General features: G+C 42.9%; 1 protein-coding gene and 1 pseudogene across 2 annotated transcripts; one reads left to right on the top strand and one right to left on the bottom strand.

Moving 5' to 3' along the window:
* Nucleotides 1-67,480: 67,480 nt before the first annotated feature.
* On the bottom strand, nt 67,481-67,598 carry LOC124617403 (annotated as a pseudogene).
* Nucleotides 67,599-123,255: 55,657 nt separating this feature from the next.
* Nucleotides 123,256-569,828, top strand: LOC124615849. Of its 2 annotated transcripts, XM_047144003.1 has the most exons (9): nt 123,256-123,358; nt 233,982-234,237; nt 374,243-374,346; nt 510,859-511,035; nt 532,870-533,067; nt 543,376-543,561; nt 548,924-549,022; nt 549,812-549,896; nt 569,455-569,828. In XM_047144003.1, exons 1-9 carry the CDS (start codon nt 123,274-123,276, stop codon nt 569,543-569,545), a joined length of 1,281 nt encoding a protein of 426 aa, XP_046999959.1. In that variant the 5' UTR covers nt 123,256-123,273; the 3' UTR covers nt 569,546-569,828. The 2 variants fall into 2 exon arrangements, with proteins under 2 accessions (XP_046999959.1, XP_046999960.1); XM_047144004.1 differs by lacking the exon at nt 543,376-543,561.
* The last annotated feature ends 6,888 nt before the right edge of the window (nt 569,829-576,716 follow it).

The following is a 576,716-nucleotide window of genomic DNA, read 5'->3' as shown; positions in this document are numbered from 1 at the left end:
CCTCCTTTCAAGACACTGTCCATTCCTTTCAACTGCTCTTCTAAGTCCTTTGCTGTCTCTGACATAATTACAATGTCATCGGCGAACCTCAAAGTTTTTATTTCTTCTCCATGGATTTTAATTCCAACTACAAATTTTACTTTTGTTTCCTTTACTGCTTGCTCAATATACAGATTGAATAACATCGGGGAGAGGCTACAACCCTGTCTCACTCCCTTCCCAACCACTGCTTCCTTTTCATGCCCCTCGACTCTTATAGCTGCCATCTGGTTTCTGTACAAATCGTAAATAGCCTATCGCTCCCTGTATTTTACCCCCGCCACCTTTAGAATTTGAAAGAGAGTAATCCAGTCAACATTATCAAAAGCTTTCTCTAAGTCTACAAATGCTAGAAACGTAGGTTTGCCTTTTCTTAATCTTTCTTCTAAGATAAGTCGTAAGGCCGGTATTGCCTCACGTGTTCCAGTATTTCTACGGAAGCCAAACTGATCTTCACCGAGGTCGGCTTCTACCAGTTTTGCCATTCGTCTGTAAAGAAATCGTGTTAGTATTTTGCGGCTGTGATTTATTAAGTCACAGAAACCTTCCTAAGGGTCTGAAATCCTATATCTCGTACATTCGACAACATAAACGTTATATCGTATCATCACCACGATTTTAGAGATGTGTTGGCCGCTATGTGTATTAGTAAGGTCAACAGTGTGGAAGGGGAAATTTCCGGGCAAGAAAACACGATAAGAAGTTGAAGGGTGAGCGGGAAGGTGCGCTGACGGAGTCGGAAGCAGCGCGGGGCCGGAGTTGCCCCCCATGTGTAGGCGCGCTCCACTGACCCCATTGTCGCTTAAGGGGATCAGCGCGCTCGATAGTTGCCGCCGGGGGCCACGTCGCACCAGCGCACCGCCCGCCGGGTGCGCCGACACGCGGAGGCGGCGGACGCCCGCCCGCCACTCACCTTGTCAGGCCGACAGCTAGCTGCCGTTCAGGCTGGCGGCCGCCGATGCCGTACCAAATAACAGTGTCACGAGCACACCCTCTCCTAGAGGTGGGCAGAGGCATCATTGTGGCTTGGGAAGCTCGGGCCCAAGGCAAACTCAGATTTGTGCCTCCACCCCCTGCCAATATCAGCCCATTCATTCCTTCATCCTCGTCTATGTTTAGCCCATTTATTAGTTCATGGAAATCAATACAACTTTACAATGAAGTGAAAGATAATCATTTTTGTGTGATACGACACCTATCACAACCTTGAACAACACACTAAACCCAATCAAACTGGGACAATAACGCGATTCCCTATTCGTTGTTTCATTGCCAGTCATTATCGCATCCTAAAATACGAATTAAGAAATGCAAAATGCACTGATGAGCCAAACTTTGTGACCGTTGCACAGCGTGAGATTCAAGGCGCCTTATGGCGTTGCGAACCTTAAAGGGCGTACAGGATTATTCATATGTATTTCTTACGTTTCAGAAGACGACGACGCATAAACTGCCAGCTGTACAGAATGTAGACAATAATCAGTGGACAGAGTATCTCTCCAAGTTTTTAACTAGCGTTATAGGTGCTCAATATGGGCGCCGTTTGTGACACAGCAAAAGTCATCGTCTTCATGCATTAGGGGCTTTGGTCTGTTCCGTCTCAGTAATGTTGACGTCATAACTTTAAGGGGCGTCCAACGTTTCTCTTTCCTGTTGGGTTGTAGACATACATTGAATATGGTCTCTCCAGTTGCGCTGTCCCTCCTCTCCTGACGTCGACTACAGACTGCCTGACACAAATTTATTAATGGCTAAGGACTTTTATTTCTTGTATAGCTGCTGTGCAGGTGAAGATCGTAGCATAACCAGGACTCATACGAACCCGCAATAATATGCATATAAGTCAAATATTCTTGTATTTAAAAACGTTTCTCCTGCAGCAGACCCTTTTCGCTAACATCGAGTAGACGCATGGATAATTTGGACGTAGAATCTTGAACTGGAATCATGGGAAATGTTTGCGATACCTGAAACATACGAAGACTATTCCAACATCACGATAACCTTTTGCGTCAATAGTCTTTTTAATGCACCTTTTTAATGACAGTATTTAACGGTATGCCTTTTCATGAGTACATAAGCGTTTAAATAACTGACTTCAAATGATATCATCAACTGCATCTCGTCAATACAGTTTAAATGTCAATGTTCACGTCAGCTGTAATCGCATTCAGAGATAACACTCTTGTTCAAGATCGGAATAAAGAGTTTTGAAATACAATTCCGATATTAATTTTGACTGACTGGCAAAGCACCGGCAATCAACCAGAAATCACAATTAGATAGTGTAAGGTCTTCGACAACGCCCAAGTGCCGTCAGTTATTCGATTCGGCTCACTCGGTCTAACTCACATGCTCTGAATTAACAATCATACTGCTATTGTCCATTCATTTTCCACTGAGCATCAGATCACTACTAAATTGGTTAAACAAACATTAACGGTTCTTAAAACTTCATTAGAGCTCAGTACACGTTGAATACCGAAGTGCTAAATAATCACTGTAAATCTTCGCAATATATACTATCAGAAATAATGATACACTTCCTACTCTGACCTGTGCGTAGGAACATTTTCTGTCACTTAACTGTCAATTTAAGCTTCTAATATCTTCCAGTGAGCTATAGGAATAGTCATTCAAAGTTGCCTGGCTAATCTTCATGCAACTAAAAAGTCTCAGAATTAAAGATTACCTCATCACCCAATTCTCTCAACTGAACTACCTTAATACCTCTTCTCAGAACTTATTACGTACAAATCAATCACGCACACCTACGGATCTGACATACAAAAACTTTTTAACGTTGTCGGACATCAGATACAGAAGTGAATACAATTTTATTTGCATTTCTTAGCAAGTCATCTTTAATAATTAAATTTGGTCTTGACAACGTCTTCCAGGCCGTCTGCCGCCTGCTGGCCGTCTGTTGGGCCCCAATAGCGGCCGGTACATCAGCTGCCGCGTCGTCAGAACAGCACTGGAGTACCTTGCCGAACCCGAACGCGGGTCATGAAACAAACACAAAACAAATACTTTCAATAGATTAACTCAGATAAAATCTATAATACAAAACAATAACATACATTCTTAATTGCTTGGCGTCGCTCAGCGGAATCTATCAGTGTCTGTGACGATATATCGTAAGCACTATACAGACCAGTTGGTATTTTTCCATTATACTTACAATGGGTTCAACATTTACTTCTTGTCTAATATCGATGTGACTTTCATGGTCCAGTAATGAACATCCCGCCACACAGAAGAGGAACTTCACCACTGATGAATCGATTCGTCGTAATTGATCAGAGGTTAAGATCCAACATTCTCTACCATACGACAATAAAGGCAACGGTATTACTTTGGGAACTTTCATTAATGTTTCTTACCGTAGTTATGTTTTAATGTATGTCGTATGGTTTCATAGAACTATCTCAGTCGGAAAAATTTTAACACAACATCACCTGATCACCTGACTTGTGACATTTAAAATTGCATCCTAAATATTTAAACTATTTTACTTGTTCAGTTATTTGTACATTTATAACAATTTTGGCTCTTGTGGGTTCCTATTTTTGAAACGCCAACATTTTTGTTTTATCTGTCGATTTTCTCATTCTTTGTTTAGTGGCAATTTCAGTCAACCTTGTTCCGCAGTTTGAACCTGTTCTTCAGATTCTTCCATTATAAGCTGATCATTAGCAAATAGCATCGTCAAATTAAATTATCACTTCTTAATTTGTCACTCAGTATAATCAACAATTTATGAATTGTATTGTCAGACAGTAGACAGTTGGCAGCCGTGTCTAACTTCTTGATTAATATCGGCAGATTCTATCCCATGTATTACAGAGCGGGTCCTTTTTTGTTTTTGTATAATAACTGAATTGCCGTAATCAGATGTACTGGAACTCCCATTTTCTTTGATAATTCCCACTGCATTTTCCACTTTACCACTTCAAACGAGTTTTCATAATCGATGAAAACGTAGTAATTTGCTAATCTATTTTTTTTTTCTTTTCTCAGGTACCAAAGTGAAAAGGCAATAAAATGATGTACCTTTTCTAAAACCCCATGGTATCTCCAACATATGTGTTGCCACTATTTTTATTAGTCTCCTTTTTGTAATTTTAGCATGTAGTTTGTAACAGTAATTTAGCGGACGTATGCGTCGATACTTTGTGCATTGTGATATATCGCCTTTCTTGAACATAGGGCATGCCAAAGCTTCATTCCATTCGTCTGGTACATGTCTGCTCAGCCAGCAAACTTTCATAATTGATCACATGCATATTCAATCAGCTCCATGTTTATGTTATCAGTGCCCAGAGACTTTTAATTTTTGGTTTCTTGGACCACATTTTGCAGGTCTTCCGTCATTATCAGATCTACAGAGTCATTGGTATTTGTGTTTATTTCTGGTTCTTCTTTATTATCAGTTCACAAACATTTCAAGTAATTTAACCATTATTTTTCTGATTCACATTTAGTTGTAAAAAATCTCGTTCCCATTTATTCAAGTGCTTCATAATTTTGTATGCTATGTTTTGTATTCCATTAATAAGATATTCTGTTTCAGTCAAATATCTATTCCAATTTTCCTGTTTAATTTTACCCATTTGTTTCTTACCCTGTGTCATTCCTTTTGTTAGGTAACGATGAGGTTTTTAGATACCACTCCTTTTTGTCTTTTGTTAGTTTGCTAATATGGTCGTCCCACATCGTTAACTCCTCTTAGAACATTTCTTTTTATTCAGTCGTAATTTTTCAGTTGCTGGCTGAGTTAAATTTCTCTAATAGTATTGCATTCTTCGTTTATGTTGTTACTTACTGGTTCCATTTAACATTTCTGATTTAGAGTTTTCTGATATAATAGTTTAATACTGTATTTTTAGAGGAAGTGTACCTTATAACAAGTCATAAAATTTATTATTATACTGAGTTCTTCCTTCTTTCGGCGCATATAAAGACAGTGTAGAGACACATTATCTCTCAACGTTAAGACGTAGCAAACTTCAGTACCATATTCAAACTCTTACCATACACGCCACAGTATATCATTGTAGACTTAGTGACCGTCTTGAGTATCTTTGTTGCAACTCTTCGAAATTAAGGGCCATATTACAGTAGGTAATGGTCTCAGATCTTAGTACACCACAGTTTAAGCCACAGACGGTATATATATGGACCATGTGTGTGTTTTAGGGACAACAAGAGGAATCACGTGTAATTATTTTGATATAACATTGGTGAATGTTTACGCCCCCTCCAGAAATAGTTCAAAGACACACAGAGCAAAAGATCTTGAAACTGAGTTAGTTCAGTTACTGAAACCTGTCCCAGAAAACCTGTTAATCGCACGAGACCGGAATTTTGTTTCAACAAGGAAAGGTCAGACGTCTAACTTTCATTTTGCGCGACAACTGTCTAATTTGATCAAACACTTAATTCAAAGGACGCCTGAGAAGAAAAATATTCAACAGCTGTCATCTTTTCCTTTGTTACAACTGTAACAGCAAGCAGAATAGACATAATTTATACACAAAAGGCCTAACACATTGCATTTCAACGTTAGAAACAATATCCACTAGTTTTTCAGATCACTGTGGCGTGAAAGAAAGTATAACTCTAGTTAGGCAAAAACAGATTGGGGTTGTGGATTACGGGAATTAAATGTTAGTATCATCGAATACGAAACCTTTGACACACAATTCTGACAGACTTGGAACCTGAGTGTGAAATCAGGGCGAAGATGTCACTCTAATGCTCATTGATGGACCCAATACGTGAAGAAAAAACTCAGATGAGCATTGATCTCATATGAAAGAGGGAAAGATAAGCTAATAAATAATGCAAAAGATTATATTATTATTGGTAAAAAAATCGATCGTGGCAGCCTAGTTTTATCTGCTAGCCTTTTCGGAAATATAGAGAAAAAAAATTAATTTTCACTAAGTTAAAAATGAAGAACCTGAGGTCTGAAATTTAAATGTAGATCGGAATCGCTCACAGAAGAAGCTAATTCCTCCTTATACAATTTACTGAAACAGGTAAAGAATAGTAGGAAAATCTTCGTGGTTGAACTGCATGCAGAAAGTGAGGTAATACTCTTAGAAAAAAAGACATAATATAGTAAGGGAAATCCATCGATTTTATAAAGAGTTGTATACAGCAATGCTTTATCAGCAGCGATCGGCAGAAATACTCCTCGGAGGTAGAGACGCTTTGGTAACAGAGTATGATAATACGTAGATAATGACGGCCTTTTTTAGTGAAGAGCTGCTCGACATCATAACAGCATCCCCAATGAAAAAGATCCCCGGTCCCGATCAAATACCACATCAATTTTATGAAAGTTACTAGAATGGAGTCAGAGTAAAGCAGAGCTGATGATATTAAGACCAAATGGCAGGGGAACAAAGGGCGTAAACAAACTGAGGCCTATATGTTTATTGAACACTGATCAAAAATAGCTGACGAGCAATAAAAGACTGAATGAACACGATAACACAAGAGGTGATAGGAAACAACGAAACAGAATTTGCAGGGCGCAGTATTTCAAAGACAGTCAATAAATACAGAGACGTTGTGTCAATATTTGCTGCGGTTAACGCAAAGGACTCATAAACTTTATATATTTTGGGGATGCATTCATCGAGTGAATCACTGGTACATTTTTACAACTCTGACAAAAAATGGAATTTAGAGATTTCTAAATTAGCTACGGAGTAAGATCAGTGACATGAAAACACGAATACTCGCCCATCGACATGGCACTAAATATGTCTAATTTCAAAGGGACATCGCACAAGGTAGCCCGCAAGGTAGTTCGTTCTCCATGTTATAGCTACTGAACCACACGTTATGAAGCTCAACAGCTAATTAAAGGGGCTTAAAATAATGACAAGAAAAAAAAATTGGTGGCAAATATATACGCGGTAGATTTGTGTGCAATAATTAGGAGTGGTGACAACACAGCAAAATTATAGAGCGTAATTCAACTATATTGCATAGCTACGGGTGCAGAAGTGAACAAAACAAAAAGTTAATTCCTTAATAAGAATGGTTTCCAAAGAAAAGGTTACGATGGACACAATCTAAGGATCATCACAACTTAGTGGGAATAGCCTTTCCTAAGTGCCCTCTCAGAATAGCTGCTGCAGCAAAATGGAGAGACATGCTTGGTAAAATTCTAGTGATAGTAAAAGAACACAAAAATTGAGATTTGAATTAAATAGAAACAGCAGAGCTGTACAATTGTACTATTGTTTCGAATGCTTTTTAGCTAGGTAAATGCCTATCGATGTCATTGGAAATTCCGTAGAACGTTTCGAGAACAGATTGCCAACTTAATTGGAGGGGACATATATTTAACGTGTGTGCCGGTACAACATCGTTGAGGTGTGGGGAAGGCCGCTTCGCCTTGTGGACATACGATAGAAGGACTCGGTAAATTCTTCTTGAAGTCCTTTTAATAAATAAGCCCAAGTCTTCTGTCGTATGTCCACAAGGCGAAGCGGCCTTCCCCACACCTCAATGATATACCGACACACACGTTAGACATATCGTCAATAAATTCTAAATTAAAATACGTCAGAGATTGTTTTGTTGCAGTGGGCCATATTCAAAGAATACGAATAATTAAAGGCACTATCACAAAGGCACCTATCTAACAAACATTAGCACAGAATAAACAGAAAAATAGAATTGAAGCAAAGAAACCAACTAAAAGCTTGGAGAATATCTGGAACAACGTTAATGGCAAAGTTCTTGGTATAGAGTCGTTAATTTTGCACCACATGCAATAGGTCTGAGTGTCGCGAACTTGTAACACTCAGATCTACTGCATGCGGTGCAAAATTAACGACTCTATACCAAGAACTTTGCCATTAACGTTGTTCCAGATATTCTCCAAGCTTTTAGTTGGTTTCTTTGCTTCCATTCTATAATATACATCTTTTGACATGCATAGTTAAAACACTGTATGGCGTCATCAAGGCCCTACAATCCCCCAAGTGATTACGGTGAACAGTGGACGAAATGCATAGCGGCCATTGTGGTGGTAAAGTTACGCGGGAAATCTCCTCTTGCATGCTCTTCAGTGGCTTTAAAGTTCTACAGTTAAAATGAAACATGATAGGCCACATTTTTTGCAAAAATAATTTAAATTATGCTTTATATGTTTCGGAACAGCATCATCTTTCAGCCATGTGCAATTTAAATAGTTCGCAAGGATCAGCTGCCCTCGAAGTCGTCCGAACATAGAAAAAGAAAATTGTTTACCGTCTTTGGGATACCATTTAACTAATTTTCTTAAAGCTGTGGTTTTGACACAGGAGACTTACAACTAAATGATAGTGAATTATATTGTAACGTTGTAGGTACATTTATAAATGAAGTGCATTAACATACAAAACATTCAAAAATCTCTACGTAGCTATGAGAGATGATATTGGTTTCTTTCTCGAATTTCTTAGTGGAATTAAACGATGTGCAGCTCTTCACCAGGGTAAAATGTGCAGCCAGTACGAGTATAATTACGACTAATATATACACTACAGGCCATTAAAATTATTACACCACGGAGATGACATGCTACAGACGCGAAATTTAACCGACAGGAAGAAGATGCTGTCATATGCAAATGACTAGCTTTTCAGAGCATTCACACAAGGTTGGCGCCGGTGGCGACACCTACAACGCGCTGACATGAGGAAATTTTCCAACCGATTTGTCATACACAAACAGCAGTTGACCGGCGTTGCCTGGTGAAACGTTGTTGTGATGCCTCGTGTGGAGGAGAAATGCGTACCATCACGTTTCCGACTTTGATAAAGGTCGGATGGTAGCCTTTCGCGGTTGCGGTTTATCGTATCGCGACATTGCTGCTCGCGTTGGTCGAGATCCAATGACTGTTAGCAGAATAAGGAATCGGTGGGTTCACGAGGGTAATACGGAACGCCGTGCTGGATCCCAGCGGCCTCGTATGACTAGCAGTCGAGATGACAGGCATCTTATCCGCATGGCTGTAACGGATCGTGCAGCCACGTCTCGATCCCTGAGTCAACAGATAGGGACGTTTGCAAGGCAACAACCATCTGCACGAACAGTTCGACGACGTTTGCTGCAGCATGGACTATCAGCTCGGAGACCATGGCTGCGGTTACCCTTGACGCTGCATCACAGACAGGTGCGCCTGTGATGGTGCCGGCCGAAGTGGCCGTGCGGTTAAAGGCGCTGCGGTCTGGAACCGCAAGACCGCTACGGTCGCAGGTTCGAATCCTGCCTCGGGCATGGATGTTTGTGATGCCCTTAGGTTAGTTAGGTTTAACTAGTTCTAAGTTCTAGGGGACTAATGACCTCAGCAGTTGAGTCCCATAGTGCTCAGAGCCATTTGAACCGTTTTTGAACCTGTGATGGTGTACTCAACGACGAACCTGTGTGCACGAATGGCAAAACGTCATGTTTTCGCATGAGTCCAGGTTCTGTTTACAGCATCATGATCGTCGCATCCGTGTTTGGCGACATCGCGGTGAACGCACATTGGAAGCGTGTATTCGTCATCGCCATACTGGCGTACCACCCGGGGTGATGGTATGGGGTGCCATTGGTTACACATCTCGGTCACCTCATATTCGCATTGACGGCACTTTGAACAGTGGATGTTACATTTCAGATGTGTTACGACCCGTGGCTCTACCCTTCATTCGATCCCTGCGAAAGCCTACATTTCAGCAGGATAATGCACGACCGCATGTTGCAGGTCCTCTACGGGCTTTTCTGGATACAGAAAATGTTCGAGTGCTGCCCTGGCCAGCACATTCTCCAGATCTCTCACCAATTGAAAACGTCTGGTTAATGGTGGACGAGCAACTGGCTCGTCACAATACGCCAGTCACTACTCTTGATGAACTGTGATATCGTGTTGAAGCTGCATGGGCAGCTGTACCTGTACACGCCATCCAAGCTCTGTTTGACTCAATGCCCAGGCGTATCAAGACGTATTACAGCCAGAGGTGGTTGTTCCGGGTACTGATTTCTCAGGATCTATGCACCAAAATTGCGTGAAAATGTAATCACATGTCAGTTCTAGTATATTTGTCCAATGAATACCCGTTTATCATCTGCATTTCTTCTTGGTGTAGTAATTTTAATGGCCAGTAGTGTATATACAGGGTGTTTAAAAAATGACCGGTAGATTTGAAACGGCAATAAAAACTAAACGAGCAGCGATAGAAATACACCGTTTGTTGTATTATGCTTGGGACAACAGTACATTTTCAGGCAGACAAACTTTCGAAATTACAGTAGTTACAATTTTCAACAACAGATGGCGCTGCGGTCTGGGAAACTCTATAGTACGATATTTTCCACATATCCACCATGCTGAAGCAGTACATCTCATCTGCATGTGAAGCCATTCCGCCAGACACGTTGTCAAAGGTTTCGGGTAATTTCATTCAGAGACTACGCCATATTATTGCTACGCATGGTGGATATTTGGAAAATATCGTACTATAGAGTTTCCCAGACCGCAGCGCCATCTGTTGTTGAAAATTGTAACTACTGTAATTTCGAAAGTTTGTCCGCCTGAAAATGTACTGTTGTCCCAAGCATATTGCAACAAACGGTGTATTTCTATCGCTGCTCGTTTAGTTTTTATTGCCGTTTCAAATATACCGGTCATTTTTGAAACACTCTGTATATGCCCCGATATACATATATTGTTCGATCTGTGTCCTTAAAAGCTACAATACACTTCTACTTAACAGACTGTTAATACCACAATGACATCCAGTCGATCGTTCAAAACATCCCGCGACTTCAGCGCCCTGGGGATCTAGTTATTTCTACAAGACCTTTGGGCGTCATGTAAAGGAACAGGTACATTCCTAAGAAGAAATGACGGGAGACACAAAGTCTGTTCAAAAAATTCCGAAACATTCGTGATTTCACCCCAATGGTGTGTTGGAGCGGAATGCGATTGCGGTCCCAGCACACGCCTGTGTTTAATATATAACTTCCGGAAGATCATTGTTGTATGCCAGTTAGTTATTGTTCAGTGCTGTACTGAGTTGAACGCTGTGTCACACGGTTTTCGAATTTCGAGGTGGTAGAGTTGGATGAGCTGCACGTCTGCATTACATTATGGGTGAAACTGGAGAAAACCTTTGTGGAGACACACCAAATGATTCAGGAAACCTACGGTGATGAGTGCTTAAGTCGTACACGGTGTTACGAATGGCTCACATGGCTTTAAATTGCCCGGCCGAAGTTAAAGTTGACCCTACTTTAGGACGCTCTTCGACGTCTACCGCCGACGCTCATGTGAGGAACGTCAACGAAGTAGCGCGTGCCAATCGAAGACTGACTGTCCGAGAGATTGCAGAAGAATGTGACATTTCAGTTGGATCACGTAATGAAATCCTGACGCAGCATCTTGGCATGCCTCGTGTTGCCACCATGTTCGTGCAACGGCTCATGAATCAAGACCAGAAAGACCTTCGCCTCGCAATCTGTGAAGAGCGTTTCTATCGCGCAAATGAGAACGAGATGCTCCTTAAGAGAATTATAACGGGGGATGGGACGGTTATGATATTGAGACCAAGGTTCAGTCTTCGCAATGGGTCGGTAAAGGTTCTCCTACACTAAGAAAGCTCGAAAGTTCAGGTCAAATATTAAAGGCAGGCTGATAGTTTTCTTTGACTTTATAGAATTAGTTTATCATGAATTCTTGCCACAGGGTCAAACTGTTAACCGAAAGCACTATCTGGAAAATGTGAGAAGGAAACGACCTGAAATGTGGCGAGGCAATTCGTGGCTCTTTCATCACGATTACGCACCCGCACATTCACCTCTGTTGATGCGTGGCTTCTACACGAAAAACGAAATCACTGTGCTGCCTCGTCCACCGTACTCTCCTGACCTGGCCCCTGCGGACTGTTTTTTATTTCCCGAGTTGAAAATTCCGTTGAAAAACGAAGATTTGCAATGGTAGACGAGACAAAAGAAAATTCGCAGACGGCGCCTTGCGCGATCTATCAAGAGGCGCGAGAAGACGGCTTCCGGAAGTGGGAACGACGTTGGCAGCTGTGTATCAATCTTGCAGGAGCGAATTTCGAAGACCATGTAAAATAAGTAAAAGGTATAATAATAAAAAAATTGTGGACAAAGTTCCGGAATTTTTTGAGCAGACACAACAGTGCGGCTCTACGGTGACTTTGTCAACTGTGTGATGTATAGAAGAGGATCTTACTCACTTGAGGAATACTAATCACGTATTGAACTTGAATTTCATACAGATTACGCCAAAGAGATCGTAAGAGGAATTTTGGCAACATGCTGAAAATAAAATATCATAGGCAAGGAAGAGATTAGTACTACCAACGCATTTAGGTAAAGGGCACATTCCGGTAATCGACATATTGGGCAAACATGGAGACTACGTCCCACTACATTAACAAGTATAATTCAGTGTATGACATCTATGTAACTACTAATTACAAATCTGTGGTATCTGTGCACTGCTTATTTTACATTTACTTTTATCTTTAACTCGCAAGCATAGATCACTTGACATTTATTTGACTCGCATCATTTCAACAGCTATCTAACGGACCTTCACAAAAAAGAGCTTTATTATTTATTGTCATTTCTTTGAAGAAAAAAATGGTTAATGTAGATTAAAGTAAAATTTATAATTAATATACTTCTCTTCCAAGAACACAAGAGAACAAAAAAATGGTATTTGCGTGGATGCAATTGCTTAAGAAAAAGAATTTATTTTAATTATTTCATTGATTTACCTGAAGAAGCAGTTGTTTATTTAATCCAGGAGTAACTATGATCTGATGAAGAACCAAGAATTTATGTTTACTGCAATTTCTCTACATTGTGTCTACTAAAATCATATACTAATTGAGTTCCTTAAAATAAAATTACGTTTTCTACTGTAGTGAAGGAACTAAGCCAAGGAAGGCAAAAATGGTGAGAGCAAGAACGGGCTAGAAGGGGTGGATGGAGACAAAGAAAGGTCGGTAGACTGCTCGCCTGGCCAGGGTTCAATTCTTTGCTGATGCATCAATTTGCACTTCTCTGAATAAAGCTGCTGCATAGCTTGTGATCCTGGGCTATACGAGCAACGAGAACACAAAATAAAAAAAGTGGTCTATCTAGAATGACTATTAATGACATCGTCTTGCGCCCAGGGTTATAACCCAGCCACTGCTTAAATTCTGAATGAAAATCATCAGCAACGGCGATCAAGGACATACAGTATAAGGAGTCACTCTCGTCCTACCAATGGCGTTGTCAAACAGGGCATAGGACCACTATGGTACTTAATATCTGAGGTCATCAGTCCCCTTGACTTAGAACTACTTAAACCTAACAAACCTATGGACATCACACACATCCATGTCCGAGGCAGGATTCAAACCTGCGACCGTAGCAGCAGCGCGGTTCCGGACTGAAGCGCCTAGAACTGCTTGGCTACAGCTGCCGGCGAGTATTTCGCCTTTTTAATGTAACCTACTTAAGCGGTCGTGTATCTAATAACATACATTTATGATCGTATAGTGTCGTAACCGTTCAGAATCATATGCTGAATGCCTTGAAAATCTGTGATTACAAGTTATTGGTACAATCAGGGAACAACAGAGGGAGGAATGCTTAATATATGAGTGGCTCTGAATTATTGTTTCCCACATATACATCAAATGTGATAACTTAGCTTCTGCAGGAAGCCTGTTGCTGTGAATTGCTTCCGTTTTAGTTATTCCCGTGCTTCATAATTTTATGTAAGCTTGTGATATGGTTAAAATAAGTCATGTATACACTATATGGCCACCTCAGTGAGTACTTGCGCTGATAGATGGTAGAGAAGTGGTGGAGGTTCCACTGAGTGTGACCGCTGCGCAGTAGGTGAGGTACAGATAAAAAGCTGAAGAATACTTACATGTAGAGCTAAACTTTAGCTGGCTAATGTGCAAACAGGTTACGCCAGCAGTATGTTCGGCTAGTATGATCAACAATTTGACAAGTTATCAGTCTGTGACTCGAATACCAAATTAGAAATCAGTGGTTAAACAAACACGATAGCCGCCTCTAACGGATGAAGTGCACACCTCAGCAGGCGACAACAAACTAGGGCAGCTTTCCCTTTGGAACAAGAGGGAGAACTGTTCGAGTGCAGAGAAAGAGATATATTTCTGTGTGGATGGCAAGTTATCTTGCGCAACCTCTGCCTGCCACAAGATCCGAATTTTAACAACTGGAGGCATAGAAAGGAAAATGACGGCTGAGTTCTTACGTAGCACATATGGAACATCCCACTTTCATTATTTTCTAATGCAGAGAGTAAACTAACCTCTCTGTGCTTGATTGCAGCACTTACTTTACACCGTGGACGGCCAAGAATTGGGCTCGTGAGTCGTGCCCTGGCTCTCGTGCCATACCACTCAGCCTGCCGGCACACTTCCCAACCACCACTCCTTGATGTCTGAGCATCTGAACAGGAGGAGGAGGCAGGAGAGGGTGGTGGGTGGGGGTGGGGAGAGGGGGGGGGGAAGAACTGCGAATGCAGACTGTTTAGATGGCAATGCTGTCGCTGCGCGTATGACTTGGTTTCATATTTCTCAACAACATAGATCACAAGCAAAACAAGTCTTCAATATTATTTAATTACTTTGGTGAGCTAAAGACATAATACCAGGTGGTTATAATTAAACTTTCCCTATTTAACACCTTATAATGCGGAAACTAATTACCGTGCGATTACCAAACTTGGTAGGATTAGTGTCCAGAGTATGGGCTGCATTTCCATACGTCACGTCGCCACCGTCCAGTTCCAACTATGGCCACCACGTGCCGTGGTCAGTCATCGTGATTCATAGTCTCACACACCTGATCAGTCGCAGTACACTTGTTGAATGTCACCATGAGCTTGGAAGAAAGGAGCAAGGCATTATTGGTGAAGCGCTATCATCAAAACAACAGTAGCGTCCTAGCTCCACATTGAGAATATCGCCGGCTGAAACGATTATGGAAATGTCCTCTTTCTCCACCTGCTGTGCGAAACATGATGAAGAAGTTCTAATTAACTGGAGAACTGGGGGTCGATCCGGGAAGAGGCCTAAAACCGATTGCACCACAGGTGGTTGATGAAATCGCTGTTGCTATGACAGACAAAGCTGCACTCAATTCACGATCGTCAGGCAGTGCGCGTGCTGTGTCACGGAAGTTGAACATCGCGTGGTCCACTGTACGGAAGGTGCTTTGAACCATTCTCAAACGGTATCCGTAAAATATCCATATTGTACAGCAGCTTGCACTACAGGACGCACAACGACGTGTCAAGTTCGCTCTCCACATTCTCGGAAGGATTGAAGTTGACTAGGGCTGGCCCTGGACCATCCTATGGACAGACGAAGCACAGTTTTCTCTGACGGGTGAGGTGAACACACAGAATTGCTGAGTGCAAGGATCTCTAGTCACTGTGCATGAAATTTCTTTGTATGGTGAATGTGTCACCGTATGGTGTGGCTTCATGGCTACGTTCATCATTGGTCCATTCCTTTTTAAACAGGTTGGCGCTCAAGGACCAAAGTTGTGCACTGCGACTGACGAGAGTTACTGCGATGTGTTTCGCCAGCATGTCATACTCGCTCGCTCTAAGGAGAGAGACGCATTGAACTAATATGTTTTCATGCAAGATGGGACTCACTGCACATCGCTCGTGTAATTTACCTGTTTCTCCGAAACGGATTTGGAAACGGTCGAATTATCGGCCTATCGTTTCCAGCTTCTTGGCTGGTACGATCACCTAATCTCGCTGCCTGTGATTTATGGTTATGGGGTTACCTGAAGGACAGGGTTTACCAGGGGAACGTTCACTTATGTGCTGATCTGAAGCGCAGCACATCAAGAGAGGCAGTCAGTGTACCTACGGACATGCTACGTTCTACTGCGCGGATTGCAATCCTGCGCTTTCAGACTCGCCTGGACATTGAAGGATTCTGTATTGAGCCGTTTTTGTAGCAGTAATGCACCGGTATGTAACGGTATGATGTACTGTAGCAGCACTTTAAAAGTATTTCAGTTAGATTGATTCTGCATTATTTCTCTTCCCACGTCCTTGACATTGATGCTACCAAGTTTGGTCCTCGTCCAGTAATTAGTTTCCGTGTAATAACGTGTTAAATAGGGAAGGTTTAATTATAACCAACCGGTAAAATTCTTATCTGGTACAAACTGTCAGCATAAGGGCAAACACAGACAGTTCACAAATTTTTACTCTCAGGTTTCCACGTAATCGTGAAGTATTTAGTTTCATAATCGGAATAAGTTCTTTCAAACACAAGTGATGATCGAAATATTGTAGCACTTTTGCAAACTCGTTACGGAGACGTGGAAACGCTACCTGAGGAGAACTATGTAGACATAGTGGACCGTTTTAACATATAAAAATTTGTCTGTAGAAATGGAACTACATTACAGACCAGTCAGTTACATCTGCATATGCACAGGGGAGCTTCCAACTGATACGGGAAACTGTCTCTAAAACAGATGTAAGATTCGCAGTGTCGTCAAAACGTTTAGGAATCTATCCTTGTAATTATTTCAAGATCACAGTCGAGTCTTCAGATCTCGCCTTACCAATACGTCAGTGATTTTAGCGAACTGGACTGTGTTTATCAGAATTTGTGCTTTCTACAGTGCGATTTTCTTTTGAAATGCAGCTCCATCAAATGACCTTGCGGTGGCTTACTGCGGGCAATGGGCAGTCAAGTACACTTAAAATGAGAGGTCTGCAATCTATTCTTGATGTACTAATTTTTGTTCCTGCAGTCCTTTCTTCGCCATATTCAACAATAGTGGACCTTAAACCAAAAAACCAGACGTGTTCCTTGGCTTAACCAGCATAGTTTGCAGTGATGTAGTCTCTATGCTCTTCCTTCACTCCATTGAAAGCTGTTACAACTGAACGTGGAATAACGCGTGCGACTCCTGAAATTTTACTATTAGTACCACCAATTTCTTCATGTGCTCCATTTCTACAAATTTAGCATAAAGTGCTTCTTTATGTACAGAACAATGAATCCTGTCTGTCGATAGTTGTAAATTTTTGCTCTTTCATTGTCAACTAAATCTTTAAATTCTTTATGCATGGTGTTGTAATGTCGTTTCATAGCAAATTTGTAGTATCCGTCGATAATGTGACTGAATAATAGATATTGAGAATTCTCATCCCTCTCGTCTGTCACTCCCATTCCATTTTAAAGGCTTATGTCGATAGATCACTGGACAGCCTCTTTTTCTGTAAACTGCCACTGGGCCTGGAATATCCTTCATACCACGAACAAATAGCGAAGGGTAAACAATGCTGACTCCCGACCCTTACCGAAGTGAGAAGAGTTGTGAAGACCGAAGAATACCACGCCGGAACACTAGATGAGATGTCGCGCGGTACAGGGTACTTCCGAGAAGGACCGAGCAAAGCCGAGACAATCCGAGCCTCGGCCCACTTGCGGCCTACACATAGGGCTTACGTGCAGTGTGACACCTCGTGGGCGACCCTGATTTACATAATCGGTTTTCTGCACATCACTTCTTTTCGTTTATGTGTGTTCGTAGTTCAACCCACTATCTACTTGAAGAAAACTGTTCATCACAGTCTCGGCATGTCTTCGAGAAGTCAAACTAATTCCTGTTTGTTTTTAGTAATTTTGAAATAGAATGTGTTTAGGATATGCTGAAATATGATACACAAATCCCACACAATCGAATAAGTGTTTATTTAATCACAACAATACAGCGATATATTTTTTCCCATGTAGCGCTGAGTCACATTTGGCAATGACTTATTCTTTGGCATTCCAGTGGCATTGTTTCCTAATTTTTAAGTGTTTCTTACTACGCTCTCTGAATATTGCATATATTTTAGTCATTTTCCAACCTGAATAGTATTCATTCTGAACATGTCCTAAAATTTGGTGAATCACACCAATTTTTTAAAGTTAAGAGTAATATTTTGCCTTATTTCGTTCAAGAACAATGCATTGACAACCAAAATAAACTTTTCACCCATAAAATATAAGCTTCGGACTGAGAACATCAAAACTGGTAATGGAAGATGCGAGAGGATTCTCCTGTTTAGGAAGCAGGATTACGTAGACGGAGTGGCTGAAGCGAGGAAGACATCAGAAGTAGACTGCAACAAGCAAACAAAGCTTTCTGCAATAAAACAGATTTCCCAGTAGGCCTTTCAAAAATTGGTGCAGAAATTTCAAAAAATGGCTCTGAGCACTATGCGACTCAACTTCTGAGGTTATCAGTTGCCTAGAACTTAGAACTAATTAAACCTAACTAACCTAAGGACATCACACACATCCGAGGCAGGATTAGAACCTGCGACCGTAGCGGTCACGCGGTTCCAGACTGAAGCGCCTTTAACCGCACGGCCACACCGGCCGGCGCAGAAATTTCCTGAAAGAGTGACTGGAGCACAGAATTTTATGGAATTGAAACTTGGCCCATAGGGAATCCTGAGAATACGAAGCTGGAAGCATTCAAATATAGTGCCCCCGAGAAACGCTAAAAATTAGATGAACATATCAAGTACGAAATGAAGTAGGAAAAAGAACAGGCGATGAAGAAGCTCTAAGGAAGACGCTAATCAGATGAACGGGAAGGTTAGAGGGACATCTGCTGAAGCATCCAGGAATAGTCAATTTGATGACTCTGGGATCAGTCCAGAACCGCGCTGCTGCTACGGTCGCAGGTTCGAATCCTGCCTCGGGCATGGATGTGTGTGATGTCCTTAGGTTAGTTAGGTTTAAGTAGTTCTACGTCTAGGGGACAGATCACCTCAGATGTTCAGTCCCATAATGCATAGAGCCATTTGAATTTTTTGACTCAGGGAGCAGTAGAGCGGAAACATTGTAGTCGCATGCGTGGACTACGAACAGTAGCAGTGCATGTCGTGTGTAGTAGTTTCATGGAAATAAAAACATTAACACATGATGTGAAAAGATGGCCGACAACATTGAATCAGTCAAAATACTGATGACGGCTCGGATATTTTTTGTGTTCTAGTTGTTTCAAATGGTTCAAATGGCTCTGAGCACTATGGGACTTAACATCTGAGGTCATCAGTCCCCTATAACTTAGAACTACTTAAACCTAACTAACCTAAGGACATCACACACATCCATGCCCGAGGCAGAATTCGAACCTGCAACCGTAGTGGTCGCGCGGTTCCAGACTGAAGCGCCTAGAACCGCTAGGCCACACCGGGCGGCTTTCTAGTTGTTTGTTGTTCTATTGTTACTGTTAAGAAATGGCAAGCGTACCTTACTTCCACTGTCTTCTTGAATGCGGAGTAGAAACGTACTTACCGGAAGGAGGTGGTTGGGTATCAACTCTGCTTTATGTCAGATTATAGTTCTACTGCTCAGTAGCAGGCGATAATCAGCGCTGACAAGACCACACTGAAGTCGTATCGCAAGCAGTGCGCTATAAATGGCACCGCGAATTTCCCAAGTTATTGCACTGCGGCCCACCACACTCAGACTAGTTTCGCTTCATGTGCCCTATCGATACTGTAACGTGGTACCTTGTTTTGTCTAATTTATAAGCGTCCCCGTTTCTACGATTTCCGGTGTTCTCTCATCTGTACTGTAGCGTCTGGCTGCAGTGGCTCGTTTAGCACTGAGCACTTCTGTCAGCAGCCATATCGTTGAAAAATTGCTCTCTCTCTTTCTCCACCGTCGCTCCTTAAAGCGTCTTTCTTTTTCGTTTTTAGTTATTTTTTTGCGACTGACCCTTGCCCAGCCACACTTCGTAAGCGGTTTTTCTTCACTCTTCAGTAATCCTGCATTTGTTATTGTACTTTTTTTTATACGTCGAAGATGTTTTAAAGTTGTGTCGAATTTCATGGGATGCTAAAAAAACATGTGTGGTTTATTTATAAGACTCTTTTGCAGCGTGTCTTTTGCAGCTCCACTACCTAGACTTCTTGTTTGCTGACGTTTGTGTCAATGCGGCGAATCGACTGTCTCGGGGAGGTGGGCTGTGGCTGTCTTGCAAAACGAAGATCCAGTGTTCAAATACCACTTCGTGCAAGAATGTGTATTTTGAATATGCCGTTATTGTGTTTGACCCCTACAATCGTAAGGAAAAGCAGATTGAATGCTTAGATTAAGAATGAAAAGGAATGAAATGGCACTGAAACAAGTGTGTGTAACATTAATGTATTATTAATATTACAATAAGGCTGACACTTCAAATCAATGAGATTGCTGTATGGCGAACTCAAACACCGACGATGGTGTGGAAGAGAAAGAAATAGTGGCTGGTCGCGCCTCAGAGATCACTTAACTTCTCAATCAAGCCTCCAAACAAAGTGTCTCCCACGTCCAGTTCGTTACGGCACTGAATGAAATCCTGCGCTCGAAGTTTATTTGCGAGTAACAAAAGCACAAAGGAAAAGGACGAAAAGAGGATTAGAGTTCACCGTGCTGTCGATAACTAGATCGCAATGGACAAGGACGGGAAACAAAATGGGCTGTGTGTCTTTCAAACGCACCATTCTGGCATTCTTCTGAATTGACTTACAGACAGAGCAGGAAAGCTAAATCTGGATGAGAGAACGGAGATGTGAATGCCACTCATCCCAAAAGCATAGCCAGAGAGTTAAAAACAGCGCCGCAATGCTCGATGGATGCTTGAAATTCAACAACAGGAACCACACACTACTTTCACAATTACCTTTCCTCTATCAATTTATTTCGTTTCTTAGTAAAAGCGGAGTACCCTAAGGACTTCAAGGATGTAATAATGTCAGTTTCAAAGGCAGCAGATCCTGACACGTGTGACTATTACAGAATCATAATTTTAGTAAGTTACAGTTACAAAATACTGACACGAATTATTTACAGAAGAATGGAAAGATCAGTCGAAGCCGACCTCGGGTAAGAGCAGATTGGGATTCGGAGATGTGGGAGCACATGAGGCAATACTGACCTTATGAATTTTCTTAGAAGATAGCTTAAAGAAATACAAACCTAATACCATAGCATTTCTAGTTCGACAAAGTTTTTGACAATATTATGTAGAATATACCCTTTGACATTCTGAAGGTAGAAGGGATTCGTTACAGGAAGCGAAAGGTTATTTACAAGTTCTACAGAAATCGGACTGCAGTTATAAGAGGATAGCAGTAGTTGAAAAGTGAGTGAGACGGGGTTGTTCCTTATACCCGATGTTATTCAATCTTAACATTGAATAAGTAGTTGGAAAGAGAGATAAAGCTCAAAGAGAAGAAAGAAATCAAGAGGCAGTTAAGGGGAGTACGTATGGCGGAATTGGTCAAAAAGTGACATTTTCGGATTATTATCTCTTATTAATATTTGATCTCTCCTGAATAATTTGATGCATTATTTGTCGAAAAACACCAATTGGAAGTGTAGTTTTTATCATTTCAAAGTTTAGTGTGAAACGTCCCCTTAGAACAATTATGCACGACAGTCCTTAAACTGACACACAATATTTTGTTAGCGCAACGCAATGTGACTTTCAATAATCCCTACAAAAGAATGGGCCCTGACTAACATTAAACTATACCTTTCACAAATCACTTACCTCACAAAAATCTTCGCTACTCAAGCCACTGCAATACAGCGAGCACCACTACTGCCAGCTAAATAAAAGATTCAAAGTACTGAAGGCACTAACTACTGATAGGCATAGTTAGCAAATGAAAGATATTGATAGAGAACAACCAATGTATTTACCTCAATAGTCATAATATATATAGCAGTTCATGACAAATTTCAAAACTCCGCCATCTCTCTCCCCACATCCACCACTGCTGGCAGCTCACCTCCAACTGCGCAACGCTACGCGCTGTTCACATCCAGCTGCCGCTGCCCAACACTACAATGGCAGACAACAATGCAAACTAGCCACAGACTGCACACAGCACAGCCAGTGATTTTATACAAAGGTGGCGTTACCAATAAAAAAACCTAAACAGCCTACTTACATAGCCCCCATGCTCCCCACAAAAAATTTTACAAATTGTTTTGGGCAGTGGCCAATAATGATTTGATAAAATTTTTCATAATTACAATAACAAAGATATCAAATGCACACACTTATTGATACAATGTTGGTCAAAAGCTAAAATTTTCTCACAGTCCATAAAGACAGTCCTCATCATTCGTCACCGTAAAATTGCAGTGTTTTTCTCAAAGTCTGAGCACTAAAAGAAAATGCACACAGAAGTAGTGGATTTCCATGCAGTCTTGAAGAAGTAGTGTTGACCTTCCAACGGAAAGACAGTGCTGACTCTCGACATGCAGACAGGTAATGCGCCACAACAGAGCAAACCCACAGCAAGGTCAGTCGAAGTTTTGAAGAATATTGGTATGTAGGTCATCACAGAGTAGACCCAGTGTACTCCTGGTAGAGATTACAGTATTGGTGGGCCACCAGGGGTGCAGACCCACTGCAGTCCTTGTAGAATTAATGGTATTGGTGGGCCATCAAAGATGCAAACCCACTGTAGTCCATGTAGAGACGGCCAGCAGCCACTTGTTACGACTGTGCAGGTGCACAATCACCATCGAAGAGTCTTGCGGAGAATATAGCAAGTCCATAAACCACCACTTGTCCACTCACAAAAGGACAGGGTTTGTTTTACTGCAGTATCTTGCAAACAAAACTTTCTTTACTTCTTGGAGATCTCCCATCGTTCTTCATTATTTCAAAAAGTGCTATCTATACCTGCTTTCTGTATCCTATTCATATTTCTTTCAAAATAATTATTTCTCAGTGTACAATACTCATTTTGGCCCAAATCTTTTTCATATAACTTCTCAATGCATTTTTTCCCTATTGTCCATAAACAGTTACTTATATAGTCTACCCTCTCTTAAGCTAACTTAAATATTCTGAGCTCAGATGCTAAACTAAGGGACGAGGCAATGCAGCAGCACAAAACAATTAACGCAAACAGCAATGAAAAAAATGCAGATTTGCGAAGCAAGCAGCATTATAGAAATTAGCAAAGCAATTGCAATATTACAACTAATATAAGGCAATGTGCAGCAAACAATAAAAATAAATCATTAGTAAAACTGGCTTAACAGAATAATACAAAGTCAAATTCAGTAACACTATGCCTGGCAAACAGCAGATATCTAAACATGACATAGCTCAAGCAGAAAAAAATATTACACTAAAAATGGCCAAGTCTAATACCTATGTCACATCTTAACACTAGAGTGATGCATCATGAGAACTTACACTAGCAGATAAGTTACCAAATCGTAAAGAAATTATTTATGCAATTCATGTGAAGGGAAATGTCTATTTATGTGCCCTCGTTTTCTTGGAAGTAGATCATAAATTTCTTATTGACTGGATCTGTAGGCATAAAATAACAATATTTTTATTTTAACCAATGTTGCAGTGCAGCTAGAAACTAGATATTAAAGAAAATGAGCAAATATGTACAAAGGAAGGCATGAAACATCATTCATTAGCCATATGGCATTTCATAAGGTAGTAAAAATTCTCTCAATTCTCGAGAAAGACGCTTGTCATAATCAGGTGTGCAGATGTAAGTATCTTTCCAAGTAATGAGCGTGTCGTATTTGCGATGCTTTCTACAAAGGAATGTCAATAGCGAGGATAATGGCCTTTTTTTTTTTTTTTTTTTTTTTTTTTTTTTTTTTTTTTTTTTTTTTTACTCCTAATGGCTTTCTTTTGTCAGACGACTACCTCTCAGCTGGGCGCCCAAAACGCATTACGTGCAGGTGGTCACTTAACTTTCTTGCTGAAATATTTACGACGGCAGTTTCCGCCACAGTGACAGTCTCATATAAAAATATTTCACAGGTCAAGAATTTGGGTTACACATCTGTAGAAACAAAATCCTATAAATATAACAGCGTCCAAAAAATTTTCGCCAGCATTGTGATACATTCACGCATATACACACATTTCATAACTCTTAAAGTACGATTCTTGGTTTCCAACAACCTTTTTCACAAACCAGAGTCCCTAACCACTACTCATTATTCCTTACCTTATTCATTGACACTTCTTCAATATTTCATCATAACAGATACATAGCATAATCAAATAACTCATATAGCATCAGCTTATTGATCATAACCATACCGCAACAGCATAATACACATAGTTATCGCAATAATACCATAACACCTCAGCCAAACTTCAAAAATGTCGTAGCTTTCTGCAATAATTTCAAAACCTAAAAAAATTCTCTGCTCATTTCAATAGTGTCATCAACCTCAAACGTACTTTAAATATCATGATCCCATACCAAACACATCATTCAAAGCTCTCATAGTATCACAATGGTTCCGAAAAAATATGAACAGTTCACAAAGTACAGACAAAATACAGTTTCATAAGTGTGAAGTTATCCAACTGTGTAATTGCGTAAACATCTGTCACTGATGTAATAAAAAAATGTTTGTTTCTCTGTTAAATAATCAGATAGCTGTGTAATTTATGTGTTAGAGAAATATGGTACCGATGTGTAAAGTTGTATAAGCAAATGCCATATAAGCTAGGGCTCCTTGTGCTTGCCAAACACATGGTACACAAAGTAAGCATGTACCCCCCTGAGGATAAATGTAATTATATCCTCAAGTGTTACAGATTACAGCAATGGAATGAAATGTATCACGGAAAACTTTCTTTGTAATTCAAAAATCTTGAAAAATAAATGGTTTAAGTACAAAATTAATCACTCAAATGCGTGTCCTGTAGCGCTAAATGTGCGTCTTGCTGTAAGATAATCTCTGTGGAAGTGTCGTAGTTATCGTCCTCCGAAAGCTAAGTTCTGCAGAAGCCAATGTACTTACCTCATGATACACCAAATTTCAAGTAAACCAAAATGTTGCATTAAAATCTCATTAGCAGTACTGGTAAATGTTCTAAGTATGTGAGCCTTATAGTCGTTACGTAATCGTGCAACTAACAAGCAAGAATGCACGCACACAATAACACTGTGTCGTCTCTTCACAATAACAATGCATTCGTAATTTCTGTTTAAATAAGTTCTCTTGGTTCTTGACTGGATATTTAACTTCAAACATTGTTGCATGTTAACAGATTCTAAGTCTGACAAAGCATACTAGTAACGTAAAGTGAAAAGTTATATGGCAAAGACAAGGTTAAAAAGCAGATTATCTTTCAATAAACGGTTTTACATGTGAAATGTGGTGTAAACCTTTACTCTTCCTAGTACGCAGAGTTTCAACTTCAAAGCAATTATCATGTGGTATACGTCGGATTCTGTAATGTCCATTGTAAACTAGAAAGAATTTGTGACTCAAGTGTTTCTTCTTATGTGACAATGAATGAGCTTTAATGAGAACTTTCTGACCAATATACAATTTCTTTGCATTTGCTTTACCGTGTAGTTTTCTCCTTTTGTCTGCTACAGATTTTATATTTTTAAGAGCCAAATCAATTATATCTTTGTGTCGAAGTTTATGTGTATTCGGGAAAGGTACAAGCTCTCTGATTCAGTTCGGTGGTTCTTCATTCTTCAGTACAAGAATAGGTGGTAAAGCAGTGGAATCATGAGGCATTTCATTCAGCACATTTTGAAATAAGTGTAAATATCTGTCCCAATGCTGATGCTTTCTGTGACAATAAAGTCTGCAAATCTTATTGATTTCTTTCATAATCCTTTCAGATGGGTTGCAATGTGGTGAGTACAATGAAATAAAAACAGGTTTGATTTTATGATTCCGAAGCATGCGTGACCAAACAGCAGATCTAAATTGCGGTCCGTTATCTGAAATGACTTTAGCAACGTGGCCAACTTCATGTAAGAAATTTTTAACAAAGGCGTTGGATACAGATCGTCCAGTGGCTTTACGTAACGGAGTGAAAGAAACAAATTTTGAAGTAAGTTCAACAGCGACTAGAATGTACGAAAATCCATTCGATGTTCTGACAAGGGGTCCCAATAGATCAACTGCAGCAAATTCTTTTAATTTAGAAGGAATGATAGGAAACAATGGAGCACGATGTGAGATAGTAGATGGTTTAGCCTTTTGACAAAGTTTACAAATAGACAGGACTCTTCGAATTCTCTTTTCCATATTGTTAAAATAACAAGTCGTTCGAAGAATATGATAACATTTTCGTGGACCAAAATGTGCGTAGCTGAAATGAATGTACCAAATGAGCTTATTAACAAAATCGTCAGGAATGCAAAGTACCCATAGCTTGTCATCAACAGTGCAGCGTTTGAACAGTATGTTGTTTCTAACCAGACAATAGACAATATTATGGAAATGGAAGGGGATGCAGATGAAGATGAAATGGGAGATATGATACTGCGTGAAGAGTTTGACAGAGCACTGAAAGACCTGAGTCGAAACAAGGCCCCCAGAGTAGACAATATTCCATTGGAACTACTGACGGCCGTGGGAGAGCCAGTCCTGACAAAACTCTACCATCTGGTGAGCAAGATGTATGAAACAGGCAAAATACCCTCAGACTTCAAGAAGAATATAATAATTCCAATCCCAAAGAAAGTAGGTGTTGACAGATGTGAAAATTACCGAACTATCAGCTTAATAAGTCACAGCTGCAAAATATTAACACGAATTCTTTACAGACGAATGGAAAAACTAGTAGAAGCCAACCTCGGGGAAGATCAGTTTGGATTCCGTAGAAACACTGGAACACGTGAGGCAATACTGACCTTACGACTTATCTTAGAAGAAAGATTAAGGAAAGGCAAACCTACATTTCTAGCATTTGTAGACTTAGAGAAAGCTTTTGACAATGTTGACTGGAATACTCTCTTTCAAATTCTAAAGGTGGCAGGGGTAAAATACAGGGAGCGAAAGGCTATTTACAATTTGTACAGAAACCAGATGGCAGTTATAAGAGTCGTGGGACATGAAAGGGAAGCAGTGGTTGGGAAGGGAGTAAGACAGGGTTGTAGCCTCTCCCCGATGTTGTTCAATCTGTATATTGAGCAAGCAGTAAAGGAAACAAAAGAAAAATTCGGAGTAGGTATTAAAATTCATGGAGAAGAAATAAAAACTTTGAGGTTCGCCGATGACATTGTAATTCTGTCAGAGACAGCAAAGGACTTGGAAGAGCGGTTGAATGGAATGGACAGTGTCTTGAAAGGAGGATATAAGATGAACATCAACAAAAGCACAACAAGGATAATGGAATGTAGTCTAATTAAGTTGGGTGATGCTGAGGGAATTAGATTAGGAAATGAGGCACTTAAAGTAGTAAAGGAGTTTTGCTATTTGGGGAGCAAAATAACTGATGATGGTCGAAGTAGAGGGGATATAAAATGTAGGCTGGCAATGGCAAGGAAAGCGTTTCTGAAGAAGAAAAATTTGTTAACATCCAGTATTGATTTAAGTGTCAGGATGTCATTTCTGAAAGTATTCGTATGGAATGTAGCCATGTATGGAAGTGAAACATGGACGATAAATAGTTTGGACAAGAAGAGAATAGAAGCTTTCGAAATGTGGTGCTACAGAAGAATGCTGAAGATTAGATGGGTAGATCACATAACTAATGAGGAAGTATTGAATAGGATTGGGGAGAAGAGAAGTTTGTGGCACAACTTGACCAGAAGAAGGGATCGGTTGGTAGGACATGTTCTGAGGCATCAAGGGATCACCAATTTAGTATTGGAGGGCAGCGTGGAGGCTAAAAATCGTAGAGGGAGACCAAGAGATGAATACACTAAGCAGATTCAGAAGGATGTAGGTTGCAGCAGGTACTGGGAGATGAAAAAGCTTGCACAGGATAGAGTAGCATGGAGAGCTGCATCAAACCAGTCTCAGGACTGAAGACCACAGCAACAACAACAACAACCAGATAATAATGCCGAATCTGTGTGTGTGTCTTTTCATGCCATTTGCTTTTGATGTCTTTCCAAATCGGATCTTTATCTTGTTCATGAGCAATGTCCTTTAAAGAAGTGGTGATGAAGTTTTCAAAGGCGACTTTCTGAATGTAAAGAATACTGAAATTTTTTTCGAGGTTGCCGTCTGTGTTACTTTTCTCAAGCCCAGCCGGTGCGCGTGACAGTGCGTCCGCAACAATGTTCTCCTTCCCGGGAATGTAGACTATTGTGAAGTGGAATTCTTGCAGAAACAATGCCCAACGTTTTAACCTGTCATGATTTAATTTTGAAGACATAAGAAATTGTAATGCACGATGATCACTGTATACTTTTACGTGCTTACCAGAAAGAAAGAAATGGAATTTGTTAAATGCCCAAACGATTGCTAAAGCTTCTAATTCAGTAACGGAATAATTTTTTTCAGATTTTGTTAGCACTCGGCTAGCAAAATCAATGGTTTTCTGAACAGTAGTGTCATTTTCTGTGGCTTCTTGAAATAAGTGGACACCAAGACCGACTTTAGAAGAATCCGTGCTAAGGCAGAAATCTTGTGACAGATCTGGATGAGCTAGTATTGGCGCGTTACGTAGCGATTCTTTCAAAGAATTGAATTCCAACTGTGCTTGTTCGTCCCAGTTCCAAATAGTATTTTTTCCAGGGAGAGAACAAAGTTTTGGTGTAACAAGAATTTGCATATTCAGAAAACGACGGTAAAAATTTACGAGACCTAGAAAACTGCGGACTTGTTTTTTTGTGGATGGAACTGGAATGGCTCTGATTGCTTCTAACTTTTCAGGATCCGGCTGAATGCCTTCAGAAGAAATAATATGTCCCAAAAACCTCACCTTTGACCTACTGAATTCAGACTTTTCCAAGTTAACTGTAATTCCAGATTCTGCAAAAATACGTAACAAACTGTTAAGGATGCGATTATGTTGTTCCCATGAAGCTTCTGCTATTAGAATGTCGTCCACATATAAGGTGATGTGACGTTTTAAGAACTCAGGTAATATGGAATTTAGCCCGCGAATGAATGCTGCCAAAGAAATGTTCAAACCAAAAGGAAGTTTCCGAAACTGATAACGAACGCCGAAACAAAGGAATGCTGTGTATTTTCTACATTCTGGATGAAGTTCGATCTGATAAAAGCTGGATCTGAGATCAATAGAAGACAACACTTTTACACCATTAAAATTTTGAAGAAGTTCTTCCAACGTTTGCGTCTGTTTCAGGAATGATGATAGTATTGATTTGTCTCGAATCTAAGACAAGCCTGATCGATCCATTTTTCTTTTCAACAACATGTAATGGATTGTTGTATGAGCTTACTGCAGGCTCAATAATGCCCTCATTAAGCATAGATTGTATTTCTGTTCTAACACGGTCCCTCTAATGCGCCGGAATTATGTATGGTCTAACACAAAACTTAGTATGCTCACGAACACGAAATTGGTATTGAAATCCCTTGATTGTTCCTGTTTTGTGAGTAAAAACTGTGGAATGTGCTTGTAAAATCTCAAAATGGTCTTGCCTATCAGTGTCATTACAATTCTGAATTGTTTGAATTTTATTCTGAATTAACTCATTAGTATCAAATATGTCGTCGATATCATCCCTGTCAGTACTTGCAGAGTGATTGTTAGGGTCTAGTTCCGTAGAAAATTCCGAACTGTTGTCTAACAGAAGGTAAAGCCGATTAATTTCCTCGTCATGGTTTGAGAGCCAATCTTCAAATTTCAAAGCTATTGACTTACCTTCTTTCTCTAAACTTATTTCAGCATCGTGAAAGTTTAAGATTGCTTTGTATTCATTCAAAAAGTCTTCTCCCAATATAATTTCCGTCGACAATAATGGAACAATAAGAAAGTTCGTAGAGAAGCAGTGGCTTTGACAAAAGAATTCTAAGTTTGTTTGTTGGCGTACATCTGCACTTTTTCCAATGATTGCACCTTGTAATTTAATCTTACGTAACGGAAGTGTGGGGCAATCGTTCGATTTGTTGCACTTGCTAAAAGCTGTTTCACTAATTACTGAAATGGGACTGCCAGAGTCAAGTACTGCCGTAAATTTTACGTCATTTACTGTAATGTGAATCACAGGATATGCAATGTTGTTATGTTTTACGTCGTATTCCTGGAGTAAGATGTCCCTAATGTCTTCCATTTTTACGTAATTACTAGCTACGGCAGCTGCGTCGTCAGTTTCATAAGTATGTTTTGTGGCTGACAGCGGTGTGAGTCATTGCCTATTGTCTCTTTGTTGGCGCGCGTCGTTATTGGGATTTGGAGACCTAACTTCTACAAATTCACCGTGACGAGAAGGCCCTGCACTGTTTAAATCCCGCCAGTTCTGATGCAATTCAGGTCTGTCGTTACGATCATATCGTCTGTCGTCATGTCAGTAGATTCCATAGTTTCTTTCTTGTCGGTCACGTGGTGGAGAATTTCTCCCTGAGTCGTAACTGCGCGCTGGACCGTTGCGTCTAAAGTTATTCTGTCTCCCTTGATAATAATTAGTTTGGTTCCCATATTGTCTGTTTCTCTGATTGTCTCTGTGGTAGTCATTACCGCGGAGAGGTGATCTTTCCCTGTAATTATTACTACTCTGCCAACGGTTGTCGTAAGGGTGGTGTCTATTTTGGTCACGATTTGCGTTGTAAGAATAGACCTGTCGTGTCCAGTTATTGTTTCTGTCGTCAAGGAATTGTGACGGATGTGACCTGTAGTGATTGTTTTCCTGTTTTCGCATCCCGTGACTGTCTGTGTCAATTTCTAATTCTTGTAAGAGTCCCTGAAAAGCTTCAATGTCGTCTTTGCAACGTGCTGCCAAAATAATATGTCATAAATGTTCAGGTAATTTGATTAAGCAAATGCGGATGAGTTCTGAAGGGCTGTATGGGTTTGAAAGATATTGATTCTTATGCAACATATCTTCAAAATATTTGACAAGACTGGAAAATTCAGATTGTTCAAAGTGTTTCATCATCATGATGCTATGTTTTACTTGGTCTTGTGTAGCTTGAGACCAATATGCTGAGAGGAACGCATGATAAAATTCTCCTTCACTGTGGCAATCGTGAATGACCGATCGCATTCGCACAGCTGGTTCATTCTCTAAGTAGCCACACATAAATTCTAATCTATGCTCTAATGACCAGTTGGGAGGAAAACAATGAGAGAATTGATGGAGCCACGCTTTAGGATGAATGTCGTTGCCAGAACTCTTAAATGTTTTGAATTTACGTGTAGTAATGAAGAGCTTATAGTCAAAATCATCATGTCGGCGAGTCGCATGTCGGTCATTGTTACGTCGTGTCGGCGGTTCAATCTCAAAATTCGGTGCACATTGCCAATTTCTTTCATAATTTCCGAAATGCGCTGTGTTATAATTTTGTGGCTGTTCCGTATTTCTATGTCCCTCTTCCCGTATTGGGGCGCGAGTGTCCTCTGAAATACGTAATTCTTGTACTACTTGTGCCAACTGATCTTGCACTTCCCGGATTTCTCTTTTGTACTGTGTATTGATTTGATTTTGTTTGAATTTTCTAATTTCTTCATACTCTTCAGTGTCAGTGAAGGCTACAGGTGTTGTGTCACTCAGATCATCATCTACCTTTGTAGATAAGTTAGTGAACTGATCTGAAAGTTCGGCTACTTTATCCGATAGTGAAATTATTTCCTCTGTATGTTTTTCTGAACCAAGTTTCAGATTGTCCATTTGTGTTGAATTTGTATCTACTGTGTCCTTTAAGTTTTCCTGAGTTTTTGCAAGTTGCGTAACTGTATCGGTAGATGCAACTGAGTCAATTTTAGCATGCAAGGTCTCATGATTTTCATGAACAATAGTTTGCAGTTCTTTTATGGCTGCTTCGTGATTCTGTAATGCATTTTCATGCCGCGAAAAAATAGGTTGAAAATGCTCACAAATTTGTGTTTTTACGTCATTACAGACTTTTTGACATTTCGATTCAATCTTATGTAACTCAGTAGTTAAATCTTCACGTGTTTGTTCAAGCGTGGTGTGAAGATTTTGTTCCATTGCGTCTAACTGTTGCTGTGTTTGTCTCTGGTATTGTTCCATTGTGTCTAACTGTTGCTGTGTTTGTCTCTGATTTTGTTCCATTGTGTCTAACTTTTTAAGATTTTGTTCCACTGTGTCTAACTTTTTAAGATTTTGTTCCACTGTGTCTAACTTTTGAAGCTTTTGTCCCATTTCTTGCATTAATTGTAATAACAATGCACTGGTGTCTGAAACATGTTCCTCAGTGCTTTTCGGCAGTGAATTTGCACCGGCAACATTCAAATTTTGACAAGCGGAAAATGTGTCTTGACTCATTTGAGAAAACGGTGAGAACCCAAAACCTGAGTCTACAGTATTTGCAATATTGTCTTCTGTCATTCCCGATTCCTGAGGCGAGCTGTTGCCGACCGATCGATCGATAATGCTTCCCTGTTCACTACCTGTTTCACTGTCTACACCATTATTTGACGCCCGCTCCATATCCCTATGCACAGTTACCAAATTACTACTTTGAATGTCTGTTAATTCCTTATACAGTGGTGCTGATAAGCTACGCTCGTCGTCACTATTATTTCTCAGTTTACTTTGTAGCCTAGTGTTACGTTTTTCACACGCCATTATTGTCACAATATTTCACTTGATAACACAGAAAAGCACAATTTGAAGAGCAAAAACAAGAGAACACATTAACATAGCACTGAAAATAATATCTAGTTAATTGCAGCTGCGAAATACTTGGTGCAAATCTACATGCATGCCACAACTGTTTTACTGTACAACAATGAAAAACTACAACTACAAAGGAAATTCTCTCTATGATTACGCGCTAGCAATAAACAATAGCTATACTAATTACACAAACTACAAGAAAAAAATCAGAAGATTCCAGTGAGGTATCCTAGGCTAAGGGTCGACATATGAAACGTCCCCTTAGAACAATTATACACGACAGTCCTTAAACTGACGCACAATATTTTGTTAGCGCAACGCAATGTGACTTTCAATAATCCCTACAAAAGAATGGGCCCTGACTAACATTAAACTATACCTTTCACAAATCACTTACCTCACAAAAATCTTCGCTACTCAAGCTACTGCAATACAGCGAGCGCCACTACTACCAGCTAAATAAAAGATTCAAAGTACTGAAGGCACTAACTACTGATAGGCATAGTTAGCAACTGAAAGATTTTGATAGAGAACAACCAATGTATTTACCTCAATAGTCATAATATATATAGCAGTTCATGACAAATTTCAAAACTCCGCCATCTCTCTCCCCACATCCACCACTGCTGGCGGCTCACCTCCAACTGCACAACGCTACGCGCTGTTCACATCCAGCTGCCGCTGCCCAACACTACAATGGCAGACAACAATGCAAACTAGCCACAGACTGCACACAGCACAGCCAGTGATTTTTATACAAAGGTGGCGTTACCAATTAAAAAACCTAAACAGCCTACTTACAAGTGCGAGTTTAAAATTATCCGGTCGTCCTGCACTGACTTGCCTAAGTATCTCTATCTCTTGAACTATTTAATCTATAAGGCTGTGGTTTTCAGCTATTTATTCCTTGAAATCATGTTAATGTTCGTGTCAAGAGGTTGGATGCACTGTGTAAACAGAAATGGCGGTATAGCACATGCATTTTGTTTATTTACTTTGTGGTTGTCGTGTTTCATAAGTTTTGAACTGAAAACATAGTGGTTTGGTGAGTTATATATGCTCTTATACCTCTTTTCAACATGATGAAAAGAAAGGGTAGTTTTAAGAAGCGACGTTTCCATGGAAATTAGCATATCACAAAATCTGAATCCAGTGTTGATTGATCCTGAAATACATTTTTCACAAACCCATGATGAGGACACACCTAGTGCTTCGAAGAGGAAACTTGGAGACCATGAGGATTTATTTATAGGCAAAGATCAAAATACTTTAGGTAATGTTCTTTTAGATCTGATTGTGTTAGGACAAGTTTTGCAAGATGCTGTATCATGTAAGGTTTGTGGTGGGCAAATAAGCATCTCTGAGGACTCATCTGCAAGGACTGGACTGGCTAACAAACTTGATATTCAGTACGAAGTTTGCAGGCTCTCGACATCATTTTGGACTTCTGAAAAGTGCAATAATGACTTGTTTGAGAGAAATGTTAGATTCCTGTATGGAATGAGGTGCATTGGGAAAGAATTGACTGCAGCTGAAGTATTATGTGTAATGCTGAACTTGCCAAACCCACCAACCAGATCAAGTAAGTACACAGAAGTAATTGGTGAATGTGTCAAATCTGTTGCTGTTGCTTCTATGAAAGCTGCTGCTAAAGAAGCAGTAGAATTAAATAACACAACAGACTTATCTGTGGCAGTTGATGGCACATGGCAGAAGAGAGGTCACACATCAAAAACTGCAGTTGCAACTGTCACTAGTGTTAACACAGGTAAAGTTTTAGACATTGAAGTGCTAACCAAATACTGTCATCAGTGTAAATCAGTTGATGAAACAAGTGAAAGCCATAAAACAAATTGTGCTAAGAATTATGAGGTAACTAGTGGGGGTATGGAGGCTACTGCAGTTGTTTCTATGTTCAGATATTCACAACAGGAGAGAGGTGTGGGTTACACTGAGTACTTGGGGGATGGTGATTCAAAAGCTTACAAATCAGTAGTGGAAAGCCAACCTTATGGTAATAAGCAGGTTGTTAAGACTGAATGTGTGGGCTACGTCCAAAAATGGATGGGAACATGTCTCTGAAAATTGAAACAGACAAAAGGAAAAGAGAAGTTATCAGATGGAAAGACTCTAAATGGTAAAGGAAGACTTACAGACAAAAACATTGATGAACTCCAGCATTATTATGGAATGGCAATAAGAAGCAATACACATGACCTACAAGGGATGAAACGAGCAGTGTGGACTACATTCTTCCACAAATCTTCCACTGATGATACACCTATACATGGTCTTTGTCCACCTGGTGCTGATTCATGGTGCAAGTACCGCGAAGCTCAGGCAGCGGGTAACGAGGAACAATTTAGGCACAAAAATAGCATACCATCTGTTGTGATGGAAGCTATTAAACCAATATATAGAGAATTAGCTCATCCTGACCTTCTTTCCAAATGTCTCCATGGTCGAACACAAAACCTGAACGAGTCTTTCAATAATGTAATTTGGACCCGCGTTCCAAAAAATGTCTTTGTAGGAAGGAAAACTCTATGCTTGGGTATTTGTGATGCTGTGACAACGTTTAATGATGGTATAAAGGGAAGAATTGGGTACTAGAGGAACTTGGTATCACTCCAGGTGCCAACACACTGCAAGCCTTTCAGCGAATGGATCAACTTAGGCTCATGAAAGTCCAGCGTGCAGCAGAGGAAATGACTAAAGAAGCAAGACGCGGAAAAGAAGGAAGCTTCTCGGTTTGCAGGATCTCAAGAACAGGATCCAGATAATACTGATTATGGGCCTGGCTGTTTCTAGAAGCTGGCATGCTTTCATGTGTAAGTTAATATCAAATAAAATGTTTGAACTTGATTTGCCAGAAATGACATTTTTAAAATTATTTGACCCATTATCTCAGGAACTATTACAGAGACATATCTCTAATTTTACACTATGTTACCACTTAGTATACTGCAGCTACTGAACCTCCCAAAACATCTCTACCTCTAACGGCTTTTTACTTACGAAGAAGAGGTGGACTGTTAAAAGAAAATATTGAACAACATTTTAAAAAAATCATAACTAGCTAATTATTTACCTGTACATTTTGATTCTAGTCCAGTAATCAGAAAAGGAGTGATACTATACATCCCAAAAATTTTAGATCTCTATGTGTCACAGGTTCTGAGATAATGGGTCACCAATATTGCAAATTTAACACTGTTGGTATAGGACGTACTTACTCCCATTAAGGAGTTGGAAGAGCAATTAAATTGAATGAATAGTTGGTCGGATTGAATTAAATTTTCCTTGTGACGTATGAGTCTCAAATTTTTCTTCTGTAATGTCAGAAGCTTAAGAAGTGAATGAAAATTTGTGCCACGGTCTGAAGTAGTACGTCTACCTAGTAAGTAGAAGACCTACGTTCATAGCCCGGCCATGTGATAAGTTTTAATTAATTTCTTCGGCTATCATTGTCGAAGGAATGAAAGGTGTCTGGAGAAGAGGTAATGAGTTTAATATCAACAAAAGTAAAACAATGATAATGGAATGTAGTCGAATTAAATCAGGCAATGCTGAGGGAATTATTTTAGAAACTGAGACACTGAAAGTTTTACAATTTTGGCAGTAAAATATCTGATGATGGATGAAGTACAAAGGATATAATAAGCACACTGCCAATGGTAAGAAAAATACTGCACAAAAAGAGAAATTTGGTAATGTCGAATTTAGATGTAATGTTTAAATGTAAGTCTCTGCCAGGCAATTAAGTGTGAGTTGCAGAGTATCCATGTAGATGTAGGCGTATTAGTGTGATCTTGGAAGCAACTGAAATGTGAACGACAAGCAGTTCAGACAAGAAGAAGATAGAAGCTTCTGAAATGTTATTTTATAGAAGATAGTTGAAGTTTTGATTGGTAGATCGGATACCTAAAGATGAGGTTTTGAACTGAATGAGGAGGAAAAAAATTTATGGGACAGCTTGATTGAAAGAGGGGTCGGTCGATATGAGGCATTCTGAGAAAGTAGGCAAGTTTCAGTTTGGTAATAGAGGAAAGTGTACGGTGCTAAAACTATAGATGGAGACGGCGGCTGGACTTCAGTGAGTAGGTCATGTGGATATGGAGAGATGAAGTGGCTTGCTCAGCACAGGCAGTCGTGGACAGCTGCTTCATACCAGACTTCGGACTGAAGACAGCACAGTAGTTCCCATCGATCCATTTTCACACTCAGACACATTGTATAAGACAGCGAAAAGCGAAAACAGCAAAATGCTATAGATGAAGAGGCTCTACGTGTGCTCGACAAAATCCCGCTCCCCTGCGACTTCCCTGAAGCAGCGTTGGCCCCTGAAGCAATCACTTTTCGGGTCACTTCGCGAGTACAGAGCGACCTCTGTTATTTCGAGCACCGACGAGGACAGTGGCAGATGCACGAACATTGTGCTCTACGCATTACGCACTCCTGGCGTTTCTTAAAATTCTCCGTTAGTACCAAATGGTGACGCAAGATTTTGTTAACAATAATTCTCCAACTACAGTACAGGATTTTGTGACAATATTCATCCATAAATTGGCGACGATATTTTGGCAGCGTCTGAAATGTATCAACTCTAAACGTAATTTGAGAGAGGGAAAGACGGGTACCCACATAAAGGATGCGTCACATCTTTATAATTTAACTACTCTGCCGCTACGCCATGTTGAAACAGGTGGAAACAGACTCCATTTTAAATAATTGCCTAATACAAGGTTTCAAAAAGATTTATCGTACTTCGCGATTCTATATCTTCTGTAGGAATGAAAATAGAAATAAGAGGTAAATTATACTTGCACATAGGATTAAAAATTATTACACTGACAGAAAAAAATCACAAAATGAACATTAATTAATATAGAATAATGAAATTTCGGAAATACGTTTGAGGCGGTAACATATTTAAGTGATTAACTCTGCAAGATCACAGGTAAGCGAGAGATAAGCCATTACAAAAATAAAATGTTGCTACATTAGCAACAGCTGTAACCGTTAGAATATTGAACCCAAGCATGCCAACGTACATGCATTGCGTGTACAGGTGCCGGATACCAGTTTGTGGGATGGAGTTCCATGCCTATTGCACTTGATTGGTCAATATAGTGGCGGTTGGCGCAAGTTGTGGACGGCGCTGGAGTTGTCCTTCCTTGACGTCACTTATGTGCTCGGCTGGAGACAGATTTGTGATTGAGCTGGCCTACACAGTATGTCGACACCCTGTACAGCATGTTGTGTTACGACAGCGGCATGTGGACTAGCGTTATCCTGTTGGAAAACAGCACTTGGAATGTTGTTCATGACTGACGGCACAACACGTCAAGTCACCAGACAGACGAACAAATTTGCAATCAGGGTGCTTAGGACAACCACAGAGAGCTCTTGCTGTCATGCGAAAACGCACCCCAGAGCATAACTTCAGTTGAAGTTTCAGTGTGTCCAGCACAGAGACAGGTTGTCTGCATGCCTTTAACTGGCCTCCTCCTAATTAACACACGGGCATCACCGAGACAGAGCCAGCTTTCAGGAGAAAGCACATCAGACCTTCACCGTGCCCTCAAATGAGCTCGCGCTTGACACCACTGAAGTCGCAAATGGTTCTACATCTACATCTACATCGATACTCCGCAAGCCACCCAACGGTGTGTGGCGGAGGGCACTTTACGTGCCACTGTCATTACCTCCCTTTCCTGTTCCAGTCGCGTATGGTTCGCGGGAAGAACGACTGTCTGAAAGCCTCCGTGCGCGCTCTAATCTCTCTAATTTTACATTCGTGATCTCCTCGGGAAGTATAAGTAGGGGGAAGCAATATATTCGATACCTCATCCAGAAACGCACCCTCTCGAAACCTGGCGAGCAAGCTACACCGCGATGCAGAGCGCCTCTCTTGCAGAGTCTGCCACTTGAGTTTATTAAACATCTCCGTAACGCTATCACGGTTACCAAATAACCCAGTGACGAAACGCGCCGCTCTTCTTTGGATCTTCTCTATCTCCTCCGTCAACCCGACCTGGTACGGATCCCACACTGATGAGCAATACTCAAGCATAGGTCGAACGAGTGTTTTGTAAGCCACCTCCTTTGTTGATGGACTACATTTTCTAAGCACTCTCCCAATGAATCTCAACCTGGTACCCGCCTTACCAACAATTAGTTTTATATGATCATTCCACTTCAAATCGTTCCGTACGCATACTCCCAGATATTTTACAGAAGTAACTGCTACCAGTGTTTGTTCCGCTATCATATAATCATACAATAAGGGATCCTTCTTTCTATGTATTCGCAATACATTACATTTGTCTATGTTAAGGGTCAGTTGCCACTCCCTGCACCAAGTGCCTATCCGCTGCAGATCTTCCTGTATTTCGCTACAATTTTCTAATGCAGCAACTTCTCTGTATACTACAGCATCATCCGCGAAAAGCCGCATGGAACTTCCGACACTATCTACTAAGTCATTTATATATATTGTGAAAAGCAATGGTCCCATAACACTCCCCTGTGGCACGCCAGAGGTTACTTTAACGTCTGTAGACGTCTCTCCATTGATAACAACATGCTGTGTTCTGTTTGCTAAAAACTCTTCAATCCAGCCACACAGCTGGTCTGATATTCCGTAGGCTCTTACTTTGTTTATCAGGCGACAGTGCGGAACTGTATCGAACGCCTTCCGGAAGTCAAGAAAAATAGCATCTACCTGGGAGCCTGTATCTAATATTTTCTGGGTCTCATGAACAAATAAGGCGAGTTGGGTCTCACACGATCGCTGTTTCCGGAATCCATGTTGATTCCTACATAGTAGATTCTGGGTTTCCAGAAATGACATGATACGCGAGCAAAAAACATGTTCTAAAATTCTACAAGAGATCGACGTAAGAGATATAGGTCTATAGTTTTGCGCATCTGCTCGACGACCCTTCTTGAAGACTGGGACTATCTGTGCTCTTTTCCAATCATTTGGAACCCTCCGTTCCTCTAGAGACTTGCGGTACACGGCTGTTAGAAGGGGGGCAAGTTCTTTCGCGTACTCTGTGTAGAATCGAATTGGTATCCCGTCAGGTCCAGTGGACTTTCCTCTATTGAGTGATTCCAGTTGCTTTTCTATTCCTTGGACACTTATTTCGATGTCAGCCATTTTTTCGTTTGTGCGAGGATTTAGAGAAGGAACTGCAGTGCGGTCTTCCTCTGTGAAACAGCTTTGGAAAAAGGTGTTTAGTATTTCAGCTTTACGCGTGTCATCCTCTGTTTCAATGCCATCATCATCCCGTAGTGTCTGGATATGCTGTTTCAAGCCACTTACTGATTTAACGTAAGACCAGAACTTCCTAGGATTTTCTGTCAAGTCGGTACATAGAATTTTACTTTCGAATTCAATGAACGCTTCACGCATAGCCCTCCTTACGCTAACTTTGCCATCGTTTAGCTTCTGTTTGTCTGAGAGGTTTTGGCTGCGTTTAAACTTGGAGTGGAGCTCTCTTTGCTTTCGCAGTAGTTTCCTAACTTTGTTGTTGTACCACGGTGGGTTTTTCCCGTCCCTCACAGTTTTACTCGGCACGTACCTGTCTAAAACGCATTTTACGATTGCCTTGAACTTTTTCCATAAACACTCAACATTGTCAGTGTCGTAACAGAAATTTTCGTTTTGATCTGTTAGGTAGTCTGAAATCTGCCTTCTATTACTCTTGCTAAACAGATAAACCTCCCTCCCTTTTTTTATATTCCTATTAACTTCCATATTCAGGGATGCTGCAACGGCCTTATGATCACTGATTCCCTGTTCTGTACATACAGATTCGAAAAGTTCGGGTCTGTTTGTTATCAGTAGGTCCAATATGTTATCTCCACGAGTCGGTTCTCTGTTTAATTGCTCGAGGTAATTTTCGGATAGTGCACTCAGTATAATGTCACTCGATGCTCTGTCCCTACCACCCGTCCTAAACATCTGAGTGTCCCAGTCTATATCTGGTAAATTGAAATCTCCACCTAAGACTATAACATGCTGAGAAAATTTATGTGAAATGTATTCCAAATTTTCTCTCAGTTGTTCTGCCACTAATGCTGCTGAGTCGGGAGGTCGGTAAAAGGAGCCAATTATTAACCTAGTTCGGTTGTTTAGTGTAACCTCCACCCATAATAATTCACAGGAACTATCCACTTCTACTTCACTACAGGATAAACTACTACTAACAGCGATGAACACTCCACCACCGGTTGCATGCAATCTATCCTTTCTAAACACCGTCTGTACCTTTGTAAAAATTTCGGCAGAATTTATCTCTGGCTTAAGCCAGCTTTCCGTACCTATAACGATTTCAGCTTCGGTGCTTTCTATCAGTGCTTGAAGTTCCAGTACTTTACCAACGCAGCTTCGACAGTTGACAATTACAATACCGATTGCTGCTTGGTCCCCGCATGTCCTGACTTTGCCCCGCACCCGTTGAGGCTGTTGCCCTTTCTGTACTTGCCCAAGGCCATCTAACCTAAAAAACCGCCCAGCCCACGCCACACAACCCCTGCTACCCGTGTAGCCGCTTGTTGCGTGTAGTGGACTCCTGACCTATCCAGCGGAACCCGAAACCCCACCACCCTATGGCGCAAGTCGAGGAATCTGCAGCCCACACGGTCGCAGAACCATCTCAGCCTCTGATTCAGACCCTCCACTCGGCTCTGTACCAAAGGTCCGCAGTCAGTCCTGTCGACGATGCTGCAGATGGTGAGCTCTGCTTTCATCCCGCTAGCGAGACTGGCAGTCTTCACCAAATCAGATAGCCGCCGGAAGCCAGAGAGGATTTCCTCCGATCCATAGCGACACACATCATTGGTGCCGACATGAGCGACCACCTGCAGATGGGTGCACCCTGTACCCTTCATGGCATCCGGAAGGACCCTTTCCACATCTGGAATGACTCCCCCCGGTATGCACACGGAGTGCACATTGGTTTTCTTCCCCTCTCTTGCTGCCATTTCCCTAAGGGGCCCCATTACGCGCCTGACGTTGGAGCTCCCAACTACCAGTAAGCCCACCCTCTGCGACTGCCCGGATCTTACAGACTGAGGGGCAACCTCTGGAACAGGACAAGCAGCCATGTCAGGCCGAAGATCAGTATCAGCCTGAGACAGAGCCTGAAACCGGTTCGTCAGACAAACTGGAGAGGCTTTCCGTTCAGCCCTCCGGAATGTCTTTCGCCCCCTGCCACACCTTGAAACGACCTCCCACTCTACCACAGGTGAGGGATCAGCCTCAATGCGGGCAGTATCCCGGGCAACCACAGTCGTAGTCCGATCAGGGGATGCGTGGGACGAGCTGGCCGTCCCCGACAAACCCCCATCCCGACCCCCACAGTGATGCCCATTGGCAACAGCCTCAAGCTGTGTGACCGAAGCCAACACTGCCTGAAGCTGGGAGCGAAGGGATGACAACTCAGCCTGCATCCGAACACAGCAGTTGCAGTCCCTATCCATGCTAAAAACTGTTTTGCTAAGAACGTCTGAACTAATCTACAGAGAGCGCAAACAAATCGACAAAATTTAAACGGTTATTAAAATACAAGATTGCCTAGTAAATGCAGTAATGCTGCTACTTGCGCACTGCTGACACTGCTCGGCGGCGGAAGGAGACTAAGCGAAATTACACTATTCAGGTACTAAAACACGATGCTACACTCTCAAATACTATAATACACCCGAAATTTATGAATTAAACAATGCAAGAACCAAAAACACGCAAAGAAATTAAGAAACTATGTAACAAATGAGTGAGCTAGGAGTATACGACTTGCAGCTCAGCTGCTTATCCAACGGCGGCAGGGAGCACACTGACTGCGACCAACCGACACTGGCCGTTCAAAACAAAACAGTAGACAAACGACTACGCGAATTTACACTATTCAGGTACTAAAACGCGATGCTACAACTCTCAAATACTATAATACGCTCGAAATTTATGAATTAAACAATGCAAGTACCAAAAACACGCAAAGAAATTAAGAATTAAACTATGTAACAAATGAGTGAGCTAGGAGTATACGACTTGCTGCTGCAGCTGCTTATCCAACGGCGGCAGGGAGCACACTGACTGCGACCAACCGACACTGGCCGTTCAAAACAAAACAGTAGACAAACGACTACGCGAATTTACACTATTCAGGTACTAAAACGCGATGCTACAACTCTCAAATACTATAATACGCTCGAAATTTATGAATTAAACAATGCAAGTACCAAAAACACGCAAAGAAATTAAGAATTAAACTATGTAACAAATGAGTGAGCTAGGAGTATACGACTTGCTGCTCAGCTGCTTATCCAACGGCGGCAGGGAGCACACTGACTGCGACCAACCGACACTGGCCGTTCAAAACAAAACAGTAGACAAACGACTACGCGAATTTATACTATTCAGGTACTAAAACGCGATGCTACAACTCTCAAATACTATAATACGCTCGAAATTTATGAATTAAACAATGCAAGTACCAAAAACACGCAAAGAAATTAAGAATTAAACTATGTAACAAATGAGTGAGCTAGGAGTATACGACTTGCTGCTCAGCTGCTTATCCAACGGCGGCAGGGAGCACACTGACTGCGACCAACCGACACTGGCCGTTCAAAACAAAACAGTAGACAAACGACTACGCGAATTTACACTATTCAGGTACTAAAACGCGATGCTACAACTCTCAAATACTATAATACGCTCGAAATTTATGAATTAAACAATGCAAGTACCAAAAACACGCAAAGAAATTAAGAATTAAACTATGTAACAAATGAGTGAGCTAGGAGTATACGACTTGCTGCTCAGCTGCTTATCCAACGGCGGCAGGGGATCAGTGTAATGTACGCTACAGGGCATTTGGCTCGGAGCTGTCCTTGAAGTAGCGGATCTGCAGCAGTTCTTTGTGTCACTGTGGTGCCAACTCTGCCCATATCGCTGCTGCAGATGCAGTACCATGCGTCACAGCCATACACCTAACGCGATGGTCTTCCATCTCGGTAGTGCCACATCACTATCTGGAACCCAGTCTTCTTGGGACCGTACATTCTCGTGACCACCACTGCCAGCAATCATGTATAATGGCTACATTCCTGCCGTTCTGCAGTATTGCAGAAGGAACATCCAGCATCATGTAGCCTTATTATAGGCCCTCGTTCAAACTTAGTGAAGTGTTGATAACGGAGTATTTGTCTCCTTAAATGCATTCTAGACTAACATCAACTCACCGCGTTCAGTTTCAAAGACGGCTAACGCTCACGAGCTTCACAGATTGCATTTAAAGCAAACCCTATTTGCATCGTAATAGCGGCGCTATTAACGCTAATCTTATGCGACTCGCCTGAAATTTGGATATCCGTCATATTTGAGATGTAGAAACACGCCTACCAATTTTCATTTATGTCGCACAACGCCTTCTTGGTGATGCAGTTTTTTCCGTCAGAATATTTTCAAGGGTAGGGGGAGCGTTGTACGTGGGTGATTACTTTACCTAGCAACACATAGCGCTTCCTGGTTGCTGTTTGAGTCTAATGACTGATTTCAGAATGGCTGGAAGGAATACGCACTAAACACTGCCGTAAGTAATTTCGGGAATTTACTATTGATTTTGTTGTCAGACATGAGGCTATATTTTGTTCAGTATTTGTAAACAATTTGAGCTCTACATGTTTAAGTTGTGTGTGATACATTAAAGCTATTTGGAAGATATCGTGAATACGTAAGTTGTAGAATTCTGTGCCAATAAAAACTCTGTATACATAGGTTTAAAACTATCTGCATAATGAGAGGATGGTTAAGTCATGCTTCTTCGGTCGTACACCATCTTCTGCCTTGAAACTGCAATGGAATATATGATAGTTGGAAGTGAACTGAGTTTCTTTAATCTCTTAACAGTTTTACCTGTCTTGAAAATGAAAACAGTGTTCGTTTCCTGTAGCTTCTACACCAAAGTGAACTTGTAACTGGTTTTCGACAACACTTCCACTTAATTTGCCATCACTTAGTGTTTGTTGGCGTGTAGTACAGTAATAACGTAAAAGATAATCTGTCGAATACGCTTTCGACTAGATTTTCACAACTGTAACTATTTTAAACTGCAGTAGAAAACTTCTTTCTAGATGCAAAACTATGTTGTACCTTAGAATATTTTTTGCATTTGAATAAGCCTTACTTTCCAGGAGTAATTTTTGCAATTTCAGAAAAAGCCCACAAAAGTTAATGTCATTTAAAAATAGTGTATAAAATATGTTAAACATCTATCGGCACGAAACTCTGAAAAGTGTTCCAAGATGCAACATTGTGCGCTATATTTCTTACATGCGTGCGCATATAACCTTGGAATACTTTTTAGTATTTCGTTTAGGATCAAAATTTTAATTCACCTTCCACAAATGGTCGTTATTTCTTACACCCAGAAGATGGTCAAACTCCTCCCCTACTTCTGTGAACATGTCAGTGGTTACAGCATTGTCTGCTGCCGCTTCGTGGCGTCGCATTATACCCATAGCTCTTGGTTTGGAGATGCACGTAAAAGAAGCCTTCTACAAAGCACCACCGAAAAAATCACACACTGTGAGATCAGACGACGTTGGGGACCAGCGCTGTAATGCGAGATTTGTAATCCCCTTACTGCCGATCCATCGTTGAGCCCGTACTCTAGAGGAAAGTCGCGCCGGACATTCGTAGCTGAGTTTCGTCTGTAGAAATGGGGAACACAGAATGCCTTTTGTTGCTGTATTAAATCTACATCTACATCTATACTCCGCGAGCCACCTTACGGTGTGTGGCGGAGGGTACTTATTGTACCACTATCTGATCCCCCCTTCCCTGTTCCATTCACGAATTGTGCGTGGGAAGAACGACTGCTTGTAAGTCTCCGTATTTGCTCTAATTTCTCGGATCTTTTCGTTGTGATCATTACGCGAGATATATGTGGGCGGTAGTAATATGTTGCCCATCTCTTCCCGGAATGTGCTCTCTCGTAATTTCGATAATAAACCTCTCCGTATTGCGTAACGCCTTTCTTGAAGTGTCCGCCACTGGAGCTTGTTCAGCATCTCCGTAACGCTCTCGCGCTGACTAAATGTCCCCATGACGAATCGCGCTGCTTTTCGCTGGATCATGTCTATCTCTTCTATTAATCCAACCTGGTAAGGGTCCCATACTGATGAGCAATACTCAAGAATCGGACGAACAAGCGTTTTGTAAGCTACTTCTTTCGTCGATGAGTCACATTTTCTTAGAATTCTTCCTATGAATCTCAACCTGGCGCCTGCTTTTCCCACTATTTGTTTTATGTGATCATTCCACTTCAGATCGCTCCGGATAGTAACTCCTAAGTATTTTACGGTCGTTACCGCTTCCAATGATTTACCACCTATGGCATAATCGTACTGGAATGGATTTCTGCCCCTATGTATGCGCATTATATTACATTTATCTACGTTTAGGGAAAGCTGCCAGCTGTCGCACCATGCATTAATCCTCTGCAGGTCCTCCTGGAGTACGTACGAGTCTTCTGATGTTGCTACTTTCTTGTAGACAACCGTGTCATCTGCAAATAGCCTCACGGAGCTACCGATGTTGTCAACTAAGTCATTTATGTATATTGTAAACAATTAAGGTCCTATCACGCTTCCCTGCGGTACTCCCGAAATTACCTCTACATCTGCAGATTTTGAACCGTTAAGAATGACATGTCGTGTTCTTTCTTCTAGGAAATCCTGAATCCAATCGCAAACCTGGTCCGATATTCCGTAAGCTCGTATTTTTTTCACTAAACGTAAGTGCGGAACCGTATCAAATGTCTTCCTGAAGTCCAGGAATACGGCATCAATCTGCTCGCCAGTGTCTACGGCAGATCGTCTCCGGCTCAAACCTTCATTTTTATAGTGCACGTGTAAATTCTGTGATATTCAAAAAATTTCCACCTATACTGTTCGTTCTTGATGTGTTAGCAATGCCTCACCGCTACGCAGGTTAACTGCCAAATAGGGCCTGCCTCAGGCAACGTGTTTCCAGTCATCAACAGTCCAATGTTGGTGTTGACGGTCCCAGGCGATGTGTAAAGCCTTATGTCGTGCAGTCATCAATGGTACACGAGTGGGTCTTCGGCTCCGAAAGCCCACATCGATGATGTTTTGTTGAATGGTTCGCACGATGACACTTGTTGATGTCCCAGCACTGAAATCTGCAGCAACTTGCGGGAGGGTTGCACTTCTGTTACGTTGAACGATACTCTTCAGTCGTCGTTGCTCCCGTTCTTGCAGGATCTTTCTCCGGGACAGCGATGTCGGAGATCTGATATTCACGGTACACTCGTGAAATGGTCGTACGGGAAAATCCCCACTTCATCGCTACCTCGGAGATGCTGTGACCCATCGCCCGATTATAACACCACGTTCAAAGTTACTTGTCTTGATTACCTGACATTGTAGCAGCCGTAACCCATCTAACAACTGTACTAGACACTTGTCTTATATAGCAGATGCCGACCGCAGCGCCGTATTCTGACTGTTTACCTATCTCTGCTTTGAATACGCATGCCTATACAACATGTGCAACATGGCGGCGAGTGAGTGACGTGCGTTAGCTTGGCTCGCAAGTTTACGTGAAATCTGGAGGTGTTTTAAGCTGTTAGGCTAGTCTACATATACTAAAGCCGTATATCTAATGCCGAGTGTCGTATTTTACATCACATACTGAGCACCAATTACGCGGAATCGCACTAAAAATGGAAAATCGCCGAACAACGCGCAGTGCAACCAACGGCCAGGCCGGCGACAGCGCAGGCGTGGAGTCCACACCGGGAACTGCGGCCGCTCCGCCGGGCATCGCTGGGTCGCCGCACTCGTGAAGGCTGAGGTGAGGTGAGTGCCGCGCTGCAGGCTGAGACGCTCGGGCTCGTTGTCCAAACCATCACTGATGCCGTCACTGCAGCAGTGACGGACAAAATACAGAAAACTCTGGAGGCGAATGCGAGCGAGATCCGTGCACTGGACACATCGTTAAAAGCAAGTGAGCAGAAAGCACGACTGCTCGAACAGAAATTGATCGAGAAGACGGACGAGCTCGAACAATATCAGAGACGCAATAATCTCAGACTGTTCGGCATTCCACAGAGCAGCAGAGAGAACACAGATGAACTTGTGATAAACCTTGTCCAAGAAAAGCTAGGCGTGCAGGTGACTCTGAGTGACATTGACAGGAGTCATAGAGTGGGTCGTAAGTCGCCAGGTTCTACAAAACCAAGGCCTATAATAGTGAAATTTATGTCGTATAGGAAGAGATCTGAAATCTTCAAAGCAAAGAAGAATCTCGCGAAGTCGGGTCTGACAGTACGCGAGGATCTGACCTCTGAAAGACTAAACATTTTGAAGAGCACGATTTCGAAATTTGGGCTACAGAACGTATGGACAAATGACGGCAGGATAATGGTTACGACCGAAGACGGAAAGAAAACAATTTGCAGTGTCAATGAACTCGAAAGCCTATGCTTTAGAAGCTAAATCATGTCTAATCTTGCTGCCACTAACCTGTATGTTTATATTGTTTACACTGTCAACCATATCGTAACTAATATATTATCAAATTGTTCGTTTCACAACATAACTATTTTTTTATCTCTAATTACTTTTTCTCGTGTAATATTTGTTATTATTTGTATTATCAACTTTTCCTTTCTCCACATAACTATTTTCATTTTTAATTGTTTTTCTCATGTAATTTTGTTAATTATTACATAAGGTAGTCTCACTTCCATCCTTAATTAGTAACCCACCATCATACTTTAGTTGTTATCCTCATAAGTAAAATTAATATCACACTCTGTCGTAACGTGCAGATTACTCCCGTTGTGTTTAGCGAAATTCCTTCCCCTGCCAGCCCACGGCTACTTCCAGAACCGTTGCAGACCTCGCTGACCTTGGCCGCAGATCCCGTTGTCTCCCCGGGACCTACCCCCTCCCGGCCGCTTTCACTGCACAGAACTGGGAGGACACTCCCTCACCCCCCTCTCCTTCACACGCCTTCCGCATTCCTCATGCCAGACCCGCTTGTCACCGCCAACCACGACCCGCAAACATCGGTCGGCAGCCTCCTCGGGCAATCAACACCCGAACGCACCAAGCTGCATATTGCACATGCAAATGTCCAGTCTCTGCCAGCTCACTTCGACGAGTTCAAATATATATTTCAAACTGCTGAAATACACGTAATACTTTTGTCAGAGACTTGGCTCAAACAAAGTATTCCTACAACTTCCGTAAACCTAGATGGCTATATCTTTCTCAGGCACGACCGATGCAACAGACGAGGGGGCGGAGTAGGGGCGTACATACGCTCTGATTTGTCACCTACAGTACTACACACATCCGACAACAATGTAGAGAAACAAGTGGAATATATGTTCATAGAGATCAAATCACTTAACAGAAAGTGCTTAATATGCGTCCTTTACAAACCTCCTAAAGTAGGTGGGTTCGCCTGCTTCGAAACTGCCCTCTCTAGTCTCGAATCGTCATATGAACATGTAATTACAGCAGGTGACACTAACATTAATTTTCTGTGCAATAGTCCTTCCACTGGGAAATTTAAGAGGATGCTTTCTTCCTCAAATATGACGCTACTTCAGCTGGCACCTACTCATCACACGACTGCCAGTCACACTTTCATAGATATATACGCAACGAAATCTCCGAACAGAGTAATCCGCACCTCTCAAATGTCTGCACCTGGCATGTCTGCCCATGACATCATTTCCATGACGTATTCACTAGAATGCCCTAGAAAGAAACAAAAACTGTCTACATACCGAGACCTCAAACGCATTAATTTGCCTGAACTCGAAACTGAGGCACAAGAAATAGTTTGGGGGGTGACCTCTACTCCCCTCATGGATATAAATGACAAACTCCAGGATTTCACTAACAAAATTACTCAACTATATGACAAATATGCTCCAATAAAGACCAGAAAAGTAAAAAGGCAAACTGCACCTTGGCTGACTGATGAACTAAAACAGCTCATGAATCACAGAGATGCTGCGCATCGAGCATACAAGATACATCCTACACCTGAAAAGCATGCTGTATACAAGCAGAAAGGATACAAAGTCAGTCAAGTGGTGAGAAACGCTAAGCTCAGACATGACCGTACATTAGCTGACAATAGATGTAGACCAGCTATCCTGTGGAAAAATCTCCGTAGTCTCGGTTTAGGCAAAATAAAAGTTGCAGAAAATCCCATGGTCCCAGCTGAAGAACTAAACCGATTCTTCACATTACCTACAACCAAAATTGATCCGCAAAAAAAAAAGAGAATCATTGATTACTTCAGGGGGATGAACGACTGTAGCAAAGAAAAATTCTATATACAGCACGTCACTTACAGTACTGTCAAGAAAGCCATAATGCGGATTAGATCAGCATCTACTGGACATGATGGTATCACTATCCAGATGGTAAAACTTATTATTGACCAACTACTGCCCTCTATAACAGACATTTTCAACGATTCATTAATCACAAGTGTTTTCCCTGAGGCCTGGAAACTGGGACAAATTAAGCCACTGCCTAAAAAGGACATCGCCACAGCACCCTCTGACTACCGTCCCATCTGCCTTCTTCCTGCACTATCAAAGGCCTTAGAATATATAGTTCATGACCAGCTCACCAACTACCTAACTACTAACAACCTACCAGACGAATACCAATCAGATTTCCGTAAACATCGAAGCACAACATCCGCTCTGATAAAGGTGACAGATGACCTGAAACTTGCCATGGACAGACAAGAAGTGACTATCATTTGCTTCTTAGATTTCAGCAAAGCATTTGATACTGTCGACTTCGACATCTTACTAGCCAAACTTAGCGGTCTAAATTTCTCACCAAGCTCAGTGCAATGGTTTCGCTCATACATGACGTCTCGTCAGCAACGCATCCTGTCTGGGAATATGAAATCACAATGGCGGCAGATAGTGTCAGGCGTTCCCCAAGACTCAGTATTAGGTCCTATACTCTTCTCTCCGTATGTCAATGATGTGTCATCGGTCCTGACCTATTGCAAATACCATATGTATGCTGATGACCTTCAGTTGTATCTAAGTGCGAAACCAAGCAATCTCAAGAAAGCTATTGAAAATTTCAATACTGACCTCGATGCACTGTCAAAATGGGCACAGGACATAGGTCTAAAACTAAACCCATCTAAAACCCAAGCGGTACTTGTTGGTCACTCTAAGCTCATTAGCCCAAAACATCGGGAATCCGTACCACCTCTTATCCTAAATGGAACAAGTATTAACTTCTCTCCCTCAGTAAAGAGTTTGGGAGTAATAATAGATGAAAATCTAAATTGGACAGAGCACGTAACTGCAGTGTGCAAAAAAGCATCAGCATCCCTTCATGTCCTACAAAAATATAAAAAACTCTTCCCTTTCGATCTGAAAAAGAAATTAGTACAAACGCTTATACTCCCAGTCATTGACTACAGCGATATTATCCTACAAGGCCTCTCTCAGGAAAATTCCGGACGTCTAGAACTGGTCACGAATGCCTGCGTCCGATACATCTGTGACGTTCGACATTTTGATCACATTTCTCCAGCATATGCAAAATTGTCCTGGTTGCGTGCAGACAAGCGCAGAGATTTCCATACACTCTGTCTCATCTACTGCCTTATAAATGTACACTGTCCCTCAATCTCTCCTCGTCCCTAACGCTCATGTCGGAACAACATGACAGAAACACACGTTCCCATTATAATAAAATCCTCTCCGTTCCACTGCATCGCTCAGTCACCTTCTCCAAGTCCTTTACAGTAGCGGGAACCCGACTCTGGAATAACCTCCCTCGTTATGTTAGAGAACTTAAAAACATGACCGGCTTCAAAAAACAGTTACTGACGTATCTACTTAAGCAACAGTAATGCCTACCTCTGTACATGAGTGCACTTCACCTCATTACTTCCCTCTTTCCCCCTCCTTAAATCTCCCTTACCCAAAACTCGCTATACTAGTAAACATCTACTTTACACACCAAGATATTAATGTACATCTGCACAGATCTTCATTACTATTGCCAATCTTTCTCATGTTTGTCATTATTATTTGATTTTTTTTACTGTTATTATTATTGCTTTCACCATAATCTGTATGTATAGCACCTGATGTAAAAATACTGCCAGCATTTACTTTATTAGGTCTTAGTCATGTTTATCATTATTATTTGATTTTTTGTTTTTCTGTTATTATTATTGCTTTTATCATAATCTGTATGTACAGCACCTGTTGTAAAAATACTTCCGCATTTACTTTATTAGGGCTTAGTCACTACTCTTTATTCATATTGTCACTAGAGTAAGCTAATTTTCTCATTTAAACTATGTTCATGATGTAACTCTGATGTGTGAAATGCTGCATATGTGGAACACTGGTCCGATGTAAGAGAGGGCCTGATGGCCCTAATCTGATCAGGTTAAATAAATAAATAAATAAATATACCAGTTTCATTGCCACTTCATTGTAGTTCGTATACCTTGATCGCAGGTATAAGGGATTTCGCAGATAACGACAGGCATACATCTTCAGGAAAACCCTATGTCTTTCTACAATTACTTGTCGACAGCTATAAATATGTTTGTTCTAATAATAATGAAAAAAATAGGGCTGTGGTTAACGCACCCGCCCAGTAAGTAGGAGATCCTTGGTTCGAATCCCAGTCCGGTACACATTTTCACTCATCGCTGCTGATTCCGCGTAATGCCTCTCTACATCTGACAGCCGTGATTCCCTTTAATTTACATAGAAACATCTACCTGTCACTGATAACAGCCGTAGAGAAGATGGAATCGGCTGTGTCCATGTCCAAGGAACAGTTGGGAACTGTGTCACGTAATACTTTGATTTCATTTGCCATTTCATTCCCCACTCACGGCGCAGTATTGTCGGCTGCACTATAGCGCTTTCTAGCCTACACCAATTTCCAAAACGTAGATGACCATTTTAATATACTGAATGTGGTTAAAAATAAAGGGTAGAAGTGATCAATATGGCCATGTTTACAATTTGAAAATTGTGACGTGCAGGTGAAACAGTAGCCCTCCAGGTGAATTTTATTATGAGCTTATTTTAAGTGAATAATGGATGGTTCTAGACCATGTAAGTGGTGCATGCAGTATATATCCTCTTGATCTGATACGCATGTGAATTTGCAAGTTGTATTATTCAGTATTTGTTGAAAATAACCTCTGGAGATGTTCTCAGACTTACAGATATTACACCAGGAAGGTAGTCGGCCAGGGTGGCCGAGCGGTTCTAGGCGCTACAGTCTGGAACCGCGCGACCGCTACGGTTGCAGGTTCGAATCCTGCCTCGGGCATGGATGTGTGTGATGTCCTTAGGTTAGTTAGGTTTAAGTAGTTCTAAGTTCTAGGGGACTGATGACCTCAGAAGTTAAGTCCCATAGTGCTCAGAGCCATTTGAACCAGGAAGGTAGGAGATAGGTACTTACGGAAGTAAAGCTGTGGGAAGAGGTCGTGAGTCATGCTTGGGTAGCTCAGTCGACAGGGTACTTAACTATGAATGGCAAAGGTCTCGAGGTCGGTTCGCGGTTTGGCATACGGTACCAGTCTGCGAGGTAGTTTCATGACGGTAGATGTTTCAATAATATTCTCGGAATATGTTTTCTACGTGAATGAAGTTGCCGAGAAGTTTAACTTAGCCTAGGACTACAAAGTTTTTATTTTCAGAAGAACCATTCGATTTTTGAAGGATATATCCTTTACATCCATGAGGATATTACCTTGGGGTACTCTTTACAATTACGTTTAGGATCAAAATATTTATTTACCACCCGCCCTCCGACGGATGCTTGACAAACATTCACACGATAGTCAAACTAGTCCCTAATTTTGTGAGCATTTCTGGAATTATGCCGTCTCTGCTGTTGCTATCCGATGTCGCAGCTTACCCAAAGTTGTTCGAAGGGTAGACACATAGACGAAGTCTTTCACAATTCTCCCTCCACTCCCCCCCTCGCAAAAATAATTGCGTGCTGTGAGGCCAGGCAACTTTGGTGGCCAATGTTGCAGTCTATCACGGCCAATCGATCAATGAGGAAGCTCGTTGTTAAGAAATGCTCCTTCATGTGGTAACTAGTGCGATTGCGCTTCATAATGACGGGAAATGAAATTTTCCGTTTATCCTTGCAGTTTTGGAAAAATCCAGATCTCCCTAGTTAGTTACTGTAATCGTAAATTCAGGCAGATTGTAGCGCAGTCGTTAGGCATTTGTACAGGTTACTTAATACATTCTTTGCGTGTTTCCCTTGCGTTATCTAGGCACGGACTCGTGTTTCAGTAACTGTTGTTCAACATCGATTAGAATGGACAGGGACGTGTGATTGCTGTGTTCAGATGAGGGCTGAGTTGGCATCCCTTCGCTCACAGCTGCAAGCGGCGCTGACTTCGGTCGCGCAGCTTGAGGCTGTTGCCAATGGGCACCACTGTGGGGAGCCGGACTTGGGTATCACGGGGATGTCAACCTCGTCCCGTCTGTCCCCAGATCGGTCTGCCGCTGTGGTTGCCCCGGTTGCTGCCCTCGCCTGTGGTTGATTGGGAGGTCGTTCCAAGGCGTGGCAGGCAGCGAAAGACGTCCCTGGAGCCTGATCAGAAAGCCTCCCCGGTGCGTCTGACAAACAGGTTTCAGGCACTGTCTCTGGCTGAGCCAGATGCAGCTCCCTGCCCTGTTTCAGAGGATGATTCTCAGCCTTCAAGGTCCGGGCAATCACAGAGGGTGGGCTTATTGGTAGTTGGGAGCTCCAATGTTAGGCGCGTAATGGGGCCCCTTAGGGATATGGCGACTAAGGAGGGGAAGAAATCCAGTGTGCACTCCGTGTGCATTCCGGGTGGAGTCATTCCTGATGTGGAAAGGGTCCTTCTGGATGCCATGAAGAGCACAGGGTGCAGCCAGCTGCAGGTGGTGGCACATGTCGACACTAATGACGTGTGTCGCTTTGGATCTGAGGAAATTCTCTCTGGATTCCAGCGGCTATCTGATTTGGTGAAGGCTGCCGGTCTTGCTTACGAGGTGAAGGCAGAGCTCACCATCTGCAGCATCGTTGACAGAATCGAGTGCGGACCTTTGGTGCAGAGCCGGGTGGAGGGTCTGAATCAGAGGCTCAGACGGTTTTGCGACCGTGTTGGCTGCAGATTCCTTGACTTGCGCCATAGGGTGGTGGGGTTTCGGGTTCCGCTGAATAGGTCAGGTGTTCACTACACTCAGCTGGCGGCTACACGGGTAACGGAGGCTGTGTGGCGTGGACTGGGCGATTTTTTAGGTTAGAAGGCCTCGGGAAAGTGCGGGGTGGGCTGCAATCTCAAAGGGTGCATGGCAAATACAGGACGTGCTTGGATCAAGGAACAGTCGGAATTGTAATTGTAAATTGTTGTAGTTGTGCTGCGAAAGTCCCAGAGCTTCAAGCGCTAATAGAATGCACAGATTCTGAAATCGATATTTGTACAGAAAGCTGGCTAAAGCCTGAAATAAGTTCTGTAGAAATTTTTACGAAGTCTTAGACGGTGTTCAGGAAAGAAGATTAGGCAGAATTGGTGGTGGAGTGTTTGTGTCTGTCAGTAGTGGTTTATCTTGTGAAGTCGAAGTAGATACTCCGTGCGAATTGGTATGGGTGGAGGTTATACTTAACAGCCGAACGAAGTTAATAATTGGCTCCTTCTACCGACCCCCAGACTCCGATGATATAGTTGCTGAACAATTCAGAGAAAATTTGAGTCTCGTAACAAATAAATACCCCACTCATACGGTTATAGTTGGTGGGGACTTCAACCTTCCCTCGATATGTTGGCAAAAATACTTGTTCAAAACCGGTGGTAGGCAGAAAACATCTTCCAAGATTGTCCTAAATGCTTTCTCCGAAAATTATTTCGAGCAGTTAGTCCATGAACCCACGCGAATTGTAAATGGTTGCGAAAACACACTTGACCTCTTAGCCACAAACAATCCAAAGCTAATAGAGAGCATCATGACTGATACAGGGATTAGTGATCACAAGGTCGTTGTAGCTAGGCTCAGTACCGTTTCTTCCAAATCCACCAGAAACAAACGCAAAATAATTTTATTTAAAAAGCGGATAAAGTGTCACTAGAAGCCTTCCTAAGAGACAATCTCCATTCCTTCCGAACTGGCTATGCAAATGTAGACGAGATGTGGCTCAAATTCAAAGATATAGTAGCAACAGCAATTGAAAGATTCATACCTCATAAATTGGTAAGAGATGGAACTGATCCCCCATGGTACACAAAACAGGTCCGAACGCTGTTGCAGAGGCAACGGAAAAAGAATGCGAAGTTCAGAAGAACGCGAAATCCCGAAGATTGGCTAAAATTTACAGACGCGCGAAATTTGGCACGGACTTCAATGCGAGATGCCTTTAATAGGTTCCACAACGAAACGTTGTCTCGAAATTTGGTAAAACATCCGAAGAAATTCTGGTCGTATGTAAAGTGCACAAGCGGCAAGACGCAGTCAATACCTTCGCTGCGCAGTGCCGATGGTACTGTTAGCGACGACTGTGCCGCTAAAGCGGAGTTATTGAACGCAGTTTTCCGAAATTCCTTCACCAGGGAAGACGAATAGAATATTCCAGAATTTGAAAAACGAACAGCTGCGAGCATGAGTTTCTTAGAAGTAGATACCTTAGGGGTTGCGAAACAACTCAAATCGCTTGATACGGGCAAGTCTTCAGGTCCAGATTGTATACCGATTAGGTTCCTTTCAGATTACGCTGATACAATAGCTTCCTACTTAGCAATCATATACAACCGCTCGCTCACCGATAGATCTGTACCTACAGATTGGAAAATTGCGCAGCTCGCACCAGTGTTTAAGAAGGGTATTAGGAGTAATCCATCGAACTACAGACCTATATCATTGACGTCAGTTTGCAGTAGGGTTTTGGAGCATATACTGTATTCAAACATTATGAATCACCCCGAAGGGAACGATCTATTGATACGTAATCAGCATGGTTTCAGAAAACATCGTTCTTGTGCAACGCAGCTAACTCTTTGTTCGCACGAAGTAATGGCCGCTATCGACGGGGGATCTCAAGTTGATTCCGTATTTCTAGATTTCCGGAAAGCTTTTGACACCGTTCCTCACAAGCGACTTCTAATCAATCTGCGGGCCTATAGGGTATCGTCTCAGTTGTGCGACTGGATTCGTGATTTCCTGTCAGGAAGGTCGCAGTTCGTAGTAATAGACGGCAAATCATCGAGTAAAACCGAAGTAATATCAGGTGTTCCCCAGGGAAGCGTCCTGGGACCCCTGCTGTTCATGATCTATATAAATGACCTGGGTGACAATCTGAGCAGTTCTCTTAGGTTGTTCGCAGATGATGCTGTAATTTACCGTCTAGTAAGGTCATCCGAAGACCAGTATCAGTTGCAAAGCGATTTAGAAAAGATTGCTGTATGGTGTGGCAGGTGGCAGTTGACGCTATATAACGAAAAGTGTGAGGTGATCCACATGAGTTCCAAAAGAAATCCGTTGGAATTCGATTACTCGATAAATAGTACAATTCTCAAGGCTGTCAATTCAACTAAGTACCTGGGTGTTAAAATTACGAACAACTTCAGTTGGAAAGACCACATAGATAATATTGTGGGGAAGGCGAGCCAAAGGTTGCGTTTCATTGGAAGGACACTTAGAAGATGCAACAAGTCCACTAAAGAGACAGCTTACACTACACTCGTTCGTCCTCTATTAGAATATTGCTGCGCGGTGTGGGATCCTTACCAGGTGGGATTGACGGAGGACATCGAAAGGGTGCAAAAACGGGCAGCTCGTTTTGTATTGTCACGTAATAGGGGAGAGAGTGTGGCAGATATGATACGCGAGTTGGGACGGAAGTCATTAAAGCAAAGACGTTTTTCGTCGCGGCGAGATCTAATTACGAAATTTCAGTCACCAACTTTCTCTTCCGAATGCGAAAATATTTTGTTGAGCCCAACCTACATAGGTAGGAATTATCATCAAAATAAAATAAGAGAAATCAGAGCTCGAACAGAAAGGTTTAGGTGTTCGTTTTTCCCGCGCGCTGTTCGGGAGTTGAATGGTAGGGAGATAGTATGATTGTGGTTCGATGAACCCTCTGCCAAGCACTTAAACGTGAATTGTAAAGTAGTCATGTAGATGTAGATGTAGATGTATCCAGGTGGGTGATTCCTGCAACTGAGTGAACGACCGGGCAAGCTAGTTGCACCAAGCAGACCCCTAGTGGCAAACACATGAACCGGCAACATGCAACTGTCGGCATGGTAGACTTGTAATTGTGTTAATCCAAAAGATACAGTCTCATGAATTCAACTATATCTTTCTGAAATCCTATACAGGGCAATTTTGCTAAAAGGGGACAAACTGCAGGAAACGATCCCTGAGAGGACAAGGAAAAAAAAAGGAAGATTATATGGACACACGGCCGGAAACAGGTTCCAAGGCAGATACACACACTTGATTGCGAAGATGAAACATTTTTGAGAGTGTAGGCTTCAGTAACTGAAAGCATATATGACAGCACACCAGGCAAATGGGAATGTTCATCTGTAGGAATGTCTTAGCTCCACATTCAAGAAGGCAGTAATGTCGTCCTTGATGGCGACGTATTCACACCTCGGGACTAGAGGGCATCCACCTCGCTGCTTTTACCGAGTCACTCCAGTGCGGACATGTGCCGCATAGTTGTAATCTATCCTCCCTGTTGTACAGATTCCTTTAAATATCGTTGATAGCAAATAAAGTGGATAAAATGAGAAAGGGCAGATTACGAATGATTGTCGAGGAAGGCGGAGAAAACGGTGTAAGTAGTGGTTATCGGCCAGTCATTAACAAGGAAAAAATTTTCAAATGTGTGTGAAATCCTATGGGACTTAACTGCTAAGGTCATCAGTCCCTAAGCTTACACTCTACTTAACTTAAATTATCCTAAGGACAAACACACATACACCCATGCCCGAGGGAGGACTCGAACCTCCGCCAGGACGAGCCGAACAAGGAAACGCGTGACCGTGAGAAGACAATTAAGTATTGACTTTATAGGAATGTGACTGTTCAAAATAATATCGGACTGCGTCCTGACGGATCCTATCACTGATCTTGCGATGTGCAGTCAAAACTACTACAGAGGCAGCTGATCAGTGGCATCGCAGTATTAAGGCGATCGGCTTAATTCAAGCTCTCCAGCATCTTTTGCTGTAATATATATACACTCCTGGAAATTGAGATACGAACACCGTGAATTCATTGTCCCAGGAAGGGGAAACTTTATTGACACATTCCTGGGGTCAGATACATCACATGATCACACCGACAGAACCACAGGCACATAGACACAGGCAACAGAGCATGCACAATGTCGGCACTAGTACAGTGTATATCCACCTTTCGCAGCAATGCAGGCTGCTATTCTCCCATGGAGACGATCGTAGAGATGCTGGATGTAGTCCTGTGGAACGGCTTGCCATGCCATTTCCACCTGGCGCCTCAGTTGGACCAGCGTTCGTGCTGGACGTGCAGACCGCGTGAGACGACGCTTCATCCAGTCCCAAACATGCTCAATGGGGGACAGATCCGGAGATCTTGCTGGCCAGGGTAGTTGACTTACACCTTCTAGAGCACGTTGGGTGGCACGGGATACATGCGGACGTGCATTGTCCTGTTGGAACAGCAAGTTCCCTTGCCGGTCTAGGAATGGTAGAACGATGGGTTCGATGACGGTTTGGATGTACCGTGCACTATTCAGTGTCCCCTCGACGATCACCAGTGGTGTACGGCCAGTGTAGGAGATCGCTCCCCACACCATGATGCGGGGTGTTGGCCCTGTGTGCCTCGGTCGTATGCAGTCCTGATTGTGGCGCTCACCTGCACGGCGCCAAACACGCATACGACCATCATTGGCACCAAGGCAGAAGCGACTCTCATCGCTGAAGACGACACGTCTCCATTCGTCCCTCCATTCACGCCTGTCGCGACACCACTGGAGGCGGGCTGCACGATGTTGGGGCGTGAGCGGAAGACGGCCTAACGGTGTGCGGGACCGTAGCCCAGCTTCATGGAGACGGTTGCGAATGGTCCTCGCCGATACCCCAGGAGCAACAGTGTCCCTAATTTGCTGGGAAGTGGCGGTGCGGTCCCCTACGGCACTGCGTAGGATCCTACGGTCTTGGCGTGCATCCGTGCGTCGCTGCGGTCCGGTCCCAGGTCGACGGGCACGTGCACCTTCCGCCGACCACTGGCGACAACATCGATGTACTGTGGAGACCTCACGCCCCACGTGTTGAGCAATTCGGCGGTACGTCCACCCGGCCTCCCGCATGCCCACTATACGCCCTCGCTCAGAGTCCGTCAACTGCACATACGGTTCATGTCCACGCTGTCGCGGCATGCTACCAGTGTTAAAGACTGCGATGGAGCTCCGTATGCCACGGCAAACTGGCTGACACTGACGGCGGCGGTGCACAAATGCTGCGCAGCTAGCGCCATTCGACGGCCAACACCGCGGTTCCTGGTGTGTCCGCTGTGCCGTGCGTGTGAACATTGCTTGTACAGCCCTCTCGCAGTGTCCGGAGCAAGTATGGTGGGTCTGACACACCGGTGTCAATGTGTTCTTTTTTCCATTTCCAGGAGTGTATATTAGAAAAACAAGTTACGACAAGGAAATACTGAAAGTAATTAGTAATTACCATTTGCTCCTCATGAAGATCTCAGTAATTAAAATATACACAACAAAGAATGAAATCACCTTCTGCCTAATGTGCAGCCAGGGAGAGCGCCAAGAAAAGAAGGACAGTAGCTACCGCTTCAGCATTCGTTCTCCTAACAAAACACAAATGAAAAGTTGACACAAAATACATTAAACTACATATATATCCAACCATGTTACTTTGGATTTGGGAATCTGTCAATAATCATTGGAAATTTTCTGTTATATAGTGCAGCGCTGAGAGACGATGGCCCGGTGTACTAATCAGAAACAGGCCGATGTGGTCTGTAAACACGGACAGGTAAATGGCAATGAACCGGTAGCAGTAGGAGAGTATCGAGAAAAGTACACCAACCGGCATTTACATCACCGTAAACTGTTTGCAATTGTCATGGTAGGGTATCAGCAAACCATCAGCAACGGTTTATCTTTAATGTGTGGACTTGGATTATTGGCGACTGTATCCTGCAATCTGCCATCCTTCCAAAACGCCTTACAGGCGAGGCTTATCTGTGCTCCCTGCAGCTTACTCTGCTTCACCTACTGGAAGACGTGCTTTTCATGCTACCAAGGATAACTGGTACTTGTTGGTACCCAACGCACTTCCGCATTTCCATGCGAAGGCATCTCGAAGACATTTATATCGTCCGATGAATTTGGAGGGGTGGTCCAGTCGCATGGCGCACTTGGCCGCCAGATCTCAACTCTTTCAATTTCTACCTGTAGGGGCACCTCAAAGAAGTAGTGCGCGGAACCCATCCCGGATTTGCAGACACTGTAACAATGCCTTCATGCTCCCTGTGACGCCTTTCGGTGCGTCTATCGCTGTTGCGGCGTGTTCGCGTATGCTTAGAGGCCCCAAGGCCACTTCGATCACCTTATCTAACGCAGTTCTCATCATAGCGTGTCTTGCATTGATTTTACTGTACAGGCATGATTAATTGTTAAATGTCCTGTGACAAGACGGTATTCATATCCAGCCATACATACACTGAAGTGACACAAGTCATGGGATAGCGATATATACATATACAGATGGCGGTAGTATCGCTGACACAAGATATAAAACAGCGCTGCACTAGCGGAGCTGTCATTTGTACTCAGGTGATTTATGTGAAAAGTTTTCCGACGTGATTATGGCCGCACGACGGGAATTAAAATACTTTGAATGCGGAATAGTGTTTTGAGCTAGACGCATGAGACATTATATTTCGGAAATCGTTAGCGAATTCACTATTCCGATATCCACGGTGTCTGGAGTGTGCCGAGAATACCACACAACGCAGTGACCAAAGCGCTTCACACACCTACCGAGAGCAGCAGCGTTTAACTGTAGTTGTCAGTGCTAACAGACAAGCAACACTACGTGAAATAACTGTAGAAATCAATGTGGACTTGCGACGAACGTATCCGTTGGGATAGAGCAGCGAAATTTGGCGTTAATGGGCTACGACAGCTGACAATTGAGGCGAGTGCCACTGCTAGCAACTTAACCTTGCCTGCAGCGCCACTTCTGGACTCGTGACCACATTGGAAACAGTGGCCTGGTCAGGTGAGGCACGGTTTCAGTTTGTAAGAGGTCATGGTAGCGTTCGAGTGTGGCGCAGACTCCACGAACCCATTGACCCAAGTTATCAAGAAAGTACTGTGCAAGCTGGTGGTGGGCCGATAACGGTGTGGTTAGTGTTTGCATGGAATGGAGTGGGTCCTCTGGTCCAAATTTACCGCTTATTCACTGAAAATGGTTATTTTCGGCTACCTGGAGATCATTTGCAGACATTCATTGACTTCATGTTCACAAACTACGATGGAATTCTTATGGATGATAGGAACCACGTAAGAACGTTCTGGACAGTTGGAGTGTATGATTTGGCCTCCCAGACCACCCGACATGAGTCCCATTGAACACTTATGGGACATTATCGAGAGGTCAGTTCATGGGCAAAATGCTGCAGCGCCAACACCTTCGTAGTTTTACGGCTATAGAGGCACGATGACTCAGTATTTTCAGCAACGGACCTGCAACGACTTGTTGAGTCCATGCCACGTCGAGCTGCTGCACTACGCTGGGAAAAACGGAGATCCGACACCCTTGTCCCCTCAGGAATACTTCCTGCAGTTTGATCTATTCAGTAAAATTAACCTTTATAATTGTATCGGAAAAACAGAAGTCGAAATCAGAGAACATGACCGAGTGAGGTGGCGCAGTGGCTAGCACACTGGACTCGCATTCGGGAGGACGACGGTTCAATCCCGCGTCCGGCCATCCTGATTTAGGTTTCCGTGATTTCTCTAAATCGCTCCACGCAAATGCCGGGATGGTTCCTTTGAAAGGGCACTGCCGATTTCCTTCCCCGTCCTTCCCTAATCCGATGAGACCGATGACCTCGCTGTATGGTCTCCTCTCCCAACCAACCCAACCTCCCTCAGAGAACATGTTCCGATAAAAATGTTTAAATCATAGTTTTCACATTATTATATCCAAATTCTGTAAGTGAAGGCGTCGTTGTTGTTCTTTTTCATCATCAGGCTTTCGAGTGGTTGACAGCCCTCCTTCTGAAGGTATTAGAAACTAACTTCTTCATTTCTGTTTAATTAGAGACACCTGTATTATGTGTAGCTGTTTCGAAAATACAAATCACTGGCTTCATCTGCGTAACTTTCCTCGCAATGTTCCTTTCGGACGTTTACAAGGAACTGGTTGTGTCGTATTATTTGACCAATCCACGATTCTCGACTTCGCTCCATTATTATCCTAAGTGACCGGTATTCCTCCTTTCTTCGCAGAGCTTCGTGGCTAATAGTTTTATGTGTCCATTTTATCTTTAACAGGCGTCTCCAGCGCCATTCCTGAGACACTTCAAGAGGTTCCTCATTTCATTTTTGCCTGTTGTCAACGTTTTACAGTTATAAAGTGCTACATTACAAACGCAGCCTCATGACCACTTTCTAGTCACTTCAGCACCCATGTTGTTTAAACAAAACGTTGTTTTTAACTCGTACATATTACTTTCGCTTCTGCAATTTTGTTGTTTTACGTCTTCTTTGCTTCTTCGACCTTCAGTTATCTTACTTACTTGTTTGTTTTGTTATCTCTAATTTTAATGTTTCTTTCATTTGGTTCCTCAGAGCACGCGAGTATTTGTCTCTTTTTTTTAATTTCTATTTTGTACTCACCCCTTAGCACTTTATCAAAAACTTCTAAGATTTTTTGCAGATTTATTTCATATGGAACTACAACTGGTATGCCATGCTAAAGCCTAAGGGATTCGGGAGGACGACGGTTCAATCCCGCGTCTGGCCATCCTGATTTAGGTTTTCCGTGATTTCCCTAAATCGCTCCAGGCAAATGCCGGGATGGTTCCTTCGAAAGGGCACGGCCGACTTCCTTCCCCATGCTTCCCTAATCCGATGAGACCGATGACCACGCTGTCTGGTCTCCTTTCCCAAACAACCCAACCCAGCTCCCTAAGGGTTTGTATTCTTTCTCCATTTATTGTGATCACTGTACAGCATTTAGCACACGTTGCATGTAGATGTTGAGTAGGAATAGGGACAGGTTGGATAGTTGTGTAACGCTTTTGAGATTTCTAGTTTCTTCTTGTGTACTTCTTATCTTTGTTATCACTGCTTGTGCTTTGAATAGTTCTTTAATTATTCCTCTGCATCAACACTCTAGTTTAATCGGTTTTAAAATTTATTTTTGTTTGTTCCAGTTGACAATGTTGAATGCTTTCCTGAGGTTTGCGTGCCTTTGAATAAGAATAATACAGAAACGGTTTAGGAACAAGACTGAAGATAGTTTGAAATTACAATGAAATGAACACCCTCAGCTGCTTACAGGCGTTGACATACGTCAACGGGGACAGACGAAAATGTGTGCCCCGACCGGGACTCGAACCTGGGATCTCCTACTTACATGGCAGACGCTCTATCCATCTGAGCCACCGAGGACACAGAGGATAGCGCGACTGCAGGGATTTACCTCTGGGACGTCTCCCGCGAAACCCACATTCTCAACGAATTGTCCCGCACTACATTCGTAGTGCCCCCGCCCATTATACTCATTACTCGTGGCGCGTTGCCGATTCCCTTAAGAGTTCGGGCACTGCTTGTACATTCGCACAGAAGAAGAAGATGCTCAAATGGCCGGTGAGCCTTAACTATATATATACTAAGATGGTATCTGTTCTTTCGGACATGTCCGAAAGAACAGATACCATCTTAGTATATATGAAGATAGTTTAGCTGAAGACCACTGTGGCTTCCTCTGTGACAGAAACAAATGAGAAGCTATGTCATGTTTGTAGCATAGCTAGTCGGCTGCTGTGGCCGAGCGGTTCTAGGCGCTTCAGTCTGGAACCGCGCGACCGCTACGATCGCAGGTTCGAATCCTGCCTCGGGCATGGATGTGTGTGATGTCCTTAGGTTAGTGAGGTTTAAGTAGTTCTAAGTTCTAGGGGACTGATGACCTCAGATGTTAAGTCCCATAGTGCTTAGAGCCATTTGAACCATTTTTTGTAGCATAACTGAAGAAAGTGTTAAGGTGTTGTTCATTACACACGAAACTCTGACGAAATTCTAGAGACTGCATCATACAGTCCACCTGACCAGTTCGTCACATGGCGCTGGTATGCCAACTGTTTCTGCTCACACGAGCTGCTGCACGCGACAGAGGGATAAAAAGTGAAGACTAGAGGCTAACGAACGATCGGGCCTCTCGTTACGGCGCCGCTGATTGGCGGGTGTTAGCACTGGCTCTTCGGGAGAGGTGGGCAAGAGAGCGCGTCTGTTTACAGAATGCGCCGCCTCGCTTGCCGCTCGCCACGGGCCTCGTTAGCAGGACCCGAGCCGCGTCGGATTACGTGGCCGGGCAGGCGGCGCGCGGCGCGAGGCGCGGACAGCTTGTTACGAGGTGTCGCCCTCTCCTGCCCCCGACCGCACCGCAGTGCCAAGTCACGCTTCCAGTAGCGCCACGGCTCGTCTGTACAAACCACGCCTCACTCGAGCGTGCCGCCAACGTGTCTAGACAAGGTGTCTGCACAAATACATGTTGCTTGTGATCCTCAACATAAACAACTGTAGCGGACTGCGCATAAAAAGATGTTAAGTATGGTTAGGCGATTGCTGAACAATTGCTGTAAGCAGTCACATCCATTAAATATCTGAGAGTGATCATAGCCGGCCGCTGTGACCGAGCGGTTCTAGGCGATTCAGTCTGGAACCGCGCGGCCGCTACGGTCGCAGGTTCGAATCATGCCTCAGGCATGGATGTGTGTGATGCCCTTAGGTTAGTTAGGTTTAAGTAGTTCTACGTTCTAGGGGACTGATGACTTCAGATGTTAAGTCCCATAGTGCTCAGAGCCATTTGAACCAAGAGTGATCATACGGTCCTGACGGAAACAAAAATCGCAAAAAGCAATTAATGTGGAGTAATGAAATTTCGGGACTATATTTATCCAGGTAATATATTTAAGTTATTAACTTTGTAAGACAACAGGTCAATGTAAGCGTGAGATACGCCATTGAAAATGTGATACTCTGGAACATTAACAACTGGAAGTCAGTTTGCGGAATGGAGTTCCACGTCTGTTGCGCAATACAGGGACGGGTAACGCTGTTTGTGGATCACACTCGACTTGTCGTCCGGTGATGTCCCATATATGCCGACTGGAGACAGGTATGGTGATCAACCAGTCCAGGACAACATGTCAACACTCTTTAAGGCATGCAACGCTACAAAAGCGGCCTGCGAGCGAGCGTTATTCTGTTGGAAAACAACTCGTGGAAAGATGTTCATCAATGACAGTACAACAGGTCGAATCAATAGACTTGCAGTTAGGGTGCGCGGGATAGCCACGACAGTGGTCCTGCTGTCGTACGAAATCGTGCCCCACACTGTAACTTCAGGTGTAGGTGCATTGTGTCTAGCATACAGACAGGTTGCTTGCTGGGCCTCAGCTGGCCTCCTTCTAACCGCCACATCGCCATCAGTGGTACCGAGATAGAGCCAGTTTTCATCATAAAAAAAAGCAACAGACCTCCACCCTGACCTCAATGAACTTGACACCACTGAAGTCGTAAATGGCGGCGGTTTCGGGTCAGTGGAATGCAAGCTGCAAGACTTCTGGCTCAGAGCTATCTTTCAAGTAACCAGTCTGTAACAATTAGTTGTGTCACTGTGGAGTCAGCTGCTGCTTCGATTTTCCCTGTTGGTAGTGCAACATGGTCGTTGGAAGCCCGGTTTTCTTGCGACTGTACATTCTCGTGACCACCGCTGCAAGCAATCGTATACAAAGGCTACATTCCTGTCATGTCTTTCTACAGCATCACTGAAGGGACAGTCAGATTCTCATAGTACCATTACACGATCTCGTTTAAGTTGAGTGAGGTGTTGAGGAAGGTGTCTTCGTCGCCTTCAGGCAGGGTCGGCCCTGCCGCGCCAAACTTCACATGTGCAGCGTGTGCGAGCCAGCGCTCGGCCTGCCACTCAGCTATGCTCGGTCTTCTTGGAAGTACCCACAATACCCACCGCCATATTTCATTTAGCAATGCGGCGCGGCATTTTTCGGTCGACGCAGCTCTCTTAGTCCGGCAGAATCATGGCGTCATCGGTTTTTAACCCTCGCTATTTGTTCCTGGTATGAAGGACATTCACAGGTCCAACGGCTGTTTGCACAAAAAGAGACACACTCTCGATCTACTGTCACAATCATTTAAAATTAATAGGAATGACAGAAGAGGGAGATGAGAAATCTCAATTCACAAAAGCGACTAGTGCTGCTTACTTGCTACGAAACGTCATTATAGTACACTCTGTCTTAAGGCCACGAGTGGCCTACCGGGACCATCCGATCGCCGTGTCATCCTCGGTGGAGGATGCGGATAGCAGGGGCGTGGGGTCAGCACACTGCTCTCCCGGTCGTAAGATGGTATTCTTGACCGAAGCCGCTACCATTCGGTCGCGTAGCTCCTCAATTGGCATCACGAGGCTGAGTGCACCCCGAAAAATGGAAACAGCGCATGGCGGCCTGGATGGTCACCCATCCAAGTTCCGGCCACGCCCGACAGCGCTTAACTTCGGTGATCTCACGGGAACCGGCGTATCCACTGCGGCAAGACCGTTGCCAAAGTCATTACAGTACCATGCAAAAAGAATTTAAACTTTCAGATGACAACGGAAGAGCAAAAAATTACAACGATCGATGTATGGGATTCTCTGATCTACACATATGAAAGCATTTTGTTCTAAGTTTGCAGGCATGGAGCACTTGAAGAAACTGATGGTACAAATAGTAAAATTTCTGAAGTCGCACCCATTATTCGATTTCAGCTGCAACCGTTTTCAGTCAAAACTGACAAAGAGTATGGAGACTTCATATATTACTGCAAAGTGAACTGGTTAAGTTAAGGGGCATGCCTGGAACGATTTTTCAGTTTAAATCTCGCTATTGTTGAATTTGTGAAGAAAAAAGGAGCGCAAAAACGAAAATTAGAACGTTCAGTATGGACTGCAGACTTCGCATTTTAAGAGGACTTGGTTGCACATTGCCGACTGTAAGACACTGCAACGTAAATTATTTCTGATTTGATGAGGATACATTTAAAAAGAAAATCGCGTTGTAGAAGGGACACATTCTGACAAACACAATCCATTTCCCTAAGCTCACTGGCGCCAAAGAAAACTTGACGCTTGAAGAATTCATTGAGGCCTTGAAAGCATTACAATGACAGGTTTATAAAGATTTTGATGACACTGTCAATCTTACCTCTGTTTTCGAGCTGTTTCCTAGATCGTTTGCCGTTTCAGTTCAAAGCACCTATGTGCATGTGCGGATGCAACTGATTAAAAATCTTTTTACGTTAAAACTGTGCAGGACATCTACATTGCTTTTCTCAGGTAGATTTTCCGTCTCCATAATGAGGTTGCAACAGTGCTACCATATTTCGATCAACATATTTGTGTGAAAGGCCTTTTTCTGGTTATGAAACTAAATACACTCAGTCGCAAAAGTATTCGGACAGTGCGAAGTTTCACAATGAGTACTCGAGAAACACTGACTATGAAACCCAAACATATCTATTAGCAATATATATGCGTTACAACATTAATTACAAAATAATTATTATATAATTTCGTTTCCAAAACATAAATAACAGAAAAATTAACAACAAAAATGAAACATCCTGCACACCCTGCTGCTACAAAAGTATTCGGACACTGTCCAATAAATGTTCATAAGTTGTACGACGAAAATGTCAATACCTTGTGGGTCCACCTTTCACTTTCAATACCTCCTCCAATCTACTAGGCATACTTTCCACGAGTTTTTAATGAAATCTGGGCCTATATTTGCCCATTCTTGGCGCAGTTTCTCTTTCAAGGTCTCCTTCGTATAGATGTTGTCCGCGCGGAGGGTCCGTTTCAGTTTAACCCACAAATGTTCGATTGGGTTAAGGTCTGGTGATTGGGGAGGGGGGTGCAGTACTTTCGGGCAATTGAAGCGCAACCACATTTGTACAACGTGCGCGGTACGTTTGGGATCATTATCCTGATAAAAATGAAAGTTGTTCGCAATACCTAGATGTCGTGCACTGTGCTTCCAATGTCCTCGCAGTATATTCAAATACGTTTCCTTGTTCATCGTATCATCAGTAAACACTAAATCACCCACACCATTGACGGACATGCATCCCCACACCATGATGCTCCCACCTCCAAACTTTACTGTTGGTCTGAGGTTCCTGGGATTCAGCTCTTCATTGGTTTTTCGTCACACGTTTGCCTTTCCGTCGCTTTGCCATAATGTAAATTTACATTCGCCGCAAAATATCACCCGATTCCATCAAGCCTGGTCGTATTCCCTCGCAAACTGCATGCGTTTCTTCTGGTTCACTGCATTTATGAATGGTTTTCGCCGTGCCACTCGACCATGGTACTGCGATCGTCGTCAGTACTCTCCGCACGGTTTCGGGATGAACTTTTATACCAAGGTCCCCCTCCAACTCACTTGCAATTCGTGTGGCAGATATTTTCGGATTCTGTTGTACCTTTCGCACAATCACACGTTGATCTCTCTGTGAAAATGTCCATGGCTTTCGTGTACCGCAACGGAATTCCAATCGGTCTTCTTTCTCGAACCGTTTAATAATGTCGTGAACCGTACTTTTCTTGATGTTCACTATTGCGGCAATTTCCCTGCAGGTTTTCCCCTTCGCGTGATGATAAGCGACAAGTTTCCTTTGCTCGAACGTAGAACACTTCCCTCTGCGTCCCATCGTCGACCTGCACAGGCTCGCGATACGTATTTACTAATCATCGCTATCTTCTCGCGGAAATGTCGGAGACACTGCAGTCGCTTCACCCTCTGTGAGTCTCGGAATGAACTATTCTCTCACGTTATCCGTCTTTGTTCGAATATTTTTGCTGCACCTTCCCATGCCATTTTCAGGAAATATTACGTAACAGACACATGTCCAACAACAATTCTTCGTATTTGACGCGTGTTTCACGTTGCGACATCGTACCCAGAGTCCCAGATACATTACAAAGTGCAATTTCTGTATTTGTTCATGCGGCAAACTGCAAAATTATGCGCCGTTACGTGCTATCCCAATACCTTTGTGACTGAGTGTAAGTCACGATTACGTGGCAGCTTGAGTACGAAACTCTGTGAAATTGTCTGTATCTGTCCGTAAGCTGACAATCTGTACCAGATAAAAATTGTATTGTTTTTAGCGCGCTAAAAATAATTAATACTGAAAATATGTTTTTCTGTCTTTTAAGTTATTGAGAAACGGGAATATAAAACCAAATCACATATAGAACGACTGTACTGCCAATGAAAAGCGGCGCGTTCGCTGTTTTCCTCTCTTCCCCCTCCTCGCGCTCAAAGAGCGCGGCGTGGCGTTGGGGGAAACGTGGTGCGACGCTGAGCGGTTGAGTCCTTCGGCACTCGGGCCCAGGCATAGCCCGCGAGCCGAAATATTGGCCACCTCTGCCTTAAAGGCATTGTTGACTAACATCAATTCGCCATGTATAGTCTGAAAGGTAACTAACGTTCACGACCGTTAAGCGTGTATTTAAAGCAAACCTGATATGCACCCTCGTAACGCCACTCTCATGTGGCTGACACGAGATCTGAATAGACATCATCTTTCAGGTGTAGAAACACGGTTATCAACTTTCGTTTATGTAGCACAACTGCTTCTTGCTACTGTGATTTTTTTCCGTCAGTGTATTTCTACACCCAAACTCTACAAAGCACCTTGAAGTGCATAGCAGGGATCACTTCCCACTGTACCAGTTACTCGGAATACTTCCTCTTCCAGTCACGCGTGGAGTGCGAGGAGGATAATTGCTTAACTGCCTTTGTGTGCCCTGTAATTAGCCTAACCCTTGTCCTCGCGATCCTTGGGGGAACTATATGCAGGGTGTTGAAGTACATTCTTACATTCGTCACGTAAACTTCGCTCTTGAAGCTCTTTAAGTAGGCTTTCACGGAAACATCTCTGTCATTGGCTCCCATGTGCCAAAGAGACCTGAGACCGTTTGTCAAGATACTTCTAATATTATAAATTAGATCATTAATATAAATTGTTAGTAGTGTCCTGCGGGCACTCAATAAATTACATTTCTTCTTCTTTAGGGCTAGCAGTATAATATAGGTCACATAATGATATGATTATTAGAAAGATGAACTAGAACAGCTGCTTATAATAATTAATCTCTATCAACGAGAGATTGCTTCGGCATTTATCATCATTGTCAAGTACTAGTGAATACGGTTTTAGTAAGACCGTGTATACTTGTGAATGTTATTTATATTAAAGTGACTATATTGTATTCACGACTAGAATGATGTGACGTCCATATTACGTCGTTAGTGAACTGTTTCATAATTGTCAACGTTTTGATTAGAAGCTAAATGACGTAAATATTTTGAGAATAATACGTTAATTACGATTTTACAGGAGTTTGACACTTCTAATCTAAAGGTGTTCTAGTGGCGGCGGAACGTAGTTTTACTTAAAGGTTGTTATTGGCTTTAAAGCTACAAAGAGTCTTTTGAACCAATAACAACGTTTCAATAAAATTACGTTCTTCCACGAGGAGAACATCCGAATATGGTAACCCATGTATACAAAATAACATGAAGTAACTATAACAAATTTTACATTGGCCAAACAGGAAGAAATTTTAACGCCACATATAAAGAACACATTAGAAACAGCGAGAATAATCGGTCCAGCTTCTTTACACATTTGAAAAATCAAAATACTGCTGATGATTTTCCCCGTTGTCTTTGAGCATTGACGCCAAACTTAAGGAAAAGACGATTATACGGACAATCTTTGAAGACAGTTGATCGTATTCGTAGACAAACTAATGTAGCATACGATAAAATTAAAGCCACAGTTGACGCGATTTATTACTTAGCCACGAATTATATCGAAAAGAATTGAAGCTAATGAAAATCAGTTACACCAGAAAAAGAGAAATATACACGCCTGAAATAAATTATTATCGTAATTTATGTGAGTAAGAAAAGCACTGAGAACTTTTAAATCCATTACAGTATAGCGGATAGTAAAATCGTAATATCGCGAAAGTGCGTTAATTTTTAATAATAATTATTGAATCTAACGGGATTACGGTGGGAAAGTGGGAGGGATTTGGACTGGAAAATAAAATAAATAATGACATATATGAAACATAAAAAGAACAATAGTATGAAATGTGGGGAAACCGACAGAGAAATGCTAAAAGCAAAGCCAGTACACAAGTAACGAAAATTCACAAAAAGTAACATATGTTCGAATCGGTAGCCTGTATTAAGCTATATAGATCAGTTCTACTTGCCGACTCCATTCATTCCATGATTCATTATTTAGAGCACTGAAAAGTAACAGGATATCTGCATTTGTAATTTCTCTCTAAACTACTGAAAGAAGTAACAAATATTGGAATCGGTAACTAGAATTGACAAGTATAGGTTAATTCTAGCTACCAGTTCCCACCATTCCACCGTTCGTTATTTAGACCATTTTTGGAACAAATGAGAGCACTACAGTGTTATAGGATTTCTGCATTTGGTATTACTCTCTTCATTACAATGAAAAAAAAATCTTGGAATCGCTACCTGCAATATTTGTTACTTTTCCAAAAATGGTTCAAATGGCTCTGAGCACTACGCAACTTAATTTCTGAGGTCATCAATCGCCTAGAACTTAGAACTAATTAAACCTAACTAATCTAAGGACATCACACACATCCATGCCCGAGGCAGGATTCGAACCTGCGACTGTAGCGGTCGCGCAGTTCCAGACTGTAGCGCCTAGAACCGCTCGGCCACCCCCAGTCAAAACGTAATTAACATATTGCGTACGGTCATTTAGCATCTAATCCAAACATTGGCAGTTATAAGACAGTTCACTAACGACGTAATATGAACGTCGCATCATTCTAGACATAAGTACAATATAATCACTCTAATATAAATGATATTCATATTTATGCAAGGTCTTAAAAAAAGTACTTGACAATGGCGCTTATTGTCGAAACAGTCTGTCGTTAATAAAAATTAATTATTATAAGCAACTATTCTGGTGCATCTTTCTAAGAGATGAAAACAAAAATATGAAAAAAATCAGTTGCAGTTAAACTTTAATGAGCTTCATTATCACACTGTAGACGGGTATCACGACGTTGTAAAGTGTCAATAACATTGGGAACAAACTTCGTTTTCGATTGCTTCTTCTAGGCCACCGTCTTCTCTCATGATTCAATTTGAAGCTCTATAATCTCATTGTCGAAGGTTGGTGGAACTGTCCTTTCTGTACTTGTAAACTTCATTCAAGGCGGCTGTTGTAAACTCGGAATCGCCGTATGTTCTTTTCTTTTTGCGATCGGTAGCAGCAGAACTTGGTAGAGTTGTGGACATGCCATTCTCTCGATATTTCTTTCCCGACTACGGAACGGAACACATAGAGATTTGTGCGTCTTACAAGAAACATTTTCACCCACAACCAATTGTGATAGCGCAGCGATTAACGCTCTGGACTGGCAGTCCGAAAAATAGCGGTTGAAAGGCTATGTGTTGACATATCCATACAAATTGTTACTTATTTTAATTGTGAGTCACTGATACTGTAGTCATAGGACACTACATTTTTCCATTTTGTGAGAGCCAAAATTTTATTTTTCCGAAAATTTAAAGCAAGGGGTCAATCTTAGAGCCACTTGAAAATTGCAGTTCTTTTCAGACATTACTTCATTGCAGATAATTGCATATTTGCAATAAGTCTGTGGTGTTGTCAGAATTCTCTGCAGGGTAAGTGATATACAACATGAACAACAACAGTCCAAACACACTTAAAAAAAAATGGTTCAAATGGCTCTGAGCACTATGGGACTTAACATCTATGGTCATCAGTCCCCTAGAACTTAGAACTACTTAAACCTAACTAACCTAAGGACAGCACACAACACCCAGTCATCACGAGGCAGAGAAAATCCCTGAATCCGCCGGGAATCGAACCCGGGACCCCGGCGTGGGAAGCGAGAACGCTACCGCACGACCACGAGCTGCGGACAAACACACTTCCCTGGGGTACGTCTGAAGTTACTTTTACATCTGTCGATGACTCTCCACGACAACATTTTGTGTCCTCTCTACCAAGAAATACTGAACCCAGTCACAAATTTCGTTTGATACGCCACACCATCGCACATTCGATAATAAGTGGGTGTGCGGTATTGTGTCAAATCCCGTTAAGATGATAAGAAATACTATATCTACTTGGGTACCTTGGATCATGGCTTTCGGAAAATCGTGTGAGCAAAGCGCAAGTTGAGTTTCACATGGTTGATGGTTACGAGTCCACTTTGGCTGGCATACAGGAGGTAATTCTGATCGAGATACCTCATTTCGTTTGATCTCTTAATACGTTCTCTTATGACAGATGGCTGTCTGGTTACTGGATGGTAGCTTTCCGAATGACGTCTGCTAACATTATTGCAGAAAGGTGTGACCTGTTCACTCTTCCAACTACAGGAAACAGTTTTTTTTCGTGAGCTTTCGGCTCTTTCAAACAGGGCTATCTCAGCTACAAACTCAGTATAGAATCTAATGGGAATTCCATTGGTTACTGAGCTCTGTTCAGCTTAAGCGATTTCAGCTGTTTCCCAACGCCACTGGCACTAAAACCTATTTCACTCGCCTCTGTGTGTTGTGAGAACTAAACTGGGGCAGTACGCCTGAATTTTCCTTTGTAATTGAATGTTCGAAAAAGAATTTAATTTTTTTTTATTTTTCTTTCCTACCATCAATTTCAGTTTCTCTGTAATTCATGAGTGTCTGGGTGAGGTCTTAAGTACCACTAATATATGATCAAAATTTCTTTGGTGAGAGTTTTTACGATGATGTTCTGCTACATTGGTCGTTGAAGGATTCATGCAACCCTGTCTTGTCAGCCAAATGCATATCACTGAGCACTTCTCTGTCTGTAAACCTACGTTTTGTTCCAAGCCATTGTGCAGTAGTCCATGGTTTCCTTAGAAAGTTTCTTTACAATGCCCGAATATCATCGAGGGTCCCTCAAATCTCTAGATCTTAGGTACATCTCTCTTCAGTGCATGGCCAGCTGTTCTGATCCATATTTCTCCTGTTCAGAGTAAAATGTTTCAATTTTTTCTTTGAGATACGACACTGCTGCCTCTTAAGTCTGCGGAACATATAAAAGTTTCTACCTATTTTAGTTCCTCTTTGTACTATGGTAATCTTTGTTGCTGCGACAGAGGAATGGTCAATCACGCCACTTTCAACGCGGAAATTCGCAAAGAGGTTGGATCAGTTTGTTGCCATTAGATCCAATGCATTTCCATCATGAATGGGTTCCCTTCTATCTTTTCTAGGTAAAGGCTTTTGATATTGTTTCACAACAAGTCTCGTCACGACCACCAAGTACAAAATTGTAATTATTCCAATGGAATGTTGATTTTGACAGTGTGAGTGGGGAACATCCATACTGCCAATTGAGATTTTCTCCCTCTGACAGGAAACAAAAGCTGTCAATAACACAGAGTTCTGTATTAATCCATCAGTTATCATTGGGAACTAATTACATGTGGTGTTCCACGAGGTCCCGTCTTAGGGCCATTACTTTTTTTGTGTTTACGTATGACCTCTCGTCACAAAGGAGACGCCTAATTTGGTGTGTTTGCAGAAGGTGCAAACACTGCAAAAAATATCAAATGAAGCACAGTTTTAGAAAGTCATTTTTTAAAAATTTTGTAAACTCTGAACAGAGGCCACAGCCATTTCCTTGTCACTAAAGTTTGAAAAGACGTAATGTATACAGATGAGTTCAGAATTTGTAAGTATTGTCCAAAACATGTCAAGCAGATAGAAAGGTAAAATTCTTGAAATTAAAATTTGATAAATTCGTCACGGAACTGCTGAAGCACCTAAAGAATTTTTTTCAGTGCATATGATGCCGAAAATAAAAAAATAAAAAACTAGGGTAGTTATCATACGCTCATCCGTTAGTGCCATGTGGGATGCTTTTTAGGGGTAACTCATAAAGTTAAGCTAAAGTGTTCCGAATTCAAAATTGTGTAATTATTTACTTGTGGTATGGAAAAGAAAACGATCTGCTGAGGCCCGTTCAGGGAACTACGGATATTAGCTACTCCTTCCTGATATATTTATTCCTTACTGAAATTTGTCGTATCTAATACATCTCTTTATCAAACCAACAGCTCAGTTCATGGACTCAATATCAGAAAGAAGACTAATCTTCACAATATTCACACCATTCACTTACTTGGGTCCAGAAAGGCGGCCATTATTCAGGGACAAATTTTCAATAACTTGTCAGCACCAAACGTTTAACTTCTAATTCAGTTTAACAGGAGCCTAAAGAATGGTACACAGTTCCTGAGCCATTTATGAATTTCTTATCAGAACCGATTGATGTATGTGTTATTAATAATATCAAGTAACTGGGGTTTCAAGCCAAATCTGATTTCTGCATGTCCTCAGTGGAATAATATTATAAGTTTAAATAAGTATCATAAACTGATTTTCACTTCGATGATTCGAAGTTGCAATAGCCAAGGAATTATCATATGCACCTCAGCATATTGCACATTTGTTACATGGCAAAGCGATCAATATAGTCGGAATAGCGGATCAATCGTGGTAGTGTGACTAGGTACAACCACGATCCAGTTAAAGTAGTGCACATCGCTGCCAGACAATGGACGCTTATTGATAACAAAATTAAATGTACTGACAATAAGAAACAGACAGCGGTGGCAATGCAGATGGTAAAGGTGACGGGATGTACAACTATAACGAAACAGCTGAGCAAGTCGACTGTGTTACAGCTATGGCATAAACGACTTGATGCTGAGATGAATGGAACTGTAGTATTTCTTCGAAAGGAAAGGCAGAGTAAATCACCTATAACTTTCACCTCAAATACTCCGGCAATGGAAAGCGATATTGATGTGGGGCTTTCACAGAATGGTTTGGTAGTCAGAGGCTCATATTGTCAGCCAATCAACAGACTGTAATAACAAGTAGAAAGTGTATTGTATGTGCAAATATCCGCTTTTTAAATGGATCAATGTCTATCGACATAAACGAACTGAAAGTAGGATAAATGAAATGAAGTGATCATGTGGCATTGATGACTGGCAAGTCCAGTCCTGGGAAATTCGGCCACCGGGTTGAAAGTCTTATTTCAAGTGACGCAACATTGGGCGACTTGTGCGTAGGTGATGATGATGAGGACACCACAACACCCAGTCCACGAACGGACAAAACCCGGGCCCGCTGCATACTCAGCTAAACAGACGGACAAAAGCAAGATAATGTGAATGCAGTGGCGTTTGTTGTAAGATTCTAGAGCGAGTCGTCTACGAGATATCGTATTTTGTATAATACATGTGGTAGCACACACTAAAAAACAACACAAATGCTTACACTAGTTATGTGGATTTTGACCACAACGAGACAATTGACCATCACAGGTTGTGTTCAAAATGACCACCGGCAGTGGCAATACATGCTTCCAGTCTGGTATGGAACGACTGCTGCACATGGCCTGGCATTACAGCGGAGATGTCCTAGCAGGCTGCAGTAATACATCGTTGCATATCATCGGGTGTAGTTGGTATGTCCTTGCAGACAGCTTCTTTCAGCTTAGCTCACAGAAAAAAAAGGTCAACAGGCGTCAAATCCGGGGAAGTGGCCGGCCAAGGTGTGAGTCCTCTGCGTCCAGTCCAACTGTTTGGAAACAGTTCGTGAAGACATGCTGTAGTACGTCGTGTACTATGGGCTGGACAGCCATAATCTTGGTACCACAGCTTCCTCCTATTCTGCAGAGCAACGTCTTCTAGCATCGACGGAAGATTGTCTGTACTGCAGCTGCGATACTTGTGTGCATTCACTGTTGCGTTTATGAAAAACGGACCTATGAGCTGATGGTTCACTATTCTACACCACACCACTCCGTGGACGGTAACGTTCTACCCGACGAAGTCAACAGGGATTGACAACAGAAAAATTGTGTATGTTTCGGTGATTTACCTGGAAATGACTGATAACTGTGGTTTCATCACTAAACAAGGTGCGTGATATATCTGGAGTGTGCTGTCTTAGTTCCCACGTACAGAAGTTCACGCGATTCTCGTAATCGTTTCCATGCGGCCCTTGATGGTGAGAGATGTAATAGGGATGGGACCTATGTTGTAGAAGAATGCGTAGAAGTCTTGCGTGAGTCAAGCGACTGTGCGGGAGCTAACTGCGGATCAACTGCAACAGTAGCAAGAACATTGATTTCACACTCTTCTGTCGTCGTTTGATTCCTTCTGTTGCGTTGTCTAGGTGTTACACTACCACTTTCACGTAACCGGTTCAAGAAGTTGGTAAATAACTGCCGGATTTGTTGACGTTTATTGGGATCTCTTGCCGCGTACGTCGTACAAGAACGAACTGCATTCTTGCTACACTCTGCGTATACCATGAGCATGTCGGCTTTTTCTGTATTGGTAATTCCCATCGTCCACTCAAGGCGTACTGTTTGAACTGTCAGCCACTATCTGACTAGCAACTAGTAACGCACTTACGGAACACACAAGCATACTGTAAACGAGAATAACACCGTACGAGAGTGTCGGTATGGAAATTCTTCAAAATACCGTATGTCGTAAACGACTTGCACTACAATTCTGCAACAAACACAGACTTTTAGTCTGTTAATGACAATAGAGATTGTCTCATTTAAAAAAAAGTACATGTTTGCACAAAAAATAAACTTTCTAAGTGTTATTGCAATGTTGATTCGCTAACAATACGGGCCCCTGACTAACACATCATTCTGTGAAAACCTCACATCAATAATACTTGTCATTTCCGCAATATTTGCGGTTCAAGTTTTAGGTGATTCACCACCCTGTATATGCTTTTGCGATGTGCATGAATAGCTTATTCAGTAGTACTTTCTGTGCTATAATTAACAGTACTAGGAAATACCATATCTGCTAGACCTTCACGGCTTATGTCGTTTAGGACGATTTAGAAGCTAGCAGAAAAACTATGACAAGTATTGGGCATCGGATCAGTAGCTGGGATCGGAGGCTTATACCTACATAGATACTCCGCAAGCCACCGTACGGTGGGTGGCGCAGGGTATCCTGTACCGCTACCAGCCATTTCCTTTCCTATTACTCTCACAAATATAGCGAGGGAAAAACGTCAGTCTATATGCCTCCGTATGAGCCCTATTTTCTTCGTTGTTCTTACACGCACTGTATGTTGGGGACAGTATAATCGATTGGCAATCAGCTTCAAATGCCGGTTCCCTAAATTTTCTCAGTAGTGTTCCTCGAAAAGAACGTCGCCTTCTATCCAGGCATTCAAATTTGAGTTCCCGATGCATCCCCGTAACCCATAAGTGTTATTCGAACCTATCGGTAACGAATCTAGCAGCCCTCCTCTGAATTGCTTTGATGTCTTCCTTAAATCTGACCTTGCACAGATTCCAAATACTTGAGCGGTACTCAAGAATGGGTCGCACTAACGCCCTATGTACGGTCTCTTTTACAGGTGAACAACTCTTTCCTAAAATTCTCGCAATAAACCGAAGTCGACCACAGTTCTCACATGTTCGTTCCATTTCACATCGCTTTGCAACGTTACCCCTAGATATTTAAACGACTTGACTGTGTCAAGCAGGTCATTAGTAATACAATATCCGAACATTGCAGATTTGTTCTTCCTACTTTTCCGCATTAACTTACATTTTTCCCCATTTAGGGCTAGTTGCCATTCATCACATAACCGAAATTTTTGTCTAAGTCGTCTTGTATCTTTCTACAGTCACTCAAATTCGACGCCTTACCGTACAATACAGCATCATCAGCAAATAACTGCAGATAGTTGCCCACACTGTCCGCCAAATCATTTATGTATATAAAGAACAACAGCTGTCCTATCACACTTCCCTGGGGCACTCCTGATGATACTCTTGTCTCTGATGAACACTCGCCGTCGAGGGCAACATACTGGGTTCTGTTACTTAAGAAGTCTTCAAGCCACCCAAATATCTGAATATCTGAGAACTTATATGCTCGTACCTCTGTTAACAGCCTGCAATGGGGCACCGTGTCAAATGCTTTTCGGAAATCTAGAAATATGGAATCTGTCTGTTATCCTTCCTCCATTGCTCGCAGTATATCGTGTGAGAAAAGGACAAGATGAGTTTCGGACGAGCGGCGTTTTCTAAAGCCATGCTGATTCGTGGACTTAAGTTTCTCACCCAAAATGTTTATTATATTCGAACTGAGAATATGTTCAAGGATTCTGTAGCAAACCGAAGCTAGGGATATTGTTTTATCATTTTGCCGGTCCGTTATATTACACTTCTTATGTACTGAAGTCACCTGCGCTGAGAAGCGCAAGATAGGTAAGGGGTCAATACTGTACTATTTGTAAAATAGAATAAGAGTTCCATCCGGACTTGGTGAATTATCTACATTCAACTCCTTCAGTTTTTCTCTATGCCAAGGATGCTTATTTTTAAGTCTTCCACATGGAAGTCTGGCCGATTGTCAAATGAAGGCATGTTTGTACGGTTCTCTTGTGCGAACGATTTCTTGAACGTTAAATTTAAAACTTCTGCTTTCGTTTTACTGTCTTCATCTGCCACATCAGACCAGTCAACAAGGAACTAAGTTTAAGCTTTAATATCGCGTAGCGATTTTACGTAAGATCAGAATTTTCCCGGGTTCTCTGCCAGATTTTTTGCTAAGGTGTGACGGTGGTAGTTGTTGTATGCTTCGAACACAGATGTTTTCATAGACGCACGAATTTCTACTAACCCTCGCTTGTCGTCATTTGTAGGTTCCTTTTTCAATTGATAGTGCAATAGCCTCTGCTTCCTCAGCATCCTCGGAATTTCGTTATTAAACCGTGGTGGGCCTTTTCCATCCATTATCCGCTTACTAGGCACATAACTCTCTAGACCACGATTTACAGTCTGAATAAACTTTGCCCATAATTCCTGTACATCCATCTTACCTCTTGGCTGACTAATTAACTTTCGTAATCATACTTGCTATAGTGACATCACGATCGCCAGTCCCCGTTTCTACACTGACATTGTCGATAAGCTCCGGCCTATTTCTAGCTACAAGGTCTAAGATATTTCCACTGCTTGTGGGCTGCCAAGATGGCTGCTCAAGGCAGTTTTTAGAAAACGTATTCAAAAGAATTTCGCATGACTGTGTCTATACCCCCCCCCTTCCCACAATTAATCCATACACACCCCAGTCCATACTCGGTAGGTTTAACTCGCCTGCAACTAGTGTTGCATCGTCTGGGTGTTTACGCGCTACTGACCGCAGACTTTCTTTGAATGACTCTATGACTCTAAAACTGTCACAGCGGAATCGCGTGGCCTGTAAAAGCATCCAACAATTAAATTGGTTTCACCTACCGCTGTTATATGTGACCAGATAACTGCACTGTCACGCTCAATGTCGACCTCAATGGAGACAACATTTATGCCAACTACAAAGAACACGCCCCCTCCTATGGCCTCAAATCGATCTTTCCGATATACGTTCCACGGATCACTAAGTATCTCAGAACTTTCCACTTCACGTTTCCGACAGCTCCTGGTCTTAAGAATAATCTGAGTGCGAGAACTTTCCTGGAGGTCAGAAAATTCAGGAACTTTACTGCGATTACTTCGATAGTTAACTGACAAAATTATGACAGTCGAAGCGTCTTTTTCCTGAACGCCGTTTGACTTCCCTTGCTGCATATCGGCTAGCGAGCTAGCACCTCAAACTACTGCAGCCTAAAAAGAACATCATGCGCAATTCAAAAGCACTCTGCTACCCGAGTAGCTGCTTCCTTTGTGTAGTGCACCGCTGACCTAGCTTGGTGATTCCTACAAATCCCCAGACGATAACGCAAGTCTAGAAATTTTCAGCCAAGACCGTCACAGAGTCGATGAAGCTTTTGGTTGAGATCCTCCACTCGACTCCAAACCAAAGGACCCCGATCAACTCTGGGAACAATGCTGCAAATTACGAGCTCTGCTTGCACCCAGCGTGCGAGGCGGGCAGTCTTCACCAGCCCTGCCAGCCGCCTGTACAAACTGATGGCCTCAGGACCCATGCGACAGGTATCACTGGTGCCGAGTGAGCCACATCTTTCAGACGACTGCACCCTGCACGCTCGACAGCCGCAGGCAAAGCCGCCTCCATACCTCTGATGAGCCCCGCCTTCCCTCCTCCCCCCCCCCCCCGCCCCCCCCCCCCGCCCCCCCCCCCCCCCCCATGCAGACCTAACGAGTGCACATTGGCTTTCTTTCCAGCCCTGAACGCCATCTACCTATGGGGCTCCATAACTCCTCTAACACTGGAGCTCCCAATAACTGGTAAACTCTCTCCCCGTGTGCCTGCTCTGACCCTGCTGAATGATCGGCCACATGTCCACTCACAAGGTGAATGGGTGAGGCCAGACTTCCATCCTTCACACTGGCCATCCGCTTCAAGCGACGCGAACGCGTTACCACCCGCCACTCACTCTGATGTGAGGGCGTACCGTGCACTATGTAGTGCCTCGGAAGCAGAGCCCATGGGCACCGTGAACGAAAACGGCTCGTGGATATCGTACCCTAGAGCCGTTTTCATTCAGTATATGTCGACTAAATGAAATTACTTATGATCTATTGTAATGATCGTAATGTGTGACATAACGCGTAAGTGTAGTGTGTAAGTTCGCATGCTGGTATGCTGAGGTTCGTGAGTTCGAACCTACTTATAAGAAGAATTTTTTGCTCCTCTGTCTTTCTTTGTTCTTCCTCTATGTTCACTTTTGGCTACAGCTGGTAATCGATTTCATTGCACTGTCTACAAAACAGATGACAAAGCGATAAAATGCAATTAGTCTCTTATTCAATACACAGCATATGCTTAAAACATATTTACTATGTTATGATTTTAAATTTTCAGAGTGATTGTCCTCTTAGAAATATCAGTAAGATAAATTGTTCCCGTACCATGACCATCATATGAAGGACACCTTGTCAGCGTAGATTTTACTTTTCAATAAATTTAAGAGGAAACTAACACCTTGAACATTTTACAGTATCTGCTTCAAGTTTATAAATTTTGCTAGTATAACCAGCGTTTGATTCAAATTCAACGGTGTCCACCGTTATTTTCGGTCATGTACATCAACACACTTCGACGCAAACAAAAATTTAAAAAAATAATTATTTTACGACTAGCGTCGGACATATGCATAGCGCGTCAATATGGCGCTAAGCACACACGATAACACAAAACTGATAATATGGTTACCGCTATGGTGTATGATAGGCAGATGGACGTCGTCCGGTTATCGAGGATGAAGATCTTGCACGAAGCCTTAACAATGTGAACGGTTTTGCTGTGAGATAGCTGGCGACTTAAGATACATTACCGTTCAATCCGTTCTTCGACACCCACACTGATCCGTACCCTCCGCTTGAGACAGAAAAATGATCTCTCTATGAAATTTGTTTTTAAATTGTGCCTCAATAAACGACTTATCACGTACGAATGGAAGGATATAGTTTCAAAACTGACGAAGTACATTATATTTTTTGTGAAAACGTGTGGTATAAAAATGGAAGTGACCAGTTGTATTTTTAGACGAAACGAAGGTTGAAACTTATTCTGCGAATAAATGCTGGCAAAGTGTTATCCGAAGAATGTTGTCAAAAGAAAGTACCCGTCTGCATTTACTGGTTGTGATAAGCGGGGCATTGACACAAATACGCGTAACTTGTCGCAGGGCTGCACTGGTAAATTTAGCAGAGGGCAGCTGCAGCTGTTGCCTCCTCTTCCTGCTTCTCGAACGTAAACCCGATGGCGCTGCCACACTAACCTGGTCTTCACTTCGCTTTGCTGGGGAATACATGTTTTGTGACCAGTTTCTTCTTACTCGTACCACTTAAATGAAAATATGATTAAGATTTTTTAGCGCTTCGTCTAGGAGCATTACGCTTGGGATATCTGGAAGGGACATTAGCAGGTATCTTTTTGTTGGTACGTTTTTTATTCATGGTTTATGGCAGCTTCTGATTTTATACCTATGAATCTATGGAACTAACTGTATCCATCTGATCTAATCTAAACGATCTCATGACGACAGTGTCCAAGTTTTACATAATACGTGTTCTGCGTGTCCTATGCTGTCAACACTGATACCATTTACCGTGTTTAAGAATCTTCAAGTTCACATGGCTTTGTGTTCCATCAATAGCGAGATGATTCTGAAAAGTGCCTGTCTCGAAACTGATAGTCAGAAACCACTTATTTTTCTTCACCGACGTACATACCTCGCTACCGAAGGCTACCTTGTTAGTCACATGTTTCATAGATCATTTGAACGATTATTTATGATTAGTGTTAACATTAATGAGCACATTTTTTTAGACCTGCTCATGCGACTCCACTTAAAAACAAGTTTATTTTTACTGGCTACCATCTTTAAATAGAAATTCGCCACTGGATTACAAGGAGTTATCCAGGAGAAATGATTTTAGATCAGATTTGAAATTTGCTTTGCTGCCTGTCAAACATTTTATGTTACTGGGTAAATGATCAAAGATTTTTGTTGTTGCAAACTCCATTTTGAGCCACTGACCGTTTTAATAATGAGTAATAAAGGTCGTTTTTCCCTCTAATGCTACAGGCATGGATCTCATGGTTCTTCTAACACTGTGATAGATTGTTTATGACGAATTTTATTAGCGAATCCATGTACTGTTACGGTGCAGTTAAAGCACCTAGCCCCATGAAGAGGTACCTAAATGACGTCCGTAGATGAACATCACACATTATTCTTACTGTTCGCTTTTGACCAATCAATACTTTCTTACTAAGTGGTAAGTTATCCCTGAAAATTATTCCGTAAGACATTATTGGGTGGAAATATGCAAAATACGGCAGGGTGCTAATTCGTCTATTTTCAAAATTAGCAGTTATACGAAGAGCAAAGGTAGCTGCACTTAACTGTTTGAGAAGCTCAATAAGTTATGGTTCTTCCAGTTCAATGATTCATAGTACGCCGCGATAGCTGACGGATTGCCCTCCTACGGTCCAGGGTTCGATTCCCGCCTAGGTCGGAGATTTTCTACGCTCAGGGACTGGGTGTTGTGTTTTCTTCATCATAATTTCATCCCCATCCGGCACACAGGTCGCCCAATGTGGCGTCGAATGTAACAAGACCTGCACCAAGGCGGCCGGACCTGCCGCCGCAAGGGGCCTCCCGGCCAATGACGACAAACGCTCATTTCCAATGATTAATAAATACGTAAAACCAAAAATTTGGAACGTTCTACCCTATTTACCATTATTAGACATTTCTTTTCCTCTTTCATTCGCAAATAGAGCGAGGGAGAAAACGACTATCCATATGTTTCTCTAAGTTTTATCAGTAGTGTTTCGCGAAAAGAACGTCGTCTTCCCTCCTGGGATTTCTGTTTCACTTCACTAAGCGTCTCCGTAATACTCACGTGTTGATCGAACATACCGGAAACAAATGTAGTGGCTCGCCTCTGGATTGCTTCGATATCTTTCTTCAATCCAACGTGGTGGAGATCCCGAATAGTCGAGCAGTTCTTAATAATGGGCCGCAGTAGTATTGTATGTACTACATTTTACTCAAATTCTTCAAATATGCCGAAGTTGGCCATCCACCTTCCCCACTAATCCTTACATGTTCTTTCTGTTTCGTATTACTCTCCAACGTTACGCTTCGATATGTAATTAACATAACTCTGGCAACCAGCACAATACCAATGCTGTATTAAAAATTATGCCATTGTTTCTCCTACTTACCTCCATTAACTTACATTTTTTCTACATTTAAAGCTAGCTGTCATGCACCACACAATCAGAAATTTTGTGCAAGTCTTATCGTATACTCCTGCAGTCCGCGCGGGGTAGCCGCGCGGTCTAGGGCGCCTTGTCACGGTCCGTGCGGCTTCCCCCGTCGGAGGTTCGAGTCCATAGCGTAAGTTAGTTTAAGTTAGATTAAGTAGTGTGTAGGCTGAGGGACCGATGACCTAAGTAGTTTGGTCCCATAAGACCTTACCACAAATTTCGAAATTACTCCTGCAGTCACTGAGCGACGATATCTTCCCGAACACCACAGCGTTATAAGTTAACAGCGGCAGATTGCCACTCACTGTCTGTCATATTGTTTGTGTATACACAGTGTTTTTTCCACGTCGTACAAACTCTACGGATTGTTCGATGAGAGGAAACCGAACAAAAAAGGACTAATGAACTTATGTCCACAAATGCTAGACCCCATTTATTCAGTCATACTTTGTTACAGACACTGTGGTTTAATACGCGCCGTACCACGCAGCCACAGTTACAGCATGTATGGTTTCCTCCTACAGTGTGGCACTGTTCCTCTTACGTCACGACCTAGCGCCCTCTCCTGCCATAATAATTGGTAATATTGTGTCAGATTCTCTTGCTGACTCATCTTGTAGTGGGCGTGGTTCACCGTTGTACACAATGGTTCCGCATTAGAATCGAGGGTTTGCCGACATGGTGTTTACTTACAAAAAGACGAATGGCAACGGGCGGCGGGCAGCAAGGTTGTACCAAGAGACTTATCTCCGCTGACAATAGCCACAGCATTCAATGTTTCCAACAGTGATTATCCGTTTGTCTGAGACAGGGCCGATTCAGGAAGCAGGAAATCATGAAGGACGTACCTGAAATGTTCGAACACCAGATTTGAAGGAAAAAGTGATTACGTACTGTGGAAGGCGACCGCCGTGTTAGTACCAGGCAGCTGGCCTGCCGGTACAGGGTAAGCCAGACGACCGTGTGGAACATTCTCCACGACAATTGTTTCTGTCCTTATCACTTACAGCGTGTGCAGGGCTTACAAGCGACAGACTTGTCACATCGGGAGCAGTTTTATCACTGGTTTCTTCACCAGGCAACCATGATTTTGGGATTTGTGTCATCTATCTCGTTCGTAGATGAGGCCAGCTTTACGCGGAGTGGTATCTTCAACTTTCATAACAGTCCTCTGTAGGATAGTATGCATGGTACGGTGACAGCGGATCATTAGCATCGGAGTAGCCGGAAAGTGTGGACCGGGATAACTGGCGACCGTATTTTGGGACCAGCCTTTCTTCCACGTCGCCTTACAGGCCAGAACTATTGGCATTTCTTGCGGACGTCTTTGCGTCCACTGCTGGAAGAAGTGCAATTGATGATTTGTAGAGTTATGAGACTGCTACAAGATGGTGCTTCCGCTCACTTCGTCGCTAACGTTCGGACGCATCTCAGTCGTGCCTTCCGTGATCGCTGGATCGGACGAGGGGTCCAGCAGTATGGCCTACTCGTTCACCGGGTCTCAACCCGTGCGATTTCTGGTTATGGGGCCATCTGAAAAGTATCGTGTATGCAGAGCCCATTTCAGATGTGGAGATTCTGGAGCAGCGTACTCATGCTGCCTCTGACACTGTTCGGGCACAGCCTGGCCGATGTGAATGCGTGAGACAGAACGTGGTTCAAATGGCTCTGAGAACCATGGGACTTAACTTCTGAGGTCGTCAGACCCCTAGAACTTAGAACTACTTAAACCTAACAAACCTAAGCACATCACACACATCCATGCCCGAGGCAGGATTTGAACCTGTGACTGTAGCGGACGCGTGGTTCCAGACTTTAGCGCCTAGAACCGCTCGGCCACTCCGGCCGGCGTGAGACAGAACATGCTACGGCACGTACACGCATGAGTTGAGGCACATGGAAACCTTTTCAACACGTACTGTAATTGTGTATGCATGGTACAGCTCGTACGAGTTTTAGACCGCAGTCCCTGTAACAATGTATGATTGATTACATGGTCTCTAGAATGGAAACCACGCATTACCGGGCATAAGTTCATTAGACCTTTTTTGTTCCGTATCCTTTCATGGATCAATCTGTAGAGTTTGTACACGGTGGAAAAAATCACCCTGTATGGAGAATAACTCTTAGACTCGTTGCACGTCTTCTTTCTTTTTTCCTATCTTCGAGGCAAGAACTTAGTCATTTGTTTAAAAAACATCACAACAAATATTATTATACGACACAACTCGATGTACATTTTAGATTATTGGAGAAATAAATAGAGTACCTACTAAATGTACACAGTGTACACTTTTGCAGTCCCTTTCGAACTTATATTTAAAGTGCTGCACAAGTGTTGGCGTCCAGGTATTCTACGAGCACCTGAGAGTGCCCAGTTATAAGTTCCCTGTAGGAGCGAGACGTCGGTACTTTGAGCGTGCGCACGCAACGGATGGTGTGTACGCGTTATCATTCTCCCGCTGCCTCTGCTGATGAAGTGGCAGTTCCTTTGCTTACTGCACAGAAACCCACCGCTGCGTTTCCTGTATTTGTTTGTATCCGCTTTGTGGCAGGTTACACCGGCACAAAGAACTGACGCTTTCGAAATGGCTCAGTTGTTCGCTGCCTACGTTTTCGTCTCTTACGACGTCTTACAGAGTGAAGCTATTTTTACATTATTATGTCTACAGAGTACGGTAATCACTCACAGACTGTAAAAACTTGTCTGGGAACTAAGGCAAGGTTTTGTACAATGTTTGTAACATTTAACAATGGTGTATGATGATATAACCTTTCTTTTATAACTGTCATTGCTTCTTCGACTTATGGTTTGAACAGTACAAGAGAAACGTTGCATCTGTGCCTGAGGACCTTTTCAATCCGATCACTTTTCTCTTAGATTTCCATTCCCATTGTTCCCTCTAGGTTCTTGAACGCACTGTGTGTTACTATGTATGAGCTGTAAGCCCATTGTGTTATAATTCTCACACTTATTTGCCCTTGGTATCTCCGCAATTGGATGGATGATATTTTTCCGGTTGTCTGGTGGTATATATCCAGACTCATTGATAGTTTGGTTGCCACTTCTCCGAATGATTTTAGAAACTTCGAAGGAATGTTACCTATGCATTCTGCCTTATTTAATGTTAAGGTTTCCAAAGCTTTGTTAAAATCTAATAATGGACTCCCTATGTCTTCGATATCTACTCCCATTTCCTCTTCTGTCGCGTTATCATACGTTCCTCCCCTCATAGGACAGTTCCAACACGACTTAACTTGATCTTTACCAAAGACGTCGTTAGTCGGTTGTTTTGAAGCGATATATATTCAGAATACAACTCCGCCGACCTTCAATGTAAGCTTTTGAAGCCACAGCCGTCAGTTTTCTTCCATCTACGTTCTTAGTGGTACTTACATGGCTCTGTGGAGCCTTCGAGCCCTTGCCCCTCTGGGTAACCCCTAGAACTATGGTGGACCGAATAGCTGTATTCCATGTAACAAATAAACACCCTGGTACGTTAGCCACGGAAACCGGCGATGTTCTTTAAATCTGGCACACTTGATTCTTAAGTAGCGAGCAATGCGAAGTGTTATTTGAAGCAGTATACGCATTGTTGAGGAGGAGGATTCCAATCTCCACCTATCATCGAGATTAAGGTTTCTCGTGGCTTGCAAAACTCACTCACCTACTTCGTTAGCCACCTTACGGTATGTGACCGATAGTACTTCATGGACCTATTTCACTCTCCCCTTTCCTGTTCAACACGCGAATGGTACGCAGAAGGACGACTGTTAGTAAGACTCCATGTGAACTCGAATCTCTTGAGCATGGCCTTTTCAAAGCAGCCAATATGGCATTTGTCTTAACCGAGGTAAAGAGACATAAAAAATATTAAATCTGGATGACTGGGGGGATTTGAATTGTCGTCCTGTGTGTAAATGTTGGGCACTAACAAAACATCTATTCAAAACAGTAGAAGGCAAGGAAATGCGGGTTTTTAGAATAGTGACCAGTAACAGAAGACATTAGAATTAAGCTAAAAATATGATTCGTCTAAGAACTAAGACTGAAAATCTATATCTACAGGATTACTCTGCAATTCACAATTAAGTGCCTGGCAAAGGGTTCACCGTACCACCTCCAAGTTATGTCTCTGCCGTTCCACTCTCAAACAGTGCGCTGGAAAAATGAACAGTAAAATCTTTCCGTATGAGCTCTGTTTTTCTTATTTTATTATGATGATCACTTCTCCCTTTGTAGGTGGGCCCCAAAAAAATTTTTCACACTCTGGATAGAAAGCTGGTGGTTGAAATTTCACCAGAAGATCCTGCCGCGAGGAAATGTTCAAATGTGTGTGAAATCTTATGGGACTTAACTGGTAAGGTCATCAGTCCCTAAGCTTACACACTACTTAACCTAAATTATCCTACGGACAAACACACACACCCATGCCCAAGGGAGGACTCTAACCTCCGCCGGCCGCGAGGAAAAACGACTTTATTTTTATGACTGCCACCCTAATTCGCCAGTCTTATCCGTGGCACAGTCTCCCGCATTTCGCGTTAATACAAAACGAGCTGCCCTTCTTCGGACTTTTTCGATGTCCTCCGTCAATGCTGATGTGGAGTCCGCGCTCCACAGCAATACTCCAGGAGAGGGTAGACAAGCGTAGTGTAAGCAGTCTCTTTAGTAGACCTGTCTGCAGTTACTACGTGTTCTGCCAACAAATCACAGTCTTTGGTTTGCTTTCGCAACATTATCAATGTGATCATTCCAGCTGAAGTTATTTGTAATTGTAATCGCTAAGTATTTAGTTGAAAGTGATAGCTTTTCAATTTGTGTGATCGATCGTGTAAACAAAATTTAGCAGTTTGCTTTTAGTTCTTGTTTGGATGACTTCATACTTTTCCTTATTTAGAGACAATTGGAGCTTTCTGAGTCATTTGCAATTGTATGTATGTATTAAACCAGGGACCTAGAAACGACGGAGAGGCTTCGTCCCGCCTTCGCCCTCAGCGGTTCACAACCCCACAACAGACCGCAGCGGTCCACCCACCCCACCAGGCCCCACACCAAACCCAGGGTTATTGTGCGATTCGGCCCCCAATGCCCCTCCCCCCCCCCCCCCCTCCACTCGGGAACGTCTCGTACCAGACGAGTGTAACCTCAAATGTTTGCACCGTAGAATAATTATGGTGTACGCGAATGTGGAAACGGTGTTTGAGCAGCAATCACTGACACAGTGTACATGAGGCGGAATAAGGGGAACCAGCCCACATTCGCCGAAGTAGATGGAAAACCGCCTTAAGAACCATCCACAGGCTGGCAGGCACACCGGACCTCGACACTAATCCGCCGGGTGGATTCGTGCTATGACCGGCACGCCTTCCCACTCGGGAAGAAGCGCGTTAGACCGCTCGGCTAGACGGGCGGGATAACTTTGCAATTGGTTTTGATCATTTGATGACTTTACAAGACAATAAATGACTGTATCATCTGCAGACAATCTGAGCTGGCTGCTCGGTTTGTCTCATCTTTTATGTAGATCAGGAACAGTAGAGGGCTTTTAACACTTCCTTGGGGAACAACAGATGTTCTGTTTTACTTGATAACTTTCTGTCAGTTGCTACGAACTGTGTCCTTTCTGACAGAAAATCACGAATCCAGTCGCACAACTGAGACGATACTCCATAGGCGCGCAATTTGATTAGATCTGGCTTCTGAGAATCGAGGTCAAAAACCTTCTGGGAATCTGAAAGTATGGGATCAATTTGACATCCCATGTCGACAGCATTCACTACTTCGTGAGCATAAAAATATTCAACTTTAATAAAAAAAGCAGTAACGCGATGGAAATAGAAAAGAACAAATGAGAACAGAATTCCAAAAATGTTCCTAAAATACAAGTTGAAACACAAAAGGAGGAACTTTGTAATTGAGGATGAGACAGCTAGACCAAGATTTTGAGAGCCCACCGAACCAGTAAAGGTTTAAATCTTGACGATGATGCTCCTCTGTTTACTTTTGAGAGACTTGAACCATTCCACGGATTCCCCTCTCAGCCTCCAGTGATAATGATGATATTCGGTTTGTGGGGCGCTCAAATGCGTGGCCCTCAGGGCCCATACAAAGTCCCAATTTTTACACAGTCCAGTTTTTTTACACGGACCAATCAAGCGACTGTCACGAATGTTGATGATGATGATGAAATGGTGGGGGCAACACAAACACCCAGTCTCCGGGCGGAGAAAATCCCAGACCCGTTCAGGAATCGAACTCGGGACCCCGTGATCCAGAGGCAGCAACACTAGCCGCTAGACCAAGAGCTGCAGACTCAGCCTACGCTGACGCCACTCTGCTGGTAGCTACGCTATAAAGAAAGGGGAGCCACTGAGTTGGTTGTACTGTGGAGGAGCAACAAGATCGGTGGCAGGGATTACGCCGGCGCGCGGCGCGGCTCTTGCCTAAAGTTCCTCCCGCTCACTAAATCATTGCGGCTGCCCTAAGTTGGGGTTTAATATTTCACTTAGTTCTTACGGGAGTTAGAGGCACTGCTGCTAAGTCGCGAAGATAGGACCGCGACTAGATGCTGCTTGTTGCTACATGTAATTCATCTCTACGTCCTATTTAATGACATCGATTATCGCGTAGCAATTGAACTACCGGAATAGCTTCATTTTCATGTTTCTCTTTTTGTTATCTCTCTGGCGTAGCTGAATCTGAATAAGACACTGGGCTTGTGTTTGGAGGAACGAATTTCCCATATACGTCCGGCCACCCTGAATAAAGTCTCCTCTAGTTTGCCAAATTCACTTAGAGCGGAAGCTTCCTTCAGGGTCTGTTAGCAAATTGTCATCATATCCTTGTGCAACAGTACATGTAGTTGTTGTTGTGCAATACGAGAAGTACTTATAAACAATAATACCTCAAAAATACTTACTTGGTACATAGTGGCTGTGTCAGTCCTTTCTTCATATTCATCCTGCAATGTGACAAATGTTTCCCATGGACGATTTGGCGGCGATCTGGGAGTTCACGAAACGATCCGCCCCGAAAATCACCTCATCATAATACCGTAAATACATTATTCGATCAAAAATATACGGACACCTGTTAGTAGGCATTTAAATATGTGGTGTGTTCACCATTCACCTTTATGACGGCTTGAACTCTGATGAGCACATATTCAGTGAGATGTCTGTGGAGGAATGGCGACCCATTCCTCATCAAGAGGTATTGGATGCTGGATTCTGTAGTGAAGTCGACGTTGTAACTCATTCGAAAGACGTTCCATAGGGTTCAGGTCAGGATTCTGGAAGTTCCAGTCCATTTTAGGAATGTTATGGTCCACAGTCCATTGCCTTAGAGATTCTGCTTAATGACCGGATACATTGTCACAGTGATACGTATCATTGTCTCCAGAGTGTTGCTCTTCTGCACGCAGTACACATTGCTGTAAAATGTGTTCAATCCTTCACGTCTAGGGTTTTCTTAAGCGAAATAAGGGGACCACACTGTAACCGCGAGAAATACCTCAATCCAGAAACACTGTCTCTTCCGTGCTTCACTGCTGGCGCTACACATAATGGCAGGTAATGTTAACCAGGCATTCGTCAAGTACAAACCCTTCCAATGGATTGCCTCACGGTATCGCATGATCATTCCAGATCACTAGATTCCAATCAGCCGCTGTCCGGTGGCGTCGCTATGTACCCCACCTGACGCAAGGGTTTCTTCATCCGTGAGCAGCGGAAGAAGTCACTGGGTGCCATGTCAGGATGATTAAAGGGTGAGGCAAAATTTTATATTCTTGATGGTATCTTCGTTCTGCCGTTGCAACTACAAAAAATGCGTGTTTTTTCATCAGACGCGTTTTGCTTTATTGAGATAAAGCATCATCAGTGGTCTTTAATGAAAGATATTTACAATTAGATTTGTTTTTGAATTAGAAAAATGGTCCCTTAAAAATATATTGGTTTGTACTTGCGGTGAATTCCGTTTAGTTTGTGGCCTACATCAGGAAATGGCATCTTTGATATTTTTCTTCATTAAACACTGATACCTGTAGTGTAATTTTTAGTTGCTCTGCAGAAACATGCATTTCTTATGTTTTTTACACAGCACACTTTATCGCACACCACTGTTTTCTGTTTGTTTTTCTATTTCTATGTATGTATTGTGGTTTGTACTTTGTAGTGTTGCCAACATAAAATTGCTGCTTGTTTGTCTTTGATCCATACACTTTCTTATTTTAATTAATTGTGTGTGTGTGCAATTCTATTTAACTATGTTCTGTATATTTAGATACGGTGTAGGAGTAGTGAAGGAATAGTTATGGAGTGTTTCTTTTTCTTTTAGGTGGGGGAGGGAGAAGCCATGATCTGTGCACATAAGCGTATAGCAGTGTGATGGACTTTGAGTTGGAGCAGAAGGTGAGGAGCACGAAGTAAAATTAAATTGGGACGGGGGGGGGGGGTTAGTGTGGGAGAGGGTGAAGGATGCAAAAGGCTCTATTTCATGTAATTTCTTCAATTATTTCATATACTGTGTGGTTTCCAGTATTGATTTGGTCATTGAGCAACTGTTTATTTTGTGATAATGCTTTGTGTGTGTGGAAATTTTCTTGGAAAGGGAGGAGGTGTCTGTCTTTACAGACATACAATTAACTAAAATAATAAAACAAGAGTGTAGCTCATAGACAAACTAAGGGCAATGTTATGTTGGCAACATACAAAACACAAACCACAATATATACACAGAAGTATAAAAATAAACAGAAAACAGTGGTGTGTGAAAAAGTGTGCTGTGTAAAACGTAAGAAAGCATCGTTCTGCAGAGTAACTAAAAATCGGACTACAAATATCAGCGTCTAATGAAGAAAGACACAAAAGATGTGCAAGCAGACGGCATTTGCCCACGTAGGCGAGAAACCAAGCGGAAATTACCGTAATTAAAAACCAGCATATTGTTAACGAATCTTAAAAACAAATCAAATTCTAAATATGTTTAGTTACAGACCCTGATGATGCTTCACTTCAAAAAGGTGAAACGCGTCTGGTGAACAAAATACGCATTTTCTTGTAGTTGCATCGGCAGAACGTAAATAGCCTTAGGGATTGTGAAGCAACTGTGGCCAATATCGCTACACATGTGTGAAGAAAAATCTGATAACCCAAGGAAAAGTATGTATCTCCTTGATCTATGCATAAAAAACTGGGACTTTGTGAAGCAGAAACACCATGCACAACTTTCCGCTATGTTCCTCTTCAAAACCATCCGTAAGTTTGTCAAGAGACTGTAGTAGTGTGCTCCTGTGAGGGGGCTGCACTTCACGAGCGTAATCTGTCAGCACCATACCACCGTGGTCCCAAAAACCCCTTGGTTCACCTTGCCCGAAGATGGTTCCGTCTTCACAGTTTTTAGTGGTGTTGGGTCCACTGCTTGTTTCTGTGTCTAGGGCATAGTGATACATGTCACCCTCGGCCATGATGTTAAGGTGGCTAAAGTGATCATATCTATTGGCCTGAAGCAGCATTTCCAATACTGCCACGATTCGGTGTGCTTCTTCCATCATAGTCACGATTCTGATACATCGGTCTTCGCGCACAACGGCCTCCACTTCTCTTGTGATTGGCAGTCACTCGCTAAGATATGATCTTCGTCAGTGACCACACTGGAATCATCTGCGTCATTTAATCTCTGTGTCATATGATGTTCCCTTTGAGAGAATGAACTACCCCACTATACTCCACTTCAGCAAAGGGTAGCACTATTTAAAATGAAGAGCCAAGGAAACTAGCACACCTGCCTAATATCCCTTAGAGCCCTCGCGAGCACGCTGAAGTGTCGCAACACGACGTGGTATGGACTCGACTAGTATCTGAGTAGTGCTGGAAGGAACTGACGCCATGAATCCTGCAGGGCTGTCCATAAATCCGTAAGAGGGGGTGGAGATCTCTTCTGAACAGCACGTTTCAAGACATTCCAGATATGCTCAATAATCTTCATGTCTAGGGAGTTTGGTGGCCAGCGGAAATGTTTAAACTCAGTGGAAATTATGGATTGTGGGGTGTCGCATTGTCCTGTTGGAATTGGCCAAGTACGTCGGAGTGCACAATGGAATGAATGGATGAAGCTGATCAGACAGGATGCTTAGGCACGTGTCATCTACCAGAGCGATATCTAAACCTATCTGGGTCCCATATCACTCCAACTGCGCACGACACACACGATTATAGAGCATCCAGCATCTTGATCAGTTCCCTGCTGACATGCAGGGTCCATGGATTCGTGACGATGTCATCATACCAGTACACGTCCATCCACTCGATACAATTTGAAATGAGCTTTCGGCCCCGTTAGCCCATATCGATAATGTTTCGTTGAGTGGTTCGCACGCTGATGACACTTGTTGATGGCCGAGTACTCAAATCTGCAGCAATTTGCGGAAGCGTTGCACTTCTGTCACATTGAACGATTCTCTGCAGTCGTCGTTAGCCCCTTTGTTGCAGGATCTTTTTCCGGTCGTAGTGATATCGGAGATTTGATGTTCACGGCACACTCATGAAGTGGTTATACGGGAAAATCCCCACTTCACCGCTACCTCGGAAATATTGTGTCTCAACGTTCGTGAGGCGACTATAGCACCACGTTCAAACTCTCTTTAATCTTGAGAACCTGCCATTTTAGCTGCAGTAACCGACCTAGCATAAAAAAAAAAATGGCTCTGAGCACTATGCGACTTAACTTCTGCTGGTCATCAGTCGCCTAGAACTAATTAAATCTAACTAACCTAAGGACATCACACACATCCATTCCCGAGGCAGGATTCGAACCTGCGACCGTAGCGGCCGCTCGGTTCCAGCTGTAGCGCCTAGGCCGGCCGAAGTGGCCGTGCGGTTAAAGGCGCTGCAGTCTGGAACCGCAAGACCGCTACGGTCGCAGGTTCGAATCCTGCCTCGGGCATGGATGTTTGTGATGTCCTTAGGTTAGTTAGGTTTAACTAGTTCTAAGTTCTAGGGGACTAATGACCTCAGCAGTTGAGTCCCATAGTGCTCAGAGCCATTTGAACCGTTTTTTTGTAGCGCCTAGAACCGCACGGCCACTCCGGCCGGCCCTGATCTAACAACTGCGCCGAACACTTGTTGTCTTATATAGGCTTTGCTGACCGCAGTGCCGTATTATGCCTGCATATATATCTCTGTATTTGAATACGCATTCCTATATCAGTATCTTTGGCGCTTCAGTGTAGTTTTGGCTTCTTTAGCAGTGTGCAACGGCACGTCGGCGTAGGGATTTCAATGTGTACCAAGACTGCAGATATGCACCAGAGAAGGAAACTTTATGTAATTAATTTAAGTTATTTTTTTCGTAAGGATAATTATAGCTTTATAACTATTTCTCGACGTTTCATTTCTCAATGCGCATACGGTACAATATAATCTGATATGGTTACAAATCATAGATTTTCCTTGCTATTCAAAATATTCTACAACTGACGAAGGCAAAGTCATATAGTTGAGCTTAAGTTTCACGTTAATCCTGCTGAAATAATAGGTCTGCTGATGATGATTATGCTGCTGCTGTTGATAGTGTCGATGTGACATGGTATGACCAATGAAAAGTCTAGGGGGCGGGGGTCGAATAAAAGTGTGACTGATGCGGATTATACATCATTAACTAGACACTGCCTATCACAAAAACTCATCGATCTTCCATACATTGTTCAAAATGGTGTACTGAAAGTTTCAGAGAACATAGAGAAATGGTGAGAATTTAACTGAAGCACGTATGAGACAACCTGACAGTTTATCATGTGTGTCAGGTGGCTTGTCCTCCAGATCAAGACTGAGCGAGGTGGCGCAGTGGTTAGCACACTGGACTCGCATACGGGAGGACGACGGTTCAAACCCGCGTCCGGCTATCCTGATTTAGGTTCTCCGTGATTTCCCTAAATCGTTTCAGGTAAATACCGGGACAGTTCCTGTGAAATGGCACGGCCGTTTTCCTTCCCCATCCTTCCCTGATCCGAGCTTGTGCTCCGTCTCTAGTGACCTCGTTGTCGACGGGACGTTAAACACCAGTCTCCTCCTCCTCCAGGTCAAAAAAGTAAATGCAACACTAGTGAAGAGAGGGAAAGTCGGAAACTGAAGAGTATTGCCACAAATTAGCTAAGTTCGTGGAATATGGCTGCAATGTTGAAACTTCTCTCTGATTAATTCAGTACGGCGGAAATGATAGTGCTTCGGGAGCAGAATGTTGACAGTTAATGACTTGATAATATCAAGTTTGGATGGCACTTCTGCGACAAGAGAAGCGAAAGTATTGACAACGTTCAAATATATTTACATCGCTAGGTTATTAAACTTAAAAGTCGAAGACAACCTCTGATTTAATGATGTCAACATGTTCAACTGAGTTGGGATTCGTAAAAGGATAACTGACAAGAGCAACTATAGCCACATTACAGGGATAAGTCACGATTAACAGTGATACAACAAAAGAACAACGTTACAGTATAGAATCCCACTGACGTATTTCATCGACCGTGACGATGTTCGAAACGCGCAACCAATTCTAAAGCGATGTTCCTTCGTTGCTCATTACGGTCTTGTGTTAGGCGTCAAGGAGCACAGCAGGCTCACACCTTTGAGTACCCCAGCCGGTGGACGGGTGTATCAGCACTGCCAACAGAGACGTCCAGTTAGGTGTTTGATTGTGATTCGTCGATCACCTCAAATGAGAGTGTCTGCACGTTCCAACTATTTCAGGAGTCGTAGCTGTGGGCAGCCGGTAGGCACGCGGGAGATGGTCAGATTTGTGTGGCTTTGTTGCGATACGTACGGCTCCGCCACCTGTCGGAACTGTAGGAGGTTGAAGCGGCAATATTCCACGGGTTTTTCAACCGAAATTGGCCGAAAAAAAGAATTGCATTACTTGCTGAACGCCCGTTGCAGTATTTCCAATACAGAGATCATGGTGACACTTTTTGTTACAGGGCACATCTCCCGTGGATAAAAATTATGTCGTTAATACAGTGGTTTGGATTGCCTTATGCATCCTCATGCCGTTGATCATTGCCGATTCTTCCGCCTTTTAGGGGCAGTTTCCCACCCCAAGGCAAAAGAATGCCCTAAACCCCTGTCCACTCCTCCGCCCTCTTTGACAAGACCGTTGGCGGAACGAGGGTGACTTCTTACGCTGGAAGTTTTCGGACAAAATGGCTCTGAGCACTATGGGACTCAACTGCTGAGGTCATTAGTCCCCTAGAACTTAGAACTAGTTAAACCTAACTAACCTAAGGACATCACAAACAACCATGCCCGAGGCAGGATTCGAACCTGCGACCGTAGCGGTCTTGCGGTTCCAGACTGCAGCGCCTTTAACCGCACGGCCACTTCGGCCGGCTTTTCGGACACAGTTGGTGAAGATTTTTATTCAAAATTTAAGCAGTGGCGAGGTTCAAACCCGGCATCGAAGACGTTTTGATTACTAGACAAAGACGTACCCTCTTCTTCTTCTTCTCCTTCTTTTTATGTAAGAAATAAAGTGGAGAAGAAAAGAAAAGCAAGCAATCGCTTCACATTCCCAGGAACAGGCGGTGATGCATCATAAACCTTACGTCAGGCAGAATAAACATAATCATTCCGTCCATTGGCGCGGCATCACTATTTTCAGTCCCGACCATTCATAGGAAAATTATTGAGTCGTTGCTGCTATTCACCATCGTTCGGAGGACTCGTAGACAATATGTAGTCACATCTGGCACCAGGAGGATGGGGCCAGTCGTCTTCTCTGTGTAGTACGCCAAAATGCATAAGCCAAGAACATTATCGACTTTAAAAGTTCGGTCCCATGGGTCGTTTCATTCCTTGGATACCCCAGCTGAGGAGCTGTTGGCTTCCTAAATAGTCGGGAGAGAAAATTCCTCTTGTTGGTATATCCACAACAGACAACATATCGTGCGAAAACACATATTACGTAGCGTGTCCGGCGATCCGGTTGACCCCACACCTTTCAGTTTGGGAAAGAACGTTTTGTCCGGTAAAAAAAAAAAGTGCATCCGATGTGCTCTTCCTATCGGTGGTACACCGGAGAAGGCCAATACTCGACTCGCAACCATGCAGACGTTTCTCGATGTGCAGCACACTAAGCCATACTCGGCCATATCCAACGACCCACAGGTTATAAAAGGAGGAGAATCAGCCATATGAATGACGTACAACCGCTTCCGTGTGACACTTTTACGGTTGAAGAGGGTATGCCACCTCGACCGCGCTGCAGTTTACAGTAGTGGCGTGTGTACTGGACGTCAGCTATGCTGCCAAGCTCTCGTTGGATGATTTATGTGACGTTGCGGCCGTGGTGAGCAAGAGAAGGCAAGCTCTTGTCTACCGCGATCGGAGGTTCGAACGGTGGCGGAAGAACTTCTTCTATCAGAGCTGTTGCCAATTCCGTACCATCGCTCGCAGATAAAGTGCCAAAGTTTTTATGAACACGTTTGTGAGGTTGAGGCTGCCGTACCAGAACGCATACGCGCCGACTACGTGGGTGTGCCGGAGCTCGGTCACCCACATATATAACCTTGTGGCTGCGCCGCACACACAAAACTTTTAATTTGATAAAAACAAAATAAAATATATATTTCTCTCTTGTATTTATCAAAAAGCAATGAACTATTAAAACACTGAGATGGAAGTTAAAATTTCTGATCTTTAAAATATATCTGTTTGTTTCTCATATTTATGCGCAAAGGCAACCAAGCAACGCACTCCCCCGTTCCTTGCCTTTGACTGCCCAAGTCAAAGGCACTCCACAGAAAAATACTCGCACTACACCAGTCGTTCCTAACCTTTCTCAGACCATTACCCCTGAGTGCAAATCAGACATGTCTGTGTGTGTGTGTGTGTGTGTGTGTGTGTGTGTGTGTGTGTGAGTGTGAGTGTGAGTGTGTGTGCGTGTGTGTGTTTGAATGACGAAGGAATCCGTGGTGCATCGAAAGTGCTACCCCACAACTCCTTCTCAGATAAGAAAGCTAACTATCAACAGGGAGGGTAGCCACTTATCACAAAACATCCTTCACGTGCATTAGTCATCTCCACTGCGGCACTTGTTTGACCAGCACAGTGCAACCTCGTTTAAAATAAAACAGATTCAGATATGTGCACTATACTTACTGTCTGTAAATCACGTGACTGCTGATCTCCTTACTTCTGAACTAGCAGAATTTGCACGATTTCAAGCTGTTAATGCCTTTTTATCTAACCACTCTTACAATAATAATAATAACACTGCTTCAGCACTATAATAGTTTGTATGTAGTTACTGCTGTGTTGTGCCGCCAATTAATTGATTTATCTGTCTCGAAGCGAGTAACGAAGCAATTTCTAAACTACGGCAGGCATTATCTACAATTTAGAGAAGATATTTTCTTGTCATATTTAGTATTTGTTAAGTATGTGTCTCACTTCTATCATCAGCGATGTACGAGACAAAGCACAACATATGTGTGTAGCGAGTAGACAATGTGAGAAATCTGTAATTCCATCACATCAATGCTGCTAATTAAGAAAAAGTAATTATTGGTAACTTATATAATCAACATTAGAGTCTTACAAAATTGTGGTAATACTAATGATATTTTGAAAATAATTTAGTTTCATGACTGAAACAGAATCGAATCGTTTAGTTTTTACCCCACAGAAAATTTCATTTTACCCCTCAGGGGGTAATTGTACCCAGATTGGGAAGTACTGCACTATACTGTGAATGGAATCCTGTCTTTTAGGCTTGCCTTCATGTTTCCTTACAATTAACAAGGTACAATACACCCACTCCATTCGTTAACAGTTGTTTTAAAATATCTGCTTGCCAATATTGGGCAATAACAAAGAATAATCCGAGGTACAAGGAAGCCGATTGTTACTGACTACATCGATAGTTCTTTTTTTAAAAACCTAACAACGGTGAGGTTTAAGGGGACCACACCCTGCCTATCTAACCAATGTTAATTTAAGCAAGTATTTTACCCATTTCTGAAAAACTGTTTTATGTAGGACCTTAATATTTTTACTGTATGTTACATGATGATAATAGAGTCAACTGTAATAAAATCTGCTTTATCCATTTTATAGTTTTTAAGAATTACTTTTTTTAAATTTATTAACAAAAAATATTAAGTTTTTTCTGCAGAAAATATTTTTTTGTGAACTTTCTAGTGGGGGACAATTAATGAATGTAGTACCAGAGGTGGCTTTTTGTGTTATGCAGAGTCCCTGATAATTTCATTCATCTGTCTATGATGAGCGGGAAAGTGACTTTAAAGAAAAAACTGAAATTTATTACTTACAGTTAATTAAAATTGTCCTGCTCCACATTATGGCCCTTCTTTGGCCTCTAGCAGGTCTTCCAGCTTCCTTTTTCACCTTCCTGGATGTTTCTCTTGCTTTCTTGGCCATATTAGATGCAGACTTGTCTGCATCGGCTATCCTCATTTTACCGCAATATTGCAGCCCAGTGATCATATTTTCACCAGGATTAGTTCCTGGCTTTTTCAATACCCAACACTTTCCAATATTACAACAATTGAATGTAATGACAGCATCATGAACTCCTAGTTTCATTGTATGCATGCCTACAAGTACAGGTTAGGCAGGTGGTTCCAAATTATCCTGTTGAAACATTCATTTGGGTTCTGTGTCTGCCCATGCAGACATTTCCTTAGAATGTCAGGATGAGCCAAATTTCTGATTATAGGTTTAACTGCTATAATACGAGCAGCAGGAAGAGAATGCTGATGAGAATAAGATTCTCCAGTTGCCTGAGCCCTATTGTATTTGCGCCACGAATTTTCTCCTGATGGACACAATCCATGACATGGTGTATCATCAGTAGAGGACTTATGGAAGAATATGGCCCAAACATCTCTCTTCATTGCCTCCACATTATCTTTATTTCTCCTAATTGCCTGCCCACGGTATACCTGCAAGCTTTCTATTTCAGTTTTAGTTAACCAACCCTGTCCGGTCAACAATTTTCCATCTTATAACTTTTTCCTCTCATATCAACAGTTAGTTTTCTCAGCCTTATTCCCAAACGTTTTTGAACATGGCCTACACATGCTATTTTGCTAATAATGGCATCTCCTTATGGCTTAGAGTTCACCACATTGTTGTATGCCTTACTGTCACCATCACCCAAATATTTGGCGTACCATACGCCTCTTGTTTCTACGGAGCGATGAAATATTTGTTGTACTTCATGAACTTCCGTACCACCACTTGTTCCTCTAAAATTAGCCACACAGCTGGGTTTTTTATGTTCATTGACTTTACAATATTTGCAATGTTCAGACGTTATCTCCACATCTAACACTTTACTGGTGTCTACACTCGTGGCAGTCACTACTCCGTTCAGAGAAGTATGTCCTCTTTTCTGCCAACTTCCATCAAGTGCAGCTGCGAACATCCACCATTTTCTTCCACTACTTCCCCAGCAGCCAGTTTCATGCTTTCCTCACTGACCTCACATACAGCTTTCTCTAATATTGCAGTCACTTTTTCAATTTTATTTGATGGTTGGTGTAAGTTAATCACTGAACAAAATGTTCTCCCTGCAGCCATGCCCTTGCCAATGGATCGTAAGGCATAAACTAATCTAGTATTGATTTCATAAGGGCCACTTCAATCTCGTTTTCAAGAACTCATAAATGAAATCAGAGCTGAGCATTTAGTGTAAATTAAATCCGAAGCCATTGCTAGGCCTTTTCTCCCACTGGCACTCTCACAAATTTTCACACTCTGTGACTCACCATACAGCCTAAATTGTACAAATTTAGGAATTACATCTGATAATATTCTCAAATTTATAATAATGTTACTGCACCCCTTGTCACTTGCAGTAAATTCGTTGTAACTCTCTTGAAATGGTGAGAGCTTCTTTGATGATGCACTTGTTGAAGAATTACAATTAGAAACACCGTTGCCAGGCGACATAACCTCTTGTACAGAAAGCTTTCTAAACTTGTTACCTCTTAGTTGTCGTTTCTTCAAAATGCCTTTACGTTTCGTCATCTTCAATAAACACAACAAAACACATGTAAACAAGGACTGCAAACGTAAGTTTAACAACTACTCGCAATCACACTTGAACAAAACTAACTGCGTGTTGTTTACAAGCAGCATAAACAAAAGAATACCGACCGTTGCATTCCAAGGATAGCCAACAAACTCGGGAGTAAAAAAAAATCCCTAACGCGCAATGTAGGGGAATAAAGAGCTAAAATATATGCAGAAAAGTGGGTGACAGAAAAGTGGGCGTGGCACATAAGCACACGTGGTAGAAAAATGCTCTTTAAGTGCTAGAAAAATTTTTTTTCAGCAAAATCCTTTTCAGAGTATTTAAATAAAACCTTAATCTATCGAAATATGATGAAAACCTAAAATCGATATTTTTAGACCTGAACCACGGTGTGGCCCCCTTAAGATTTCTGTGAAACTGTTTTCACGTAATGTGGATTGCTATCTTTTTGTTTGTTGAGACATTGGCTTTGAAGGACGCGGGAGCTTATATTGTAGACTGAAGGGGTGCTACCGCATTAATAGCTAGTAGAAAGAAGTGGGTGTATTGACGGGGTGCGTGGAGCAGAAGCTCTTCGCTGAGCAAAAAATTTTGCGGTTTTCAGACGTTGCGCGATTACTGGACGCAATTGGAAAGCAGAAATACAATATTAAGTATTTATTATATTCATCCTTTCAAATTCGAACAGTTTCCTAGTCGCTTGGATAACTTCGTAATATGTTTGTCGTCGTCATCACAGGTGGATATCACGAACAACGAGAATAGTGGAAAGCATGTTCAGCCAATAAATAAGGAACCCCAGAATGTGTCTTCTACCAGTTCCTGTAATACATCAGTAAGAAGTGTCAGAAAACCGTCAGACAGGTCATACTATGAAGGATGGAAAACACGTTTCCTAGGCTTTATTGACAAATAATTGAACAAAGAGTTCTGTAGTGTGTATAAAAACGCTTTTGATTCCAGTATAGTGCTTCCGTCGGTCTCTGCTACTTCTACAGACAGGGATTTGTGTAATTCATTTATTAGAAATGGATTTTACCAGTGGAAAAAGGCAATTGAACGTTTCAGAGTTAATGGAAAATGTCCATTTTACCGTTCATCCTTGACTGCTCTGGCAACTACGAAAGAAGGCACCAATGTGTCATCCTTTATCTCAATATATAAACTAGAAGATATGAAAAATGCACGCATGGCGATTTTAAAGATAATAACGTTCCTCTGGTTCTTAAGAACAGCAATTCGTGGTCACACCGATGAAGTATCAAATATTCATCAGTTGCTCCTGCTTGGACCAGAAGATGCTCCTGGCACGAAGTCTTGGCTACAGCAAACTTCATGTAAGTGGGTTTCTCACGATATATTAGATGAAATTTTCTCGTTATTATCCAGTGATGTACAGCAAAGCATTGTGAAATCTATTAAGGAGGCACTGTATTTTTCTCTTATTGTAGATGAGACTTACTACATATCAGTGAAGGAACAACTATCCATATTTTTCAGATATGTCGACAAAAATCTTCAAGTCGAAGAAGTTTTTATGCGCTTCTATGAAGTAGCTTCCGCAAGTTCTAGGTCGTTGTTTGAAATTGTCCAGGGTGTCGTAAGTCATTTATCCCTCGATATAAAACATTTTCCTGGTCAGCGTCATGATGGCACGAGCAGTGTCAATGGACACTTAACACGATTACAAAGTAGAACTACCTAATTGGAGCCGAGACCTATATTTGTTCATTGCTCGGCGCATAATTTGAATTTGGTTCTACAAGATATGATGCAAGGCGTAAGTTATGTGCGAGACTTTCTGATGATTCTTCGTGAATTAAAATCATTTGTAAGACATTCGCCAAAGAGGTTAGCGGTGTTTTAACCGTTACAAGAAGAAGACGAAGATGTAAAAAACGTTCACAGACTGACTTTGCGACCATTCAGTCCTGGGAGGTGGTGTGTCGGGGTACAATCACTCAAATCGTGGGTAATTATGACGTTCTCCTGAAATTATTGGAAGATTTGTCAGAAGAAACTAGTAAAGTCGGTGGGAAGGCTAGCGGATATTTTTTGAAATCTATGTCAATTCAGATTTCTTATTTCCATGAAAATGTTAATTTCAGTTTTCGGCAAGATTGAGCAACTTCATTCTTATTTTCAGAAGAAATCATTTTCGTAGCAAGAAATGAAATCATTGGTGGAAAATTTGGTCTGAAAGTTTAGCTTTATAAAATAATACATTTTTTGAGTTTTGGAATAAAACGATTAGGAAAACGGAGGAACTTAACATTGATCAATCAGTTTTTCCTAGAAAAAAGAAGATGTCAAAACGCTACGACGAAGATAGTGATCCTCATACATATCAAACGCCGGAGGAAATGTACAGACAAATATTTTTTTAATAATTGATGTGGCTGTGGATTCGCAAAAATCGTAAATTTGGCTCAAATGTTCTACTTCTATATCTACATCTACATGGTTACTCTGCAATTCACACTTAAGTGCCTGGCAGAGGGTTCACCGAACCATTTTCATACTGCTTCTCTACCATTCCACTCTCGAATGGTGCGTGGGAAAAAGGAACACCTAAATCTTTCCGTTCGAGCTCTGATTTCTCTTATTTTATAATGATGATCATTTCTCACTACGTAGCTGGGTGTCAACAAAATATTTTGCATTCGGGAGAGGAAGTTGGTGATTGAAATTTCGTAAATAGATCTCGCGGCAAAGAAAGCCGCCTATGTTTCAGTGACTGCCACCCCAACTCGTGTATCATATCAGTGACACTCTCACCCCTATTGCGCGATAACACGAAACGAGCTGCCCTTCTTTGCACTTTTTCGATTCCTCCGTCAATCCTACCTGGTAAGTATCCCACACCGCGCAGCAGTATTCCAGCTGAGGTCGGACAAGTGTAATGTAGGCTGTCTCTTTAGTGGGTTTGTCGCATCTTCTAAGTGTTCTGCCAACAACTAATTGATCATGAGCCCACACGAATTGACCCCTTAGCCACAAATAATCCTGATCTAATAGAGAGTGTCGTGACGGATACAGGGATTAGTGAACACAAGGTCATTGTAGCGAGGCTCAAAACCATATCAACCAAAAGCACTAAAAATAAACTCAAAATATATCTATTTAAAACAGCAGATAAAAATTCGCTTGTTGACTTCCTAAGAGAGAGTCTCCATTCCTTCGAAGCGAATTATGTAAGTGTAGACCAGATATTGCTCAATTTCAAAGATACGGTATCGACAGCAATAGATAGATTCATACCGCATAAGTTAATCAGAGACGGGGCTGATCCACCATGGTACACAAAACACGTCAGAACACTGTTGCAGAAGCAACGAAAAACTCATGCCAAATTCAGAAGAACGCAAACTCCCCAAGACTGGATAAGTTTCACGGAAGCTCGAAATTAGTGCTGACGTTAATGCGAGATGCTTTTAATAGTATCCACAATGAAATATTGTCTCAAAATATGGTAGGAAACCCAAAGAGATTCTGGTCATATGTTCTGGAACTTGTTTCACTACTTGAAACTATTGCTGCCTGTCGATTTAGTGCTGATCGAATCCTGCAGTGCTATGGTGGTAGACTTTGAAGCAGATAAGGTAACATTGTGCAGGGACATGTTTCTAGATGTGTACAGAACGAAGAAAGAGAAAGGGCCAACTAGTTAGATGTTACAAAAATTTTAAGTAGAGTGAACAGTGGTCCCATTCGTGAAATGCTCACAGAACTTGTGAAGTTTGTTCGCACGATTTTAACTGTACCTGCTACTTCTTGTACCTCTGAGCGGACGTTTTCAGCACTTACGTGATTGAAGACTTTTTGTGCTCAACTATGCCGCAAAAAAGATTTAATGATTTGGCAGTTTTGCATGTTTACAAAGGAATGACCAAATATATTGATATGACCAAAATTGCAATATGCAAATGACCTAATAAGGAAAGTTAATATGACAGAATCATTATTTGATATGTAAAATGAGTTATTGTGTAGTTCTGTTTGCAAACAAACATTAGTATAAATCTTTCTCCAAAACATTGAAAATATATGATTTATGAAGATTTTTCATTTTAATTTGTATGAATGTGTTATTTTCTTTTAGTATCGTGTTGATAACACCGTTGCCTCTTGCAGTCACTGTGGATGTGAGTTTTTTAAAGTGAACAATACCTGGTACAGATCTAGCAGGCATTTTGTTAGTGAATTCAAAGTTGAAGAATGACAAATAATATAACACAGAAGGACTCGATTAATATTACGATTGCATATTTTGAGAATATTCGTTACAGTCCTTGCAGGCTAGGGCCTGTCAAAGAGGCCTTTGTGTGGGTGGACACGCAGTCCATAATTCGCTTTGCTTTCAGGGGTACCCCCGGTACTCATTTCAGGCTAAGTTGATCTCGGAAACGCATGGCCTGTGCAGGTGTGCAGGGGTGTAGCGTTAGGGCCTGCAGTGTGGGCTGGCGTGGGAGTTTAGCGGCCCACAGAAAGTAAAAGATTTTTATTTTATTGACAGTTAAAATTAAAATTTATACAAATATAAACACAGAAAAGGAAAATATGATGGAATGAAATATGTGAAGAAGCCATAGCGGAGAGGACTAAACAATAGGAAAAATGGAAATCCTCAAAAAAAAAAAAAAAAGGGGAAGATTATGACCAAGTTAAACAACAGAAAGAGGAAACAGCTAGGTTAATCAGATGTACCAAAGGAGCATTTGAAAAGGAGATACTTTTGGAAATAGACAAGCATTTTGTAAAAAATATTACTCGTGATTTTTTCACAGTTTTAAGAGCAAATTAAAGGGGTACCAAATTTCAAACATCTGTTTCAGAAATGAAAACTGCAAAATTGGATTAAGCAATACTAAAAATTGTGAAATACTAGCAAGATGTTTTTATCATCTTCTGAAATCTACTGAATCAAATCATAAATTGGAATTCTCAGATATTAATGAAAATTTTTGAGAAGATTTACCAACAACTATAGAAGAAATTGAAGAAGTAATTAAGACCCTCAACAACGACAAAGATATTTGAGAAGATTCTATTACAGCTGAACTTTTGAAGTGATCTTTACCAAATATAGCAAAAGAGCTAAATTCACTCTTTGAAGAAGTCTGGAAAACAAAAAAATCTCAGAGGTATTGAAAGATTCCTTGATGCATACACTCCACAAAAAAGGTAATAAACAGGATGAAAACAACTACAGAGGAATCACTTTACTGCCAGTAGCGTATAAAATATTTTCCAAGATTTTATTAAGCAGAATAGAAAAACACTAGACAGTCATTTATGTGGACATCAATGTAGTTTTGGAAAGGGAAGCTCACGTTCAGAAATAATATTTAATTTGAAGTCAGTAATTCGCCATAGGTTACTTAATACAAAGGACATTGTAGTAATGTTTGTGGATTTCTGAAAGGCTTTTGATTCTGCTGACAGAGAAACTATAGATAACATAATTTTAGAATTTTGCGTAAAGACTTAACCGGCAAAACTAATCCGTGAAACACAGATACAGACTGTAAAGTAAAATTTATGGGACAAATTCCACTGCCTTTCAAAATAAAAACAAGTGTACTACAGGATGCCTGCCCATCATCAGATCTTTTTAATGGTGCGTTAGAGAAAATAGTGAGAATTCGGAACGAAAAACTTCTTGAGCGCAACAGCTCGCCTATAAGGTTGGGAACAGGAAGCAAAAAGATCGAAATCAAGTGTCTTGCATTTACAGACGATTTTGCTACACTTACGAAAATGTGACATCTGCTGTAACACAAATAAGTCTCCTGGAAGAAATAACCAGAAGGACTGGCTCTAGAATTTCTGCAGAAAAAACGAAATTTTTAACAAACATTAAGGATGATCCAAAATTTCTGAAGTAGATTTTGACCAAATAGAGAGGGTAACTAAATTCAAATATCTAGGGGAGATAATACAATCAAACGCTTTAGAAAAATCTGCAATAGGGGAAAGGTTGCATAAAATGGGGAGAGCATATGGTGTCACCAAAGATCTCTAAAATGAAAAGTGCCTATCCAAAAATGCAAAAATAAGGTGTTACCACACAGCAGTGAAGCCCGAAAGCCTATATGCAAGTGACTGTTAGGTATTAAACTACAGTTTAGATAAATTAGAAATACTAAAAAGGCGAATTATAAGGAAAATATTATGACAGCAGAAGGTTGGAAATTACGAAATGATGCAGAAATATAAAAAAATACAAAAAATTTCAAACGTAATGAGAAAAAAAGACTCACGTTTTTTGGACATTTATTTCGAATGCAGGACAGTAGATTAATTAATATGATTTTCAAATAGTTGTGGGGCAAGAGCTTCACAACCAGCTGGGCCAACGAAGAAAAAAAGGATTTAGAAAGAAACAACATAAAAACAGAAGATATAAACAACAGAGAAGCCTTTCGAAGAAAAAGTATTGAAAATGGAAGGATTGCCACGGCAGGGTAGCCAAAAAGACTAGTTCAAAATGGTCTGCAGACAGAAAGAAGAAACACAGTGAACAGATGAAAGCATACTGGAAGAAAAGAGCAAAGAACGAAGAATTGAAATTGGAAAGTGATTCTCAGAACAGATGAAAGCATACTGGAAGAAAAAAAAGAAAAGAATAGGACAAAGATCGAAGAACTGAAATTGAAAAAAAAAAACACAGAAAAATGTACACGATAAACAGTAAAGTCAAATGGTCAGATCAAAATGGTTTCTTAGAATCAGTCAACATTAAATTAAGTTTATCGTAGAGTATGTAAACAATGCTTGTCCTTGCCGTCTCTTGTACCACTTTGATTGCAGCATGTTCCTTGGACATCACAAAAGTGCAGCGCAAATTAGTCATTACAAAACAACCACAATAATGAAATTGTATATCAATGTATCACATTTAGGTAGACAATTATCCATCCCTTATATTTAGTGCACCCAGGACAGTATAATGCACATTTGTCATATCTTTATTCGGCAACACTGCCAATTTGCCAATAAGAAGTAATGGTGTAATAACGGGCAATTTACTCAGTTTAGCATAACTGTTACAGAAGTTAGAGTCACAAGTGAGTGCTGTTCTGAAGTGAAAAGTTATAACAGAAGTCGTCAAGGCGAGAAAGAAGATGGGAGCAAAATCGCCTTAAATGTAGTTGGGCCTGCTAACATCGCAGACTATTCGAGTGATCGTGCAGATTATCAGTTGGATATAAACGATAAAATAAGAAGTTCTTTGTTTGACATAATCCTTGAGCTTTGAGGGAAGTGGTTTGAGATTGGAGGTTGCTAACTAGAAGTACAGTGGGACATGAAACTATATGCAAGTCTGAAGGCACGCGTTGTATTCAGTTCGTAGTGCAAGAAAAACTCAGTTGACGCTGTTATGTATTCATAACAGGAAAAGCGAGAACGTGTGAAAATAGATGCTTGAGCTTATTGTGACTATGACAATATAACTGGGGCCAATAATATAGCTTTTCTTGGACATAGGGAGAAAATGGAAAAATCAAAAATTAAAAACGTTTTAGCAACCATCAAAATTCTCTCAAAGTACACTCCTGGAAATTGAAATAAGAACACCGTGAATTCATTGTCCCAGGAAGGGGAAACTTTATTGACACATTCCTGGGGTCAGATACAAGACATGATCACACTGACAGAACCACAGGCACATAGACACAGGCAACAGAGCATGCACAATGTCGGCACTAGTACAGTGTATATCCACCTTTTGCAGCAATGCAGGCTGCTATTCTCCCATGGAGACGATCGTAGAGATGCAGGATGTAGTCCTGTGGAACGGCTTGCCATGCCATTTCCACCTGGCGCCTCAGTTGGACCAGCGTTCGTGCTGGACGTGCAGACCGCGTGAGACGACGCTTCATCCAGTCCCAAACATGCTCAATGGGGGACAGATCCGGAGATCTTGCTGGCCAGGGTAGTTGACTTACACCTTCTAGAGCACGTTGGGTGGCACGGGATACATGCGGACGTGCATTGTCCTGTTGGAACAGCAAGTTCCCTTGCCCGTCTAGGAATGGTAGAACGATGGGTTCGATGACGGTTTGGATGTACCGTGCACTATTCAGTGTCCCCTCGACGATCACCAGTGGTGTACGGCCAGTGTAGGAGATCGCTCCCCACACCATGATGCCGGGTGTTGGCCCTGTGTGCCTCGGTCGTATGCAGTCCTGATTGTGGCGCTCACATGCACGGCGCCAAACACGCATACGACCATCATTGGCACCAAGGCAGAAGCGACTCTCATCGCTGAAGACGACACGTCTCCATTCGTCCCTCCATTCACGCCTGTCGCGACACCACTGGAGGCGGGCTGCACGATGTTGGGTCGTGAGCGGAAGACGGCCTAACGGTGTGCGGGACCGTAGCCCAGCTTCATGGAGACGGTTGCGAATGGTCCTCGCCGATACCCCAGGAGCAACAGTGTCCCTAATTTGCTGGGAAGTGGCGGTGCGGTCCCCTACGGCACTGCGTAGGATCCTACGGTCTTGGCGTGCATCCGTGCGTCGCTGCGGTCCGGTCCCAGGTCGACGGGCACGTGCACCTTCCGCCGACCACTGGCGACAACATCGATGTACTGTGGAGACCTCACGCCCCACGTGTTGAGCAATTCGGCGGTACGTCCACCCGGCCTCCCGCATACCCACTATACGCCCTCGCTCAAAGTCCGTCAACTGCACATACGGTTCACGTCCACGCTGTCGCGGCATGCTACCAGTGTTAAAGACTGCGATGGAGCTCCGTATGCCACGGCAAACTGGCTGACACTGACGGCGGCGGTGCACAAATGCTGCGCAGCTAGCGCCATTCGACGGCCAACACCGCGGTTCCTGGTGTGTCCGCTGTGCCGTGCGTGTGATCATTGCTTGTACAGCCCTCTCGCAGTGTCCGGAGCAAGTATGGTGGGTCTGACACACCGGTGTCAATGTGTTCTTTTTTCCATTTCCAGGAGTGTACAATCCGGTCATTACGTAATCAAATAAATAAACCAAAAAAGGCCTATAACTAAAAATACCTTCAATTCAGAATGTCCAATACCGGCAGTTAAAAAAGAAATTATTAATGACATTAACGCTGCCTCATTATTTTCTGTCGTTACCCAGACAACGTAGGACATTACACAAAGAGATCAGTTAACTCAGATATTTAGATATGTTACAGTGGAAAGTCTTGTGACATGAAGATAGATCAAACATTTTTAAGTCTTCGTGAAATAAAAGATCAAAGTGCATTAGGAACAGAAAAGGAAGTACTAAGTGCAGTACATGAAAAGGGACTTTTTAACTAAATATTGTGATGAGGGTTATGATAGTTGTGCCTATATGTCAGGCATACACAAAGATATGAGAACGAGAATTCAGCAGAGACAAAATACTGTAAAATATTTACATTGTGCAGTGCACACTATAAGTCTAGCACTTAATGATGCTATATGTGGAATTCAAGAAGTCCGGTCCTTTTACGACGCAGTAAAGTATTATTCATACTTTTTCAAGGAAACTGACATAATTTAATTTGTTTGTGATCAAGAAGTGTCCATCGTAATTGCTCAGATACTGAAAATAAAAAAAAGACATTGCACAATTTAAAATCTGAATATCCCTTGTTGTAGCTAGAATGTGTGTAAGAGACTATGCTAAAATGTAAAAACGTTGAATTATGGCAGTGTATGAAAATAAAAATAACTGGAATGAAAAACATTGAATTTCAGAATATTTTGTATTAAACACCGTATGAAAATATATGAACATTGATTGTACAAACATTACAAGAAAACGTAAAAAAAAAAAAAAAATTTTGCAGTACCCCACATGTGTGAGCTTAGAAATCGTTACCAGAGTCAGAGACCAGCTAGACTCCAACATGCCGCTTAAGTCTCAATGTTGATTCACTTAACACAATGGAAATACGATACCTGAAATTTGGCCCTAATATGAAAGCCTAAGGTGGAGAATTACTACACAATCAATTAATAGCTATATTTTAAAAACAACTGATAATGAAAATAAGGTTAAGGGAAGACTACCTACTTAAAACGAAACTAAAATCAAAATAAACTGGTGATTATTACAAAAGTTGGTCTTTGTACACAAGAAAACCAACAGATTGTCAATTAATCAGCACTGGTATGACGTCCAGTAAAGGATAATGAATACAAGCTGCACATCGCATCAATGATATGAATAAATCCCAAGAATCTGATTTATAGTAAGCAGTGGTTGGTTATCGAACTAAAATAAAAAGAACCTATCTTCGTAACTGGAATCTAACGTCACTGTAGCTTCGCTGTACCCTTATAAAATGCCAAATCCTCACCTAACGACCCAGTGCTGCACAATACACTCACCAATGTCTTGTCGTCTCGATGGACGAGAAAATGTAGGCCACGACGAGAACCGCACCATTCCAGAATCTGCGGATTGCGCTAAGTTGCCTGGATGGTGTTCCAGTGCAGAGCACCAGAATGATCAGTCCCTCAGCGATCGAACACGTGAAGTCGCCTCTAAGATGACCGGTCCAAGAACCCTCGATCGTGCGCCCCGCCACTCGACTCCCCCGTTTTCGCTTGCACGGCAGCAAACACCAACCAGGAAAATGTTACTTTCTTCTGTCCAATGGCGTGAAACTGCCATATTTAATAATTTCCCCGCACGGATTATATCAAGTGGAGGGTCAACCAGGGCACACTCTCCTCTCAAAGTTTGTTGAGAAAATTTCCATCTGACGTCAAGAGGCGATAGACGAATCAGAGCATTTCCTTTTTTTGTACGAGTCAAAATTCCTAAAACGCCAAGCAAACTTGACCAGACTCCACCACGTTTCATGCCCACAACAGCAGGCCTGACGTGTTCAGGCTGGCGGGCCAGCCCTTAAACTCAGACCCGCTAGCCGAGTACCGGACAGTAGAGTACGCCACAACACTGAAAATCCCGTCCTTCTTTGAGTCACACAAGAGTCCCGCAAGCTTCACCCGGGTGTCTCTACCATCTGTATAAACCAGGGGCTAAACCCTCTGACCGGTGAACGAAATGCACCGTTACGCCCAGTGTTGTGTGCCTTGGTCGTTCCCCACCTTCTGAGGAAAGAGGCTGCAACGTATCCGCGAATTCCCTCGACCGAAATGACAAGAGTTCAGACGCCGGCCGGAGTGGCCGAGCGGTTCTAGGCGCTTCAGACTGGAACCGCGCGACTGCTACGGTCGCAGGTTCGAATCCTGCCTCAAGCATGGATGTGTGTGATGTCATTAGGTTGGTTAGGTTTAAGTAGTTCTAAGTTCTAGGGGACTGATGACCTCAGATTTTAAGTCCCATAGTGCTCAGAGCCATTTGAACCAAGAGTTCAGACGCAATAATAATAATCTGTAATATTTCATAGTATTGCCACCTCATTAAAATAAGCATTAGACAGAGAAAGAGAGAGAGAGAGAGAGAGAGAGGGAGGGAGAGAGAGAGAGAGAGAGAGAGAGACAGACAGAGAGGGGTACGGCATTTACTGTGGTACATAATCAGACAGATATTGGAAAGATTGATGTGGAAATATTTTGTGCGCAACAGAGACAAGTATCTCTGAAGGTGACGCAAATTCATGCGAAGCTTACGTACTTTTTGTATTGTTTTGTTTTTGCAAATACCATGCATTTTCGCACTTGGTGCCAGTTCAGCCGAATTTCACAGCAACGTTCTGATTGGCTGCCTCATTTTAATTCCCGCTATAGTACTAAGTTGTGAATAGTATCCTCATCATGTCAATACTACACCAAAATTGGCTGGAGAGGGTAGGAGGAGCTGTAAGGGAAGGGGGAGGGAGGGGGTGCTGCATGTCACATGCTAATGATGAAGTCAGTGATAGCGCTGATGCTGTCACTGAAAAGAGTGATGACATAAATAGGTCGGGACCTGCGGCGCCATAGATTTGACGGTGAGGGTGCGAGGGGTGAGGCACATGGCTCGCAAGTGTACGTATTTCATTCAGCAGAGGACTGAAGGTGAAATCGGGCTGGAGCCGCATTCCTCACGTCATTTATATTCCCGATATTCACTACTAAAACACACCGAAAAATCTGTATGGTATATAACATACGCTATATATGGAGCTAACAACTGCTGCCACGAACTCCGATAAAGAGAGCTCTGCTCGACATGGTTTGATCTGAAGATAATGGTAGTATGTGACAGCTTGCCCCGTACTTACTTCTTCAATTTAAGCAAGGAAGTCGAACAGACGCCGACTGATTCTAAAACTGATTCTAAAAGGAGTGTCAATGGCACTTTCGGTCATGGACATCGCTGTAACTACACTACTGGCCATTAAAATTGCTGCACCAAGAAGAAATGCAGATGATAAACGGGTATTCATTGGACAAATATATTATACTAGAACTGACATGTGATTACATTTTCACGCAATTTGGGTGCATAGAGCCTGAGAAATTAGTATCCAGAAAAACCACCTCTGACCGTAATAACGGCCTTGATACACCTGGGCATTGAGTCAAACAGAGCTTGGATGGCGTGTACAGGAACAGCTGCCTATGCAGCTTCAACACGATAACACAGCCCATCAAGAGTAGTGACTGGCGTATTGTGACGAGCCAGTTGCTCGGCCACCATTGACCAGACGTTTTCAGTAGGTGAGAGATCTGGAGAATGTGCTGGTCAGGGCAGCAGTCGAACATTTTCTGTATCCAGAAAGGCCCGTACAGGACCTGCAACATGCGGTCGTGTGTTATCCTGCTGAAATGGAGGGTTTCGCAGGGATCGAATGAAGGGTAGAGCCACGGGTCTTAACACATCTGAAATTTAACGTCCACTGTTCAAAGTGTCGTCAATGCGAACAGGAGGTGACCGAGACGTGTAACCAACGGCATCCCATACCATCACGCCGGGTGATATGCCAGTATGGTGACGACGAATACACGCTTCCAATGTGCGTTCAACGCGATGTCGCCAAACACGGATGCGACCATCATGATGCTGTAAAGAGAACCTGGATTCATCAGAAAAAATGACGTTTTGCCATTAGTGCACCCAGGTTCATCGTTGAGTACACCATCGCAGGCGCACTTGTCTGTGATGTAGCGTCAAGGTCAACCGCAGCCATAGTCTCCGAGCTGATAGTCCCTGCTGCTGCAAACGTCGTCGAACTGTTCGTGCAGATCGTTGTTGTCTTGCAAACGTCCCCATCTGTTGACTCAGGGATGGAGACGTGGCTGCACGATCCGTCACAGCTATGCGGATAAGATGCCTGTCATCTCGTCTGCTGGTGATACGAGGCCGTTGGGATCCAGCACGGCGTTCCGTATTACCCTCTTGAAACCACCGATTCCATATTCTACTAACAGTCATTGGATCTCGACCAACGCGAGCAGCAATGTCGCGATACGATAAACCGCAATCGCGATAGGCTACAATCCGACCTTTATCAAAGTCGGAAACGTGATGGTACGCATTTCCCCTCCTTACACGAGGCATCACAACAACGTTTCACCAGGCAACGCCGGTCAACTGCTGTTTGTGTATGTGAAATCGGTTTGAAACTTTCCTCATGTCAGCACGTTGTAGGTGTCCTCACCGGGGCCAAGCTTGTGTGAATGCCCTGAAAAGCTAATCATTTGCATATCACAGCATCTTCTTCCGGTCGGTTAAATTTCGCGTCTGTAGCGCGTCATCTTCGTGGTGTAGCAATTTTAATGGCCAGTAGTGTAGCTTTATGTGCTCATTCCAATTTCGATCGCTACAGATGATTACAGTTGCAAGCGTTTCCAGTGATTCACGCCAATAGTGTAATCGACCAACAAAGAAGGTCCCCGTCCGCTCGCAATACGTTACATACGAGGGTGAGTCAAATGAAAACCTTAAACTAGTAATAACAAATCGAAATTTCGCGCCGTTATCCTGTAAGTTGGTAAGCGTGCTACAAACAGCGTGCAGAATGGCCTGCAGTTGGCAGCATAGTGCAGTTGCACGCATATCATCGCAGTATCAGTATAAAGGTGGCCGCCCCACTTGCAACTTGCACCAGGGAAGAACAGCGTTCTGTAATTCGGTTTTTGCGTAGTGGAGGTGTGAAACATATTGAAATTCATCGACGAATGAACGTTCAGTACGGTGATGCATGTTTGTCACAGCAGCAAGTCTACGAATGGAGTAGGAGGTTCGCAAATGGTGTAACTTCAGTGGAAGATGATACTCGTCCAGGTCAGGCACAACGAGTTGAGACTCCACAGAACATCGCAGCAGATGAAGCTATAGTGAAGGAAAACCGCCGAATGACACTGAGTGACATTGCAGCATGTTTGCAGATTAGTCATGGGTCAGCACACCACATTGTGCATGATGTGCTCCAGTTTCACAAAGTGTCTGAAAGATGGGTGCCACGGCAGCTGACTTCTGAAATGAGAGAACGACGTGTTGATGCTTGTGAAGAACTTCTTCGGCGCTTTGAACGAGATGATGATGGCTTCCTTGCAAGAATCGTTACTGGGGACGAAACCTGGGTTCACTTCCACCAACCGGAAACGAAGAGCGCGAGCAAGAAGTGGCGCCATTTCTCATCACCAAGTGATTTCTATATGCTTGGATCACTCAAAGACGCAATGGTAGGAAAGAAGTTCCGTTCTGATGAAGAGGTACGCCACGCGGTGCATGAGTGGTTGCGCGGACTACCAAAAGAAATTTTTTCTAAATGAATTTATGCACTTTGTAAGCGCTGGAGGACTTGCATTGAGCGTGGGGGAGATTGTGCTGAAAACTGATATAGCTTTGTACCACTTCTCCATAATAAATAATATTTAAAAAAATATTTAAGGTTTTCATTTGACTCACCGTCATATATTTATACTCAATGTCTAGTCCCTGCACCATCGCCGAACCTCTGTAGGTCTTTCCGTATTTTGCTTTAGTCTTCTGACGTGGCAGCCCTCCCGTTGACAACAGAATCGTCTTCGGACAGGCTAACAGATCTTCCGACGACATTCACCGGAAACACTATCTGATCAAAAGTATCCAGACACTTACTACAGGACATTAAAATTGGGATGTGTCTACCCTTCGCCTTTACAACAGATTTAACTCTGCCGGGTACACTTCCGGTGATGTGTCTGAAGGAATGCCAGCCAATTCTTTTTCAAGAGCTTAAACCAGAGAAGGTAGTCATACGTGGAGAACAGTCGATGTTCTACATCATCCGAAAGGTGTTCCGTTGGATTCAAGTCAGGACTCTGGGCAGGCCGGCCCATTTGAGAGACGTAATTGTCCACAAATCATTGCCTTGACAAATGCTGCTTTATGACAGGGACAGAAACAGTCATCGTACCCGAACTGTTCCGCTACTGTACGCAGCCCACAATTCTGCGTGTAGCTTTTTCTTCAGCGCAAGAATGGGACCACACCCTAACCATGAATAACACGCCTGATTATGCATCACCACCTCCACCACAATCCATGTTGGCCTTGCAGACGATGGCAGGCAAGGTATCCCTAGCGTTCGCCGTACCCAAGCTCCGTCCATCGTATCGCAACGGGATGCAACTCCTAATCTCTCGTTTGAAAGTTATCCACTGTTAAGTGGCATCACCCTTTACATCATTTTAAGTGCCGCGTAGCACTGGCTACAGAAATGTGTGGCTTATGAGGAGATGCTCGATCATTGCTCGTCGGTCTTTTTGATTAACCTAAACACAGTCACTATGCTAGAGGGACTGCTGGTAGTACTTTAGAACTCACGAGTGATTCCTTTCGCTAATTTTATGCGATTTCTTACAACCACCTTTCACAATGTTCGACGATCTCTGTTGTCAGTACGCGGTTTCCCTGACCTTGGTTTAGCTATGGTTCTTCCTTCGCGTTTTCACTTCACATTCACGTCACGAACAGTCGATTTCGGCAACTTTAGATGGCTTCGAACGTCCTTGGATTTGTTACGCAGGTGACGTCCCGTGACAAGTCCACGTTCGAAGTAACTGTGCTCTCGTGAGCAACCTATTCTGCTGTTACTGCATATTTGCCAACTCTCCCGGTTTTTTCTCCCACCTCCCGACTATTCCATTATTTTTTCCGATTTTTAATAATCGTCGTGAAACGGAAGATATTTGTTCTGAAAACCCACCATTTCATTTTGCCAGTGGTCTGAATTCGTTTGCTCATTAAAATTAACTAATCTATGCAAGTCATAGAAATCAGGAGGTCGCGCACGATCTGCATATCGCTATTTGTCCTCTTTGAGTGTTTCCATTTGTGTTTTTATGTTCATTATATAGGGTGAACATTAATAAAACCTACAAACTGCAGACACGGATTCCTAACGGGAAATGGAGGAAAAAAGATTCAGTGAACATGTGTCCAGAAATGCATCATTATCACAGTAGATGGTGCTGACGAATGACGCATTCTCTGACCACATGTCTTGTATTCATCATGTGTTGCAGGCTATGTTATTGGCGCAGCGTGTTGTAAGAAGCAGAATGGTCCGGTATTCATGTCGGGAACAAGCCGAGATGGTGTTTGTGTGCGGCCAACCAGATGGAAACGGTCGAGGGGCAGCACTGCTATACCAAAACAGGTATGCTCACAGACTGCAGCTCATCACACAATATTTAGAGCTCTTTTTGGTCGTTTGTGTGTTCAACGGTCTCAACGCACCTTCCAAAGCCACCTTGACCAGTTCACTAATCGGTGTAACCAGTGGTTCCTTCGTCTCAACCCCTCCAAGAACCAGGCTATCATCATAGGCCGCACCACCCGCTCCTTCCATGATTTCTACCTAACCATTTATGGTCGTCCCATCCAGCTCACCCCCGCACTGAGATACCTTGGCCTCACCCTCGACCATCACCTCACCTGGACCCCTCATCTCCTGACCATCCAGCAGAAAGACCATTCCCACCTCTGCCTCCTGAAACTCCTGTCTGGCTGGATATGGGGATTGCATGCATCCATTAACCACCACACCTGCAAATCCCTCATCTGTCCTATCCTCTGTTATGCCAGCGTTGCCTGGATCTCCGCCCCCCCCCCCCTCCCACTTTTATAAGCCCCTCCAAATCCTACAATGCCACTTGCTCTATTTTGCCTTCTGTATTTGCCTTCCTTCCCCCACATGACTCCTGTATTACCTTATCCCCTTCTGTATCCTGTGTCTGCAGGCCTGCTCCCGCCCCCCCCCCCACCCCACTCCCTAGTTTCTCCTTCCTCTCCACCCATCTCTCATTGCCGCGCCTCTATCGCTGTATCCCTCCTTCTCTCCACCTCTACACTCTCCATCTCCTTCATCAGGGCATTTTCCAGTACCTCCCCCTCCTGATGTTGAACTTTGCTGTGACATCTACCCTTCATACCAACTGTACCTGGCCTTGTCCTCCCCCCCTCCCCTGGGCCCCGTTTTCCTCTCCCCTTCTTCTCCCAGAGTGGATTTTCCTCCTTCCCCCCTGAGTCTCTGCACCCCCTCCTTGGCTGTTTTCCTCTCCCATCATTCCCCTCTGACCCTGGGCCCCTTTTCCTCTCCCCTTCTTCTCCCAGAGTGGATTTTCTTCCTTCCCCCCTGAGTCTCTGCACCCCCTCCTTGGCTGTTTTCCTCTCCCATCCTTCCCCTCTGACCCTCTTCAGTGTGGCCCCCACCTCATTTACCTTTCTCTCCCCTCCTTCTCGCCTCCTTTTCCCTTCTCCCTTGTCCCCCACCCCTGGCAGCTCGTCCCAGGTTTTTATTCATCATCAAGTGTGCTGGATTAGTGTTGCATCAGTGCCGTTATACTATGTCATCATGTGATGTGGGTTTAATTGTGTGCTCCATCCGTATATAATATGCTGTCCATGATTGTTCTGCGCTACACGATCCATCGAGTGGCTATTTAAATCGTTCTGCGACTTTTTATGCTCCGGCCGTTCTTTGCCTGGTGCCTTCTAATCCTTACAGTGAGTGTTTTTTTGTGTCAACTACTTTTTTAGATTTTTCCGTTTTACAGTCAACGCTTTTTGTATGCGTTCTTCTCTTATGTTCCGCCTTTTTTTCTATTTTCCGCCATATTTTTTTCTTTATACCGTTTTAAATGTCTTCCTTTCTACTTGTAATGTCTCTTGGCTGAAGAGCAGTGCCTATGTTGCTGCCAGCCCGCCCTGGTTGGGGAATTGAAAATACAATAAAGGAAAAAAATCGTTTGTGTGATCATGTTATCCGTCCTATCAACTCTGATCCTCACACCTCCCCCTCCCTACCTCTGACCTATTACCATACTCCCTCTTTCCCCTCCCTTCCATCCTGTTTCTTCCCCATCTACCCTCTCTTTGACTCCCTTCTCTGCCCCAAATCCTTTTGCATTCCCCTCCTCTGCCTTCCATACCCTCTCTCGCGTCTGCCCTGCCCCTTCCTTTGTGTGTTCTCTCCCCCCATTGCCTTCCCTCCTTTTTGCTTTTTCCTCTCCTCCCCCTTTTTTCGCCTCATTTGCCCTGGTCTTCCCCCTCCCCCCATCTGCCTTAGTCAATGGTGTGTCATCTTTATGTCTACTCTTTAGTGCAGTGTTTAGTGTGTGTGAAGTATTGTGCATCTTTTTCGAGTGTTGCAAACAGAAACTGTACTGTCGCTAGGTGTGATTTTTATCTCCTGCGAACAGAAACCAGACTGTCACCGTGTTTTTTTAACTTGTCTGTTTGATGGACTTGTGAAAATAAAAGTGCCTAAAAGCATTTGTGTGCTGAAAACAGCCATTCAGGAGGTCAGAGACAGAATCGATGTTTCTACACCTCAGCGGGTCATGCTGAATTTCGTTTTCGTCTGCGACGTATCATCGCCTATGATGGCAGGCATATCGAACATATCATAACCTAAATACGAATGTCTGTTGTGACGTTAACATGTTCAATAAAGTGTGTGTTCACCGTAGTCTGTAAGTAATTTAAGTTTTTTCCTTTTTTTTTCATATAATTAAATAATCGTCACGCTGTATTTAATCCGGCATAAAATTTTCACGCTTGACAATTGCGTCTTCCTGTTTACGTATGTCGAAGTCCTAATCGTGCATTGAACATCTTGTCAGTATGAATCAGACCGGTGACTGGAAGATGGTACGGTCCCCCTGTGAGCTGCAGACGGCGGGTGCGGCGGTGCAGGAACGCAGGCGGCAACCTGCTACGCGGAGAGAGGCGGCCGCGGCCGCGGTTGGCGCCGGCGACGTATCGAACGGCGGCGCTGAGCGGCGCTGCGCTCGGCGTGGGTCCGCAGCTGGGTGCAGGCGGCGGGCAGTCGCGCGCCAGCTGCCGCCCGCGGCGCACCATGGCGCCGCCGCACACCCCGCCGCGCTGGCTGCCGCTCCTCGTGCCGCTGCTCGCCGCCGCCACCACCGCGCACGCCTACGTCGGTAAGTCCGCTCTCTGCTGCCCAGGCTCTCTCCTGGCTGTAGGCGTACCACTGTCTACAGAGGCCAATTTGTTTGGGAGGCGTACTGTCATCGCCCATTGCAGTGCTGACAATGCTAGTTTTACTAATTGACGATGGTGCATTTATTAATTGAGTATGAGACGAGTTGTTAAATATTAAGTGTTATTAAAAATGAAATAAATGTTGACGGTAGGTAGCCAGTGGAAAGACGATGAAAAGAAGTATATTAATCAGTGAGGTTGCACACAGTACATAAAATTTGACGGGTTGCTCTGCAACTACAATTGATCTGAAGATGTTAGAAGTTACTTAAAGAACTCAGAGAAATAAAAAGAAAGTGTGTTCGGTTTATAGTGGCTCAAATGGTAAGGCTAACTATTGCGCGTGACATAAGAAACAGCGATTGTCGTATAGCATGTTTCAACTAATTTTCATGCGGAGATTTCCAAAACAGAACCAACTAGATTGGAAATAGTATTGTGAAGGTGATGATGACAACGAGTTCGGACCGAAGCTTGTTAGGACTGAAATTTTTCTCTTATTGCAATTTCCTGAAAGACATTAATGCTGCCTTCAGATCATGAACGTTAATGCTACTACCATTGTTATTATACGCTATCGTTATGCTCTCGTTCGCAAATTTCAACGTTCTTTCTCTTTTCTAGATGCGTCTGATGATGAGTTCATAGACCGAAACCGGAAATAAAATAAAGGAAAAGTTTTACGATCGAAGGCTCTTTTGTATTCCACAAATAATAAACAGTGGCTAAATTTGCATATAAAACCTTGTGAGTTTTTGAATATCAACCACCTGCATACCAAAATTTATTAAGTAACAATAAACAGCAACCAAACGGCATAAAAAACCGAAACACACACACAGTATTGGTACTAGATGCGCAATCACAGCTCATAATCCTCCCGTGTTTACCTACAGCTGAGTCCTTCACCCCATGTCGTATAATTTCCTATTACCGATTCTTGAATTTGCGACCGCTAATAACAACTGACAAATAACAAGAAAGGGGTGAGAACCTTACGTGATGCAGCTGTAAAAATTCCTTCTCACATGAATATCGTTCGTCTCTTGAAGAGCCACCCCTTTCTGGAGTGCCGGCACTACCGTGTAAACAATGAAAACTCTATGGTTGTGCGCCGATTGTTCTTCAGCTCAGACAAAGTACAACTGACAGCTTTTAGCTCGTTCTAATCAGACATTTTATAGGTGGCATTTAATGCTTTCGTATGCCAATTTTGTACTGTTGACATGCTACCTTGGTATTTGTAAAAACACTGTATCTTTTCAGTTCAATGAAAGTCTTACAAATATTTGAAATTCTCGTTTGCTTGCCCAGTATGTGGTTCAGAATCTCATTAACATGTATTTATCTATGATGATACTGGTGGCTCTGAATTAAATTATTTCACACAAATAAACCCACGTGTTCTCATCTCTCACCATATGAGGTTACGTAATGCACGCAAGAACACTATCGAACATGACCGTTCCGACGCTCCAGGTGCTCTGGTGTACGGAGTCATAACGTTACATTGGCGTAATGACCTTCATATCTCTGAATACGATACACTCACCTGTCCAGTTATTGCGGTACTGTAGTTCTTCCTCATGTGTGTCTTTTCGGGGATCCATTCAGCCCTGACTTCATTTTTAAGTATTGTGTTCTGCTCACTCGTCTAACATAGGGTGCCTAGGAAACTGTTTTCTCGGTTCGCTAGACAGCAATTCAAGCAAATCGCATTAATGGAGTTTACTACAGTAAGTTAAAGTGATAACACTTAACTTTGCAAGTGGCGACTTGCAAATAATCAATGTCCTTCGTTATAGACAATTTCATTACAAGCAAAACAATATAGTTCGTAAGTCACTGCTGCAAGCTCGTTTTCCATTCCGGCCGCGGCCTATATCGTCAGCGGTGGCTCACGGTCTTGCTGTTTTGGTGGATGGTAAAACTGTTCCATTCGACAATGATGTCATTCCAAAGACATCGCCAGAGTGCACGTTAAAGGTGTGGCGGTGGGACTTGAAGTCCCACACCACCTTCCGGCGATGGAAGTCCAGGTTTCAGGCACGAGGTAACATAACTACTAACTACATTACTTATCAACATTGGGGCCGCTCGTCTTGGTGTCGTCCTAGAGAGGGGTTCGTCAACGTAGTATTGGCTGACGTCTCACATCCGTGTATGCTCTTCCGTTCTTGATCGTCGTTACGCCGGAACATCATGGATGTCACCTGCGACCGTATGGGACAGCTCCTGTGGAGGAGCTCCTGGAACAAGAGGATGTTTGGTGAATGGATTGGTAGCACTTTCTCCCGACTCAAATCCCATAGAGCACGTGCGGGATGTGTTGGGGGAGGTATTACAGCGCGTCCACATGCACCAACGACCCTCCAGCAGTTGCGACTCGCCCTGGTATAGGAATGGAACGCCCTACGACGAGAACTCCGTAGCAACCACGTCTCCAGCATGGCAGCTCGTTGCAGAGCATGTACTGCCGTCTGTGGTGACCACGCACCCGCACTCTAATAAGAACCACGTCTTGCCTTTATAATGTCCAGGGCACTATCACGAATCGCGGCGACTTCAGTGTATTTACTGTTTTCTGGATAAAAGTCTCATTTCTGTTCGTCTCTTTCCGTATTTCCTAGTTGCCTTCTCTGCTATACCCTAGCACTTCTTTCTGTGTATGACCCAAGTTTAATAGAGCTATGTTACTTGGCAGTGATGCAGCATGCGAAAGTTACTTCTGTCCTAAAGTTTTGCAGAACACTGTATCTTAAGACATCACCAATATCATTAAAACAGTGCGTCGTTCCATTTAGAAGAGAGAATGTTTCTGCAATATCTTCGTAAAAAATAACGAAAGCAAGTGTTAATTCTACAGGAAAATAGTTTCCCCTTTCCATGCAATCAGTTCTTGGTAACCACGTTTCCACATTACAAACCTTTGTTGACAAATATCACGTACATAGACATAATGACCTGCAGACTCACACCTGAATCAAATTAAAATAATAGCTGATTCTGCAGGAAGGTGGGCATGTGAGCAGTTCTCGTATGACGTCTTCTGCAGGTAGTACTGATATAAATTCTTGATAAGCACAATGTCATGTGTTGGAAACTCTAAATGAGATACTGCTTTACGAATCGAACTGTTGCACCAAAATCTTACTGTACTGCCTTCATTTCGCATTTTAAGTGTAATTTTTCTTGGTTCTGCCTAACTGAATTTCCATATACGTTTTCTAGCAAACGAAAATTGCTGCAAGCAAAGTTCGACTATGCGTGAGATGGTGTGGTGTTTCAAATGCTTCCGTCTTGAGTGGGTACTGACTGGACCTGTGGGTTATCAGGCGAGTTTACTCATGGCGCCGAGCTGAATGGGCATTTATCGTGAACTCGTTACGTAACCAAGCGGATAACAGTATCGCAACTGAAATGTTACTCCAGTTCCTCCTTTTATTTGCTATTTGTTACTAGTAGTCAGCAAGCCTCAGCTCAATGGGGAATCGCTCTGACATTTACAAGGCGTAAATACAATAAAATTTGTTGTACATGGCGATTAAACAGTATACTGAAACTACATTATGGTAACCATATACTGAAAACAGCATCACTAACAGTTAATAATATTCGGCAAAAAATTGTCAGTTGATCGTCATCACCAAAATACGAGAGTCATTCATTACGTAATGAAACACGATTTTTTTTCTGACGATTTCGTTTGAAAGACTATGGAATTTGTTGTGGAACATAGTGGAATATTCCCGCTTAAGCCTCTACAGTTTCATGAAGTTTCGGTAAGCTACCGCGCCTTCAAAATGACGTCTGCAGCGGAGGCGCGTTCCGAACAGAAAGCTTTCATTGAGCTTTTTGGCGGAAAACCATAGCATCGCAGATATTCATATGAGTTTGCAGAGCGTCTGCGGAGACCTGGCAGTGAAAAAAAGCACGGTGAGTCTTTGGGCGTGACGTCTGTCATCATCGTAACAAAGTCGCCCAAACTTGTCCGATCTTCCTCGTGCCAGCCGGCCGCATGCAGCTGTGCTCCCGCAGTGTTGGAACGTGCAGACATGATTGTGACAATTTTTTGTCGAACATCGTCCCAGATGATGAAACACATGTTCATCACTTCGAACCAGGAACAAAACGTCAATCCATTGGGTAGCGCCACACCACCTCTCCTCCGAAGAAAAAGTTCGAAGCCGCACCCTCAGCCGATAAAATCAAAGCGACGGTCTTCTGGCACTTTGAAGGGATTATTCTGTTTGACGCCCACCTTCATGATACGAACGATCAGTTCTAAAGTGTATTGTGGTATCCTCAGAAAATTGAAAAAACAACTTCAACGTGTTCATCGGTACAAAAATTCAAACAAACTTCTCCTACTCCCTACATGAGAACTTAAGGCCTTATAAAAGTCTGCGCATCCGAGAGGAGCTCACAAAACTTCTCTGGACTGTTCTTCTTCATCTACCTTACAGCCCGGATCTCGCACCTTTCGACTTCCATCTTTTAGTCTCAATGACGGATGCACTCCGTGCGAAACAGTGCGTGGATGATGGGAAGGTTATTGACGATGCAAGATGTTGGCTCCGATGCGGACGAAGAGAGTGGCGCCAAGCGGGCATATCGGCCCAGTAAGGTGGCGAAAAGCCACCGCGTTGAAAGGAGATTATGTTGAAAAATTATGCTTTGTGGCCAAAAATGTGGTGAATAATATGGTGACCCGGAACCCTGCTTAAAAAGAAGTTGCGTACTTATTGAATAGCCCTTGTATATGTATATAAAATTTCATGACTAATTGCTGTAGTTATTGACAAGCTTCGAATTAAGAGTGAAATTCATAAATTAGGTACCCATTTTATTAAATCAAAGCCTCTCCACCAGCAATAAAACACGAGAGGAACAACGTCAGGACGATAATCGCGTGAAACTTACTCGCCTTATATGTCCGCGACTACGTATGGTCCCTAACGCGGTCATCAGACATTCCTGACGCTCGCTGTAAAAGGAACGAAAATTAATGTTTACTGTACCGTCGACGTCAGTAGAGGCTGAACCAAGCTCCTACTGGCTCCAAAGAACCACCGCGGTCGGTACGGTCGCTGTAGCAGAAATGTGTGATTCTGTATACTGACTTAATATCTTACGCTTCAAACTAGATACAAGCCGTATACAACACACGATTTCTTCCCACTCCACAAGGACGCGGCATGCCAAATAGTGCAAAGGAATTAAGCTTAGCTTAACCACATTTTAACGTAATACAACGAAAGTAACAGAACTGTTTTTGTACTATTCTTGACTATAGCTGACCAAATGTAGCTATTAGTAGTTCCACATAATCATAGGCCTATAGGATAAGTCAGTCTGTAGTAGAATTACAGAACATATTTTATACTCACGTATTATAATATTTTTAGGGAACGAAAAATTTATAAAGGGAAATCAAGAAATGTCCGTTCTAAGGCCATACAGTCCAGAACCGGTATGCCAGTCAGACAATATCGTCATGAGCATTGAGCTAATCATCACATAGAAGCACCATGCAGAATATGCCCATTTCGTAAAACATCGTGTCCTGCTGCGTCAAGAAGTCCGTAATTGCGTGTTGCCCATTCTTGTCCGACAGGAATCGTCGACCCTTCAAAGTCTTTTTCAGGGAGAGATGAGGACTACTGGGCAATTATTCGAGTGTCTCCCACCCTGCTTTACGATCATTTGCGATATGAGAACGTGCACTATAATGAAGCAGCAGCACCCACAACGGTACTTGGAGCACCATGCACAACGGTGATTTTCGACATACATGCACGTACATACACGTACACCATTCCCCGATGGATGTCTACCGGCGTTTGTCCTTTGGCAGCCAAGAAAAGAATAGAAAAAAAAAATGGTTCAAATGGCTCTGAGCACTATGCGACTTACATCTGAGGTCATCAGTCGCTCGGTTCCAGACTGTAGCGCCTAGAACCTCCCGGCCACTCCGGCCGGCAAAAGAATAGCACCAGCATGGTTTTATCTGGACGAATTTGGTAACAATGACGCCATGGTTTGCGTTTCTGCATTTATCGCACGTCTGTCGGAAAGACACGAATGCCACACTGATTCCGTACCTACATGTAGGTGCTTATACACCCGCACCCTAGTCGCGCTATGTTGCGCATACAGTGCCGGCCGCTGGTGGCCGAGCGGTTCTGGCGCTTCAGTCTGGAACCGCGCGACCGCTACGGTCGCAGGTTCGAATCCTGCCTCGGGCATGGATGTGTGTGATGTCCTTAGGTTAGTTAGGTTTAAGTAGTTCTAAGTTCTAGGGGACTGATGACCTCAGATGTTAAGTCCCATAGTGCTCAGAGCCATTTAACCCATTTGGGCATACACTGCAGCAACGCCCTCAGTCGGAAAAAATGTTTGGATCGCCCCTATAAAAATCGACATGGATTCTGGAAACGGAGGCCTTGCGAAACATCTCCCACTGTGTTCGGCCATGAAATCCAGAGAGCTTTAGACATCGGCGTCCCGGTTGATACCGTGTTCTTTGCTTCCGAAAGGCATTCGGTACAGTCGTTGTATGAACAGATTACGACCTTCTCAAGTATAGGAACCGATTTCAGAACTTCCTAGCAGATGGAACTCGGCAGATGTTATATCAAGAGTTCCACAAGGAAGTGTGATAGGACCGTCACTGTTTACAACATATGTTAATGAACTAGAGGGAAGCTCCAGAAGGCTATTTACCGACGATGGTGTTGGCTGTAGTAAGACTGTGGCGCTGAAACACTCGCGAATTGCGGGAATACCTGCGGAGGATGTATGACTGGAGCAGCGACTGGCAGTTAACCCTGAGAGTAAATAAATGTAACGTTTTGTAGATAAACATGCTAAGAGTCTATTACGTTTCGATTACATTGTTGGCGAAAAAATCCGTGGAAACAGTAACAACCATAAGCACCTGCGAGCTACCGTCCGGAACGTCATAGTAGATTGACCAGACAAAAGAAATCGTAGAACAAGAAATCATTCTGTAATTCATTGGAAGAATATTACGGGAAAAATCCACGAAATAAATGGCTTCAATGGCTATTGTTTTATTCCTGTGTATTTCTCATCTGCCTGCGACCAAGCTGAATTGATAGAATTGACAGATGAGATCCAACAAAGAGCGGCAAATTTAACCACGAGATCGTATAGTAGGGGCGAGAGCGTTACGGAAATGCTCAATAAACTCTTGTGGTAAACAAAAGAGTCGTTGATAGCCTTGCAGTAAACTGAAGAGATGACAGTCGAGTCTCCACTTCGTCTGCCCACTTGAGTCACAAGCAGCTCCTACAGGTGTTTCAGAATGTTATACAGACCCTTTCACAGAGTGCCGTTTACATCAATGGTGATACTGGAGTGTAGTAACAGCCGCAAGGAGGGAGGGCGCATTTTTCACTAGATGCGTTAACACTGCACGGGACAGAAAATAGCAAATAGTAAAAGTAATGCAGGAAACGAACAGGAAAATTTATCACTGAACGCTGCGCTCCACTGCTAGACGGCGAACTGCTTCCTAGTATTTCTGTACGGCAGTTGTAACGTTCTTCCGGGAAACGCCACTTCCCCACCATACGCACTTCTCGATAACAGACAATGTCTGAGAGATTTGCTGTTGACATTAAGAGACGTACATCTCAAAAAGAGTCAGCTATCGTATTACTTCCTCCAATACACACCTCGCGAAATGAGCACGACGACAAAGAGAAATTAAAGCTTATTCGAAGGTCTATAGACAGTCGTCTTCCCAAACACTGTTCAGGGGCGAACATGGGAGAAAAGGAAAGATGTTACCAGAAGTCTTCTCCGCCACACTCCGTAAGTTGACTTGTGGGGTATATTGTAGATAAAATTATTACTAAATTATGTCACTAAGACTGGTCACCAGGCACTTAGTCGTCTACAGCGCTACCTACACGAGAGGAGTGAATCAGGCGTAGAACTATCAACATGGTTCCGCAGTTTGGTAGTTCCGTCAGAATCTCCTATATACGAGTTAACAAAACTTCGTCTATAACAGTTGTTTAACGGCTGTAGTCTTTCAGTTAGCGATCCCTAAAAACGAGATGGATACCGGCAGTGAAATAGAAGTGTCATTATGGTGTTTCGTGCAGATAATCAGCAAAAGTGCGTAATGTTGGTTTCACGAGTACAAACATTGCGGAAGGTAGTTAACTTTTCTAGACCTAAAACGTTATGGCTACACCAGTTCAAACAGTGACTGAAGTTTACTTTCGACACGATTTTAGTCTTTACGCGAGGAATACTTTGCATTTAGGGAGTCTCTGCTACTTTTAAACGACGTCTCGCTCAGGTGAACAAAATTGATAGACTCCACCCAGTCCAGATAGCAGAACGAGGAAGGTCTCTTGTCCGCAGCACCAAACTAAAACGAAAATCTCGGTCTTTCAGTTGTTCTGAGTACGAAAAGAGTCTTCAAACCGGCTGGGTATCAGGAAACATAGCAGCTATCAGTTACTGAGGGAAAACATGAGAAATGACAGCTGTGGCTTTGCAATACACCCAGTATAGAATACGTCTGAGCTGATATTATAAGACGACGGGAACCATGAACCAGAATAGCCAGACGGACATTACAATAGCGCTCCTCCAGAATGCAGGTACAATGTTCTGCGCAGAGAGCAACATCATGCGGTCTCAGCTTACTGTCGCAGTCCAGCTACCCTCGATTAGAATCTCTATGATCTCACTGTCACGCAGATGGTGACTTCTTCAAAAAAGCCTCTACCATTTCCAAACTTAGGTGATGAATCTTAATTTAAAATTTCGCTGTCAATATTTTGTACGCGAGCGTGCTGAAAAATAAAACCACACCTCACCTCTGCTTGCACCGCTTCATCCCTATCATAGCGAATTCTCGAAGATGTACTTTAAGTTTCGTAACGGATAAAATCGGATGGGGCCAAGTCGCAACTATGTCTACGATTTGCAGACAGAAATTCTACATCTACATCTACATTTATACTCCGCAAGCCACCCAACGGTGTGTGGCGGAGGGCACTTTACGTGCCACTGTCATTACCTCCCTTTCCTGTTCCAGTCGCGTATGGTTCGCGGGAAGAACGACTGTCTGAAAGCCTCCGTGCGCGCTCTAATCTCTCTAATTTTACATTCGTGATCTCCTCGGGAGGTATAAGTAGGGGGAAGCAATATATTCGATACCTCATCCAGAAACGCATCCTCTCGAAACCTGGCGAGCAAGCTACAGCGCGATGCAGAGCGCCTCTCTTGCAGAGTCTGCCACTTGAGTTTATTAAACATCTCCGTAACGCTATCACGGTTACCAAATAACCCTGTGACGAAACGCGCCTCTCTTCTTTGGATCTTCTCTATCTCCTCCGTCAAACCGATCTGGTACGGATCCCACACTGATGAGCAATACTCAAGTATAGGTCGAACGAGTGTTTTGTAAGCCACCTCCTTTGTTGATGGACTACATTTTCTAAGCACTCTCCCAATGAATCTCAACCTGGTACCCGCCTTACCAACAACTAATTTTATATGATCATTCCACTTCAAATCGTTCCGCACGCATACTCCCAGATATTTTACAGAAGTAACTGCTACCAGTGTTTGTTCCGCTATCATATAATCATACAATAAAGGATCCTTCTTTCTATGTATTCGCAATACATTACATTTGTCTATGTTAAGGGACAGTTGCCACTCCCTGCATCAAGTGCCTATCCGCTGCAGATCTTCCTGCATTTCGCTACAATTTTCTAATGCTGCAACTTCTCTGTATACTACAGCATCATCCGCGAAAAGCCGCATGGAACTTACGACACTATCTACTAGGTCATTTATATACACTCCTGGAAATTGAAATAAGAACACCGTGAATTCATTGTCCCAGGAAGGGGAAACTTTATTGACACATTCCTGGGGTCAGATACATCACATGATCATACTGACATAACCACAGGCACATAGACACAGGCAACAGAGCATGCACAATGTCGGCACTAGTACAGTGTATATCCACCTTTCGCAGCAATGCAGGCTGCTATTCTCCCATAGAGACGATCGTAGAGATGCTGGATGTAGTCCTGTGGAACGGCTTGCCATGCCATTTCCACCTGGCGCCTCAGTTGGACCAGCGTTCGTGCTGGACGTGCAGACCGCGTGAGACGACGCTTCATCCAGTCCCAAACATGCTCAATGGGGGACAGATCCGGAGATCTTGCTGGCCAGGGTAGTTGACTTACACCTTCTAGAGCACGTTGGGTGGCACGGGATACATGCGGACGTGCATTGTCCTGTTGGAACAGCAAGTTCCCTTGCCGGTCTAGGAATGGTAGAACGATGGGTTCGATGACGGTTTGGATGTACCGTGCACTATTCAGTGTCCCCTCGACGATCACCAGTGGTGTACGGCCAGTGTAGGAGATCGCTCCCCACACCATGATGCCGGGTGTTGGCCCTGTGTGCCTCGGTCGTATGCAGTCCAGATTGTGGCGCTCACCTGCACGGCGCCAAACACGCATACGACCATCATTGGCACCAAGGCAGAAGCGACTCTCATCGCTGAAGACGACACGTCTCCATTCGTCCCTCCATTCACGCCTGTCGCGACACCACTGGAGGCGGGCTGCACGATGTTGGGGCGTGAGTGGAAGACGGCCTAACGGTGTGCGGGACCGTAGCCCAGCTTCATGGAGACGGTTGCGAATGGTCCTCGCCGATACCCCAGGAGCAACAGTGTCCCTAATTTGCTGGGAAGTGGCGGTGCGGTCCCCTACGGCACTGCGTAGGATCCTACGGTCTTGGCGTGCATCCGTGCGTCGCTGCGGTCCGGTCCCAGGTCGACGGGCACGTGCACCTTCCGCCGACCACTGGCGACAACATCGAGGTACTGTGGAGACCTCACGCCCCACGTGTTGAGCAATTCGGCGGTACGTCCACCCGGCCTCCCGCATGCCCACTATACGCCCTCGCTCGAAGTCCGTCAACTGCACATACGGTTCACGTCCACGCTGTCGCGGCATGCTACCAGTGTTAAAGACTGCGATGGAAGTCCGTATGCCACGGCAAACTGGCTGCCACTGACGGCGGCGGTGCACAAATGCTGCGCAGCTAGCGCCATTCGATGGCCAACACCGCGGTTCCTGGTGTGTCCGCTGTGTCGTGCGTGTGATCATTGCTTGTACAGCCCTCTCGCAGTGTCCGGAGCAAGTATGGTGGGTCTGACACACCGGTGTCAATGTGTTCTTTTTTCCATTTCCAGGAGTGTATATTGTGAAAAGCAATGGTCCCATAACACTCCCCTGTGGCACGCCAGAGGTTACTTTAACGTCTGTAGACGTCTCTCCATTGATAACAACATGCTGTGTTCTGTTTGCTAAAAACTCTTCAATCCAGCCACACAGCTGGTCTGATATTCCGTAGGCTCTTACTTTGTTTATCAGGCGACAGTGCAGAACTGTATCGAACGCCTTCCGGAAGTCAAGGAAAATAGCATCTACCTGGGAGCCTGTATCTAATATTTTCTGGGTCTCATGAACAAATAAAGCGAGTTGGGTCTCACACGATCGCTGTTTCCGGAGTCTATGTTGATTCCTACATAGTAGATTCTGGGTTTCCAAAAACGACATGATACTCGAGCAAAAAACATGTTCTAAAATTCTACAACAGATCGACGTCAGATATATAGGTCTATAGTTTTGCGCATCTGCTCGACGACCCTTCTTGAAGACTGGGACTACCTGTACTCTTTTCCAATCATTTGGAACCCTCCGTTCCTCTAGAGACTTGCGGTACACGGCTATTAGAAGGGGGGCAAGTTCTTTCGCGTCCTCTGTGTAGAATCGAATTGGTATCCCGTCAGGTCCAGTGGACTTTCCTCTATTGAGTGATTCCAGTTGCTTTTCTATTCCTTGGACACTTATTTCGATGTCAGCCATTTTTTCGTTTGTGCGGGGATTTAGAGAAGGAACTGCAGTGCGGTCTTCCTCTGTGAAACAGCTTTGGAAAAAGGTGTTTAGTATTACAGCTTTACGCGTGTCATCCTCTGTTTCAATGCCATCTTCATCCCGGAGTGTCTGGATATGCTGTTTCGAGTCACTTACTGATTTAACGTAAGACCAGAACTTCCTAGGATTTTCTGTCAAGTCGGTACATAGAATTTTACTTTCGAATTCACTGAACGCTTCACGCATAGCCCTCCTTACGCTAACTTTGACATCGTTTAGCTTCTGTTTGTCTGAGAGGTGTTGGCCGCGTTTAAACTTGGAGTGAAGCTCTCTTTGCTTTCGCAGTAGTTTCCTAACTTTGTTGTTGTACCACGGTGGGTTTTTCCCGTCCCTCACAGTTTTACTCGGCACGTACCTGTCTAAAACGCATTTTACGGTTGCCTTGAACTTTTTCCATGAACACTCAACATTGTCAATGTCGGAACAGAAATTTTCGTTTTGATCTGTTAGGTAGTCTGAAATCTGCCTTCTATTACTCTTGCTAAACAGATAAACCTTCCTCCCTTTTTTTATATTCCTATTAACTTCCATATTCAGGGATGCTGCAACGGCCTTATGATCACTGATTCCCTGTTCTGCACTTACAGAGTCGAAAAGTTCGGGTCTGTTTGTTATCAGTAGGTCCAAGATGTTATCTCCACGAGTCGGTTCTCTGTTTAATTGCTCGAGGTAATTTTCGGATAGTGCACTCAGTATAATGTCACTCGATGCTCTGTCCCTACCAACCGTCCTAAACATCTGAATGTCCCAGTCTATATCTGGTAAATTGAAATCTCCACCTAAGACTATAACATGCTGAGAAAATTTATGTGAAATGTATTCCAAATTTTCTGTTAGTTGTTCTGCCACTAATGCTGCTGAGTCGGGAGGTCGGTAAAAGGAGCCAATTATTAACCTAGCTCGGTTGTTGAGTGTAACCTCCACCCATAATAATTCACAGGAACTATCCACTTCTACTTCACTACAGGATAAACTACTACTAACAGCGACGAACACTCCACCACCGGTTGCATGCAATCTATCCTTTCTAAACACCGTCTGTACCTTTGTAAAAATTTCGGCAGAATTTATCTCTGGCTTAAGCCAGCTTTCTGTACCTATAACGATTTCAGCTTCGGTGCTTTCTATCAGCGCTTGAAGTTCTGGTACTTTACCAACGCAGCTTCGACAGTTCACAATTACAATACCGATTGCTGCTTGGTCCCCGCATGTCCTGACTTTGCCCCGCACCCGTTGAGGCTGTTGCCCTTTCTGTACTTGGCCAAGGCCATCTAACCTAAAAAACCGCCCAGCCCACGCCACACAACCCCTGCTACCCGCGTAGCCGCTTGTTGCGTGTAGTGGACTCCTGACCTTTCCAGCGGAACCCGAAACCCCACCACCCTATGGCGCAAGTCGAGGAATCTGCAGCCCACACGGTCGCAGAACCGTCTCAGCCTCTGATTCTGACCCTCCACTCGGCTCTGTACCAAAGGTCCGCAGTCAGTCCTGTCGACGATGCTGCAGATGGTGAGCTCTGCTTTCATCCCGCTAGCGAGACTGGCAGTCTTCACCAAATCAGATAGCCGCCGGAAGCCAGAGAGGATTTCCTCCGATCCATAGCGACACACATCATTGGTGCCGACATGAGCGACCACCTGCAGATGGGTGCACCCTGTACCCTTCATGGCATCAGGAAGGACCCTTTCCACATTTGGAATGACTCCCCCCGGTATGCACACGGAGTGCACATTGGTTTTCTTCCCCTCTCCTGCTGCCATTTCCCTAAGGGGCCCCATTACGCGCCTGACGTTGGAGCTCCCAACTACCAGTAAGCTCACCCTCTGCGACCGCCCGGATCTTGCAGACTGAGGGGCAACCTCTGGAACAGGACAAGCAGCCATGTCAGGCCGAAGATCAGTATCAGCCTGAGACAGAGCCTGAAACCAGTTCGTCAGACAAACTGGAGAGGCCTTCCGTTCAGCCTTCCGAAATGTCTTTCGCCCCCTGCCACACCTTGAGACGACCTCCCACTCTACCACAGGTGAGGGATCAGCCTCAATGCGGGCAGTATCCCAGGCAACCACAGTCGTAGTCCGATCGGGGGATGCGTGGGACGAGCTGGCCGTCCCCGACAAACCCCCATCCGGACCCCCACAGTGATGCCCATTGGCAACAGCCTCAAGCTGTGTGACCGAAGCCAACACTGCCTGAAGCTGGGAGCGAAGGGATGCCAACTCAGCCTGCATCCGAACACAGCAGTTGCAGTCCCTATCCATGCTAAAAACTGTTTTGCAAAGAACGTCTGAACTAATCTACAGAGAGCGCAAACAAATCGACAAAATTTAAACGGTTATTAAAATACAAAATTGCGTAGTAAATGCAGTAATGCTGCTACTTGCGCACTGCTGACACTGCTCGGCGGCGGAAGCAGACTACGCGAATTTACACTATTCAGGTACTAAAACGCGATGCTACAACTCTCAAATACTATAATACGCCCGAAATTTATGAATTAAACAATGCAAGTACCAAAAACACGCAAGGAAATTCAGAATTAAACTATTTAACAAATCAGTGAGCTAGGAGTATACGACTTGCTGCTGCAGCTGCTTATCCAACGGCGGCAGGGAGCACACTGACTGTAACCAACCGACACTGGCCGTTCAAAACAAAAACAGAAGACAAACGACTACGCGAATTTACACTATTCAGGTACTAAAACGCGATACTACAACTCTCAAATACTATAATACGCCCGAAATTTATGAATTAAACAATGCAAGTACCAAAAACACGCAAAGAAATTAAGAATTAAACTATGTAACAAATGAGTGAGCTAGGAATATACGACTTGCTGCTGCAGCTGCTTATCCAACGGCGGCAGGATTTACTGTAAAAATGATATTTGAGAAAGTGTGTTTCAACGTTAAATGCTATTTTATTTTCCACCGTTGTCGTAGCAAGCACTTACTTCTTAGAATAAAATTTAATTCATATTCTCTGTAGTTTAGCAAAAATTATAAGATGTTATATTTAGCTTATCAATAACGTTCCACCTTATAGTGCCAGATGTTGACTATATTATGCAGCAATATTACTGCAGTACATCTTATCGTCTTTAAAAATTAATGGTATTCTGCTACTTTTAGCGTATTTGGTCTAATAATAAAACTTTGCCCACTAAAGATAAAAAATTCGCATCTGATGACAGCAGCTAGGGAAAGGAATCTTAAGTTTTCCTGTCTTTGAATCTTCAGGAGAAACTATTTAACGAGTAACTGCGCCCTTTAGTTTCTTCCCCACACTGCCGTTTTATCTGCGTAGCTCGACTCCGGTGCATTTTGGACCTATTTTTGTTTGGAACATTCGGCGTCCCTTGCCCTGCTGTAACCTTATCAGCTTGTTCTACTCGTCCCTGCATAATGTTAAAAGTGCATTAAAGAACTCCCTCTGCTGTTGGCACACTTTCTTTCGTTTCACGATTTTTTCCAGATTTTTTTTTCGCAGTTATATTTCCATTTAAGAACTGACGCTTATTTTAGGAATTTATTCCAACGTTTTATTGTTTCGCCGAACGAAAAACACTCGAGATGTGCACGACTGTACAGTGGTGGATTGTAGCAAGCCTAGATTTACTTCTGGAGGGGGTCGAGTGGATACTAAAACATACCCAAAATATTAGGTCACTTTTATTAACACTTGAACGAGACAGAATTCTTAATTTGGAAACAATCCATGGCCACAGGGTGACAAAATGTATTTGTTGCTGTCGCTGAACTCTATAACCGAGCACTTGATACAGTTGAGATTGATGATCTTGACTAAATGTATAATTGACAATAAACTTCGATATACAGTCCTAATTTCTAATACAGTTCGCACTGCCGGACCTGAAGTAAGACGATGTTGTCATCGTAAGCGATGAATGCAGACTGGAGCTGAGCGGCGCTGCGCTCTGACGTAACTAGTCTTCCAGCAGCGGCAGCGTATGGAACGTGTGGTCGTGTCTGCACCGACGGCTCACATTCGTTGCTGCGTCAGGCAGCGACTGTACTTACTTGTGGTTCCGTCGTGATGCCAACATCGACATGAGATCGCGTTCTTCGAACGGCACTACAGTTACTATGCTCTGCTTAAGAGATTCAAATTACCGACTCGCACATCGTTCAAGTACGATATACGGATGGATAATTTACGAAATTATTGCTCATAAAACGCTTCTCAACATTATTGTTTATATCACTTTGTGACCGGTTGCTCCATCTGGATGAAACCGGACGCATTGGTCACTCGCACTCTAAATGGGCTGTAAAATATCTATTAACGTACTACTCAGTCACAAGAACGTTGACGCTCATGTGAGTGATATTTGCAAAGGAACAAAAAGAATAAGGGCGTTCATATCGACCGTGTATCTTCAATGGTTTCTTACCAGTCCCTGTACCGCAGATTAAAGTGGTGCATTGTGTTGACAGATCATTTCACATCGTTACATTATTGTTTCCAGATTACATTCCTCTTATTTGTTACATTCTTCAACGGTAAGTGTACACTCCATCATCTAAAGCAAAAAATACAGGTCGTACCCAGCAACCAGTAATTACGCAGTGTTTGCGCTACAACTCCCAGCAGCCTGTGCTCCATTCTTTTAGGCCTGAGTGCCTGAGAATTCGTATTATTGTAACACAATAAAACAAGGGATCGGTTGATAGGAGACATCCTGAGAGATCAGAGAATCGTAAATTTGATAATGGACGGTAGAGTGTGTGTGTGTGTGTGTGTGTGTGTGTGTGTGTGTGTGTCACTCGTGGGGCGTGGTGCAGGGGAGCGCCGGGGGGGTAGGGGGGGGGGGGGGGGGGAAGGGGCGCGGAGGAGAGAGAAGAATCGTAAAGGGAGACCAAGGCTCGGAAAGAATAAACAGGTCCAAATGGATGTCTGTTGTAGTAGATACGCAGAGATAAAGAGGCTTGCGCAGGAAAGACGAGCGCAGACGGCTGCATCAAATCAGCCTTCTGACTGAAGACCACAATAACAACAACACTATAAAGTAAAGACTGTTTCTTCCTTACGACATTTTCCTATTTGCTACATAGTATGTTCATGTAAAAACACTTGCATTGTAGCCGGTACGAGTATACACACAATCACCCAAATTTTTGGCAGTCAGAGAGTTATAGCTAGATTATTTCGATATACGTAAACGTTTCCCGTAAATTAATTACAAAAACTTTTTAGCTCAGATGTTTCCGTAACGATTAATAATTGTTTTAAAAATAATTTACTTCTATATCCCTATGACATCGTCAGTCTCTTACGTTCAGTATGCAGATCTACCCATAATTTTTAAATTCCTAGACAGAAAATTTCTTAGTGCATCGAATTTCCACTTTACCACGTAGCAAATTGTAAACACTTTATGGCGCTATGCCAGACGCGTAAATGCTACAACGAATACGATGCACCTCTACATATGTCTATATAATCACATTTTTAGTTAGTTTAATGACTTCCATTCAACTAGAGAGAGTGGTAGCAATAGCAATTCATACGATAGAGATGGATTTCCGTTTCTTACATGGAATCCGAAACAGGTGATTTCACATTCATAAAAATTATTTGAACTACGTTTTCTAATATCTGAAATGAGATATATCTACGAATTCAATTTTATTTTCTGATATCCTCCTGGCTCCATCTAGATGAAAGGCTTGGTAAACCCTTATATAGACATGTGATAAATCTTCACTAATGCTCTATAAACATGAGCAGACACGTGCTTAATTAACTTAGTTGTTGACCGTACAGCAGCCTCTGACGAAGTTGCTCTTCCTGTTATAGTCCACTCACTTTAGTTAGTTTTAGTCTGTTTAGTTCAGCTGGTAGGAACTCATCTCACAGTCACACACAGAAATTCAGTCTGTACTAAGTACCAGTCGCCTCAGAGGCTCTTCTGCTTAGCTTGAATAAATAGCTGACTCGAGATGTAATGGAAACTGCTTAACTTAGCCTGTATAAATTCGAGAATGAATCTTCCCTCCTGACACGCGACGCTGCAGCGTAGTCGCTACCTTGCAATCGAGAGAAGCGTTGTCAGCCAAGAGAATTCATGTGCTGAGTATACATGGCAGACTGTCTTACATAACAACCGTGTCTACCTGTAACTTCTGGTATTATCTTAAAAGGAGTCGTCTGGCAACTTTATTTGAGAGTAAACGCATCATAGAGTTAATTATAAATCAGTTACTGCCTGCATGATCCTCTATACCTAAACAATTTCTGTATTTATTATTTTTCAAATATCTTGCTAAATATTAAAATCCGTACTATTTCTTTAATGTACCAAAAATAGAAACTGTGAACTTCCTGCGGATTTAGACGTTGTGTAGGTATACCTAAATAATACACTAAATAAAAAATGAAAGAGAATTAAAAAATAAATACAAAATTGGTGCACCACGAAGAGCTTATCCGAATGAGTCGGAAATCGATAGATGTGATGTACATATAGATACAAACAAACGACAAAAATTTCACAATAATTGGATGATTTATTCAAGAGGAAGAACTTCACTGATTGAGAAAATCAATTATGCGTTGGTCCACCTCTCGCCCTTATGGTTGGTTGGTTGGTTGGTTTGGGGAAGGAGACCAGACAGCGTGGTCATCGGTCTCATCGGATTAGGGAAGGATGGGGAGGGACGTCGGCCGTGCCCTTTCAGAGGAACCATCCCAGCATTTGCCTGGAGTGATTTAGGGAAATCACGGAAAACCTACATCAGGATGGCCGGACGCGGGATTGAACCGTCGTCCTCCCGAATGCGAGACCAGTGTCTAACCACTGCGCCACCTCGCTCGGTCGCCCTTATGCAAGCAGTTATTGGGCTTCGCGCTGATTGACAGATTTGTTGGATGTCCTCCTGAGAAATATAGTGCCAAATTCTGTCCAATTGGCGCGCTAGATCGTCAAAATCCAGAGATGGTTGGAGGACCCTGCCCATAATGCTCCAGTTGGTGCGTCAGACAGCCCAAAATTCCGAGATGGTTGAAGGGCTCTGCCCATAATGTTCCAAACGTTCTCAGTTGGGAAGAGATCCGGCTATCTTGCTGGCCAAAGTAGTGTTTCGCAGGCACGAAAACAAGCAGGAGATACTCTCACAGTGTGCGGGCGAGCATAATCTTTCTGAAAAGTAACCCCAACATGGTTTGCTACGAAGGACAACAAAACGTTTCGCAGAATATCTTCAACGTACCGCTGTGCTGTAAGGATGCTGCAGATGACGGCCAAAGGGATCCTATTAGGAAAAGAAATGGCACTCCAGAGTATCACTCCTGGCTGTCGGGCCTTGTGGCGAGCGAAAGCCAGGAGTGATGGTCTGGAGTGCCTGGAATCTCTTTGACTGCAGTAGAACTGCCTTCAGTTACGGTTACCACTTCGAAATGAGCCCCGATGACCAGGGAGGATGTGGCTAGAGACTCTTCGAACAGCGGTGGCATACCAACGTGACTGTCGTCTACCATACAGCCCGACAACCAGGAGTTATGGTTTGGGGAGTCATTGCTTTACATAGCTTGACCTCTTTGGCTGTCACCTGTGCCACCCTTGTAGCACAGCGGTACGTCGACGATATTCTACGAACCGTTTTGTTATCTTTCAGGACAAGCCATCTTGGCGTTAAATTTCAGCGAGATAATGTTCGCCGCACAGGGCGAGAGTTTCTGCTGTTTATCATCGTCCTTGGTCATAAAGGTCACCGGATCTCACTCTCTAACGTAGAACGTTTGAACCATTAAGGTCAGGGCCCTGTAACCATCTCAGGATTTTTGAGATATAACACGCCAATTGGACAGAATCTGGCACGGTATCCCTCAGGAGGACATCCAACAACTCTGTCAATCAATGCCTAGCAGAATAACTGCTTGCATAAGGGCCAGAGGTGAACCAGTTTGTGAAGCTCTTTCACTTGAATAAATTAACCAGTTTATTCTAAAAATGTGATCATTTGCTTTTCTGTACATACCTCATATCTATCGATTTCCGTCTCACTCGGATAATTCCTTCGGGTAAGTCGCTTATTTTTCGTCTAAAAGAGTACAACTGGAGATATATTGTCTCTGGTTCACTTTTAGAAGGGTGTGACGATCTGCTTCCCGGGAGGAAGATGGAACAGATAAAACAGTCTCAGAATTTCCAGTTTTCCTAAGACTAATTATTTATTACTTTCGTAAATATTGCTACTTCAGGATAATAAGTTCAGCCTATTGCGTTCAGAATCAGTACCATAAATACGCCCTTTCACTTTAACGCATCACCACACAAAAACCAGATGTCAAGAGTCTCTGCTGTAAGGTAAGTTCAACCACATTCTCCCAGAACTGTTACAGCCAGTGCACCGTAATGTTCCCTAACTAGCGTTAACTCTTCTCTGCAAATCTATAAATGGGTTTAAACCTTGTCCTGGCGCACACATATGTTCGGTATACAATACAAATAAGAAGCCGAACAAGGATATTTTAGAAAGATGCATTAATTTTCTTCAGTAACGGCAGTTGGGCGCTCCTTGGCTGCCAGTGGCTTGTAGCCTACGCCATTGGGTGCCCACTACTTTTCTTTCCACAAACTACTTCGAACACAACGTGCGTCGTAAAATAAAGAACTTCTGCAACAATATCATCCTAACCATCAACAAAAAAAAAAAAAAAATCGCCTCGCCAATAACAAGCTTTTCCGCTCAGCAGTGATAATTGAAAACTCCTACTTTTATAATATTTTTGAAGCTTAAAAATCGGGTAAGTGGGAAGGCTCCGTGCAAAAGGTAATTATGTATATAGGTTGTTCATCTATCCCAGATATCGAGAATTTCGACGGTTTTTGCCTGTTATCGATATCGATACTGGCAAGATATGAAATTGTGTCACATAACTGGCCGTATCTTTTGATTTCGTTGACTTGGAAGCTTGAAGTTTCTACACCGCCAAGGGACCATAAACCTTAACATATGACAATTTTCAGTTTGATACGAAGGGCGTTCAATGAATAATGCAACACTTCTTTATTCTCGGTCACTTTCGGTTGAAAAACATGCGGAATTTGTTGCGCGACATCGTGTAATATTTCCACTTCAACCCCTATAGTTCCATGAAGTTCTGCTACCTGGCGGCGTTATACGTGACCTTTATAATGACGTCTGTAATGGAGGTGTATTCCAAGCAGAGAACTATTGTTGAATTTCTATTGCCGGTAAATCAGAGCATCGCAGATATTCGTAGGCGCTTCCAGAATGTCTAAGGCTACCTGACTGTGATTCCTAGAATGTTGGAACGTGCGGAATCTCTCTTTAGAGGTGATCGACGGAGCACAATTAAACACCTTGCTGCACAACTGGAGGTCTCTGTTAGCAGTACTGACAAACTGATCCAGCAGTTAGGGTACTCAAAGCTGTGTGCCCACTGGCTTCCTTGCTACCTAACAGAAGACTCTAAAGAACAACGGAGAACCATCAGTGCCTGATGACATCCGCAGTATTAGGCTGATCGTGACAAATTTTTGTCTAACATCGTCACAGGCGATGAAACATGAGTTTATAACTTCGAAACGGAAGCAAAACAGCAACCCATGCAGTGGTGCCACACCAGCTCTCCTCCGAAGAAAAAGTTCAAAGCCACACCCTGAGCCGGGCATGGATGTGTGTGATGTCCTTAGGTTAGTTAGGTTTAAGTAGGTCTAAGTTCTAGGGGACTGATGACCACAGATGTTAAGTCCCATAGTGCTCAGAGCCCTTTGAACCATTTTTGAACCCTGAGCCGGTAGAGTCATGGCGACCACTTTCTGGGACTGTGAAGGGGTTATTCTGTTTGATGTCCTCTCTCATCTATCCCGGGAATGGAGAAATTCGACGATTTTTGCCTGTTATCGTTACTAGGAAGATATCAAAATAAGATACATAACTGATCAACTCTGAAGTGCACTGTTATCCTCAGGAAATCGAAGAAACAACTTCAGTGTATCCATCACCAAAAAAATGAAAACGAACATTTTCTCTATGACAACTCAAGGCCTCACACAAGTCTGCGCACGGGAGGGAAGCTCACAAAAGTTCACTGGACTGTTCTTCCTCATCCACCCTAGAGCTCTGATCTCACACCTTCCGATTTCCATCTGTTTGACCCAATGCACACTGGAGGAAGCAGGACGTGGACGATGGGGAGGTTATTGATGCTGCAAGACGTTGACTCCGACTTCGACCACTAGAGGGCTACCATGCGCGCATGCAGGCTCTTCCACTAACAAGGGGAGGCCGCCAATTGTGAAATTCAGATTCGATTCATACTGTGCATAAGAAAAGTTCAAGGCCAGAGGTGTAATGTGGCAAAGCACCAAGATGCACTTCTCAGCCGTTGTCGAGAAAATCGACAGTTAAAAGAAACCGTTGCGGTGAAATACTCTCTACGATTAATAATTTTCTACAGCGTCGTGGCGCAGCGGTAAGCGCTCGGGTTCGTAATACGAAGGTCGCCGGATCGAATCTCGCGCCATCCAATTTTTTTACGGAGTTTATATTTCATACATGCCGCAGCAAATTTGTGTTCGTGGGGTCTCTATTCTAATTCGAACGTTTGACTTACGCTATACGTATTCGTTTCGGAATACCGTTTCTACGTCTTCCGTTAACTATACGTGGTTAACATTATGAAGACAATTAATAACATTTGTGAAATACAACTTTGTTTGCGGAAAACATAATGATGTTGGAAGTCGCCAGTTTTTCCACGACAAACGACTTTCAACAGCATATTATATGCATAATTGTTGCAACTGATTGCCGGGAATTATATATATATATTTGAATTACGAAAAACAAATACTAAAAAAAAAGAGTTGCATAGCGCGAGATTCGATCCGGCGACCTTCGGATTACGAACCCGAGCGCTTACCACTGCGCCACGACGCTGTAGGAAATTATTAATCATAGAGAGAATTTCACCGCAACGGTTTCTTTTAACTGTCGATTTTCTCGACAACGGCTGAGAAGTGCATCTTGGTGCTTTGCCGCAGTACACCTCTGATCATGAGCTTTTATTATGCGCAGTATGAATCGAATCTGAATTTCACAATTGGCGGCCTCCCCTTGTAAGCTCACGTAACGGCGTCGCATTGAACGAAGATCATGTTGCAAAATAAAGCTTCGTAGTCAGAAGAGTGGGGAGTAATCTGATGTATTGGAATGCTGAAGAGAAAACCATCCTACCCTTAAAAAAAAAAAAAAAAGAAAAAAGAAAAAAAAGTTGCATTCTTTATTAACGCCCCTGGTGCGTCCACCCGTTCCTGGAAAATGTGGGATATAGCAGACGGACAACAAACGACAAAAAATTCAGTTTTCCGGTTTTTTCCCTCACTTGTTCAATGAAACTTTGCTTCTTGACAAATTCCATGATTATAGTTCAACGGGAAGTGCCCTATAAGTTTTGATGAGTGAGTTTACGACTAACAAAATATGTGACCTAAACGGTCCTATCTTTTGGAAGCTAAAAGTTTTTACCCCACCAAGGGACCATAGACCTTAGTACGTGGCATAAAATTCGGAACTATGACCGTAATTTATCCCGAGGGCACGCAGGTTTACTGTATGAGTAGGGATGGCCAGAGGACAAATATAAGGATGTAGAGGCATATCTCACTAGGGGTAAGATAGATACTGCCTATAGGAAAATTAAAGAGACCTTTGGAGAAAAGAGAACCACTTGTATGAATATCAAGAGCCCAGATGGAAACCCAGTTCTAAGCAAAGAAGGGAAAACAGAAAGGTGGAAGGAGTATATAGAGGGTCTATACAAGGGCGAAGCACTTGAGGACAATATTAGGAAAATGGAAGAGGATGTAGGTGAAGATGAAATGGGACATATGATACTGCGTGAAGAGTTTGACAGAGCACTGAAAGACCTAAGTCGAAACAAAGCCCAGGAAGTAGACAACATTCCATTAGAACTGCTGACAGCTTTGGGAGAGCCAGCCCTGACACAACTCTACCATCTGGTAAGCAAGATGTATGAGACAGGTGAAATACCCTTAGACTTCAAGAAGAATATAATAATTCCAATCCCAAAGAAAGCAGATGTTGACAGAAGTGAAAATTACCGAACTATCAGTTTAATAAGTCACAGCTGCAAAATACTAACGCGAATTCTTTACAGACGAATGGAAAAACTGGTAGAAGCTGACCTCGGGGTATATCAGTTTGGATTCCGTAGAAATGTTGTAACACGTGAGGCAATACTGACCCTAAGACTTATCTTAAAAAAATAGATTAAGGAAAGGCAAACCTACGTTTCTAGCATTTGTAGACTTAGAGAAAGCTTTTGACAATGTTGACTGGAATACTCTCTTTCAAATTCTGAAGGTGGTAGGGGTAAAATACAGGGAGTGAAAGACTATTTACAATTTTTACAGAAATCAGATGACAGTTATAAGAGTCGAGGGGGCATGAAAGGGAAGCAGTGGTCGGGAAGGGAGTGAGACAGGGTTGTAGCCTCTCCCCGATGTTATTCAATCTGTATATTGAGCAAGCATTAAAGGAAACAAAAGAAAAATTCGGAGTAGGAATTAAAATCCATGGAGGAGAAAGAAAAACTTTGAGGTTCGCCGATGTCGTTGTAATTCTGTCAGAGACAGCAAAGGACCTGGAAGAGCAGTTAAACGAAATAAACGGTGTCTTGAAAGGAGAATATGAGATGAACATCAACAAAAGCAAAACGAGGATAATGGAATGTTGTCGAATTAAGTAAGGTGATGCTGAGGGAATTAGATTAGGAAATGAGACACTTAAGATAGTAAAGGAGTTTTGCTATTTGGGGAGCAAAATAACTGATGATGGTCGAAATAGAGAGGATATAAAATGTAGACCGGCAATGGCAAGGAAAGCGTTTCTGAAGAAGAGATTTTTGTTAAAATAGAATGTAGATTCAAGTGTCAGAAAGTAGTTTCTGAAAGTATTTGTATGGTGTGTAGCCATGTATGGACGTAAACGTGGACAAAAATAGTTTGGACAAGAAGAGAATATAAGTTTTCGAAATGTGGTGCTACAGAAGAATGCTGAAGATTATGTGGGTAGATCACATAACTAATGAGGAGGTATTGAATAGAATTGGGGAGAAGAGAAATTTGGGGCACAGCTTGACTAGAAGAAGGGATCGGTTGGTAGGACATGTTCTGAGGCATCAAGGGATCGCCAGTTTAGTATTGGAGGGAAGCGTGGAGGGTGAAATCGTAGATGGAGACCAAGAGATGACTACACTAAGCAGATTCAGAAGGATATAGGTTGCAGTAGGCACTGGGAGATGAAGAAGCTTGCACAGGATAGAGCAGCATGGAGAGCTGCATCAAACCAGCCTTTGGACTGAAGACCATAACAACAACAATGTCCATCAGTTCCAGAGAAAAAGGAGTCTTAACAGGCTGACGGACAGACAAACGGACAACAAAGTGTCCTACATGGTTTCTGTTTTTACCGGTTGAGGCGCGACATTCTGAAAATGTACGTAGACGGCTCTCCATCGCGGACTGTCATAGGGGTTCGTTTCGGTTGTTTCCAAGTTACTTTATAACATAAACATCTCAAGTTCCAAACACTACAGTATGAGTGTGTGCTGTGCCTAGAGGTTCTGTCCAATAAAATAGCCAAAGTACTTAGCAAAAATGTTCTTGAATACCAATTTTACAAGAAAATAATCCTGCTGCAGTAACGTCGATATGCAGCAGGATTTTGGAACACACATTGTGTTCGAACATTATGAATTACCTCGAAGAAAACGGTCTATTGACACACAGTCAATATGGATTTAGAAAACATCGTTCTTGTGAAACGCAACTAGCTCTTTATTCGCATGAAGTGTTGAGTGCTATTGACAAGGGATTTCAGATTCATTCCTTTTTTCTGGATTTCCGGAAGGCTTTTGACTCTGTGCCACACAAGCGGTTTGTAGTAAAATTGTGTGCTCATGGAATATCGTCTCAGTTATGTCACTGGATCAGTGATTTCCTGTCAGAGAGGTCACAGTTCGTAGTAACTGACGAAAAGTCATAGAGTGAAACAGAAGTGATTTCTGATGTTCCCCAAGGTAGTGTTATAGACCCTTCTCTGTCCCTTATCTATATAAACGATTTGGGAGACAATCTGAGCAGCCGTCTTAGGTTGTTTGCGGATGACGCTGTCGTTTATCGGCTAGTAAAGCCATCAGAAGATAAAAAAAATGCAAAACGATTTAGAAAAGATATCTGTACGGTGCGAAAATTGGCAACTGGCTCAAAATAATGAAAAGTGTGAGGTCATCCTTGCGAGTGCTAAGAGGAATCCGTTACACTTCGGTTACCTGATAAATCAGTCAAATCTAAAGGCCTTAAATTCAATTAAATACCTAGAAATTACAGTTACTAACAACTGAAATTGGAAGGAACACATAGAAAATGTAATGTAAGATGTAAGACTAAATGTAAGACTAAATGTGAAATGTAAGACTAACCAAAGACTGCGTTTTATTGGCAGGAGGACACTTAGAGAAAATGAAACAAATCTACTAAGAAGTCTGCCTACAGTACGCTTGTCCGTCTTTTTTTAGAATACTGCTGCGCGGTGTGGGATCCTTACCAGATAGGATTGAAGTAGTACATCGAAAAAGTTCAAATAAGGGCAACACGTTTTGTATTATCGCGAAATACGGGAGAGAATGTCACTGAAATGATACAGGATTTGGGCTTGACATCATTAAAAGAAAGGCTTTTATCATTGCGACGGAATCTTACCACGAAATTCCAATCACAAACTATCTCCTCCGAATGCGAAAATTTTTTGTTGACACCGACCTACATAGGGAGAAATTATCACCATGATAAAATACGGGAAATCAGAGCTCGTACGGAAAGATATAGGTGTTCGTTCTTTCCGTACGCTATACGAGATTGGAATAATAGAGAATTCTGAAGGTGGTTCGATGAACCCTCTGCCAGTCACTTAAATGTGATTTGCAGTGTATCGATGTGGGTGTAGACTTTCAACACAAAATATATTTCGTGTATCTTCCGTACAAGCAGCAGCATAGTCACTTATCTACACAATATTTTCACTGGGAACACCAAACGCTGCTATCAACTTTGAAGGACACATCTGAGTGATCCGTCGCGTTATCAGCAATGCCACGACAAATATTACTTCAGTGCCCACTTTTTTGAAGCGATAAAAAACGTACCACATCACTGTTCTAGAACCTTAAATTCCTGTCGACGACTAATCTTAATTCATTTCTGTCTGTCTCTTTCAAAATAAATTTTAATGTTATTAAGCTTAGTTTCTGACTGGTTGAACATGAACTCAAAGCTATTCATGCGAAATATGAAGCTCGTATACGTTGCTAATACAGTACTATATCTATTTCAGAAGATCTCGCGATTACTATGCAACTAATGTGGATCGAGCGCTTCGTGTGGTGAGCTTTCGAAACGATTCACAGCTTAAGAAGCATGGGTTCGGGTTCGAGTCTCAAACTGTCACATAATTTATCAGGTCAGGAATGTTAATTACGCTGTACACTTACGAAACAGTGAAATATATATCTTGGAAACAACTTAGAGGTGGAACAAACATATTCCCAGGCAAACTCAACTGATAAAACAAATGGTCGTAAAAAAAATTTAAAAAAAATAAAAACTAGTGTACGGGACCAAATCGCGCTCCTGCACGAAGCCATAATCTGTTAGCAAACTTCGTAACAGCGTAAGTTCTCTGGGGAGTTTCATTTTGGTAATATCCCAGATCGTTGTGGGAGTTATCAGGCGACCATTGCGAACTGCAACGAACTATTTCTCTAGTCGACTGAATGGAGTTCAGGAATACAATGAAATTTAGCAGAACACACAACTTGCTCCAATTCGTTGATACATAGATTTCTGCGCTTCCTCCGTAAACGTAACCTCTCGGAATGCAAGTAAGCGTCATTTGCGAACTTTAGGTTTTTACAATGTGTGGTGATATATACAGGATGTTCATTTTAACTGAGCACATTGAAATATCTCGAAAACTACGCATTGGATCAAAGAAAGTTATAGTTACAATTTGTGTGTCTCGGAAGGGGACGTCCAACGATACCACACTCGACCTGCCACCTCAACCAGTACGTGGGCGGCTGGGGGCAACATCTTCAACGGGAACCCCAATTCTTTTAATTCAGATTACGATACTGCGGAAAAATCTGAATACATTTTGTCTGAAGCATTTTTTTCGTTTTGCCACAGGAGCCGCCGTAATTGGAGGAATAGAAATGGGTACAAAATCGTAATTTACGAGATGCTACTTAATGTCCCTTGAACATCCAGTGGCACGCGGGCCTCCACCTCCATGCTGTATCCCTCCGACATAACGAACAGAGGGCTGCTCGACGCGCCACTATGGCCGTGGCTCGAGGCGAAGTGTTCAAACGTAGTATCAACAACTTCAATACACTCAGTGATTCCCTTTCCAAACGACCGTACGCAGGACCGAAGCATACCTGCGGGAATGTCAATACAGGCGTTTCTGATGCGGTCGACCATGTCTTCACTGCCTGTTGAAAGTGCTGTTACGCCGGATCTTTTAAATAACCCCCAGAAGGAAATCTGGCGACGTCAAATCCGGTGACCTAGCGGGCCAATTACTAGGGCCACCTCTGCAAATCTACCGACCAGTGTAAACACAGTCTAATACTGCCCTTACTTCAGTTGCATAATGGGCGGTGCAACCATCATGCTGAAACCACATATGTTGTCGACCATCCAGGGCAATATCTTGCAGTAGTACCGGTAATTTCTATTCCAAAATGTCCGATATTTGCGTCCATTCAACGTTCTGTCGATAAAATACGGACCAGTGAGTTTGTTCCCCACGATGCCACACCTACGAAGGACGTTGATGGACACTTGCTGTAACCAGTGGGAATTGTCTGCACTCCAGTAATGAATGTTATGCCGTTAACCATGGTTTGTGAATGTATCTTCATCCGAAAATAGTACCTTGGCAAAGAACGTGGGTGCGGTTGGCACTTGTTGAAGTGCCCATTCACAAAACACTACCAGGTTATGAAATTCTTGATATACCGGAATCGTGGTGCAATTTCCGGCCGCTTATCAGTGGGTTTTGGTGTACTGCTGCTAGTACAGCTTTTTCATTAATGTCTCCTGTAACATGTTCGCTATGTTTCTTTTTGCCAGACCTTTTGCTGCCATCAGACATGAACGCCTTTACTACCCTGTAAACGAATGAATGAGAGCGAGTTTTCTCTGGAAGCAACCTCATTTCTTCTTCGTTCTCCGTAAATCAGAGTCAGTTTAATTTTTTCTTCTGTGATTGGAACATTGATCATCCACTTGCATGTTCGTTCTCCAAATGAACCGCGGGCATGCAGGCAATAGACACTGAGTAAGAATTGTAATGTTTAGAGCAGCTTTCTGTTCCACGTCTGCACGATACGTGAGCTCCGGTCGCAGTGTCTTGCCTGATATGATACGTCGTATTTCGCTACACGGCCACGGTGGCTCGCCGAGTATGTCGGAGGAATGCAAAGTTGCGAGTTGGGTTCCCAATTAGAAGTTATGAAGTAGTGGCCTGTACTACACTCGCAACATGGAGGCGGCGTCCCACCTGCCACTGGATATACAAGGGTCATTGAGCAGCATGTCGTAAATTACGATTGCGTACCCATTTTTATTTCTCCGATTACAGCGCCATCTGTGGCGAAACGAAGAAAATGCTGCAGACAAAGGTTCGTAGATATTGCCTTAGAATCGTAATCTGCAAAAAAGACGGGGATTCCCGTTGACAATTTCAAAGTTGTGCCGTCCCCCGGCCACCCAGGCACGACGGGGGGTGGCGGATCGATTGTGGTATTGCTGGATGTCCCCTGCGAGACAAACAAATTGGAATATGTACATACATATTATTGAGCATCAGTTTTTGCTCTCTTCTTGTGACTAAGAGAAACATGCAAATTATTCTGAAAACTTGATTTCACAGTTATAGTGAGGCAACGAAGTGTATAACGAGACCACACTTAAAGTCCATTTCCTTTTATTCCCTGTATCAACATTCTTTCCCTTACATTCCACGACCTTCTTCACAAAACACCATTTTAACCTTGTGCAGAGGCCAAGGTTACGAATTTTGGCGTTGTGTGTTGCTTTTGAAGTAGTGCGTTTTGCGATATTTCTGGAATTTTGGAGCGTTCGATCCTCAGCGAAACCTAAGTGTTTTGATCGAAAAGAGTATCTATAAAAGAAAAGGAAAGATACGATTTTTTGCATACGAAGCACTACACTGTTCAAATTTATACAACATGAAAGTTCCCTGCAAAGACAGGCAAATGACATATTTCTATTCACTCGCTGGTACAAAAGATGAACTGATCTGCAGGTTGCAAAACCTTTATTGTATTTAGCGCTTCATTTTACATAAAGTGTGCAACGAAACTGTACTTCAAATAAATAGGCTAAATAGTGCCATTTCTGCTTAACTAAGATCAGAGAATTGTCAATTCACTACGAGCGTATAATAACTGAAGTCTCTGGAGAATGTTGTTCTTAATTACCACTCATTTAAAGTTGTAAGGCTGCCATGAACACTAAAAATATAACGACAAGGGCTGAGGAACAGATCCGACCTTAATAGTTTATTGTTGCAACTATCACAAATTCTTCTGGATCTCTATACTTCGTAAAATTGGATCTTCTGTAAGTTTTTCTCTTGTGATAATGGAGAAAGAATCTCTCACGTACGTTATATCAGTTCTCTTATAACTCATACTCTGAGGGACAAAAGTAAGGGGATAGCGATGTGTACATGTGCAGATGGCGGTAGTATCGCGTACATGAGGTATAAAAGGGCAGTGCATTGGCGGAGCTGTTATTTGTACTCAGCCGATTCCCGCACGTCTGGAGTTGAGACTTTGAACGCTGAATGATAGTTGGAGTTAGACGTATTGGACATTCCATTTGGGAAATCCTTAGGGAATTCGATATTCCTAGATCCCCAGTGTCAAGAGTGTGCCGAGAATATCAGATTTCAGGTATTACCTCTCACCACGGACAATGCAGTGGCCGATGGCCTTCACTTAATGGCCGAGGGCAGCGGCGTTTCTCTAGAGTTGTCAGTGCTAACAGGCAAGCAACACCGCCTGAAATAAACATAGAAATGCATGTCGAACTTACGACGAAGGTACTCGGTGAGACTGCGATGAAATTTGGCGTTAATGGGCTATGGCAGCAGACGACCGACGCGAGTTTCTTTGCTAACAGCACAACATGGCCTGCAGCGTCTCTCCTGGGCTCGTTACCATATCAGTTGTACCCTTGGTGATTGGAAAACAGTGACCTGGTCATATAAGAAACTGATGGTATGATTGTAGTGTGACGTAGACCCCCCCCCCCCTCCCTCCCCCCCCCCCCCCACCCCCCGAAGCCTAGGACCTAGGTTGTCAACAGTTCACTGTGCAAGCTAGTGGTGGTCTATAATGATGTTGGCTGTATTTTCATGGAGTGGATTGGACTGTGACCCAATAGAACCAATCATAGATTGTAAATAGTATGTTCGGGTACTTGGAGACCGTTTACAGCCATTCATGGACTTCATGTTCCCAAATAACGATGGAATGTTTATGGTTGGCAATGCATCATGTTACCTGGCCATAATTGTTGGCGATTGGTTTGAAGAAACTTTCTGGCAGATTAAAACTGTGTGCCGGACCGAGACTCGAACTCGGGACCTTTGCCTTTCACGGACAAGTGCTCTACCATCTGAGCTACCCAAGCACGACTCACGCCCCGTCCTCACAGCTTTACTTCTGCCAGTATCTCGCCTCCTACCTGAATCTCATTCAGGTTTGAAGAATATTCTAGACAGTTCAAGTAAATTATCTGGTCAGCCAGATAGCCCGGTATGACTCCCATCTAACATTTATGGGACAGAATCGAGATGTTAGTTCGAGCACAGAATCCTGCATCAGCAGCACTTCCTCAATTATGAAAGACTGTAGAAGCATGGTGGCTTATTATATTTGCAGGGGCGTCCATCGGCCTTGTTGAGTCCACGTCATGTCGAATGTCTGCACTACGCCGAGCAAAAGGATGTCCGACACGATATTAAGAGGTATCCCACGACTTGTGTCACTTCAGTGTTGACCACAGAAGAGCTAGCGTATTATCAAACTGAAAAGTTTCTCTTTTCTGCCGACTCTGTTGTACATTTTTGTAATGCATTGCAGATAAAAATGGATACAGATCACAAAGATATGGAATTTCTCGTATACTACAAAGTGTAGCACACCCGTGAGAACAGTTTTGAACTTTTGTCGGTTAGCTCCGATGTTTTTTCCTTTTGCTGCTTTGCGATATGACATTGGCCATTCATTACTTCACTATTACCTGGGCCATTTAACACATTCGAAACATTTGAGTTTCATCACACGACTTCTCAGAAAATTACTATTGTATGAGATAACTTGAGAAGTCAGTGAAAAGTTTTTCCTATTCGCGGAATTGATTCATATTAACCGTATCTTCTGAGAGAAAATCAATCTATAAGGAAGATTTGTTAATTCTACTTCTTCAACTACATGAAATCAATATAGCTGTTGCGCACTCATCTTCGAATTCCGGTTCTCTACATTTGCCCGACAGGGTTGCGCGACTATAACTCGTTTGAAAATTTCTGTAGCATTTTCTCGTGGGCTAAGCTGATCTTTATTAGCCTGAGTTTCATCAACGTCTTTCTTCAAACTCGCCTGAAGATGATCTAAAGCGCTATTTTTTTCCTGTACGGTTTCCATAACAGACCCTGCCCTTCCTCAGAATCATCCCAGAATATCTAAATCTTCTACTCTCTTCCCAAGAACTAGTTTCACTCATTCGTTTAGTTTAATTTCGTTCGTGGTATCCAGATGATACTACTAACCCCAAATGCTGGGTTCAGTTACTGATTGTTTGTAATGGGCATTATTTTGCATTTACCAGTAAATTAACTTAGTCTTTAAGCTATTTGTTACTATTATACATCTGATGACGAGCAGCCCCCAAGTTATAGTGCTGTGGCCTTCAATTCGAAGACACTAGTTTGTCCTGTGCAAGCCTGTTCGCTCCTGCATAGCTACTGCTTGCTGGTCTCCCTCTGCAATTTTTTGCTCCCACACTTTATCCCAATTACCACCAAACTGATGATTTCCTGATAATTCAGTGTGTGTCGTCTCAGGCGATCCATTCTTTTAGTAAAGTTGTGTCACAAATTTCTGCCTCCCCAAATTCAGTTCAGTATCTCTTTATTATTTATCCGATCTACGACAAAAATGACAAATGTGTGTGTAATCTTATGGGACTTAACCGCAAGGTCATCAGTCTCTAAGCTTACACAGTACTTAACCTAAATTATCCTAAGGACAAACACACACACCCATGCCCGAGGGAGGACTCGAACCTCCGCCGGGATTAGCCGCACAGTCCATGACTGCAGCGCCTTATATCCGATCTACCCAGCTAATATTCACCATTCGTCTGTTACGCGGTATTTGATAATCTTGTGTTCTCGTTTTGTGGTGGTGGTGGTAAGTTCCTATGAGACCAAACTGCTGAGGTCATCGTTCTATAGGCTTACACACTACTTAATCTAACTTAAACTAAGTTACGCTAAGTATAACACACACACGCACCCATGCCCGAGGGCTTCGAACCTCCGACGAGGGGAGCCGCGCGTACCGTGGCAAGGCGTCCCAGACCACGCATGTGGCTCTCTTATTGTATGATCTGCTTATCGATATCGTTGTACTTCCATATAAGGGTAAACTACATATAAATACCTTCAGCAAAGACTTGCTAATATTTAAAATGATATTCGATTTTAAAAGATTTCTTATTGAAGGAACAGCCAGTCGGCATTTTACATCCTCTCTACCTCGGCAATCGTTAGTTATTTTGACACCTAAATAGCAAAACGCTTCTACCACTTTTAATATCGTACGTCGTAATCTAATTCCCACAACATCATGATATTTAATTCGGCTACGTGTCGTCACCCTTATTATACTTTTGTTGCGGTTCATCTCATAATCTCTTTTGAAGACGCTGTCCACTGCACGCAACTACAGTTTCAATTCCTTTGCCGCCTCTCACAGAATTACATTGTCGTAGGGAAACAGGAAAGTTTAGAAAAATTTCTATTTCTTCTTCTGACCTTTAATTCAATTTCCGAATTTCACCGTTTTTTTTTTTTTTTTTTTTTTTAAATTAATGTGCGGGGTGAATAATATCATGGGGATAGGCTCCAGCCCCATCTCACTCCCTTATCGTCCACTGCTTCCCTTCATGCCATTTGAGTCTTACAACTGCAGTCACCAAAGTAGGTTTAACAATTATTAAGGCCGGCCGGAGTGGCCGAGCGGTTCTAGGCGCTTCAGTCTGGAACCGCGCGAGCACTACGGTCGCAGGTTCGAATCCTGCCTCGGGCATGGATGTGTGTGATGTCCTTAGGTTAGTTAGGTTTAACTAGTTCTAAGTTCTAGGGGACTGATGACCTCAGAAGTTAAGTCCCATAGTGCTCAGAGCCATTTGAACCATTTGAACCAATTATAAAGACAAATATCAGGTGGCTATAATTAAATATCAGCTACTCACAGGGGTCCAGTGTGGGCTGCAATTAGCGTACGACAGCAAAACATGGTAGATATGCTAATGTGTTGATGCGGAACAGATTTAGGCTGGAAAAAAATTAGTTCCAATTTTGGCCACCAGGTGCAAGTCTTCCGCTATGAATGCGAGAAAGACGTTTAGAAATGTCTCCATATATAATGGATTAGGGACGGGACATGAGCACAAACGGTCAGACAAGTGAAAAAGATGTAATGTTGATTTTATTATTAACCACAGCTTAAACAATTTGTTCAATATGAACACCGCAGACGTCAACGAGATGCTGCATCCGTAAAACAATGTCCTCGACAGTTGCTCGGAGCAGTTCCGGTGGAATCTGAGAAGTGTGTTCCTGTATACTGGCCTTCAGGTCTACTAGAGACCGAACTGGTAAACGCGTTCTTTTAGAGAACCTCAGAGCTGAGAGATGCATGGATTTGGATCAGATGATGTTGCAGGCCACGCATCGGGAAAACCTCTGGAGATAACACGGTCGTGGAAGGTTGCATTAAGCAGATCTTTCACCGGGCGAGTGACATGAGATGTTTCCCCATCTTGCATGGAAACAGTGGTTTCCACACAGTTGCACTCTTCCATAGCAGGATTCACATACCGTACAATGAGGTCTCGATAATCGGCAGACATCACGGTACACCTGACAAGCGCTCTGGGCGTATTGTCTTCAAAGAAGAACGGACAGAGAATGCACGCCACACAGTCACATAAGGCAAGTGCAGTGGCTCTTGGTGCACAACACTCGGTTTAACGGCGCACCAAATTCGGAAGTTCTGTGTATTCACTGCACCCTGAAGTGTAAAATGTGTCTCGTCACTCCACAGAATTCATACCGGCCGCATATCGTCAACTCTTATTCGTGGCAGAAACTGAAGGGCAAATTCAGAACGTTGCTGTGAATCATGAGGTTTTAGTTGCTGGAGAGTCTGGATTTTGCACGGGTACTAGTATAATATAGACCACCAAACTTCCCGTACTGTTGACCATGGGATACACAATTGTCGTGATACTGCGCGAGCACTAGCATTACCCGGGGCACGCACTGCTTCGTCGTTACAGCAACAGCAACCTCGTCACAAACTCCACCAGGACAGGACACTTTCCCCTTGCAGGTGGCACACCAAGGTCACCCATGTTTTCGAATTTCATTGCCATCTTCTTTACACCATTTAACTACATCGAATCTCCCCTCTGACCTTTCACTTGATGATACTCTCTCAGTGCAGCGCTGTAATTGCTGTCGTTCACATAAAACATTTTCAGTAACAGCACACGGTATGTCTTCTCTATAGCCGTGCTGTGCACTCACGTCATCGCTTCTCAAATGACCCTTGGATGTCATACCGCCATATAAACAGCGACAGCATCGGATTTGCTGGAATTATTTTTTCCAGCGTAAATCGGTTCCTGATCAACATATTAACATGAAACTTCCTGGCAGATTAAAACTGTGTGCCGGACCGAGACTCGAACTCGGGACCTTTGCCTTTCGCGGGCAAGTGCTCTACCATCCGAGCTACCCAAGCACGACTCACGCCCCGTCCTCACAGCTTTACTTCTACCAGTACTTCGGTCCGGCACACAGTTTTAATCTGCCAGGAAGTTTCACATCAGCGCACATTCCGCTGCAGAGTGAAAATCTCATTCTGGAAACATATTAACATATCTACTAAATTTCGCTGCCATACGATAATTAAAGTCTACATTAGACCTCCATGATATCTGCACTTTAATTACAATCACCCAGTATAATATGCTTTGCAGTAACCAACATCAATTCGGGAAGCAGCCACTTTGTTATAGTGACCTCATTTTCGTCGGCCATGAAGTTCAAAACAGTAGACAACGACTCCTAGTATGGCTTTAGATACATTTCCGTGTTGGCGCATAGTGAACGAAATCGAGCTAAATGTTGCGTACCGGGCATAAATATACTTCCTTTTACTCACGCTCGCGAAATTAATGAGAGTATCTAACCAAAATAATTAGAGCCTACCCGGCTCGTTAGCGACAGTCTTTCTTTCTCTTGCGCATCGTTCGTGAATGGAGGAAGTACAATGAGGGAAATGTGGAACACGCCCTAGGGCGGGGAGGGAAATGTTGTACACACACTGTGGCCTTGTAAGTCATCGGGAGTAGTTGCTCTGTCCGCCGTCCTACTTACTTGAAACGTGAAGGCTTTAAGTTGTAATTACCGCATCATGGGGAACCCAGACAAACTAGGACAGAAACTACAAAAAAAGCAGTCTCCAGCACACGAACGATTTTTGCTATTCGTTAATAGGCCTTGACTTCCCGTTTACTCTGACTAATCAGAAATCGAGTGTAAAGCTTTCCCATTCTAACCACACGTGAGGAAAAATTAACAAAAGGAATAATGCACTAGCTCAGAATAAATCAAACTTATCGTAAATTAAGTCATCTTAATTAAACTCAGCAGAGCATCACAGAAATTTCCTCAGGCAACATACCACACTATTCATCCATTGCAATCAAAACTGTATGAACTACTGAATCACTTCCAGTGGCAATTAACGATAACATTCTTATATTTTCTTAGGAGTATTTCAATCTAAAATTTATCAAAAGGAATTACTTTATAAAATATTTTAGTTTCGGTGCTTTGATCGATAAGTACTAGTTCTGAATATTGAGTTAAAATTATTGTTTTAGAAATATTTGAAATTACGAATTATTGGCACACTTAAAATTTCAATTACTCATTACGGAATCCTGTACTGTTCACTATGTTTATTTCTGGATTCTTTTATGAAATAATAATCGAAATTAATAATGTAACGGAAACTGGTAGAAATTCATTTGTTAAGAAAAATTGTAGACTCTTTGGAATATTATTTCCGCAGAGTGTAGGGGTCGTAAGCTTCCCCTCTGATGTGATCGGACTTATTTTTGTATTTTTGTGTGAACAATGTAAATTCGGCTTTGGTAACGTGAAAAATCAAAATACTGTATGATACACTAAAATGTGAGGAAATATATTTACGTAAAGAATGCTGCAACAACAGTCTTCAAATTTATTTACTTCAAACCAACCGCGAGGACCTGATGTGAGATTTTCAGTTTCAAGAATCAGACCCCTAGACAAGAAGAACTGGAGCCATCTCAGCACGACAAGCTTTCAAACTACAAAGTTTATTGTAATCTTCGATCCCCTCAAGTCTTCAAAAAAGACCTGGCTTATTATTTACTTGGACTGGACATTGTATAATGTGGACAATAGACGCAAGAAAGAAGGAGAGGGGATATCACAAATAATCACATCAAAAATCAATTAACAAGCTTTCTAGACGCTGTTAGAACAATAGAGCAATAATGTCATAATAGATTAGAAATTACTTTTATACGTTTCATTTCAGGGGCGGCCGTTGATAATCTTTCTCTTCGGCGTTCGTAGAATCCTCCACCGACCGTCGATTATATGCAATCAATGGCTAGGTACTCAGTCCCCTAGTCGTGCGTGAGACCTGTGTCGACTTATATCTAATACTCTCTAACATATTTTTCATACATTAAAACATGGAAATTCCTCTCTTAGAATGCGTCTGTACTCTCGGATGCCCATCCATCAACTACATCATTCAACGGATGCCATCACTGGAACATCACGCGGAATGCAATAAAATTAAGGCAGTAGGCGGACGCTTACAACGTTCAGAGCGGCTTGCGGGCTATAGAGCTAGAATGAAGGAAAAGGATTAGAACTCAGTTGACATCTAGGACATTAGGGAGCATAATTAGCTCAGTCGATGAAAACTGGAAGAAATCACCGGCTTAGCGAGCTCCAAGGTCATTCTCATATAAATTTCAGGTGATTTATGGAACGCACGAAAGGCGCCAATCAGGAAAGCTGCGCGGATACTCGAATCCTGCACCTATAGAATGAGAGTCGCGTGCCTTGACCACTATGCTACCTTGCTGTGTGTGTGGCTACCACCTGTTCCTCTTTGTTCGAAAGCTGAAGCGTGTTTTCCTTGATAAGATTTCTGAATTTCAACCAGTGTCAGTGTTATTTTTACACTTTATCTCTCTCTGACATCTGTTCATTGTCGCTGGACTGCTGATGGTATCGTCGTTGATAACATGTCAGTAACGGATACACCTATAAGTTCTTATATCCTTCGACTGTCTCCAAATTCAATTTTTCACTTTTTAAAATTATACTACACCTCCAAAAACTAAAACTACTTTTTTAAACTTTGTTTGAGAAAAGAATATAATAAAATCAACATTTTTGTCTTTTTACTTTTAGTTGCATTTGGTCTTCGGGAATCCGTCAGCGACTGAAACGACACGTTCCCACCATTTTGTAAGCGTATGAAGAAATTTTGATTGCTGTCTTCAATTGTACAAGCGGAAAAAGCCTATCTTCCACATATTATTTGTCACTATGTCAAACCTCAGATGCATGGTAATATATAATTTTATTTCACTCGCTGCAATAAATGATTTATTCTGTAATTACTTGTTTTTTACTGTTAAGTTGCAAAACGCACGTACGGCCTTACTGTAACATCGATACACAGTACAACAAAATTCATAGGGTAAAGATACAGGGCGGGTCAACTACATCTACGTCTATAGCATACTCCGCAAGCCACCTAATGGTGTGTGGCGGAGGGTTCTTTCCGTACCACTGTCTGATCCCTCCAACCCTGTTCCACTCGCGAATAGTGCGCGGGAAGAATTATTGTCGGTAAACCACTGTATTGACTGTAATTTCTCGAATTTTCTCCTCGTGGAAGTAATATGTTGTCCGACCCCTCCTGAAAAGTGCTGTCTCGAAATTTCAATGGTAAGTCTCTCCGTGATGCACAACGCCTCTCTTGTAACGTCAGCCAGTAGGGTTAGTTTAGCATCTCCGTAACGGTCTCTCGCCAGCTAAACGATCCCGTGACGAAACGCGCCGTTCTTCGTTGGATCTTCTCTATCTCCTCTATCAGTCTACCTGACAGGTATCCCAGACATACTCAAGAATCGGGCGAACAAGCGCCTAATAAGCCAGTTATTTCATGGATGAGTTACATCTCCTAAAATAAGCAACCAAAATTGTCCAGAACTAGTAAACATACTGAGTTGCTGTTTTCACTGAATTATAGCAGATACTGTGTCGAATCTTCTGACGTACACCAATAACTTTTAGCTTTCATAGCTGCCAAATTTTATATCGCCTTTGTTCCTTTTTTAAATACAACTGTGTATTGTTTTCTGTAGCACTGGAAAGAGCCTTCGAAGAAGACTTCAGTGACTTAAAATGTGCTGATGTTACCAAATATACTGCCTGATAAAAAAGGTGTCACTCAGAAGGGGATGCGGAAACGAAACGAAACTTCACAAGTTCCGAGGTTAATGTGATGTTATTTCAATGATTACAAAATTGAGTCAGATTTAAGAAATAATTTTGCAGTATAAGCCCACTTGTCAGGATGAAATTTCACACGCTCTGGCCTGGATTCATGCACTGATGCTGCTGGAAAGGATGTCGTAAAGCCGTTGCATCCCCTCATGAGGCAATCTTGCTCATAACTGTTGTAACTGGTCCTTGACATCCTCGTTACTGGCACAGCGACGGACTTAGCATCCGAGATGGTCACAAGTATGTTTTATCGGGGATGGACTCTCGCTCTTGCTGGCCATAGAAGTCTCAGCGTCACGCAGACAGTTCATACAGACGTATCTCTTGTGGACGGGCATTGGCCTACTGAAAAATGTCGCCATGATACCGTTCTATGAGAGGTAAAACTTAAGGACCCAAGATATCCGTATTCTAGAGCTGGTAGGCCAGAGTTCCCTCAGTTACTACCAGCCTGACCTAAATTCATACCGGATGGCTCCTCACACCACGACAGCAAGAATGACAACGTTATGTCTCTCCAAAAGATCGCCATACTCGCCGACAATCCTCATCTGGGGTAATGCATTCATCGCTGAACACAATACGGCGCCATTCGTCAGCAGTCCATGCTTCGCGGTCATGGTACCACACCAAAATCAGCCGTGTGGATTGTAGTGTTAACGGCAGCCTGCACATTGGCTGGTAATGTGAGGTGATTACGATATGCTTCATACGTTATACGGCGAATGTCCGTACCCTAGCCGACAACTATGCCTGCTCTCACGATCCCATTCAGTCCAACATCGGGCAACTGTCACTTCCGAATGGACCCCAAATCCGTGTGTCGCACGATCAACAGCTCTACAAGAGACCCACAACGAGGCCCCATTCAGGTGCTGGCAATGCTGTCTCACAAGAGTACGCACCATCTCCGTGTATTTAACAGTGATCATTTAACATCTGACGCTGTTCACGCCTCATATATACTCTAAGATGCCTGATAACAGCAATGAACACGATCAGATCTAATCCACTCTGACGACTCTTCTACCAGTCACAGAGAATTATAGCTCTAATCATTTACATACCCACTGATGGTGTGTAAGTGTGCAACACTACATTGACATTTAACAGTGCCTTCAGGATGATTCACCTTTTTTGTCATGAAGTTTAGTGACAAGATAACTGTCTAATGTCGTCAAGTGAACGCGATATAACACTTCGGCAACTACTAAATGATTACGTAACGCGAGCTGTGAAATTTTCGGGGAACAGGAAAAGCCGTACTACACAACAATCCATATTTTCCTGGGCTGTACACATGTGCGTTCTATAGCGAATGACATAAACTAGCAACAGAGCCAGTAAACAATAATACAGCAGATTTTATTGCTAAGAAAAGGAAGGAAGGTTAGGGTTTAACGTCCCATCGAAGACGAACTCGTTAATGATGTAGCACAAGCTCGGAGTGCCTGAAATATATCGGTTGAGTTATTTTTTAAGGAACCATCATTTGCCTTAAGAGATTTAGGGAAACTGCGGAAAACCTAAACATGTTCATAAGCACCCTTTGAACATTCTAGTGAGGAGGGGCAAGGGGGAGGAAGGGAGGATGCTGTCCCTGCAGTCAGAGTTGAATTGCACCTCCCCCTAACCACGTCAACACCACATTTAGTTCTTCTGAGTTTGAGACATACACTGAGGTGACAAAAGTCATGAGATACCTCCTAATATCGTGTCGAACCTCATTTTTATGGGGGTGGGGGGTGGGGGGGGGGGTGCAGCAATTCGACGTGGCATTGGCTCAACAAGTCCGCTGCAGACACATTGAGCCATACTGCCTTTATAACAGTGCATCACAGTGAAAGCGTTGCCTGTGCAGAATTACGTGCATGAACTGACATGTTCGATGGAATTCATGTCGTGCGATATAGAAGGCCATATCATTCGCTTGATGATGTCCAGAACGTTCCTCAAAACGATCGCTAACAATTGTGTCCCAGTGACATGGTGCATTGTCATCTATAAAAATTCGGTGGCATGAAGCCCATGAATGGCTGCAAATGGTGTCCAGATAGTTGAACTTAACTATTTGAAAGCCGGCCGCTGGTGGCCGAGCGGTTCTGGCGCTACAGTCTGGAACCGCGCGACTGCTACGGTCGCAGGTTCGAATCCTGCCTCGGGCATGGATGTGTGTGTTGTCCTTAGGTTAGTTAGGTTTAAGTAGTTCTAAGTTCTAGGGGACTTATGACCTCAGCAGTTGAGTCCCATAGTGCTCAGAGCCATTTGAACCATTTTTGAACTATTTGAAGTCAATGATTTGCTCAGTGGGACCAGAGCATCCAATCGATTCCATGTAAACACAGCCCACATTATTATGGAGCCACCATCGGCTTGCAAAGTACCTTGTTGACAATTTGCGCCCATAGCTTGGTGGGATCTGTGCCACACTCGAACCCTACCATCAGTTCTTACCAGATGCAATCGGGACTCATCTGAACCGGTCACATTCTTCCCGTCGTCTAGGATCCAACCGATATGGTCACGAGCCCAGGAGAAGCACTGCAGGCGATATCTTGTTATTAGCAAAAGGCACTCGCGTTGGTCGTCTGCTGCCATAGCCCATTAAAGCCAACTTTCGCCGCACTGTGCTAACGGATACATTCCAATTATTTGCTGAGTGTATTCCAACCGCTGTCTTCCTCTACAACTTTTTCCATCTACAGCTCCCTCTAGTAATATGTAAGTCATTCCCTGATGTCTTATTCTCCTGTCCCATCTCCTTGTCAATGATTTCACATATACCTCTCCCATTCTGCGCAGAACTTCCTCTATTCTTAGCTTATCACTTCACCTAATTTTTAATATTCGTCTGTAGCGCCACATCTCAAATGCTTCGATTCTCTTCTGTTCCGGTTTTCCCACAGTATTTGTTTAACTACCATACACTGTTGTGCTCCAAACGAACATTCTCAGAAATTTGTTCCTCAAATTAAGGCCAATATTTGATATTAGCAGACTTCTCTTGGCCAGAAATGCCCTTTTTGCCAATGCTAGTCTGCTTTTGATGTCCTCCTTGTTCCGTCCGTCATTGGTTATTTTACTTCCTAGAAAGCAGAACTCCTTAACTTCATCTACTTCGTGACCATCAATACCGATGTTAAGTTTCTCGCTATTCTAGTTTCTACTACTTCTCAATACCTTCGGCTTTCTTCGATTTACTCTCAGTCCATACACTGTACTCATTAGAGTGTTCATTCCTTTCAGCAGATCATGTATTATGGTTCAAATGGCTCTGAGCACTATGGGACTTGACTTCTAAGGTCATCAGTCCCCTAGAACTTAGAACTACTTAAATCTAACTGACCTAAGTACATCACACACATCCATGTCCGAGGCAGGATTCGAACCTGCGACCGTAGCGGTCACGCGGTTCTAGACTGAAGGGCCTAGAACCGCTCGGCCACACCGGCCGGCGCAGATCATGTAATTCTTCTTCACTTTCACTCAGGATAGCAGTGTCATCAGCGAATTGTATCAATGATACCCCTTAACCTTGAATTTTACTTCCACTCCTGAACCTTCCTTTTATTTTCGTCTTTGCTTCTACGATGTACAGACTGAATAGTAGGGGCGAAAGTCTACATCTCTCTCTAACACGCTTTCTAATCCGAGCACTTCGCTCTTGGTTGTTCACTCTTATTATTCTCTCTAGGATGTTACACATACATATTATCTGCCTATAGCTTACCGCTATTTTTCTCATAATTTCGAACATCTTGCAACGTTTTACATTATCGATAGCTTTTCCAGGTCGACAAATTCTATGAACGTGTCTTGATTTTTCTTTAGTCTTGGTTCAAAAATGGTTCAAATGGCTCTGAGCACTATGGGACTTAACATTTATGGTCATCAGTCCTCTAGAACTTATAACTACTTAAACCTAACTAACCTAAGGACATGACACAACACCCAGTCATCACGAGGCAGAGAAAATCCCTGACCCCGCCGGGAATCGAACCCGGGAACCCGGGCGCGGGAAGGTGTACGAAGAGACTGCATCTTTCTGGTAATTATTTTAAAATACGAGACTGCAATTGTAATTCAGTGACACCCGGTTTGTTTGGAGAGAGAAATGGGGCAGTAGCTATTTTTCTGATAGGACTGGAAAATAACAGCCAACCGATTGCAGTATTAAAGGTTTGGAAATTTGTGGTAAGATCATATGGGACCAAACTGCTGAGGTCATCGGTCCCTAAGCTTACACACAACTTAATCTAACTGAAAGTAACTTACGCTAAGGATGACACACAAAGCCATGCCCGAGGGAGGACTCGAACCTCCGACGGGGTAGCCGCGCGGACTGTGAAAAGATGCCTCGGACCGCGCGGCGGATTAAAGGTTTATTAACTCTTTACCATGGTTTAGACAAATATAAATTTATCTTCCTCGGAATGGAATGGAGCGGAGCACGACATCCATATATTCTGCAACTGGCTGCCAATTAAGTTCCTATGTGCACCGCTGCTGAAGCTCAACCATGTTTAAATTTCCAGCACTTGGTATTAACTCTGGTGAGCCCAAGCCCTGTTCCGTAAGTGACTGTCAATTTTCAGCGGCCTTCCAGGAATGACCTTTTCCCCGGAAGCTGCCGTAGCCATTCTGGGCGCCGACTTGCGAAAGCGGATAGCCGGGACGAGCACGTCAGTCTCCCGGATTAGCCCTGTCAGCGCCGTCGCAGTTCGCCCTTTAATCGCGTTTCAGCTTCCTCTGCACACAATACCTGGAAGTGCCAGCCCAGTTATTGTAACCTGCCTCCCTTATCGTCTCCGTCACCACAAGCTCCGCGTTTCCATGTAGTAATTTCGCGCCCTAGACTTCAAAGTAACGTAGACAATTGATAGGAACTAGCTTGTTCTACTAATGTAAATGAATACACTCACGAAAACGTTATAACCACTGGCCATGGTGCCTAGTGGCGTTGTGGGCACGAGACGCAGTGAGGAAAGTTCTGGTATACACTGAGGTGAAAAAAACCATGGAATGTTGTGAAAACACACCTGACCTTTTGGCAGCAAATAATCCTGAGCTACTACCGAGTATCAAAACGGGCACAGGAATTAGTGAACATAGGGTTATCGCTGAATACCGTAACTCCCAAATCCTTCAAAAATAAACGAAAACTGTGCCTATTCAAAAAAGCAGATAAAAGTTCGCTTGACGCCTTCCTCAGACACATTCTCCACTACTTTCAAATTAGCAATGTAAGTGTAGACGAGATGTGGCTTGAATTCAAGGAAATAGTATCGACAGCAATTCAGAGATATATACCAAATAAATTAAGAAACGACGGAGCTGATCCCCTTGGTACACAAAACGGGTCAGAACACTGCTGCAGAAACAACGAAAAAAGCAAGATCTCCAAGATAGGCGATGTTTTTCAGAAGCTCGAAATTTAGGGTGGACTTCAATGCGAGATGCTTATAATAGTTTTCACAACGAAACTTTGTCTCAAAACCAGGCAGAAAATCCAGAGCGATTCCGGTCATGTGCAAAGTATGCTAGCGGCAAGACACAATCAATGCAATGGAAATACTATCGATGACAGTGTTGCTAAAGCAGAGTTGCTAAAACAGCTTTCTGAAATTCTTCCATCAAAGAAGATGTAAATACTCCAGAATTCGAATCAAGGACAGCTGCCAACATGAGTAACTTAGAAGTAGATAACCTGGGATTAGTGAAGCAACTTAGGACACTTAATGAAAGCATGTCTTCCGGTCCAGACTGTGCACCAATTAGGTTCCTTTCAGAGTATGCTGATGAAATAACCCCATACTTAACAAACATATACAACCGCTCACTCGATGAAAGATCCGTACTCAAACACTGGAAAGTTGCACAGGTCACACCAATATTCAGGAAAGACAACAGGAGTAATCAAATAAATTACAGGCCCATGTCATTAACGTCGATATGCACCAGGATTTTGGAACATATATTGTGCTCGAACATTATGAATTGAATGGTCTGTTGACACATGGTCAACATCGTCCTTATGAAACACAACTAGCTCTTAACTAACACGAAGTGCTAGCGACAAAGGATTTCAAATTGATTCCATATGTCAAGATATCCAGAATGCTTTTGACACTGTACCTCACAAGTGGCTTGTAATCGAATTGAGTGCTTATGGAATATCGTCTCAGTTATGCGACTGGATTCGTGATTTCATGTCAGAGGTCACAATTCGTAGCAACTGGCGGAAAGTCGTCGAGTAAAACAGAAGTGATTTCTGCCGTTCCCCAAGACCGTGTTAGACGACTTCTGTTGTTCCTCATCTGTATAAACGATTTGGGAGACAATCTGAGCAACCGTCTTCGGTTGTTTGCAGATGATGCTATCGTTTATCGTTTAGTAAAGTCATCAGAACATCAAAACAAATTGCAAATGGTATCGAAAAGCTGCCTGTCTGGGGCGAAAATTGGCAGTTGACCCTAAATAATGAAAAGTGTGGGGTCATCCACTTGAGTACTAAAACGAATCCGTTAAACTTCGATTATACGATAAACAAAAAAATTTAAGAGCCGTAAATTGAACTAAATACTTAGAAATTAAAATTACGGACAACTAAAATTGCAAACAACATACAGAAAATATTGTGGGGAAGGGGAAGCAAAGACTGCGATTAGAAGATGCTACACATACATCTACATTTATACTCCGCAAGCCACCCAACGGTGAGTGGCGGAGGGCACTTTACGTGCCACTGTCATTACCTCCCTTATCTGTACGCTAAAGAGACGGCATACATCACACTTGTCCGTCCTCTTTTGGAGTACTACTACGCAGTATGTGATCCTTGTTGTTGTTGTTGAGTTCCAATATTAGTTAGCTTTTCGCAGCAGTTCATAGAGGAGTTGTTGTATATGTGGTCTTCAGTCCAGAGACTGGTTTGATGCAGCTGTCCATGCTATTCTATCCTGTGGAAGCCTCTTTATTTCCGAATAACTACTGCAACCTACATCCTTCTGAATCTGTTTAGTGTGTTCATACCTAGGTCTCCCTTTCCGGATTTCACCCTTCGCTCTTCCCTCCAGTACTAAATTGAAGATCCCTTGATGCCTCATAATGTGTCCTACCAACCAACCCCTTCTTCTAGTCAAGTTGTGCCACAAATTCCTCTGTTCCCTAGTTCTATTCAGGATTAACGGAGTACATCGAGGAAGATCAAAGAAGAGAAACATGGATTGTACTATCGAAAAATAGGGTAGAGGGTGTCACGGACATTATGCAGGATATGGGGTGGACACCGTTAAAACGAAGGCGTTCCTCGTGCGGCGGGATCTTCACAAAAATCTTCAATCAACAACTTTCTCCTTCGAATGCGAAAATATTTTGTTGACGTCGACCAATGCAGGGAGAAACGATCCTCATAATAAAATAAGGGAAATCAGAGCTTGCACGGAAAGATGTAGCTGTTCGTTTTTTCCGCGCTCTGTTCAAGAGTATACTAATAGAGAATTACTGTGAAGGTGGTTCAGTAAACCTTCTGCTGGGCACTTAAGTGTGATTTGCAGAGTAATCATGTAGATTGTACAGGGTGACAATTATTGAACTATATGAAATAAAATCGTCGCGACTGTTGTGACTGTGGTGCCTGCTCCGTTTTAACTTTTCACTGCCACTTCATTCTGGGTCTTCCTACGTCCTTACTTCTTCTTGACTTGTACGGCATGGCCAGATGTGGGATTCTCTCTGCACTCATTCTTTGTAGGTGATGTTTTATTTTGTTCATTCTTTTCATTAATATTATAAATACGTTGTTCTCTCCCAATGTGTTCATTTCTTATACGATCTTCTCTGGTAGCAACTCTCACTTTGCTAAGATATCACATTTCTGCTGCTTGTAGTTTGCTTTTATATCGTTTTTAGGGATCCATGACACTTACACATAGCAACACTTGCGTAGCCATGGTTTTATAAAATTTTAAACTTTTTCTTCTGTATTTTGTTCAGGAATGTTTTTGTTATCACTCCATTTACTCGTTGCTATTTGTTAATATTACATTCTGTGTCCTTGTCCACATCTTACATCGCATCCTAATTATTATTTTTGAGCGTATGGTCTATTCCCGACAATAAGCCACGATTTTAGTTTACTTTGTTGATATTGGGAGGTTATATTCTCTTTTCCCTAACTGATGTAATGTGTAGACTGCTGCGCGACTGCTACGGTCGCAGGTTCGAATCCTGCCTCGGGCATGGATGTTTGTGATGTCCTTAGGTTAGTTAGGTTTAACTAGTTCTAAGTTCTAGGGGACTAATGACCTCAGCAGTTGAGTCCCATAGTGCTCAGAGCCATTTTTTTTGTAGACTGCTTCTTGTATCTGTAATCTTCATCTTCTATCAAAATGGCAACAACATCTGCGTGCATAAAGATATAAGACACACATTTATGTTAATGTGTATACCCGGATTTACTTCCTGTCTCCAGCTTTTAATCAACTGATTTGTATATTCATTAAATAAAGTTGGTGAGAGGTTACAGCCTTGTTTGAGTCCCTTGTTGGTAGTGATTTCTTCAGTTTTATTATTACTAACTTTTATTATCATTTATGTGTCTATGATTAAACTTTTAATAGTTTCAATATGATTTCTAGGATATCCAGCTTTAACCATTACGTCCCATAGTTTCCTTCTGTTGAGGTTGTCAAAAGCTTCTTCGTAGCCAATAAAAGCTACATGCGTTTTTAAAATGGTTTCTCGTCGTTTCTCTGAAATTCTTTTTGCGGTATACATTTTATCGCTGCATGAACAGCCTCTCCGGAATCCAAACTGTTCTTCTAATAGGAGAGTCTCTCTTATGATTCTTAACCGACTGTTGATTATTTTTTCAAATATTTTATAGGATGAGTTTAGGAGGCCAACACCTCTATAATTTTCACAATTGTTTCTTTGACCTTTTTTAAAAATTAATGTCACTTCTGATATTTTTCAAGAGTTTGTGATGTGGCACCAGTGGAACATTCGTAAATAAATGTAATTATCCAAAATCGGCAGCATATTTTAAAAGTTCCATATTAATACCGTCTGGTCCATATGCTTTCCTGTTTTTTATACCTTTTAACACAACTCGCAGTTCTTCTATTGTGATTAAATCCACAATATTATAATATGATGTGATTCCCTCCCCCTTATTCAAGTCTGGATCGTCTATTTACCACAATTTTTCATAAAATTCTTTCCACTGATTTTCGCTAATTACGTTTTACTTCTGCAGTATCTTTCTACCTTCTGTTTAACTGCTTCATTAATTTAGAGGCAGAATTTTGCCTCCTGTGTATATCTTTTTCTACTTTAGCTATAAAATGATTCCGTGATGTACCGAGTTCCTATTATTAACGTCATTTGTCCGCGTACTGCTCCTGAATGAAAATTTGCGAATATTGGCGACGGAACGAATAAAATTGGTTGTGAAGTTTCTTTAAAATGGTGTATCCGCGGTTTTCGTAGTACATAATTTTCTTAGCACTGTTTTGTAGAGGAACTGCAGTAGTGGTGATGCACATGCCATTATAGCCGCAGCACTTCTGGCGGCCGTAGCAGCAGTGTGGCTGTCGCCAACTCGAGAATCCCCGCCTCTCTCGTGCTACATGAGCGGGCGCGCTTCACTGCCATTGCTCCCTAAGGCGTCCTCTCCAGGCACGTGAAAGTGTTATTGAACGAGTAGCTAGTGACATGACAGCGTTGAAATCCACGCTCCACTACAGTGCAAAGTGATAAAGAAGAATCTGCTACCTCAGATTTTTGCCTTGCGTAGAGGAACGGGGCCGATTAGAAGCAGTTTCAGTTTTATATCACAAGCGGAACTTAGGAGACGCCATATTGTATTAAGGGATACAGAATTGAACGGTGTTTGGTGGTTTTTAGGCTATAGCGTACCTGATATGAATATAAGCTATTTCCGAGCACCAGCACACTAAAATCTCTTGAAAACGCATCGTAGGTACGATTTGTTACCTACATACCGGTAGTTACAGGCTTCTTTTGTTTGATGCTTATGAAAGTTTATATAAAACAAATGTACCTGTCTATAGGTTTTATGACCTGAATCATGTTTATATCTTGCTGGTGAGTATCTTTTTTAGTGATGGTTAGCAGTATCGACTGCAGGGCTGCGCAGTACCAGAAGGCGCTCCCAGGGTTTCACTGCACTGTGACAGAGCTGGGCTACTTGACAAAGCCACTTCCTGCCAGAGTTATACAGGGTGAGTCACCTAACGTTACCGCTGGATATATTTCGTAAACCACATCAAATACTGACGAATCGATTCCACAGACCGAACGTGAGGAGAGGGGCTAGTGTAACTGGTTAATACAAACCATAAAAAAAAATGCACGGAAGTATGTTTTTTAACACAAACCTACGTTTTTTTAAATGGAACCCCGTTAGTTTTGTTAGCACTTCTGAACATATAAACAAATACGTAATCAGTGCCGTTTGTTGCATTGTAAAATGTTAATTACATCCGGAGATATTGTAACCTAAAGTTGACGCTTGAGTACCACTCCTCCGCTGTTCGATCCTGTGTATCGGAGAGCACCGAATTACGTAGGGATCCAAAGGGAATGGCGATGGACCTTAGGTACAGAAGAGACTGGAACAGCACATTACGTCCACATGCTAACACCTTTTTATTGGTCTTTTTCACTGACGCACATGTACATTACCATGAGGGGTGAGGTACACGTACACACGTGGTTTCCGTTCTCAGTTACGGAGTGCAATAGAGTGTGTCCCGACATGTCAGGCCAATAGATGTTCAATGTGGTGGCCATCATTTGCTGCACACAATTGCAATCTCTGGCGTAATGAATGTCGTACACGCCGCAGTACATCTGGTGTAATGTCGCCGCAGGCTGTCACAATACGTTGTTTCATATCCTCTGGGGTTGTAGGCACATCACGGTACACATTCTCCTTTAACGTACCCCACAGAAAGAAGTCCAGAGGTGTAAGATTAGGAGAACGGGCTGGCCAATTTATGCGTCCTCTACGTCCTATGAAACGCCCGTCGAACGTGTACCTCACCCCTCATGGTAATGTACATGTGCGTCAGTGAAAAAGACCAATAAAAAGGAGTTAGCATGTGGACGTAATGTGCTGTTCCAGTCTCTTCTGTACCTAAGGTCCATCACCGTTCCCTTTGGATCCCTACGTGGAATCGGTTCGTCAGTATTTGATGTGGTTCACGAAATATATCCAGCGGTAATGTTAGGTGACTTACCCTGTATACCTTAACATCTGTCAAAATGTGACGCTTTGGTACCGTATTATTTAAAAACAGGTTATCAAAATATAAAACATCGAGAATACTAAGCAATACTAACGTGTCGTTCCTCTCCTTTGGCTTTTTCCCCGTTTCTCTACGAGGTCGGCATTATTGTGTGTTTTGAAACAATGTTAGTGACAGGCGGCCGCAGAATGGCCTCCCTAATGCCCACCTCTCTTCCCCCTCCCAGCCACATCGGGCGACACAATCTGTGGAAGCCATCTGTCTGCGATTACTGCAAATCTCTTGTACGGGTGTGAGAACATTTCATAGATATTTACGTATAGGGTATATGCACCGGAACGCGGATAACAGCCCGGTATTTACCTAGCTGCACATGTGAAACCGCGCAAAAACCACACCCATGCTGGCTGGCTCACCAGTCCATTCGTTAATCCGCGATGAGGATATGGTTCGGGGCAGGCTTGTCTCCTGCAGTCACGGAAGCGCCGGCTAACGCACTCGGCTATCTGTGCGGGTCTGAGCAAGACTAAAATGACGACTGTAACATCGCCAGTCATAAAACAAGTTACAACTGTAGCGAAGATGACTGGAGTGTTGTATGTCGAGAGACAGTGAGCTTATAGTACCGGAAAGACGAACGTTAAACAGTGTACACCGGAACCGTCAACTCCGAAACAACTTCTGCTGTACTTTGAACAGGACGCCGTAAACGCGTAGGCCCTGCAGGGAGCGCACCAGAAAGAATTAAAGAAATATGTAAATCTCAATGCTATGGAGCAGCCCAACTATGAACGGTAAAGGAGGTAGATTACTGGGCTGAAATTTTCAGGGGACAGCATTCACCTCTTAAATCGCGCGCACCTTGCTGCTAAATCAACTCAAAAATCTTTAGTGGAATTTTGTCAGTCTGAAGTATCTTACACTACACAGAAAGACGATTTATTCGATACCTCACTTTAGCTAAAGCAGAGCCCATAAAACTCTTTACTTCCTGTCACAGGTGGGTTTTGAGCTCTTGAAACTGAGGGTAACCATTAGGTAAATTTATTTGCTAGTGTATTCACCAACTGCTCTTGGTGTCAAACATGAAAATGTGACGGGATGACAACCCCCTAACACCGAAAACAGTATCTACCATGAGACAACTTGCCTGAACACAGCAACTGTACAGCCTTGTCGCTGGCTCTGAGCGCTATGGGACTTAACTACTGTGGTCATCAGTCCCCTAGAACTTAGAACTGCTTAAACCTAACTAACCTAAGGACATCACACACATCCATGCCCGAGGCAGGATTCGAACCTGCGACCATAGCAGTCGCGCGGTTCCGGACTGCGCGCCTAGAACCGCTAGACCACCGCGGCCGGCCCCTTGTCACAGGGTTAGGCATCAGCTACACAGCTTATCAATGATTGACATTGATTTATTAAATCAAACTTTAAAAATATTTAATTAATGTTGAAGATGGTGAGTAGGAATGGCTGAGTGTTCATTTGCGCTGATCTGTCTTGAACCCCGGTCTACTACTGAATCCAGTGAGTGATAACTACAGTCACTTTTATTATGTCTAGTTTGATCTGCTTGATGGCTGCTCTACACGCATTTCAGATTCTGTCTTGAGCTATTATTCGTATGTACTGATATTACCTGAGCACAATGGAGCTTACATCCGAATTCGGTGGGTGGATGTAACGTGGAACAGTTTTCTACGGCGTTGGGTGACGTCAGTCAGACGCGTAAAATAGTCGTTACCTTGTGCCGCCTCTGTTGGAGGCTGCCTTAATTCAGTTGCACATGAGTACTGGGCCGCTCTGCGCTCTTCAATGTATGACTTTGATACGTATCTCTCGGGAGATACAGCAATTCCTAACGGGCACTTTTAAATTAAACACATTTAATAATGAAATGATATAAATTCCGACATAAGCCTCAATTATGAATTTAAGTGAATTCAGTGGCGACAGGTGAAAATTTGAGCCAGATCCTGACTCTAACCCGGATTTACCGCTTTACGTGCACCGTCACCTTAAGCGCTTCGGCTATCCGGGCACGCTCTCTCTCCGACCCAATTTTCCACCTTACCGCTCACTACTACTTACGTGGCGTCCCCTGTCCACCATACTGATTGATTGCCGCATCTGCCGAGTTCCCATTGGAGTCCTAAGAACAGACACTACACTTATATAAATTCATTCTGTTCGAGGGTCATAAAGATCTTTTCAGTGAGGACGCACTCTCTAACCTGAACTCTTAAGGGAATCCAGCGCGATGCTGCGAGCAGTGAGTGTGGACGACAGGAGGCGCTACGTAAGTAGTGTTTATGCAACTGGTGGGAATCCGAGTTGGACGGGAAGCGTGCTTGGTTGACAGAAGCGGTTAAGGTGATCGCATGAAGCGGAAGACATGGGTTCGAGTCCCAGTCAGGCACAAATTTTCACTTATCGCCATTGAATTCACTTCAGTGCCCAATTGCGGGCGATGTCGGAATTTATTTCATTTCATCATGTATATGTATGGCTAGAGGATCAAGAACGGTGTCTGTTCTTTCGGACATGTCCGAAACAAGAGACACCACACATACACACATCAAAAAAAGTTTTGCATCACCCCGGTTCCGAGAACTGAAGACAGGCGTTCACTGTGGATATTGTATCACAGACACAGTCCCTTTCACTGTTCAGAGATGTCACTAAACTCGCCGAAAAGTCTAAACAACCACGCATGAGTAGCGCCTATTAGACGGAGGGGACACGACAGCTGATCAGTTCCAGGCGTTCCTAAAGGAAGGAGGTACACGGCTCGTGTTGTTTGTAGCTCAACCACGCCTAGACGGTCAATACTGCGATTCGATCGGGTCCGCATTGTCACTTTGTGCAAGAAAGGGTTCTCAACAAGGGATATTGTTCGGACATGGAGGAGATACAGAGAGACAGGAACTGTCGATGACATGCATCGCTCAGGTGCCCAAGGGCTACTAGTGAGTGGGTAACCGCTCCTTACGGATTATGGCTCGGAGGAACCCTGACAGCAATGCCACCATGTTGAATAACGCTTTTCGTGCAGCCATAGGACGTCGTGTTACGATTCAAACTGTACGCAATAGCCTGCATGATGCGGAACTTCACTCCCGACGTCCATGGCGAGGTCCATCTTTGCAATCACGACACCATGCAGCGGGGTAACGATGAGCCCAACAACATGCCGAATGGACCACTCATGATTGGCATCACGTTCTCTTCACTGATGAGTGTCGCATATGCCTTCAACAAGACAATCGTCGTAGATATGTTTGGAGGCAATCCGGTCAGGCTGAACGCCTTAGACACACTATCCAGCGAGTGCAGCAAGGTGGAGATTCCCTGCTGTTTTGAGGTGGCATTATGTGGGGCCAACGTACGCCGCTGGTAGTCATGGAAGGCGCCGTAACGGCTGTACGATAAATGAATATCATCCTTCAAACGATAGTGCAACCATATCCGCGGTATATTGGCGAGGCATTCGTCTTCATGGACGACAATTCGCGCCGCCTGGACCACCACCTCTGAAGGTCTCGCTGTATGGTGGTACAACATGCAGTGCGTAGTTTTCGTGACCAATAAAGAGGGCGGAAACGATGTTTATGTTGATCTCTATTCCAATTGCTGTACAGATTCCGGAACTCTCGGAACCGAGGTGATGCAAAACTTTTTTTGATGTGTGTATATAAATACATTTAAAATTTCCCTTTTTTGTTATATTCCGTTTCTTATCTGGCGTTAGCCTAGCAAACATGTTTCCTCTTAGCTGTAATATGTTATTTTAAAAATTTTAAAACGGGTTTTTCGTTGGACAAGGATCTCAAATTTTTTTTGTTTTTTTACTAAAAATATGTATTCATGGCGATTCATTAAATCGTAAGTCGTACAGTACAATTTTGTATAACTTAAAAATAAATCTTAAATACGGCTTTATTTTTTAAATAAAAATTTTTCTTAAGTGTTATTTCTTCAGGTTAGTTACCACAAAATTTCCTTTGGTAGAGCCGGCACCTCGTTTCGAGTCTAGGCGTCCTAAACACGGCCTTGACTGAAAATGAAAAGACATCGACACGTGAAACGCGCGCGCTTTCGAATAAAAGTGACAGCATGTCTACACTCAGCATGCGGCCAAATGTGGAGAAGCAGGCTCGTCCAGATGAAGTTTCAAAGCTAAATGCATCCAAAGCGGTTTTGGATTGGAGTAGTAAAGAATTGGCACTACTTACGAAAAAATTGTCTATAAATTATAAATGACTAGTACTACCGCCCCGGCTTATCCACTTGGCTGGACAGTTCAAGCACACAAGGTAAGCTTTGCTATGGTGTCATTAGGTTTACATCTGTAATTTTTATTCTGTTGGACTGTTCTGGAGTTTTAAACGTAGGACTTCAATATTCCATACTCTTTCATCGAAATTTATAAAAAGTTCTTATCTGTATTAGAACTTTTTTCTTTATTCTGTGTGCATACTGCAGTTTACGTGTTGATATATCTAGTACTTGGTGCAACTGAAGCGGAGATCAATGTTTTCACATCTCTGTGTAATATTCAGAACTCCGAGCTTACTCAGCTCTCGTTAAAATAAAGTCTTTACGCTGCGTCGCTATTACTACAGATTTGTAAAGAGAAGCGGTAAGTATACAGGACCGTCAGTCTTTACGTGCCAGAGACAACTTTAGGAGAGGGGTATTTTGGAGACGGAGGGGGGGCACGAGGGAGAGAGAGAAGGGTGGGGGGGGGGAGAGAGAGAGAGGTGGAAGAGGCGGGGTTTGAAAAGTGTCGGCGTTTATTGGACTAGAAGACTCATTAAAAACTTGGAATTCCGTAATTTTCTGCCAAGAAAGACGCGAAAGTTGAAAATTACAGCGCCAGAGGAGCAGCCGGAAGATTTTTGTATCCCTTGCTATTAAAAGTTAGGAAGAAACGGACGGAGCCAATCGACCACTCCAGTTTATTAGCAAGTTGGTATTTCCAATTTTATCCGTGGATGCCTCGCTACTTCACGCAAAAAAATGTATGCTGTGACGAACGAAAGTCTGTGTGACTCCGGGATTCAAACTCGTGTCTCATTACGAGCAGTCGCCTTAAGCATTTCGCACTCCCGAGCACACCGATTAACTGGTTAATTTCATTGTTTTCATGGATTTTAACATTCGTGAGTCTTAGGTACCCTACGTCGAACCCATCTTCTCGGTGGTGCTATCCCACAGATCTTGTGGCAGGACCTGTGGTTGCGGTGTCTTGGATACTACATGAGGGCACGCATTAGTCAAATGTTTTCGACCTAGTTCTTCCAGGATACTTGAGTAGTTTTCGTCATGTGTTGACTTATCATTTACCATATATTCAATAAGAAGAATCCCTTTTTCCGGAAAGTGGTTGCCATAGTATTTCCGACAGACGGAGTTGGATAAATCCTTTAAGGTGCAGGGCCTTCGTATTCAACAACACGATGCCAAAGGCACGAATTGCTTTGTACAAGAAAATCAAACTATGATCAAACAAATACTCTCATTGATGAGACAGCCTATGTGTCTTCTGTTACACTTGAAACACTTGAACCAGGTGTAGCAGTAGACACATAGGCTGTCTCATCAATGAGACTATTTGTTGCTTACAATTTGACTTTCTTGTACAAAGTTATAGGTGCCTTTTGACACCATGTTATATAACTACTTGCGGTTAATAACAAGGTGTGTAGTTTGAGAATGGGCGAATCAGTCCGCAACCGGTAACCACTGCAGCAAAAAATTGTATGTTCATGCAACTCAGACGGACAATATAAAAATATATCAAGTTTCCCTCAATGCTGTACGGTTGCCGACCTCCATTTCCGATGCAGCATGCCTCGGATCAGCATAATTCGTACGATCTGCTGCTAGTCAAACATTAAAATAATCTTTGGAAAAGTCTCACTAAGATGCAGATTTGTAAATATAATTAAAGAACATGAGATCAACATCTCGATTGGTTTTACCTTCAGATAGAACACGCAAGTATCACATCACACACGTATTTGTGCGATTGCTCTGAAAACAAAACAGAGAAATGTATTAAAATTAGTTGAATCAGTTCAGATAAATAAAAGAAATATTAATCAGTTTATGTGGCTCATTGATCACAATATTACATTTCTTGCTCAAAACACTATTGGGGTGTTTTGAAAGATACAACTCACTTTTCTATGCTTCGTCATGGAGCGAAGGAAAGATTAAGGGCGACAAAGATTCGAAACTCACGGGCAGAAAGACTATGGATTCTTACGATCGCTATGGTGTGGGCTGTTGCTATTACACATCCTGAGATATTACGCAAGGTATATTACAGCTGAGAGTACAGAATCGGAGGTGTTATATAAAATTTATTATTACCGTGATGTGTCTGGTAGGTTCGTGGAAGTTCTTTACCGACGCATAGGTGTGACGTCAATGCACTGCCAGCCAGAGCTGTAATTAACTTCATCCATACCTTGCATTAGGAATTTGCCCCGAAAAAGTAAGCGCTACTACGTTTGATTTTCACTCACCCCCAGACATGTTATGCAGCAATACGTCTAACAAGCAAACAACTAGTATTTCAGCTAGAGATTTGAGAAGAAACGTGTTGTACTTGCATTTCCAAATTCATCAATAGGTATTCGTATCATGTCCGCACACACATTCTAGTTTATGCTTCCCTCAGTGCCCACAAATGATACACTATTTTGAGGCCAGGGTTCGGAATAAATGCAGTTCTTGTCCAGTCTTGTGTAATCCACACAACTGGTTCATCCGTCCTGTCTGAGTGTCACGTCATTAGTAGCAGATGAAGCACGAGGCAGGTTGACTGCAACTGAGAACATTTATTTTAAGTGTGTAGTCTTCCTCGTCTGGTGTAAGTTTATATTCGCTTTCGCTTAAGTAAACCAAACAAATAAACAGCTTTAATATTATGACGTAGTGTCATCCCCAATAGATGGACCATAACGAAAAATTAATGGGACGAAAAGTCGGTTTTATCCATTCAGTGAAAGATCTTTTGCAACTGACGGAACTCTACGCCCACAAACCCACTAAACACATGCGTCAATAAAATTTGGCTACCAGTGTGAAAATCACATTGGAATTTTGGAGTTCTGATTTTTCGGATTATTCACATTGACTTAATGTATCTGCCACTAATTTAGAAACAGTATGTTGTGATCAACTGCGAAGAGATTGTGAGACTCTGAATGTACGCTACAGTTGCTCAGTGTAAACCATGGCCTCCGCTGAAAGTTAAACAAATAGGACCAATGCATGACAGCTTGGTCGCACCTTACTCAACAGAGAGACGAGGACTTCCGTTTGATAGCTTATCGCTGCTGTACAAAGAGAGAGGGGAGTCACAGTTTCCTGTAGCAGCAGCTGCCTGACTGATTTCTCCATACACTTCACTGCCGAAAACTGCGTGAACCGTATAGACGTTTACTGTCCTTGACGACGCAACATTTTACACCTGACGTTCACTGATATTTGGTGTTTTAATAAGGCTGACGAGTAATCGGTCATTTTTAGTAAAATGTATTCTCACTATTGCTGGTTTCGAGCTGCCAAGCGTATGTTCAGTTAAGGTGCATTCTTCATTCCGAGGCTGCATTTACGTGTTTCGCAGAAAAAGAGAAGGGGGAGAGTCTAATATCAGAAGCATAAACTAATATTTTTCGTGAATATTATTACAGTTTTCATTTATTCTGTGTCCGTCCTGGTAGCTGAGTGGTCAGCGTGACAGACTGTCAATCCTAAGGGCCCGTGTTCGATTCCCGGCTGGGTCGGAAATTTTCTCCGCTCAGGAACTGGGTGCTGTGTTGTCCTATTCATCATCATTTCATCCCCATCGACGCGCAGGTCGCCGAAGTGGCGTCAAATCGAAAGACCTGCACCAGGCGAACGGTCTACCCGACGGGAAGGCCCTAGCCACACGATATTTCCATTTCCATTTATTCTGTGATTAGTCTTTACAAATGAGTGGATGATAAGACATTGCTGATCGAACAGGATCTCAAGTAAAACAACTTTCAGCCGTCTAATTTCCAAACTTAGTTTATTTGGCTGCTAGTTTTGGCGATTTAATAAGCCGTCTTGAGACCCCGTGTGTACAGACAACGCTGGTACCAGTATGTAACAGACAACCAAAAAAGAGGGTGGTTCAAGTCTTATACACAGTGGTAATATGTAATATCATAACGGTACCAACCATTACAGGAAGTTACATAAAGTTACAGATAAATTAAGAAATAAAATAAGTGAACAGTTGCACACATAATTAATTTAAACTAGTGAGGAAAGTATATACGTCATGTAATAGTAAAAAAGGAACCTACTAAACAGAGGTCAATATTTCATTTGATGTATAGATAATCACGGTATAATGCTAATGCAATATCCGTGAAACAGCTAGGCTAAAACAATATATTCATGTACTGACGAGTACAGACTGAACAGGAAACATTTGATTACATGCTGTCATATACTAGTAAAACACAATAACTGTCTGAATCATAACTAATAACTAATAGAAGGAGAATACAAAAAAACAGTGAAATTTATCGATCACAAACTCATCAGATGCAACTTACAAGCGAAAACTATCAAGTAAGCCTAAAGAACAGCGATACATACGCAGTATGTTAGAAAGACGCACATTACAATCAGAACAACAAAAAACGCGTACCTCTATATGTCATGTAGCCCTTAAGCAAGGGTAGAGGAAGGATAGAATGACCTACGACAGAAAAGCCACGAGAAGTTATATGTCGCGGTATACCATACAATGTGTAGTATGTCAGTATCTTTCTGATTAGATCGTCAATTGAGAATGTGGATATCAAGGAATATACCAGAACACTGTGTCGGTTATTATCAAGGCGTTAGAGGTTCAAGTATGCAATCTGAATAAACATCCATGTCAACTAACAAAACAAGTAGCTGCGAGAAAACCAACACTCGTGATGTAACTTAAAAAACAATTTAAAGAGGAAAAGATCTCACAACACTAACATCATAATGCAAACCAATGTAGTGTAGCAGTCATCGTCGTTTCATGTCGAAGAATGAAGGTAAGCAGATAGGAAGGTTAAGGCAACGTTAACCTACGTCATCCAGGGCTTGTGAAAAAACTAGGAATCTGCAAAAAACTAACGACATCTGAATTATTTGAAGAATAGTAACTGCAGGGCTGTAATCTGCAACCTAAAAATTGACATTACAAACCAAGTAATGCACACGTGTAAAGAAAAATTGCTGTACATGTTGAAGATCAGTAAAAACAATATCGTGTGTCGTTAAGGGTTTATTGTACGAAATTGTTAGCGACAAGTAGGAAGGACCCAAATTACATTTATGTATTCCTCATAGTGGTGTCTCACATGTACAGTACACATGAAAGCATTACACTCAGTATTGAAGTGTAACCAGGAAACTATGTTGCTGTATTTTAATATACACTCCTGGAAATGGAAAAAAGAACACATTGACACCGGCGTGTCAGACCCACCATACTTGCTCCGGACACTGCGAGAGGGCTGTACAAGCAATGATCACACGCACGGCACAGCGGACACACCAGGAACCGCGGTGTTGCCCGTCGAATGCGCTAGCTGCGCAGCATTTGTGCACCGCCGCCGTCAGTGTCAGCCAGTTTGCCGTGGCATACGGAGCTCCATCGCAGTCTTTTACACTGGTAGCATGCCGCGACAGCGTGGACGTGAACCGTATGTGCAGTTGACGGACTTTGAGCGTGGGCGTATAGTGGGCATGCGGGAGGCCGGGTGGACGTACCGCCGAATTGCTCAACACGTGGGGCGTGAGGTCTCCACAGTACATCGATGTTGTCGCCAGTGGTCGGCGGAAGGTGCACGTGCCAGTCGACCTGGGACCGGACCGCAGCGACGCACGGATGCACGCCAAGACCGTGGGATCCTACGCAGTGCCGTAGGGGACCGCACCGCCACTTCCCAGAAAATTAGGGACACTGTTGCTCCTGGGGTATCGGCGAGGACCATTCGCAACCGTCTCCATGAAGCTGGGCTACGGTCCCGCACACCGTTAGGCCGTCTTCCGCTCACGACCCAACATCGTGCAGCCCGCCTCCAGTGGTGTCGCGACAGGCGTGAATGGAGGGACGAATGGAGACGTGTCGTCTTCAGCGATGAGAGTCGCTTCTGCCTTGGTGCCAATGATGGTCGTATGCGTGTTTGGCGCCGTGCAGGTGAGCGCCACAATCAGGACTGCATACGACCGAGGCACACAGGGCCAACACCCGGCATCATGGTGTGGGGAGCGATCTCCTACACTGGCCGTACACCACTGGTGATCGTCGAGGGGACACTGAATAGTGCACGGTACATCCAAACCGTCATCGAACCCATCGTTCTACCATTCCTAGACCGGCAAGGGAACTTGCTGTTCCAACAGGACAATGCACGTCCGCATGTATCCCGTGCCACCCAACGTGCTCTAGAAGGTGTAAGTCAACTACCCTGGCCAGCAAGATCTCCGGATCTGTCCCCCATTGAGCATGTTTGGGACTGGATGAAGCGTCGTCTCACGCGGTCTGCACGTCCAGCACGAACGCTGGTCCAACTGAGGCGCCAGGTGGAAATGGCATGGCAAGCCGTTCCACAGGACTACATCCAGCATCTCTACGATCGTCTCCATGGGAGAATAGCAGCCTGCATTGCTGCGAAAGGTGGATATACACTGTACTAGTGCCGACATTGTGCATGCTCTGTTGCCTGTGTCTATGTGCCTGTGGTTCTGTCAGTGTGATCATGTGATGTATCTGACCCCAGGAATGTGTCAATAAAGTTTCCCCTTCCTGGGACAATGAATTCACGGTGTTCTTATTTCAATTTCCAGGAATGTACAAGCAAACGCAAATGTAAAGTAGAGCCCCGTTTTAATTAACAACGACCAAAATGATCGGAAATTTAAACATTCCAGTCTGTCGTACATTAGTCTACAACCATGCTAGGGAAACCAAGCGCCTGTATTTGAAGTAGATCAATCGTGAAAGGAAAAAGAAAGAAAGTTTCGTACGCTCCATCGACCGTGGTTATGGTATAACAACACCTTATGTAAAAGGATGCTTCCCTTGCTTGAGAGTTAGATGACATATAGAGGTTGTTCTGATTGTAATGAGTGTCTTTATACTATGCTGCATATGTATCGCAGTACTTTTCTTTCCTTTAAGCTTATTTCATAGCTTATGCTTCGGTATATCACCTAGCCACTTTCGTGATTACGTTGGTTTTACCTTTTCCACATATTTCAATACTTACTGCTTAGTGGGAATTCGTTACGGTATTTACATTAGAGTCTTAGTTTGGTTCACCTGAAATATTTTAATAAGTAAGTTGCATCTGATGAGTTTGTGATCGATAAATTGCACTGATGTATTTTATATTCTCCTTGTATTAGTTATAAGTAGTATATGGAACTTGATGATACAGATAGTTGACGTGCAGTAAGCGACGTATGTTTTACTGGTACACGACAACATGTAATCAAATATTTTACGTTCAGTCCGTACCCGTCAGTATATAACTATACTGTTTCACTGCAGTTTTTTTCATGACTATCGCATTGGCATTATTCCATTATTTATCTACGCCTAACATGAAATATTGACCTCCGTTTAGTAGGTCCCTTTTTTACGATTATACGACGCATATAATTTGCTCACTAGTTTAAATTAATACAGTGTGCAATTGTTCTCTTAGTTTGTTCCTTAATTTATATGTAACTTTATGTAACTTCCTGTACTAGTTGGTATGTTATTACATATTACCACTATACACTGATCGAGTATGGATTTAAGTGTCAGGAAGCCGTTTCTGAAAGTATTTGTATGGAGTGTAGCCATGTATGGAAGTGAAACATGGACGATAAATAGTTTGGACAAGAAGAGAATACAAGCTTTCGAAATGTGGTGCTACAGAAGAATGCTGAAGATTAGATGGGTAGATCACATAACTAATGAGGGAGTATTGAATAGGACTGGGGAGAAGAGAAGTTTGTGGCACAACTTGACCAGAAGAAGGGATCGGTTGGTGAGACATGTTCTGAGGCATCAAAGGATCACCAATTTAGTATTGGAGGGCAGCGTAGAGGGTAAAAATCGTAGAGGGAGACCAAGAGATGAATACACTAAGCATATTCAGAAGGATGTAGGTTGCAGTAGGTACTGGGAGATAAAGAAGCTTGCACAGGATAGAGTAGCATGGAGAGCTGCATCAAACCAGTCTCAGGACTGAAGACCACAACAACAACAACTGTACACTGTATATAAGACTTGCGCAATCCTCCCTTTTTTTTTATCTATTTCATGCTGGTACCGTTGTTGTTGGCTGTACACCGGGCCAGAAGGTGGCGTAGTAAATCGCCGAAATGGTAGCTAAATAAAATAAGTTTGGAGATTAGACGGCTGAAAGGTGTTTTATTTGACATCCTGTAGCGAACAGCCGAGTCCCTCAACCATATCTGAAAAGATGGCCAGACAAAGACTTGCTGATCGAATTTCGTACCTCCTCTGTTCTGTCGTACCCTTTGCCTTATCTCTGCATCTTTCTCGGTGGGTGCATTCATCCGCGTAGGACATATCGTCATATGTTCTTGCTAACTGCATATATTACATAAAAACTGTTTCCTTCTAACTCTCAGGAGGCGTAGTGTTCGACTTAACATTTCATGTATGTAATTAAACTTCAGGAAGAATAGAATGAAAGAGTCGAGTTCAACTTCCGAGTTAATCATTTGTAACATGTAGTAAATCTATCTCATTGTTAACGCAGATCTTTTCTGTTCACGTGTATTCCAGTAAGTTGTGGTGTCCCGCGATCTAAAGCATAACGTGTCTACGAGAATGAACCGGTAACGTGTACGGCAGGGAGTTTACTTACTCGCAAACTCGATTGATGTACTCTTAAACGTGGCTGCATTGTTAGACTGTATTTAAATATTTATAACTTCACATTTACCTTAAATGTTTTCACTAAACTTGAAATCGACTTTAGCTGTACTGAATTATAAGATTTTATTCTAAAGATTTTATGGAATTCACTGAGTAGAATTTTTAAATTGTCAACTCTGTATTAATTTTGTTTATCCAGGGATCGCTCGCCCCTGTTATCGCGCGATAACTCATGTGTTAGATTTTTTCTAGCGAAGATATTTCTTTACGTTTTTGGCTGTAGGTTCCATACAGAGATATAATTAGCATGCAAATTACTTCTTTATTATTACCAAAACATTATAATTACATATAAACATTAAATGAAACATGTATCTTGCTTTAGTTTCAAGAATTCAACATGCAGTGGTTACACACAGTTTATCATTACATCACCATACCTCTCCTAACAGCATTTCGAAACAGTGACTGCAAGTGAACATCCAAAGTTACCATAATACCCGTTTTACTAATCTGAGTCAATTCCAGCTTCTTGTGAGGAACACGCATTGCAAATAAGAACACTAGTTGATATATCTGTTGTTTTATTTTAGGGTAGTAGTGACATCTTGTTTTTCCTCTTGATGCACTTACTTCTTCTGCTGTAGGCAGGCTGTGGATACCTACAACGCCTTTTACTTTGTCATTCTAGTAGTGTGATATGCTAGGAATTTGCATACATTTGATCATTTGTGCTTTTGTAAGCACCATACTCAGTTCTGTTAGAAATCTTCTCCTTGGTACTACGTCATTCGTATTCATCTTGTATATTATTTGATCATTTATCGCCTTGATGTTCAGCAAGGTGAAAAACAGCGTAATGGGCAAGCGGTTGCTTATTCTGAAACAGAATATTCCGATTTCAGGCAGTCGACAACATCTATGCCGTCTTTTGTAAGATTGTATAATGTAATCACTTCAGGTTCATTCGATTCGCTACTGTTCGCATTTATACTATCGTCTCTGTGCATGGTAGATATCATTAGTACAATCTTTTTCTGTTTCGTGTTCGAAACATATAAGCAAAGGGGACAGTTGTTACCTGGCTCTAAGCACTATGGGACTTAACATCTGATGTCATCAGTCCCCTAGACTTAGAGCTACTTAAACCTAACTAACCTAAGGACATCACACACATCCATGCGCGAGACAGGATTCGAAGCTACGGTTCCAGACTGAAGCGTCTAGAACCGCTCGGCCACAGCGACCGGCAGTTGTTACCTGGTTTCTCTCCGTACGTGAAAATGCTGCTGTTAATTGGCCTATCCTTTACAGACAGCAGTTCTGGTGGAGTTTCTCTTAGTCCTCAGAGTACCTACTACTGTGAGTCGATGATTAGTGTACAGTCTGTTAAGAGTATGGTATAGATGCAAAATAATTATCCAACGTCACGTTCTTACCTGTGTTTTCAATGGGTCGAATTAGTCGAAATACCTCATTCCTTGCATCATTAGTTACTTGATAAGGACCAGCAGGCTGTTTGCCTGCGTATATTTCCATATTAAGCGTGTGAAAAGTTCTAGAATCGCATAGTACATATACTTTTATTCCGTATTTTGGTGGCTTACTGGGAATATACTGCATGAATTTGCAACGTCCACGGAAAGATTCGAGCATCTCGTCTATTGTTGTTAATGCTCCTACACTGTAACTCTTCTTGCAGACGTTCACAAACCCGTCTAATGTTTCCCTAATCGGTGCCAGATTATCGGTTTCCTTCCTCTGTGCCCTCTTAGACTTGTCATCAGATTGTACAGTTTATAGAAGAGTATGGAATCTTCGTCTGCTCATAGATGCAATAAAAAAAGTGGTGCAGTTCCATCAGTGGCCCATAGTTAATCGGTATTGAGGTGCTGTGACTTTTTCACTACGGTGAGATATAAAACACCAAGCGAGGCAGATAATTCTCCACTATCTATCTGTGGGCAGTCTCGAGCACGCCACAAATAACCTGCTGCCATTCTATCTAGTTCTTGGATTGTATATTTTACAATGATGTCAATTACACTGTCTGGAAAAAAATACTTTCCAGCAGTCGAGAACAGTTTTCGAATTTTCTGCTCCCCCTTTTATACCTGGAAGCTGTGTCACAATATTCTGATGAGCAGTTTTTGATGGAGGGGCTCTATATTTGAATCATTTTGTTTTCCCCATCCCTGCCTTGATACATATCACGATTTGCAGACGTTGGGGCTACTGTAGACGCAATTTCAGAATCACTACCAGACTGCCCTGTTGCTGTGTCTTTCTCTTCATTTTTGGACTGTGCGTTGGCATCTGAAGACAGGACTTCTATATGGATATTCTCATCCAGCGGTTCCTCTAGCCACATCAATATCTGTTCGTGTGACATTACACCTATCCTGTAAAATTTTATATAATTTCGCATCTGACAGAGCATGTCACGTACTCTATGTACACAGCTGCTTCATTCAATATATAAAACCAAATAAGTATACTTACTGTTTTTATAAAACACGTAATATGTGCAGAACACGTCCAGGAGAAAAATTAACTCAATGTCACATCAGTAGCACAGAGAAACAGACTAAAAGAGAAGCAAGTAGGCGTTTCATGAATGTACAAGGCATTGTTACGCGAGAACTCCCGTGTGAGACATAATCTAACAACGCGCACCGCTATAAATAAAGCTGCTAATAGCAGGCTTAGACCGGCGAAAGCCACGTAGACTGAAGGCAGAGATATCAAAGAAAGCATTCCTAGATCAACACTTCAGTATCTTCAAAATATATTTTAATATTTGAGTAAAATCATGAATGTTAGATTTTTTCTCATGCGCGAGAGATCCCGGGTTAATAGGGGACACCACAGGAGGTGTTATAAGGGTATCTCTTTCTGAGGATAGCGTGATCAAATGTTAGTAAATGCGTGCATGGTATTTCTTGTATAATGAAGAATGTACGTCGACTGAAGATTAGCTTTGCTGCTAGAAACGGGCAATGATATGGATGAATTCCATTGAAAATAATCAACTGCTGTTCTTGCCCATCGATTACTTTATTTTCTACAGACACGGTATTTCGCCTAACACCCATCATGATCCTGTTCAGTTATTTACTAGATTTTTTCCTTAACTGCTAAGTCCATGATAATGAGAAAAGCGAACAAAATTTGACATCTCATGGCCGAGTAGTTATTTTTAGTACAGTTGTCATTGCTTCATGTCGCCTGAGGCAGAGAATCTGTAAGTTTTTCACCGTAAACCGTCTTGCTCATTCGTAAATACTGACGGAACTAATCGCTGACTACCATTTGTACTTTCACGACGAGTTGCAGAAGAGCAGGCGTGACATATTATACTTCCATGAACGTTGTTTTTGCTGGCCACTATCGCCCCAACCCTTCCCCACCGCGACCTGCACGTATCACGCAAATTTCAATAAACTTTTAAACTGTATGTAATTTTTGTGTTTCGTTTGTACAAAGCATAAACAATAAAGGGAAAGAAACGAGTTTAGTCAGTCAAATTGCACCAGCTGATTAATACTGACCGCAAGTAATTGAATTACAGCTGAAGCAGGTGCTGATTGATTTCCAAACATGCTAGAATTCACGTGGAGCAAACAGACTGAGTAATTACACTCTAATCAGTGAGCTCGGAGCGACAGGAATGGGGGAGGGTGGGTTGGCTATCAGACAATGAGAGGACAGTCACCTATTTAGTAACTGGTAGAGTCACTGCTCGCAAAATTTTGAAACCAGCTACTTTCTCATTTTCAAGAATCTAATCAAGCCAACGGGTTGTACATCCACGGCTATTTAACCACATATTAAAACGATCATTTTCCCAGGAGCGTTTAGTGGTGGCATTGATAAGCTCCACAGTATCACACGAAAGTAGACATTTTTAAAGTAGTGCGTTCATTCCACAGATTTACTCGCAATAGAGAAACCGAAACAGAAAGGATGGCGTCGCCCAAGAAATAAGTTTCGTTGAGTGACTGAGCGATAATGCAATGGTGTTCGAAATTTCACTAAAAATTGAATTGTCAAACCAACGAGCTAACTTGTTTTGTAGTAGTAATTTGTCTGTCGTTGTTTCTGTGTATGTGATACGACCGAAAAAAATATTAGAGATTGTTTAATTATGCATAGACTCAAGTATCATACACTATATGATCAAAAGTATCCGTAGACCCCCAAAAACACACCTTTTCCATATTAGGTGCACTGTGGTGCCACCTATTGCCAGGTACTCCATATCAGCGACCTCAGTAGCCATTCGACATCGTGAGAGAGCAGAATGGGACGCTCCGCAGGGCTCATGGACTTCGAACGTGGTCAGGTGATTGTTTCATACGTCTGTACGTCCACACTCCTAAACATCCCTAGGTCCGATGTCATAGTGAAGTGGAAACCTGAAGGGACGGGTACAACACAACAGCGTGCAGGCCGACCTCGTCTGTTGACTGACAGAGACCTCCGACAGTTTTTCAAAATGTTCAAATGTGTGTAAAATCTTATGGGACTTAACTGTTAAGGTCATCAGTCCCTAAGCTTACACACTACTTAACCAAAATTATCCTAAGGACAAACACACACACCCATGCCCCAGGGAGGACTCGAACCTCAACCGGCACCAGCCGCACAGTCCATGATTGCAGCGTGCATCAGGATCCACAGCAAGTACTACGACAGTTAGACTAGAGGTGAGAATACTTGCATTTCATGGTCGAGCGGCTGCTCATAAGCCACACATCACGCTGGTAAATGCCAAATACGCCTCGCTTAGTGTAAGGAGCGTAAACGTTGGACGTTTGAACAGTGGAAAAACGTGTGGAGTGACGAATAACGGAACATTATATGGCGATCCGATGGCAGGGTGTGGGTATGACAGCTATACAGGAATTCTGAAATGAGTTTTAATGTTATGAGACAAGTCTGCGTACTTAACGACGTCGGAACTAACATCAATTCGTCCCACTAGGAGCTTCAGAAAGAACTAAGACCTGAAATATCTCGTCGGTTTCGGACGAGTGACGAGGACGTACTCGCAGCTTTCTTCGATTTTAATGACATAGTGGTCCGTGAGTTCTTATCAACAGATCGTTCCAACAGCCATGGAGCACGACGTGCAAGTGCTGCCCAGTTTGCGTGAAGCAGTCCGAAAACGCGGTACGGTTTTTGGTGAAACAGATCATGGAAACTATCGAACGAGGAGGCGCAGAAGTTAGTGCACTTAAATCACATCTCACAGGAGTGAGTGTTCAAATCCTAGTTCAGCTGTGCTGATTTTCTTTCCTCATAGCTTCCCTAAATGTCCCAAGGCGTTTACAGGTATCGAAATATTGAAAAGGACACGGCCGATTTACTGACTCATGTATGTTGAGTCCGCGTTAGTGCTCCGTGTCTCGTGAAGTTGTTGTCGACAGGACGTTATAGGATAATCCGTTTTTCTTGGCGATCGATCAGTGATAACATACAAGGTGTACAACTTTGCTTCCGCCGTTTGCCGATACGTGGCGACAACGGTAAGTAGCGGTCGAAAGAAACAGATCGCAGACGTCAGGCAGTTAGCTTGGACCTCGGTCAGCATAAACTTATCCAAACATTAGTCGATTTGTGTCTGCATCATAAAGTTGTTCTTGATTGAAAACGTCAGTTTAAGAGCCTAATTCTCGTCATTTGCGGGAGGTGTTACTTTTTGTTTCAATACGAAGAAAACAGCGGCTGAGTGTCATCGAATGCTCTCAAGTACATAAGGACGCTATTAGTGAAGGAACGTGTCGTGAGTGGTTTCAACGCTTCAAGAACGGTGATTTTAACGTCGTAGAGCGGCATAGTGGTGGAAGAGAACTCAACAAGAACAGGGCACGATTAGTGGGAGTGTCACAGCAAGCCATTTCAAAAGGTCTGAAGGCTATGGGCATGATTCAGAAAGAAGGAACTTGGGTCTCGTGTGAGTTGAAACCAAGAGACGTTGAACGAAATGGCTGTGAGCACTATGGGACTCAACTGCTGTGGTTATCAGTCCCCTAGAACTTAGAACTACTTAAACCTAACTATCCTAAGGACAACACACACATCCATGCCCGAGGCAGGATTCGAACCTGCGACCGTAGCAGTCGCACGGTTCCGGACTGCGCGCCTAGAACCGCGAGACCACCGCGGCCGGCATTGAGACGTTGAACGGCGTGTTGCTTCAGAGGCAAAAACGGAAGGGATTTCTGCCATGCAATGTGACCGGGGACGAAAAATGGGTTCATTACGATAACCCTAAACATAAAAGATCATGGGGATATCCCGGCCATGCTTCCACGTCGACGGCCAAACCGAATATTCACGCCGGCCGGTGTGGCCGAGCCGTTCTAGGCGCTAAAGTCTGGAACCGCGTGACCGCTACGGTCGCAGGTTCGAATCGTGCCTCGGACATGGATGTGTGTGATGTCCTTAGGATAGTTAGGTTTAAGTAGTTCTAAGTTCTAGGGGACTGATGACCTCAGAAATTGAGTCCCATAGTGCTCAGAACCATTTGAACCATTTTTTCGAATATTCACGGCTCCGAGATCATGCTCTGCATTTGGTGGGCACAGCTCAGCGTCGTGTACTATGAGGTGTTAAAACCAAGTAAACAATCACAGGTGCTCGTTATCGGGTCAATGCGTTTGAGCAGAGCATTAAACGACCGCAATACAGCGAGAGGCGAGATAAATTAATTTTGCAGCACGACAACGCTCGACCCCACGTTGCAAAAGAGATCAAAATGTACTTGGAAACGTTAAAATGGGAAGTCCTACCCCACCGCCGTAGTCTCCAGACATTGCTCCCTCTGAATATCACCTGTTTAGATCAGTGGCGCATGGCCTGGCTGACCAACACTTCCGTTGTCATCAAGAAGCCACAAACTGGATCGATTCGTGGATTGCTTCAAAAGATGAACAATTTTTTCGGCGCGGGATTCGTACACGGCCCGAAAGATGGGAGAAAATAGTGGCCAGCGATGTAAAATACTCTGAATGATACATGTGTAATCAATTTGTTTCATTAAAGCCTCAAATGTTGGCGAAAAAAGGCGGAAGCAAAGTTGTACACCTTGTATCTGACAAAGTGAGTGTGAGTTTGTGGGCAAAACGCGCCATCAGTTTGACTTCTCAGCCAGATACGGCTCGCTCTGACTTCTTGTATTTCTATATCAAGGAAGAACCACGTTTTGACAGCACTTAAGAGATAAATTGCTTTTAAGAAATCTAGTGCCTTCTTTCCTATTATGCAATATCGTATACCAGCTGAAACTGGCACTCATCTGAGCAAGCCACCGTTTTCCAGTCGTCTAGGGTCCAATCGATGTGGTCACGAGCCCAGGAGAGGCGCTGCAGGCGGTGTCGTGCCATTTGGAGAGGCCCTCGTGTCGGTCGTCCTCTGCTATAGCCCATTAAGGCTAAATGTCACCGCATTGTCCTAACGGTTACGTTCGTCATACGTCTAACATTGATTGCTACTGTTATTTCACGCTGTGTAGTTTGCCTGTAAGCACTGACAACTCTGCGCAAACGCCGCTGCTGTTGGTCGTTAAGTGAAGGTCGTCGACCACTGTGTTGTTCGTGGCGATAGCTAATGTCTGAAATTTGGTAGTCTCATCACACTCTTGCACTGTGGATCTCGAATATTGTATTCCCGAACGATTTCCGAAATGAAATGTCCCACGCGTCTAACTCCAACCACAATTCCGCTTTCAAAGTCTGTTAATTCCCCTCGTGCGGCCTTAATCACGTCGGAAACCATTTCACATGAATCAGCTGGTTACAAATGACAGCTGCCCATTTATACCTTGTGTACGCGATACTAATGGTTATAAGACTATCCGTTATCTTTCATTCATTTCCTCTCTTATTTAATAAAGCATTGCTAGGGAGATCGAATCTTTCTGTCTCCGCTTACTATCACGATCCTCTACTGATAACCTTACGCCACAGACACATACCACATAGGAATATGAAAAATCAGTCTAGGAAATATTCAAATAAAACCCTTTAATCGAGAGTTATTTGTCTTAATAAATCACCGACTCACCCCTCACTGCCTATGCTCGGGTAACTTACGAAAACTGTGTAATTCCAACAACGTGATTCTATCGATGACATAAATTATAAACTTTTAGTTCTTTAAGGTCACCAGTTAAGTTAGAATCTCAGCAAAACCACTTTCCCACTGCTAAATAGATTCTTCCTTTCCTTCTTTACTACCGCTCATCAGTCACGGTATTCAGCGCATAAAATAAAGTGTAGCAAAAATTTAATACCACTTAGTAGCTTAAGCCAAAGTAAATATGTTTCCCAGAGTACTATCTTATATTTGTATATCTGACTGTCTGTAATCAAAGCACAAAGTCTTCGCGGTAGGAATTTTGAAAAATTTACTATTTAACGTACTCTGTATGAAAAGCCAAATATTAGATTTTCTAGGTTACAGTTTAACTGTTTATCAACATTTCCGCTGAAATTGGTGAGACTACTCTATCTTTTGTTCCGCAACTGTTCCATTAGGATAATGCTCGTTTCACAATTCCCGTGAACGTGACGTCATTTTGACGTCAGGCACAAGATTGATGAATGCAATGTCGGCTGTCGGGTTTATGACAAGGGAGACTACGGACATTATTGCTCCTCGAGTCACACGCAACAATTTAAGCAGTCCTCTTAGGTTCATGCCTAACCACGTACTCGGAAATCGCTATATATTTATTTCATCCTTCAATCTCCGATCAGAGGTCGCAGAACATACTTGTATTAAATTCATAAGAAAGTGACAGGGCGTTTTAATAACGCTAACAGGAAAAAAAATTCATGTAACTCGATCCGAATCGACAACTTTAGACTTCAGAAATCACGACGTTATTCATTAGCTAGCACTTGACCATCTGATGATTATCATATGTGATGGTTATCATGTTGTATATTGATGACTTGTATCGTTGTTGGCTGAGACACGAGGCTGTAGTTTCGTCTCCAGCAGCGGCCTCGGTCGTACCGTAAGCATCTGCGTTGGTTTCACTCCGTGTGATGAAGGCATCTCGCATGTCTGTTGTGTCATGCGGGATGCCGATGTCGTAGGTCCTGTCCCAGGCGCTGTAGCAAATTATAAAAAATTTTCTCTCACTCTTAATTTCTAAATTATTGACAGTAATAACTCACTCCTAAGAGAGCACTCTTATATGGAGGCATTAACGGTCGATAAATTACTACGTGACATTTTATTATAGAAATAATTATAATAAATCATTCCAAGAATGACAACGTGTCTTTGTAAATCTCCGATAAGCGCGTATAAAATCTTGTGAAAGGCCCGTATCGAATGCTAACGAAACTCGATAGCCGATCATGCGGTCGTCGATATCGTGTGTGCCGTGTGACGTCAGCAATGTAGTGTTCGCGGCTAGTGATAATTACTTATCAAATTCCTTTGGTCAAATCTCTGACAGTGTAATAGGCAAGCCGTTACTAAAGATCTTTGATAAAAACTTTAGCGAGGGCCGTTGTTTGCATGTCGATTCGCTTGCTTAAGTGCATTTAAGCTGTAAAATAAGAAAGTATATTCGGTGCGTGGATACTTCCACAATTATCATATGTGAAATAAATGCATTTATTTGTACTCTAAATAATGTCACTTAACCTTCATAAATTCCTCGTTAGTTGATTTATATATTGGTTCACATGTTTCTGGAATATTACGTAAAATAGAACAAGAAGATTCGAGTACTATATTGCAAGCTGAAATAGCTTTCGCCTCTAGCTAAAAATCTTAACTTTGCCATGAGATGATCTCTAGCAGAAATAGCATTCATGATTTAAATAATGAAGTACTGTACCAAAAAATTAAGTATTTTTTACATAATGCTTTACGAGAATTTATTCTCATGATCAAGTACGAATATTTACACAGGTATTTTATGTGATGTATCGGAAAATCGGACAGAAGTAATCTGACGGACTGCCGTAAATCATAGAACACAACTGTGGGGCAAAAGAGGCAGAACAACACACATGCAAACACCGCGCAAAGCACCTATGTCAATATTTCTTTTTAATACTGAGGATAAATTCTCCGAAAGCGTCATATTACGCATGAAAAAATACGTAACTAGTGCAATGCCTCACTATCTGAATCATGAATGACACAGTTGCAGGTTTTCCTGAAACATCGATAATGATTAATGAAATTAAGAAATGGCATTTCTTAAAATGAGTACTGTGTATGCAAATTCGAGAGGCCACTTTCATGAGGGCAAACTGAAATGTTTCTTCGTCCACCCTCAAATACTTTTCGTTGTCCTTTATGTCCTCGCACTGTAGCTCACGAACGAAATTCTGATTAACAGTTCGAGATTTTCCTCTCACTGTCCACGGTTTCACCCACTATCATTTTCACTTCTCTTCCTTTTCAAGCAGTACACTCGCTACAAACTTTTGCTGTTGTTAACTGTTCGGCGTCCATTCCCAAACAAGGATGACGAAAAATTTTATCGTCGTGTAATAGCCCCAGAGAATTAGTTTGGTCGCAAAAGCTCGAGGAAATCTTTGACAAAGCATGTGTTTTTGTAGGCCGACAGGAAGCACTACATTTCTGACTTCACAGACGTGCTCTTAGACCTGTGTACCGTCAAAATGACGTCATGTTTGCGGGGATTGTCGTGAAGCGAGCGTTACCCGTTCCAGTAAACAAGCAAAGATATGTGTTTTCTGCGATATACTATTGACATTTCATTTAATAATTTTTATAAAAGTCAATATTTGTATTTCTTTCAACATTCTTTCCTTGTTTTGTACCCGATATACAGGGTGATTATAATTAAAGTTAAGCTTTCAAACCGCTGTAGAAATAACACCATTGGTCAGAATGACGTCAAATTGCAACGGAGTATTATCGGAGAACGGGGAAAACGTAAGGCAGAAGAAAAACAATAGTTACAAAATGTAGCAATAGATGGCACTGTGAGCATCATAATTTAATAGTTGTCTACTACAAATGACAAATGGATCATTCAACAATGCCTAAGGTGTACATTTGACGTTAAACAAACTGTACTACCCAGCGTGCGTGGGTGCACAGGTGTGATACTGTTAGTTCAAAAATGGTTCAAATGGCTCTGAGCACTGTGGGACTTAACATCTCTGGTCATCAGTCCCCTAGAACTTAGAACCACTTAAACCTAACTAACCTAAGGACATCACACACATCCATGCCCGAGGCAGGATTCGAACCTGCGACCGTAGCAGTCGCGCGGTTCCGGACAGCGCCTGAACCACTAGACCACCGCGGCCGGCTACTGTTAGTTTCGTAAGCCCATCCACCGCGGCAAGATCCCATCACATCAGATGGGAAAAATCGGCTTTTAATTGTCCTGAGGCCAAAAGCTGCATAAAAAGCATCACTCACATCGGTTTTTAATTGTCCTTAGGCCAAAAACTGCATAAATAGCATCAATGAAAATGAAACCGGGTTATTAATTTCCGTATGACTGGTGCAAAACATGTTCAGTATGCTGTCCACAGTTTCCTGCGAGTTGAAATAGAGAAACAGCTTGTTACACAACTGATCGAAGTGTTTCAGAGGTTACGTTCAGAATGTGTTGAGCAATGCGTGCCTTTAAAGCAGCTAAGTCTGCCATCGGAACGCTGAACACAGCATCTTCCAGATAGCCCGACGCCCAGAAGTCATACGGATTAAAATCGGGTGATCCGGACGGCCAGGCTGTAGGGAAATGGCGGCTGATAATTCTAGGATTTCCGAAAAGTCGTTTCAGCAATTGTTTAACTGCATTTGCAATGTGCGGAGGTGCGCCATCTTGGATAAAAATGATTCCATCCAAACATCCACGCTCTTGGAGAGCTGGAATGACGTGGTTGCGCAAAAGACACTCATAGCGCTTACCAGTGGCGGTACAGGTAACAGAACCAGAAGCACTTGTCTCTTCAGTAACATATGGCCCTATGATAAATGATGTCGTAAACCCGTATCACACAGTGACCTTTTCCAGGATAAAGTGGTACTGGTTGACTTGCGTGTGGATTTTCCGTTCCCCATATTCGACAGTTCTGTGTACTGACATATCCTGAAAGTTGAAAGTGGGCTTCCTCTGTTCACAAAATCTTCCACCCCAATCATTGTCCCATGCGAGCAAGAAATTCTAAAGCGAGGGTCTCACTTTCTGGCAGATCAACAAGAAGCAACTCGTGTACATGAGTAATTTTGAAGGGATAGCAAAGACGGATTTTAGTAGCATTTTACGCAACGTGCTCACGGGTATATCCAATGATCGGGCAATTCTCCGTGCACTACACGTTTGCACACCACCACTCGTTTCCTGCATTGCTGTGACCACTACTTCCACTGGCGTCGAATAAATTCGTTTTTTCCTTCTACCAGGGTGCACACCAAAAGAACCCGTCTTTTAGAATTTCAGAATCATTTTCTCCAGACCCACGGCAGTCATCGGACCAATTATTTTTTTCAAAGCCTTCAGTGTCCAGAACTTCTGCAGAGCGACGTGTGCACAGTCATTATTCTTGTAATACAGCTTTACAGGCGGAGTGCGATCCTGCATTGAGACAGTCGTGGCGAACGTCGCAGACGCGAAAGGAGGAAAAGCCGTGTACCTGGCGTGTTTATACCAACTTCAATGGGTCGTGCACATGACAGGTGTTTTCATTTAGCCGGCCGGTGTGGCCGAACGGTTCTAGGCGCTACAGACGCAGGTTCGAATCCTGCCTCGGGCATGGATGTGTGTGATGTCCTTAGGTTAGTTAGGTTTAAGTAGTTCTAAGTTCTAGGGGACTGATGACCTCAGAAGTTAAGTCCCATAGTGCTCAGAGCCTTTTAAACCATTTTGTTTTCATTTACTTACTACATGCAGCGCCATCTATTGATCAATTTTCACACTATTTTTTTCCTCTGCCATACGTTTTCCCCCTCTCCGAAAAAATATCTGTTGCTATTTGACGTTATTCTGACCAGTAGTGTTATTTCTACAGCGTTTTGAAAGTTTAATTATAATCACCCTGAATAATATACAAATATTTCTCTAAGCTTTTATGCTATCCCTTTTGTCTCTTTATGCTAATGTGTCTTAATTTTTATTAGGCGAGATAAGCTGCTCCATAATAGCGTTCAAAGCTTTCTCTGTTCTACTCTTTTCTTGAAAGTTATTCTCAATGTTGATTCCTAACACACTTTACCAACTAAATGGTTGCACTTTGAATTTTTTGTTTTTTCTTATTATGTTTCGTTTTTTTGTATAATTGCAAAGTATTTCGTTTTTCTGTGTTAATATTTAATTTATATTCCAATTATGCCATTGGGGACAAAATAACTAAGTCGAGAGCTTTGGATTTTGATTTTTCAAGTAAACAGCATCTTTATTTTTGTAAGATCCAGTATAATATTTCGCTGCTCTGTACAAGTGTCCATGTACACCTTCTTTTACTCTAAACAACTAACCAAGACTTAGACGACCAAAAAATGGTTGCCAACACAACTTCGGTCCTACATTAGGCAAGCAAAATCTCTCCCTCTGCCGACTACCTTTTAATCCCACGAGCTGTTTCATCGATTTGGACACTCAGCCTAGACATTCTTTCAAAGTGGATAATATCACTGATCGTGGCTCGATTTAATGGTTCCTTTCCTTGACAAAGAATATAATAAATTGGGTGAAGATCTTGTCAAAGTTCAAGGGCAGTCACACAGTCAATGAAACTATAGTTCCATAAGAGAGCTGAATAATGCAGGGTTTTAGCATAATAAGCAAATGAGTCGTCTCTATGCTCTCATTGCAATTTCCAAACAACCGATCCCTATTAATCCAGTTAGAAACCACTCGTTATCCTGAGTTTTTTTTGCCAGACCACTATTCCAATATACCGGAACACATCATACGAGACAACACTGTTTAATAATTCCTCACCATTCAATATACTCAAACAGCAATTGATTCATTGACGTGCAGCAAAATCTAAACACAAACCCGTCGGATTCAACAATTTATTTACGACACCCAATTACTATCGTACTGTACAAGATCCAATCTAGTGCTTAATACCGATTCGTAGTCGAATCAAAACATCGAAACTTACAGTTCGGATCATTGGCTCATTACTGCATAATTAGCATCAAATACCTCTATCGCCATGACTTTGACTGTAAGTAGAGCATTCTTGCAGCCTTATCCCTTCGATCTTCCTCCCTGATCCAAGCCGTCCCCATCCAACATTGTATTGACTAAAAATCCCGAGTGAAACCATTGAGGAAACATAGAAACGAATAAACAAACAGCGATATTAACAATTTTGATATTGTAGCGGCGCAACTTTGAACAGTGCAGTGTGAAGTACAACGTTTGGCACCCGGGATGCTGCTTGGCTGGGACTCTCGCCATAACGGAATTAGCGATGTCCTTTTCTCCTTTCGCCCTTGCGACAACAAATTATAAACAAAACCAAGTACTTTACAGTAACGAAATTTTTAGCCATACATCGGCATACAGAATGTCCCGTAATGAGGTGAGGCGACAAGTTTTCTCGCAACGATACACCAAGGTGACAAAAGTCAGTGGTTACCTCGTTTCGTCGGGTGTAGTGCAGCAATTCGACGTGGCATGGACTCAACAAGTCGTTGCAAGTTCCCTGCAGAGATATTGAGCCGTGCTGCCTCTATAGGCGTTCATAATTGCGAAAGTGTTGAGGGTCCAGGATTTTATGCTCGAAGTGACCTCTCGAGTATCTTACAAATGTCCGATGAGATTTATTTCGGGCGATCTGGGTGGCCGAAACATTCGCTCAAATTATCCAGGATATTCTTGAAACCAATCACAAACTATTGTGGCTCGATAACATGGAGCATTGTCATCCATAAACATGTTTGGGAACATGAAGTCCATGAATGGCTGCAGATGGTCTCCAAGTAGCCGAACATAACCAGTTCCCGTCAATGATCCGTTCATTTGTACCAGAGGACCCAGGCCATTCCATGTTAACACAGCCCACACCACTATGGTGACACCACCAACTGGCACAGTGCCTTTTTGACAAGTTGGGTCCATGTCTTCGTGGGGTCTGTGGCACACTCAACCCTACCATCAGCTCTTACCAACTGAAATCGAGACTCATTTGACCAGTCCACGGTTTTCCAGTCGTCTAGAGTCCAACCGATATAGTCACGAGCCGAGGAGAGGCGCAGCAGACGATGTCGCGCTGTTAACAAAGACACTTGCGTCGGTCGTTTGCTGCCGTAGCCCACCAAGGCTAAATTTCGCCGTACCGTGATAACAGATACGTTCGTCGTACGTACCACATTGATTTCTATGGTTATATCACGCAGTGCTGCTTGTCTGCTAGCACTGACAACTCTATGCAAACTCTGCTGCTCTCGTCGTTAAGTGAAATTCGTCGACCACTGCCTGAAATTTGTTATTCTAGACACATTTATGACACTGTGGATCTCGGAATACTGAATTCCCTAACGGTTTTCGAAATAGAATGTCCAATGCGTCTAGCACAACTACCATCCCGGCCGGCCGGTTACGCCGAGCGGTTCTATGTGTGTGAAATCTTATGGAACTTAACTACTAAGGTCATTAGTCCCTAAGCTTACACGCTACTTAACCTAAATTATCCTAAGAACCGACGGAGGACTTCAACCTCCGCCGGGACCAGCCGCACAGTTCATGACTGCAGCGCCTCAGCCGCTCGGATAAGTTGAATACAGAAGTACTAAGGGATGATGAGATACGCTTGAAGTTCACTGATTCTATGAATTCAGCAATACGGAATAGCTAAGTATGCAGTACACTTAAAGAAGATTGGACAGCTCTAAAACGAGCGCCGGCCACTGTGGCCGAGCGGTTCTAGGCGCTTCAGTCCGGAACCGCGCTGCTGCCACGATCGCAGGATCGAATCCTGCCTCGGGCATGGATGTGTGTGATGTCCTTAGGTTAGTTAGGTTTAAGTAGTTCTAAGTTCTAGGGGAGTGATGACCTTAGATGTTAAGTCTCATAGTGGTCAGAGCCATGTGAACCATTGAACTACCATCCGGCGTTCAGAGTCTGTTAATCACAGTCGTGTGGCCATAACAACGTGGGAAACCTTTCTACATGAGTCAACTGATTACAAATGACAGCTCCGCCAAAGCACTTACCTTTTATACCTTGGGTACTAGATATGTCTGTAGATGTGCATATCGCTATCCCGTGACTTGTGACCCATCAGTGTATTTTACTTTGCAGCTACACATCACGCGAAAGTTACTTTTGTCCTTAACATTGGCACACAAGTGTACCTTGTGTTTTGAGGAAGGAAAAGTTTTAAAATCCAATTTTGCTCCCTGTGGCATAATTCCAAGATCAATTAAAGAGTGAGAGGTTATAAATGTATTCAAAAAGAAAAGGAAACAAAGTATAAAAAACGAAAAGTATCCATTTCTAAGTAATAGGCAACCAGTTCCTAAATTTGCACAACATAGTCAATGGAGAACAGCGACGTGATAGTATATTTAAGAACAATCAAGATCGCAGTAATATTTGTTTATTAACCGGTTTCGGCTTATGTAAAAGCCATCTTTAGAATTTTGAGCCCCCTACGGCTGGTGCTGGCGGGTCCTCGGTTCTCTCGTGATACCACGATCGTACACGATCCAGTTAATGGAAAAAGTATATAAGTAATCTACACTGAGAATAAGTTTCTAAGAGCGGGTGGCACAGAGATTGCTTTGAACTTTACTGTCGAGTAGCTTATCTCGCCTAATAATAAAAGAAACATTAAGATACAGAGACAAATAGGATAGGATAATGGCTTTTCCTATTAAGAGGAGTGAGTGTGTAATACATACTGGCTACAAAGGAATGAAAAAACATTGAAACAAATACAAATATTGACTTTTATAAAATTCAAATAACATGAGAATTAAAGGTCATACATGGGCATACGTGTTAGGGTAGGTGTGACATCCTGACGAAACAGAAAGGAGGCGGCCTCGCTGGGGACGGACGCGTGATATCGTGTCACGCTGCCCACGCCTGGGTTCAGGCGCTCCGTCGCCCTATCTCTGCCGTTCGGCCGCGAGCCGACGTCAGCGCTTCCCGCCTCCGAAGGGCGCTGTCTTCCCTCGCCTTTTTTATCTGCTTTTTTATCAGCGGCGGGCATGTCACTCACTTTCTCGCAGGACGCTATGGAGGCAACATCTTTTAATTAACGTGACGAGCACAGTGCACTCAAGAGCAGCAAGCAATGTTATCCATTCGTAAAATATTCTGGAGCGACTGCCGTAAAATAACTGTGCAGTAGCGAAGACTAAACAATTTTAACAATGATTTTCTTCAGGGTAATGTCGTAGGCCCCTAAGACAGGCGACACTAGTGATTACAACTGGGCGACTTATCGCGGAGCTTAGCCCGCTTTCTTCTGATAGAATTGCAGAAAAACTACATATAAAAGATGGCGCCTTCAGTACCTACAAAATTTTCTAGTGGATTTGCTTGTAACCAGTGTCCACTGGTAGGAACTTCTCAATTACGGTTTCCTTGTAGCCCTCTTCCACACCAACCTAAATGTATTAAACATCACTTTAAAATGGAAACCCATTGTTTTTATAGTCGCAGGCTTTCGTCAACAAAAACCCATTGTTTTTATAGTCGCAGGCTTTCGTCAACATTTTGTAATGGACAAAATAAAACAAAAAAAAATAATGAATAGACACACAATTGGTTTGTTAAACAGGTAGCTGTTAGCTGTGTTGGCTTAAAATTCATAGCCCAATTGACTTTTCTGGCCAAGGTTAATTGACTGAATGTATAGGATAACAACAACTACTTGAATAAGAAACAGTCCTGTCCGCGATTAGTTGAAATCAGTCGCGGAAGAACAATGACGTTAACTGGCTTGCGGATATGTAAATTAAAAATTGAACTGTCGTAACATAATTATCAGATCGTAAATTAAGCATGTACATTATCCGAAGAAACGTATCCGTACACTTCATAGCGGACATTAAAACGATGTGTGTCACCCTTCGCCTTTATGACAACTTGAACGCTGCTGGAGAGGCTTTCAATGAGGTGTCTGAATGTCTGTGGAGGAATGACAGCCCACACCTCCTCATGAGCCGAAACTAGAGAAGGCAACGATGTTAGACGCTGGAGTATGTAACAGAGTCGACGGCGTAATTCATCTCAGAAGTGTTCCTTATTGTTCAGGCTGGAACTCTGGGAACGACAGTCCATTTACATTAGCTAGCGCGTCGCTTAGCGCTGACTGCAGGAATGTGTGGCTCATGAGGAAACGCTCGACTACTGTACCCCATTCTTTTTAACTCCCAACCCATTGTTACTGTGCTAGCCGGACTGTTAGTGGCACGTTGTAGCTCACGAGTGACTACTTCCACTAATTTCATTCAATTTTTACAATTACCCTCCACAATGCTCGATGCTCCCTATCCGGTAGTACGTGAGGTGCACCTGGTCTCGCTTTAGCTGTGGTTGTTCCTTCGCATTTCCACTTCACAATGAAATCACCTATAGTCAACTTGGGCAGCTGTTTTTTTTTCTTTTTCGTCATTAGCCTTACGTCTGGTTTGATGCCCCCCTCCCCCATGAACTCCTCTCCTGTGCCAACCTTTTCATCTCAGAGTAGCACTTGCAACCTACGTCCTAGATTATTTGCTGGATGTATTCCAATCTACATCTTCCTCTACAGTTTTTGCCATCTGAAGCTCTGTCTAGTGACATGTAAGTCATCCCCTGATGTCTTAACAGATGCCCCATCATCCTATCCGTTCCCTTATCAGTGTTTTCCAAATGTTCCTTTCTCCCCAGATTCCTCGCAGAACCTCCTCATGCCTTACCTTATCAGAAGTAGAACCACATCTCAAATGCTTCGATTCTCTTCTGTTCTGCTTTTCCCACAGTCCATGTTTCACTACCATACAATGTTGTACTCCAGACGAACATTCTCAGAAATTTCTTCCTCAAATTGAGGCCAATGTTTGATATTAGCAGACTTCTTTTGCCCAGGAATGCCCTTTCTGGCAGTTCTAGTCTGCTTTTGATGTCCTCCTTGCTCCGTCCGTCATTTTTTATTTTGCTGCCTAGGTAGCAGCAGAATTCCTTAACTTCATCTATTTCGTGACCACCAATCCTGATGTTAAGTTTCTCGCTGTTCTCATTTCTCATTACTCTCGTCTTTAATCGATTTACTCTCTGTTCATATTCTCTACTCATTAGACTGTGCATTCCATTCAGCACATCATGTAATTTTTCTTCACTTTCACTCAGGATAAGAATGTCGTCAGCGAATTTTAATCCCACTTCTTAATCTTTCTTTTATTTTCATCCCTGCTTCTTCGATGTACAGATTGAACAGCAGGAGCGAAAGACTACATTCCTGTCTTACACCATTTTTAATCCGATCGGTTTGTTCTTGGTCGTTCACTCTTATTACTCTCTCTTCGCTCTTCCAAGTCAGATGATATGTCACCATCGCGAATAGTAGTTTTGTTGCCACTTCCCCCAATAATTTTAGAAATTTTGAAGGAATGTTATCTATCACTTCTTCCTTATTTGATCTAAGTCCTCCAAAGCTCTTTTAAATTTCGATTCTAATACTGAACCATCTGTCTCTTCTAAATCGACTCCTGTTTCTTCTTGTATCACATCAGAGAAATCTTCCCCCTCATAGAAGCTTGCAATATTCTCTTTCCTCCTATCTGCTCTCTCCTCTGCATTTAACGGTGGAATTTTCGTTACACTTTTAATCTTACCACCCTCGCTTTTAATGCCACCAAAGGTTGTTTTGACTTTCCTGTATTCTGAGTCAGTCCTTCCGATTTCCATTTCTATTTCAATTTCTTCACATTTTTCACGCAGCCATTTCGTCTAAACTTCGCTGTTCTTCCTATTTATTTCATTCCTCAGCGACGTCTGTACTCCTCAATTTCCCTGAACGTTTTTGTACTTCCTTCTTCCATTGATCGAATTAAGTATTTCTTTTGTTACCCATGGTTTTTTTGCTGGTACCTTCTTTGTATCTATATTTTTCTTTCCAACTTCTGTGAGTGCTCTTTTTAGAGATGTCCATTCATCTTCAGCTGTACTGCATACTTATCTATTCCTTATTGATGTTTCTATAGCCTCAAAGAACTTCAAGCGTACCTCGTTACCCCTTAGTACTTCCGTATCCCACTTCTCTGCGTTTTGATTCTTAGTGACTAATCTCAGCCTACTCTTCGACCAACTGTAGAATGGTTGAAACAACGCTAATGAATCTATTACTGAGGTGTCATTCAATGACTAGGCCACTTTCGAAGTCACTAAGCTCTAGTGGTCGACACATTCTGCTGTATTACTTCTCTACTGAAAACACAGTACGACAGCCTCCTTTTATACTGATGAGTTCGTCTCTCGTGACATATAGTGGTCCCTTCCGCAACATTGCGTTGTGCGGATGCTTTGATCAGACAGTGTGTGAACGGTTTGCACTGATATAAAAAACAAAACAAAAATGGTTCAAATGGCTCTGAGCACTATGGGACTTAACTTCCGAGGTCATCAGTCCCCTAGAACTTAGAACTACTTAAACCTAACTAACCTAAGGACATCACACACATCCATGCCCGAGGCAGGATTCGAACCTGCGACCGTAGCGATCGCGCGGTTCCAGACTGTAGCGCCTAGAACCGCTGATATCATTGCATATTATTCGATTCATCCCCATAGATAGCCCTTGGATGAATCTCTGGTAGTGGCGTTCGGATCTCCTACAGAATTACAGCTTCTCTTAGACGTTTTTCAGTCAGTACATTGAGCAAGCGTTAAATAAATCAAAGGAGAATTTTCGGAAAGGAGCTAAGTTCAGGGAAAAGAAACAAAAAGCTTAAGGTTTGCCGATGACATTATGCGTGCATACAAGTGACTTTCAATTAAAATGTCTCCCTTGTGCGGGAATACACATAATGAATGTACGAGTACGGGTTTTAGATGCATGGTTAACGATATGGGGAAATTCTGGTCTGGCCGTGAATCATGATCGGGTAGCCAAATGGTGAGGCAACCTCTCGCGACAAGCTGGAAATCAGGGTTCGAATCTCGGTGCAGTACAAATTTTCATTGTCGTCATTCCATTATACAGCTGATGGTTGTGCATATTCGCAACTGCGAATACATTTAATGTAAGAGAATAGCTTTTGTGATGTGCTGCCACAGAATAATGCCGAAATTTATGTGGGTAGATCGAATGACTAATGAGCAGATATTGCGACCTCGCTCTATATCTCCACGATGAAGTTGGATTTGGGATGAGAGTTATGTAAAAATTGTGGGGCCTATGACGTTCTTCTTTACTGTGCGGTCATATAACAAATGTGTCGTCCACTTAGCGCAGCCTACAAGGCGGCGTTCTTGGCGTACCACTTCTTATCTGTTGTTCAAAATGCTCCACAAGAAAGTCAGCTGCTACTGACAGCGAAGGTCAAGTCATGGCAACACCGTTAGATTGTAGATTGTTCACAAAGTTCGTTTCTGTATTTAGAATATCTCACTGGTAGATGTAATTCGATCAGGTCACACTGCAACGTCTCGTTGTGTGTTCGTCCTATAGATATAGTGTCCACTCACCTTGCGGTGATTTCTTCTTCTGCAGTCCGGTCCACACGCCTTCCCTGTTAAAACGAATGATGTTCCTCTAATGCAAAAGCTACAGCAGAACCAGTAGCTTTGTATGAATCCAACGGGTGCAACAAATGTTTTTCAGTATTAGGTTAACTGAGCGACTGATTGAAAGGTAGTCTATGAATGAAAACTTCTATATATTTACAAGTGTTTGGTACAGAAACAGTACCAAACCAGTACTACTCTTAAGCTCTAGTTTCAACACTCACACGCATTCACAGATCTCATCATAGCTATATTACGGTAATTAACCAAACCCATTAACAAAAGGATTACCAATCGGATTGACTGTGACCGACTGATTGTTCAAATACTGCAAAATTTGACCACTACGAATCTCTAGTTTGCGGTCTCCGGTAACATACCATGCTGCTTTTTGGTTATTCAAAAGTCACAGTTTACATATCAGAATCGGAATTTCACGCGTTCGTTTCTCTCACACATTCGCATCCACTTTGTAGCACTCGACGGTCAAGTTTTAATCATTATTCTACAGAATTATCACATCTATTCAGAGTTTCTTATACCTGCATCCGAACATGATGATGGCTGAGCTCCGATCTGCCCCCTGTAGGCTTCACAAAGCAATTCTTTAGCCCACGAAACACACGCGAACGTACTGTCCTGTGATTGGTTGATACACATCATATCCATCCGATCTCGGTATTAAACTGTGCAAATCCCGCGTCTTTTACAGTTGACAAATCCAACTTAATAGCTTTTATGAGCAATTTACTGAATGGACAAGTTTATAAAATCCACAAATATCAAAATAACTCCTTCTTTAAATAACAGACTCATCGTAAAAGGTTTCTCGTTTCCCCAGTCCCATAAACTGGCTAGATGCACCTTAAAATTTCCCCTGAATATGATCCACTCTCTCTGTATGCATATCTCACACTAACGCATACTCAGTGAAAAGACATAACAAAATTTATTTATTGTCTTCTTTTCCACTCACACCATCATTCACACTAATAAACAATTTAGTAATATTTAATGACAATCATAATAATCACAATAACTACAGTTTTGTTTTCAAAATATGTTTAAATTACTTGATAATTTCATAGTACGTAAGAAGCTTACAACTTTCGGCCACAGGCGTAACTACTTGCAGCTAGCTGCTGGATCAGAGCACATTTCTCATTCGATAACCATGACTCAATGCCTGATGTTGTCTGCGCGCTATTGTCTCTTACTTAACATAGGCGCTATATGAACCACTACGCCTCAACAGGTATCTGGGGCAGTTTTAATCACCAGTTTTATCCCCCACCTTAGCTATTGTCGTGAAATGCTTTACCTGTCGGTTACATTAACAATGTTAATATTTCAAAACGTTTATAATACACCAGCTGCTTTTAAAAAATGCTTTAATTTCAACAATCAGAGTTACGTTTATTGAATATTCTCATGTGGCAGGTGCCTGGATCTTGCGAAGCGCTTTGGTTCATACGAAAACAGTTCAGGTAATATCTGGATGTGTCTCTACACTACTTTGAACTTCACAATTAAGTGCCTGGCAGAGGTTTCATGTAACCACCTTCAAGCTATTTCTCCCAACATACGCTCTAGAACAGCGCGCCGGGAAAACTGACACTTAAATCTTTCCACGCGAGCTCTGATTTCAATTATTATGAAGCTAATTTCTCTCTTTGTACGCGTGCACCATCAAAATATTTTCCCGCTCTCAGGAGAATACTGGTGATTGAAATTTCATGAGAAGCTCCAGCCGTAGCGAGAACCGCCTTTGTTTTGATGACTGCCACCCCAATTCGCGTATCATATCCGTGAAACTCTCCCCGCTATTTCGCGATAATTCAAAACAAGCTGCCCTTCTTTGAAGTTTTCCAATGCCCTCCGTCAATCCTATCTGATTTGAATCCCACACCGCGCAGCATTACTCCAGAAGAGTGGGGGCCAAGCGTAGTGTAAGCAGCCTCTTTAGCAGTCTTTGGTTTACTTTCCCTGCAACACTATCTATGTGATCGTTCCAATTTAAGTTATTCGTAATTGTAATCCGTAAGTATTAAGCTGAATTCTGAGTTTTTAGATTCGTGTGATTTATCGTGTAGATGAAATTTAGCGGATTCCTTCTAGTACTCACGTGGATGAGTTCACACTTTTCGTTATTTAACGCCAACTGCCACTTTTCGCACCATGTGGATATCTTGTTAATCATTTCGTAGTTGATTTTGATCATGTGACAGCTTTACAAGACCATAAATGACAGCATTACCTGCAAAAAACTAAACCAGCTTATGCCAAGTCATGTGTAACAAAGCGTTCCGCATAGTACTTCCTTTGCACCTGTTATCTGTGGACGTTTAATGAACTTACCGGTTGTTTAAGTTAAGGCATTTCCTAACAGCAGCTGATGTGATATACGTGTTACATGTATCTTTCTTTAATAGATGTGGCAGCACAATGCGGAACATACATAAAATGTTTACAGTTCGGAACCCCTTCCGAAAATCGAGCTGAGGCCCGCTATTACAGTGGTCTGCGGCACAACTACACAAGCACGTAGATTTCGTTCCCATTTGTCATACTCCTCCGATTACACACCACTTTCCTCATGAAAAAAATCAACGAACGACGATCCGTACGCAATCCTGAGATGCGACATGAATGAATTTGGTATAGGAGTACTGTGTGGCAGTTTTTGCTGTTATAAATTTTTTCCTTTTCCGCCCACGTTCTAATGAAGAAAAACCTTTAGGATAAGGCAGTTCAGGTACGCCGCTGAGTCAGCTTTATTTAGTGACCACAATCACGGACGCTCTAAATTCGTAATGACACTGTGAGAAATTTTGGCCGACAGAGAACGCTCGTTTGCAATACTCCATGAGATGTACGACATTATAACACGAACTGTTAAGTAGATTACATGTAAAATCAGTTCATTTCTTACGACTGAGCTTCATTAGGGATTGGTGCAGGAAATATTAGCGATGAGCTGTCGTTAAAGAAGAGGAATTCGTTTCCACCACGTCTCAGCCTCATCGCTAGTTTACAACCTCGTGTACGTACGCAGCCTTCACGTTGTCAGGTCTTTAGGGTCACGTTACGTCATTGGGTAATTAGAGCAGATAGTCTCTTCAGGCGTAGAACCGCTGTTTAGATGGGACCTCCTCTCAACCTCCCCTCCCCCTCTCTTTTTTGTTGCAGTCATAAATAGAGCAGCAGTTTGACCTACAAAAAGGCAAGTAGACACATGTTACAAACGGTGTGTAAGCTTGCATGTTTTGTCCTCTCCTATTAGTTAACTAACTTAATGACAACGCTCTTTGATTCATCACGGATGTATTTCATCTCGATAATTAAATAGCTGAATTACTTTGATTATCAATGATCTCCATCTGATGATTAATCGCATCTTTCAACTAAAAACGAATCCAAATAGAGAAAAGGTTCTAGTATGGTAAACAATTCAGAGCAGTTTGTACGAGTCTATCGTGAGTTTCAGATGCTGTATTTACAGCCAGAAAAATCCCTGAAAATATTTGTATTGTCGAAAGAAACTGTTAGCCTTCTCTAGTATATATGAATTGTTAAAGGCCGGCCAAAGTGGCCGTGCGGTTAAAGGCGCTGCAGTCTGGAACCGCGAGACCGCTACGGTCGCAGGTTCGAATCCTGCCTCGGGCATGGATGTTTGTGATGTCCTTAGGTTAGTTAGGTTTAACTAGTTCTAAGTTCTAGGGGACTAATGACCTCAGCAGTTGAGTCCCATCGTGCTCAGAGCCATTTGAACCATTTTTTGAATTGTTAAATGTAATTATTCCTTGAGCAGGTATCTTTGACAGCGGATCCATATACTGAAGTAGTTGAAGACTTTCACGAGAAATGGTTTGTTCAATTAGCTATCAAGAGAGAAATAGAAAAAGAAGAGAAAACTTACTTGTTGAATGACACTTCTTGCAAATTGCCACGGCACCTAAATTTGCCTGAGAGATATATATTTTTGATTCAGATGCTATAACTGTGTCCTAAAAGCTTTTTGAGTAGTACACCGTGCGATAACTTCAAAAAGAAATACTTTCAGTAATACGAGATCTCTAAATATTTTATCTACATTCAATATTTTGTCACGCACATTGATTACATTTGTGAATTAGGGCTTCATCTGTGTCAGGTGACTGCCTGACATATTCTGACAAACATTCATGCTGCAGACGCCGATTACGTCATAAGCCGAAATGCCAAAGGCCCGCACCGTTATTTTCAGATATGTTTAGCGGGCATTTCAACCAACCGGTTTAAATTTTCTGAGTTGTCAGAGTAGTTGACTAGTACATCCTGATGCAACTATTCACGGAGTTTAAATAGACTGGTCTTCATTACACGTTACAGAGTTTTCATTAACATTTTGTATTTTTAGAGCAAGTAAGAGGTGTATATCAAGACCATGCTTCGAACTGTACCTCTATACTCCTATGTAAATTATTTATGATGAACATATATTTACAGAGGGAAGTAGAAAGTTGAGATGGACATATTTTGTAATGCAACTGTTTTACCATATATACCAAAGAGATCTAATCCCTCAGGGATTTATTTTTACATAGAACACCAAATCTTCAGATCCATTGACATTAATGGAATTGGATGAGCTGTAAATATGTAAACGTTCCCCTCAAGCGTTCCTGACTAACTGTACTACGCAGACCAAATGCATCGTTCTCTAAGCTCATTAGATAGCATTGCTTTATAGAATAGCGAATATGATCAGCAAATAAGTTACAAATGAGAGGTGTTCGATGCTCGTTTGGTCTTAGGATTTTTTATGAGAGTTGGTGGGATTTTTTGTCCCTGTTAGTTCATTGTCTATGTCAATAATACCGTATTCAGTGTGGTCAGATTCTGGAGGGAAGTACTTCCTGCTGAGACAGTCACACCGATTAAACACATGCGCGTAACATCGCAAAGCGAGACGAAATGGAATCAGGACGAAATGTCGGTTGTAGAGAAAGCGAATTATCGACTTGAATTTATTGGGAGGATTCTAGGAAATATAACTCATTTATGAAGGAGACCTCGGATATAACACTTGTACCACTCAGTCTTCAGAACTGCTCGAGTGTTAAGGATCTCTACAGTTCCGACTGAAGGAAGAAAGTGAGGCAGTTCGGTGACGGGCTTCTAGTGGTTTTTTTATTTTTTTTTTATAGTAGACATTTAGTTCCAGTATGAGGGACATATAGGAATTGTGGCAATGTTTAAACAGATTGTATATCGCACTCTGAACAAGTATGAGCCTAGTAAGTGGATAAACGACAGAAAAACCCACCTTGGGTTAACAAAAAAATTCTGATAATGCTGAGGAAGCCAAAGAGAATGCGCAAATGACGACAGGCAAAGGTCAGCGAGATTAGTGCGTCTGGTTAAAGTCTATGCTTGAAGCATACAACAGCTACCACCGTCATTCCTTAAAGAGAGATCTGGCTGAGAACCCGAGAATATTATGGCCCTATGTGAAATAGCTAAGTGGATCTAAGGCTTTCATCCAGTCAATCGTTGGATAATCTGGTGTGCCGGTTGAAGAGAGTAAAACAAAGGCCGAAGTTTTCACGCAGAAAAACAGTTGAAACATACCGTCGTTTGACCGTCGCACAGCGTCCCTTATGGACGGCATATAATAAGCGTCTCTGGCATAGAGAAACAACTGAAAGAACTGAAACACGTCGCCAGGTCAGGAAGGAATCCCAATTGAGTTTTACACTGAGGTGACAGATGTGATGGGATAAGTCCTAATTTCGCATCGGCGTAGTGCAGCAACTCGACGTGGTGTTTACTCAGCATGTCACTGGAAGTCCCCTAACAAATATTGAGCCATGCTGCCTCTGTAGCCGTCCATAACTGCGAAAGTGTTGCCGGCGCAGGATGTTGTGCGTGAACTGACCTCTCGACTAAGACCCAAAAAAGGTTCGATGGGATTCATCTCGGGCGACCTGGGAGGCTAAATCATTCACTCGAATTTTCCAGAATGTTCTTCAAAAAATAGCGACCCAGTGACATGACATCGTTGTTTGGGAACATAAAGCCCATGAATGGCTGAAAATGGTCTCCAAGTAGTCGAACATAATCATTTCCGCTCAATGATCCGTTCAGGTGGACGAGAGGACCCAGTCCGTTCCATGTAAACACAGCCCATACTATTACGGAACCACTACCAGCTTGCACAGTGTCTTGTTGACAACTAGGGTCTGTCACACTCGAACTCTACCACCAGCTCTTACCAACTGAAATCGGGACTCATCTGACCAGGCCACAGTTTTCCAGTCGTCTAGGGTCCAGCCGATATAGGTATGAGCTCAAGAGAACGCTGCAGGCGATGTCGTGATGTTACGAAAGCCACTCGCGTCGGTCATCTGCTGCCATAACCCATTAATGCCAAATATCGTCGCTCTGTCGTAACAGATATGTTCATCGGACGTCGCAAATTGATTTCTGCGGTTATTTAACGCAGCGTTGCTTGTCTGTTAGCATTGACAACTCTATACAAACGCTGCTATTCTCGGCCATCTCCGGAAGGAACGCAATGTTCTTTTCGAGGAACATTAATGAGAAAATTTTGGAACCGGCATTTAAAGCTGACTGCAGAGTGCTCCTACTGCCGCCGTGATACAATTCGCTTAAGGAAACTGGAAGGAGTGAAACAGGAAAGGAACCGACTAGTAGTGGTGCAGGGTACCCTCCGCCACGCACCATATGGAGTACGCTTGTAGATGTAGACATAGATGCTGGTGTACAGGACAATGACGAACAATTTCTGTGCTTCGGCAGCGTACATCCTCGTGTCATAACCGGATCTGCCATATAAGTCTGAACTAGGTCAATACGTCGGAGGAGTTTGCTCTGCAAAATAGCATCCAAGGGGCGCCTTTGTGGCCTTCGAATAGAGATACTCTTGCCATAAAGCGTTGCTTTTCCTATTTTTTGAGTCATATGTCTCTTGGCACCTGCCGCGCGGGATTAGCCGAGCGGTCTAAGGCGCTGCAGTCCTGGACTGTGCGGCTGGTCCCGGCGGAGGTTCGAGTCCTCCCTCGGGCATGGGTGTGTGTGTTTGCCCTTAGGATAATTTAGGTTACGTAGTGTGTAAGTTTAGGGACTGATGACCTTAGCAGTTAAGTCCCATATGATTTCACACACATTTTATCATTATTATTCTGTTGGCACCAGAATGTATATCTTACCTTCCAGAAATGAATGTTTCCGATTTTGGGAGTGAAATTTTAACTTGTTTCGAGTGATTGCTCGCGGTTTCCATTCCCCACTGTTAAAGTCAGAAATTTTTTAACTGGTGTGCGAACAGAGTATTCCGCTGTATTTTCATCGTTGACTGGGACGCAGGCTACGTAGACTCCAGCGTACGTGCGGTCACCACGAAAATTGAAAATTAAAAAAGACTTTGTTGTAATTCTGTGGTGAGGAGCCTTTTACAACGTAAGAGACAAAGATGTGTCATTATTTTGTAAGAACGTATTCCGATGATGTTTTCAGTGGGCAGCTGTTACTCTTAGCTCAGCATTCACCTGACAGGCCCTGCTCTCCCTCGCGTGACATTTCCGCTGGCGGCCGGCCAGCAGCGTAGTACTTACGTGGGCCAAATCCCTAAGGGTTTCTAGGGAAACGTGAACGGAATTTTAGCAGTTTAAGGTGTGTTATATTTCACAGATAGCTGATAGTTTCCTCAACCCTTTCCATCCACCTCAGGACCCATAAAATTATTTTATATGCTGCCGCCACACGCGGATTCTTGAACTCTTTAAGGCGGGGATACTGTTTTCATATAGATTTATTCTTTAACTAAATACACAGATGCTTTAAGATCCAGAGTGTCTCATTAGACACTACATTAACGCTTGATGTGACAGATACGTGGCAGAACCACCGTGGGTATTTTAGACAGAAATTCTGAAATGAAATAAACGGATTTGTTTAAACAGATATATAGGTATACTTACAAGTTAATGTTTTTGTTGTTGTGGTAATTATACCACTACCAACTAGAAACAAGTCCAAACATTTATCAACATTCCTATTACTGCAGTATGAAGACTGTACCTGTCATTGTAGCACAATACCCGGAGCTGCCGTGGCGACCGTGCCTGTCACCGCAGCCGAATAACAACAGTGTAGCAGCAGAGAAAAGCTACCACAGTATTAAGACTATGTTTTTTAAAGAAATTTGTATAATCTATTATTAAATATTAAATATTAAAAGAAGAATTTAAAAGCTCAGTGCCAAACAAAAATAACAAAATTAAATAGTAAATCTTAAATGCCATGTTGTAGAATTTAATTTCGAAAATGCTCTAAATACTATTTTTGCGGGTTAATATCACGAAATTTCTGCAGGTATGGCCCAAAGCACATATCGAGCCAACCTGTCCATGGATCTAAACGAGGCCCTCATTCTCTAAAATGCTGTCCAGTTCGTATGTATAGAAAGTGGTGATACGATGTTGAAACGTAATACATGAGGCTTCAGAGTAACAACGGTCCTTTCTGTAGAGAGTCGCACTTGACCATGAATCACATCCGTGTCCGTGTTAGGGTATTGTAGTCTACCAGTTTTCTGTCGGACTGTATTAGGTATATTACGTTTCATGAAAAAATCAACGTTGACAAGAAATTATACAATGCACAGCGGACAGTATTTTTCGTGAATGTTTAATACTCGATGCCGTTTTATACACTACTGGCCATTAAAATTCCTACACCAAGGAGAAATGCAGATGATAAACGGGTATTCATTGGACAAATATATTACACTAGAACTGACATGTGATTACATTTTCACGCAGTTTGGATACATAGATCCTTAGAAATCAGTACCCAGAACAACCACCTCTGGCTGTAATAACGGCCTTGATACGCCTGGGCATTGTGTCAAACAGAGCTTGGATGGCGTGTACAGGTACAGCTGTCCATTCAGCTTCAACACGATATCACAGTTCTTCAAGAGCAGTGGCTGGCATATTGTGACGAGCCAGTTGCTCGGCCACCATTGACCAGACGTTTTCAGTTGGCGAGAGATCTGGAGAATGTGCTGGCCAGGGCATCAGTCGAACATTTTCTGTATCCAGAAAGGCCCGTAAAGGACCTGCAACATGCGGTCGTGCATTATCGTGCTGAAATGTAGGGTTTCGCAGGGATCGAATGATGGGTAGGGCCACGGGTCGTAACACATCTGAAATGTAACTTCCACTGTTCAAAGTGCTGTCAATGCGATCAAGAGGTGACCGAGACGTGCAACCAATGGCACCCCATACCATCACGCCGGTTGATACGCCAGTATGGAGATGACGAATACACGCTTCCAATGTGCGTTCACCGCGATGTCGCCAAACACGGATGCGACCATCATGATGCTGTAAACAGAACCTCGATTCAACCGAAATAATGACGTTTTGCCATTCGTGCACCCAGGTTCGTCGTTGAGTACACCATCGCAGTCGCTCCTGTCTGTGATACAGCGTCAAGGGTAACCGCAGCCATAGTCTCAGGGCTTATAGTCCATGCTGCTGCAAACGTCGTCGAACTGTTTGTGCAGATGGTTGTTGTCTTGCAAACGTCCCCATCTGTTGCCTTAGGGATCGAGACGTGGCTGCACGATCCGTTGCAGCCATGCGAATAAGATGCCTGTGATCTCGACTGCTAGTGATACGAGGCCGTTGGGATCCAGCACGGCATTCCGTATTACCCCTCTGAACCCACCGATTCCATATTCTGCTAATAGTCATTGGATCTCGACCAACGCGAGCAGTAATATCGCGATACGATAAACCGCAATCGCGATAGGCTACAATCCGACCTTTATCAAAGTCGGAAACGTGATAGTAAGCATTTCTCCTCCTTACACGTGGCATCACAAAAACGTTTCACCAGACAACGCCGGTGAACTACTGTTTGTGTATGAGAAATCGGTTGGAAACCTTCCTCATGCCAGCATGTTGTTGGTGTCACCACCGGTTCCAACCTTGTGTGAATGCTCTGAAAAGCTAATCATTTGCATATCACAGCATCTTCTTCCTGTCGGTTAAATTTCGCGTCTGTAGCACGTCATCTTCATGGTGTAGCACTTTTAATGGCCAGTAGTGTATATTGGGGCAACTGACTGCAATTAAAAATTTGTAAATCTGAGTTTATTTAAAGACATTGGTAAACCTTCTTCAATGAGTAGTGTGGTAATATGTTTTTTTTTATGTGCACAGAGAACTCTGGGTCAAAGAATGCGAAGAATGTGTTGAATGTGAAGGCCAAAAATAATAGACCAGCACGGTCCGCCTCCATCGCCATGTAAACATCGCATAGTAAGGCGCCATTTCTGCTCTACCAGTAGCGTGGCTTTTAACACTTACAACGGCGCCAGTATTACGTACTCTGTATATATGTTTCACTGCAAACGATTAAAAAATAACATTTGATTAAACTTCTCAGTATCTCTTGAATCCTGCTGAGAGATATAAGCTGAGGCGATGTAATGAAAACATTTTTGTTTTAATGAACTGAACTGGCTGAAGTCACGGGAAGGTTTGTCCAGTTTGATGATCAGTAGCGTGTGACGGCCGACTTCTGTAATCAGATGCAGCATATACTTGGCACTAGTCCCGTGTAGTGCGGAGCCCGCTGACTTCGAGGTTTTTTTTTTTTTTTTTTTTTTTTCAGTCTGAAGCCCTTCATGTCGCCGAGGAAGTCTTGTGCGCCACCTGTCTGTGAACTGAGTGACTTTTCTTCTGTGTGTGATACTATTTTAACTCTTTGTTTACTGTTCTTTCTGAGGCGGGAATTGAGAAACAGCCCAGGATTTGCCTAAATGAGATTGAGAAACTACTTAAAAACACACTCAGTCTGGCTGTTGCACCAGCCACGGTCGGTAATGTGGCGCACGGCCTTTATCCGGATCCTGTTCCACCACCCCCTCCACTCGTCCGCTTTGCCGTACGTACCGACCCGATCCACATACTTTTACTACTCCGTAAAATATTCCTCAGTCCTGGCATCAGTCTTCCCTTCGGTTCCTCAGTTTCGACGACTCCTACATACTCGCATAATCGCTTGACATTGGAGGAACTGATGACCCCACTGTTTAATCCCTTTAGGGGACCTGTACGACATGGCCTGAAGTTGTAACTAGTATTTTGAAATTTAACAACTCAAAAAATGTAATAGATATTGGAATGAAATATAAACCAAATAATTTTTATATTGTGAACTCTCTGCGAAAAAAAATTAAAAGCTGTGGTCTACGAAGTGGAGTCATTTTTGATTGATTTTTTTTCTTACGTACTGAATTAGGTGTAATTTTTTTTAGGTACACTATACTTCCACACCATTCGAAATAAAACGTCAAAACAAATTTTATTCTTTTAATTATGAACTTTTTGAAAGAGTAAACCGGGAGTATTTAGTAATTTCATGTTTTGTGCATTTAAAAAATATTTTTTATAAGTTAATTTTTCCTCCTAGTAATTAAAGAACATATTACTTGCTCCAGCTTAAAATATTTCATAAATTATTGAATAATGTGGTTCACTGAGTAAAGCAAGCACGGTATTATTACTCACGGAAAATTTTGTTTTTGTAGCTTTAGTATTGAACGTGATTATGATACCTAAGTATGCAAAAATATTTATTGCTGGAAGTTGAAACTACAGGTTTGTATGTCATTTCCTTGTAAATGATAACAAGTCAAAACATTTCAGCTCCTCTTACTTTGTTTTCTTTCTTTTCTTTGCTAGCCGGCCGCGGTGGTCTCGCGGTTCTAGGCGCTCAGTCCGGAACCGCGCGACTGCTACGGTAGCAGGTTCGAATCCTGCCTCGGGCATGGATGTGTGTGATGTCCTTAGGTTAGTTAGGTGTAATTGGTTCTAAGTTGTAGGGGACTGATGACCACAGATGTTAAGTCCCATAGTGCTCAGAGCCATTTGAACCATTTTTTTTTTCTTTGTTATTCCGGCCTACTTTGTCATGGTTTCAGCAACTTTTTCAGCTTCAGCGACACGTGCCTGTCCACTCGTAGCAGCCCACTTTCCATGTTACCCCCTAGCTTTGGTTGTTAGTCAGCTCATGGTTTATAGTCACTCCATCATTAAAACATACTGTGGCGTCCATCACACCAATGTCAAAAATTGACATGCCAACTGAAAGTTTTTGGCAAGCGTTTCGTAAAGCAACTACTGGAGCTTTCATTCGGATTTTATGTTTTGACATGTAAACATTCTTCTAGAGCTTTAGAATCTGAAAGATCTGTATATATTGGCTTTGGTTCTACCATAACACTTTCTGGCATGAAGTGTGCAAGTATATGTTTTTGTCCATTTGCTTCACACCTATTATACTTACACCCCTTATTATACTTGCACCATGAACATGAAGTGTTGCCATTTGGGCAGAGGCCATGCTGTGGATGCTCATCAGTGTATATTCAATTAAACAGAATTGCCCAAATTGCTTAACTAATTTGACTAACATTTCCGCTGTCCCACCCCCCCCCCCCCACCCCACCCCCGATGGTTAGACCATAATATCATAATATTCTGTGAGGTTATCTGTTTCTGATTCGGTGAATCTGCCTTGTCTGCCAGTTGCTTTGCCATCAGAGAGTTTTTTTTTCCTGACTTGTTCTTGCAGAGTTTCGTATGTCGTGCTTCCATTCTCTTCTGCACATGTCCTATTAATTCCATTTTTTAAATTTCATTTTCACCATGTGGTTTAGCAATTGACCTACTAACAATAGAAACGGCTCCCTATGACCTACTAACAATAGAAACTGCTCCCATTCTTTCCATACGGAGGAAACTGTGGCAGCTCCATTCAGCAATGTATGGCCTTTCTTCTGCCAAGGGCCATCGAATGCAGCAACAATATCAATAGACTCATAAAAATCTATAGTTTCTTTCGCTCTGCATTGATGCTTCCCTAAATTCTGTTAGGGTTTTATGAAAACGTTTATAATAGCTCTCAGATTTGACAAGTGGCAGTGCGAGATCCATCGTATCACAGAACATCCGGGCTGTTTTTTCTTCGGTTCTCAATTTACCTCAAGGCGTAAGCGAGGCGAATATTCACTACACTATATTTTGTGCATGTCGCAGGAGGTGTCCTTGTACATTTCGTTACTTTACGCACTTGACGTTCCACTACAATTTTACTGGACAGGCGTCTTCTCCTACTTATGCCATCACTAATCGTACACGTTCACTATTTCCTATAACAGTATTTACATTTAGCAACACAGGCAAAAGCAATTCTGGAAGCTTGCACTTACTACTTAAAATGCAACCATTATTTTTACTATTTACAACACCAACAAGTTGTTCGTTTTCGCTAAGATGTTGCATTTTGAAGCACCGCCTAGCGAACTCACTTCGCTCCGGCGTAACAGTTTCTTAATTTTTACGAATTTCAACAACACGCTTGTGTTGGTTACGGTAAAATTTACGACTGCAATTATACTTCTTCGTTTCTGGCATTTTACGATGTAAAATAACTGAAATACACAGTCACAACAAGTTTACAGACCGAACGCACAAGAAAAATCTAAGTAAACTCCAGTAATTCACAGGAAGATCAACTGCAATAAATCCTTTTTCATAGTACAGTCTATAAGTTGTTAATTTTGTACTGTTGCTGTAATGAATTAAAAAATGTTGTGCAGATACTTCGTGACTTGCCCTATTAGTACAAGGAATGGTGAACTCTACGCCTCTGTCAGAAACAAAAAGGAAGCCATATTAGTTAGGGATAACGGATCCAGCAGCAGCCTTTTCCCCGCGCAGAGTCCGTAAATTACGCGCGCGCACACACACACACACACACACACACACACACACACACCCCATGTCAGGAGCCGTGACGTAGGCCGCTTCATCTGTCCCCGTGTGGGCGAGCACACTAAGGGTGTTCGGCCATTACTCCCCGCCTGCGTGTTTCATTATCGTGTTCGTTACCGCTTAATCCCTCAAGCTAGACGCTGAAGAGCCCCATTATTTTTAATCATCGGTGTAACGGTCCTCCGCGTGTTAACTACTGAAAGACAATAATCCGCGGCATTTGCACGGATAATTAAAACAGGTCGCAGCAAAGGGCATTGTAATTAACCGTGTTACGTACCAATGCTGTTGTCCTGCAGTTGAAAGCCAGTACACTCGAAACAGGACACACATTGTTAACTGGTGCACTGCGCAACAGATGTCCATTTCGCTAGCGATCGCATATCGGACAAAAATTCTTCTCATTTTAAGAGTATTCGATATTTCGACTACTTTGATACATCCTCCAGCTTCTTGTGATAATACTTTTTCATCTTTGCTATATGACTGCTACATCAATAATGTGAGCTATACAACAATAGCCAGTGCTGTATGAGACTAAGAAAATAACCGTAGTCAAGCAGCAACATATCGACGCTGAAAAAAGGGAAAAGAAGTTTACCGTTTAACTACCGGCGATTTGGAGCTCCGCAATTTTTTAAGGGGAGAGCTGTGCGTTGTTTCTAATTTCCGAACTGCGTTGCACACTCGTCGTCGTTGAGGAGATTATTAACGCCCCTTCGACAACGAGATCATTAGAGACGGAGGACAAGCTCGGATTAGAAAAGGATGGGGAAAGAAATCAACCGTGCCCTTTCAAAGGAACCATCCCGGCATTTGCCTTAAGCAGTTTAGGGAAATCACGGAAAACCTTGTGAGATAACGAGCATTTCGTTCTCATTTAAGTATATAGCCGAAAGAGTCAGCCTTCAGGATTTGTGAAACGAACCCTGTCGTCGAGGACCGTGTGCAACAAAAGGCGCAGTTTCACCACGAGATGGGGAAATTCACAGGCGTCTATTGTCTACTGAGGCCTAAGCGCTGTAGTGCGCGAGTGAGACAGAAGAGAACCTACGTCATAGGTAAACCCAGGGAAGCATAGCAATGTCAAATATGGCGGACCTAAGATTGGCCATAAAGGGAAACATTTATGGAAACTATTTAACTCTGTAGTAAGTCAGGGAATTAAGCCACACTTATTTTAATCTACCATCCGTCATAAGTTTTCATGGTGATCCCAATAAAACTTGAATATTGATCATCTCTATAATAGTTTACGATTTATCGTTAAAGTGAAATTAACAAGTTTTGTAACAAAGACCTGAATGCTAAAATCTGAACGCTTTAATCGATCTTAACGATCGACATTTCATATAGATGTGCATCATTAAAATGACAAACATTGTAAATATCAACTCTGAAACTTTATTTGTTTAAAAGATATAGTAAATTTAAATTATCAATATTTTCATTTAAGCATCAGTTCATCATTTCCTCCATACAAAACACATTAAACGATGACAGCATGACACCTTACTGAATCATTAGGTAATAGAATATTTGTTGTAAAGTTTAGTGCATAATAGTTACTTTTGTTCTTCATTTATTTATCAGAAAGCGCAGAGGTGCAAGGCTACTGGCCGTGGTATTCAAAGCTAGGAAGGAAATTGTATAGGAATTTAACGTTTATTATGTAATGGATATTATTATTATTTTATTTATAACGTGAAAGTGGTCAACCTTTGATTATTTAAATATGTTGTAATGTAAAGTAATGTAGAATAAGCTGTGGCCAATCAGATGGACGGCTTCAGCAAAGAGAACTGCGCTAGTCAGTTGAGCGAAGATGTTCGGCGCGCGGGAAACGCGGTCGGTGACGGGCAGAGGGCAGTTCTGGTCGAGACATCCTAGAGGACAGTTCGGATGGAGACGCGAAAACGGACAGATCGGCTGGAGACTGTGTAGGTACATGATGAAGGATACCGTAAAGTTAATATTTACTTTAAAAAAATTGAAACACCGATCGATTATAAGCATTGGCAAAGACGTTAATTGTGAATGCGCGTTGGGGCGCTAACAAAAGAAGGGACTTTCGTCAATTATTTGTATATGATTTTGTTTCAGACAGTCTGAGGCAGGCTCTTTGGTACGTAGAAGTTTTGTTACGCTGTACTGCTCGGAGTATGACGGGCTACGAGTCTTTTGTATCATATGTGTTTCCGAATAAGAGATGACTTAGTAACAGTGTTAAGCATTTTTATTAAAGTGAAATAGAACCAATCAAGAAAATTTCCTTCACATTTTCCACCATCTTGGGAGTCACTGGTGTTTCCTGGAGTCGGCTGCCTGCTTCTACAATTGAAATGGAAGGAAAGAAGTCCACGGTCATATTTTCGTAAAATTAACAGAATCAGAAGCTTTCAGAAGACGAGAAATATAATTCATATATGTATAGAGATGGACACAGAAAAAGAAACGAAGCAAGGCAAAGTGAATGAAAAATAGCCCAATTTTGTACACCCAGAACATTTCATAATAATGAAATTGTACTAATATTCTCTCTTCATTGCAACCGAAAGGACAATTAATAGGTTACTGTGGCTAACATTCACAATTTAGTTTTCACACTCGGGAGCAACTCTTAATAGTGTTCTCGCACTGGTTTTGGCACGTTTCATTTCGGTATCGTGTTAGTGCCTACCAAGTTCCTTGTTTTATACCGATTACTTTTACAGTTCAGTTTCTCGGCCTTAAATAGTCTGTGTGTGCTTTATACCTACCTTCACCATTTGCAAGAGCCTGAAAACTATTTTTGCGGTCAGCCAGAAATTGATGGAGAACATACTGATTATAATTTCCAGATTGTAAGTCCACATTACTTGTCGTGCTCACAGAAAGAAAATATTTCTTCTTGCTATTTTCTCAATGAGATCAGGAACTATGACTACAAATAAAAGTTTTGAATTTTACTTGATTGGTATATTATGTAAAAGTTCACATGCACCAAATAAAAGTCTTAGTATTCTATCTAATATACCTATAGAATACAGCACTACTGACAGTTCAGAGGCGACCTCTACGGGAAATTCCAAGTAAAATGGTTTATCGCCCCAACTTCTAATTACCAAAAGTTAATTTCTCGCCTTAAATGTGGAAAATAATCTCGCTACTTGCGATGCGCTTTTGTCAACATTAGGGGCGGCCCACAGATAGTTTCTTCCGTGAAATCTAAGCGATCCAGGACGGTGTACAGTAATCACGAGTTCGCTTCCTACTTTTACCAAAAACACTTTTGATGGTTGCCGAGCTATGATGTCATCTGAGACACAGAACAAGCAGGTGTCTGACTGACGCGAACACATTGATATCTCGGTGGGGTCGTATTACTGCCTCTATGGCTGTATTTATATATGGGCTCAGCAGACCACCAACCAAAACATCTGCTAGCAACCGCTCTAGACACAGGTAGCAGCAACTAAGTGGCCGCTTCCTGGGATATGTATTAATTAATAGCTCTTTCTTTTAAAAATTTACATTTTTATTATTTTTTTTATATAAATAGAGTTATGTTTGCTTTACTTACTGAAAAATATTTAGGTCAACTGCATTTAAATTTTGCTGGCAAGAATTTTTAGAACAGAACTGACAGTAGAACATGACCTCTGAACCTCTGGTACAGCTGTATTATTGCATGAATGTAGAGTGTTGTAATTAGAACTTTCTGTTACAAATACAAATGATATTTAATCTACCACGAATAACGACACTTTAGTTCCAAATTTAGTTTTTAGCAAATAACTTGAAAACTAATAGAGGTAACTTATTGGTGTTAGGTATTTAGTGGTTTTACACGAAACTGAGGCTACACACGAATTTTTACCTTTCTAAAACTAATATTTAGTGTCTTCAATTTTCCATAAAAACACCAGTGTTGACGAAAATATTGCTCTGATCAAGATTAGACTTCTAACTTTTAGTTGCGACGTACATTTGCATATTCTGAACAGTTTTTAGCTTCGTAGTCCTATTATTCAGCGCCACTTATTTTTTCTTAAGGTCGTATACTTTACCTAATATATTCATTTGATCGTTATCAGACATTACTATGTTAACATTAATATACTGAAGCAAGAACTAACAAATTTGGAACAGTTATTTTAATTCTTAATATCAGTCTTAGTTTACAGTGCAATCATTTGTATGTTAAGCAAAGGTGTATTATGATGACATGGTGCTGGTAGTAGTGAACTGGGGTAAGCCCTACTACATGTGCTCGCCTCTGTACCTCTTACAATGATATAGTACTTCTTTCACCTCAGTGACTCTAGTATGCCTGTCAATCGCATCACATCGCACTTTTCAGTTCTGAGCACACACTGAGTACACAAAGATGCCTCAAACAATAGTGTCTCCCACCAAGTACTGGTGTCTGCCGCGATGTTTCGCCTGATTTCATACAACCCCACATGACATACCTGTCATGCATTTCCTTCTTCATGTCAGTTCTTCGCCGCACTCTGCAGGGACAATGTGTAAGCTCCTGCAAAGTTTTCGATGGAAAATGTTTGATTACCCACCACACAGTTCGGACTTGGCTCCCTCTGATGTTCACCTATGCTCACCGAAACCGCTGGCTAAGAATACAACATTTTACCACAGACAACGAACTGCAGACAAATGTAGAGAAGTGACGGAAAACATAGGCGGCTGCCTTCTATGACGAGCGTATTGGAAAGTTAGTGCAATGCTACGACAGATGTCTAAGTCGGAGTGGCGACTGTGTAGAGAAGCAGCTGGAAGTTGTAGCAAACTGTTGCAAATAAAACATTTTTGATTTTCGCTGTAGTTTCCATTTCAGGACCAATCGGACGTTATCTTCTAAACAGCCATCGTACTTGGTGATGAGATCCTCTCACTACACCTTGCTTAAATATCAAATAATAGGGACTTTATATGTCAATTATCCTTATTGCAAGTGCTGGTGACTTCACAGCGTAGTATGTCATCCTTATCTTCCAGAATAAGAGTGCGTAGCAAGTTTCCCAACTGGCATAGCATGTAGTCCCCTGTATTGCTACTTTTTGGCTCTCCAAAGAAAACATGCGGATCAACCTCAGTATATGTACATGGTCTTGGTAGGCTGAAGGTACTAGTAGCAAAACGAACAATATACTCATCATTGTTTACGATAATGAAAGGTAGGACACAAACTTCTTCTACGTCAGGTATGTTTTGAGAGCTATTTGTTCTTTCAAAGACTATGCTAGGGATATTAGAAGCATCTGTTTTCTTCTTGTCATTCTTTGCGTGCCCTCACGTGTTCTGGGGCTTTTCCGTTATTTGCTATATCCACTGTATCCAGCCGCATCAGATAATCTGCGATTGGCTCTGTTGTTGCATTCAGCGTACTTTGGCTACATCCACAGGTTGACTCGATGCTGAAATACCTGTCGGTACATCTCCGTTTGCAGTCACTATAGTCGTGCCACTGCCTCGGCTACCGTTCTCCACACATGCCATATGGCAAGCAGACGCTTAGTACAACTAACGCTGACTTCTCTGAACGCCCACGGCAGAAACTGGAAACGTTATGGTCACAAATTTATGGCTTAATTACCAACGAACAAATCCAGATTTACAAACATTATGGGGAGCGATCCGAATAAACAATGTTGTTGACGTTGCTAGGCAAAGATTATGACGACTTCATTATAGACGGCTTATATACTCGAATTTGGGGAAAGAAATTATCAGTTGCAGGCTGACCGCTCTTTTGAGAAAGTATTTCACGATGTGTAGCGTCAGTCTCCTCAAACTGATTTTGGAATTTTATTGGAGTCCGGGCTAGCGAACGACCTTTTCTGCAGTGTTAGGGGTGGTTCATCCACCATTAAGCATATCCCCTAGTAACAGTGTCAGCTTTCTCAGGCAAGCACCGATTGCACACGTAAAAAAAATCTGCCATATACTGAAAAAGAAATGAATGACAGAGTGAAAGAGAATAAATGGTATCTTACCTTAAGCAAATAAATAATTGTAGTAAACATAGTAGCGAAGTTAAGTTTGAAGTCTATATGTATAGACCATTCGAGCATAGTTAAAGAAATAAGAGCACAGTTAAGTGCAGTTAAGATTTCGTGAATAGCGTATAAGATCCCCCACTCAAATAAGCTAGCGTGAGTACAGAATCAATATTTAACTCTGGACTACGCGCTACTGTTTAAGTTCATCAGTGTTGCTGCTTCACTGTCTGCGAAGTTTCGTCACGAAACATAATAATAACCCTTGCGTAATTAAAGTCCTTGAGTCGTGAAAACTTGCATCTGAAAGTTGGGTGCACTGTTCAAAATTCCATCAGCTGTGAAATGTTAAAGCACTGAAGGGATGCGGCTGGCTTGGTGCACAGGAACTAAGGTGAACTTGTGCCGAAAACCACAGCGACTCGCCACCAGCCGCTCCAGAAGACTGCCGCAGAACACGAGGCGCACAAGCGCTACCCAGTTAAAACGTTGGGTAACTAGACCATGTTAATTATGTTCACAACTTCTTACAAATTTGTGTTAAAATTGCCTTTCATGTCTTCTAATATTATAAATGCGAACTCTGTATGTTACGCTTTTACAACCAAACTGGTGAACCGATTTCTTTGAACGTAGGCTACTTTGGAAAGAGTGTAACACAAGATATTTATTGATTTGAAGAATATAGAGCGAAATATGGGACAATAATTAGTCTTTGAAATAGCTACTTACTCTTTGACTTTTGAACTTTGTTTGAGAATATGCTTTTATTGTTTGATGTGTTCTATACAATACGATTCAACATAATGGATACAAAACTTATACAATCCCCAATGCGTTTAATTAATAGATCTATACTAATATCAGTCAAAAGCCTGTCATATTTTAGCTCTTAAGCGTCAAGCGTCTTGTGTAGATTCTGAGAAGTTTGAAGACTCAAAACAACGATGTACTTTAGATGCTGTATGACAGAGAGACGTCGTGCCTTTACGTGTAGAACGTGGGAGGCTTTTAGTGAGGTTGCATTTGATTATGGTATGTGAAAGCAGCCGCGGGTAACAGGCAGACATGAGAGGGCAGTTGCCGTTAATGGACGTACAACTGTTACAAAATTAGCGCTGCACCGAAGTACAAATTATTTACGAACTTGCAGCACGCTTCAGGTGAAAAATTGGTCCACAACTCGTGTTATATAATTTTTCTTGTTACTGTGCTTATTGAAGAAAATACCTCACCATTATGGTCATTTTCCAACCTTACTAAACGTGCTTACGTACAGCGTGTTTCTTCTGAGAGGCATCAGGCACATTTTCTCTGGTGTTTTGGCAGATACTTGCGATTTCGATTTTGTAATGTGTAGTTGGAGTCAGCCCAAACAAATGCTGTTCATCACGTCTTTCATGCGACACCCACTGCGACAAAACACATTGGTTTGTTTTCGTTGCAAACAAAATGATTTTTATAGCTGAATTTTACACGCCCATTCAATAGGGTGCTCCAAATTAGTCAATTGTGATATTCTTTTTCCTGGTGTGTGCTAAAAGGAACAGTAAAACATTAAGAATAACCAGTATTCTAGCAGCGACAGCACCGCCCCGGCCCTCGCTTACTGCGCTGCTTAGTGTTTACTGGAGCAGTGAGTACACTTTGCGTTTTAATGTTCCTGTTAATACATATCGACAAAATGAACATCGAAGCGTACTAATTCGGCACCGCTACATCGAATGGGCACGTAAAATTCCGCTTTAAAAATCATTTTGTTCGGGACTGGAAACAACCTGACACTTTCCGTCGACACAGGCGTCACATGAAAGACATGAGGAGTCGTATATTATTGGGATGATTCCAGGTACACAGCAGAAATGTAATTGCAAATATCTGCCAAAATACCAGAGAAAATTCGCTGGACGGCTCTTAGGAAAGATACCCTCCCTAATACGCTAAACATTAATAAAAACGATATAGTGCAATCACGTACAACTTAAAAAAAACACATGTACACTATGTGATCAAAAGTATCCGGACACCTGGCTGAAAATTACTTAAAAGTTCGTGGCGTCCTCCATCGGGTGTTGGCTCACCCTCAGCCTTGATGACAGCTTCCACTCTCGCAGGCATACGTTCAGTCAAGTGCTGGAAGGTTTCTTGGGGAACGGCAGCCCGTTCTTCATGGAGTTCTGCACTAAGAAGAGATATCGATGTCGGTCGGTGATGCCTGGCCCGAAGTCGGCGTTCCAAAACATCCCAAAGGTGTTTATAGGAATCGGGTCAGGACTCTGTGCAGATCAGTCCATTACAGGGATGTTATTGTCGTGTAACCACTCCTCCACAGGCCATGCATTATGAACAGATGCTCGATCGTGTTGAAAGATGCAATCACGATCCCCGAATTGCTCCTCAACAGTGGGAAGCAAGAAGGTGCTTAAAACATCAATGCAGGCCTGTACTGTGATAGTGCCTCGCAAAACAACAAGGGGTGCAAGCCCCCTCCATGAAAAACACGACCACACCATAACATCACCGCCTCCGAATTTTACTACACGCTGGCAGATGACGTTCACCGAATATTCGCCATACCCACACCCTGCCTCGGATCGCCACATTGTGTACCGTGATTCGTCACTCCATACAACGTTTTTGCACTGTTCAGTCGTCCAATGTTACACTCCTTACACCAAGCGAGGCGTCGGTTGGCATTTACTGGCGTGATGTGTGGCTTATGAGCAGCCGCTCGTCCATGAAATCCAAGTTTTCTCGCCTCCCACCTAACTGTCAGTTTGGAATTCCTGCGTGATGGCCTGGATAGATGTCTGCCTATTACAGATTATGACCCTCTTCAACTGTCGGCGGTCTCTGACAGTCAACAGACGAGGTCGGCCTGTAAGCTTCTGTACTGTACGTGTCCCTTCACGTTTCCACTTCACTATCACATCGGAAACAGTGGACCTAGGGATGTTTAGGAGTGTGGAAATCTCGCGTACAGATATGTGACACAAGTTGACACCCAATCACCTCACCACGTTCGAAGTCTATGAATATCACGGAGCACCCCGTTCTGTTCCCTCACAATGTCTAATGACTACTGAGGCCGCCGATATAGAGTACCTGGCAGTAGGTGGCAGCACAATGCACTTGATACGAAATACTTATGTTTTTCGGGTGTTCGGATACTTTTGATCACATAGTGTATATGTTTTTATACACACAAGTGTCGTATATGATACCAGAGCATATTATCCCGCTCGTTTATGTGGTGCCCTTGGTGTGTGTAGCATACACCAAATTTGAATGAACGCCCACTTAATTGGAGGCTTGTTACAGTCAGAGTGAATAATGGTTAGCTTGGAACAGAAATAGTTTACATATCTAAACATAAATACACCTAGGAAATGGCTAAAGGTGTAGGGTATCGTATGCGGATGACATGAAACATGTAACGTCGTAATACATTTAGATCTGGCATATTTGAGTGAGTGATATAATCAAACTGTAAATATTCTGGATCCATTTTCGTTACAGTCTGCATCGGTATGTATCCACCGCACACTTGAGCTACTGTTTGACCTATTGTTTATGACTGTAGCAGTTTTCGTTTACCAGTAGCATAATACAATTTATATAATCATTGCCTACAAAAATCAGTGTCAGATAAAATGTTGAGCTTGTCATGACGTGCCACAGAACTCACGACGTCTAGAAGTACAATTTCATAACCTCATTTACTATGTAGGTCCACTGGGCTCAAGATTAGTACTTTTCTATGTAATACTTGAGAGTACTGTTTCGTCGCTGGAAAGATTCTCAGCCACGCTCCCATAGCAGAACCCTTCAAGGAAACACCCACACCACCCTGTCCTGGTCAGGTTCGGAAATTTTCATTTCACTGCTGCCAAGAGGTCCTCGGCTAAACCCGGGAGTCATCCAGGTTTGTAATCTCAGTGTCCTTTTCAAAAGAACCATTCCGGTTTCTGCCCACACGCCGCAGGAAGCCCATGTAAATTCTCAATTTTAATGGCTGGGTGTGAATTTGACCTGTCAACCAAATGCTTCAATCACTACGCCATCCTATTCGAGATATCGTAATTGTGGCTGTGTGACTGAAGATATATTGTTACGAACAGAAAAAAAGAGTATTTCCTGTTGTACAGGATAAAACATAGTATTTTGTAGCGTGAAATTCATGTGGATGCATTATAATATAATTTAAAACATGATACACACAAAAAAGTGGATTATGTCACTGCAAAAAAACTGATCAAATCTGCCAGTTATGCTATTAGGAGCGTCAATCACATCTCTAGCTCTTCAGATTCACTTTCTTGTTTTGTTATTTGAAGCGTCAGATGACTGCTGCGTGTACTTGCACAGAAATAAAATGGCCATCATATATCTTTTTCCCTATACTTAAGTGTGTTATATGGGGAGCGTTCCTGAGAAATTAAAAGCCTGCCGCTGTGGCCGAGCGGTTCTAAGCGCTTCAGTCCGGAACCACGCGGGTGCTACGGCGCACATTCGAATCCTGCTTCGGGCAAGGATGTGTGCGATGTCCTTAGGTCAGTTAGGTTTAAGTAGTTCTAAGTTCTAGGGGACTGATGACCTCAGAAGTTAAGTACCGTAGTACTCAGAGCCATTTGAACTTTTATTATGAAGTAAGTCATTACCCAGGCCTGTAAGAGACACTGACAACTGACAGTAAGTGTGTTCTGTTTGCAGAAGTGGTCCACGAAACGGGCTGCCACGACACGCAGCTGCGACTTACTTGCCGCAACTTGGAGTCCACCATCGCCATCTTAGAGGTGTACTTCTCGCCGGAGCGGGAACAGTGCGCGCCTGACAACGAGACGACGTCACTGTCGCCGTCGACAACGGAGACGTCGACCGCAAGAGAGCGGGCGGCCGCCGAGGCTGCCGAGGAGGCCACGAAGGAAGAGCTGTCGCCCTACATAGTCCGGCCAGCGCTCAACAGGCGGTAAGTGGCGCCCTCTGAAGCCGGCTTCTTCTTCCCTCTTACCTGAAACCTTGCCTCCACCGTACATAGAGGCACAGTAAAGCTACCTGTAACTTACCCCATCTCGTCGTTCACACTCAGAGAAGATACAGAGGAGAAAACTTCCGCTCAAGCTAAGATAGAAAATCCATATTGTTGGCGAGCTATTGTGAGAAGAGAAACTACGACGTACCTTTTTTCAACAAATGACAAAATAAATCACTTTCACTCTGAGGAGTCAAAGGTCATGGCAATGCAGACTGTTGAACACTTCGCAGTGCATTTGCCTTATCGCAAAGCTAGTAGAAATCGGTCGGCGACGCCGCATATTAAATCGCTGGCGATGTTGTTCACCGTAGGGGTGACATGATATCTGTTCGTCAAACACTTGTGATAGTCCTGTGCAGCATCCACGCTTTTGAGAACCTTAACTCTGCAGTACTGAATATTTTCCCTAGACACTGTTGATCTCAGAAATCCGAACGCTTGTGTAATTTCCGATTAAACCTGTGCGTGTTACACCGATTTCCGTACCATCTTCAAAGACGGTTAATATCACACACGGCTACATAATACGGCTAAAGAACCCTCGTCATTGCATCTAACCTCCCGCGACATCCTTGAGGTATATACAGACTCACTCGACGTACAGCGTAGATTAGGTCTTGACGAGACATTGCAATAGATACCGTCTGTTGATGTAGCGCAAGCTGTTGTCTTTTTAACCTTCCTATCGGAAAAAAGATTTTACCACTTGACCCTAAGCAGTCTTTCTAATTGTTGACCCACATGTTGGAGAAGTTGTTGTTTTGTACCATGCAATTCCACTTCTGCATCCCTTAATGTGAAATCTATCCGTGTGATATTTGTCCATATCACGCATAATACATTGCATGACTCTCTTTCTTTTTATGGTATTCTCTCCTGGTGTTGGTGTGCAGAGGAGAGGAATGGTGCACTACCTACACCTCTACGTGTCCTACATCTTCTTTTACCCATACTCTCAGTTCACTGTTCTCCTTCAGTAATTTCTTCTGACAGCATCACAGTGCTTGACGTGACTGTCTCCTATTGGCTTCTTTATTGTGAGGATAAAGGGATTAACCACCACTCTAGAAACTCCATTCATCATCATCATTATTGCCATCATCATCGTTATTACCATCATCATCATTATCACCATCACCATCATCATGATCACCATCACCATCACCATCATCTTGATCACTAGCCCTCTCTCAGCGTGTGAAAAATAGGTGATTTTCGTGATTTTCTTTCAGGTAAAATAAAAAGTAATGCTGAATCTGATGATATAATTTCATTCCTTTGACTCTTGTCTTTAAAAAATCATTTTTGTGTCCACATCAAACTCCCCCACCTGCAGCTGCTGCTCCAGATGAAAGGACCCCTTGCAGCCACAACATTTTCCTCGCCGAAAAAGTCGAGACAAAAACGTGCATGAAACTAGACTTTTAAAGACATCGTAAAACGGCTACATACGGTGATAGACAACTCAATTTAGAATCCCGGCATCAAATTCCGATCAAAGTCGTATTTACCGTTCTCGGGTTATGTTTTCCGCCAATTTGAAAAGTAAAAAGTACGGTCTCGAGAAAAACGCGTTTAAAGTTTTGGGTTACACGCTTTGTAGTTTAATTAAACATACCTGCAGTCAGAGATCCCTGGACCATACAGCAATCCTTCCAGATCGTAAGGAGGTTCTCCTCCATCTGCCTCGTTGCCATGGTGATCCTGCAGGCCTATTTAGGAGCTTTTGTAATTCACTGCTCTGTTCTCTCGATACGCTTTTCGTCCGCTTTTGTGCAGAAGTTGTAACAGGCTGGTCCGGTCTCAAGTTCGAACACGTTCATAATTTTCGTAATGGAATGTTAGGCCGTGGTTGAAATTACATGCTGCTAAATTGGCTTCCGGGTCGACAATGGTATTCGGACGCAGTTTTTTCACAAATCGCCTTGTAATTCCATAACGGAGTTTCTGGCGAATATGATATGAATAGTACAGTAAAGCAGACAACTCCTGGAACATATGAAACAAAAAAAGCATAGTGTGTTTGAAATTTTCAAAGAGGACTACCCCCATAACTCACAATATGTTGCTATGTTCGCTCACGTCTGTCTGTGACAGGCAGTTGGTACGTCACCTCTATACTCACTTCAGATGCCGCGTCTGCTCGCAACACTCAGGCGTCATATACGGCACATCTTCAAACGATAAAACTGGCTTTTAGTCACTTACTAAATTTAAATTGACTTTTGGATGAGCATAGCACTGGTTTTCAAAGTTTGAGGGACATCAGGACACGTTGCTAGGAAGTAGTTTTTAAGGAGTGAGTTTCTGTTCCGCCTGTTTTTTACATCAGTGATTATCCAGCGTCAACCACCTGGGGAAAATTTCAGTGTCTTTTATGTAACTATTCTTCATTTCACGAAACAGTATGTTATGGTGACACTACCGTACTTTTCTATGAGTGTGAAGACGTGTTCTTGAATGTGTATGGCGTATACACAAAAATGCATACATTTATTCTCCGTTTTGAATTACGTAACCCTTTAAATTATTATTTAAAAGACTTCATTCACTTAAAACAGTTTTTAACCATAGGCAGCACTGAATTGTGTGTGTTGACACTGGTGAGATCTGCAGCAGTTGGGTTTCCCAGCAGGGCTGACCCACAAGGGTCTCCTAAGCGATGATGTCATATTTTAAAAAACGTGCTAGTATACAGGGCGAGTCAAAAAGAATACCACAACTTTAAAAATGTGTATTTAATGAAAGAAACATAATATAACCTTCTGTTATACATCATTACAAAGAGTATTTAAAAAGGTTTTCTTCACTCAAAAACAAGTTCAGAGATGTTCAATATGGCCCCCTCCAGACACACGAGCAATATCAACCCGATACTCCAACTCGTTCCACACTCTCTGTAGCATATCAGGATTAAAAGTTTGGATAGCTGCTGTTATTTCTCGTTTCAAATCATCAATAGTGGCTGGGAGAGGTGGCCAAAACACCATATCCTTAACATACTCCCATAAGAAAAAATCGCAGGGGGTAAGATCAGGGCTTCTTGGAGGCCAGTGATGAAGTGCTCTGTCACGGGCTGCCTGGCGGCCGATCCATCGCCTCGGGTAGTTGACGTTCAGGTAGTTACGGACAGATAAGTGCCAATGTGGTGTCTCTCCATTCTGCTGAAATATGAATTGTTGTGCTTCTTGTTCGAGCTGAGGGAACAGCCAATTCTCTAACATCTCCAGATACTGTAGTCCAGTTACAGTAGCACCTTCGAAGGAAAAGGGACCAAAAACTTTATTGGCTGAAATGGCGAACAAATGTACAACCAAATGAAACTTTATAGCTCCCTTAATTCGCCGACAGATAGTGCTTAGCTCTGCCTTTTGTCGTTGCAGAGTTTTAAATTCCTAAAGTTGTGGTATTCTTTTTGAATCACCCTGTATTTCCATGGTGCACCGTCGCAATATTTTTTGTGAGGATATATTTAGAGGAAATTTGGGTATTATGGAATACCATTTGCTCTGTAGTTGTATATCCAAATTTAACTCATTCTTAGATAAACTTAAACTGTTTGGCAATAAATACTTATGTTTTTATTAATAAAACCATCGAAAAAACCGTTTCAGAAAAAGTTGCCCCTCTTGGTTATTACGGAATAGACGGGAAATATCGAAGAGCGCGGTAATAATGCAGATATTCACGTAAATTTGGGAAAATACACATTTAATGTACATAAACTACAATTCTCTGCAGTAACGGTCTAAATAATTTGATTCTACAGCGAATCTACTTCATACCAACAAAGTTGTGAAACAATTACTTACTTGTGTAGTAGAGATGACCCTTTTTACACTCATATATTAGCAGAAGTCACTTATTTAATCTTCTTTCTCAGCTCTGCAGTCACGATGGGCCCACATGGGTATTGTATAGTGCATTCACGCCAACTAGGACATAACAACATAAAAACAGAATCAACTGTATTCAAAGCCAAAACTGAGCAGTACGTAACGACCAACTACTCTTTTACTTATAAATTTCACAGTATTAATCTTTACTGTACCTTTTCAATAATTATTGCGTATTTTCGAAGACTTACTTGCAACACATTTGTCAAACCATGAAAACAGTATTTCTGCGCCTTAACTTACACGATGGCTGGAGACGTATTGAACTCATTACAGTGCATGATGGGAACATTTTGAAGTAGTGCATTTGTTTGTGACTTGTGAGCACCATCGACAGATGAAAAATCGTGATATTTCATTGTACCTGAGGTTCACCTGTTTACTCGGTTCACATACTGAATACATTCATGCTCAGCAAGGGCACTGGTAACCACGCTACAAGCACTGCTCAATTTTCATCGTCAACGTCATCATACTTTATTTTTGAGCCACTTCTGGCGTGCTGTACGTGGTTTGCAGGTTATCAACGTAGCTTTTTGTAATAGGGTCCATGAATTGACACAAGATAAAGCTGTAGGAGCCTGCTGTTGTGGCCGAGCGGTTCTAGGCGCTTCAGTCTGGAACCGAACGACGCTACTGTCGCAGGTTCGAATCCTGCCTCGGACATGGATGTGTGTGATGTCCTTAGGTTAGTTAGGTTTAAGTAGTTATAAGTTCTAGGGAACTGATGACCTCAGATGTTACGCCCTATAGTGCTCAGAGCCATTTGAACCATTTGAAACTGTGAGAGCATCGCCAATAATGTGCGCTCAGACTTCAAGAAGAATATAATAATTCCAATCCCAAGGAAAGCAGGTGTTGACAGATGTGAAAATTACCGAACTATCAGTTTAATAAGTCACAGCTGCTAAATACTAACGCGAATTCTTTACAGACGAATGGAAAAACTGGTAGAAGCCGTCCTCAGGGAAGATCAGTTTGGATTCCGTAGAAATATTGGAACACGTGAGGCAATACTGACACTACGACTTATCTTAGAAGCTAGATTAAGGAAACGCAAACCTACGTTTCTAGAATTTGTAGACTTAGAGAAAGCTTTTGACAATGTTGACTGGAATACTCTCTTTCAAATTCTGAAGGTGACAGGGGTAAAATACAGGGAACGAAAGGCTATTTACAATTTGTACAGAAACCAGATGGCAGTTATAAGAGTCGAGGGACATGAAAGGGAAGCAGCGGTTGGAAAGGGAGTGAGACAGGGTTGTAGCCTCTCCCCGATGTTATTCAATCTGTGTATTGAGCAAGCAGTAAAGGAAACAAAAGAAAAATTCGGAGTAGGTATTAAAATCCAGGGAGAAGAAATAAAAACTTTGAGGTTCGCCGATGGCATTGTAATTCTGTCAGAGACACCAAAGGACTTGGAAGAGCAGTTGAGCGGAATGGACAGTGTCTTGAAAGGAGGATATAAGATGAACATCAACAAAATCAAAACTCGGATAATGGAATGTAGTCGAATTAAATCAGGCGATGCTGAGGGAATTAGATTACGAAATGAGACACTTAAAGTAGTAAAGGTGTTTTGCTATTTGGGGAGCAAAATAACTGATGATGGTCGAAGTAGAGAGGATATAAAATGTAGACTGGCAATGGCAAGGAAAGCGTTTCTGAAGAAGAGAAATTTGTTAACATCGAGAATAGATTTAAGTGTCAGGAAGTCGTTTCTGAAAGTATTCTTATGGAGTGTGGCCACGTATGGAAGTGCCGGCCGAAGTGGCCGTGCGGTTAAAGGCGCTGCAGTCTGGAACCACAAGACCGCTACGGTCGCAGGTTCGAATCCTGCCTCGGGCATGGATGTTTGTGATGTCCTTAGGTTAGTTAGGTTTAACTAGTTCTAAGTTCTAGGGCACTAATGACCTCAGCAGTTGAGTCCCATAGTGCTCAGAGCCATTTGAACCATGTATGGAAGTGAAACATGGACGATAAATAGTATGGACAAGAAGAGAATAGAAGCTTTCGAAATGTGGTGCTACAGAAGAATGCTGAAGATTAGATGGGTAGATCACATAACTAATGAGGAGGTATTGAATAGAATTGGGGAGAAGAGGGGTTTGTGGCACAACTTGACAAGAAGAAGGGACCTGTTGGTAGGCCATGTTCTGAGGCATCAAGGGATCACAAATTTAGGAATGGAGGGCAGTGTGGACGGTAAAAATCGTAGAGGGAGACCAAGAGATGAATACACTAAACAGATTCAGAAGGATGTAGGTTGCAGTAAGTACTGGGAGATGAAGAAGCTTGCACATAGAGTGGCATGGAGAGCTGCATCAAACCAGTCTCTGGACTGACGACCACAACAACAACAACATGTGTGAACACCGAAAGGCAGGCAGGCCACGCTGTTTCAGAGAAAAAGTCCTCTAAACTTTGGAAACCGTATTGTTCCGGTCAAAAATCAACAAGGAAGCCGACAAACGTAACGTGACTTCCGGCCATCGATGAAACTACTGGACGCACAATCAGTGTTGTGCCACAGAGATTAAAAATGCGTAAACATTTGGAGCCATTAGTCTGTGCGCACCAATGGAACACTTACATCGGTAACTGTCAGTTCCTTCCTTCTTTTCACTGGCGTCCATAGAGAAGGAACGAAGGAACGTGGACCAAAGGCAAACAGTGGCCTACGAAACTAACAACAGTCGTCACGACAAAAAGAAAGGATTAGTTTAGTAGCATGAATAACGACTTAGATTTGTCGTCACTCTGAAACGAATTGTGAAGTGAAGAATACTTGGTAAGGAGCTTTCTGCAACTGGGCTGAAACAATGGAAGAAGAAGATACAATGGAGGCTGTAGGTTGTTAGTAGTGGCAGCTTATTCTGACAAACATCGTCGATTTGTAAGGCATTGTTTTACTACCTGGATTCGTTTCGGCGGCATCGATAATTTGTGTTGATAGCTGATTTAATGACTGAATTATCCTTGTGATAGACACACTGGAGGTTGACTGAAATAATTAGTTTAAAAGCGTATAACATATGATGCAGATTTTTTTGTGAACAGTTCATTTCTTGTAGGAATAAATAGTGCAAATCATATGTATCAGCTCAAAACCACATAAATTAATTAAAAAATATGCACACATATGACTATGATAATACACCGGTTTACATACAAGACCAAAGACCTTGAAGCACTAATAAAATTTTGGCTGCCTCCACAAGCCTCAACTAAATTCCACTCCTGAACCGCACATAGAAGTTTGTCCACTACATAGTTACTGCTCGCTGAACTTACGTTAACGAAGCTGAAAATTGCACAAAGAAAAAGAAACATTAGGATTACTGTATGGCTGGTTGTAGTGGAGAAAGGATTTCACAGTAAGTTAGAGTTCTTAGAATACTCAGGGCCTGCCATAATCTTACGATTGTCTATGGCAATGACGAGGGAGGAGATTTTACTATCTTTCTGGGAAAATCAATTGTGGGGACCCATCTATTTATTTGAACAAACAGCAGTATGAGCAGCCACTGATTCTGCTCTCATCAACCAGAAAAGGAAATAACATTAACTACATCTGAATCTATTTTCTAGAATTCAAGATGTAAAAATACAATGTGTCCCAGAGAAGAAAATCACATCAAAAATAAGTCTCTATTAACGCTTTCAAGCAACCATGTAAGGTGGTGCAGAAATGAAAACAAATCACACGAAGCAAAATAATACAAAAAAGCTTCGTGACATAAAATCTACAAGCTGTCGCACCAGATATCGTCTGCGAAAGGGAGTTTATTCCGATATCCATTTAAAAGACGCTCGTTAGGCCTGATACAGGAGTGGACTGGTAAATATCAAACGGATACACTTACCCATGCGGCCACCTTGGGCAAAACCATTACAGATTGTAGAGATATCTATTCCATATCGAACTAAACTTGCTGCAAAACGTTATGCAAACATAGCTCGCACAAAGTCACGAAAATAAAGTAGCCAGTTATAAATGAAACCAAAAATGAAATCCCGCAATTCCATACACAAAAGGTGACTAGATTTCACTAAAGAGGCCGTCCAGATCTGCATCCTTCCCTCTCAGGCACAAGAACAGAATTATATAATAACTGCGACATATAACATCTACAGCATGCCTCTTCCTTCCCGGTGTCAGCGCCTTCACAGTGGACACACAAAGGATTCTCGAAAACATTACCGTCACCCTCTCGCACAGCGACTCACCAGTAAGTGCACGTTTCAGCAATAACTTTCGAAGTTTTAACTTGGATAGATCGGCACATGTCTGCTTTGTACACATGTCATGACTATGTTTACGGTTACGGAACATGCTGCCCCATGACAGATTATGCCTTACTCCAAGAAAAGATACTCATTGACTGTATGCTTTTTGTAATTATGCAAACATAAGGTATATGTGTTTTGGTAGACATGCGTCATTAATTACGCAGGCCAACAATGAAAAAAACACAAGATAGTATCTTATTCTAGTGGTTTTTAGTGTCCTAGATCCTAAAATAACAAAAAATCTGCTTTACAATTCACATTAAAATGTGTATCATTCAATTAATAATACCATAAAGTTGTTATTTCGGTGCAGTGGTTGCACTGGTTAGTACACACCTTTACTATGCTACTATGACTCTTCTGTTTTTGGTCAAGAACCTTTGGCTCTGAAAAACAGTCCATTACCACCTCTACTCATTATGTTGGGCCTGCTGAAATAGTTTGTGAAAGCATTGTATGAAGGAGGAGAATGTTTCATAACTGCCTATACGAGAAGGTTTCTCATACATCAGAAGCGAAATTGAATGATGCCTGTAGGACCTGAAATTCGATGCCTATTTTCGATTCTAACTTCAAATAAACAAAGGAGACTGATTCATAGAGAGACTTGTGAATTATTCACGGAGATTTTTACCAAGGTCTTCGAAAACGAAAAGGCTCCACAATAAATTTCTGTTGTATCCAATATGCTGACAGTTTTAGAAAAAGTTAGGCTGTTTGATGAACATCAACATTCACACTTCTAAGAGGTATCATGAAGTGATTAAAATGATGCGAAGATGGTATCGTGGTCGCCGGAATACCAATACGACGCCAGACTACTGTTGGTCACTTCACTGCGACGCATAAGAGACAGTTCATCAGAGAAAAAGCTGTTTTTCAAAAGAAGAGAGAAAGGAAATACAAGTCAATGGACACATAATTCCTATTTAATAATGGTATAATACACTGTTTATTAAGGAAAACAAATTACTTTCTCTTCCAGTTACATGTGCTTTCTTAATTTCCAGTTTACAAGAAAGTCACATAGTGCCAAAATTGTAATCGTTGGAAAAAAAAAGGTGAGATATGGATTCAGCATCTAAAATTCCATGCGATTGCGGTCTTACCTAACAGAAAGTAAAATTTTTTGTTTGACTTGAGTAATGCTAAGAAGCCGTAATGCACGCTGAGTAGATTCCACAGTGTATAGTCTTTCACTCAGTTATTCTGTAAAATATTTCTATGATTGTCCAATTCGTCTTCATCTGGTCCGACAAGTAGAACTGGAATCTACAAGTACTGAGCAGCTCCAAGATCATTGCCATAGAATAGTAAATACAATTTAAGATCTTTGAAATTAAGACGACTGCGTCATGGAAGTATTTCGCAGAATCATTGAGTGTTTAATTTCGTTCCATTTTCTGTAGAAGGTGTTACAGAATAACGTTTTAAAAATTTGGGGGGCTGTAAAGGATGAAATTCGGAACATTTTACAGTAAGCAATATTCTGTAACCAGAAATTCTATGACACTATGCACTTTCTACGCATTCGCTGAGCTAAATGAACTACCAGACACTGTAGTTTAGAAAACTGGTATTGACAAAGTAGTAGAGTATAATTAAAAACTATAAACTGAATATACGCCGTCGCTACTGTAGAGAAAATGTTCAATGTAAGGACCACCGACTTCGTTACATACTGTGCAAAGCGATCCATATTTCGTCTGGTTGTCTGTAAGAATCCACGCTCCCCTCTGGTGGTATCAAATCCCGTAAATATGCACTCAGTAAGCTCACGCGCTGTTCGTACTGATGTAATGTGCGGAAGGTGTTTACATAACCCCAGAAGAAAAAATCAACAGTAGTGGTGGCGAGGCGTGTGTGTGTGTGTGTGTGGGGGCGGGGGGGGGGGGGTGTCAGGAGAGGGCGCAGGCGAAGGGACTGGCCACCCCCTTCCAGTTACTCTCTGCCTAAAGTTGTCTGTGAGATACGTCCTGACTCCATGATCAAAACACGACGAGGCACCGTCGTACTAGAACTACAAACTAGTGTGCAATGGCAAGGGAACGTGCTCCGAGAGTTCAGGGTAGGCATTCTCCAGAAAGTTCAAATACCATACGCCATTCACAACGATCCAGCAAGGTGATCTCCACGAATTCCGGCGCATATGGTTACTGAGAAGCTCATCTATAACTCCTTCTGCGAGTAATGCGTGGATTTTTAACAGCCCATTGGTGATTACTGCGGGAGGTTTTGTAAATGTTGACTCATCAGTAAACAGCACCCGGTCTGGAAAATTGTGAACAGCACTGCACTGACGAAGGAACCAGTGTGAGAACTGAAAATCAGGCTGGCCCATAGTTTGAAATGGTTGACCGTGGAATCGATGTAGGTGCACACCGTGTAAAACCCACCAGATCATCAGGTGGTACGAGTATATGTGCGTTGAAGGCACCAATTGTACGTATGTTTGTTCTTGGATTGGCAGTTACCTGTTCCGTAACGTCTTCCTCAAATTGAAGGGTTCTTGTCCTTCTTGGACCTGCTTAATATGTATCTGTTGGCACGACCCCTCTCTCAGTCGACGATCGACACTGATGAATAACAGGATACAAGAAGTCATCAGTTTGGGTAACTTCCTGCGCACAACCGACGAGTTGCACTGGCATTCCCGCAACCTTCACTTAACACAAATCCGTATCAACGAGCTCTCCAGATGTGTGATTACCCTCCATGAACTCAGAACTCAACTAAAGCGCATAAAGCGAGATAACCAGACAACTGTACCCTTGCCTTTTGTTGATTAGCTGTGTGTTTAGAACATAGCTTCATTGTATGAAAGGGGACAACTGAAGGACGACCAGCACTAAGGAAACTAATTCCTGTGGCCAGGATCAGGTAGACTACTGTAGTTATGCGCTTGCAATCTTCCATCTGCAGAAATAGCACAACGTCAATGGATGGAAAGATAGCTACCCAAGTGGTAGGACGTCAAAAACCTCCTACTGCTGTAGAAACGTTATTTCATTTTTCCAACTGTAACTTCCTTATTCCAAAATGTTCCGAATGTCATCCTCTATGATTTTCCAGGTTTTGGAAACGTCGTTCTATAACACTCTTTATAATACCTCATCAGTTATTTGAGTGTCATTTTCGAACGAGGCAGCATCTGCCCAAAATTTCTGTGAATGAGTTTCCTTGCATGATCTGTAATGCACTCTACTCTTTCTCTAACTTAAAAAGAAAAAAACAAAAGCACAAAATTTTGGGCGTTCAACAGTGTTCTGTAGAACATCCACCATTTTGCACTTTTTATTTATACGAGTAATTAGGAAGTTTTCCTACCAAGCAGCACCAGAAGGATCAATTGAAATCATTTATGTCATTTCAAACACGTCACTGTGGAATAGAGATGTGGTTGTCTTAATTTCATCCGTCTCGCCATTCCAAAAGTGGCACATTTGACAGATAGCAAATTCTGTCTGCAGAATGAAAACATTTACGCGTAGTTTATCAGAAGACAGCGAATCTGAACTACCATAAGCAAGAGTAAATTTTAGCAGCTGCAACTAGATCGCAACTATGCCTCTTGAATTCTACTTCTCCTTGTCGTTGAATCTGCATCTTCTTATTGTTGAACCCCCGTCACTTTTGAATGTAGATGAACTCACAGCATGCTGGAATAATTGTAGGACAGCAGTTTCTGTTAATCAGTACAATGCCGCGCTGCTCCCCACGCCGGAGGTTCGAATCCTCCCTCTGGCATGGGTGTGTGTGTGTGTGTGTGTGTTGTCCTCAACGTAAGTCAATTTAAGTTAGATTAAGTGGTGTGTAAGCTTAGGGACAGATGACCTCAGCAGTTTGGTCCCATAACACCTTACCACAAATTTCCAATACAAAAAAAAAAAAAAAGACAGCCAAAGTTGAAAATTTCACTTATTTAATTCGCGCGAAGACTAGTTTCGGGCCGTGACCCATTTTCAAATCACGAATAGACAGTCAAATTGGTACTTCAAAATGTAAAACCATGTCAAAAATATGCAAACGAACAGTTACAGCGCACACAGATCTTTATCGTTGTAACTACTTTTACTCAGCATCAAGCACTGTCTGATCCCGTCTCGGCAACGTATATACACGAAGATTAACGCAAATAAGTGAATTTTTGCTACTTAACGACGGTTACTTGTATCACACAGCATCAGTTGCAGTTTCCCAATCCAAGTGCTTCCAGGGGTAACAAAAATTTGATTTTCGCTATTTCATACAATTATTGACCGAATTTAAAAATTTAAAGTGCTGCCACAATCTATTCATTAATAGGCATAATATTACATTACATGTCTAACAGCCGGCCGCTGTGGCCGAGTGGTTCAAGGCACTTCAGTCCGGAACCGCGATGCTGCTACGGTCGCAGGTTCAAATCCTGACTCGGGCATGGATGTGTGTGATGTCCTTAGATTAGTTAGGTTTAAGTACACTCATACTCATAAATTAAGGATAATTGCAGAATGTGGTGCCACACAATACGGCACTTCACAAAACTGGTGCTAATAGCATAGGCACATTGTGAACATATACGACAGAGATCTGTAAGTCCACAGTTTTTGTGATAAGTTGAGAAAATCGTCCTCAAACACTTGTGCCACAAAACGCCACTGTTTCTTGCGCATGTACCCCGACATCAATATGGGATATGATCACTATGTACACATACACAGGCCGCACAACGGGTTGGCATACTCTGGATCAGGTGGTCGAGCAGCTCCTGGGGTATAGCCTCCCCTTCTTGCACCAGTGCCTGTCCGAGCTCCTGTAGTGTCTTAGGGGTGTGAAAACGTGCAGCGATACGTCGACCTAGACCATCCCAGACGTGCTCGATGGAGTTTAGGTCTGGAGAACAGGCAGGCCACTACATTCGCCTGATATCTTCTGTTTCAATGTACTCCTTCACGATGGCAGCTCGGTGGGGCCGTGCGTTATCATCCATCAGGAGGAAGGTGGGACCCACTGCACCCCTGAAAGGCGGACATACTCGGATGGCTCTGAGCACTATGGGACTTAACATCTATGGTCATCAATCCCCTAGAACTTAGAACTACTTAAACCTAACTAACCTAAGGACAGCACACAACACCCAGTCATCACGAGGCAGAGAAAATCCCTGACCCCGCCGGGAATCGAACCCGGGAACCCGGGCGTGGGAAGCGAGAACGCTACCGCACGACCACGAGATGCGGGCGGACATACTGGTGCAAAATGACGTTCCGATACACCTGACCTGTTACAGTTCCCCTGTCAAAGACATGCAAGGGTGTACGTGCACCAATCATAATCCCACCCCACACCATGAAACCACGACCTCTATACAGAGCCCTTTCAAGGACATTAAAAGGTTGATATCTGGTTCCTGGTTCACGCCAGATGAAAACCCGGCGAGAATCACTGTTCAGACTATGCCTGGACTCGTCCGTGAACATAACCTGGAACCACTGTTCCCATGACCATGTACTGTGTTCTTGACACCGGGCTTTAGGGGCTCTCCTGTGACCAGGGATCAGTGGAATGCACCTTGCAGGTCTCTGGGCCAATAAACCATGTATGTTCAGTCGTCTGTAGACTGTGTGTCTGGAGACAACTGTTCCAGTGTCTGTGGTAAGGTCCCGAGCAAGGGTACTTGCAGTACACCTTGGCCGTCTGCTGGCACTGATGGTGAGATATCGGTCTTCTTGTGGTGTTGTACACTGTGCACGTCCCGTACTGTAGCGCCTGGATAAGTTTCCTGTCTGCTGGAATCGTTGCATCGTTGCCATAGCCTTGAGATCACACAGAGGACCCGTGCTACGATCTGCTGTGTTTGACCAGCCTCCAGTCACCCTGGTATTCTACCCCTCATAACGTCATCAATAAGTGTGAGCCATTTTCAACACACAGTCACCATTAGCTCGTCTGAAAACGTCTGCACACTTACTCACTGCACCGTACTCTGATATCCACCAACACACCTCTGCGTATGTGGACTGCTGCCAGGTCACTGTGCGACGACGGCAGGTCAAATGCACCGCATGGTCATACCCCGAGGTGATTTAAACCCACAAACCGCCCACCAGAGCGTTGTTTCACCATGTATCAGCATTATCCTTAATTTGCGATCCTGAGTGTAAATCCCATTATTCCCCGCGGCCAACCTCGCAGTTTGAATGTCATAGCCCAAACTGTTTAGAAGTTATGATGGTTTTATTTCATTTAGTTCAATAATTGTCACCCTGCGTTAACGGCAATCCACACGTGGGACGGTAATTCCCCAGTGTAGCTGCTACTAGTATGGTGCACGATGACACAGAGTGCTGCAAGCGGTCCATTTCTTGTTCTTGGATGGCAGGCGCGCGTGTGAAGGGGACACTATGTGCCTGGTGCACAATACGGCGATCCTCCCTTGGTCATAGGACTTCCACTGGAATCCTTGACGTCGAGTATGTCTGTCCTCACATTCCCATTCAGTCCAACTTCGGGCCACTGTCACATCCAAATGCCCCACAAGTCTGAAGAATACTGCTCGATTCGACTGGCCGGTCAATTGGAGACCCGCAATGAGGCCTTTTTCAAATTCAGTCCGATGCTGATAACGCTATCTCAGACTAGTATGTGGTAGCTTCCCGTGATACTTAGTGATCACCAACATTTGACGCTTGTCATGCTCTTTACACAACCTGCCATGCCTGATGACAGTACTAAAAGCGAACAACGCTAATGTGATCTGTTGGCCGCTCTACCTTTCACAGAGACATGCAACTTTGATCTTTTACTCATCCGCCTAACTGACGCAGTTACTTTGACATCTGGCCATGTCTTTATTTGTATACTCTCTCACAAAGTATTCCTGTTTTGTTAATTCTGTCATTTGTAAATTTTGTAATCGTAATTCTGTTAGCTATGTACTAACTCATAATGATCAACTAGCACTGGATCACATTTTCCTCGGTACTTGATAGATTAAATAAATAATTTTTGAAATTATGTATTTACCTATCGAGTTACGAGGGAAATGCTATCCAATTTTGAGAGCACAAGCAGGTCATTGTATGGCTTAAAACAAATATATTCTAAACCGCTTTGCAGGTTAGTCAGCACATTTAAGACTCATAAATTCTGACTGATAAATATTTAAATTTTTCTACGTATCATTGCCCCTCGAGAATTATCACATCCGTTACACGCCCGACCGGCAACGCCTACCGGTGAGACGCGAGCTGTGTTAAGTGTACGGAATGCGGCAGCTTGCTGGGTCACCGGCGGCGGCGCGCCTGGCCCATTTACGCTAAGTGGATAAACGCCCGCCCACTGCTCGTCGGTGGATCACCTTAGGAACCCCCGACCAGAGTCGCCCTTCTCCGAAGGCGTCAACTTGTCGCCGCTTACCGAGCACGTGCGTCTGGTCAGCGTGGCATTACACGAAAGCGTTCCACAGGCGTTACGGAGAGAACCCTTCCGCAACATAGACCCAGATGTCATATGCAGAGAAATGTCCGTAAAAGTCTTTGTGTAATTGCAAGTGCGTAGGATTCATCGGCAGGCGTTAACCTGAACGAAATGGCTCGCTCTCTGCCTTAGTGACACACGTAATGCATTACTGACACAGGCAATTTCTCCAGACATCGTGCATCACTGTTAAACCTCTTTCTTTATAAGAAAAAGTAATACATTGAAGAGTAGTCTCATATTTAAGTAGAAACAATTTACTTAAGACGTCATGGTTTGGACTACAGAAGGGCTGCTCGACTGAGAGTGCTGTTTATGCATTCATTTACCAAATATTACAGATTCAAAGTTTACTCTCTGACTGCGGATTCCTTAACGTCAGCTGTGTTAGGTATAGATATACTACCTATTACTGACATATGAAAATTTGTACCAGACCAGGACTCGAACCCAGATTTCTCCTCTTATCGCGAGCAGTCACCTTAACCACCTTGGCTATCCGTACGTCATAGCCCACTGCATTCGTCATTTTTTGGGTCGGTCCGCGGACAGTGCACGCGCAGCCTAAGTGGTTAAGGTGACAGCTAGCGATAAGCGGGAAATCTAGGCTCGAGTCCCAGTTCAGCATAAATTTTCATATATCGCTAATAGATAGTACACCTATTTCTAATACAGTAATGTCAAAGAATTCGTAGCCAGCAAATAAATACCGAATTATTTTGTACATCTGTGGATCGTCAACAAGGTCTATTCTTTCAGACATGCAAGTAAATATTACATTTCTTAAATAACAAAATATCGTCAATGATCCGTTCATGGCAGTCGTTCCACCCTCGTTAGAGCGCGGCACCATTATGTTCCAAAAAGCTGCACGCGGAAATGCTGTTATTCGAGGGGTCATATGTTGACTCTATAGATCACGAGATAGCGGCCAAGTGTTTTTGATAGTCCTTGGTCTAGCGACTATTCGTACACCTATTGGACGAAGGGGCCTACTGTAGCTATCCTGTAGTAGCAGGTCAAAATATAAACATTACACACTTCCTCCAGCCCGGGAAAATTGCATTAGGTGTGGTCTACGGCGTGCCTTAGGCGTCTTATAAAATCACCATTTGTCCATGAACTGTTCCTGAGAAAACCCCGAAAAGCGATAATACCTGGGTTCGCAAAGCACCAATTTTACGGATGATCACTTCCATAATTTTTATTCATTGCCAATCGTCGAAATTTTTAATGTTCTTAAGATGACGTTCTCGGTGAGCCTTGAAACTTTTTTTCTGTATCAACTGTTATCGAGATCCAGTGGTTCAAAGTTACCGAACTTATTCACGTAAAGTATGCACGTAATATCCCGCGTGAGACGTAAATGTAGTTTTAACTGACGTAGTAAACACATGGCACCGGTTCTGGGGCCATCGGAAGGATTCTGAGGTCCCCGAACTATGTGTTTAGTCAACAATTTTTTCACCAATGGAACTTCGTGACGTACTGTCTCTATGTAACGGATACTTCACGCCTGTAAATGCTGTCTTGACCAGAAAATTATTCGATGGTGCCACTTGGCGGCGTAAGCACCTACCAAAAAATTACTTCCCATACGAACTTTGTTGAAGTTGCAAATCAAACAACGCATTTTAGTATACTGGAGGTGAGATCTAAGAATGTTGCGCATTTTGTTTTAGTCGTATGTTCAAAGGTCTTCTTCAGTGACTCGAAACAAAATGAAATAAAGTACTTACTGACACTTTTCAAGTGTTAATGACTATACAATAAAATAAAGTAAAACCTGAACACACATTGAGACAGCCTTTCAACAGCCTTCTGTGGAATGTTAAACGAGCAGCCAGCAGGCAGGAAAATATCTGGTTGCGTGATACATTTTTATATTGTACATCAACCGTATAAATCAGAAGAATGTGTACGAACTTCCTGGTCTTATCTATACAGAGGCATGAGCAATAAAAGTCCAAGAGCATGAAATCTGTGTGTTCCAATGAAAGTCACTTTCTCTGCTGCCGTACTGTATTCTTTATTTTGATTTTTATCTCATTTACGTAACATCGAATTCTAGACAATATTGTCTCATCTTCAGGTACTTGCTATGCGTGCTCATGAACTGAATGCCGTTAAGTACTGTTAACTGTCGTAATGTCAAGGGAAGCACCTAATAAGCATCTACCACACAGTTTGATATTTCGTGTCAAACGGCGTGTACTCTCTGCCTCTGCCTCTGCCTGACCCACAAGTAAAGAGAATAATATGAGGTGCAATACTTTAAGTTTTATTTGTAGTTATATTGTTATTGCTGGAATGAAATGGATCAAACATGTTGATTGAGGATGTAGCGCAACAACAGAAGGTATTCACACCGAATGGAAATGCTGCTATTTCATGTCTCTCAACGTATATGGTCCTTTTAGTTTTTCTGATCCTTCATCACCACCACCACCACCATCATCATCATCATCATATAAAGACTAGGCCTTGTCGCTGCAACCATAGTTGTCTCTCCTTTGCTGAACGTTGGAAGTCAGCGTAGTGTTTGAATTTAAAACTCTCCATCACAGAATCCAGGTGATTTTTTCGCGGTCGTTGACCATTTTCTTTAAACTGAAACAATAAGATATGAGTATCAGTATCATAGTTTAAAGAAACTGTGTATAGTTTTAAAAACGTATGTTATCATTTCTTACAGCGTATTTAAAATTTAATACTTTTTTGGGCTTCGGGCTTTGTGTGTAAACCAAAGTATTTGTAGATGGTGCGGAATCTACTAATATTACTGCAGTAGATAGGAACTGATGTTAACCACTATCACTGTTACATCTTTAGGATTGGAATCAGATCCCGGTATGAGTGGGTATGTGGTCTGTCGGGACAGAGGATCGTAGCATGTTAATATTAAAGTGTAGGGAGATCGTTGTGGTGGCGTTGTTTTCGCGAGAGTGTTGTTGCTATGGGTCTCAGGAAATTCATGATGACTAAAAGTTCACATCAGCTGCACAGGGCATAAAGTTTATTATGCCGCGCCGGCATTGGGCTGATACCCATTCTCAGAGGTGCACTGTAATCATCATCGTGTAGTGTGAATAATCTTTAATAAAAGTCCAATTCTAAATAACATGTACATGAAAGACATAATACGTAGCATATGGTGAAAAACAAGAAGGTATGCATAATAAATGAGCCAAAATGAGACTGTTTTACAAATTTGTTTGATTACAATCTAACACCAATTAGTGGTTGTCGCCATATATCTTGACTGCACAAATGTCTTTATTCAATAGTTCCTTTGCTCGAAACATTTCTGATAGTCGTTTTACGTGGTGCTGCACAGGAGCTACACAAAAAAATGGTTCAAATGGCTCTGAGCACTATGGGACTCAACATCTGTGGTCATAAGTCCCCTAGAACTTAGAACTACTTAAACCTAACTAACCTAAGGACATCACACACATCCATGCCCGAGGCAGGATTCGAACCTGCGACCGTAGCAGTCGCGCGGTTCCTGACTGAGCGCCTAGAACCGCTAGACCACCGCGGCCGGCGGAGCTACACAGTTATGGCCTTGAAATGAAGCGCAAGAAACACACATATAGTAAACCGTTGGTTCTTTGCAACAGAGTTAATCGATTTGTATGAAATTTATCACTATAGGAAGATACAGTTCAAGGTTGTAAAAGAGTCTTGCGCGAATACGTCATGAACAATATTATATTTTTTAATCACTAAATACACCTAATGTCAAACATAAATACATGGCAGGAAGAGAAGCGCTACCACAGAAAGGAGCAGCTGCTATTGAGGTGACCATCTTGCTCCCGGCTTCGTCACAGCGGCAAACAGGATCAGCCAGCAGCTAAACATGGCAACTCAGATTAGCAAATATGTACAGTAATTTGCTAATCTAAATTATATATTAAGTAACTTGAGTGTGAAGGTACAACGTAGCAATGCTGTAAAATGTTCACTTGCACTGCTCTATCTGTGAACGACCGGTTTAGTGCTGAATCCAGAATCCAGTGAACGGCAGTGTAGCTAGTAGAATATCAAGTTGTCTCTTCTTGGCCCGTCTCTAATTACCTCAACGTCGACGAGACGTTAAACAATTATCTTTTTTTCTTCATCTTGGAGGCAATTGTAGACACTCCTGACGCTATCTTGATGCTTGATGTGCTTTGTTGATACTAACGCTCACATTGTTGATACTGGTTGATACTGACTTGAGAGGAGTCGTAATTATTCAGGTTTGGCGGTGGGATGTTCACTTCGGAAGTATTAGGGTAACTTCAGGCAGAAGCATAACATAGACAGAGTTCTGCGCGCCCTCTACGGCTCCTAGCTGGAGGCTGGCCTTGCCGTGTGGAAACTTCTCTGTCTGTAGCTGTACCCTGTATCTTTTTATGGACACCTTAATAGTGTAAGCTGTCGACCAGTTGAGCAGCATCGCTAATTTCTCTCCATACGAGTTAATCGTTCAACAGAGGAAAGACAGCTTGACCACCGATGTACCCGTGGGGTTCTCCGCAGCTTATGCGAAAGAACTCCCCCCCCCCCTGTGTAGCAGCACCTCATCGTAGGTCGCTAGAACAGCGAAGTATACGAAGCGATTGTACTAAAGTGCAGCTCATTCCCGTTTTCAGGAAGGGCCGTTCGACAGACGAACACAATTGTTGACGTATATAGATGACGTCATTCTGTTGTAGACTTAAGGAACAAGTTCGATGATCAGGCATTACGACGTATCTGGATGACGAAACTCTGTTGTACGAAAATCAGTATGGATACGCAAACTGTGATCTTGCGAAAATAAAGTCGCTTTGTTCGTCCACGTTATATAGAAAGCCGTAGAAAACGGTGCCCAGGCTGATGAAATAATTCATAGTTTTCGGGAGGCATCCCATACGTTTTCGCGTTTTCGTTGAGTGAAACAAATACGAGCGCTAAGAGTATCTGCCCAGATTTACGATTCGTTTAAGAACTTCCTAACAGTCAGAACCCTTCAGTCGTTCTTAGTGGAACAAAATAGTGATATGTAAAGGTAATTTCGGTGGTAACCAAAGAGAGTGTCATTGGGCCATTACTGTTCACAAAATAAACAAATGATCTACTGTATAGCATCGGAAGCTCAGCGAGGCTTTTCATGGACAGTGCTGTTATCCATAGGAATATTGCAATGTGAAGATTAGCAAACGCAGAAAGACCTACGCGATTGGTGCAGTCGTTGGCAGGTGACACTTAACGTAAATACATGTGGCATATTTCACATAAGTAGCTGAAGAGACCCGTACCGTTCGAACGTACATTTGGGTGTAAATCCTTGGAAACAGAAACAATCGTAAAATATCTAAGGGTAACTAACCGAAGTAGCCTAAAGCGGAATAACAACATACAATTAGTTGCGTAGAAATAAAATTGCATGCGGAGTATCAGTGGAAGAGTCTTCAGGAAACGTACAGGGTGTACGGAAAGTTGCTGTGCAGTGATGACATGGGTTGTAAACGACGTCCACGGCAGCTATACAAGTCTGAACCCCCTTAATTTTATAGGAAAGCACTTCCTGCAGATCTGATTGTGATACACTTCTCACGTACCGAATTATTTCAGTTTTGAAGTCACAAAACATGCGTGGGCGATTCCCCATAGAAAAAGTCTGGGTTGGGTTGTTTGGGGGAAGAGACTAAACAACGAGGTCATCGGCCTCATCGGATTAAGGAAGGAAGTTGGCCGTGCCCTCTCAAAGGAACCACCCTGGCATTTGCCTGGAGCGATTTAGGGAAACCACGTAAAACCTAAATCAGGATGGCCGGACGCGGGATGGAACCGTCGTCCTCCCGAATGCGAGTCCAGTGTGCTAACCACTGCGCCACCTCGCTCGGTAAAAAAGTCTGGCGGAGTAAGGTGCAGCGAGGGTAGCTGCCACCATAGGTTCTTTTAGGTGACACTTTCCCCAAACATCTGTTCAGAAGACAAATAGTGTTGTTAGCTGTATGCTCAGCAATGCCATCTTGCTGAACCCATAAGTAGTTGATATCGTCATCCTCTAGGGGGTCAATGAAACCATGGATCATTAAAAATGACGTTCACTGTTCGCGGTTTTTTATTTTCTGAAGATTCAATGGCGTTACAAGCACAGCACGAGGAATCTTCATTGACCATAAACGTGTGTTTTGTGTGTTAACATGTCCAAAGAGGTGGAACCAGGCATCGTCTGTATTCAAGGTGACATCAGGAAAACCATTTGTATTCCTCTCAATAAAAGATGTAACCGTTTGTAGCAAATGTTTTGCTTTTCATGGTCCGCTTTCTTCAGTTCTTGCAATGCTGTTACTTTATATGTGAGCAATTTCAGTGTTCGCTTAAACGCTTTACGCGCGGTTTCAAACTAGATATCTTTTTCTTGCGCCTTCTTGCGCAATGATTTTATTCGCCTATTCTGTACAGAGTCAGAAATGTCCAGAAACTTTTGTTCGTTTAGTTTAGACTGTCTTCTAGTTCGTTCGACGTCTAATACTGAGCCTATCATACGAAATTTGTCAGTAAGTCCGCTAATTGCATTACGATGAGGTACTTCGAGAAATGCTTCCCGCAACTAAATTTGTGTATCTGTCGCCTTCTCTAAACACATCAACAACAAAATACGCTATTATTTAAAACAACCCAATATATAAACACTACATATAGCATTTAATAGCTTTCATGAGGTGAGCAAGAGCTTAAATGTTACGCAACAGGAGAATGAATTAACAAATAGGTGCATACCCTTACCGGGTTGGATTAATAGAAGAGGTAGAGGAAATTCAACAAAGAACGGCGCTTCATGTGATCGTTTAGTAAGCGCGATAGCATAACTGAGATATACAACCTATCATTGTGGATGCTACAAGACAGGCGCTGCGTATCAAGACAGGTTTATAGCTAGAATTTCGGGGGCGTACGTTCCAAGAAAAGCGGACCAATATCATACTTCCTCCCACATGTCTCCGAAATGATGACGGCGAGAATATCAGAGAAATTAGAGTTCGTGTGGAGGCTTCATAACAGTCATTCTTCCATCATACCACACACTGTAGCGTATAGGGTCATAGGTTAATGTGCAAAGAAACATACAATTTGGCCGTGACTGCACAAACTGATCAAATTCCTGTGCCACGTAAGCTGCCAAATGCTTGTTCCAAGTTAAATATGAAGTTTAAGTTGTGGATTTTTTGGAGGCGCATAGATACAAGTAATTTTAGCGAAGCTGTATGTGGATTGGTTTGATATTGGTCTCGTTTTATAAGCGTCGGTGACCATATATCCCTGGGGTTGGCGCTCCACAACTGTGTCCCAGACCGCCGGCCCGCTTTGTGCCAGTGGCTATTGTCCTCTGCTGCCTGCGGTCCAGCGTACCGCCTGGTAACTTCCAAAGTTGGCTGTCAAGTAGTGCATAGTGAAAATCCGTTCTCCCAGTTACTGATATTTTCAGCCGCTCTTATATTCCGTCTATTGTATCCAAAATTATACTGCCGCAAAAGCTACCTGCGTAGATGTGACTCTCTGTTAGGTTCCTTATGTTCCAGTCTAATTAGTTTAGCTTTCCTTCTTTCCAACATGGTTGAGTCTGACATTGCATACGCGTTCCTTGCAGAAGCAGTGTTGTGCTTGGCCGGTGTAGGACTTCCCCATATTCACAGAAGGCCGTCCATTTCTGGAGTGCAAAGCATCAGCATGTTTTCATTGCTCACTACGTAAGAGTATCTTTGTATATGGCTAATACCGTAGGCGCAGTAGATTTTACAGTAAGTGTGACAGTGTAAGACCGAACGACTGTCTTCTATCCGATTGCTTCGTTCTATCGCCGTATTTTTTTCCCTATTGATCATCGTTTCCACCGTCACAGGTTTGCTTTTACGAAGTGACACGATATCACAAGTCTCACGAAGCAGTTACTTCCCATTCGAGCAACACAGTACTGGCGTGCGTTGGTAACTACGAGCATAGAGTCGGGTATGGAAACATCAGAAACCTATATGCAAGATGTCTTAGTGTATTACAGCCCTCCTCATTCCCAGTCTTGTGTTCTGATATCTGCGGAATGATCTTGATTCAAACCAGCTACCTCCTGTGGGGACCATAATCGCGCTACAGTGCGATTACGATATAGATGCGCAAGTTACATGTGGTACTGAACACCCATTAGACTGAGTTAACTTCGTGAGACTGATACAGTGGTTTGAGGAGTGATCAGCAGAACGTACTGCACTAAAAGCTCTGGCTTGCGGCATTGTTTCTCAACTGTAACAGATCGAATTTGGGCAAATGTCACACTGTTGTTTTAAATATGAATCTTACGACATAAAATAAGGGAACACTGACGCCATCATGACAGTGGTGTTATACCGAAGTAATGCTTGCTTCTAACTTTACAATGAAAAAGTTTTAAATGAACCAACGGTATTTCAGATAGTTGAAAATAATAGCTAAAAATATTGATATTTCCTGTGGTTAACAGACGAAATATTGATGAGATATAACAGTCTTTATTCGTTTAATATCTAGTAAATGTCAAAAATGACATTCGATAGGTCGATTTTATTCCTACCTATCGAACTTCACAGTCTTATCGTGATACACTACTGGCCTTTAAAATTGCTACACCAAGAAGAAATGCAGAGGATAAACGGATATTCATTGGACAAATATATTATACTAGAACTGACATGTGATTACATTTTCACGCAATTTGGGTGCATACAACCTGAGAAACCAGTACCCAGAACAACCACCTCTGGCCGTAATAACGGCACTGATACGCGTCGGCATTGAGTCAAAAAGAGCTTGGATGGCGTGTACAGGTACAGCTGCCCACGCAGCTTCAACACGATACCACAATTCATCAAGAGTAGTGACTGGCGTATTGTGACAACCCAGTTATTCGGCCACCATTGACCAGACATTTTCAATTGGTGAGAGATCTGGAGAATGTGCTGGCCAGGGCAGCAGTCGAACATTTTCTGTATCCAGAAAGGCTACGGGACCTGCAACATGCGGTCGTGCATTATCTTGCTGAAATGTAGGGTTTCGCAGGGATCGAATGAAGGGTAGAGGCACGGGTCGTAACACATCTGAAATGTAACGTCCACTGTTCAAAGTGCCGTCAATGCGAACAAGAGGTGACCGAGATGTGTAACCAATGGCACCCCATACCATCTTGCCAGGTGATACGCCAGTATGGCGATGACGAATACACGCTTCTAGTGTGCGTCCACCGCGATGTCGCCAAACACGGATGCGACCATCATGATGCTGTAAACAGAACCTGGATTCATCCGAAAAAATGACGTTTTGCCATTCGTGCTCCCAGGTTCGTCGTTGAGTACACCATCGCAGTCGCTCCTGTCTGTGATGCAGCGTCAAGGGTAACCGCAGCCATGGTCTCAGAGCTGATAATCCATGCTGCTGCAAACGTCGTCGAACTGTTCGTGCGGATGGTTGTTGTCTTGGAAACGTCCCCATCTGTTGACTCAGAGATCGAGACGTGGCTGCACGATCCGTTACAGCCATGTGGATAAGACTCCTGTCATCTCGACTGCTTGTGATACGAGTCCATTGGGATATAGCACTGCGTTCCGTATTACCCTCCTGAACCCACCGATTCCATGTTCTGCTAACAGTCATTGGATCTCGGCCAACGCGAGCAGCAATGCCGCGATACGATAAACCGCAATCGCGATAGGCCATAATCCGACCTTTATCAAAGTCGGAAACATGATGGTATGCATTTCTCCTCCTTACATGAGGAATCACAACAACGTTTCACCAGACAACGCCGGTCAACTGCTGTTTGTGTATGAGAAATCGATTGGAAACTTTTCTCACGTCAGCACGTTATAGGTGTCGCCACCGGCGCCAGCCTTGTGTGAACGCTCTGAAAAGCTAATCATTTGCATATCACAGCATCTTCTTTCTTCCTGTCGGTTAAATTTGGCGTCTGTAGCACGGCATATTCGTGGTGTAGCAATTTTAATGGCCAGTAGTGTACTAACTCCAACTTCATTATGTTCAGACAACACAACAGCTTGTACAAATGTTTCGAAGATACAGACATAACATTTACTTCCTCAAATTTCACTTCTGTAACCTTGGCCACGACTAGGGTTCGTAGTCTGTGGAATGTAGATCCAGATGGGGTGATTGACGAAATGTTTCATTTTTAACGAATGTTATGTCTCCTGAATTCCAAAGAGAAACGTACGAACATATCTCTATATCATTTTAAAACGGAAAATTGATGGCTAACGCGTTGTTTACTCCATGATAATATCCTCGTACAAATAGTGCCAGAAAGCTTCAAATTGTTCTCACACGCTTTGCTAGCGTGCGATAATATGAACCACAGCAAAATGCCAAATGTTCACATGTTACTAACTGTGCGATTCCAGAGTTTTTGAGAATACTGGCCTCTTATATTTGAAACCTGCACTTCAGACATCGCTTAACGAAACCGGATTTCCGTAAATAATTACAAGCGAATGTGGAGTAATTACTCCAACTAAAACTTTCCCAAACGAAGTTTTCCACGTGCAGTCATCAACAGTGGTGCCCCGAAGGAAGCAGGTAGCTGTGACAGTGTTATTGGTGCAGCACCTTCATACTGGGTGGAAGCTGCAACAGCAGAGCCCGCGACTACCTTGTAAGTCACCGGGAAACAACAGTACGGTTTCTTGCAATTCTAAATCGACTCTCAATTTTGATATCCCCAAAAAGACGAGGTAAATACCAGTTAGGATAAGAAACTATGAATTTAATGCTAAGCAAGCAACTAGCAATTAAAAATGTTACGTGGACAGCAACAATGAGCTAAGTTATCGACTTATGACTGTGATAAGTACGACTGACCACATATCAACTATTCGACTTTAGTAGCAAACAGTATACTAGAGAAGATCTAGTCATTATACCCGGACGTGTGAAAGTTTGTGCTAAGTGCAGATTTCCCATATAATATTCTAAGACACTGGGAAAACGTTCGGTTTGTAACACGTGAACATCTGCCAGATCACTGTGGTTCACGTGATTACATGCCAGCAGAACGCGAGAGAACGATTTGAAGATATATCCGAACAGACGCAACAGCACGTGGTACCTTCAATAATGTGACTTATTCTTTGCTGACTTGGCTGACAGTTTTTAATGAATTTACCGTTGGTGCTAAACTAGGGCACTTGTACATTTGTATAATATTCAGGGTGAGTCAAGCTGCTGATGTCGTGACTGTCATTAATACGCGGGATTGCTTCTAATATAAGAATCAGATTGCTGTTCGTACAACTTTTGGATTCGAAAGTGGTTAATTTTAGTTATGTAGAGTCATTTGACCTCATGAATACACGTCGTGAGGTTGAGTTGTCTGCTTGGCTTGCCTGAGTTCGGATTTTACGAGCCTGCTGACTTTCTTATCGTTTGGTGTTCTAGATGTATCTACTTTTCATCTGGACAATAGGCTCTCAAATTACCAACCGAGAGTCAATTTTAGAGGGGAAGCATTACGGTTCAATGGCACGCCTACATATCTGGGTATGACTTTGTAAAGGACCCTAACGTATAAAGCCCAATTACATAAATCTGCTGCAAAACTTCTTCAGCGTCTAGCTGGTACAGCATGGGGACTGACGCCAACACATTGAGAACATCTGCTCTAGCACTCGTCTATTCCTCAGCAGAGTACTACTCTGCAGTATTGCTTAATAGCTGCTATACTCACTATGTGGACATTCAAATTCGTCACACTATGCGTATCATATCTGGAACATTACTTGCTACTCCAGTCTAATGGCTGCCGGTATTGTGTGACATACTACCTCCTCAGATCAGAAAACAAAAACATCTTGGTCATCTTAGGTCAAGAATACTGAATAACTCGTCATTCCCAATTCACGAAGATGTGAGACAGCTAGAATCATCCAGGTTGAAGTCCCGTAAACTGGCATGTAAAACGGCCATGGAATTGTTAAGGGGCTCCGGAAAGGCTCAAAATCATGAAAACTTCAATTTTTACTTTTTTGCGTTTTCTGAATCTGCAGACTATTACCTTTTAATAGATATATAATTTATTCAATTCCGAAGACTACAACTATTTTTAAATTTTTTTTGAAATGTGTTCTACATGGACGTGACCCACTGTGGCGCTGTTAAACTGCTGTCAAATGGTGCTATTATTAACGTCCGTGTTCATCAGGTACATTTTAGTGATGTGAGATAAAGTATGTGTTGTGGCTAACCTATTTTCAGAGACTTAGCAGCACCTGAACTGTTGAAAAAGTGTATTCACGGAAAAACTCAAAACCCCAATGAAAGTGTAAATAGTGTTATATGGTCGAGAATCCCCAAGACTGTATTTGTTGGAATAGAAACACTTCACTTTGGTGTGTATGATGCTGTTGCGACTTTCAATGATGGCAACATTGTAAGGTGCAAGGTATTTAGAAATCTGGGAATGAAGATAGGTTCTAACATGGTACGAGCGATGCTTGCATTAGACAAGGAACGCCTTCGGGCTGCAGACAGGGCTGTAAAGAGTCTAGAAATACAAGCAAGAGTAAACAGGAGGAGGAACAAGAGGAAGCTGGAGGAGGAGTTTGCAGAGGATGAAGATAATCCATCCTATGGACCTGGAATGCACTAAAAAGTTAATCCAATGTTTGTCGCTCGATTCCCAAAACTTTTATTTTCTCATACTAATTACATGTTTTCTAAGGATCTTCCAAACATATTTGTTTCAAACTTTCAGTAAATGTTACACAGTACCTTCTGCATAATTTAACACAGCCTTTTTCCAAAAAACTGTATATTTTTGAATGTATAAATAAAAAATTGCAAAAAAATGTTGTGAATTTTCATTACAATTGAAAAAAAATCATCTTTAATAACTGAACTAAAATTTTGTAAAATCCCTGTGTTACGTTGTAGCCCATATTCCAATAAATAATCTGTAAAATGTTCAACTTCCTACCTCAAATACTTTGTGAGGAAAGATGTAATTTATAAGCGTTTTTTTAACATTGCAATTATAGGGCGTTCCGGAGCCCCTTAAGCAACCATTTCGACTCCAAAGACAGCTGGCGGAATGAATGAACATCTTCTACTCCACAGGGCATCTTGAAAGTTGAAGATCCAACAGTAAGGCTCGATGGTTTCAGCTTGCCAAGATACACTTGGAGCAGGCTTAACCGTTTCAGATGTGGTTTGGGAAGATGTGATTCGATTCTTCATAAACGGGGTTGGGTGGACACCCCATACTGTGATTGTGCTGACGTTTCACAAACAATGGAGCATATAGCAGTGGACTGCCCCCTCCGTGCCTTCCCAGGAAATGTAGTGGATTCGAACCTGGCTACTTCCGAAGTGGTGGATTGGATCAATGGCTTAGATATAAAGATCTAAACTGTATTTTAATGTGACTGTGGTACTGTATTTTATGTGTTATTGTGATTGTTATGTACCATATGCTAAATAAATAATAAATTTGACCTCATGTAACTCGATGAGTTTTTCCATGCCCTGAGCAATATGACGCTTTCCTGTAACGTAACACGACGTCTATCGATTGAAGAGAACAAAATGGTTCAAATTGCTCTGAGGACTACGGGACTTAACTTCTGAGGTCATCAGTACCCTAGAACTTAGATCTACTTAAACCTAACTAACCTAAGGACATCACACACATCCATGCCCGAGGCAGGATTCGAACCTGCGATCGTAGCGGTCACGCAGTTCCAGACTGTAGCGCCTAGAACTGCTCGACCATCCCGGCCGGCTAAAGAAAACAAAAGTACAGTCCGGTAATTTGTCGTTTAGTGCTTGTATTGAAGGATTTAGTGAAAAGAAGCAGAAAATACGTATAACGTGAGACAATAGTCCCCAGTTTCAGTCCATTTTTGTGTCGTTTACATGATAACGGATTCGATACAGCGGTGACTCGGCAGATTTCGGGTTCATATGTATTGCATTTTTATTGTTTTCTGTGAAAAAGTGTTGCATCAGTTCATTTCTTTTCGTAAGAACTGCCAGAGTCGTTAAAGGAGGAATATCTGCTAGACCACCAGGACCTACTTTACTTACGTGAATTAATATTTGTAAATATTTTAGATGTAAAGGTAACAACTCACCGAATAGCAGAAGAGTTGAGTTAGAAGCCTGAAAACTTCACTAGCTTTCGAATAAGTCGTTTTTTGAACTAGAGTACATACACACACACACACACACACACACACACACACACACACACTCACACTCACTGTGATATGTATCTGTTTTTATGTGAGAATACTTCCTTGATATGTTCAGGGTTTAAATTTTTGACAGAGGAGGGACCTCTCACATAGCGGACAAGAAAAGGAAAATGTTTTGCTGCTAGATTCAATGTCATGGCTTAATTTTATCTTTAGTGTCATAAAATACCTTTTTTCGTCGAAATGTCGCAATTCTCAGAGTCACAGGTCGTGTTTGAAAAACATTAAGCTTGGTAACACCAGACCGTATAGTTGTTACGTTTAATGTGAAAAGTCGGTTTTGCATCAACATATTATTATCAGATGACGTTAAAATTATAAACTGTAGACTCAAATAATGTACGTTGTAATATGGAAATGGTAGCGTGCTTATGGCGTGAGATCGTTGCCACTCCCATCTTATTTAACAGGAGGGAAAAGGATGAAATATTATATATTTATTCGTCTCGACGGTAATAAGTCCACCGCCTTCAGTGCGGGTGCACAACTACGTTTGGCCTCTTGTGGGAATCTCAAAGTAGCGAGCATGGAGGACGTGGACAGGTGGCGCTAGGTGGGCCGAGGGGCGCCGAGGTGTCCGCACAATTACGATAAACAATGTGTCCGGATGGCGCGGTGGTTAACGCAACTACCTAGTAAGGGTTCGACACCTGGCCCGACACATACACTCCTGGAAATGGAAAAAAGAACACATTGACACCGGTGTGTCAGACCCACCATACTTGCTCCGGACACTGCGAGAGGGCTGTACAAGCAATCATCACACGCACGGCACAGCGGACACACCAGGAACCGCGGTGTTGGCCGTCGAATGGCGCTAGCTGCGCAGCATTTGTGCACCGCCGCCGTCAGTGTCAGCCAGTTTGCCGTGGCATACGGAGCTCCATCGCAGTCTTTAACACTGGTAGCATGCCGCGACAGCGTGGACGTTAACCGGATGTGCAGTTGACGGACTTTGAGCGAGGGCGTATAGTGGGCATGCGGGAGGCCGGGTGGACGTACCGCCGAATTGCTGAACACGTGGGGCGAGAGTTCTCCACAGTACATCGATGTTGTCGCCAGTGGTCGGCGGAAGGTGCACGTGCCCGTCGACCTGGGACCGGACCGCAGCGACGCACGGATGCACGCCAAGACCGTAGGATCCTACGCAGTGCCGTAGGGGACCGCACCGCCACTTCCCAGCAAATTAGGGACACTGTTGCTCCTGGGGTATCGGCGAGGACCATTCGCAACCGTCTCCATGAAGCTGGGCTACGGTCCCGCACACCGTTAGGCCGTCTTCCGCTCACGCCCCAACATCGTGCAGCCCGCCTCCAGTGGTGTCGCGACAGGCGTGAATGGAGGGACGAATGGAGACGTGTCGTCTTCAGCGATGAGAGTCGCTTCTGCCTTGGTGCCAATGATGGTCGTATGCGTGTTTGGCTCCGTGCAGGTGAGCGCCACAATCAGGACTGCATACGACCGAGGTACACAGGGCCAACACCCGGCATCATGGTGTGGGGAGCGATCTCCTACACTGGCCGTACACCACTGGTGATCGTCGAGGGGACACTGAATAGTGCACGGTACATCCAAACCGTCATCGAACCCATCGTTCTACCATTCCTAGACCGGCAAGGGAACTTGCTGTTCCAACAGAACAATGCACGTCCGCATGTATCCCGTGCCACCCAACGTGCTGTAGAAGGTGTAAGTCAACTACCCTGGCCAGCAAGATCTCCGGATCTGTCCCCCATTGAGCATGTTTGGGACTGGATGAAGCGTCGTCTCACGCGGTCTGCACGTCCAGCACGAACGCTGGTCCAACTGAGGCGCCAGGTGGAAATGGCATGGCAAGCCGTTCCACAGGACTACATCCACCATCTCTACGATCGTCTCCATGGGAGAATAGCAGCCTGCATTGCTGCGAAAAGTGGATATACACTGTACTAGTGCCGACATTGTGCATGCTCTGTTGCCTGTGTCTATGTGCCTGTGGTTCTGTCAGTGTGATCATGTGATGTATCTGACCCCAGGAATGTGTCAATAAAGTTTCCCCTTCCTGGGACAATGAATTCACGGTGTTCTTATTTCAATTTCCAGGAGTGTATTTTGACTCGTCGTCGCTGATTCCGCATAAAGTCCCGATGCAGCTGAATCAATAGCTCCTTCCCTTTCCTTTCCAATCCTTTCCTTTCCTTTTCTTTCCAATCCTTTCCTTTCCAATCCTTTCCAATCCTTTCCTTTCCAATCCTTTCCTTTCTCCCCCCTCCATCTTCAATTTACGTACCCTGTACTTAATCAAACGTAATCTGTTTTAAGCATCTCATCGTTGTTTCATAATAAAATTACGCTAGCAAAATATGCAGGATCTTCTCGTGCAGCAGGTCGAAGAGGAAGCAGAAGAGTGAGTTTTACCTCGTTTTCACATTTTTTCAAAACACTAAAAGAAGAAAATTCCCATTCCCATATATAGTAGAAAATGCACAAGAAGTAAGCTTTTGCAGTACAGTTAAATATTTGACGTTTAGTCACAATGGTTTGCTACAACACACACACACACACACACACACACACAATATGAAGAAATTTGGAGATGTTCATAAAAATACGAGGAATTATGTCTTTGGATTCTGTTAGTAGCTGCAGAACTTACGCTATCTACGGTTCTCGAAATTTCACGGAATGTTGTATTTTGATTGTGTACAAAACATATAACACCTTGTTTGTTGCATGCATGTGCGTCAGTCATCTTTTTAGTCTCTGATGAGACCTCCGACGTCAAATATATGCCGAATGTCAAAGCAGCCGAAAACTATCTCCTTCGTTAATTACCTCGGCATCTGTTGATAACCACCTTTTCTCCGGCTATTTGTAGATAGTGTAAAGGGGACTGCGGGACGCTTGTTTGACACCAAAGTATCTGCGCTGATGGCGCGTCGAGTCTTTTTGCAAAAGCTTCAACTATAAGTATTTTTAGCCGCTTTAAAGCCTCTGTAATATGCAAGCAAAACGGTTCTGCACGCCTGGTGGCGCTTGCCACATTGTTTTGTTTGCGCTGTGCGGAGAGTGTTTACCACGGGGCCGGCGGCGAGGACGGCCGTCTATTCCGGGAAGCCGCTCGCCACAGCGGCGGTGTTTGCGCACAGCGGCGACTCGACGTCGACATCTGCGCCTGTCGCGCTGCCCAGAGGGCAGAGGCGAGTCCGCCGAGCTCGCTGCCTGGCCCGTGGCGTAGATTAGACCGCAGCCGCCTGGGAATCCGCGCCTCGTGACCGGCGGGCTTAACTGTCCTGGCCTAAGCGGCCGGCCGGCGGAGTTGCGGCGGAAGCTGCGGCCTAATCTTGCCGAGGGTCACCCGGCGTTCTGCTAACTTCCTGCCTCTCCCCTAACGCTTTAAACGTGACGCCTGTAGCTCCGAGGTCAACGGGAAGAAAGTAGAAGGTTCTACTCACCAAATGTAGGTCTTTGACAGAAGGTAAGCAACAACGAAATTTATTTGAATGTACGAGCGGCGTTCAGCGAGCAACGCAACAATTTTTTTTTTTCTGACAGCTTGTTGGTTTTATTCAGGATTCCAGTATAAAATATTATTTCCCCTCATTTGCTTACATAATCCTATTCTTCAACATGATCGCTCAATTGCGACGGCCTTACACCACCTTACTGGGAGTGCCTATATGCTCGCACAGTACCAGTCTACTGGCCGACGTCGAAGCCAACGTCTTATTGCTTCAATAACCCTCCCATCATCCATGCACTGCTTCCCACAAGTGCATTCTTTGTTTCGCCACCCCCAAAACATTTGCTAAGTGATCTTTCCAATCTAAGATACTCATAATTGTAATCCCTATGGTATTTTGTTGAATCGATAACCTGCAAATTTGTGTGATTTAGTATATAACCGAAATTTAACGCCATTTTTAGTACTATTGTGGAGGACCTTACATCAGTTTCCACATTCCGCATAATGTAGACATTTTTTCTAACTCATTTTGCAATTAATTTTGGTCTGGTTACTTAGCTAGGTGCTAAAAGACATTATCTGCAACCTAAGACGGCTGCACAGATTGTCTGTTAAATCGTTTATGTAGATTAAGAATGGCACAAGACCTGCAATAGTTCCTTGGGGAGCATCACATATCATTTCCATTTCACTAGATTTATTTTTTTACTAAACCACTTTTCACAACTGATGTATGAAAATATCAGAGGTCAGCGTGCGTCTATATTAAAGTACCAATTAATTCAAAATCCTGCAAACCGATTTGTTGCTTCTCATTATGATGTACACTCCTGGAAATGGAAAAAAGAACACATTGACACCGGTGTGTCAGACCCACCATACTTGCTCCGGACACTGCGAGAGGGCTGTACAAGCAATGATCACACGCACGGCACAGCGGACACACCAGGAACCGCGGTGTTGGCCGTCGAATGGCGCTAGCTGCGCAGCATTTGTGCACCGCCGCTGTCAGTGTCAGCCAGTTTGCCGTGGCATACGGAGCTCCATCGCAGTCTTTAACACTGGTAGCATGCCGCGACAGCGTGGACGTGAACCGTATGTGCAGTTGACGGACTTTGAGCGAGGGCGTATAGTCGGCATGCGGGAGGCCGGGTGGACGTACCTCCGAATTGCTCAACACGTAGGGCGTGAGGTCTCCACAGTACATCGATGTTGTCGCCAGTGGTCGGCGGAAGGTGCACGTGCCCGTCGACCTGGGACCGGACCGCAGCGACGCACGGATGCACGCCAAGACCGTAGGATCCTACGCAGTGCCGTAGGGGACCGCACCGCCACTTCCCAGCAAATTAGGGACACTATTGCTCCTGGGGTATCGGCGAGGACCATTCGCAACCGTCTCCATGAAGCTGGGCTACGGTCCCGCACACCGTTAGGCCGTCTTCCGCTCACGCCCCAACATCGTGCAGCCCGCCTCCAGTGGTGTCGCGACAGGCGTGAATGGAGGGACGAATGGAGACGTGTCGTCTTCAGCGATGAGAGTCGCTTCTGCCTTGGTGCCAATGATGGTCGTATGCGTGTTTGGCGCCGTGCAGGTGAGCGCCACAATCAGGACTGCATACGACCGAGGCACACAGGGCCAACACCCGGCATCATGGTGTGGGGAGCGATCTCCTACACTGGCCGTACACCACTGGTGATCGTCGAGGGGACACTGAATAGTGCACGGTACATCCAAACCGTCATCGAACCCATCGTTCTACCATTCCTAGACCGGCAAGGGAACTTGCTGTTCCAACAGGACAATGCACGTCCGCATGTATCCCGTGCCACCCAACGTGCTCTAGAAGGTGTAAGTCAACTACCCTGGCCAGCAAGATCTCCGGATCTGTCCCCCATTGAGCATGTTTGGGACTGGATGAAGCGTCGTCTCACGCGGTCTGCACGTCCAGCACGAACGCTGGTCCAACTAAGGCGCCAGGTGGAAATGGCATGGCAAGCCGTTCCACGGGACTACATCCAGCATCTCTACGATCGTCTCCATGGGAGAATAGCAGCCTGCATTGCTGCGAAAGGTGGATATACACTGTACTAGTGCCGACATTGTGCATGCTCTGTTGCCTGTGTCTATGTGCCTGTGGTTCTGTCAGTGTGATCATGTGATGTATCTGACCCCAGGAATGTGTCAATAAAGTTTCCCCTTCCTGGGACAATGAATTCACGGTGTTCTTATTTCAATTTCCAGGAGTGTATTTGTTCATATGAATCATGGAACACAGCATTTACCAAGCGCGGGATGTTTACAGCCAGTCGCCGCCACTTTCCTTTTTTTCGTCTCTAAACCTGTTTAAAATAACGGCGCAACAAAGCCGCAGGATCGCCAATGCGTCACCTATTTGTGAAAAATTTTTCTTCTCTGTGAAAATTTCACTATGGTACTGGACACTATTTGAAACTATTGAACTTTCCGTTATGGTTCCATCAGTCAAAATACGCGTAACGCATCCAGTGATATAGTAGTGCTCAGCGATAAGTTAGCTACGAATATACTCGTATTCCGAGCATACGCTAGTGTGCTTTCGACTTGTATGTATTGTTATGTGCACGGTTTCTTCTTGGTGCAGAAATTTTTCTTAACTGTAGCGTTCGTGAAAAGGCTTCTGCTAATTGAACGTGTTCAGATAGCATGTATTTGTTAAGGGAAATTGCCGTTCTGGAAGAGGAGATGACGCTAATTTACGATATTCTGTTGCGGAATGTGTTACAGGCATAGTCGGATCAGCTTTCGCACTTGCAGCAAAGCCGGTGCTTGTGATGTTATGAGTATGTGCTCTGGACGCCCGAAGCGGCTTTAATAACGGGTCGATGCAGGCAGTGTAGAGCGTCTATGGGCTCGGGTAACTGGACCGTACCTCGATTCTGATTATCCCTCTTGCGTCTCGTTCTAACGCGACCGCGGGGGATTTTAGCGGCTTTATTACAGGGTGTATCCGGGTCTGATAGCGCTGTATACTGAGATATACGTGGCAGGGGCAGAATTACCTACAGCACTGGCGTCAAAGAGCATTGCTGCCGTACCCATTAGCGCACGAAGTTGGCTCATGACTTCGGTTTCCTAAGCGCTAACACCGGCCTGAAAAACACTGCGGTCCTTTATGCAGAAGTGTTTCCACTCGCCAGGACAAATAAATACTGATCGTATTCCGTGAGACGTGGTGATCACTGCCCCCGTAAGTACCCTGAGGTTATCACTTTTAGTATTCTTAACGTTAATTTGGTCGATGTTCCGGGATCAATCTACAGAATCGACAGGAAATTTGCAGCGAATAGAATACGTTTAACCATGAAAAGTCGCAGAAATTGCTGTGGCTGCACTAGTATTCATTCTTCAACAAACCGCTTTTCTGCTCATTGACCTTTTCTTAACAACAAGACTGAATACATGTCAACACATTTCAGTGGATATACAGATGGTTGAAAGGATTTAAAGTGTTTGACATTTGATCTTTTGTGAACTTCCACGGAGCGGCAACTCTTTTGACGCCGGCTTTCCGGAATTTCGCTTCGGGAAATGGAAAATTAAACAGTTCAGTAAAGCAGATCACAACAGTGGCCAGTTCCCTTTAGGCGCTTGTTCATTCTCCTCTATCTAAAGTGTTCATTTGACTGATTTACTTTCCACTCACGGTGCAATGGGCTGCAGGTCAGTTGAATGGATAACACGAAAATACTATAAAATCATTTCCTATACTCTTCAGTTCACTTGCTGAAATCTCAGCTCCATCTGCTGAAATACACTTGCTGTTGTGCGACAACTGAAAGTAAAGTACGCTTTTCGACCTGGTGACATAGAAGCGTACTGTAACTTTTTAAACTCACATCGTAAGCAAATCCTTGTACAATACGAGCAAGAAGCTCTTGGCACATTTCTGATTAGAATGTTTGAGAATATTCCATTATTTGACTCAGTTAATTGAAATAACCATTGGCTGGTTAGTTGAAAAGCAAATTTCTTAGTTTTAAAAAGGAACAATCGTAATAGTCCGCATGCCGAGCGGTATCTCATGCAGGCGGCACACGAAATCTTGTACGAATTCTAAGACACATTAATACGAACGTCAATTTCCGCCTTCCTGCAGAAATGTCACTTGAAACAATCACTTTAGTAAACTTATATAAAATATTCGCTTTCTCGTTTCCAAAACAAATTTACCAAAAACAGTCATCTCATGGACGCATTTATACTTCCTGTAACGATAACTTCGCGTTCACTAGCACGGACTGGCTGTATCGACTGCGCTAACTGCTGGGCGTAGACAGGCCGACTACTCCATAGTGATGCGAATGTCGTCTGTGGACACCAACGTCTGATGGAACTTCCATTTCTCTCGCAGCAAGCCTTCTGTTCCACGCTAACAAAAGGCTCCTTCTGTCATACAGAATTGTTAATAGCTCCCCTAGTAGAGAATTAACGCTAAATTTTTCGTTGTTACACTGAAATTTTCTTGATAATTGTATTATGCAACAAATGTGTTGCTGAAATATCTAATCTATACATTAAGCTGAAAGGTTTGATGATCTGTAACATGTTTCAGTTTTCATGTCACAAATACATACTTAATCACAGGAGTCCAAGAGTGGAAATGGCTCTGAGCACTATGGGACTTAACATCTGTGGTCATCAGTCCCCTAGAACTTAGAACTACTTAAACCTAACTAACCTAAGGACATCAGACACATCCATGCCAGAGGCAGGATTCGAACCTGCGACCGTAGCAGTCGCGCGGTTCCGGACTGCGCGCCTAGAACCGCTAGACCACTGCGGCCGGCTCCAAGAGTGGTTTTATGGCCGGTATTTCCTTGCTCAGACGTACAAACCATTAAAATTTTAGATTTGTAACTTCTATATTCAGACAGCTCCCAAAATTATACAAATGCTAGTTTTCCTCCTAAACAGTTAACTGTGCTGACTTCAAACTCGGGTTACTGCAGATGTGTATACATCGGAACATATTGGTAAGGCAGAGAACGTGAATCTGAGAATGAAAAAAAAATGAATTTATTTGAATCGATGTTATTGTTGTCCTTTACAGAAAAAATTAACTTAACAGAAGTTTTTTTGCTTTCAGGCTTAACACAGGTTACTGTCATGCGCCTGACAGACACTAGAAGATTTTATAAAGCGAACATTAATCTACACATTGTACTATAAACAGCTATCCTCTGTCATAAACATTCTTCACATGCACTGTGCCTGGTAAGATGATGCAATTTTACAATTTTTCCGGGGCATTGAACCGGTAGTTAAAACATTCGAAAAAATCTCATACAACATGGAAACGGATGAAACGTACACAACAAAAAATGTATAAACGGACGATTGCGTGCTATCGATAGAGCACACTTAAGCGCCAAAGAAACTGGTACCCACATGCGTATACAGATATATGAAAATAGGCAGGAATACGGCGCTGCAGTCGACAACACCTATATAAGAAAACAAGTATCTGGCGCAATTGTTACATCGGTTACTGATGCTACAATGGCAGATTATCAAGATTTAAATGAGTTTGAACGTTCCGTTATGGTCGGCGCACGGGTGATGGGACTTTCGCATGCAACCATTCCACCAGTCTACCGTGAATATCAGGAATCCTGGAAAACATCAAATATCCGACATCGCTGCGGCCAGAAAAACATGCTGCAAAAACGGGACAAACGACGCCTGAAGAGAATCGTTCAACGTGACAGAAGTGCAACCGTTACGCAAATTGCTGCAGATTTCTGCGCTGGGCCATCAACAAGTGTCAGCGTGCGCGAACCATTCAATGAAACATCATGGATATGGGCTTTCCGAGATTAAGGCCCACTCGTGTACCCTTGACGGATTTACGACACAAAGCTTTACGCCTGCCGTCAGCACCGGCATTGGACTGTTGATGACTGGAAACATGTTGCCTCGTCGGACGAGTCTCGTTTCAAATTCTATCGTGCCGATGGACGCGTACGGGTGTGGAAACAACCTCATGAATCCATGGACCTTGTTTGTCAGCAGGGAATTGTTCAAGCTGGTGGAGACTCTGTAATGGTGTGGGGCCCCTGACACGTCTAGGTACGACTCTGACAAGTGACACGTAGATAAGCATCCTTTCTGATCATCTGCATCCGTTCTTGTCCATTGTGCATTCCGACGAACTTGGGAAATTCCAGCAGGACAATACGACTTCCCACATGTCCAGAATTGCTACAGAGTGGCTCCATGAAAACTCTTCTGAGTTTAAACACTTCCGCTGGCCAGCAAACTCCCCAGAGATGAACGTTATTGAGGGTATCTGCGATGCCTTGCAACGTGCTGTTCAGAAGAGATCTGCGCTCCCTCGTAGTCTTACGGACATATGGACATCCCTGCAGGATTCATGATGTTAGTTCCCTCCAGCACTACTTCAGACATTAGTTCAGTCCATGCCACGTAGTGTTGCGGCACTTTCGGGGGCAATACACGATACTGAGAGGAGGAGATTATGTTTAATGTCCCGTCGACAACGAGGTCATTAGAGACGGAGTACAAGCTCGGATTAGGGAAGGATGGGGAAGGAAACTGGCCGTGCCCTTTCAAAGTAACTATCGCGGCATTTGATTTGCCTGAAAAGATTTAGGGAAATCACGGATAACCGAAATCAGGATGGCCAGAGACGGGTTTGAACCATGGCTCCTTCGAATGCTAGTTCAGTGCGATACTAGGCAGATGTACCAGTTTCTTTGGCTCTACAGTGTTAGTGAGCCATAGATATAAGAAAACCGTTCATAGTTCTGAATAAAAGTTTATAAATGCATAAAGCTGGAAATATTAAACTAAAGGAACTATTCACATTACAGACATCCAACTAGAAAACTATAGTTACTATAATGGACTAGCTTTAGCTAAACTATCATAGTACAGATCGTTACACTAATTAATAGCGGTGCTAAAACACAATCAGAAGAGTACATTACTTAGTGGGCACGTAGAAGTCAGAAACAGTCAGAAAAGCTTGTAAGGGTGTTGCAGGGTACTTTCTGCTGAGAAATAATTGTTAAGAAAATCGATACTTTGCACCGTTTCCGAGATAATTAACCTTGAAGTTAGCAAATCAGGCAGTCGCATGCGTAAATTCAAGCTGCCAATGGTGTTCTTCGTTTGGTTTCCTAGTGCCGAACAAGAGAGCGATGCGTAATTTCGCCATGGGACGGTAGTAAGAATGGAACACGAGCCAAAGGCGGAGTAGTCTCGTGTGGTATCATCTACGCTTCGAGAAGAGCTGAAGCTAGTTATATGTGAAGGGGCAATTGAATTTGCACGTATCTAATTTTTTCTTAACAATTGTTTCTCACTACAACCTCCCCTGCAACACTCTTACTAGCTTTTCTGACTGTTTATGACCACCCTATGTGTACGAGTACATAATTAATGTACCAGTGTCAAAACGCCGTAAAAGAAAGAACTGCTGCTAAGAATAACGCCAAATTTGAAAGGAATATTTTCGAAGAAGGGGGAAACGTAATGGAAACAAAAAAAAAAATTTAACAAGTTTTTCCCACGAGATGGTTGCGTAAGCGTGGTAACGTAAATGGGTTCCCCTACAAATGTGAGATAAATCGCAATATGATTGCTATGGTGTGAGTCGCACATTAAACCAGACATACAGTGCAATTTGCGTGACCGCACAAGTTTGATATTCAACAGTTGTGGCACTGTTAGCTAAGCCAACCCACAAGGCAAGGTCGTACCGCATTGGAAAGGAAAAATCGGTTTTTAATTGTCATGAGGCCTAAAACAGCATAAAAAGCAAGAATGAAACCGGTTTTTAACTGCCGTGGAACTGGCGCAAGACATGTTCTGTATGCTGTCCACCTTTTTAAGCGACAACTTGAAATCGAGAAACATCATGTTTCACAACAGATGGGAGTGTCTCAGGGGTCATGTTCAGGATGCGTTGCCCAATGCCTGCCTTCAGTTCAGCTACGTTTGCAACCAGAGTACTGAACCCAGGTTCTTTCAGATAATCCCCACAGCCAGAATCACAAGGATTTAAGATGAGTGATTAGAACGGCCAGGCGGTAGGGAAATGACGGCTCATAATTTTAATGTTTATAAAATGCCTCTGCAGCAGCTGCTTCACTAGCTGTGCAATGTGCGGAGGAAAGCCATCCTGCATAAAAATGATACTACCCACACATCCACGCTGTTGAAGAACTGGAATGACGTTGATGCGGGAAAGATTCTCGTAGGCTTTACCAGTGACTGTACAGGTAACAGGACCCGCCTCCTCGAAAAAGTATGTCTCTATGATAAAAGAAACCGTCAATACAGACCAGACAGTTACCTTTGCAGAGTGAGGCGGTACCGTTTGACGTGCAATCGACTTTTCCGTTACCCGTATTCTCCAATGCTGTCCACCGAAGTGCGCTTGGAGATGGAAATGGGCTTCGTCTGTCTACTGAATGTTCCATGGCCACTTACTGTCCACTTCCATGCGAGCAAGAAATTCTGCAGCAGATGGTTGTCTTATCTTCAGGTCAACATGAAAAAACTTCTGAAGATGGATAATTTTGTATGGATAGCAATGTTGGATGTTTCATAGAATTTTATGCACCATGCTCACAGGCAGTTCCCTGTGCAGTACATGCCTGCACATCACCCCTCGACCCCTTATGTGGTGCTGCGGCCATAGCTCCTACAGACGTCGGATCAATTGTTTTCTTCCCTCTGCCATACTGCATTTCAAAAGAATCTATCTTTTCGAATTTCGTAATCAGCTTCTCCAGACTTTTGCCAGACGACTGACAACCGTCTTTTTTCCTGCTCTTCAGTATTCGGAACTTATGCAGAGCTACTGGTGCGTGGTCACTGTTCTTGTGAAAGAACTCTACTAGCAGCACGCAATCCTGCAACCAGACAGTCACGACGAGCCTCTCAGACGCAAACTGAGAGACAGCCCCGTATACTTGTCGTGTTTTGAATTTCCGCCGCTTACAACGTAATCTAATGTAAAGTTTTTGTTAATTTTTCTTCGTTTTCATATCGTTTCCCCATTCTTCGATAATATTCCTTGAAATATGACGTCATTATGGGCGGTGGTTCCTTTTTTTTTTTACAGAGTTTTGTAGTAATCTTTAATTATAATCACCACGTACACTTCTTACAACCAGTGCCAGTAAAACAATTACAGAAACTGGATTATAATAAGTTGTAAATGTAATCCCTGTAAAACGGTCATAATTTAGACAATTTCTTAACATTCTGGCAGGGGGACTTTAACCATTATAATGGAAAACGTGGGCAGAGCCCAACAGCGCTGCAACAAGACTAAAAATCAGATACAACTCAGAAAGTTAAATAAAAAGTTAGCTAATGTCTATCTTGCTACGATCACGCACGGAAACACGCAAGTTAATCCACTGTGGTAGACAGGAGAGCATTCAGTTTTAAAAATCCGTCTCACTAGATTAAATTTTCTTCAGTCCTCTGCTCGTGGTGCAGTGAACAAAGTGGACAACTCCTAGCATTTTATGCACAGCCGCCATCGATCAGGCACTAGCGCGATCGTCCAGACTGTAGCGTGTTTAGAGCGAGATATCCTCAGATTCAGTATACCGAGTGCGTCTCCGCCAATGAACTGGAAAAGGAAACATCGTAGCCTTGTGCCTCAGGCTGACGGAAGGCAGACAAAGAAATCAGGCTTAACATACAACACAATGAAACATTGGTGTCATCATAGAAGCAGATAACCCACGGTTGCAGCTCGTGGACTTAAAAGCGTCGAAGCAAGAAATACACACTCAGACAGAGACTATGCTCACAGTGCTCTTAAATCGTGCAGGCGTTTCCCCGTAGCACTCTTTGCTAGGTTACAGCGCGCAAAGAAACAGTAGAATGAAGACTTCTACCTACCGACAGAATGTTCGCTAACTGTTAATGGATCGCAGATTACATTACACTTTGTTGTTGTTGTTGTTGTTGTTGTTGTTGTGGTCTTCAATCTAGAGACTGGTTTGATGCAACTGTGCAGCTGTGTCTGTCCTGTGCAAGCTTTTTCATCTCCCAGTACCTACTGCAACCTACATCCTTCTGATTCTGCTTAGTGTATTCGTCTCTTGGTCTCCCTGGACGATTTTTACCCTCCACGCTGCCCCCCAATACTAGATTGGTGATCCCTTGATGCCTCAGAATATGTCCTACCAACTGATCCCTTCTTCTACTCAAGGTGTGCCACAAAATTTCTCTTCTCCCCAATTTTAGTCAATACCTCCTCATTAGTTATGTGATCTACCCATCTAATCTTCAGCATTCTTCTGTAGCACCACATTTCGAAAGCTTCTATTCTCTTTTTTGTCCAAACTATTTATCGTCCACGTTTACTTCTATGCATGGCTACACACCATACAAACACTTTCAGGAACGACCTCCTGACACTTGACTCTATACTCGATGTTAACAGATGTCTCTTCTTCAGAAACGCTTTCCTTGCCATTGCCAGTCTACATTTTACATCCTCTCTACTTCGACCATCATCAGTTATTTTGCTCCCCAAATAGCAAAACTCCTTAACTACTTTGTCTCATTTCCTAATCCAATTCCCTCAGCATCACCCGACTTAATTCGACTACATTCTATTATCTTCGTTTTGCTCTTCTTGATGTTCATCTTATATAATCCTTTCAAGACATTATCTTTATAAATGTTAATTTATAAAGATTTAATGATGTGCTATTGAGCTACATAAGCACGCTCCAGAAAAGCTGGAGAGGCATATCCCCGTTCACACAGCATGTAAAGTAAATGATAATACCACTATTGCGCTACAGATGCTTACTTCTCCACGCGTCCTAAAACACATAGAGACGAGTATGGCTGATGACGACAATATTTACAATTTTTTTACGCTAATTCAAGAACGGCACCCTCTTACTGGTACAACCACGCACATTCACTGTCAACAAAAACTCGTAATATCTCAGTTACTGAAATTTAAGTTACGAGGGGCGTTCAATAAGTGATGCAACACATTTTTTTCTGAAAGCAGGTTACTTTTAGTCAGGATTCCAATACACCATATTATTCCCCACTCTATGTCTGGAAAACCCTATTTTTCAACATAATCTCCGTTCAATGCCACGATCTTGCGCCACCTTCCAATGGTTCAAATGGCTCTAAGCACTATGGGACTTAACATCTAAGTCCCCTAGACTTAGAACTACTTAATCCTAACTAACCTATGGACATCACCAACATCCATGCCCCAGGCAGTATTCGAACCTGCGACCGTAGCAGCAGCGCGGTTCGAGACTGAAGCACCTAGAATCGCTCGGTCACAGCGGCCGGCGCTCCACCTTCCTGAAAGGATCCTTGTGTCCGCAAGGTACCACTCTACAAGCTGTCGTCGGGCCAACGTCTTGTTGCATCAATAGCTTCCACATCTGTTAACATTCCCATCATTTAGGTTTTGCTTCCCATGGAGTGCTTCCTTCGTAGAGCCAAAGAGATGGATGTCGGAAGCTGCGAGATCCGGGGTGTAAGAATATTCCAATGAAGTTCCGTGAACTTCTCTCGGGTACGCAGACTTGCATGCCTTGTGTTGTCATGAAGAAGGAGGAGGTCGTTTGTATATTTGTAGCGACGATCAAGCTGAAGTCGTTTCTTTAGTCTGAGGGTAGCACAATACACTTCAGAGTTGATCGTTGCACCTTGAGGGACGACATGAGAGTAACTCATTCAGAATCCCAGAAGACCATCGCCATGAGTTTGCCAGCTGAGAGTGCGCCCCTTTGTGCGAGAGGTGGTGTGGCACCAATCCATGGATTGCGTTTTGTTTCCGGTTCAAAGTGATGAACCCATGTTGCCTTGACGATATCTGACGAAATATTTCCTCGTAACGTGCAAGCAATTCCGCGCAGATGATCCTCTTTATGGTCGCCTGTAGGCGGCGAGGAACCCAGAAGCATACACGTATCCCAACTGGTGGACGAGTGTGTCAGCACTACCACCATGGACGTCCAGTTCAGCAGTGAGGTGACGGATTGTGATCCGCCATCACTTTGAATGAGACTGTACGCACGTTGCAACACTGCAGGACTCACAGCTATGTGCTGACGGCCGGCAAGCGGGAGATCGGACAGGATTGCACGACATTCTTGCGATGATGACAGACGCCACGCCCAACGACTCACCGTGCGTTTGTTCACTGCCAGGTCTCCACAGACATTCTACAACCGCCTATGAACGTCTTCGATGCTCTGGTTTCCCGCCAAAGGTACTCAATTATAGCTCTCTGTCTGGAACGCCCATCTGTTACAGACACCGGTTTGAAGATAACGTATAGCGCCGCCACCTATCGGTACTCCACGAAGCTATAGGGGCTGAAGCGGGAATATTCCACGATATCCCACAGCAAATTCCGCATTTTTTAAACCAAAATTGGCCAAGAAAAAAATGTGTTGCATTATTTACTGAACGCCCCTCGTAAATAAGAACAATTGTCACTAAAAAAAAGGAAAAGAAAAAGAAAAATTACGGTCCAGTAGCACCACACATGCGAACTGCACACCATACCACAATTTTGGATTCGCGTGGGTATTTCCATGCAAACGTCGTGGATTTTCCTGGGATGCAAGTTTCGGTTATTAACACAACCAGTAACAAAAAAGTTTGCTTCATCTGACATCAGCAGTTGTTGGAGAAACAGTTGTTGTCTGGTGAACATTGTAAGAATGTCAGTGTAGGTAGAGAGATATTTTGTCTATCAATGTCTTTTGACTCTTGGACCACCAGCAATTTACACTGATTAAACTTTAGATCATCCAGTAAAGCGGCCAATGAGCATCACGATAGCTGTAAAGCTTTTTCATGTCGCCGTGCTGAACATCTAGGACTGTGGTCAAGTGTTATGCGTTCTTGTTCCAGGTTTTCACACATTTGAACACTTCTTCCTAGGTCTGGTGACCGCGATTCATTACTCGCCCTAGAATACTGCGCCTCTCGGGTATTCATCGCGCGTTTGGTCAGAGTTGTCAACGGTAACTGACAGATACAATATGCACCACCCTGTACTATCAGTGAATTCAGCTGGACGTGCAAGAGATCTGTCTGGACAGACAGATGAAAAAGATTGCTTTTAACATATTGGTGACAGTGGAGGCACATGTCGTAGAGGAAGTGTCCAAATTTACTTTTAAGACATAGCTTATCTTCTCCTGAAAAAAAAAAAACTGTAGAATGTTGCAGTAAACAACAGTCCTAAGTGTCTTGCTTTAAGCCATTAAGTTGTCAAGTAATGTACTCTGACTCTTCTTCTTATTTAAAAAAAAAAAATTGGCAATTTGACACGAGTTAGAGGTGTGGTCTAAATTTGGGCTACTCTTAAAAATTATGAGAGGTCGTTGAAAAAATCAATAAAAAGAATGAAAACTAATTTATTTACAGAAAACTATGTCACAAACATTTTACAAAGCGCCTGAAAAATAATATGGCATATTTCTGTTTTTAAATCCCTGTGTTTTATGAAAAACTACCGTCACATTACGTAAAACATTCAATTCTCTTGACAAAAATCATAAATATAAATGTTTTATCAGACTCTGGACATTCTTTGTGTACCCAAATATTACACATATGCATATAATACATTCCATATACGTCATCAGAAAAGTTCCTTCCAAAAAAATGCATTCTTCGTCATCAGTATCTGACTCGTTTTTTTCCAGCATCAACGAGTGGCATGGACGGTTCATCTATATGTGACTCATCTGAACCCTCTTCTTGCTTTTTTCGTCCATCTCCATTTGTATTCTATATTTTTATTTTTTTATCTTTATAACCTTCACTATTTTGGATGAGATTTCATACTTCCTTTTCAAATTTCAATTTGTTTAACAGCGTTTCCTTCGGGAAGATATTTAGAAACTTTTTTCTTCAGTAACATCCTTTTGTAAAATTCCTTTGTAAGGAGTATCAGTTATCAGGAGATCCTGATTTTCTGCTTTGCCTTAGGAGCAAGGGCAGTGTCGAACAGTCAATGAGATAGATCTGTTTGACTGAGGTTGCTGAATTAAAGGAGATATTCCCAGGATAGGACTACCTGAAGTGGATAGGTCATCTTAAGAAGGTTGTTCTCATAATTTTATCCCTCGCAGCCCGAATCGCTATGGTAGTATCAGTTACTTTTCATTTCTCACTTTGTTCTCGGCATTCTAGAGCGAAAACGACACAGGATAGTCATATAGACAAAATGATCCAATATCTGACATAGCCCAATTTTGGTTCACATGAAATAGCCTGAATTTAGACCATTACTATTAAATAATTTTTAAGTTGATTACAAAACGACGAAAAATAGTAGCCATTAAAACTGAGATATTCTTAAAGCTAAGATTACCCTTAACAAGACATAGTAGAGGTAAGACTATTCGTAAACACAGAAACTGCATGAGAAAATAATGAATGCGTATCTGTAAAAGCTTTCAGAGTGTCGAAACTGAGTTTATGCTGGCTACAGTCGCATGCGACAAAGGACGGTCGTGATGGTTTTGCAGAACTGACGTGACCTGAAGCGCTGTTTCACATAGTTTCCACATGTTTGCAGCACCTCACTGTGCTAAATAAATATCTAGCTAGCCCAAATTTAGACCCTAGCCGAAATGTGGACCAGTTCTTTTAAGAATCGTAGAGGAAGACAGTCACCCCTTCTTTAACCCGCTTCCCACTAAGGGTGTCTTATGTAAAGCGATCGTAAGTCTTTAGAGACTTTGAAATATGATTCTGAAGATACAGGCACAAAAAAGTATTCCCGCGCTTAGCGCATCAATTCGCTAGCGCGCAACCTGATTCCATTTGTTTCACACTGAAGAGTGTGAGCTGCTTTAGTGCTGAAGAATGTCATCATGTTCCATCTTCTGCTGAACTGAGAACCATGCGACAGCTATTGGTTTGGATGGGGGACTTGTGCTCCTCAGCTTGATCCAGTCTGTAGTCATAGGTGAAGTGTAATCTGCGAATTCATAAGGCTCGGCCCTGATTTACGACGTGGGTTAGTATTGCTTAAACGTTTCTCTTTTATTGATGAGGCAGGAGGCTTAACAGGTTGATCCATTCTGGTTACTTTTTAATCATTCACCTGAAGAATGAGATGGTGAGCTTGGACACACTACTTGCTTTTGCACCTTTTGGCGTGCCGTGAAAGTTATCAAGGTCTTTGCATGAGTCGTGATTGCTACTGGTATATTTTGTTCCAATAGTATTTATGCCCTGAGGTATGTATCGCGTTCACTACTTGTTTGATCGTGACAGCGGGCACCTGTAGCGTTTTTGGCCTCAACATATCAAATCAGCTTCGTAACCATTTCTTTGATTAAGTATTTGCACTCATTGGGAACTGCACTTACGCGATTCTAGTGCTATGCAGGAGCTGACCTGGTTCTACTCTAATCATTTCAGTATCCTTACGAGCTTGCAATGTATAAAACTTCCTGGAAGATTAAAACTGTGTACCAGATTGTAACTCGAACCTAGAACCTTCGCCTTTTGCGGGCAATTGCTCTGCCAAGTTTGGAAAGCAGACGATGTACTGGCTGAAGTAAATTTGTGAGGATGGGTCGTGAGTTGTGCTTGGGTAGCTCATCGGTAGAGCACTGGCCAGCGAAACGCAAAGTTCGACTCCCGGTCCGGCACACAGTTCTGATATATCACGAAGTTTCATATCAGTGCACACTCCGCAGAAGACTGGATTTTCATTCAGATGTAACTTAAAGTACCTCAATATCTCTGTCTTAGGTCAGATGTTTTGATGGTTATTCTAGAAGGATCTGTCAAAAAGTGAAGGAGTACTGGTAACATTCACTTTGAAGCTGCTGCAACCAATAATCGAACTCTTGTGCTTGGATCCAATGCCGCTACAAAATTGTTAAAGGAAGTCATTTTCCTGTGTGAACGTGCTATTTATCACTGTTGTTTTTACTGTTTAATATTCCACTGACCTGCACTCCTTTCGTTATACATAGTATGGAACTTCGCAGCCGCGCGGGATTAGCCGAGCGGTCTGGGGCGCTGCAGTCATGGACTGTGTGGCTGGTCCCGGGGGCATGGGTGTGTGTGTTTGTCCTTAGGATAATTTAGGTTAAGTACTGTGTAAGCTTAGGGACTGATGACCTTAGCTAAGTCCCATAAGATGTCACACACATTTGAACGTTTGAACATTTGGAACTTCGCACCTGTGGATTATATGTTTTTGGTTCTACACTTCTGCGAGGATCGTGATGCACTGCAAGTGCATAAAGGCAATACTTGTGTAGTACCGTTTGATAACGCACACAGGAGAGAAATTAGCTAATCACGAATGACATTGTTTATCTATACACATACTATAAATTAAAGTCCTCTGCCGTGATTTTTTGTCTCTATGTCAAGGCTAAACTCAAGGACTACTGAACGGATTTTGGCACGGTATTCACTAATCGGCAGACTGATTGACTAGGTAAATTTGTGTAATTTATTACCGCTACATCGGGTGAGCCATACAACAATAGACACCTGTGTGAAGCCAGAGTGGGGCACTAGTTTCAAGTCAGTAAAAAGCGTCTCCACACACGCAAATGGCTTTTTTCTAGAAAATCCTGTATTTGTTTATTATTTCCGTCACTTGACTTTAATCGTTATAATTTTCTCTCGAATATTACAACTTTCTTCTCAATAATACAGTTACCTGATGATCTTGACTTGACAACGCATTACTTCTTAACTTAGACCTTTCGGAAGATTATAAAAAGTTTCTGCGTCATAAAATGAAACAATTTTTCTCTCTTCTACCTTTCAATCTCTCTTCTACCTTTCAGTTTCAGAAGAAAAAGAAAACATAGGTGAGGCTACGGGTAGTAAAGGTGTGATTCTAGCTGGTAGGCACACGTGTTGGTTGACTGTTCTCTCAAAGGAAAGCGAGCTGGGTTCCGTCTGATCACCACGACAGCTGCGTACTACGCAGCGCGGTGTAGCGGCGCAAAGCCTGCCTTGTCGCTGGGGAAATCGCCAGTGACAGGAACTGCCACTCTTACGCCACGCTGCAGGACCAAACGCAGACGAAACGCGAGCTTGTGTGTGCGTGTGTGTGTGTGTGGGGGGGGGGGGGGGGGAGACCAAATACGTGGTCCGTTATTTAATATTTGATGCATCAAAATGAAGATAAAAGCCGTTTGGACGCTATAGACTAATTTTCTGCAAAGTTACTGTAAATATTTTAGCCCGATGACTGCCAACAACCACAGTGGTCTCTAAAACGACATGACGGTACGGTCACATACCAGAAAACATTTGACATAAAATAAGTTTATGCTTTTGTTTCGGGTGTACACGTTATCTGCATGCAAGATTATGCTAATGCCTGTTGTACAAATGTATTGGAACTTCCGCAGTAGCATTTTGCCCTGGCTTTTTAGTGTAGCGCATGGACGTTGCTGGAATTCTTAACTTACCCTGCTGGAAAGTCAGATAATGTCAGCGTATTAGCCAACGCTAGAAACGCTCTTATGTTCTTTCCCGCAGATAACTTCCAGATGAACTGATCCATTACTGTACTGTGTTCAGAAAGTGACAGGCTGACAAAGTAGCTAATATGACGTCTGCCGCATCAGGATGCTCACTTTGTACAAGAAGAAACATTGTCAGAGCCAAGTTGTGTGATACGGCAGACGTTGTTGACTAGCGAAACGAATGCAAGGAAAAACGGCCCTGTCAGTTGAGGGAGAGGTACTGGACAAAACTAAGTTAGTGCCCTCATTTCTTGAAATGTTCAGAAATGTCAGTACAGTACGTCCATGGCGTTGTGATTTGTTGGTCTTCTCTTGTGACACAGTCACATTGCGGTGTGTGGAGGAGGGTATTTAGGGTATTTTGTGTACCATAGCCGCATCTATCCTTTCCTGTTCCAGTCACGAATGGCTGGCGGGAAGAATAAGTGCCGGCAAGCTTTCGTATGGGCTCGAGTCTCTCTAAATAGCTGCAGTAGGCTCGTATCTCTCTATTAGCAGCATATAGTGTTGCACTAGTACATCAAGTTCACAAAAGCACGTCTGCTACACGTAACAAAATTAAACAAAAGAAAAAAAACCATTTGAACTTGTGGACAGTCACAAGAACCTGTATAAAGGATATTTATTTCTAATGAGAAGACCACTGCAAAGGAAGTGGTTGCGTAATGGCTGAATGTAATGTGCTTGCTTAGAAGACTCTCAGTGAAAACGTTAACCAAGCAAACAACAAAGTGGCTATTCGCAAGTCTCCTGTTAACCAGTCTAATGTAAAGAAGCGATTTCTATCGCTTAATTATCTTTAAATCAGGAAACATGTAGTGTCGTTCGACAACGCTATGTTTACACTGATTCCTACCGCACGATACGTTTGCTCCAGAAGAGTGTAGTGGAATAATTTTTTGCGTTAACATTGTCCGATTTAGTTTTCGCAGCTTTCTAGTCACTCTGGGTTCAAATGAAAAGCTTTGACAGCATAGTTCGTCATTATCATCAGGAGTTCGCTTCTGTAACTGATGCTTTCACGGTACTTCATATCCGACAGTCGGCGGAATTATGTCATTGAGACGTCGTGCCGGCCGCTGTGGCCGGCAATTCTAGGCGCTTCAATCCGGAACCACGCTGCTGCTACGGTCGCAAGTTCGAATCCTGCCTAAGACAGGGATGTGTGTGATGTCCTTAGGTTACTTGGATTTAAGTCTAGGGGACTGATAACCTCAGATGTTAAGTCTCATAGTCCTTAGAGCCATTTGAGACGTCGTGGAAACGACAAGGAATTTATTCACATATCAAAAAGAGTTTTGCATCGCAGCGGTTCCAAGAATTCCGGAACGTGTACAGAAAATTGGAATAGAGATCAACAAAAACATCATTTCCGCTCTTTTTATTGCTCATTAAAAACACACATTGCATGTTGTACCACCATACAGCGAGACCTTCAGAGGTGGTGATCCAGATTGCTGTACACACCGGTACCTCTAATACGCAATAGCACGTCCTCTTACATTGATGCATGCCTGTATTCGTCATGGCATACTGTCCACAAATTCATAAAGGCACTGTTGGTTCACATTCTCCCACCCCTCAACGGCGACTCGGCGTAGATCCCTCAGAGTGGTTGGTGGGTCACGTCGTCCGTAAACAGGCCTTTTCAATCTATCCCTGGCATGTTCGATACGGTTCATGCCTGGAGAACATGCTGGCCACTCTAGTCGAGCGATGTCGTTATCCTGAAGGAAGTCATTCACAAGATGTGCACGATGGGGCCGCGAATTGTCGTCCATGACGCCAATATGCTGCCGATATGGTTGCACTCTCGGTAGGAGGATAGCATTCACGTATCGTATAGCCGTTACGCCGCCTTCCATGACCACCAGCGGCGTACGTCGGCTCCACATAATGCCACGCCAAAACAGCAGGGAACCTCGACCTTGCTGCACTCGCTGGACAGTGTGTCTAAGGCGTTCAGCCTGACCGCGTTGCCTCCAAAGAAGCCTCCGACGATTGTCTAGTTGAAGGCAGACGCGAGACTCATCGGTGAAGAGAACGTGATGCCAATCCTGAGCTGTCCATTCGGAATGTTGCTGGGCCCATCTGTACCGCGCTGCATGGTGTCGTGTTTGCCAAAACGGACCTCGTCATGGACGTCCGGAATGAAGTTGTGCATCATGCAGCCTATTGCGCACAGTTTGAGTCGTAACACGACGTCCTGCGGCTGCACGAAAAGCATTATTCAATATGGTGGCGTTGCTGTCAAGGTTCCTTCGAGCCAGAATCCGTAGCTAGCGGTCATCCACTGCAGTAGTGGCCCTAAGCGAGGCCTGCCATCGGCAGTTGCTGTGTCTCTGGATCTCCTGCATGTCCGAACAACATCGCTTTGGTTCACTCCGAGACGCCTGGACACTTCCTTTGTTGAGAGCCCTTCCTGGCACAAAGTAACATTGCGGACGCGATCGAACCGCAGTGTTGGCCGTCTAGGCATGGTTGAACTACAGACAACACGAGCCGTGTACCTCCTTCCTTGTGGAATGATTGGAACTTACAGGTTGTCGGACCCACTCCTTTTAATAGGCGCTGCTCATGCATGGTTGTTTACGTCTTTGGGCGGGTTTAATGACATATGTGAACAGTCAAAGGGACTGTGTCTGTGATACAATATCCACAACTCCTTTTAATAGGCGCTGCTCATGCATGGTTGTTTACATCTTTGGACGGGTTTAATGACATCTGTGAACAGTCAAAGGGTTGTGTCTGTGATACAATATCCACAGTCAACGTCTATCTTCAGGAGTTGTGGGAACCGAGGTGACGCAAAACTTTTTTTGATGTGTGTATATGCTACCAGAAATTACTTCTACGTCTGTGACTGAGAGCTGCTAGTAGTCCATAGACTCGAAAAGTGATCAACCCGGTGTATTCCTACGTAGCCTCTCAGAATGGCTACCATCTTCCATACACAAGCAACAGTATGTTTTATGGTCGTGGTTAAATTTTTTTCACAATTTATTGCAAAGCCATCTTTGAACGTCGATGACACCTTCATCTACAGTTCGCAAGCAGCGCCTTCCTGATTTTTCTTATCTTTTTAAATTTATTTTTGAAAACGATGTATAGCTTTGATTTAGGCACTCACTCACAATTTTGGAAGGTGAAGAGACGGTGAGAGGGTGAGAGGGTGAGAGGGGGGAGGAGGGAGAGGTCAAATCCTTGGCAACCCGTCCTGATCTATGTTTTCCGTAAAGTTCGTAGGCTTCCACGGCCAGTTTCGCATTAAATCAAATCATTTGTGGTACTAGGCCGCATCATAGATTTGAGTAAGTCGGGCATAGCCAGTAGTCTTGATTGCATTTGTTCGAATGGTCGACATTTGTTTAGTAAGACCTCATTCAAACGAGGAAAATAGGTCTCATGAGACCGTATAAATGGATATTGTCGTTCCTATGAAACACCATAGCTGTCGATGCTACAAATTTGCGTACCTCAGTTTCCAGACTAGTGGAAAGAGAGTGGATATACTTATTATTTCTGTAATAGAAATGAAAATCAGCTGGTTATTTCTCGCAGTGTCTAACATTTAAAAAGGTGAGATGGAGAAAGTCGCGCTTAAGCGATGTTAGAAATGGTGTAGCTGGAAACACAGTACGGTTGCTTGTAGGGTGCACGACAGGAGAAAAAAGTTTTAAATGAAACGGGAATTTACCTATGAAATAGAGCCTCCATTTACTGTTAATTTACACTACGAAGAAACATACTTTCATAACGTTCTGAGACCAATACGTCGAGCACTGATTTAGGTTTTCCGTGATTTCTCTAAATCGCTCCAGGCAAATGCCGAGATGGTCCCTTTGAAAGGGCACGGCGGACTTCATTCCCATACTTCCCTAACCCGATGGGACCGATGACCTCGCTGTTTGGTCCCTTCCTCCAAGTCAATCAACCAACCAACCAATACGTCTTTGTCACTTGTGCTGAATTCTGTACTCACAATGTCAAATAGTTCTTTACCTTTACTGCTCCACTTTGACAGCCTCTTATAGTGAGTGAAGCCATGCTTATCTTTCATCTACCGAATGCTACTACCATCCAACATCTACAAGATTTGTGTAGTCGCTGACAGAATTTGCAAGACAACTCGCTCATCGTTATGCTCAACTGCAGTTTTACTGTCTCTGACGCAGCGTAACATGTAGGAGACGAGCTGCTGTCAACCTACTGAGAAGTCGAAAAACCATCCGAGCACTGTCAGATTGTTTTAGATAATGTGAGAGATGTACTGCTGTCAATTAATTTATTTCTTAGGTTTATCAGTTGAATTCAATGAACTTACGAAAAAATGCTATTTAATACTACAATAACACAAATGATTTACAACTTATCATGATAACGTTACACAAAAATCTTTTTAATAAAACGAACTATGGCAAATTATCACTAATTATCAGCAAAATTCCTCTTCCACCCGTCCCTCGGTCGGCTCTTTAAGACACTCGGCAATGCGGGTGGTTCGTGGACGATAAGCATTAAAGATAAAAAGAGAATAGCTTATAAAATGTACGTTATGGAAGGACGCTGAATATTAGATAGGTAGATCGAGTAACAAGTGAAGACATACTGAATCGAATCGGGGAAAAAACTTTATCCCGCAGCTTGACTTAATGGAGGGATAGTTCGGTACGTCGCATCCTGAGACATCTATCAATAGTTAGTTTGGTAATGTAAGGAAGTGTATGTGTTTGTGGTAGGCTTTAACAATTGTAGAGGCAAACCTAGGTTCGACTAGGGTTGCAGTAATTTTGTATAGATGGAGTGACTTGGACAGAATAGACGAGTGTGGAGAAACTATCTTCGGGCGGAAGAGAATCATCAACACTAGCGTCACAGCAACAACAGCAACGGTAACTATCAAACATGACGCATTTGAATCCACAGACTCCCACTGTTGTTCCTTCCACTGCGCAAAACAAACGTGCATGTCACTCTCCGCCAGACTTCGTAAAAGCTCCATCATTTTTTCCTCCCGCTGGAGCGCAAGATGACGTCAGTAGTAAGCTGATCGTGCTCTGGCTCTCAGAAAAGAAGTAGTCACAATTAACGACAGAAAATACATACTGTACTAACACACCAAGGCAAATAATGCATCAGTAATGTCACCAGTTTTCCTTCCGTCAGACCTCGAATATTTATACGGACGTTAACACGGAACCTAGACGAATAACAACTTAGACCAGACATCCTTGATGCTTTTGTACGCCTTTACACCTGAGAATGGATGACGATTTTATCCTACATATCAACGTATTCTCTGTTTACAGTCTCAGTCTTCAGGATACAAAAAAGTGCCTTACGTAACTCGAAGGCGATTACATATTCCATTATTTGGCTTTCAAATGCTTACAAATAAAAAAAAAAGAAATACGCTTTTGTTGCTTGATCTAGAACACGATTATGCTATTTCGTGATCGTAAAAAGCTATTGTATACTATTTCGTGATAACACTACACTGTTTCGTGATAATACACAACGAGTAATAAAAAATGAACTGCCCTTCTTTGAACTTTTTCGATTCCACCGCCAATCCTATCTGCTAAGGATTCCATGCCGTGCAGCGGTAATCAAGAAGAGGACGCAATAATGTAGTGTAAGGAGTCTTTCTAGTAAATTTGTTAAGCTTTTGAGGTTTTCCGACATTAAAACTGTCTTTGGTTCGCCTTCCCCACAAAATTTTCTATGCTTTGGTTCCAATTCAAGAGGTTTATAATTGCAATCTCTTACGTAGGTTAAAAGAGAACTTTTAAATTTGTGCGATTTATTTGTGTAACCAAAATTTAATGATACTTTCGTAGTACTTCTGTAGAAAATCTCAAACTCTCTTCGAAGATAGTTAACTGACACATTTCGCACCATGTAGTTATCTTGTCCAATTATTTCTGCAACTCATTTTTATGCACCGCTGACTTCGCTAGACGCTAAAAACACGGTTGCCCATGTTGCCTCATGCTTTACGTTTAAGGATTCCATAACAGGTATGTACGAAAAACTCAACTTCTGCTTAATATCCTTCACTGCAACGGTTTACATACATAGTCTTCCAACCTACCACATGTTTTGATTCATCCACATCTTCATCTGCATACATACTTCGTAAATCACCATATACTGCATGAAGGAGGGTAACTAGTAACATTGCCAGTCATCCATTTTGCCTTTACACTCGCGAACTGAGCGAGAGGAAAACGACTGTCTGCCTGCCTCTGTACGAGCCCTAATTTCTCTTCCGCTGCCTTCGTGATCCTTACGCGAAGTGTGCGTTGACGGCAGTAGAATCGTTCTGCTGTCAGCCAAAATTCCGTTTCCCTTAATTTTCTCAACAGAACTTCGCGAAGAGAACATTGTCTTTCCTCGACGAATTCCCATTTGAGTCCCCGAAGTATCTCCGCAATACTTGCGTGCTGTTCCAACCTACAGGTAGTAAAGGGGCGTTCAAAAGAAACCAGTACCCGTATGTTATAAGTATTGTCCCTAGCTGTTGAGACACATGGCCCACTGTGACACAAGGTGGTGAATGTTTGTCTCATAAAATTCACGGGTCTGCGATGTGAACCAATTCCGCACGAACAGCTGGACGTCGTCGTCCGTGGTGAATCATTTGCACCTCAGAGCCTTTTTAAGGGGACCAAAAATGCCGTAATCACAGGTAGAGTGGTCCGGACTGTATTGAAGGTGGCCGAGAAATTCCCATTTGAATTTCTGCCGGAGTGCCGCGACTGTGGTGGCCGTATGAGGCTTTCCATTGCCGTGGAGCAGAACGACCCCACGGGTGAGATTGCCTGGTCGTTTTGATTTGATCGCTTGGCGAAGGATGGTCAAGGTTTGCGAGTAACGCTGGGCATTCACTGTTGTCCTGTGCTGCAGGAAGTGAATGAGAAGGGACCATCGTGGTCAAAAAAGAACCTCAGCATAACCTTTCCTGCACTCATGTGGACGACGACGACCGACTGTACGTGCGGAACTGGTTCACGTTGCTGCCCCGGGAATTTTATGAGACAACCATTCACCGCCTTGTGTCACAGTGGGTCAAGTGTCTCAACAGCCAGGATCAATACTTTTAACATACAGGTACTGGTTTCTGTAATCATGCCTCCCACTAGTTTCTTTTTGAACTCCCCTTATAAATCTAGAAGCGCACCTCTGAATTGCTTCGATGTCCTCGTTAGTGCGACTGGTGGGGATCCCAAACACTAGAGAAGTTCTGAAGAATGGACGTTCTCTACGCCATCTCCTTTACATATGACCTACACTTTCCTAGAATTCTCGGAGTAATCGATCATTCACCCTCCCTACTCTTGACGTCACGTGCTCGTTCCATTTCATATCACTTTGCGATGTTACATCTAGATATTTAAACGACGTGACTGTGTCATCCAACACACCACTAATACTGTAATCGAACAGGACAGGACTGATTTTCCTACGCATCCGATTTAACTTATGTTTTTCTACATGTAGAGCAGACTGCCATTCATGATACCAAATACAGATTCTAAATCGTCCTGTATCCTCCTACGGTCACGCAACGATAACACATTCCCGTACACTATAGCATCATCAGTAAACAGTTGCATACTGCTGCTCCACTCTCTGTGAGATCGTTTATGGACATAGAGAAAATACGCGTTCCTCAGAAAATTCCCTGGATTATCCCTGACGATACCCTTGTCTCTGGTGAACACTGACCGTTTAGTACAACATACAGGATTCTGTTACTAACTTAAGAAGTCTTCGAACCACTCACGTATCTGGGAATCTGTTCCGAATATTCATACCTTCGTTAACAGTCTGCAGCGTGGTACTGTGACAAGTGTTTTCCGGGGTTCTAGGAGTATGGAATATGTTTGTTGTCCTTCATTTGTTTGCATGATGTCGTACGAGTACACGGTAAGCTGAGTTTCGCATAAATGATGCTTTCTAGATCTGTGGCGATTTCGGACAGATTTTTGTTAACTTATATAATCTGTTTCTCTGATATTTAGCCACTATCAATGCAACCTCCTTTTGCCCTTCTCCATGTTAATTGTTTACAAAACTGGAATACATCTTTGGTAGCAGTTAATTCTTTCCCCCTTATTTCACTAATGCCACCTCTGTCTCACTTTTGTGTGTGTGTATAGCCGGCCGCTGTAGCCGAGCGGTTCTAGGCGCTTCAGTCCGCAACCACGCTGCTGCTACGGTCACAGGTTCGAATCCTGCCTCGGCCGTGGATGTGTGTGATGTCCTTAGGATGGTTAGGTTTAAGTAGTTCTAAGTCTAGGGGACAGATGACCTCAGATGTTAAATTCCATAGTGCTCAGAGCCATTTGAACCATTTGTATATGTATATATAAAGGGGTGCGGGTGGGGGGAGACCCATGCGAAATTTTCGCACTTTCCTAGCACTAAACAATGAAAGTATCTGAAAAAATTGTAGTCGTTGGGATAAGGGTAGTTGTGGAAATGAAGAGAAACCATCTGTAAAAAAGAAGCGAAAGGCGTGGAATAATAATCATGAATTTATGGTAAATCATTTGCATGTGGCAAGAAATGTGTTTTGCATTCAGACTGTTTTTCCCGGCTTGTAAGAAGGGCAGAGATCAGGGACTGTCAGTAGGGCCAAATAACCTGTAACTTAATGCCACAAACATTTTGAGTTATAGTAAGCACGTTGGGCCGTAGTATCATTAGGTAAATCACAATTTAAGACGACAGTGGCAAATATGTCTGCCGTTTAGAAAAGTATATTCGTTTAGAAACGTACGAATATCGCAGTGATCATTGGTGTGGTCTATGACAGTGCTATATACTAATTATCTAGTTAAAAAGTACTTTAACATAAATAAAATAGTATTTGTAATTAGATAATGTGGAAAGGTAGTCCCTTATTGGGATTAATAAGTTAGCTTCGTAGAATATAAGTATGAAGCTGGGTATCCATGATGCCATTTTACCCCTTTTACCTACGATAATTAAAAGTCGCTTGTTTGTTAAAATTTGCCACAAATAGTAAGCTTTATCGCAAAATCGGTATGCAATGTCAAAAGCTGGTTAAAACAATTTTCTAGCGATACCTCATTCATACCTGTACGATTAGTATGTGATGAGTAAAAGGGGTGTTGACTTGAGAAATATGACATTTATATTTTTAATCATCATACGCTAATTTATTTTCTGATATTCTTTACCAGCAGACAAATACAGATAAACATAAAGAGATTTCAAATGTATAGGTCGTGACCTCTCGAAGGACCATACCTACGTTACAAGTTTACACAGAGTGAGTCATTCCAGTATCTTGCGTCAGACAGGAGAAGATGCCTGAAAGATAGTGGTGCTCTGTCGCGCCCATCGCTGCTCCCGAGGGTCCTGCCCGCCTGGCGACCGTGACAGGACCCGATAGCCGTGGGAGCAGGTGCGGAGTTCAGTCCGGTGCCCCACGGCGCTGCACGCAACTGCTGACGCAAAAGGGTTGCCGCGGGACGCACGCGAACCCCCGCTGCAGAGGGCGCCGTTTCCTGCCCAATATTAACGGCCCTCGGTGTCGGCTTATCCGGCGCTCTGGAGCTGAGATCGATGTCGCAGCTCGTGTCCCAGAGTCACGCGACCGCTGCCACAACTGCACCACAGCCTATTTCCCTCCCAACACCCATTAAATATTCACCGTGTTCCTTAAATACAGGCCTACTTGTAACTGTTAATAGAACGCAAAAATAGAAACCGGAACAAAGTGCTGCAGTCTTAGAATTTCGGATCGAATTCAAGGAACATGTGTTCATTCTCCTCGCTCTGCTATTCTTCTTCACGATCTCCCCAATTATGTAATTCCCGAAAAATTTCGAAACAATATCGTAAATAATTTTCTGATCATTGTTCACACATGTGAAGCGAGATAGAGGTTGCTAAAAGTTTGAAGTATTTCTGAGAAATTTCGTAAAGAACTATGCCATTTCTCACGTGAGATCTACAAGCCCAACATTTATTTTAAAGCTGATATACCTGTTGATAATTTGATATACCTTACTTCATTAGTATGAATATTTTAATTTTTAAAAAATCAGTAGTGTGCTAATGTACAACTTAACTCTTGTGGTAAATGTGATAATAATAATTATTTTCTGTCTTTGAATAAACAAAAGTCAGTGTGGAGTAAAACAGGCTTGTGAGATGATAAGGCTATAAAAATGCCGCTACTCCAGTACTTAATTTTTCATTCCTAATTGATAGTGTATTCACATTGTTAGCAATAAAAAATCAAATAGGTGTTTGCAGGGGTAGGTATAGTGACTTAGGACTGAAGGCTACAACAACAGTAATCTATTCACGATGTATTCTGCATCTTTGGCGCTACTGCAGACTGTTTATTTTCATATGTATACTTGTAAAGTTTTTCCCGTTTCCTATCGCTTGTAATAATAAAACCACTTAGAAAACCAATCACCATTCTAGTATTATCATTCTAGTATAACCATTACTATTTCGCTACTAACACTGTAAATAGTAAACATAAATACTGTAAACATTATTTTTAAAATTTAACCGTGGTTGAGATGTCTGAAAAAAAAAGGAACGAAACTACGTTTAAGAAACCTTGTAAGTAATTCAGCTTTATGTACGTTAACGCATTAAATTTTACTATATTCGCTTAGAAACTTAAGCAAATGTTAAAGGCCTCATCTGATGAGAATGTCGTCATTATTACACTCATATGTATTATTTAAAATGTTTTATAGTGTTATAGGAAGGGACACATACAAAAAATCCCTTTGCTTCTTGCTACCTTCGAGCCAGTATTTCTTCAAAAATGGTTCAAATGGCTCTGAGCACTATGGGACTTAACATCTGAGGTCATCAGCCCCTAGAACTTAGAACTACTTAAACCTAACTAACCTAAGTACATCACACACATCCATGCCCGAGGCAGGATTCGAACCTGTGACCGTAGCAGTCGCGCGGTTCCGGACTGAAGAGCCTAGAACCGCTCGGCCACCGCGGCCGGCCAGTATTTCTTCCTGTGTCTCAACGAACAGTCATTTACATATAGCAAGACACAAAAAGAGTCTCCACGTTGACAATAACATGAGTGATGTTAGTAACACCAACAAAAAAGCTGTTACAAAGAAAACATTATTAATGTTTTTGTAAATGCTATTTATGATAATTCTATAATTGTATTTCCACTGAGCTTGAAATAAAAACCAAATGTTTTAATTCCCAAAATTCAAAAAATGTAATTTAAAGTATTTAAGTAAGCGGTATAATAACTTCCGATCTCAAATTTCCTTATTTCTGGGGCGGGTGAACTGTTACCTATGTTTCTGGGACATATGTAATTTTTCGTTTGCATAAGATGCATTCAGTAAGAGACGAGCAGGAGGCTGTAAAATGAAAATCGACAATGAAATTGTAATGTCACTGCCTGTGGATAAAGCTGTGGTCCCTATACCAGCGCTGATGCCTCGAACCTGCCGCTAGATTGGCACAAGCGCACACCCAGGTGATTACAAGGCGACCACCTGCACGCGTCTAGAGTCTACTGCCCTCAGTCGTGCAGAAAACAGAAAAATGGAAACTCAAAGGATCAAAAGACGAGAGAAGGAGTGCAATGAATTTCCTGACAGCGGAATAAGGGCGAGGAACGGAAGTTCGTCAAACAATGGCACAAGTGTACAGACAGCACTGCATCTCCATAATAAGGATCAAGGTGTGGCACAAGTGAGGAAAGACAAATGTCGGTGGCTAGTGACCCACGATCTGGAACGCCAAATCGAACTACCGATACTATAGTCGGACATGTGGATGCCCTCATTGTTGAAGACCGGCGAGTTACGGTGGCAGCCATTGCCCCAGAGGTCGGATTGAGCGGCGGACGTGCTACGGACATCCCGTGCTCTCCGTACACTTGCGCCATTCTGCAGCGAATCTCCATTCCTCGCAGTCCTTTCGCTGTAAGGAAACACACCGCATCCCTTTCTCATCCTTCTGAAGACTCAATTTCTCTTTCTTTCAGCACTACTGAGTGTAGTGAACGGTTGACGGGTGCGCGTGCACTCTCTGTCGTCACGTGGGTTTCCCTCTAGCGACGAGTTTGAGATCTCAGTGCTCTTAAGGAGACCACACCTCCTTCCGTAGATAATGTCATCATGATCCATCCAGCGGTTTTCATTTTGCAGCTTCGGGCTCCTTGGTTCTTGAATGCATCACATACAGTACTTCCAGCGGTCCAGAACTAGTATCGTTTTTAACCAGTTCCGGCTACTGCTTTTTGAGTTAACATTAATTTTCTTTCCCGCGATTACGTCTAGGTTAATCAAGAGACCTTCTTTTCGTAATTGTTAAATTTTTCCTACTTCGTACTCCAGTCAAAAGTTTGTTTGATTTCCCGTAATCTGATAGAATCATAAATCTTAACTTCGAACTGAAGTTTATGCATCATTCTAAGTCATTTTTTTTTAGAAAACTGAGTCTTTTGGGCAATTGTCTACGTGTAGTAAGTTTGTAAGCGTACTGCTCACCTTAGCCAGAGGGGCGCACCTTTTACTTGGCCGTTGGTTACCTCTAACCTGCAGCACGACTAGTGGGGGGTAGGCATTGTTTTGCGTTAGCAGTGTGGGCAAGTGGCTTTGTTAAAGATATTAGACTGGATGTAATACCTGTGGAGAGACGAACAATATCGAGGGCGATTTACACGCAATGTATCTCATGTAGAAATTCTTGTATGACTGAAAGAATGATCGCTGATAATGGGCTTGCGTATATGAAAGGTCGAATTATGTTTACAGGCGTGAGCGTGTAAGAGATAGAAAACATAATGATTGATACTCGGAATTCAGATCCAAAAGTATCGTATAACTTAACTTGAACTGTTATTATTGAATATTTTCAAGGTGAGTAATAATACATGCAAATAATAACTACAGTTTTAACCATGATTGCACTGATTACGGACCACAGTCATAATTATGAAAAAACTAATACGTCCAACAGATGTGAGCTCCGCTAGTAATTAATCAGTTCGTTGACCGAAAATTAATTATTGTGATTACGATTTATTATTAGGGAGTTTACAAGTTGTTAGATTGTTAATATACGCTTTTGGATTCAATCTGTCTTAAAAGATATAGCAATACATATGGTATTCACATTTTCAAGAATAAAACTGTCATTCACTGATTCTTTGTAAAGTGTCCACAACTTCCATACATTCTGCGTGCCGTAGTTGTTGCATACGATAGACAACGCTTGCTTGAACCGCGTGATAGCAGTACGCACGTGGCACAGTGGTTGTTCCATGTCCGCATCGGTCCTGACGGCAAGAGAGGGTGATGTAATTTATCGTTCCCAGTATCGGAAAGGGAGTTCCACGCCATAAATTTTCATTCACATCAACCCTCACGTCTCGTCCACAGAGTTACAGCAGGGAACATGAAGACGTATAGTTTGCGACACATTCTGTGACCCAGGGGGAAGAACTCACGCAACTGTAAGTTATGTTTATAACTATTAGAAGAGATGGATATCTGAAATGAAACTTTATGAAGCCTCTTAATAAAGAGAGCAGAGGGAAGTATACGTGTGACTCACACCATAGACTGTCGGTTTTATGTCACTTTTAACTTTTTTATCTTTTTAAAGAAAAGTTATATTGTGTTGTAATTTAGTATTTACATCTTAGTCAAGAAATCATGATTGTTCTAAATATTTATATAATGATTTATGGAGAACTTTGAGGACTGCATCTAATTAATCATCATTATTTCGAAAAGCTATAATTTTTAGAGTTGAGTTTTTATACATTGACGGGAAAAAGTTCCGTCTCCAAGAAGGAGCTGTGAGAGATAAACAAAAGGTATTCGGCGTGTTTCTACATCTGAAAGATTACGCCTATTCAAATTTCACGCCGTTCGCTTAAGAGTGGCGCTACAAATCAGGTTTGCTTTAAATACGCGCTGTAATGTCGTGAACATTAGTTACCTTTTAGAGTGGAGGCAGTGAGTTGATGTTAGACAAGAAAACCTTCAAGACGATGAAGACACCATTATCAACAGCTCACTGAGTGTAATAGGACTACGAGAAGTTGTGTGTTCCTTCCGTGATATTGCAGAAAAACTTAGCAGGAATGTAGCCACTGTACAATATTGATGGCAGTAGCGGTCACGGAATGGTACGATCGCAAGAAGACCAGACATCGGACGGTCACGCGACTCTCCGGCGATGGAAAGTCGTCGTGTGCGGTGTATGGTTGTGGCACATCATACTGCACCTGCAATCCGAGCAGCACTTGGCACCACAGTGACGCAAAGAAACTTTGAAAATCTGTTACGTCAAGGACAGCTCCGAGCCAGACGCCCTGTAACATGGATTCCACTGGCTGCAAACCACGGGCGTTTGCGACGTCGGTGGTGTCAAGCGAGACTCATTGGAGAGTGTAGTGGAGACTTGTGTTTTCTGATGAAAGCTGGTTCTGCCTCGGTGACAGTGACGGCCGCGTGTTACTTAGAAGGAAGTCAGGTGAGAGCGTGCAACCAACCTGTCTGCGGCCTAGCCACAGTAGACGTACACTCGGAGTTATGATGTGGAGTGCGATTTCCTATGACACTAGGACCACTCTCGTGGTTAGCTCACGCACCCTGGCTGCAAATTTGTACGTAAATCTGGTGATTCTTCATGTTGTGCCGCTGTTCATGAACAGAATTGCAGGGGATGCTTTCCAGCAGGATAACTGTCGCCCACATACCGCTGTTGTAATCCAACATATTTTATAGAATGTCGACATGTTGCCTTGGTCTGCTCCAAACCCACAAACTGACACCCGGCATCTATACGACACAGTACACGCATGTTTGCATGCTTCCATACGACATTCTGGCGGTTACATCAGTAAGAAATGTAGCAGCATTTCACATTTGCATTGTCTTTTCTCGCGTTACTCATTTAAGTATGTTACCTACCGCGGCGGCGCGGTTCCTTCCGTCCCTTTACGACGTACCTGCACCTACCTGTGAACATTGTCTCAGCATATCATCAGTAGGGAAGCTGAGCGAAACCTACTGTACTTCGTCGTCAACCAGGCTGCAATTACAGTCAGTAATCTACGTTTCGGGAGAAAGTTTTCAGACGAAATGAAAGGTTGGAAATTTTGTCCTTAATTAATATATTCTGAAACTTGGGTGAACAAGTGTCACTGCCAAGTACGTGCTAGTCTTAACACAGTCACTCACAATCCCTTCCACTCACGTTAGCAAGTTTATGGTGTTGCATTTCCCGAAAACGTAATAGCTACAAAAATACTGATTGTTTTTGATTGAGAATGCTCGACAAATATTAAGTCTGTCGGTACCTAATGCAGTCACAGTTTTTAGCCACCGACCTGCTAGTACGCCACGCGAAATTTGTGTCTTTTCTCATCACAAAATTCACTTAAAAACTCCGAAATTTCTACACACCCATCGGAATAATTATGCCGTCACTTTACAACACTTTTGATGTATGAAACACTGCTAGATCCGGCAACTTATCATTTCCATCGGAACTACTACTACACACGTCCAAACTGTTTCATGGTTAGGCTCCGACTCCTAAGTCTTCTCTACCAGCAGAGAATGGCGCGCGAAGAATATTGCTTTACCATTGGTCAGTTTACTCAACAACCAATAGCAAAACAACATTCTCCCGCGTCAGTCCGCGCTTTTCATCAATAACCAATAGCAAAATAGTAAAACTAACGACTGCACTTTTTACCGACGTAATTATCTAATACGCTGAAGTTTTGTTTATGCCTAAAGTTATTTAATACTGTTATTTATACCTGAATTAACTTTCCCTTTACCATTATCTTACTTTAAAAATCTATTCAACAAAAATCCGCTTTGTCCACATTCATCCTTCTTCGAAATGTTCCCACACTAAATCCCACTACATAACTCGTTAAACAATTATCTTCATATTAACCTTAAACCACAATCACGCATCATTCATACTGCTAAAACACATTTATAACATTTTACATACACAAAAATACGTAATAACACTTTATGAAAATACTAGAACAATTTATGAAAGACATTCTATTACTTTAGTGCACTCTAGTGGGCACAATCGAAACTAAATCACAGTCCCATATCCAATACTGTCCTCTATCGGCTGATACATAAACTACGTGCGCGTCCAGTCTCGCGTCACTATCTGTCACTATCCAGCTCTGTGACACATCTCCCACTTAACCACCTCCAAGGCAGGATCGGTATACGGCGCCACGCCTCACTAGACAAATGTATTCCTGAAATTTCTTATTTTACATTAATTATCTGTAGGTGTGGTGATTTTTTCCGTCGGTGTACTTCTTGCTGCGTTAGCAGTAGTATTTTGAAAACGTATTACAGTCTAATTTTCACAGAATTTTTAAACACATTATGGTATTTCAAGTAGCTCCTTGATTTCTCATTCTCTCCGCAAGGCTGTGGTAGAGGCGCCAGATGGTACATGAGATCTTTCCTGTAATATAAGGGACGATCAAAAAGTTTCATTTCGAAGGCCATACAGTCCAGAATCGTTATGCCAATAAGGCAAAATCGCCGTGAGCATTGTGGTAATCATCCTACCGTTGCACCAGATTGAAGATACTAGTTTGGTAAAACACCGTGTCCTGTTGCGTGAAGAAGTCCATAACTGCCTGCTGCACATCCTCATCCGCCGGCTTTCCAAGGCCTTTTCTAAGAGACGGAAGGCGTGATGGGGAGAGATCAGGACACTAGCGTGGGTGCCCGAGTGTCTCTCACTGAGATGGCGTAGTTTCTGCCATATATGGACGTGCGTGTCATGGACCAGCAGCACCCGTTGCCGCACCATTTCACAACCGTGGTTTCCGACTGACATACACATTCTTCATTCCTCGATGGCTGTCTACCGATGTTTGTCCTTCGACAGTCAACAAAAGTTTAACGGCACGTTAGTCCTGTCTGGACGTGTTTGGAAATAACGTCGCTATTGTTCACGTTCCCGTATTTACGGCACGGAGTTGGGGAGGACATGAATGCCACGACTGACCCCTTGCCTACATGTCGGCGGTTATATACCCGCATCGGAGACGTGCTACATTGCATATACGATGCAGCATCACCCTCAAAAGGGAACTTTATAACCATCCCTTATAATGCGCACACCGTGCACCTTCAGCTATTTGTTAGAACGCTGTTGTTGACATCGAAACCCTGCTGTGTTATCTTGTTGATCGGTACGACTACGTAACCGTAAAGGAGTACTACATTTGAAGCGAAGACGAAGAGACGATATTTACAGTAAACCGCTGCAGTTTTGAGACTTAACAGATTTTTAAAACGGATCATTCTCATGTGTTGATTTAAAGCGGTGAGTTCATTGACTACTTTGCAAAGGTGTGCAACATACATCCTTCAACAGGGAACTTTTCACCACGCTTATACCTTCACTTTCACATAATTTTCATTTTGTGCAAACTTCTTTCAATTTTCTTCATTACTATTTGCACATTTAATGTAACGCGTCAATGATTTAGGCCCTGCACCTGACTCAAACATATGATTCAGTTGTTTGGTTACAATGGCAGTAAACGCCAGAGTCACAGCAAACACAGTAGAATGTAAAACAAGTGTCTACTCCAGCAGCAAGCAGCAAGGAAAAGAATTACCTGATGCACGTGGGCTCCTACTCAAAATCCAGCAGCTCCCGTTCCATGTCCTACGCGTCTGTCAAGGGACTTTAGACACGTCCTTGTATCGTCCAATAGTTTTCCTATGTTTCTTAGAGCACATGTTACATTTAGAACACTTCTTAAGTAGGACCAGCTGTGCGAGGCAGTGCACTGATTTAATCGTTGCACTCGCACTGATGGGAACGGGGTGGGAGGAGGGGTGAGAGATTTAATTCCACATCCAAGATATATGTTCTTCATCATTAAATTCACCAAGGCAAATGCTGGTATGTTTCATTTGAAATGGATACCGACGATTTTCTTCCACAAGGACCTCATCGTCAACGGAACATTAAAAGCTAATTTTTTTTTTCTGGACTGGAGACTGGCAGACTTATTCTGAACCGGGAGTTTGTTCCGTTTGACTGACTCAGCTGTAACCATGCACATCCAGGATAGCAGCGCGGAACTGCGACTACCCCCGTCAAAAATAAACTGTTTTACTTTGTGCGAGAACAAAGGAACGACGTCAGGCGAGTTACAGTTTCTGTCAACACAAAACCAACCCCGGGCGCAAACAGGTGAACAGACGTTTGCGGTTTAACTTGGGTGTGCCTCACGCTTTGTAAGGGGATACCTGTCTTTACTGTCGCGACAGACGGGCTGGGGGCTACCGGATTTGCAAAGCGACTGTGACGGGAGAGCAGAGTGCGCTGCGTTCGGCTCTCCATTATTCACACAGCAGTCCTGGAGATCACTTTGTGCTCCGTGTCCACTCTCCTCCCCATTTCACTTGTTACTCCAGACCCACTAAGAGCAACTTGTGCTTTAACACGCTCTCTCTCGCTGCGTGATTGTGTGTATCTGTGTGTGTGTGTGTGTGTGTGTGTGTGTGTGTGTGTGAGAGAGAGAGAGAGAGAGAGAGAGAGAGGGAGAGAGAGAGAGAGAATGTGAGAGTGAAATGGGGGGTGGGGGGCGTTGTTGACTCATGTTCATAAAAACAGAACACCTTCGACTACTAGAGACAGGACATTCATAATTACAGGAGATGTACATTAATATGTTCGGCAAAAATGATTAGCATTTGAACCACATTGGCCTGCGGGTTCATGGTTAACGTAGATATCGCTGCGCAACACCACTTACCGATAAAATGGGCCTGCAGCTCTCGTTGTCGCTATAAACCGAAGGTAATGGCTCAGTGTGACTTGAGCAGACGTGCAGAATGCCTCGCAGGCGTATGCGCGAACCGTACCGACAAATCAGTGAATTTGAAAGAGGGCGCGTTATTGGCATGAGAGATTGTGATGCATACATCCGGGGAACTGCTGCTCGTCTAGGACCAAGTGTTTCGGCAATGCAGTGAGTGGGTGCAGAATGGTTCACTGAAGGCCATAGAACACGACGATATGAGTCGGGTCACACCACCCAGACCACCCCCTGAGGAGATCGACACCTCATCCGAATGGCATTGCGAGTGGAACAGTGTAACACATCGTACACCACCAGGGGTGACAGTCCGTCGCTGTTTGTTATGGCATGAGTTACGTGCATGTCTTCCGCTTTCTGCCTACCTTTGACGAATGTGCAGAAACACTCTAGATGGCAATGGCATATGGAACGACGTCTCTGGGTACACACATGGCATAAGATAGTGTTTTCAGTCGAATCCAGGTTAAGTTTGAAGATGATGGCGGCATTTTGGTTTCCCGGAGGCAGGGGGAGCGGCATCACAGTGACTGCATTTGCAGAAGACATACTGCGCCATCTCAAGGTCTTATGGTGTAGGTTGCTACTGTGTACAACAACAAATCACAGTTGGTGCCTATCCAGGGCACTGTGACCATTGTGACTTACATGAATGTCATCCTGCAACCTATAGGCATATCCTTTCTGCACAACACCCCAGACGCCATTTTTCAGCAAGACAATGCACGACCTCATGTTGCTGCACGACCACGTGCCTTCTTGGTGTCACAGGATGTCAGCCTTTCGCCCCAGCCAGCCGTGTCACCAGACTTGTCGCCAATCGAAAATGTGTGGAATCCGGTGAAACGACGTATGCAGAACTGTGACCCAGTGCCAACCTCCACAGATGATCTTCGGAACCAGGTGGATGCAGCACGGTTGGCTACACCGCAGGTCGCCATTCGCGCCTTGTGCGTCTCGATACCATCACGCATGGAACAAATTATCAGGGCCCATGGAGGATCTTGTGCCTATTAGGCAACAGGACACTTGCTGAAATGGAGTGACTGAAATACTAATCTTTTATGCAGAACACATTGTGTACATGTCCTGTGAATATGAACGCCGTACCTATAGTCGTTCAGGGTGTTCTTTTTTTTTCTGAACGTAAGTTTACATTCTCGAACTGTGTAAGCACAGTTGAGATTCTGTGAAGCATCGCTGCAAATGCAAATGTCGTCCACTAGGAAAGACACGAGATTATTAATTAAGAGCGTCATGTTTCAGTCTTTAGACGGCAGCTTTTTATCGATTACGGTGCTTTGTCGGTCAGGAGACTTCAACGAATTTCGTGTTGAAAAAATATTTTTTGTGTGGTTTAAGCAACGAAAGAGTTGCCAATCCACGGTCCGATGAAGCTCTTGCGCAACGCTTGACTACTACTACTACTGGTCAGACTGACGACCAATTAAATACATTCTCAGAGGGGGTGATTTTTCCATGCTATCGTAAGTAATTGCTGTACTAAATTCCAAGTGAAAATTCTCTAAAGCAGTTATCAACAGCCTAAATAAGGGTCGAGAACTGTTCTGTACCAAAGCTACGACACAGTCGTGGATTACATCAGTGATCCGTGAAGTGCAGAATAAATTTCTTTCAGTTCCGTCAGTGGTAACAAAACTTTTGATTCTTAGACTACGGGCAATGAGCATCTTCAAATGTATTTTGGAACGTGTCCTAATATTTAGTAAAGCCATAGTGTCATCGACACAAAATACACACAAAATTAGCGTAGCATCGTCGCCCATATTTAAAATATGGTTTTAAGTAGGCCACATTGCCGGCAGAGTTATACTGGCAACAGCGTTGCTATGGCTTTATTACATTAGGACGTGTTATAAACAGATCTGAAGCTGGTCATTGCTGACGGAAACCAGAAGCCTAAGGACCAAAAGTTTTGTGATCATTGACGGAAATAAAATAAATTGTTCTGTAGATAATAAGTGATGATACCTCACGACAAGAGTTGAGATAATTTTAAAGAAAAACACATGGAAAGTGGGCTCATATATTTCGTCATTTGTTGTTTCATGGAATACACTTTACTGATGAACAACAATTACTATAATTACAATTTGAAAACCTTGCTAAAAGTATAACGACACTCATAATAATTTAAAGAACTTGAACAGGGTCAATTCATTAATAACAGAATTTAACAATTTATACCATTAAGAACAGGGCTTGAAACCAGGAATATAAAGTTCTCAAATACAAGTAAGATGTCACACCAATTAGGTGTGGCTGCAAACGGGTTCAACAAACTGTTTTATTAGTAAAATAAACTACGAATGACTGCCACTAAACGTATTACAATTCCCAAGCATGGATAATACGTTAAACAAAAGACAACGCCCACCCAAAGTGCAGAAAGGATAACAAGTCACGCCACTGATTGTTGCTGTTGGAAAGCCCTTAACAATCGATAAGCCTTAATAAAACCCCTTAAGCAATAAATTACAGTCCCCAAATATACAAGCAATGCTGGGAAGACATACAATTTAAACTGTGACTCCCAGCTGGTACACACCAGGAGAAACATTGACAATGAGTTAAATAAATGTGTAATCCTCCAAAATACAAGATAAGCTGGGAAAACGTGCAATTTAAATCTGACTCCCAACTGTCACACGCCAGCAGAATTATTGACAATGGCTGGGCTCTGAGCACTGTGGGACTTAACTGCTGTGGTCATCAGTCCCCTAGAACTTAGAACTACTTAAACCTAACTAACCTAAGGACATCACACACACATGCCCGAGGCAGGATTCGAACCTGCGACCGTAGCGGTCACGCGGTTCAAGACTGTAGCGCCTAGAACCGCACGGCCACTCCGGCCGGCTATTGACAATGATCCTTAAATAAATGTACAATCCACCCCCTCCCCCAAAATACAAAATGAGCTGGGTAAACATGCAATTTAGAAACATTGACAATGACCCTTAAATAAATATACAATCCCACTCCCCCCCCCCCCCCGCCCCCCCCCCAAAAAAAAATACAAGATGAGCTGGGAAGACAGAAAATTTAAATGTGACTCCCAACTGGTACACGCAAGCGGAAACATTGATAATGACTCTTGAATAAATATACATTCCCGCAAAATACAAGATAAGGTGGCAAATACAGCAGGCGACTATCACAGCCAAGAGGCAACAAATGGCTCTGAGCACTATGCGACTTAACTTCTGACGTCATCAGTCGCCTAGAACTTAGAACTAATTAAACCTAACTAACCAAAGGACGTCACACACATCCATGCCCGAGGCAGGGTTCGAACCTGCGACCGTAGCGGTCCCTCGGCTCCAGACTGTAGCGCCTAGAACCGCACGGCCACTCCGGCCGGCAAGAGGCAACAAGCAGGCAGGTTTTACAATGAGTGGAGTTAGCTAATCGCTATGGATAGAAAGCGAAAACTCAACAGTTCATACGCATACGTAAATGGCTTTGAAACTTAACACGCTCCAGAATTAACAATAAGGGTGCAAGGTTTAAACGAGTAGTTACAGAGTAGGTATAGTGACGAGGAAATTGGGGCTTACAGGAAACGCTTCAAAGTTTATGTTGTTACTGATTTCATAGTATTGAATAGATCAAGTGTTTCCGATTGATTTGCGACAAGCCGACAGAAGTGTCGCCGCAGCAGAAAGGAAACACATGCATGTGCTCCAGGCAACAGGAACGCGTCGTCTCCTGCCAAAATAATCCTGCCAACACACATCAGAAGAGAACAGGCAACAGACGTGAATGTCTAGGATATAGGCAATATTAACTTATTGCGGAAGCGACAACGCATACAAGTTACGAGTTGAAAACTCCTTAAAATTACTTGAAAATTACAAGGCGAAATGTCAGCGCTGCAAATCCAATTACTATGCACATACTCGTTTATAAAAGGGTGCCTTGCCTTCGACACAGACAATGTTACAATTTCAGTACCACCAATTCAGTTTGCAACAGACACTGTTCGTAGACTTGCACGGAATATGGCCTGGGACAACAAATTATCAGTTACACTGATCACGCGCACAATCACTCGAAGGCGCGGTAATATGACAGCTCTAATTTCTCATTAACACATACGCTGCCTTACGGTAACAAGCACCAATAAAAAACAGCACTTAACTCAGGTTTGAAGGAGCCGTTACTTCTAGGATTCCAAGCAGTTGAGTTATTGTCTCCAATCCGTACAGGCAGTCTCCGAGATGCCGTAAAATGTAAGCTGGTAGAGTGGACCGGGAACTTGCCGACCAGGTTGCCCTCGACGTCGGCTGCTCTTCACGCAACTCGCCGCTATCAATCCTTGATCGAGCCGGCAAGGCTTGCCTCCGACCGATTTAACCACTGGCGGCTTCTCGACGTCCGTGCCAGACAGCAGAAGTCCAGCAAAACCAACAACTTGTCATCCACGTGCTCTCTGGCTAACAGCAAGTACCAGGGCCCGCCAAACCCCAACAACTCACGCCTTTGCCAAAGACCCTAGCTCCCGACATATGATCAGGATCGATTTCGACAGCCCAAGTATTTAGTGGCTCCAGTGGAGCGCCATGCCTGCCAAAATTAAGGCTGCCACGGCTCAACTGTAATACACACATCAAAAAAAGTTTTGCATCACCCCGGTTCCCAGAACTCCTGAAGATAGACCGTTGACTGTGGGTATTGTAACACAGACACATCCCTTTGATTGTTTAGAGCCGGCCGCGGTGGCCGAGGATTTTTAGGCGCTTCAGTCCGGAACAGCGCGACTGCTACTGTCGCATGTTCGAATCCTGCCTCGGGCACGGATGTGTGTGATGTTCTTAGGTTGGTTAGGTTTAAGTACTTCTATGTTCTAGGGGACTGATGACCTCAGCTGTTCAAGTCCCATAGTGCTCAGAGCCATTTGAACCATTTTAGACTGTTGAGAGATGTCACTAAACCCGCCTAAAGATGTAATCTGCCATGCATGAGCGGCGCCTATTAGACGGAGGGAGTCCAACAGCCGATCAGTTCCAGGCATTCCTCGAGGAATGTTGACCGTGGTTCAACCATGCCTAGACGGTCAATACTGCAGATCGACTGCGTCCGCATTGTTACTTTGTGCCAGGAAGGGCTCTCAACAAGGCAAGTGTCGAGACGTCTCGGAGTACACCAAAGCGATGTTGTTCGGCCATGGAGGATGTTATGTCTTTTTGTCAGTCTTTGTTCTTCTCTCATTTCGTTACCTTTCCTCCTGCTGGTCTTGGTCTGTTGAAATGTATGTATATGTGTAAACATATATAAGTGCGAATGATTGTTACTTTCTTCGAAGTAGTGGCTCCTGTTTTATTATTTCTTAATAGTAATCTCTTTACTACGTTATTGACAATTTTCCAAGTGGAAATGTGGGTGACTCTCGCATGGTCGCAAATAACCGGCTTGAGAAATATTTGTTCAGCCACCACTGCGGCCATTTCGCCGAGATAACTACGAATTTAAGTAATTGCTGACAACCTGCACATCATTTGACTAAAACAAGTCCGATTGTATAGTGCGAATCAGATTAGCGCACTTGAGATATTCCAAATCTTCATGATCAGAAAAGTACTAAATGAAACCAGTTATTCAGAGAGAATAACATTTTTTGTTTTACAAATTTTAAGTCTGTACACCTGTTAAAACTTCAGCAGGAAATTGTCGACCGCTCCTGCATTAATAAAACTCCATGAAAATATCTGAAACTGTACCTGGATTTTGTGTGCTGGAAACAAACAGCTGTGTCCGGCTTGGTGGTGCTTCGTGTAATTCCACATTGATTTCGCCGCAAGCCTGCATACTGACGATAGATTTTGGGTTGTTACGTTTGGTGCGATATCCACAGACGGTATTAGCAGATACAGTCTGTAGGATACTGCAGCTCAGAGGGTATCGCACGTGCTACTGAACAGACACGTGAGATGACCAGCTGTGATTGCTCATAGCGTTCAACGCACACGGGTAGACGTCTGGAATCTGTAGCAAACCGCTGCCTCCTTAATCCTCGTACTACAGGACTTCAGCAAAATGCCGCATTCCCGGCTGGATTTGGGCTCGCGTCCTCGTGACTTCGCAGCTGAGAACGGGATTAGCACGCCTCCACTGCGACTGCTGTGTCGCTACTCGCAGCTCAAAACAGGGTGGAGAGCACTGGATGCGGGCGAGAAAACTTCAGAGTTGTAAAGTAGGAATAAGTATTAAGTTCTTCATAGCTGACACTAATAATGGCGCAATTATTAACTATACAGGGTGTTACAAAAAGGTACGGCCAAATTTCCAGGAAACTTTCCTCACACACAAATAAAGAAAAGATGTTATGTGGACATGTGTGCGGAAACGCTTAATTTCCATGTTACAGCTCATTTTAGTTTCGTCAGTATGTACTGTACGTCCTCGATTATCATGATTTCATACGGGATACTCTACCTGTGCTACTAGAACATGTGCCTTTACAAGTACGACACAACATGTGGTTCATGCACGATGGAGCTCCTGCACATTTCAGTCGAAGTGTTCGTACGCTTTTCAACAACAGATTCTGTGACCGATGGATTGGTAGAGGCGGACCAATTCCATGCCCTCTACGCTCTCCTGACCTCAACCCTCTTGACTTTCATTTGTGGGGGCATTTGAAAGCTCTTGTCTACGCAACCACGGTACCAGATGTAGAGACTCTTCGTGCTCGTATTGTGGACGGCTGTGATACAATACGCCATTCTCCAAGGCTGCATCAGTGCATCAGGGATTCCATGCGACGGAGGGTGGATGCATGTATCCTCGCTAAGATTAGATTAGATTAGATTAGATTAATACTAGTTCCATGGATCATGAATGCGATATTTCGTAATGATGTGGAACGAGTCGAATTTTCCAATACATGACATAATTAGGTTAATTTAACAACATACTTAAGTTAATATAACAACTTTATTTTTTTGTGTTTTTTTTGTTTTTCTTTATTTTTTATTTTATTTTTTTTAATATTTTTGTTTTTTTTCTTTTTTTCTTAATTTTTATCTAAAAATTCCTCTATGGAGTAGAAGGAGTTGTCATTCAGAAATTCTTTTAATTTCTTCTTAAATACTTGTTGGTTATCTGTCAGACTTTTGATACTATTTGGTAAGTGACCAAAGACTTTAGTGCCAGTATAATTCACCCCTTTCTGTGCCAAAGTTAGATTTAATCTTGAATAGTGAAGATCGTCCTTTCTCCTAGTATTGTAGTTATGCACACTGCTATTACTTTTGAATTGGGTTTGGTTGTTAACAACAAATTTCATAAGAGAGTATATATACTGAGAAGCTACTGTGAATATCCCTAGATCCTTAAATAAATGTCTGCAGGATGATCTTGGGTGGACTCCAGCTATTATTCTGATTACACGCTTTTATGCAATAAATGCTTTATTCCTCAGTGATGAATTACCCCAAAATATGATGCCATATGAAAGCAATGAGTGAAAATAGGCGTAGTAAGCTAATTTACTAAGATGTTTATCACCAAAATTTCCAATGACCCTTATTGCATAAGTAGCTGAACTCAAACGTTTCAGCAGATCATCAATGTGTTTCTTCCAATTTAATCTCTCATCAATGGACATACCTAAAAATTTGGAATATTCTACCTTAGCTATATGCTTCTGATTAAGGTCTATATTTATTAATGGCGTCATACCAGTCACTGTACGGAACTGTATGTACTGTGTCTTATCAAAATTCAGTGAGAGTCCGTTTACAAGGAACCACTTAGTAATTTTCTGAAAGACAGTATTGACAATTTCATCAGTTAATTCTTGTTTATCAGGTGTGATTACTATACTTGTATCATCAGCGAAGAGAACTAACTTTGCCTCTTCATGAATACAGAATGGCAAGTCATTAATATATAATAAGAACAACAAAGGACCCAAGACTGACCCTTGTGGAACCCCATTCTTGATAGTTCCCCAGTTTGAGGAATGTGCTGATCTTTGCATGTTACGAGAACTACTTATTTCAACTTTCTGCACTCTTCCAGTTAGGTACGAATTAAACCATTTGTGCACTGTCCCACTCATGCCACAATACTTGAGCTTCTCTAGCAGAATTTCATGATTTACACAATCAAAAGCCTTTGAGAGATCACAAAAAATCCCAATGGGTGGTGTTCGGTTATTCAGATCATTCAAAATTTGACTGGTGAAAGCATATATGGCATTTTCTGTTGAAAAACCTTTCTGGAAACCAAACTGACATTTTGTTAGTACTTCATTTTTACAGATATGTGAAGCTACTCTTGAATACATTACTTTCTCAAAAATTTTGGATAAAGCTGTTAGAAGGGAGATTGGACGGTAATTGTTGACATCAGATCTATCCCCCTTTTTATGCAAAGGTATAACAATAGCATATTTCAGTCTATCAGGGAAAATGCCCTGTTCCAGAGAGCTATTACACAGGTGGCTGAGAATCTTACTTATCTGTTGAGAACAAGCTTTTAGTATTTTGCTGGAAATGCCATCAATTCCATGTGAGTTTTTGCTTTTAAGCAAGTTTATTATTTTCCTAATTTCAGAGGGAGAAGTGGGTGAGATTTCAATTGTATCAAATTGCATAGGTATGGCCTCTTCCATTAACAGCCTAGCATCTTCTAATGAACACCTGGATCCTACTATATCCACAACATTTAGAAAATGATTATTAAAAATATTTTCAACTTCTGACTTTTTGTTCGTAAAGTTTTCATTCAATTTGATGGTAATACTGTCTTCCTCTGCTCTTGGTTGACCTGTTTCTCTTTTAATAATATTCCAAATTGTTTTAATTTTATTATCAGAGTTGCTGATTTCAGACATGATACACATACTCCTGGATTTTTTAATAACTTTTCTTAATATAACACAGTAGTTTTTATAATTTTTGATAGTTTCTGGGTCACTACTCTTTCTTGCTGTCAGATACATTTCCCTTTTCCGGTTACAAGATATTTTTATACCCTTAGTAAGCCATGGTTTGTTACAAGGTTTCTTATGAGTATATTTAACTATTTTCTTGGGGAAGCAGTTTTCAAATGCATTTACAAAAATGTCATGAAATAAATTATATTTTAAATTGGCATCAGGTTCACGGTACACCTCATCCCAGTCTAACTGCTGTAGGCTTTCCCTGAAATTTGCAATTGTTAAATTGTTGACTGAACGTACTACTTTGGAGGACTGTTTAGTATTGCTGAATGGAGCTATGTCATATATTGTAACTAGCTGTGCACCATGATCAGAAAGACCATTCTCAACAGGCTGAGCATTTATCTGGTTAAACTTATCTTGGTCTATAAAGAAGTTATCTATCAGTGAGCTGCTATCCTTTACCACCCGAGTAGGAAAATCAATAACGGGTGTCAAATTGAAAGAACCGAGTAATACTTCAAGGTCATTTTTCCTATTACCCTCTTTCAGAGAATCTACATTGAAGTCCCCACAAATAATAATTTGCTTCCCCCTGTCTGACAGATAGCACAACAAAGAGTCCAAATTTTTCAGAAATAGATGAAAATTTCCTGATGGGGACCTATATACAGTTACAATTATAAATGTGCCATTGTTTAATTTAAGCTCACAGGCACATGCTTCTATATGTTTCTCTACACAAAACTTTTTTGTTTCTATACTTTTTGCACAATGATAACTTTTGACATATATGGCAACTCCTCCTTTCTCCATATTTTCTCTCATTACATGTGCAGAGAGCTTATAACCACTTACATTTACCTTATCCATATCAGTAACAATGTGATACTCAGACAGGCATAGTATAACGGAGGAAATTTTGAACATTTCCTGTAACAAAGTGTTTGAAGTCACGCTGGTACGTTCTGTTGCTGTGTGTTTCCATTCCATGATTAATGTGATTTGAAGAGAAGCAATAAAATGAGCTCCAACATGGAAAGTAAGCGTTTCCGGACACATGTCCACACAACATATTTTCTTTCTTTGTGTGTGAGGAATGTTTCCTGACAGTTTGGCCGTTCCTTTATGTAACACCCTGTATGTTAAATTTCCTTAACTCATTATACAAGGTGTATCGCAACTAGGTGCGAAAAGTGATAGGGGTGATTGTAGACGACAATACAAGGGAAACCGATTAAAAGTAGATGCGCAAAGTGGCCGTTTGCGAAATAATTACGAATGTGTAGATATATTGTAATTTCTGTCGAATGTCAAGCATAGCACATGGTGGGGGATGTGGTACACGATTGATGAAGTAGCGGCACCGTTTTTTGTTAATGCAAGGTGACATCTAACGTGCCAGTATCATCCATGATGGTTAAATCGAGTAGGTCCCGTGCTTCGGACTTCTAGATCAGCTGAACTCAAGCCTCTGGAGTTTTCTGTGAGGGGCTTTCTGTAAAATGAAGTACGCAGCACTCAGATTGATTAGGTCGAGGACTGGAGCAGCGAATTGTATAGTCATGTTGAGATTTACATGATGATGCGAGGGCGTTTCAAAGAATTTGTGGCTTACTGCGTAGATGAGTGGAGTATTGCATCCAAATGCGAGGACAATCCGTGGAACATGTCTCCTTTAAACGAGTGTAAAATAAATCGATATATGTAACGTCTTGAAGCATCTTCTTGTTAATGTAGTCTGTGGGTGAAATTTGTGCCAAATTAGAAGAGAACTTGATGTAACGTCTACATTTAAAACAAATTTGCGCTATCTAGGAAAATATTACACTATTAAAGTAGCAGCAGACGTAACTACACATTCACAATAACATCGCAAACAGCTCCTATCCAGGGCCCCTGTTTATTGAAAAACTTCTGCTTCTACTATCATGTACTTTAGCCTATGTCAGTTTTGATACACCCTCTATGCTACATTGAATAATTATTTACTGATGACTTCAAGCGCAAACTTTAGACAGCAAGCCATGGCATGGATACGGAACGTCTCACCGATTTTAGCCTGCAGGTTTTATGTTTACCTGTCCTTAGCATCCTCACTTCGAGGACTACACCCGTACCGGTATCAGAGTTTCCTTCCCCCTCATTAGAGCAATATAGTTGTGGGTAGAAACTGAAATTTGTCTGATATGGGTTTCCTGATAAAATTAGTCGGAACAAAGAATAAATCTCATAAGAAAAAAAAATCACATACCGTCAACATGACCCAAAAAGTTAAATAAACAATGTTCGTAAAAATTGCTAGGAGAAGCTAAAAATAGCTAATCCTAAGTGAAATGGCCGTAACATTTAATCTGAGGTATAATAATTAAATGTCAAACTCCCCACCTTAAGGCAGTCCTTTAAAATACTTAACGCAGAAGTAAGTGTTCCAAGAAGAAAAAAAACAAAACATTGTTATCACAGAAACCAGAAAGAAAGTATTAACGTGTCCATAATTAACTGATGAAGCAATAACAGTTTAGAAACAAAGCTCCTTTCATAAGTAAAGTAAGAGCCACTCACCGCACTGGACGGGTTCTGGTGTGGAGAAGAAAGAGTACTGAGGGTCTTCAGAATGTAACACTATCCGCTATCTGTTAGCCTATGCGAGTGACCAAGATTGCGTCAGCCTAATTGGATTCGAACATTAGCATGATTGTTTTCGAACTAATGAATCATTATCGGGGAAAATGAACTGCATATTACTTCAGCAAATAACTTACTCCGGCTCCTTCTTATGTTGTCCAAATCAAGCACAACAAAGACAATGAAAGGTACAACGACATATTGTATAACTACACCTAATCAGTGAAGTTATCTGCAAATACAGTCCAACTGCACAAAAACTCTGCTTATTTATCAATTGGTTACAACAACAGTAATTATTACGTAAATTATCTGAACACATGTGTGCTGACTGAATAGTTAGTACAACGATACCAACAGTCACTTTACTAATTAACAAACAGAAATATTAACTTTGGTTTTAAATTACTGAAGAAGGATGAAATACTCGTTACGAAAATGACTAAGTCGTGGGCTCTCTTTATTACAGGCACACTTAACTCTCACTTAACTCTCTGAAAAATGTGGAAACGCCTAACATCACCTAACATTTGCCAGAATAATTCCCATATAGCTACAAAGGTGGTTAAAACTGGATTACAAAATCCATATCAAAAATTTTTTTTTACTCCCTAATGAAATTTCGAAGTTAAAGAAAAACGAGTATTTTTGTTTGTACAAAATTTACAGAAACCATATCACGATTGCTCAATGATACAAGAAGAAGGTGGCATAACGGTCTTGGAGTGTATAGGTGACGGTGAAATTGTATTCATTGATAATTCCGTAGATAGTTCTTTTTGTATGGATGTTTTGAATAAAGTACATGAAATAGTGCACTGAGACATCAAGTTCAGCGAAACTATTTCCATTTACGTAATGCCGTGAAACATAGTTCTAAAGTAGGGTTCCCGTTGAAATTTTCTGGGACGTGTCCGGCAAAAAAAAGTGTAGTTGCATCAATAGGATTGAAAATAATATGTTCATTAATGTTAACACGAATCGTGCAAACATATCCTGTAAACTGACTCGTTCAACGTCATTTCGATAAAAGAATAGTTCAAATGGTCTATGGAACCTGTAACTAACTAAAGCCACAAACATCCGCCTGGTAAACCAAAATGTGCTGCTGAAAAGTGATTAATATTGTCATGGAAACAGAAAGTAAATTAAAAAGAAGTGGCTAAGATCTGTTATTTACAAATTTTTGTTCACTTTGGAACTTATTTTTGTACATGCGACTGGTATATTCAATTGCGGTAAAAATAGTTTCGTCCGTCCTCTCAGTAATAAAAATCCGCCCGTACAGTAATAAAAACATTGAAGTTTTTTTTCATAATATAGACATTCAAAAATGTAATACTGATCTGCATCCTAATTTTAATAGAAGTGCGGTTCAAAGTGGCTCTAAGCACTATGGGACTTAATATCTGACGTCATCAGTCACCTAGACTTAGAACTACTTAAATCTAACTAACCTAAGGACATCACACACATCCATGACCTAGGCAGGATTCGAACCTGCGACCGTAGCAGCAGCGCGGTTCCGGATTGAAGCGACTAGAACCGCTCGGCCACAGCGGCTGGCTAGAAGTGAGGTATTGATCCAATACGTATATATATATATATATATATATATATATATATATATATATATATATATATATATTCGAATTTCAATTTTGTTCACAAATAAACTCTTAGCTGATACGAATAATTACTTTTTCTTAATGTGCAGCATGTATAAGCGTAAATGTAACCTACCTGCGGAGATATGACTGGAAACGATAAGTAAAAGATCCGTAATCCACTATTGACATTTACTGAGATTTCATTTATGCTGAGAAAGGAGTTAGTACGTGCGTAAGGTTTCCATAGTGGTCAGTAACAGAGCGTTGCGGAAACCCTGCTGTACTGAAAGTCGAAAAACCAGAATAATAAAATTCGGCGTTAATCTGCCTGGAAACTACAGACCACATTATGATATATTTAGAATGTTAATGCATTATATCAAGCAAGTTACAGTCAGAAACATTGAAATTTACATTAGTCATCATACGAAGTGTTTTATACAGTAAAAACTGTATTTTGAAAGACGTGAGACCATTATTTAAAAATTCCGGATAAGTGCACCGAGGGATCCGTACGAACTTACTTATGTATGTATATATTTCATCTATCCAGGAAATCGATAATTTCGACGATTTTCGCTGTTCTCGATATCGATACTGGCAAGATATCAAAATATGTGACGTAAGTGGCCGTACCTATTGATCTGACTGACGTAGAATGTTAAAACTTTTAAACTGCCAGGGGAACGTGGGTTTCAATACGTGACATAAATTCCAGCTTGATACGCTGAGAAAAAATATCATAACAGGCGGACAGACAGACGGATAACAAATAAAAAAATTATCGTGTGACATGATTACAAATGAACAATTTTCGGATTTTTTTCCTTTACTTGCACTGTGAAACCTTTCTTGTAGCAAAATTTCATGATTATAGGTCAAGAGGAAGTACTCTATAGGTTCTGATGAGTGAGTTTTCGAGAATGAATATACACTGCTAAAAAAAAAAAAAAAGGGGGATAAAGTGAAATATCATACACAATAGACATATAGTGACGTATTTTATTCAGATATCGGTTACAATTGTAATTTGTGTTTGATCACTATATTTTGCTGTCTCAGCTCTTTACTTGAGGTTTACATCGCGTTTACGTAGAGCGAGGCACCATGGGGCTACCATGATAGTAAAACAGTCATTCTCGTTGCCTTCTAATATGGTGTGTGATCACCTCGGACGGCACGTAGCTGCACACCTGCGTGGAATGGACTGTATGAGGTTATCAAACAGCTCTTGAGGGATATTCGGCCATTCTTCTTGAATGAGTGCAATATTAAGCCGTGCAACCGTTGTGTGAGATGCTGGTCTGGCTGCAATGCATCTGCCAAGTGCATCCCAGACATGGTCAATCGGGTGAACAATCTGGCCACTCCATTGGTTCAGTTCTCTGAGCTTCACGCGTGTTGTCCATCGTGCAGCTCTGTGGGGACGAGCGTTATCGTTCACCAGAAGGAACCCATTTCCCACGGTACCAGCGTAGGGCACAACAAAAGCTCGAAGGGTCTCGTCTCTGTACCTCTGAGCAGTCAAAGCGCCATTCTGAACGGCATAGAGGTCCGTGCGTCCGCCAATACCGACTCCTGCGCACACCATTCGTCCACCACCATGATATGGCCATGTTTACTGCACATAAGCAGGATTATTCCGAGTTCCACGATATCTCCAGATGACGGAACGACGATTGTCCGGCTGAAAACAAAATCTTGACTCATCTGTAAACAGCATCCGGGGCCATTCGTTGCGACTCTGATCCTGATGCTTCTCCACCCAGTTTCTGCGGGCTAAACGGTGTCGTGGTTTTAATGGGACACATATCATAGGCCTCCGTGCGTAGAGGCCACATTCCCGAAGGAAATTTCGGACTGTTTGTGTTGATATTGCGTATCCTGTTGCTGACTGGAGGGTGCGTTGCAGCTGAGTTTAATCCAGCCTCGTGTCTCGACGGGCTGCTAACCGGAGGCAACGGTCATCTCTTGCTGATATTACCCGTGGACGACCTTGACCTTGCCTTCTTTTGACGGTTCCTGTTGTCTGAAATCACGTCCAGGTTCTGGGGACACTCCAATAGCTGCAGCCACCTCCCTCTGTGCCTGACCCGCTTCCAACCGTCCTATGGCTCCCCATGCCATAGCTTCGGGTAAGTCGCGTTGTTGTTGTAGTGCACTACCTGCTCACTAGACTGTCTGAACACAACTGCTTGTGTAATTCGTTTGATAGAATAAACACAAGTCAACGCCAGCCCCCCCTGCAGCAACTTTCCGTTATTACCACGTTCTCGGTGAACGTAATGTTGTTGTCACCACTTTGTAGATTACCGATTGAGGTACGTAACTCTTCTTAGAGTTCCGAACTGCTTGAACTGTATTCCATTCAGATCAAATTCATTTCCCTCGTATGTTACGATTCTATTTGAAACTGGAAAAATTTCAGTGAATTTAATTACCGACAAGGAACTTTTGAAAAATGTTGCAGGTAAGCGGACATTTTTATCTGATGGAAAAGTATGCAGGTGTTACTCTCGCTCTTACACCCAATATTCGTCCACAATTCAATGTTTGTTTATTACCCCTTTTTCTCACAATCAGTTTTGTAACCATGAACTTGAATTGAATCTCTTATACGCTGTGCAGTCAAAACGTTATATGGAAAAAACTTTATAGTCTTGGTAACCACAGCCACGATATATCATATTGAGAAATAAAACCGCTTCGGCTATAAAGTGCTTTTATTCTTAGGCACTTGCGGTTTCATACCACTTAGAGCTGCATCTTAGGTGCGTACCAGATCATAAGTGGAGAAAACAATAATGTAGAAAAACATATAATCCAAAACCTTAGATGAGAACGTAATAAAAGCTGTACTCACTGGAGTCAAGTCATGTTGTACATAATGTATTATGGGGGGAAGACCCAGCATTCATAGTCAGTCCTGTGTAATACATTACCCACAGAAAAGGCAAATCCCAACGGTAATAAAATATGTGTTAAAGGACATTGCCATATAACTTATGCAGACGGATAAAAACAATAAAGAGGAATCGTACGTGACGTCACAACTTATAGGAAGGAGATGTAAGAGGCAATCATTGAACGGGAACGTGTAAAGGTGAAAAACCACTGTCATATGGTATCTAGGTGACAGTCCATCGGCTAAAATCTTTTGCCGCCATAATAGTAGTACGTCAAGGGAAATGAACTGAAATGTAAGGATTCCCATTAAAACCTGAAATAAATGTGGTACGTCAACATGGATTCATGCTATGTGAGAAATTTGACTTCAGTGCTACCAATAAGGGTGGCATTAAATGTAATTGGTCGGAAAAGTTAGGGTATAGGTCAGCAACTTCACGATTTTTTCTTCAGAACACCTTTCGGATAAAAGAAACAAATTCCAATACAATCTCTCAGATTAATTAACTCTAATGAGAAATACACTCCTGGAAATTGAAATAAGAACACCGTGAATTCATTGTCCCAGGAAGGGGAAACTTTATTGACACATTCCTGGGGTCAGATACATCACATGATCACACTGACAGAACCACAGGCACATAGACACAGGCAACAGAGCATGCACAATGTCGGCACTAGTACAGTGTATATCCACCTTTCGCAGCAATGCAGGCTGCTATTCTCCCATGGAGACGATCGTAGAGATGCTGGATGTAGTCCTGTGGAACGGCTTGCCATGCCATTTCCACCTGGCGCCTCAGTTGGACCAGCGTTCGTGCTGGACGTGCAGACCGCGTGAGACGACGCTTCATCCAGTCCCAAACATGCTCAATGGGGGACAGATCCGGAGATCTTGCTGGCCAGGGTAGTTGACTTACACCTTCTAGAGCACGTTGGGTGGCACGGGATACATGCGGACGTGCATTGTCCTGTTGGAACAGCAAGTTCCCTTGCCGGTCTAGGAATGGTAGAACGATGGGTTCGATGACGGTTTGGATGTACCGTGCACTATTCAGTGTCCCCTCGACGATCACCAGTGGTGTACGGCCAGTGTAGGAGATCGCTCCCCACACCATGATGCCGGGTGTTGGCCCTGTGTGCCTCGGTCGTATGCAGTCCTGATTGTGGCGCTCACCTGCACGGCGCCAAACACGCATACGACCATCATTGGCACCAAGGCAGAAGCGACTCTCATCGCTGAAGACGACACGTCTCCATTCGTCCCTCCATTCACGCCTGTCGCGACACCACTGGAGGCGGGCTGCACGATGTTGGGGCGTGAGCGGAAGACGGCCTAACGGTGTGCGGGACCGTAGCCCAGCTTCATGGAGACGGTTGCGAATGGTCCTCGCCGATACCCCAGGAGCAACAGTGTCCCTAATTTGCTGGGAAGTGGCGGTGCGGTCCCCTACGGCACTGCGTAGGATCCTACGGTCTTGGCGTGCATCCGTGCGTCGCTGCGGTCCGGTCCCAGGTCGACGGGCACGTGCACCTTCCGCCGACCACTGGCGACAACATCGATGTACTGTGGAGACCTCACGCCCCACGTGTTGAGCAATTCGGCGGTACATCCACCCGGTCTCCCGCATGCCCACTATACGCCCTCGCTCAAAGTCCGTCAACTGCACATACGGTTCACGTCCACGCTGTCGCGGCATGCTACCAGTGTTAAAGACTGCGATGGAGCTCCGTATGCCACGGCAAACTGGCTGACACTGACGGCGGCGGTGCACAAATGCTGCGCAGCTAGCGCCATTCAACGGCCAACACCGCGGTTCCTGGTGTGTCCGCTGTGCCGTGCGTGTGATCATTGCTTGTACAGCCCTCTCGCAGTGTCCGGAGCAAGTATGGTGGGTCTGACACACCGGTGTCAATGTGTTCTTTTTTCCATTTCCGGGAGTGTACATAGATTATATAATTTCACATTCATTTCCCACGCTGAATATAGCTACTCTGGAAAGAGGCGAACCATTCAGCAGCCAAGATCGCATAAAACATTTCTTTAAGATAACCGATTTCATCAGACTTTGCTGTCTTCTTCGGGTATCGTGTACCATGTTTGTATGATGTAATAAGCATCTGTGAACATTACATATACGGACACGGCCTTTTGCATAAGGTGCTTTACGTTTTTAAATATTTTAGCAATAATAAACCTTTTATAATGTGTTGATTTTTGTCCACTTGACATCTCATGCGTGAGGTTCACCGTAAAATGAACATATTTTGCAACAAAATGTCTGAGACCTGAAGATGACAGCGAAGTCTGTTGAATCCGCTTCTTTTAATAAAAAAAAATATTTTATGCGATCTTGGTTGTTGTATGGTTCTTAACAACTAAAACAGATGGCCTTCAAGTACCCTCGATCAAAATTCTAAGAGTCCCAATGCCTAGCTACGGCATCTGCTGAGAGGACGATTAAGTGAGTAAGTATACAGGACGCAGTATCAAGTTCTTTTGAAGTTGAGCGTGTAAATTACAGCCTGAGCTCACAGCCACATGCAAGGCTTCGGCGATCGATTCAGGCGAGTCATGGGAAAGTCGCCGCAGTGGAGACACACAGATAGCCATGAGATGCCGGAAGCCTGACTAATGACAGGCGAGGTAGCGTCCCGTTTACGATATAAAGTGACCAATTACGCACAGCATCTATTCATTGCCTACTTTATAGCTATTAGACTTCCATTGTCGGCCGTTGAATAATGGAGCTGAAACAGCAATTTGCAATGAGCCAATCCTTTGACAGTACATGTTGGCAGAAGACTATGGGCGTCCTTGTTGCAAATTTGGCTCTATAAAAGCATTGAAGTACCTTATGACTTACTTCGTCCACCACTCGTATCTGAATAATACATATCTTCTCATATGCAGCGGTAGAAGCTGCAGTTTCAGCATGCAGTCTCGCCTTAATTGAAGTCAGTAAGAGACCAAAAGGTCAAGATTAGAATCCAGTCTACAGACGCCTTCACGCCATAGCAAGAAGAGGAAGATCATTCAATAAATATTTAAAATTTTAATGTTTAGAAACTTTCTTCTTTTCTGATAATTAAACAAATAACTGTAGAAAAAGGATATGACTCAAACCTTATAGACAGATTGAATCACAAAATTAAAACAAAAATGTAGGCTACACAAAAACAAACTGTTCATCACCAACGCACAAGCACGGGCACACTGAACACAGAAATACAGAACAGACACACAAGTACACATGAACAATAAACGCCCACAACAACAGGCAAATGTCACACTCGCACTTACAACAACAAGGCAACCAATAGGAAAGGCAACATATTCCAAAAACAAGGACTAAAACTAACTTACAGAACAGATAACTCAATACAGAGAAAAACTAAGGAATACCAATACAACGACACAGAAACAAAACACACATGGGATTCACCAACTGACATGTCAGGACTGTAAATCAGTTAAAATTGGACAAACAAGCAGAAACCTTAATACCATATACACAGAACAAAGAAGACCATCAAAAAGCAACAGCCGTCATTCGACATTTGCTGAACATCTTATGGACATGAAACACAGACCAACAGATATCAACACCCACTTGAAAATTCTCAAGTGCGGAAATAGTCCACCGCAAAAACTAATAATTGAAGAAAACTACCAAATACCAAAAGCCATTATCGAACGAAAACAAATAATAAACCAATAAATACCTTTCTGCAAAGGAACTCTGTTCTCTGCACTTAAAGAATTATCAGACAACACCAACGCGCCCGTGAGCACCTCCAACCCTCCCCCCCCCCCCCCCCCCCCACACACACACATGATCTTCCACATAGAAATACTTAATGTTGAACCTAACAACAACATTCTTAATCCTAAAATTTCGAGATAGATAAGTTTTCTACATAAATTTCTGTACAGCTGCAGATGGCAGAGTGCAAAAGGAAAATGACTGTAATCGATAACGTAAAGAAAAAAACAAGAAGAACCACAGTATGTAGTAACAACGTATTACACAAAATAGAAACGTAGGCATCCGCAGCCATTGTCACAATAATAAAACTTTCCTGTGTTGTGACCGCTTTGTCAAAATGTAAAACTAGTGACGCTCTACCAAGAGCACTTGCCCGCGAAAGGCAAAGGTCCCGAGTTCGAGTCTCGGTCCGGCACACAGTTTTAATCTGCCAGGAAGTTTTATCGTGAAGAAACACATTTGCAAAAGTGACCGAAACGTCATTAGTTTTACATATTGACAATGAGGTCACAAATCCAGAAAGATTTTATTGAATTTATTACACAAAACTTTGCCTGCTTTCCAAATTCGTAAATACTTCCTCAAAAACTAGAAATTATTTATGTAAAATCAGTAAAGAGCTTTATTCCATTTGTTTAATAGGATAAAACAAAACCCCCCTTGCATCGCTGAAACTTCAGCGAAATCTTTCTGGACAATAGAAGAAAGGAAAAAATATGTTTTTCCAAAGGCGGACCCCTTCCAAAAACAAATTTATTTACAAGCAAACACAAACAGGACAGCTTCAACCTCATGATAACGTTTTTTTCGTTACTGATATGTGAACAATTAAGACTCGCACGTATTTTTTGCCTCAGTAAACCAGAGGAAGGAGATTGTCTAATGCTGTTTTTACAAGTTTATATTTCAGCAGAAAAATCTCTATCCGACAACTGGAATTCCATCGAAATAAGAGGGAGAAAATGGGAAACAAAATTACTTATACACTCCTGGAAATTGAAATAAGAACACCGTGAATTCATTGTCCCAGGAAGGGGAAACTTTATTGACACATTCCTGGGGTCAGATACATCACATGATCACACTGACAGAACCACAGGCACATAGACACAGGCAACAGAGCATGCACAATGTCGGCACTAGTACAGTGTATATCCACCTTTCGCAGCAATGCAGGCTGCTATTCTCCCATGGAGACGATCGTAGAGATGCTGGATGTAGTCCTGTGGAACGGCTTGCCATGCCATTTCCACCTGGCGCCTCAGTTGGACCAGCGTTCGTGCTGGACGTGCAGACCGCGTGAGACGACGCTTCATCCAGTCCCAAACATGCTCAATGGGGGACAGATCCGGAGATCTTGCTGGCCAGGGTAGTTGACTTACACCTTCTAGAGCACGTTTGGTGGCACGGGATACATGCGGACGTGCATTGTCCTGTTGGAACAGCAAGTTCCCTTGCCGGTCTAGGAATGGTAGAACGATGGGTTCGATGACGGTTTGGATGTACCGTGCACTATTCAGTGTCCCCTCGACGATCACCAGTGGTGTACGGCCAGTGTAGGAGATCGCTCCCCACACCATGACGCCGGGTGTTGGCCCTGTGTGCCTCGGTCGTATGCAGTCCTGATTGTGGCGCTCACCTGCACGGTGCCAAACACGCATACGACCATCATTGGCACCAAGGCAGAAGCGACTCTCATCGCTGAAGACGACACGTCTCCATTCGTCCCTCCATTCACGCCTGTCGCGACACCACTGGAGGCGGGCTGCACGATGTTGGGGCGTGAGCGGAAGACGGCCTAACGGTGTGCGGGACCGTAGCCCAGATTCATGGAGACGGTTGCGAATGGTCCTCGCCGATACCCCAGGAGCAACAGTGTCCCTAATTTGCTGGGAAGTGGCGGTGCGGTCCCCTACGGCACTGCGTAGGATCCTACGGTCTTGGCGTGCATCCGTGCGTCGCTGCGGTCCGGTCCCAGGTCGACGGGTACGTGCACCTTCCGCCGACCACTGGCGACAACATCGATGTACTGTGGAGACCTCACGCCCCACGTGTTGAGCAATTCGGCGGTACGTCCACCCGGCCTCCCGCATGCCCACTATACGCCCTCGCTCAAAGTCCGTCAACTGCACATACGGTTCACGTCCACGCTGTCGCGGCATACTACCAGTGTTAAAGACTGCGATGGAGCTCCGTATGCCACGGCAAACTGGCTGACACTGACGGCGGCGGTGCACAAATGCTGCGCAGCTAGCGCCATTCGACGGCCAACACCGCGGTTCCTGGTGTGTCCGCTGTGCCGTGCGTGTGATCATTGCTTGTACAGCCCTCTCGCAGTGTCCGGAGCAAGTATGGTGGGTCTGACACACCGGTGTCAATGTGTTCTTTTTTCCATTTCCAGGAGTGTACAAGCGTCTGCTGTTGACGGTAGTACTATATATTATCTTATTTACAGGCTTATACAAGAATTCTAGATTTTAAAAATTGATAGCGAGGACATATGACATTCCGAGTGTCTATACGACAAGAAATTGATTGGAAAATATTAGGAATTTCTGCCTGGGAAGGAACTCCGGAGTTGCTTAAATGCTCCTGTACGTGCGCAGTAGAGATATCACGTAACGACAAACAGATGACCATGGGCCTCAAGAGTGTAGTGGCATCTGCTGATCATAGATAGTGTTTTGAGCAGCCTGACTGACAAGACGCCAGGTATTACGTTACTAAAATACTAGATTCTGAGGCTATTCCAAAATGAAGACTATTTCTATCAGTAGTTGGATTTCAATGTGTTGTGATATAGTACACTAGATCCTGATTAGTGAGCATTGTAGCTCCAGTTGCGCAACTGAAGGTTCGAAGACTAGAACGGTATTATGTACTGGCCGTAAACTTACAAATTACTGTATGATGAAAAATATGCATTGCTGATACGTAACGATTTGTTAGTATAGATTGGCAATGCAATAACATAAACTGCTAGTCACAAGAGTAACCGCTAATTTCATGTGTTCAGTGTACAACTGTCCTGGAGAAGAAATATTACTTTAAAAATAACTATGTCACCACACTATGCTGATTCTGGATCTGCATCCTCGACATGTTGTGAAAAATATATAAGTATGGTCCCATCCATTTGGCTAATACAGCTCTCTATTTACTTCGCTATTAGTTTCGACTGATCGCCATTTTCTAGTGGTAGAACAATAGTTGCAGCCTTATTGTAACATATAGTGACATCAGATACTTACCAAACAAAATATACATACTACTTTTTAACCAGACCAACGGCCTTGCCGCAATGGTAACATCGGTACCCGTCAAATCACTAAAGTTAAACACTGTCGGCCTTGGCTTATACGGGTGACCGTCCGGTTCTCACGAGCGCTGTTGGCAAGCGGGGTGCCCTCGGCCCTTGTGAGACAAACTGAGGAGCTACTTGACTGAGAAGTATCTGCTCTGCTTCGTAAGCCGATAACGGCTGGGAGTGCGATGTTCTGATCACGTGCTCCTCTATATACGCATCCAGTGACGTCCATAGAGTGAGGATGACATGGCGCTCTGTCGGTACCGCTGGGCCTTCCGAGGTCTGTTAAAAGCGAGTTTGAGATTTTTCGATTGATTAACCAGGCCGTGACTAATATACTAGATAATAATATTCCTACTATGGTTTAAAAACATCTATTGTCGTGGTGACACAACGGTCTTTAGGGACGGAAATCCAGCTCTGTTGCAGAAGGATGCAGGAATTTCGCTGTGGTTTGTTCAATGGAACGCTCTTCATATCGTTAATCCCTACGGTCTCTTCATCTACTTCTGTCAAAGAGTTGGCCTTATGTCCACTGCAGTTCAGTGCTACAGCAACTGGAACTGTATAATTAATTATCAGTATTTTATTTAACGTCCTCTTACGAGTTTGTACCAATCACTTCCGAATCCTAGTCTTTTGCTCCAAGCTCTAGATGCCCAGCTGCAGTTACATGTCCGACTTTCACGTTCTCTGTTCTCAATACTCATTACTAACTGTGACAGCATCTGCAAGGAACGTCCTCCGTGCAGTGTATTAGCCCATGAGTTGCGAATCATTTCCATGATGCAAAGACTACATTTTTCATTCTTTTGTCAGCTAGCACAATCTTATCTTTGGTTATGCGGCATATATGGAAGCAATACTTTGAAGGCAGTGCCTTGTCTACCAGTCAGGGCGCTAAGCGGTTAGATTCGAGGTACATGCGGCCAAACAGATTACTCTACTGCAGCTTCCAGGAATTTCGATGAGATTGTCGCATGCTTATGCTGCATTAGCGTGACTGCATTTTATATGGTTTTTCATGTTCACTTGTGTAATCATGTCCGTGAGCTTAGGTTTCCTTGTCCCAGCTGAAGCTTTTGTATGAACATGCAATGATCAATATCGGCCTATCATTAAGTGATGAGTGGATATTCGTACAATTTCACGTTACTTTCCAACTTATTTAATTGTGTTATGCGGATCTGGAAGTCTGTTGCGTTATTTTCTGTTTTTGTGAATAGGTGATGGTTGTAGAACCACTTGCTCCGATTGCGAACATTTGTATCAGTGGTTCAGAAATTACCATGTTTATTTCGAATATTAATTGAAATTGACTTAAAATCTCTCATGTGTTATTTTTTCCTGAATCGTTCTTGAAGATCTCGAGTTATTAATCATCTCATTTAGCCTTTGTCCTAAGTAGTAGCTGGTGCGATCACGCCTTATTACTCGTACAAACGATCTGCCTTCGGTAGGATCCGTGCCACTAGGAACAACCTTCAACAAATGAAGTATTCATTAGTATTCTAGACGATCTTCAGCCCAACTAAGGTAAGCTGCTGGCGCAGAAAACTTCGAGATACATCTTGCACTCATAAAGATTATTTTAGGAATTCATTCTACTGTCAGTAGGCAATACGAGAGTGTCTGGGACAGGGACAGCATCGGGGCCGCCGGCCGGAGTGGCCGTGCGGTTCTAGGCGCTGCAGTCTGGAACCGAGCGACCGCTACGGTCACAGGTTCGAATCCTGCCTCGGGCATGGATGTGTGTGATGTCCTCAGGTTAGTTAGGTTTAATTAGTTCTAATTTCTAGGCGACTGATGACCTTAGAAGTTAAGTCGCATAGTGCTCAGAGCCATTTGAACCATGGCATCGGGGCCGGCGCCTCGCGAATCGTTTTAGTGCCCTGTGGCCCGCCGCTCGCGTACCAGACTACGCCGTACGGCTGCATTGTTTGTGTCGGTTCGGAGAATTTTAATGCCTGCGTCCACGGGGGATCGACAGTACAGCGCCCATGTAGACCACTGACGTCCCGACGGCCAGAGGCAGTTTCAGGCTTATACTTTACCGCGCATAGACTGATGAATGCCATTTGATTGGTGGACCGGTACGACGTGTGCTAAGGCAAAAGAGCGCACTCCAAATTTGGTGGGACAACCCATGACAGGAGGAAAATGTGTCCTAAAGGTTTGGAGGGGAAAGGAGCGGTAGAATCCAAGAATATGATTGGCAACTGTTTCTGTGTCCTCTCACGACTGCAGATTTTCCTACACGACAGGGCCAAGGCGCTAATCATTTGATGTAAAGGCGAAATGAAAAGAGTCAGACACATTACTGTCACGGTAGTCCGGCAGGACCTGTCCGTTACCACCAGGTGACAACAGTGGGATTTGTTTGTCGTTTTGCGCAGGCGCGGACCGCCACGTCATCCGTGTGCTCCGAGCTGTCGGCGCGACGCCAGTCTTGGAGTGCTACATCTACGTGCTTACTCTGCTAATCACAATAAAGTGCCTGGCAGAGGGTTCAATGATCCACCTTCAAGCTGTCTCTCTACCATTCCACTCTCGAACGACGCGAGGAAAAAGGAGCACTTAAATTTTTCTGTGCTAGCCCTGATTTCTCTTATTTTATCATGATAATCATTTCTCCTTATGTAGGTGTATGCCAACAGCATGTTATCGCAATCGGAGGAGAAAACTGGTGACTGAAATTTCATGAGAAGATCCCGTCGCGACGAAAAAGGCCTTTGTTTTAATGGTTGCCACTCCTATTCACGTATCATGTCTGTGGCACCATCTCCCCTATTTCGTGATAGTAAAAAAAGAGATGCACATCTTTAACCCTTCGTGGTTGATGGGTCATATATGTCCCACTAACTTTGAGCGCCAGTTCGAGTGTCGGGATATATGTTACCCAGCTCTGCACGGTGCTGCCCTCTAGGGACGACTGTACTGAACCTAAGAAAAAAATCGGGACTGCACTGCAGAGGCAATAGAGAAGCGTTGACTACATTTGTCGACTGGCGTGTATATATGGCCGCTGCAACGCCACTTATTTGTGTCATTCTTCAGTTTTCATCATTTCTCACTTTCCAGCGATGTCGGAAGTAAGTAATTCATCTTATTATTAACTTAATAATCACTTTTTAGTGCAAATACAGTGTGGAATGTACTTCTCAGCGACTGTACTATCTTATAATCGAAATAAAATTAGTGGGACACATGTGTCCCAGCAAACATTATTTGTAAAGATTAGCAAGACAATTGATTAATGGGAATTCATCCAGGAAAAAGAGGGGATCAATGCCCACTTTCTTCCCAGCAAAGCCAGGAGTCTCTAGTGTGCCAGATGACGTCCGGCTCGTGAACGTAGGCAAACATGCGATGCAGATTCTGCAGCACAAACTCTAAAGAGAAGAGAACAAAAGTTGTTTGCACTGCTTGTGGTGTACCACTCTGTGCCACACCATGTTTTTCCAAGTTTCATGGCATGTAAAGTTTTGTAAGTATTGATCAAGTATCATGAAAACTGAAATGTAATGAATATTTTTTACACTGGCTCTACACAAATAAAAAGATTACATGCATGTATAATTTGTAGTTACTTTATTCTCTGCAAAATCCTTTTTATGGCTAAAAAAATAAAATTACAAAATCAGTCAGTCAGCAGAAAAGGTATCTTGCGTTGGTTCATGAGACATGTGTGTCCCACTTCCTGTTGTGAAAAAATGGAGAACTTAAAAAATATTTTGGTGGTGAAAATATAATAATGGGACTGAAAAGAAACTGTTATCACCTTAATATTTTAAAAATCTGTAAAAAATGAATTTTATCCATGAAAGGGTTAAGCTTTTTCGATATCATCCGTCAGTCCCACCTGATGCGGATCCCACACCGCACAGCAATACTCTAGAACAGGGTGGACGAGCGTGGTGTAAGAAATCTCTCTAGTAGACCTGTTGCACCTTTTAAGCGTTCTGCCAATGAATCGCAGTCTTTGGCTGACTCTACCCACAACATTAACTATGTGATCGTTCCGAGTTATTTGTAATGGTAATCCCTAAGTATTTATTTGAATTTACAGCCTTCAGATTTGTGTGACTCATCGCGTAATCGAAATTTAACGGATTTCTATTAGTACTCCTGTGAATAACTTCACACTTTTCTTTATTCAGTTAATGCATTCCCAGTACCAGCGTAGTAGCCTAATTAATTTTACCCCTCCCAGCTCACGCTGTCGCCCTGTCGCCAACACAGCGACGGCTTGCATGTGTGATCTGTATCAAGGTTCTCATTTCCAATCGATATTGTTCGTTATAGTCAGGGTAACGTGTTAAGGCATACTCTCACAAACTCTGTAGGGTTCTATAACTTGATACTTGATCGCACTTCTGTTCTCGAATTCAGCCTACATCTCACTACCCAGTTTAAACTGCTCTTATTTATATTCCATTCAACATTTGTGTCTGGTATTACTTCACGAATTCTCGCAATAAATCGCTTTGTGATACCAAAGTCTTTGTATTATTTAGTATCTGATTTCATCTTTATTGTCAGATCCTTTGGCAGGTACGGCTGATCAACTGCTAAATTATCGTAAATAGAATTATAAATAGAAGTATGTCGAAGGCGCAACTGCTAAACTGACCACAAACATGGCCCTATCATAATTTCCTCAATAAATTATCTGTTACGTGACAGGAACTGTTGTAGTATAACGGGGGAGGGGGGTGGGTGGGTGTATTACCCTATCTAATAGGGATTTCTTTAATGAATTTGGGTGGCATGAACACCTCTCAACCCCAGCACCTCGTACCGTTAAAATTCTCTTTACACTTTGTTGCGATATGGAAGTTCGCTCACTACAGTATCTTTCGTTAACTGTAGACAGATTTTTGTTTGCTAGTCCAAGAGTCGAATATTATAAGAAAGGGGATTTTTTTCTGGACGTTAATACCGATGCCATAATTTACGTTAACTCTTATGTTTTTAGAAACCAATAGCAGCGAAGGCTTTCAACTGATATATAGGCAGTTCATTACATTCATTATTTTGAAGAAATCAATTTGTAAAAATCTCTTGTAGTTGCCTCGCGCGATGTTCTTGTTAGTATTCCAGCAATCACGTCGTGATTAATGATGATGTTTTGTTAGATATCCACTCTGTCTGCTGCAACCTGTAGTGCGATAGCTGAAGCGCGCTTGCAGCCTGACATTTCACCTTTCGCTGCTTCTAACGTCTACAGAGACTAGATATTTTTATCCCTCTTTCAGACAGCATAGGTATTGCTGTTTCGCTACCCTGTGAGTTACTGCGTCGATGTTATTACCTCGAGGTCTCAGTATTACCTTCATACTATATCCACTTCGGTCAACTTGTAACGGTTTTCACAAGCAGAAATATGTGAGTTAAGGGGGCCAGTCAGAAAATATTTTTCTGGCTTTCATTTGACCCCGTTTGATAACAATGGATCGTGAAGTGAATTCCTTGACGAAAGCAAGTGCTGTACCACTTTTGTGCCAACACTTCATTCTCCAAAGCATTATACCCGTAAAGCCTTCTACAGTGAAAACATTGTTCATTTTTCAAACAAGTGGATGTAACATGCTTCAAAATAAGGCCTAGCTGGTGTGGTGCTACACATTATCGATTAGGCTTGGTAGATGCCGTGATCACATATTACCAAGATATTCCTCACTATACAATTCAGATTTGACTGCTCTGTTTCCACTTAGACGGGAAAACGAGAAAACGTCTGGTGTGTAAATTTTTTTCTAGCAAGAATGCAAATGAACTGGTAATCTTGTTCGTCTACATCGAGTGGTCCAAATTTCCAGTCACAGGCTCATGTGTGTTGCACACGAACTACTCCGCTTGTGACGCATATGGCCAGAGACCACCACAGTAAAAAACCCTGGTTGCGAACGTACCGGCTCCTCCTAGCCCTTGTTGTAGTCGGAGGAAAACGGAATGTGGTGGACTGAGGTGATCCGGGAAATGTTGCCGATATATGCGTTATGCAGCTGTACGCCGTACCGTGTAGCGAGAGATTTTAAAGTGATTCGATCTTGAATCTTATCTTATATTGGAACGGTACATTTTCGAGCAAAGATTCATTATCACTATTCTGTCTGTAAGTCCCTTCTACAACCGCTAAAACCTGTAACAGAAGTTTTGATGCACGCTGTAGAAACGGGGGAAAATTTTCCGTTGTCATGAACCTTTTAATATCGCTGTTGATTAAAGAATGTAATGGTGCCAAAAGACGTATTATTTTAAAATCTGAAATATACAGTATTGATGTTCCACAATAATATTTATTCAGCAGTACGTCGTATTATTTCATTTTTTTAAATTCCTCCGAGAAGCAACGCAGTATTCTATAAAGATATTATTTGTCTTGAGCTTTGTGCTCCGGTGTGTTCTTCACTCTCATTTCAACAATAAGTTTTGTTAATGCAGTCTGGTCAAAGTACATCTAGAACGTCAATCGTGCCAGACAGCTTTTCTGAGTTTCTTATCTTATTTAACATTCACAGCTCCCTTTTATTTTGCTCATTTACCCCAATGAAAAACATAAATTAGAAAATGTCATTAAAAGTATTAGTTACGTAAAACAGGTTTCAGTAACGTTACCGTCTGGTAATAAGTTAAATTTTTATTCGAAATCACGAAAAAGGAATTAGTGGTATGTGAGACACAACTCCGCACTGTTGTTATAGAAAACTTACAGTAACAACGAAAATAAGATGATGGAGGACATGAGATGTTGACCAGGTTAACAGGAAAAGATAAAATATCGGTATTAAATCGCATAAATTATTGATGAAGTGTAATATATTTCAGCGAACGAATTTCTGCGGAGAAGGAAGATCTGGCTAATCATCCCGCCGAAGAGGTCATTGGAGACAGAATACGAACTCGCTGCGTTAGGGGAAGGACGTGCCCTTTGGAAGCATGCATTGCAGAGTTCGCTTTAAGGGATTTAGGGAAATGCCAGAAAACCTATATTTGAAGGGCCGGACGGGGACTGGAACCGCCCATCTTCAGACTACGAGTCCAGTGTCTTATTACTGCGTCTCCTCGCTCGACACTGTAGGAAAAACGTGAAACATGTTGTGACCAGATGCAAGATTTGGCGTATGCATTTGAACTTCTTTCACTTCTGTCAATGTCTGCTAAAGTGAAAAATGTCTGGTACCACCTGGTTCGGTGTGCACGTTTTCCAACAGGACCATGTCTTGTGAAGCACTGTGACGTTCAGACCAACTTTCGGGGTGATGATAGCTTTATTTTCTTTTTTTCATTTTTTTTCTTTTTCGAGCAAACAGCCTTCTTGAAATAGTGTTGCAGTTAGCTTGTGGCTGTCTATACTCATTTTAATCAGGTTTGGTAGTACACGTGAAGCTGAAGCCTGATTAAACCGCCTGATTTTCATGTATTTTACACAACAGCAACAGTGAACTGATTGCGCTCCATGTGTGTTCACCCGCACAAAAAACAATTCTGATCCGAAGATTAAGCGGCAATCCTGCGCTAATTTCGAACTTCTTGGCAGTGTTTCGTAGTATGAGCGCACGTGATGTATTTAACTGGTACTACAAATAGGAACAAGCCGTTTCGGCCGGCCGGAGTGGCCGAGCGGTTCTAGGCGCTACATTGTGGAACCGCGCGACCGCTACGGTCGCAGGTTCGAATTCTGCCTTGGGCATGGATGTGTGTGACGTCCTTAGGTTAGTTAGGTTTAAGTAGTTCTAAGTTCTAGGGGACTGATGACCTCAGAAGTTAAGTCCCATAGTGCTCAGAGCCATTTGAACCATTTTTGAACAAGCCGTTTCTGCACTTCACCTCATCCTCAACAATCCTTTAATTTCAGACTCACACGTAATTCCACTCTCACCCACATGATACTTAACGTTCATACTAGTGCTGACGATGGTGGTCCCAAAGCAGTTCAATAGAGTAGTGTCCGCAACAAAATGGTTCAAATGGCTCTGAGCACTATGGGACTCAACTGCTGAGGTCATTAGTCCCCTAGAACTTAGAACTAGTTAAACCCAACTAACCTAAGGACATCACAAACATCCATGCCCGAGACAGGATTCGGACCTGCGACCGTAGCGGTCTTGCGGTTCCAGACTGCAGCGCCTTTAACCGCACGGCCACTTCGGCCGGCTGTCCGCAACAGAAACGTGTAATATATCGAGTCTCGCTCGACTGCGACATAGCAGAATCTTCGGTTTTGATGTGGTTTCGTAGCGTTTCTCTCATCATTTTTACGTTTGTTCTTCTTTTGTTGTCGATTAGGATCTCCCTTGGGTGGTTATGATTAAACTGACGGTGTTCTGAGTGCTGCAGTGCTGGCTATATACATCGCATGACGTTGAAACATTGTAGGTATGTTCATTAATTGATACGCTCGCGGAGTATGCTGAGCAAATAGTAGTTCCACTTTTTGCCACCAGATGAAAATACAGCCCTGTAAGCAGTGAGAATATGAAAAGTTTTCTGTTTTGACCTAAGTATGCTGTTTTTTTTATGACGTTTGTTGATTTGTTTTGTGAAGTTACTGTTGGTGTAAACGATTAAGAAGGTTGAAGTATTCCATAGGAAACGCAATGGCTGTTGAGAAGAAAGACCGTGTACTGCTGGAAAAGTTGTTTTATCAGAAGAGCAGCAATAGCAGCACTGCATTACGGGAATATTGCCGACAGAACGACAGAAGCAGCTACGAAGAGGTCCCCATGTCAACAAATGGGCTAAAGAATACTATCAATAATTTGAAAGAAACAAGTGTATTAAGTGGTGCAGCAGAGAGAGGGAAGCGACCCGTTCCCACGGCTGTTGCTCATGGAGTTCCTACAGGTTTAGCCGAACGTAGAGTACAAGCCTCAAATTCTGCAGCAAGTGCTCAAGCTGTGTACTGCGAATTGTCTCTCCCCTGGTCAACAGCTCAAAAGATTTTGCGGCGCATTTTAGGCTGGTAACTACAATATTTAGAACGTTCATCAAATAAAACCTCAAGGTAGGCTACAACATCATGACTTTACCCTTCTTTTTTTGTCAGACATGGAAATGCATCACCTATGGCCAGGGAATATTCTATGGATGGACAAGGCACAGTTTACTATGTAGAGTGTCAAAATGCTCAACTACCGCGTAGAGGTTTCTACTCCGCCACTTATTGTACGGGAAACTCAAATGCACCTAGCTTATTTGACCCTGTGGTGTTTTTCCACAAGTTCCTTCATTCTCGGTCAGTTTTTCTTCGAGGAGATCACACTTCTTTGACCTGTTAGGTGTACAGTGACTTCTGCACGCTGTAAGGATCTCCTCGTGCAATACGTGATTCCACCTCTGCAAGAATGCAACTGTGTCCACGACACTACTGTCATGCAGGACGGTGCGCTACCACATGTCGCTTGTCAGGTGAACGATTTACTTCGAGAAATTTTCGGTGACGACTCCATCATCGGTAGGCAATTTCAAGACCCCTCACCATAAATCCATGTGACTTCTGGTTGAGGTGATATCTGAAAGATTGTAGCTATCTGGGTTGTGTTCGGACTCTTCCTGATTTGTAGGATAGCGTACGACGACATACAGCTCTGATTATACCGGGTGTGCTGCGAGCGACTGTCGACCATGGTGCAGCATGTTGCTTAGTCGGGAGACCATACTGAACACATGTAGCTTGTAACAAAGTCCTAATAAACGCGCCAGTCGATTGTTATCATGTGTTAGATATTTCCTCCTCTTTTTCTGTGCCCAAACCACATTCTGACTGCTTATAGCGCGATATTTCCACCTGATGGCAGGAGGGGAGAATATTTTTTTCAGCACACTCCGCGAGCGCACCGATGTTTCAGGATCCTCTGATGTATACAGCCCACACTGCAGCACTCGGAACACCCTCAGTTTTATTTATAACCACCCAGTATCTGCGCTCTTGAGTACTTGTAACGATTCTCGAAATAAATGAACAAAGCGAGTCCATGCAAGAGGAGCACCTCATATCTTGCATCAGAAGTCGGTATAGATCTGTATGCACAAGATGAGTTTACGAAAATTTGGTATTTCCTTCATTTTACCAAGAATACCGTGTTTAAGGCTGTCTCTTTCTAAGTTCAACAGCCAGGAAGCAGAAAATGTGAGATCTGCTTAGAAAAGATGTGGAATGATTTCAAAGAGATACTATCGACGGCAAGTGAGACATATATACCACATAAATTAGTAAGTGATGGTACTGATCCTCCATGGTACACAAAACGGGTCAGATCGCTGTTGCAGAAGCAACAAAAAAGCATGCCAAATTTAAAAGAACGCGAAATCCCCAAGATTGGCAAAGTTTTTCCGAAGTTCAAAATATAGCGCGTACTTCAGTGCGAAATGTTTCTAATAATTTCCACAAGGAAACTCTGTCTCGGAATCTGACAGAAAATCCAAAGAGATTCTGGCCATACATAAAGCACGCCAGTGAAAAGACGCATCAATACCTTCGCTGCGCGATAAAAACGGTGAAGTCACTGATGACAGTGCCACTAAAGCAGAGTTATTAAACACGGTTTTCCAAATCTCCTTCATCTAAGAAGACGAAGTAAATATTCCTGAATTCCAATGAAGATCGACTGCCAAGTTGAGAAACGTAGAAGTAGATATCCTCGGTGTACCAAAGTAGTTTAAATCACTTAATAAAGGCAAGGCTTCCGGCGAAGACTGTATACCAGTCAGGTTCTTTTCAGAGTATGCTGATACAATAGCTCCATATTTAGCAATTATATACAACCGCTCGCTCACAGAAAGATACGCACCTAAAGACTGGAAAATTGCCCCAGACACACAGATACCCAAAAGGGGAAGTAGGAGTAATCCGCTGAATTACAGGCCCATATCACTTATGTCGATTTGCAGTAGGGTTTTGGAACATATACTGTATTCGAACATTATGAAGTACTTCCAAGAAAACGATTTATTGACACATAGTCAGGACAGACCGGAAAATATCGTTCTTGTGAAACACAACTAGCTCTTTATACTTATGAAGCAATGAGTGCTATCGATGAGCAATGTCAAACTGATTCCATATTTTTAGATTTCCAAAAGGTTTTCGACACCGTTCCTAACTGCTTGCCTGTGGAATATCGCCTCAGTTGTGCGACTGTATTCGTGATTTCCTGTCAGAAAGATCATAGTTCGTAGTAATAGACGGAAAGTCTTTCCCAAGGAAGTGTTATAGGTCCTCTATTGTTTCTGATCAATATTAACGACATGGGAGACAATCTGAGTAGCCGTCTTAGATTGTTTGCAGATGTTGCTGTCATTTACCGTCTTGTAAAGTCATCAGGTGACCAAAACGAATTGCAAAATGATTTACATAAGATATCTGTATCGTGTGCAAAATGGCAATTGACAGTGAATAAACAAAAGTGTGAAGTTATTCACGTGAGTACTTAAAGAAATCCGCTAAATTTTGATTACGCGATAAGTCACACAAATCTGAAGGCTGTAAATTCTACTAAATACTTAGGAATTACAATTACAAATAACCTAAATTTGAATAATCAGATAGATAATGTTGTGAATAGAGCAAACCAAAGACTGCCATTCAATGGCAGAACACTTAGAAGGTACAACAGGTCTACTAAAGAGACTGCTTACGACATGCTTGTCCGCCATATTTTGGAGTATTGCTGTGCGGTGTGGGATCCGCATGATGTGCGACTGGCGGATGACGTCGAAAAAGTTCAAAGATGGGCAGCTCGTTTTGTATTACCGCGAAATAGGGGAGATTGTGCCACAGACACGATACGTGAATTAGAGTGGCAATCATTAAAACAAAGGCGTTTTTCGTTGCCACGGGATCTTCTCATGAAATTTCAGTCACCAGTTTTCTCCTCCGATTGCGAAAACATGCTGTTGGCGCCCACCTACATAAGGAGAAATGATCATCACAATAAAATAAGAGAAACCAGAGCTCGCACAGAAAAATTTAAGTGCTCGTTTTTCCCAGCGTCGTTCGAGAGAGTAACGGTAGAGAGACAGCTTGAAGGTGGTTCATTGTACCCTCTGTCAGGCGCTTTATTGTGAATAGCAGAGTAACCACGTAGTTGTAGATGTATATAAATTTCAAATTCTCACATAGTCCCCAGCGCAGATTTATGAGTATGGACCACACATAAATATTAACAGTTTCTAAAACTCTGTTGAGGATATTCAAGCTGTGTAAAAGAACAACTGTTTCCATAATGGTAACTTAAGCTGTGTCCGTAATACCTTCGGCACCCTTTCGTCATGTCAAGACAATACTATGAAACTGTTCATTAACTGGATGGGAAATGTCAACGCTTGCGAGTAGTGTATCTGCTATTACACAGAGATGTCGACGTCCCAGCGACACAGCACGGCCAGAATAAGCGGGCTGCTATTTGGTTTGGCCGTGACGAGGGCCACAGAACTGTCCAGCCGGCGGCGGCGAAAATAGGAGCAGATCGATCTGCGTGTTTACACTGCGAGAACCGGCTGCAGCCACCGACATACATTCTCGCTGCCGAAGGCTACACGCAGGCGCATGGAAGATGTCAGCGATAATCACTTATATAATTTACTAGCTGACCATGGAAAATCACTGGACAAGGAATATTTTCTTTGTTATAGATACAACATTTTGCAGCGTAAAAGTAACTTTGGAAATGGTATTACTTCTGATCTGTTTGTTGGATCTACAGTGAGATGACAAAAGTCATGTGATGCCGCCTAACATAATGGCAAACCTGCTTTTTTCCGGGATAGTGCATCAGCTCAACGTAACGTGGACTTAATAAGTAGTCCGAAGCTCCCTGCAGAAATGTTAAGCAATGCTGCCTTCATAGCTAACCATAATTGCGAAAGTGTTGCCGGTGCAGGCTTTTGTGCTCGAACTGAACTCACGATTATGTCCCATAAATATTCGTTGACATTCATGTCAGACAATCTGGACAGCCACACCATTCACTCAAATTGTCCACGAAAGGCTGTAAATCGTCGCCATATAGCCGAGCATAATCATTTTCAATCAATGATCGGTTCAATTGGATAGACGACCCAGTCCATTCCATGTAAACACAGACATTATGGAGCCACCAACGGAATGAAATTTTCATTCTGCAGCGGTGTGTGCGCTGACATGAAACTTCCTGGCAGATTAAAACTGTGTGCAGGACCGAGACTCGAACTCGGGACCTTTGTCTTACACGGGCAAGTGCTCTACCTTCTGAGTTACCCAAGCACGACAGAAGCCACGTCCTCACAGCTTTACTTCTGCCAGTGCCTCGTCTCCTACCTTCGAAACCTCACAGAAGCTCTCCTGCATATCTTACAAGACTAGCGCTTCTGGAAGAAAGGATACTGCGGAGACATGGCTTAGCCAAAGCCTGGGGGATATTTCCAGAATGAAATTTTCATTCTTGAGCGGAGTGTGCGCTAACATGGAACTTCCTGGCGGATTAAAACTGTGTGCCGGACCGACGCTCGAAATCGGCACCTTAGCAAGGGTCTCAAGTTCGACTCTCGGCTCGGCACACAGTTTTAATCTGCCAGGAAATTTTCGAGCCACCACCAGCTTGCACAATGCCTTGTTGACAACTTGCTCCCATGGCTTCGTGGGGTCTGCGCGACACTCGAACCCTATCATCTCTTACCAATGATCGGAATCATACGATGAGACCACTGTTTTCCATCGTCTAGGGCCCAATCGATATGGTCACGAGCAAAGGAGAGGCGCTGCAGGCGATGTCATGCTGTTATCAAAGGCACTCACGTCGGTAGTCTGCTGTCATAGTCCATTAACACCAACGTTTGCCACACGGTCTTAGCCGATACGTTCGTCTGCCTTCTACATTGACATCTGTGTTTATTTTACAAAGTACTGCTTGTCTGTTAGCACTGAAAACTCCACACAAACGACGTTGCTTCAGCACGTTCCGTCGGCCACTGCATTCTCCATGTTGATGGTAGGTAATGACTGAAATTTGGTATTCTCGGCACTCTCTTGACACTGTTGATCTCGGAATATGGAATTCCCTAACGATTTCCCAAATGGAAAGTCCCATGCGTGTAGCTTCAGCTACCGTTCCGCGCTTAAAGTCTGTTAATTATCGTCGTGCGGCCGTAATCACGTCAGAAACGTTTTCACATGAATCGCCTTATTACAAATGACAGCTCCGCCAAAGTACTGCCCTTCTAAACCTTTTGTACGCGATACTGCCTCCTCTGTATAAGTGCATATCGCTACCCCACGACTTTTGTGTAAGTTAAAAATATGGAAATCGTCATAAACAGTATGTTCCTGGGTTTTTGCCCTTCTTAATTGAGGCTGATATTCTTGTATATCGCCCAGACAGCGACATCGATTCCGCCCCTTTATCGAGTCAAATAAATTGTGGGGCACAGCAACTAAGGATAAGTGGTTCTCTTGGCTATTGTAGTCCGCTGCCGGTCTCTGTCGCCGAGGGGTTCTAGGCGCTTCAGTCTGGAACCGCGTGACCGCTACGGTCGCAGGTTCGAATCCTGCCTCGGGCATGGGTGTGTGTGATGTCCTTAGGTTAGTTAGGTTTAAGTAGTTCTAAGTTCTAGGGGACTGATGACCTCAGATGTTAAGTCCCATAGTGCTAAGAGCCATTTGAACCATTTTTTTGTAGTCCGTTCCACGAAAGATGGCGGTTCGCACAGGTCGAGACAAGGACAGAGGCTGCATTGTTGCCGGGTCCAAGCGATAGTAGCGGTACGCGCATACACGTGCTTTACGCTTGATGAAAGCACGGAGCCCGCAAATTACGTCTCTTACTTGCTTGTCTAGAATCTGTGCTCATCAGAACTATCATCTATGGTGACTCGCAGCAAATGGAATAAAAATTCACTCAATAAATCGCTACGATCGCTTATAACGCTCGGATTGCAGACAACACTCGCGGCAGACCGCCAACAACACTTGTGAACGCTGTCGGAGAACGAGTGACGTAGGTACAATTGTTATTACGGTATTTTTGCTACAGACGCACATGAGCAACTCGCGAGTTTTCTCACTGGGAAAATATTGCCACATCCATTCCCCCTCTTTTTCCCTGGCCAAACGGCAACGATATATCGTTTGATAGCTACGAATGATAAGTGTACGCAAAACTGCCAGCTTGCTCAATTGTATTGTCACTCCGACAGTGCACGTTCGTGAGTTTCGATATGTACAGCGTGTCGTACACGCAAAGCCTATGCCTAGGATGCGATCGTAATAGGAATGTGGGCTAACAGTATGTTGCCCAGTATATAGAAGAAGCAGCCGAACGAGATTTTTACAAGTCACATAATCGTGTATTGAAGTTGCCATGCACTAAATCACGAGAGCAGGTTTCAAAGAAACACATCTGTCTCGCGGACTGTTCCAATCTTTGGGTCAGGTCACAGAGCAGATGCCCCGAATTGCGAACCTATCCAGTTGAAGCCACTTCGCCGTACAATAATAGAAATTGGTCTAGACCATTAAAAGACTCGTCTGTAGGAGATGGCAAGCACCAAGCGTATGAAAAATTCCTTTGTTCGTTCCCGACATCCAGAAGGTTGTGGACAGCGGAGCTCATTTATATTCCGTTTTTTCTGACTTCCGGAAAGACTTGCATACAGCTCTATACAATTGCCTAGTGAACAAAATACATGAATACGAAATATCCATACGGGTATGCGATTCTGTTAAGAATTCCTTGCAGACATAACTTAGCACTTTATTTTTTTTTAAATTTTATCCATATTTTGCAGTTTCAAACGTGAGTGTACTTAATACCCAATACATTCGAGGTATGAATTAAAAAAACGTCTTCATTCACAATTTTTCGTGTTTTATTCAGTACACGATAAACTTCGGACCCTGCGGGTCCATCTTCAGGTATAATTCGCCTTAATACATGCTTTATTTGTTCTCTTGAATGATATGAAATGCATATTCCTGTTACGAAAAGGTTTGATGTTAGGTTACGAATTTCGTAAGTTAGATGCCGAAAATATGTGCGAAATAGTGGATTATTTTGTAAGTTTACACTATTCATCTTTTCCACTATTTTGTACATATTTTCCGCGTCTGAATTACGAAATTCGTAACCTAACATCAAACCTTTTAGTGACGGGAATATGCATTTCATCTCATTCAAGAGAATAAATAAAACATATATTAAGACGAATTACAACTGAAGATGGACCCACAGGATCCGAAATGCATCGTGTACTGAATAAAACACGAAAAATTGTGACTGAAGGCGTTTTTTTAAACTTATACCTCGAGTGTATTAGCGCTTTACCCTTAGTGAGGAGACTGTTGTGCACTATTTCGTGCGCAAAGGTAAGAAAAGGGGGACGACAGAGTGGTTCAGCAGCTATCACGGGAAGGAAGCTGGACAAGAAAAGAAATGATTAGACAAGACGTAGATACAGCAAACAGAAGTTTTACTTAACTTGCGCCGGTTGGTGTGGCCGAGCGGTTCTAGGGGCCCTTCAGTCTGGAACAGCGCGACCACTACGGTCGCGGGTTCGAATCCTGCCTCGGCCATGGATGTGTGTGATGTCCTTAGGTTAGTTAGGTTTAAGTAGTTCTAAGTTCTAGGAGACTGATGAACTCAGATGTTAAGTCCCATAGTGCTCAGAGCCATTTGAACCATCTGAACTTAACTTGCAGCATTCTCCAAGTGTTGCGTAGGACCTTAAAAAAGAACAAACAACAGTAAAGTCCAGCTATTACAAGGCACGAAGTGCGTCGTACAGAGTGAGGATCCCGCTACTAATGCACGAGCGAACTGTCGAAGGTTGACTGAAGACTGTCGAAGACTGCGACTGAGACTGGGCCACGTAGCCGCCGCCGCCCATCCCGTATTGCGGTGGCAGAGGCCGCTCGTAGTCGGATCCGCTGAAGGCATGGCCAACACGGTGCATTACTGCATCTGACACGTCCCCACGCCACCGCTATCGACATTTGTCAGAAACGTGCGTTTCCGTTGCCAACTGTGAGACGTCGGTGAGGATGCTACAGAGACCTAATTATAAACAAATATAGCGCCTGCTGTGCCTCATGGATGGTTGACAGGTCCGTTACTGTTCACGAAGTGAAAAGATATCCGAAAGAGGACGTATACAATCTGACAAAACAAGTGAAGAAAAAACGAAATGAAACTTCACAGATGAGAGGGTTTGTGGTGATATTTCAATGAATACAAAATCAAGCCAATTCTGCAAAGAACTTGGCACTGTGAATCCAATTGTCAGTAAGATGCTGTACCCCTCTGGCCTTGATGCACGTACTGATTCAGTTGCCAAGGGGAGGGTGTTGCCGAGGAAGGGGGTCATTAATGTCGTTATGTCCTTTGCAGAGGCAAACTGCCTTACAACTGTTGTAACTGGCCATTAATATCCCTGGATACTCATACTGGGATGGAGCTGATACCCGAGCTGGTTCCACACATGTTCTTTTGGGGACAGATCTGATAATGGTTGTACCTCAACATCACACTAACAAATCGCAGAGACACTTGCGACGCTTGGACGAGGAATACCCTGCTGATAAATGCCACCACGACACTCGCATGAGAGGTAACAGATTCAGAGACCGTGATGTATTCTTGTGACGCCGTATTCCCTGTATTACTACAAGCCTGAAGTCGTAGCCAGTGACTCCTCGCACCTTGACACGAGGAGTAATGCCGCTTTCACTCTCCAAAGCATTATAGGAATGGAACAGCCGCCTAGGTCCCGTCATAATCGCGGTAATGCTCATTTGGCAGATCCACGATTCATCGCCGAACTCAATGCGACGCCATTCATAATCAGTCCATGTTCCCTGGTCACGGCACCACGCGAAACGCAGACGTTCGCGTGGGACAGTAAGAGCCTAACCCAGGTGCTGCTGGTCTCTGGCCAGTGGTGCAGGATGACAGAGAATGGAGAATGTCGCAGTGAGTCAGTAAGCTGCTGTCGCGTGGCGGGCTCAGATGTAAAGGGGTTACGAGGTGCTTGGTGCATAAGGCGGCGTTGCTCCCTTGTAGAGGTCAGACGTGGTCGATCGGAACATCAACTCACCATACCTAAGCAATACCTTAGTCATGAAGTATCTGAGAATCCAAGCACTTAGTGAGTTGGAACAAACTTCATACATAATTTCAAACTCTTAGGAAATTTTTTCTCGCTGTTATCTCCACAAAATCATGAAAGGAAAAGAAATTACTGTTTACTACATTTTCGCAGTTCTTACGGTGAAACTGCCCCATTAAAGATGGCGTTTTAATTTATTACTTCTTTACTACCAACTATATTCACGATATACTGTCAGACAGTATTCACATATACCACTGAATGTACCAGCAAAATTTTATCTTTGTACGAGTCATAATTCAGGAGATACGATGTTATAAACGCTGATACACCTGAAAACCTACCGCGTTATGAAAGATGTTCAAATTTGTTGCTAGGTTGCTAAATACTTCTATTCGCAACATTTCTCGCAGGAAGTATCCACATATACCGTTGAATGCAGCTACAAAATCATATCATTGTACTTCACATAGTTCAGGAGACACGACATCGTAAGCACTGTACGCATGAAAATCTATTGTGTCATGCCTAGCGTTTTAAATTATCACCTCTTTACTAGACGATAACCACATGTACCATTGGCTGAACCTGCAAAATTATGTCATTGTACGGCAGGTAGTTTAGGAGATACGTCATAAACATTAAGCTGCGTGAAAATGAAGCTGCAGGGAAAATTCACGATAGGTACGGGTGAGATATGTGTACATTTACGTGTGAAGTATGTTATATATATGTGAAATGTATTTGACATGTGAGTAACCAGGCAAAGCAGGTAAAACGTCATCCTAAACCCCTGAAACGATTTCAACCAAATCTGGTGCACGTATCAGTTACGATCTGTAAAGGACTACTGTTGGAGTAAGAACCATCGGAGTTCTATTGGGATGAGCGTCATAACGTGGAAAGAGATAGAAAGGACGGGGACAGAGAGGCGGAAGGAGGAAATGGACACAAGTAGGGAGCAGGCGGAGAAGCGCAGAGAGAGAATGGGGAAAATGGATAGAGAGAAAGGAGAGGAGGAGATGAAAGAAAAAGGAAAGAGGAAAGGGGTCGACAGAGCCAAGGGGAGGAAAAGAGAGGAAGAGAGAGGGGGAGGAGGATATGAACAGAGGAAAGAAAGCTGAGTAGATGGAGAGGGAAGAGGAAAAAATGGCAGAGATAGGGGGGCAGGAAGAGATGGACTATTAGAAGATTGGAATAAATGTATGTCCGAGCAACGCCGGGAACTCAGTTAGAGTATTTGTAACTAAAGAAAAATTACGAGATTTAGACGGGTTCATTAATATGTACGTACACAACTGTACGTGGCAGAGCGGTATCGGCACGCAGTGGCACAGTGGTGGGGTGGGTGCCGCGACGCCGTCTCGGGGGTGGCACATCGACCCGCGGCAGCATCGACCGCGTGCGGCGCACGTGTCTCGTGCAGTCGCGGCGCGTCCGTGTCCCACTTCGGAGGCGGCGTCCCACTGTCTCTCCCAAGGCCAGGGGCGGCACCTGTTAAACAACAAACTTGTTAAACACCACACCAGCAGGAGGGCCGCGAGGCAATCGCGTTATGCGGCGGTAATGCTATCAACTAATGGCCATTATACTCATTGGCACAATTACGAGGGGTAGTCATAAAGTTCTAATTAACACCTATAAAAATAAAGTTACGTAATTAATTTTTTGTTTGTTTGCAAGTGCACGTTGCAGTCCTGGTACACACTGAAATCCCATCGCGACAGTACTGTATCAAGCGCTACAGGAGCGAAAACAAAACGGCATTGTCTTTTGACCAAGTGGAGTATCGTGCGGTAAGTTTTCTTCCATTTGAAGGGGAAAATGCTACAAAGATCACATCGAATTGGTGAACGTCTACAGCAAATATTTACCATAATACGACAAAACGGTTGGATGCCACATGCGCTTCCAATATGAATGACGAAGACCCAAGTGGTAGACCATCTCTCTGTGAAGAGCCGCAAATTACAAAGGAAATGAAGGCCCTGTTGCTCGAATACTATTATATGACAATAGAGGCGATAGTGTAAGAAAGTGGAAATCAGTCGTGGATGAGTTTTCAACACTGTGCACGACATTTTGAAGAAAATTCTTTACTTTAATTCTTCGGGGTGATAATTAAAATCTTACGACTACGCATTGTAAGCTCCCCAGGAAAAAAAAATATTCAGCCCATTGCAAACGCACAGATGTCTCGTTGTGCCTTTGCAGACGGCGAAGCGATCGAGTCGCGTGCTCAGTAGCGCGTGAACTGCCTCTACGTGAGCGTAAGGCGGTGGCGATCAGAACGACATTTATGTCTCTTGCGGACAGTCCACGCAAACATGGGTAAATGTAAGGACGTCAGCCGGCCGGTGTGGCCGAGCCGTCCTATGCGCTTCAGTCTGGAACCGCGCGACCGCTACGATCGCAGGTTCGAATCCTGCCTCGGGCATGATTGTGTGTGATGTCCTTAGGTTAGTTAGGTTTAAGTAGTTCAAGTTCTAGGGGACTGATGACCTCAGATGTTAAGTCCCATAGTGCTCAGAACCATTTGAACCATTTTTTGTAAGGACGTGACAGAGTGGCAAAACGGGGCAATGACGTTTTTCCGTGCCCATGACTATACGGTGGAGGTGGTGGTTGGGGGAGGGGGGGTGGGGGCTTCTGTGTACAAGCAATGGTGTAACATGTGGCCACGAAACTCGACTCAGAATTGTGGTCGGGAAAACGTCCTGATGTGGACGGACCGGCTTGTGAACAAAATCATTCCCAAACCCGACAAAAATTGCTGCAGTAAGTCAGCGAAGGTCCAATCTGTTAGCGAGAGAACGTTGCGATGGGAACTGCATGCAATGAATATTTGTAGTCGGTAACAGTGCAAGGGACCATTGTTCACCCTTGTTGTTCAAGACGACAACAGAAAACTTCACCGGGTTGGAAGAATATCTGACTGGTTTTCTGGATACTCCCCCAACCTATAACATCTCTTCTGACCTGCAAAATAACCTGAACTGAACCACACAAAATCCGTGGGACATGTTGGAACAGCGTGTAAATCGCCGACGTCAGGCAGTCTTGTATAATTACGCGAGCAAATCTCCAGCGAGTGGCTTAACCTGGGTGCGACGTACCTGCACAACCCTGTGGACTCTCTTCCTAACCGAATCCAGGCGGTTATCAACTCCAAGGGTGGAATTATACGGTCCTAAATGATGCTTGTCATGATTTCTCTATGGTGACCAATTTTTTGTCCGTCGAGTTGATGTGCAGAGTTAGTCGACATTTAACATATTCGAATGAAGGATGTCATTTAAATTTTCGTGTCTTCGAGGGTACATTTGGGGCTCGGTGTTATCTGTCCCACCTGTAGTGAAATGTGAGGCTATGCGGCGTGTTGACAATGGTGCTGTACAGTACCCCTAGCTCGTGACGCTGCCCTGCAGTTAGAGGTACATTCGTTGCTATTCGACGACGCGATATCCTCTGGGTAATTTGAAAATACTTGCCTCGAGAGAGATTAGTTGTGAAGAAAGAAGACTGGACGTCAACAGCGTCGTCATTAGTACACAGGGATTGCTTATTTGACAAGTAGAAAAAAATGGCTCTGAGCACTATGGGACTCAACTGCTGAGGTCATAAGTCCCCTAGAACTTAGAACTACTTAAACCTAACTAACCTAAGGACAACACACACATCCATGCCCGAGGCAGGATTCGAACCTGCGACCGTAGCGGTCGCGCGGTTCCAGACTGTAGAGCCAGAACCGCTCGGCCACCAGCGGCCGGCTGACAAGTAGAGCGAAGGGAGCGGGAGATATAGCTTCCTCTAGTAGCACTGAAGCTGTTTGCTGTTGCCTTACGGCACATCCTGCTGTCGTCTCCCCTTTGTGAGCATGTGTTTTCCATATATTACTTTTCATTTATTCTGTAGAGAACTACATTTATTTTCCATATACTTAACTGTCAGCATCCTTCTATAGGACTATATCTCAAGTGCTTCGATTCTCTCCTTTACCGACTTTCCCACAGTCCATGTTTTCCTTCCAAACAATCCTGTACTCCAGACTCACATTCTCAGAAATTTATTTCGCTAATAAAGACTTATGTTTGGTTCTGGTAGATTTCTCTTGTCGAGGATTGCTCTTTTTTGCCTGTACTAGTATACTTCTTATGTCATCATTGCTTCATGTTACCTGATCGAAAGAATAGTAATGACAACCGTATGAAGCGATTTCTGGAAGTCATAGGAATTTAGTAACAAATAACTGTCAATTTGCAGTAAATTGTCATAGTTTAAGGAATCTTTCTGTAAAATCTGATGATCAGGGTTTGTAAGGGATAATTTTGTCCTCTTTCCATTTTCTTGAGATTAAACTCTCATTTATTGTGGGTAGTAATATGAGACAAAGTATCTTCTCTTACATTAATTGCAACTTGTTTAAAAATATGTGTGGAAAACACTGTACACGACGTGACAAAATTGACAACACAACATGTCAGTCTAGACGAAGTGAGATAATAAGCACAAATTAACTGATTTTTAAAAAAATGTTTCCTTTTTCAATTAATACGATATGTCTGACATCATTTTTTAAATGATCTGTGGATGGACAAGCAACTAAATATCTAGTAGAAACACAAACGAAGGTGGTCTGAGGAGGATTGAAACCAATTTCCACACAAATGCTTGTCCAGTACGTCAAGCACTGCGTGCATGTCCGGAGGAATGTTGATTTGTCAAAAAGGAAAGGTACGTTTGTCATTAACCAATGAGTTAACTTATTTTGGGTATTTCAAACTGAATTACAGGATGCCGTATAGGAATAGTTTCGCTTCAGGAATCGAGTAACAGATGATACACTAAACTACAGAAATTAAGTTGTGGCTGTCCTGGACGTACGATGTGCGACTGCTCGTACCAGGACTCATTACGTATACGACACATAATAAATAATAATAAATTAGATATAGTTTGTTTTAATTTAATGAACACAATTGATAATGCGTATCTTGAAATATGAGGAGCAGTCAATTGAAAACGGACCACCCGCCACAACTAGGCCATGATGTGGTTCAATTCTAAAATAATCACCAGACGCGCTAAGACACGTATCCCACTGGGAGTCGAGACCATCAATTCCTATTTCGTACAACGCGGTCGGGACACATAGTGAAAGATCCAGGCTGAACGGAGGATGTTGCAGTGTTTCCTGAAGCGTTGCCTTCGTCCGACTGGACACATGGGGGTGGTCGTTATCGTGCAACAGGACTATTCCGTACGACAGCATTCCGGAAGCCCGAAAGCAAACAGCAAAGCCAAACAGTGGAAACATCCCACATCTCCCCCGTCAAAGAAATCAAAAATGTTCACACAAGTTCCAGTAAGATCATGGTGACTTTCTTCCTCACCTGCAGGGTCCCTCTGCTCGTAGAGTCCCTCGAGCGTTGAACCGCAATCATTTTGCAATAATCCTGTTGCACACTGACGCCTACCCCATACTTCCAGTAGGACGAAGGCTACGCTTCTGCAAATTGGTTGGGAAACACTAGAGCCCAGCCCGGATCTTTCACCGCGTATTTCACATCTTTGGCGACCCGAAGAAAGACTGCGTAGATGTCAGTTCCAGTCGGGTGAGGAAGTCAAAGAGTGGGAGCTGTTGTGGATCCGTCAGCAGCCAACCGCGTTCTGCAAAATAGGAATTGGTCGTCTCGTCTCCCAGTGGGATAAATGGCGTAACGCATGTGGTGACTACCTTTAATGGAACCATTCCATGCTCCCGTTGAGGCGGGTATTCGGTTTTCATTTGACTGCCCCTTGTACATCAATAATACCGTATATCGCGGTATATCTCACGCATGAATCAAAAAAGAAACTTGAGGTGAATTTTAACTTACGCAGAGGAATTAAGTTTTCATCCAAAATTAACAACCGATTTTACACGGGTGTATCTTTTACATGCATTTGTATAAAACCTATGCGCACATTTTACAGTTAAGTTTAGGATCAGATGTTTCGTTTATCTTTCACAAATTTTGAATGCGGCCTCCACTGGACGAACGACAAACATCCAAATGATAATCAGACTCGTCTCATACGTGTGCGAGCATGTCTGGAGTTCTTGTTTTCGTTTATGTCGCTACGCGGCGCCACAGCTCATCCAAAGTGGCTGCAAAAGGAGACACACAGGCGGAGCCTTTCAGGAACCCGTTAAAAAAAGGAATCAGATACCGTGATATCAGACGATCTTGGAACAGTTCTGTAAGCTATATGCAACTGATCCATCATTGGGGCAACTTATTTTTACGGAATGCAGGTGCCACTGTGGTGGTGCTACGTTTTGTGGAAAAAGAAATTTTCTCGCAGAAAGGCAGATCTCTAACATATCCAGGTGTGATATACCCGTAACTGTCGCTTCTGAAAAAAAACCGGAAGTATCCGGACATCTGTCAGTGGAAATTAACATGAGGTATGTCCACTTTTGGTCTTTTTGACGGCTTGAACACTGCTGAGGTCACTTTCAGTCAGGTTACTGAATGTCTGTTGAGGAATGACAGCCCTTCTTCCTCAAGGAGCATCCGAAACCAGAGAAGTTGGACCCTGGGATATGGAGCAAAGTCGTCGCTCTAACTCATTCCAACGATTTTCCGTTGGCTTCAGGTAGGGACTCTGGATAGGAAAATCTGTTACATGAATGTTGTAGTCCACGAACTATAACCTTACGGGTGCTGTTTTATGACAGAGTTAGCGGTCTGAGGCGCTTTTTCACACACCGCGCGGCTCCCCCCGTCGGAGGTTCGAGACCTCCATCGGGCATGGGTGTGTGTGTTGTCCTCGGCGTAAGTTACTTTAAGTTAGATTAAGTAGTGTGTAGGCTTAGGGACCGATGACCTCCGCAGTTTGGTCCCACAACACCGTACCACAAATGACAGAATTATGTCATGCTAATACAAATAATTATCGTCTCCGAACATTGTAAACAGTGCACAATGCTGTAAAATGTGTTCGTATCCTTCACGTTTTGTGATGGACAATAAGGAGACCGCCACGTAACCTCGAAAATTCTTCCATAACGTAACGCTGCCTTCTCAGAACTTCACTGTTGCCGCTACACATTATGGCAGGTAATGTTCTCCAGGCATTCATCAAACCCACATCCTTCCATTTGATTGCCAGAAAGTATAGCGTGATTTTTAATTCCCTGTGCACATTAACTGTGCTGGCCGGACTTCTAGTAGCACTCTGGAACTCATGAGCGATTATTTCCGGTGATATTACGCGATTTTATAAAACCACCCTCCACAATGCTCGACGAGGTCTACCTGATCTTGGTTTAGGTGTGGCTGTTCCTTCACGTTTAAACTTCCGTCACATCACCAACAGGCGACTAGGGCATATGTAGAAGGTTGGAAATGTCGCTGATGGATTTGTTTCTTAGATGCTACCTAATGACTAAACCACGTTATAAATCACTGACAGATCCGTTGTGCTGTTATCACTTCTCTGCTGACAATGCAGTACTCTCCGCCACCTTTTATACTGCTTGATTCGCCTCCCATGACATCTTGTCAATTGCACATTACACAGGGGTTTCAGAATACTTTGGAGCGAGCCTTGTACAACCGATTTCGGAGACATCTTGAGCACCTCTTTTAGTTTCTTTACAGATGTTCCTCTCGTTTATCGTCTAGGAAACTCCTCAACAAAATAAAGTAATTGCACATTGATTTAGACAAGATATCTACACTACTGGCCTTTAAAATTGCTACACCCAGAAGAAATGCAGATGATAAACGGCTATTCATTGGACAGATATATTATACTAGAACTGACACGTGTTTACATTTTCACGCAATTTGGGTGCATAGATCCTGAGAAATCAGTACCCAGAACAACCACTCTGGTCGTAATAACGGCCTTGATACGCCTGGGCATTGAGTCAAACAGAGCTTGGATGGCGTGTGCAGGTACAGCTGCCCATGCAGCTTCATCACGGTACCACAGTTCATCAAGAGTAGTGACTGGCGTATTGTGACGAGCCAGTTGATCGGCCACCATTGACCAGACGTTTTCAATTGGTAAGAGATCTGGAGAATGTGCTGGCCAGGGCAGCAGTCGAACATTTTCTGTATTCAGAAAGGCCCGTATAGGACCTGTAACATGCAGTCCTGCATTATCCTGCTGAAATGTAGGGTTTCGCAGGGACCCAATGAAGGGACGAGCCACGGGTTGTAACACATCTGAAATGTAACGTCCACTGTTCAAAGTGCCGTCAATGCGAACAAGAGATGACCGAGACGTATAACCAATGGCACCCCCTACCATCACGCCGGGTGATACGCCAGTATGGCGATGACGAATACACGCTTCCAACGTGCGTTCACCACGATGTCGCCAAACACGGATGCTACCATCATTACACAGAACATGGAATCATCCGAAAAAATGAAGTTTTGCCATTCGTGCACCCAGGTGCGTCGTTGAGTACACCATCGCAGGCGCTCCTTTCTGTGATGCAGCGTCAAGGGTAAACGCAGCCATGGTCTCCGAGCTGATAGCCCATGCTGCTGCAAACGTCGTCGAACTGTTCGTGCAGATGGTTGTTGTCTTGCAAACGTCCCCATCTGTTGACTCAGGGATCGAGACGTGGCTGCACGATCCCTTACAGTCATGCGGATAAGATGTCTGTCATCTCGACTGCTAGTGATAGGAGGCTGTTGGGATCTAGCACGGTGTTCCGTATTACCCTCCTGAACCCACCGATTTCATATTCTGCTAACAGTCCAATGCGAGCAGCAATGTCGCGATACGATAAACCGCAATCGCGATAGGCTACAATCCGACCTTTATCAAAGTCGGAAACGTGATGGTACGCATTTGTCCTCCTTACACGAGGCATCACAACAACGTTTCACCAGGCAACGCCGGTCAACTGCTATTTGTCTATGAGAAACCGGTTGGAAACTTTCCTCATGTCAGCACGTTGTGGGTGTCGCCACCGGCGCCAACCTTGTGTGAATGCTATGAAAAGTTAATCATTTGCATATCATAGCATCTTCTTCCTGTCGGTTAAATTTCGCGTCTTTAGCACGTCATCTTCGTGGTGTAGAAATTTTAATGGCCAGTAGTGTACATGTTGCAAAAAGCGGGAATTGTCTCTAACCAATAAAAAGTGTGAGGTACTCTAAATAACTTTAGATTACACGATAAATAACAAAAATTTAAAGATTGTCCATTCAACTAAATACACAGAAATTAAAATTTCGGATATCTTTGACTGGAACTGTCACATGGAAAATGTTGTGGGGAAGACGAACGAAAGACCGCGTTTTAGTGACAGATCACCAGGAAATGTGACAAATCTACTTATGATACTATTTACACTACGATTTTCCGTCCTCTTCCTGGGATAATGCTGCACGGTAGGCGATCACTACCATATAGTGTTGATGGAGGACGTGGAAAAAGATCAAAGAGCGGCAGCTCGTTTCGTATTATCGCGAAATAGGAAAAAGAGTGTCACGAATGTAATACGAGAGTTGGAAGTGGCAGTCATTAAATTAGAGGCGTTTTAGCGTTTTCACAAAATTTCAATCAACAACTTTGTCCTCCGAATACAAAAATATCTTGTCGTCTCCCGCCTACACAGGAAGAACTGACCACCATAGTAAAATATGAGAAATCAGAGCTAACAGGGAAAGCTTTAGGTATTCATTTTTCCCATATGCTAATCGAGAGTAAATGGAAGAGATAAAGTCCGAAAATGGCTCTTATGAATTCTCTGCCAAACAGCGTGATTTGCAGAGTAGTGACGCAGATGTAGAAGTCTGTCAGCTGGTCGACACGGCCTCTTCGAATCATTATACGTTTGTTCTATTTTTGGTACGCCGACTTAGGTGGGAGGCGGAGCGCATCCCTTTTACGGACGAGTTGTCCTTGAAGAGTCGTTCCTTGTGCTGCCCTGGAGAACTGTATCTGTGCATTATTGATGACACAGAGCGCAGGCACTCACCGGTACCAAGTACTTGCGCAGTAGAATTTCACGTACTGTGTCAGGGAAGTTACCGTGTGCCGACCCTATTTGTCTACCCTTAAATTTTGAATACTAAGGGAAACGTAGTGAAGGGAAACGTAGTGGTGCGACGTTATCCAAAGTTCTGTGCCAGTCACGTCAGTAGTTGGATCATTTCCTCTGCGTTGTTCTTTGTGACACACTGACAACCAGAACCTACAGTATGAACTTGGGAAAGTAAATGTAGCACCTTCTCATTCACTCTTATCTCTCTGCTCCCGTCATGAATGTTGAGTGTAGGAACCAATATTTCATGCGATGACAAATCCATCAAAAAAACAAAAGTGTGAAAAGTAGTAAAAAGAATGGTAGTGTCAGAGACTTAAGTTTTCGAAATTGTAATATTTTCTGAAGATTGTACTAGAACATTCTTCACACTAAACAATATTCTGATACGTTACTTAGTAGAATTATAGAACTCGGTGTTATAAAAATAATGAGTCGTTCTGTGTTCTCTCAGGGCGTCTGACTTACGATCACTAGATAATGAATGGCCTTAGGAGCGAAACCGGCCGTGGTATTTAAAATAAAGTAAGTGCAGATAGTGCAGACATTTTATTAAATATGTCTACTAGAGTTTCAGAACCTGCATCACCACACTCCATACGCTGGACTATAAATGAAAACGTTCATTTATTTTTTAATATTTTTCCATCCTTCGCAATTTGGTTGTTTAAATTGCTGGTGGGCTGTAGGAAGTATAGGACTGAAATGTCTAAAAAAAGTAATTTCCTTAGAAAAAAATTAATTTGATTGTAAATGAAGAGCACAGGAAAAGAACTTCGTTTGTCCACTTCTTTTCAAAAATGAATTATGTATCCCAAGAGATGTAGGATTCTATGTTGTTTAATATCGTTAATCGACCAATGTGATAGTATAAAAGTCCACGTTCTACAACTCATTTTAGATTAGGCATCCAGGGAAAGTACGTGCCAATATGTCTCGACACAAGGACTAAATGTGCTTTGTCCAATGCAGTGCATTAATTTTAGATTCCTTGTGGGTTAACAAACAATATTGAAGCAAGAAACAGAGAATTTTCCTTTATTGTGCATTGCTGGTACTATTGAAAACCATTTCTTTAGTTCATGACATTATGTTTAGTAATTCAGGTGTTGTGATTCAATCAGTTTGAATAGTTAATTATTTATACTGAATGATGAGTAGCCTACTTCATTTGAGGATGAAAGGCAGAATCCTCCAGATTCTCACAGTGTTAGAAAGGGCATGTACTAGGGTGAATGAGTACAGTCATGAAGAAATTAAGGGTTTAGTCAATGAACTAGGGAAAGACTGCAACTAGGTTAGTTTTGCGGTAGTAATTGCTGAAGAAAAAATCAAATGTTATACGAAAATTTAGTGATATGGTAGACTGGAATGAACAATCATTGTATATGGCAGGCCCCTTCTTTACAATACTTCCACTTCACAGAATGATAGCAAGGGAGAATGAAGATGAAGGACAACTTCAGGATGTAATTTCAAGTACACAGTAAGAGTGAAAGGTGATGACACTGTGCATGAAATTCTTACATGCCGAAAAGTCTTCATGGCAGTATACGGGTAACAAGACGATCATTAACGAGAGTTCTGAAACTTTTGAAAGTGGAAAAATCTGCTCCTGCTGGAATGGGTAACCACAGAAATAAGCCATAGAAAATTAAGGAAGCAATAAGAATGACAGCTTGTGGTCACAGTCATTCATTGAAGGATAGGTCTCAACTCATTACAATAATGACAAGACCGAGAGGATGTATCTTCCAGAGGAACTTTTGGTGAAAAAAATTGCATGTAATTTTCCATAAAAAATACGCAAATTCTGAACTTTGACATGAAATGCATAGAACAGTATTTAACACCAAATTCAATATAGCTTCTGGGTATCCAAGGAATGGCATGTGCTCAGTCTGCGATAAGAACACTGCTGAGATGAAAGTGCTGAATGCAATGTTATGTGAAAGTTCAAATGATGACACAAAAAAACAAATCTTGGAAGAAATTAAAAGATTACTGTTGACCAAAATGTACACAAAGTAAAAGGTGAAACATTTTATTCTAGAAAAAGGACTTTTCTGATGTTACCGACGAGCTCAGGGTGGCGAGAACAGAAATTTCAATTTTTCACGTAGCAAAACTTTTACATGTACCTACGCTTTATGCAAATGAAATCCAGACTATGCCATAACTACACAAAACAATTGAGTTGAGTTCTGTAACCCTTTCCTGGGGTAATATGCATACCAGGCAAAAAATAAGCTAACTCCAAAAGACATCAAGCTAACACCCGTGACATTGTATCTAGCTTTGATAACGGCCTCAATTCGTCGTGGAAGAGAGCTCAAAAGTAGCGTGAATGAATGAGCCGTATTCGTGTTACGAAAAACACCCAAAAAAAATCTCAGAACCACATCTGGCTGGCTCTGAGCACTATGGAACTTAACATCTGTGGTCATCAGTCCCCTAGAACTTAGAATTACTGAAACCTAACTAACCTAAGGACATCACACACATCCATACCCGAGGCAGCATTCGAACCTGCGACCGTAGCGGTCACGCGGTTCCAGACTGAAGCACCAGAACCGCACGGCCACACCGGCCGGCAGACCACATCTGGATCAACAGGTCCAATAAGACATGTCGAAACCTACCCTGAAATTTTTACACAGGAATAAGACAACGAAAGAAATGCACTGCCAAAATTTTAGCTGCTGAGAGGCACTGCAAGTATTTTGTAAAAAAATGTTGATTTACACATTTCTGCAGCGCTAAGAACAGCTTATAACAGCGATTTGTACAGGCCTGCCTTTTAAGCACCTAAAGCCTGGTTTACAATGGAGCGAATGGAAGCGAACACGTGCGAATGAGCATTTGCATCAAATCCACTACAATTCGCTTTTATATGGGTAGCATCGTTTATACTAGAGGGAACGGAAGAGAACACGAGGTAGCGAATATCACCTATAAACGCTGTGTTATTACTTTTTAGTTTTTGGAGTATGCAGGATACAACTCTGTCTTGTTAGAGCCGCAGTGAGGATTATTTTGCGTGGAGAGCGCATTGTTCTTGACGCAGTATGCAAAATGGCGCAGGGAAGTGTGACATGCGTGGAGATCGTGCACTTTACACGGAATTGCATCTCCATCTCTCCTTAGAACTGGTGCAAAATTTTCCCTAACTGGGGAAGGTTAGGGACACGTAAGTATCTGCAGTGGCGCCCAGTTGAAAGACCTGCCGGGTACACCAGACAGAATTCTGTTTTCCTCGTGCTTATTAGCTTGTTTGCTCCTGTGAAAACCTGGCTTCAACTATACAAACAGCTGTTGCAATACGTGTTTTTCTGAGCTGGTAAGATATTCTTCTGCAGAACTGTTACTGGCACACCTGGCGTCGTCCAAACCACAACTCAAGGAAACGCCACAGTTATTTCCTATTTCTTCTAACGGATCCACCATTTCAAACGAAATGTCGATATCATTCGAATGAATGTCGAGGAAATCAGTATTAAATAACACATATGTACGTCCTCAGGAGATGTAGGTGATTTCGGCTAGAACCTATGTTCTTCATATTTCATCATTGCTAAATTGAGAACGTTAATTGGATTACTGTGAAACTGGAAGAAAGAAAAGGTATTATTAGCAGGCATGCCTTACTATAGTACGATAAATACTAATTCAGCATTATCTACAGGGTGTTTCAAAAATGACCGGTATATTTGAAACGGCAATAAAAACTAAACGAGCAGCGATAGAAATACACCGTTTGTTGCAATATGCTTGGGACAACAGTACATTTTCAGGCAGACAAACTTTCGAAATTACAGTAGTTACAATTTTCAACAACAGATGGCACTGCGGTCTGGGAAACTCTATAGTACGATATTTTCCACATATCCACCATGCGTAGCAATAATATGGCGTAGTCTCTGAATGAAATTACCCGAAACCTGTGACAAAGTGTCTGGCGGAATGGCTTCACATGCAGATGAGATGTACTGCTTCAGCTGTTCAATTGTTTCTGGATTCTGGCGGTACACCTGGTCTTTCACGTGTCCCCACAGAAAGAAGTCACAGGGGTTCATGTCTGGCGAATAGGGAGGCCAATCCACGCCGCCTCCTGTATGTTTCGGATAGCCCAAAGCAATCACACGATCATCGAAATATTCATTCAGGAAATTAAAGACGTCGGCCGTGCGATGTGGCCGGGCACCATCTTACATAAACCACGAGGTGTTCGCAGTGTCGTCTAAGGCAGTTTGTACCGCCACAAACTCACGAAGAATGTGCAGATAGCGTGATGCAGTAATCGTTTCGGATCTGAAAAATGGGCCAATGATTCCTTTGGAAGAAATGGCGGCCCAGACCAGTACTTTTTGAGGATGCAGGGACGATGGGACTGCAACATGGGGCTTTTCGGTTCCCCATATGCGCCAGTTCTGTTTATTGACGAAGCCGTCCAGGTAAAAATAAGCTTCGTCAGTAAACCAAATGCTGCCCACATGCATATCGCCGTCATCAATCCTGTGCACTATATCGTTAGCGAATGTCTCTCGTGCAGCAATGGTAGCGGCGCTGAGGGGTTGCCGCATTTAAATTTTGTATGGATAGAGGTGTAAACTCTGGCGCATGAGACGATACGTGGACGTTGGCGTCATTTGGACCGCAGCTGCAACACGGCGAACGGAAACCCGAGGCCGCTGTTGGATCACCTGCTGCACTAGCTGCGCGTTGCCCTCTGTGGTTGCCGTACGCGGTCGCCCTACCTTTCCAGCACGTTCATCCGTCACGTTCCCAGTCCGTTGAAATTTTTCAAACAGATCCTTTATTGTATCGCTTTTCGGTCCTTTGGTTACATTAAACCTCCGTTGAAAACTTCGTCTTGTTGCAACAACACTGTGTTCTAGGCGGTGGAATTCCAACACCAGAAAAATCCTCTGTTCTAAGGAATAAACCATGTTGTCTACAGCACACTTGCACGTTGTGAACAGCACACGCTTACAGCAGAAAGACGACGTACAGAATGGCGCACCCACAGACTGCGTTGTCTTCTATATCTTTCACATCACTTGCAGCGCCATCTGTTGTTGAAAATTGTAACTACTGTAATTTCGAAAGTTTGTCTGCCTGAAAATGTACTGTTGTCCCAAGCATATTGCAACAAACGGTGTATTTCTATCGCTGCTCGTTTAGTTTTTATTGCCGTTTCAAATATACCGGTCATTTTTGAAACACCCTGTGTATTGTCAGTACTTACCAGTACTGCAAAAAGTAACTGATAATTTGTAATAGATGTTACTTGAGTGACTAATTCAAGAGAACAGTAACTCTGTGCTGTAGTCTCAGAGAAACTATCAACAAACGGTAACCTTCAACGTCCTTTACAAATTACGATCGGGCTGTGTCTCGTGTTCCCTGTTTACAAATGTACTACCAACCTCGGCGCTGTGTGTGTGTGTGTGTGTGTGTGTGTGTGTGTGTGTGTGTGTGTGTGTGTTTAACCTTCTCATTGGACCGTCGGTGAAACCAGCATCTCGCATCATTTGGACAGAGCTAAAACCGCGGATCTAGTCAGCTGTGATACGGTTCCTGTGTTGTTTGCCCATTTGAAGACGTGCAGTTTGATGTGCCGCGATGACTAATGGCATTTTGTAAGGTATCCGACTCCAAACGTCCACTGCATGGAGTTACCTTCCCAGTATTCCCTTGGCAAATGGTTGAGAAGGACTTGATTTCACTGACAGCGGCGATTACTGCCGTGTTCGAGACCAGTGGTCATTGACAAAACATGAATCTAATCGCCAGTTTCTGTCGGTTAGGATATTTTCACCACCACTGTGCTTACGCCGTGTTACATGGTTACAGGTAGTACACTATTGCTTGTAGTCACGTTGGGCAGTCAACATTGCTACAGCATTTAAAGAGCTATTTCATTCATGGTGTGGTCATGGGCACGTCGAAACGCGATAGCTCCTTCCTACCGTTGTGTTACGTCTCCACATCGACCTGTCGTACTCGGCTGATTCCAAACACACACACACACACTCACACTCACACTCACACACACACACACACACACACACACACACACACACACACACACACACACACACTCACGCGCACACACACACACACACACACACACTCACGTACACACACAAACAGTACTTCACTTCACTGCCGTAACTTACGTCACTGCTTATGTGTTTTTTTAAGGAGGTAAAAAATATTTTTCATGTTAGCTGCATCGGGCCTAGCTTCAGAAGCCTAACGTAGGTGGAACTCAGGCTTGTCATCTACATTCTGTTATGTCGACTGCTGGTGGAAGATAATTTTGGCTATCAGGCGTCTACGTTACGACACTATACGTCGCAGAACCAATAGATATCATGAAATTTTAATAACGTGTAAGATTTGGTCTTCAAATTAGCTCTATAACAAATATCCAGTTACCAAAATTAGCATCCATCAAGGAAATTACAGAAAGGAATTCTTTTGGCTAATTTGCAATAAATCAGCGAACAAATTTTGTTGCCATTGTGATATACTTCACTGTTAGGGCTTATCTGCGGAAGGGAGAGAGAAATTTGCGAAGCACGCTTCAGAAGACGTGCCTTTCCTGCGTCTCTCCATTTGTTATTCGCGAACTGAGCGCCCAGACGGGCGCAAGCCAACGAGCCAGAACTGCATGCAGCAGTGCGGCGCGACGTCACAGAGTGTCTGCGCCTGTTCCCAGTGAGTTATGCAGAAGGCTGCAGAGAGTGTACGCTTGGCAGGGCACAGCGCTGCGTTTGTTGACGGTAAAAGCAAAGGGACGAAAAATGTGAGTGCAGCATAAATTCTGAAAAGTTCACAGGATTCTCAGGAACGTCGGTAATGCTCCCGAGAACGTAGAACGGTTGCGTATTCTTTGTGTAATCGTGTTCGCTCATGCGTCATTGCTCACCGCCTACGGGCTTCCCCTCTTCTATTGTTTTATTCTTCTTTTTACGCACCACTTAATACTGCGCCCGTTGTGACAAATCTCTAACGCGAAGTGCGGGTGGAAAACTTGCTTCAGTAGTCTTCATTTATTCATGCAGACAGCAGAGTTGTGACAGGTTGAATTGTTACTGAGAAAGAGATATTTCTTTTCCGATGACTCGTCAGTTCCAATTTTTAAAACTTTTTGCAACGGAAGAAGCTAGGGGACTGGTTAAGGCGAGGAACGTGAAGTCGTTAAGAGCGGGATTGAAGTTATTGTCCGTCCTTCTCGATGTACATTTTCCGCGCTTTCCCTGAAGTGTTCAAGCGATTTATAGTCTGCCGTCCTTCTACAGTAGTTCTTCATATCTGTGGTCCTGTTGTTGTTGTGATCGTCTTCATCGGCGTCTTCGTTGTTTTGTTGTGGTCATCAGTCCGAGAACTACTGCAGCTCTCCTCGTTAGTTTATCCTGTGCAAGCCTCTTCATCTCTCCATAACGACTACAGTCTACAAAAGTTTCAACTAGCTTATTCTATTCAAGCCTCTACAATTTTTATCCCTCTCCATTCTCTCCACTACCAGACGGATGAAGCCTTGATGCCTCAAACCGGTACCTTCTTTTCCTTACATTGTGTCACATTTTTTCTCCTCAATTCGGTTTAATTACTCTTCGTTACATATCCGAACTACCTATCAAATCTTCAGCTTTCTGAGTAGCACAATGTTTCAAGACCTTCTATTCTGGCCTGTGTTATATCAGATACGTATAAGGTTTTGCTCCAGATAAATACTTTCATAAGATGTTTCCTAAGGCATAAATATATCACTATTGTCGATATAATGGGTTAGGAACGAGACGTGAACAGGAAAGAGCAGACAAATGAGAAAGATATAACGTCGATTTTATTATTAACTATATTGTATGAAAACAGTGGTTTCCACACAGTTGCGCTCTTCCAAAGAAGAAATCACATGATGTACAAGGACGTCTCGATAATGTACAGACGTCATGGTACGCTTTACAGGCACTGTGAGAGAATTATCTTCAAAGAAGAACGGACCGACAATAAATGAACTTGCTAATCTACACTACGTAGTCAGTGACACATCGTGCACAACACGCTGTTTAACAGAAAACAAAATTCGGTAGTTCTGTGTATTCATTGCACCCTGTAGTATAAAATTCGCCTCCGCACTTCGTAGAATATTTCCCGGCCACATCAACGTCGATGCGTGTCACGCGCCGAACAGCAAATTCCGAACGTTGCTGCGGATCATGAGGCTTAGTTGCTGCACCATCTAGATCTTGTACGTGAATCATTGTAAAATAGATAGTAAAACTTTTCGTACTTTTAAGAATGGGATGGATAATTTTCGTGACATTGCACGATCACTAGCACTACCTGGAGCAAGTACTATATGGTCAGTTTCGGCAGCAGAAACCTTATCTATAATTTCCACCAGGATGGATGCCTTCCTCTTCCAGGCGCCACATCTAGTTCACCACTGTTTTCGTATTTCATTATCATCTTCTTAAGCCATTTAATGACATCAGGTCTCTCCTCCGACCTTCAGTCGCGATACTCTCACAATGCAGCACTGTAATCACTAACAGCGCACTGTCTCTCTTCTCGATAGCCATACTGTGAACTCAGGACTTCCTTGATTTTATCATAATATCGTTCCTATGTAGCGGCATGTCAATAAAATGTTTTGGCATTCCGAGGAAAAAGTTGGTGATTGTAATTTCGAGAAAACATCTCGCCACAACGAAAAATGCCATTGGTTGAAAGCTTACTGCGCCAACTCGCTTATCATGCGTTTGACAATGCCTCCCCTATTTTGAGATGATACAAAACTAGCTTCCTTTCTTTGAACTTTTTCGATACTGTCCATCATTCCTATCCGGTAAGGATCTTATACCGCACACCAAAACTCCAGAAGGAGACAGACAACCCTAGTGCAGGCAGTCTCTCTAGTAGATTTATTGCATCTTCCAAGCGTTCATCCAACAAAATACCTTCCCCGCAAAATTGTCTTTCTGATGGTTCAGATTTAAGTCGTGCATAACTGTAGATCACTAAGAATGTGAGGTGAATCGATACTCTTTGTGTGATGTTTAATGGTGTCATTGACGTTAGCCGCATTTGGGAGCATCAACAGTAACAGATGAACATTTATACAGAATCGGTACTCGAACCTGGATAGCCCACTTTTGTGTGTTGTATCGTGTAACAGGAGTTTAATTAAATTTTTTAATACTAATGTGGAGGACCACACACTTTTATTATTCAAGACCAAATGCGACTTTGTGTCCCATGCAGATTTGTTGTTTAATTAATTTTGCAATTCGTTGTAATTTTCTAATAATTATAGTCGACAGTAAACGACGATATCATCTGCAAGCAATCTCAGAGAACTGCTCAGATTCCCCTCTCAATCGTTTGTATGGATTATGAGCAGAAAAGATCCTATAACACATCCTTGGGAAAAGCAAGATATCACTTCCGTTTCAATCGCTGACTTTCCAACAATTTTTACGAACTGTGGTCTTCCTGACAGGAAACTACGAATCCAGTCGGAGAGCTAAGATGATACTCGATAGCGGAGCAACTCAATTAGAAGCAACTTGCGAGGAACGATGCTATAGTCTTCAGGAAATCTACAGATATGGAATGAACTGTAGATCTCCTGTCGACAGCACTCTTACTTCCTGCGAATAAAGAGTCCGTTAAATAAATTAAAGTAATTGAAAAAAATAGTACTTTAAAGGTTATAAAAATGTACTACACATTTCTATTTCGCATAGAAGTTACCTGTTGTGATTACAAACGCTGGGGGTTAGCTTAAATTCACGCTCACGCTACCAGATAACATTTCACGCGAATTCTTTGTGACAGATCCGCCACTCTAACACACACTCCACTCTGGAACACTTCAACGGTACGGGTTTGACAGTCTACGAGCAACATTATTCCTTGTGAATTGCTTATAGGGACGTTCCTTCCGCGCAGCTACAGCAGTAGGAGAGTGAAACCAAGTCTCATCAGAGCTGTCTCCATCGAAACGAAGTGACTTTCCTCCGGCAGGAAGATGGGCCGTCGGAGAAAGGAAAAGTACTCAAATCAGGACCCGCATTCAAATTCAGAGAGCCCTTTCTCCGGAATCAGTGGAGGAATTCACTGCTGTCACTTTCATTGTTTCTCTGTAATGTACTACTGCTTTGTGCTGATGAGAGGAGACAGTTTCTTGCCCTCTTGTCCATTACTCTCCACGTTTTTAATTACACTCCTGGAAATTGAAATAAGAACACCGTGTATTCATTGTCCCAGGAAGGGGAAACTTTATTGACACATTCCTGGGGTCAGATACATCACATGATCACACTGACAGAACCACAGGCACATAGACACAGGCAACAGAGCATGCACAATGTCGGCACTAGTACAGTGTATATCCACCTTTCGCAGCAATGCAGGCTGCTATTCTCCCATGGAGACGATCGTAGAGATGCTGGATGTAGTCCTGTGGAACGGCTTGCCATGCCATTTCCACCTGGCGCCTCAGTTGGACCAGCGTTCGTGCTGGACGTGCAGACCGCGTGAGACGACGCTTCATCCAGTCCCAAACATGCTCAATGGGGGACAGATCCGGAGATCTTGCTGGCCAGGGTAGTTGACTTACACCTTCTAGAGCACGTTGGGTGGCACGGGATACATGCGGACGTGCATTGTCCTGTTGGAACAGCAAGTTCCCTTGCCGGTCTAGGAATGGTAGAACGATGGGTTCGATGACGGTTTGGATGTATCGTGCACTATTCCGTGTCCCCTCGACGATCGCCAGTGGTGTACGGCCAGTGTAGGAGATCGCTCCCCACACCATGATGCCGGGTGTTGGCCCTGTGTGCCTCGGTCGTATGCAGTCCTGATTGTGGCGCTCACCTGCACGGCGCCAAACACGCATACCACCATCATTGGCACCAAGGCAGAAGCGACTCTCATCGCTGAAGACGACACGTCTCCATTCGTCCCTCCATTCACGCCTGTCGCGACACCACTGGAGGCGGGCTGCACGATGTTGGGGCGTGAGCGGAAGACGGCCTAACGGTGTGCGGGACCGTAGCCCAGCTTCATGGAGACGGTTGCGAATGGTCCTCGCCGATACCCCAGGAGCAACAGTGTCCCTAATTTGCTGGGAAGTGGCGGTGCGGTCCCCTACGGCACTGCGTAGGATCCTACGGTCTTGGCGTGCATCCGTGCGTCGCTGCGGTCCGGTCCCAGGTCGACGGGCACGTGCACCTTCCGCCGACCACTGGCGACAACATCGATGTACTTTGGAGACCTCACGCCCCACGTGTTGAGCAATTCGGCGGTACGTCCACCCGGCCTCCCGCATGCCCACTATACGCCCTCGCTCAAAGTCCGTCAACTGCACATACGGTTCACGTCCACGCTGTCGCGGCATGCTACCAGTGTTAAAGACTGCGATGGAGCTCCGTATGCCACGGCAAACTGGCTGACACTGACGGCGGCGGTGCACAAATGCTGCGCAGCTAGCGCCATTCGACGGCGAACACCGCGGTTCCTGGTGCGTCCGCTGTGCCGTGCGTGTGATCATTGCTTGTACAGCCCTCTCGCAGTGTCCGGAGCAAGTATGGTGGGTCTGACACACCGGTGTCAATGTGTTCTTTTTTCCATTTCCAGGAGTGTATTTCCTTGACGATCTGGGAAAATACAAGTATAAGAAGTCGTATGTTACAGAACTGCTGTTTACGAATGTAGCGGTTTTCAGGTATTAACAGTACTTACCAGCGAAGTAGTGCAATACTTTTTATGTTCCCAGCAGATATTTGCTACACAATAATAATGAAAGACATCAAGTGCTAATTGGTCTTTCGTCCGCCTATAGCATTAGATGTTATCAACAGTTGCCCATGTTAGATTTATTAATTTTACGATATGATACTGTAGTGCATGTGTCATTAGGAACGATGCAATGTTTTTTCTCACACGCATGCATGCACAGCACAAGCATTGCAATATCGTATTTATCCACCGAGACCAGGCAGCGACTTTCAATTAAAATGTCCTCCCCTGTACGGGAATTACATAACGTGTGTACGAGGACAGGTTGTGACGCAGGAACGACGATATACGGAGGTTTGGGTCTGGCCATGAGTCGTGTACGGATAGCCAAAATGATTAAGGCGACCGCTCGCGTAAAGCGGAAAATTCGGCTTGGAGTCCTCGTCCGGCACGAAATTTCACTGTCGTTATTCCCTTATATAGCTGAGCTTTGTTCGCATTCGCAACTGTGAATAAGTTTCATGTATTGTTTATTCCTCCCTGTCTGGTGTTGCTCCACACAGAAAGTTTTTCGAAAAATCGCTAACTGGCCGGGAATTCTGCTCTGTACCACCTTTTACTAAATCTACTTTCATTACTCAGCCCTTCTCTCCTGCTTTACCGTATATATCGTCATTTCGTAATTTGACAAATCGCTCTTTTGTAATATCATATTTCTAGAGTCTTCTTTTACGCCTTTGAGATCGCATTTCACGTTGCTTCAGTCGTGTTTTCTAAGCGTGTAATCTCAAAAATGTTAAAAATCTAAGCCAATGTTAAATGCCGATAGTTTCGCTGATGGAGAAAGATTAGTGCTTCTGTGTCGGTTTTCCATTAGTTAACGTGTTATTTATTTTCAGTCGGTCGATTAACGTAATTTCGACTGACAGCTGTTGTACACTCTTCCTCCAACTATGTTTTCTATCCGCAGGTTCATTACGAATTTAGTGATAGTTCTTATAATTCTACGTAGCGTTTTATTTTAGTAGTAATGTATGTTTTTTCTGTTCGTCAGAAGTATTACGATATCTGTGACACACAGATGCACTGGATGGATTTCATGATGATGATAATATCTTGTGAATTTCTTTCTGTCTTGCAAACTGTCATTATTTCCGTTATTGTTTGTCTCTGATGCAGATCGTTTAATCAATTGCAATGGTGATATGAAATGATTTCTTTGAAGTAAGTGAGAAAAGGATGTTTGAGTTTAATGTCCCTTCGACATTTATACTGTTACGAAATTCGAGTTCAGTAGCTGGCAAAGAAATAAACTACGGTCTTGTTGAAGGAATAGTTCTGGAATTTCATCTAGTAATAAATTAAAGAAAACAATGAACAGTGTCGGCCAAACGAAGATTTGAATCGTGCCCCCTTCGGACTACAGGTGACCTAATCGCTGTGTCACCTCTCTCTTTGATGTCCTGGGAATATGTTCCGATTTATTAAGAAAAAAAAGAACGACGGATTAAGTCTGACAGTTTCAACAAACATCAAAATGAGGCCGTTGTTGATGCATAACCTCATGCAACTTTCTAGCGGGAAGGTCTGTTGTATTTCATACGCTATGATTTTCTATATTTGGTGAGGAAATAGTAGAACAAGCCATAGAATGGAACAGGGAAAACTTTTAGTCAGCATTTCCAATGGTTGTAACATACTGTATGAATATACGCAAGAGGGGGCAAGATTGTAAAATCGCAAATTTTTGTACACCATATTAAGTTTGTAAATGTGTCTTGCCATAAGAAATTAATTTGAAACGCTTTACACGAAACTAATAGTACCTTTAGTCTTTGATAATCAGCCGCTCAGCATTTTTTGAAAGGTTATTTTGATATCTTACGGTTAAAGCATGTACACAAAGTACATCATTTGATATTATTGCTATAAATATGGATGCTATCTTTTTAATTAGCGGCCTTTAGGAAATGACGCTATAAAACTTCCATAAAATTTATTTTTTCATTAACTGGTAGAGTTTGATTGATATTAAATTAGAAAACTGAAACAGAAAAAAATCAAATCCATTTAACACATCCGCTGGGAATTAACAAAAGTAATCATCAAGAAAAACCACTGATTAATATGGCTAATAGTGGAGAAGCAGAAAATAAAATTAAAAAGAAAGCCTTTCCAACTTTGTTACCCTGTATTAATACTCTTTTATTTATAGAGTATTAACAGATTTCTTTCAAAATTTTCACGTCTTTAATTTCTTAATGTTAACTAGCATTATAAAGGTTGAAAAAAAATTTGTTTCGAAAACTATATTTCTGGACTGTTTGTGTAAAGGATGACTGAGGAGAGATTAATATAAGGAATCCCCCAAAAAAGCCGTCAAATCAGCCGGCAAAACTGACTCTCAACTGTCTAGGATGAACCAAGACAGTCCTTATATTCATCTGATACGTTACTGTGTGGCCATATCAACTGGACAATCCGTAACCTATTTCTGCATTTTGCACTCTATAGCAGCTTCTGGAGAGGACATTTTTTCAACCTGCGTTTTGCTGTCGTATGGAGCAGAAAACGCCATTTCTTCTTTGTGTGACACATTGATAAAATGTAGTTGAAAACATCTACAGTATAGATCGGTCCCTGTTTTCCATTGTATCCTATAATCACTCTGCCACGCAAAACTGAATATAGTTACAGAATTGCTTGATGGAGCTTCTTTACCTGCAGATGAAGAAGAAATTACTGTCGTGTTAAGATATGCAGTGAAAGGAAGGAAGTCTGTCGTTTTGGGAATTCGAACTTTATGGGCAGGGATCCTGCAGCTATTATCACGTCTTGCTTGGTGTTGAAACGGTCCCTTCCTGAAGCTCGATGGGATCTGTATGAGAAACTGACAAAGCAAACGTTGGGAATACTAATTCTGCCAAGAAAACGGTATGATTTACTATGAATAGCCGACAACCAAACAAACTCCAATTATCCATTGCTTTTCCTGTCATGTTTCCTGTTGTCCTCGTAAATGCCAATTTACTATTTGTTGCATCACATATTATCATACATTTTTATAAATGCCAGGGAATTCTGTAGTAAATAAAAAGTATGTCTCCTAGTTTCAAGGAGGTAGTCTCTCTCGCTCTCACTTGTGAACGCCTGTGTTGGCACGCTATTCGTTGCTCATCCCACTCTACGCTAGCTACACCGACGAGCCAAAACGTTGTGACCACTGCACATCACGAGACTGAAAGCCACAAGGTGGCGCTGCGGGCACGTTGGTCGATACAAAAAGTATATAAAAAGGGGTAGAGACATATGAGTACGCATACTGTGCTGTGGGGTTAACGGTATGATTGAAAATGAATACACTACGAACCGCGCGATCGCAATGTAGACCATCTTATTGTTCCAAATAACTGGTTTCAACAGTCTTATGCTGCCATCATATGATCTTATAGGTCTTTTTATACACTGACGCGCTAAAGAAACTGGTATAGGCATTCGTATTCAAATACAGAGATATGTAAATAGGCAGAATACGGAATTGCGGTCGGTAGCACTATATAAGACAAGGATCCGGCTCAGTGCTTAAATCGGTTACTGCTGCTACAATGGCAGGTTATTGAGATTTAAGTGAGTTTGAACGTGGTGTTATAGCCGGCGCACGAGCGATGGGACACAGCATCTCCGAGGTAGTAATGAAGTGGGGATTTTCCCTGACGACCATTTCACGAGTACCGTGAATATCACGAAACCGGTAAAACATCAAATCTCCGACATCGCTGCGGTCGGAAAAAGATCCTGAAAGAACGGGACCAATGACGACTGAAGAGAATCGTTCGTCGTGACGGAAGTGCAATCCCTCCGCAAAATGCTGCGGATTTCAACGCTGGGCCATCAGTAAGTGTCAGCTTGCGAACCATTCAACGAAAAATCATCGCTATGGGTTTTCGGAGCCGAAGGTCCACTCGTGTACTCTTGGTGACTGCACAACACAGAGCTTAACGGCTCGCCTGGGCCCGTCAAAACCGACATTGGCCTGTTAATGATTGAAAATATGTTTCCTGGTCGGAAAACTCTCGTTTCAAATTGTATCGAGCGGATCAGCATGCACGGGTATGGAGACAATTTCATGAATCCACGGTCCCTGCATGTCAGCAGGGGACTGTTCAAGCTGGTGGAGACTGTAATGGTATGGGACGTGTGCAGTTGGGTGACACGTATGTAAGCATCCAGTCTGCTCACCTGCATCCATTGATGTCCATTGTGCATTCCGACGGACTTGGGCAATTCCAGCAGGACAACGCGACACCCACTCGTCCAGAATTGGTACAGAGTGACTCCAGCAACACTCTTCTGAGTTTAAACACTTCCGCTGTGCACTGAGGTCCCCAGGACATGAACATTAGTGACCATATCTGGAATGCCTTGCTACGTGCTGTCCAGAAGAGATCTCCACCCCAGCGTACTCTTATGGATTTATGGACAGCGCTGCCGGATTCATGGTGTCAGTTCGGTCCGGCACTACTTCAGACATTAGCCGTGTTGCGGCACTTCTGTGTGCACGCGGGAACGCTACACGATATTAGGCAGGTGTACCAGTTTCTTTGGCTCTTCAGCGTAAAACTTGCATATTACAGTACATGAAGTCAAAGCATGAAAGGCGCTCCCCACATACAAATATCTTGATAAAAATCCAACATCGTGCTGTGCGACAAACTTGTGAGTGAGAATCACGTTCAGCACCAACATGCATGGATGATACGAAGATTTTACCATCTGCGCTCATTTTATCATCTTTGTGTATTTAATTAATTGTATGCATTTGGATTTTTATCAAGACATATAAATGTGAGAAGTGCCTTTTCTGCTTTGAATTCACGTAATGTAAAATGGTAGTTTTATAACAAGTTCCATAATATTAGATGATGAGGACCGTTGAAACCGGTTATCATGGAACAATAAAAGTGTCTCCACTGGGATCGTGGTGTACGATATAGCTAATCGTCCTTATCACGTTACTGGACGCAAATGGAGAAACCTAGTGACTTTGACAAAGAGCAGATGGTTACAGCCCAACTGTCGGTAACGAGGATTTCGGAAAGGGCGAAGGTGGTCGCCTGTGCACGTGCTACTATCGTGAACATTTATGCTGTGTGATTGAAGAGCGATGAAGCGACGCGTATGTGACAATGTGTTGGACGTCCGCGCTCCATCACAGAACTTACAGGTCGGAGGCTTGCTAGCTCCGTTAAGTAAGATAGGGCGTCATCTGTGAGTGATCTGATGATACAGAGCTAATGCAGATGCAAGTGTTCAGAGCATAGCATCAGCGAAATTGCACACTGGGTCAGTGTAAACGTGTCGCGAATCACATTTCTTGTTACACCATTTCGATGGTCGAGTGTGGTTACGCCGTCATCCAGGCGAACTATTTCTCAAAAAGGAACTCTTGGCTACGGAAAGAGGCCAGCGGGCCGGATTACCCTATGGAGATATCAACCTGTGCTTCTATGGGATGTATGGTAGCAACTGACGGCACCACGGACTATGTGAACACTATTATGAACCACGTACAGGATGTCTACAAATTAGTTATACAAAAGTAATTTTGTGAAAAGAGCAAATAATTTACAGAAAAGTTTGATGCTCCTCTGAATGTAGTACATCTTCAAGTTTAATTTGGCCTAACACTGTTAGTTCCCGATGTTCCCGGTAGGCGGCATGCGCAAATGAGTTATTCCAACAGTCATCACGGAGTCGTATAATGGTGCAGAGCGTGCGTAGTGTAGTAGTCAATGTCGAAGACGCATTTCTTACCTGGGGTAAAGTGAACTGGCGTAATATTGAGTTATGGGGTGAGCAGAAACCACATGACATAATCGAACATGTAAGGGACTCGCCTAAGGTAAATGTTTTTTTTCTGTAATCTGTAACACGATTTACGATCCTCTCTTTTTTGCCGAGTCACCTGTGAGTGGCATATCATACTTGGACCTGCTCCATTACAACATGATACATGCACAGAATTTATTTATCAGCAAGATGGCGTGCTGCCACATTAATCGTTAAGTTCCCACGTATCTCCTTAGGAACATGCCAACTGGAATTGGACGTGATGAAACAATATGCAGGCCACCACGACCACCTCACTGAACCCCAATGGACTTTTATGTATGGGGTTACAATAAAAACAGAGTATTTGTTCCTCCACTTGCGGAAACTTCACGAGCTGCGACAATCAGATGGTATATACATCAAAACTTGCTTCATAGGATTTGGCAGGAATTTGGATACAGATGGGACATTTGTCGTGTTACAAAAGGTAGCCACATTGATCATTTATAAATAGAACTTGAAGATATGTTGCATTCAGTGCTGTATCAAACCTTTTGTGTAAATTATTTATTTATCACAAATTTTACTTTTGTATAACTAATTTGTAAACACCCTGTACTTCCCTCCAGGCCGGCCAGTGTGGCCGTGCGGTTCTAGGCGCTTCAGTCTGGAACCGCGTGACCGCTACGGTCGCAGGTTCGAATCCTGCCTCGGGCATGGATTTGTGTGATGTCCTTAGGTTAGTTAGGTTTAAGTAGTTCTAAGTTCTAGGGGACCGATGACCTCAGATGTTAAGTCCCATAGTGCTCAGAGCCATTTGAACCATTTTGAACCTTCTCTCCAGGCTTCATTACTTCCCCGACCATGATGGTATCTTCCAGCACAGAGCCAGAACCATACTACAGTATTTCGAGGTACCTTGGCCAATAAATTCGCTTCGTCTGCATCTGAAACGCTTATAGCCATCACTGTCCTGTAATTTAAGGGAATTTAGTGACATTTTCGGAGACATTTGCTTTCGCACAGAGCCTGAAAAGTATCAAGGAATTCTTGAATTCACACCACGCAGAATCACTGCCGTACTGCCTTCCAAAGGTGGACCAGAGCGCTGTTAATGAGGTCATAATGTTTTCGCTCATCAGGCTATCTGCTTACTTGCTTGTGTGGAGATTACATATTTTGAGAATGGTTTTTGTGTATTTTACTTCTCACGAAGTTGATGTTAATGTGCTCGTACGACTTCTACAGGTGCTCTGGCCGCAACACGTGCAGCTTCCTGCTGTCGGAGGACTGCCCGGACTCCAGCACGTGGGGGCCCGGTCGACTGCACGTCACGTACGCCTGCGCAGACCGTGAGTATGCAACCCGCTAAACATACCTGACTGCAGCCTCTGCTACTGTCCGCAATCTACACTGGTCAGTTCAGTAGGTGATTCGTCGATGCACTCTGATGTATCAAGGGGAAAATATACTGTCTTGGACTGAATGAATGCGGCGTTAATTATCAACGTAGGACCATATGTGACTGTGAGACACGCGAACGAAATATCCCTAATGAATATTTGAGTTCTTTTCGTATATTAAACCGGACTGAGTAGGATTTCTAGGGTTGTGAACGACTGAAACAACGAGTATGGAAGTAAATCGACTGGTACGTTATGACCGAAAGTGAATTTCATCTTATATGAGCATGAGACGCCGTGCGTGACGAATTAAAACGGAACGTGTAATGTGGGGGCAGCAAAAACCGACGTAGTGATTATATGCATTTTTAAAAAATAAGAATTGTTTACAAGAGACCTGTTCAGGAGGCGGCTAGGAGAGCATGAGCGCTCACTCTCGCTCGCCGCCTAAGTAGTGAGCACTCGCGGTGGAACGTGGCGGTTAGACGTCATTATGTAGCGCAGAGCAAGTGCAAACTGCACGATGTCGTCAGAGGTATGCTGGGTGTTACGTTCGCCGTAATGACGCAGGGCTTGAACTGGAGAGCTGCTCTTTGTAAACCACCGAAAAGCAGGATCATGTCCGGCTTAGGCACATCAGAGCAAAGGTCACACTCCAACACCAGTCTGCAAGACGTCAGTGCAGGATGGCTAGTACAGTTATAACTAATAGACCTATAGTGTGACAGCTCTTAAGTGATAAATTTCGTAGTAAAATAAACCTTGTAGGCTCATAAATTTCCACAACTTCACAAGTTTCAGCTACGATGACATCGACGTTTGGACCTAGGTAACTTATGTGAGCAACTGTTTTCCGCAGTGAACAGAATGAAATCTACCCACAAAAGCTCACTCGCGGACTATAACTTGAAAGCTAATCATTGAATCAGCCGTGCTCGGAAAGTGGTACCAGACATTGATGCTTTAGTGAATAGCAAAATAAGTAGAATTCATTGACATCCAGTGTTTGCATGTTTAACGAGTAAATAAAATAGTCACTAAATATAAAATGATGTCAATATAATCTTCTTCAGGAAACGGCATTCATCGTAAGGCTGCACCAGTCGTAGTAAATATCATGTTTTGGACTTAGTTGCCCATTGTCCTTCCCCTCATGAAATAAGTGAAATGTAAGTTTCATATCATTGTCATTTCTCACCAGTGCAAGAGTCTTAGGAAACCAGTTTTTCTTTCATTCTTTCTATTTTTTTTTTTTTTTTTTTACAGAAGGCAATAATTTGCCACAGCTAAGCGATACATCTCCGTAGCACTAATATTAGTGATGGTAGAATAGATTCGTGGACAGTAGTTGCTCGTGCCGTGTTGCCTTGTTTCTATTCCTCTTCCCCTCCTCCTCGCTCCCCTTGTCATCCCTCATCATTACTCCTTATGAGCAGGCAGGTTTCCCACTCCCGAGGCTTGAGCGCGGGCCAGCACGCATGAGCAAAGCGGTGAACAAGCCTGATCCACAATATGATCTCAGCCGGCCAAACTTTAAAATTCAATGAAAAGCTTATTTAGAGACCTACTAGGCGTCAAAACAAATAGACTAAAATCCACTCCCATTCTACAACACCGCCAGTTCAAAATTTTTGAGATGATTTTTCGGAAATAGGTGTAAGAAATTGAGCTTCTTGCGAACATGTCTTATAAGTTAACGAATACGCTTGCCTCCCTTCCTTTGGCTTTCTGTCGCAGTCTTATTTCTGTTGAATGCGTGTTCTCACACGGCAGATGGTGTCGTAATGTGTCGAGCAACTGACTCCCTTGAGACAAACCGGGTCACTTCCTGCTTCTGCCTCTGTCTCTGGAATGACTTGACTTTGCCTGTGGCAATGTTAACGAGTTTTAATGACAATTTCTAATTTTCTACCTTATTACTAATCTGTGCCGCAACAGCACAGTGTATTGAGGTTGTAGTTCAGGCTAAGGTGGTTCTGTGGCTTTTTTTCCATGCCATTACTTGGGTCAACTCATTTACACTGACGTGAACATGAACTAGGGCGTTTATTTCAACATTCTCGGTCTGTAAGTGTTGTTCTTCTGCTCTTCATGATGAATTTGCTGTCTACACTCCAATTTTTACTAATGACAACAGCCGTATTCGTAGGATTGCGTGCATACATACCTGGTTTCACAAGAGTCAGCCTGTTACAACACCCGATCCTCATTACGTAGGAAAGGTCTGTGAATCTTTGAAACAGCAAGTGATGCGTAGCAGTCAGTATCCCCGTAACTTGGTAGCAGTACGGGATCTAAGTTTCAGTACAAGGTTACAGCTGGATATGCCATACCTGAAGGAACCTGGTGACTCACACTCTGGTTCAAACGAGGACTCTATCTAGGCGAGAGGCGGTGTTGCGAGGTATTAGCGAGGTGTCTCCTGGAGAATAATTAATGTTTTGATCAGTGTTCTTATTGCGGAATTGTTGGTTGAATGTCAGTAGAGACTTCTTGCTTAGCAAACGTGAGACACGACAGCGTGAAAACTAAAAGTACCTGATTTCATAGCTGATTGCTTGTATCCAGCGCTCTAGAACAAATCTGTAGCACATGACATGTAATGTTCCCTGTCACACCATAATACAAAGAAATGACCACTTTGTTTTAAAAGTTGACTAGACACGCAACACTCCTTGTCCTCTTAATACACAGTTCTGTTTATTTAACTGATTCAACCATAGTAGAAACTTGTTTATATCAGGAACTGTAGCCGGCCGCTGTGGCCGAGCGCTTATAGGCGCTTCGGTCTGCAACCACGCGACCGCTACGGTCACAGGTTCGAATCCTGCCTCGGGCATGGATGTGTGTGATGTCCTTAGGCTTGTTACGTTTAAGTAGTTCTTAGTTCTAGGATGACCTCAGATGTTAAGTCCCATAGTGCTCAGAGCCAGGAACTGTAACATTTCTGCTGGGATGTGTGAAATTGTATTGAAATTTGTGTACATGTGGTTGCTGTCAAAATTAGTAGAGGTAAAAATTTTCTCTTTTAGTATGAATCATAGTCAATTCCCACACATTGGTTTACTCTGTACAATCTTCCATGATTCCATGGTCACGTTCTAATCTTTGTATTAGTAGGGTCGAAAAATTGTTAAGCTATGAGAAGTTTTTGTGATATTGGCCACAGGTAACATTCTTACTGAGAGCTTGTATCAAGGAGATTCTCTGTATTACAGATATCATTGATCACTTAAATTCTTCTGGGTGTTGTCAAGCGCCATTGCATAGAATACTTTAGTTGTAAACTTAAAATGCCACACTCAGTTTGTGACTTAAAACCAACATTCCGACCGTATTACCACGACCTTTCTCAGGGCGTTGAAACACCCGGAAGAATTTTAATCGCCATAGCACCGCCCACGGAAGCTTACGTAGTTACGCACAGAGATCATTGTTTGTTGAGTAATCAGTCCGTGTGGAGCAACACTTTGCCTTCGGTGTCAAGAGCTGGCTGAAGTAGATGTATTTATTCGTGTGGATGCCTGATTTCGGAATACTGTTCTACAGCTTGGAATATATATAAATATCCAGCTGTGTGCGCTAGCATTGTAGAAAGTGGGATGTCGCAATTAAGAAATTTTTTTCGATTTTGGTTTGTGAATGCTGTAATTCGGGTTGTTTGATTGTATAGCACCATTGTTTAAAGTATTTCAGAATGTGCACGGACAGGAGAGGAAGAAACGCATCACCCTTCAAGCTTTTCTTTTTTAAAGCACTGAATGTAATTTTTAAAGCACTGAATGTAAACCTTATTTAAGGAATTAAGCTTCATGAAAGTTTTGTCTAAAGAGTTAACTTGGTAAATTTACTGTTTATTTCCAGATGAAAATAATTTGCTAATAACAGTGTCCAGTGATTTTCATATCTTCTAATTTCTGCTACTGAATACAAATTGAAGTGCAATTAGTTTTCAGATTATTCGAAATCGAGCCTGCACATCCCACTTGCTATTCAAAGGTTTTAAAAGAAAAGTTACTCTCTGTCGCACAGCAGCTCGCGAGATTCGATTATTAATTTTTAACGTGCTGGCGCTTGACACATTTGCGTTGCAATCTACAAGCTGTATTTTTAGTAATGCAAAGTCAGCTTTATTCGTTTCAGTGTGATCCAGAAATGCAGCTGCTTTGCAACAGCGCGTTTATCCCTTGGCGCATATGTAAGCCAAAATGGTTATTAGCACCAGAATTGAACATTGTTTTGAATATTTAGGTAACAATGATTGTCCGTTCAGTTTACAGTGAAGGAGACAATAACTTGTTTGAAATACTTCCTGATATTATTTATAAATCCAAATGTTCAGATCGCGTATAAAGTTTATACGGCAATACAGTTACCACATGTAGTAGGTCAGATACATTGTTTTCATAAGGCTTGCATATACTATATGTAACAATGCACGAAGGTGTTGTAAACACAGAAGCTTCATATGCAGTACAAGTAATGTTTACATAGAGCTACTAGTGAGCATAAAGTTACATCACGTACTCAGTCGAGTTAAAGTCTAAAGGTTTAACTGAGATGCAAAAGTAAAAAGTGTCTTCTGAAAAGCTTTCACAATTGGAAAGTTACACTGAACGTGAATGCCTTTCCGTTCCGAAAAGTCAAATTGAGTCGATAAAGTATAAAAGTTACCAGGTTAGATGTGTTAAATTTTTCATTCTGCGCTATGTGGACCAACAATTTTGCCTTTTCTATCAATATTCTTTATTCAGAAATACAGATTCACTTACGACTCACTCAGAGAATCAATACTTCAGTTTGACGTTAGTTGCCTACTCACTCAGAACAAACCGTTCCTATACTGTTAACTCCTTATTTAGAAGACAGAGCAGACCGAGTTAGAGAATGTGAGTGGACGTTTTGTTAGTGTACCGTAATATTTTTCTTTATGTCAGGATACCATAACGGAAAATAAATAAATAAAACAAAACGAGAATGAGACAGGGTCAGAAGATGGGTCATAGAGACGTGGAGGAGAGTAGAAGATATGAGAGGCAGAGGGGAACAGAAAAGACCTCTAGAGGGTAAGCGTGTAATATATTGGACAGAAGAAATATTATAAAAGGGCGAAGAGCTACCGCTACAATCAAAGGTGCTTTTAGGTTTCGGAAAGGTAGTTGATGGCAGTAAACGCCGTATTCAATATTGGTTTTGGAATATAATTATTTAGCGAAATGCCAAACTACGAAGCATTTGTGAACTGTGGCCTTTTAGTACTGATACTAATACTGATGAAGAATTCTAGTACCTTTGCGAAAAGAAAACGTCATTACCCGACTGCCTTTCAAACACGGTACTGTAGTTTCAGAAAATCTTTTGCTTCTTGTTACGCAAAATATTAATTCGAATGATATAAATACTGTTGAATCCTCTCTTAACCAGATTTAAATGGCTTCGGACTCGAACGCCTGGGCTTATATATAAAATGAGGTGAAAAAATTCATGGGATGGGATTATGCACAAATACAGATGGCGGTAGTATCATGTACTCAAGCTATAAAAGGATAGTACATTGGCAGAGCTGTCATTTGTATCTCGGTGATTCAGGTGAAGAGGTGTACGACGAGATTATGGCTGCACGACGTGAATTAATAGACTTTGAACGTGGAATGATAGTTGGAGCTAGACACATGGGACATTCCATTTCGGAAATCGACAGTGAAATCACTGTTCCGAGATCCACAGTGTCAGTAGTGTGCCGGAAGTACAAATTTCATGCATTACCTCTAACCACGGTCAACACAGTGGACGACGACCTTCACTTAACGACCGAGAGCAGCGGCGTTTGTATAGAGTTGTTAGTGCTAACAGACAAGCAACACTGCGTGAAATAACACAAAATTCAATGTGGGGCGTACGACTAACATATCCGTTTGGTAGTGCAGTGAATGTTGGCGTTAATGGGCTATGACAGCAGACGACCGACGCGAGTGCCTTTGCTAACAGCATGGTCAGTTGGTAAGGGGTGGTGGTAGGGTTGTAGTGTGGCGCAATCCCCACGCATCCATCGACCAAAGTTGTCAACATGGCGCTGTGCAAGCTGATGGTGGATCCATAACGGTGTGGGCTGTGTTTACATAGAATGAAGGGGGTTCTCTGGTCGAGCGAATCATTTGGCCCTACATGAATCCCTTCGAACATTTATGGAACGTAATCGAGAGGTCAGCTCGTGCACAAAACCCTGCACTGGCAACACTTTCGCCATCATTGGTGGCTACAGAGGCAGCATGGTTCAGTATTTCTGCAGAGGACTTCCAAAGACTTGGTGAGTCCATGCCACGCCGAGTTGCTGCACTAAGGCGGAAAAACGGAGGTCCAACATGATATTAGGAGGTATCCCATTACTTTTGTCGGCTCCGCGAATATCTTTTGGGATAATTCACGGTGAAAGAAGAAATTAATATATATTGCAGTAAGTTTCATATTCGTTTGTAATTTCCTTATCTTGTCAGTTATTACAGAATTTTAACAGTTACATGAACAGTTACGTGTCTATCTGGAAAAATCAGCATCCACAGATAACCGGTTGAGAGTAAAAGCGTGGTTCTGTAAGCGACTTGTTTCCAGTTTGCAGACCATTTGTTTAGCTTTATTCGGAACATCTAGCTTTAAGCTGAATTGGACAAACTAGGCATACCGTTATTCGTAATACTGTCATAGGATGTAACTGTTGATGGGGCGTAAAGTTTCATCACGCTTATCTCGGCCATTCATGTTGAAACGTCCCCTTAGAAAAATCAGTGAAATACTGTGCCCTTACGTTATTTGATTTTCAAACAGCTGAGCAAAACTGAACCTAGTCAGACATTTCTCTCTTTACGTATTCTAATCATCACTAAACTGACACACAATATTTTTAGCGCAGCGCAATGTGACTTTCAATAATCCCTACAAAAGAATGGCCGTGACTAACAATAACCTATACCTTTCATGAATCACTTACCTCACAAAAATCTTCGTTACTCGAACTACTGCAATACAGCGAGCGCCAATACTGCCAGCTAAATAAAAGATTCTAACTACTGAAGGCACTAACTACTGATAGGCATAGATAGCTAATGAAAGATTTTGATAAAGAACAAACAATGTATTTACCTTAACAATGTTCAAAAGTTATCATATATAAATCCGTTCACGATATCAGGTATTACAGATTTACTCTTTCTGATGGACACACGTCCAGATCGTCCGCTCTCAAAATTCTGCCATCTCTCTCCCCACATCCACCACTGCTGGCGGCTCACCTCCAACGGAACAACACTACGCGCTGTTCACATCCTACTGCCCAACACTACAATGACAAATATTCCAACAATGCAAACCAGCCACAGACTGCACACAGCACAGTCAGTGATTTTCATACAGAGCGCTACGTGGCGTTACCTACATAAAAACCTAAACAGCCTACTTAAAATGTAAGTTTTCCGAAACGAAGACACTACTTGTCCTTCAAGTAGCACCTGTAATGTACAAGAGTTTGAACTACTACTGTTTTTATCCATTCATAAGGAAAATTCTTTAACAGTACCAGGAATCCAAATTCCCTCATTCGTGCTGCACTGGACACACCTACACCTCAGGTACGGCTGGATTTCCAAAGCGATTGGATATGAAAAATATGGGAGCAAACCTTACTGCAACATATTTTAATTTTCATTCAGATAATGTAAAATTTCTGATAGCGGTGATGAATAGTGACCACTTGTGGACCATTACTATTGTTTTAAAATTATTTGTACTCGATAACTTGTGTAACGTATTTCAGTGAAGGCAGTGTGCAGTTTACGTCTCTATGTAATACTTCCAGTAGTACTCAATTGTTGCTTTATTGTCACCTGCATCATCCACACTGAGACTTATTGTATCCATAATCGGGGCATTAATTCATGATATCTATCAAACAAAAATACTTAATGTCCAGTATGTTTGTTTCGAAGTTAGTTTATTTATAAACTCACAAATTCCCTCCTGCATCGAACTGTAGGGGAGCACGTTCGCACCCAGAAATATCTTCTGTTACAGACGCCGGAGATTTTTTATTACTTTTTTATTATACTTTTAGGAGTACTCCTTCGACCCACTAGACCTGATGTCATATCCGCTACTCCACAGAGACGGTAAAAAAAATACGTTCTACTCAGATCTGTCAGCGAACTTACACACTTTTTGTCATTTATTCAAATTTCAAAGATTTTATGCCACAATATTTGCACTGAAATATCACTGTTTGACAGTTACTAAGAAGATGACTGCGTTTTCGAAGGAATCCTCGTATTTAAAAATCTTGTATGATAGGTGCTCGGCAGCTTGTATCTACGCGTATCTGATAAAGGACACGTTGTTGTTCACCATGAGCTGCACTTCAGTAGTATGTACATTACTGTTTATGAAAATTGCAACACTAAGTGTGAGACACATTTAAAATAAAATTTATTACAGAGACTGGGCGCATGACAATACCCAAATGATTAGAATTACAGAGCTATGCATATACTTTGACAGTGAGAATTCAGTATGGAGTGGAACTGCCATTTGCCGCAGTTATAGCCTGCAGACGTCATTGTATGGAATCAATAAAGGTCTCGAAATAATGTTGTGAAACACACGGTTTGTATGCGCAGCGGAATTGGCTGCAGAAGGATCAGAACAAGAAAGCTGGTGACCGACCATATCCCAGGAATGTTCCATGGGCGACGTGTCAGGTGACACTGCAGGCCAGGGAAGTCATGATACCCGTCTTTCTACCAAGAAGATTTGCACATTCCTCGTCCTGTGTGCCCGCGCTTGATTCTATTGAAATATGGCATGTGGAGCTGCCTGGAGGAGGGGCAGTGAGTGACTCGGATTCTGAAACCTCCCTTGTGTATCAGTTGCTGTTCGGATTTCCCATAATATGTAGGAGGCGAGATCGCAAGTTATAGCCAGTGGTGTCCTAAATCATCACCCTTCACTTTTGTTTACTATGGCGTTCGAAAATGCAGCCTGCCGATTGCGTTCACCACGGTGGCGTCTAACACATACGTGGTCATCAACGGCTATCACTGTACGACAAGTTGAAGTGGGACTCGTTCGACATTTCAGTACGCCCTCGTTGCTGTGTACGATTCTCTTCTACCCACTGCCTCAATACATGCATCACTGTCGTAGCAGCTTGCGCTCTACGAGCTGCAGTGTCATGATACAACGAAACCGTTTCCCGGAGTCGTTCTGTCCCGTTAGAGTACACTCACACGATGATATTGCGCTCTTTGATGTCGACGAGCTATACCTGCACATGCTTGCACGTTTCCACTTCTGCACCGACTGAGCGTGACGTAACTTTGGCCTGTTCACTCACACAGAACAGGGCACTGGTGGCCCTGTCCGCTCACAATCTCTCTCTGCAGTCTTAATAACGTATTCACTTAAAACATACCTACACTCTATGTTGTATATAAGGTTTTATGTGACACGTGTACCTAATATTCCGCTGTTAATGGAAACGAGGAGAGTTCACCGTGGTTAGCCGTAATTTTCAATGCTGAAATTTGATTTGAATGAATTTAGATTGCAGAATAAGAAGATCGCCAGCTCCAAACGAGCAGAAGTTAAATGTTGTTCATGACTGTAATAACTATGAAGTTATGTAAACATATATGGCAAAGACACAGCAGAAACTTGGCAAAATGCACACGCGCTAGCTTACATATAAAACACACTTGTATCATGAGCACTAAAGACATTATTTTGGAATGCAATGATGTTAATTAGACTACCGGGAATTAAAATTGCTACACCACGAAGATGACGTGCTACAGACGCGAAATTTAACCGACAGGAAGAAGATGCTCTGATATGCAAATGATTAGCTTCTCAGAGCATTCACACAAGATTGGCGCCGGTGACGACACCTACAACGCGTTGACATCAGGAAAGTTTCCAACCGATTTCTCATACACAAACAGCAGTTAACCGGCGTTGCCTGGTGAAACGTTGTTGTGGTGTCTCGTGTAAGGAGGAGAAATGGGTACCATCACGTTCCCGACATTGATAAAGGTCGGATTGTAGCCTATCACGATTGCGGTTTATCGTATCGCGACATTGCTGCTCGCGTTGGTCGAGATCCAATGACTGTTAGCAGAATATGGAATCTGTGGTTTCAGGAGGCTAATACGGAACGCCGTGCTGGATCCCAACGGCCTCGTATCACTAGCAGTCGAGATGACAGGCATCTTATCCGCATGGCTGTAAAGGATCGTGCAGCCACGTCTCGACTCCTGAGTCAACAAATGGGGACGTTTGCAAGACAACAACCATCTGCACGAACAGTTCGACGACGTTTGCAGCAGCATGGACTATCAGCCCGGAGACCGTGGCTGCGGTTACCCTTGACACGGCATCACAGACAGAAGCGCCTGCGATGGTGTACTCAACGACGAACCTGGGTGCACGAATGGCAAAACGTCATTTTTTCAGATGAATCCAGGTTCTGTTTACAGCATCATGAGGTTCGCATCTGTGTTTGGTGACATCGCGATGAGCGCACATTGGTAGCGTGTATCCGTCATCGCCATACTGGCGTATCACCCGGCGTGATGGTATGGGATGCCATTGGTTACACGTCTCGGTCACCTCTTGTTCTCATTGACGGCACTTTGAACAGTGGACGTTACATTTCAGATATGTTACGACCCGTGGCTCTACCCTTCATTCGATTCCTGTGAAACCCTACATTTCAGCATGATAATGCACGACTGCATGTTGCAGGTCCTTTACGGGCCTTTCTGGATACAGAAAATGTTCGACTGCTGCCTTGGCCAGCACATTCTCCAGATCTGATTGGAAATGACAGGTGGCTGAGCAACTGGCTCGTCACAATACGGCTGTCACCGCTCTTGATGAACTGTGGTATCGTGTTGAAGCTGCATGGGCAGCTGTACCTGTACACGCCATCCAAGCTCTGTTTGATGCAATGCCCAGGCGTATCAATGCCGTTATTACGGCTAGAAGGTTCAAATGGCTCTGAGCACTATGGGACTTAACTTCTGAGGTCGTCAGTCTCCTAGAACTTAGAACTACTTAAACCTAACTAACCTAAGGACATCACACACATCCATGCCCGAGGCAGGATTCGAACCTGCGACCGTAGCGGTCACGTGGTTCCAGACTGTAGCGCCTAGAACCGCTCGGCCACACCGACCGGCTATTACGGCTAGAGGTGGTTGTTCTGGGTACTGATTTCTCAGGCTCTATTCACCAAAACTTCGTGAAAATGTAATCACATGTCAGTTCTAGTATAATATATTTGTCCAACGAATACAAGTTTATCATCTGCATTTCTTCTTGGTGTAGCAATTTTAATGGCGAGTAGTGTACCTTATTGATCACCAATACTAAAGCAATGACGAGCAACTCTTTATGCAAATTGTGTTGTGTTACATAACTCGCGATAATGCTGTCCCTCTGAAAATATGCGTAATGGTGAAAAAAGCTGCACGTTATTCTTTAGTTATTACGATGCAAGTGATAACTTTTCAGGTTAATGTAGTAAAAACCTTTATTCATGGCAACGTATGTTATCAATACGATGTTTAAAAACCTTCATTCCTTTTCCTGGCCACATACTAGGTTTTCGACACAAACACCTTATCATTTGAGCACCAACACATCTATTCCACATCACAGATGTTTCGCAAATACTTCTCTGCTTCACCTCTACGACTGCGCTCACTTGCTCGGAAGACGTTATTGTTACAAGAAACAATAAAAGCTTCGCTGGCATGGCCAGCGCATTTACTATAGTGATTTGACATAAATAAGATTTACATTTTCATAAACACTAATTACTGAAAAATTCATTAATATATATATTTACGAAAAATGGTTATAATTTCGAGAAATAAAGTACCTGAAAAATACGTCAGGCACTGGGTTGTAGTGTTACACTCTGTTCTATACGACTTCCGACTTTGGAGGGTTTATGACCAATTCTCTGAATATTTCAGTTTTCTCAAACAGAAGTGTGTTTGACATACCGATATTCGGGCATACAGACCATCATAAGTAGCATCTGACGGCGGATAAACAACAAATGTGTACAGACCTATGTCGATAAACAAGAGACTTTGTATATACCAAAGAATTTTTCTGCGTCGAAATCATTTATAATAATTAAAAAGGTCTTACCTCTGACAGACACGTTGCTGATGTAGAGATGCACAAAATGTGCGACTTAGTGGCCATCCTTAAATTACCACACGGTTTAAAGGTTTTTGGAATTGTCCTACCTCTCCCCCCCCCCCCCCCCCCCCCTCCCATCCTTGTCACAAGTGGTCACATTTGTGTAAGCATCTGTGCTGGGGGGAGATAAAACGTCTAGCACAGCTTGGACGCCATTCAGAACTTAATTAAGCTATATTGACAACGGGTAATAACCACAAAGTACGCGCACAGCGTTCGAAACAGCCGCGACTAGAAGAAAATGCTACAGCCATTGCTACTGGTCGGCGCACACCACGGCAGAGCGCCAGACACGGAACGGACGGCAGAGGGAACGTATAGCACAACGTAGGCATAAATACCGGACTCGTTCTACACTGGAATCAGTTTCAGACAGCAGCTGAAGAAGAATGCGAGCCACGCAGTTGAAATATCGTGCAGGAAAGACGCGAATAACTGGCAGAAACCCGATTAATCAACATGACAACGCCTCACCGGGAAAGCTTGAAGAGTTACAGGACGACTGTTGTCTTAGAACACAGCATTACCACTGGAGAATAAACAATGAGCATGAAATGGACCTCATCAGCCAAGCTGGTCACATAATCCTTGCAGTAATGCGACTTTGCAGAGTACCCATGGAGTCAATGAAATACCACGGTACGGCTGCCCAAGTCATCATTGAACTTCTGCCACGTTTCAGTCTCGGGAAGTACACTCGACCAGAAATTGGAAACAACGTACAAGAAGACTCATTTGACCAAATGAATTTCTTCCACTGCTCCATAGGCTATGTTTTACGGCTGCGACACCACGTTTTCCTGGTGGTATCACTATCTGCATCAGTGACTTGTGGTTTTGGAATTCCAGATTAATCTGCAGTTCCCAGTTTATGGAACTCCGTTTGTGTTGTTATGGTACTGACGTGGATGAGAATCACGACTTTCACCTCTGCAGCGAGTTTTGCAACTGTCGTCCTCTTGTCTTCTTTTTTTTCTCGTCAAACTCCTTTTTTATGACCGTCTGCCACTATCACTCAATAAAGAGTTTGTTGCGCAGAGTGTCTTAGTGGACGAAGTTATTCCGCTTTCCCTGTATGCAGTATAAACCTTCGCTACAGTGCCTCTTGAAACACCACACACTTGGGTTACCTTAGTTACAGAGGCACCCACCATACCACAACCGACCACTTGCCCACGTTCCAATTCACCAGCTCCGACCTAACGCACTCACAACCAGGCAGAACACTGTTCTGACGACGACTGACACTTGCAGCGCCTAGAAGATACAGGCGCCGTAACCTGCAGGCTTGGATAACGTCTACATTTATCATCGAGCAGCGGTGCTTCTATGTTTTTATCCAACACGTTTACATTTGATGCAAAGACTTCTAAAGGCCCTCTATAACTAAACTATTACATATGTTGCAACCATTGTTACACTTTTCCCCTTTTAATTACTTATTACTGCAATTCGTGCCTTCCATTAGCGTAAACATATACTGTAACGCTAGTGCATTAACAGCAGTTGCAGAAGTAAAATACTTCTTATACCTATCATGTAAAAATGTGTAAGTTACTGGACGCATCGTATGAGGAGGTTAGAAGTCGCTAATATGAATGACAAAAGTAACATAATCTTTTCATAGGAGTATTATGTATATAGTGATCCATTGGTTGAAGAGGAGATATGGAACACACACACACAAACACACACACACACACACGTGCACTCTCGTGTGCGTGCGTGTGTGCGTGTGTGTGTGTGTGTGCGTGTGTGTGTGTGTGTGTGTGTGTGTGTGTTTGTGTGCTCCTCTTAAACTACTGGATCTATCTGGTTTAAGGGGGGTAGGACGTCAAACGGGCCGACTTGGAGCAGGAGAGGCACCACAGGACATTTTAATTGCCACTGTCTATATTTTCACAAGTAAATTCATAAAACTTTGTCAGCATGACCAGGAAGGATTCAGGATTCACACTCGTAGCAGCGGAAGTTCAAAAACACAACAAAATATATTTTTTTTCATGTGAAATTTTATCATTTTTTCACTTTCTATTGGCTGCATTTGTTGCTATAGGTACACTTTTCTTCATAAGTAAGAGAGACTGTTCGATTAATTTTGCACAGCACACAAACCATACTTACAGGTGGCTGAAACTCTAGAATCCATTTAATTTATGAAAAAATGAATGAGCTGTTACGTTTTAAACTTTATGTTTAGAAAAAAATCAAATTTTGTAGTTAATTATCTCAATTTGTACCACAGTTCTTAATAGATTTGGGAAATTCTAGAGTTTCATACACCTGTAAGTATGGTTTGTATGCTGTGCAAAATTCATCAAAGAATCTCTCGTACTTGTGAAGAAAAATGTACCTATAGCAACAAATGCAGCCAACAGTAAGTGAAAAAATGATGGAATTTCATATCTAAAAAAAATTATTTTGTTATGTTTTTGCACTTCCACTGCTATGAGTGTGAATCCTGAATCCTTCCTGGTCATGCTGACAAAGTTTTATGAATTTATTTGTAAAAGTATAGACAGTAGAAAATAAAATGTCCTGTGGTGCCTCTCCTGCTCCAAGTCGGCCCGTTTGACGTCCTACCCCCGTTAAGGGGAGATATGAAACATACACACACACACACACACTATATATTGGTGGGCGGGTGGGCGGGTCGATGTGAACTAAACTTAGTACACATATCCCGTCCTGTGAGGCAACAATTGTTGTCTGGTTAAGTAACATCTACCTACCAGAGTTAAGATTTTACGTCATAAACAACATGCGTGAAAAACTGCCACACCATGCATGTAATTTAAATTAATTACTTCTGTGCTACTAATTGTATTCGCAATAAATTTCGCAGTCACTGAATGTACCTACGAAATTATACTACAGTATCACAGAGGGATCAGAAGCTATGACATCATAAAAACTGATATGCGTGAGAAAATACTCCATCATGCACACACACTTTTAGCACACTTATTCTGTACTGTTAAGACACTCCTACAGTAGAGTCAGTGAAATCCCTGACAGCTGACAGCGCTTTTGACAGCTTTCAACTGCGACGCGCCAACGACTCTAGGCGAAAACTCCCGTTATAGACATGCAAAGCAGCTGTACATGCACATTTGTCCATTACGCATACTTCTTTGTACGACTGTTCCATAATTTCAAAGATATTTTCACGAATACATAGAAATGAATTTTTTTCGATATTACACTACAAAATCGGTTCATTTTTTTCCGTTTCTAACAGAATATCGGTAGAGTGAATACTCGGATAGTGCCGGGTTCGCCAGCTAGTAAGTAAATAAACGTAGTGCAACACGAATTTTGCGGCAACTTGTAGTGGTGTAAATACGCAGTTCTAAGCGGTATTTGCAAATTCCGAGGGCGTGGCTATGACAGACGAAGCCGCCTCCACAGGCGGCGCCAGGCACCCGCCCCCGCCACCCCCGCCACCCCCACCGCCCCCTCGTCCACCCAGCCCCCAGCGGTTCTATCGCGTGCCAGCACGCGGTGCGGAGCGATACGTCGAGGCGGCGCCGCCTCAGCGCCCGACTGGCGCCTTGTTCCGGCGTCGGCGACGCAGAACTGACAGGCCAGCGCCGTTTTCTAAGGGATGCCGAATCCGGTTGGGGCAGCAGACAAGACCATCGATCCTACTACTGTGAAACATTCTTCTGCCGCGGCCGTTGCGTTCACGCTACACTGGTCTCATACCAGCAGTCAGTTCGCGCCGGTTGCGGTCCATTGTTTCTGTATGGGGGACGGCAGTGAATCTTCCGTTAAAAGCTTTCGTGCTTAGAGGCCGAGGTCGAATATAACGCTATTCCCAGACAGTTTTACTGCAGGAGGCGTCTTCGGAGGCCAAACGGTAACTGCATGCTGAGCTCATTTTATCTTTATTGTTATTTCACACCCCTCACCCCATATGAGTGAGGGTGGGCTGTCAGCGGTACTACACTCCGCTCTTTAGGCAAGATCATTCTTAAAAATATAGCCAAGATGAGACAAAAATACGAGGACCGTTTTCGCTTTAAATTAAAAAAGATTAATGACCACTTAGTCTGAAGGACGTGCAATGAGTGAGAAGTGTTATTGCATGAGAGAATATATTGCATAGGGTTGAGGGGTGCGGGTAAAGAGAAAGGGACCGTTAGATATTGAAAATATGGAGATGACAGCTAGGATCTGAGGCAAATAGTGGGAACACAAACAGTGAAAGAGACATAGGGCGAGGTATAGTATGGTGTGTGGGGACGTTAATGTTTACCAGAGGAAACGTGTGGGAGTGGATGGAGAGGGATGGAGAGGGGCCATGATGTGGAGTGGGATAGGTGGCGAAGAGTTAAAATTGATAGTGAAACGTCCTCTTTGAACAATTACACAGGACTGTGCTTAACCTGACACACAATATTTTTAGCGTAACGCAATCTGACTTTCAAAAATCCCTACAAAAGAATGGCCCTGACTAACATTAACCTATACCTATCACAAATCACTTACCTCACCAAAAATCTTCGTTACTCGAACTACTGCAAAACAGCGAGCGCCACTACTGCCAGCTAAATAAAAGATTCAAACTACGGAAGGCACTAACTACTGATAGGCATAGTTAGGAAATGAAAGGTTTTAGTAGAGAACAAACAATGTATTTACCTTAATAGTGTTGAAAAATCATAATATACATAACAGATCATGACATCCAGTCTTACAAATTTCCAAACTCCGCCATCTCTCTCCCCACATCCACCACTGCTGGTGGCTCACCTCCAACTGCGCAACGCTACGCGCTGTTAACATGCAGCTGCCCAACGCTACAATGGCGAGTATTACAACAATGCAAAGCAGCCACAGACTGCACACAGCACAGCCAGTGATTTTCATACAGAGCGCTACGTAACGTTGCCAATAAGAAAACATAAACAGCCTACTTACAATAGGAGCGATAAATGTTGGATCAAATCTCATTGTCTGGGAGAGGAAGTTGGTTGAAACTGCGCTGAAATAGGATATGGATTGTGCATAGGTTCAGGGACGGAGCGACGTGTTTGTGAAGGCGCGGTAGTTTACCAGGCCTGGTGAACAGAGGGCAGATAACACTGAACTACAAATTTTAAGTGAAAGTGTGTAAATTGCATGATTTTGAGTTAGTTATGTTTATTTCAGTATAAAATTATATAAAATCATCATCTTCATAAATATTTAGCTCTAGTTTTTTTTTAAAAAAGTAATCTACATTTTCGTATAGATAACTCTCTAACTAAATATGCATTCATGTTCCATGATCACCATAAAAAATTTTAAGTGAATAATTACTTGAATTATGTTATGTATTATGCATTGATAAATTTCAGTGCCATTCTGGAAGTACAAAAGTAAAATGTTAAGAAAAAATTAAAATAATATAACATACTATGTACCAGAACTATGTAAAGCATAAAACAAAATATATAAATTAACTGGTCACACATGTATATAAAGGATTACAAATGTTAAATGCCCATATGTACAGTATATACAATTACATATTTTGTTCAGAGATAAATTCAGATGATGACCATTTTCGCTCGGCTTGATGTTTATACACATACTCGGGAACATCCCTTATGACAGTCCAGCAGTAATCTGCTAAAATAGTAGAGCTCCACTTTCCGGCATACCTCTTCTCAAGTGTGGCAATATCTTGATGAAATCGCTCCCTATGTTCATCACTTACTGCACCACAATCTTTGGGGAAGAAGTCAATATGACTATGTAAGAAGTGCATTTTAAATGGCATGTTGCTACCAAGTTTTTCATGAAGTGACAACATGTTATCTAAAATCTCTTTGTAATTTATTGCTCGTTTGTTCCCTAAAAACTGTAAAGAGACTGTCTTAAAACATTCACATGCATGCTTCTCATCACCTTATACGATTCCATCAAAGGTATGGTCTCCAATAAGCTCTCAAATCTGTGAGCCTACAAAGATGCCCTCCTTTACTTTGGCATCACTTAAGTAAGGGAATTTTTGTCTTAAGTACTTACACAGAACACCACTTTTGTTCATTCTATTAACAAAGTTTTTCATGAGATCCAACTTGGTGTGCAAGAGCGCGAGCAGAATCTTTTTAGGGTCTACTAGAGGTTCACTCTTAATGTTCTTTATACCAGGTTGAAGAGATTTTCTCGTGGGCCCTTCATGTTTACTGTAATGAGATGCTCGACCTCGGCTGTCCCATTCACAGAGAAAGCAGCAATATTTAGTATACCCTAACTGCATACCTAATAGCAATGCAACCACTTCAAGTCACCACAAATCTGCCATTGAGAGTCATTATACTTGATGGCTTCTAGTAAAATTTTCATGTTTCTGTATGACTCTTTCATATGCACACTATGCCGAACTGGAATAGAAGGAAGCTCATTACCAATATGTAAAACCACTGCTTTTAAGCTCAACTCTGACGAATCAATAAAGAGTCTCCACTCATCAGGGTTGTAATTAATTCTGAGATCCTTCACTAGACAATTTATGTCTACACATGCCATAAGACTATCTTGGATGTTCACAAAAGGAGTGAATTGTTGCTCTCTTCTGCGGTAGAATGAAACATTTACATTGTTTTCCAGAAAATTGCGCTGCTGCAATCTTGATGCTAAAATCTCAACCTTAGCTTTATAGAGCTCCAAATCTCTAATGAGATCACGTAACACATTTTGAGACAACTTTTGTGGATCATCAGTTGATGACATATTTGGAAGAAACTCTGGACCTTGTGATGTACAAGGTTCAGGACATTCAGAATTCCCATCAGAAGTAATCTCAGACTCTTTCGGTGGTTCAGGTATTGGCAATCCTTCCCCATGTAGAGAGGGCTGTATGACAGATGGAATGTTAGGATAGATCACTGTCCGCTTCTTCTTCTTAGATATTCATTTCTTGATAGGAGGAACCATACAAAAGTAGCAGTCACTAACACTGCAAAGGGCATTGAACGTCCTTTACCATGCATCCAATTCCTGAGGTTGCTGGCATGTGATGCAGATCACATGTGGTGCCCAGGGTTTATCCTGATTACCACTTTGGCACCCAAAATAACAACTGTAAGCTTTGTAATTAATGGAATTATTTGCTGCTTTGTGAAGCAAACGTCACTTCTCCACACACATAGCAAAATGTGTCAGGACTGTTAACACAAACTCGTGGCATTTTTGTTCACTTAAATAGCAGTCAACTTGAACAACTGGTAGTTAATCTGGAAACAAATGTGCAAAAAATATTACATGCATTAATAAAGACACTGAAGTTGAAGAGGAGAGTGACAAAAACATCACTAAAATTGGTATAAAAATTTTTATATCTTTAATATTGCACACAAGTAAGACCAGAGACAATAATATAATCCATTATTACTAGTTCTTATGACTCTGACAAACCATTATAATATTTGATTTTAAACTTAACATAAAAATCCGTATATAATTATCTCACTGTAATAGAACAGTGTAAAATGAAAACTAGAGCTAATTTTGAATTGTCTTTGTGATATTCGCCATCAGCACATTATAATTGATAGGAATTGACTATTTTCATTCGATTTACAGTTTCATTGTTGCACAGTGTAATGGGCTTACTGGAATCTAGTTTGCGGATAGTATATGAGATGCGCTGGTGTTCGGCATGGGTGAGGAGGAATTGATAAGATGGTAGAGGATCCATTCGGGAGAAGGTAAACGGATGGGCGAACGAGACAGAGTGTATGATGTTCGTGGATTTGGAGGGACTTTAAGAACTTTGGTGGGGCGAAGATCCACGCACAGTTCGCATAGTAGAGGATCGGTCGGATGAAGAGTCGTGGAGAATAGTGGAGAGGTGCAGTCCCCAATTTCGGCCTTTTAGATGTTTTAATTTATTGCAAGCAAAGCTCGAGGGCCTTCCGGATTTAAAGAGCTGTACAGAGAGCACCAAGATTCATCGTGATTATCATTGACTGGCGCCATAATTCGTAATTAAAAGAAATCGATCGTTATTTTGTTGGCACAAAGTTGATATCCATATTTTACCTAACTTAACACCCTCTTCTGTTCTGTTACAATTTTTGTAATGTCTGTAAATCTCTATGGTCTCAGTACAAATGTGTTGTCTTTACTAAAATCTTGTCACTAATTTTATTTCGTGACTTCCACTCGTAAAACATGTTCTGCTATGACCGATTTGTGGCATGCAGCTGTTCCTTTTATGTTCGATTGAGAGTCTTGACGCTTCTATTGTGCCGCCTCGGACACATTGATAAATCGACAGTAGCAGAATATATTTTTCGAGGTGGAAAACACGACAGAAAATTAGGTGAGATAAGCGTTTGACCGTACACAACTCGTTATTGTACGACCATGTATAGAGAGGCCATAGAGATTTACAAACACAATTAGATTTTAACAGAAAAGAAGAAGGTGTTTGTTCAGATACAATACGGATGTAGACTTTGCGCTAACATAATGTCAACCGGTTACTTGTAATCAAGGATGATAGCGTCAGCCAACGATATCACGCAATTAACGTCATGTGACGAATGGTGGTGCCCTCTATGCAGGTCTATACATTCGGGATTCCTTCGCGCCTAGGATGCAGTTGGTGTTTTACCTCCGGAGATGACAGTAGCAGTCTGGGACGAAACTTCAACAAACAGTTTTATGTATCGACCACGGTGTCTGAGTGTGGAAGCTTTAACTGAAGAAATGGTTCAAATGGCTCTGAGCACTATAGGACTTAACTTCTGAGGTAATCAGTCCCCTAGAACTTAGAACTACTTAAACCCAACTAACCTAAGGACATCACACACATCCATGCCCGAGGCAGGATTCGAACCTGCGACCGTAGCGGTCGCGCGGTTCCAGACTGTAGCGCCTAGAACCGCTTGGCCACCCCGGCCGGCGTTTTAACTGAAATAAATATCGGCTGTTGGTGTCTGTATTGTGTGGCTGTGGATCTGTTAACAATATGGTCCGATTCTCTAACGCCGAAGACTCCTAACGACTTTTTGTCCCCTTTAATTGCGTCTCAAAATATGTGTTTTTGGCAATTTTTCCCGACGCAAAATCGTCAAAATTCGCCAGAAGAAACAAAACGAAAGTTTCAGATAACGTTTTTCATCAATCAAACGCTGTTAATAAGGAACTAGTTAAAAACTGAAAGTACCGGCATATGTTCGACGCCCTTATTGCATCTAATCGTTCGTGAAACTCTCGCGACAGGGTGACGCTTAACTGTTGTCTACTGGACTGTAGCGAGACATTTGCAAACTTAGCATGTCTTTCCTACACTGGATAGAAATGTCAATGCCAGAAATAAAATAATATTTTTAACACTATCAAAACATTAATATTCAATGTCAATGAATCACGCATCAAAGCATGACAGAGAGAGATCAAAGACGGGGATCCACGAGTGAAGTTTCAACTTCTTTGTTGATTCCTCTCCTTTGTAAGCATCGAGATGTGAATGTTATATCAAGGTTGGTAGAACTTCTGAAGCTCAGCTTATTTAACCTTCTAAAAGTCCATAAGAGCACTCCGTAAAAAATCACGTTTCCAAACGTGTGTTACATGCAACTAACCAGTATTTCAAGGTACAGCCTTTAGAGTGACTACTGTCAGTTCGTAAAACATCACTCAGTATCAGCAGCTCTGAAATATTATGTTGTAATTTAAATCCATGTAAAAATGTTGGAAATGATCCCTGATTATTGAATACCTTCAATACATTACTCAGAAATATATTTCAATTTGTCTTTTTAGCTTCAACGTAGAGTCTTTGTGTTTTTTATTTGGTCCGATCCTGTCTAATCCGCGTTGAATCATACTAATGCATGTGAGTTCCCTCAGATATTACAGTGACGGCAATTGAAGACTGTGCCTGGAGATGAACCTTCTTTTGAGAGAGGTGCTTAGTTTCACGATGCTTATTTACTTCATTAATTTTATTGTATGCGCCTCTGTTCAAATGATCAACTACTAGCACTTTCTCTGTTTACGTAAATGCTTTCTCCAAGTGATCAACTACTAACACTTTCTCTGTGTACGTAAATGCTTCCTCTCTTTGCTTGGGCATTTTGGGAGCTATTGTCGCAAGAATTAACTTGTACTGTCATTTCAATAAACACAAGCGCGATTGTCACCTGTTTCGAATAGATAAATGACAAATAGAAATCCCACTCTGCAGTACGTGAGCTTTTACACTTCGCTGTACGAGCAGCACCTACTTGTGTCGTCAGTCCCTTACATTATCTGAAGTGCGTTGTAACTGATAATGAAACTTGTCCGTAGACTGTATTAGTTATCTGTGGACGCAGGGGAAATATGTCTTTATTCGCTTACAGTTAGAAACTTCCTTAGACGCAGTGTATATTCCTCAGGTTTCTGTCCAGATATGCACAAGCGATGGTATCTCTGCGACCGTGGGTGAGACACCTTTGGTGCCTATGGCGACGACTGGGACATGTAAATTGTTTTTCTGAGTAAGGTAAAGGACCAACTGACGCGTTGCGCGTTGAACATGTATTCAGGTGCGAATCTCCAACCTGCCACTGACCTCTGTAGGAAACTCGTAGTGGTGGAGGTGGTGGTCATGCATTCGCTCTCCAGCTGTCAGTATATATTGAAAGTAATTGCGTGAAAACAGGCAAAATACTTCGAAAGTGATCTTTCGTCCATGAAAAATTTCTGCTCATCTGGGGTCGGTCAAAGATGACTTACAGTTGGGCAAGGCAAGTATTTATAAGATTTCGTGCAAGTGTGGCAGGTCGTACAAAGGGCATACAGCGCGCCCAAAGGAGCACATTGTGAACACAGCAGCATACTCGCCTCCTGCAAGCCAGCACATTCGTGCCGCAGAACATGTATTTCTACTGGTCGTTCTATGAACTGAACCACAACAGAAATTGTGGCCCATTCTTCGATCTTATGGAATTCAATCCTCAATGAATCAGTAGAAGCACGACTGTCTGAGGCGCTTATCAATCGGAATGGATTCCAGATGGAATGCTGTCGTAGAGGAACTTCGTACCCTGCGTAGCCAGTGCTGTTCTGAGATATTACTGCGTAAAAATAACCTGTCTGACACTGATGAAGCGAGTTTTCGCCACGGACGGTCCTCTTGCATCACAGACTTCTAGCAGCTACAACTGAGTACATCACTCAAGCGCCGGTGGGGATCTACATAAAGAAGTTTCGTGTGTGTCGCCAGTGTACAACTAAAGAGAGCAACAAGGCTCTGGGCTGAAGAATCGTACAAGAAAGTTACTAAAATCCCATAGACTGTCCGAAATTTTGTGGAATAGTATATACAACTTCAGAGCTTAATTTCTCCGTGAACGGCGGCCGTTTTATATGCCACGGAGAACAAACAGCGCACGCACAATATATCTTCGTTGCTACCCCGTAACGCAAAGTGAAGGTACAGCGCCCCAGTGGTAAAAATTGGCAGAAGCGATTAATCTTCAACTCTGCTAGCCGAGTCGAAGACCGAAGTTTCTTTTTAATCGGGGTAAAACAAGATACCACATTTCACTTGGAGGATAGCCCTGGCTCTGTTTATACTATCTGCCAATCTAACAACAATATGTTGCTTTAAAACTCAGTCGCAGTTGCGAGACACAAGAGCATCTAGCTACATCTCGTCATACAGCACTCTGTGTCCCACAGTTACACATGTGGCTAATATACGTTTTCCTGCAATGTCAAGGGACTGTCTAAACACTGGCCTTCCTTGGTCCTAGATCATCTCTATCCGAGCCCAGGAGGGCTCCTTGACGGCGGATGAAATACATTTCTCATAATATATATTTTTAAAATCTGTCATATCTTTGAAGACAGGTTACCAGAATGTAGCAGGAAAGCAACCGTTATACATATGTTTTCTAGTGGTTCCGATCGAGGTTATAGTTTGTTAGTGTAGCCATCCTGCTTGAATTCAAGCTTTTGGTGTTTTAATGCTTGTGTCAAGGTTTCTGCGTCCGTGATAGCGTTAAGCCCTCCCTGCCAGTGCCTTCAGGAACCCCTTGCTTTGGTACGGTGGATAACAACTCATCGCATGTAGATATCGATCCGCATGCACTGTAAACAGCGTGTCCAAGAGTCTCATAACCCTTCCTGTAGACCAATACGTCTAGAAAAGAAACCTCCCATCACTTTTGATCTCCACTATGAAGTTGATGCTGGTGTGTGGGCAATTAAAATTGTCCAAGAAATGGTTGAGACGGTCTATTCGTTGTGGCTCATGGCGAATGTATCGTTGACGCACCTCCAGAAACAAGTTGACATCAGCACATGACGTCAAAGTACGTGCATTTCCATGACCAATTTTTCACAAATTAAGGTCAAGGACCTTGAACGCGAAACGTGGGAAAAAAGAGACATGATATCAAAGTTCACAAGCAAGAGAGCAAAACACAAAAACTTCAAGCCTTGAATAAAAACCACAGAACTGGAAATACGAAATTCAGATTTTCAGATGGGAGGCTCCTATTTTGTGTTCTTTCAACTAATTTTGAGTGCAGAAACGGTTTGTCTTTACAGTATGTTTCAATATCATGATTCAACATATTTCTGTGAAGTTTTCACACATTTTTCGATTTTATTATTTTAAACCATTCATACCCGAACACCTCAGTGTTGTAATGCTCTACCCATTAATATTGCAGTTCTATATTTCCAAATTCTAGCACCAAGCACAAAACTATGGTGAATATCGCGAAATTATGATCTGCCCAGAGACCTACACTTTATAATACTAGGCATTTTCTATTGCAACGTGAGCTACAATACACTAACGGAAAAAAATCGCAACGTCAAGAACGAGTTTTGCGTCATAAGGGGAGCCGGAGGTGGTCAAATCCAAAAAACTACGATTTCTTTTTTTTTGCCGCCGAAAATTAATTGGAACATTCCTCTTTAATGTAAACTTTGAATTATTGTTCTACTCGCCCTAGAAGTGGAGTTATTACCATTTTCCCCCACGCCTGCAGAGGAAATGGACGGCCGCTGAATGCATCTAACACCCTCTCGTGACTTCCTGGCGAACTGCTTGGGATTTTCTCGGCCTGTTACGCATACAGCGCCTTATGTTACGCATACAGCGAGTGTGCAAGGGTTGGCTACATTGTTTTCTGTGACAAATGAAGCGCTAAGATCGCGGAACATCGTCTCTTTGCTGTTTACCGTTTCGAATTAGTTCAGTGTTGCGCCTGTTGTTGGTAGTATTATACTTCTTGTGCAAAGCGTTGTTCTGGTTACGATGCCACGATTTAGTAACCGTCTATATAAGAAGAGGAAGAACGTAGGGAAAAGAAAATTAACACTAATACCAAGTTGCGATACTACAATTACTGAAACAGTGCGTTCTTCTGCTAAGCAACACATGGCCGGCCATAGCCCTGTGACATCTTCTAGCAAGAAGCTGACTGGTGGAAGTGACAGATTTCGTGAATATGTTAGTGACAGTGATGATATTAACGAAGTACTGAATGTTGGATTATTATCTTCTGTGCTGAAAGAAAGTGTTCTGTGCAAAATGTGTTCAAGTGTAGGAGTGGGACTAGAGATAACAAAGCACTTTGGTTTAGCTTGTGAGATGAAGATAATCTGTGCATGTTGCAAATATCAAGTGACTTTCTACAATTCACATGCCAGTCTCTTTGGTGAAAATGGACGATCTAGAGTGTTTGATGTGAATGTTCGACTTGTGTATGGTCTTCGATCCATTGGAAAAGGGTCTGCTGCTGGTAAACTGTTTTGTGGTATTATGAACTTGCCATCGCCTCCAAGCAAATTTGGGTACTACTGTGAAATGGTAGGATCCTCTATTGAAGATGAAGATGTGGCTTTGAAAACCATGAAGGAAGCAGTGGAGGAATCTGTAGAAATGAACGGTGGTTCTAGGGATTTGGTAGTGGCATTAGATGGTTCCTGGCAAAAGAGGGGTCATAAATCCCTGAATGGGGTTGTAACTGCTACTTGTGGTGATAGTGCAAAAGTGATAGATGTTGTAATATTATCAAAACATTGTAGGTGCAAAAATAAAATCAAAGGAGAGCACAGTGGAACCTGTGAGGCAAATTTTAGTGGATCAAGTGGAGCAATGGAAGTGGATGGAGTGAAACAAATTTTTGAACGTTCAGTTCCCAGATACAACGTTAGGTACAAATACTACCTTGGGGATGGTGACTCCAAAGGTTTCAAGACTATAGAGGAACTGAAACCATATGGAAATGAATTTGTAGTTGAAAAGTTGGAATGCATTGGGCATGTGCAAAAGCATATGGGTGCACAGCTTCGAATGCTCAAACAAACTTTGGGTTCAAGTAAGCTCAGTGATGGAAAGACAATAGGAGGGAGAGGCAGGCTTACTGATGAGGTGATTGAACGTCTACAGAGATACTATGGGTATGCTATAAGGCAAAATACTAGTAATGTTAGTGACATGTGAAAAGCAGTGTGGGCATTGTTCCTTCATACTGCCTCTTCCAATGAATACCCTCAACACAGCCTGTGCCCAAAAGATTCCTGGTGCAAATCGAATGCAAAAAAGGACTATGATAACAAACATGGTTTGCCAGCAGCTGTGATAAATGCAATAAAACCAATTTTTCATGACTTAGCACAGCCAGAATTGATACACAAATGTCTACACGGAAAGACGCAGAATCCTAATGAGAGCATAAACAATTTGATTTGGAAATTGATTCCTAAAAGAGTGTTTGTAAGCATAAAAACACTGCACTTTGCCATTTATGATGCAATAGCAACACTAAGAAGTATTGACAGAGAAAGGATAAGACGAGCAGAAAGAAGAGAAAGGCATATGAAGTATGATGGAACAACAGGCCAGAAAAGAAGACAGAAGAGGAAGCTTTTGGAGGATGAAGAAGAAGATCCTGATAATCCATCCTATAGTGCAGGAATGTATTTAGAAACTTTGATAGCCATTTCCCGTAAATTAGAATTTTTCGAATATAAGGAACATTTTCTTAAAATCCACTCAAGCTAGAGAGATGAAATTTTTATACAGCACTCCTAGTGGTCAAACTTACATTGTAACACAGCCATTTGGCAATATGTTCAGTAGTTTCATTTCAGTTTAATTGTAAAGCAATTATTTCTAAAAAAAATTTGGGTCATTAATAAAAACAATTGTAAGGAAACTAGAAAAGATACTCCAAAGTCCGTCTGTCATAACTGCAATACTAAACCACTCTATATGTAAAAAAAAATTCAAATTTTTCTATTTGGTAGTTTATTCATAAATGTTCCTCAAACTTAGTGATTTTAACATGGGCAGCATAGGCACCTCCGGCTCCCCATAAACGCAAGTTGGTAAACTTAATTCCATATCTGAAATATGATGTCTATGAGATTCACGCCAGTCGCATAAGAGTGGAGCTAGTAACACCTCTGTGAGGATGAAAATTAGGTTTGTTTTAAATGTCCAAATGTGTGTGAATTCCTAAGGGACCAAATTGCTGAGGTCATCGGTCCCTAAACTTACACACTACTTAAACTAACTTTTGCTAGGAACAACACACAGATCGATGCCCGAGGGAGGACACGAAGCTCCGGCGGGAGGGGCTGCGCAATCCTTGACATGGCGCCCTATACAGCCAGGCCGGTTTGTTTTTAAATACGCACTGTAACGGTCGTGAGCGTGAGTTACCTTTGAGATTGGACGTGTTGAGTTGATGTTAATCAAGAATGCCTCTATAGCGTCAAATACCTCATTATCAACACGTCACTGAGTTTGAATGAGGTCTTGAAATAGGGCTACGAGAAGCTGGATGTTTCTTTTGTGATACTGCACAAAGACTTGGCAAGAACGTAGCCACTGTACATGATCGCTGCATAGAAAACATACCAGAGTAATGGGAAAGAAGACTGGTACTTCTCAGATACCTTAAACGAATGATAGACAGTAGATCAGCCAAAAATAGCTTCAAATATTTGTGGAATAAGAAGTCAACAACAAGTAGCATCCATGAAGTAAAAAAGGAGTCACAAAAAAGTTAAAGCTGAAGAAGCACCTGACAGAGGAATGTTAAGGGAAAAGTATTGAATCTGTAAGGATTCCAAAGTAGAAAACGAAAACAGTGGTCAAGACTGGAAGAAAAAATACAGTGAACTGACGAAAGAGTGCTGTAAGAAAAGAATAAGGATTTGAGATTTCTCGTCGCCCTTAATTGGCCCATCGGAGGAAAAAAAAGAAGTGCTAGGGATAGATTACACAGTGATTCTACTTGCGTGTGAACTAATTTCACAGATGATGATGATGAAGGTGATGATGGTAATATTGATCGTGCTCAGTTAATGGCTGCTTCATGCATTAAATGACATTAAAATAATATGTATAAAAACTGCACTGATTGCTTAACAGGAATATTGCAGTTGTTATGCGCTGCGTGCCCCTGCTCATTCTCAAGTCGGTTCCGCTACTGCGTGACCAAGTGGAGCGACTGTTGCCGGCCAAGTTACTTCACATGCTACATGAAAACGCATGTCTCTTTCCGGATGAGCGTAATAGTAAACAACGATGGTTTATATCTATGAAGAGACAGCTGAACACAGAAACGTTGTTCCCACGACATTTTTTTCAAAGGTAAGAAAACATTTTAGTGTTCGAAATATATTACGCACTATGCACATTACGAAAGTGTAAGTCGGAGTCGAAGTAACAGCTGCTGTACCGCAGGCGGGATGTGTAGCAGTGTTACTGGGCTGTGTGCAGCGGCCACATGCGTTGTCTGTCCGGAGGGACGGGCGATCAATGGAGCGAACATACCTCCGTCAGCGGGCGGACACGGCTGGAACACAGCGCGTAATGGACGCTCCGTTTCCGCAACAGCGCGCCGCTACCACTCACGTCGATCCCGCATCCGTCAGTCAAAGCGCGCAGCATCAAAGTTCAGAATTCACTGCGTTCTCCAGCAAGCTGCACTGCCGTAGGCGAAAGGCAGCATTCTGACTGCTGTGCTCGTATTCATTTTGTTTGATGTCGGTAGCATCTCGTATTATTTTCATATTGTCCGGTATATTTTGGAATTGCTGTATTTTTGCTCTTAATACTGCATCACAATTCAGCTCTGCCGTATGCTTTGCGGTTTCCTCATTTTAGCACATCATCGATCGGACTGTCATCGAAATTGAGGTAACTGCAGCGAAGTTTTTTATGCAACAAATCTCAATGCCGCTGACAAAATTTTGGAATATGTTCATTGACAAAATGTTGGAGGGTATTCCGGGATATTTTGTGAGTATTTTAGTACAATGGACCGTGGTCTCCGTTGGTGCGTTAATTGTATTTCAACTGACTTCTTACCCCCATTTTTCCCATTTTTCTACGTATCTGTATTGCACTGAAAATATCTGCACAACAATACAAATGTAGACGATATTGCTGTGTGTTTCTTTGGAAACAAACTGGTTCCGTCTACAGAGGTTAACAGTTGGGCTCACTTTCACTGCTGACTGCCAGGAAAAATAAATGAACACACAAAACAACTGACGCACCCGGAAGACACTGTCAGATGTAGATGCAGCTTCGTATACGTACATACCGTCAGTAGGTATGTAAATAATTAGCCGACCTTCTCTATGACAGGTAGAGCGTCAACTAAAGTGCGTTGTTCGTATTCAGTTTCTCATCAGCTCGGGTGGGGGCAAGGAGCGTGAATGGCGTCAGATGATGAGTGATCATTGTGAAGGATACAGCGATGTCGCGTAAGCGTCTGCGAGAGCATTATCAGCACCTCGCAGAGTTGGAAAGGGACCTCATTGTGGATCTCCGTTTAGCAGGCTGACCGAATCGTGCAGTATAGAGATTTGTGGAACATTCGGATCTGACAGTGGGCCAATGTTGGACTGCATGGAAACATCAGAGCAGATATACACGTCGAGGATCCAGTCAACCACGTCCGACTTCCTACCAAGAAGAATGATGGACGTATTGTACACGAAACATGTCGAAGTCCCTTCACGTCTGTGCGTGTCACGCGAGACCAAGTAATGGACTCCTTGCAGCATTCTGTGTCATCTGGTATTAGGGAACAGCAGCTGCCGAACTAGTAAATTACCGTCCCATGTGTCGGCTGCGTTTGGAATGGTCCCATGAAGGGGAAGCATGAACTGATGATGAATTGCGTCGCACTGTGTTCAGCGACGAATCGCCTTTCTACACTACCGTGGATGACTGCCTTTGGTGAGTGTGGCGGGATCTTGGGAGAGGTGCTATCCTTTCAATATTGTGGAAAGGCCCAGCGGCGTTACTCGTTATGTCATGAAGTGGGGAGCGATAACGATAACTTTATGTCGTGGCAGGTAGTGACTGAAGGAATTTTGACTGCACACCTGTGCGTCTCGGACATCTGCATCATCATGTGTTACCTCTCATTGGTGCCATTTTTCAACAGGACAATTCTCGTTACACATGGCACATGTCTCTATGAAGTATCCAAGTTCAAATGGCTCTGAGCACTATGGGACTAAACATCTGTGGTCATCAGTCCCCTAGAACCTAGAACTACTTAAACCTAACTAACCTAAGGTCATCACACACATCCATGCCCGAGGCAGGATTCGAACCTGCGACCGTAGCTGTCCCGCGGTTCCGGACTGAGCGCCTAGAAAAGTATCCAAGTGATTTTAAGATCTGTGGCTAGAGAGATCCTCATATATGATCTCCATTGGACATGTGTGGGACCAGTTAGGGCGTCAACTTCACCCCAATACCACTAACAGAATATCAAAGACCAATTACAACAGTTGTGGAGCAGCTTCCATCAGGAGAGGATGCAACGGCCTTGTGACACTCTTCCCAACCGAATCTGTGCATACATCCAGGCCAGAAATCGACATACTGATAAATGTTCTCATACACTCAAGTTATTTGTAAATTTGACTCGATTTTATAACCACTGAAATAACTTTATATACCTTCTCGTGAAGTTTCATCTCGTTGCCTCCTCTCCTTCCGGATGCTAACTTGTTTTTATCGGGCTGTGCAAATAGTTTATTGACTAAACAGGTTTCTATACTTACATCATTCTCAATAGCTCATATTTCTTCTTAACCGATGGATCCATCAGTGTGTGGATGAGGCGTGTAATTTCTCAGGTCTCCTGCTAGAGCCTGCTTATAGGAGACCTGAGGAGACTCATGTTTATACTGACGCAGCCATCAGATAAGAAATAATGCGGGCTACTGAGGAATACGTAAGCGTCGAAACTGGCTTAGACAATGAACAATCATCATCTTTTCTTTGGGCCTTTGTACCGCTTCAACACGGGGTGCCTTGTTACTATAGATTTGGCACGTGTCAGTGGCAGAGGGTGGCTGGATGACCTTCCTGTGGCCATCCCAAACCCCCCTGTTTCTTTAAAAACAGTCATTCTGTGAAATCAAAGCAACCTGTATATTGTGATGTCTCTGAGAGAGAACGTGTAGTGTGTGTGTGTGTGTGTGTGTGTGTGTGTGTGTATGTGTGTGTGTGTGTGTGTGTGTGGTGCCTTGCACAAGATGGTGATGTACAAATTACGTAAGTGCTGGATATATTTAGAAATATTCGAAAAATACAATCCTGCAACTTCCCAACAAAATCGCGCGGAATTTTCGACGTAAGTACCATAACCACTTAACTTCACATATTTATTTACGCTATATTTCATCGTTTGGAGGTTAGTTATTTTCACATAGGGCGCTTCTAACACTGTTTTTCTACCGTGGGGCTACAACACACCAAAAATACTTCGGCACTGTCGAATAATAAAAATCGAAAACGGACGATAATGTAAAGTGTATCTTGAAAATCATGTGAACAGCCGTCTGATGATGAACTTGCCAGTTCGAAACCGGTAACGGCGCTATTTACGTAAATAAATAGCAGTATTAATAGTGGCTGGTTGCTGTTTTCTTCTTTGTAAGAATTAACTTACATTAATTGTACACAGCCACGGTCTCACCATGTCAGTTTTAGACAAAATAGCATTAGATACAAGAAAAATGTAGACACGTTCATAGGATTTATCGACCTGGAAAAATTGTTGGAAATGTATAATGATGAACACTGTTCGAATTCCAATGAAAGTAAGAGTAAGCTGTAGGAAAAGATGGATAGTATACAACAGTACAAGAACAAAGAAGGAACAATAAGAATGATGATCAAGATAATTTTGGTTTGTGGGTGCTCAACAGTATGGTTATCAGCGCCTGTATAAATTCCCGATCTTTTCACTTCCAGCCTTGCCAGTTCTCTAATGATGACATGATGATGATAACACAAACACTCAGTCCCCGGGCGCTGAAAATCGCCGACCCGGCCGGGAATCGAAGTTGGGACCCCGTGATCCAGAGGCAGCAACGCTAACCATTAGACCACGGACTGCGAACAACAATAAGAATGTACGACCAAGTACGAAATGCTATGGTTAAAAAGTCTGTAAGACAGGAATTTAGTCTTTCGCCCCTACTGTTCAATCTATACATCGAAGAAGCGAGGACGGAAATTTAAGGAAAAGGTTGAGTAGTAGGGTTAAAATGCAGGGTGAGTCGCTGACGACGTTGCTGTTCTCAGTGAAAGTGAAAGGCCTCTGTGATGTTCACTCTGGAATGCAATAGCTTCCTTCTTACTTCTTGTAGTCCGGAAACATGAAATTTCAGGATGGGACTACCTACTGAAACTATCATCTACCTGCGGCCCACCACGCATCCGGGAATTTTGTAATGAGAATGTAGAACCGCCCTATGCAAATAGTCCACTGCGGGCAATTAGTGTGCATAAACACAATATACACGAAGTGTCTGATAGGCTAATTAACCATTTACGGCAATATTGTGGTGCTCACGGCTTAGGCTACGAACTCCTTTCCTATTACTAAAGGCAACATCGCTGTACTATCCATTTGAATAAACAAAAGAGAAATCATGAAACAGATGGTGACGAAGCAGTTTTATACACGCTCGACTGTTGCTCGGTTTTTGGGTCACAGCTACAACAGCATAATCTGTAATGATTTCTGACAAACACGTGATTGTAGCGCGATATTATACCATGCCTGCAACTGTAAAATTGCCAAGTACGAGAAACAAACGTTCTAAGCCGGCACATCCAGACGGATTACGCTAGGTCAAAAGATTTAAGCCACAGTGTGAAAGAAACACAAAGCGGAAGAATCCGTCGCTAACACTCCTCCAGCCGCAGGAGGGTATAGTTTCCCTTCGTTACCGTCCCCAAACCAGATTCGTATGTTGTAAGTAGTGTAGATAATGAAACTTTGTAGTTCGTAGTCACAATTTCTAATGAACGTGTATCTTAGTTTCACCATGCGGTTGTTCTTGAGGTTCATCTCGAGACATGTTGCACCTCTCCCTCTGTAATGCTGTAATGCTGCTACCATCACTTCGATAACTACTGCTTCTACCGGCTCGATGACGTAGTCACCAGGCGGTGAACACTCGCGGTTGTCATAGGTTACTCAGTTTTACCCTCTCTTTTATCATGATACATAACAACAAGAACAACAGCAAACAACTACCACAAGATCTGACATAGTCCTCTACAATGGAGACGCGCTCTTCACCTTCACCTACGTAAGACAGTTGCACTTAAAATATACTTCATACGTAAGACACTAAAATGAAGTCAGTTAGAGAGGATTGCATGATTCTGCGAAGAAGAGTAAATAAAATGATTAAATTACGCAAGAAATTGGTGGAAACAGGATCACATCTGACGGAAATACTTTTCCATATTAAACATCACCTCGGATATGTGGCCTAGGGAATACTGCCCCAGTTACAAGAGAAGTTCAATTAGTAATGCAACACTTTTTCTTTCTGAAAGCGGGTTGATGTTATTCAGAATTCCAAAGCACCATATTATCCGACACGCTTTTGGCTGCAAGACCCTACTTTTCAACAAAATATCCGTTCAGTTTGACGGCCTTACGCCACATTAATGGCAAGCCCTGTTTGCCCGTGTCGTATCGCTCTACTGGTCGATGTCGGAGCCAACGTATTACTGTATAAATAACCTTCCCATCATCAACGTACTGCTTCCCGCGGAGTGCATCCTTCATTGGGACAAACAGATGGGAGTCAAAGGTGCGAGATCCGGGCTGTAGGGTGGATGAGGAAGAACAGTCCAGTGAGGCTTTATGAACTCCTCTCGGGTGCACAGATTTGTGTTAGGTCTTGCGATGTCCTGAAGTAGGGGAATTTCGTTTGAAATTTTGTGGCGATAAACGCGCTGAAGTTCTTTCTTCAGTTTCCTGAGAGCTGAACAATAAACTTCAGAGTTGATCGTTGCACCATGAGGGAAGGCATCAAACATAATAACCCTTTCAAAGTCCCACAAGCCCGCCATGACTTCACCGGCTGAGGGAGCAGCTTTGAACTTTTTCTTTGGAAAAAAGGTGATGTGGCGCAACTCCTGTTCGAAGTGATGAACCGATGTTTCATCGCCTGTGACGACGTTCCACAAATTGACACGATCTGTCTCGTAATGAGCAAGCAATTGCGCACAGATGGTCCTTGATTACTCTTTATCGTCTTCTGTTAGGCGGCGAGGAACCCAGAGGGCATAGGCCTCTGAGTCCCGCAATTGGTGGACGAGTGTGGCAGCAATACTAACAGAGACGCGAAGTGTTTGATTGTGATCCATCGATCATCTCGAATGAGAGTGTCCGCACGTTCCAATACTGCAGGAGGCACAACTGTGTGCAGCCGGTTGGCATGTTGAATATAGAGCATGTTTGCATGACCTTGTTATGATGACAGACGTTTTGCCCAATGATTCTCCATGCTTTCGTTCACTGCGAGGTCTCCGTAGACATTCTGCAAATGTCTACAAATATCTACGATGTTCCCATTTTCCGCCAAAAGAAACTCATTGGCATCTCTCTGCTTGGAATGTGCCTCCCTTAGACACACCATTTTCAGTCCTACGTTCCTTACCGGAACCTACCGGTAATTCCTGAAATTATAGTGACTGAAGCGGAAATTCCGCTTTTTTCCAAAAGACATTGGCCGCGAAAAAGAAGTGTTGCATTACTTACGGAAAGCTTCTCGTGCATCATCAAACTTCGTTCTTCACGAACTTCTCTTGAAAATTTAATATTAAATGGCCTGTGAAGCGAAAATAATTTCAAACGGAGAGAGTTCAAGCGAAACAAGTAGACAGAAGTGTATCTAGCCATAGAAGTGCAATGTTGAGAAATAAATTAGAAATTAATGATAAAAATTGCATTTATGAATATAGTTAATTTTTACTTGGCTCTCACATATGGACTCGAACTTACTGATAAATTAACATTAAAAGCTTATTTATCTATTACCTATCAGGTCCCGTGGGACGACGCGAATCAGCGCTACTTGGTCATGGAACGAGTCAGTAGATAGGTTACACAACGCCGCTGAGGAAAAATGTAAAAAAAAGAACCGAGGAATTAACAAAACAGGAAAAAATTGTGAGGGAGTATACAAATAACACACTGCAGAGAAAAGTTCTCAACTACTGCGAGGGGCTCCTGTACAGATTTGGACCAGTGTGCCACAAGGAAGCATTTCAACTTTGATTTGAAGACTTATCCACTCAATTTTACTACTTCTGCTGGAAGCCTATTGAAAATGAAACATGCTGAATTGTGCACATCTTTCCGTAAGATGCTCGAGGAAACGTTAGCAAAGCTCATATCGTGTTTCTGACAATTGTTTACTGAATCAATATTGCAGTTTCTTGTGAGTGAGTCTTTATTGTCAACAACAAATCCGATAATGGGCGGATATGTACGAGGATAGTAGAGCAACGATCTATACGAAGTTCGTGAGCTGACAGGCGTAGATCAGCTTGGCCACCAATGCCTGGGCTAAGAATATTCTTGGTGGGTGCACAAAATTGCCTCCAAATATAACACCACGCTCGATGATAAAGTGAAAGTAAGCAAAGTACATAAGCCTTCGCGTTTCAGTGTCAAAGACATTGGAGATCATTCTTTTAGTAAAGATAACAGCATTCATATTCTGACCAATATTTGAACGTGAGACTTTGAAGAAAGACTCTCCCCTCACCTCACTGACTGACTGACCGCTTTGGCACGATAAAATTTCGCTTCATACGAGTTCAATGTATACGTTGCCTTTAGCTGCAGTTAAGCGTTAATCTGTTCTCTTGAAGCCACGTGGTGTTACTGATCGCCATTTTATCTAAATTACTTATTATATGAATGCGTGGTGTCTGTTCCTTCGGACACCACGCATTCATGTAACTGATTCGCCTCGATGGGCAATAAATCCACAACCTCCAGCATAAATCTAAAATTAAAGTGTGTGGAGGACAGGGATGGTGACTGCTGATAGGTGGCGCTATGTGGGAATGTGAACTGGCGAGCAGCGCGCCGAGATTCTCTTCAAATTTGCGATAAACGCTGTGTCCGGGTGGAGCAGTGGTTAACGCAACTACCCAGTAAGAAGGAGATCTCGGGTTCGAGTCCCAGTCCGGCGCACATTTTCAGTCATTGCCGTTGTTTCTGCACAACGTCCCGATGTAGCGGATATCATTACTTCCTTCATTTTCGTTTCCTTTCTCCCGTCTCTCTCTTCAATTTACATAAACTGTTTGTATTACGTTCCACGTCTTTCACAATGACACTTGTGTCATCTGCAAAAAGACGAAGTTTGAGGCATCTGTGACATTGATACACATCCAGAAAAGAAACGTATCCAAGTTATTGACTGAGAGCATCAGCGAACATCTTATTTTCACTAGAAAGTTTATTTCAGTGCATGCTCTTGACATCAGCCTCAGCCAGACCGTCGCAACCATTCACGCGGTGCGCCAGCTGTGTAATTCTTCAGCTGGATGCTGCAATAGTGCTGGATGTAGTGTTCTGCAACGTGGCGTTCTGCTATCCAGCGTTAGACATGATTGCTGCAGGCTATACTGTAACACAGCAGTGAGTTTCTGCAGCCGCCTACGTAAGGAGGGTCTAGCTCATGTCATAAAACACTCTAAGGCAAAAAAATTACAATTTCAACAAAAGTGGATAGTGCTCAGAGCCATTTGAACCATTTGAACGCAAGCAGTTAACGGCTTGACAACAAATGGTAGAGTTGTTGGAAGTTCTCCTGCGGCGTGGCAAATTCTGTCCAATTGGCACGTTAGAACATCAAAATTCCGAGCTGGTTGTATGGCCCTACCCAGAATGCTCCAAACGCCCTCAACTAGGTTGAGATGTGGCGACCTTGCTGGCTGAGGTATGGTATGGCAAGAGCGAAGAAGGATGGCTTTCCATGAGGGGCAACAAAATGGGGTGTGGAATATTGTGCCACTGTGCTGTAAGGGTACCCTTGATGACAACCACAGGCGTACTAGCATGAAAAGATATAGCGCCGCAAACTATCACTACCGGTTGTCAGGCCGTATGGAGTGCGACAGTCAGGTTGATATCCCACCACTGACTGGGCTGTCTCCAGACAAGTCTTGCTGATCATCAGGACTCATTTCAAAGTGGAACTCATTGTTACAGACAATTTTACTCCAGTGAATGAGGTTCCAGGTCGAAGACGAGTCTGGTGACGCCCGAAGTTTGGTGGGATACAAAAGCTCACTGTCGCCTGCTATGCGGTCCGACAGCCGGAGTAATGGTCTGGGGTTCCACTTCTCTTCACAGCAGGCACCCTTTGGTTGTCATCTGAGGCGCCCTTGCAGCGCAGAGGACGTCGACGATGTTCTGTGACCCGTTTTGTTGCCCTTCATGGCAAGCCGTCGTGGGCTTACATTTCAGCTAGATAATGCCCGCGCGCACACGGCGAGAGTTTCTTCTACTTGTCTTCATTCTTGCCAAACCCTACCTCTCCCAGCAAGGTCGCCGGATCTCTCCCCATTTGAGTACGTTCAGAGCGATAAGGGGAGGACCATCCAACTATCTAGGGATTCTCTGGATTTTAATGATCTAACTCGACAGTTCGACGCAATTTAGCTTGATATACAACAACACTATGTCAATGCCAAGCGGAATAAGTGCATGCATAAGAGCGAGGGGTAGGCCAACATCTTGTTAACTCGCTCAGTTTCTGAAGCGCTTTCTCTTGAATAAATCATCCAGGTTTTCTGAAATTGTAATCATTTGTTTGTCTGTACATATACATTACATATACCGATTTCCATCCCATTCAGATAACTCCTTCGGGAGCCTTTTTCCCCTCAGAGCGTACATCTCCCAGCTCAAAAGGTGCTAGAGGATTCCATCGTCACCGTGCGTTTAACCTGTACAATCTTCACACTTCTCATCGCTCGAATGTGTGGCCGTGCAGCTACAGCCTCATTGAGCAGTATCATCAAAAAGTAGGCGAATCCACTTGCTTACGAGCCGTCAGCTAGCCTGATGATTTGGGGCTCAGAACGGGATCAACTAAGGTGGTACCATTTTCTCACACACCAGTCAGCCTCTGAGAGTTTTAAGCTCAACTCACTGCGACTGCTCGCCCCTGCGAGTCCCTTCGGGCCGTGTGGAATGTGCGCCATTCCAGTGGTGAGCTCGCTGTGCTGTGGATCTGCCACTAAACCGCCGGTGCCGCCAGCCACTGCTCGTGCCGCCGCAGCACCCCGCTGTCTCGGTGTACTCACACTGCCCAATAGCCACGGACCGTGTGAGCGTACAAGCTGTGGGGGGAGATGGGAGTGACAGTTTTCCGCCGCAGAGCACGTGGCTGGCGGTTGCTACAGGGCCGTGGCGAGCGGCTAGCGATTACGCGGTCTTGGAAAAACCCGAGCGGAAGCTTGGCAGGGGGAGCGTATGGCCGTGTTTGCGAGCTTGGAGGAATTAATATGCAGAAAAAATTGATAGAAACAGAACTAAAAGTGATACGGAGGTGCGAGTTGGCAATCATGGACAGAAAAATATGTAAAGCTAAATTATCTAGACGCGCCACAAAAATATAAAATAGTTTAACAGTTATCGTTGTCTTAAAGTTTGCAAATTTATTAAAGTTCAAAAGCTAATATCTCGGCAATTCTTTAGCCGATGAATATGAACATAGTGTTTACGGATGCGGCTAGTAGAGCTGCATCGAGCAATCAGAGCCGATTTAGCAGAATATGTACCATTTTTGAATGAGAGATAGGAATATGGGAACTGTGTTTTTGGTAATAATCAAATTTAAAGACACGAAACTAGCGGCAGCGTTCTAAAGTTTAAAGAGGCAGATGAGTAATTAAGTATGTATTGTTATTTGTTTATTTATGTTAAATATCAAAAATCCGGAAAAAGCAATATCACGCCACAAGAACATTATTTGTGAAAAAATGGTGGCAGATACAGGAAACTGGACCTTAAGTTGTTATTGCCTGGAAATTTTCCATATTTTTCAATGTATCTTGCATGTATTTGTGTTCAGTTTTAGAATATTCGTAATTCTTTTTGTCAAACATTGTTTTGAGTTAGGCAGTCATTTCGAGGGTGCATAGGACGGCCATCTTTGATGATTGAACAGTGGGTTTTGAGCGACGCTGAGAGCCGGACGTGCCGCGCAGCTGGCGGTAGTAGTGGGTTGGTAGCCACGATTGGACACAGGTATGACTGACGCGATGTTCGAAAATGATGAAGTTGAGCGCAATATACTGTTTTGGGACAGCAGACAACAGTGTACTTTGTTAACCGTGAACAGAGTTGGTTGGGTTGGGTTGTTTCGGGAAGGAGACCAGACAACGAGGTCATCGGTCTCATCGGATTAGGGAAGGATGGGGAAGGAAGTCGGCCGTGCCCTTTCCGAGGAACCATCCCAGCATTTACCTGGAGTGATTTAGGGAAATCACGGAAAACCTAAATCAGGATGGCCGGACGCGGGATTGAACCGTCGTCCTCCCGAATGCGAGTCCAGTGTCGAACCACTGCGCCACCTCACTCGGTAACCGTGAACAGACTGTCGAGTGCCGTGATATGACAGAAGCGACGTTCGAAAATGATGAAGCTGAGCGCAATATAGTGTTTTAGGACAGCGGACAACAGTGTATTTTGTTAACCGTGAACAGACTGTCGAGTGCCGTGATCACGACATATGAATTTTATATTGACGTAGCATCAGTTATTAATGACCGCGATTACGTAAAAGCTCCTCAGACTGCATCTAGAGTGTTTAGCCAATACATTGAAGACTATTCCTGAAAAAATAGAAGTAAACTACTTGTTCAAATTATAAATCAACGTGGATGACATAACATTCTAAATTTCACAGCAATACCTTCCTGCATTGTTTTTTTTATATTTTATTTCAGCTTGAAAATTGAGTTTACGACAGGTGTGAGCTGGCACCCTATGAAGAAAAACGTAGCCAAACATTGAGACCAGCCACATGTCTGGGGCCGCTCAATTAAGCTGAGTGTTGAGTGTAACAAATATATATTCAGGGTGGTCCATTGATCGTGACCGGGCCAAATGTCTCACGAAGTAAGCGTCAAACGAAAAAACTACAAAGAACGAAACTTGTATAGCTTCAAGGGGGAAACCAGATGGCGCTATGGTTGACCCGCTAGATGGCGCTGCCATAAGTCAAACGGATATGAACTGCGTGTTTTAAAATAGGAACGACCATTTTTATTACATATTACATGTAGTACGTAAAGAAATATGAATGTTTTAGTTGGATCACTTTTTTCGCTTTGTGATAGATAGTGCTGTAATAGTCACAAACATATGGCTCACAATTTTAGACGAACAGTTGGTAACAAGTAGGCTTTTTAAATTAAAATACGGAATGTAGGTACGTTTGAACATTTTATTTTGGTTGTTCCAATGTGATACATGTAACTTTGTGAACTTATCATTTCTGAGAAGGCATGCTGTTACAGCGTCATTACCTGTAAATACCACATTAATGCAATAAATGTTCAATATGATGTCCGTCAACCTCAATGCATTTGGCAATACGTGTAACGACATTCCTCTCAACAGCGAGTAGTTCGCCTCCCGTAATGTTCGCACATGCATTGAAAATGCGTTGACGCATGTTGTCAGGCGTTGTTTGTGGATCACGATAGCAAATATCCTTCAACATTCCCCACAGAAAGAAATCCGGAGACGTCAAATCCGGTGAACGCGCGGGCCGTGGTATGGTGCTTCGACGACCAATCCACCTGTCATGAAATATGCTATTCAATAACACTTCAACCGCATGCGAGCTATGTGCCGGACATCCATCATGTTGGAAGTACATCGCCATTCTGTCATGCAGTGAACCATCTTGTAGTGACATCGATAGAGCATTACGTAGGAAATCAGCATACATTGCACCATTTAGAGTGCCATCGATAAAAGGGGGGCCAATTATCCTTCATCCCATAATGCCGCACCATACATTAACCCGCCAAGGTCACTGATGTTCCACTTGTCGCAGCCATCGTGGATTTTCCGTTGCCCAATAGTGCATATTATACCGGTTTACGTTACCGCTGTTGGTGAATGACGCTTCGTCGCTAAATAGAACGCGTGCAAAAAATCTGTCATCGTCCCGTAATTTCTCTTGTTCCCAGTGGCAGAACTGTACACGACGTTCAAAGTCGTCGCCATGCAATTCCTGGTGCATAGAAATATGGTACGGGTGCAATCGATGTTGATGTAGCATTCTCAACACCAACGATTTTGAGATTCCCGATTCTCGCGCAATTTGTCTCCAACTGATGTGCGGATTAGCCGTGACAGCGGCTAAAACACCTACCTGGGCATCATCATTTGTTGCAGGTCGTGGTTCACGTTTCACGTGTGGCTAAACACTTCCTGTTTCCTTAAATGACGTAACTATCCGGCGAACGGTCCGGATACTTGGATGATGTCGTCCAGGATATCGAGCAGCAAACATAGCACACGCCCGTTGGGCATTTTGATCACAACAGCCATACATCAACACGATATCGACCATTTCCGCAATTGGTAAACGGTCCATTTTAACACGGGTAATGTATCACGAAGCAAATACCGTCCGCACTGGCGGAATGTTACGTGATACCACGTACTTATACGTTTGTGACTATTACAGCGCCATCTATCACAAAGCGAAAAAAGTGGTCCAACTAAAACATTCATATTTCTTTACGTACTACACGAATATGTAATAAAAATGGGGGTTCCTATTTAAAAAAACACAGTTGATATCCGTTTGACCTGTAGCAGCGCCATCTAGCGGGCCAACCATAGCGCCATCTGGTTTCCCCCTTAAGCTAGACAAGTTTCGTTCTTTGTAGTTTTTTCATTTGACGCTTATTTCGTGAGATATTTGGCAGGGTCACGATCAATGGACCACCCTATATCTATCTCTCTGTCTGTCTGTCTGTCTGTCTCTCTCTCTCTCTATCTCTCTCTCTCTCTCTCTCTCTCTCTCTATATATATATATATATATATATATATATATATATATATATATATATATATATATATATATAATTTTTTTGTGCCATACCACTTGGGGATTCGAGCTAACTATTCTTAAAAATGGGCGAACGGCACCAACACCAACTACATAAATATTTTCATCATTTTCAGCGAATTTTTACAATGCGTAGTGCCCAGTACTGTCGCAACGGCTTCTGGCCACTGTCTTCAACCTGCACATCCCTCTTTTAAGACTAGAGTGGTCGTCCTGCAACACTGATGAATGCATAACACTGCGCTGTCTGTGATAATGTTATTTGTTCTGCTAGCGGTTTCGGTTCTAAGCCATCATCAACGACAGAAAAATTATCACAGAAGTATGACATGTCGTACATGCTTTGACATAAGTTACCACCGAAAACCACAACTGCCAATAAAAATCAAGAATAGTGACAAGATTAAAATGTGACGTCACACTGACAAAAGGACATGTCCGTTTTGTCAATGCGTCATCATATTTTAACCTTGTCACAACTTTTGTTTTCATTGTTAACTTACGTCAAAGCATGTATGACACGTAATACATCTGTTACAATTTTTCTACCGCTGATGTTGTTTAAGAACCGAAACCAGTAGCAGAATAAATAACACTGTCACAGACAGCACAGTGGTAATGCATTTTGTAAAATTTATGGACCGCGAGAAAAACATTGTTTAAATGTGTCTGTGCCTGCGGAAATTAATCTAATCTTGTCTTGATTATCCCTACGGTAGCGATATGTAGGACGTTGTAATATATTCCTAGAGTCGTCATTTACAGGCGGATCTTGAAACTTTGTAAGTAGGCTTTTCCGGGATAGCTTACATCTATCTTCTGGTGTATGGCAGTTCAGTTCTCTCAGCATCTCTGTAACACACTTCCAAGTATGAAACACTTGTGTGCTACTCGTGCTGTCCTTCTCTGTATACGTTCAATATCCCTCGTATTTTGACCAGACGAAAGTACTTTCGTCGAGACATAACTTTGGGTTCTTTGATTGCTCTGGGAGAAGGCTCATCAAACTAGAATACATTAAATATTTGTTCACCTTGTTACATAAATGATTAAAAAAATGTTTCAAATGGCTCTGAGCACTATGCGACTTAACTTCTGAGGTCATCAGTCGCCTAGAACTTAGAACTAATTAAACCTAACTAACCTAAGGACATCACACACATCCATGCCCGAGGCAAGATTCGAACCTGCGACCGTAGCGGTCGCTCGGCTCCAGACTGTAGCGCCTAGAACCGCACGGCCACTCCGGCCGGCAAATGATTAAAAGATTTATTTAACTTTCACACAGTTCTTTGCCCAGGATTGCTTGATAACTTACAACTATCATTCTGTCATTAACTATGAACGCATCACCTGATGCACAGGTTAAGAAACTGTTCTCTTGGGGTACAATGTTCATCATATACGACAATACTGGTTAATCTGAAACTTTAATAACTCGTTGGTCCTGAACTTTGATGTTTACTCCTGCAGATGATGTAGCAAAATGGAACACCTGTTGCCGACCTTATTATATGGCTACCAGTTTCTGTGCTTCAGCGCGCCATCTTCAGGCCTTAACTAATACTGAAGGGGTTAACGCAAGCCGTGTACACGATTCATCAATGGCCAACATCTATAAAATGGTTTTCGCAGACTACCTGTAAAAACGGCGTTGTCTCTCTAACCATCTGCTTAATAGCTGATGGTTGGAGGCACAACACCGAAACGTGAAAAACCAGTTCATAGAAGTTCGCCACTGATGAATCGTGTGTACGGGTGGAGTTAACGCCCTCAGAATCAGTTAAGGCCCGAAAATGGCACACTGAAGCACCGAAACTGGTGGGCTTATAATAAATAATATCATAAGGACGGCTGTAGGAGTCCCATTTTATTACATAAGTGAACGGCCGAAGTCCCTCCAATTACAAGGATGGACATACAAAAAATTCCTTCAAAAGAGGTCACGAATTGAGGCAGAGCTCTTGCATGCTCGCCACTGTATTGACCTCAGCAAAACGGCTTTCCTATACTAAGAGCCCCCCTCCCATGAACCATGGACCTTGTCGTTGGTGGGGAGGCTTGCGTGCCTCAACGATACAGATAGCCGTACCGTAGGTGCAACCACAGCAGAGGGGTATCTGCTGAGAGGCCAGACAAACGTGTGGTTCCTGAAGAGGGGCAGCAGCCTTTTCAGTAGTTGCAGGGGCAACAGTCTGGATGATTGACTGATCTGGCCTTGTAACACTAACCAAAATGGCCTTGCTGTTCTGGTACTGCGAACGGCTGAAAGCAAGGGGAAACTACAGCCGTAATCTTTCCCGAGGGTATGCAGCTTTACTGTATGATTAAATGATGATGGCTGAAACGTCCCCTTTGAACAATTATACACGACTGACACACAATAGTTTGTTAGCGCAACGCAATCTGACTTTCAAAATTCCCTACAAAAGAATGGCCCTGACTAACATTAAACTATACCTTTCACAAATCACTTACCTCACAAAAATCTTCGCTGCTCAAGCTACTGCAATACAGCGAGCGCCACTGCTGCCAGCTAAATAAAAGATTCAAACTATGGAAGGCACTAACTACTGATAGGGATAGTTAGCAAATGAAAGATATTAATAGAGAACAAACAATGTATTTACCTTGATATCATCATATATAAATATAGCAGTTCATGACAAATTTCAAAACTCCGCCATCTCTCTCCCCACATCCACCACTGCTGGCGGCTCACCTCCAACCGCGCAACGCTACGCGCTGTTCACAGCCAGCTGCCTAACACTACAATGGCGAGTATTACAACAATGCAAAGCAGCCACAGACTGCACACAGCACAGCCAGTGATTTTCATACAGAGGTGGCGTTACCAATAAAAAAACCTAAACAGCCTACTTACATGGCGTACTCTTGGGTAAAATATTCCGGAGATAAAATAGTCCACCATTCGGATCTCCGGGCGGGGACTACTCAAGAGGACGTCGTTATCAGGACAAAGAAAACTGATGTTCTACGGATCGGAGCGTGGAATGTCAGATCCCTTAATCGGGCAGGTAGGTTAGAAAATCTAAAAAGGTAAACGGATAGCTTAAAGTTAGATATAGTGGGAATTAGTGAATTTCGGTGGCAGGAGAAACAAGACTTTTGGTCAGGTGAATACAGGGCTATAAATACAAAATCAAATAGGGGTAATGCAGGAGTAGGTATAATAATGAATAAAAAAATAGGAGTGCGGGTACGCTACTACCAACAGCATAGTGAACACATTATTGTGGCCAAGATAGACACGAAGCCCATGCCTACTACAGTAGTACAAGTTTATATGCCAACTAGTTCTGCAGATGATGAAGAAATTGATGAAATGTATGATGAGATATAAGAAATTATTCAGGTAGTGAAGGGAGACGAAAATTTAAAAGTCATGGGTGACTGGAATTCGAGAGTAGGAAAAGGGAGAGAAGGAAACATTGTAGGTGAATATGGATTGGGGGAGAGAAATGAAAGGGAAGCCGCCTGGTAGAATTTTGTGCAGAGCATAACTTAATCATAGTTAACACTTGGTTCAAGAATCATGAAAGAAGGTTGTAAACATGGAAGAACCCTGGAGATACCAAAAGGTATCAGATAGATTATATAATGGTAAGACAGAGATTTAGGAACGAGGTTTTAAATTGTAAGACATTTCCAGGGGCAGATGTGGACTCTGACCACAATCTATTGGTAATGAACTGTAGATTAAAACTGAAGAAACTACAAAAAGGTGGGAATCTAAGGAGATGGGACCTGGATAAACTGACTAAACCAGGGGTTGTACAGAGTTTCAGGAAGAGCAAAAGGAAACGATTGACAGGAATGGGGGAAAGAAATACAGTAGAAGAGGAATGGGTAGCTTTGAGGGATGAAATAGTGAAGGCAGCGGAGGATCAAATAGGTAAAAAGACGAGGGCTGGTAGAAACCCTTGGGTAACAGAAGAAATATTGAATTTAATTGATGAAAGGAGAAAATATAAAAATGCAGTAAATGAAGCAGGCAAAAAGGAATACAAACGTCTCAAAAAGGATATCGACAGGAAGTACGAAATGGCTAAGAAGGCATGGCTAGAGGACAAATGTAAGGAAGTAGAGGCTTATCCTACAGGAAAATTAGAGAGACGTTTGGAGAAAGGAGAACCAATTGCATGAATATCAAGAGCTTTGATGGAAACCCAGTTCTAAGCAAAGAAGGAAAAGCAGAAAGGTGGAAGGAGTATATAGAGGGTCTGTACAAGGGCGATGTACTTGAGGACAATATTATGGAAATGGAAGAGGAGGCAGATGAAGATGAAATGGGAGATATGATACTGCGTGAAGAGTTTGACAGAGCACTGAAAGACCTGAGTCGGAACAAGGCCCCCGGAGTAGACAACATTCCATTAGAACTACTGACAGCCTTGGGAGAGCCAGTTCTGACAAAACTCTACCATCTGCTGAGCAAGATGTATGAGACAGGTGAAATACCCTCAGACTTCAAGAAGAATATAATAATTCCAATTCCAAAGAAAGCAGGTGTTGACAGATGTGAAAATTACCGAACTGTCAGTTTATTAAGTCACAGCTGCAAAATACTGACGCGAATTCTTTACAGACGAATGGAAAAACTGATAGAAGCCGACCTCGGGGAAGATCAATTTGGATTCCGTAGAAATGTTGGAACACGCGAGGGAATACTAACCCTACGACGTATCTTATAAGAAAGATTAAGGAAAGACAAACCTACGTTTCTAGCATTTGTAGACTTAGAGAAAGCTTTTGCCAATGTTGACTGGGATACTCTCTCTCAAATTCTGAAGGTGGAAGGGGTAAAATACAGGGAGCGAAAGGCTATTTACATTTTGTACAAAAAGCAGATGGAAGTTATAAGAGTCGAGGGGTATGAAAGGGAAGCAGTGGTTGGGAAGGGAGTGAGACAGGGTTGTAGCCTATCCCCGATGTTATTCATTCTGTATATTGAGCAAGTAATAAAGGAAACAAAAGAAAAGTTCGGAGTAGGTATTAAAATCCATGGAGAAGAAATAAAAACTTTGAGTTTCGCCGATGACATTGTAATTCTGTCAGAGACAGCAAAGGACTTGGAAGAGCAGTTGAACGGAATGGACAGTTTCTTGAAAAGAGGGTATAAGATGAACATCAACAAAATCAAAACGACGATAATGGAATGTAGTCGAATTAAGTCGGGTGATGCTGAGGGAATTAGATTAGGAAATGCGACACTTAAAGTAGTAAAGGAGTTTTGCTATTTGGGAAGGAAAATAACTAATGGTGGTCGAAGTAGAGAGGATATAAAATGTAGACTGGCAATGGGAAAGAAAGCGTTTCTGAAGAAGAAAAATTTGTTAATATCGAGTATAGATTTAAATGTCAGGAAGTCATTTCTGAAAGTAGTTGTATGGAGTGCAGCCATGTATGGAATTGAAACGTGGATGATAAATAATTTAGACAAGAAGAGAATAGAAGCATTCGAAATGTGGTGCTACAGAAGAATGCTAAAGATTAGATGGGTATATCACATAACTAATGAGGAGGTATTGAATAGAATTGGGGAGAAGAGGAGCTTGTGGCACAACTTGACCAGAAGAAGGGATCGGTTGGTAGGACACGTTCTGAGACATCGAGGGATCTCCAATTTAGTACTGGAGGGCAGCGTGGAGGGTAAAAATCGTAGAGGGAGACCAAGAGATGAATACAGTAAGCAGATTCAGAAGGATGTAGGTTGCAGTAGGTACTGGGAGATGAAAAAGCTTGCACAGGATAGAGTAGCATGGAGAGCTGCATCAAACCAGTCTCAGGACTGAAGACCACAACAACAACAACAACAACATACTAAGAGGGAGGGGGTACCTTCTGGAGTGTCTCTCATTGGTTTCGGATTGTAACGACCCATCGCTAAGATTAGGATTGCCGACTAACATTAGCTTCGCAGTGGCACCACGATCTCTGGACAACGCCACACACCCTTAGTCCTATTCGGTATGGGCCCCACGCTTTTGGACAGTATTCTAGGAAGCGTCACATAAGTGTTTCCTAAGCAAGCCCATTTGTAGACTAATTGCATTTCCCCAGTATTTTACCAATAAACCAAAATCGGCCACCTGCTTTATCTATGACTGAGCCCATGTGCTTGTTCCAGTTCTCCACACCATTACAGAACCTCCACCAGCTTGAACAGTCCCCTGCTGACGTGCAGGGTCCATGTATTCTTGGAGTTATCTGCATACCCGTACACGTCGGCACAATTTGAAGCGAGACTCGTCCGACCAGCCAACATGTTTCCAGTCGTCAACAGTCCAGTGTCAGTGTTGGCGGGCCCAGGCGAGGTGAAAAGCTTTGTGTCGTGCAGTCATCAAGGGTACACGAATGGGTCTTCGGCTCCGGAAGTCCATATCGATGATGTTTCGCTGAATGGTTCGCACGCTGACACTTGTCGATAGCCCTGCATTGAAATCTACAGCGATTTGCGGAAGGTTTGCTCTCCTGTCGTGTTGAACGAGTCTCTTCAGTTGTCGCTGGTCCCGTTCTTGCAGGATCTTTTTCCGGCCGCAGCGATGTCAGAGATTTGATGTTTTACCGGATTTTTGATTTCACGGTACACTCGTGAAATGATCACACGGGAAGGTCTCCACATCATCGCCACCTAGGAGATGCTGTGTTCTATCGCTCGTGCGCTGACTATAACACCACGTTCAAACTCACTTAAATCTTGATGACCTGCCATTGTAGCAGCAGTAACCGTTCTAACAACTGCGTCAGACACTTTTTGTCTTATATAGGCGTTTCCGACCTTAGCGTCGTTTTCTGCCTGTTTACGTAGCTCTGTATTTGAATACGCATGCCTATGCCAGTTTCTTTGGCGCTCCAGTGTATTTTTGTAGGTATATTTTGTGGAATATGTGGATACTATCTGCTAAATGTATGACGAATTCAGTCAGTAGTAAGGAAATAATAAGTAAAAATGCCATGCATGATGCGCTAGTTTTTCACTCATCTCAGTGTTTATGATATCAACCCTCTGTGATACGATGGTATAGTTTTCTAGTTACATTCAGCGGCTTATGTGGGTGTGTGGAGTGTTTATGATATCAACCCTCTGTGATACGATGGTATAATTTTCTAGTTACATTCAGCGGCATATGTGGGTACTGTCTGCTAAATGTGTGACGAATGCAGCCAGTAGTAAATAAGAAATAAATTAAAACATCATGCTTCATGTGGCAGTTTTACTGCGTGAACAGAGGAAAGCGACAAACATTTTTCCCTTCATCATTTTGTGGGATCGTCAGCGAGAAATAGTTTCGTACGGGTTTGAAATTATGTGCAAAGGTTTTTGTAAGTCTCTAAGTGCCCTTATTCTCAAATACTGGATGACTAAATTGTGAGTATTCTCGCGTGGTGGGCTCCACTGTTTTTAACAACCATTGCCACCTCCTGTGATAAGCGGGTGGTTCTTCCCGCTACAGCAATGATTTCCAAGCAGTAAGTGAACCGTGTGCCATGTTTGGTTGAAAACGGTACAGAGGCTTAGGTGGTGATGTGGAACATAGACATATCCGTTCTAAGAATGTGTATGGATACAGAGAACCTTTTCAAGTCATTCTTATAGCCCTCAAAACGAGTAAGTGGAGTGTGTGGTCACCGCGTTGTCCATTACTCTGTTGGCTGAAGAGCATGAGGCAAAATGGGGGCGGCTAATGTTGCCCCTTGCGGCAAAGGGAGCACACATTACACGACACAGTTATGTCAGGACACGAGGAGCAGAGCAGGGCTGGCAGCCGTCCAGGTCAGCCGCAGCCGCAGTCCTGCGTCAGCAGGGTCCGTGCTGTGTGTAGTGTACGGCCGCAGGCGGCCACGACACGCCGCGGCGGGCAGCGTCTGCGTGCCGGCGGTCGCGCTAGCTGCTTCCGCAGTCCCGCAGACACTTCCCTCATAGTTCCCACCTGCACTCTGCCGGAGGATATTACGGAAATTATTAAATACAGGTTATCAGTCTAGGAAGTACATATTGTGCGATGTAAAATTTGGGAATTTGTCGTAAGGTCTTTGGGACCAAACTGCTGAGGTCATCGGTCCCCAAGCTTACGCACTACTTAATCTAAATTAAACTCACTTACACTAAGGACAACACACACACCCATGCTCGAGGGAGGACTCGAACCTCCGACGGGGGCAGCCGCGCGGACCGTGACAAAGCGCCCACAGACCGCGCGGCTGTGCGATGTAGCTAAACAGAGTGACGTCATCACCCGTTGCAGCGGAAAACGGTGTTACATAATTAAGAGGGTCTTTCTCAAAGTAAATAACTTTATGATCTGCCGAGTCGCGCAATTCTCACCGCCCCCCTCCCCGCGCCCGTCGTCTAAATTCCGGTCGCCACAGCGTCATAGACAGCCCTAATCGTTGGCGCCAGTATGACGCTAGTAGTTTCCAGAATGAAATTTTCACTCTGTGCTCTGATACGGGACTTCCTGGAAGATTAAAACTCTGTGCCAGACCGAAACTCGAACTCGGGACCTATGCCTTTCGCGGGCAAGTGCTCTACCAATTTTTTTATCTCATTTTGTTCGTTATTATTTGTTCTATTTGATCGGGGCTGACGTCCCATGACGCTTGTTCAAGTTCCATGTTGATCCATTAACTCAGTTTTTTTATTTATTTATTTATTTATTTATTTATTTATTTTTATTACAGAGGGCAGCTAACCCTCTGACCGAACACGCTGAGCTACCGTGCCGGCACCCAAGCACGGCTCATGACCCGCCCTCATAGCTTTACTTCCGCCAGTACCTAGTAGTCGTTTCCTGCTTATATGTGCGATTTCTAAACTGGCGACAAAATTTACGATCCCGCCGATTGTGAGGTTCCTAGAGTAATACGGTTTCTGAAAGCAAAACAAGTCCGCCATGTCGAAATTTATAGACATAAATATACAGAAAACCGCAGGTCCCGAAAAGTGACGAATGAAGCTTTAGATCGAAAATGGTGCATCACGTAGAATATTCACGATGAAGGCAAACAGGCCGACCTTAAGATGTGGCTGACGGACTCAGAAACATAAATTTCGCTTCTAACGGACTAACCTTATGCTTTCCTGAAATGTCAACGTCAGTTCTTCATGACACTGTTACTGCTCATACGGGCTATAGCAAAGCGTGCCACTCGGGTCCCTACTATTTTGACAGATGACTCCAGAAACGACGATGGAAGCTGAACTCTTCTTTCTCGATCTCGAGAACGTTGCTTCCTACCCTATCTCAAACCATTACCCCAGATCGTAAGCAGATACCACCTAGTACCTCCCCCTCTTCCCTCTCTCCTCATCCACCACCATCATAGAAACTAGCGTCTGACCAAACATTAAAATGAAGGTGAAATTTCTTTGAACACATTTATTTTTAATATTACGGAAGATAAATGACATAAATTTTCGTAGGTGCTTTACTAAGCCAGGAACTAATGAGTCAATGAGAGAACTGGCGTTGATTATTTTAACAGCCGTTTTTTATTGAATGCTGAATCAATTCTCAGTGCATCGCGAGTGCTACCTACAACTCCTTCTCAGTAAAGAAAGCTAAGTGTCCACATTAAGGCTAAACAAGTGTTACAGACACCATCCTTTCCCTAGTGACACTTCTTTCACCCATACCCTGTATTCCAACCTGAAACTAACGAAGTTAAAATGCGTGCACTATACTTAGTGTTTGTAAATGACTTGCTTCCTGGAATCCTTACTTCAGAGCTGGGAGGAATTGGAAGACTTCAGGCTGCCAATACTTTGTATATGACCTCTGCCACTAATAATAATAATAATAATAATAATAATACAGTGTAGGTCCTTCAGCAGTACAGTAGTCATTACATAGTTACTTTTATGTTGTGTTGTCAATTATTTCGTTTGTCTCCTGCGTAATGAATAATGAAGCAATTTCTGGTCTATTGCAGGAACTACCTACAGCTCGGAGAAATCATTCTCTCGAGATATTCAAGCACATGTGACGTATATGTCTCAATTCTACTCTCATAGGTGCAAGATACAAAGTATACGTGCTGTGAATTGAATGGACTATTTGCGGAAGATGTTCATGCATCCGTTTTACCAACTGTAGCCTCCACCACATTGTCTCACGCTTTAATGCCAGTATTTAACAAAAAGTGTTATTTGGTTACTTATGTAACCAATGGTTTGCCAGCGTTACAAATCTCTTTGCTCCGACATAATACAATCGCAATTGCTCAGAACACAGTTCTGAATACTACTGACTGTTCCACAGCACTGACGACACAGCACAGCCACGTTTCTATGTCAAACACAACAGCGCAATCTGCAGACTTGTCTAGCATCTGCATTTCTCTCGCTGTTTCCACAGTCTTTTTCAACACCTGTACATCTAATTACACCAGTTTGCTCTCATGCTAAAATATTCTGCTTTCATTGAAATTACCATTGAATCATTGATTACAAAATCTTGCTCGTTGCAGACATCATTGCTGTCACATGTATTATATGTTATTCTGAACGAGAGTATACCCTTTTTATGTGCTGTTCTTAGTTTTCATATGGGTCTCTAGGAAATTATTTTCATATTAATTTGATCAGCAACGAAAAAATAACACTGCTCTTAATCAGCTACTGAAAGCTGAAGCAAGCACATAGCTAAAGACTGAAATTTTGATCACTGCTCCGACTAATTACTCAAATTATATTGCTTACAAAAAAATCTGATTCTTTTACTTGATAGTGCTAGTCAAGCGCTGTCATGAGATACCTTGTTTCAATTGCATAAGGCATTTGAATGTTATTAATTTCGAACGTACGAAGATAAGTGTATATTTCCGTCGCTTCTAATCAGTAAACTATTCTACCTTCACACTGAGGTGACAAAAATCATGGGTACCTTCCAGTATCGTGTCGGACGTCCTTTTGCCAATTGAAGTGCAGCAACTCGACGTCAGATGGACTCACAAGTCGTTGAAACTCCCCTTGAGAAATATTGAGCCATTGCGCCACTATAGCCGTCCTGAATATTGGATTCCCTAACTTGCAAATGTGTTGCCGTTGCAGGATTCTGTGAACGAAATGATCTCTCCATTTATTTCCCATAAATGTTCGATGGGACTCATGTCGGTCGATTTGAGGGCCCAAATCATTCGCTCGAATTGTCCAGAATGTTCTTCAAACCAATTGCGAACAACTGTGGCAGGGTGATGTGGCGCATTGCCATTCATAAAGTTTATATCGTTGTTTGGGACATGTCCACAGAAGTACCCGAGTATAACCATTCAATCAATTATCGGTTCAGTTGGACCAGAGTATCCAGTCCATTTCAGATGAACACAGCCCACACCATTATGGAGCCACCAACAACTTGCACAGTGCCTTGATGGCAACTTTGGTCCATGGCTTCGTGGGGTCTGCGTAACACTCAGACCCTACCATCATCTCTTACCAACTGAAATCGGGACTCATCTGGCCATGGCACGGTTTTTCAGTCGTCTAGGGTTCAACCAGTACGGTCACGACCCTAGGAGAGGCGCTGCAGGCAAAGTTGTGCCGTTAGCAAAGGCATTCGCGTCGGCCGTCTTGTGCCACAGCCCGTTAACGCCAAATGTTTTCCCGCTGTCCTAACCGATACGTTCGACGTAAATACCATATTGATTTATGCCGTTATTTCACGCAGTGTTGCTTGTCTGTTAGCACTGACACTCTACCGCAAAAGCCGCTACACTCGGTCGTTAAGTAGAGGCAGTTGGTGAGAGGGAATGCCTGACATTTGGTATTCTCGGCACACTCTTGACAGTGTGAATATCGGAATATTGAATTCCCTAACGATTTCCGAAATGGTATGTCCCATGCGTCTAGCTCTTAACTAGCACCCTAGGTTCAAAGGCTATTAATTCCTGCCATGTGGTCTTAATCACGTCGGAAACCTTTCGACCTAGTGCGCAGCTCGAGGTCTAGTGGCTAGCGTTGTTGCCTCTGGATCAAGAGGTCTCAGGTTCGATTCCTTGCCGGGTCGGGTATTTTCTCCGCCCGGAGACTGGGCGTTTGTGTTGTCCTCATCATTTCATCATAATTCGGAAAAGCGGCGACACAGCGCATTGAAACGATTGGGAATTTGTATGGGCGCTGATAACTACGCAGTTGAGCCTCCACACACCAAGTATCATCATCACCTTTCCACTTGAGCAGAAATGACAGCTCCGCCAGTGCACTGCCATTTTATATCTTGGGTACGCGATACTTCCGCAATCTGTATATGTGCATATCGCTATCCGATGACTTTCGCCTCCTCAGTGTATTGGTGCCTAATCGCCTTGTTTTGCTTTTCTATGCGGCACTAGCCCATATTTTGTAGCATTAATCGCTTTTGTTTTTGTTATTGCGATATCCGGGAAATAAGTAGCCACTAGCTTAGGTTTCCCCTCTACGGGTCCTCATCTGTCAAAAAGAATTGCAGCTCTAATCATTTACATACACGCCCATCGCGTGTGCATGCGTGAATTTACATTGACATCCGGCCGTGTCTTCTGGGTGTTTCATTTTTTTTTTTTCTCAGTCAGTGTATTTCGATTGTATCTCTGTTTAGGCGAGGGTAGTGGTTTTTCATTTTAGATAAAATTCTGGCTTCGGAAAACTTCAGTTCACGGTTTCTACAGCCCAAATATGAAAATGAAATGAATTTGAAGTTGCACTTTTCTCAACATGAATATTACACAACGGAATATTAGAAATATGACTATTAAGGTGTTGGTCTACTTTCCCACAAGGCCACTGAACATCAAGAATCACACATGTGAGAGTGTCAAGCCCAAACTAAATCAATGTTACTGCTATCTCACCAATCCAAAAGAATAAAGAAGAACACATCTGACAGTATTTAATCCTGTAAAAATGGAAGAACCCATCTACATGATCATGAACAAGTTGCTGTAAGTTGATGCGTCTTTTCATAAAAATAGAGCGTTACGGAAACCAAACCTGACTGGTGAACTAAGTTCTACGCCTATTTTTATCTGCTCTCCCTACTCGACTTACTTGCACTCATTGTACCTGAAATCCTCGTACCTGCGACTGTCGACTGAAATAAAGAGTTGTGGTGTGCATGCGTGTTCGTGCTGGGACGTATGATGAACATATTGGGTCCATCCTCCAGTATCTCAAAATGAAGCCAATTTCACACATTGATTATTAAATGAAAGAGCAAGGAATGCAACCATTTAAAATGCTTGAAAAGGGATACATTTGACTGTTCAAAGATACGCGGAATTGTAAAGAAGACGACACCGACACTTTACGCAACAATATTTTTTTCTGTTGTTGAGCCACAGCTTTCAGATAAAGAGATTTCACAAAACTATATTTCATTATTTGAGAACAAATGAGAACAGTGCAGACAAAAGTTGACTGCAAAATATTAACACCACCAGGCCATGCGGATGAATGTAAGGTCCCAGCGACTAACAGACAGGCAAAGCTACCAAAATTGCTCAACGATCGTTTTGCTATTCTGAAACAAATATAAGTTAACTTAGAAACAGCTGCAACGTCCCCTTAGAAAAATTAATGAATGACTGTGCTGATAAACCTCTTACATTATTTGAATTTCAAACAGCTGAGTAGAACTGAACGTATTCAGACATTTCGCTCTTTACCTATTCTGATCAACACCAAACTGACACAATATTTTTAGCGCAAATCAATCTGACTTTCAATAATCCCTACAAAAGAATGGCCCTGACTAACATTAACCTATACCTTTGACAAATCACTTACCTCACAAAAATCTTCGTTACTCGAACTACTGCAATGCAGCGAGCGCCACTGCTGCCAGCTAAATACAAGATTCAAACTACTGAAGGCACTAACTACTGATAGGCATAGTTAGCAAATGAAAAATTTTGATAGAGAACAATGTATTTACCTTAATAGTGTTCAAAAGTCATAATATATACAGAGTTATTACAAATGATTGAAGCGATTTCACAGCTCTACAATAACTTTATTATTTGAGATATTTTCACAATGCTTTGCACACACATACAAAAACTCAAAACGTTTTTTTAGGCATTCACAAATGTTCAATATGTGCCCCTTTAGTGATTCGGCAGACATCAAGCCGATAATCAAGTTCCTCCCACACTCGGCGCAGCATGTCCCCATCAATGAGTTCGAAAGCATCGTTGATGGGAGCTCGCAGTTCTGGCACGTTTCTTGGTAGAGGAGGTTTAAACACTGAATCTTTCACATAACCCCACAGAAAGAAATCGCATGGGGTTAAGTCGGGAGATCGTGGAGGCCATGACATGAATTGTTGATCATGATCTCCACCACGACCGATCCATCGGTTTTCCAATCTCCTGTTTAAGAAATGCCGAACATCATGATGGAAGTGCGGTGGAGCACCATCCTGTTGAAAGATGAAGTCGACGCTGTCGGTCTCCAGTTGTGGCATGAGCCAATTTTCCAGCATGTCCAGATACACGTGTCCTGTAACGTTTTTTTCGCAGAAGAAAAAGGGGCCGTAAACTGTAAACCGTGAGATTGCACAAAACACGTTAACTTTTGGTGAATTGCGAATTTTCTGCACGAATGCGTGAGGATTCTCTACCGCCCAGATTCGCACATTGTGTCTGTTCACTTCACCATTAAGAAAAAATGTTGCTTCATCACTGAAAACAAGTTTCGCACTGAACGCATCCTGTTCCATGAGCTGTTGCAACCGCGCCGAAGATTCAAAGCGTTTGACTTTGTCATCGGGTGTCAGGGCTTGTAGCAATTGTAAACGGTAAGGCTTCTGCTTTAGCCTTTTCCGTAAGATTTTCCAAACCGTCGGCTGTGGTACGTTTAGCTCCCTGCTTGCTTTATTCGTTGACTTCCGCGGGCTACGCGTGAAACTTGCCCGCACGCGTTCAACCGTTTCTTCGCTCACTGCAGGCCTACCCGTTGATTTCCCCTTACAGAGGCATCCAGAAGCTTTAAACTGCGCATACCATCGCCGAATGGAATTAGCAGTTGGTGGATCTTTGTTGAACTTCGTCCTGAAGTGTCGTTGCACTGTTATGACTGGCTGATGTGAGTGCATTTCAAGCACGAAATACGCTTTCTCGGCTCCTGTCGCCATTTTGTCTCACTGCGCTCTGAGCGCTCTGGCGGCAGAAACCTCAAGTGCGTCTTCAGCCGAACAAAACTTTATGAGTTTTTCTACGTATCTGTAGTGTGTCGTGACCATATGTCAATGTCCGCCCCAGTAGCTGAGTGGTCAGCGTGACGGATTGCCGTCCTCTGGGCCCGGGTTCGATTCCCGGCTGGGTCGGAGATTTTCTCCGCTCAGGGACTGGGTGTTGTGTTGTGTTCATCATCATTTCATCCCCATCCGGCGTGCAGGTCGCCCAATGTGGCGCCGACTGTAATAAGACCTGCGATATGGCGGCCGGACCTGCCCCGCGAGGGGCCTCCCGGCCAATGACGCCAAACGCTCATTTCCATTACCATATGTCATTGAATGGAGCTACAGTGAATTTATGAAATCGCTTCAATCATTTGTAATAGCCCTGTATAGCAGTTCATGACATCCAGTCTTACAAATTTACTGTTTCTGATGGACACACGTCCAGATCATCCGCCCTCAAAATTCCGCCATTTCTCTCCCCACATCCACCACTGCTGGCGGCTATCCTCCAACTGCGCAACGCTACGTGCTGTTAACAGCTAACTGCCCAACACTACAATAGCGAATGTTACAACAATGCTAACCAGCCACAGACTGCACACAGCACAGCCAGTGATTTTCATATAGAGCGCTACGTGGCGTTACCAACATAAAAACCTAAACAGCCAACTTACACAGCATCCATTCCACGTAAGAATTCATTTCACACAAGTTTCAGATATGCTAGCGACCAGACAGAGGCTGAATGGAACGCTATCTACAAGTCATAGGACGCACAAATTTGCTTTCGCGAGCTCTTCTCCTCTCCAAAATAAAAATATTTAGAACAAGTATTGGGAACATGATACGAATACACCATTTGTACTTATATGTAATTCAATTCCCATGGGTTCGAGACAAAGACCACGTGAACCCACACAAAGCAACTCGGTAAGGGCTCCAATGTTAAACACGTGGGTGCAACTTTACACAGCGTTAGATGACATAAGGTAATATAAGCGTCGACTCTTCAGTGCGTAACATTAAGCAAGAGTTGAAATAATGGACAGAGTTCATCTATTCAGTCACCTGAAACGCGTCGTGGTTTTCAGAAGGAAAACCACCTTTAGAATTTATACAAGCTTTTACTTTGAAAAGATAACTAAATAATTAAATCAAAGGGTGAGAAACAAGTTATGCTCCTTTAAAGCTGTTTCACGAAAAAACTGTGGCTCCGCATCTACGACGATCAAGTTGACTTCCCAGCGTCCCACGAACGAATGAGGCAAAATCATTACGTCTTCCTCCTGGCCTAGAAGTGCTCTGTTTTTTCAAAGCGCCAATGTTCAATAGGTGACTTAGATAACAAAGCAGACTTGATCCATCACTTAGGCCCGAATTATACCCTAAAGGATCTTTCTCACGTATCTTTTATTTTAAGAAAATGCGTAATAAAATCTTTGACGGGGTACTGGGGTACTTTAATCATATCGTCTTTAGAAGTTACAGCGTGGTCCTAGCTTTTACGTACGAACTTTGACAGTGTAATATGGGCATTTGTGCGGCCAGCGTGCCATTCTCTGTCGATCGTTTCCGCTATCTTTGACAGCGCCTGTTCTTTACGCCTTTTCTTTACCTTACGCCAATGTGACTTACAAAAACCGACTAGTTTGGCGGAAACTACGTGATCTGTTATGTGTGGGACTCTTCAAGCTGCTGCAGAAATTTATCAACACGACCGTAGTTGTTGTTAAGGATTGTTTTATGGTATTCTGTGGCCAACAAATGTCGCCTATTTACAACTCTAATACTAAAAATTCGATATAAATCAAGTTTATGTTCTATATCTTAAAAACCGTCACATAACTGGCTATTTATGGTTGTGTTCCACTTCAGCTCTGAAGTGACCACAAACAAGAAGATGCGAATACGTTTAACTACGCATAACAAACGCCGTTAGCCAGCACTCGGAAAGGACAAGCTAGATACTACCCGACAACTCTGCTCTTTACGCAAAAGCAGTTGTTATTTTTGACGCTGGCCGCTTCCCACGTAGCTGCAGAACGATGTAAGGCTGATTCAGGTGGAGTGCTTGTTGTATCACAACCACCGGTAGAACGCAGCGGTATGGTGGACTTGACTGCTGTGTGGTGAGCAGCCATTTACAGCTGGGAGCAGCAGTGCGAAGCCTTATCAGAGTGACTCCCATAGGAAACCCCGATAGGAAGCTGAGAACACCAGTGGATAGACGGGGTTGTTAAAACTTCTTTAATCCCCGGTCCGTACCCCGGAACGATGGTTCAGCAATCCCGAGTTATGAAATCGTCAACGCTTGTGACTTCAACAGTCGTACCCTCTCCATCTCGTACAGCCTCAATTGTGCGTGACAATGTAACATTGCTTTATGTGCAAATTTAGATTTTTGTGTCGTGCGGTTACCTTTTCAGGTTTCTAGTCACTTGAATTAACATTGTGTTCTCCAAGTTTCGACGCATGAACGACGACCCTTTTGCGTACATGTTATTATGACCCACTTGTCACACCTTGAAGCTGCCCAGCGGTATGTTGAGCTAATGCTACACCGCGGTTCCTTAACAAATTATTCCAACTTCTACTAAAACTAAATTATGACACTATATTACCTCCCTCCACGTGAAGACACGGCCTCTCCTCCGTAACCACGTCCAGTTTTATGCGAAGCTGACAACTTCAGGCACTTTAGATTTACTGTATTAAAATTTTATGGCTGCCTCCCATCTCCTTCACTCTACAGATTCATTCTCCATCTTTTTGGACCCATTCCTCCGGAACTTGGATTACCTGCGGATCAGATTTTTGTATGGCTCGTCGTCCCAGATAAGCAAAAGCTATGCATGAAAATAAGAGTCACTATGCCGCTAGAAATTACAACATCCAGAGTCGCAGCTACTCTTTGTCAACCATCCATGTATTTCTCCGTGTGCTGCATTAATTTCTGCACAGTAATCCACCACTCCTGTGCGGCTGTCGCCTAACTTAGTGAATGAATTAGGCTTGGTTCCTAAACCTACAAAAAGGTAAGGGTTCTATTAGGCAACATCTCTAAGGGTTCGTCTGGCCAATACATCTGCAGTTGTGCACTACTGGCCATTAAAATTGCTAAACCAAGAAGAAATGCAGATGATAAACGGGTATTCATTGGACAAATATATTATACTAGAACTGACATGTGATTACATTTTCACGCAATTTGGGTGCATAGATCCTGAGAAATCAGTACCCAGAACAACCACGTCTGGCCGTAATAACGGCCTTGATACGCCTGGGCATTGAGTCAAACAGAGCTTGGATGGCGTGTACAGGTACAGCTGACCATGCGGCTTCAACACGATACCACAGTTCATCAAGAGTTGTGACTGGCGCATTTTGACAAGCCAGTTGCTCGACCACCATTGACCAGACGTTTTCAATTATTGGTGAGATATCTGGAGAATGTGAAGGCCAGGGTAGCAGTCGAACATTTTCTGTACCTAGAAAGGCCCGTACGAGGTAAAAGGACCTCCCCCTTCTGTCGTTCATTCTTCCGCACCTTCTTTCTCGCTTTCTTCGTTGGTCCCAGCAATATTCCCCCCTGGGATTGCTCCTGGAGCTCCTTTTAACGGTCGTAGATGCCCGATATGAACAATCGTTGACAGCGTTGGCAACTGCAGCTTCACAGTGCACCATGGCCTTGACTTCAACGGCACTCTACGTTCTGCTGTAAAGACATGCTGCAGTGGCGTACACCCACACTTAGGTGACTCTGGCCAGGTGATGTCCACCGCAAAGGTGAACGAAGACTGCTGTGCAAGGGACAAGGAAGCCCCGTGCCCCCCCCTCCCCCCTCCCCCACCCCCTCCCCCCCTGTAAGTGTTCAGACAGGTCAGTGGCGCCGTGGTGTCAAGTCCCACAAGGAGACTCAGCACAGGACACGGCTAGGCTGACCTTGTCTTGAACCAACGGCTGCAGCTGACAATAGCCACTTGTCTTACCATCAGGCACGGTTCTGACGTCGTGGTGGTGCTGCTGAACTCCGAATGCCTCTATTTCAAAATCCGATAGTATTTATACGTTTCCAGTGACATCTTGTTACATTAAAATTCCCCACCAGTCACATAGCTCGTTATGAGAGTCTTGCCCTCCTGTGGTGACGTAGTCCTGCCCACTTGGCATTACTGCTGTGCGGTGCAGTTTCCTGTTGAGTACAGCTAGTCCATCTTGCAGTTCTTTGGTGTACATGTTGCTATGATCCATGTGACGCCACAAAATGCTTAGCGCCGATCATTCTGTTGACACAATCTTACATCGCGGCTCCTGACAAATTATTTCAAGTTCTACTAAAACTAGATACTATCACTACAAGTGAGTCCATCCACAAGAAAACCACTGTATTAACACGTGATTTCAATTAGATCAGAAGTAGCTAAGTCTGTGAAAGCTCAATTAAATTTTCTATTTTTGGGTTATTCTAATTCTGCATGCAATGACTAAATCAAAAATTTACTATCATAACCCTGAAACTGAAATATCTTTTTAATTTTGACCGCTCTCCAATGATGTGAATCTCAGAAATCCGTACAGTCGTTTTTATACTCACATCAAAAAAGTTTTTGCATCATTTCGGTTCCAAGAGTTCCGCAACCTGTACGGAAAATTGGAAGAGAGATCAATATAAACATCATTTCTGCCCTTTTTACTGCTCATGATAACCACACGTTACATGTTGTACCACCATACAGCGAGGCGTTCAGAGGTGGTGCTCCAGACTGCTACACACACCGGTACCTCTAATACACAGTAGCACGTCCTCTTGCATTGATGCATGCTTGTATTCGTCATGGCATACTATCCACAAGTTCATCGAGGCATTGTTGATCCACATTGTCCCACTCCTGAACGGAGATTCGTCGTAGATCCCTCAGAGTGATTGGTAGGTCACGTCGTCCATAAACAGCCCTTTTCAATCAATCCCCGGCATGTTCGATAGCGTTCATGTCTGGAAAACATGTTGGCTACTCTAGTCGAGCGATGTCGTTATCCTGAAAGAAGTCGTTCACAAGATGTGCATGATCGGGGTGCGAATTGTCGTCCATGAAGACGAATGCTTCGCCAATATTCTCCCCATATGGTTGCACTATCGGTCGGAGTATGGTATTCACGTATCGTACAGCCGTTACTGGGTATTCCATGACCACCAGCGGCGTATGTCGGCCCCACATAATGCCACCCCAAAACAGCAGGGAACCTCCACCTTGCTGCACTCGCTGGACAGTGTGTCTAAGCCGGACCGGATTGCCTCGAAACACGTCTCCGACGATTGTCTGGTTGAAGGCATTAGCAACACTCATCGGTGAAGAAAACGTGACGCCAATCCTGAGCGGTCCATTCGACATGTTGTTGGGCCCATCTGTTCAAACGGTTCAAATGGCTCTGAGCACTATCGGACAACATCTGAGGTCATCAGTCCCCTAGAACTTAGAACTACTTAATCCTAACTAACCTAAGGACATCATCCACATCCATGCCCTAGGCAGGATTCGAACCAGTGACCGTAGCGGTCACGCGGTTCCAGACTGAAGCGCCTAGAACCGCTCGGCCACTCTGGCCGGCGCCCATCTGTACCGCTTTGCATGGTGTCGTGGTTGCAAAGATAGACCTCGCCATGGACATAGGGAATGACGTTGCCCATCATGCAGCCTATTCCACACAGTTTGAGTCGTAACACGACGTCTTGTAGCTGTACTAAAAGCATTATTCAACATGGTGACTTTGCTGTCAGGGTTCCTCCGAACCATAATCCGTAGGTAGCGGTGATACACTGCAGTAGTAGCCCTTGGGAGGCCTGAGCGAGGCCCGTCACCGACAGTTCCTGTCTCTCTGTATGTCATCCATGTTCGAACAACGTCGAATTTGTTTACATCTTTGGACGGATTTAGTGACATCTCTGAAGAGTCAAAGGAACTGTGTCTGTGGTACAATATCCACAGTCAATGTCTGTGTTCAGGAGTTCTGGGAACCGGGGTGATGCAGAACTTTTTTTGATGTGTGTAAAATTACAATGCTTGTAGAATATGTTGTGTCTTGCCTGCGAATTGCTGAAGCCTAGAATGAGATTCCCACCAAAATATTCACGGACATTTTGCCATTTGACGGCGTATTATACAGTGAAGCACCAAAGAAACTGGTATAGGCATGCGTATTCAAATACAGAGATGTTTAGGCAGGCAGGATACGGCGCTGCGGTCGGAAACGCCTATATAAGGTACGTTGTCCAAGACGCGACGCACACTAGCGACTGCGACGGGTCGCTACGTGACGTCAGAAGTTGTCCGCTGGCGCATGCGCAGTTCGAGTTTGGGATGCGACGCGCGACTGTTGCGGCAGCTGCCGCAGCACTGCACCAGTGAGCAGTGTTGCGACGGAAGTCGCACGACACAAAGACGTACGGCTGCCAGAAAGATGTCGAGCCAGTCAAGGAAAACTGAAATGAGCCACTCACAGGATGTGATGCTCTGTGAGCTGGTCTCGCAACATCCTTGCCTTTACCATTTGAAGAACCCTAAATATAGAGACACTATGTTCAGAGACAGAATTTGGGAAGAAATTGGTGCACAGTTGAAACTGGCATGTGAGTGAAATATATAATATTTTCCCATTAATGCAAATTTTTCAGGCCTGTTATGAAAATCAGTATAATCCATGCAGATGTAGAATTAGAATGATGAAAATGAACTTGAAGGTCAATTTTCGCATTACTCTTTTTTGTGACGATAAAAATTGAAAACGGCAAGTACATTATAAAGTGAACAATCTAAAGTACAACGAGAAAGTTACATTTTGTAATACCTTCACTTTGAAAGTAAACGGTAGATTGGTGTCTTGATGATACCTTCTAGTTGTGAAAAACCACCACCAGATTGTTGTACAGCTTTCTGTAATCAATAGATGTTCGTTTTTGAGGAAGGCGTTTCTCAACAGATTGCGCAAACAGTATGCTGCAATAAGTAATTTGTCACATTCACTTCAATTCATTGGTAGAAGATGCTGCTCAAAAAACTTGTGCCAAAAGTACACTACTGTTTTACAAGGCCCTTCTGGTTCACAATTGAAATTCGTCTTTTGTAAATCCTGGAGTCATCTTTTGAGTGCAGCTTGGCAAGATTAAATGTTCATGTCATCCATAACGATGTATGCTGTGAGAATATAAGAATATGGAAGTTCATTTGGATGGAAATAAAGATTCAGTCGGCTATGAAAGTTGCCTTAGCTTGTTCCAAAAGTTTCTGCATGGGAGAGACTGACAAGTATAATTTGGGGAAATTTTGTGAACAAGCACGGACATTATTTCTTCCACATTTCTGCCAGTGTATACTGTAGACGTTCAGAATCAAAATTCTAGAGATGTTTAAGGTGTAACCCTATCTTGTTGTCAAGAACTTGAAACAATGCAATGACGCTAGTGTGCGCTTATTGTTGATAAACTTATCTTTCATTGGAATTTTAGGTGAAATATGCAAAAACAGTTGGAGGAATATTCGGGACTCGTATCAGAGAAATAAACGAGAAAGAAAGCTTGGAACATGTTCAGATGCCTCAGCAAAACCAAGAAAATAGGTTCTGCTTGATCAATTGGCTTTAAGAAACCTACATTTCGTGGCATTTTAATTGAAATTGTCAAGAGCATATGGAGAAATATTAGTAACTAACACCGGAGAAATATGACATAAAATGGTTTCATTAGGTCCAAATGTGTCAGCGAAACAAAACAAATGCATTCTCTATCGTGTGATGACCACACGATTCTCGTTGCACGTCGACAGAACTGGCGGCTAGTCGCGACGCTCCCGGAGATATATGAGCCCAAATCTCGGAAACGGAGATAGATATCATTCTGATCTCAACTTTAAAAATAATTTCGATATGTTAGCTTCTTTTCATCGGCAACGATGTATGACCTAACGTGAACCATACGTAAAGTAGCCAGCGACCACATTTTTCTCGTTACACAATTCGAATTTTATGCAGTAGGTTACTTGTAAATTAAGTATCGGAATAACTGTGACGAATATCGGAAAAATAGACACCTCGTTATCAAGCTGTGATGTGAAACTGTAAGATACGCAAACATCAATTTTTTGTGCCTTTTACTTTCCTCACAATTGATAGAGAAGTAATATACAGCGAAAAAAACACGCAAAACCGGAAGAGATACTTTTCAATTTTTTAAAGTAAAAGGAGAATCTGTATCGAAAAACTAACTCTGGGAGCCGATGTAACTTTGTTGCATTAACATACAGTATTTTTTACAGCAAGAAAATCGGAATTCTTATTTTTCTTATGTATTTGAATCCGCCGCCGCCGACCGGAGCTTGGGAAACAGCGACGACTCCAGTCGTGTTGCGGCCGGGTCGCCGTCTGCCAGGGTGGGAAAAGAGGAGGGGGCAGCGTCGCAGTCGCAGCCAACTGTCGCGTCTTGCACAACGTAACTTAAGACAACAAGTGTCTGGCGCAGTTGTTAGATTGGTTACTGCTGCTATAATGGCAGGTCATCAAGATTTAAGTGAATTTTAACGTTGTGTTATAGTCGACGTACGAGCGATGGAACACAGCATCTCCGAGGTAGCGATGAAGTGGGAATTTTACCGTACGACCATTTCACGAGTGTACCGTGAATATCAAAATCAGATAAAACATGAAATCTCCGACGTTGCTGCGGCTGGAAAAAGATCCTGCAAGAACGCTACCCACGACGAGTGAAGAAAATCGTTCAACGTGACAGAACTGCAGCCCTTCCTCAAATTTCTGCAGATTTCTATGCTGGGCCATCAGCAAGTGTGAGCGTGAACCATTCAATGAAACATCATCGATATGGCTTTCGAAGCCGAAGGCCCACTCGTGTACGCTTGGTGACTGCACGACACCAAGCTCTACGATTTGCCTGGGTCTGTCAACACCAATACTGGACTGTTGATGAGTGGAAACATGTTGTCTGGTCGGAGGAGTCTCGTTTCAAATTGTATCGAGCGGTTGGCCGTGTATGGTTCTGGAGAAACCTCATGAATCCATGGACCCTTCATGTCAGATGGGGACTGTTCAAGCTGGTGGAGGCTCTGAACTTGTATGGGGCATGTGCAGTTCGAGTGATATGGGGTCCATCATACGTCTAGATGCGATTCTGACAGGTGACACCTACGAAAGCATCCTGTCTGATCACCTGTAACCATTCATGTCCATTGTACATTCCGACGGACTTGGGCAATTCCAGCAGAATAATGCGACACCCCACACATCCAGAATGGCTACAGAGTGGCTCCAAGAACACTGTTCTGAGTTTAAACACTTCCGCTGGCCGCCAAACTCCCCATACATGAACATTATTCAGCGTGTCTGAGATGCCTTGCACTGTGCTGTTCAGAAGAGATGTCCACCCCTTCGTACTCTTACGGATTTATGGACAGCCGTGCAGAATTCAGGGACTCAATTTCCTCCATCACTACTTCAGACGTTAGTCGAGTCAATGCCACGTCGTGTTGCGGCAATTCTGTGTGCTCGCAGGGGCTCTACATGATGCTAGGCAGGTGCACCAGTTTCTGTGGCTCCTCAGTGTACGTAATTAGTCGAAGACAAAGCCTATTTCTTTGTCATTCACAAAAAGAAAAAAGAAAAATAAAAAACGTTCAAGAACTGTGAATTCGGACGCTCGAAAGCAGAATGTGAGCAGAACGACCCTTCGCTAGTTGCTGAAGCTCTTGAAGAGGAGTGGGGGAAGGTGTACGCGGCAAGTAAGTTAAACGGCTTTTAGCCATCTAGTCAGGCCAGTTGGCATGACAGTGAGAAAGTAGGGTGTTCCCAAATGCCAGCTGATCAGCTCGTGTAGTAGCTGGGGGATGGATATGAAAACTTTCGTTGCCGGTGGTAACACGGCTTAACGCAGTGAATACAAAACGGTGCGCTGTGGCTACACCTGCCATACTGTGTATTTTTTCGTAGTAGCGACGTGCCGTACCAGCGCACGCCGCTGTGCGGTAGCGCGGCCGGCCAGCTGTGTGCGGGCGGCCTCGGCCTCCCTGACCTACCCCTCTGCCCCCTTGCCCATCGCTGGCCGCGCTCTCGCTGGCACGCCTGACCTACCCCACGGCGCGCCACACCCTGCGCCGCCCGAGGCACAAAGGGTCGCACCGCCACCCTCCCAGCACGCGCGCCGGGATTGAGACGGCAGTCACCCTTGCACTTTGCCGGCGTCTGGCGATGACTCAGGCGTGACTATGGAGCACCTAACGCCGGGAGTGACTGGCAGTTTCATCTGCACGATTATTCTGCATTTCACACTTACATGTTGGGCAGAGGTTTCATACAACCACTTTATGACTATATCTCCACCACTCGACTATCGAATGGCGCGCGAGAAAACTGAATGCGCGCCAAATATTTCCGTACAAAGTCTGATTTGTCTTATCTTACCGCGATGGTTATGATTGTCAACAAAATATTTTGACATTCAGGGGGAAGTTCGTAACTGAAACTTCGTGAAAAGATCCCAACTCAGCGAAACACGCTTTTATTTTAATGATTACCAACCAAACTTGGTCTTATACGAGACATTCTCTTCCCTGTTTCGCAATAATACAAAACGAACTGTCCTTTGAACTTTTTGATGTGCTCTGTTAAACCCGTTAGGTAACGATCGCGTACCGCGCAGTAACACTGCGGAAGAGGACATGGTCTCTTTAAAAGATTTCTCGCATCTTCTACGTGTTCTGCCAATAAAACGAAGTCCTTGGTTCGCCTTCCCTACAGCATTTTCTACGTGATTGTTCCAATTTACGATGAACGAAACTTAGTGGAATCGACAACTTTTTAAATTTGTATTATTTATCGAGTAACCGAAATTGAAAGGAATCCTTTAGTACTTATATGGAGGGCCTCACCATTTTTATTGTTTAGTATCAATTATTTATTTAAAACCTTGCAGATGTATTGTCTAAATCATTTTGTAATTCGTTTTGATCTTCCGAAGAATTTGCTTCAAAACATGGAGATAATAGAAAAATGGACGTAAGAATCTACATAACTGTGTTCGTTTTCGATTCTCTGGATCGCTTATTGATAATTCGATGTCGAAATTACAAAAGTCAAAGTCGTGCATACAGTTTGGCGAATCAAAAATTATAAATTTATTGGATTCGAGTAAAGCTTCGGGTATAAAATAGTATGAGATTGCTGATAAGGAATTCTAAGTCGAAGTTTCCGTACTGAAATGTTTTATTCGATAGTTTACATTCTTCAGTACACTCGTCGCTGCGTTATTCTTGCTTCCAGAAGGGTCGCTGTCGGGCTGTCCACTGGGAGATGGTTCGAAAAGCAGATAATTCACCTCTGCTGGTATGAAATTATCTTCTTCAGTTGTCATTTTCTGGACGCTCGAGATGGCTGGATCCGAAGATGGCAGAAGCTCGTGGAATACGACATACAATATAAAATATTCTCGGTAATGTCTGGTATCGTTCTTCCGAGCTTCCTGCGCATTTTCAGGCAGCCGACCAATCGGCAATGGAACAACTTTGATTATGTCACATCCGTGCATCATAACTCTGTGGACTCATACAGGCATCGTGCATTATTGCAGAATATTGTGACTCCGGTTGAGTGACTCCGGTGAAGTTGGCACCCGACATTCGAGAAATATACATTTTTTCAGGTTTCTTGATATGTTTTAGTTCTAGAGTTCTCCCTACAAAATTTGAACAATTTTGCAACATTTGACGAAAAAAAAGTCTTACTCATGGAAATTGTAATTTTGTAAAAAAATACTTGGCGATTTGCAGAAAAGAATATGAACATCAATTCTGAATAGATCCCTAATAATTCTACAGGAAACCCTGATAACATTCTTTTCTGCTGATAACAGTTTATGAGAGAATTACGATACCCAATTTTAACGTGTCATTGCCGCCCGATGGAAATGAGTTTCCTACATATCACTGTCTCTATATTAAAGGGGGGGGGGAGTGGGAGGAGGTCAAATTCTGCATTGAAGGCTAATTTATTTCCCTGTAGAAACATGCTAATCTCTTCTTTATATCCGGAATAACATAATTTTTGAAGTGGTTCCAAGAATCGCTCTACTTTGTGATAGTCCACTAATATTCTGTTTTATCGCTATCAATACATTTCATGCTCGATGGATTCTAAAAGAAGCTTTTGTTTTGTCTTATCTCCTTCGCCATGGAAACGGCGGTTATAATGAATATATTAACTAGTATTGGTAATGAAATACCTATCAGTGACCTCAGAGTAAACGAGGAACATACTGCATGATCTCAAGCAAAAAATAAAGGTATCGCATGTAATTCTGTGTTATAGCTGTTACATTTTGGGGCAGCTATCTAATAAATGCCCGCATCTCGTGGTCGTGCGGTAGCGTTCTCGCTTCCCACGCCCGGGTTCCCGGGTTCGATTCCCGGCGGGGTCAGGGATTTTCTCTGCCTCGTGATGGCTGGGTGTTGTGTGCTGTCCTTAGGTTAGTTAGGTTTAATTAGTTCTATGTTCTAGGGGACTGATGACCATAGATGTTAAGTCCCATAGTGCTCAGAGCCATTTGAACCATCTAACAAAGTAGGAACAGGAGAATCACAAACAATAATTTGGTTCAGTTTCCTGAGTATACAAGGAAATTCTTGTACACATTTTTATATACTCCAATTCATTCTGTTTTTATTCAGCTATCAACTATACTTTGCTTTTTACAGTACTTTTGATAGAAAATCTTACAAGTAATTCTAGTGTATTTTGAAGCAGCGAGTAAAGCTCGTTGTTTCGCTTCACTCCAAAGTGTATGTCACATAGGTATGCTCGATAGTAAGGTGACAGATTAGGTATATGCCACTGTGCCGTCACATCTGTACTCCCCTGACATTCTACGGTAGGGCTAGCACATGAGCAGGTAGAATGAAAAACATGAAAGCTATAACACACTGTTAATCAAGATCGTATGTGCACCATCTTCAGAAGCCATAAGTTGTTGGGGGGTTGGGTTGTTTTTGAGAAGGAGACTAGACAGCGAGGTCATCGGTCTCAACGTGCCCTTTGAAAGGAACCATCCCGGCATTTGTCTGGAGCGATTTAGGGAAATCACGGAAAACCTAAATCAGGATGGCCGGACGCGGGATTGAACCGTCGTCCTCCCGAATGCGAGTCCAGTGTCTAACCACTGCGCCACCTCACTCGGTAAGCCGTAAGTCTTAAGCAGGATGGTGAATAGCCAGTGCTCGAGATGCGTTGTCATACACTATGAGAATTCATGCCTTGTACGCTTCGTTCACTGTATGGTGTATAAGACATCTTGTTTCCGAAAATGGCCCACAAGCGGGCGAAAGTGGTGGCAGGAAAAGCATGTTACTGTAGTTTTTTGTGAAGCAAATACAAAGAATTGCAAAGATAATGTTAATCGCGTTTGTACGTCGGATTATTTTTATACAGAAAAGCTTTTTCTGGAATATTAGCGGAAAAATAAAACATTTTGATGAAAATGGAGAATACTGTAGCTTCCAGAACACTGGAGAGAAAATATGAACCACAATGTTGACTATTTCTGCTTGTTATCTATAACTTAAATCATCTAAAGTCCGCTTCCCAGAAATTTTACCAACAATTTATGTTGTGGCAAAAGACAGTTAACATTTCATAATAGCAAAGATGTACTTTATTGCGTGTTTTCAGCTCTTATCTGTTTTATTACGAACCGAAGCGTTTCAAATACACACATCAAAAAATTTTTTGTATCACCCCGGTTCCCAGAGCTCCTGAAGCTAGACGTTGACTGTGGATATTGTATCACAGACACTGTCCCTTTGAATGTTCAGAGATGTCAGTAAACCCGCCCAAAGGTGTAAACAACCGTGCATGAGCAGCGCCTATTAGACGGAGGGGGTCCGACAGCCGATCAGTTCCAGTCATTCCACCAGGAGGAAGGTACACGGGTCTTGTTGTCTGTAGTGTAACCATGCCTAGACGGTCAATACCGCGGTTCAATCGCGTCGGCATTGTTACTTTGGGTTAGGAAGGGCTCTCAACAAGTGAAGTGTACAGGCGTCTCGAGTGAACCAAAGCGATCTATTTCAGACATGGAGGAGATAAAGAAAGGAACTGTCGATGACAGGCCGCGCTCAGGCCGCCCAAGGGCTACTACTGTAGTGGATGACCGCTAACTACGGATTATGGCTCGGAGGAACCCTGACAGCAACGCCACCATGTTGAATAATGCTCTTCGCGCAGCCACAGGACCTCGTGTACGACTCAAACCGTGCCCAATAGGCTGAATGATGCACAACTTCACTCCCGACGTCCATGGCGAGGTCCATCTTTTCACCCACGACTCCATGCATCGCGGTACAGATGGGCCCAACAACATGCCGAATGGACCGCTCAGGATCGGCATCACGTTTTCTTCACCGATGAGCGTCGCATATGCCTTCAACCAGACAATCGTCGGAGACATGTTTGGAGGCAACCCGGTCAGGCTGAACGCCTTAGACGCACTGTCCAGCGAGTGCAGCAGGGTGGAGTGGAGGTTCCCTGCTGTTTTGAGGTGGCATTATGTGGGGCCGACGTATGCTGCTGGTGCTCATGGAAGGCGCAGGCCATCCTTCGACCGATAGTGTAACTATATCTGCAGCATGTTGGAGAAGTATTCATGTTCATGGACGACAATTCGCGCCCCCGTCGTGCACATTTGGTAAATGACTTCCTTCAGACATGAATCCCATCGAACACGCCTGGGACAGATTGAAAAGGGGTGGTTATGGACGACGTGAGCCACCAACCACTCTGAGGGATCCACGCCGAGTCGCCGTTGAGGGGTAAGACAATCTTTACCAACAGTGCCTTGATGAACTTGTGGATAGTATGCCATGACGAATACAGGTATGCATCAATGCAAGAGAACCTGCTACTGGGTATTAGACGTACCGGTGTGTACAGCAATCTGGAGCACCACCTCTGAAGGTCTCGCTGTATGGTGATATAACATGCAATGTGTGGTTTTCATGAGTAATAAAAAGAGCGAAAATGATCTTTATGTTGATTTCTATTCCAAATTTCTGTACAGGTTCCGGAACTCTCGGAATCGAGGTAATGCAAAAGTTTTTTTGCTGTGTGTGTTTTGTAATGTACTTTTTAAAGGGTTTCTAGAGGCCTTCAATAGTCATCTGATACTTGATATGGATTGAAGTGAAACTTAAAGTAATAAAAAGGCGGCAGCATGGTAAAAGCATGTAACTAATTATTCACACTTTGACTTCCGGTTTAAAACATTATCCGTCTCTGGCAGCTGACTGCTTCTTAGATACTCTGTGACACAACTTAATAGTACTCAAAATACAGACTCGTTTCTGTTGCCCATAAATCTTCAGTTGGTGCTTAATTTGCTCTCTGGTTCACACTTGTCGTTGTCCATTGCAGTTATCCCTGTAAGCAACAGTTTTTTTGAGTGATATGATAAGTAGTATAACAATAATTTCAAAAATAATGATTCGTCACAATAGTTGTCACCTCTCTCTGTCCGCAGCTAGTGGTCTAGTGGCTAGCGTTGCTGTCTTTGGATCACGGGGTCCCCGGCCGGGTTGGGGATTTTCTCTGCCCGGTGACTGGGTGTTTGTGTTGTCCTCATCATTTCATCATCATCATCATCATCATCATCATCAACATCATCATCATCATTCGTGACAGTAAATAGGTTGTACTGTGTAAAAAATTGGACTGTGGAAAAATTGGGACTTTGTACGGGCGCTGATGACCGCGTAGTTAAGCGCACCACAAACCGAACATTATCGTCATCATCATCATCATCATCATCATCATCATCATCATCACCTCTCTACTGAAACACTATCAGTATCGGTGAAACAATAAAACATCATCAGGCATCTTTATGCAGTAAAAGACTACCATTAGGTGCAATGCGTTCAGTAATCACGTGGAAAAATCAGTGTTTCATTAAATACCTGGCGTGGATACATTTAGTCAATTTTAGTCTTTTCCACTGAAATGTCAAAAGTGGCTTTCTTGATTTGTTTGACATAGCCCATATGATCTTGAGAGCGGAAGATGCATGAGGACAGTCTCATTGACTGAGACAGTGTTCCAAAAAAAAAAGTAGCTATATGTGCCAAGGTGATGATAATGTCGAGTCGATGCAGAGAGTTGCTTATTTTACCGCATGAAACATGTCGGAAGTGGTCATATAGTGGTAAAACGCGTGCCTCCAATCCGAAGGTTTACGGAATCGAATAGCGGATAGGCCACGGAATACTTCAGCCTGGTTTTAAGGTAGTCTTCATCCCTCTATGACGTGAAGAATTATCAGAAACGACACGTGATAAAGATTCCACGTTACACAGTAGGTCCTCTATCCACAGTATAAATGCTGGTGTCGATTAGGGGACACGCAAGTCATCTAATTGGAATCCAGTTGAAAGACTTGCACCAGGCTATCGAACCACACATTATTAATACGTGAAATGCAGATCGCGAAAGAAACCTCAGTAACTGTGCACTGACGTAGGAACTTATCCTTTTTGTTTATGTAAGAACTCTGATTTAAGACCCTGAAAGCTAAGAAGTTTGCCTCATACGGTCACATGAATAAATCTTGGATTTCTGCACGTACTCTGTGTGATTATATGAACCCTGAGCATGAGATTACTATTCTTACAAGGGAACTGCGTGACTTCGAACGCTCAGAACCACCCAGCAATAGGCTTATAATATAAATCGCCTATACAGTGGTATGAGCCATTTGCTTGCAATACTGCGCCCCTTACCATGACAGACATTTGAATGATCACCCATTCGAGGTCTAAGAGAGGAACGTTGATAACGTGAAGAAAAAAAATGCCGATGTAATAGCACCAGAAACATACCGAATATAGGAAAATATTGACATCCTCTTAATGTGTATACTTTAGGCAGTATAATCTCTGCATGAGAAGGACAACTGATAACGTTACACGATCGTTATTTCATTAGACTTTACTCTGTACCATACAGTGAACTTTCTGCATAGAATCACTACTCTAGATTACAATATACTTCGCAAAAGCAGGTTATGACATTGATATACCAGTTGATATTGAACTGCTTGAGTGCAGAAGTGATGATTAATGTGGAAAAGTGGCTTTAGTCAGATGTGTATCCACTTCGCTGTGACTACATTATTGGAATTCCACACCTCACATTGATTGTTACTCAGATAGCTTAATTATTTTGAGCAGAGGGAAATATAAAAATAAGTTACAACACTGAAATATGTGTGTTTTTGGACCTACTATTTCGATAATTTGTTTCTTCGCGTTACCAAAGTTAAACACTTAGACTTTGCAGAGGTGATCATTCAAATGTATCTCGTGGTAAGACGAGGATTTTTGCACGCGAATGGCTTTTACCGCTGTTTCTGGTATGAGCGATTTATATTCTAAGCAAATTTTCGTGTGGATCTGAGCGTTCAAAGTCACGCACTTCGCTAGTTAATCTGATATGGGCACTGAAATATTTGTCGCGTGATGGGACTTAGTTAATTTAGTTATATATTTCATAGATCATTTTAACGATTCTTTTCTCGAAAAGATGTGAACCGAGTCCGTTTACAGGATATGTATACATTCATCAACACATAATTTTATCCCTGCTCATGCAAAAAAGCTTAAAAACGCCAGTTTTCAAGTAGAAATTCGTCAATGGAATAGGAGTTGTCCAGGAGAAATGATTTTAAGTGAGATTTGAAACATGCTTCGCTACCTGTCAGATATTTAATATTATTCGGCAAATGGTCAAAAATTTGTATTGCTACATATTAAACTTTTCTCTGAGCCACTGACATAAAAAAAAAATGTTCAAATGTGTGTGAAATCTTATGGAACTTACACACTACTTAATCTAAATTATCCTAAAGAAAAACACCCACACCCATGCCCGAGGGAGGACTCGAACCTCCGCCGGGACCAGCCGCACAGTCTATGACTGCAGCGCATAGACCGCTCGGCTAATCTCGCGCGGCCACTGACATATTTACCAATGGATAATAAAGGTCACTTTTCCCTCTTGTGATGTAGGTATGTACATCATTGTTCTTCTCAAATTGTGATGGATTATTTATGACGAATTTCACTAGCGAAAATATGTAGTGTGACGCCACAGTTAAAAGCCTAGCTCCTTGAAGAGGTACCTACTTAACGTCCGTGGGTGAACACCACATATTACTCTTAACGGTCGTATTTGTGCAATTAATACTTTCTTTCTGTGTGATGAGTTACTCCAGAAATTTGTTCCGTACGACATTGCTGAGTGGAAATACGCAAAATATGTCGCGAGGTTGATACCTTTTTTTCCAAGATTAGTGGTTATGCGAGATCAAAAGTAGCTGAACTTAGTTGTTTGAGAGGTTCAGTAATATGCTTCTTCCAGTTCAAGCTTTCATCAATATGTACGTCCAAAAATTTGGAGCATTGTAGAATAATTACTGGCTCCTGCTCATGTGCTACACCAATTACTGGTATGACTCTCTTTGTTGGACAGAGTTGAATGTAGTACGTTTTCTTTTTTTAATTTAGAGAAGTCCATTTTCAAAGAACCACTTGATAATTCTTCGGAAAATATCATTTTATAACTCTTCTGTTGCTTTCTTTCAGATGGAATTTATTGTAACACTAGTATAGTCTGCAATAAGTACCAATTTTGTTTGTGGAGTGTTAAGTGGAAGGGATCTTCCTGTGAGAGCACTTTATTCCCGTGCTTTATTACTCGGTAGCAAACAGGAAAAAACTGAACCGTAAGACCTCAGTGAGATAGTCATCATACTGGCAGGTGAGTTCCGCGCAGCAGACGCGTCGTCGGCCGTGACCCCCGCGACAGTTGGGGGCCAGGGCGCGCTGTGTCCGGGTCAGCGGCACAGCCCGGCGACCCCTAATCCACGCGTGCTGACGTCACGGGCCCCGAATTGATCAAAGCGCCCCAGCGGGCCAGGCGCTGCCTCTCGTTATTAAAACCGTCTCCGTCCCAGCTGGACCACGCCGCGTGCGTCCGTCTTTTGTTCGTCCCGCGCCCTGCACTTCACGCGCCTCTCCTCGCATTCTTTCTGCGTTCTCATTTCTAAAGTGCGCCAGCGCAGCGGCCCATCCATCTACTGCGACCTCTCCTTTCCGTTTTTTTTTTCTTTTTGTGACTGTCTGCAACTATTTTATCAGAACGTGTGTGTTCTCAGATGTGGATGACATTTCTCACAGCTTTGCTGGAGACGGGAGCAATTTTTCAGATACTTCTTCTTCTCGCCGTTCCAGTCATTCCCTTCCCAGCCATCGATCTCAACACTTTTGTTATTCTCTAATGCCCTTGTCCAGCACAAACTCATGTTTTCACTAAACTTTGCAATCGCCAGGGTGTTTGCATACTCTACAGTGGGTCTAACGTCTACTCCATTTTACTTTACTTTTTGCTGCTGTGTGTTCCATTCGTGATCTACACCGTAATGCCATAAGCCGAGGCAGTTGACAGGGCTTCAGACTTGATTCGTATTTGCATGTGGCTCCATGCAGACAATTTATCCAACACTTGTATAACAATTGCAATATTTTGTTTAATAAGGGAAGTAAGTACGTTACAATGTTGACGGATTCTTCTGCCATTGCTCAATAAAACGGTTTTGTATTTATGAATGAAAATACAAATTATCGATCCTCGGAGTCTTTCGCGGCGGCATGTCTGAATAAAATCCTTTCGGTTTTCAAGCCGAGTCAATTCGCATAAAATTCTCGAGCTTTCTGTTGCTGTCCCTGCCAGGAGTAAAAGAACTGACTGCCTGGAGCTGGCGAGGTATTCCGCTTACATTGCGAAGGTTGGGGCCTCTGGCACCAATCAGGCAACCGCGGAAGACTCTGAGGACACCAATGTTTCCTCAAAGGTGAAGACAGAGTGCCGGTGGCTGTGGCCGAGCGTTTCTAGGCCCTTCATTCCGGAACCGCACTGCTGCTAAGGTCGCAGTTTCGTAATCTGCCTCGGGCATGGCTGTGTGTGATGTCCTTAGGTTAGTTAGGTTTAAGTAGTTCCAAGTCTAGGAGACTGGTGACTTCAGATGTTAACTTCCATAGTGCTTAGAGCCATTTTGAAGACGTGGTGCGCAATGTCAGACTGCTGGGAAACTGCGGAGAAAGAAATTACATCTGCTCAGGTCTTTAACATTTTTGCAGTGCTGCCGGCAGAAGGATGTAATTCCTCCCTTTAATTTAGTTAAGCATCACATTTGAACTGTTGCAATGGACAGAATTTTGAAGAGGACAAGTCATGTCATAGTGAGACAGTGGATACGGCAAAAGGTATGAGCTTGACCTTATTGCCAGAAACTTACTTTATATTCGTCAGTTTTTGCCATCAACCTTGTCGCCATTCGATTGGGAGTGGGTGGACGTAACTACGGCAGCATAACAGCATGCGAGTTCGTGCAAGACAACCTCTAAGCAAAGTAACAAGTTTAACCGCTTAACTCACGGAGGAACTGACGTGGAGAATAAGGCTCATAGAACCTCTGTTAATCTCTCCAACCAAGAACTGGATGACGTCTCTATGGCAGTGCTGAGTAAAGGCCTTAATTTTTCACCGGTTTCGCAACGTCCGCCGATTTTGGATATTGTCAGTAGAATAGAGCACTACATTCGGCATCTGTAGCACAACGCAGCCGAGAACGTCAGCTAATATTGGCCAGAAGGAGTGACTTGGCTTTCGCTTACTGCAAGAGAACAAGGACTTGGTTGTCTTACCAGTCGACAAAGGAAAAGCCACTGTCGTTCTGATCGCTGAAGACACCACCTGAGGATGCTTCATTTGTTAGAAGAAGTCGCGCACCGGATGCTTAGTCGCGATCCAACACTGGCCGTCGACAGGAAGTAAGGAAGTTATTAAATGACTCTGGTCTACCAGACCAAGTGGTGAAGAAATTAATGCCTCGTGCCGCCAGACCTCGCAGCTTTACGGATTACCGGAGATACATGAGGAGAATAACCCTCTTCGGCCCATTGTTAGTGCAATCAGTTCACCCACCTACAGACCGGCAAAACATCTTACAGGATTATTAGCACCAAAACTGGGATATTATAAACACCAAGTTGTAAACCCGCAGACATTTGTTGAAACGCTCAAGAAAATGAAAATAGGCCGAAACGAGGTAATTGTTAGTCCAGATGCTGTCACTTTTTACGAGGGTACCAGTATACAAGACACTCTGGGTCTTTTGGCCCAACAGTTCCCACCTGGAATCTTTAAGTTGTTCTGTCATATTCTAGCGACAACGTACTTCTTTTACCGCGATGAATATTATGAAATGGCGGTTGGCACAGCGGCGGGCTCACTGTCTCAGCCAGTCGGGAATTTCTTCATGGAGCGATTTGAGAAGCAGGCTCTGAACTCGGCGACGTTGCGACCGTCTTGCTTCTTACGCTACGTCGATGACACCTTCCTGATATGGCCTCATGATGAAAATACACTGCCACAGTTCGTCGATCACATAAACGGTGTCTATCCCAACATCAAGCTTATCGTCGAGAGGGAGAAGGGTGGCAAGCTACCGTTCTTGGAAGTTTTAGTTGAGCGAAAGGCAAGAGGCCGGCTTGATCATTCAGTGTACAGAAAGCCGACGCACCCTGATCGATACTTGAACGCCGATAGTTTTCACCGCCCTGAGCACAAAAAAGGGGCCCTGAATACGTTAAAACAGAGAGCAAAAGTTATTTCTGATCGCAACCACCTGTAGTCTCATTTGGAGCACCTTAAACACGTGTTCAGAGAGAATGGTTATAGAACGAGAGATATTGCAAACAGTTTCAGATGCCCCGAAGGAGGATACCTTGTGAATTGGAAGAAGAGGCCAAGCCGGCTCCTTTCCTGCCACGGTGTGGGCCAACGAGCAGCAAGTTAGGACGTTTGCTACAGAAACATGGACTGAGTCCACTGTTACGGCCCGCCACCAAGATAAGATATATGCTGCGCCCTATTAAAGACGGCATAGCTCCTCGTGTGCCCGGTGTGTATGGTGACCCTCGAGAATACTGCAGCATCTATATGGGTCAGACAGTTCGCACAGATGCGGAGTGTGGTACCGAGCACAAGCGACATATTAAATAGAGGGAGCTTAACAAGCCGGTCATAGCTGAGTATTGCCTGGAAAACGGATACAAAATACAGTTTGAAAACACGAGAGTTGGCTCATTGTGTCATCAGACTGGGATTCCGTATTAAAAGAGGTGGCTGAGATTACGAGGGTCGCTCCAAAAGAAATCCACACAATTTTTGTAAAAATACAGTTTTCATTCGGCATGTGTGAAGGCTTAACAGTGTGTAGATACATCCTTCCCGCTTGTTTTCAAACTTAGTTCAACCTGATCACGTGAGTGGCCCCGTCACAGCATGTCTTCAAGATGGCTGCTACACTTGACGTTCGTCAGAAGCAACGTGCTGTCGTAGAATTCCTGTGCTGTGAAAACGAGACAGTGGGAAACATCCACAAGAGGTTGAAAAAGGTGTATGGAGATCCTGCTGTCGATCGCAGTACAGTTAGTCGATGGGCAAGCAGGTTACGCGATGGAAGTGGGCACGGCAATATTGAGGATTGTCCTCGCAGCGGCAGGCCTCGTACTGCACACACTCCAGACAATATGCAGAGATTTAACGAATTGGTGACTGCTGACAGACGCATCGAAGTGAACGAATTGTCATGCTACGTTGGGATAGGGGAAGGAAGTGTTTGCAGAATACTGAAAGTGTTGGCGTTAAAAAAGGTTTGTGCCAGGTGGGTTTCCAGGATGTTGACAGTGGATCACAAAGAAACAAGAAAAACGGTATGCAGCGAACTTTTGGAACAGTACGAGAATGGTGGAGATGAATTTCTTCCAAGAATTGTGACAGGTGATGAAACATGGCTTCATTATTTTTCATCAGAGACGAAGAGGCAATCAATGGCGTGGCATCATGCAAATTCACCCAAGAAAGAAAAATTCAAAACCACACCTTCTGCTGGAAAAGTTATGGCTACGGTGTTTTCCGATTTCGAAGGGCTTTTGCTTGTGGACATCATGCCAAGTGGAACCAACATAAATTCTGATGCATATGTGACGACACTGAAGAAACTTAAAGCTCGATCGAGTCGTGTTCGACCATATCGACAAAATCAGGATGTTTTGCTGTTGCATGACAATGCACGGCCACATGTCAGTCAAAAAACCATGGAAGCGATCACCAAACTCGGATGAACAACACTGAAACACCCGCCATACAGTCCTGACCCGGCTTCATGTGACTGTCATCTCTTTGGGAAACTGAAAGACTCCCTTCGTGGAACAAGGTTTGAAGATGATGACTCCCTTGTGCACGCTGCCAAACGGTGGCTCCAACAGGTTTGTCTAGAATTTTACCGTTCGGGTATACAGGCTCTGGTTCCAAGATGGCGTAAGGCAGTAGAGAGGGGTGGAAATTATGTGAAGAAATGAAAATATCGTTCCTAAAGGATGTATCTACACACTGTAAAACTTTAAACCATGTAGAATAAAAGATGGATTTAAAAAGAAAAATAGTGTGCATTTCTTTTGGAGTGATGCTCGTAGAATCAAAAGCAATAATCTTAACAGGGATCAGCGGTACACACTTTATACGCCATGGCGACAGGGTTGGGATGTCGAGAGGAAGCAATGACGAATGTTTGACGCTTGTAGGGAGGCGGGAGCGGCAGTTTGAAATGTGCGTTGGCCCCTCGCGTCACCTTGCGTCACTCGGTCCCGCGCCGGACCGGAGCTGCTGTGAGATGCCAAGCTCACCTTCCGTGCACGCGTCGTTTAGGTTTCTTTGGCTGGTGCCAGAGGCCGCAATCGTGGTTACATAAGCGGAAAATCGTGACAGCTCCGGCTGTCAGTAGCTTTACTCCTGACGACGATGCCGGAGACAAACACCGAAAGCTCGAGAATTCTGTTCGCGTCAAAGCGCTTTGAAAACACAAAAGACTTTATTCTCGCAAACTGTAGATGTTTTACAAAATGTGTTTACTTATGAACCTGTATTTCGCTTGTGAGGCGGCCACCAGACAATAACTGACTGTCATCAAGTACAGGGGTTCCACAAAAATATGGAAACGCAGTTACAAATGGACGCTTAAACATAAACGTAGGTGCTAGCCAAGCCTTCAGTTTGCATTGTTGTATTTTACCACAAAACGCATCGACACAATATCTTCGAATCGTTGCAAGTGTCCGTCGTGGTCATAACATTGTTCTGTGTAGTTGTGCGTGCATTATGCCGGAGCAAAGTGAGCGTGAATGTAGGAAAATTGCCGGTGCTCCGTAATCAATGGAGCTGAAGTGTTTGAACATGCATCGTTTCGAAGATTTATACTACGTACGGGAAATGACGAAAAACAACATCTGCTAAGTCATAACGCAGCCGTACTTGTGTATTGAGTGATCCTGACAGACGGTCATTGAAGAGCATTGTGATTAAAAGTAAGACGACAGCTAAGGAAGTCACTGCAGAACAGAATGTCGCCCTCGCGAACCCTGTCAGCACTAAACAACACGAAGGTTGCCCCATAAGCACTAAACTGCAGGGCGAGCTGCATTTCCAAAACAATTCATCATCTATACGTATGCCAATGACAGGAAAAAGTGGTGCCAAAGCCGTAAAACCTGGACTGTGGAGCAATGGAAATATAGTCATGGTCGGATGAATTTCGTTGCATAGTGTTTCCAACTTCTGGCTGAGTATACGTACTGCAAGTGAAACATGGCGTGGTCCGGTGATGATTTTGGCACCCATATCGTGGTGTTCCATGGGTCTCATGGTTGTTCTGCATCGTCGCATTACTGTCAAGTATGGAGCAATGATCCTTCCGCAACGGTGATATCCTGTTCCAACATGACAGGACCCCTGCTCACGCTGCTCGCATCATCCCGGACTGGTTGTGTAAGCTCGAGGACGGGTTGTTACATCTCCCCTAGTGACCACAACCCCAAATCTCAATATTATTGAGTCTTTGAGGTCTACCTCATCATCGTTACCTGAACTTACAATTATTTTTCAGAAAGAATGTAATACTATTCCGTTGACAACCATACAGGACCTGTATTTGTCCATTTCGAGACGACTGGAATATCTTTTGAATGCAGCAGAGTTTATAAAAATTGACATTTCCAATTGAAATCATGCAACCTTTGTAATGTTTGTGTAATAATTTATTACGTCAACGATCGCTTGGATATATGAAAGAATGTTATTACTGGGTTCGGCGAAAATTTGGCATCTTCAGGTATTGTTAATTCACAAGAAGTTTCCTCTAGATTAACAAATATAATCAGTTACTTTGAATGTTATAAAGTCATTTACCGTTTTAGTGACTACACATCATATCGTCAGATGATGACAGATTTTTATCATGTGATAATATGACGTGCATTCATTGAAAAATGGTTCAAACAGCTCTGAGCACTATGCGACTTAACTTCTGAGGTCATCAGTCGCCTAGAAATTAAAACTACTTAAACCTAACTAACCTAAGAACATCACACACATCCATGCCCGAGGCAGGATTCGAACCTGCGACCGTAACGGTCGTTCGGCTCGAGACTGTAGCGCCTAGAACCGCACGGCCACTCCGGCCGGCGCATTCATTGAAAAGATAAATGCATTTACGATGTTCTAAGGCCTAACTATATCTGCTTCTCTTTACAAAGCTTTTTATCATTTCAGGACAACTCAAGATCGTTAGGTATGGCAACGTGTTTTCAGCATGTCCATATTTTTGTGCAAAACCTATAACTCTGCTGGTTTTGAAGGCCTGGTTTCAGATTGCACTACAGCAACTGGAAGGATTCTTGGGACCTATAATATTCCTAAAACTAGAGTGCGGCTGATTGTAGGTATTGAAATGGTTTCAAACATAACTGCGTAATTTATGGGCTGTTGATGTAGACGATATGCGAGTGTCACAAAAACACAAAATCAACGCCAAAGTGGTGCCATATGACAACAGCATCGTTCATCACGTGTATTTAAAATTTTTAGAATCACTTTGTGCAGAATGAATGTACATCATATTATCACGTCATAAAAATCTGTCGTCATCTGACGATATGATGTGTAGTCACTGAAACGTTAAATGACTTTATAATATTCAGAGTACTACTTAGTTTTTACTGTATTTTAGATCTGAAGATGATCCAAAGTGATCGAAACATGTAAACTAATTAAAATATGCAATTGAAATGGAACAATAAATGAGAATTACCTTAATCTCATTCTTGCTTGTTGAAAGTTACATGCGACAAAACAACATTGCAATGTGATTAAGTTCTATTACATTAGAGTGCTAGTAGGTTCTTTTAAGCAGTTCATTCAGTACTCTTCATGAATTGTTCCAGTATGCTGACGCGAATATCTTACGTTTTCAATCCACCTCGATGTTTTGGATGGCACTGCTTCATATTGATTTTTACTTTCAGAGCTCAAAGAGATGAAAAAATGTCTTTTCTCTTCTTCGGTCTCATTAACTTTCGTCAGATGACTGATTTCTACTCTCAGAAGTGAGTGACTGGCGTATTTATGTATGATGACCGTTTCCTCGTTCCAGTGTGCGACCATAACAAAAACATTTTACGTATAATGTCATGGTCTTCGCCAATTTTGTGGAAGCGGATGTTGCTCAGTAGTTTATTGTCTTCCACAAAATGTTGCAGTCAGGGAGTGCTATAGACTGTATATAACGAATTTCACTGCCAAACATTCGTGTTGTAAAAGTGCTGATATAATGACTACACCCTTGATGGAGCATCCACAAGATGACTGTCGATAAAAACCACATATTGTTGTAACTACTTGCTTACATACCATGGATACTTTCTTTTTAGATGATAAGGTACCTAAGAATACTATACCATTAGACATTGATTATAACTATGAAAAACGTGTTAAGATGGTCATTTATTTGCTTCCAAAACTAGCAATTGCTTGAAGAGCAAAAATGTCTGTACTTAACTGTACGAGAAGGACAAATTTATGTCGCTTCCAGTATAAAATCTCATCAGTAAACGCACCCAAAAATTTGATATCGGCTTCCACGTTCATAGACTCCTCTTCATGTGCTGCAGTCATTGTTAATGTTATTACGTTTGTTTTAGGTAACTGCGTGTACTGCTTTCTTCTTTTTTCATAGTTAATGGAGTGTCAATTTGTTAATAAACAATAATGTCTTTAAAAAATACTGACAGCTATGGCTTGTGTTGCAGTACCACTTTCTAACAAGATAAAGTATGACTCTTGTCCCTTTTGCAAGAAGTAATAACGCCGCTTCGCGTTTTCTTGCCGGTACATCGTCAATAAAAATGGACCCAGAATTGAACCCTGTAGCATCCCGTTTCTTTCGTCATTAAAATTGTTTATTATAACATCAATTCTATAAAATTTATCTGTGTCTACGAGAACTTCATAATCTAAAAAGTCAAATTCTTAGGACAGATCACTGAAAGCACGTGACATGTAAGAGACTAAGTAGTGTGTGTGTGTGTGTGTGTGTGTGTGTGTGTGTGTCGATATGTGAGTTGGACGTTAGAAGACACAAACTAGATAACTGTGGTCGTGACGACGAGGCCAGGAGCAGCCAGGGGTGTGCAGCAGAGATCGCCTGGCTGGCAGCCTTCCAGGTCAGCTCAGAGCCGCAGTCCTGCGGCAGTGGTGTGGTGCGGTCCATGGTATATGGCCGCAGGCGGCTGCGACATTCGGCGATGGACAGTGTCTGCGAGGCCCCGGCCGCAGTGGATGCCTCTGCAATATGTCCAGTACTTCACTCATTGAGAAATCAGCTGCAAAACTCATTCCAGAAGGGAATACTGAAACCAGTCATAGTCAAAATCTGCACAGGCCTTCAATTAATTGCGCTATCAGTTTATTGCCCTTATTGATTTTCAGTTCCTTATGGGTCTGCTTTTCAATAATTAGCTTCACTTTTCGACAGAAATGCGTTGTTTTTCTTTCTCAAACATGGTTCCCCTGGACATATTGAGCATATTCATTGGGTTCGACAGTTAAGAGTCGTGCAGTATCGGCTAGGTTAAGTTTCTTAACTTTATTCTGCAACTGTGGTGGTTAGTCGGAATATTAATGTACTATTTTCTTACCTCAAAACAAGTTCTCTGAATACACAGTGTAATGACTTTTATTATTATTATTATTATTATTATTATTATTATTATTATTATTACTTTACAGCTCTTCATTACATAGAAAGTAAAAGAGCTACTATTTCAAGGCTTGTAGAAACTCTCTTGCAGCATCGACCATTTTATTTTCTGTGATGATATCGGTTCTTAATTATACGCTGTAGTGACACTTTTAGCCGGCCAGTGTGACTGAGCGGTTCTAGGCGCTTCAGACTGGAACCGCGTGACCGCTGCCCGAGGCAGGATGTGTGTGATGTCCTTAGGTTAGTTAGGTTTAAGTAGTTCGAAGTTCTACGGGGCTGACGACCTCAGATGTCAAGTCCCATAGTGCTCAGAGCCATTTGAACCATTCTCTGACACTTATTAAACAGTAATAAAATATCTATAGATGGAACCATCTTAACCACCGCAGGCTGTCAGTTTTATTCTTTTAATGCATCATAATATAAATTACATTACTGGGCAGTTTCGGCCTTCGACAGTTATCAAACATATGATATTGGTGACGTGCGCGTCACATTTAAAGGTATTTGTTTCACGTTATGTGGGGAAGACACGTACCAACACATACCCGTGTCAAATGTTACAGCCTTACACATACCAATCTGTTTACGAAAAAAACTTTCACACTACGTCAAGTAGGCAAAAGCCTTACTAACAGGTGTCTAACTAGTTCTTGCACATTCGCTTAGAAATATATCGCGTACTTTTCCGCACTCACACATACACGTAACTGTTATATCTATATATGAGTGCGGAAAAGTACGCAGTGTCTGTCCCCTCATAACTCGAAACAAATACTTTTAAATGTGACGCACACATCATCAATATCATTCATTTGATAATAGTATAGGGCCGAAACTGGCCAATGATATAATTTATATACGTGGAGTATGAAAGGCGTAAAATTAACAGCCTTTGCTGGTTGAGATGGTTCCATCATTTAGACAATGCATTCAGGCTGTGGACCCGTACATGAAGAAAATAATAGAACACATAAGCATGAGAACTATTTCAGCTCCGCTCACCAATGTTTAGGTCACTATTTTACAGACAACACAAATAAAATACAAAATATTCTACTGATCCAAACATCCAACATGTGTCCAGCCTCCACACGTACTACACACCACCCAGTCTTCTTCAAATGTCTCCAAACACATTACTCACATTTCAGTCTCTACTGCTGACGCATTATTTTCAGTAAATTCCAGTTTTCTTCGCCGCTTTGTAATTGGTTCTCCATGGACAGCCTTTGCATGTTTATTTTATGTTGGAACAACCGACGTAAGTTCAGATTTCTTCAACTTCTTGTCGGACTTTACTTTTTCTGAGTTTAACCTCTTCTCTTCGATGGCGATCTTTTTCTTCTCTTTACTGAAAACGCTTCAGTCGCCTCCTTCGCGGTAATTTCGTTAGACATAACTTTGCTCACAGCCATTTTCACGCACTCTTAATTCCATTTTCCGTTTACTTTTCTCTCATTTTTCTCCATTTCAATCTGAAAACGAAGTAAGAAGAAGAAAATATAATTTAAAAATTGAAATCACTTCTGAGCGATTCTGAAGGACAATGGGATGGCTAGTACTGCACAGAAACACGCAATGGGATCTAATCGTATTGTATGCATTTTACAGAAATTTTCGTGAAAGGTTTATCAAGTGTCGTTCCCTACATAACGTAGATAAACGAAATATATGAACGAAATTAATCACTTACCTCAGAAACTGATTCGATAGTCCTCAAAATATCTTCCGTGATTCTAAGACCTACAGCAACACCATCAAGCATTCAGAGCAAACAAGCACTGGAGAGAGGAAAAAATCATTGGACTCCAGTGCACGTGATACACAAACTTGCTTCTGATTACCGTACACTTCTATAATTTGGAAGCGGAAACAGTAGTGATCGGTGCTATAAGCCGGCCGATACTGCGCCACTCTCCCCTAGATTTATTTTAAGTTAATGCTGGGGGTAAAACCCATGGCGTAATAGTTTTCAATAACCGTTCTTGTTCATTATAGCATCCACTAGATATGCTTGCATGATGAGAAGAAAACAAGGTTTGATTAAAAAAAAAAAAAGAGTTTCAGTATCAAACGAGCGTTAATTATTGAAACATTCCCCTATAAAGATGAGAAAAAGTATCCGTACCACAACTTAAAGTACAGCTAGCAATGCGAACTAGTTTAGCATCTGCGTTTCGATTAGGTTATTTCTAATGTTATCAATCTTCAGAAAGAAAACGGTACTCTACATACTTTCCCGTTGACACTGCTGTTTGGGATGGCCAAAGTTCAGCTGGATTTAACGGACACAGTCGATCTGACGTAATTCTTGCCGAAAAAGAGTCCCTTGCCTCAGCAAAAAAAGGAACACAGTGGCTGTTAAAAGTGCACTTTTTTTTCAAACTCCATATTTGTATCATACAAACATATAATCTTCAAAAAATAGTTCAAATGGCTCTGAGCACTATGCGACTTAACTTCTGAGGTCATCAGTCGCCTAGAACTTACAACTAATTAAACCTAACTAACCTAAGGACATCACACACATCCATGCCCGAGGCAGGATTCGAACCTGCGACCGTAGCGGTCGCTCGGCTCCAGACTGTAGCGCCTAGAACCGCACGGCCACTATAATCTTCACAAGTACTGGGCAATGATATTGCAGTTGAATTTCTGTGTGTTGTAAGCATAAACGGAACATAAAGCACGTGACTATTGCCAGTTCATCTTGCAAACGGAGGCATTCCATTACTTTAAAACTCAGAACCCGAATATAGAAATTAACACAAAAAAGAAACGTAATTTAGCGGTCTTGCAGTCCCTAGGACATTTTCTAAAAAAGCGGAAATGCAAGTGTATTTGTTTATGTAAGACAAGTTCAAACTGCTTTGTTTACTTACATTCGTAGGAAAATTATGTACAACGTATGATTCATACGTTTGAGAAGTGAGAAAAGTTCCACGCTAGTGTTTCGTACCCTGACACCGAAAATTACTAACTATAACACTGTCGTTACTTACTAACAAAATAACAGTTTCCTCTGAAAACTTTTCGGAATCAGCAAGCGGTACTAAATAGGCACGTTAGTGAACGGACACTCAAATATACTCTGCCATTTGATAATAGTTTTCCTTAACTTGTGTCGTCTGCTTTTAATGGAGACCTGCGAAATATTTGCAAAAAGTAAGGGACTCAGTCGTTATGGGGCGGGTTCACTGAAGCGTAAAGCCGAAAAAATAGTTAAGATATGTAGATCACGTACGTGTTCTTTTTGTAGCGTGTAATAAAGCCCTCCCATGGCTTATAGACGATTTGTTTTGCTGAAGTTAACGAAATTATAATATTGAGAAACTGATATGGGCAAACAGGTTTTGAATTGCAATCTGTTTACAGGGGTTCGATAACGAAAATTTCTGTGTCGAAGAAGAGATAAAAGAAGCGAACAAAATTTCGGGACAGGCATAGAAGTATAGGGACAAAACATGTCAATCCAAAAGTCTACAGACAACATGTCCCTCATCGACGAATTGTAACAAGAGTTAGGCCTCTTGAAGGTACAACCAGCACATTTTTCATGTGTCCTCGGAAAATTTCGCAGCGGCATGTCTGCGTAAAATCTTCTCTGTTTTCAAGCCGCGTCAAATCAAATAAAATACTCTAGCTTTCAGTGCCTATCTCCGTCATCGTTGTCAGGAGTAAAACCCACTGACAGTCAATGATTTTTACTCCTGGCGACGGCGTTGGATATAGGTTATGGAATACTCGAGTATTTTATTCTATTTGACGCGACTTGAAAAATAAAAGTTTTTTGACACATTTTTCATAGGATATAGTTTAAGGATGAATGAAGGTAAGAGCAAAATTGAAGACACAGTAGGAGGGAGAATAAAATTGTTTAACATCAAAATTCGAAAAGAACTTCACAGTAGAAAAACTGAAAGCTGACAGAGCATAAAAGTATATAGCGAAGAAGATGAAGGTGTGAGGAATGGGTTATTAACTATTAGGCCGACCTAGCTTAAAGTATGCAAAACAAATTTATCGACTATGTTGAGTGTATTAGGTATGCAAAAATGATCAAAGTATTGTAAGATCCAGAACGTGAAGTGTGGGAGCAAATCTGTCGAAAGACCGGTCACGTGCAGAATTTCCACTGGCTTACTCGTGTTCCAACACCTCACTAATTTAAATGTGTCGTACAACTACAGTCTGAAATCAGAAGACTACGTAGTGTGTTTATAAAATAGTAAGTTTGTGCATTTACTGGTTAAAACGGAAAATTATTAATAAAGGAATCGAAGACACATTAAATAGATTTAAACAGGGACCTACTGGAACGGGTTAAAAGCGTATCTACTCACCCAAGCAAGAGCCGGCAAAATGGCAACACCATGTAGAAAGCCAGGATTCCAGAATGAATGTCTCATTGCTCGTTAAAAAATAGCTGTTTTACTCCCTGATACAATAACAGAAAAAATAGCAACACCAAGAAGGTGTTGTGCTACATAGATCGTTAGTAGGCGTGTTTCTATGTCTGAAAGACGACTATTCAAATTTCGCACCAGCCACAAAAGAGTGGCGCTATTAGAGTCACTACGAGGATGCGAATTAGGTTTGCCTTAAATTCACGTTGTAACAGTCGTGAGCGTTTGTAACCTCTGACATTGGAAGTGGTTAGCTGAACGTGGTGAGCTGATGTTAGTCAAGAAAGCCTTCAAGACGACAAATGCCCCATTATCACCACGCACTGAGTTTGAAAGAGGTCGTGTAACAGGGCCACGACAAGCTGGATGGCCCTTCTCCGACAACGCAGACAGAGTTAGCAGGAATGTAGCCACTCTACGTGATTTCTGGCAGGAAAGGTCACGAGAACGTGTAGTCGCAAGAAGACCTGGTGCCGCATGACCAAGCGGCTTTACTGAGAGGGAAGGCCATCGTCTTCGGCCTACAGATCTGGCGCGACATACTACATCTGCAGCAGGAATATGAGCAGATGTTGGCGCCACAGTGACATTAATTTATTTATTCTTCATAATTACAGCCTATTATCCAAAAGCTAAAATGGGCCATACAAGTCACATTACCTTTTATAATTTATGTATTGATTATTTATTTCTGATACTTCATTTAAAAAAAGAGAGATAAAAGAAGCTACAAATACTTCTGCTACTACACCTGCATTAAAACATTTAACCAGTAACGCAGCAACTAATCTACTACAAACACTACAGAATTTGTTCTCTGTTTGTTCATTTATATTGGTGCATTTAACTCACAATGACACAACGAACTTCTAGAAATGGTTTATTTCAAGGACAGCACCGAGCCGGACGCCCTGTAGCGTGCATTCCACTGACCCAAAACCACTGCCATTTGCCGACTTCAGTGTTGTCAAGCGAGATCTCATTGATGGGCATGATGGAGGTCTGTTATGTTTTCTGATCAAAGCTGCTCCTGCTCGGTGACAGTGAAGGCTGTTTGTTGATTAGGAGGAGGCCAGTTGAATGCTTGCAACCAACCTCCTGCTTGCTAGACACACTGACCTACACCTGGAGTTAGGGTCTGGGGTGCGATTTCGTATGACAGCAGGAGCACTCTCGCGGTCATCCCATGCACCCTGACTGCAAATTTCTATCTGGTGATTCGGCCTGTTGTGCAGCAATTCATAAACAGCATTCGACGTGTTTTCCAATGACATCCCCCCCCCCTCCCCAAAAAAAATCACACGATTTAAAATTGCATGTAGTCTTCATTTAGAAGACAAAGACATAATTACATTTGATACTAACAATGATTTGCCAGGAAATGCGCAGGGAAGGAAGGAAGGAAAATTAGTGTTTAACGTCCAGTCGACAACGTGGTCATTAGAGGCGAAGCACAAGCTCGAATTAAGGAAGGATGGAGAAATAAACCAGCCGTGTTCGGAATTTGCCTGTAGCGATTTAGGAAAATCATGGAAAACCTAAATGTCGATGACCAGACGACGATTTGAACCGTCACCTTCTCGAATGCATGTCCAATGTGCTAATCACTGAAGTTATAGATGGGAAACACATATGAGACAGGAAGAGTAATTATTTGTTTAAAAGAAACATCTGTTTAACAGTAATTTTCTCTGACAGACGTGACATATGCATCTCCGGAATACAGAGGGCAAACGAATAGCTTAGGATTCTATCGTACATGTAGCGAAACTAACTACACTACCGTACTGCTAAAGTGCTATTCCTGTAATTTTTCTGAATAAGAGGTCCTGGCATGTGGAGGCTCCGTTTATTAATAAAGGTGACTGTGCTGCAGTCCTCTTAATAGACTACCGAGTGAGGTGGCGCAGTGGTTCGACACTGGACTCGCATTCGGGAGGACGACGGTTCAATCCCGCGTCCGGCCATCCTGATTTAGGTTTTCCGTGATTTCCCTAAATTGCTCTAGGCAAATGCCGCGATGGTTCCTCTGAAAGGGCACGGCCGACTTCCTTCCCCATCCTTCCCTAATCCGATGAGACCGATGACCACGCTGTCTGGTCTCCTTCCCCAAAACCAACCAACCAACCAATCTTAATAGACTGTAGAGATGCTACATATACATCTACATACACTATACGAACAAAAGTATCAGAACACCTATTAGTCTCCACCTTTCGCCTTTATGACGCCTTGAACTTCGGTGGGACACTTTAAATTAGATGACTTTGGAGGCATGGTAACCTATTCATTCAAAACAGCCAAAACCAGAGAAGGTACTAATGTCGGACGTTAGGGTGTGGAAATCGACGTCGTAACATCCCAAAGGTGTTCCATGTGGTTCAAGTCGAGGCCCTGGACTAGCCCATCTATCGTATACGCCAGCGCTACACTGCTACGTTCAACAGATGGGTATTGCGGGCTGCAGCCTCTCCAGGAGATCACACGACAACTGATCACATTAAGGGGACATTTTAGGGACGTGAAATTCGTTGAAATTTGACAATTTATGTTTTCTACCTCATAATGTAGGCCTACTTTAGACTTTCTTGAACATTTTGGTATACAATACATTAAAACCAGATAATTGTGAGACCTTCAAAAAATATTTTGAAAGTTGACGTGTGAATGTCAAATTTCGCGGCTACGCATATACTGCCACAATTCAACAGTCATACCTTGGGAACTACACGGTCTAGAAGGCTATGGATTGCTTTGTTTTGTGTCCGCTGCTACGTCTCAGAAGTTGGCATTATGAATAAACAAATCAGTACTTTTTTTCTGATACTAGTTTTCGTTGAAAGTAGTGTGATTATCGGCTGCTTTTGTAGTAAGCTAACTTCTATTGCTTTTTATACGTAAATAAAATGACTAAGCATAAAAGTAACTTCAAGAAACGCAAATTTGCGGGCAAAAGATATGTGAGACCTGCATTTTCTTCTGAAGTACTTGAAAACTCGTGTGCTATCAGTGAAGGAAACCACGATAATGTTTCTGAAATGACCTCGCCCCCCCCCCCCCCCCAGTGTATCAAGTAACTTTAGAAACGGGTGACAGTGGTAAAAGTAATGATATTATGGCAATCAAACCTATTTACAGAGATTTGACAAATCCTGAGCTACTAAAGAAGTTTTTACATGGGAAGACCCAGAATATGAATGAGTCCTTCAGTAATGTTGTGTGGTGCCGTGTACCTAAAAATGTATTTGTTGGCCTTATGACTCCAAAGTTAGCAGTGACTGATGCTGTAATAACTTTTCATGGTGGGAACTATGAAAGACATGAGGTTCTGGAGAAGTTAGGGGTAAGAGTTGGACAGAACACAGCTAAAGGACTTCGGGAACTGGATGAGCTTCGTGTACGTGAAGAAGAGTTTGCTGCTCTTCAAATGACAAAAGAAGCAAGAAAGAAGAGGAGGAGGTAAGCACTGGGCTGTTGTGACACTGAAGAAGACACAGACTATGGGCCGGGGCAATTTTAGTGCATAAACGATGCAGAAATGTAAGTCTGTATAACAATTTGTAATAAAAACGTTTTAAACCTCGATAACTCTGAACTACCTATTTGCAATAAATGAACCGTTTTCTAAAAAATCACTGATGGTAGAGGCATGAAATTTTCACAGCACGCCAAGTGTGAGATTCAACACATATGGAACTAGAATAATTAAAATATCCTGGGTTATTTTATTTTTATGTTCATTTATTTACAAAATTCTGTCAAAAATTGAATGTTACAAGCAAAAAGATAACATGCCCACAATACAATCTTAGTAATAATTCTAGTTCAGTGTATCTCGAAAGGTGCCTTCAATAATCATGGAAAATTGTAAGTTGGTGTCTTAAATACTTTCCGAGATAATGGGGCACAACATTGGCGGCATATAGGACATACAATGTCCCCTTAACACAAATCGCCGAGCTGTCCTAGCCAGAAAGATTCGGACTTTGTATGTCGTGGCCTCACACAGCCACAAAAGCGCCGGGCAGGGCCAAACTCGCCTATATGAGGCGCACCTCTCACGCTCAACAGCGCTGCAGTTGCGGGCACCACTTTCCTAAGCAGCATCGCATGCGCACTCAGCGTGACGCAAACATCCTTCCGCTGGACGGTATTTAGCCTACCGTTGCAAGACGGATCCGGGCAGACTGCTCGTGCTTTCTACGAGAAGGCGGGTCATTCCCGCAATCGGCTCGTCCTGGAGCTGGGCTGCCGACAACATTGCAGGCGGGCAACATGTTCGCCGAACCGCTACGAAAATAAAATTCGCTAAGAAAATAAAATTCTCGACGGAAACCTGAGGAGAACTTACTCCAAATCACCTGAGGGCAGCAAAGCCAGTCTCAGATAATACACTGACACGCCAAAGTAACTGGTATGGGCATGCATATTCAAATACAAAACTATGTAAACAGGCAGAATACGGCGCTGCAGCACTAACTACCTAAATAAGACAAGTGTCTGGCGCAGTTGTTAGATCGGTTACTGATGCGACAGTGGCAGGTTATCAAGTGAGTTTGTGAATGGTGTTATAGTCGGTGCATGAGCGATAGGACACAGCATCTCCGAGATAGGCGACGAACATTTCACGAGTGTACCGTAAATATCAGGAGTCCGGTAAAACATAAAATCTCCGACACTGCTGTGGCCGGAAAAAGATCCTGGAACAACGGGACCAACGACGACGGAAGAGAATCGTTCAATGTGACAGAAGTGCAACCCTTATGCAAATTGCTATAGATTTCAGTACTGGGCCATCAAGTGTCAGCGTGCGAACCATTCAACGAAACATCATTGACATGCGCTTTCGAAGCCGAAGACCCACTCGTACACCCTTGATGACTGCACTAAACTAAGCTTTGCGCCTCGCCTGAGCCCATCAACATCGACATTGGACTATTGATGACTGGAAACATGTTGCCTGGTCGGATGAGTCTCTTTTCAAATTGTATCGAGTGGATTGACGTGTACGGGTATGGAAACAGCCTCATGAATCCATGGACCCTGCAAGTCAGCAGGGGACTGTTCAAGATGGTGGAGGCTCTGTAATGGTGTGGGGCATGTGCAGTCGGAGTGATATAGGACACCTGATAGTCTAGATACGACTATGACAACTGACACGTACATAAGCATCCCATCTGATCACCTGCATCCATTCGTGTCTATTGTGCATTCCGACGTACGAGGGCAATTCCAGCAGGATAATGTGACACCCCACACGTCCAGAATTGCTACAGAGTGGCTCCCGGAACATTCTTCTGAGTTTAAACACTTCCGCTGGCCACCAGACTCCCCAGACATGAACATTATTGAGGATATCTAGGATGCCTTGCAATGTGCTGTTCAGAAGAGATCTCCGTCCCGTCGTACTGATACGGAATTATGGACAGCCCTGCAGGATCATAATGTCAATTCCCTCCAGCACTACTTCAGACAATCGAGTCCATGGCAGGTCTTTTTGCGGCACTTCTGCTTGCTCGCGGGGGCCCTACACGATATTAGGCAAGTGTACCAGTTTCTTTGGCTCTTCAGTGTAATATTTCACGCCAAAGGGAACAGCAGGAATAACACACTCGTGTTTAACCTGCACAAATGCCGAGCAAGGAATGCTCGACAGATAAGCATCAGCGTCAATGCCTTGGGCAGTCCACATACCGGGATCCATGCCTGCCACGTTTGCTGCCGATCGGAGTCGTTTCTGCCCTCGCCGTGAGCAACAGTCATCGACGCAACGTTGGACTCCCGTCGCCCGCTCTCAGGAGCCATGCCGTCCCACCGGCGGCGCTCGTCATTGAGCCAAGCCTTCTCCAGTCGACGTCACATTTCCTGGAGTCAACATCGTCACACAGGCAGCTACCGCTGACCGAGCCACATTCTCGTCAGCTACCGACGCTGTACCTCCTGGTAACACCTTCGTGCCCTACCGCACACCCTCGCTTTCCAGGATCCCGTCGCCGCTCACCCTCGGCCCCTTCTTCTCCATCACCTACAACGGCTTACGGTCTTGACCCTTGTAGGCACAAATGAGGCAACGTCAAGGATTGAATTTTCTGTATATAATGAAGTGGTGTGGACAGTCGTCCCCGAAACTGTATTTCGAGTTATGTTACAGCGTTCAGTAATAAACAATCTTCATTGCGATTTTTGCATTTAAATTGCCGTCCGTCTCATTCCTCGACCATTGATAATTAAACAGTCCATTTCGAGAATGGTATTGTCCCCAAACCATTGCGTCATAGATGCTGGCGGGTCCGCCTCTCGTCAGTTTCACATTGCACAGAGGTGTCCGGATACTTTCGATGATATAGTGAGTATACCTTCCTCTTCCGTGCTACAACAATATGTTTGTAGCGTCCCCATGTTTCATATTATGGACTGATGACACAAATAAAACGAAATTAATGTTAAGAATGAGGGTGGAATCCAAGTCCAAGCAGTGGAATCTGAATGTCACAAAAAAGTGCTGAAACGGGTGATGCAAGACAGTAAGTCTAACAAGAACTTTAAAAAAATTCTTCCAAACGAAATGGAACAAGGGGCAGTCAAATGAAAACCGAATACTCGCCTGCGCGACAGGTGGCCCCATTATTGTTACTTTTGAATACTGTAACTGCTGTGATACAGAAAGGCATAATGCATGTAGTTTTTGGGTCAGACCTTGGTTGTTGGTGACCTGATCTAGTGCGTTCGTCCAGCTGTTGGCATGCAGCAGAGAAGTGTGATTAGTTTTCGGTTGGCTGAGGATGCTAGAGTACGCGAAGTTCATCGTCACATGTTCGCTGTGTACGGTGAGCGCAGCACCCCTTGACGTGTGTGCACGAGTGGCAGAGGAGATTCCATGAAGGGTGCACATCACTGAAAAAGGATATGTGTCCAGGACAGGCACATCGAACCATTACCCCTGATGCGAAGAGGGGGTCTGACGGCCCTGACCGTGGAGAACGACGAATCATGGGAGATGTAACTCGTGTTTAAGTCGGCATTAGTCATGACTCCGTGCATTCTATCATCAAAGACGACGTACATTGCTCGCAAAATTTGGGGGCCGTGGGAGTTCAAAATGGTTCAAATGGATCTGAGCAATACGGGACTTAACATGTGAGGTAATCAGTCCCCTAGAACTTAGAACTACTTAAACCTAACTAGCCTAAGGACAGCACACACATCCATGCCCGAGGCAGGATTCGAACCTGCAGCCGTAGCAGTCGCGAGGGTCCGGACTGAAGCGCCAAGAGCCGCTCGGCCACCGGGTCGGCCCAGTAGTAGTCGCATCACCTGACTGAGGGCAAAAGACGAACAGGATGGTGTAAAATCTGAGTCATCCACTGTGATACAACGAGGGAGGATATGTTGTTGTTGTGGTCTTCAGTCCTGAGACTGGTTTGATGCAGCTCTCCATGCTACTCTATCCTGTGCAAGCTTTTTCATCTCCCAGTACCTACTGCAACCTACATCCTTCTGAATCTGCTTACTGTATTCATCTCTTGGTCTCCCTCTACGATTTTTACCCTCCACGCTGCCCTCCAATACTAAATTGGTGCCCGCATCTCGTGGTCGTGCGGTAGCGTTCTCGCTTCCCACGCCCGGGTTCCCGGGTTCGATTCCCGGCGGGGTCAGGGATTTTCTCTGCCTCGTGATGGCTGGGTGTTGTGTGCTGTCCTTAGGTTAGTTAGGTTTAAGTAGTTCTAAGTTCTAGGGGACTGATGACCATAGATGTTAAGTCCCATAGTGCTCAGAGCCATTTGAACCATTTTTGAACTAAATTGGTGATCCCTTGATGCCTCAGAACATGTCCTACCAACCGATCCCTTCTTCTGGTCAAGTTGTGCCACAAACTTCTCTTCTCCCCAACCCTATTCAATACTTCCTCATTAGTTATGTAATCTACCCATCTAATCTTCAGCATTCTTCTGTAGCACCACATTTCGAAAGCTTCTATTCTCTTCTTGTCCAAACTACTTATCGTCCATGTTTCACTTCCATACATGGCTACCCTCCATATAAATACTTTCAGAAATGACTTCCTGACACTTAAATCTATACTCGATGTTAACAAATTTCTCTTCTTCAGAAACGCTTTCCTTGCCATTGCCAGTCTACATTTTATACCCTCTCTACTTCGACCATCATCAGTTATTTTGCTCCCCAAATAGCAAAACTCCTTTACTATTTTAAGTGTCTCATTTCCTAATCTAATTCCCTCAGCATCACCCGACTTAATTAGACTACATTCCATTATCCTTGTTTTGCTTTTGTTGATGTTCATCTTATATCCTCCTTTCAAGACACTGTCCATTCCATTCAACTGCTCTTCCAAGTCCTCTGACAGAATTACAATGTCATCGGCGAACCTCAAAGTTTTTATTTCTTCTCCATGAATTTTAATACCTACTCCGAATTTTTCTTTCGTTTCCTTTACTGCTTGCTCAATATACAGATTGAACAACATCGGGGAGAGGCTACAACCCTGTCTCACTCCCTTCCCAACCACTGCTTCCCTTTCATGTCCCTCGACTCTTATAACTGCCATCTGGTTTCTGTACAAATTGTAAATAACCTTTCGCTCCCTGTATTTTACCCCTGCCACCTTTAGAATTTGTAAGAGAGTGTTCCAGTCAACATTGTCAAAAGCTTTCTCTAAGTCTACAAATGCTAGAAACGTAGGTTTGCCTTTCCTTAATCTTTCTTCTAAGATAAGTCGTAAGGTCAGTATTGCGTCACGTGTTCCAGGGAGGATATACCCCCCGTCAAAGAAATCCAAAGCTGTTCGCAGAAGTTTCAGTAAGGTCATGATGACCTATTTCGACCGCTAGTCGAGTTCCTCGAGGGGTACCCACAATCAGTGCGCAGCGGTATGAAGATACTTCGCAGAAACTGCGATATGCCATGAAGTCATAACGTTCAGGAATGCTGTTGGGCAGAAACATTCTGTTGTACGATATTGCCCGCCCCCATACTGCGAATTCCACGAAAGTTACGCTTCGGCGATTTTGTTGGGAAGTACTGCAACATCCTGCGTACAGCCTGGATCTCTCACTGTGTGATTTTCACATCTTTGGAGACCTGATCAAAGACATGCGTGGACGTCGGTTTCAGTCAGACAAGAAAGTGCAAACAGTTGGTGCAGCTGGAGTGGCCGACCACAAATTACGAAACAGGAACTGATCATCTCATCTCCCTGTGTGTTAAGTGTCTTAAAGTGTACGGTGATTACTTCTGCAAAAAAACTTTATAGTCTGGACAGTCACAGTGACAATAAACCATGTTGAGGAATGAAACAACTTTAGATGTAAAATTATTTTGTTTCGCAGCAATTATAGCTGCATCTTCAAATGCAAACTGAACTCGAGTCATGATATACGAATATATTGCAGGAAGACCCAGCAACAGATTGTCTGTAAAAAGTTTATGTCCTACAAGTAAAAAAATATGATGACGAACGCTTACGTAAAAGCCTCTTCGGCGGATAATCTATTGCATGCGACTGACTGTTACATACATTGTGATCTGACTCGATTTAGGACCTGAAAATACGGCAATAAGTGCTGTGAAACTTGTAGTGTGCTAGAATAAAAGGATTTTACGACTGAAATTGTTTTATTTCTCCAAGTGATTACGTTTGAATTGAACCATTTTGTGGTGGCGTTGTGGTAGGTGTCGGGTTTTGATTTGCTTCCCCTCATATGATGACCACAATACATCAGATATGTGACTTGAAATGGAGGTACCGGTAGCGAAAATGCGTCGCCACTAACTTGTGCAGCGGCAGGTAGAGACTGGCCGCTGCTGCTGCTGCTCCCAGGCCCCTGGCAGACCGCAGCCAGGTGAGCTCTGTAGAGAGAGCGAGGGGTGGGGGTGGGAGGGTGGGTGCAGACAAGTGGAGTGCTCTCTGTCGGCAGATGAGCCGGCACAAGCTCTGATAATTACGGCGCCCTGCGGCCTCATTAAAACTTGCCGCCAGCCTGCACCGCCAGTAGAAAGAGAAGACAACGCCAGATGCAGGCCGTGCTGATGCGTCGATAACCAGCAAATCGCTCTCGCGTATTTGTATATTATTAAATCAACGAATCCGTATGACCATTCCAGACTTTGCAGAAGTTCTCTCCCTCAGTTTACATTTTCTGTTTCTATCTTTCTGAAGAACTTAGAAATAATTACTGCGGGCCGCGGTGGTCTAGCGCTTCTAGGCGCTCAGTCCGGAACCGCGCGACTGCTACGGTCGCAGGTTCGAATCCTGCCTCGGGCATGGATGTGTGTGATGTCCTTAGGTTAGTTAGGTTTAAGTAGTTCTAAGTTCTAGGGGACTGGTGACCACAGATGTTAAGTCCCATAGTGCTCAGAGCCATTTGAACCATCATTTCAAATAATTACTGGTGGTCTAGCCACAAGATCTTTTACGGTCTCAATTGCATATAGGTTTGTTTGTATGACGTCTATTTCTTTATTTGTGTATAAAAATGTTGCTAACTTTTCATCTGATGCTTTCTCGCTCCCTCTCTCAACCCCTCCCCTCCCCCCTTCTGTCTCTATGTGTTCGTGTTCGTGTTCGTGTTCGTGTGTGTGTGTGTGTGTGTGTGTGTGTGTGTGTGTTTCTATGTGTCTATTTCGACTGCCTGTGTGAGATGAAAAACTAATAACACTTCCACACACACATATCAGGCCAATAAACAGACCTGACAGTAGACGCCGTCGTGGTAAACATGTGAGTTACTGGCAGCAATTCAAGAAATCCCACATTTCACTGATGATATACCAGAAACCATCGCTGTAGAAAGTGTAAAACGCAAAATGTGGTCACCTGGAGAGAAAACAGATTGTTATGCCATGTACCCCCTCATTGTACAAATGGTTCAAATGGCTCTGAGCACTATGGGACTTAACATCTGAGGTCATCAGTCCCCTAGAACTTAGAACTACTTAAACCTGACTACCCTAAGGACATCACACACAACCATGCCCGAGGCAGGATTCGAACCTGCGACCGTAGTAGTCCCGCGATTCCGGACTGCAGCGCCTAGAACCGCACGGCCACCGCGGCCGGCATTGTGCATAAAAATGAATTGTTTTAAATGTATAATTAATGTGTGCAAGACAGAAATATCGTAATTTCTCGGAACAAGCAGTGACAGCTCTTTTTTAAAAACCGCGAAATGTATCTGAAGTATGTCTCGTGAAAGCAGAAAGGTGTTTTATTTTTATAAAGCAATGTACATTTTATATTATTCTTTACTGTTACGATCACAAAGAATTAACTGGGCCAGGCTCTCATTATGGGGAAGAAAAATACATCATCAGCATTTTGCCAGTAGGATGGCTTAACGCTATTGGTATCAAATGACTTGACTCCATTACACGAAAACTTTTCACCAAGTGCGAACAAGAAGTGATACAAAGCTTACATTTGAGGCAAAGATGGTTAGATGATTTCCATCTCTTTCAAAGACACTGTTTCGGTTAATGAATACATAATTTAGCAAAATTTAGTGACATTAAATTTTCAGTTTCGAATTATCATAAAATTACAGCTACAAACTATCATAATTACCTAAACTATAATTACTTAAGCATGAAATAATGAATTTTAGAGAACATAGTTTCATATGAACTTTCCTACTTATAAATGAAATTACCAGTATCGAAAGTTTAGGAATGTGCATCAGGTTTGATTGCAACGCAGTTTTGCTCCGGTCCGTGCAATGTACGAAATCGTCACTCTTCCTTGACATGCTGTCCTCAAGGTGCTGGAAACTTTGCTTCTCAATTTAGTCCCAATTATCGGCGGCAGCTATCCTGTCATTCAGTATGTGAAGAGGTTACTTTGACGATGACTTGAAAGCTTAACTGGTCACATGCACGCATAGTCAGGAGCAGGTTAGTGTGCGTTATCGTCTCGAAAGACGAGACAGTCGCCAAAATGTTGACTCTGGGCTTCACCGTTACGTTTGAGGACCTTGTCCTGATACTGCCCAGCCCTCATATTACCCTCGATGGTTATGAGAAGCATCCGACTCAAAACACAACTGAACCACTTCCCTGCTGAACGTTTGGGATACCTGATGTGTGCATTCCTACCTCTCTGCATCCACAGGCTTTTGCCACGCTCAACAGGCACCAGAGAAACCTCACACTTGTCAATGAAGAGAACCAGACGGCACTCATCCAGGTTTCATTCCATATGTTCTTCTCGCCACCCTTTTCGCACGCTGCGGTCCTCAAGGGTTTACCCTTTTTCTCGTAATGAACATTAGGGGCTAAACTGTTTCTATGAATACATAGTGTACAGTTTGGATCGAAACAGCCTTGTCAGTGGCGCCGCTCCTCTATCCCTCAACATAAATAAACAAAAATAAAAGAGAGGTAGGATGCAGTTCTGTTGGTTTCTTTTCGCGAGCCTACGAGGCAGATGTTCTTCATTGTTCCGTTACGATGGAGGCTGAATGTTCGAATGTCGTCACTTTTTTTTTTTTTTTTTTTTTTTTTTTTGGGTCATCAGTCTTCGACTGGTTTGATGCAGTCCACCACGAATTCCTCTCCTGTGCTAATCTCTTCGTCTCAGAGTAGTACTTGCAACCTATGTCCTCTATTATTAGCTAGATGTAATCCAATCTTCTTGCCGTAAAGTGACAATTACGCATGATAGGAGTCTGAAATGACCTTTCGAGGTATGTTGACAAACTGAACACTATTCACAAGCGCTATCGCCCTGTTCAAGATTGGAGATGTGCAATGGGTACAGATTTACTTTTACTTCTACTGATTGTGCAAGGGCTGCCCTGTGACCAAATGAATACTGAGATGACGTTTCCATGTGAAACGGTACTGTCAGTTCTGTGTCACACGGTCTTTCACGTTGCACTCTATGCAAATTACAAATATTTGGGCAACATTCAACCCCACTCGTTTACTGTTATGTGGAGCCTCTTGGAGGAAGATGAGCTTGATGGTTCAAGTGGCTCTAAGCACTATGGGACTTAACATCTGAGGTCATCGGTCCCCTACACTTAGAACTACCTCAACCTAACTAACCTAAGGACATCATACACATCCATGCCCGAGGCCGGATTCGAACCTGCTACCGTAGCAGCAGCGTGGTTCCGGACGGAAGCGCCTAGAACCACTCGGCCACATCGGCCGGCTATGAGCTTGATAATACATTTATTTATCAATGATTGATACCTCTTAATCCAATTTCCAGCCAGGCCTCTCCCACATAGCCTATAGAACCTTCTTTCATGATTCTTAAATCAAGTGTTAGCTATGATTAAGTTATGCTCTGTGCAAAATTCTACCAGACGGCTTCCTCTTTCGTTCCTTACCCCCCATTCCACATTCACCTGCTACTTTTCCTTCTCTTCCTTTTCCTACTACCGAATTCCAGACCCCCATGACTATTAAATTTTCGTCTCCCTTCACTATCTGAATAATTTCTTTTATCTCGTCATTGTACTATTGTGGTAGGAGTGGGCTTCGTGTTTATCTTGGCTACAATAAATCGGTCACTTTGGTGTTCGTAGTAGCTTACCCGCGCTCCTATTTTTTTATTCATTATTAAACCTACTCCTGCATTACCCCTTTTTGATTTTGCATTTATAACCCTGTAGTCACCTGCCCAGAAGTCTTGTTCCTCCTGCCACCGAACTTCACTAATTCCCGATATATCTATCTTTAACCTATCCATTTCCGCATTTCAATTTTCGAAGCTACCTGCCCGGTTAAGACATCTGACAATTCACACTCCGTTCCGTAGAACGCCAGTTTTGTTTCTCCTGATAACGACGTCGTCCTGAGTAGTCCCCGCCCGGAGATCGGAACGGGGAACTATTTTACCTCCGAAATATTTTACCCAAGAGGACGCCATCATCATTTAACCATACACTAAAGCTGGATGCCCTCGGAAAAAACTACGGCCGTAGTTTCCCCTTGCTTTCAGCTGTTCACAGTACCAGCACAGCAGGGCCGTTTTGATTAAAGTCACAAGGCCATATCAGTCTATCATCAAAACTGTTGCCCCTGCAGCTACTGAAATGGCTGGTGCCCCTCTTCAGGAACCACACGTTTGTCTGTCCTCTTAACAGATACCCCTCCGTTGTGGTCGCACTTACGGTACAGTTGGTTATCTGTATCGCTGACGCACGCAAGCCTCCCCACCAGCGGCAAGGTTCGTGAGGGGGTCAAATTCAGGTAGATCCAAAATTCACTAGCGGCAATGTCTATGGTTCGTGAGGGGGATCAAATTCACGTAGACCCAAAATTTTTGCTAATCAACTTTTCCTACGTGAGCTCAATGATACGCATACATCCTGGCGTGAAGATGCAATGATGGGCGACCGCCATTTATATAATATTGCATGCTTGGTCCAACCCTCGTCTTAACGAGCTTACATAAATATAAATAATTTTTTTAAAAACCGCTTTTAATGATCAAAACTGTTCCCACCTTGAAGTAGACCACTATAAACTGAAAATATTTGGTAATTACACAAATCTCCAATATCCATTTCATTTATTATTATATTTAGCCAGGCCACAGCTACTATAGCTTCTGCCGGAGTGCAATATAAGAGATGGGTTCAAAAAGTTTCTGAAATTTTAATTTTTGGAAATAATTTTATTTATTCGTCTAAATTCATGTTATCTCTTTCAAATTAGTCCCCACTAGATATTATATACTAATGTCAGCACTTCTTCCAATCCCTGAAACACTTCTAGAATTCGATCTTTTTTGGGAAAGTACTTAGCTCTTTCAGCGATGCCCTTTTAATCAAATCTAAACTTGGAAAATGACGGCTCTGGAAGGTTCTCCTTATTTTTAGGCACAGAAAAAGTACGGAGGCTGTAACATCATTACACAGTAGTTTTTCGCCAAAAATTCACGAACAAGAAATAAAATATGAGCAGGTTGTCACACGTTTCATACCCACGAGTCATTTTACATGCCAATATAATTAGAAACTTCACTGATTGTGATTCGTCGATCGTTCTTAATCATTTGTCTCACTTTTTCTGTGTCTTCATCAGGAGCGTCCACAACGTTCGTCAACTTCAGCTTCTTCTCACCGTCTTGGAAGTGTATATACTAGTCGTGAACCATTGTTTTACTCACAGCCTACTCATTAAAAGTAATATTCAACATTTCTACAACTTTATTACAGTTTATTCCGTTTTTACAGTAAAATTTAATGCAAGTTCTGCGATCCATTTTCAAAGCAAATCAACTATCGCCACTCGTAAGCAAACACATGAAACCTTCTTGACAACTGGTGACAGACTAAATACTCAACTTGACTACCAGTGTACGGATACGTTTCATACATGTTTTCAGATACTACAACGAAAAATTGCGGGAATCGGACTGTTATAATCCGTAAAATTACAAAACTCCCGATACTTTTTGAACACTGCTCGTACGTCTGTAGTTAACTGATCCTAACGTGTCACTGAATTTATCAATGCTGGGGAAATATATGTCGTTCTACTCCGTTCTTACATGAAGCGGACGTATACTATGCGATCAGCAGCATCCGGACACCACTACGCAATGCGGAATTAGTCACCAGATGTCACGAGAGGAGGACCCGCCAGTGTAAAAGGAGGCAGAGCTGTTGTGTTGTCAGCAGAGAAGCAGTAACAGCAGGATGGGTAAATCAGGAGAGGTCAGTGACTTATAACGTGGGAAAGTCATTGGAATTTACATCAGTAACAAATCCACCAGGCCAATTTTCACGCATTAAAGCTGCCCAAGGAGACTTTTGATGCGAGTGAGATGTGGGAATACGAAGGAACAACCACAGTTAAGCGAAGACCTGGGAGACGTCGTGTACTGAGGAGGAGAGCTTCGAGCACTGTGCAGGGCGTGATTAAAGATCTCAAGAGATCGGCGGAAGAAACCACTTATGAGTTCTACAGTGTCACCAACAGTCCAGCTAGTACAGTCATCCCGTTGTGGAAGTGACATGGTCTTAAGAAAATAATTGTAAACAACAACTTCGAACGAGAGAAATCTTACCTAGAAATAGCTAACCCCTTTATCTCTTCAACTATAAAATCGTAGATTTATTTCAATTCGTATCAATGTAATTTATTCGCTGTGATGTGCTACCAGCATTTGACTTAATAATTTATCATTTCGTACTTTATTCCACTCAAGGACACATGTAATAATGGTCTATTGAATCTCTAGCGTCCTACGAAACAGATTGGTAAGCAGGTAGAATATCATAACCATTCTTTGGTTTGTGATGCAATGATGTAGCCGTGCACGTTGATAGAAATTAAATGACTGAGTCGCATTTCTTTTTGCAAAACATTTGTTTGTCCATTTTTTTCTGGTAGAGACATGTTTCAGCACACCAGCAGTATACACTATGTGATCAGAAGTATCCGGACACCTGACTGAAATTGACTTACAAGTTCGTGGCGCCCTCCATCGGTAATGCTGGAATTCAATATGGTGTTGGCCCATCCTTAGTCTTGATGACAGCTTCCACTCTCGCAGGCATACGTTCAGTCAGGTGCTGGAGGGTTTCTTGGGGAATGGCAGCCCATTCTTCACGGAGTGCTGCACTGAGAAGAGGTATCGATGTCGGGTCGGTGAGACCTGGCGCGGAGTCGGCTTTCCAAAACATACCAAAGGTGTTTTATAGGATTCAGGTCAGGACTCTGTGCAGGCCAGTCCATTACTGGGATTTTATTGCATATTAACCACTTCGCCACACACCGATCGTTATGAACATGTGCTCGATCGTCCTGAAAGATGCAGTCGCCATCCCCAAATTGGTCTTCAACAGTGGGAAGCAAGAAGGTGCTTCAAACATCAACGTAGGCCTGTGCCCTGATAGTGCCACGCTAAACAACAAGGGGTGCAAGCCCCCTCCAAGCAACACACGACCAAACCATAACACCATCGTCTCCGAATTTTACTGTTGGCACTACACACGTTGGCAGATGACGTTCACCGGGCATTCGCCATTCCCACACCCTACCATCGGATCGCACCATTGTGTACTGTGATTCGTCACTCCACACAACGTTTATCAACTGTTCAATCGTCCAATGTTTAGCTCCTTACTCCAAGCGAGGCGTCGTTTGGCATTTAGCGGCGTGATTTGTGGCTTCTGAGCAACCGCTCCACGGTGAAATCAGTTTTCTCACCTCCCACCTAACTGTCATAGTACTTGCAGTGGGTCCTGATGCAGTTTGGAATTCCTGTGTGATGGTATGGATAGATGTCTGCCTATTACACATTACGACCTTCTTCAACTGTCGGCAGTCTTTGTCAGTCAACAGACGAGGTCAGCCCGTACGCTTTTGTGCTGTACGTGTCCCTTCACGTTTCCACTTCACTATCACATCGGATACAGTGCATCTAGGGATGTTTATGAGTGTGAAAATCTCACGTACAGACGTATGACACAAGTGCGCCAAATCACCTGATCACATTCGAAGTCCGTGAGTTCCGTGGAACGCCACATTCTGCTCTCTCATGATGTCTAATGACTACTGAGGTCGCTGATATGGAGTACCTGGCAGTAGGTGGTAGCACAATGCACCTAATATGAAAAACGTATGTTTCTGGGGGTGCCCGGATAGTTTTGATCACATAGTGTATCTTTAATATAAGTACATATCTACAAATATAAAATGTTTTAACAATTACACTGATATTGTAAAATTAGGTCTAAGCGTAGTTGTTGTCTAAATTTTAGGTCAGTTGCATGTCAAAAACGAATTATAATTCCAAAAACAAAAAAGATTGAGATAAAAATATCGTTGTTGTAACAAAAAAAGTTTAGTCCTAAGTTTTAATCATAACTTGAATTGTTCAAAATTTAATATTTCAAAATATGTAATAATAGTAAGGACCAACTGATTACATTTTGCAAAATGGTCTGAAACCAAACCTGTAAGTGATAGAGTATTAGCGGAGCGTGATGCGATATCGATGACAGTACGCCCAAATCAAACAACCTAGAAAAAGCTACTGTACAAGACCGTCAAATCATCGACATGCACAACAGAAACAGTAAAAAGCTTTATACTTTCACCATAACTCAGAGCGCAGAAAATTTACGTATATATTGTCCGCCAGTATGCTACTGTGCCTCCCATCGAGAGGCAATTACGTATTGCTATACACATTTTATTTCGTGGTTCATCCTATGAGGAAAACGGAATTCTCTTAGGAATATAATGAAAACTGTGGGGATTGGAACATTCAGGTCTTTGGACTCCGAATGTGCAACTTGACGTTTTTTACAATAACAAATCATTACCAGAGGTAAAACAAACAAGAAAGGACAAAAAAAGAAAAACAATCACGGGCTTGGCTGAAGACATGAAATCGCACTGCTGAGTTCTAAGATTTTTTTCTGCCACTTACTGGTTTTCTCCTCTCTGACGATGATTAGTTAATGTGGAGAACGCTAAGTCGTTCTGTATTTCGGCATCCACGTTAGTCTGTAATTTCTCTTGGGTAACTCATTTCTAAGGTGAAAAGGAGGCTAGGGCATATCAGCTCTAACGGACCACGCCTAGTAAAGCACTGTGGAATTGATACCAACAACTGCTTGACGCAGTTTGAGATGTAATATAAACCACACGACATAGTAAAACTTTGTGTCAACGTCGATTAGTAGTTACATCTGACATTAGCAGAAAACGAGAGAAAGATGAAATATAGATTTCTTACAGTTAAAAGAAATTCTAATTGTCTAGATCACGTATATCATATTCAACTGAAACTAATCGTCACATTTTAATGTTTTATAATGTACTCGAAAAATTCTTTTTTATTTTTTAATGTTAATAAATATCGATAACTGTGGCCAAAAGGCAGGAAGAATATCAAGCGTAATGGTTTCCACGGAAACTGTAGTATCAACAGACGCAACATTCTGTAACATGGTTACTACAACATGTCTAAGTGGCTTGTATATGAAGTAGTACATGAGAGCTAATAATTTTCAATGTTCGAAATTCTTAGGAAAGTAGGTATAAGCTACAGGAAAAAAGAGGTAGTATTCAACATGTACAAGAAAGAACAGTGAAACATAAGAATGGAAGACAAAGAACGAAGTGCATGGATCAGAAAACCAATTTGTCTGGGATGTAATATTTCACTCCTACTGTTCAATCTATACATCGAAGAAGCAACGACAGAAACAAAAAGAAAAGGTTCAGAGTACATCAGTGGTGAGATCCGCTGATGACATTGCCATCATCTGTTAGAGTGAGGAAGAACTGCAGAAGCTGTGAATGCAACGAATACTATGGAGTGAGAGTAAGCCGACGAAAGGAGAATGTAATGATGAGTAGCAGAAAAGAATGACAAAACCCTATTCAAAACTGAAGACCACTAAGCAGGCCGAATGGAGGAAGTCTGCTACCTTGGAAACAACATGAAGTATGACGGACGAAGGAAGGAGGGCATAAAATTCAGACTAGCCCAGGCTAAAAGAAGTCTAATGGTATCAAATATCGCCCTTAATTTGCGGAAGAATTGTATGGAAGTGAATCACGAAGTCCGAGAAAATCTGAAAAGAACGGCATTGTGCGTTCGACATGAGACGCCATAGAAGGACGCTGAAAATTCGGTGGACTAATAAGATATGTGGAGATTGTTCGCAGAGTCGGAGATTAGAGGAATATGTGTGCTTGTGGGAACTGTAGAGGGTAGAGGAAGAGGGAGATGGAAATACGAGGCGTGTTTTTTTAAATAAATATCGTTTTGAAATAAAACTAAAACAAGTAAACGTTTCTTAGCAATTTTATTTTTACGTTAAAGCCTGTAATTTAATCTTCGTTTCTACAGAATTCCCACCAACACTAAGACACTTACTGTACCGTACATCCAGCTTCTGAATACATTCCTCGTTGAAATCTGCAGCCTGATTAGAATAACTTTCCATTTTTGAAAGGTTCTGTAACAGTTGCATAAAGCACAAGTCTTGGTAACTGAAAAAACTCATCAAGTCCCGTAAAAATCTCCTCTCACCTTTTCATCAACTTTCTGTACCAAATCGTCTGTTATGACTGAAGGTCACCCACTTCGTTCCTGATCGTGCGCATTCGTACGGCCATCTTTAAAAGTTCTCACCCATTTGGGCAACATCCCATCGCTCATAATGTTTTTTCCGTTCACTTCACTGATCTGACGATGAATTTCAGTCGCTTTCACGCATTTAGCACTAACAAAACAAATCACAACGCGTATTTCACAATACGAGGGGTTCTCATTCGAAGGGGGCATTTCAAATACAAACAAAACAATCCGGATGACGCTGTGATGGCGTCTGTGGCTTACCAACAGAGTGCGGTACACGGCGCGCATACGCCAAATGTCGACCGCGGGGCTGCAGAGGTGGAATTCAGAGTCGGCACTTCCTTTAAAAACACGCCTGGTATACCCATAAATAATTTACGGCGTACGATGCAAGTGCTACTCAGAAATGAAGAAGTTGTCATGGGGCAAATTATGGCAGGCCGTACAACCCGTAAGAAGACTGATGGCCTAAAAAAATATATTTCAGTTCCATAGCCAGAGGATATACCTGCCGTGAATGCTTTCCGCTTTGACGCCTAACATTTACATAGTGGTATCCCGAGTACCCAATCCATGATGACTGTAGTTTGTCACTCGTGAGAAGCGTGGATTTGCTGTGGCGTTACCGCGTCGTTCTCTGCTGCCGCTGAAAGGAACACCATTCGTAAACATGCCGCACCGGGTCGTTAGAAGGTAGCTAAAAGCGTCATTTCTTTTTAAAAAGGGCAGAATAAAGAGAGGAGACGAATGGAGCACCTCTTAAAAAAACCTTTCTGCGATTCACTGCGTGTTTATATTTGCTTCAGACGAATGTCGCTGAACCACGATAGCAATTGACACTGACTGAATAAGAGGCTCAGGAGTGTACGAAGTTAATGCTGTACATTCCCGTTGATGGAGAAAGCGTGTTTGAGTGTGTTACATACCGTAACTGAGGAGCTGTATCTGTATCTGTTCTCGATCACTACAAATGACGAGGCAGAATATGTTATGTGTCAGAACCATTTTCCACTCTGTACTCGAGTAGACCATGGGGAGAACCGTAGTTTCCAGCTTTTGTGCGAACCGTTATGAGTCCAGTTTTATCTTCACCGGAAGGGTGCAAGCCATGTCTAGAGACTGCGTATGATTAGTTGATCCCGAGCTGAATAGCAGTTCGTTTAATTTTCTAAGTAGCTCTTTTGAGATATTTACTAACTGCAGGATGTAGTGAAGAAGACGCTTAGCCACAGTTGCATTTTATTGCTCACTTGTTCAACACACGACGTTGCCCGTTTACATACTAACCTGAAATTTTCCAAAGCGGAAATGATTTTTAAGCGTTTAGTTCCTTTTAGAAAATACTACAGAATTCCATTCAGTGCATTCGGCTAAATTGGCTCATAAATGTCAAAGGAAGTGCCGCCGAAGTGTATAGCGACCACGAAAACAATGCTTACGAGATACATATTGTCTATTCTGTATGTTTTTATACGGCACCCGATTTTTCAAGAGAGAAAATGGCACAAGACCCATCTCTAAAAGCCATAAAGTGTCTACAAACAATGGAGTAAACACAAACGTTAAGTGTACCGCAAGAACGTAAGCGAGATGAACTTTCAAATGGTTCAAATGGCTCTAAGCACTATGTGACTTAACATCTGAGGCCATCAGTTCCCTAGACTTAGAACTACGTAAACCTAACTAACCTAAGGACATCACACATATCCATGCCCGAGGTAGGATTCGAACCTGCGACCGTAGCAGCAGCGCGGTTCCAGACTGAAGCGCCTAGAACCGCTCGGCCACAATGGCCGGCGATGAACTTACAAAACTTTTATAATACTTAGCTACAAGGTAGAAGTCGAACTTCAGTGACAAAATTTCCGAGAATATTTTCTGAGTATTTTGGTATAAGGGACCCGTGGTCTCTGGTACCTTGTTGCGCTGTTGTAATGCAATTACGACTGATTTGTTGCCCAGTTACCTTTCTTTCTGTGAAAAAAGCATCACAGCAGTGGAAAATTGTAATATGTAATCACCAAAACTTACAACACAAAATACAGGGTTAGTTAACTGATCTACGGTTCAAACTAACGATAAACGTTATAACTTGGAAAATGTCGACAGAACAATCATAGAACACTTAGACGGGCTGTCTGTTGTAAGAGTCGCAGGTGCATTTTCTCTGGTCTCTCCGCAGATATTTGTCATTTAGGTTTTGCTATATGTAGATGCAGTCATTCTAAACAAAAACCGCACATCACGTCTTTCATGCGACGCCTATTGTTGACGGGAAATGTCAGTTTGTTTCGCGTTACAAACAAAATGATATTTACGTGTCCATACGATAGAGCAATCCCCCACTAGTCCTGCGCGATATTCATTTTATAAGTATGTATGAACAGGATGAGCAAAACGCGAAGCGTAGCCGCCGGCTCTTGTGGCCGAGCGGTTCTAGGCGCTTCAGTCCGGAACCGCGCTGCTGCTATGGTCGCAGGTTCGAATCCTGCCTCGGGTATGGATATGTATGCTGTCCTTAGGTTAGTTAGGTTTAAGTAATTCTAAGTCTAGGGGACTAATGAGCTCAGATGTTAAGTCCCATAGTGCTTAGAGTCATTTTTTGAACGAAGCGTAACCAGTATTACAGCATCGCCCTAACCCACGCTGACTGCTGCCGCCATGGAGCCGCGTTGCTCAGTCGCTGCTGTAATACTGGTTACGCTTCGTGCTTTACTCTTCCTGTTCATACATATTTATAAAACGCATATCGCACTCGACTAATGGGAAACCGCTCTATCGAATGGGCACTTAAAATTCCGCTTTAAAAATCATTTCTTTTGTAACGGGAAACAAACTTGCGTTTTCCGTAAACAACGGAGAAAGACGTGATGAGCAGTATTTGTTTCAAATGAATCCAGCTACATACCGCAAAAACTAAATTGCAAATACCTGCCGAGAGACCAGAGAAAATATGCCTGAAGGCTCTCTCGAGAGAAACCCTGCATATAATTTAAAGAAATATATAAAAGTAATTTTTATTTGGCAACATATTGGATATCTACACTTTATAAAAATGATTAATCGTCTCTAGCCCAGAATTCCTCCTTGGTGTGGAATGAATTGTTAAGGAAAAATATCTTTATTTTACATTTGAAAACACTTACGCTACGTGTCAGATACCTTAGTTCCAAGGAGTAGATTGTCAAAGAGTTCCATAGCGCCAAAGGCAGAGTCATTAAAGGGTAATGGAGATGAGTTTATCTTTCAGTATTGTACTTGCGAATACCTCTGCTACTCTCAACTTGCCGGGGCTGTTGGTAACAAAATTCATAAGTCAATAAATTCATTGTGAGGCTGTGGTTAATATTTCTAGCTGCTTAAAGAGATACCTGCAAGACGTACGTTTGTGAACATACGTAATTACTTTCTTACTTCAAAATACTATTTCGCAAGGCATCAGCGAATGAAAACATGCAAAATACGTTAACTTACTGACTTTTATATCCCCAAAGTTGGCAATAATCCTTTATGGCAAAATTAGCCGAACCTAAACTCTTTAGCACCTCTGCTACACATTTTTCCAATTTAAGTTTCCATCACGATCAACACGTAAGAACCTATTTAGCGCATGGCGTAACAATATGCATCTCGCAAATCAAGCCGAAATGTCTGCGACACCAGTTCGATGCCGTTGTTTATTATATCTCGCTGGTATATTAAGTTAATGGGAGGTAGCACATTTTTGACAGTACAAAACAGAATTAACTGCCTCTTTTCAAAGATTGAACCCATCCCATTTGTACAGAACCATTAAGTAAGTATCACAAATAATTATAACAATATAACTCCCAGACAACGCAGAACTAGTTTTATGTGGCTGCCGTTGCTGTGGGAATACCTTAGCATAACGTCATTGTGTCGCTCTTCTATTATATGCAGTTAATTCGTATACGAGACGCATATAGAGCATATATTCATTGGTCAACCCATCCATACTGATGAGCGTGATCGTTAATGCACGAGGGTAAGTCAATTATTATCAGCAATTTAGCTATATTTTTGTTTATTTTGGTAGTACTGTCGTTTTACGTTGATGACGCATGCTTTGTTTATTTGTTGTTATATCTTTGCAATTTTCAAGCTGCTAGGTTAGTTTCGTTATCGCTGCTGTGCTGTTAAGCACGGAGCAGTGTTTTGCCACAATGGAGTGTCTACGAATGGACTGAAAAATTCCGAAATGGTCGTACAAGTGTTGGCACGATGAAAGAGTCGGACGACCGTTTACCGCCACAGATGAAGAAACCACTGAGCGTTCACGTGAAATGATTCTCTTAGACAGACGATTAACTATTGACGAAGTGGCACACCGTCTGCAAATTAGTCACGGTTCTGTGTACGACATCATCCACAACAGACTTGGGTTTCATAAAGTTGGTGCAAAATGGGTCCCAAAACAACTCACACAATTGCATAAACAAACGCTTGGATATCTGCAAAAAAATTTGGATCGGTAAGGTAACGAAGGGGACAACTTCTTAGACAGGATCATTACTGGTGACGAAACATGGATTCATCATTACGAGCCGGAGAGTAAACGGCAGAGTATGGAATGGAAACATCAAAATTCGCCGTGCAAGAAAAAGTTCAAGACCCAACCGTCTGCAGGAAAACTGACGCTTGTGGTTTTTTGGGACGCACAAGGTCCAGTACTGGAACATTATGGGGAAAGGGGCACAACAATAAATAGTGTACGTTACAACGAGATGCTTACTGCCAGGCTAAAGCCTGCAATCCGAAGCAAACGCCGAGGATTGCTGTCAAAAGGTGTTGTGTTGTTGCACGACAATGTCCGTCCGCATACTGCTGCCGACACTGCTGAAACGCTCCACAAACTCAAATTTGAAGTACTGGATCATCCTCCATATAGTCCCGATCTTGTCCCTTCTGACTATCACTTGTTTGGTCCACTCAAACAGGCATTAAGGGGCCGTCGACTAACCTCAAATTTCGTTGGTGGAGTTTTGGACCATCCTGCATATAAACAGAAAGAGCGTAAACGACTATTACATCTACATAAAAAGTCTGGGTAAAACTATGGAAAAACATGTTTAAAATGACATTCTGTTCACGAATGATGTTATTCATAGCTGCGCTTCCTAAATACATTGTTCTTCATCGCAGTGATTCGTTTTATATTTTCTGAATTTTATTTTCGTTTTTCTTCTTGTATTGGACGTGTCAGCGGTTTGCAAGGCGATACGCAGCTCACAAATCAAACCGGAATGTCAGACAATATCTCTTCCCCCACCCACGTATCCTCTTTTATATCTAAAGTTTTCCCTTCGTAGCTGCTGAGCTGATACATATTCCACACGTTCTGATTCAATATGGATGTGCCCCGAATCCACAAATCTGCGATTTCAAACGTCAAACACAGCCTGTGACGCGCTGAGGTTTGCATTTACATCAGGATGCAAGGGATCGAAAATCTGGTATATATGGTGAAACCTGCCTGATATCTTTCCACAGTCAGTGTTTTATTGCTGATTTTGCTTTGAATATTGATGTTATATCTTTTTGTATTCTCAGGTACGAGTAAAATCCCGATTATTTGAAGAATCGAACAATCATGTGTAACCAGCTTCAAACTAGTTTTGTGTTATATATCTCACGTTAAACACATGAGAGACAAAAACTTTAGAATACTTTTGAAATTATGCTTAAGGTTTGTTGGATGTCGCTAAGTGCCCTCGTTATCAAACAGTAGATGAATGTAGTCTGGGAAACTTGCACTCCGTTTGAAGCAGAAGCTAGTTTTTCACGCATCTCAATGTTTATGACGGCATATTCCTGTATTATCTTCCATACGATCATATAATATTGCAAGCACGAATAGTAGTAAACATGGGTATTGTCTACAAAATATGTTGCGAACAGAGTGGGCAGTAAAGAAGTAATAGATTAAAAGGCCAGACCTGATGCTGAAGTTTTATTGCAAGAAAATGTAGTAAGCGCTAAACTTTCCTCCTTTCATCATTTTGTGGGTGGTGTTAGTGAGATAAAGTCTCTTAAAGTTTTGAAGTTATGTGTAAAGTTTGCTGGAAGAGCTCTAATTCTCAAATACAGATTGAATAAAGTCTGGATAATTTGTGCGCAGTGTCCTACGCTGACTCAAGACATATACCGTTTCTAACAGTAATATTTGTCTTACTGTGTTAAACCTTTAACGTAAGATTACATATCTTAATGAGTATATTATGAAGCGTTTAAATTTTTATATACGGCCAGTAATTATAAGAAATATTGAGAATAAATTTCTGTTTCCCCTGGAAGCTGTTCGATAGGCAACCAGCAATTGGGACTATGTCTCAAGAAATGGTTCAAATGGCTCTGAGCACTATGGGACTTAACTTCTAAGGTCATCAGTCCCCTAGAACTTAGAACTACTTAAACCTAACTAACCTAAAGACATCACACACATCCATGCCCGAGGCAGGATTCGAACCTGCGACCGTAGCGGCCACGCGGTTCCAGACTGTAGCGCCTTTAACCGCTTGGCCACACCGGTCGGCATGTCTCAAGAAATGTCTGCTTCTGATTCAACTCTTGAGCGCTATTAGGAGGAGAAAACTGACGTGTCTTTACAAATTAGTTATTTATTTATTGAAGACACAACCAGTTCTGAGAACTGGAACTCATCACAAGAAGAAGCAATATTCAATTTTCAAGTCCCGTGGGCAGCGAGGGAAATCACAGCAAACGTAGATCTGGCTGGACGGGCAGGGATCGAACCGCTGTGTTCCCAAACACGAGTCCAGTGTGACAACCAATGCGCCATTTCTCTCAGAAATTTTATCTGGTGGCATCCATAAGGAGCAGTTAGATGAGAACGAGACGGATGGAAGAAAGGAAGTAAACTGTGTGTTATTTCTAAAGTAATCCCCATAACTGTTAATATACACAAGACGGTCAATGCCTTCATGGAAAAATGTTTATGGTTGCCTACAGAAGCATCATTGTAAGAAGGCGTGCGCCTCTTTGTGTGAAGCAAATCGACGGGCACTAATGTCTTGCTTCAGGCCTCCAAACACACAGAAATCATGTGAGGACACTGGGACTGTATTGAGGATATGTAAAGGCTTCCCAGTGGAACTACCGCAACGCAGCCGAAAAATTCTTGGCAGTATGTGGATTGGAAAGCCCTTACACATTTTCCATACACTACCGATCTCTTTCGATGCGATTTCCATATTTTTGCAGTCCTGAAGAAAGACTGCGATTGCGATTGCAATTTGCTTCGGACGAAGAGGTGCACACCAGGTACATCTCTGATTTTTCATTTCTTCACGGAAAGGAGAGGACAGGCCCTTATAGAACTTAGTTATTTTGACAATACATTGTTGCTACTACGAGGGCTATTCGGAAAGTAAGGTCGGGTACGTCGTGAAATGGAAACGACAATGAAAATCCGATGAACCTTTACACAGATGTGTTGGGCAGTGTCTCTGGTATGCCTGTCGATCGCGTCATGTCGCTGTTTCCACTTCTGACCACACAGTGAGCACGTAAAGATGCCTGGAACACTAGTGTCTTCCGCCAAGTATGGGTGCCTGCTGTGAGGTTTCCCCTGATTTCGCGCTACGCCACATAACAAGCCTGTCATGAATTTCCTCCTTCACGGCAATTCTTGGTAGCGCACTGCTGGGGCCATCAGGAAGCTCCTGCAACATTTTAGACGGGAAGTGTGTGATCACCAACCACGCAGGCCGGACTTGGCGCCCTCTGATGTTCATCTCTCTTCACATGAACTACTGACTATGAAGACAACATTTGGGCACAAACGACAAACTGCATACCAGCGTAGAGAAGTGTCAGAAAGTTCAGGAGGCTGCCTTCTATGACGTGGGTATTGGAAAGTTGGCACAAAACCACGACAGATGTCTAATTTTGAGCGATTATTGTGTAGAGAAATAGCTGGAAGGTGTAGCAAAATGTTGCAAATGAAACATTTTTTATTTTCACTGTGCCTTCCGTTTCGCGACCGATAGCACCTTACTTTCTGAATAGCTCTCGTATATTCGTTACATAAAGTCAAATATTTGCAAAGCAAATGAAGAGAACTACTTACGTAATTATTTTTTTCCCATTCTTGCTGCTCTTACGTAGTCCACAGTTAGAGGCCTGCAACCCGCTGTAGTAGCAAGTCTGCACACACGTTCTATAAAGCAACGAAAACTGAAATACAGGCAAATGTGCAGAATGCACGGTACCACATAAAAAAATGGTTCAAATGGCTCTGAGCACTATGGGACTTAACATCTGTGGTCATCAGTCCCCTAGAACTTAGAACTACTTAAACCTAACTAACCTAAGGACATCACATACATCCATGCCCGAGGCATGGTACCGGCCGGCGGTACCACATAACTAGGTGTTCCAGAGACGACACTTCTCCATCTGAGAACTGAGATTCGCATTCGGAAATTGCTTAGAACTTTTTATTCTGGTCTTGAAAGAAGTTTACAGCACCAACTGAGCAACAGCTTGCAAACAATAATAAAAAAATCTGTCATCGCAGTAACACAGAACTCACAGTTTTAAGTAGGAGAGAAATAAATTGTCGCCTCAGACCTAAGCAGCCCATACTACTCTCGTGCTTGTCGTGTACACTCATATTCCGGCTAATGTCTTTGTTGTGAACCAGCAGGCTTATAAAAAAGAGAAATTGCTATGGAAATACCCTCACCTTGGACCACAAATCGTATGCGACTTCCCTATCTGCTCACGCCGAGAGAACGTATAATTGTAAGCGCTCCATAAATGACGTTAAAAGTACCAGGTTCAGTATTGCTGTTACTTTTTTTCCCCTTCAAAACAGTAGCTTAAACAGCAGTCCTGAAACGAGTTCGCCCACTGACGTTATAGTTCTGAGATAGCGTGCACCCAGGTTCACCTATCCACAGAACAAAACATTGAGAAACTTCTCTGGGACAGCCTCTAAAACAAGCTGCCATGCGCTCTGCACACAATTCAATGCCCTGTTTGTAATATTATTGGGATTTCCGTCGCATGAAAGCTGTGAGTACCCTCGGAAAGGCATTCACCTATCTGTATATTAAATGAACAACTTATGAGATGCGACCTATTCTTTGAAAGACATTTGTTTTATATAATTTACGTAACTGTAAAGACGCGCCTCTAGCGCGGAAGCTAATACATCTATTGCGCAGTCAAAGAATCATTTTAACAGAAGCTGAACTGAAAGTTCCGCTTCGATCTAAATAAAAGATGACAGTTAAAACTTTTGTAGATCTTCAGATTTTATCATACTTCTGATTTTAATGTGAAATCGTAAAGAAGGTCGACATTAAGCCATAAAAGTGAGCGGTCTTGCCAGCGTGCAGACAACATTATTAATTAATAAAATTCGAGTAATTTATGTTCGATACTGTAAACCTGCGAGTTCTTGTTATGAGGGCGTTGAACGGTGCAAGAATTGTCTTGAAGGAAGGAGAAAAGTAATGACTGTAATCTGTGACAAAAACGTGAACCAGGGAGCTAGCACAGGACAGGCTGAAATCTGATCGCACCATACAGTTAGAAAAGTACTTATGCAAGTTATACTGTTTATAAATAAATCCTAATTGCTTGTGAGAATTGTTTGAATAAATTTAGTGTTTACCAGATTTCTTATTCTATTCTTTTCCTTTATATATTTTTTTTTTACCTCCATGTCATATTATTTTTGTAAATACCAAACAGCCTTTACTACAGCAGAGAATACTGCGGCATCCTGGTCGTAGACAGAAGGCCGCTCCTTGTCTTCTATACAACTCATAGCTGCCCCATTTATTAATTATTTCATTTCCAAATGCAATTTTTTTTGTTCATTGTTAAAGGTCCCTTAGGTGATTATAAATTTCATACTGATTACGTAAAGAAATCCGGGTTGTTCTTTTCCAAATAATAGAAGCCTTTGCGTAATCAAAAACTAGCCTCCTTCTGACAACGATCAGGAGCCGACCAGAAACGGACGTCTTCGACAACTTTCGTGTTTCCTGTGGCAAAGCTGTGCTAAACTGGGAACACGACAGTCTAGTATGAAACACATTATATATATATATATATATATATATATCTGATTAAAATTGAAAGAATTGAAGTATATTTAACTTATTTGTTTTTTTCTTTTATCATACTAGATGTTGTACTTAAGAAGAAGCTGAAGCATGTACTTCTGTCAGCTTCACAACTCAGAAAAGTATTAACGTGTACGGCTGGTTTCTCTTTGTCAAACAGTAAACTAAATACTCTCTTCGTCTCCGATCTATTCTTTTATCTTTTCTCGTTTCTCAGTCACGCCAGTTTCTATCCCTCAGTCCTCGTAACTTGTCAGCTATCCTGTTTCTTTTTCTCCGCCCTCTTCTCACTTTCATTGCTGCCACCACTCATAATTTAAATCTACTTGCTTCTAACTTATCTTTGTAGCTCTACTTTTCATGAGCGAATATGAACCGTATATTTTTCGGCTCTTGCTACTACTGTTTTTCGTTTTGTATCTCATTTGGTTTTTTTCTGGATCTCCAGGACTCAGTAACACTGTCAGGTGCGTTTTTAGATCAAGTGATCTGCCTCGCACGTACGCTGGTGGGATATCGTTGCGTGCGAACGCCGCTGCCGTGTTAGGTGGCGCGGGACGAAGCGGCCGCTCAGATTCCGTATCGCCCCCTCATTCATCACTTTAATTGTCCTATTATACGTGCGCTGGACGTCAGGTTTCACCCTCAGCCAGCGACGTTGATGATCGCTCGCTCTCTGTGAGTGGATTTATGGCTTCTCCCGGTTGGCGAAACAATGACTGAAGTGGGAAAAGCAGTGCGTCATGGGGCAGCCTCACGTTCGATGAAATGAAACGTCCTGCTGCGTCACTCGCAGAACGCACAAAAGTTTTCAGGCAGCTTTTCTTATCAGACTCGCGTGATATTACGCCATATCGGCAACTTGCATTTCACCGACGTTTTCAGTTCCCACGACAAGGCAGTGTGGTATATGTTGTAGGTAGCAATCTAATTGTCTTACCCTGAAAACAGTCGAAACACCAAAATCAGTGCGTTAATACAATCAAGTGAAAATAGCTACATCTATAAAACAGTTTTTTTTAGTCCGAACAGTGGCAGAGAAATCCTCGTCACGTTACAACGAAAACTGAAGACCTCGCAGTTACATTAATACATGACCAAAAATCAACATGGCATCTTTCACAATTACATATCGTGCACTTTTTGGCCCTTTGTATCGTTCTGCTGCAGCTCTGCAACATAATAAACGAAAGATATAGGTCAGACGTTCTACGGCATTAATGATAAGGATGAGGTAGTCCGTTTAAGTAACGTGTGAATGTTGAATTGGTATCAAGAACTGTAAATATTCACTTTTAATAAAAGCTGATGATAAATGGATATATTTTGTCGAGAACAAGTAGAAATCCAGTAACATATGTAAGATAATACTGAATGCGATAAATAATACAAAACTTTTGTATGTAATTTATGTAAGTACACTGCATTTGTGCTATAGCATTTCATTGAAAAAAAAATCAAAAGAATACAACCTGTGTACATTCTTGTTATTAATAGATTACGAAACTGCATTTGACTGTATGGTCAGGAGTCAATTATGGAAAATAACGAAAATTAAAGGATATCCCAAACATTACTTAATTATACACACATCAAAAAATCACCCGGGTTCCTAGAACTCCTGAAGATAGACGTTGACTGTGGATATTGTATCACAGACCCAGTTCTTTTGACTGTTCAGAGATGTCACAAATGCGCCCAAAGATGTAAACAACCAAGCATGAGCAGCGCCTATTAGACGGAGGGGGCCTGACAGCCGATCAGTTCCAGTCATTCCACCACGGCGCATGTTATCTGTAGTTCAACCATGCCTGGACGGTTAATTTCGCCGTTCGATCGCGTCCGCATTGTCACTTTGTGCCAGGAAGGGCTCTCAACAAGGGAAGTGTCCAGGCGTCTCGGAGTGAACCAAAGCGATGTTGTTCGGACATGGAGGAGATACAGAGAGACAGGAACTGTCGATGGCATGCCTCGCTCAAGCTCAGACCCACCAACCACTCTGAGGGATCTACGCCGAATTGCCGTTGAGGAGTGGGACAATCTGGACCAACATTGCCTTTACGAACTTGTGGATAGTATGCGACGACGAATACGGGCATGCGTCAATGCAAGTGGACGTGCTACTGGGTATTAGAGGTACCGGTGTGTACAGCAATCTGGACCATCACCTCTGACGGTCTCGCTGTATGGTGGTACAACATGCAATGTGTGGTTTTCATGAGCAATAAAAAGGGCAGAAATGATGTTTATATTTATCTCTATTCCAATGTTCTGTACAGGTTCCGAAACTCTCGGAATAGAGGTGATGCAAAACTTTTTTTGATGTGTGTTCTTTTCTGCCCTCCTGCGATCGTCAGCAGTTGCTTTGTATTCCCATTCACCAGCAGTCACGATCTTTGCAGTCTTCCTCTCTCAAACCTCTTTTCCTCATCATTCCAGTTATTATCGCTGTCCATATTATTCTCAGCCGTCCGCGCTTCCTCCATACCGGCGGCGACCATTTACGAAATTGCTTGCTCCTTTTGCCGTACATGGCAACACCATTGAGCCAGCCGGGGTGGCCGAACGGTTCTAGGCGCTACAGTCTGGAACCGCGCGACCGCTATGGTCGCAGGTTCGAATCCTGCCTCGGGCGTTGGTGCGTGTGATGTCCTTAGGTTAGTTAGGTTTAAGTAGTTGTAAGTTCTAGGGGACCGATGACGTCAGGGGTTAAGTCCCATAGTGCTCAGAGCCAGAGCAACACTATTGAAGAGCACTATGGTCAATTGTTTGGTCGATTGGTTGTTCCGTTATCTCCGTAATTTCCCCATTTCTTCTCCTCTCTTTTCTGGATATTCTGGCTGTCCGCTTTATTCCATATATCTTTACTGCCTGTACTATACTTCTCTGCCGCCCCCCCTCCCCCCCTCCCCCTTCCCCCTCCAGGGTCTACTCTTCTGCATCATATGTAGAATCCTATTCTTTCTTTTGATATTGCCCTGCTCCAAAGAACTCCATTCAGCATCTTAATTGCTCCTCTTGCCTACTGGATCCTCTCTTCCACATCTGCTTCACAGCTGCCTGAAGTACTGATGATCGATCCTAAGTATTAACCCGGTTTACTTCTTTAATAGTCCCTTGCAGCAGTAGTGTATCCCTTCCATATCCTTCTACTTCTAGATATTGTGTTTTGTTCATATCTATTTAATCCCGCTTCGCTCATATGCTTCCGCCAGCTTCTCTATAATAACGTTATGCCTTCGTGTACGTTGTGGTACCAATGCCTGATCATCGGCAAATAATACTGAGTAGATAGTTCCATGGTGGGAACGATCTCCCACACCGCTGCACGATTGATTCCGTAATTCCAATGTATACTGCACCCACCAACACTCTAAGAAAAAAAATAACCGACGCACCACTAAGGAATTATCCGAATGGGACGGAAATCGGTATATGTAATGCACATGTACAGACAAAAAATGATTACAGTTTCAGAAAAATTTGATGATTTATTCAAGAGAAAAAGCTTTAGAAATTGACCAAGCCAATAACGGGCTGGTCCACATCTGCCGCTTATGCAAGCAATTATTCGCTCCCTTTTTTTATTTTTATTTTTTAAAGAGTGTATTTTGAAGACGGCGATATACTGAAGCCCTTCTAATTCCTTTCGATGTTTGGAATTGGAAACTCAACTTTCTTCCTACTTACCACCACTCACGGATGCTGGAGCATGCTCTGAATTAGGGATATTTGCCGTGATTCTGAACCTAACACTACAACACTTCTCATAGTACAGAACCATATGCTTTTTCTAAATCCATAAATATTAGGTGTACTTTCCGACTCTTAGAATACGCCTTTTCACTTATCTGTCTAAAGCTGAAAATGTAATTCATACAAGATCGTCTAAACTGCCCACTATAGCCGCCCGATGTGGCCGAGCGGTTCTATGCGCTGCAGTCTGGAACCGCGCGACCGCTACGGGCGCAGGTTCGAATCCTGCCTCGGGCATGGATGTGTGTGATGTCCTTAGGTTAGTAAGGTTTAAGTAGTTCTAACTTCTAGGGGACTGATGACCTCAGATGTTAAGTTCCATAGTGCTCCGAGCCATTTGAACCATTTGCCCACTATAACAGATATCTTCAACCACCACAAGTGTTTGCCCTGAGGTCTGGCACCAGTAACTAGTCAGGCAATTACCTAAAATGGACGCTGTCACAGCACCCTATAATTATCGACCTATTTGCTTTCTTCCTGCGCTGCCCAAACCTTAGAATATACAGTCCACAACCAGCTAACAAACTACCTAACCACGGACAACCTACTAGGGAAATACAGGTAAGAGATGACTTGAAGCTTGTCACGGTTCATCTAAATATCTCACCAACTGCAGTGCAATGGTTTCACTCAAACCTGACGTCTCGCGAGCAATGTGTCATATCCAGCACTATCAAGTCACAATGGAGGCAGGTAGTATCAAGCGTCCCCAAGGGTTCACTATTAGGCCCTATACTCTTTTCATTGTACGTAAGCAATGTATCCTGAGTCTTGTCACGTTACAAACACCACATGTACCCTCATGACCTTCAGTTGTATCCAAGTGTGAAACCTATAAACCTGAAGACAGTTATCGAGAATCTCATTACCGACCTGTTTCTTTATTTATTTATTTGCAGCATGCTCCATTGCAATATTTGTAACATTACACGTACGTATGTGTGTGTGTGTGTGTGTGTGTGTGTGTGTGTGTGTGTGTGTGTGTTTGGATGGTAGCGTAACGTTTGTGTTGTATGATGATGAAGAGAGAAGGGAGGGTGAAACCTGGTACTGGCACATAGTCTACTCCTCGCGGATAGAACCAAAGGGGCCGCCAAGCTTAACATCTCCATCCCACGGACTGATTACCATCAGCAGTGTCACATGCCCTCGCTTCATGAGACCCTGCGGAGAGGTTTGGTATTTAAACCGGAACACTGACGCAAAGTCTGGTGACCAGGAACCTTACGCCACCACCTCTCCTTCCCTTGCCGGCCAAATACAGCCAGTGAAACTAGTTTCCACCACCAGAATTCGGATCGGCTTACCTCCGGGTCGAGCACCACAGCACAAGTATGCGTTAGCGACCTCAGCCACAGAGGCAATACCGACATGTGTGCACTATCAAAATGGCCGTAGAAAATAGGATTAAAACTCAACCCATCAAAAATCCAAGCTATACAGGTTGGTCATTCTGGGCTCATAAGCGCGAAATGTCACAAATCCTTACCATCTTTAACTAGAAATGGGTCAAATATCAACTACCCTTCTTCAGCAAAGGGTGTAGGAGTAATAAAGATGAAGATTTAAAATGTACTGAGCATGTAACTGTTATGTGCAAGAAGGCATCAGTGTCTCTCCATACCCTACAAGAAAATAAAAGGCTCCTCCCTTTTGACCTTAAAAATAAATTGTACAATCACTTGTACTTTCAATTGTTGTTTACAGTGATATCATCCTGTAAGGTCACGAAAGCTCATGGCTCTTGGAACTTTCTATGAATGGCTGCGTTCGGTATATCTGAGATGTTCGACTCCTTGATCACATGGCACCACTATATGCACAGCTATTCTGGCTGCGTGCAGACAAGCGCAGCGATTTCCATACCCTCTGTCTTCTCTACTGTCTTATCAATCAATACTGTCCCTCACATCTTTTCTCTACCTTCAAGCTCTTGTCTGAACAACACAACAGAAACACCCGTTTCCATCAGAGCAAAATCCTTTCTGTCGCACTTCATCGTTCAGTCACCTCCTCGAAGTCCTTCTCAGTAGCAGGAAACCGACTCTGGAACAACCACCCGCATTATGTTTGAGAAATAAATAAAGTCTCTAGCTTCAGAAGGCAGTAATTGAAGTGACATATCTACTACAGCAACAATAAGATTACCATTGTCCCAGTACGCACTTATTACCTTGGTACGTCCCTCCTTCCAACCTGATCTTCCTCATTTCCTAATATTCTTATCCGATGCAGTTCCCTTGAATTTCCTTTTGTTAGATCATAGTCAGTATAGCTTATTCACACCGCCACTGCAGACACTCGAATCATTTTAATACTAGTTGCCATTCGAAAGTTGCTATTTTCTTAGATAACTACGATATAATGTGTACTGTATGTGTGAAACCCTGGTCCGATGTAAAATCAGGTCAAACAATTAAATACGAGGGTAATCCCAAAAGTAAGGTCTCCCATTTTTTTAAGTACATAGACCTGTTTATTTCTACAATGGCTTAATCAGTTTACAGCTTGAACATTTAGCTATTTTTCGATATAATCACCATTTCTGTCGATGCATTTTTGTAGACGCTGTGTGGCAATTTTTGTATGCCTATGTCATACCAGCTCGCCGCCATGCTGTTCAGAAAGCTATGAACCTCTTCTTTCACCTCGTCGTCGGAGCTGAATCGCTGGGACCACAATTAACGCTGACATGTGCTGTGAGATTCTGAAAAAACTCAAACGGGCAATTCAGAACCGGAGAAGAGGAATGTTGAGCAAGGGCGTATACATTCTCCATGACAACGCTCGCCCACACATCGCTCGGCAAACCGTTGCTCTCCTGCCACAGTTTCAGTGGAACATAATCACCCACCCATCTTGTAGTCCTGACTTGGCGACCAATGACTATCACCTGTTCCCTAGGTTAAAAGAACGTTTGGCCGGAAAGCGATTCAGCTCCGACGACGAGGTGAAAGAAGAGGTTCATAACTTTCTGAACAGCATGGAAGCGAGCTGGTATCACATGGGCATACAAAAACTGCTACAGCACCTATAAACATGCATCGACAGAAATGGTGGTTATGTCGAAAATGTTCAAGCTGTAAACTGATGTAAACCATTGTAGAAATAAACAGGTTATGTTCTTTAAAAAAAATAGGAGACCTTACTTTTGGGTTACCCTCGTAAATATAAGTAAATAAATGAAACCTGCCTGACTCTCTCGTATCTTCCCCTCGACCTAGTCCTCCTACTTATTTTCTAATATAGCGCTAAAAAGACTGCTGATAGATGGCTTAACACTAATCCCTCTATAAATGCTTGGGTGCTTCTTCTTTCCTTTCTTATAGGTGGCGGATATTTATGATGTACACCACTCTCTTGCTATTTCCTCTCCCTCCGCAATCTGACTGAAGAAGTTACATACAAGTCTCATCATTTGAGAGGACCTATATTTTCACAACTCTAACAGAACTCTTCCCAGTCCGCTCGTCTTCCCATTTCTTGCCGTTTTCAGCTTTTCTTTTATTCTTCCTTCAGTACTGGTATCGTATTAACTAATGTACTTCTTCTATTGTAGACTTCTATCCCCTAGTCTCATTATTTGTACCAAAAGATCTTCAAAGTGCTTTTTCCACTAACCAATAGATATAAGTTATTTTGTGGGACGCGGGTTGCTATTGATTTTCATTTTCCTTGTTATCCACCATGCCTCCATCGATCTGCTATATCCAAGTGAATCCTCTATTAATCTGCATTCTCTTCCTCGTGCCTCCCTTACAACTTCTTGTTAGTTTCTTAGCCATTTTTGTTTATACACCTTGTATCTATTCCAGTTCTGTTCAGTCCCAGAGCTTAACTACATGTTACACAGTTTTTTTCGTTTGCTCGACAACCACCGCCAACAATTCCGTCGTCATCCATTCCGTCCTTACTCCTCTCTGGTTTTCCGTTCCTAAAGCGTCCTCCGTTGCTTCCTTGATCGACTATTTCAGAAAACCCTACAGCCTTTGGCACTCCATTCCTCCTCATTTTCCTCCTGTTTTATCTTGGGCATAATCGGAAGAGGAATTTTTGAAGTAACTATATACTGGTCAGAGCCACACTGTTCATCTTCTTACCCTCACATTATGCCTTAACCATCTGCTGTCTTCGCATTATTACATAGCCCATATCTGATTCTGAGTCCCTTGACGGTTTATGTGATGCAATTTGCCATTCATAACAATGCACTTCTGAGTCTTGCAGAAGTTAATCAATCTCCTATCACTCTCTATATTTTCTCCTCAAGGACCTTTAATGTCATGATTTAATCTTTTTCCAATTCTCCCATTAAGTCCCCCATTTTTAATTCCCATCTGGACATTCGTCAGCCACGTCTTGGTCATCGGAGATATATTGTCGTCTTCTCAGAGGCATCTTCGTTAGGGACGCAAGCCCCAATTAAAGTCCTGAAATTTTATTGTTAAAGTGATTATTCTTTCACTCACTTTTATCTAATTAATAATTCCTTCTTTCCATTTTCTTCTTATAAGAACTGGTACCCCCCTATTTTGTTCATTCAGTTTTTTCCTCTCCACTCCGAAACATAATGTAGTCGCCAGTCACTTACTGCTCACAGCCTTCATTTTGTTTCTGTCATTGCCAGGAAATTGACTTTCAGTACTTCCATTTCTTAATTTTTGTGCCATCCCCAGTACAGTCAATGTTCTACAAATCACAGTCCTTGTTCTTAATCCGAGTCTACGCCTTTTGGTCCAACGGGGTTTTCTATTCTTTGGTTTTTTTGTGGGGATACGTAGTAAAGCCTATTTTTGTCTGGGTAGGATGGCAACCAGCCACCGACCCCATCCTAGTGGACGAGGATTCGTCCTCAGTGTTTACTCCTCTAAGAAGGCTGCCTTCACTGGGGCTCAGATTCCCCGCATCCCTGCATTGCCAGCTCGACAAAGGAAATTTCAGTTTAGGATAACAGAAAAGGCGGGCCTCTGTGAGACACTATTTGTCTGTTACCTCTGCAAGAGGACTTCCCGGCATGGGAGACCATACCAGTAGCTACGCTACCTCGAACTTTCGTCACTGAAATTCGCAAACCCTCACGCCCTCACGGAAGGTACTACGTTAAGCGGTGTCTCCTCGAGAGATTAAAATAATTCAGAGCCTATTTAGGCTCCGCAAGTAACTGTTATAGGCCCTCTTCTGTTCTTGATCTACATAAACCACAAAGAAGACAATCTAAACAGCCCTCTTACGTTGTTTGCAGATGATGCTGTCGTTTACCGTCTTGCGAAGTCACAGGATACTCAAAACCAATTGCAAAATGATTTAAACAAGGAATCTGATTGGTACGAAAAGTGAAAATTAACTGTAAACAATGAGAAGTGTGAAGTCATCCACATAAGTACTAAAAGAAGTCCGCTAAATTTCGGTTACACGATAAATCTCACATATCTAAAGGCTCTAAATTCAGCCAAATACTTAAGGATTGCAGATGCGAACAACTTATATTGGAACGACCACCTAAACAACGTTAAGGGAAAGACAAACTACAGACAGTGTTATTGGCAGATGTACTTAAGATACTGCCTGCACTGTGCTTGTCCGACCTCTATTGGGGACTGCTTTGCAGTATGGATCCTTACCACGAAGGGTTGAAGCGGACATCCAAAAAATCCAAAAAAGGGCAGCTCGTTTTGTATTATCGCGAAATATGGGACAGAGTGTCATGGATGTGATAAGCGAGTTGGTGTGGCAATCATTAAAATAAAGGTGTTTTTTGTTGCGTCGAGATCTTTTCACGAAATTCAAATAGGCAACTCTCCGCTCGGAACGCAAAAATATTTTGTTGATTCCCAAGTATAAGACGCATTAAAAATTAACCAGCATGGAGGCTGTAAAATGAAAACCGATTACGGGATCGTAATGCCACTGCTACGGCAGGAGGCGTGGTCTCAGTAAGAGCGCTGAGACCCCAAACTCACCGCTAGAGGGACATTGACGGACACTGAAGTGACAACAGAGCGAGCACTTGTACGCATCGACCTTTCACTACACTCAGTCTTGCTGTAAAGGGAAAAGTGGAGGCAAGGAAAGAGGAGCAGAGGGGTGTATTGTGCTTGTTGGCAGCGGAAGGAGTGCAGGGAACTGAAATTTTTCAAAGAATGTCACTAGCGTACGAAGAACGCTGGATGTCCGTTGCAAGTGTCAAACAGTGGCACAAGTGATTCAAGGATGAACAGATGTCACTGGACGATGACGCACGACCTGAAACGCCACACCAAGTTACCGACACCACTGTCCAGCAGGTGGATGCCCTCGTTTTTGAATACCGGCGAGCTACGGTAGCATCCACTGCACAAAACGTCGGATTGAGTGTCGGGACTGCTATGGACATGCCTTGCTCTCCGTACACTTGTGTACTTGTGATGTAGCAAAATCTGAAAAAATACGAGAAAATAATTTTCAATAGCACATCCGAAACGTCTTCTTACAGTTGCAGAAAATAATTTGTTGCTGTTATTGTGCTCTTGTCCTGGCCATAACGACACCTCCGTCTTTAGGATGAGGACGAAAAGACTATTAATACACTACTAGCCATTAAAATTACTACACCAAGAAGAAATGCAGATGACACACGGGTATTCATTGGAGAAATATAATATACTAGAACTGACATGTGATTACATTTTCACGCAATTTGGGTGCATAGATCCTGAGAAATCAGTATCCAGAACATCCACCTCTAGCCGTAATAACGGCCTTGATACGCCCTGGGCATCGGGTCAAACAGATCTTGGATGGCGTGTACAGGTACAGCTGCCCATGCACCTTCAACACGATACCACAGTTCATAAAGAGTAGTGACTGGCGTATTGTGACGAGCGAGTTGCTCGACCACCATTGGCCAGACGTTTCAATTGGTGAGAGATCTGGAGAATGTGCTGGCCAGGGCAGCAGTCCAGCATTTTCTGTATCCAGAATGGCCCGTACAGGACCTGCAACATGCGGTCGTGCATTATCCTGCTGAAGTGTAGGGTTTCGTAGGGATCGAATGAAGGGTAGAGCCACGGGTCGTAACACATCTGAAATGTAACGTCCATTGTTCAAAGTGCCGTCAATGCGAACAAGATGTGACCGAGACGTGTAACCAATGGCACCCCATACCATCATGCTGGGTCATACGCCAGTATGGCGATGACGAATACACGCTTCCAATGTGCGTTCACTGCGATGTCGCCAAAAACGGATGCGACCATCATGATGCTGTAAACAGAACCTGGATTCATCCGAAAGAATGACGTTTTGCCATTCGTGCACCCAGATTCGTCGTTGAGTACACCATCGCAGGCGCTCCTGCCTGTGATGCAGCGTCAAGGGTAACCGCAACCATGGTCTCCGAACTGATAGTCCATGTTGCTGCAAACGTCGTTGAACTGTTCGTGCAGATGGTTGTTGTCTTGCAAACGTCCCCATCAGTTGACTCAGGGATCGAGACGTGGCTGCACGATCCATTACAGCCATGCGGATAAGATGCCTGTCATCTCGACTGCTAGTGATAGGAGGCCGTTGGGACCCAGCACGGCGTTCCGTATTACCCTCCTGAACCCACATATTCCATATTCTGCTAACAGTCATTGGATCTCGACCAACGCGTGCAGCAATGCTGCGATGCGATAAACCGCAATCGCGATAGGCTGCAATCCGACCTTTATCAAAGTCGGATACGTGATGGTACGCATTTCTCCTCCTTACACGAGGCATCACAACAACGTTTCACCAGGCAACGCCGGTCAACTGCTTTTTGTGTATGAGAAATCGGTTGGAAACTTTCCTCATGTCAGCACGTTGTAGGTGTCGCCACCGGCGCCACCCTTGTGTGAATGCTCTGAAAAGCTTATCACTTGCATATCACAACATTTTCTTCCTGTCGGCTAAATTTTGCGTCTGTAGCACACCATCTTCGTGGTGTAGCAATTTTAATGGCCAGTAGCGTATAATTTAGATTCAACCCGGAGCTGATAGCGTGACTCAGCTCTTCATTAAAGAAATTTTTCGACTGTGTAGAGCATTTCTTCAGAAAACTGGGGACGGTATACTTTCCGATAGGTCTTTCTCACTTCAGGTTTATCACCGTAAAACTGTTTTTAAACTTCAGGCATTTGTGCAACGTTAATTTATGTCATAACACTTATGGATGTGATCAAGTACCTGTCCCAAGTCTGCCTAAATAAATCCATTACTGTGAAGTGCCTGAACGTATTAAAATTTCTTGTATCACTTGTGGCTTGTATAAGTAAAACGTTCGTTTTCGTCATCCAACATACGTTTAGCATTTTTGTGACGAGTCAGGGAATAAACAAGGAACTGTTACACTGTTAGCAGTACACACATTATCCAAAAGTTATATAAGAACTGCGATATAGGAATTTTTATAAAGTACTCCATGCCACCAAATTAAAGTTCCAAGTGAAGGAAGTCGTCTGTAATGTAATATACAGTATTATACTGCATTGATTTTGCGTCCTCTGCCAGTCACTTGTGGAACAATTACATCTGCAACAATTTAACTGTCGACATGAAATACAAATCATTCAAAAAAAATACGATTTGAGATGCTTTTGGGGGATTAAAATAGAAGGAAATCACAGAAGAGCTAAAAGAAAGGGACAGGAAAATGTGACAGGCTGACCACTTACGAAAAATCATGGGTGAAACAGTACCCTACTAACACATTAAGAACATCTACCTAAAACTTTAGGAAACAATTCGGACAGATCGCCCCGGCAAATTTGCCGCTGCCCTCTGGTCCGAAAATAAAACAGTCTAGTAGAATGTGGCGCACAGTGATCTGCACGGCACAAGCACCACACGTTGGAGGGTCCTCTCACCGGAGCAGGAAGCCATACGTGATTGGGCTGTGTGAAGAAGGGCAAGGAGGACCTCATCCCGTCTTCGTGGCTGATAGGGAGTACGCCTCGGCTTTACGAGACGCAGCTTATGATCAGTCACTTCCAGACCCTCTTCGCTTCCCATGACTCTGTACCACAACAGCGAGATGATAGCATGCAGGAGAATAACACACTGCAATAAATGGGGATCGATCCACGCCTCCTTGGCTGCTGCATCCGCCTTTTCGTTCCCCGCAATACCCAAGTGCCCTGGTACCCAGGTGTTGTAGCTGGTGGAGGGCCTCCTGGATATTTTTGACTACGTTATTTGCCGAGTAAAAACGTTGCAGAGAATGAAGGGTACTCAGAGAATCGTTACAAGGAATTTAGCGCTCAAAGAATGCCTTAACTGTTCCAGTGCCCACAAGATTGAATACAGTTAAGCGTCAAAGACAATAAAGCGTCTAGGCAATCAGGCCTTGAGGGCATGATCAGGGAAAACAACAGAGCAATCAAGGGAGCCCCCTGTTTCTATGCATCCGTAAAAACAGTTGTAGAGTGGTGGTGCTTAGTTAAAATGGCAGAAAATAATGTACATGTTAATGAGTGGATCGTGATAGCATTTTACATTAGGATAATAATTGCATGAAACATTGAAAATTAAATTTCTGTTGCCCCTGAAAGCCGTTAGAAAAGCAAGCTGCAACTGGGATTAGATGACCAAGGAACGGGGTGACCGCCTTAGCCATATAGTAATATAGATGGCGCCACGGTTGAACGTGTGCAGGCTGCAGCTCACAGTATCCACTTTAACCATTTTAGCGATAAACGCCTGTTCGATGGTAGGCTTTTCTTTACGATGTAAATTGGACGAAACAGCGCTCTGGAAATGATACTGTGACAGTCGCAAGCCCAGGGAAAGGCTCCTTATCGAACCCAGAAGATAAGAACAAAAGGGGTAGCAGACCTCACACACCTCTCCCAATCACTTCTTAAACTTTACTTAATTTTTTTCAGTTTTTGCGGGCCAGTCCCTTTGTGCCTGCACCTTTTACGGGGCCTATTTCACTAACCCCTTGGTGCGAATGTGAAGCTACGAGATTCTCATTCTTTGCACGACTCACAGATCTTATCAATATCTGTAGCTATTTTCTGATAATACAGGAAAATACTGTGCCTGGAGGATAGTGGATAGTGTGCCTAGGAACACGTGATGTTTCCTGGTCGGCGTTTCACTTCAGTGACTGATTTTAGAAGCACATGAGAGAATATGCATTAAAAACCGCTATAGCCAGTTTCCGGGATTTTCTGCTGTTTTTGTTGTTGTGAGACATGAGGCTGCGTTTTGTGCAGCGTTTTTAAATATTTTGATTTGTACATATTAAAGTGCTGTATTATGTATAAAGCTGTTTGGAGGATGTTGTTAAGTTCTTGAGTTATATATTTTCTTCATCAGTCGTACACCATCTTTACCTTGAAAGGGGAGAAGATATTCTATCTTGTAATATGCAATACTTGCAAATGAACTAAGTTTCTTTAATGGCTTAACAAATTTCACTGTCTCTTGAAAATGAAAATTTGTGCTGGTAGCCAATAGTTTGTATTTCAAAATGTTTTTAACTCGTAACTGTACTTCTTAATTTCACTTCACTTACCGATTATTGGTATCCAGTGGGGTAATAATATAACACATAGACTATTAAATACGGTATTGACAGGATTTTCTCCATTCCTAGGTAGATTATCATGTCACACCTTGAAAAAAATTTTCACATTTGGAGAAACCTTTCCGTAGATTCTGAGGGCGAAAGTATGAAAAGTGTTCCAAGGTACAACAATCTCCCCTACTTCATTACGGACAACTGCAACAACTGAAAGAAGATATTTTCTGCGAGGTCATTAATATACGAGGGAAGTTCCATACAGATTTACCCTTTGTCTTTCCCCATCATTCATGCTGCGCCGACTGACCCATCATTATAGTTGCAAGTATGTAAGACTTTAAGTTGACCATAGGTGGCTCGACAATTACTAGAAGTGAAATCCCTGCACTGTACAGCCCATTTTCCCAAATGCTGTCATGATATGAGGAGAGAACATGGAGTGTGGTCATCAAGGACAGCCCTGCACGACGTGGTTTCTATGGAAGTAGGGAGTAAACATTGCGGGTACTCAGAGATGTGTGAAGAGAGTGCACTGTCACGAAAAGTGTTCTTGCAGCACAACAACGCCCGTCCCCATGCGAGTCGGAGAACGGCGGTTGCCATCGCTGTAATTGGGCTCCAGGCATTGCCACACCCACCGTATTCTCCAAAATTGAATCCTTTAAATTCTGTAGACCCTCGGTGAATAACTTTCTGGAGTCTGCCACACCAGCTGCAGGACAGCTGCTCGCAGTTCCTCGATGTCTGGGAAATGGTATCGGCGCAGATTTTTTTTTCATAGCCTACGACAACTGGTCCTCAGCAATTGCAAATCAGGGGAATACGGTGGGTATAGCACTACCTGCAACCCCATTTCATCGATAGGAGCCGTGGTTTTCCGACTCGTATGGGAAAGAGCGTTGTCGAGATGCACTTCTCGCAACGGTGCACACTCTCTACATTCTGCCACCAACAGCTTTTGGCTATCGGGAGTGTCTACATTCCACAGAAAGTACATCGTCCAGCGCTGTCATGACATCCCGTGTTGCCTGGTAATGTAATTTACAGCAATTGGAAAAATGGGCTGTACTGTGGAGGAATTACACTTTTAGTGACTGTCCTGCCACCAACGATTAGACCAAAGTACTATATACTTGCAACTGTAATGACGATTGAAGTGGCGCACCATGAATGATGGGAAAAATTAAGTGTACATCAATATGTAACACTCCTCTACAAGATGAACATCAACGGTCCCAACTCATATCCCTGGGTTCTCATGAAGTTACTCCTACACTTCGCGATGGCTCTTCACCCACGATAAGTGATGACTTCTTTCCCGCAGGTGAGGGAGTGAAAACTCTGAGAGGCTTTGCGGAAGCAATAAATAGTAGCAACGGCGACTGTGTGGAAACCAGCATATGTGATTCCATTGGCTGGGCCTCTTGTTGCAGGCGCGAACGTGACGCGGGCGTGCGGCGGCGACGTGGTGTTGGCGGACAGCGGGGGCGGCCTGCTGCAGACACCGGCCTACCCTGGCTACTACGTGGGGGAGCTGGACTGCCACTGGCGGCTACGAGCGCCGCCCGGCAGGGCGCTGCGGCTGTCACTGCTCGACGTCTCGCTCAGGGGTGAGAGAGCAAGAGGGAGAGAGAAGGGGGGAGTGGGGGTGAGGGAGAGAGAAAGAGGAAAGATGAGAGAGTGAGGGATGGAGGAGTTGGAGAGGAGAAGAGAGTGCTGGAGAGGGGGAGAGGGAGCGGCAGACGGGGACGGAGTGGGGGGAGACGTATGAAGGAGAGAGAGGAGATTGAGGGGGAGGAGCAGAGAGAAGAGGAGAGAGGGAGAGTGGGGGAAAGGAGGTGAGGAAAGAGAGGGTCGAGAGGGAGGGGGAAGATGGCGAGAGAGGGTGAGAGAGGGGAAGACAGAGAGGAAAAGAGAGAGATGTTGACATCTACATAGCAATGAAATTACGCACATTGCTACAAATAAATTAAAGATTGCAATAACTATTCAAAACTACAGTATTTTTTATCATAAGTGGAGATCACTGTGGGCCAGGCATTCCTCTGTTTGGCCAGTGAGGTCGTGGATATCCTGTAACACACCCTTGAAGAATGGTTCAAAGGGCTTCGAGCACTATGGGATTTAACATCTGAGGTCATCAGTCCCCTAGACTTAGAACTACTTAAACCTAACTAACCTAAGAACATCACACACATCCATGCCTGAGGCAGGATTCGAACCTGCGACCGTAGCAGCAGCGCAGTTCCGGACTGAAGCGCCTAGAACCGCTCGGCCATGCGGCCGGCTCCTTGAAGAATGTATCAGGGCCAGGTGGGCGATCCTCTGCTCTCCAGCTGCAGATCAGCCGCATTGGGGACATTCTGAAGTTCATCCCTGAGTCAGATGCCATGGTTTGTTCGAATCCTGTTGATGTTGTTACTTTGTCTTCTGGGAAGAGAAAATGCTGGTACCTTCAAAGTTGTATCTGTGAATCGCTAGATTAGCCGAGCGTTCTAGGGTGCTGCAGTCATGGACTGTGCGGTTGATCCCGGCGGCGGTTCGAGTCCTCCCTCGGGCATGGGTGTGTGTGTTTGTCCTTAGGATAATTTAGGTTAAGTAGTGTGTAAGCTTAGGGACTGATAACCTTAGCAGTTAAGTCCTATAAGATTTCACACACATTTGAACATTTTGTTGTATCTGTCAGTGGGTGGGAGTTCGTGTCATTCTGATCTTGCCCAAGCGATGTCCGGTGATCACTGATGTTGAAGTCTTTGACACGATTGGCGACAGCTACAGATGGAACTCTTGACCTCTGTCTCAGTTGCTGCCATTAAGAAAATTTGCACCGATATAAATAGAAGGAATGGATTGTCATTACATTTTTCCATCTGTGATTTGAGAGCTGTCAACCGTCTAGTTCCGGAAGGGGCGATATTACTCGCTAATGGTAGGCCATGCAGCGGTGTTGTCCTAATAGTTCCAGTCATGGACCGCACTGCAATGTGTCGACAAGGTTGGTATGGCAGCTATTGGTCCAGACAGGAGCACAGTATTCTGCAGTTTAGTGTACGAGGGGTATTACTCCAATTCTTAAAGTTTGGGCAGTAACACCCCATGACATATTGAGCAGCTTCTGATTCAGTGTAGTTCTAGTTTTGACTTTTGCTGATAAATTTTTCAGACAGTGACTGAAGTTGAGACATTGAGATATGTTAGGTGTGGATTATGTTTCAATGTGTCACCATCATACAGTTCGCGAAGCATTCTTTGTGGTTCTCCTTTCTTAAGAGGAAGTGATGTGATATATTAACAGAATCTTCCGTCGGTTCTTGGTAGAACAACATTATAATAATAAATGAAAAGCACGAGTAAATGCCTGAAGATGGCCTTGTAAGCCGAAAACCGGTTAGCAATAAAAATAATATTGTAGAACAGAAGTGATGTGACTTCAGTTTTGTCTGGATTCGGCTTGAGCCCCCACGTTTCGATGTTTCGGTATAAAAGGCGATCTTCCCATCAGTAGAGTCTCATGTACTCGTTTCTAACTGATATGCAGGCTGTATCAAAGTCTTTGTATCGAACGTCTAGGGGTGGTAGATCACGTCAAGGGGAACAATTTTTGTTTGAGATAAAATGATCGTTGCCGCTTTCAGGCGACGCTGGGGGTCTTTCCATTGAATTCACCAGCCCTAGGACGACAGATTTCACCAAATTTGTACGACCTATTAGACAGATGTGCTATATCTTCATACTACATATACCAGTGAATTGATAGAGAGGATTTCAACAAGAAAACCTTAAGAATGAGTTTCTCAGTGCGAAGAAAGATAGTTTGGAAGTGGATCAGGAAGTCAAATTTAGATCAACCTAGGCCCCTTTCACGCGTAGCAAATGACTCGATTACAGGTAACACGTTGCATATGCACACTTAAGCGTGCCTACGCCCTGCCGCATCTCAGACACATAAGTAACAATATCGACGAGTCACAACTGAAATTAATCAGCAGATATAAAATGCAATTGAAACGTACGCTCAATCATAAGTAAAGCAGGTGAGCAGTATTAGCAAACATTTTGCCTCCTAGAAAATTTGTTCCCCACGGCGTTTAATGCAAAGTGGATATGCTTCCTCATTCAAGAACACGACCTTGCGGATTTCCTCCTCTATTTGATTTCATCCATACTTATGATGTTTGGAGATCAGTGGCCGGATGTATGTTTCCTAAAGCAGCATGGCGCAATTTTAAAAACACTCGAAAAAATCGGTTTTGAGACCAAGGTTTCTGAACGCTGGTAAGTATTATGTAAAATATTTCTAAATTACTAACAGAGTCACACGTAGCTCAGTGCTTAACGTATAGAGTTTGCAACTCCGAAATCACTACATTGGTGTGCAAAACTTAAGTACCGAAAGTAACTTTCACCTGATGTGTCGCCGCCAAGTAGTGTAGCTCGGTGAAACTTTCATCGTGCATAGTAGACACTGCTATAGTGCAATACAGAAAGTGACCGAAAGTGATGCACAATGAAACAAACAGAAATGACAATTTTATTCAAAGACAATAATTACACTGAAGTAACAGCGATTTACTGTGGTCCCATGAACATCATAACCTGGTTCTTAATAGGGTGTGTCATCGGTCTGCATATTCTTCAACGTGCTCCCATGTTGGCCACAAGACTGGCGAACAGTTCATGTGTCAAGGGCATTCCATTCCTTCACCAGGACGACTGACAACTGCTGATGGTCGTTGGAGCATATGGGCATGGTGCAATACGTCTCCCCAAAACATTCCATACGTGCTCCATGTGATTTAAGTCCGGGGAGTATAATTTTATTCCAAGAGCTCCTGCACCAGCACTGCTCGATACGGTCCCACATTGCCATCCATAAAAATGAAGCCAGGGCCAAATGCACCCCTCAAAAGAAGAACACGAGGAAGGATTACAGTGTCACAACTATGTTGACCGGTGAGTGGACCATGTTTAAAGACTTGAAGATCAGTACACCGCACAACATTATGGCTCCGCACACCATTAACAACTGAACCACCAAAACGATCATGTTCGACAATGTTATTGGGTGCATTAGGTGCTGCCACTTCTCTCCGTATGCGAGTACGCCCAGAATCGCTACTCAAAATGAACCTGCTCTCGTCTGAGAAGAGAATGTGACCCCCACTTCTCGTTGGTCCAGTCCGTATGCTCTTGTCATCATCGTATACGTTGCGGCCGATTTGCAGGTGTCAATAGAAGAGAACGTAGTGGTCGTCGGCAAAGAGACCACCCCCATGCACTCACCGTGCCATTGGGGAGCGTGAGATTGCGTGCCTTGCAGCCCTGTTGAAAGGCGTTGCAATTGCACCCGCTGTCTGACGCCTGTCCCATCTTGGCTGATGGGCAATGCACGGATCATCTGCCGCCGTAACTGACCATTGTTGGCCCCCTCCATTTCGGACAGCAGTGCCTCTGGTTTGGAACGGTCCTTGTGCGCGTGAAACAATGCTGTGAGCAACACCAAACTCCTGGTCTACACTCGTCAGACTGTCTTTCTTTCAGTCTCCCGGTGGTTCTCCCCCCTTGTCACGTCATTTAGATGTTGTCTCCGGGCCAAGTTGTAATGAAGGACACCATCATATTGCACCCCTAACTGCTCACTGATTGACACACAATGTCTTTTCCCGTTCCTTCAATTGCCTTCTTTTGCGGGGCCAGCCCCATTTTGCTGTGTATTCACGGTGACTTCACTGCATGTGACGTCCAGCCCTTTCATTCATTTCCACTGAGATGTTAATATGTTACATTACTTTATCCATCTCGCCCTTAAGTTTTGCAGATCAGTGTAGTTGAATTCTGCTAGTAGCACCTTTCTTTAACTTTTTAAAAAATAGCTCAAATGGCTCTGAGCACTATGGGACATAACATCTGAGGTCATCAGTCCCCTAGAACTTAGAACAACTTAAACCGGACTGAAGTGCCTAGAACCGCTCGGCCACAGCGGCCGGCCAACGTTTTTTTCTTTTTTTTTAATTCTTACTTTTTACCAAACGGGAATATTACTAAAAACATGAAAACATATTTTTTTAATTTTAATTAGTAATTGCTGAAAACGCGAGTATTCACGCTAAATTAAAATTTAATTAAAAAATACGGAACATCAAACAGAAAACAAAATATTCTTTATTTCTAGACACTGAGTAGTATTATTAATGCATTTAATTCTCTTCATTTAACGATGAGGCATTTCGAGTATTGGGTTCACATTTTAATTTATTTTCATGTACCAAGTAATTAAAATAAAGCCTGATGCGCAAAGCGCAGTAGCGTGCCAGCCAGGAAGGTTGTAAGTTTTCTATGAATCTTATTTGCATATAAAATACTGAACATTCTTTTTCAAAAAATTTCTCCTCGTGTAACGTATCCATTAGATATCGTATACAACAGCTGGGAAATACTGACGGTAGGCCCTGATTGCGGTTGTGAACAGTGTCGTGAAACAAAACTTTAATCTTACTGAAATGCTGAATTTCAAATAATGAAAATGAAGCTAATTACGAGGGCAGTTCAATAAGTAATGCAACACATTTTTTTCTGAAACAGGGGTTGTTTTATTCAGCATTGAAATACACCAGGTTATTCCCCAATCTTTTAGCTACACAACACTATTTTTCAACGTAATCTCCATTCAATGCTACGGCCTTACGCCACCTTGAAATGAGGGCCTGTATGCCTGCACGGTACCATTCCACTGGTCGATGTCGGAGCCAACGTCGTACTGCATCAATAACTTCTTCATCATCCGCGTAGTGCCTCCCACGAATTGCGTCCTTCATTGGGCCAAACATATGGAAATCCGACGGTGCGAGATCGGGGCTGTAGGGTGCATGAGGAAGAACAGTCCACTGAAGTTTTGTGAGCTCCTCTCCGGTGCGAAAACTTGTGTGAGGTCTTGCGTTGTCATGAAGAAGGAGAAGTTCGTTCAGATTTTTGTGCCTACGAACACGCTGAAGTCGTTTCTTCAATTTCTGAAGAGTAGCACAATACACTTCAGAGTTGATCGTTTGACCATGGGGAAGGATATCGAACAGAATAACCCCTTCAGCGTCCCAGAAGACTGTAACCATGACTTTACCGGCTGAGGGTATGGCTTTAAACTTTTTCTTGGTAGGGGAGTGGGTGTGGCGCCACTCCATTGATTGCCGTTTTGTTTCAGGTTCGAAGTGATGAACCCATGTTTCATCGCCTGTAACAATCTTTGACAAGAAATTGTCACCCTCAGCCACATGACGAGCAAGCAATTCCGCACAGATGGTTCTCCTTTGCTCTTTATGGTGTTCGGTTAGACAACGAGGGACCCAGCGGGAACAAACCTTTGAATATCCCAACTGGTGAACAACTGTGACAGCACTACTAACAGAGATGTCAAGTTGAGCACTGAGTTGTTTGATGGTGATCCGTCGATCATCTCGAACGAGTGTGTTCGCACGCTCCACCATTGCAGGAGTCACAGCTGTGCACGGCCGGCCCGCACGCGGGAGATCAGACAGTCTTGCTTGACCTTGCGGCGATGATGACACACGCTTTGCCCAACGACTCACCGTGCTTTTGTCCACTGCCAGATCACCGTAGACATTGTGCAAGCGCCTATGAATATCTGAGATGCCCTGGTTTTCCGCCAAAAGAAACTCGATCACTGCCCGTTGTTTGCAACGCAGATCCGTTACAGACGCCATTTTAACACCTCCGTACAGCGCTGCCACCTGTCGGAAGTCAATGAAACTATACGAGACGAAGTGGGAATGTTTGAAAATATTCCACAAGAAATTTCCGGTTTTTTCAACCAAAATCGGCCGAGAAAAAAAAGTGTTGCATTACTTATTGAACTGCCCTCGTACATGCCAAAAGAAACTAATTATGTCCTCTGTGAAAACTATTTCACTGAAACTCAATACTGTAGGACGTTATGAAGTACAATGCCAGATTTGATGTACAGTACCTACAAAATAAAATACCGCTCAACTCGGAAGAAAATAACTGATTAAGATTATCTAAACTGTTCATTGTAGATTAATGTGCTTGCTTAGCACAACACCTAAAAATTCTGACTACGCTGTTTCCTCACAAGATTGGAGAGTGAGATCTGCCGTGAAAGAAAAGTAACTTTCCTCTTAGCCCGCCCGGCTAGCCGTGCGGCCTAACACACTGCCTCCCGAGAGGGAAGGCGTGCCGGTCCCCGGCACGAATCCGCCCGGCGGATTAGTGTCGAGGCCCGGTGTGCCGGCCAGCCTGTGGATGGTATATAAGGCAGTTTTCCATCTGCCTCGGCGAGTGCGGGCTGATTCCCCTTATTCTGCCTCAGTTACACTACGTCGGCGATTACTGCGCGCTGTCTCCACATACGCGTACACCATAATTACTCTACCACGCAAACATTTGGGGTTATACTCGTCTGGTGTGAGACGTTCCCGGGGGGTCCACTGGGGGCCGAACCACACTATAAGCCTGGGTTCGCGGTGGGGTGAGTGGACTGCTTTAGCCTGTTGTGGGGCTGTGAACCACTGAGGGCTTCGACGGGACGAAGCCTCTCCGTCGTTTTTAGGTCCCCAGTTCAATAAATACATACACACATACAGACGTACAACTTACCTCTTGCTCAGCATGCTGTTTTGTGTCTGGTATATTGACGTTCTCAAAGCAAACTGAAATCAGCAAATGAGACAGCTAAAGAAAAGAATTTACCCGCTACTAAATTTTCCTTTGCTTGAGAGAAACAATCTGTGGCTACGTGTGGCGTAAGGTGCAATGCACACACTACAAAACTTTACTAAGAATAGTGGAGGAGGGTTTTACTTTAAAGAAAAGAGTTCTTGAAGAATTAAACTCTGATCGGAAAAGACTGCACAAGATGACTCCACCTAAGACGACTCCAACAATTACGAAATTCTTTCAATTCAGAAATTAGAGACATTTAAACCACCTGCGTTACTTGTGACATGATGTAAACAAAGAGACTACACTAGCAGTAATCATGAATATTGTTAGTTGACTGAGGGACAAAGATTTCTTTCAATAAATAGTTCTGACAAACAAACATTTCATTCAAGCTCGTGTATTGTTTTCGCTGAAATGTTCCTCCAAAAATCTTCTCCACATATAAAGTCGAGAAAATGTTTTTACAAACAAGTTTTTTTTCCATAATAATGTATTTGTATTCCATACAATTTCTCCCAAATTCCCAAACATCTCTGAAACTGAACTGCCTCTAATAAGAATGCCCTAGCGCTGCACAACTGACTAGCGCATAAAAGGTCATTAAACATGGTCAAGCCTCTTATCCGCTACTCGTGCAACGCGCTCATGCATCTTTGTCCCAGTACAGTAAAAGAGAAGTATTTACACCGCAGACAACATGAATCGTACAAGGTGAGCTAGACTCGAATCGAACCCGTGTTGCAGATTAACGAACCCAGGTGGTGCACAAGTCAGACTGAGTGTGGTTTATAGGCGGTTTCCCACTCTTGTATAGGCAAATCCTGGGCTAGGTACAAATTTTCAACTCAGGATACACAGTTAGAACAGGATCACACACAGAACAAAGACCACCCAAACTAAAGACAGGTGGCGCACTCACCTTCCCTCCCTCAGGTGAGTGACGACTGCCAGAACAGGAGGGCCATCCGGCCGCAAAGTTAAATAAAAATACGTTGCCAATCCTTGACTAGAGCGGATCTGGTACTATACGGGATTAAACGCTAACTGAAAACAAAAATTATTAAAAATAAAAGTATTTCATAATACGTTTGTTTGTGTGGCCATCTTCCACAGTATCTGTTAACACCTGTTATTATAGGTTATCTGTCTTGAGCTGACTGCAATGGGCCGGCCGTGGTGGCCGAGCGGTTCTAGGCGCTTCAGTCTGGAACCGCGCGACCGCTACGGTCGCAGGTTCGAATCCTGCCTCGGGCATGGATGTGTGTGATGTCCTTGGGTTCGTTAGATTTAAGTAGTTCTAAGGGACTGATGACCTCACCTGTTAAGTCCCATAGTGCTCACAGCCATTTGAACCATTTGATTGCAATGTAATTAGAAAGAATTACACCATCTAGACGTGTTTCGCTTTTATTTATAAAGCATCTTCTGTGGCATTCTTTAAATTGGAAACATACGTTTGTACATTTATTTTTTGATTCTTTTAAGTTAAAAACAGCGTTTTCTTTATAAAGTTAGTCTGTAAGCTACTTACGGTGTTTCTTTACATAGTCTGCACCTACCCCTCTTGCTAGCATGGTTGATGTCGACAAGGGGTTTTTTCCCACGCAGCACTACTTATAATTGACTTTCTTAACTGTTTTTCATTCATCACTGCTACAGTGTTTATGCCTATTCGTTTGTTTTCGTTTACGTTGTAAGTGTTGCCAACCTATGAAACGATTTTGTATGTGTGTGTGTATGTGTGTGCGTGTGGTGTGTGTGTGTGTGTGTGTGTGTGTGTGTGTGGGAGAGAGAGAGAGAGAGAGAGAGAGAGAGAGAGAGAGATAGAGAATTAGTGAAATTGTCTTGTATGTAGATAGAGACGTGAGAGGGGTGGTGTTTTTTCCCACAGGGGGTGGGAAGAACGACAGGGATGACCTGGACAGTGATTGTGGAATAGATCTGGGAGAAAATGGTAGTGGTAAATGGAGCCTGTGGTTACATTTGTACTTTTAATGTTATATTTAGTGATCAATCAGTTTAAATAGTGTTTGATTTGCCAAGTTGATCTCGTTATTTTTGAGTTGTATTTTTCTGTTATGGTTTTTTGGATGTGATAGTTTCTCGTAAGGTGAGGTGTTTTTTGTTGTTGTTTATCCTTATGATTTCCATGTCTGTGTCTCTGGTTGTAATTTTATGTTGGTGTAAGTGTTCTGCAAATGGTTTGTCCTATACTTCCATGCTCTTACATGTTCTTTGTATCTGGTGTCAAATGTCCTCCTGGTTTGACCTATGTATCTTCCACCACATGTATTGCATTTCCGTTGGTGTATTCCTGATTTCTGATATAGATCAGTTTTTCCTATTTCTGAATTGAGTTGTTAGTTTGGTGTGCTATTTTTATGCCCTTTTTTTTGGAAATATTGGATATTCTGTGTATGTATTTGTGGTTGTATGTCATTGTGTACCATCTTTTACTTTCTTTTTGTTTCACACTTTGTGCTGTTGTTTCTATTCTTGTATTTTGTGTACTTACTTGTGTGTGATTTTGTCATTTTGTTTGTTCTTTTCTGTTTCTTGATTTTATTGTTCAGTTTTGTCACTAAGTTCTCTTTGTATCCATTATTTTTAATTGCACTCCAGTCAGCTCAAGACAGATATCCAATAATAACAAAAGTATTTGCTTTTTCAATACATATTATGTTTCATTATTTGTCAATTTACACTACTGGCCATTAAAATTGCTACACCAAGATGAAATGCAGATGATAAACGGGTATTCATTGGACAAAAATATTATACTAGAACTGACATGTGATTACATTTTCACGCAATTTGGGTGCATACATCCTGAGAAATCAGTACCCAGAACGACCATCTCTGGCCGTAATAACGGCCTTGATACGCCTGGGCATTGAGTCAAACAGAACTTAGGTGGCGTGTACAGGTACAGCTGCCCATGCAGCTTCAACACGATACAACAGTTCATCAAGAGTGGTGATTGGCGTATTGTGACGAGACAGTTGCTCGGCCACCATTAACCAGATGTTTTCAATTGGTGAGAGATCTGGAGAATGTGCTGGCCAGGGCAGCAGTCGAACATTTTCTGTAGCCAGAAAGGCCTGTACAGGAGCTGCAACATTCGGTCGTGCATTATCCTCCTGAAATGTAGGGTTTCGAAGGGATCGAATGAAGGGTAGAGCCACGGGTCGTAACACATCTGAAATGTAACGTCCACTGTTCAATGTGCCGTCAATGCGAACAAGAGGTGACCGAGACGAGTAACCAATGGCACCCAATACCATCACGCCGGGTGATACGCCAGTATGGCGATGACGAATACACGCTTCCAATGTGCGTTCACCGCGTTGTCGTCAAACACGGATGCGGCCATCATGATGCTGTAAACAGAATCTAGATTCATCCGAAAAAATTACGCTTTGCCATTCGTGCACCCAGGTTCGTCGTTGAGTACACCATCGCAGGCGCTCCTGCTTGTGATGCAGCGTCAAGGGTAATCGCAGCCATGGTCTCCGAGTTGATAGTCCATGCTGCTGCAAACGTCGTCGAATTGTTCGTGGAGTTGGTTGTTGTCTTACAAACATCCCCATCTGATGACTCAGGGATCGAGACGGGGCTGCACGATCCGTTACAGTCATGCGGATAAGATGTCTGTCATCTCGACTGCTAGTGATAGGAGGCTGTTGGGATCTAGCACGGCGTTCCGTATTACCCTCCTGAACACACCGATTCCATATTCTGGTAACAGTCATTTGATCACGACCAATGCGAGCAGCAATGTCGCGATACGATAAAGCGCAATCACGATAGTTTACAATCCGACCTTTATCAAAGTCGGAAACGTGATGGTACACATTTCTCCTCCTTACACGAGGCATCACAACAACGTTTTACCAGGCAACGCCGTTCAACTGCTGTTTGTGTATGAGAAATCGGTTGTAAACTTTCCTCATGTCAGCACGTTGTAGGTGTCGTCACTGGCGCCAACCTTGTGTGTATGTTCTGGAAAGCTAATCATTTGTATATCACAGCATCTTCTTCCTGTCGGTTAAATTTCGCGTCTGTAGCGCGTCATCTTCGTGGTGTAGCAGTTTTAATGGCCAGTGGTGTACAATTTTGCATTTAATAACAAATTTTTTTTTGAGTCTTCAGTCTTCTGAATAGTTTGATGCGGCTTGCCACGGATTCCTCTCCTATGCCAACCTCTTTATCTCTGGGTGACACTTCGTTGCTGCCGGCCGAAGTGGCCGTGCGGTTAAAGGCGCTGCAGTCTGGAACCGCAAGACCGCTACGGTCGCAGGTTCGAATCCTGCCTCGGGCATGGATGTTTGTGATGTCCTTAGGTTAGTTAGGTTTAACTAGTTCTAAGTTCTAGGGGACTAATGACCTCAGCAGTTGAGTCCCATAGTGCTCAGAGCCATTTGAACCATTTTTTTTTTTTTTTTTTTGAACTTCGTTGCTATGTCCTCAATTATTTGTTTGACATATTCCAATCTCTGTCTTCCCCTACAGTTTTTAACCTCTACGGTTCTCTCTAATACCAAGGACATTATTCCCTTATGATCTAACACATATCCTATAGTCATTTCAATTCATCTTGTGTCTTCTGTATGTTCCTTTCTCCGCCGATTCTATGGAGAACCTACACATTCCTTACTTTACAAGTCCACCTAACTTTCGAAATTCTTCCATAACACCACATCTGAAATGCTTCGGTCCTCTTCAATTCAGGGTTTTCTACACTCCATCCTTCTCAGGCGCAAAATGCTGTGCTTCAAACGCATATTCTTAAAATTTTCTTCCTCAGATTATGGCCAATGTTCGACCATAGCAGACTACTCTTGGCCAGGAATGCCGTCTTTGGCAGTGCTAGTCTGCTTTTTATGTCCTCTTTGCTTTGCCAGTCAGTTACTTTGCTTCCAAGGTAGCAGAATTCCTAACTTCATCTACTTCGTGGTCCCCAGTTTTGATGTTAAGTCTGTCACTGTTCTCATTTCTCATTTCTGTCGTCTTTCTTCAGTTTGCTCTCAGTCTACGTTATGTACTCATTAGATTGTTCATTCCATTCAGCAGGTCCTGTAATTCTTCTTCGCTTTCACTGAGGATAGCAAAATCATCAGTAACTCTTGTCATTGATAGCCTTTCACTATGAACTTTAATACCACTCTTGAACCATTCTTTCGTTTCCGTCATTGCTTGGGGGGATGGAGAGGGGAGAGTGCATCCCTGTTCTGTTCCCTCTATAATCGTAATAATTCGTTCTTGTTTTTTCAATCTTACTGTCCCCTCTTGGTTTTTGTGTTACTGCATACTGTTCGTATCTCTCTAGCGTACTCCTATTTTCCTCAGAATTTCAAGCATCTTGTACCATTTTACATTATCGAACGCCTTTTTAAGTCGACATATCCAATGCACTTTTCGGTTTCTCTTCAGTATTGGGCCTTATTAAGCGCAACGTCAGAACTGCCTCTATATTGCCTTTCCTTTCTCGAAGCCAAACTGATTGTCGTCTAGCTGATCCTCAGTTTTCTATTCTTCTGTATATAATTCTTGTCACCAGCGTGAATGTGTATGCTATTAATCTGAAGGTGCGATAGCTCTCGAACTCATCTGCTTCCCAAGGTTTCTTCGCAGCTACCTTCCTTGTATCTACGTCTGTTGTCCAACATCTATGATTGCTCTTTTTACAAATGTCCATTCTGCTTCATATGAAATGCTTACTGTAGTATCCCGTATCGCAGCATCCACAGCTTTAGCGAACTTTGAACGGGTCTCATCATTCCTTAGGACCTTAGTACCCCACTTCCTTCCAAACTGATGCTTCCAGACGATTCTTTTAAGCTTCAGTCTAGTCTTCATCATTACTGAATTACGATATTATCTCGATCTGCCCGTGGGTACACCTTGCAATATAACATCTGGTTTCGGAATCCCTGTCTTACCACAATGTTTTCCGACTGGAATCTTCCCGTATCTCCCGGCCTTTTCGAATCGATGTCCAATTCTTGTGACTTTTTGACAGTGTATTTGCTAATACTAGCGGAACTTTATGCAGGAGTCAGTTAGTCTTCTTCCTCTCTCATTCCGACTACCAAGCCCATATTCTCCCGTCACTCTTTCTTCTACTCCTTCCCCTACAGACACATTTCAGTTCCCCATGAGTATTAGATTTTCATTCTTTACTAATGAATTTTCTCATTTGTTATCCTTATGTCCTTATCTTATCATCTTCTACTAGCGACGTTAGCATGTGTACCTGTACCATCGTTGTCGGCGTTGGTTTGCTGTCGAATCTGATACCATACTGTTTACAGTAACACACTCCCTACCCTACCTTGCTGTTCATAACGAATCGTACTCCCGTTACACCGTTTTCTTCTGCTGTTGATATTACCCTATATTCGACCAGAAATCTTAATCTTCTTTCCGTTTCATTTCACTGACTCCAATGTACAGGGCGTAATGGGTATAAGTGGGTATTTGTATTGATAATTGGGGACAGTGTACTGACAACATTACATCAGTATTTACCTCATTCGCAGAGTAGTATGTTTTTAGGTTGGTTATAGCTCCAAGTACATATGGCAAGAGCATGCTTATTTTCCCCCTGGGTAGCAGGTTAGATATTGTGTGGACTTGTATAAGCGAAACACTGAGCCTATACTGACAGATGTAGTCCACTTAATAGTGGAATTATGACCGTGCAGCAAACATCAGGTAGTAAATTATGTGAATTGTTTGTGGAAAAAGTGTTAGACGCAGAGAAGAAACAGCAAACACACTGATGTGTGTAGATATTAAGATACCACCTACAAAAATATTTGCAGGCTTGCCAGTAACATCTTTGATGTAAAGACGTTCTTTATGCATTCAGCGATAGCTGAACTATTTAATATTATAAAGGTTTTACCAAATAAGTATTCAGCAGGTACTGAACTACAAGATGTATCAAGTCAAGTGCAACATTTATAGTTGAACAACTAGTAGACGCTGTAAATTCATCATTTGAGAAAAATGCGTTTCAAAATGTTTTGAAAACTGAGAAGGAAACCCACACTTCACAAGAAGGGAGTCAAAAAAGAAATTTCTAATTATAACCTCTATCAGTATTATCCATTTTCAGCAAAATTATGGAGAAACTCTTCCTTATCAGATTGATTTGATTGGCGACTGGATCATTCAGTGTACAGTGTGACGTTACTGTCACATGTTGCTATGCGCACTATGCGATGTTAATTCATCTTATGCCACTAGTTCGTGATTTTTTTGGTGAGAACACTGTACTTGGAAAGATAGCCTTGCGTCCTCCACGATGAGGTGGGATGAGGTGTGTGTTATCGGGAACGCCTCTATGGCCACTTTTGTTTGTGGAAGGCAGTCTGCGAATCTCAATGTGGAAGAGTGCCGCATTTGGGGATACAGGCAGTATTCGCAGAAGTCGGGTAAAGACTCGCTATGCAGCTCTTGGAACCCGGGCTGGCGCCCTTTCCCTGTGGTCAGTACACGCTGCAGCCATCCCACAGTCCCCAAATAATAACTGAGCGCAACGTTTTTGCTTTTCTGCACGAACACGAAAGAGCAAGACCCGGAGGCACCATCCGACCATAGCTTTTTCTTTAAAAATTTGGTTCGGCCAACAGAATTTCTTGGCTCCAGATAGTGCTCTTCGCGCATAAAGCTGACCATTCATGAAGGCACTGCTTCTGCCCAGTACCAATTTTGTGTTTAAAAATGTGCGTCTTGAACGCAAAAGGAAGGAAGTTACGTGAGCTTTCCCCAGCATTTTCATGAGTTCAGCAACAAATAAAAATGGTTCAAATGGCTCTGAGCACTATGGGACTTAACTTCATGTATTACTAAGATTTGGTTTTATTAACTGGGGAGAACTGAGTCCACTTCTCCTAGAAGTATAAGTTGGGCTTGGGCTGGTATAAGTTCACAGCAACCACGAGACCAAGGGCTTTCAACAAAAAGCCGACTCACGCAAATTTTTACGTAAATGAGCGCATTCTGCCGCATTTCGTGTTTCCTGCTTCTGCGCAAGCGAATATTGACCTCAAGGTGACGCTATCGGAAACAGAAGCTAGAATTCCAAGCGACGTAGTCCAACCAGTGACATGCCAGAACGCCGCTATGAAGGAAACAATCTTGGCTCCTGAAAGAAACTCATCTCCTGAGAAAGTAGATGGTGCGAATTTTCGAAAGCTCGAGTTTTAGTTCCGATTTGACGTGGTCTGGAACACCTAGGAGATTTTATACAAGGAAGCAGCTACGAAAAACTTCGATGTTATACTGATGTTCATAAATCTTACAAAATGCTCTGCAACAGAGTGTGTGGTGATATGTTACTTCCCTTGTGGCGCAGCAGGGCTCCAACCTGGGACCCTCGCCTTTCTCGGCCAAATGCTTTTATCGATTGAATTATCCAAACACGTCTCATGAATCATCGTCACAGCTTTACTTCCACCAGTACCTCATCCCTCACCTTCCAAACGTTACAGAAGTTTTTCTGCCTAACGTGCAGGACTAGTTTGTGTAACATTGACTGGGGCTATAGGACAAGAAAAGATGGAAAAGACTGACTGAATAACAGTTACATTAGCAGATCGCACATATGTTAATATTCTCACAGTTTTAACAAGTTTACAACCTGTGCTCTGTACAAGTACCTCTCCTAAGATTCACACTCAAACCAAACGATTAGCAAGTTAAAAAAACTGAACCATAATAATTATTCAGTACAGGAAACCAGAAGTAAGAAAACTTGTACTATTGCACAAATCACCAAACCTGACAATTCCTTACTCTAGAAGCTAACAGATCTACAGACATTAAAATTTACTTAAATTACTGTAATGGACATACAAGTTATTTACCTGGGTTTGCGCTTACTATGTGAAAACTAGCCACGAAGAAAATTATTGCGTATTTGTGGAGAACTATTTCGAGGTTAGAAGTTATGTACGTTTCTGTACTTACATTTTCGGTCCTGTTTCGTGTCCCTGGTTGGTGTCTCAATCAGCTACTATTTAGTGCATTGCTTTCACTCAATTCTTCATAAATTTCCGCTCACTACTTTACTTCACATGTACTTACACAAAAGGTGGCGAAATGTGATCAGAGCAGGCACTTCTGACAATAGACTCAGTGAGATGTGTCATGTTATTGTCATTGCTCACTTGTCCATCGTTGGTCTTGTGTTATGGTGCTGGTTTTGAATTTTTGCGTGTGTGTGTGTGTGTGTGTGTGTGTGAGAGAGAGAGAGAGAGAGAGAGAGAGAGAGAGAGAGAGAGAGAGAGAGAGAGAAATGGTTCAAATGGCTCTGAGCACTATGGGACTTAACTTCGGAAGTCATCAGTCCCATAGAACTTAGAACTACTTTAACCTAACTAACATAAGGACATCACACACATCCATGCCCGAGACAGGATTCGAACCTGCGACCGTAGCGGTCACGCGGTTCTAGACTGAAGCGCCTAGAACCGCTCGGCCACAACAGCCGGCCACATAGGTGTCGAAACATGTCCGGGGAAATATAAAAAAAAAAATAATTGTATTTTCATAAGGCTGATGTCCAACACCACCCAGTTTTTAAATTGCAAACATGGAAGAACGAAAAGAACAGCTTCAAACCATAGTAAAATACAAGGTATACGTTTTAACGAAATATCTATATACCACAGCCAGCCGGTGTGGCCGAGCGGTTCTAGGCGCTTCAGTCTGGAGCTGCGCGACCGCTACGGTCTCTGGTTCGAATCCTGCCTCAGGCATGGATGTGTGTGATGTCCTTAGCTTATTTAGGTTTAAGTAGTTCTGAGTTCTAGGGGACTGATGACCTCAGATGTTAAGTCCCATAGTGCTCAGAGCCATTTGAACCATTTTCTATATACCACACACAGAAGACGGATACTAGTAAACAATTTAAATCAGGCAAATGTCTCTGTAATAAAGTGTGTACACTAAAGTGCTCAGTCTCTATATCTCAAGTTGCACATGAAAGATATACGAACAGTTTCGTGAGCAAATAATAGTGCACCATAAGCATGGAAAAATCATTAAATAGCGACACGGTCATCAGTACGCAGTACAGAAGGAACTGAATGTTTGGCACAGTGACGACACACAATTTATGTGCGTCCGTCTTCTTCACATTCGATTAGTGCATAGTGCGTTCACACCCAGTATACTTGGCAGTCCTCCGCTCAACAGACCAAGGTCCTTTCCGCTTAGGCAAAAAGAAGTAAACATATAGTCTCTCTGTGTCGGGCATTCCTTCACTGTCAGCGACAACTTACTCCTTGCTCACAGTACTGATCCCAATTTGCCATTTCTGGCACGAGCCTTTTCGTTATGCACTCGCACAGATAAATCCTTCTCCAACCTAGAATAACAATTCGGTTGTTGTCAATCTAGGTCGTAATGCCGAACACGGCACACACTCCTGGAGGAAGTGATACTGCAGAGGCGTGGCTGAGCCAAAGCCCGGGGGATTGTTTCTTAATTTTCACTTTGGAGTGGAATGTGCACCTGCGCCGAAGTTTGGATGGTGGGAAATCTACTGACGGAAGTAAAGCTATGCGGGAAGGGGGGGGGGGGGTGAGTGAGTGAGTCATGTTTGGATGCCTCACTCGATAGAGGCCTTGCTCGGGAAAGGCAAAGGTCCAAGGCTCTATTCTCGGTCAGGCACACAGTTTTAATCTGCCAGGAAGTTTAATAATTCTTGTTTTATACGTTAATGAACACAAATTTCACTTTTTTTAATAGCATCGATTCGTTTAATCATGAATTGTATAGAAAAATTTTACAGAATTAAATAATACGTTTTAAACGCTTCTCTACGGATTTTCCCTTTGCTCTATACTGCTATGTTGGCTATTAGTTATAACAATTTTTGCTCTTGTAGGATATGCACTAGAGATAGTGTGTGGGGGTCTACAGATCCTAAATAAAGCTCTGGTATCAAAGGGCTGTTCTCTGCAATGTGTACAATCCTGTTTCAATAAATGAACATTTAAATTATAACCTCTTTTGTTTTGTGTTGTGGCCCCTGTTCATGACTTCAGCTTCCTAACTAACCAAACTGGAATCCCCTTCCAAATAGTGGCAGATTCAATGACCTTTGCCGATCAAGACTCAGGACGAAATTAAATTCCCACCGCGAACAAGGCACACAATGGATCCTCCTTCCCCATACTCAAACGGTGGGAAACCTACCAAGATTACCACTTCATCATCTGAAACAGTCCGCAGCTCGTGGTCTCGCGATAGCATTCTCTCTTCCCGAACACGAAGTCCGGGGCTCGATTCCCGGCCGCCTCAGGGATTTTTCACCTGCCCCGAGATGAGTGGGTGCTGTTGTGTCGTCTTCGTCATCATCATTCATCCCCATTACGGTCTGAGGAAGGCAACGGCAAACCACCGCCGTGAGGTCCTTGCCCAGTGCGGCGGTGCGGCTCTCCCGCATCGTTCCCCTAAGCTCTGCCAAGAAGCAGGGGACTTCATTTCCATCTGAAACAATCGATTAGATGTTGATCGGGTGCACGCAGCATAAAAATGAGAAGTGAATGTAACAAACCTGAACGACGAAAACAGCCACGCGGTTCAAGTTGCCTGTACAATCTCTTCCAGGAACAACACAAATTTGATTTCACGTACTGTAATTATGTACCGAATTTAAAAATTTAAAGTTTTGTCATAATCCACTCATTAAGAGACGTAATCTTCTTTTAAATGTTTAACACATTATGTCAAGTAAAACTGTGAGGCTGCATAACTCACAGGGCGTAAATTACTCCGATTATATTCGTCCACTCTTTGAGAATGAGAGAACTTAGTGACATCTAGTAAATTTCACACATAATTAAAATCAATTTCGATACTTAACTTCGCTGACACCACTGAAAAAGTAATGTAAGGGAATATTTGTCACTTACTACATTGTCTCTGTTCATGCAGTATAAGTTCAGCATCAAGCATGAAGTTTAAATTTGTTGCTTTTTTACTAAGGGAATGGTCCAAGCCCACCCTGTGATTTTATATTCAGGAAGAATACAATGGATGATACGCACTGCCAAAATTTTAGCTGCTCAGATGCAATGCAAGTATTTTTTTAAATTGTAGAAGTTAATCGTTTTGTCGCACGAAGAACAGCTTATGACAGCGGTTTGTCCCGCCTAGCTCGCGGAAGGCCTTCACAAGAGAGCGTAGCGCTGTTTAGAGCAAATATCTGGAGTGACAGTCGCGAATTAGAAACACCTAAACCGTACGAAAAGTGCCACGTATCATTAATGTTTTGAATAAGAGACAGATCATATCGACAACTAAACATTTGTATATGTAATTCTTACAAAGGTGACTAGAAGAGGAAAATAATCAAGGTAGTGATTGATGTCACATTACTGACAACTTCACTCAATCGTGACTTTAATGTATTGAAATGAAATATTTCTTACACACATATCATTTTATAACAGTTCCCTCAGCACAGTTCTTGTGATAATTTCTGAATAAGATACGTTTTAATAACGCCATCAGGTTCCTGTCAGATCACCGGAGTTAAGTGCTGTCGGGATTGGACAGCATTTGGATGGATGACTATATGGGTCTACCGAGCGCCGATGGCAAGCGGGGTGCACTCAACCCTTGTGAGGCCAATTGATGAGCTACTTGACTGAGAAGTAAAGGCTCCGGTCACGAAAATTGTTAACGGCCGGGAGAGCGGTGTGATGACCACATGTCCCTCCGTATCCGCATCCAGTGACGCCTATCAGCTGAGGATAGCACGGCGGTCGGTCAGCACCGTTGGGCCTTCCGAGGCTTGTTCGGTCGGAGTTTTTGTATTTTAATAACAATGAAACAGTTTCTTGTTTATTCCCCACAGGCGTCACAACAAAGCTCGGTGTCATTTGAATGACGCAAGCATATTCCTTACACCAGACACATCCGACAACAGAAAAAATATGATTTCAGGCACGTCACGGTAATTACTAGTCTTAATAAGACAGAATTACGGTAAAGTAAGAAATGGTCCTGGCAGTTGCTCTGCTTACTGTGCTGTGTACCGGGCTTACATAAAGCAACTTGTAAAATGTGCCAATGCAAACTGATAATGGACTAATTACTGCAGATTAAGAATACTGTTCTCCTGAAAAACCTCAAAAGGCAAGCAGCTATCCTAAGTTGCATTTTTCAGCAGTTTCCTTAAAAACATTTTCGACAGTCGAAAAAATTCTTTACCGAGAGTCACACTGAGTGTTCTCGGTGGAATCTGTATCACATCTACAGACTTTTTGTCGTCCTTCTGAAAGACAGAGGTATCGTCATGTCCAGGCCAAGAGTACAACAAAAGTAATGAATTAAATTCTTTTATTGGCTAGAAACCGTTTCCAATGAAATGTTAAAAATATTTTTTTCCTGTTTTTACAGATTTTCATTGGTCAATTGCAAGATTTTTGCCACTAAAAAGTCATTCTTTTTTTTTTTTGTCCTAACATGCCTTGAGGTCCAGGAAGACAGATACAAAGGTGCGGAAGCAGTAATCTGCTCATACTTATCACTGTCACTGTTGTATCTGAATGAGTCATAGCATTAATCGATTGCACAACAGACTCTGTCTTTTTTCGCCTCGAAATGATAAAGGGCTGTTTGCTCGCAGTTCTTTCAGGAAACCTGACTGATCGGTGTTAGACGCAGCAGATGTGGGGATAACAGGAAGCTTCGTTTTCACGTCAGTTACGAATTAATGGCATCCCCTCTACACCTTTACTTCCACTAACTTCGTTGTTTTGCGACTTTCTATACTGTTTACACTGTTTGATTTTTTGAATCTGTTGAAACAGGTCGGAGAAGACTTGAAATCAGCAAAGTTAATCTTAGCTGTGATTTGGAGGGACTTGTCTCATACATCTTCAGTTGTAACGGTGCATTGTGTCTCATAAGCAGCTCTACATGGTTCATATCTAAACTCATCTAGAGAACTGTTGTTTGTGTTATTTACTTCATTTTAGGTGTTTATGTTGCTTACTAATTGGGGGGGGGGGGGGGGGAAGACGAACGGGACTTTGTGGCTAACCAGTGTAGTTTTTCTTTCGCAATTTTGCGAGTTTCATATCGGCGCGTATATAATGCAAAACATCATTACCAAAAATTTCAAAATGTACCTTTCCGATTTACTTCATATCTTTACATGTTACTGTAATAAACATATATATATATGCTGCTAGCAAACATGAAATTAGTATTTATGGCACACTGGTTCATGATTAAAATCCTACTACAGAATCTGAATTTGGAATAACAGTCAACGTCAGAGAGAGTGGGGAAGAGGAAGTGGACAGAAGGATGGGAGGAAATAGACACACAAAAAGAAGAGGAGTTGGAGAGGTAGTGGGGAGCAGGAAGAGGTGGAAAGAGAGGGGAGGAGGAGTAAAGAGAAAGGGAGGGGGGATGAACAGAGGCATGGGGAACGAGGAGTGGATGGACAAAGAAAGGTGGAGGGAGAGATGGACAGAGACAGAGGACAGAAGGAGATCAGGGCGTATATCCAATTTCAATACTTATTAGAAACGCCTGCTTTCTCTTTTCTTTCTTTTCCATTTTAAGCTGACTGAGCCACACCAAAGTGTGGCCAATTTCGGCTAGTTGCTACTAAATTATTCCCTGTACCCCGGGACTGACACCTTGTACAGCTGACTTGTGTGCGAACCTTACAAAGAGTTCTACGTAAATCTTTTCGATTTGTGTGTCCTCAGACCGGTCGAAGAGTGACTCCGAGTGCCGGGACGTGCTGCGCGTGTCTGAGGGAGAGGGCGAGCGGCCGCTGCTTGAGGAGTGCGGCGAGCTGCCGCGCCTCGTCAGGCTCAGCTCCGCGGGCAGCCAGCTGGCCGTCTCCGTCCTCACCACCTCCAAGACGCTCTTCGTCCGCAGGGGCGTCCTCATGTACTACGCCGGTGAGACACCCATTCGCCCTCATATCAGAAAAATAACACTATTATGTTGTTTTATCTTGTTACTTGCTGCAAGTTGAGAAAGTATTTATAAAGTCAGCCGCGGTCTGGGAAGCTAATTTTACGTGGTGGTGGAATTATTACGCTTTGAAAACAACTGCATTACACCTCACATTAAGAGTAAGAGTAAAACAATCGTTGTATTACGAGGAATGTTCAATAAGTAATGCAACACTCTCCTTTTTCTCGGCCAGTATCGGCTGAAAAAATGTGGGATTTGTTGTGGAACATCGTGGAATATTCACACTTCAGCCCATATAGTTTTATGAAGGTCCCACAGGCCGCGGCGCTATACGTAGCCTTCAAAATGGCGTCCGCAACGGAGGTGCGTTCCGAGCAGAGAGCTGTCACAGTTTCTTTTCGCGGAAAATCAGACCACTGCAGAAATTCATAGCCACTTGCACAATGTCTACGAAAACCTCGCAGTCAACAAAAGCACGGTGAGTCGGTGGGCGAGTAGTCTGCCTTCAGCGTATATAGGACACTCAAATCTGTCCGATTTCCCAAGTGCCGGCCAACCGCACACAACTGTGAATCCTGCAATGTTGGGACGTGCGGACACTCTCATTCGTGGTGACCGGCGAATCACAATGAAACACTTCGCGCGCATCTGAACTTCTCTGTTGGTAGTGCTGACACACTCGTCCACCAGTTGGGATACTTAAAGATGTGGACCTATTGGATCCTCCGACACCTAACAGACGACCATAAGGAACAACGAAGGACGATCTGTGCGGAATTGCTTGCACGATGCGAGGCTCGTAGTGAAAATTTTTTGCTGAATACTGTCACAGATGATGGAAAATGGTTTCATCACTTCGGACCGGATACAGAACGGCAATCCATGCTCTGACGTCGCACCGCGTCGTCCGAAGAAAAAGTTCAAAGCCGTCCAAAGCTGGTAAAATCATGCCGACGGTGATGAAGCAGTTATTCTGTTTGATGTCCTTCCTCATGGTGCAAAGATCAGCTCGGACGTGTATAGTGCTATCCTTAGGAAACTGAAGAAACGACTTCTGCTTGTTCGTTGCAAAACAATGCAAACGAACTTCTCCTTCTCCGTGACAACGGAAGGCCTCGCGTAAGTCTATACTCCCGAGAGGAGCCCAAAAAACTGCATTGGATTGTTGTTCCTCATCTGTCCTAAAACACCGATCTCACACCTTCCTGTTTCAGTTTGTTTCGCCCAATGAAGGACGCTCTGCGCAAGAAGCAAAACGTGGATGACGGGGACGTTGATGATGCTGCAAGACGTTACCTCCGACGTCGGCCAGTAGAGTGAGGCCAGGCGGGCACACTGGTCGACCCAGCGAGTTGGCGTAAGGCTGTTGCACGAAAAATAGGGTTTTATAACCAAAATTGTGAGAAATAATAACGTTTATTGGAATTCCGAATAAAATCACGCTGCTTTCAGAAAAAAAATCCCCTTGTAAAAACCACCTCTGGGCTATTTTACTGGGTGTTAGTAATTACTCTGAGACAAATGAAGCACTGGCAGTCAGACTTTTATGGAGCGTTATAACACATTACAAGGCGTTGTATAGGCGGTATGATAGCGACGAGTCACTAATACTGCACGTGCAAAGTGGCAACATTTCTGGGTGTCGTGTGTTATGTGCATGGTCGTGCCCAGGTTGAACTGGACCCACTGTCTACCAACCCTGGTTGTGTAATAAGCATTACCTACACTCAGAAGCAATGTCTTGAGCGACAGGCCTGCTAGTACTCCTCCCACTTCTTACCCTTCCTTCTGCACTTAATAGAGAGCTTTTCCATCTACACCTCTACGTTTTATTTCTTTCAAATTATTATTATTCCTCCTATGTGCCATGCTGATATATTCATATCTTTCTCAATATCTGTACACTTTCTCTAAACGATTCTGATTTATCTCGTTTTAACCTCCGGGTACTTTTATTCCTAACTGACTTATACTGCTGTTTTGATACTTAATTCGTAAGATTCTTGTATATCCTTAAGTCAGTCACAAGCTTGAGTATTTCATGAATCATTCATGGCTTCCTTGCCTCCATTTTATACCTACTCTGTCCTATTTATTTTCTTCTTTGCTATATTCCACTCCTTTTGTACTGATCGACACCTTTACTTAAGACATAGGTCACTACCTCAGAGGATCTCCACTTCGCCATATTCTGTCTTGAATTTTCAATATTCCGTCATATATTCCTTTTTATTTATCTTCTTGAATCTGCCTGCTTTTGATCACTACAAAGTTACGGTCTTTCTCTATATCAGCATCTACGTATGCTTCGCAGTCTGGGATTTCATTAGTAGAACTTGTCTAACCATAATATGGTTCTGTTAACATCTCCCAATGTGTACTGGTTCAAGTATACGAGTATCTTATACTCTTATGATTTTGGATAAGGCATTCGCTACAACCACTGCAACCTCTCTCTTCTGTCATTCCTTTCCTCCAGTCAAATTCCCCAGAAACCCCATCTTCCATTCTCTCCATTTTCACAGCCTTCCAATCTCCTACGAGTACTAAATTTTCATCCCTTTCACGTATTTAATCAACATAATAAAATCCCTGTATACCGCGGCCCGATACACTACGAATTTGGATACAACACTGTGTAAAAATCTAATTTGTTTACAAGTAGCGCTTCTGTAGCATCATTTACCTCAACAACCCTCAAGCTATCAAAGTAATAACCGATAGAGATAAGAATAACTAAACTCAACCTTGCTTTTGTCTTATTACCATTATATCAGTATGTCACTGGACAGAAACCTGAATACGCGCGTCACGATTAACACTGTGACACAGGCAACAAGTTGGATACGTAAAAATTCTTGCAAATACTACAAATGAGCACAGCCACAATGAGCATCAGGCAATATCCTTTACGAGTTCAGATTTCTCTCAGCATGTTACGTTGCCGTAGAAACGAAAACGATTTTCTATTAGTAATAAACCATGCAAGTTTAGCACGTGACTATGGTATACCTGAAGGAACTTTCAGGGGCTGGGTGAAAGAAGAGGATGGAAGTTTTATAAGCACAGTTGAAAGTGATGAAGGAATGGACAGAAAGTGGACAAAACTAGTAAAAAACAGTGAACTTGACGAATGTTTTATAGATGTTTTTTAGTAAAGCCAAGTGAAGGTATGCCATTTCCCACGTCAGTTATTAAAGTTCAAGCAGCCAAATTTCAGTTTGTTTTAAATGACAAAGAATAATTTACGGCTTCCAATGGATGGTATTCAAGATGGAAATGTCGCGATGGAATTAGCCAAACGAGCACTGAAGACGAAACAAGGTCTTCAGTTGCTGAAACCGCTTCACAATTTTCTAAAATTCTACTCTAAGTAATGGTGAAAATTTAAATAATCGTCAAGTGTATAATTGTGAGTATGTGTCGCTTTATTATCGATTACTTCCAGCCAGAACTCTCGAAGTAAAATAGTTAAAAAATACCTCGACTTTCAAAATGAGAAAAGTCAGAATTACTCTCCTCTTTGCAACAAATAAATCTGCTGAACGTAAGCTGAAAACTCTTTTTAAAGGCAAAAGTAAAAGCTTAGATGTTTTAAACATTTGAACATGTTATCATTGCCGTTAATTTACATTCATTGAAAGACTGTTTGGATGACATGCGATATATTCATAAAGCGGTTTCAAGAACAGCTTGTTCCGTTAGTGAGAAAACTCCTACGAGTACTTAAACTGAGAGAAGAAGCTCTGCTAATTCTCGATCACTGTCTAGTTCATACACCTGCTAATATATTGCAGTCGGAGTTTCGCCTGAATACACGACACCGGTAATTCAGCCGTTCGATCAGAGCACTATTTTTAGGCTCAGTAACATCGTGAACTGCTCACTTCAATAGTGTTTTCAGATGAGGAAATGAAAATGATCTTAAAACCTGTAAATCTGTAGACTGTTGCGTATTCAGTAGGGCTGGAATGGCAAAACATCATTATGGTTAGTACAAAGGACTGCAGAAGCAAGGGTTGCATTGTTCCATAAAGAATGAAATGGCTCAGGTGGCTCGGACGCGAAGTTCTACATTGCAATATTGTTCTTGAAGCCTTGAATCGCTGGCAGCCGTTGAATCGACTTCAGAGATTATACATGGCAAAGACTTTATTGATGTAGTACGAAATGAGAGTGGTAAGGCGGTCGAAAATGAGGAAGACGAAGAAGAAGATTAAAAGCAGAGAAGATGCTCCCAGTGCAGGTGAAATATTTAGTTATATTAACAAAGTAATTACGTGGATGGGGAGACAAACTACAACAAGCCATATTCATTTGTTACACCTTATGAACATACAACAATAAGCATAAAATAAAATACATGAATCGTTAATGCAAGCAAATTAAAGACCAATTGGATAAAAGAATCACTAGAAGACTTGCAGCAATTGAAAATTCCAGCGGAAGAAATTGAGAACAGAAATCCGTTCAGAAGTAAAATCAAAAACTAGAAACTTGAATAAGTCTCAACGAAAGACACAACAGAGAAACAATGGACAGATGAAAGGACGAAAATACACAATAAAGAGGTTCTGGGAAGAAAAGAAAAGAAAAGAAAAGAAGAAAAGGCAGTAGAGCTGTGATTGGCTCAAGTTCACATGCTCTGCTAAAGGGGAATAACGTAGAATAATAATAATAATAATAATAATAATAATCAAACTGATGAAATAGCAGGCCAAAAGAAGGTTACCGACTTTTTTAAAGCAGTAGGGAATGGACCTACAGTAGCTTCCAGACAGTGAATTTAGCAGTATATTTTATATACCGTAGTTGAGTTCAGTATTTTACGGTGGTGATACTGCTTGGACGTCATTTGAGAGTAGTTTATCCAAATGCTATATTTGATAAGATTTTTTAAAATTTTTACATTTCATATCCTTTAAATTTAAATATTGTAGGATATTCAGTATAGGGTAACACAGCAGTGTATCCTTTTCCAAACTTTCCATACGTCGTACGTCAATCCACAGCTCACTCTCGATCACCACAGTTAACTTATAATTCAGAGGCAAAACATATCCCTGAACAACTGGGTTCTATCGGTCTTCAGCTGTACTTGTATATCTTCATTAGCTTGTGATATAGGCACGTAAACCTCTACAATGGTGGTTAGTATAGGCTTAGTTCGAAGCCTCAGAAGAATTACTTGGTCCTCGCTTTGCTCATAGTAGTTCATCTTTCGGCTTATGTCGACGCCAATATTTGTTATACCATCCATTGGTACTGCTTTTTTATTTATTTATTTATTTATTCCCTCTCAAAATTTCTCTCCAGTACCAACCACGTCACAATGTCTTAACCGAAGTCCTACCATCCCGTCCCTTCTTTTTGTCAATGTTATCCATACATCCCTTTCCTCGGCGATTGCACGAAGAACATCCAAGTTGCATTTCGTGTCAGTACACCTAATTTTCAGTATTCTTCTGTAGCACCATATCTCAAATGCTTCCACTGATTTCTCTTCCGCTTTCCCCACAGTCCATGTTTCACCGCCGTACAATGCTGTGCTCCAAATGTACATTCTCAGAAATTTCTTCCTCAAATTAAGGCTTATGTTTGATATTAGTAGATTTTTTAGGCCAGGAATGTCCTTTTCGCCAGTGTTAATTTGCTTCTTATGTCTTCCCTCCTCCGTCCGTCACGGATTATTTTGCAGCCTAGATAGCAGAATTCCTTAACTTCATCTGCTTCGTGACCATCAATACTGATGTTACGTTTCTCGCTGTTCTCATTTCTGCTATTTCTCATTGCTGTAGTCTTTTTACCATTTACTCTCAGCCCATATTCTGTACTCATTAGATTATACATTCCATCCAGCAGATCCTGTAATTCTTTTTCATTTTCGCTGAGTATAGCAATGTCATCAGCGAATCTTGTCATGATATCCCTTTTACCTTGAATTCTAATTCCATTCTTAAATCTCTCTTCTATTTCCGTCATTGGTTCTTCAATGTATACATTGAAGAGCAGGGGCGAAATACTACATCCCTGTATACACCCTTTTTAAACGTAGCTCTTCGTTCTTGGTGTTGAACTCTTGTCGTTCCCTCTTGGTTGTTGTACATATTGTAAAATACCCGTCTTTCATTATTTTTCTGAGAATTTCGATCATCTTGCACCGTATTATATTGTGGAACGCTTTTTCCAGGTCGACAGATCCAATGAACGTGTCTTGATTTTTCTTTAGTCTTGTTTCCACTATCAACCGCAATGACAGAACTGTCTCTTTGGTGCCTTTACTTTCCCAAAAGCCAAACTGATCGTCATCTAACACATCTTCAGTTTTCTTTTCCATTCTTCTGTATATTAGTCACGTCAGCAACTTGTATGCATGAACTGTTCAGCTGATTGTGCGATAGTTCTCGCACTTGTCTGCTCTTTTAACCTTTGGAACTGTGTGCATGATGTTTTTCCGAAAGTCAGATGGTATATCGCCAGATTCTTACGTTATATACACCAACGTGAGTACCCGTTTTGTTGCCACTTCCCCCAATGAGTTTAGAAATTCTGATGGAATGTTATCCATACCTTCTGCCTTATTTGTCCTTAAGTCTTCCAAAGCTCTTTTAAATTCTAATTCGAATAGTGTGTCCCCTATCTCTTTTATACCGACTCCCATTTCTTTTTCTGTCACGTCATCAGACAAGACTTCCTCCTCGTACAGGCCTTCAGTGTGCTCTTTGCGCCTACCTGCTACTTGCTCTTCACTTGACAGTCGAATTCCCATTGCGCTCTTAATGTCACCAGCGTTGCTTCTAATTTCACCGAAGTTTGTTTTGACTTTTCTATATGTTGAGTTAGTCTCCCCGACAATCCTTTCTTTTTTCGATTTCTTCACATTTTTCATGCAGCCATTTCGTCTTAGCTTCCCTGCACTTCTGATTTATTTCATTCCTAAGTGACTTGCATTTCTATATTCCAAATTTCTTTGAACATTTTTGTGCTTCCTTCTTTCAGCCATCAACTGAAGTATTTCTGTTACCCACGATTTCTTTGCAGTTATCTTTTTTGTACCTATGATTTTCCTTCCAACTTCGGTGATTACCCTTTTTAGAGATGTCCTCTTCTCTTCAACTGAAACACACTGAACTATTCCTTATCGCAGCATCTGTAGTCTTAGAGAACTTCAAACATGTCTTTTCATTCACTCTGGTCTTCTCTTCACAGAAATCTTCCAGCATCTCCCGGCCTTTTCCAAGTACACACCCTCCTCTTGTGAACCTTGAAGAGAGTATTAGCTAATACTAGCTGAATTTATTGCAGAACTCAATTACTTTCTCCTCTCTCATACCAAGTACCAAGCCCATATTCTCCTTTATCCTTTTTTTCTGCTCCTTCCCCTATAACCGCATTCTACTCCCCCATGACTATTAGATTCCCATCTCCATTTACATACTGAATTATCCGTTCAATATCCTCATATACTTTCTCTATCTCTTCATCTTCGGCTTAGGACGTCGACATGTATACCTGAACCTTCGTTGTCGGTGTTGGTTTGCTGTCAATTCTGATAAGAACAACCCTATCGCTGAACTGTTCACTATAACTGACTCTCTGTCCTACTTTACCTGATACTCAGCTGACCAGGAATCCTTTTCTTCTTTCCACTTCACTTCACTGAGTCCCACTATATTAGATTGAGCCTTAGCATCTCCCTTTTTGGATTTCCAAGCTTCCCTACAACGTTCAAACATCTGACATTCCACACCCCGACTCGTAGAACGTAATCCTTTCGATGATTATTTAATTTTTTTCTCATAGTCACCTAAGCCTTGGCAGCCCCGCCGGAGATCCGAATAGGGGACTCGTCCGGAATCTTTTGCCGATGGAGAGATCATCATGACACTTTTTCAATTACAGGCCACATGTCCTGTGGATATACGTTATGTGTCTTTATTGCAGTGGTTTCCATTGCCTTCTACATCCTCATGCCACTGATCATTGCTGAATCCTGCGCATTAAGGGGCAGTTTCCTACGCCTGAACCTCTGTCCGCTCCCCACCCCCCCCCCCCCTCCGAAACCATTTGACCATACGAGGGGTGTGAGAAAAGTAATGTGACTGTTTTCTTTTTATCTACCGAAGTCTGTTTTTTTTTCTTCAAACAACAATATCGTACCCTTCAAAGTAGTTACCTTCGGCACCTATAAACGGCGGAGTCGTTATTCCCAGTCTTGGTAGCACAGCTGAAAGGCTTCAACATTCTTTTGAATGTTGTCCAGAATCCCAAAATGACATTCTTTTAAGACTTTTTCAGTTTCGAGAAGAGGAGAAAGTCACAAGGACTCAGGTGAACAGGGGCTGTGGAATAACAGGAATGCCTTTTGAGCTCAAAAATTCCGTGATTAAAGTAGCCGTGTGACGTGAGGTGATGTCACGTTGCAGCATCCACTTATCTGCAATGTCCGATGTAGATCTATCCGCCATTTTCCTGAGCCTTTCAAGGACATATTTGAATAGGACGTGGTTGACAGTTTGTCCTGGAGGAAGAAATTTCTTATGCATGATACCTCTACTGTCAACAAAGCAAATCATCATTGTTTTATCTTTGACTTGCCCATTCGAGCACAGGAGATGTCTGTGTGTGTGCCACCCCTCACTTCGCCTAAAAAAAAAAAAAAAAAGACAGGATTCATCACCTGTGACCACACGACTGAACCATTCGCAATCATTGGTAGTTCTCTCAATAAGATCAACGTACACGTTTCTTCGATTGTCTTTCAGCTCAGTTGTGAGGTTTTGCAGCACCATTTTGGCACAAACCTTTCGCATGTGCAAAACTTCGGGCAAAATGCGATGTAAGGTGAAACTGTTTAAACTGGTTACCTAAAATCATTATTGTCTCATCTCACAAGAGCACGCACATGTTCGATATTTTCTTCAGTTTTTGAAGTTGACGGTCTCTCTGAGCGAGGTTCATCTTCAACGTATTCTCAACCTTCCAAAAATGATTTGTGCCAGCGAAAAACTTGTGCTCTTGATAAGGAATATTCCTCATAGGTCTGTTTCAACTTTTCAAAGGTCATAATCGCGAAGTCCCCAAAGTCTAATATAAAACTCGATGACAAAACATTGCTCTAAATTTTGCTGTTCCATTTTCGTAACACACGATAAAGACAGGGCTTCACTGATTTCGCTCTCAAAAATCACGAGGTGGGTGCACGGAGCTTAAACTCGAGCTATCTGGAAGGGATGAACATACCGGTCTACACAGCTGGAACAACACACAGCGCTGCCAGATCGCTCAGCAGTGTTATCAGTCTCATTACTTTCTCACACAACTCGTATGTCTCTGACATTTTTCATTACACTCACAAACACCTGCGAAGTTCAATTTTAATCTGGTCACTTATCTTTTCGATTTCCCTCTAGCATACAGATTTGTAGCATTCCACGCTCGGAGTGCTTGAGCGTTAGCCTTATCTATCCTGTTCTTGGTTAATCCTCTCCAAAGTAGAAGCCGCATCGCTCCTACGGGGATCCGAGCGGGGGACTAATTTACAAGCGGGTTTGCGATGGAAGTAGTCAGTGTTTTCTAAAGACTGTGTATCCTATGGATAAACTGCTTGTCTGTAATACAGTGGCTTCCACTTTCTTCTGCACTTTCGTGTCGCTGTTCACAGCCTTTTGTTGCACTTTCACAAGGGAAAGAGGATGTCCTGCTCCTCCAGCTTCTTTGACTAGGTGGTTTCCAGGTGACTTCTTATAGCGTTAGTCTTCGGCTGTCATAGTAGAAATTATTTGTTACAACCTAAGCATTGGACGGGACCGAACACTGGAGTCATGATCTTTGAAGTAGTAATCAAAGACGCTATCCCTAGAGCACAGAAACTCTATTAAAAAGAAACATTTTACTCTTCTTGAAAATTATGTATCTGTCTGGTATAACATCCTTATCCAGTGGATGACATGATCGTCAGCCGTATCAGATGCTCTCATATCTGAAACACTATGGAGAGACAAGAAACTGGCGCATTGTCTGACAATCGGGAACTATACGCTCCAATCTCTGATTGGTTGCCAAAATGGAGGGCATGGAAATTTCTTCCACCGCCCTTACATGGGCAGACTACACAGGCGTGTTTCAGTAACATCAGTTATGAAGCAAATCCGATGGTCTATACTGAGAATAGCAAGGTCGCTGTTTAGACACGATTAACCAGTCGCTGCTTTCGTTCGGCCTGCGGCAGGTGGCTGCTGTGGCGGTCGCGTGAGTACGGCTGAGATGTGGCTGGTGTGGTGTTGCAGCGGTGGGCTGTGGAGATCCTCCGGCGGCGCCCTCTGACGGCTACCGCGCCTCGGCCAACGCGACGCATGCGCAGTACCTGTGCTTCGTGGGCCACGTATTCGGCGACACGCACCACCGCCACCTGATGCTCCGCTGTGACGCCCGCACCGGCTCTTGGGAGCCCGCGGCGCTGCCCGAGTGCGTCAGTAAGTCACCTCACACTCTCTTTTAGCTTAACCAGCTGAATTATGGAGGTCCCACACGACTGCATTGCTCACATTAAGCCTATATTGGTAATCTTTCTACAGAATATCTACCAGCCGGCCGCTGTGGCCGAGCGGTTCTAGGCACTTCAGTCCGGAACCGCGTGACCGCTACGGTAGCAGGTTCGAATCCTGCCTGGGGAAAGGATGTGTGTGATGTCCTAAGGTTAGTTAGGTTTAAGAAGTTCTAAGTTCTAGGGGGCTGATGACCTCAGATGTTAAGTCCCATAGTCCTCAGAGCCATTTGAACCAATATCTACCATGTTGACCTTCACGGAAGTAAGAATATCTTTAGTTCTTCCAAATATTCGGTAGTGTAGGGAGATATATAGTCTTTCCTGAACCCCATAAAAGAAGACGTGTTCCGTGACGGAGGGAAATGGGATGGCCGTGTCTGAAGAATGTAACACCTTATTTCGTGCGACCTTATGTTTAAAAAATCTATCTTTTCCAAAGTTTCCTCTCCACCAAGAATCAGTACGATGAGAGTAAGAATCAGAAAACACCATGGTTACTTTAGAGCGCTGTAGGTTACGTAGACTGACGCAAAAATTTCCCAACACCACGTAGGACTTGTGCGAGATCAACGAAAGCTGGAAGGTCTGTTTCTACTTCTGAAAGATGGCGTCCATTCAAATTCCGCTCCACTAGCATAAGAATGCCGCTAGGAGAGTCACTATGGGGATGCAAATCAGGTTTGTTACAAATACGCGCTGTAACGGTCATGAGCGTTAGTTACCTTTGACTTAGTCAGTTGATGTTAGTCAAGAATTCCTTTTAAGACGACAAAGACGCAGTTATCGTCAGCTAACTGAGTTTGATCGAGATCGTCTAATAGGGCTATGTGAAGCTGGATGTTCCTCACGCGATATTGCCACCGTACATGATTTCTGACAGCGGTAGACACGGAAAGGTACGATCGGAAGAAGACTGACCTTCGGATGGCCAGTTGGCACTAAAGAGAAGGAAGGCCGTCGTGTTCGGCGTGCGGTTGTGGTGCAGCGTACTGCGTCTACGGCACCGGTTCGAGCAGCAGTTGGCACCGCAGTGACACAACTAAATGTTAGAAATCGGTTACGTCAAGGACAACTCCGACTCACACGCTCTGCAGCGTGCATTCCACGGATCAAGAACCAGCTCCTTTTGCGACCTCACTTTTGTCTAATGAGAGTTCATTTGAAGATAGAGTGGAAGCGTGTTGTGTTTCCTGACGAAAGCCGGCTCCGCCTTGGTGCCACTGATGGCCGTGTGTTGGTTAGGAGGAGGCCAGGTGTGGGCCTTTAACAGACCTGTCTGTAACGTAGACACACTGGACCTACACCTGGACTTATGTTATGCGGTGTCATTTCATATGACAGCAGGTACACTCTCATAATGACTACAAATTTGTACGTAAGTCTGGTGATTCGAACTGCTGTGCTGGCATTCATGAACACTATTCCAGCGGATGTTTTCAAACACGATAACGCTCGTCCACACACGATGATGTAACCCAATGTGCTCTACAGAGTGTGCCGGCCGTGGTGGCCAAGCGGTTCTAGGCGCTCAGTCCGGAACCGCGTGACTCCTACTGTCGCAGGTTCGAATTCTGCCTCGGGCATGAATGTGTGTGATGTTCTTAGGTTACTTAGGTTTAAGTAGTTCTAAGTTCTAGGGGACTGATGACCTCAGATGTTAAGTCCCATAGTACTCAGAGCCATTTGAACCATTTGTCTGTGTTCAAATGGTTCAAATGGCTTTGAGCACTATGGGACTTAACATCTGAGGTCAACAGGACTGGTCTTGTGAGCGCCAAGTGTCGTATCTCCTTTAGCCACCACAGGGACCATATCTTAATATTTTTCAGCCTTGTGGTCTACTTCGGAGAGAAGAGTGCGCGATCGCTTACTGAAGTTGCGACTATCTGCAGGAAGAATGGTATAAGACATCTTTGAAAACCATATAGGATCTGTATGTATCCATTACTGGAAGCTGCTTTGAATGCCCACGGTTTTCCAAAATCATACCTGTCATGGTAATTTGCAAGACACAAATAAATTAATGACAGTAGCTGACAGTGACAGCTGATTAAATCAGAAAGGAAAGTTGGTAATTTATGCCGGAGCAAGATTCGAATCCGGATTTCCTAGGATCTTACTAGGCAGATGCGCTGACCAATGGGCCATCCGGACACAGTAGTCATCGAAACTGCACAGTCTACTCTAGCACGCCTCCTGTTGGATTCAAAATCTCAATTATCCACACACTACTGATGTAGTGCCCCTTTTTTTCCTTTATTGTATTTCAATCCCCCCCCCCCCAGAAGGGGGGGAGGGGGCTGGCAGCAGCGTGAAACGCCGCTCTCCAGCCTACAGATAAAGTTAAAAAACATAATGATCACATATAACAATAAAAAGAGGTGATAAAACGGTGACTGTTTAAAACTGGTTCAAGACGAAAAAGTTGTGAAGAAAATGTAAAAAACAAAGGGATCAGTGATACAGATTAAAAACACTTAGGAAACAGACAGGCACAATTAAGAAACAAGGCGACAGTCAGGTTTGTACTCGCAACGCTTTAAAAAGGGGACACACAGCACTGAACACTCACGGAAAACGCTGCACTATAGAGGACGAAGGCATATGGGTATGGGGGAGGGGGGAGGACCTGGACAGATGAGGGGGGAGGGGGGAATGGGGAAGGAGAGGTAAAGCAAAAAAAGAGAGGGAGCAGATGGAGGGACAGACCACAGAAAAGGGGGGGGGGAGCAGGGCAGGCGCAAGAAAGGAGTGGGGAAGACAGTGGAGGGGAAAGAAAAAGGACTTGGGAGGAGAGAATGGAGTTTAGGAGTGGCTAGATGGAGAAAAAACAGGATGGATAGCGGGGGGGGGGGGGGGGGGGGTGAGGGAGCCCGGGAAAAAGAGACAGAAGGAAGGAGGGAGAGATAAGGATCATAGTTGATAGGAGGGATAAATGGAGGGAGAGAGGGCATCATCCGGGAGGGGGAGTAGTGCTCCTTGTCTGTTATCATCATTACTCGCTGCATTTCCCCGATTTCCATAAGAGTACGAGTGTGGTGTGAATCCGCCCCAAAGTGATCACCTGGTCAGCGTCGCCTTAATTATACAGGGTGATTATAATTAAAGTTAAACATTCAAACCACTGTAGAATGACGCCAAATTGCAACGGAATATTATTGGGGAAAGGGAAAAACGTATGGCAGAAGAAAGATAAATAGTTACAAAATGTAACAATAGATGGCGCTTAAGCATCATAATTTAATATTGGTCAACTACAAATAACAAATGAATCATACAACAATGCCTAAGGTATACGTTTGACACTAAACAACCTGTACTACTCAGTGTGCATGGGTGTACAGGTGTGATACTGGTAGTTACGAAAGGTCACCCACCACAGCAAGACCATCTCACATCGGATGGAAAAAATCGGTTTTTAATTGTCTGAAGACAAAAACCGCATAAAAAGCATAACTCACATCGTTTTTTAATTGTCCTGAGACCAAAAAACCGCATAAAAAGCATCAATCAAAATCAAATCGGATTATTAATTTCCGTGTGACTGGCGCAAAACATGTTCACCGCTTCCTGCAACAAGTTGAAATCGAGAAACAGCATGTTCCACAACTGATCGAAGTGTTTCAGGGGTCACATTCAGAACGTGTTGTGCGATGCTTGCTTCCAATAGCAGCTAAGTCTGCAATACTGAACACAACATTTTTCAGATAGCTCCACAGCCGCCAGAGGTCACACGGATTAAGACCAGGTGATCGGGACGGCCAAGCTGTAGGGAAATGGCGACTGATAATTCTAGCATTTCCGAAATGGCGCGTCAGCAGCTGCTTAACTGGATTTGCGATGTGCGGAGTTGCGCCATCTTTCATAAAAATGATTCCACCCACACATCCACGCTGTTGGAGAGCTGGCATGACGTGATTGTGCAAAAGACAGTTATAGCACTTACCAGTGACGGGACAGGTAACAGGACCGGAAGCACCTGTCTCTTCGAAAAAAATATGGCCCTATGATAAATATGCCGTAAACCAACAACACACAGTGACATTTTTAGTGTGAAGTGGTACTGGTTGATTTGAGTGTCGATTTTCCACAGTTCTGTGCATTGACATATCCTGTCATATGGAAGTGGACTTCGTCTATCCATAAAGTCTTCCCCGGCCAATCATTGTCCACTTCCATGCGAGCAAGAAATTCTAAAGCGAAGGCCTCTCTTGCTGGCAGGTCAACAGGGAGCAACTCGTGCACATGGGTAATTTGAATGAATAGCAAAGAAGGATTTTTCGTAGGATTTTACGCACCGTGCTCAGGGGTATGTCCAATTTTCGGCCAATTCTCCGTGCACTACACGTTTGCACACCACCACTCGTCTCCTCCTGCATTGTTGTGGCCACCGCTTCCACCGCCGTGGAATCAATTCATTTCCCCCCTCTACCAGGATGCACACCAAAAGAACCCGTCTTTTCGAATTTCCGAGTCATTTTCTCCAGACGCACGGCAGTCATCGGACCAACGCCTTTTTCAAACCCTTTTTTCAAATTTCTGTAGAGCAACGTGTGCGCAGTCATCGTTGTTGTAATACAGCTTTACAAGCAGAGCGCAATCCTGCATTGAGACAGTAATGGCGAACGTCGCAGGCGTGAAAGGAGAAAAAGCCGTGTTCGCGGCGGGTTTATACCAACTTCAAAGGGTCGTGCGCATGGCAGATGTTTTCATTTACGTATTCTGACACATACTTATCAATTTTCACGCTATTTTTTTTTTCTGCCACACTTTTTCCCCCTTGTCTGATAATATTCCGTTGCAATTTGTCGTCATTCTGAATAGTGGTGTTATTTCTACAGCGTTTTGAAAGTTTAATTATAATCACCCTGTATATTGATGGTTGTTCTTTCGCCAATATCCGAAGGAACCGGCACCACACATTTGTAATGTTTGTGTTTCCATACTTTTGTCCACCGTTGTATTTCGAGTCAACAAATCAGCCTTAATCAAAGCCTCATTAGAAGCAATAAAAATAAATGTAAAAACATCTGTCACAAGATGTGACTGAGAAATTTAAGATAACTTACCGTACATTTCAACCAAACACTAAAAATTGCACTAGTCATTGGCATATTTTCTCATATGGTCACTGCTGTGTATCACAGTATCAATCGATCGAGTTCTTCGATGTTACCACCCATGTGTAACTGACCTTGAAACAGTGATAACAGAGGACATACTGATACTTCCGGATCGTACGACTGGAAGCTACAAACAAGATTAAAATCGGATTTTCTTTGTTCCAGACTCGACGGACTCGTGGACGGCATTGAGGCTGAATTCAGCGGAGGACAACAGTACACTGGAAGCGTCTTCAGTCCCAAAAGAGTCTGATCTCATGATAGGTAAGTGCATCACTCATGTCGTAACCGCTATTAGTATCGTAGTATAAAGCTTACTGTAAGAGCAGAGTGCAATGAATGACCTAGTGACGAAGAGCCTCGTATAATATGTTTCATCCATTCTACATAATTTATGGTACTACAGAACGAAAAATAAAAACTTTATAAAAATCTGCGATATGCATTGCTTAGTTCGGCCTCAACAACTTCAGAACAACACAGCTAAAATATGGAATGCAAATGAAATCTTCAACTCCATAATACTGAGCAAGATGCGCGTATACCGCGGTTCTTAAAGGGCAGAGTTCTTCCGAGTACCTTCTACAAGCTGTGTAACAGCTCGGAGATCTTAAGCCTGTGGGTCTATTTGAGAAGTAGAAAAGTTTGTTACATATAGAAAGAAAGCTAGAACAGGCACAAACGTAATCGTAGCTTAGTAGTTTCATCACTGTTCAAAGTTTCGAGAACCGAACTTTAGCAGGTAGAAACAGTCTGCAGAGGTTGAAGCAACAATTAGATAGGGACATCATTGATGTAAAAGCATTTTACTTCCCACTTACAACTACACTTTGTCTGCTCATGAATAATTCATTTTTAACAAAGTATAAAATTACGCCATTACAGATTTCACGAACTCTCTATCTCTTGAGCAAGTTACCAGAAATTTGAGAAAAAGTACTGAATAATAAGTGCAAGAGGAATGTCTTATCAAAACGAAATTTAGTAACTTCCATAGATATCCTGTCTTGTGAATTAGTTTACTGGTGCCACAAACGGACTTGTTTGTTGCAGATGTACTCCTGCCGACGATGATCATTTGCGTCCTGCTGCTGGGAAATGGAGTCATCATTTTCGTTATTTTATATCTAAGAAAGCGGTAAGTGGAAGTACCTAATAATAATATCACTTCGCAGGATGTGACATAGTCGCGAATGAAACAGTGATCCAGAAAGTGTAGAAGAAATTTCTTTTATTTCCGTAATCACAAAACTTTTAGTCCTCGGAGTACCTGTTTCGGTCAGTGATGGCGATCTTCAATATGTTATAAAACACGTCCCAATATGAAGAAGCCATAGTGTTATGAACAGTAACGCTCTTGGCAGGATGACTCTGATAGCATTGCAGTATAGCTTACACCATATTTTAAATATGTCGATGATGCTAGCTTACGCTGATCTCCCAGAACATTATCAGCACCGACCTACTATCGATATTACGCGTACAGGCGACAGCGTTGTCACCTGGCGAGGAATAATTGCTAATCAGACACACGCACGGTGCTTGCAGTATCGGTGAGAGTTCTGTTCGTATGTAGAACAGGAAAGGCGTGTGATCTATCTGAGTTTGACCGAGCATAGACTGTGATGACCCGAATGCTCGGCACTAGCATTTCGGAAACTGCACGACATGTCATGTGCTCGAGGAGTGCTGTGGTAAGTGTCAGCAACACGGGGTGAGACCTCGTCCAGACGTCATAGGGTTGAGCAGCCACCCCTCATTACAGTTGTCGGACGTCGTAGGCTGCGCAGACTAGTAAAAGAGGACTGGCGGAGAACTGCGGTGGAACTCAAATCAGACTTCAACGCTGGCCAGAGTACTAGTGTATCTAAACGCACAGCGCACAGAACACTCCTAACGATGGGTCTCTGCAGCCGACGACCCATGCATGTGCCACTGTTAACTTTCCGACATCGGCAACTACGACTGAAATGGGCACTTGACCATCGGCACTGGACGTTGACGCAGTGGCAGAGCGTTGCATAGTCTGATGAATCCCGATATCTTCTTCATCAAGCCGATAGGTGGGCGCGAATCAGTCGTCTTCCAGGCGAACAGTTCCTTGACGCCTGTTCTGTGGGATGGAGAAAAGCTGGCTGCAGCTCCATTATGCTCTGAGAATCATTCACGTGGGCATCCATTGGTCTAGAGGAGCTCGTGCAAGGCACTTTGACGGCCGAGGAGTATCATACAATGGTTGCAGACCACGTATACCCCTTCATGATGATCGTGTTTCCCGATGGCAGTGGCATGTTTCAACAAGATAACGTGCCACTTTACAAGGCCAGTAGCGTGATGGAGCGGTTCGAGAAACACAGTGGCGAGTTCCTATTGATGTGCTGGTCCCCAACTCGCCAGATCTGGACCAGATCGATCACGTCTGGGATAAGATTGAACGTGGCATCAGAGCCCATCGCCCTTCCCCTCCGAATTTAACGGGAACAAGGTGACTTGTGTGTGCAGATGTGGTACCAATTCCCTTCAGCGACCTACGAAGGCCTTATTGCTTCCATGCCACGATGCGTCGCCGGTGTTATCCGTGCCGAAAGTGAATTTACCAGCTGTTAGGTAGGTGGTCGTAATGTTCTGGCTAATCAGCGTATTTTGTACGTATTTTTGACGATGCCACTATGGCTTCAGTATACAAGGACATGTTTTATAACAGATCTGAAAACGCTCATCGCTGACCGAAACTGGTAGACTAAGGACCACAACGTTTTGCGATCATAGACGAAAATAAAATGTTAGGTCGTTCATATTCTCAGAGACGTCTGAAGTAGTTACTGAAAAAAATAAACTTGTCGTTATTCTTATTGTTGTAATATTTAAGACGAAAACAAGGAATTTCATTTTTTTAGTTTCTTTCACCCTTGTTGACGAGTGTTAAAGCTTTTGTGATCTTCAGTACGAAGACTGATTTGATGCTTCAATCCGCGTTAGTCTACCCTGCACAAAATTCTTCATCTGTGCATAAGTACTGCAACTTAATGTTTGCAGTCAAGTCTTGGCCTACCTCTACAATTTATACACTCTTTTCCACCATTCCCGGCACTCCCACATCACACACTTCACTTCTGTTCCAAATAGACGTTTTCGTGTTGTCTCAGGATATCAACTGATTGCTTCTCTCAGTCAAGATTTGCCATAACCGTTTCTTCTCCCCAATTTAGTACTTCTTCACGAGTTATCTGATCCCCCACGTAATCTTCACCATTATCCTACAGCACAACATTTCAAAAGATTCTAGCCTATTCTCTGCCTACTTTCCAGGTTCCACTAACATATATAACTTTATAAAAATTAAATTTCTTTTCGATATTAACAAATTTATCTTTGCATTAATAATTGTCTTGCTATCGTTACAGCTAGTAGAAAAGAAATGAGTCGTTACAGCTACTAGAATAGAAACGAGCAGAACAGTGCAGTACTTCAACGAACACAGTTGTTTTCGATAAGGAGCAGAGGGAATTTGAACTCATGTTGTTGTTGATGCGGTCTTCAGTCCTGAGACTGGTTTGATGCAGCTCTCCATGCTACTCTATCCTGTGCAAGCTTCTTCATCTCCTTGTACCTACTGCAACATACATCCTTCTCAATCTGCATAGCGTATTCATCTCTTGGTCTCCCTCTACGATCTTTACCCTCCACGCTGCCCTCCAATGCTAAATTGGTGATCCCTTGATGCCTCAGAACATGTCCTACCAACCGATCCCTTCTTCTGGTCAAGCTGTGCCACAAACTTCTCTTCTCCCCAATCCTATTCAATACTTCCTCATTAGTTATGTGATCTACCCATCTAATCTTCAGCATTCTTCTGTAGCACCACATTTCGAAAGCTTCTATTCTCTTCTTGTCCAAACTATTTATCGTCCATGTTTTACTTGCATACATGGCTACACTCCATACAAATACTTTCAGAAATGACTTCCTGACACTTAAATCTATACTCGATGTTAACAAATTTCTCTTCTTCAGAAACACTTTCCTTGCCATTGCCAGTCTACATTTTATATCCTCTCTACTTCGACCATCATCAGTTATTTTGCTCCCCAAATAGCAAAACTCCTTTACTACTTTAAGTGTCTCATTTCCTAATCTAATTCCCTCATCATCACCCGACTTAATTCGACTACATTCCATTATCCTCGTTTTGCTTTTGCTGATGTTCATCTTATATCCTCCTTTCAAGACGCTATCCATTCCATTCAACTACTCTTGCAAGTCCTCTGCTGTCTCTGACAGAATTACAATGTCATCGGCGAACCTTAAAGTTTTTATTTCTTCTCCATGGATTTTAATACCTACTCCGAATTTTTCTTTTGTTTCCTTTACTGCTTGCTCAATATACAGATTGAATAACATCGGGGAGAGGCTACAACCCTGTCTTACTCCCTTCCCAACAACTGCTTCCCTTTCATGTCCCTCGACTCTTATAACTGCCATCTGGTTTCTGTACAAATTGTAAATAGCCTTTCGCTCCTTGTATTTTACCCCTGCCACCTTTAGAATTTGAAAGAGAGTATTCCAGTCAACATTGTCAAAAGCTTTCTCTAAGTCTACAAATGCTAGAAACGTAGGTTTGCCTTTTCTTAATCTTTCTTCTAAGATAAGTCGTAAGGTCAGTATTGCCTCACGTGTTCCAGTACTTCTATGGAATCCAAACTGATCTTCCCCAAGGTCGGCTTCTACCAGTTTTTCCATTCGTCTGTAAAGAATTCGTGTTAGTATTTTGCAGCTGTGGCTTATTAAACTGATTGTTCGGTAATTTTCGCATCTGTCAACACCTGCTTTCTTTGGGATTGGAATTATTATATTCTTCTTGAAGTCTGAGGGTATTTCGCCTGTCTCATACATCTTGCTCTCCAGATGGTAGAGTTTTGTCAGGACTGGCTCTCCCAAGGCCGTCAGTAGTTCCAATGGAATGTTGTCTACTCCGGGGGCCTTGTTTCGACTCAGGTCTTTCAGTGCTCTGTCAAACTCTTCACGCAGTATCGTATCTCCCATTTCATCTTCATCTACATCCTCTTCCATTTCCATAATATTGTCCTCAAGTACATCGCCGTTGTATATACCCTCTATATACTCCTTCCACCTTTCTGCTTTCCCTTCTTTGCTTAGAACTGGGTTTCCATATGAGTTCTTGATGTTCATACAAGTGGTTCTCTTATCTCCAAAGGTCTCTGTAATTTTGCTGTAGGCAGTATCTATCTTACCCCTAGTGAGATAAGCCTCTACATCATTACATTTGTCCTCTAGCCATCCCTGCTTAGCCATTTTGCACTTCCTGTCGATCTCATTTTTGAGACGTTTGTATTCCTTTTTGCCTGCTTCATTTACTGCATTTTTATATTTTCTCCTTTCATCAATTTAATTCAATATTTCTTCTGTTACCCAAGGATTTCTACTAGCCCTCGTCTTTTTACCTACTTGATCCTCTGCTGCCTTCACTACTTCATCCCTCAAAGCTACCCATTCTTCTTCTACTGTATTTCTTTCCCCCATTCCTGTCAATTGTTCCCTTATGCTCTCCCTGAAACTCTCTACAACCTCTGGTTTAGTCAGTTTATCCAGGTCCCATCTCCTTAAATTCCCACCTTTTTACAGTTTCTTCAGTTTTAATCTACAGGTCATAACCAATAGATTGTGGTCAGAGTCCACATCTGCCCCTGAAAATGTCTTACAATTTAAAACCTGGTTCCTAAATCTCTGTCTTGACATTATATAATCTATCTGATACCTTTTAGTATCTCCAGGGTTCTTCCATGTATACAACCTTCTTTCATGATTCTTAAACCAAGTGTTAGCTATGATTAAGGTGTGCTCTGTGCAAAATTCTACCAGGCGGCTTCCTCTTTCATTTCTTAGCCCCAATCCATATTCACCTACTACGTTTCCTTCTCTCCCTTTTCCTACTACCGAATTCCAGTCACCCATGACTATTAAATTTTCGTCACCCTTCACTATCTGAATAATTTCTTTTATTTCATCATACATTTCTTCAATTTCTTCGTCATCTGCAGAGCTAGTTGGCTTATAAACTTGTACTACTGTAGTAGGTGTGGGCTTCGCATCTATCTTGGCCACAATAATGCGTTCACTATGCTGTTTGTAGTAGCTTACCCGCATTCCTATTTTCCTATTCATTATTAAACCTACTCCTGCATTACTCCTATTTGATTTTGTGTTTATAACCCTGTAGTCACCTGACCAGAAGTCTTGTTGCTCCTGCCACCGAACTTCTCTAATTCCCACTATATCTAACTTTAACCTATCCATTTCCCTTTTTAAATTTTCTAACCTACCTGCCCGATTAAGTGATCTGACATTCCACGCTCCGATCCGTAGATCGTCAGTTTTCTTTCTCCTGATAACGACATCCTCTTGAGTAGTCCCCGCCCGGAGATCCGAATGGGGGACTATTTTACCTCCAGAATATTTTACCCAAGAGGACGCCATGATCATTTATCCATACAGTAAAGCTGCATGCCCTCGGGAAAAATTACGGCTGTAGTTTCCCCTTGCTTTCAGCCGTTCGCAGTACCAGCACAGCAAGGCCGTTTTGGTTATTGTTACAAGGCCAGATCAGTCAATCATCCAGACTGTTGCCCTTGCAACTACTGAAAAGGCTGCTGCCCCTTTTCAGGAACCACACGTTTGTCTGGCCTCTCAACAGATACCCCTCCATTGTGGTTGCACCTACGGTACGGCTATCTGTATCGCTGAGGCACGCAAGCCTCCCCGCCAACGGCAAGGTCCATGGTGAATGGGGGGGTTTGAACTCATTTTGTTGTCTAAATCATTAGTGAAGGAGGACTAAATAATTTGGAGCAAAATTTGTAAAGAAATCAGCCTTGATCTCGTTGAAGGAACCATCCTGACATTCATTTGAAGTAACTAAGGGTATCCGTAGCAAATCAAAATCTGGATGGTCAGGTGGGACTTTTAAATCCACATTTCCGGAATGCTGACTAAGCGTCTTTAAGTACTGATCCACCTCACACGCGATTGCTTTCAGAGGTGGCACAAGTTTGAAACGAATTCGGAGCTCTTTTTATGCCATTTGTAGTTGAGCATCACATGTTAGTCCAGACGCGATTCTCTATGATCACAACAAATTCTACAGTTATTTGGTTATCACTGAATTACACGTGTCGAGTTTTGGCCCATGTGTGTTACTTCACTATACCTTGACTAGTCGGATATGCTACAGTTATATCAAGGCTCTTTTTGCCTCTGGTGGATTTTTATCCCTTTGCTTCATGCGTAGCAATTTTTTTGTAAAAGTACATTAAAACTACCAAGTAAGTTGAAGTTTAACATTATTCATAAATAAACCATCTTCTGACTTAAAATAACGTCTTCTCTATGTTTATTTAAGATGGTACTGGAAGTAATGAAAACGATAAACTTACTTTACAAATATATTAAAATCATTCTCTAGTAAAATAATTTTCTTCTAAGCGTAACATCGCTCGTCCATCTTCATTGATCACCTGGCTTTAATGATCAGGTGCCTAAAGGTTTGAGCCTCTGTTAATCTCTCAACGTAGAGATGAAAACAAATATGATAAATATCCGCAAGGTGCTTTTGCAGTGGTCAGCCTACTCCGGCTGGCTGGCAACGACAGAGTTAGGGAGAGAAAAACCTGGCTCTTCTTTTCCATCTGTAGGTATCTTCAGGTGTGTTCAAACTAATTATTAGATTTCCGAAAGTTTAGCTCTAGCGCGAATTCAGCAGTAAAATGAGGTCAGAGGAGATATTATTTGACCTCTGAAGTGAAGAGGATAAAAAGTCTTCATACCGATTACTACAGTTCGTTGTTTGAGTATTGGAAGGGCTTACTCCGCAAAAATGGTAGTCGTCAGAGAGTTTTGGCACCATTTCCTGTTATATTTACGTTCCTTATGCACTGCCGCTGCGCCGTGAGATATACGAGGGGCGTTCAGAAAGTAAGCTCCGATCGGTCGCGAAATGGAAACGACTATGAAAATCCGATAAAGCTTTGCACAGATGTGTTGGGTAGTGTCTCTAGTATAACCCCAGTTAGCATCACGTCGCTCTTCTCATTTCTGAGTTCGCAGTGAGTGCGTAAAGATGTCTAGAAAATAGTGTCTGCCGCCAAGTACGAGGGCCTGGTGAGAAACTTCGCCTGAAGCTATGCAGCTAACATTACATAACTGTCGTGCTGTTTCGTCTTCACGACAATTCTCAGCCGCATTCTGCAGGGGCAATGAAGATGCTCCTGCATCGTTTTCAAATGGAAATGTTAGATTACCCACAATACAGTCCGCAATTGTCTCCCCCTGAGTTTCATCTCTGGTCACATGAACCGCTGTCTTTGAAGACAACATTTTGACACAGACAACGAGGTGTAGGCCAGCGTGGAAAATTGGCGGAAAGCACTGGCGGCTGCCTTCTATGATGAGGCTATTGAAAAGTTGGTACAACGCTATGACAAAAGTCTAAGTCAGAACGGCGACTACGTAGAGAAGTAGCTGAAAGGTGTAGCTAGTTGTTACAAGTAAAACATTTCTGATGTTCACTGTGGTTTCAATTTGGCAATCAATTGGAGCTTACTTTCTGAACAGGCCTCGTATTATACAGTTCTTTGCTAAGAAGATTAGTGTGGTGCAACTTGACCGAAAAACCAATTGCAACTGCTGTTTGTTGGTTTGGGTGCATTGTGTGGACCTGTTTGGTTTTGTGCGTTATGTCTGGCGTTGCTTCGGAAATGCAAACTGCTTCTTCGTCCAGCTTCGAATTTCGCTTTGATTTCTGTGGATGAACGCATGTGTAAGAGTACCTACCAAGTGTCATTACATACAATGCGACGTTGATCGAAACTTCATTTTGTACTGCTTTTCTCCTGCTGTTATCGTTTCGTTTACAATCTCATACCGTAATGAGCTTATTCTGGTTGCTGGTATCGTTATGTCGATATTTTTCCAGATTTTTGTCTAGTTATTGTGCGGATTTTTATGGTCTATAGGTTTCTGTTCGTGAGCCGTAGTAAGTGCCTAGCTAAGTTTGACCTTAATGAAGATGCATTATCTGGGTTAACTTGCTTGAATATAGCTCAGCTCTAAATACAATTTTCTTACACAGATTACTTCAAGATTTACTTGTGCTATGATTGTCGGCACATCCTGGCCTCGAGATTATAAACAAGTAACAAGTTTTTCGGTATCGTATTTTGGTTACGTTTTGGTATTCTAAGCCGAAACAAGGCCCCGGGAGTAGACAACATTTCATTAGAACTACTGATAGCCTTGGGAGAGCCAGCCCTGACAAAACTCTACCATCTGGTGAGCAAGTGTTCGAGACAGGCGAAATACCCTCAGACTTCAAGAAGAATATAATAATTCCAGTCCCAGTGTGAAAATTACCGAACTATCCGTTTAATAAGTCACGGCTGTAAAATACTAACACTAATTCTTTACAGACGAATGGAAAAACTGGTAGAAGCCGACCTCGGGGAAGATCAGTTTGCATTCCGTAGAAATGTTGGAACACGTGAGGCAATACTGACCCTACGACTTATCTTAGAAAATAGAATAAGGAAAGGCATTTGTAGACTTAGAGAAATATTTTTACAATGTTGACTGGAATACTCTCTTTCAAATTCTGAAGGTGTCAGGGGTAAAATACAGGGAGCGAAAGGCTATTTACAATTTGTACAGAAACCAGATGGCAATTATAAGAGTCGAGGGGCATGAAAAGGGAGCAGAGGTTGGGAAGTGAGTGAGACAGGTTTGTAGCCTATCCCCGATGTTATTCAATCTGTATATTGAGCAAGCAGTAAATGAAACAAAAGAAAAATTCGGAGTAAGAATTAAAATCCATGGACAAGAAATAAGAACTTCGAGGTTCGCCGATGACACTTTCATTTTGTCAGAGACAGCAAAGGACCTGGAGGAGCAGTTGAACGGAATGGGCAGTGTCTTGAAAGGAGGATATAAGATGAACATTAACAAAAGCTAAACGAGTATAATGGAATGTAGTTGAATTAAATCGGGTGATGCTGAGGGTATTAGATTAGGAAATGAGACGCTTAAAGTAGTAAAGGGGTTTTGCTATTTGGGGAGCTAAATAACTGATGATGGTCGTAGAGAGGATATAAAATGTAGACTGGCAATGGCAAGGAAAGCGTTTCTGACGAAGAGAAATTTTTTAACATCAAGTATAGATTTAAGTGTCAGGAAGTCGTTTGTGAAAGTATTTGTATGGTGTGTGGCCATGTTTGGAAGTGAAACGTGCACGATAAATAGTTTGGACAAAAAGATAATAGAAGATTTTGAAATGTGGTGCTATAGAAGAATGCTGAAGATTAGATTGGTAGATCACATAACTAGTGAGGAGGTATTGAATAGAACTACGGAGAGGAGAAATTTGTGGCACACCTTGATTAGAAGAAGGGATCGGTTGGTAGGACATGTTCTGAGGCATCAAGGGATCACCAATTTAGTATTGGAGGGCAGCGTGGGAGGTAAAAATCGTAGAGGGAGACCAAGAGAAGAATACACTAAGCAGATTCAGAAGGATGTAGGTTGCAGTAGGTACTGGGAGATGAAAAAGCTTGCATAGGATAGAGTATCATGGAGAGCTGTATCAAACCAGTCTCTGGACTGAAGACTACAACAACAACAATGTTCTTCCGATCAACAGTGCACTTCAGTATACGTCCTTCAGCCCTGTTGCACTTTGTCGATGTAGTAACTCCATTATTTTGAAGAGTACTTTAAAAATATTCCCCCTCCATATGTGCCAACTGACACAAGACAACATCCGTTTTGCATTGCCACATGACGTTTTTTTTTTTAGAATATATACAAAGTGTAATGGATATAAGTGCAGATATTTCTATTGGTGACTGAGGACGGTCTACTGGACAACATGAAATCAGTATTTGCATTTGCAGACTAATAGTTACAGCTGTTACAACTCTTATGTTTTCTCGTTGGGTAATACCTGAAAGTACATGTGGCAAGAGAAAGGCATTAATGCTTATTTTATCCTGTGCATCAGGTCAGGTGTTGAAGTGTAGATGCGTGAAGCAAAAATATTAGTCTATACTGAGAGCCATAGTCCACTTAGTGGTACAGTTACGATCATGGAGAAAAAACATCAGGTCGTAAGGTTTGTGACGTTCCTACGCGAAGACTTTGACGCAGAGAAAAATAACTAACCCACTAATGTGTGTACAACTTAAGGTACCATACACTGGTATAAAAATATCTACACTTATCCCCGTAACAACCCATACAATCCTTAGCCGTTACCTGCGGTTGCATATCAGAAGTTTTGTTATGATGAGTGATGTTGAGTACGTAGCCTATTGTCAACGTGCAATAACTTCAGCTGCCCTTACATTTCTGCCTGTTTGGGTCAACATAGCTTGTGATTTGTGCAACATATTACCGCTATGTAGCACCAGAACATCATCGTTGCTGCACCACACTCAGTGAGGCACGCACCATCGACCGCCATCGTACAGCAGAGGCAGCCTTATGGACTATCATCAGTTTCAATGGGCTGAGAATTGAACTGGGATCCGTCTAGGCACTGGTCTGCTTCGCATCTACCATCATCAGGTACTACCAGCCACATATCGAGGACTGGGGTTCAACCCTGGAGGCCATCATTTCTGTACCCTGCCATTACTTGGACACACTCCGCTCACAGCGTCGCCATATCAGTCTGTAGCATCAGCACTTGACGCAGCTGTGGCGCTGGCTAGGAATGTTTACCATCCAATGTCGCTCTGCTCCCAGGGAGCACTGAAATGTGACGGACGTAAATGACTGTACGACAGTGCATCGCCGCCAAGAACCGTGAGTTAGACGCCCATACCCCACCTGCTGGGCATGGGAACAGAATCTCCGTTTTAGGCCGAACGTAATAAATAAATCAGGTGCTTCCAAGAGTGGATTTACCTTTGTCTATCCACTAGGGAGCCCGCACGGCTAGCCGGGTGGTCTAACGCACTGCTTCCCGAGCGCGAAGGCGTGCCGGTCCCCGGCACGAATGCGCCCGGAGTATTAGTGTCGAGGTCCGGTGTGCCGGCCAGCCTATGGATGGTTTTTAAGGCGGTTTTCCATCTGCATCGGCGAATGCGGGCTGGTTCCCCTTATTCCGCCTGAGTTACACTACGTCGGCGATTGCTGCGCAAACACTGTCTCCACGTACGCGTACACCATCATTACTCTATCACGCCAACGTTGGGGTTACACGCGTCTGGTATGAGACGTTAACGTGGGGTGGCTGGGGGCCGAATCGCACAATAACCCTGGGTTCGCTCTGGGGTGGTGGTGGGGTGAGTGGACTGCTTTAGCCTGTTGTGGGGTTGTGTACCACTGCGGGCTATGGCGGGGACGAAGCCTCTCCATCGTTTCTAGGCCCCCAGTTCAATACATACATACATCCACTAGGGAACCTGGAGCCGTTACAGTGTGCCACAGTGCAGTGTAGACGTCAGCATCTGGGGGCTGGAACTGTACCTGACTGTGTGGTAAGTTCATAGATAACCCCATCACGTCCTCCAGGTGCTGCCTGAAGGAACTGTATTCAGAACACTCTCCTAGAAAATGAGTCCACGCAAATAAGAAGAAACATGGGAGGGACCAGTTCCACGGTTTGCACCTTTTCCTAATCTCAATCCTTTGGATTTTATGAATGAGACACCTTAAACCATCGGTTTATGCAGCAGAAAACAGGATGCAGGAACACTTTGTGGACGTGTTATGGAATCGAGTATTTGAAAGGATGTGACAGTCCGTCATACTTGTAGTGCATCCTTGTGTCGAAGTAAGAGATTTTTCGCACTCTTGCTACAAAAGAGACACAACGCAAAAGTCAGATTTTCCGTTAATCAAGAAAAACGTTTTTGGCCGTAATGAAATATTATCAAAACAAACAAATTTGTCGGCACTGACGAGAATGGATATAACACAAGGATGAAATGGTGTTTTAGTTCCTTCTAGCATTAATCCCCCCAAAAAAATGGAAATGAGAGTTTGGCGTCATTGGCCGGGAGGCCCCTTACGGGGCGGGTCCGGCCGCCTTGGTGCAGGTCTTATTACATTCGACGCCATATTGGGCGATCTGCGCCCCGGATGGGGATGAAATGATGATGAAGAAAGAACTGCCGTTTGTTTAATTATGTCACTTTTAGTGTCTTCATCAGACATGTAGCTGCTGATTACTTAGAATTCTGATACTTTTGTAGAATAAAACATACACTTATATCAGTTTTCATGTTCAGTTTGTGCTTACTAATAATGTCTTATTTCTGATTCAGTCACACACTGTGTAGGGTCGATTTTGACTAATAGCTTTTTGGTGTCCATTGCTGCAAACACATTACATTTCTGGAAATTATATATATTTAACAAAACCTTTCACTAACTCGGAAGTATAAGTCAAATTAGCATTGCAAAGTCTGACCCTGCAATGATTGAATCATACTGAAAAGTTCAAATATTCAATAAATATGGGGAACGTATTTATAACAGGCAGTTTAACTGATACACCACATTACAGATCTCTCTAAAACTCGCAGTTTTTGGTCTGATTCATTGCACTGAAGTGTCGTGAAATGTGATGTCGCTGAACAAAACCGATACCTCTCTTCCAAGTTAAATGGCGTAATTACTGTGTGAAAAGGAATTTTCGGTGCTGAAATTAGCAAGCTTTTGAGAAACATGAAGGGAAAAATTCTTTTACACTACACTAAAGGTCTCTAAGAAATCAGTTTGAGAGCGATTTGTTATGAAAAGATGGAGGATAATGTGACGACAGCGACTGAAACTGTTACCATTGTTACCATGATGGAATATTTTGAAAGTAGAGTATTTTCTTTTGATGTTACATCTAGAGGGAATTAGGCGGGAAATCCACTGCTATTCTCGATTATAAGGAAATCTCATCCTTGAGAAAAAAGTTAGATTTCAGTGTTGAGTTACTATCAGTTGCCAATAACCAATAACGACACTGAAGGAAAAATAATGAATGTAGAGTAATAAAATTTTCGGAATACATTTGTTTAGATAAGATATTCAAGTGATTAACACTGTATGGCGATATTAGCCATTGCACATGTGAAATTGTGGTACATTAATAACCGGCGTAAACGTCAGAATGTTCACAATACAAGCATGCAAACGTGCATGCATTGTGTTGTACTGGTTTCGATTGTTAGTCTGTGGGTTGGAGTTCCATGCCTGTTGCAAATTGGTCAGTTAATGCTGTTTGTTCATGACATAGGATTGTCGTCCAAAGATGTCCCATATATGCTCAATTGCTCAACTGGAGACAGGTCTGGTGATGGAACAGGCCAAGGCAAAATATCGACACTCGATGGAGCATGTTGGATACAACAGCGTTATGTGGGCGAGCGTTATCCTGTTGGAAAACTCTCGCTGGAGTGCTGTTCATGAATGGTAGCACAATAGGTTGACTCACCAAACTGACGTATAAATCTGCATTGAGTGCTGCTGTTCTCATACAAAATCACAACCCAGACTCTAGCTCCAGGTGTATGTCCAGGGTGTCTAGCACACAAACAGCTTGTTTTCAGGCCCCCAACTGGCCTCCTTCTAACCAACAAAGGGCCATCGCTTTCAGTGAGGCAGAACCAGCTGCCATCAGGCAACGCAGCAGCGTCCAATGAGCTCTCGCTTGGCACTACTGAAGTCGCAAACGGCGATGGTTGGGTCAATGTAATGCACGCTACAGGGCTCCGTTTCCGTGATGTCCTCGAAATAACCAATTTATGACAGTTCTTTGTGTCACTGAGGTGCCAACTACTCCTCAGATTGCTGTTACAGACGCAGAACGATGTGCCAGAGCCATACGCCGAACACGATGGCCTTTTCGGTAGTACCACGTGGCCAACCGGAGCACGGTCTTATTGCGACCGTACAGTCTTGTGACCACTGCTCCCAGTGGCTACGTTCCTGCCAGTCTCTCTGGAATCTCACAGAAGGAACGTCCACCTTCTCTTAGTTCTATTACACGACCTGGATCACAATCGGTGAGAGGTTCGTAATGCCGCCTTTGTCGCCTTAAAAGCACTCTTGAATAACATCAGCTGACCACGTCCAGTCTGAAAGGTACTAACGCTCACGACTGTTACAGCCTGTATTTAAAGCATACCTGATTTGCAACCTCGTAGTGGCGCTACTAGCGCCAGGCTTATGCGCCTGGAGCGAAATGGGAATAGACATCATCTTTCAGATGCAGAAACACACCTACCAACTTTAGATTACGTCGCATAGCTCCTTCTTGGTGGTCCGATTTCTTTTCCGTCAGTGTACACTGGAAAGTCTAAAACGCCAATTTTTGCGAATTTCACAAAACCCGCCATTCTCTCGTTATGTCTCTAAAAATCACCATTTCGCGTTATTTTTCGGTTTACTGTTTACACGAAAATTACTGTCCTTAGCAATAGATGGCATACGAGTACAGCAAGCTTATGTAGAACCATTTGTAGTGGAATCTCATAATTATTTAGCAATTAATTAACATGATCTGGCTCATCTGCCTCCATCCCCCTCCCCCCCCCCCCCCCCCCCGCCACTCCCAGTTCCCCGTCCCCCATTTCCTGGGTACGGTCTTGTTATTGTGCATACAGTTCTTCTAATTTTTCTTTTCGACGTTTTTAAAATTCCATGCAGCATTACACAATTAGAGAAAAGAAACGGTGAACGAAAAAACGTGAACGGATCACTAAAAACTTTCCCAAAAATGAACGAGTTTGTCCATCTTAGTAACGAATGCTGAAGTTTTCCTACAGCTGTACTTCGTCTTAGATTGTTGTTGTGGTCTCATGTTCAAAGACTGGCTTGGTGCAGCTCTCTATCCTGGTTCATCCTGTGCCAGCCGCTTCATCTTTGCATAACTGCTGCACAGCAACATAAGCTTGGGTGACAAACGTCATGGGATACCTCCTAATACTGTGTTGGACCTCCTTTTGCTCGGCGTAGTGCAGCAACTCGAGGTGGCATGGCGTCCACACATCTTCGGAAAAACACTGGGCCATGCTGCCTCTACAGATTTCCATACTTGCGAAAATATTGGCGATGCATCATTTTATGCACGAACTGATCTCTCGATTACGTCCCTTAAATGTTCGCTGGGATTCATATCTGGCGATCTGGGTCTCCAAATCATTCGCTCGAACTAACCAGAATGTTATTCAAACCAATCGCCAACAATTGCGGCCCAGTGACATGGCGCATTGTCATCCAGAAAAATTCCGTAATTGTTTGGGGACATGAAGCTGATGAGTGGCTGCAAATGGTCTCCATGGGACCGAGCACAACCATTTGCAGTCAATAATCAGTTCAGTTGGACGAGAGGATCCAGTCCATTCGATATAGACACAGCTCACTTGATTATGGTGCCACCAACAGCTTGCGCAGTGCCTTGTTGACAACTTGGGTTCATGCCTTCGTGGTGTCTGCACCATACTCTAACCCTACTATCAGCTCTTACCAACTGAAAACGGGGCTCATCTGACCAGGCGACGGTATTCCAGTCATCTAGGGTCCAAACGATATGGTCACGAGCCTAGGAGAGGCGCTACAAGTGGTGTGGAGCTATTAGCAACGGCACTCGGGTCAGTCGTCTGCTGCCATAGCCCATTAACGCCAAATTTCGCCGCACTGTCCTACCAGATACGCTCGTCGTACGTCCCACATTGATTTCTGAGGTTACTCCACTCAGTATCGCTTGTCTGTCTACACTGACAACTATAGTAGACGTTGCTGCTCTCTCTCTTTAAGTCAAGGCCATCGGACGCTGCATTCGGCCGGCCGCTGTGGCCGAGCGGTTCTAGGCACTTCATTCCAGATCCGCGCTGTGCTACGGTCGCAGTTTCGAATCCTGCCTCGAGCATGGATGTGTGTGATGTCCTTAAGTTAATTAGGTTTAAGTAGTTCTAAGTTTTGGGGACTGATGACGTCAGATGTTAAGTCCCATAGTGCTTAGGTCCATTTGAACCATTTTGAACACTGCATTCTCCGTGGTGACGGGAATGCCTGAGATTTTGTATTCTCGGAACACTCTTCACACTGTGGATCTCGGAATACTGAATTCCCTAACGATTTCCGAAATGGAACGTCCAAGTACCATTCCTCGTTGAAAGCCTGTTGATTTCCGTGATGCATCCATGAGCACTTCGGACACCTTTTCACATGAATCACCTGAGTACAAATGACAGCCCCATCGGTGCACTACTCTTTTATACATTGTGTATGGGATACTACCGCCATCTCTATATGTGCGTAGCTTACTGTGCTGACGTCGCGGTGCCCGTCTACAGTTTTTATGTCCCCCCACCCCTCCCTCCGCCCTCCTCGCCTTACACAGTCTTCGTTTCGTTACCTAACTGTCAATTTCTTGACTCCTCAGGGTGTACCCTGTCAACATATCTCTCCTCCTAATCAAGTTGCTCCATAAATTTCTTCATTCACCTTCCTCATTTGTTATTCGATTACCCATTTAGTCTTCCGCATTCTTCTATAGCACCACATTTCGAAAGCGTCTGTCTCTTCTTGTCTGAAATGCCTTTCGTCTATGTTTCACTTCCGTACAGGTCTGCGCTCCAGACAAATACCTTCAGAAAAGACTACCTAACACTTAAATTTTATGTTAAATATTTCTGAAACGCTATACTTTCCGTTGCTACTGACAAATTGCATTTTATTTCCTCCATACTTTGGCTAACGTCAGTTGTTCCGCTGCCCAGTCTGCTACTTTCAGTGTCGCATCTCTTAGTCTAATTCCCTTAGCATCGTCTGATTTAATTCGACTACATTCCTTTACCCTGAATTTGCTTTTGTTGACTTATCATAAACGCTTCTTTCAAGACACTGTTCATTCCGTTCAACTGCTCTTGCAAACCCTTTGTTGTCTGACGTAATTTCTGTGTCATTGGCAAACATGTAGATTTTATTTGTTCTCTCTGATCTTTAATTCCTTTTCCAGATTTTTCTCTTTCGTCTTTTACTGCTTCCTCACTGTACAGATTGAATAACATCTGCGATAGGCTACAACTCTGTGTCACTCCCTTCTCAACCACTGCTTCCCTTTCATGCCCCTGAACTGTCAACTACTGTCTGGTGTCTGTACAAGTTATCACACATTTGTTGATTTTCATCTTACACAATAGTGAAAATAACTGTAAAGGCATGGATGTTTGTGGGAAAATTAACATTGTCGGTTGGAGTAGTTGTGCACAATGTATATACAATAGTATGAAATCCATTCCACCGACAAATGCAGTCAAATGGTATCGCATTTGATTCCACTAGTAGCCGGTCGGGCTGGCCGTGCGGTTCTAGGCGCTGCAGTCCGGAACCGCGCGACCGCTACGGTCGCAGGTTCGAATGCTGCTTCGGGCATGGATGTGTGTGATGTCCTTAGGTTAGTTAGGTTTAAGTAGTTCTAAGTTCTAGGGGACTGATGACCTAAGATGTTAAGTCCCATAGTGCTCAGAGCCATTTGAACCATTTGATTCCACTAGTACAGTATGTAACAAGACATCAACGATTCAGGTGGTAGGCGTTGGAACTCGGAATGAAGACAATCGGCTGTGTGCGGTGTTACTGTGTGCGTAAGTGCCCTTACTGCAGACAGTGGTAGTGAATTTTGTGTACCTAAACCACAATTGTGGAAATGCCACGCAGAAAACAGTTATGATGTGATGAAAAAACAAAAATCGGTACATACATGGAAATGCTTCACTCTATTCGTCAAATTGCGAAGAGATTGAACTATGATAATTTTGTTAGATTTGGCGCACCACGCGGAAAGAACGAAAAATACGAGCAAAGTAGAAAGTTATGAGGCATAGGAAGGGTTGCTTTTGCAAAAAGCAAGAGCTACAAGCAGTTATTCTTGACAACTTGTTGCTGAGATATAGTTGCCAGTAAATATCAGATATGTGCGACAAATTTTGTCACATAACAAATATCTTGCATTCACGAAACGACTGAAAAAACCTGCATTAACACCCACACATCAACAGGTTAGACTGGAGTTTGCTGAAAAACATGTATCAAGGGGACGAACCTCTAATGTTTTAACAAGATAATGGATCTGTGTATGGTTCTGCTAGAATCAAAAATATCGGTGTCTTTCCCTGGCCTGTACTTAGTCCAGATTTGAACCATGTAGGAAACCTTTGTGGAATACTTGCAAGCCATGATTATATCAATGGAAGGATATTTGAGGCCGCATGTGAGCAGAAAAGAGCGATACGAGAAGACTGGGCGGAACTGCATTTCAAGAACTACACAGAAGCGACAAAGAAACTGGCATAGGCATGCGTAATCGAATGCAGAGATATGTAAACAGGCAGAATACGGCGCTCCGGTCGGCAACGCTTATAAAAGAAAAAATGTATCTGACGCAGTTGTTATATTGGTTACTGCTGCTACAATTGCAGGTTATCAAGATTTAAGTGAGTTTGAACATTGTATTATAGTCGGCGCACGAGTGATGGGACACAGCATCTCCGAGGTATCGAAGTGGGAATTTTCTCATACGACCATTTCACGAGTGTACCTTCAATTTCAAGAATCCGACAAAAAATCAAATCCTCGACATCGCTGCGGCCGGAAAAAATTCTGTAAGAACGGGACCAACGACGACTGAAGAGAATCTTTCAACGCGACCGTAGTGCAGCTCTTTTGCATATTACTGCAGATTTCAGTGCTTGGCAATCAAAAAGTGTCGGCTTGAGAACCATTCAACGAAACATCATAGATTTGGGCTTTCGGAGCCGAAGATCGAGAAGTGTACCCTTGATGACACGACACAAACCTTTACGCCCTTCCTGGGTCCTTCAACTCCGACATTGGACTGATGATGATTGGAAACATGTTGCCTGGTCGGACGAGTCTCTTTCAAGTTGGATCGAGCGGATGGACGTGTATGGGTATGGAGACAGCCTCATTAATCCATGGACCCTGCTTGTCAACAGGGGACTGCTCAAGGTAGTGGAGGCTCTGTGATAGTGTGGAGCATGTGCAGTTGGTGCGATATGGGACCCCTCATACGTCTAGATACGACTCTGACAGGTGAGACGTACGTAAGCATCTTCTCTGGTCACCTGAATTTATTCATGTCCATTGTGCATTCAGACGGCAATTCCAGCACGACAATACGACACCCCACATGTCCAGATGCTACAGGATGGCTCCAGGAACACTCCTCTGAGTTTAAACACGTCCGCTAGGCACCAAACTTCCCAGACATGAACATTATTGGGAATATCTGGGATGCCGTGCAACGTTCTATTCTGAAAAGACCTCAGCCCCCTCGTTTATGGACAGCCCTGAAGGATTCATGGTGTCAGTTCCCTCCAGCACTACTTCAGAAATTAGTCGAGTCCATGCCAAGATGCGTTGCGTCACTTCTGCGTGCTCGCATGGTCCCTACACGATTTTTGGCAGGTGTAACAGTTTCCTTGGCTCTTCCGTGTATTATTTTCGTGAACCCTGCCTTCATACTGATTTACACTCCAGTAATATATTTTTCAGAACACTATCCATTCTTTTCAGTTGCTCTTCCAAGCCGTTAGCCGTCTCTGAGAAGACCACAGTGTCGCCGGCAAACAGCAGAGATGAGCGTGTGCGTTGACGTTTTGCAGGAAACTGCCGAGCGGCGGCGACGAGGAGCTGGGCGCCATCTGCCAGCCACAGGACACCGCCAGCGTCAGCGACCGCGCCATCTGCGTGTGACCGCCGGCAGCCTCTGCCTGCTCTACCGGTAGCCCGCTCTACTCTTCTGCCACGGCGCGGACTGCAGAGGCCGCGACAGCCGACACCTGAGCATGAGGAGCGCGCCAGACCAGCGCGGCCGCCGCCACTACCCAGCTGTCATCTCGGGAGGACCGTCCTCATCTTCGCTATCAGGTCCCGCGCCAGTAGTCGCTCTACGGTGCGGGCCTGCCCATTCAATTAGTCTTATGCACAAAACTAAGACTTTGTACTTATGTCAATAAACTTCTAGTTTTCACTGTTACTTTCTCTCTTTACTACCACTGGTTTCAAGCATACGTCCTCTTCCTTTGACAATGGGCATACACAGAGCTTTCTGCCCAGCTAGCTATGCTACACAAATTAGTTCATTTCGTTTTACACCACAAATCCAGTTGCTGGAATTGTGCTTCCGCTTCCTTTATTTGTGTAATAACAACCCTATTTACAAGTTCGGTACAGGTCGAGAGTTCGCCGGACGACACATACGAGGTGCGATCAAGAAGTAAAGGGAATTTTTGTTTTTCTTAAAGAATCTTTATTTATTCATCAACATCACCTTTTCTCGCTTCAAAGTAATTTTTTTCCTTTATTATTATTTTAATACCTGAACAATCATGTAGGCTGTCAGCGGCATGCTACACCGCTCTTCAGCCATAGTGTTGACAATAACAGTACACAGAATGGAGAATTAGAATGAACATAGTGACGGGCAAAAAGTAGTGGTCACCGATACACAAAAAACACGGAGCCGTTCACACTCGCCGGCCGAAGTGGCCGTGCGGTTTAAGGCGCTGCAGTCTGGAACCGCAAGACCGCTACGGTCGCAAGTTCGAATCCTGCCTCGGGCATGGATGTTTGTGATGTCCTTAGGTTAGTTAGGTTTAACTAGTTCTAAGTTCTAGGGGACTAATGACCTCAGCAGTTGAGACCCATAGTGCTCAGAGCCATTTTTTCGTTCACACTCGACGATAACGACACTGAAAACACGTTGACATGGCGCACATAACACTGATGAATCCGACGGCACAAGTGAACGTAGAAGCGTGACGGTGGACACTAACGACACAAAACGACGTCACACACACGAGACACTGATGGCGATGATCTCCGGCGAGCGAAAGTCCTCGTAGCGTGTGCGAGTCCGGGGCCCTGCCAAGAGGGGAAGAAGGGTGAGAGGGGTGGGGGTGGAGAGGGGAGAACAAAGATGCCAATGGCTGAGGAGATGGGAGGAGGAGTAGAGGGACAGGGGAGGGGAGGCCCGGGGGAGGAGTGGGGAGAAAGGGAGGAGGTAGGGAGGGTGCCCAAAGGAACAGACACAGGAAGAGGGAGGGAGGATCAAAGTTGGTAGGAGGGGTAGATGGAGGGGAGGAGGACATCATCAGGGAGGGGGAGCTGGCGGAAGCCACCTTAGGAGAGGGTAAGGAGGGTGGAGAGATGGAGACTGGGTGGGACGTGGGAATACAGGTGCGGCAGTGGGCAGGGGTGGGAGAGGATGGGTGAGACAAGTGGATGAGGAGGTTCGAGTTTGCGGGAAGTGTACAGGATCCGTATCCTTTCAGAGAAAAGGAGGAGGTGGGGGAAGGGGATGAGATCGTACAGGATTCGCGTGGGGGAGGGGAGATGGATGCGATAGGTGAGGCGGAGAGCATGGCGTTCAAGGATTTGTAGGGATTTATAAAAGGTAGGGGGGCAGAGATCCAGGCCGGATGGGCGTAACAAAGGATAGGGTGGATGAGGGATTTATAGGTGTGGAGGATGGTGGAGGGGTCCAGACCCCACGTACAGCCGGAAAGGAGCTTGAGGAGATGGAGTCGGGAGCATGCCTTGGCTTGGATTGTCCGGAGATGGGGAGTCCAGGAGAGGCGACGGTCGAGGGTGACGCCAAAGTACTTAAGGGTGGGAGTGAGGGCGATAGGACGGCCATAGATGGTGAGATAGAATTCAAGGAGGCGGAAGGAAGGGGTGGTTTTGCCTACAATGATCGCCTGGGTTTTGGAGGGATTGATCTTGAGCAACCACTGGTTGCACCAAGCGGTGAACAAGTCAAGATGGGATTGGAGAAGGTGTTGGGAGCGCTGCAGGGTGGGGGCAATGGCAAGGATGGCGGTGTCATTGGCAAACTGGAGAAGGTGGAGGTCAAAGTAATCCCCTTGAGATATAATACACTTGTGCTAGCGCTTTTTCCAATATGGGAACGAAGTCTTTCGCGACGGCACTTATATGTAAAACATCTCGGTTTTCTTGCCGCGTCAATTCGGGATAAAATCTCGAGCTTTCGACGATTACCCCCATCGTTATCGTCAGGAGCAACTGACTGTCTTCACTGCTGCTGTGCTCCGGTGGCGCCACTGCTTCCTTTGGAACGTAATCTTGGAAGGAACGTCTCTGCTGCTTCTCTGCATAAAGCGCTCGTTTCGATGCACAGCTCATATGGTATATTCTTTTGTGTCATTCTTATTTCAACAGCCTCCTTAATAACAGAATCCCAGTACGTGGAGGCATGGGACAGAATTTTTATTTCATCGAACAATATTGTACTAATCGTCTGACCTATATAATTGCTTCCACACTCACAGGGGATATTATAAACTCTAGGGCCATTAACAGGGCGCATCATCTCCTTAATTTTCTTAGGCGGACGAAAAATCGGTCTTATACCCCGTCTACGCAGGTCTCTTTCTATTTTGCTGGAAAGAGCGCCACAAAAAGGAAAAATCGCTAACGGTGGTGCTTTTTTTTCCGAGAATGCGTACTTCAGAAAGCCGAGAATATTTTACATATGCTTTTTCCAATCTTGGAAGCACTTACAGAACTCATCACTTTTCGTTAGGGTTTTCAGCGCCTTCAGCGGTGGCAGGATGGCGTCCTCCCACAGTTCTCTTCAGCCTGGGGATTGGAAAGAAGTCGCAGGGGGAATATCTACTATCGAACACGGTCACTAAGGCAAATACTTTTTTTTTTTCTTTTTTTGCCGAAAAATCCCGAACAAGCATTTAAGTGTGAGCGGGAGCATTATACAGCAGTGACGCAATTTCCATAAGTGGTTCTGCCACAATGCTGGTTTTCTTCTGACTGCTTCACGCAAACGGTGCATAACTTCCAGGTAGTATTCCTTATAGACTGTACGACCATAAGGCAGAAACTAATGACACACTATCCGATTGGTACCGAAGACAACAGTAAGGAGAACGTTCACATATGATCGAACCTGTAGAATTTTTACAGTCTTGGCTCTTCAGCCTGATTCCAATGGCACGACTGGGCCTTAGTTTCGACGTCATACTCGTATACCTATGTTTCGTCACCTGTCATACTCTCCTTTAAAAGTTCTAGATCGTTGTCAACTTCATTCAGCAATTTGTGAACGACGTCTAAGCGACGTCGTTTTTGTCAGATTCAACAATTTTGGAACAAACTTTGCGCTGCTAAACGATTCGTGCCAAACATCCGAAAAAATTGCGTGGATATGCTGACATCATCAGAAACCTCTCTGATGGTGATTCAGCGATTTTACAGTACCATTTCCTCTACTTCTTCCACATTGTCGTCCGCAATTGATGTGCTACGGCGTCCGGGGTAGTCGTCGTCTTCAACGAATTCTCGAACTTCTTTGAAACGATTATACCACTCACAAGCTCTTGTCTTGCACATATCATATTCGCCAAAAGCCACAGTTCAACATTTCGAATGCGATGTTGCACTTTATTCAATTTTTAAAGTAAAATTTAATGCAGATTCTTTGAGCCATCGTTTTCGAAACCAAAAATTCGCCGAGCACTCGAAAACACGCATAACCTTTTTCGATTGTAAGTAATAACCAAATATTTTTTGAGGATAGGACTATAAAGGCCACGAATTTGGAAAATATCTCCCGTTAATTTTTGAGCACACCTCGCATTTCTGGCTGTCTGCAGTTACGAAACCGGTCGTGTTCCTGTAAAAGTTCATATACAGCTCAAAGCGGTTTATTTCAGAAACATGGAGTTAGATAAAGAGTGAATACCGTGAAATACTGCCAGTCTGTGAATAAAGCCCATGTCCGTAGTGCTGTTATGAGGAATCCAGTCACAGTCAAACACAAAAACACAGTACAAGCTGTAGCCTGTCAACAAGAGAGCAGCCGGTGAGTATATTGTAAGCATGTAGACTGAATACGACACTGCCTTAGTGCAGGGACGTATTCCCGACTGGAAATGGAGGAGAAAGAGTCCTATGAACAGGTGTCCGGAAATGCATCGTTGCCAAGGTAGATGGTGCTGACGAATGACAGTTCCCCTGACCTCATACCGTGTGTTCCTTGCGTGTTGGAAGCTGTACGATTGACGCAGCGTACTGCAAGGAGCTGAATGGTCCGATATTCATGTCGGGAACAAGCCGAGATGGTATCTTGTGTACGGTCAAGCAGATGGAAACAGCTGTACCAAAACAAGTACCCTTACAGACACCAACCACATAGCGATATTTCAAGCCCTTTCTGAGCGTTTGTGTGATCGTGGGCCCTTTCAGACTGACGAACTTTCAGGGAGGATGCGGACTGTGCGTACACCAGATCTGAAGCTTGTACTAGGGTTGGTCTCAGTGTCCTGTAGAACCTGGTCCTCTCGATCTGGTGTTCACGCAGCCGGCCAGAGTGGCCGAGCGGTACTAGGCGCTACAGTCTGGAACCGCGCGACCACTACGGTCGCAGGTTCGAATCCTGCCTCGGGCATGGATCTGTGTGATGTCCTTAGGTTTAAGTAGTTCTAAGTTCTAGGGGACTGATGACCTCAAGTGTTAAGTCCCATAGTGCTCAGAGACATTTGAGCCATTTTCTTGGTGTACACGCAGCTTGCTGCCCCTTCAGATTTTCGTCTCTCTAAAAGGACCCGTGACCACGCAGAGGACCTGGTGTACGCACAGTCAGCTGCCTCGCTGTACGTTTGCCTGCCTGAAAGGACCCATGATCACACGGACGCCCAAAAAGGAATTGAAATGTTGTGTGATGTGAGGGTACTTGTTTTGGTACAGCGCTGCTGCCTCTCGACCGTTTCCATCTGGATGGCTGTACAGAAACACCATCTCGGATTGCTCCTGGCATGAATATCGGACTATTCTGCTGCTTACAGTACGCTGCGTCAATCACACAGCCTGCAACACACAAGGCACACATGGCGCGTCGTCAGAGGAACTGTCATTCGTCAGCGCCGTCTACTGTGGCAACGATGAATTTCCGGACATGTTCACAGGTCCTTTTCTTCTCCATTACCAGTCAGCAATCTGTTCCTGCAATTTGTCTGTTTTATTAATGTTCAATCCGTATAAATTAACAAATACTGTCTTATCGACACGAATAAGACATGGTTATATGTATAGGCTCATAGTTTGTTAAGTTTCTTGTTCGTACTGATAAAGGTTCAGGTGATTTCATCACCAGAATCAGTGATGTCTTTACGCTATATATGTTGGTTGTGCTGAAATAAAAGTATTTATTCGAGTCCTCCCTCACGCATGGGTGTGTGTGAGTTATTGTTAGCATAAGTTAGTTTAATTAGTGCGTAAGTCTAGGTACCAATGACCTCAGCTGTTTGGTCCCTTAGGAATCCACACAGATTTGAACATTTGAAAAGTATTTACATACAACATAAAATAAGTAGATAAAGGGTGTCTCTCGTAAGAGTTGTGAGGCGCATTGTCTCTGGTGTTTAAGGAGATATTTGCAATTTAGTTTTTGCAATGTGTAGCTGGATTCACATCAATCAAATACTGCTATGACGTCTTTGATGCGACGACCAGTGTCGACGGAAAGCGTCCGTTTTGTTCCATTACAAACAAAATTATTTTTAAAGCGTAATTTTATGTTCCCATTCGACAGAGCAATACCAGATTAGTCTGGTGCGATCTCTGTTTCATCGATATGCACAAACAGGTGCAGTAAAACTCTAAGAATAACTAGTGCTGCAGGAGCGACAGCACTGGCCTGGCCCTCGCTGGCTACTATCGCCAAGGATGCAGCGCTGCTGGATCATTGCTAGATTGTTGTTTGTTCTTCGTGTTTTACTGTCCATATTAATACATGTCGATAAAACGAATAACAGACTAGATTAATATGGGGGTGCTCTATCGAATGTGCACATGAAATATACACTTAAAAATAATATTCTTTGGTATGAGAAACACACTGACGCTTTCTGTTGACACTGATCGTCGCCTGAAAGACGTGACGAGCGGTTAGTGGTCGGGCTGACGCCAGTTAGTGGAACAATTTCAAATATCTGCCGAAACACTAGAGAAAATGCGCCTGACATTACTTAGGAGAGATAACCGGTACACAGCTATACATTTATCTAAGAAATCCACTCAGGTTTAATAATGAATATGGTTTTTGTACAACTTTTTTTCATAATATCTCCTTACTGCGGTTGTAGTGCAATTTTATAAGTTCTCTAATCACTGCACAGCAAAACGTGTATTTAGTCAATGTCACATACCATGCACATTGCATGTACATGTCAAGCCCTTATTCTGTACAGGGTGTTTCAGGAAGAATGGCAAATATTTTAGGAGGTGGTAGTATAGATTTACTGCAATAATAATTCCAAATAATTGGTGACCAATTCTCATTGAGTACAGAGTACAGCTGTTAGTATGTAACCCAAACTAACTTAAACCAAAGGCAAATGTGGACATTTACAGTTGATTTTCAAAAATTCCACCGCCAAATTCAATGCATTTTTGACTTCTCTTGATAGCACCACGTGTAGCTATTCTGACGTTGTCTTTCCGTTCTGTTATGAGGGCTGCACTATTCACAATCCGAACGATCAAATCAGCTGTTGTGGTCACTTTTTCTTTCTAGACTTACTTGGCCTTTCAACCATCCCCACAGGCAAAAATCTAGAGGGGCAAGGTCAGAGGACCTCGGTGGCCAAGAAACGTGTCCGTATCTACAGATCCATCTTCCGGGGTTTAGATGATGTCACCTGGCGACTACAATGTGCACGAGCCCCGACATGCTGCATGAACATACGCATTCTTGTAGCCAAAGGAATCTTTTCTAATAATGCTGGAAGCTCATTTTCAAGAAAGTGTAGATAACAGGGTCCTGTAAGACACACAACACGCCCAATCAGCTGATTGTCTATCAAACCACACCACACATTTACAGATAACC

This window comes from Schistocerca americana, chromosome 5 (assembly GCF_021461395.2).
Source record: "Schistocerca americana isolate TAMUIC-IGC-003095 chromosome 5, iqSchAmer2.1, whole genome shotgun sequence".
NCBI classification, from domain to species: Eukaryota; Metazoa; Arthropoda; class Insecta; order Orthoptera; family Acrididae; genus Schistocerca; species Schistocerca americana.
The sequence above is the reverse complement of the archived record's forward strand: the minus strand, read 5'-3'. Positions and strand labels throughout refer to the sequence as shown.

Excerpts from the sequence above, each read along its gene's own strand:
- LOC124615849 (XM_047144003.1), top strand. The coding sequence starts at position 123,274 with ATGGCGCCGCCGCACACCCCGCCGCGCTGGCTGCCGCTCCTCGTGCCG. Across the intron at positions 374,347-510,858 it reads CACGTACGCCTGCGCAGACC|GCGCGAACGTGACGCGGGCG; the intron begins GTGAGTATGCAA and ends CTCTTGTTGCAG. Across the intron at positions 549,897-569,454 it reads ATTTTATATCTAAGAAAGCG|GAAACTGCCGAGCGGCGGCG; the intron begins GTAAGTGGAAGT and ends GACGTTTTGCAG.